Source organism: Nomascus leucogenys, chromosome 16, assembly GCF_006542625.1.
Source record: "Nomascus leucogenys isolate Asia chromosome 16, Asia_NLE_v1, whole genome shotgun sequence".
Lineage (NCBI taxonomy): Eukaryota > Metazoa > Chordata > Mammalia > Primates > Hylobatidae > Nomascus > Nomascus leucogenys.
The window spans coordinates 59,196,072-59,772,787 of NC_044396.1; the positions used below are offsets into that span (position 1 = coordinate 59,196,072).

The 576,716-nt window shown below is 37.0% G+C and overlaps 1 protein-coding gene and 1 pseudogene across 2 annotated transcripts; both read right to left on the reverse strand.

The window, feature by feature from the left end:
• Positions 1-115,408: 115,408 nt before the first annotated feature.
• Positions 115,409-185,716, reverse strand: LOC100599750 (annotated as a pseudogene).
• On the reverse strand, positions 183,338-435,075 carry ANGPT1 (angiopoietin 1). 2 transcript variants are annotated; one of them, XM_003256101.2, is made up of 9 exons: positions 434,283-435,075; positions 281,502-281,657; positions 270,811-270,932; positions 256,586-256,818; positions 238,008-238,135; positions 227,945-228,046; positions 218,673-218,839; positions 198,246-198,376; positions 183,338-185,884 (listed from the first exon to the last, which is right to left on the reverse strand). In XM_003256101.2, exons 1-9 carry the CDS (start codon positions 434,577-434,579, stop codon positions 185,724-185,726), a joined length of 1,497 nt encoding a protein of 498 aa, XP_003256149.1. In that variant the 5' UTR covers positions 434,580-435,075; the 3' UTR covers positions 183,338-185,723. The 2 variants fall into 2 exon arrangements, with proteins under 2 accessions (XP_003256149.1, XP_012362131.1); XM_012506677.2 differs by having other exon boundaries at positions 183,345-185,884; positions 256,589-256,818; positions 434,283-434,938.
• Positions 435,076-576,716: the final 141,641 nt, after the last annotated feature.

The window sequence follows — 576,716 nt, forward strand, 5'->3', positions numbered from 1 at the left end:
AAATTAACTTCCTCTAACATTGTACATGCAGTTTAGAAAAGAACTGTTACCTCATTCATGGGAAACATTTTAGTTAACTTGAAATGTACTAATTATTTTTATGATGGTTTAATTTCCGTGAACATACTGTTTATATTTTAAATTGCCTCTCAGTTGACTTTGTTTTTTATTCATTCAGTCAACAAACCCTGATTGAGTGTTTTCTATTTAACCATCACTTGTTAGGTGCTGGAGATACAAAGGTAAATAAGATTTTCCATGTCCTCAAGGATCATACAGTTCAGGCAGTGAGTTAGAGAGAAATAAGCCAACGAACAGAGCACAGTTATGATGTGGTCCTAAGTTATGTTCTCAGAAAGCAGATACTGAGATGGAGTTTGGGGTGCAAGATGTTTATTAGGGTTAAACACCTGTGAAAAGATGGGGGTGGAAATAGAAATGGGCAGGGAGGAAAGTTAAAATGTGCTGCAGGTCTGCCAAAGCACTGGGCAACATGGTGGGACCTCTGGGGCAAGTATTGCCCACTAGAGCTGTCCCATGTCAGCCTGGGCCTTTAAATCTTTGTCTCACTCAGTGGCTAGATGTGGGCTGCCCTAGGAAGGCATGACCTTGGGTGAGGCTGAGGTCACTCTTTGTAGCTGAGGCAGACCCTGAAGGTGACATTTGAAGGCTGCCTCATGACCACACTTCCTGTAAGCTCAGAAGCAAGTCCTTTCTTATAGGGAATTTTGGGTAGTGCATTACAGTATAGATCACATACACATAGGATGCTATGAAACCCTAGAGGAAGATTACAAAGCAGCCTCAGGGAGTAGATCATAGATAGTGAATCCACAATGAATCTTAAAAATAACAATAATAATAGTTAAGATTTATTGGATTATTACCTATGCCAAGTATAATACTAAATCCTTGACATGGATTATCTCATTTAATATTTCCCACAAACCTAGGAGATAGATAAGTAACCACCATTCTCAGGTTACAAATGAAGCTATAGCAGTTTAAAGATTAAGCAACTTGTCAAAGTTTACACAGTTGGATTCAGTCCTAGGCTCTAATGGCTTCAAGACCCATTGCATAAAGATATGAACTGTCTAGCAAAGTTCTTGACATAGAGTGCAAATGTAATAAATATTTGGTGAAGGAAGATGAAGGGAAAGGAGGGAAGGAGAGGGGTTGAGGGAAGAAGGAAGAAAAATAAGAAGGAAAGAAGTTACCTTTAAATAACTGCAAGAAGATGGATATGGTCAGATGGGTGACTCCCAAGCCCTATTAAGATGCTCTCAAATTTTTCATTAAAAAATTGAACGAGTATTAAGCATGTTGTTTGTGTTCTCTGTATGAGAAGATACTCCTTCTGAGATTATTTCCTCCCATCTTCTGTTTTTTAAAGATATATACGTGATTAATCTTCTCCAATACATCAGAATTATTCTATTACATTGGTATTGTTTACAGAGGTCTTTGCAGCTTATCAAACTACCTAATTGTCTTAGGGACCACATGATTCCTGGCTCAAAAAGATTGTCATCATTCCTTCAGCATTATAATAGGGTGTCTACTGGATTGACTTCCTAGAATTTGATGGTCAGGTAATTCCACCTTCTACTTTTGTGATTCTTTTCCAGCGTTCTCCCTTTCTATATATTTTATATTCATCCATCTATCTTATCTGCCATCCAGCAGCACTTGTCTTTTGTTCATTAACTAAGTCCAATGGACATGTGTTTCTGTAAGCCACAAGCCCAATTTCAGAAATATTAGAATAGCTAGGTTCTTGGCCATTCTGTTTTGCCTTAAACATAAAATGTTGTTAAGGGTTATTTAAAAGACTACATATGATGCTACTTATGATACCAGTGTCAGCCTATTGGTACTTTTAAGTTCCTATAAGACTTTGTCTTTCAATCTCATATAAGGGTTTGAAGGTCTTGTTGATTACATATTCTACTTCCTGTCTGTATTTTAACTTATGTAGCCCTATTTTAAAGCCCATTCTTCATGGTTTCTGGAGCCGAGAACAGTACCACCTATAAATAGAGCCTTGTATTTACAGACACCATAACAGAAAAAGAATGATAAAATAGAAGAGGTGGGTGACACTATAATTCCTTTTTACATGAGTTTGGAAGAGATGGCAAGTCAGAAAAATCAATTCAGATGATAGGCCTCTGGAACCCAGACTTCCAGCAGTGCTTCAAACTACCAACAGAAATCCAATTTTTTTACTTTATAAGAATCTATAAAATATAAAGTCATAGAAGCTGAGACATCTCTGATCAGCAAATGCTATAGCCCCAGTCAAGACCTTGTGGATGTTCTATTTTCTTCTGAATACGAGTGACCTGGACTGGTACCAGAATGATGTCCTGGGCCAGGACATTTGGGATGATATGGGAAACAAGACCAGAATAAGGAGTGTTGAAGGAAGCATGTGCTTAGCATCAAATCCAAGGTTTAGTGAGTGTTAGTAGAGAAGAAAGAGGGGATCAAGTACAGATATCAAAATGGTGTTGACCAGGAAAGAGGGAGGAGATGGGTTGAAAAGTTCAGGACATAGTTGGTTAATAAAGGCAAGATTTGGGGAGTGTCTCCCATCTAGTTCAAGTTGGCTTAACCACACGTGCAGTTAGTAGTGGCTGTGGAGAGTGGTACTGTTGATGGCAATATGGGGAGTTGGAGATGAAGGGAGCTATGTGATCTCAGAAGGAACATTTTACTCATTTTTTGTTTTTTTGTCTGAGGCTAGTCCTGAGTCTTACATATACTTATATATGTTAGATATAACAGTGATTTCCAAAGTACCTTTTACTTGATCAGTGGGCAAAATCCTGTATGAAGCCCCAGTACATAAAAAATAGAAGGAATAAGTTCTACTGTTCTATAGCACAGTAGAGTGGCTATATTGAACAATTATTTGTTGTATATATCAAAATAGTTGAAAGAAATGACTTGAAATGTTCCCAACACAAATAGATGATAAATGTTTTGAAGTGATGGATATCCTAAATACTCTGATTTGATCATTATGTATTTGTATACATCTATCAAAATATATATACCTCATAAATATATATAATTATCATGTATCAATTTAAAAAAATAACAGAGCTTCCCTGGTTGAAGTAGGTGGCAGTTTGTACCAATGGGGGACCTTAAGAAGGAGCTGTTAGGAGTTTCTACAAGTTTAATGGTGTTTGAGAGGATACATGGGATGAAGGCACAGCCCTTGATTTAAATTAAAATATAGAATATTTTTGTATGGATATTTTGTATGTGTTAATAGTTGAATGTGTAGTTATTTTACACTTAAAGTCATTTTAGTTTAATGTAATTAACTAAATTTAACTTTTGGTATTATTAGGTCATTTATGTTATAATACATAGATTGAAAGTAACTCTAAATCCAGACTGCCTGGGATTTTGTTCCATTTACATCACTTACCTTGAACAAATTCCCTATTCTTTCTGTGTTTCAGTTTTCTCACTAGTAAAGCTGCATCTACCTTATAGATACTATCATGAGGATTAAACAAATTAACACATTTAAAACAGTTAGAATGGTCCCTGGTATATGGTATGTGTTATATCAATATTTTTTATTTTGTCATTAATTTTGTGTACCTTCCATTTGCAAACAGATTGCATACTTCTTGGAATCAGAGGCATTATTTATGTCTCTTTTTATCTTGACTGATTGGAATACTGTTTAGCATGTAGTTCAGGAAAGTAATGAATTAATTAACCAACTATGAAGTGAGTAATTAGTCTCATACAAAAGCACCCTTAGGGGTTGAAAGCATAATAATGAATAAAACAGTGCTTTTGAAAAACTTGCAGATTAATGACCTAAATTAAGTAAATCAAGGAAAATATAATTAAATGCAATTAATTAAACATAATTTAATGTTAAATAATTTGGTAAAATATCTGTCCTAGAGGTATGACAAAAAATTTTTTAGGAGAGCAGATACTTAGGTTGATTTTCTTTTCCTTTGGTAACAGCATCTGGAATTGTATTTGAGTTAAAATTTGAAGGGTGCATTATTAGAGTTTCCTAGTTCTAAAAGTGACAGACATTGTGCCCAAAGGGATAAATGCATATAAAGGCATAGAGGCAAAATGAAAAACCACCCACAACAGGATGTTTGAAAATGGCAAATAGGCCTTTGGATCCTGAAGGAGGGAGATGATGTGACTTAGGCAAGACATAATGGTAAGCAGGAACCCGAATGCAGAAAGCCAAGTATGCCATTTAAGATTCAGGACTTAATCCTGTAGGAATTGGGTAACTGAAGGTTTCTGTGAATAAATATTTGTGGATACTGACGATGTCTATTCTGGATTAGACAACACTGTGAAGCTCCCTTTGGGGTTTTGGGGTCTTTATATGCACATTTTTTTTTAAAAATGAAAAACTAAAAATAAAGAACTTTGCTCTTTAGTGGTTCCAACTAAGCATCCTTGAAGGCCACTCCAAATAACAGAGAGAGTATGCATTTTGAACTATTCACTTTTCCAGGTTTAATTTGGAAATCATGTTTTTCTGTAGAGAAATTAGATTTTTCTTTTTAAATAGTAAAATGCCAGAATCGTAATTGTGGGAAGTTTTCACTTGGACAGAAACTATACTGTTCGTAGTGTACTGTAATTTTGTAGAAGGAATAACAAGAGCAGAACTTGGCCTTAACATATCCTTTCTTTACATTTATGAGGATGAGAATTGTCAAAGTATATAAGGTAGCCTATGTGAGACTCTGCTTATGAAGAGACTCATATAGTCTCTTCCTTTTGTACCTTTCTTTCTTTATCTTTAGCACTGGTTTATGTTTTTATTGTTTCATTAGATATTTTATGCCCTTAGGTTTCTTTTTTTATGCTTAACCCATAGTAAATATTCAGCAATAGTGGTTACATAAGTGAATAACATACTCTTACATTCCATACCAACTAACATAAAATCCATGACAAATAATACATTTATCAATTACATATGGAAATAAAATATCTTACCAAATCTCCATCCCTTGAATATTATGATTATAGAGGAACAGGAAGTCTTCCATCTTGAGATCACCTGAAAGCCTTTCTTGTCCTTCTTGCTGCTTTCAATGCTAATGATCTCACAGCCCTTCTGGGACCCATGCTCCTGGACCCTGGAAATAGGTCACTTTCTCAAAGTTGACCTCTAACAGGTAACATGTTCTGATTAATAGGAAAGCAAAAGAAAGAAAACAAAATAAAACCTCTACTTTTGTCAGGGCATCAACATTTTCCAACTAAGAATATTACCTTATGTCGAAAAGCATATGGTTTTCAGAATTAGATCTGGGTTCAGAATTGGGCTCTAATTTTTATGTGACCAAGCTTGTGAACTTGGGCAATTTACTTTCCCAGCCACAAAAATGAGGACTAGTAATATCTACCTCCCAGAGTTGTTTTGAAGATTAAAGAGAAAAAAAAAATATGGGAGCTATAGGCATAGTGAACATTGTCTGTTACAAGTAGAAGGCATCCAGTAGACCCTGTCTGTATACCCAGACCACCACTTTATCCACCTCCTGACTTCTGAAAGCCTCTCCTTTTCTGGAGATCTGAATCATGAAACTTGCCTAGAAATAGTATTGTAAATAATAGTCAGGTGATTGGTCTATGACAGATTACATTTAGAATTATGATAGACCTTTCCTGTATAAGAAGCACTTTTTCCTGTGGTTCTGTTGTTGAGGTAGCCCTATTCACTCCACTCATCAATTACAAGAGCAGTCATAACCTCCAGATCCAATCAATCAGAGTATTTCTCCCTTTAGCTAAAGAGATTGGTTAAGGGATGGACAAGTGGCATGTAATCTCAGTCAGAACAGTTCTTCTCTAGCTTTTCGCCATAAGTATTAGTGAAACTATTACTCTCCATTGGGCTTGATAAGTTGGCAGGATATAGGTCAGCCATCTTGCCTACCACATAAAAGAGAATTGTCTGAAGGAGAGAGACTCATGTAGCATTATTTCACTACAGATATTCCAGTAGCCATTTTTATTCCTAGCCTTCACCATTTTATTCTTCATCTGTTTTGAGATGGGTTTCTGTTATTTGCAAAGAAAAGAATTCTGAAAATACACATCTTGGCTTCTGGAAGAAAATACTTTGATTATGAAGATTTTAAAGAACTATCAATCAGGTTTTTTTGCACATTTGCAGTTGTCTAAAGACAACTGTATTTTGGAAAGCATATATATATAATATTTAATATTTTTCAATTTTTACATTCCTAGTATTCATAGCTAGACTGAGATTTGTAAAGTGGGATTAAGAGTTGCTTGCATCAAGAGAAACATGTTTGTATGGGAGCTGCATGGCTAGTTCTCATGCTCAAATGCACCTCAGCAGCAGAAGAGGCCACTTGGCTTAAGAATCCCAAGAAAAGTCAACACCAGCACCAAAAACGAAACCATAGACATGCTGAGGATATTCAAAGGTGTTAATCAGGGAAAGTGCTTGACTAAGCTGCTGGATTACAAGCCCCTGACAGCTCCTCTAGAATCTCTGAAATATCTGCAGTGTGGTACTCTACACCTCACCACTCTCTGGTGACAAGGGATATACTACAATCAAGGTGAAGATATAAAGGGAAGTATCTTTCTTAAAAAAAATCAAGAAAAATGACAGTTTACATTGACATATGGTACTAAACGCTTATTTCCCCAAAGGTATAAAATACAGAAACACAGTCTTCTTGGAGACTCATGATCACCTATAAGCATGCTAGTAAATCATCTGGTGTTCATTTAGTCATCTATCTAGCAGATATTTATTGGATTCTCAATGAGTGTCAGTTACTGTTGTAAATGCTGTCGATATGGCATTTCACAATACAGACAAAAAAGTCCTCACCCTCATGGGGATTATATTCCAGGCAGAGGCAATTTAAAATAAATATAAGAAATACATACAGGCTGGCTGGGGCTAAGTGCTGTGGGGAATCATACTGCATGGAAGAGGGAAGAAGGAATGCTTTGGGTGGGAGTGGAGTTGTACTTTAAAAATGAGAATGGCTTAACAAAGAAGAGGTGAAGGAGCAAAGTACTGAGGTACCTGGGGAACAGTATTCAAAGAGATGGGAAGAACCATTGTGAAAGTCCCCAGGCAAGGATATGTCTCGTGTGCTAGGAAACAGCAAGGAAGCAATACATAGATTGAAAGTAACTCTAAATCCAGACTGCCTGGGATTTTGTTTCATTTACATTGCTTACCTTGAACAAATTCCCTATTCTTCCTGTGTTTCAGCTTTCTCACTAGTAAAGCTGCATCTACCTTATAGGTACTATCATGAGGATTAAACAAATTAATACATTTAAAACACTTAGAATGGTCCCTGGTATATGGTATGTGTTATATCAATATTTTTTATTTTGTCATTAATTTTGTGTACCTTCCAAAGGTACACAAAACAGATTGCATACTTCTTGGAGTCAGAGACTGACTCCAAGTCAGTGTGGCTGGTCAAAAGTGAAGGTAGGAAAGATACATTCAAAAAAGGAGCAGGGGCCAGATCACGTATAGAACCTTGGAGTCAATCTATGGAATGGGCTTTAATAACAGCTTTCAGCAGAAGGGCAACATGATCTGAATTAATTTTTTTGATACTAAATCCTTTATTAAGGGCTAGATTTTTTTATTGATAAGTAAGAGTTGTACATATTTTGGGGTACATGTGACATTTTTATATATGTCTACAATGTGTAATAATCAATTCAGAGTAATTGGGATATCCATTACTTTAAACATTTATTTTTTCTTTGTGTTGGGAATATTCTAATTTTTCTCTTCTAGCTATTTTGAAATATACAATAAATTATTGTTAAGTATAATTTCCCTACTGTGCTATCAAATGGTAGAACATTTTCCTTCTATCTAACTGCATTTTTGTACCCATTAACCAACTTCTTTTCATCTACCCCCAACCCCCACCCTTCTGAGCTTCGGGTACCTGCCATTCTACTCTCGACCTCTACGAGATCCATCTTTTCAACTCCCAATGTGAATGAGAACAAGGAATATTTGTTTTTCTATGCCTGGCTTATTTCACTTATAATAAGGATCTCAAGTTCTATCCATGTTGTTGCAAATGACAGGATCTCATTCTTTTAATGGCTGAATAATATTCCATTGTGTATCTATATCACATTTTTAATCCACTTATCTGTTAATGGACACTCAGGTTGATTCAATATCTTGGCTGTTGTGAATAGTGCTGCAACAAACATGGGAATGTGATATATTTTGGATATACTGATTTCCTTTCTTTTGGATATATACCTAACACTGGGATTGCTGGATCATATAGTAGGTCTATTTTTAGTTTTTTAAAGAAACTCCATACTATTTCCCATAATGGCTGTACTAATTTATATTCCTACCAACAGTGTATGAACATTACCTTTTCTTGGCATCCTCACTATCATTTGTTGTTGTTTTTTGGTATTTTTGATAATAGCCTTTCTAACTGGTGTGAGATACAGCTTATTGTGCTTTTAATTTGTATTTCCCTCATGATTAATGATGATAAAATGTTTTCCTACACCTGTTGGCTATTTCTGTGTCTTCTTTTGAAAAATATCTATTCAGGTTTTTGCCTATTTTAAAACTGGGTTATTTGTTTTTTCTGCTATTGAGTCATTGTAGTTCCTTATATATTCTTATTATTGCTCCCTTGCCACATGGACAGGACAGGAATAGGTTGCTGTCTCTTCACTTTGTTGATTGTGGTTGGGATGGTTGTCTCTTTGCTTTGTTGATTTTTTGCTATTCAGAAGCTTTTTAGCTTGATGTAGTCTCATTTGTTATTTTTGCTTTTGTTGCCTGTGCTTTTGAGGTCTTACCCAAAACATCTTTGCCCAGACCAATGTCCTTTAGCATTTCCCTAATGTTTTCTTCTAGCAAAATTTTAAGTCTTAAATTTAAGTATTAAATCCATTTTGAGTTTATTTTTGTAAATGGTAAAAGATGGGGATCTAGTTTTACTCTGCATATAGTTATCTAGTTTTCCCAGCACCATTGATAAGATGGCTGTCTTTTCCCTAATGCATATTCTTGGCACCTTTGTTGAGAATGAGTTGGTTGTTGTATTAGTCCATTCACATGCTGCTATAAGGACACACCCAAGACTGGGTGATTTATAAAGGAAAGAGGTTTAATTGAATCACAGTTCCACAGGGCTGGGGCAGCCTCAGAAAACTTATAATCATGGTGGAAGGGGAAGAAAACACGTCTTTCTTGATATGGCAGCAGCAAGGAGAAGTGTCAAGCAAAACAGGAAAAAGCCCCCTATAAAACCATCAGATCTCATGAGAACTCACTCACTATCATGAGAACAGCATGGAGGTTACCAGCTCATGATTCAATTACCTCTTCAATTACTGGGTCCCTTTCACAACACGTGGGGATTATGAGGACTACAATTCAAAATGAGACTTGCGTGGGGACACAGCCAAACCATATCATTCTTCCCCTGGCCCCTCCCAAATCTCAAGTCCTCACATTTCAAAACACAATCATTCCTTTCCAACCGTCCCCCAAAATCTTAACTCATTTCAGCATTAATTCAAAAGTCGAAGTCCAAAATCTCATCTGAAACAAGACAAGTCTCTTTCAACTATGATTGTAAAATCAAAAGCAAGTTAGCTACTTCCTAGATACAATGGGGGTACAGGCACTGGGTAAATACAACCATTCTAGATGGGAGAAAATGGCCAAAACAAAGGGGCTACAGGCCCCATGCAAGTCCAAAATCCAATAGGGCAGTCATTAAACCTTAAAGTGCCAGAATGATCTCCTTTGACTCCATGTCTCATATCCAGGGCATGCTGATGCAAGAGGTGGGCTCCCACAGCCTTGTGCAGCTCCACCCTGTGGCTTTGCAGGGTATAGCCCCCCTCCTGGTTGCTTTCATGGGCTGTCATTGACTGTTTGCAGCTTTTTCAGGTGCACAGTGTAAGCTGGCAGTGAATCTACCATTCTGGGGCTCAAAGTTGGTGGCCCTCTTCTCACAGCTCCACCAGCCAGTGCCTTAGTGGGGACTCTGTGTGGGGGCTCTGACCCCACATTTCCCTTCCACACTGCCCTAGTAGAGGTTCTCCATGAGGACTCCACCCCTGTAGCAGACTTCTTCCTGGACATTCAGGCATTTCTATACATCCTCTGAAATCTAGGCAGAGGTTCCCAAACCTCAATTCTTATCTTCTGCACACACAAAGGACCAACACCATGTGGAAACTGGCAAGGCTTGGGGCTTGCACCCTATGAAGCAACATCCTGAGCTGTACCTTGGCCCATTTTACCCATGGCTGGAGGGGCTGGGATGCAGTTCCAAGGCTGCACACAGCAGTGGTCCCCTGGACCCAACTCAGGAAACCATTTTTCCCTCCTAGGCCTCCAGGCCTATGATGGGAAGAATAGCCATGAAGGTCTCTGATATGCCCTGGAGACCTTTCTCCATAGTCTTTGTGATTAGTATTCAGCTCATCATAACTTATGCAAATTTGTGTAGCCAGCTTGAATTTTTCTGCAGAGATTTTTTTTTTCTATCATATTGACAGGCTACAAATTTTCCAAACATTTATGCTCTGCTTCCTCTTGAATGCTTTGCCACTTAGGAATTTCTTCTACCAGATACTCCAAATCATCTCTCTCAAGTTGAAAGTTCTACAGATCTCTGGGGCAGGGGCAAAAAGCCTCCAGTCTCTTTGCCAAAGCACAGGAAAAGTGACATTTGCTCCAGTTCTCAACAAGTTCTTCATCTCTCTCTGAGACCACCTCAGCCTGGATTTCATTGTCCATATTGCTATCAGCATTTTGGTCAAAGCCATTCAACAAGTCTCTGTGAAGTTCCAAACTTTCCCACATTTTCCTGTCTTCTTCTGGGTCCTCTAAACTGTTTCAACCTCTGCCTGTTACCCAGTTCCAAAGTTGCTTACACATATTTAGGTATCTTTATAGCAGCATATTACTCTCTGAGGTACTCATTTACTATATTAGTCCATTCTCATGCTGCTATAAGGACATACCAGAGACTGGGTAATTTATAAAGAAAAGAGATTTAGTTGACTCAGAATTCTGCAGGGCTGTGGAGGTCTCAGGAAACTTACAGTCATGGTGGAAAGGGAAGCAAACACATCCTTCTTCACCTGGCAGCAGCAAGGTGAAATGTCAAGCAAAAGGGGGAAAAGCCCCTTATAAAATCATCAGACTCATGGGAACTCACTTACTATGAGGAGAACAGCATGAAGGTAACCGCCCCCATGATTCAATTACCTCCCACCAGGTCCCTCTCAGGACACGTGGGGATTATGGGAACTATAATTCAAGGTGAGATTTGGGTAGAGACACAGTCAAATCTGTAGTAAATGTGTGGATTTATTTCTGGGTTCTCTGTTGGGTTCCACTGGTCTACGTGTCTATTTTCATGCCAGTCCCATGCTGTTTTGGTTACCTTAGCTTTGAAGTATAATTTGAAGTCAGGTAGTGTGATGTTTCCAGCTTTGTCCTTTTTGTTCAGGATTGCTTTAACTATTCGAGGTCTTTTGTTGTTCCTTGGGAATTTTAGGATTTAAAAAAAATTTGTGAAGAATGTCATTAGCATTTTGACAGGGATTGCATTTAATCTGTTAGTTAAATTTTGAAAGAATCCCTCTGGATAGGTGGAGCCAAGATGGCCGAATAGGAACAGCTCCGGTCTCCAGCTCCCAGCCCCAGCGACACAGAAGACGGATGATCTCTGCATTTCTGCTTGAGGTACCGGTTTCATCTCACTAGGGAGTGCCTAACAGTGGGTACAGGACAGTCGGCGAAGCGCACTGTGCGCGAGCCGAAGCAGGGCAAGGCATTGCCTCACTCGGGAAGCGCAAGGGGTCAGGGAGTTCCCTATCCTAGTCAAAGAAAGGGGAAACAGACAGCACCTGGAATATCGGGTCAGTCCCATCCTAATCCTGCGCTTTTCCAACGGGCCTGGAAAACAGCACACTAGGAGATTGTGTCCCGCACCTGGCTCGGAGGGTCCTATGCCCACGGAGTCTCGCTGATTGCTAGCACAGCAGTCTGAGATCAAGCTGCAAGGCAGCAGCGAGGCTGGGGGAGGGGCGCCCGCCATTGCCCAGGCTTGCTTAGGTAAACAAAGCAGCCAGGAAGCTCCAACTGGGTGGAGCCCACCACAGCTCAAGGAGGCCTGCCTGCCTCTGTAGGCTCCACCTCTGGGGGCAGGGCACAGACAAACAAAAACTCAGCAAGAATCTCCACAGACTTAAATGTCCCTGTCTGACTGACAGCTTTGAAGAGAGTAGTGGTTCTCCCAGCACGCAGCTGGAGATCTGAGAACGGACAGACTGCCTCCTAAAGTGGGTCCCTCACCCCTGAGCAGCCTAACTGGGAGGCACCCCCCCAGTAGGGACAGACTGACACCTCATTCAGCTGGGTACTCCTCTGAGACAAAACTTTCAGAGGAACTATCAGACAGCTGAATTTGTGGTCTCATGAAAATCCGCTGTTCTGCAGCCACCGCTGCTGACACCCAGCCAAACAGGGTCTGGAGTGGACCTCTAGTAAACTCCAACAGACCTGCAGCTGAGGGTCCTGTCTGGTAGAAGGAAAACTAACAAACAGACAGGACATCCACACCAAAAACCCATCTGTACATCACCATCATCAAAGACAAAAAGTAGATAAAACCACAAAGATGGGGAAAAAACAGAACACAAAAACTGGAAACTCTAAAAAACAGAGCACCTCTCCTCCTCCAAAGGAACGCAGTTCCTCACCAGCAATGGAACAAAGCTGGATGGAGAATGACTTTGACGAGTTGAGAGAAGAAGGCTTCAGACGGTCAAACTACTCTGAGCTACGGGAGGAAATTCAAAACAATAGCAAAGAAGTTAAAAACTTTGAAAAAAAATTAGAAGAATGGATAACTAGAATAACCAATGGAGAGAAGGGCTTAAAGGAGCTGATGGAGCTGAAAGCCAAGTTTCGAGAACTACACGAAGATTGCAGAAGCCTCAGTAGCAGATGCGATCAACTGGAAGAAAGGGCATCGCTGATGGAAGATGAAATGAATGAAATGAAGAGAGAAGGGAAGTTTAGAGAAAAAAGAATAAAAAGAAATGAACAAAGCCTCCAAGAAATTTGGGACTATGTGAAAAGACCAAACCTACGTCTGATTGGTGTACCTGAAAATGATGGGGAGAATGGAACCAAGTTGGAAAACACTCTGCAAGATATTATCCAGGAGAACTTCCCCAATCTAGCAAAGCAGGCCAGCATTCAGATTCAGGAAATACAGAGAACGCCACAAAGATACTCCTCGAGAAGAGCAACTCCAAGACACATAATTGTCAGATTCACCAAAGTTGAAATGAAGGAAAAAATGTTAAGGGCAGCCAGAGAGAAAGGTCGGGTTACCCACAAAGGGAAGCCCATCAGACTAACAGCTGATCTCTCAGCAGAAACTCTACAGGCCAGAAGAGAGTGGGGGCCGATATTCAACATTCTTAAAGAAAAGAATTTTCAACCTAGAATTTCCTATCCCGCCAAACTAAGCTTCATAAGTGAAGGAGAAATAAAATACTTTACAGACAAGCAAATGCTGAGTGATTTTTTCACCACCAGACCTGCCCTAAAAGAGCTCCTGAAGGAAGCACTAAACATGGAAAGGAACAACCGGTACCAGCCACTGCAAAAACACGCCAAATTGTAAAGACCATCGAGGCTAGGAAGAAACTATAGCAACTAACGAGCAAAATAACCAACTAACATCATAATGACAGGATCAGATTCACACATAACAATATTAACGTTTAATGTAAATGGGCTAAATGCTCCAATCAAAAGACACAGACTGGCAAACTGGATAAGGAGTCAGGACCCATCAGTGTGCTGTATTCAGGAAACCCATCTCACGTGCAGAGACACACATAGACTCAAAATAAAGGGATGGAGGAAGATCTATCAAGCAACTGGAAAACAAAAAAAGGCAGGGGTTGCAATCCTAGTCTCTGATAAAATAGACTTTAAACCAACAAAGATCAAAAGAGACAAAGAAGGCCATTACATAATGGTAAAGGGATCAATTCAACAAGAAGAGCTAACTATCCTAAATATATATGCACCCAATACAGGAGCACCCAGATTCATAAAGCAAGTCCTCAGTGACCTACAAAGGGACTTAAACTCCCACACAATAATAATGGGAGATTTTAACACCCCACTGTCAACATTAGACAGATCAACGAGACAGAAAGTTAACAAGGATATCCAGGAATTGAACTCAGCTCTACATAAAGTGGACCTAATAGACATCTACAGAACTCTCCACCCCAGGTCAACAGAATATACATTTTTTTCAGCACCACACCACACCTATTCCAAAATTGACCACATAGTTAGAAGTAAAGATCTCCTCAGCAAATGTAAAAGAACAGAAATTATAACAAACTGTCTTTCAGACCACAGTGCAATCAAACTAGAACTCAGGATTAAGAAACTCACTCAAAACCGCTCAACTACATGGAAACTGAACAACCTGCTCCTGAATGACTATTGGGTACATAATGAAATGAAGGCAGAAATAAAGATGTTCTTTGAAACCAACGAGAACAAAGACACAACATACCAGAATCTCTGGGACACGTTCAAAGCAGTGTGTAGAGGGAAATTTATAGCACTAAATGCCCACAAGAGAAAGCAGGAAAGATCCAAAATTGACACCCTAACATCACAATTAAAAGAACTAGAAAAGCAAGAGCAAACCCATTCAAAAGCTAGGAGAAGGCTAGAAATAACTAAAATCAGAGCAGAACTGAAGGAAATAGAGACACAAAAAACCCTTCAAAAAATTAATGAATCCAGGAGCTGGTTTTTTGAAAAGATCAACAAAATTGATGGACCGCTAGCAAGACTAATAAAGAAGAAAAGAGAGAAGAATCAAATAGATGCAATAAAAAACGAAAAAGGGGATATCACCACCGATCCCACAGAAATACAATCTACCATCAGAGAATACTACAAACACCTCTATGCAAATAAACTAGAAAATCTAGAAGAAATGGATAAATTCCTCGACAAATACACCCTCCCAAGACTAAACCAGGAAGAAGTTGAATCTCTGAATAGACCAATAACAGGTTCTGAAATTGTGGCAACAATCAATAGCTTACCAACCAAAAAGAGTCCAGGACCTGATGGATTCACAGCCGAATTCTACCAGAGGTACAAGGAGGAACTGGTACCATTCCTTCTGAAACTATTCCAATTGATAGAAAAAGAGGGAATCCTCCCTAACACATTTTACGAAGCCAGCATCGTCCTGATACCAAAGCCTGGCAGAGACATAACCAAAAAAGAGAATTTCAGACCAATATCCTTGATGAACATTGATGCAAAAATCCTCAATAAAATACTGGCAAACCGAATCCAGCAGCACATCAAAAAGCTTATCCACCATAATCAAGTGGGCTTCATCCCTGGGATGCAAGGCTGGTTCAACATACGCAAATCAATAAATGTAATCCAGCATATAAACAGAACCAAAGACAAAAACCACATGATTATCTCAATAAATGCAGAAAAGGCCTTTGACAAAATTCAACAACCCTTCATGCTAAAAACTCTCAATAAATTAGGTATTGATGGGACGTATCTCAAAATAATAAGAGCTATCTACGACAAACCCACAGCCAATATCATACTGAATGGGCAAAAACTGGAAGCATTCCCTCTGAAAACTGGCACAAGACAGGGATGCCCTCTCTCACCGCTCCTATTCAACATAGTGCTGGAAGTTCTGGCCAGATCAATCAGGCAGGAGAAGGAAATAAAGGGTATTCAATTAGGAAAAGAGGAAGTCAAATTGTCCCTGTTTGCAGATGACATGATTGTATATCTAGAAAACCCCATTGTCTCAGCCCAAAACCTCCTTAAGCTGATTAGCAACTTCAGCAAAGTCTCAGGATACAAAATTAATGTACAAAAATCACAAGCATTCTTGTACACCAATAACAGACAAACAGAGAGCCAAATCATGAGTGAACTCCCATTCACAATTGCTTCAAAGAGAATAAAATACCTAGGAATCCAACTTACAAGGGATGTGAAGGACCTCTTCAAGGAGAACTACAAACCACTGCTCAATGAAATAAAAGAGGATACAAACAAATGGAAGAACATTCCATGCTCATGGGTTGGAAGAATCAATATCGTGAAAATGGCCATACTGCCCAAGGTAATTTATAGATTCAATGCCATCCCCATCAAGCTACCAATGACTTTCTTCACAGAATTGGAAAAAACTACTTTAAAGTTCATATGGAACCAAAAAAGAGCCCGCATTGCCAAGTCAATCCTAAGCCAAAAGAACAAAGCTGGAGGCATCACGCTACCTGACTTTAAACTATACTACAAGACTACAGTAACCAAAACAGCATGGTACTGGTACCACAACAGAGACATAGATCAAGGGAACAGAACAGAGCCCTCAGAAATGATGCCGCATATCTACAACTATCTGATCTTTGACAAACCTGACAAAAACAAGAAATGGGGAAAGGATTCCCTATTTAATAAATGGTGCTGGGAAAACTGGCTAGCCATATGTAGAAAGCTGAAACTGGATCCCTTCCTTACACCTTATACAAAAATTAATTCAAGATGGATTAAAGACTTATATGTTAGACCTAAAACCATTAAAATCCTACAAGAAAACCTAGGCAATACCATCCAGGACATAGGCGTGGGCAAGGACTTCATGTCTAAAACACCAAAAGCAATGGCAACAAAAGCCAAAATTGACAAATGGGATCTAATTAAACTAAAGAGCTTCTGCACAGCAAAAGAAACTACCATCAGAGTGAACAGGCAACCTACAGAATGGGAGAAAATTTTTGCAACCTACTCATCTGACAAAGGGCTAATATCCAGAATCTACAATGAACTCAAACAAATTTACAAGAAAAAAACAAACAACCCCATCAAAAAGTGGGCGAAGGACATGAACAGACACTTCTCAAAAGAAGACATTTATGCAGCCAAAAAACACATGAAGAAATGCTCATCATCACTGGCCATCAGAGAAATGCAAATCAAAACCACAGTGAGATACCATCTCACACCAGTTAGAATGGCCATCATTAAAAAAGCAGGAAACAACAGGTGCTGGAGAGGATGTGGAGAAATAGGAACACTTTTACACTGTTGGTGGGACTGTAAACTAGTTCAACCATTGTGGAAGTCAGTGTGGCGATTCCTCAGGGATCTAGAACTAGAAATACCATTTGACCCAGCCATCCCATTACTGGGTATATACCCAAAGGACTATAAATCATGCTGCTATAAAGACACATGCACACGTATGTTTATTGCGGCACTATTCACAATAGCAAAGAGTTGGAACCAACCCAAATGTCCAACAACGATAGACTGGATTAAGAAAATGTGGCACATATACACCATGGAATACTATGCAGCCATAAAAAATGATGAGTTCATGTCCTTTGTAGGGACATGGATGAAACTGGAAAACATCATTCTCAGTAAACTATCGCAAGGACAAAAAACCAAACACCGCATGTTCTCACTTATAGGTGGGAATTGAACAATGAGAACTCATGGACACAGGAAGGGGAACATCACACTCCGGGGACTGTTGTGGGGTGGGGGGAGGGGGGAGGGACAGCATTAGGAGATACGCCTAATGCTAAATGACGAGTTAGTGGGTGCAGGAAATCAACATGGCACATGGATACATATGTAACAAACCTGCACATTGTGCACATGTACCCTAAAACCCTAAAGTGTAAAAAAAAAAAAAAAAAAAAAAAAAAAAAGAATCCCTCTGGCTGCTGTGCTAAAAGGATATGTAATGGGAGGAGGGGCAAAATCCAGGAAACCAGTTAGGACACCATTGTGATAATCCAGGTATGATATGATGGTGGTGGGCCAGCCCTGGTAGAGGTAGAGGCTGGGAGAAATGTTCAGATTCTGGACATATCTTGAGGGTAGACTCAACAGATATAAGTTAAATACTTTAAAAATTCTCTAATAATGACATCATTGTAAGAGAATATGCATATATAAAGATTAAAATATAGCCTCTGCCTATAATGAGTTTACATTTTTATTAGTATCAAATACATAATATATAGTGATTTAGCATATGTGAAAACTTCATTAACCACAGCTTGGAGAAGAAAATCACTCTGAGTTGAAGTCACCTGAGAACCTGGGAAGTAATCCTCCATCCCTTGCTTTGCCTTTGGGTATGTGTCCAGGAGACTTCTAGACCTCTCCTTTCATCTTGCTGCCTCCCTTTCTCCCTTCCTGTACCTTATACATCCAAGGCCTACTACTTAATTTTGAGGCCTAGTGACAAATAAACACATAAAGCAGGAAAGAAAGTGCTGTTAAACACAGTAAAATGTAAAAGTTTTCTCACCTCTGTAGTTTTTCTCTCTACTGGTTATGGTATTTTTTTTTTGTTATTTATCATTGTTCTAAGTAAAGAAAATCAAAATCGTAAATTATTAGAATGAGTTTTACTGTTCATCTTTACATTATGCAATTCCAGCTTTAATGCCATATTACAACATTTAATTTATAGGTAGAATCACTGATATTTTACAATTTATCTTTTACAACTCATCCATGCATATATATATGTAATTATGACTAGAACCACATAAATGCTGCACAAAACTAACTCAGCTATTTTTTATTTCATTTCTTGATGTGTGCACATTCTACCAACACTCTCTGTCTTAGGCTTACTGATGAATAAAAAAGAACTGAAAGGAAAAGGAACTATGTATTGCCTATCTTCCCATAATGTTAACATTTTTAGCATAAGGGTCAGCTAATACAAAGAAGCAATGTAAGTGGTATGATAGATTTCTTGATTATTTGTATTTTTTGGAAAATTATTGCCCTCTTTCTGCATTTTAAGCAAGTTCCGGTTTGACTGGACACTGTGATTTCTAAGGGTTGTCAATGGCCCCACTTGCTCAAGAGTAGACATAATACGCGTACCTTATTCATGCTTTGAGTCTTGCTGAACTCCCATGCAGGGTAGGTCCCTGGGATTTCTACACTCATGTGACATTGAAACTATTGCATGCAAATAGGGCAGCAAAAATGGCAGATACGCATATTGCTCTTATCTCCTCTGCTCACGCACAAGCTCCATTGTCTTATTTGGACTTCACCTACAAAATATACCTCCAAAGATTATTAGGAATTTTAAGATGACAACAGCAGAGCATTAAACAACATGTAGGGTGATCATATAGTTTGCATGCCCGTGAACCCAGCCCTGTCTATATCTCACATTTCATTATGCTCCCCACTCCTTTCTTGTAAAATTCAAGATGAAAATTTCTGGGTTTTTATGTATTAGAGGACAAACTCACAGTGTTTTAAATTTTAAGTTTTTCTCCCAACTTTATTGAGATAGTTAACTATTTAAAAATTATATCTAGTTAAAAAGATCTAAGCTACAACAATGTGACTACGAATAACAATATTGTATCATACACTTGAAATTTGCTAAGAGGGTAGATCTTAAATGTTCTCAGCACAAAAAAAAGGTTATGGGAGGTGATGGATATGTTGATTAGGGTGAACGTGGTGAATAATTCACAATATTCTTATCGGTGTTTCTCTACTTTCCTATCCTTTTATTCTGTTATTTTTACTTCTTTCACAGATGAGTTTGCCCTGGAAACTATCTTTCCAGTCTGTCCTTAAATTGTAGAGTGCTATCACCATTCCCACACCTCACCCCAAATTTGCCCAGCCAAAACCTAAGCACTGGAGGAAAAGATACCTTTCTAACCATATCACTTATCAGATATATTTGTAATATAATATTTCCCCATTAATAGAATTACCTATCTAAGAAGAATTTGGCTTTCATTTTGAAGTTAGTTTTCTTCACTTATCTCTTTACTTCTATACAAATACTTTTTTTCACATGTAAACATTTTTGAAAATGCAATACAATTTAAAATCAATATGCAAATTTAATCTAATAATGCATCTGGTATGTTAAAATTTGAGAGGGAGACATATAATATAATGTAAGATCTATTTGAAAATATTCTGTGGCATTTTAAAGAACTAATTAAAAGGAAACACGTGGTATTCACTCCCTGTTCCTGAATAGTTTATACATATCTTTATGACAGTACTCATCACTCCGAATTACAAGTATTTCCACTATGTGTCTCTTCTATTATACTGTGCATATCCTGAGGGCACAGACTATATCACAGACAGATGTATACCAACACCACCTGTAGAGCTAATTTTAGACTTCTAATAGGAGGTATTCAGCACTCACATCCTGAAAGGAAGAGGGCTGTTTCTTATTTGTGGGGTTATAATTTTAGTTGAGGTTTCAAAAATACATTGCAATATTTATAAGGCATTCTTTATAAACTGCTCTAATATTTTTGGTTGATTTATGTGGGAATCCACATCTAGGAATCTGTAAGGTTTAAGAATACACATACACAATGTCTTAAGCATTTTATGTTTTGTTTTTACATATATCTTTAGTTCCTTGAATCTCTGAAGATAATTTTTTTCTAACACTAACATTAAAGAAGAGGTTGATGGTTTGCAAAGCAAAATTGTTCCCACTATGCTACCCTATTTCTTTCCGGGCACTGCTTGGTGGAAGTGTGTCTCTATTTGCAGTTACATTTTCTCCTAACATTCAGGGTCACTGCCAGGGTGCCAGGATAAAAGACTAAGTGGAGGCAGAAGAGAATATTATTCTACCATCACCTACCACCCATATTTATTTTATGTATTCTTAGAACTCTTGAATTGGACACAAACATGAAGATCATCTGCTCTGACTTCTTTCTTAATACAGAGATCTCTTGTTTATTAGCTTTGACAAGTTTATAAAAATTCATCTCTGGGTTCTAGGCCCTGAACCAAGATTCAAAAGTGTGTGCTCTGGACTAGGGAAGAATGTGTTCCTGTTTTATACTCAGAAATCCCCTTTAAGAGTGGCATTCCTTAGTCATCGCCATGAGCTACACAATTTTGATTTCATAAGACCTCAGCTTTCAGAATATATTACTTTTTAAACCATATTTTGGTGGCGAGAATATGGAAAACCTTTTCTTTTGGAATTTACTTGACTCTTAATGGCAAAAGTTATAATATAACTGAATATAGCTATGAATTTCTTTTATTTATAAATATGCCCTGTACTAAGGATCAGGTAGATCAGATAAAAATCCCCATTTAATTACCATTTAATAAAAAGATAAAGGTGTGCTAGGTGCCAGGCACTTTTGCTAGACCCTGAAAAGAGTGATGATCTCAGACACATGGCTCCTGAGACCTTTTACGTTTGGTGAGTGAAAAGGTAATAAAACAAGTAATCCTGAGGGACTTTGGGGAGTTTTCTGATATGAGGAAAGCACACAAATGTACCTTAGAATGATACCTGATTTACAATGTCTAGAGTCTTCCTGGATGTTGACTGTTTAAACTGAGATCTAAGGAGTAAAAGTAATTAAAGTGAACAGAGCAGGGAGCAAAGGATAGATGGCTCAATGACCAGAGATACCAAGATAAGTTAAAGGAACTAGAAAACAAAAGCAAACCAAAACAGTGTAGCTGGTGTGTGGTTAAAAGAGGGACAGCAATCCAGCACTTTGGGAGGCCGAGGCAGGCGGATCATGAGGTCAGGAGATCGAGACCATTCTGGCTAACACAGTGAAACCCCGTCTCTACGAAAAATACAAAAAAATTTAGCCGGGTGTGGTGGTAGGCGCCTGTAGTCCCAGCTACTCAGGAGGCTGAGGCAGGAGAATAATGGTGTGAATCCAGGAGGTGGAGCTTGCAGTGAACCGAGATCACGGCACTGCACTGCAGCCTGGGTGACAGACCGAGACTCTGTCTCAAAAAAAAAAAAAAAAAATGAGGTGGATGTGGGCCAGAGTGTAGGGGGCTTGTCAATTTAGAGAGGGATTTGGGACTTAGTGCTAAAGGAAGTGGGAGATATTGAAGGTTCTTAAGCAAGGAGATTACAGATGACTGGCTGCACTGGGTACTGCATTGAGACAGTGGTGTGCTGAACTGGCACAGGAGAGTCAATTCTCAAAGATTTAGGAATCTTACTGGTTGTTAAATTGTTGGTAGCTTGAAATTGGCCATGGTAAGACTGTTTATATATTGGAAATGGCAAACACCACAAGGAAATGTTTTGTTGTTACTGGTTTTCATGTTGCTGTTGTTGTTGGAAAGCTTGTTTGCCAGAATGCCAATGGATGGATATAAGCAGGACTGGAGATGAGAAAAATGAAGGCCTGGATATGGGTGGTAGCAACAGGAATGGAATGACATGGCTATGTTTGAGAAATATTTAGATATGATCTGGCTTTCTGGAAGTAGAGATGGAGACAGAAGAAAGGCATAGGATGCACCAGGCTCTTTTCCAGTCTGCCAGTAGAGTTCTAACTTGATACTCTTCAAGTAGTTGCAGCTTGAAAACAAAGGTCAAACTCTTTGGACATTCCATTGTACATTTAGTCATACCATTTGTTTCTTAAGGAAATGTATATTAAAAAGCCTTAGCATAGGTCTTAAGAACAAATTAATAACACTGTACTTCAATTTTGATAATACTATCAGTAACATAAGGCAAAAGTCTTCACATGTCCAGAGGTTTTCTATTCCTCATCTGACATTTATTGCTAATGTTCTCCAAGCTCTCTCAAAGACAATGTGAATGCCAAATGTGAAAGGCAAGTTGCACATTAAGCTGTATGTCCTCATGTGATTCTGCAGAGATGGCTTTTCTCCAAAATACTGCTAAAGCAGATGTTATGATTCTATGAAAGTTTTATTTGTAATTTTATGAGATTAGCAAAAAAAATCATATGGTATGTTCCTTTTGGTTTTCAGCAAGAATTATATCTACATATATATATTGAGGAGAGGTAAGAAGCAGAAGAGAAAATATTATTTACTTTGGCCAATTCAGTTGCTAAGCAGACATATTATTTGTGTCTTGGCTCCAAAGTAGCACATTTTGAATATGGGTCTGAATATTTATTTATTTTTTTCCTTGTTGTGTCAGATTACAGGGATTAAATCACTTCACCAATAGTTACCCTTCCTCTGACTGAAAAGCCATATCCTGTCATTTTTACGCTCCAAAGATGATTCTGTTTAGATAGAGGAAAGTGTCAGGAATGAAGCTTTCTGACAGCAGGGTGAAACTCTCTCACATTTAAGGAATTCTCACCAGAGGTGTCTGTAATCTCCCTCCTATTTTTCCTTCCTCCTAAAACCTGTTTGAAGATAAAGCAGAGTGTAACCTGTGCCCTGTCAGCTTCCTGCAGAGTGTTAACTCAAAAGCCTCCATCAGTCACAGAGTACATCATTTAACAAGTTCCTGGTGATCGGTAACAAGTTCCAGATCACTTTCCATACCGACTGGTTGTCTATTGCCCCAAGCCACTGTAGCTATTTATTAAATCTTCAGAAGGCGATATCTAACTTCATGATTAAAGAGCCTTGAAACAAGGTGCAGGGTGATTCCTTGTCAGTGAATTCATCTCAGCTCCTCAAAACTAGGAAAATGAGAAATGTCTTATGAGAACTTATAGCTTTTAAAAAAATAGGGACAGTTTAAGAATATCCTTCATATCTACGATTTATGCTGTTGTTATGGTCATTACTTTTTACTTTTAAGATATAAGGATAAGTCAACTTTATTAAATGGTGTTTTATTTCTGTTTTTGTTTTTGTTATAGTTCAAATTTTTAAAAATTCCCCTCATCATATGTTACACCTAGATGTTTGGGCTATAGTGGTGAACAAAACTGGTAAATTCCCTGCTTTCATGAAGTTTGCATTCTAGGAATAAATGATTGAATAAATGACATGTTACCTGCCTGAAGAGAAGGTTTTTCACTTGAATCCTTCCAAAAATTTAAAATTTTTTATTTTGAAATAATTTTAGTCTTTAGAAGAGTTATAAAAATGGTACAGAGGCTGGGCACAGTGGCTCATACCTGTAATCCCAACACCTTGAGAGGTCAAGTTGGGCAAATCACTTGAGGTCAGGAGTTTGAGACTAGCCTGGCCAACATGGTGAAACCCCGTCTCTACTAAAAATACAAAAATTAGCCGGGTGCGGTGGCATGCACCAGTAATCCCAGATACTCAGGAGGGTGAGGCGGGAAATTCACTTGAACCTGGGAGGCGGAGGTAGCAGTGAGCCGAGATCGCACTCCAGCCTGGGCGAAAAGAGTGAAATTCCATCTCCAAAAAAAAAAAAAAAAAAAAATGAAAATTGTACAGAGACCTTTTTTATTCCCCTAAAGTTAATCTTGTACATTTTGCATGGTAAAATGGTCAACACTAAGTTATTAACATTGTTACAATACCATTTACCAAACTATAGATTTAATCCTATTTCCCCAGTTTTCTCCTAATGGCATTTTGCTGCCCCAATGTCCAAGCCTCGATATTACATTGCAGTTAGTGATCATGTCTCCTTAATCTCCTCCAATCTGTAAGAGTCCCTCAGCCTTTTCTTGTCTTTCATTACCTTGACACTTTTAAAGAGTAGGTCATGTATTTTGTAAAATGTCCCTCAATTAGGGTTTGTCTGATTTTTTGATGATTAGACTGAGGTTATGAATTTTGAGAAAAAATACACAGAGGCGATATATTCTTCTCATCAAATAAAAAGTTTCGGAATATCAGTGTTTTATTACAAGCCATATTGACCTTGATAACCTGGTGGTATCTGCCAGGTTTTGCTACTGTGAAGTCACTATTCTTCCCTTTCTGTACTATATTCTTTAGAAATAAACCACTAAGTCCAGCCCATACTCAAGGAGGGAAGGATTTCGCTTCACCCTCTAAAGCAGAGCGTCAAAGAATGTGTGTCATAAAATATGTTGCTATGTTTAAAAATCACCACAGTAATTAATAAATATGTTGAGGGAGGTGCTTTGAGGCTATGTAGACTTTCTGTTTCTCTTTAATTTAGCATTCTTCAGTAAATCTTGCTTGCAACTGTATTACTGCGGTGTTTCAGTAGTGACTTTGTGTTTCCCTCATGTATTTAACATTTTTAAGTTAGAATTTTTCTTTAAGGAGCAGCTATCCCACCTCCCCATTTGTTTGTTTAATCATTTATTGATATCAGTATGGATTAATGGATATTTACTTTATTCTTTGGGTTGCAATACAGTCTTATTATTATTTATTTTGTTGTTCAAATTGCTCCAGCTTTGGCCAATTCATTTTTGGTCAAATGCTTTGCTGTCTACAGCTAAGGGTATAGTCAAGTCTTTGGTTGGTACCGTTAGGTTTTTCTCTCTATGACACAGTAGAACTTCCTGCTGTGAGAGGCAACTTGTGTGAAAGTTTATGTGGCTTGTGAGCTCTAGAAAGAAAACTGAACAAAAGAAACTGTTCTCACAAACTTTGAGAATTACTCACAAATATATTTGAAGCAATCAACTGCATACTTATGAGCAGAAGTAATAGCCATCACAGAGAATAATGGAGAAAGCATACATTTTCTTGAGATTTTTAAAGCATTATGAAGAATAATATGCATTTCCTGAAGTGATATAGCACACCTTGATTACAGATGTCAATTCCTGAAAGTATTGTTTGAGCCTAGTACAAGGTCATATAGGAAGCCTAGTTAATAATTACTTATTGAGCTTCATCTGTATACTCTGTACTGTTCATTTAAGCATGAAGAAAAATAGAAATAGACATCTTGGTTGAATGAATAAAGACAAAATTCATGCACTGAATGATTATAATGTTTGCTGGTATGATACACTAAAAAATATAAAGCAATTAATTCAGAGACAATAGTACATATATTGGCAAATTTCTATTTTATGGAACAGATGTTAAGGGATGCTCTTAATTAGATACTTTAGTATTAGGTTTTTCTTGTTGTAATTAAGCTTCAGGGGATTTATTGTGGCTGTATTGGAAATTTAAATGGTTATCAGATATCTGGGCTTATTTATTTATCTGTTACCTAAAGGCAGACAATAATTTGTTGAATGTCATAATCACTTTTTCCTATCTGTTGGCATCCAATTTAATAATGTTGTGAACTAGATTTCTAGTTTGAACATATTCTAATACAGTATACTGCATTTAAGAGATTTGGGGATGGTTTCTTCGTTCAACAACTTTGTTAGTAACATCGAATTGAGATCAAGGTGTTTCAAAGAAGGTCTGTTAAGAATGTACAGTGTAAACTCGCTTTCTGTCCTTGATCAGAGAACAGTTAGAACTCTATCTTATATATTACAGCATGTAGAATGGACTTTTTATTCCACAGGGACCTTCTAAAGTGTCTGGATTCAGTAATAACCCACTTCAAGGTACAAACACAAAGCCTGATGAAAAGGTGTGTGCTCATGGATGCTAGGCTCACTCACCTGCCAATTCTGTGTAGGAAGCTCATATCCCTTATAATAGGTCCAGTGGTCAGCAAAATTGAAAAGGACACAGATACTGTGTATCTGTGAGTCACGCAGGAACACTCAATGTGGCAAATTGAAATTTGAAAAACAACCAAACAAACAAACATGTAGTGCTCCTTCAAAGCAATATTTAAAGAAATAATATTTTCCAATATCAAATAAAATTTTGTTATCAGATTACCAGCCTTTCAGTATCTTGAGATCTACTGGTCAGGGTTCTATATTTTCAATGGCATTTGACTTTCAGTGAAGAATCACAATCTTTTGTTGGTCTGAGTGTTAGACCTCTGTTGAGAGGCAGGAACCCAGGCCTCTGAAAAACAAACATTCAGGCAGGCTGTTTCTACATTTATGTCGATACGTTTGAGAATCAAGCTTGTGGAGAATAAGAGATAATGCATGAGAGCTTCCCCACAAGGGAGTTTAAGAATGTGCCTCCTCCACATCTAACAATATACATTAGAGTGTAATATTACTAATATATGGTATAATAAATTTCACTTATCTACTGTAATAGCTGGTCTAGCAATGATTATATTTTAGAACAAAGTATGATAAAGATGTTTCCAAATTGTAATATTGTAGGTAAGATTAGGAAAAATGATATCATGAGGAAACTGCTTCCTGGAAATCACTGTTGGAAAGAAGGACTAAAAACCGATCATATCTTCTTTTTTTTCTGGAAGGTCAGTGGTTTATTCTTGGCTTTATACATAGGTTTAATCTTCCTCACACTCCCAAGTCAAAATAGAACACTCCCAGCATTGTTATTAGTGGGTGATTTTATTATTTCTTATCACCTCAGTTCCCTTATCTTTTATAATCAAAAATATTTTTTAAATAACATGTTTTTTTTTGGACTATCATCACCATCATAATCATCATCAGCCTCAATATCATCATTTTATTATTGGCCATTCCTATCCAAAATAATCATGGATAAGATACAACATAACTTATAACTTTTTAAAAAAAATTTCTCAGGCTTATATACTTAGCTTATAGATATTTTGGATGAGGAGGATTAAATTATGTTCCTCATTTCTGAACTTTTTACATTCCTTTCCTCCATTTCATTATTAGAAATATCTTCTGTCTCTGCTGGTTCTAAAAAAAAATCCCCCCAAAACAAACATAAATAGAAAATTCTACCACCAACAATGAGGGAATTACTATTAACAGCCCTTTTTCTTTATTACAAATGCTGGTTTGGGAGGTCTGGCTTCTAAGAAGTCTGCTTATCTAATGAAGTAGCTCTACATAAATTGAGACTTAACATTATCCAGAAATTTGGCTAAGATTCATAACTGACACACATCTTATTACTGTTAGGTGAAGTTTCAAGGAAGCAGACATTTGCCTGTTTCTGATCACATAGCCTCAACTACACATAGCCGCATTTAGATTAGAGAAGTTTAAATTACAAATCTTATTTAAAATTTGAGTACTATAATGATAAGAAGCTCATAAATAAGAGCATAAAGCATATTTAAGAATAGATTATGAGTCTTATACAATAGATTCAGGAACAACATTTCTTTACAGTTATATATGAGGGGATTATCTCGATAATGAGAATTATCACTACATTCAAAAATTAATATTTCTCTTGTGGTAGTAAAATAAATATTAACTCACAATTTAACATTGTAGGTCAAAAAACCCATTCATTATTTCATCCAAAGATCCTGATGTAACATTATTTAGCTGACACTTTAGTAGTCTTAAAATAGGATCATATTTTAGAAAATTGTCTGTGATAGTGATAAAATAAAAATGATGTGTGCACTTAACATTTTATTTTTCAAGTCTGCTGATACATACTTTTTGGGCCAAATTTAATATTGATATATGATATTTAATTCTAGCCCCCTCCTCCCAGAAACCAGTAAAAAAACTGTTCTTTTCGAAGATACCTACAATTTTTTTAAAATTTAAATTTTAATAAAGCCTTGAAAATACACTTTAGTCTATAATTACTTTATGTTTAGCATAAAGGTTTGTGGCTCTGTGTGTGTTATAAAATCTGTGTGTGACTCTGTGTGTGTTATAAAATACAATTAATATATGTGCCAGTTAATTAAAAATAAAACATTAATTAATACGATTACTTATGATAACATCAGACCTTTAAGAATGGCCCACGTATTGGTATCAATGCGAAGATTCCTGCCTAAGCATTTCTTGTGTTCCCCAACACATTTTTTCACTCCCTCCTGCATAGTATTACCCAGCTTCCTGACTTCAGGTTCTAGCTTCTAGCTTTCTTTCACTTTCTTTATGTCTTGCACATGTACTCCAGACTAATTTCAATCCTGTTCTCATCATGTCATTTTTCATACTCACCAATCTTCAATGGTTCCCTTTTTTTTCCCCTATCTGGTAGTGCCCAAATTACTATTAGGTCTTAAAAGTTTTACATAACCAACCATAAAATGACTTTTGAAATCAATCTTCCACTATTCTTTTTTTGACATTTTTCTTTGGCAAATGTATGTTATTCACTATCTCTTAAAATAAAGCTGGTCATTCTTGCTTCTATAACATCTCTCTTAATTATCCTTATATCATAATTTCTTGTCCCTCTCCTCAATTTGTGTTACTTTTAATTCCAGTTGCCTTTCCTGTTACCTTTAATTCTAGGTCCAATTCCTCTGTCACCTCTATTTTGATCATTTCAAACGACCGTAATGTCTATTCCCAAGCATTCATTACATTATACCAATCTGTTGCATTTAACCTAGTGATGCTTTTTGGTATATCTATACTTTTTAATGTAATATATGTGACTGATTGATTCTTGGGCTATCATTTAACTATATCCATACTTTTCTATGTAATATATTTGATTGATTCTTGGGCTATCATTTAACTACATCTATTTTTAGAAGCTCTTTAGGGAAGACACTGCCTATTTTATCCTTTGGAATACTGTGCATAAAAATGCATTGATTTTAGAATACACAATCCTAAAATTTGAATCTTGACACCATTACGAGCTTCATGAAGGTCATTCATTAACTTCTCTCAGCCTCAGTGCTCATCTTTAAGAATGAGTGAGACAAATTAATTCAAAGATCACGGCAAGTATAATGATCCTCATCTAAAACACTTAGTACTCAACAAATGTTAGTTTTCCCACTTGTCCTATGTAAAATATATGTGCTCAGTAACTACTTAGCAAATATACTGAAGAACTCATATTTTTTGTTTTCTCTTCATTTAAATAGTAATTCAAGGATGTATCAAAATCAAAGTCCAAAAGATTTGTGAGCTGTATAACTCTCTGTGAAAAATTATCTGTAGATAGTAGCTCTTGGGAGGATTTTAGAAGAATCAACTATATCCTGGGCTCAATTTCGCATACATAGGGCAAGGTTACCAAAAAGAAAATCCCCAAACAAGCCCATCATCATCAGGAACCTAACAAATCTGCCCTAAAGCCAGCTCAGTTGAGCCTGTGTGGAAGACAAATGACAGCAAGATTCCCACATCATCGCTCCTGTATTTTGATATGAAGTTTGCTAGGCAGGAAAGTCCAAGAAATGTTTTATTAATGTGTGGAAGGAAGACTTCAAACAGAGTACCATAAGTGAGATAATAGGAAAGTAAAAGCAAAGGAGATGGGAGAATTGTCTTTTATTTGGGCCTGTCTAGTACATGAAGCAATAAAAAAGAGCCTAAATCACATTAGATTGTTAACAACAACAACACAACCTGCTTTAACATAATTTTATACACACACAGACATAAAATTGTATAAATATATATAATTATAGGACTTTGATCTTTAAGTTCATATTTATATAAGTGAAAGTACCATAAAGTACATATTTATGAACATATATGTAAGAGTAGGTGACTTAAAGATCACTGAAACTATTGATAAATAATACTCTCTGAAAAATCATTTGTATTCAATACTCAATTTGTCAAGGAAATGATTGAAATGATGTGAGAATTCAATATGAATACATATATTAATAATATTCAAACTTTTTTGACTGGATCAATTTTATGTCAGGAAATATAATCCACTACTTAAAAAAAATAAGAAAAAGGACGTGAATTTCCAAGATATCTATGTAAAAGTATCATTTCTCTTATCTTTAAAAAATACTGAATTGTTCCTAACATGCTTTCAAAATATTTATATATCAGGAGTTACTACCTTTCAGAATGCTTAGGAAATATTTCAGAGGTGTTATTCACTGTTGTTGATAGGTGTCATTACCATAGGTAAATTAATTAATTCACTTAATTTATTTAAAGTTTTAATTTGTTTTAAAGGATTAAGTAAGCAAGAATTCCGTCTTGCTTTCAAAGATTTTGATGAAGTAAAATGCTTAGTGTTCAACATTCTGGATAAATTTTTGTCACTTAATTTTAACTCATTTTGCTTTTCTGGTAGTAGCACCTAAGAATATTCATCAGTGCACACATGATCAGCCAGCTATTCTTATACCACTACCCAAGCAAGGATAAATCGGATGGACATTTGCTTCTCTTTTCTCCCCGAAAAGTTAAATAATACTTTTAAGACTTCACTTTAGATCCAGAAGCCTATACTAAACCAGCTAAATAATTTGACCAATTCACTGAGCAAGAATCAATCAAATCAGTTTTATGTGGTGCTGAAAACACAGCTGGTTGATAATAGAGTGAGCCTCCTTTTCAATGAGCTGTCTAGACCTTATCCAAGGTATGGGAAGAGGCATGCACATAGAAGTATCACCTCAACCTTTTCATTAAGGCTAATTTTTATAGAAGTTTTAGGTTCGCAGCAAAATTGGTTGGAAGCTACAGAGATTTCCTATATACCTCCTGTCCCCACTAATGCATAGTCTCCCCCATTATCAAAATCCCCTAGCAGAATGGTACATTTGTTACTGTTGATGAACCTACATTGACACATCACAATCACCCAAAATCCATAGTTTACATGAGGGTTCACTCTTGTACATTCTATGGGTTTAGAAAAAATGTGTAATGACATGTACTCACCATTGTAACATACAGATCATTTTCACTGCCTTAGAAATCCTTTATGCTCCACCTATTCATCTCTCCCCCACCCCTTCACCCCCGGCAACTACTGATCTATTTACTGTCTCCACTGTTTTGCCTTTTCCAGAATGTCACATAATTGGAATCATGTTGCATATAGCCTTTCCAGATTGATGTCTTTCACTTAGTATAATAATATGTGTGTAAGTTTCCTTTTTTGTTTTTTAATGGATGACAGCTCATTTCTTTTTAGTGCTGAATAATATCTCATTGTCTGGATGCACCACAGTTTATTATCCATTTACCTACTGAAGGACAACTTGGTTATTTGCAAGTTTTGGCAATTATGAATAAAGATATAAACATCTATGTGCAGGTTTTGTGTGGACATAAGTTTCCAGCTCCTTTAGGTAAATACCAAGGAGCATAACTGCTAGATCACTTATAATAAGAGTCTGTTTAGCTTTGTAAGAAACTGCCAAACTGTCTTCAAAAGTGTCTGTCTCATTTTGCATTTCACCAGCAATGAATGAAAGTTTCTGTTGCTCTATATCCTCCCTAGCACTTGGTGCTGTCAGTTTTCTAGATTTTGGCTATTCTAATAGGTGTGTAGTGGTATCTCGTTGTTATTTTACCTTGGCTTTTTTACCAGTTGCTACTGCTGTGGTAAGGCAGGAAAGTGGCTATGGCCTATAAGACAGAGGCAATGATGTTTGAATATTTTATATATGCTTTAACCTGGATCTACCTACACTTATCATTGGATTGGGGTAAATAAAAATCTCATAAGCTATCTTCAAAAATAACTCTTGTCAGTGGTCTTTTGTTTTGCTTTGCTTTATCTATAATAGCAACTTAGAGGACCTGGCTCATAATGTCAAACCAATTGTCTTAAACTCTTTCACAGTGAATTGAAAGTGGACAGGAAGAAGGAAAGGTCAAACCTATTTAGTCAAGTGTTTGCCTAAAAAAAGTTTGTTGTGCAAGAAGTTTTATTTAAATTGACAGATGGCTAATGGCAGATCACTCTAGACTGAGGTCTATTGTCTTCAATGTGTTGCTTTATACTTGTTTCTTGCTTTTTCTTTAAAAAATGGCACTCTGTAGTGTGTTCTGAGACACTGGATTATACACAAGAACTAACAACTTCCAAAATAAATAAATGTCTTTAACTAAGGGGGGTTACAAGTCAGGATAGCAATGAAATAGATGGCAAATTCTTCCCATCTGTAAATTTTATTTTCTTGAAAACATGTTCTAATCTTAAAAATAGATATATGTGTATTCATATATAAATATATATATATGTTTATGTGCATATTTATACCCACAATTATTAGAGAAGATGCAAATAACCTTCTGTTTGTACTTTGAAGGCATTCAAATATATTTTATCCACCACTTCATTAAAGTAATGCCTTAGTTACCAACCTTCTGCCTGCTGGATCTTTAACCATTCAGAATCAAGATTGATCAAGTCAAAGGCTACAGTGATGAATAAGAGAAATTCTCAAGTGCTGAGTTAAAGATGTCAAAAGCAACAAGAGCTTAGCTTACTGACAAGTGGAAAGGATCAGTATGTCCAAACCTCACTGGTCAGAGATGTTTAGAAAGAGCATTTAAAAAGCAAAAGATGGCAGCTACCCTCATAGTGCGTGCTGGGCAGCAGGAGCAGTGGTGGATGGCACATGGTCTGATGGAGATGAGCGGAAGTCACGGGGATTGAGAGAACCTCAGAAAAGTAACATCAGTGAATAAATTTGTAGGCAAATTCCTTAACTTCTCTGAAAGCTAGTTTCTTTCTTTCTTTCTTTCTTTCTTTCTTTCTTTCTTTCTTTTTTTTTTTTTTTTTTGAGATGGAGTCTCGCTTTGTTGCCAGGCTGGAGTGCAGTGGCATGATCATGGCTCACTGCAACCTCCGCCTCCTGGGTTCAAGCACTTCTCCTGCTTCAGCCTCCAGAATAGCTGGGACTACAGATGTGTGCCACCACACCCATCTAATTTTTGTAGTTTTAGTATAGATGAGGTTTCACCATGTTGGCCAGGATAGTCTCAATTTCTAGACCTCATGATCTGTCCACCTTGGCCTCCCAAAGTGCAGTTTCTTCATGAGTAACATTGACATAATAACAGTATTGACTTCATAGGGTTATTATATTATTAAAAGAGATATTCATGTAACAAATGAAAAGTGAGCCTGGATGATATTTATTGAATTCTTACTGTTAGCTCTGTACCATGCAGTTTTTGAGTCAGTGTCTCTCCTGATAGTCCATGCTTGTCCTTTCTCTACGACTTATGTTGATTGTGTAACCAAACGTAGGTCCAATCCCTCAACACTCGCAGAACCAAATAACAAGGATGAGGTTTGGTGGAAGAAAAATGACTTTATTTTCCAAAGCTAGCAGTGAAGAAATGGTCCAGGCTCCTGCCTTAAAGAAACATTTTTAAATTTTGGACAAAAAACACAGACTTAAAAAGGAGTGCTTGGAATGCGGGGCATGCAAGAGGGGTGAGGAGGTGCTATTCTATGAGACTTGTTCCAACGACTTATCTTGAGTTATTGTCCCATCTGGTAAGTGGGCTAGAGTCCTCCTGGGCACAATCAGGCTGTAAATTAACTAAAGTCTTGAGGTAATCCCCTGGTGGGTGAGAATTCCACAGGTGCCCAGATTGTTTTAAGATTCAGTCCCCAGAACTTACTTTGAAGCAAGCATATAATTAGATAAGGGAAACATTGCTCAGGGGATGCCTGATGGGAAGAAGGAGCAAAGGTTATGACTTCATTACTAAGAAAGGATGAAAAAGGAAAACAGAAAGAAAAATTTAAACACGTGATAGCGAGGTTGTGGAAAAAAGGAACACTTCTACACTGTTGGCGGGAGTGCAAATTAGTTCAGCCATTGCGGAAGACAGTGTGGCAGTTCATCAGAGGCCTAAGGACAGAAATAGCATTCGACCTGAAATCCCATTACTGGGTAGATAAGCAAAGGAATATAAATCATTCTATTATGAGAACACATACACATGTATGTTCATTGCAGCACTATTCACAGTAGCAAAGACATGGAATCAACCTAAATGCCCATCAATGATAGACTGAATAAAGAAAATGTGGTGTATATACATGATGGAATACTATGCAGCCACAAAAAAGAGCAAGATCATGTCCTTTGCAGGGACGTGATGGAGATAGAGGCCATTATTCTTAGCAACTAACACAGGAACAGAAATCCAAATACCACATGTTTTCACTTATAAGTGGGAGCTAAATGATGAGAACACATGGACATGTAGAGGGAACACAATGAACACATTTCAAAGAATGGAGAGTGTAAAGAGGGAGAGGATCAGGAAAAATAACTAATGGGCACTAGGCTTAATACCTGGGTGATGAAATAATCTGTATAACAAACCCCCATGACACAAGTTTACCTATGTAACAAACCTGCACTTGTACCCTGAACTTACAATAAAAGTTAAAAATAAATAAATAAAATTGTATTTGTTGAGGAAAAAATAGGGTACTCAGTTACAATTGTATTACCTGTTGGTGCATTGGATTGTGTGTTATAATATCACTGTTTGGCCTGGCAATTTTTCCAGCTCACATTCAGTGTTGTAATGATGTATAGCAGCAGTCCCTAACATTTTTGGCACCAGGGACTGGTTTTGCAGAAGACGGTTTCTTCGTGGACTTGGGGGTGGGGTGGGGGTAGGGGGCTGGGAGTGGGGAAATGGTTTTGGGATGAAAATGTTCCACCTCAGATCACCAGGTATTAGATTCTCATAAGGAGCGTGCAACCTAGATCCCTTGCATGCACAGTTCATAATGAGGTTCGCACTCCTATGAGAATCTAATACCTCCGCTGATCTGACGGGATGCAGAGCATAGGCGGTAATGCTTGCTCCCTGCCTCTCATCTCCTGCTGTGTGGCTCAGTTCCTAAAAGGCCACAGAATGGTACAGGTCCATAGCCTGAGGGTTGGGGACCCCTAATGTACAGTGTTATGGGCAAATTAGTGGCCATGAAAGCCGAGATATTAATCATAATCTATTCTCAGTGCAGAAGTATAGTGAAGTTTTATATAGCATAAGTATCAACCAATCATACCTGATGCTGGCTCAATTTTAAAAGATACTAGTATAGACAACTGGAATAGATACACCATTGTGTGTATATAGATACACAGTGACATGGGAGCATCAGTCCTGCCTATGTGATTCCAACTTCAACTAATCTGCTGTAGGGAAGTTTCAGCAAGTTGGGGATTTTGAGGCAGAAAGGGAGAAATCCCTTTCCTCCCAACCATAAAGAGTCACAGCCAATACTCCTATAAAACAAAACACAGGTTAATGAAAAAAGCATAACAAATGTATTATGTGCACAGGAGTCATGCAAAATATTGAAAACTCAAAGAAAGGGCCAGATGGTTGATGCTTAAATACCCTTTTCATTGGAGGAGAAGCACACGTGTATGGGGTGCTGGGAGGAGGTTGCTGTAAAACCATGGGCCTGAAGACTATAAAATGGTTTGTAAATGATTCTCTTTGGGAACTGAAAGGGATCTATGAACAGACAGTAGTTTGGGACAAAGTTCATCTACATTCTAGGTGTGAGATTTAATTTTCAGTCTCTTCCTTTGTAAGAGGAATTTTAATCTTCTCTGATTAATGACATTACAGGGAAGAGATCAAAAATAATTTTGTTTGTGTTTCTAGGTAAATAAGGGGACATCAGAGAAGAACCTTATTCTGTGTTTTGGGAGAGATGGAGGATTGAGACAAGGGTGGGTAGGCAGGAGATCAGAGAGACCTTGAGGTTGCTTCTTCAGTTCAGCATGTCAAAGCACTGTATTTCAGGGTGTTTGATATTTCAGGGTATCAGTTTCTGAGCCTCAATAGGAGTTTCTGTGAGTAGAAAAGCTTCTGCTTTCCATTTACTATTATAGGTTTCAAAGCAGAAATCTGCCTACTGATTTTGGATCCTAGGTATAAAAAAAGAAAAGAAGAAAAATAAGAAAAGAAAAAAAGGAAAAGATGGAGGAAGAAAGGGGAAAAACAATAAAACTGACCAATTAAACAAACAAACGCACTTCTTCACCTAATTATCAGTTTGTTGACTTAATGTTGTAATGATTAGCTAGCTTAAAATTGGAGTCCCTTGTGTTTAAGGATTCATTAAAGCAGTCAAAAATAGTAAAATAAAATAAAACTATTAAAATGTGTACAAAGCCTCCTTCTTAATATGGGTAGGGCATTATTATGTTCCCAAAGGCAGAGAAGAAATAATTCCTACAAGGGAACAAAACAACACTTTTTCTTTTAAGATGCTGTAAATATTATAAATACTTTAAAAAAAGTTGGATATAAACTTAAACAAATTGGTTTACAAAATCCTGAAAAGCCTGTGAAAATGATAAAAAGAATTAAGACATCCAAGAATATGTAGAGACGCATGGAAAAACATTGTATTTTAGATTTAGTAATTAGATATATTTCTCATTAAATGGTTTCTATGTGAAAGGGCTTTAGGCAAACTAGATTGAAGTAATTCAACCCAGACCTGCTTGATCCCAAAAGACTGGCACATCACATCATAGAAGATTTTCTGGATTTCTCAGACCTTCTCCAAACCTGGATTATTGGATGCTTGAATTGTGAATGTGGACTTAATGATCTTTTATGAGCATGCATTACCATATCTGGGGCCAACTTTTTGTAAAAGCTGTTGGTACTTGGGTCTTCTTAAAATAAAGTGCTCTTTACTATTTCTACTGGGGTTTCCCCATTATTCTCCTACAAACACTATGGTGACTTGTGGGGGTCCCCTTTTGAAAGAATTCATAAATGAAACATAAAGGATGGAGAAATGGAACTTGGAATATCTGGAGTTTAGTTGGAACCTCAGAAACTTTGGTGCTGTTAGCCTAGGGAGCCTGATGTACCAAGAGGATAGATACGGATATTGATAAAAGAATCAAATGCTGGGTGTGGTGGCTCATGCCAACTAATTCCAGCACTTTGGGAGGTTGAAGCAGGATTACTTGAGCCCAGGAGTTTAAGATCAGCCCGGAGGCCAGGCGCGGTGGCTCACGCCTGTAATCCCAGCACTTTGGGAGGCTGAGGCAGGTGGACCATGAGGTCAGGAGATCAAGACCATCCTGGCTAACACGGTGAAACCCCGTCTCTACTAAAAATATAAAAAAAAATAGCCAGGCATGGTGGCACGCACCTGTAGTCCCAGCTACTCGGGAGGCTGAGGCAGGAGAATGGCATGAACCTGGGAGGCGGAGCTTGCAGTGAGCCGAGATTGTGCCACTGCACTCCAGCCTGGGTGACAGAGCGAGACTCTGTCTCAAAGAAAAAAAAAAAAAAAGACCAGCCTGGGCAACATAGGGAGACCACATCTATAATAAAAATTTTAAAAATGTTTCAGGTGTGGTAGTGTGTGCCTGAGGTCCCAGCTACTCAGCACTCGGGAGGCTAAGGTGGGTGGATAGCTTTAGCCCAGGAGTCTGAGGCTGCAGTAACCTATGATCACACCACTAAACTGCAGCCTGGGTGAATGAGCAAGACCCTATCTCAAAAAGGTAAAAAATAAATAATATTTATCTGACAAATTAAGCCCAGGAAGTCCACTGCTCAAATAGAAACAAAACATTACTTGGAATTAGCTTAAAAATGTTGATGAGTGAGATCTGTGTAGATTGAAGATTTGTACAAGAAAGTCTGAATACTGTGTTAGAATATCATCTAAATATATTATAGACTATATCAAATACTTCCCAGGTCAGGAATTCATGGGGTAAAACAATTTATTAACTAATAAGACACAGTGTTATATATAGCTTATGACATCATGAAGTCTAAACTGGCCTAGATGTGTATCCAGAGAAGTTTGTATGTATTCCGAAGGGCCAGCTTTTTGTAGATGCAGATTCCCTAACACAGGTAAGCTAATTAGTATTGTTAACTACATGGAGGACCAAGAAAGCCATATTGGATCAGGGGCTCCAGTTCTTTTGTTTAGGATACTAGGTCAATTGCAAAATAACGGTTGTGTTCTGAGGCACAATATTTAGCATACTAATTGCAGAAGTCTCCTTAGTGTTTGACATGTTTGGACAATATCTAAAAGAAGGGTTAGGGTAGACCTGTAATCCCAATTTGCCAGAAATAATTGCTTCAGAAGTGTCTGATATAAAGCACAGGAGTCTTTATATCAGACTACAGGCAGTCTTCACTGTGCATGGCCTGTCTAAATAACACTTGTACATACCAAAATAGTTTCATCATCTTGTATGGTTTCACTGTATAAAGCAAGGACACAGTTCTGACATGCATGACTTCCCACTAATAATACCATGCAAAGCAAGGACTACGTATAGTTACTCTAGGATGTAGTAGGTCACAGATAGGTGGCAATACAATTTACCATTTAAATTGAGATTGCTTTGAGAGTGAAATAGGCTCTATCAATTATTATACAGGGATAACAGTTATAAATCAAGGCTGCTCCTGGTAAACATATGGTCACTGGGATGATAGGATTCTATACCAGGTGATACCAAAGATAAATAGGAAAGAAGTGGTGATAGACAACACAAGTGGAGCCCAGAAGTGTCTGTCATAAAGCATAGTAGTACAGTCAGTGTTGTGTTATGTAACATTTGTGCATACCAAAATAGTTACTTGATTTGTATGGTTTCACTGTATGAAGCAAGAAAACAGTTGTGTATTGTTGAGTAAACAGAGCTCTGACCAGACACACAACGTGTTCGTGAGACGATCGTTCAGCCAGAATGTTAGCTCATCAAATTATCAGTTCCTTGACATCCATCATATTGTTGCTTCAAAGGCAGATCTTGATCTGCCATATATTGGATTGGCAGCCTAGCACTCCCAGGATTGGCAAGAGTTTAGGGTTAGTGGTAGTGAAGCCTGAGTTCAGGCTTGACCACCTTTCCCAATACAGGTAGAATGTGGCATTTATTAGTGGCAGGTACTATGCAAAATAAATTTCCCTTTCTAGTAACACATGGTTCTAATAATTCAGAATGCTTGGTGTATCATAGATATTCAATAAATTTGCAGAAAGTTTTATATAAGATGTTGTTATACAACTTCCACGAAAAAGTCAGCCCAACTGTGCTGAAACTCTACAGAACATCTGTGACAAGAAACACACATAACTTTATGAGAAATCAATTTCACTGCTAGTCGATTGTAGTTGTTAAATGTTCTTTCTTAGATTATGTTGATCTGCTCAAGTCTGTCTTTCTGTACTTTCTATCATTTTCTGCTGTCTGAATTGAGAGCAGGTTTTTGTTGTTGTTGTTGCTTCTTGATGTTCTTATGCTACCCTTTGGATATTTTCCTCAGGCAAAAAAATATTTTTTTTTCCCATTGCTTCAATCATTCATCATATGATTTGTTTTCAGGTACTTAGAAAAGAGTGTATTAGAAATATCTTGGGAAGATGCATGAAAGTCTCTTGCTTTGTGTCAGAATTAATAGTAAGACACACCATTTGTTTTCTATATGATATAGAGCATTAGCGTCTTGATTCATGAGCATACTTATTACTGATGATAAATTTTGGTACCTTGTTCTGTTAGCTATTATCTTTGCCTTTTCTCATTTATCATTTTTTAATCTGCTTTGGCAATAATCATATCTGTCACTAGAACTTGAAGAAACTATTAAATAAAATTGTTTTCTAAGAAAATATACCATTCTCCTTATTGTAAAGCCATTTGAAGTTTTAAAAAGACTTATTATACCCTTGCACCACTCCTTCTGCTCCAAATTTACTATTGCTTAGGTTGTTAATCTAAAATTCCACGGATATACTGGGTCTTTTAATCAGTCTTTCTGTGGACATTTTTAAAAGTGTACCCTGTATATACAGACTTGGCATATATGTTGCCACATTTCAGCAAGGAGATAAATTTGTTAATTTTAAGTCTGGGCCACTCTTAAAGCATTTTTTATGTGTAAGACATCAAGTTCTCACATGGTGAAAAGGGGGCAAAGGAATAATTTAGGTTTGCTAGGTGATAGTAGGGGAGATTGTACATTTATAAACTACCTCAAAGGTTAAAAAGCATTTTAATTTATTTTATCTTATGTAGTCCTTACAAAAATGTGGGGGTTTTTAAAGAATAGAAGTTTGCAGAGCCCTTTGCACTATGAAGAAGCTTTCTAAAAATATATCTTTTTTTTTAATTGTAAAGAGATGTGACAAAATGAAAGGATAAAATCATTCCAGTGCCCTGTGTAGAATGAGGAAGGCTCTGTTCAACATGCACATAGCTAGCCTAGTTTTGCCAATAACCATTTTTTTTTCAAATTGGCCACTCTTCATGATTTCTGCTTTTCAATTTGTTCTTTTCTTCCCGTTTTGAAACAACAAATTTCCTATAAGCATTTGGTAGGTGTTCCCAGCAATCCTTTTAGTAAGTATTTCAGAAGCAGGGTAAGAAGGAGCAATTGTTGACAGATTTAGGTTACTTGAGCATGGTCTGTTTGTAAGTTGGGAACTTAAAACAAATCAAGTCAGGTAAACTTACTATTACAGAGGTTAGATTTTTTGAGTATTTATCCTCGAATACTTTAACTATAAACCTATCAATTTTTAAATTACTATGGTTTTTTTAAAAATACACGTATTTAGCTGTAAAACAGCAAAGAACTTGAATTTGCCCCTAGGTCAGCACTTGTACTCTAATTACTGACATTAGGTGAATACCAACCAGCTAAATCACAGTGGCTCCAGAACATTTTAAGGAGCTGTGTCTGCACAATATATGGCCTCATGTGCAAAGTAGAAGATTGCTTATACAAACAGAAGTGTGCACGTGCAAATTCTTTTTTTGTGTTGAGAGCTGCTTATTTTGTACAGGTAATCACCAGGCTGCATTCCCACTAAATGTATTTTGCTGCCTTAAATTGTGGGCTTAATTATGAAAATTGATCCTTTGAAGAGATGAAACTCTTTGAAGGTTTCTTTCCTGATTGTAAAATTTTATGGGTTTTGTCTATAAATTGAGTTGTGCAGAATGACTGGCCTGATGGATTCTGTCACTTGAGGTCCAGTTACCTTCAACAGTGTCACATCACCCATGCCCATTTTCTGTTAGAATGCCATGTCTGTGAAAGGACCCCTGGGCCATGAGTTGGTGATGACATTAATTCTTCTATAAGTCGGATCTCTGCTTTTGAACATTTTCCCCATTTGGATGTTCTGTCATTGTCAACAGTGAGAGCAGAGAAGGAAGTAGAAAACATGTTTCTGTTATCAGGATAAGATATGTTAAGAGGCAGCTGTAATTATACTATGGAGATAAAAGCAGTATTATCCAGCATTAACAAATGATTGCATTTGTCACTTATGTGAAATGCTTTGGGCACTGGAAAGAAGTGACACTATAAAATCCAAGGCTTCTATTATCTTTATATGTCATTTCTGAGGGAGAAATGGCTGACAAGGCTAATATTAGGTCCCTAAATGTTTCCACAGTGTGGCATTAAACATTATTTGACATGTAAATGCAGAGACCATCTATAGAGACAGGCATAATTTGTGGTTTCCTTTTAGATTCTTAATTCAGAGTCTATTTGGAAGGCTTTATGTGTATTTTTATTTATTTCCTTCTCTGCTGTGCCTATGTTGTCCTATAGGATTCAAACATAATCCTGAAAGTGATACTACTAACCTTATTGGAAAAGTTTAAAAAAATGTATTGGCATGACCAGCATGTAATGTAGGAATTAATTCTTGTTTGTGGTTTGAACCCTAAATCAAGGCTGTTGCTATTAGTGACTTTGTAACTTTGCCTCAAACTTTTCCAGGAAGAGAGCTTTCCTTATTGCCACAAAGCAAGCCATTCTATCTGCTGTGGTCTAGCCTAGAAGCCCACATCTGTGCTATGATGTGAAGGTGGGTCATGCTGTGGTTTTAAATATTGTCTTTAATATATTTTGCGTGTGAATCAATGCAACCATCCTGGAGGGAAATGCGGCAGTACCCACTGAAAAACTTAAAAATGCTTACCATTCATGACTCAGCAATTTGATTCTGGAATTTTTTGGGAAAAAATTTCAATGATGTATATTAAGATTCATGCATACAGTTTTCCTTCAAAGTATTACATATAATGATAAATTTGAAAAATATTATGTTGCACAATGCAAGGTTCCTCATATAGACTAGAATAGAGTGGGATAGAGTCATTAAATAATGTGCAATAAAGTTGTATGGCTATCAGGGAATGTTTATAATCATTTAAAAACAGAAAAAGTACTTTTGGGAACTATATTCAGTTTAAACTACTGTTTTGTGAAAATAGAGGTAAGTATGTAACAGCATTAGCTTATTGTGTAATTTGCTTGTGTGTATGTTATGTGTTTTATTGAGAGGGCTCTTGAATTTAAAAATATCCTTTATTACTACAAAAGCAGTTCAGCTTTTGCAGTCTTCTCTTCTCCTGTGTTCTCTCTTCCTATGTAAAATAAAAATGGCTGCCATTCAATTCTGAAATCCTTGTGTTTCCAAACGTATTACTTTCCAAACTTTACCAAGCTACAGCACTGCAGCTGCCACCAACCTCTCCCCACAGCAGAGCTTGAAAAACCAAACAATGTCTTTGCACTACAGCAAATTTAACACTTCAACCAGTGAAGGGATATACTTTTATGAAGCTGTTTCTTTCCCTCTAGAAGTTGAAGAAGAATTGAATAAATATTAAAGAGGTAGAAAAGAGATCAACATGGGGTAGAGATTGGGGTGAGGCAAGTTAGACTTCCCAGGTTTCTGATTTGGACAACTGGTAAATTGTGCATCATATCCCCATCTGCTGGTTAGCATTTAGGGTCTAGGAATATAGAAACAGAAAAGACAGTGCTCTCCACTCACCAAGAGCTCTCAGTGTAGGTGGTGAGATGGATACAGAGACAAATAATTATAATTCAGTGTGGTTAGTATCATAATTGACATATATACTCAGTACTGCCAGCTTGGAAGAAGGAATAATTACTCTGTGGACCTGGAAGCTCTATTTAGACTTCAACGAAAGAATGGTGCTTGATTTGGCTCTTGAAGATTGAGTAGGTATGGAAATTATAAGTCTTGCAAATTGCAAGTAATTACAAATTATGAGTGGTGACATATGGCAATGCAGTCCAATCATTTAGGGTTTTCCTTTTTTTTTTTTTTTTTTGAGATGGAGTCTTGCTCTGTCGCCCAGGCTGGAGTGCAGTGGCGCGATCTTGGCTCACTGCAAGCTCCACCTCCTGGGTTCATGCCATTCTCCTGCCTCAGCCTCCTGAGTAGCTGAGACTACAGGCACCCCCACCACACCCAGCTAATTTTTTGTATTTTTTAGTAGAGACAGGGTTTCACTGTGTTAGCCAGGATGGTCTTGATCTCCTGACCTCGTGATGCACCTGCCTTGGCCTCCTAAAGTGGTGGGATTACAGGTGTGAACCACTGCGCCCAGCCTCATTTAAGGTTTTCCTAGGCCAATACAAAAATCGACTTTGGTTCAATCAAATGAGCCATTAGAAAATGTCGTTTTGAATTTCACATATATAGCCTTCTCCCAACATGTCATCTAAGAAACACCAAAAATTGCATGGCTATGAGAAATGACACAATTCTTCAGCACCAAAGCAGAAAGATCCACACAGTCAGCGGATTTGGTTTGCAAAGCATACATTCCAGAACAAGGACTGATAAATGTTGGAAAAATGAACTTTCAATAATTCTACCAATTCATCACAATCTCAGTCTAGATTACTGTTTCTCAACCTTATTTCATTATCATTCTCTTGCCAATGAGCATTTTTTCCTAGTCACTTCTCCTATTCCCTATGAAATTTTAATATAATAGATGTATCTATTTATATGTAACTGCAAACCATCATAATAGCTAAGATTATTTTCACCTCTCAAGAACCAATTTTGGCCCTGTTGGGGTTGATATCACCTCCATCGAGCATATGTGATTGAGATGAAGCAGGTCAGTTGCAGATGTTAATACAAATGTTTTATCTTCTAGATTACTTGAAGCCCAGCATAATTTTATCCAGCGGCATATATTTTGTTTTATATGTGTTATAAATTTTTATATGTGTTTATATGTGTTAAATATGTAAATCAGAGGACATACATTGACTGTTATTAAATCCTTTAAGGTAACTTTAAACAGTTACTCAAAGCAGAAGTTTTGTTTAGATTATGGAAGCTACATTCAATTTCTAAAGTGTAGTTCTCCAACGAATATCCTGACTGCCTCTCGTTTCTGAGATTTTTCAACCAAATCTCATCTATTTTTTTTCAGCACCTTAAAAAAATAGACAGGAAACAAAAATTCTTCAGACAGTCCTTTTTTGGGTCATGTATTTCCTCTGGCTAACCTCAACCAAACCAAAATCAGAGCAACCAGTAATTAGAGCAATTTCAAAGAACACACACACGCATGCATATACATATAAACTAAAAAAGAACCATAATTTTATTTGGTAAATACAAGCTAGGGCCAAAACTTTTATGGAAAATGTAGTGCTTCAGAAAACAGCATACCTGCAACTTCACATCATGGGAGGGTCCCTACGATAAAGAGTAGAGATTGGCTGGAGGAGAAAGCTTCCACAGGAAGATGACAGTGACAACTTTCAGTAAAAGACAACTGGAAAAAATGGATTGGGGACTTCAAGCAAATAAAAAAATCTTCCTTTCTTTGGACATAATATTTGCGGAACAAAGGGCTTCAGGTCCTATGCTAGCATAACTAGCATACACTTGACGGGGCATCAGTCAAATGCAGGTAGAGCCAATGAACACCAGAAAAGGAATATCCTGGGTAAGAATGCATGAACATTGGAAAAGCATGGAGGAAGTGGCGGAAAGATGTCTCCAGATTCTGCTGTGGTAGTCTGACTCATGCGCATCAGGGTTTTGCAGTGTCAGGCAAATTTTTTGCCAGTTCCATAGATCAACCATTGAAATGATGCACCATCAAAACCACCAATTAAAAAAGAAAAACTATCAATAAAATATTGTACAATTTTTTCTCAGGAGTAACAGAAATTGGGAGGAAGGGTTGAGGAGGAATGAATCTCTATCATCTTGTTGTCCATGGGAATGCTGACAGGAAAACAAATCAGGGAGGAATGGCCTGACAAGGAGCCCCTAAACTCAAGGTGTCCCAGGGTTACTGTCTCCCTTTGCCTTTCCCCTTCGTGAGCAGATTTCTCTCCCACCTTCCGCTGGGTCTCCCTGCCATCCCTCCAGGCACCTGCCCTCTTGGCTCCTACGTGAAAGGAGAGTTACCATCTCAGACACATTGAAGTTAGTGATTTATAAATTTATTGTAGGCCTAGAGTTTAAAGCTTTAAAAGTGTTACACAGAAAAGATAATAGATGTACAAAAATAAAACATTCTGTGGCTGCTGGAAAATCCAGATTAGATAAATTTAAACAGGTTTACCAACAGGCTAACAAGCACTGTGACTCTTCAAGTGACAGATAGTATAGGTAGTTTCTTCACACATACTGGAAAATAATTAAATACATTTTTACATATAAGATTCTATTTCACTTTTGCACTAAGAGAAACTGGTATTTGTCAAGGTAAATTTTCTTTTAATATTGGGAGCAGAAATAACTTTTATTTTTCTTTGAGACAAGGTCTCACTCTGTTGCCCAGGCTGGAGGGCAGTGGTGTGATCTCAGCTCACTGGAGCCTCTGCCTTCCAGGTTCAAGCAATTCTCATGCCTCAGCCTCCCAAGCAGTTGGGATTACAAGTGAGCACCACCACACCTGGCTAATTTTTGTATTTTTGAGATGGAGTTTCACCATGTTGCCAAGGCTGGTCCCAAATTCCTGGTCTCAAGTGATCCGCCCATCTTGGCCTCCCAGCATGCTGGGATTATAGGTGTAAGCCATCTCGGCCAGAAATAACTTTTTATGAGCAAAGTAACTATAGGGATTTCAACTAATATTCAATATATTAAATTAGAAAAATATTTAAAACATAGCTTTCTTTTAGTCTTTCAGTTCAACATACAGTTCTTGATATATATTCTATCAAGATATCTGCTATTTACAATATAAAAACAAAATCACTTTTATATGTATCAAAACAGCAATCCATGAGCTCGGGTTGAATAGACTAAAACATCTTAAATAATCAATGGCATTTACAATTTTGTTAAATTTCTCTAAATATTTTATCTGCACTTATGAATTTAATAATTTGATTTTCTTAAATGATCCAAATGTATAACAGGGTAGACTCGTAACCTTAAGTTGCAAAACTTTTCTAAACCCTTACAGCTAACATTTGTTTAGTGCTTACGCTATGCCAGATAGTTTTGTAAGCTTTTTACATATATTAATATTAATTTATGTAATTCACACAAGATTCCCATTAAGTGGCTAACTATTCTTATTTCTCTTTTACAGATGAGAAAACTAAGACATTGAGGGTTGAGTAACTTGCTGAAAGTCACATAAGCTAATAAGTATCAGAACTCTTACTAACTTAGTATATCTAACTCATCAGTATAGTAAATCAAGTTCTCTTAGACATTCTAGTACTCTTGACTAACTTAAATTCTCTAATAACTTTCACTTAAAAGTTACAAAACCAGTACATCAGATTATCTTAAATATTACAAATAAAATAAATAGCAAACAGATTATTCTGAATTTAACATGATGTTTTAATACTAAAGATTTAATTTGTTTTTTTCTTGATCTAGTCATAATTTCATTTTTTATTTTTATTTTTTATTATATTTTAAGTTCTGGGATACATAATTGGAAGTAAAATATTCCTCAGCAAATGCAAAAGAATGGATAACAAACAGTCTCTCAGGCCACAGTGCAATCAAATTAGAACTCAGGATTAAGAAAATCACTGATAACTGCACAACTACATGGAAACTGAACAACCTTCTCCTGAATGACTACTGACTAAATAATGAAATTAAGGCAGAAATAAATAAGTTCTTTGAAACCAGTGAGAACAAAGACACAACGTACCAGGATCTCTGGGACATAGCTAAAGCAATGTTTAGAGGGAAAGTTTTAGCACTAAATGCCCACAGGAGAAAGTGGGAAAGATCTAAAATCAACACCCTAACATTACAATTAAAAGAAATAGAGAAGCAAGAGCAAACAAATTCAAAAGCTAGCAGAAGACAAGAAATAACCAAGATCAGAGCAGAACTGAAGGAGATAGAGACATGAAAAGCCCTTAAAAGAATCAATGAATCCAGGAGCTGTTTTTTTGAAAAGATCAACAAAATAGACTGCTAGCCAGACTAATAAAGAAGAAAAGACAGAAGAATCAAATGGACACAATAAAAAATGATAAAGGGGATATCACTACTGATCCTATAGAAATACAAACTACTATCAGAGAATACTATAAACACCTTTATGCAAATAAACTAGAAAATATAGAAGAAATGGATAAATTCCTGGAAACATACACCCTCCCAAGGCTAACCCAGGAAGAAGTCGAATCCCTGAACAGACCAATAAAAAGTTCTGAAATAGATGCAGTAATTAATAGGCTACCAATCAAAAAAGGCCCAGGATCAGAAAGATTCACAGCCAAATTCTACCAGAGGTACAAAGAGGAGCTGGTACCATTCCTTCTAACAGTATTCCAAAGAATAGAAAAGAGGGAATCTTTCCTAACTCATTTTATGAGGCCAGCATCATCCTGATACCAAAACCTGGAAGAGACATAACAAAAACAGAAAATTTCAGGCCAATATCCATGATGGACATTGATGTGAAAATCCTCAGTAAAATAATGGCAAACCAAATCCAGCAGCACATCACAAAGCTTATCCACCACAATCAAGTCAGCTTCATCCCTGAGGTGCAAGGCTGGTTCAACATATGCAAATCAACAAATGTAATCCATCACATAAACAGAACCAATACAAAAACCACATGATTATATCAATAGATGCAGAAAAGGCCTCCGATAAAATTCAACACCCCTTCATGCTAAAAACACTCAATAAACTAGGTATTGATGGAACGTATCTCAAAATAGTAAGAGCTATTTATGACAAACCCACATCCAATATCATACTGAATGGGCAAAAGCTAGAAGCATTCCCTTTGAAAACCAGCGTAAGACAAGGATGCCCTCTCTCACCACTCCTATTCAACATTGTATTAATTTGATTTTTATTTCTAAGTCTTCCTAGAGTTTAATTGCCCAGCTACATGGAGGAGAGTTACTATCTGAGACATATTTAGGTTGTCAATCCATAAACTCAGGGCCATAATATAGCTACTTCTCAGTTAGGAATCAGAGTCTAGAATGTGATGCCTGAGAGCAAAAAGTTTCCATATGATCCTCCTAGAACCACAGTTGGAAGGTTGGAGCAATTATTTTAGTATTGCCCATGGGGCATCATCAAACCCATTGTATTCAATTGAAATTGCAATATATTTCTGACCTTATACCCTACTTCTCCTGGTGTGTATGTGTGTGTGTTTTCAATGAAAGCTTGATTAGATTCATGCATTTTCTTTACTACTTGAATTCTGTGTTCTTTTATTTTTTTTTCGTCAGCAACAACTCTCAAGTAGTGAATAGGGCTGAGATGAAAGCTGGGTCTTCTTTGTCCCAATTTAGAACAGGTTTATGCTTAATAATTGATGCTTAGTTTGCCCATGGTAGTTATTCAGGTTGAACTTTTCATCTGCTAGCCAAGAACTCTGTATCTCATGTTGAAATCATATTCTTTTGATTTCTTTCCTTTGTTTGTGCCTTTGAAAATACTCATGGTTACTGTTAGGTCATTCATCCATTTATCAGTCAGTCACAAATATTTACTAGGTGCCTCTCATATGCTGCACGCTGCTCTTGGCACTTGGGAAGAACAACATTGATATGGTTTGGCTGTGTCCCCACACAAATCTCATCTTGAATTGTAATTCCCATAATTCCCATGTTTTCCTGGGAGGGACTCAGTGAGATGTAATGTAATTGTGGGGGCAGTTACTCTCATGCTGTTCTTCTGATAGTGAGTGAGTTCTAATAAGAGCTGATGGTTTTATAAGGGGCTTCCCCCTTAGCTCAGCTCTCATTCTTCTCTTGCTGCTGCCATGTGAAGAGAACATTTTTGCTTCCCCTTCCACCATGATTGTAAGTTTCTTAAGGCCTTCCCAGCCATGCTGAACTGTGAGTCAGTTAAACCTCTTTCCTTTATAAATTACCCTGCCTCGGGTATGTCTCTATTAGCAGCGTGAGAACAGAATAACAAAAATATTAATTTATACTGAGAGAAGGGTTTAATTTTTGTTTAAGCAGACCACTAATTTCTGCAGTTGTCTGTTTGCTTGCTTCGTTTTTGTAGAAACAGGGTCCCTCTATGTTGTCCAGGCTGATCTCAAACTCCTCACCTCAAGTGATCCTCCCATCTGGGCCTCCCAAAGAGCTAGGATTACATGCATAAGTTGCTTTCTTTTTCCAAGTAATAGGAACCCACCTTAGAAACAGTAACAGAAACCTACTTAAATCTAAAGCAAATGAATTGATTTGTGTTTTAGTCAATTCTCACACTGCTCTAAAGTAATACCCGAGACTGGGTAATTTGTAGAGAAAAGAAGTTTAATTGGCTCACAGTTCTGCAGGCTGTACAGGAAACATAATGCTGACCATCTGCTTGGCATCTGAGGAGGCCTCAGGAAACTTACAATCATGGCAGAAAGCAAACGGGAAGCAGGCACATCTTACATGACTGGAGCAGAAGGAAGAAAAAGAGGTGGGAGGTGTCACATACTTTTAATCAACCAGATCTTATGAGTACTCACTCACTATCATGAGAGCAGCACCAAGGGGAAAATCCACTTCCATGATCCAATCACCTCCCATCAGGCCCCAACTCCAACATTAGAAATTACAATTCAACACAAGATTTGGGTGGGGACACAGATCCAAACCATATCAATTTGTATGACTGAAAATCTGTGGGTAGGGAGCCTTCAAATGTGGCTGGACCAGAGGTCAAGGGATGTTATAGAGCCTACTGTTTTGCTCTCGCTGTCTGTGTCCACACTGTCTCTGTCCTATGTCTCCATGTGCTACATTTTGAGTTTTGGTGTGATTGTTTTCTGTAACTGACTGCTTCTTCCATGTGGCAAATGATAATAACTGCGTATCTTTTCATTTGCATTTTCTTTTAACGTTGTGATTTCAGAGGAAATAACAGCATCTCTTCCAAAAGCTCTGTGATAAGAAATCTGGGAAAGAGGATGAACTGGCCAAATTTGAGCCATATGCACAACCCTGAATAAATCATGGTGACCAGGGATATGGATAGGCTTGTGCCAAATGTCCTAGGTTGGAACCAGCACCATTTATGCTACTTGCAATGATGAGTAGTTTTTAAAGTGAGGTAGTGGGCGAACTTGTTGGGCCACATGTGTTTTTTCTGTCTTTCTCTTTTCATTCCCCCTTCCCTTCTTCCTTCAATAGCATCTAGGATGTGCTAGTTATTGCAAAAAGGGTCAGGAATAAAACAGATATAACCTTGCTTCTGCAAAGTTTAGTATTTATTCTAGCAAGGAAGACAAACTTCAAATGACTAATTATTCTATTTCTTAATTATTTCAATTGTGATAAATGATATAAGTACAGACTGCTAAAACAGTATGGACTGAGAAAGTAGCCTGGCCTAGAGGGTCAGGGAAAGCCTTCCCGAAGGAAATATGGTTGAGAAATGTATTGTGATCTAAATTAAAAAGAGCAATTACTGAGAAAAAGAAGGGAATGAAGAGCACATCAGGGAGAGGGAAGAGTATCTGTAAAGACTGAGGTGGGCAGAAACATGGCATATTAGATGAACCGAGAGGCTAGAGTGGCAGGGCTCTACTGAGGATGAGGGAAATAAACATGAGGGGAAGCTGAGGCTGGGAGAAGACAAGTGCCAGATCATGCAAGGTCTTTAAAAGTCATGGCAAATGGCTTTATAGAGGACAATGCCTATACCTTTATTGAAGTTGTGTAATCTAAAGAAATGAAATTAATGGCAGGAATTTCTGGCCATTAGAAATGCAGGATGGTTGCATAGTATTCCATGGAGCATATATAGCACATCTTCTTTATCCAGTCAATCAGTGATGGACACTCAGGTTGGTTTCATCCCTTTGCTGTTGTGAATAGTGCTGCAATAAACATAAAAGTTCAGTTGTCTTTAATATAATGAAAAGAATGAAATCTTGTCCTTTGTTCTTTGCAGTAGCATAAATGGAGCTGGAGGCCATTATCCTAAGTGACTAATGCAGAAACAGAAAATCAAATGCTGCATGTTCTCACTTATAAGTTAGAGCTAAACAAAGAGTACACATGGACATAAAAATGTAAATAATAGACAATGGGAATTCTAAAAGGAGGAAGAGGTGAAAAATTGCCATTTGGGTATAATGTTCAATATTTGGGTGATGGATACACTAGAAGTTCAATCCCCACCATTACACAATACACCCATGTAACAAACCTGCATAGAGTATTTCTTGAATATAAAACAAAATAAAAAATAAAAGTGTGGAATGGAAAGATAACAGTGTGTCATGATAATTGAGCTCACCTGGTCTTACAAAGTTTCACATATCATTTCATGTAACAGGTGGCTTACCTCGCCTAAAGGTGTGGTTAGACCAGAGATGGAGCCACTGCTTAGTGATTCTGCCATCAGTCTCTCTCAGCCTAGAGTATATTCAGTTTGGTTTGTGAGGACGAGTGACGCTAGTGAATACATTTTTAAAACTCTCCTGAAACATAAAGTCTGTCTTGGTTTTGAATTTTGAAAAATATTTAAATGCCTGGAACTGTCTTCATACATCCTTCATCTTCAATCCCTTGTCAAGCTAACTTCTATTTATCTTTGGATCAACCATTGCTTCCTTTGGAATTCTTCTCTGATTTCCAGTCATGGAATCAAACTAAGTATCCATCAATCATGGACTGGATAAGGAAAATGTGATATATATGCACCATGAAATACTATGCAGCCATTCTGCATTTCTAATGGCCAGAAATTCCTCCATGCTGATGGAGCTATGTCAACTCACCTTCAAGATTCCCCCTCTAGAATAGTACAACAGTTATGAGTCCAAATGCCGTGAATATTTTTTTATTAATCACTGAGATCTCATCTCCTATTGGCCATAGAGCCATTCTAACCAGCTTCTGTTGCAAGCTTGGACATGTTTATTCAAGAACAAAGTGAAGGGTAAAGGATAACATAAAATTGTAAGGAGTTAGGGTTAGGCACAGGAACAAAACAAGAAAAACATTTCCAGCCACTAAGACATATATGTGTGTGTGTGTGTGTGCGCACGTGCGCGCATGTGTGTGGTGTGTTCAAGGTCCCCCAGCTACATGCTCTTTATTGTAGCACTCTGGCATAGCATGTGTAGTTATTATCATCACATTTGTGTGATGATATATGTGGCTGTAAAAACAACTCATCCCACTATATTGTGAGTTCCATGTAGGGGATGGCTACATCCCCCAGTACACAGCCCAGTGCTGAGCACATAGCAGGTAATCAGTAATTATATATGAATAAATGAATCATCCCAATTTTCTGATTTACATTAAATTTTTCAGATTTACACTTGGTTATTGTTATACTTTAAGACTGTAGTTAGCCTCCATTTGGAGATTTGCTTATAATGAGCTATCAACCATATTTTCTAAAAGGAATTGAGTCAAGAAAAATAAATCAAGACTGTTTCTAGAATGCCTGAAATTATGACTTTTTAAATATAATTTGATTAAGAGATCAAAAGAACAGAAGAACTATCTGAGTAATCTCCTTTTAAATTCCTCTCTCTGTAGAGTCACACATTCATGACCTTTGTTCCTGTCTCTGAATCTCTCAATCAGAAAGATGCCTGCTTGCTGCAGCCCTGGAGGGAGACAACACATGAGGAACAGGAGACAGAGTCTCATCCACAGAGACAGACACTGTCTCTGTGGATGAGACAGTCACCTCATCCAGTGAATACTGTAATATTCTATGGCTCAGCTCTTATAAACATCTTCTTAGACATTTTTATTTGTTAACTGTTTAATGTTTAAATGCTTCTCAATGGAGAAGAATACACACACACACACACACACACACACACATACACACACACACACACTTCTTATTGGCTAAAAATGTCTCTAGTGTTTTGTTCCTGTGACAAATGCTAACTCTTAAAATTTTATGTTATCGTTTAACCTTCAGTTTGTTCTTGAATAAACAACTTGTCCATGCTTCCAGCAGTAGCTGTTTAGAACAGCTCTGTGACCACTAGGAGATGAGATCTCAGTGATAATAAAATATTCATGGCATTTGCACTCATAACTGTTGTACTGTTCTAGAGGGGAATCTTGAAGATGAGTTGACATAGCTCCATCAGCAAACATCCCACCGGATGTTTTCTTAAGCATTCTGAACAAAGTTCAACTGCCCTTTGGGAGAAAACACACATTTCTTCCTAATTTATAATTGTTGGAATGATACCAACCCCCCAAAATCTGAAGAGTCCATTAGGGGAAAATATGTTCAAATATAATAATGCTTTACTTGTCCTTTATTCTATAGAAACATATAGATCTTTTTAAACATCTTAGCAATCAACTATACTACCATGTCTTTAGGAAGGCAGGAAATACTAGTCTCATTTTATAGCTGTTTTAGAAAAAAACAGAAAAGCTTTACTCTTCTGAGATAAGAGCCTTCCTGGAAGAAGTTTAGCCTCTTGGAGAATGTGTTAATAATTTCAGAACACACTTAAGAGGCAATGCAATACATTGCTAATTTTAGCTCTGTACAAGAATATCAGAATTCAAAGTGACCTACATAGATTTTTACCTTTTCAAATACAGGTTGTCTTATGCAGTTTGCTTTAAAACATGAAGGACCTAGTGACTGAGAAAACCTGGAATCATTATATAACTCAGTGGGGAAAAAATTTAATTTAATTTAATAATTTTCTAACTTAATTATGTTTGCATATTTATTCTACATTTCTTGAGGCCACTACAGCCTGTTGTGCATTGCAGACCAGAAACAAAATAATAATTTCTGGCTGCAACAAATTTCTAGCAATAACACTACAGCCTGAATGGTCAAAAATATTTTTTCCTCCAGTTTAAGCAGTGTTTGGTTTTTCTCATGCATTCAGGAGTGACTAAGGTATTCCTCCTTGTCAACTTTGTGCTAATCATCCTCCTACCCTTGTTTGTTCAATGACTGGAATTTACATCCTCGAACCGGTACCATTTTAAAAAATTATCCATGTTTCTCTTGAGGCCATGCTGATTGTTTTAGCAAGCACCCCAATAACGTGTAGCTGCTCTGCTTCAACATTGCCAAGTTGAAGAGGGAGAATATAGTGGACCCTCAAACCATTTTTAAAAAAATTTCTAACCATATCATATATTAAATATATGAATCTTAATAAAATATATAATGCATACAAAAGTGAATATGATATACCTGTATGTATAAACAACAATAATAAAATGAACATTCATGAACCCGACAGCCAGCTTGAAAAATAGAACTTCAATCACTTTTTAACTTTGAATCACTCTCTGTCCCCCTATCTCATCCCCTCTTCCCCAGCAGAGGTAATAACCACTAGCCTGATTTTAGCACTTATCTCCCTGCCTTTCCTTTTGTTTCCCACATGCATACATATCCCAAAAGTGTTTGGTATTTAGTTTTGCCTGGTTGTGAACTTTACGTACAAGGAATTACAATGTATTTGTTCTATGACTTGCTTGTTTTTCTCATTATATGTTTTTGAGGTTCATTTACATTGGTGTGCATAGCTAAAGTTTATTAGTTTTCACTCCTGTATTAATGTTTTATTGTATGAATTGCCACTTTGAATGTCATTTCTACTCTAGATGGACTTTTAGTTTGTCAGCAATGTTTTAAATAATATGAACAATTCTATCGTGAATGTCCATGTTCTGTGTAATTATATGTAAATATGTGCAAATACTATCTATGGTATATGCCTTAGGAGTCAAAAAACTGTTGTAGAGTTAAGACCATTTCATTACCATATTGCTAGGTGAGGCCCAGTTGTTTTCCAAACAAGTTGACCCTATTTATATATACCCACCAACAGTGAAGGAGATTATTATAATCTCATTAACACTTGGCCTAACATTTAAAATTTTTGCAAGTCAGGTTAATAGGAAATTTTATTTCATTATTAGCAAAGTTTAGTATTTTTCACATTTTTATTGGTCACTTACATTTCCTTTCCAATGAAATGTCTGTTTACATCTGCTTATTTTTCTTTCAAGTTCTCTTTTTCTTGCAGATCTGTAGAAATATTTTTCAGTTTACATATTATGAGTCTAAGAAAATATTTCCTAACTACAGGCTTACAAAATTATTCTCCTACATATTTTTCTGAAAGTTATAAAATTTTGTTTGTCAGATAGAAGTCTTAATCCATTTTGAAATTGTTTTATATTGTGAAGTAGAGATCCGTTTCCATTTTCCCATACAGATACCCAATTTTCGATACCATTTTTTGAAAAGTAGTCCTTCAATTTCATATTTCTCTGCAATCCATATTTGATTTGCCTCTTTTTTTCCACTGGTGTTATTTCTAAGCTCTCTATTTTGTTTAATTAGAAAATTTTTCCAATGCTCTTCCACTATTACAGTCTCTTGTTCATTATAGCTTCACAAAAGTTTTGATATCTAAAAAGTCATTTCCCCCGAGCTACTATTTGGGAATTTTTTGCTGTTATTGGCCCTTTAGTTTTTATTTAAATTTCACATTCATATAAAAAACTGTATTCAGATTTTAATTAGATTTTACATAAATTTATAGATTTTTTTTCTTTTTTTATTTTCTTTTTTTATTATTATACTTTAGGTTTTAGGGTACATGTGCACAATGTGCAGGTTTGTTACATATGTATCCATGTGCCATGTTGTTTTGCTGCACCCATTAACTCGTCATTTAGCATTAGGTATATCTCCTAATGCTGTCCCTCCCCCCTACCCCCACCCCACAACAGTCCCCGGAGTGTGATGTTCCCCTTCCTGTGTCCATGAGTTCTCATTGTTTAATTCCCACCTATGAGTGAGAACATGTGGTGTTTGGTTTTTTGTCCTTGCGATAGTTTACTGAGAATGATGTTTTCCAGTTTCATCCATGTCCCTACAAAGGACATGAGCTCATCATTTTTTATGGCTGCATAGTATTCCATGGTGTATAGGTGCCACATTTTCTTAATCCAGTCTATCGTTGTTGGACATTTGGGTTGGTTCCAAGTCTTTGCTATTGTGAATAGTGCCACAATAAACATACGTGTGCATGTGTCTTTATAGCAGCATGATTTGTAGTCCTTTGGGTATATACCCAGTAATGGGATGGCTGGGTCAAATGGTATGTCTAGTTCGAGATCCCTGAGGAATCGCCACACTGACTTCCACAATGGTTGAACTAGTTTACAGTCCCACCAACAGTGTAAAAGTGTTCCTATTTCTCCACATCCTCTCCAGCACCTGTTGTTTCCTGACTTTTTAATGATGGCCATTCTAACTGGTGTGAGATGGTATCTCACTGTGGTTTTGATTTGCATTTCTCTGATGGCCAACGATGATGAGCATTTTTTCATGTGTTTTTTGGCTGCATAAATGTCTTCTTTTGAAAAGTGTCTGTTCATGTCCTTTGCTCACTTTTTGATGGGGTTGTTTTTTTCTTGTAAATTTGTTTGAGTTCATTGTAGATTCTGGATATTAGCCCTTTGTCAGATGAGTAGGTTGCAAAAATTTTCTCCCATTCTGTAGGTTGCCTGTTCACTCTGATGGTAGTTTCTTTTGCTGTGCAGAAGCTTTTTAGTTTAATGAGATCCCATTTGTCAATTTTGGCTTTTGTTGCCATTGCTTTTGGTGTTTTAGACATGAAGTCCTTGCCCAAGCCTATGTCCTGAATGGTATTGCCTAGGTTTTCTTGCAGGATTTTAATGGTTTTAGGTCTAACATGATCAAGTGGGCTTCATCCCTGGGATGCAAGGCTGGTTCAACATACGCAAATCAATAAATGTTATCCAGCATATAAACAGAACCAAAGACAAAAACCACATGATTATCTCAATAGATGCAGAAAAGACCTTTGACAAAATTCAACAACCCTTCATGCTAAAAACTCTCAATAAATTAGGTATTGATGGGATGTATCTCAAAATAATAAGAGCTATCTATGACAAACCCACAGCCAATATCATACTGAATGGGCAAAAACTGGAAGCATTCCCTTTGAAAACTGGCACAAGACAGGGATGCCCTCTCTCACCACTCCTATTCAACATAGTGCTGGAAGTTCTGGCCAGAGAAATCAGGCAGGAGAAGGAAATAAAGGGTATTCAATTAGGAAAAGAGGAAGTCAAATTGTCCCTGTTTGCAGATGACATGATTATATATCTAGAAAACCCCATCGTCTCAGCCCAAAATCTCCTTAAGCTGATTAGCAACTTCAGCAAAGTCTCAGCATACAAAATCAATGTACAAAAATCACAAGCATTCTTGCACACCAATAACAGACAAACAGAGAGCCAAATCATGAGTGAACTCCCATTCACAATTGCTTTAAAGAGAATAAAATACCTAGGAATCCAACTTACAAGGGATGTGAAGGACCTCTTCAAGGAGAACTACAAACCACTGCTCAATGAAATAAAAGAGGATACAAACAAATGGAAGAACATTCCATGCTCATGGGTTGCAAGAATCAATATCGTGAAAATGGCCATACTGCCCAAGGTAATTTATAGATTCAATGCCATCCCCATCAAGCTACCAATGACTTTCTTCATAGAATTGGAAAAAACTACTTTAAAGTTCGTATGGAACCAAAAAAGAGCCCATATCGCCAAGTCAATCCTAAGCCAAAAGAACAAAGCTGGAGGCATCATGCTACCTGACTTCATACTATACTACAAGGCTACAGTAACCAAAACAGCATGGTACTGGTACCACAACAGAGACATAGATCAATGGATCAGAACAGAGCCCTCAGAAATGATGCCACATATCTACAACTATCTGATCTTTGACAAACCTGACAAAAACAAGAAATGGGGAAAGGATTCCCTATTTAATAAATGGTGCTGGGAAAACTGGCTAGCCATATGTAGAAAGCTGAAACTGGATCCCTTCCTTACACCTTATACAAAAATTAATTCAAGATGGATTAAAGACTTAAATGTTAGACCTAAATTTATAGATTTTTAAAATTAATGTCTTTAAGCTATTTTGTGTTATTCCATGACCATGCCACATCATTACATTTACTTATTAAGTCCTCCTTAAAATCTTTTTTAAACGTTTGGTAGATTTCTCCAAAGTAGTCTTGTACATAATTTGCTATGTTTATTCCTAGGTACTTTTGTTTTTAGTTATTATTGCAAATGGTTTAAAAAAATTATTGCCAGCCAGGTGCGGTCGCTCATGCCTGTAATCCCAGCACTTTAGGAGACTGAGGCGGGTAGATCACCTGAGGTCAGGAGTTCGAGACCAGCATGGCCAACATGATGAAACCCTGTCTGTACTAAAAATATAAAAAATTAGCCAGGCCTGGTGGCAGGTGCCTGTAATCCCAGCTACTCAGGAGGCTGAGGCAGGAGAATCGCTTGAACCCAGCAGGCAGAGGTTGCAGTGAGCCGAGATTGTGCCATTGCACTCCAGCCTGGGTGAAAAAAGGGAGATTTCGTCGCCAAAAAAAAAGAAAAATTATTGTCTAACATTTTCTCTCTGATGTAAAGACACACCATGAGCTCTTGTATATTAGCTATGTATCAATTTTGCTGAAATATCTAGTTTTAGTAATAATTTATTCATTAGAAATTTGGATTTGTTATGTAGACAATACAGAATTTGAAAATAATAAAAATATTATTCTTTAAAAATCTTTATACATTTATTTTGTATATTCTTGTTATAGTACAGGAGATGTTTTTTCTCAGTTTATAAAAAAGACATTTTGGGGGGCTAGGAATGTGAGCCAAATATCAAAGCTATGACATAGTGTTTGGGAGAAACATTTAAACCACTGATCAGAATATTTAAATTGTTGTACGTCCAGGTGTTTTTTTATGAGAATTTTGTTACTTTTAAATCTGGGAATTTCTTCATTTCAACTAAATTGTTTATACATTGCCTCAAAGTGGTTTATATTATCTTTTATGTCTTTGCTACGTCTCTAATAATGTCACTTTTGTTATTATGAAATAATGACCAGTTCTAAATATTATCTAATTTTCAGTACTATATATTCTTTAGCACATAAGTGTTATTTTTTTTAAGTTTATGTTACTGTTTTAGATTTTCAAAGCTGCATTTTGGATTGATAAATATGTCTGTACGTAAAGATGTTGGAAATTTGTTACGACATGCTATATGGACTTGTACATCATAAATTTTTGCTGGGCATGGTGGCTCATGCCTGTAATCCCAGCACTTTGGGAAGCCGAGGCGGGTGGATCACCTGAGGTCAGGAGTTTGAGACCATCTCGGCCAACATGGCGAAATCCTGTCTCTACTAAAGATACAAAAATTAGCCTGGTGTGGTGGCACGTGCCTGTAATCCCAGCTACTCAGGAGGCTGAAGCAGGAGAATCACTTGAACCCAGGAGGTGGAGGTTGCAGTGAGCCAAGGTCATGCCACTGCACTCCAGCCTGGGTGATAGAACGAAACTTCATCTCAAAAAATAAAATAAAATAAATTTTTATAAATATTTATGCTGACAAAGAATGTGTATTTTTCAATAGTTGTGTGAGTTTTCTGCATATGTCCTTTGAATCAATATTATTAATTTGGGGTTGTTCAAATTTTCTATAGTTTTATTAATATCTTTTGTCTACTTGAGAGAATACTGAGGGAGAAGTATTAGAAAGTCTAAAATTCAGAGATGATTTGTCAATTATTATGTAGATATGTCAATATTTTTCTTATATTTGATAGTTTCATTATAGTTGTATCCAAGACTTGTTATATCATTTTTCAAAATTAAAATATTTATCAGTATCTGATTTCCCTAAAGACAAAGACCACCAGTGCTGCTTTTTGCTTTAAAATGAATTTTTTATATTACCTATGTTATTAATAGAACTAAACTAGACTTGTTTGGATGTATATTTACATAATATATCAGTATCTGATTTCCCAAAAGGCAAAGATCACTAATGCTGCTTTTTGCCTTAAAATGAATTTTCTTTATTATCTATATTATTAACAGCTAAACAAGACTTGTTTTGATTTATATTTACATAGTATATGTAAATATGCTTTGTTTTCAGTTTTTAATCTTTGTCTTTTGTAAACAATACAAAATTGGATTTTATTGTCAATTCTAACATTGTTCTTCATGAAGAAATAATTTCATTTACATATATTGTGACTTCTGATATATTTGGATTAATTTCAACCATCTTATATTCTACTTTCTATTTTTTCACTTCTCTAATTTTCTTCCTTGCTAGTTTTGTGATTAATCAATTATTTTCCTCTCTCACCATTTTACATTTTCTCTGATAGTTTGGGAGATGTAAAGTATTTTTCTATGTTTTTAATGGTTATACTAGACATTTGAAAATACTTAAGTAACAACAAATTTTAAAGGTTATATATCTTTTTTCTTTCTCCTGAATAATACAAACTCCTTAGAGTGGTTCAAGTTCGATCACTCAGTTTACGTAATGGTAGATGCATCAGTTAATTCAATGTTGAATTTTTAATCTCACAAATTGTTCATTCTTATTACCCTTTTATAAATCCCTATTATTTTTATATGTTTACATTTTTAAGCTCATTATTCACCTTACATCGCAGATCTTTAAGGATATCTTTTCAAAGTTACTTTACTGAAGATCTTTGTGTAATAAAATCTTTCAGTTTTGTGTGCCTGAAGTTGTCTTTATTTTGACCTTATTCTTAAAAGATAGTTTTACTGGATATAGAATTGTAAATATCAGTTACTCTTTTCTCTGCATTCTGTATGTCCTTTAGATCTGGCTTTTAAGTACATTTCTCCAGACAGTGTGTGTGTGTGTGTGTGTCTGTGTGTGTGTGTGTGTATGTGTGTGTATGTGTGTGTGTATATATATATATATTTGTTTTTGTGAGGCCTTCCCCCACCATGTGGTTAGTATGAATTCCCACACCAAAACCATGTGACTATATGGCTGTAGCTAGTTTCTTAAGGGAAACTATTTTCATTTTGACTTTTTTCACAGTTTACTTAGAACAAAAATCAAGACAGATAACGTTTCCCTGTTGCCTTTTCTCGTTTGCTTATTTTCAGAATGTATTAATTGAGGATATCACCTTTTTGGAAGTGATGGCAGATGTGGCCTCTCTGGAGCAGCTGCCATGACGCCAGCTGCCGTGTGGGAGGTGCCGCTGGGGCTGCCTGCTCCATGGAGCCTGCAGGATCCAGGACAGGTAGGAGCCCCGCCCCTTTCTGAGTGGGAGGGACAGGAGCCCCACCCTTCCAGGGGTAGCTGCAGCCCACCAGCCATGGTTGTGGACCCGGGCGTCCCGGCACTCTTGGGGACCAGGAAGCTCCTCTTCCCCCACAGGCTCAGAAGTGCCTGCCCCTGCTACTTGGCTTCTCCTTATTCCCAGCGCCTGCTTCAATTTCAGAGCAAAGTTGTGGCCAAGCCCCAGCACTGTTTTGACCTGGCCAGATGTGTGCATGCTTGGGGTGGTGTTGATAGGCCAACCCCCGCTGCCGCCTCAGCCCCCTCTGGACTTTGGGTGCCACAGCATGGAAGGGAGGCCAAGGCAGGGCTGAGGGCGGCTCAACATGAGCCTGAAGTCACCTCTCCGCAGGAACAGCCTGGGCGCCATGCACAGCAGGTTGATGACGGCAGGAGGCAGACAGGCTCCTGGGTAGAAAAGTCTCCTGTCAGCTGAGGGCTTCAGAGAAAACAGGGCCACCTGCCTGCCGATAGGAGTTACAGACTCTGGGTCTCCTTTCTGCTGAGGGCCGTGCAGACGTCGAAACAACATGCCTGCATATAGCAGCTACCAACTCTGGGTCTCCTCTCTGCTAAGAGCTGCACACTCATCAGGACAACCTGTGTACGGAAAAGAGCTACTCACTTCAGTTCTCCTGTCTGCTAAGAGCTGCACACTTGGGGGAAAACCTGCCTGTCGAAGGGAGCTACCCACTCCAGGTCTCCTGAGAGCTATCATAGAGCTTCTCTCCACCTTACTCACCCTTACGCTCCAGTTGTCCATGTACCTTATTCTTCCTGGACATTGCACAAGAACTCAGGACCCATTGAATGGAAGGACTAGAAGAGCTGTAACACAAACAGGGCTAAGACAGGCCACCCCCAGCCCCCCGCCCCACCAGCCTGCTTACCACGTTGCAGGTAACAAGAAGAGAAGAAAGAAGGAGAGAAGAGCTGCAGCCCTTCAGGGATTCCAGACCTAGGAGCACCCCAAGCCAGGGATGTGACACCCTCTTGGGGCTCTGTGGTTCCTGGCATCTTCAAGCTTCTGGGTGCCACTGCATTCCCTGGTACCCACAGTGGAAGCCACTTGTAGTACACCTGGTCCAGTCACAGCCTTGCAGAGAGCCAGTGCCTGTGTCGGCACCTAGAGCTGCCTGCCCCACTGCAGCTGGCATGCATGGCTGCACACAGTGGCTGGACCTTGTGCTTGCTGGCTTACCCACCCCTCATTGTTTCACATGTGGCTCACCCTTGGCAGGTGTGGGCACTGGGCTGGTAACAAGAGCCAAGCACAGCCTGCTGGGCTGAGTGGGCAGAACGAGCGCAGCGGGCTCGAGCAAAACTCAGGCAAAGGCACCACTGGCCACAGAGTTTTCTGGCTAGTGAAGGAAAAACCCAAGGATCTCATGGCAGAAGAGTCCCCTATAGCATTTCCAGCTATGCTGTGCTAGGAGTAGTATCTGAGACCTTCTAGTACGAAATATTATTAGAAATAGAAGTTCAAGTTGGACCATCCATTTTTAACCTCTCATATTAAATCCAATATTAAGGCAAACAAACTCGTTCATTCATTTATCTTTTCTTTACTGACAGATCCTCTCTCCTAAGAAACAACAGATTGGGAGCCTACATCAGAGAATGTATGAGTCATACAGCCTCCTTTCGAGTCCAGATTCTCCCTTCTCATACCTCCAAACAAGCGACTCTAGACCATTTTGTTACACCTCACCGGAGTTTAATACCTCATGGTCCTTGGCTTATATAATTTTTTGCTCTTCCACAGGACCTGAGGTAATTAAAATCCTGCCTATATGCCTTCCTCATTTTTACTTAGATAATAATCTATTAGTTCTATGTTTACAATTTAGCTCTGGAGTTTTTATTACACAACACCCGCCCCCCAGACACACACACACACACAAACACACACACACATGCACACAAATTAGGAATTTTCATAGTATTTACCATAGCCTGATCTGGCTGCAGCATAGATGTCTAATCTCATCTTTTGTTACTGACCCCATGTTCATATGCACCAGCCATATGGGACTTCTTGCTCTTTTTGTTACATACCCAGCTTCTTCCTGGCTTAGCATCTTTGCAGTTATTTTTGCCTTTGCCTGGAATTGCATGACTTCATCTCTTCTCAAATATCATTGCCTCCCTTCAGTTTGTTCCTTCCTCACTATCATCTCCTCAAAAATGCCTTTCTGATCCTCAAGTGTATTTAAATTATCACTCTCTCATCTCCTCATATTTTACCCCGACTTTATATAATATTATGCTTTTATTTCCTTGCTTATTGGCTGACTCCCCTGCTAGAATCTAAGAGGTAGGAAGAGAAAAATTTAATTTGTCTTGTTTATCACTATGCCTATAGCTCTAGAACAAAGCCTGACAGGAAGTAGGCATTCTGTAAATATTTGTTGATGAAATGAATGGTAATATAATAACCTTCAAAACTTGATAAAATGTGTTGATTTTTATGTGAATAACTGAGTTAATATTGTGGATTTGTATGAGTTACATGGCATTTCACATAGGTGAAATGTCAAGAGAATATACCCTTTTTATAATGATGTCTAATGTGTAATGATACCTAATTACTAGGTTGATGCAAAAGTAATGGTAGTTTTCCCATGGTTAGAATTTGCTGTTTGACATTGGAATACATGCTTAAATAAATGTGGTTATGTTATACATCATTTGAATGCACATTTCTTGCTTTTTTGCTAGTGATCACTTACTATTTCTTTTCTATTTATTTTGGACTATAGAAACGATGTTACACAAAGAGCAAATTCAAGTAATTTTCTTAATCGAGTTCAAAATGGGTCATAAGACAGTGGGGACAACTCACAACATCAACAACACATTTGGCTTAGGAACTGCTATGAACATACAAGGCAGTGATAGTTCAAGAAGTTTTGCAAAGAAGACAAGAGCCTTGAAGATGAGAAGCATAGTAGCCTTCTATCAGAAGTTGACAACAACCAATTGAGAGCAGTCATCAAAGATGATCCCCTTACGACTATATGAGAAGTTGCCCAAGAACTTGACGTTGACCATTCTATGGTCATTTGGCATTTGAAGCAGATTGGAAAGGTGAAAGAGCTCTATAACTGGGTGCCTCATGAGCTGACCAAAAATAAAAAAAATTGTTGCTTTGAAATATCATCTCTTATTCTATGCAACACCAACAAACCATTTCTTGATTGGATTGTGATGTGCAATGAAAAATGGATTTTATATGACAAATGGCAATGATCACCTCAGTGGTTGGACTGAGAAGATCCAAAGCACTTCCCCAAACCAAACCTGAATAAAAAAAAGTCATGGTCACTGTTTGGTGGTCTGCTGCTGGTTTTACTCACCACAGCTTTCTGAATCCTGGCGAAACCATTACATCTGAGAAGTATGCTCAGCACATCTATGAGATTCACTGGAAAGTGCAATGCCTGCAGCCAGCATTGGTCAACAGAAAGGGCCCAATTCTCCATGACAATGCCCAACTGTACATGGCACAATCAATGCTTCAAAAGTTGAAAGAATTGGGCTAAAAATTTTTGGCTCATCTGCCATATTAACCTGACTTCTTATGAACTGACTACCACTTCTTCAAAAACATTGATGACTTTTTGCAAGGAAAACACTTCTACAACCAGCAGGATATAGAAAATGCTTTCCAAGTGTTCATTGAATCTCAAAGCATTGATTTTCACACTACAGCAATAAGTAAATATGTTCCTCATTGGCAAAAATGTGTTGATTGTATTGGTTCCTGTGTTAGTCTGTTCTCACGCTGCTAATAAAGACATACCCAAAACTGGGTAATTTATAAAGGAGAGAGGTTTAGTTGACTTATAGTTCAGCATTGCTCAGGAGGCCTCAGGAAACTTATGATCATGGTGGAAGGGGGAGCAAACATGTTCTTTTTTACATGGTGGCTGAAAGGAGAAGAATGAGAGCCCAGCAAAGGGGGAAGCCCCTTATAAAACCATCAGATCTTATTAGAACTCACTCACTATCATGAGAACACAACAGGGTAAACTGCCCCCATGATTCAATTATCTCCACCAGGTCCTTCTCACAACACATAGGGATTGTGGGAACTACAATTCAAGATAAGATTTGGGTGGGGCACAGCCAAACCATATCATTCTGCCCATCCCCTCCCAAATCTCATGTCTTCACATTTCATAACACAATCATGCCTTTCCAACTGTCCCCCAAAGTCTCAACTCATTCCAGCATTAACCCAAAAGTCCAAGTCCAAAGTCTCATCTGACACAAGGCAAGTCCCTTCCACCTATGAACATGTAAAATCAAATGCAATTTAGTTACTTCCTAGATTTAATGGGGATACAGGCATTGGGTAAATACACCCATTCCAAATGAGCAAAATTTGCCAAAACAAAGGGGCTATAGGGCCCATGCAAGTCCAAAATTCTATGAGGTAGTAATTAAATCTTAAAGCTTCAAAATAATCTCCTTTGACTCCATGTCTTACATCCAGGTCATGCTGATGCAAAAAGTGGACTCCCATGGTCTTTCTTGGGCGGCTCTGCCTCTGTGGCTTTGCAGGGTACAGCCACCCTCCTGGCTGCTTTCATGGGCCAGCATTGAGTGTCTGCAGCTTTTCCAGGCACATGGTGCAGGCTGTTGGTGGATCTGCCATTCTGTGATCTGGAGAATGGTGGCTCTCTTCTCACAGCTCTACTAGGTAGTGCCCCAGTGGGGACTCTACATGGGGGCTCCAACCCCACATTTACCTTCTACACTGTACTAGAAGAGGTTCTTTATGAGGGCCCCTGCAGCAAACTTCTGCTAGGACATCCAGGCATTTCCATACATCCTCTGATATCTAGGCAGAGGTTCCCAAACCTCACTTCTTGACTTCCATGCACCTGCAGGCCCAACGACATATGGAATTGCCAAGACATGGGGCTTGCACCCTCTGAAGCAACAGCTTGAGCTGTACCTTGACTCATTTTAGCCATGGCTAGAGCTGCAGCATCTGGGACACAGGGCACCATGTCCCAAGGCTGCATAGAATAGGGGGGCCCTGGCCCTGGCCCACAAAATCATTTTTCCCTGCTAGGCCTCTGGCCCTCTGAGGGGAGGGGCTGCTATGAAGGTCTCTGACATGCCCTGGAGACATTTTCCCCATTGTCTTGGAGATTAACATTCAGCTCCTCATTACTTATGCAAATTTCTGCAGCTGGCTTCAAATTTTCCCCAGAAAATGAGTTTTTCTTTTCTATCACATCATCAGTCTGCAAATTTTCCAAACTTATATTCTCTGCTTCCTCTTGAACACTTTGCTGCTTAGAAATTTCTTCTTCCAGATACCCTAAATCATCTCTGTCAAGTTCAAAGTTCAATAGATCTCTGGGGCAGGGGCAAAATGCTACTAGTCTCTTTGCATAGCAAGAGTAGCCTTTACTCCAGTTCCCAAGAAGTTCCCCATCTCCATCTGAGACCACCTCAACATGGACTTCATTGTCCATATTACCATCAGCATTTTGGTCAAGGCCATTTAACAACTCTCTAGGATGTTCCAAACTTTCCCACATCTTCCTGTCTTCTGAGTCCTCCAAGTCTCTAGGAAGTTTCACACTTTCCCACATTTTCTTGTTTTCTCCTGAGTCTTCTAAACTGTTCCAACCTCTGCCTGTTAGCCACTTTCAAAGTCATTTCCTCATGTTCAGCTATCCTTATAGCAGCACTCCACTTTACTGGTACCAATTTACTATATTAATTCATTCTTACACTGCTAATAAAGACACACCCAAGACTGGCTAACTTATAATGGAAAGAGATTTAATTGGCTCATCGTTCAGCATTGCTCAGGAGGCCTCAGGAAACTTACAATCATGATGGAAGTGGAAGCAGCCACATCCTTCTTCACATGGCAGCATAAAGGAGAAGAATGGGAGCCTGGTGAAGGACTCTTCCTATAAAACTATTAAGTATTGCATAAAACTATTGGATCTTGTGAGAACTAACTATCATGAGAACAGGATGGGGGAAACTGCCCCTATGATTCCATTTTCTCTATCTGGGGGATATGGGGATTATGGGAGCTGTAATTCAAGATGAGATTTGGGTGGGGACACAGCCAAACTCTATCATTTTCTATTTTCATTAATAAAGACGTGTTTTAGCCTAGTTAAACTGATTTGAAATTCATGGTCCAAAACCACAATTACATTTGCACTAACCCAGTAAATAAAACTTTAGTTGAGAATGTGATTATGGCACATATACTTTTGACATGAGCTCAGGCTCTGTGCTTAAAAGTCTACAAAACAGATAGGTATACTGAAGTTTAGAGCATTTAAACTACTAAATATTGAAAGTGCGATGTGTACAAAGGCAGACTAATACTGGAGCAGTGGCCCTTAATCATTACCCATCGTAGTTTCTGTTCCGAGCACTAAACCATTCATAAGTCACTAACTTTGGGAGGGTTTCTCAAATGTAGGTGAGTGAGAAAAATCTGTGATAATTGAGTTTTAAACCCAAAGGGATTAGGGTCATTTCCTGTGGCATTAAAAAAAGATTTCTTGAACCTAGGTCTTGATTGCAGATGGTAGACTTCATCCAGACTTTCAGTTCATCCAGAGTTTCAATTTAATAGGAAGTATAGTCCTCAGTAAATATATTTGTTGTTAAACTATTACATATCTCTGGGTAATCATTCATTCATGCAAGTGGTTTCATGCCTTTTATAATTTTGAATTATAGGGTCCATTTTACAGACTATTGTTATCTCAAACTAAGGCAGGGCTACAAGTTGATGATAAACTTTTTTGGCTCTAGTTTCTACCAAAAATTTTATAGATATCCATCTTCTCTTTCAGAGTCTCTCTACTATTCCTTGGGAGGCCTCCAGGGATATCTCATATGTGCTCACAAATAGGTCACTTCTGCTATCATGTGGCAGGTGCCATTTTCTTTCCAAGATATTTGCCTTCTCTGGGCCTCACATGTCTGTAAACCCTCATGAGAGTAACTCACTTTACCGCTGCTGGCTGTGTGCACTGCACAGGGAGCTGATATTCATGCCTCAATCAGGTTTTCCTGTTTTCCAGGCCCCTGAGGTACTTTTCTTGTGTCAGTGGCAGGTTTTGTTCTACAGATATCCAGGATGTGTTATCTAATAAGGAAGGAGCATCTTTTTTCTCACTCTTTTGTGTTCCATCGGTAGTAAAGCAAAAAGGTTTCACAAGGATTTGGGGATGAAAGATCTTTTGATTCTTGTTTTATTAATTATTTTTAATATGATCACACTTTTTTCCTTAGACCTGAGACACATGCGTGGAGAGGATAGGAATGGGGAAAGAGGAAGGAGGTGAAGAGTGGATGAGCCTCAGCTGCAGATAGTATTTCCAGGGTCCTGGGAATGTTCAATATATGGCAGATGTTAAATAAGAACCACACTGTTTTCCAATAGCTCTGTCAGATGACTGATGTGTTCATACTGGCCAATCTCAAGTGCCTGTCCTTTTCTTCTTCTTTCCCAGGTAGCTTTTTCTATTAGATGGCTCCTGGTGGAGCCATCCTACAAATGCTCCCTTCATATCCAAGCATGCTGAAATCTCAGGCTGGAGATCTGGGTATAAATATAACTTAGGTCCTCCTAAACTGCATTGCTTAGCTGTTTTATACCTACACTCTTATTTTAATATAACACTGTATTTCTTTGCTGCATTTTCTTGTTAATTCACTTTCCACTTAAATACAAAGGTTTATATTATTAACCTGAAATCTCCAACATCTGCCATCTATTTAGCTGCTTAAATCTCCACCCCTGTAATTTAAATATAATTAGGTTCCTGTTTCTTCCTTTTCTTGTTGGTTTCTTCCCATATTTAAAAAAATTTTCTCTTGTTGTCTTAATTTCCTGTTTTCTATTTATGTATTTTCTAGCTGATTGTGGTTTCAGGTTTTAAAAGTTGAGTTGATGTCTGTTTCTTCTTTTTGTTTCCTTCATTTGAGGGATTTTTGTGCTTTCTGGCCTTTTTTTTTTTTATCCCTTTTTCAATGTCGTTAAGACTTTCTTTGGCAGTTTGGCTCCCTAACCCTATTCATATACTTAAAAATTAATTGACTACAGATTTTGCTGACGAAATTCAGTCTGTCATGCATCAAGCACGTTTTAATTTCAACTTTTATTTAAACTTATGTAATACTTTATAAGTATTAATTAATCTACTCCCCTTCCTCAAATGAAAGTAAGGACCCATGGTGATTGAATTGCAGCTAAAGTCTGGTAAAATGACATTCAACTCATGAGAAATGTTGGCCACCACTGGTGAGACTGTTATTGAACCCAGAAAAAAGAAGTGATGTCCTTGATACATAAAATCACTTGGCTTGAACTTGCAGAAATGCAAATGTTTTGTTCTTTGGTCTCACTTCAATATCAAAGTTCAACAGTAAATCTCCCTGTTTTAAATTATCACTTTCATTTTAAGAGCTCAAAGTAGCATCAAAATAAATATGAGGTATTAGTAAGCTTTAAAGTAGAATCCGGATTCTTAAGGCAATGATGGTAGTCTGTGTGTGTGTGTGCGTGTGTGTGTGTGTATATAGAATCTCAGCTACATAAAAGAATTTATGTAATGCATTGAGCTTCTTATAGATGCCTGGAATTGTATATATACCTTGGTAGCTGTATATTTGATATTGTATAAAGTGATTTAGAATTTGTCCTAAATAGGCATTTATTCCACCAACAACAGTTGAATATATTTATTCCTGAATGTTCTTCTGATATGAGGTATTTTTTTTTAAACTGTGTTAAAAAATGTCTTTAACCCATAGTATAAATTACTAGAGGGGGAAGTGGGGAAGCAGGTTAAGGGCCGAAAAACTACCCATTGGGTACTATGCTCACTACCCGTGTGATGGGATTATTCATACCTCATACTTTAACATCATGCAATGTACTCTTGTAACAAACCTCCACATGCATCCCCTAAATCTAAAATAAAAGTCGAAATTATAAAAAATAATTTTTCTTAACCCAACCGTAACTTTGGACAAATGAGACAGTATAATCTGTCACTGATGGAACTCAGTGCTGGCTGATCAATCACACACAAGCCATCCACAACAATGTGCAGGACAATCCTTTCTGCAGGACTGGCCACTCACAGAAGCCCATTTCCACCCATTATACTTTCCTGGGCACAGTCTCTACTTCCTCTGCTCCCCAAGGAGCCTATTTCTTTTGAGAGCTCCTCTCCACCCCTTTCCTATTGGTGTTCTAGGTCCACTTTCACACATCACTCCCTTCCTCCTCTCATAGTCCTACCCTTTCTCTTTCTCCTTTGGCTGGGGATGTCTGTCATGCAGTTCCAATCATTCTTCCTTTCCACTATGTGAAACTAGAGAGTGCTCAAATCCAAGGAGGGTTGAGGACATTTGCAGGGAGACAATTAAAACAATTCTGTATAAGGTGTAAGGAAGGGATCCAGTTTCAGCTTTCTACATATGGCTAGCCAGTTTTCCCAGCACCATTGATTAAATAGGGAATCCTTTCCCCATTTCTTGTTTTTGTCAGGTTTGTCAAAGATCAGATAGTTGTAGATATGTGGCATCATTTCTGAGGGCTCTGTTCTGTTCCATTGATCTATGTCTCTGTTGTGGTACCAGTACCATGCTGTTTTGGTTACTGTAGCCTTGTAGTATAGTTTGAAGTCAGGTAGTGTGATGCCTCCAGCTTTGTTCTTTTGGCTTAGGATTGACTTGGCGATGCGGGCTCTTTTCTGGTTCCATATGAACTTTAAAGTAGTTTTTTCCAATTCTGTGAAGAAAGTCATTGGTAGCTTGATGGGGATGGCATTGAATCTATAAATTACCTTGGGCAGTATGGCCATTTTCACGATATTGATTCTTCCAACCCATGAGCATGGAATATTCTTCCATTTGTTTGTATCCTCTTTTATTTCATTGAGCAGTGGTTTGTAGTTCTCCTTGAAGAGGTCCTTCACATCCCTTGTAAGTTGGATTCCTAGATATTTTATTCTCTTTGAAGCAATTGTGAATGGGAGTTCACTCATGATTTGGCTCTCTGTTTGTCTGTTATTGGTGTACAAGAATGCTTGTGATTTTTGTACATTGATTTTGTATCCTGAGACTTTGCTGAAGTTGCTTATCAGCTTAAGGAGATTTTGGGCTGAGACAATGGGGTTTTCTAGATATACAATCATGTCATCTGCAAACAGGGACAATTTGACTTCCTCTTTTCCTAATTGAATACCCTTTATTTCCTTCTCCTGCCTGATTGTTCTGGCCAGAACTTCCAGCACTATGTTGAATAGGAGTGGTGAGAGAGGGCATGCCTGTCTTGTGCCAGTTTTCAAAGGGAATGCTTCCAGTTTTTGCCCATTCAGTATGATATTGGCTGTGGGTGTGTCATAGATAGCTCTTATTATTTTGAGATACGTCCCATCAATACCTAGTTTATTGAGAGTTTTTAGCATGAAGTGTTGTTGAATTTTGTCAAAGGCCTTTTCTGCATCTATTGAGATAATCATGTGGTTTTTGTCTTTGGTTCTGTTTATATGCTGGATAACATTTATTGATTTGCGTATGTTGAACCAGCCTTGCATCCCAGGGATGAAGCCCACTTGATTATGGTGGATACGCTTTTTGATGTGCTGCTGGATTCGGTTTTGGATTAAAGACTTAAATGTTAGACCTAAAACCATTAAAATCCTACAAGAAAACCTAGGCAATATGATTCAGGACATAGGCGTGGGCAAGGACTTCATGTCTAAAACACCAAAAGCAATGGCAACAAAAGCCAAAATTGACAAGTGGGATCTAATTAAACTAAAGAGCTTCTGCACAGCAAAAGAAACTACCATCAGAGTGAACAGGCAACCTACAGAATGGGAGAAAATTTTCGCAACCTACTCATCTGACAAACGGCTAATATCCAGAATCTACAATGAACTCAAACAAATTTACAAGAAAAAAACAAACAACCCCATCAAAAAGTGGGCAAAGGACATGAACAGACACTTCTCAAAAGAAGACATTTATGCAGCCAAAAAACACATGAAGAAATGCTCATCATCACTGGCCATCAGAGAAATGCAAATCAAAACCACAGTGAGATACCATCTCACACCAGTTAGAATGGCCATCATTTAAAAATCAGGAAACAACAGGTGCTGGAGAAGATGTGGAGAAATAGGAACACTTCTACACTGTTGGTGAGACTGTAAACTAGTTCAAACATTGTGGAAGTCAGTGTGGCGATTCCTCAGGGATCTAGAACTAGAAATATCATTTGACCCAGCCATCCCATTACTGGGTATATACCCAAAGGACTATAAATCATGCTGCTATAAAGACACATGCACATGTATGTTTATTGTGGCACTATTCACAATAGCAAAGAGTTGGAACCAACCCAAATGTCCAACAACGATAGACTGGATTAAGAAAATGTGGCACATATACACCATGGAATACTATGCAGCCATAAAAAATGATGAGTTCGTGTCCTTTGTAGGGACATGGATGAAACTGGAAAACATCATTCTCAGTAAACTATCGCAAGGACAAAAAACCAAACACCGCATGTTCTCACTCATAGGTGGGAATTGAACAATGAGAACTCATGGACACAGGAAGGGGAACATCACACTCCGGGGACTGTTGTCGGGTGCAGCGAGGGGGGAGGGACAGCATTAGGAGATATACCTAATGCTAAACGACGAGTTAATGGGTGCAGGAAATCAACATGGCACATGGATACATATGTAACAAACCTGCACATTGTGCACATGTACCCTAAAACCTAAAGTATAATTAAAAAAAAAAAAAAACAATTCTGACTGATCTCAGTGCCAATTCTCTAGAGGCAAAACATATTTTGGTATAGCTAGGATGGCTTGTCTCTTGCAGGACACCTGAGTATTATTTCACTAGAGAGACCCTCTACCTCTTATTTTGCTCTCAGGTACAGTGAAAAGGGCCTCTTCTTCATTGTCCAGGCTTTCTACGTGCAAGTTCCAGAAGGTGATGGTTGTGTTTTATGTTCCGATGTGAGGATAAAGAGAAAAACTTCCTACCTTCTGCAGTGGTTGAAAATGAATTTGAACACATCAAAAAACTATTACAGATGGTGTTGGGCAAATCATAAGTAGAAAATCATAACATTCCTTGGTAAGTTTTGATTTGAAATCCATTGGTTTAAAATGAAATTGAGAAAGTAGATCTAGTTGGGTAGAAGCAAAGATGACTATCAGGTTTAGCTGATGAGATTTTCCCAACCCTTCCTTAAGCAAGTCATTCCTGCATATGGTTAGTGAGGAGCCTGTGGTTTTTGAAAGAATTCTGCCTGTGGGCAGACTTCCATCAGAGTGAGCAAATAATAGTTCACTCTCCACCTGCTCAGCATAAAGGACATTTTCAATGTTTTCTGCACTCTATTGTGCTCTGGAGTTAGAAACCTGGGCTTGAAGACTTGATTATTGATGTGTGCGGTCATTTGAAATATTCTTGGACTCATCTCATCTTCTTTTGGCAGAACTCAGAAAGTTAAGTTCAAAATACTGAAGGCAAAGTAAAGCAAGTGCCAGCTTGAAGTGTTCTTCCGAGATTTTTTAAAGGACACTTATATGGAATTCTGTGTATTAGGAAAATGTACATTTCAAATATAAATGAGAACATGAATAAAATAAAATAATCACCGTGGTATTTAATCCCCATAACAATGATTTGATTTTCTTTATTTAAAAGATGCCTAAAAATAAAAGCCAAACCATATTCTCAATGAACACTGATTTAGTAATTTTTTAAATTCTAATGGAGTATGCACTAGTTCTTTAAAGCCTAATATCATAAAAACCTCCATGCTGATGAACTTTAAGATGCATGTTTTACATCCTTTCCCTGAAAAGCAGCACAAGAAAAGTAACATATGCTTGCTATACAATGCCCTCTAAAGTGATTGGGGTTAATGTCCTAAAAGATTATTGTTGCTTTATCTTATTTAAGCCTCTGAGGTTTAGATTCATCCATTGATCATAAGAATATAAGCTCAGGCTTTTAGACTTGAGTCTTTAAATTAGAAATGACTTAAACAGTGTAAAACAGTGTTTTATGAAATGTGAGCTATAGGACAATAGTATCTAGAAATATTAGTGTATGTTAAACACAAAAAGTTTAGATTTTTAAATAACTGGGAAATTCTTGGTTAAACAACTTTAAATAGGATTCTTTATTAAAACACTATAATATGCTAAGATGCTTCACAGCTCTAGATAGCATTTAAGCAATAAATATTTATCTAGTTCCTACTGTGTGCCAGGAATGGTACCACACTTTGCTCAAAGAAACATCAACAAATCAGACATGGTCTCTGTCCTCACAAGGTTTCCAAAGTAGTGGGAAGATAGAGATTAAACAAATAAAAGTGTAAATATTTATATAGCAATGAATCGTAATGTACTATGGAGGGAAAGAATAAGATGCCATGAGAATGAAGAAGAGGTATCAATTTAACTGGAGGATGGATTTAGGAAAGTCCTCCCACAAAAAGGGTGATCCAAACTGGAGCAAGAAGTGGGAATTAGCCAGATAAAGAGGGGCATTTAAAATCCCAGAGTGAAAAAGCAAATTCAAAGCTTCAAAGCAAGAGAGAGTTTGCTATATAGGAGGAGAGAAAAGGCCAATGTGGTTAAAGTCTAGCAAACAAGAGACTGGAGATGAAGTAGGAGAAATAATTAAGGGTAAATCCATGCAGAGTCTTATAGATCATATGAATGATGATTTTTATTCTAAGTGCAAAGTTTTAAGGAGGGAACTGGTGTTTAAAATATCATTTTCCTGAAAAAGATATTTAGAATTCCTCCAAATGTATTGACCATGAAAATTTATTTTAATGATAAATTTCCTGAGGAAATTTTGGAAAATATTTTGGCTAATACATTAAGAAATCCTACTCTAACCAAGGACTGTGTGTCAGTTAACAACTCCAATTGTAAGGGACCAAAAATAGTAAAAGAGGCTTCAATCAGCTCAAATACATTTATCAGCATCAGAAATATTCAGAAGTAGGGCTGCCAACATAGATAGATTTTCGGCTCAAATGTTATTAGTTTCTCTCTTTTTTTTTTTTTTTTTTTTTTGAGACGGAGTCTCACTTTGTCACCCAGGCAGGAGTACAATGGCGCGATCTCGGCTCACTGCAAGCACCACCTCCCGGGTTCTGGCCATTCTCTTGCCTCAGCTTCCCTAGTAGCTGGGACTACAGGCACCCACCACCACTCCTGACTAATTTTGGTTTTTTTTTTGTATTTTTAGTAGAGACGGGGTTTTACTGTGTTAGCCAGGATGGTCTCAATCTCCTGACCTCGTCATCCCCCCACCTCAGCCTCCCAAAGTGCTGGGATTACAGGCGTGAGCCACTGTGCCCGGCCCAGTTTCTCTTTATCAGTAGTTCCTGTTCCTATTTTGGTTTTATTCTGAGGCTCAATAATAGAACCTCAGAATGACAGGATTTTCCACTATAGTTACAAGGTAGCTGAATCATCTCCTCATATGCTCCCAGACAGAATGCCAGTGAAAAAGAGAAACCTCTTTTGCAACATTTCAGAAAAATTCCATTGCATTTTGCTACCTGTCATTGAAGTGTTTGATGTGATTTGGATTTGTGTCCCCACCAAAATCTCATGTTAAATTGTAATCCTTGATGTTAGAGGAGGGGCCTGGTAGGAGGTGGCTGGATCATGGGGGTGCTTTTCCCTTTGCTGTTCTCATGGTAGTGAGTGAGTTCTCACAACATCTGGTTGTTAAACAATATGTAGCACCTCCGCCTTCACTCTCTTCCTCCTGCTCCTGCCATGTGAGACATGCCTGCTTTCCCTTCACCTTCCACCATGACTGTAAGCTTCCTGAGGCCTCACCAGCCATGCTTCCTGTACAGCCTGCAGAACCCTAAGCCTGTTAAAACCCTTTTCTTATAGATTACCCAATTTCAGGTATTTTTTATAACAGTGCAAGAACAGACTAATACAGTGCTCATCTGGGACCCAATCATTCGCATCAAGGTATGGTACATGTTGATCAGTTTAGGCTTAAGTAACCTGTAGCCTTGCCTATTTGGATTCCCACGTATAAACCTGGGATAAATACTATAAGAAGAAATAATGCTGGAGAAGTAGAGAGCAAAACTCCATTACAGATATTTTTTTAATTTTAGTGTTTAAAATTACATGAATATATTTTGAGCAATCATGTATTTCCTTTTGAAATATGAAAAGGACATGCAATAAAGTTTCTAAAATAGCACTATCTAAAGAACTAAGTAGGGCACAAAACCAAAGTGCTTTTTGTTGCTTCCGGGTGGTTACAGAAAGTAGAAAAATTATGTAAAAATGAAGCAGGATACTTCTGTCATTACTGCTACTTAATTCTTCACCCCCATCTATAACTACTATAGGGAGGTTATTCTATCTACACTAGTGAATTACTAAATAAATGAAGTTATGTGATTCATTTAAATTATTGCCTGCATCTCTACCATTTTGTGCTTCCAAATACATATGCCTTTCACTGCATCAGACATATGGCTAAATTTGCTTAGACTTCTGCTCAAGCATTTCTAAGGAAACTAGAAAGGCATATGCCTTATAAAAATACAAGTCTTAAGTATTATAAAAGCGATTTCATGGTTAGATTCTTCGACCAGAATGTTCTCCAGTCCATTTGGGATAGTAATAAATATTGGAATTTATAAGAGGCAGTGCGTCAAACTCCTAAGCATATAAAATAAATTTTAAAAGTATAAAAGGAAAAAATGCTCTTCCATGAGGTGAAAATATGGTCTGAGTGTATCAAAGTAGATTTAGTTAAATCGTGGAGCCTGAATAAAAACTACAGGTCAAGGAAATGCTATGATCCTTACAGCATCAACTAGCAACATATTTTTAGTCTTACAGATGGTGATTAACACTTTTGGTCATTTAAACTTTGTTCTTCATTTTATGACTGCTGTATGAAAATAGCTGGGGCTGTAGCAAGGGAGGAAATTGTCAGGGAGGATTTTGTGGATGAAATGAGAATTCAGGGAATTTTTTTAAAAGGGGTATAAAAGTGTGTGGCAGATAATCCTAAGAGGGAGTAAAATACAGGGGCAAAACAGCTTGGCACCTAGAATCTTATTGTCCTCACCTCAAAAACAGATTCTATTTCCCTGTAATACCAAGAAGTGTCCTGTATCAAATTTCTTAAGGATTTCTAGACTGGTAGACAACCAAAGCCAGATGGTGTTTTGCGATTTCATTCTGGGTATCTTTCCTTCCCAACTTCCCTCTCATCTTACAGAAAGAAAACTTGATTTGCCTTTAGACATGAAGAGAAAAGAAAGTATGCTAATATTCTTTTTCTTCCTCTTCCTCTTTTTCTCCTTTCTATCCTTCTCCTACTTCTTCTTCCTCTTTTTCTTCTTTTTGATCCTTTTAAACTAGGAACATAGGTATGGAAGTTTGGATGCAGGTGGGTTTAAGCATAAATACTGTATAAAGGTACTTTAAAAAAGCAATCATGGAATATTAAAAAACTTAGCATACAATTTATGTCTATTAGTTGTCCAGTGATATTTTGGGAGAGTTAATGTACAGGCACACCTCAGAGATACGACTGCTTCAGATCCATATCACTACAATAAAGCAAACATCACAAAACATGTCACTTGAATATTTTTTGTTTTCCCAGTACCTATAAAAGGTATGTTTACACTCTACTGTCATCTGTTAAGTGTACAATAACGTTATGTCTGAAAACACAATGTATATATCTTACTTTAAAAAAATACTTTATTGCTAAAATTGTGAAGAATCATTTGTACCTTCAGCAAGCTCTGATGTTTCTGTTGGTAGAGGGTCTTGCCTCGATGTTGGTGGCTGCTGACTTATCAGGGTGATAGTTGCTGAAGGTGGAGGTGGGGGTGGCTGTGGCGATTTCATAAAATAGGACAACAGTGAAGTTTTCTGCATTGATTGACTCTTCCTTTCATGAAAGATCTCTGTATAGAATGCAATGCTGTTTCATAACATTTTACCCACAGTAGAAATTCTTCAAAATTAGAGTCAATCCTCTCAAACTCTGCCACTGCTTTATCAATGATGTTTATGTAATATTCTAAATCCTTTGTTGCCATTTCAACAATGTTCACAGCATCTTAACCAGGAGTAGATTCTATCTCAATAAACCACTTTTTTTTGGTCATCCATTGAACCAGCTCCTCATCCATTCAAGTTTTATCATTAGATTGCAGCAATGCAGTCACATCTTCAGCTCCACTTCTAATTTTAGTTCTCTTGCTATTTCTACCACACCTGCAGTTGCTTCTTCCACCGAAGTCTTGAACTCCTCAAAATCATCCATGAGGGTTGGAATTAACTTCTTTCAAACTTGTGTTAATGTTGATATTTTGACCTCCTCCCATGAATCATGAATGCTCTTAGTGACATCTAGAATGATAAATCCTTTCCAGAAGGTCTTCAATTTACTTTTCCCAGGTATAGCCTTACAAAAGGGTGTAAGTAAGTATATGCCAAAAAATTTACTTGTAGTAAAAATTTACTATATACTATATATTTTATAGTATATACTAAAAATTTTATTATATTTCATAGAATAATAGTAATATAGTAGTAATTTTATAGTATATACTAAAACTTACTATTTACCATGTATTTACTATTTACTTATAGTAAAAATTTACTGTAAGTAAATTTACTATACCTCTGGCAGTTATAGCCTTACAAAATTTATTTCTTAAATAATAAGACTTGAAAATCAAAATTATTTCTTAATCTACGGGTTACGGAATGGATGTTGTGTCAGTAGACATGAAAACAGCATTAATCTCCCTGTATATCTCCATCAGAGTTCTTGAGTAACCACGTGTATTGTCAATGAGCAATAATATATTGAAATAAATATTTTTTTCTGAGCAGTAGGTTTCAACAGTGGGATTAAAATATTCAGCAAGCCATGATGTTAACTGATGTGCTACTATTAAGGCTTTGTGCTATTATTAAGGCTCTGTTTGTGCCACTTGCCATTTATGGAGCACAGGTAGAGTAGATTTAGCATAATTCTTAAAGGTTTTAGGATTTTTGAAATGGTAAGTGAACATTGTCTTCAACTTGAAGTTATCAGCTACATTAGTCCCTAACAAGCTAGTAAGCCTGTTCTTTGAAGCTTTGAAGCCAGGCATTGACTTTTCTTCTCCAGCTATGAAAGTCCTGGAGGGCATCATCTTCTAATATAAGGCTATTTCATCTACATTGAAATTCTATTGTTTAGTATGGCCATTTTCATCAATGATATTACTTAAATCTGGATAACTTGCTGGAGCTTCTACATCAACACTTGCTGCTTCACCTTGCATTTTTATGTTACAGTGATGGCTTCTTGACTTAAACCTCATGAACCAACCTCTGCTAGCTTCAAACTTTCCTTCTGTAACTTCCTCAGCTCCCCAAGCCTTCATAGAATTGGAGAGAGTTAGGGACTTGTTCTAGATTAGGTTTTGGTTTAAGGGAATGTTGAGGCTGGTTTGATCATCTATCCAGACCACTACAACTTTCTCCATATCAGCAATAAGGTTGTTTCACTTTCTTATCATTTGTATGTTCACTGGAGTAGCACTTTTAATTTCCGTCAAGAACATTTCCTGTGCATTAGAAACTTGGATAACCGTTTGGAGCAAGAGGCCTAGTTTTTGGCTTGTTTCAGCTTTCAACATGCCTTCTTCACTAAGCTTAATCATTTTTAGCTTTTAAAAAATAGTACACGTGATCATTTAATACATTTATATAATTTATACGGATCAAATCAGTGTACTTGGAATATCCGTTACCTAAATATTTATCTTTTATTTATGCTAGAAACATTTAAATTTTTCTCTTCTAGCTACTTTGAAATGTATAAAAGGTTATTGTAAACTATAGTCATGCTACTAATCTATCCAATAATACTATGGCTTATTTCTTCTATCAATCCGTGTATTTTTAACCTGTTAATCAACTTTAAAGGGAGAGACCTGTGTCTCTTCTTTTCACTTGAACACTTAAAAGCCTTTGTAGGATTATTAATTGGCCCAATTTCAGTGTTGCTGTGTCTCAGGGAAAAGTGAGGCCCAAGGACAGACGGGACATGGGGAATAGCTGATTGGTGGAGTAGCCAGACCACACATATTTAGCAATTAAATCTGCCATTTTATATGGGCATGGTTCATGGTGCCCCCCTCCAAGTACAATAGTAGCATCAAAGGTCACTGATCACAGATCACCATAACTGACACCATAAGAATAAACGAGTTTGAAGTATTATGAGAATCACCAAAATGTGACACAGAGACACAAAATGAGCATATGCTCTTGGAAAAATGGGCACCAGTACATATGCTTGATGTGGCATTGCCACAAATCTTCAATTTATAGAAAATGAGATATTTGTGAAGCACAATAAAGCAAAGTTCAACAAAATGAGAAATGCTTGTATTCTTATAAAAGTCCAAATTTGCTTATCCCTAAATACCCATCTCTTAGTTTTTGTAAGAAAAGGGATGAGTAAATAGCTAATAATCACATGACTCTGTAAAGTATAGGAAGCATGCTTAGAAATCCTATTAGAATTATGTATTAATATAACTTTCACAATTATTTCCTGAATCATACAAAATCCCCTGCAGAATATTCTATTGATACAAATGCTTTTAAAAATTTATCAAGATATATTAACTCAAGCAAGCCATACATATAAATGAATAGTGGTCTATTTCTGAATAATTCCTTGAAAATAAAGAAGTATGGTATGTTTATTCTTCGTTCCAAATGATAGATACACTTTCTCTACAGAAAGTGAGATTATTAACATTTATATATATTCAGTTACTTAAATTATGCTAAAGTGATGCTTAAGTATAAAGATATTTTTTAACAGAACAAGCATGATTTAAGTCTTCCCAATGCCATATACTGTAAATCATCAGATATTATTAAACTAACATTTATGCTAAAATTTTGGAAGGGTATTTTCCCACTATGTAAATTACCATAAATCTAGTAGTTTGGAAACATGGTGCCTTATAAAAAGAGAACAACCACAATGTTTTGTTTGGTGTCACGTTTTACATTGAACACATTATCTGAGTGTTTTAATCTGCCACATTATTTTTAAAACAGACAAACTAGAAGGGGATAGTGAAAAATGTCTATTGCTATCTGGCTAAATTCACATTAAAGTAGAACTCAAGAATTCCAATTTTATTTCCCTTAATTTGTGTTAAAATGTGGGTTTTCTCTTAAATATACAGGCCATGGGATAGAACATTGCTTTTAGCTAGTCTTCCTTCGCCCCATCAAATGGCCAAATAGAACATTTGCATCTTTACCAGTTTACCTCCCCTACTTTTGGGATTACCCATGGCAGGTTCTACACAGTTCTCTTCACAACAACTGTGAACTTCTGGCATCCCAGCCTAGACCTTGTGCTTGAATCTCTGCAGGACAACATGTAACTAATTCCTCCTACTCTCATTAAACCAGCTTCTCTACACACAAGACAAGCAAATGGATTTATCTATTTATGATCCAAGCCTCAGAGCTTTCAAACAAGCTGTTTCGATGCCAAATCAAAGAAAACTCAGCAGAGATAAAAAGCAAACTTCCCTTGCATAATTTCTGCCCCTCCCCAGGTGCCAAATGCACTGAATCATGCTACTATTACCCAAAGCACAAAGCCTGAGGGTAAATATTAACAAGTGCTGAATTTTTCCTCTTCAATATTTCCATTGTGCATTTCTTCCTCTCCACCTTTATTATTTAAAGTGTGATTATCTCCCATCTTATTATATTTTACTTTCAAAAAAATCAAATTCCAGCATCAACCAATTATTACTAATTATTGGTCTTTTCCCTTCCTTTCAGAAAACATGCCATCCTTTACTTAAGGATCTTGCAATGTTTGCAGTTACACTTTTAAATGAGCTCCACCTTTCTAAAAGTAGGCAAGATATAGCGAAGTGTGATTATATGAAGATAGATTTGTGAAAGAAGTTATTACATCAAATTGGTCAAGATTCTTCCACCTGCAAGTGACAGATAAAAATAATTAATACTTCCCTAAATTAAAAAAAAAATCATGCATGGCTAGATCTAGATCCAGGGGCTCAAATAATATCAGCTGAACTTCTATCCATCTTTCAGTTTGGCTTCTGTGTTGGCTCAAGTCTCAGAAAGGCTTTTATTTTCCCTGGTGGTTGCCAAGAGTTTTAACTTACAATCTATCTTTTTAGAATTCTACCCAATGATTTAAACAAATGTCATAAAACTGTGTCTCATTGTCTTTTACTGGGATACAGGCTTATTCCTGAGCAGAGACAGGAGACCTGGGGGCTCTAGTTGGCCATATCTTGGTGACATGCCATCCCTTGGATCTAAGGGTAGCGCCAACTCCCTAAAACCACATGGACTAGAGTGCAGAAACGGGGACTTGAAAAATTAGCGGACATTTTGAGAATCCCAAACCAACCAATGTGATGTAAATATGACATGACGAAAAATATATGGGTATGTCAATAAGGAGTACATGTGTAATATAAACAAATAATCATGAAGCTCAGTACATCATGATATAATATTGGAAATACTTTACATTAGGCAGTAATAATTAATTATTCCCTATTTTTTTCAAATACATAATATTTAGGGTTATCTAGAGAACTATCAAAGAGTAGATGAAATAATTTTGCATCAGGCTCTCTTTATAAGTGTTTGATTTTTTTTTTCCCAGGAATGAGTGACTTTATTTTCTTTATAAATGTATTCAAAAATATCCGATTCCTCAAAGGCCCAAGCTCATTCAAAATAAGTCTCACAATGTCCAAACTCTTCACTATTCTATATTTTCTGCTGTCTACTTATAAATATTTTTCAAAATATTCACAAATGGGATACTCAGGTGCTTAATATATGCACTAATAACAAGGAACTTAATGAAACATGGGTAACAAAGATAATGATTACCATCTATAATTTATACCCCTTTCAGTTGTATTTTGTTGCCTCTAAGCTAACAGCAATTAAAGTTCACAATTTCATGCAGCAGCTGCTTTTGCTGAAGTGGGATGTAATCAGCATAGTTATCATTAGAGTGCACTGAGGGACACAGCTATTCTTGTTGAAGAGCAGCACTCTAGACACAGAAACAATCTGCATTTTGTAGACAGAGAAATGGATTATGAGTGGTGATTGGTGACCAAGAAGTATCCAGGTTAATATAGGAAGAAGAAGACTAATTTGTAAGTCCAGAGACTTGACTTCTGGTCATAATTTATTAATTTGCTGTGTGACATTAGCTAAGCATTTCACCTATCTGGGCTTCAGTTTTCTCATTTTTAAAATGTGTATATACATGAGTGTGTGTGCCTTCCATTTTCTAAATTCACTTTGATGTGCTGAGATTCTATAATCCACCTGGAGGAGAGAAAAAAGGCACATAGATTACGCAAGCACTTTTGAGAACCTGGACCATTTGCATCAAGGCTAGTAGCTGTGCTCATAACAGAAGTACTATAGAAAGATACCATGCTTGGGAGAAAAATGGCATCAGCAACAACAGAAACCAGAATCTCCAAGATGACACATGCCCCAACATAAGGGGAGAGCTGAACAGAGTTGGAGAAGGCTGGGCAATTTTATGGCCACCCAAGAAATCCCTTTTCAAGAAACTAAATAGTTCCTTACTACTACTCATCCTTCCTATTATGATGATTGTAGCCAAGGGGCTCTCTGACTTCAGTTATTGGACCAGCAGTGGGCTCTTGAGCCAGAGTGGACTAGTGAAGCTTTTGATCAGGGATTTGGATTTGGCATGTAAATAACAAGTAATTTTCTCTTAAACAGATGAACTTATAAACTTTGGGAGTTGTAAATGGTCATGACTTCTACCACATGGTCAAGAGAAGGGAGAGAAAACAGAGTAGAGAGAAGGACAAAGTGGATATTCAGAAATGTGAATAGGTGAGAGACAGAGAATTCTGTTAGCTTCGAAGTTTCTCTTCCAGTTCTTCCTGAGACCAGAAGCATTCCTGTCCTTGAGTTATATAAGACATCCTAGTATTATTTTGAATTATTATTAAGGAAGTTTTTTCTTAAGTTAATTTGAATTAGTTCTAATTAATACAAGCTGGTGGGAAATGGAATCATTTTTTCTGGTGGTAATTTAAGCTTTTTAATATTTCATTTAACTCTCGGTGTTGGTGTTTCTGTTGACGAATTGTAGAGTAGATACTAGGTACTACACATAGATTATTTTCTTTAATGCCCCCTAAAATTCTATGAAGTGGACAACATTACCTCTTTTATGCAGAAGAGTAAAGTGAGGTTTAGAAAAGTTACCTAATTCACCCTGAGCTAGATGGCTATTAAGTGGTGAGGCTACTCTCTAGTGGGTTTACATTAATTGGATTCTAACTCTGATCAGTTATCTCAGGCCAATGCTTTTAATTACTATTTCATAAGATTAAATAAGGTGTGAATTGCCAGTGGGAAATTCAAGGTGAAGAGAGTGTATCAAATGCTGATTTTTCCTAATACTTTGCAAGTTTTCAAAAAAGGAAATCAATATTGTTCTGAGTCAAGAATGGAGATACAAGAAGAGAGTGGTTGACTTTTAGGGGAGCTTGGTATCAAAATAAATGTATCTTGTTATGTCAGATTCTGTAATTCTAACTATTGCAGCCCTTATGGAGTTGTTTAAAAAAGGAAATTATGTAAGGGTTAGTTCATTTAGAAATGCAGTCTGTGCCTCATTTAGCTGGTATTTACAGTGCCAGAAGTCAAAAGCTACCACTTCAAGAGTTAGTGGATTCTCCCTCAATGAATTTCTCCCAGTCTGCAGGGCCTTATAACTCTTTCAAGTCTAGCTGTGTTGCCTTCACAAGTATTTTAAATGACAAACATCCAGTTGGCCACAAACACATTCTTGTACAATTCTTTCATTGATGTACTCTTAACAGTTACCGAACTGTTAACTTAATTTTAAACAAAACTGAATATTTGAAATGTCTGACTGCTTCCTATCAGTATAAAAATGTAAGTTTGGACAACAGCTGCAATTCGTTTTAGCAAGGATTAAGTTTTGCCCAATGAAGGGGAAAAAAGTTGTCTATAACAAGAGAAGAATAATGAAACAAATATACCCACAGCTTTTTTAATGTTGGTTAACATAAAAATGGTTTTGAAGAATAAATGAGAAACATTCTTTCTATTAAATTCATCTTATTTTCAGATGATGAGTAGCATCACACCATAACTATCGTAAAAGTATTAAAGAAAATGGGAGATAAGATTTGAAGTACATTACAAAAATTCAACAGCATTCACTATACAATGGTTGGTCAAACATTATAAAATGTCACAGTTGCTTTATAAAGAATGAGAAGAGTATGCCTTTGAGGTCTTTTCTCATTGAAAGCCCTTACAATCTTTCGTCATGAATGAACTAATTGGTATCTTTTCAACTGATTAAGGTTATATAACAATATTAAATAGATGTAAAAGATTTTACAAGCACTCATAAACCACCACAGCAGCCTAACAACTCTCTCAAATATGCACAATATTGTACCAGTAAATATGAAGGAAGCTCCTATAACCACTGGTCAGACTTCTTAGGGCTAATGTCTTGGCCAAGTCATGGATTCCAAGGTCAATCATTGCTTTTTACGTTCATAACTGAGCATTCTCAGCTCATCTAGCAAGGATCACTTCCTTAATAGCCAACTTGTTCATTAAACCACCCAATTAGCGTTTCCGGAAGCAAAGCACATAGGATGAGAGAAGTAATTTCAGAGCCAGCTGGCCAGTGTGAATCCAGTATGAAGCCAGCTCTCCCACTTGGGCAAACGGCTTAACCATCTTGTGGTTCAGATTGATAATCATGCAAATGGAGATAAGTACTAATTCCAACCTCATAGGAACATTATAAGAAAAATATTAATAATTAGAAGAACTGTAGCATTGTAGTAAGCACTACGTAATTGTTCAATATAAAAGTAAAACTCACTCATTTGTCCCACTAGTATTGATTATGTGCCTACCAAAGGTTAATTAATCACCATGGCTTGCTTGAGATAGGTAACGTACCTGCTCTCATGAAGCTTCTATTCTGGTTAGAGAAGGAAGACAATTTGAAATGTAAATAATTAAATAGACATCGTTTTTCTAGGTACTGATAAACTTTATGAAGAAAATAAACTGAATGATGAAATGGAGAAGATTTGAGGTGGGGTGGGAGCAGTATTGAACAGAGATAGTATCTTTAATATTTGAACCAGAGCCTCAGGATGAGAAGGAAACAGCCATGAGAATCACAGAAGGGAGTGTGGGAAGAATGAGGCAGGATAATCCCAGATGTCCAGAGCTTTGTTGTGGAGGAAGGGTATATAGTAAGAGGCTGAAGGGCCCAGCAAGGAACTGATGATATAAGACCTGGTAGGTCATGCTAAGAAGTTTGTGTTTTATTTTGAATTTCAATGAGAATGTATTTCTATTATGGCTTTTTTGGGTACCCAAATTTGGGTAAACAAATTTTACTTAAACAAGCAAAAAAATTTTGTTGCATATGACCAAAAATTAGTGAAGAAAAAAAAATCTGGTCCAGGCAGAGCTAGATTCAGACTTTCAGTAATAATTTCATGACAGTTTTTGTTGCTCTATGTATTTACTTTCTCTATTTTGGTTCTACTCTCAGGCAAGCTTTTACCTTAACATGAGAAAGATGACTACTAGCGTGTCCACACTAACACCTGTTTTCCCTGCAAAAACAATTCCCCAGGATGACCCTTATTGTTCTGCACTATCACAAACTCACTTGGGAACCAAGGACTTTGACTCTGATCCACTGTGCCTCATTGACTTGCCCACCCTAGAGCTAGAGGCTGGAATCAGCCTCATAAAAACCTCTCAGGAACGAACACAGATGGTGGATTTCCCAAAGAAAAGCTACAGAGCTCCCAGCAGGACAAGAGGGGATGAATTCTGTGCAGGCAATCACAAAATATTTTTTATCAGATATTTGAAGAATTTTTAACAAAATAAGTGATACACTCTTGGATACATTTATGAGGTACAATCTTTTTGATCCATAATTTATTCATCCAAGAACATATATTTCTTATTACTCGATAACTCAAAGTAGATTTTCTATTTAGCTGCCAATTTTTCTGACTGCATAAAATATAATTTTAATGCCAAGTAAGCTCAAATTAGGAATTTTCTCATTCACGTCCGTCCTCTCTTTTTACCTGAAATGATCTGCCATCCAGTGAGCTTTTGTAACATTATGTATTTATGAGGCTGGGTTTGAAGGATCAGGGATATGGCCCAAGCTCCTCATGTGTCCATGCTAGCATCCACTCAAATGTACATCATCCCTACCCTACATTTTGGCATCCAAATTCACTGGCATCTGTGGAGAGGCAAGTTCTCGTTTGATGTGCGTCAGTCCGTGCACACAGGATCCTCTTGCACTCTCAGAGGAGTTGTGTTAGTCCATTCTCACACTGCTATAAAGAACTGCGTAAGACTGGGTAGTTTATAAAGAAAAGGAGTTTAATTGACTCCCAGTTCCACATGGCTGGGAGGCCTCAGGAAACTTACAATCATGGCAGAAGGGGAATCAGGCATGTCTAACATGGCGGCAAGCAAGAGAGAGCAAAGGAGGAACTGCCAAACACTTATAAAACCATCAGATCTCATGAAAATTCATGAGAGAGCATGGGAGAAACTGACCCCATGATCCAATCATCTTCTACCAGGTCCCTTCCTCAACAAATGGGGATCACAATTCCAGATGAGATTTGGATGGAGACACAAAGCCAAATCATATTTGGAGTCAAACCTCTCTAGGGTATTTCTGCACCCCTTCTAAGAATTTGAGAAACTTCCTGATTCTCTGCTATATAATCAAAAGTTGGAAGGCCACATACATCCCTTCTACCTAGACATCAAGGTATTGTGTCTTCTCTTCCACTGCCAATTGCCCCTGAGTGTGAGGATCTCAGAAAGGCTTCCTGCCTCCTTAGGCTCACTTAGAGGCTGGGCACATTTAATGTACTCTGTTATTATTCTAAACCTCTTTTAGAGTGAGGACAATCTGGAGAAGATGGCATAAAGCCCCTACCCAACCTGTACTCCTGTTGCTCTCTTCTTAGGCTTTTCTTCTCCCTCCTCAGCTTTTTCTTTTTAATTAACTTCAGGATAGAAAAATTGATTCTCATATACATTCTTCTCATTTCTATTGTTTTTATACAATAAGTTGGATTTTGGTCAACCAAAGCTAGGCTTCAAGAACTCAAAAACCCTTGATCATATATATCTTTTGCTTAGTATTTTAAGGTCTATTTTTTGAGAATTTACTTTTTTTCCTGTTCTGTGTGACATCCCTTCTCCAGAGCACTGAGCCCAATCCACACTAGCTGATCTCTGAATGTCCCTCTATAGATAAAACTACTGCATGCTTATGATCCATTGTCAATCAAGTGATGGATGGTCATTGATAAGGTTAGTTTATCTGAACCTTGTTTTATAGGTGATCACTCTCGTCTTGTTTATATCTTTTTCCTAAAATGGAACATCCAAGATTTCTTCTAATCAATAAAATGACTCTAAAATTCAGTTTTTGGTTGTAAGCAACAAAAAAATCTACTCTGGCTACTTAAAGCAAAAGAGATTCACTTGGATCACACTTGAGGATTACAGAGGAATGACATTCAACAGGAATTTAGGTAGCATGTCACCACTACAGTGATAAACAGTAAGCTCTAACCGTGACTCACATCCTTTATCATTCTGGTCCAGGGATAAAGTATCTCATTTTTCTGGCCTAGATCACAGTCTACTGACTCTGTGCGCAGGAACACAGTGAGGGAGGATCTGACCCCAAGACTGTGATAGGAAGCAGATGCTACTTCCCACTGAGACTACATATAGTGAGGAAAGGATGACATCTTTGACAGAGACCAAGGAGGGATTAGGAAGGAGGAGACCTCCTGGATAGATGAAAAATGACATAGATCCACTAACAATTCTATGATTCTATATTTTATGTATAATACTGCTTCAGGCTAGAGAAATCTCTGAGGTGATATTGAGAATATTACTGTAGCCTCCTTCTGAAGATTAATAACAGAAAAATAATCTCCATACTATTCCTTCCATCAAAAGCAAACTTCTTAGAAAATTTACTTAATGCCTTCTCCTATACAAAACTTTAGTTTTGTTATAAGGGAAAAAGACATAACATGGTTATTCGGTTCCTCTGCTGACCTGAATGGATCATTATTTTCTATTAACAAATAGAAAACAAACAAAATGTTAGACCCAATAGAAGAAACCTGACTTTGAGAAGAATCAAAAGATACAGAAAAAGTAGGGTAAGAAAGGTGAGTGAAAGAAAATCTGGAGAATGAGAAGGAAAAGCAGAGAATTGCATTTATAATAATGCCTTAGCAAACAGCTTTAAATAGAAAACACAAACTGAATCACTATGACAACTGGAGATCTCTCTCTCTCTCTCTCATTCTCCTTCTAAGCCTTTCTGCTTCCCTTGCTACCTCTCTCTCCCTTTCTTCTTTTATTTTTGACATCAATACCAGATCTCTGCTATCTGCTACTGGGAAAAGACTTGCAAGCTAACATCACCAGTCTTGATTACACACCTCACCCAAAATGATCACTTCAAAAGATTAAACAATTCATCAAAAATAAAAATACTACACAGAATTTCCTGCTTTTTTTGTTTTTACTTAAAGCTTCTGTAAACACCTTTAATTCTTCTTTGTATGTAATTGTAAGCATTTCCCATACAATGCTGACTTATAGCTTTGGCTCTTTGTCATAACAACATGGTAAATAAACATAACATGCTTTGAAAATGTATAGTTTTGTGTAAATCTAAACTACAATTCTATGTAAGCTTGCCCACAAATGTGTTTTCACTAAATCTGGACTGCCCACACCCAATGGTGAGAAACATGTAGAACTCTGTTTCCCTAGCTTTAATGATTTCTTTAACAGAAGATCCCTTTAGATCTTAGTTGGATATAGACCAACAAATTTATTCACTCAGCTCAGTAACTATCATATAGGTATGCCATTTGATTGACTGCATTTGATAGGATAACCTAAGATATATGGCTTTTAATAAAAATAAAATATTTATATTAATATTTTATATTAAATGATAATATATTTTTAATAAAGTTAAAATAATCACCATTATCTTCAATATGTATTGAATACTGCTTGCCAACCACCGTGCCCAGTACTTTAGTTTCATTCAGTCCTGATAACCACCATATGTGATTATACATAATGTTATTTATTGAGATATATATATTATCTCCATTTCAGAGGTGTCATGAATAGCTAATGAATAGTAAATGGTACACCAAGGTTTCAAACTGAGCTTATTCAAGAGCCCATTAGGTATTAATTAACCCTGAAATCGATGGGCTGGAGTGCACATTGAGCAAAGATGTTTTATCAAATTTAGTTTTGTAATCAGTACTTAAACTCATGAGACTGGTGTTAGTGCTCCATCTGTTGAGTTGATTTGTTGGAAGAAGAATCTTTGCTAAGCTCACCAAGGCACCCTTAGTAGATTACCCAGTTTTACTTTCCTCACAGAACTTCTCCTATCTGAATATAAGTTGAAGAGAGCAAGGACTTTGCTTATCTTGTTAGTGCTGTTTTTCCAACAACTTAGATTGCCTAACCCACAACAAATGCTCAACGGATATTTGTTGAATGTTGAACTTGCATATTGGATCTCAACCATAAAAATAAGCTCTGTATCAGATATCCAGATGAAATGGAAATCAAGTCATGGTCCCATGGATAATACCATCCGTTTTTCCAGTTCTTCCTTTGCATTCATGTGTGTTTGTGTGTGGGCATTGTATGTATATATGTGTTTGTGTGTTTGTGCAGTGATGGAGGTTTAAGTTGTATTTGTGGGGAACACACTGTTATTTCTAGCTATAGTATCATGGAGTACATGGGACCTAAAAATGTGCCACAGGCAAATGTTTTAAAGCTATCTTTTTTTTTTTTTTTTTTTTTTTTTTTGAGACAGGGTCATGCTCTTTCACACAGGCTGGAGTGCAGTGGCACAATCTCAGCTAGCTGCAGCCTCGACTTCCCAGGCTTCAGTGATCCTCCTGCCTCAGCCTCTCAAGTAGCTGGGTCTACAGGCACAGGCCACCTGGCTAATTTTTGTAAATTTTTCTTCGTTTTTTTGTAGAGACGGGGTCTCACTATGATGCCCAGGCTGGTTTCAAACTCCTGGGCTGAAGTGATCCACCTGCCTTGGCCTCCCAAAGTGCTGGGATTACAGGCATGAGCCACTGCCCTGGGCATACTTGTTTTTGAGAATTTAAGGGGACAACATACAAAGACGATTAAAAATATGAGCTCATAGTCTGGCAGCCTAGGTTAAAAATGATGTAAATTTTAATTATCTGTAGTCTGTTATGTTTTTCATGAAAATATAGTCCTTTTGTTTCTTTTGATTTCAATGCTTATATGTTTTGTTTCATTTTATTTTACTGGCTAGATCTTTCAGTTAAATGTTGAAGAAATAATAGCTAGAATCTGTGTCCTGTTCTTGATTTGAAAAGAAATATTTTTAAATATTGCAAAATTATAATAGTTGCTCTATATGTTATATTTTTTGGCTGATTTCTATTACTAGCTGCACTACGTATCAAATTATTGCCTCTTCACTCCAAATACACTCTTCGTTGCCTGCCTGTGTAAATGGTGATGGGCCCTTTAAGATTTTTCCTTTGACAGCTGGCACAATGTTAAACTTTGCCAGTAGTGGGTTGTAGAGAGAGATTACAAGAGGAAAGGGTTTTCTTTCCTGATTTTGGGGTGGTAACTGTGCATGCTCTTTCTCATATGGATTGTCCGGTGCCCATCCCCTACAGCACAGGCAGCTCCTCTAGCATCTGCTCTTGAAGCACTGCAGCTTCTCCAAGATCAGGCTCCTGCAGCGTGGGCAGTTTCCCCAATGTCCAGCTCCTATAGCACAAACTGCTTCTTCAGTGCTAGGCCACCAGAGTGCATGGAGGGTAGAAGCCACCAGTGAACAGCAGCTTCCACTGGCATCCCTCTCCTATCGTTTCATTGCACAGTTCTTCCAGGAAAATACTGCTCTATGAACAGTTTTCCCTCAAAATCCCAGAGTAGGTTTCTTGCAATTTCCTGTGGGCAGATTTTCATCACATTCCAGTGGCATGGCACCATAGTAACTTCTCTACCATCTCCCACTCCAAGGAGTTCTGGTTCTGGAATGGCGAGAGGGTCTTCTTTGGGTACTGTATCTCAGCCCTAGTGGTAGTGGTGCATTTTATACTTGCTGTAGCTAATCCCTCACCCACTCTAATAACATGTTTTACTTAAAAAAATCTTTTCATTAAACTTTCCCTATTCATATTGCTGTATGGTTTTTCTTTCCTGATTAGACCAACACTAATATACCAGGTTAAGTCACTTTTCTTATTTTGCTAAAGGTTTTATCATAAATATCATTAATGGGCACTGAACTTAAAGTCCTTTTCTCCACAAGTTGAAATAATGATGTCTCTTTAAAAGTATGTTAATGTGGTCTTGTATAGTAATGTCTTTTTAAAATTGAACCATCATTTCACTGCTGGAATAAATCCAATGTGGTCATGATTTTTTATGCATTGTTATCTTTGGTTTGCCAATACTTTCTTAGAACTTTTCTGTCTACGTACACACAGTTCAAGGTGTAATTTTCCTTTTTGTTTGTCTTTGTGTGATATTGACGTCAGGCTTACACAAACTTCATGAAACATCTTAGAGAAAGTTAGATGATATTCTGTCATCCAATTTCCTTTCTTTCCTGGCCTTCCTTTCTCTTCTCTTGAGCAGCTGCTGTGGAATCTCCGTTCATGCTCTCCGCTTTTGCCTTAGGTCTCCATCATCTTTAATTTGAGCTATAGCAAAGCTATCCTCCCTTACCCACAGGGTTATCCAAGTTATCTTTTCAAAACATCAGTTTCAAATAATCCCCTGTTTTCTTACATAACAACATTCCTGAAAACTTACCAAAGGCAAATATGTGCAAGCCACCAGTGAAATTATATAAGAAAAAACTCCTGGAGTACAAAAAATTGATCCAAACTTCTAATTACCGTTCACCTTTTAGATATCATCTTAAAAGTTTGTAATTAGCATTTCACATATGTTCTTTGACTTTGTTCTCTTCATTCCTAATTACTCATGCAGTCAACAGGCTTAGGTTCAATGAGTAACAAATTGAAGGTTAACAGTCTCTATGTGATGATTTCCATCTTTATCTCGAAGTTTATTCAGTTCATGAGGTCTTTGCTTCTCACCTATGTCAGCACTTTATTTTCTGTTCATATAATATAGGTAAAATGCAATAAAACATACAATTTAAAAATTTGTGCTAAGATGCTGACGCACCTGCAAATTACACAGCTTGCCCTACCAACAAAAACACAGGTAAATTTAGAACATAAAAGGCAATTTGAGGGTTTTCAAGTATTATGTTTGAAAGTGAGCATTCTTTGAAAATGTTAAAATGGTCAAGGGTTCTATTTACAAAAATTTTGGTGTTTCTTCATTGCTCGAAGAGTAAATTTAAACTTCTGAACATGCCATTCAATGCTATCCCTACTCCCAGCTTATTTTTCAAACTGGAATGCCCACATTTTTCATTTCTATTATCCTGTGTACCACTCACTGTTTTCAAATATACCTGGTTTCCTTGCCATCTCCATAGTCATGACGTACCATTAATCTAGTTTTACCATCTCCTCTTCTCTTCTTCACTTAAATTTTTCCAAGTTTTTGAAAACACTAACTCCAGTATGAATTTTCTTCCTTTCCTCTTATACAGTCAATAGACTTAGGTTCACAGGACAAGTTATTTTTTCCTCTACATTCCTAGAATACTTATTTGTTTTGAAACAGTACCATCTGATTAGAGATAACTGTACCAGTTTGGGGCACAGCATTAATCACTTCTCCTTTTCATATTTCAATTAAATGGTTTCAGTCATTATATAATTCTTCCAATAATTTCTTCTTATTCCCAGGGCCTCCATTCTAGAATAATTCTGAGGATAAAAGTTCTGCTAACCACTAACACTTATGCAATACTTACAATGTATGTTTTGTATACTTGAAGCATATGGTCATAACAGCAATTCTACTGAGTACCTATTAGTATAATACTTATTTTATATGGCAGGATACCAAGGTACAAAAAAGTTAAGTAACTTGCTCAAGATCCACAGCAGGTCTCTATGGCTTCTATCACTCTGAGCTTTGTGGGGAGGGAAGCTGTAGGCAAAAAGCGAAGAAACTGATTGTATGAGTTACTCTGAAAACCAGGGTGGCACAAGTAGGTTTGGGGCTCAGGTGACATAGTGTGCCACAGAGTAAGAGACAGACTCTCTTCTCACTTCTGAGTAGGCCTCATCCTGGCTTCAGTGCAGACAGGATTTAGGGGAAGGCAGTGGCTCAAACACCTTGAGGGTGTTCCATTTGGGCAGCTCTGGAAGCCAACATTCCTAGAACATCTATTGGCCTTCTCATGAACTGCAACAGCAGTGTTGGCACAGGAAAGCTTTCAGGCTTAGAGAACGTTGCAAAGGAAAGCACTGGGGTAGTAAATACTGTTGGGGTGATTTATCTAGTAATGTGAAGAAATAACTGGGTGAAACTTGGCTAGACTGTAAATCCTCCATTATGAGGGACTGGACAAAAAACACTAAGGTCTGCATTATTCCTATCAGTAAGAGTAAGATCCTAACAGTGCCTATGATTTTGAGAAGTCTAGAAACTAGGATACACAAATGATCTTATCTATTCCTACACAATTAGTTTGCGAGATATGCATTATCATTTCTACCATAGACATTTAAGAAACTGAAACTTAGAGAAATAACATACTCAAAACCAGGACTCTTGTAAGTGGTAGAGCTAAGATTCAAACCTAGCTATTTCTGACTGTGAAGTTCACGTTCTTTCCACTGTACCACACTGCCTTCCTGTAATCATGCAGTTAAAAAAAAAAAAAAGCACTCTATCTTCTGTTTGACAAATATAGGCAAAGCATTCCTTTCTCAGTACATGGCATTTCTCATGACCTAGAAGTTAGAATTCATTGATAATTTTGCAAAATAAACTCCCCAGTGAAGGGTTTTGTCCTCACCTAAGATAGATAAGCTTCGGTAAGCTGCTACAATGTGATGATTCTCAATGTGGTTTTCATTAGAGAATGTAGGTTCAGATGTAGCGATCACTTTTAATATGTACATAAATGTGTGTATATACCACAGCTGTTCAACTATCAGTTCATATGGTGCACAGATGAGAGGAGGCCCTCCATTTCCCACAATACACAGCCTACCTCTTAGAAGAATTAAAAAAAAATGTTTACAACAAAATGTGTTTCCAAAGACATAATATTCCCCATAAATCTGGGCATTATTCTCTTAAGACATTCTTTGAACTCCTTCCTTTATTAAAAATAAAATAAAAATAAAATAAAATAGTGTCTCAGAAGTAAGGAGAGAGGGTGCTATAATATCACTAGTAGAAACACGGCCCAAGCAGGGGATTCCTTCCACATTGAACTCGAGTCCATGTATCTCAGTTCTGATGAAACTGCAAATTTGATTTTTTCTTATAGGAAACGTGATTTTGCATTAGATTTAATTTTGAGGAATTTATGATTCAGAAGAAACAGTTCAATTCATTCCAAAGAAGGGGGAAATGCCATTGCTATAGCCAAAGTTAACAGTTTCTTTGTGAACCTGAGTTCAATTTTTACCATTATATCTAGGTAAGGAAAGCATATTATTGATTCATTTGGACACCTCAGCCAAGGATGTGAATGTTCCCTGGGGTGAGCTAGTTTAATCTGTATTTGCTTCTGTTTTGCTCTCAGGTGGTGTGAATTGATTGGGTCAAGCTGGGGAAGTGGTGGCATCCTTCCTTCTTGGTATCTAATTCTGACCCATTGAATGTCAACAAAGTTTCAGAAGGCAACGCCCCCTTGTTGGAGCTGAGAATTTAAGTCCTCATGCTACACAATTTGTGTTTTTATTGAAATGTACAAATACAACAGATATATATTTATATAAATGTATATTATTAAAAACCATATTCATAAGCTGGGGCAGGGGTGATGGGAGGAGAGGAGAGAAAGCTATGTCTGGGAGTCCCAAGAGTCATTCCCTCAGAGTTATGCAAAAGTTTCCAAATTAACGGCCTGAAGAAAAATCATGAATATATTTTTGCCAAGAATGTTTCCCCTAGTATTTTCATCCCAATACATTTTCTATGTGACTTAGAAAATGAATCCATTCCTTTCTAACATCTTTAACTTATTGATGTTCATGATTTTCTACACTTTTCGAATCAAAATGTGAAATAGAACATTTGTTCCAAAAAGATGCACTTTGAGTTTTGTATTCGGGATCTAAGTAGGTTGCTTAGATTATTTGAGGTTTTTCTTTTAACAATTATGAATCAACTACTGTTCTAGCACAAATATGGACGATTAAACAATAAAACTTGGAAGCAAGTTCAATAATGGAATCACAATGACAACTCATAAAGGTTATGCCCCATGCGAGGCCATGGCAGTTCATTGAAATGCCTGTTGTTTCTTTAATAAACCAGGTGTCACAGGCTTTGGGACTGGTATGTGCAGGCCAAGTTACTACTGAAAGTTTGGCATAGTGTTAGAATATCTTAAAAGGAAAATTTTTTGAAACATATCTTCAAGTCAGTATTAGAATCTGAAAACCTGCAAAATGAATACTTGTCCTATTCCCTTATGAAGCAATGCATTATCTCAGTATTTTCCCACTACTCTGTGCCACTCCCATCTTTAGTCAGTGAAACTTTTTGTCTTTTGAAATCCAGTTCAAAAACCACCTTCTCCACAAATTCCTGCCATATCCTCCTCTCTCTTTTAAAGTCTGTTCTCTCCTTTAAATGCCCATCTTATTTTACCTGTATCTCTCTTGAGGCAGATTTAGTCTTTATTATGGTCACTTGTCTGCATGTCTTATTTTCCCTACTTGATTCTAAAAGCTGTTAGGGTTGGGTCCATTATCTGATTCATCTTTGAATTCTTCATAGGTACTTAGTCCTGTATACAAGCCAGAAATAATAATAAAAAGACCTAACATTTATTGCATATTTACTACGTCCCAAGCAGTCCAGAAGGCATCATTTAATTCTTTGAAAACCATACAACACAGGTACTATTATTATTTATATGAGTATGAGACCCCAAACTTCAAGAGAGTAAGTAACTGGTAAATATTCAAACCCAGGCAGTGTGACTTAAAGAGAGAGAGAGAGAGAGACAAAAGGCACAAAACTAAAAAAAAAGTTTAGCAAGTAATTGACAGGAATTACGAAGCAGAGATTAAGATTATATGTTTCAATCTTCATTACAAAGACATTAAATAATCTAAACCCCATTCTCTCAACCTCTTTAAACTATTACAAAAATAACAATTCATAGTTTCTCTATTTCTACAGTTTTCTGGTCAGTTTTATCTTAACCTGGCAGAGCCAGAATTTAAATTCAGGGATATTAAAATCCAAAGTCCTGTATTAACCATGATGCTAGGGCCTTCTCACCCTTTAAGGTTTATCCTAAACTTCTGTTGTGGCCATTTCCATCGTGTTGTTCTGTTGCCCTATTGACCAAGGGCTAGTGCCTCCACCTTTAAAGCCTGCCATATATTCTTAGGCTTCTCATTTCTTCCTCCAGCCTCCTGTTTCCAAGGTCAAGGCAAGTCATCAGTTTCATTCTTTCTTTGTAGGTCAAACATTTATACCTTGTAACTTTCTTGTTGCTCCTCTCTTTGCCCTTTTCAAGTTATATACTTGATTTTAATATTAAGTGACTGCCTTGAATTATTCAATTGTTGATCTAATAATTGTCCTGTGCCTTTTTTTTTTCTGGCCACAATATCGACATGATGACACAGGCCGAATTGGTTACTCCACTGTCATGTGCATGAATACAAAAAAGCAAAGGAGCAGGTGAGAGTAGGGGAACTACCTGCCAGCTGGAACTTTAGAAAAGAATGATGTTCTGTAACCTCCGGAGCCATTGAGCACAATTGAACCTTGTCTATTTTTGGCAATATATAAAGGACAGATGTAATATTGTGACTTCCCTCCCCTGCCCCCTCCACTTTGGGGATATATGGAATTAATCTAGGGCATAATGGTAAGCAGGCTAGTAATCTTGGTTGCATGGTACTTTGGGTTAGAGTGCAACTTAGAACTATTTTTGGCATTTTCCTCCTATCAAGATTCATATTGATACAGCAATCCTGGACATATCTTTTCTATATTCCAGTATTTTTGTGCTTGTTCTGTATAAACAGCATGACATAATTTTTCTTATATACATGGGTTATAGATTTTATGATATGATTATGTAGAGCTTTAGTATCTATGTTTTCTTAAGTTAGCCTCTGTCAAAATACTTAGGTGTAATTAAGAATTTTAACATTTGTTGGCACACACTATACAATAGTCTTTTCTTCCCCCTACTTGTACGGGTTTTTTTCTTTCATATAAATTCCCCTAACAGAAAAAAAACATATACACACATACACTAACGATAAAACACAATGTAACCCTTGTCATTACCACAATTATTATTACTCATTTAGGCAGAGAAATAGTCTTATCACAAGCATTGTTCTATGACTTTTTGATTTTGAAAATTCAATTTGGCAAATTTGGTGACAAGTTTCCATAAAAGATTCACCAAATTATGTACTAAAGTCTATCTTTAATAGGCTGTTATCTTCCATCCATGTATAATTTAAATACACTCTACATTTCCTTCTTTTGGTTTCAACTGTGTGTCTGAGCCTCAATGTTGCCCTACCTGAGAGCACTCTTCAAACTTTAACGTTCACACAAATCATCGAGGGATCCCATTAACAGCCACATTCCTAGCAGTTCTGAGAGGAGGGCCAGAGGTTCTACATTTCTACCAAGGTATCAAATGAAGCTGGTGCTGCTGGTCTGTGGAAAACTCTTTGAATAGAAAACACCTTTATGCATAATAAGTTCTCAGTTAAACCAGTGGAAGAGGTTTGCCTGATTCTTCTCTTTTCCTAAATGCAAAATTAATCAGTCATTCATTTAACAAATATTTACTGAACTCCACTCTGTACTAGATAAATCAAGTGTTCTCCTTTACATTGCAGATCCATCTACTTTTTTTCATTTCCACTGGTTCTACTATCCAACTTTATGCTACTCTTCTTGTGCTTTGGAACTTTTGCAATAGCTGCTGAATGCATCTCTCTACATGCGTCTTTGTTCTCCCTTTATTTTTTAAAATAGCAAAAAAATTGATCTTTAAAAATACATAGCATTCTGATGTATCATATATATCAAACTTTCCCATTGACTCTTAAGATAAATTTCAAATTTTTTACGCAAAAATTTTTGAAAGATCCTGCTTACATTAATACCTTCCTCTCTCTTTACCCTCCCCCTTGCTTTTGAGCTTCCAGCCACTTTGGCTCTTTTAGTTATTAAACTTGCTAAGCTTTTTCCCATCTCATGTCTTTCACACATGCTGTTTCTTTCCCTAGAATGCTCTCTATCTAATATTATCCACACTTCATATCTCAGATTAACATCACTTCCTCAAAAAACTTTTATTTGATTTTCCAAACTAAGTCAGGATATCCTCTTATAAGCTCTTTAAGTGCCACTTATTTTCATTTGAGGGAAACTTTTCATAGACATAATTTTATCATTAAATATGAAAATTAGTCTACTTCCTTTGATAACCAGTTGTACGAAGGCATGGATCTTTTCTCTTTTAAATTTTTTTAAAATTTTTATTTATTAATTTATTCGAGACAGGGTCTTGCTCTGTCACCCAGGCTGGAATGTAGTGGTGTGATCTTGGATCACTGCAACCTCCACCTCACAGGCTCAAGCGATCCACCCACTTCAGACTCCAGAGTAGCTGTGACCATAGGCACATGCCAACACAACATGCTAATTTTTTGTATTTTTGGTAAAGATGGGGTTTCATCATGTTGCCCAGGCTGGTCTCGAACTCCTGAACTCAAGGCATCTGTCCACCTCGGCCTCCCAAAATGCTGGGATTACAGATGTGAGGCACCTTACCCAGCTTCTTAATTCCTATACGCCTAGTGCTTAGCATAGTGCCTGGGACATAGTAGGAAATGAATGATTTTAAAAATGGAAAGGGAATATTCTAGTTCATCTGAATCCCTCTGTTAAAAACAGAAGTATTTTACCAATTTTTAAATAACTAGGCTATTAAAAGCACATATGATTAAAACGTGCTCCAGTTTCTTAGATGTGTTAATGAGGTGTTTCAGCATCTTCTAGTTCTTCCACACCATTTATATGGTATCCATTTTTCTCTGAAATTCATGAGATGATTAATAGAGAACTTAAATTATTCGCATATTAAAAAACCCCTGCTGCCTATGTATTTGAGAAGTGTTTAATATATGGCCACATACAACCTTCCACTGCTTCATAAATTGTTTCTGATGACACATAGCTTCTGTATATGGTGAATAATTATATTTGTTTAAGAATCCTTTGTCAAAAAGGAAGATGAATTTCAGGAACAGTATCCCAGGAAATCCTTGTAATTTTATTATTTGGGTATTCTCAAATGGATGGCTTCATCCTTTATCTGGTTGACAAATTATTTCTTCTCTAATCATTTGTCAAAATATATTTCAAATCTATTTCTTAAAGTTCTGCCATCACTTTGGGACATAAAAGGAAATAAATGCAGGAATGCCTGACAATGGCCCTTGAGCCTGCATGTCCCATTACTTTGGACCACAGGTCTAAGAGTTCTTTATGATTTCTTTAGAAAATATTATTTTATAAATATTTTTCAAGGCCTGGAAAGTTATACTCAACTTTCTGAAATGAGTGGAGAAGCAAAAGTAATTTTGGAAAGTCCATGCATTCTTCATTGCATAGGAAACAGGAAAATAGTGCAAATTGGTGAACTGAAGTGATTCAGTTCGTGGCGTGTTTAACATATTTTCAGAAGGCTGCTATTATTGTGTGACCCAAGAAGACCATAGGCAAAGACCTCAGTCCTCCCCAGGAGGACACATTGTGTATCTCCGAAGTGGTGATTCAGCTTTATTTTGAGCCCTGAGTGAAGTGTGGAGCATTATTCTCCTCAGGTCCACAGTGGGCTCCAGGCCAGCAGCAGCTGTCAGCTCAGCAGGGTTTCAGCTCTCTGGTCAATGCAGATTGACTTGGAGCCCTTGGCAGGGACAAGTGAGAGACGAGTGAGCGCTTACGGGAAAAAGCTTAAGTTGTCTATTCCCTCTTCATTGCTGATGTTTTACAGTCCAAGTTCTACAGTAAACATCAGGAAAAAGCTGCTCGATCCTCAGTAGAAGTGCAAACGTCTATTCTCACCAGCACATTGCATCAATACAGCTTAACTGAAGGTCACTGAACTCCTGAACCAACCAACACGGTGACGGTGGGCATTTTGTTCCCACGGAGGGCATCTGACTAAGGATGACTGCAGGGTTATTCTCGGCTGCATTTTTGCTCTGATTCTTAATGTTACTCACCTTCTCACATGTATGTCTCTAATCTTACACTGTTTTCAATGATTTCATACTATGAATATAATAAGCATTCTTTTTACTGTCTTTTGCCTTTTTCTAACAAATCTTATCCTAATTTTTGTCTTTTTAATTAATCATTTAACACATTTAAGATGTTTAAAATTTATCTTCTAGCAATGCTCAATTTCCCAAATTACAGACAGGGTAAATGGCTAAGGTAACCAGCAGGAGTGCATCCAGAGACTCTATTAGTCCCTCTAGAGTATCTGAAGACTTGTTTTTGTGGTATTTTGGCTATTTCCCTCTGATTTTCATTTTCTTCTTGAAGTCAGACCTCATTGTTGCATCCCCAAAGGGTCCAGGGATACACTTAAGAACAATTTCATATTGTCCACGTAGATTCTGGGGAAAACCACAGGGTTTAGAAAGAGTCACAGGAAATAAGAAACTTCTCACCCTAATTCTAATACTCTCATCTCCTTCACCATCTACATGAACGTCTCTCCTTCTTCCATCTTTTTTCATTGATGGATAATATTTGTACATATTTATGGGTTGCATGTGATATTTTGTTACATGTATAGAATGTAACGATCAAGTCAGGATATTAATCATATCCATCACCATTAGCATGTATTATTTCTATGTGTTGAGAACATTTCAAGTCCTAACTTATAGCTATTTTGAAATATATAACACATTGTTAACTATATTCACCCAACTCTATTATTGAGCATTACAATTTTTTTCTTCTATTGAACTGTATATTTGTACCCATTAACCAAACTATATTCTCCATCTTCCCACACACATACCCACATACTTGCCAGCCCCCAGCAACTGTCATTCTACTCTCTACCTCCATGAGATCCACTTTGTTGGCTCCCACATGAGTGAGTACATGCAATATTTGTCTTTCTGTGTCTGGCTGATTTCACTTAACATAATGACCTCTAGTTCCCTCCATGTTGCTGCAAATAACATGGTTTCATTTTTTTTATGACTAAGTCATATTTCATTCTGTAAATATACCACATTTTCTTTATTCATCTGTTGATGGACACTTAGGTTAATTACATATCTTTGCTATTGTGAATAGTGCTGCAATAAACATGGGGCATGTGTATCCCTTTGATACACAGATTTCCTTTCCTTTGAATACTCAATAGTGAGATTGCTGCATTGTAAGGTAGTTCTAGTTTTAGTTTATTGAGAAGTCTCTATACTATTTTCCATAATGGCTGTACTAATTTTGCACTTGCACCAATAGTGTATATGTTCCCTTTTCTCTGCATTTTTGACAGCATTTGTTATATTTTTATCTTTTTTATAAAGTCCTTGACGTGAAACTAAAAAATTACTAGAAGAAAACACGAGAGAAATATTCTAGGGCATTTATATAGGCAAAGATTTTATAAGTAAGTCCCCAAAAGCGCAGACCAAAAAAAAAAAATAGACAAATGGGACTATATTAAACTAAAATGCTTTTGAACAGCAAAGGAAACAATTAACACAGTGAAGAAACAGCCTGTTAAATGATAGAAAATGTTTGTAAAATATTCTTAGACAAGGGATTAATAGTAATATCCAGAATACGCAAGGAACTCAAAAGCAAAAAACCAAACAATCCCATTAAAAAGTGGGCAAAGGATCCATATATACATTTCTCAAAGGAAAATATACAAATGGCCAAAAGGTGTAAGAAAAATGTTCAACATCACTAATCATCAGGGAGATGCAAATTAAAACCGCAATATCCTGTTACCCCCGTTAGAATGGCTAATTACTCTCCTTCTATCTTTCCGTTTCACTATAAAATCTTTTCATTCTTCTATTATTTAATAACATTATTCTGAGGCTTATGTTGCAGAAGGTGTGCTAGGCAGTAGGGACACAATAATAAATGAGACAAAACTTTTCCCTGCCCAGCTACGCTCTGGTGAGGAAAACTAACAGTAAACAAGTGAACAGTAATAACCAGGAGAGTAAAGGGTTGCTGTTACAGATAGTAATGGAGACCAGCTCCTTTCTACGTAAAATATAAACACTTTACCTAGCGTTCAGGAAGACCTTCAAGAGTTGTATTTAAGCAGAGATCCGAAGAATAAGACCACTTCAAACATGCAAAGAATCTGAGGGAAAACATTTCAGGCAGAGAGAAAGGGCAGGATCAGGAAAGAGCTTGTGTGCTTTTGAAAAGACCTTTCGAAATCCAGTGTAGCTGTGGAATAGCAGAGTTTCACCGATTGAGCTTGGTGAGTGAGGCTGAGGACAGATAACATGAGAACCCTGGAGGTCATAGCAAACTCCTGAAGAACAATCTAGGCTCTTTGGGTGGAGTGACCTTGTGAGAACTGTAGTAATTGACTCTTAAACCCAAGTGATAATTCCAGGAAAATCACCGGCTTGGTAGATTATGTATAGACATAATTGGCCTAGACCTGGGGTGCGGGTGAGGGTGAGGAAAGAAACTGAGGAAGTCCATTCTCATGACTATTGTTCACAGAGAAGTATCCAGAAGAATCAGCTTTTGCATTTTCAAGAGAACATTGTGGAATGTAATGTATACAGTATGTATCTCCTAGCACTGGGGGAATGTCTCACCTTTTATTTCCAGTCCATACTTCTACCCACTGGGTGATACACTTATCTGTGCATTTAAGATCTATTTATCAGTCATCCAGGCTGGCAGGGAAATAGAAAATTTTAGGGAAATTTAAATGAGCCCAGCCTACTTGAATTCAAACTAAAACTACCTCAGGAAATTTCTTTTAGCTTTTCATTTTCATGGTTATTTTCTACATGGACGTCTATTGAGTTTGGACTTTGTACAATATTCCACATCTGTTAGTGTTTTACTTTTTTTCATTATTAATATGCTTTCATCACCTCCCTTGTTGCATTTTAAAATGTAATCATTTGATTCCTAACCACCCCCCTCCAGTTGATTTTTGTTTGAGGATTACTATCAAGCTGTAAACTTCTGATACTTTGATAATTGTTTTAGAAATTTAAAATACAAATGCACTTTCTGCAATATTTTCCAACAAAGCATTCTTAAAAACTTACTTCAAATGAAAAGTTTAATTGGCTTCTTTGAATAATATGTTGAACCAAAGGTGAAATAATATCTTATTGTTATTTGTATTATTGTATTTCAGAGCATGTGACTCTGTGGAGACCTAGGAAGAGTTACGAATACTGGCCCCAGATGGTGGAATAACACATGTTCTATGTCTTAGTATGAGGAACAGATCAAGCAAGTAAACTATTCCCAGACCTTTATTACATAGCTCAGGTCTGGAATGATTATTGTGCTTCTGGCAAGACACAAAGGTGGAAAACAGACATTTAAGTAGTTAACATTAAAGGAATTATTGCATTCTTTTCTGAACATAATCACCTGTAACTGAAAAAGCAATGGTTCCACATGTCATGTTCTTTATTGATTTCTGTTAGATCTTGGTACTTGTTTGACCTGAGTATAGATGTTGGAGGTTGCTAACAGAGATAATTGAGAACTTAATAAAAGTATACTTGGTTTGCCAAGTGGTTATTGATAAGAATAGAGGAGTATATTTAGAGCAGGGGTCCCCAACCCTGAGGCCGTGGTCCGGAGACGGTCCGTGGCCTGTTAGGAACCAGACTGCACAGCAGGAGGTGAGTTTTGGGTGAGAGAGCATTACTGCCTGAGCTCCACCTCCTGTCAGATCAGCGGTGGCATTCGATTCTCATAGGAGCGCAAACCCTACTGTGAACTGTGCATGTGAGGGATGTAGGTTGCATGCTCCTTTTGAGAGCGAATGCCTGATGACCTGAGGTGGAACTGTTTCATCCCAAAACCATCCCCTCTGCCATCTGTCCATCCATGGAAAAATTGTCTTCCATAAAACCAGCTCCTGGTGCAAAAAAGGTTGGGGACTGCTGATTTAGAGTATATAAAAGCTAGTATTTCAAAAAACATAAATAGCACGCTTGTGTTAAAATACATAAAATCATGCCCTCCCTCTAACACCTATATAATTTTAAATAAATTGACATCTATTTTGTTCTCTTACTGCAAATTTGTGAAAATAATTTTGTTTAATCACTTTGTCATATATATTTCTGAATACGTGTTGCAAACCTCTTTCTCAAGACATTTCTTAATCTGAAGTCCCTATTTTCGAGCTACCATCTCAATATCTCATTTTTATTATTCTTGATTAAAACTTTATTTCTCTTATTGAGACTACCTGGATTTTCTGAATATATTGCTATTGTCTAGGAAGAATTTTTCCATTATACAGCATGAGAGTCCTTTGATTAACCAAGCTTTTAGAAAATCCAAAAAATGAGTAATTAGACCAAGGCTGGTTCCAGAAAATACCTTTTTTAGGCTGAATACAACCAATATGCACCAAGCAGTGCATTGCCCAGACTGGAGTGCAGTGGAGCGATCTTGGCTCATTGCAACCTCTGCCTCCTGGGTTCAAGCAATTCCCCTGCCTCAGCCTCCCAAGTAGCTGGGATAACAGGCTCCTGCCACCACACTCAGCTAATTTTTTGTATTTTTACTAGAGACAGGGTTTCACCCTATTAGCCATGCTGGTCTCGAACTCCTGACCTCAGATGACCCACCCACCTCTGCCTCCCAAATTGCTAGGATTACAGGCGTGAGCCACCGCACCTGGCCCATCCTCCATCTTTTAGCATAAAACATAGTTATCTACAAGAGACAGATACTCAGAACTCCAAAGAGAAAAATCACAAACAAACTCTCTTCATAAAGCTCTCTGGGCTTTGATAATACAATGTGTGATAATGGGAAAGAATAAAAATAGTTATCCTACCTTTCCTGTATGAATTTTATCTTAAAAGTATCCAAATAGCTTGTGAAGGAGAGTTTTTACTTATTAACTAATTCAAGCTAGTAAATGCAAGAAACGAATTTAGAAAATCACCTAAAACGATTCTTGCAAAAACAGAAGTGTAACTCAGGCCAAAGTGTCCAGGTATTTTATCTAGATAATAACAACAATAATAATAAAATCCTGTATACAGAATTTCAAACACTATCCCAAGGTCTCCTTTAACTAAGGATGGAAATTTAGACACAGAGAGGTAAAAGAACCTGGCCATTGTCATGCAGGAAGCAAGCGGCTTTATCCATACATACCATTACCACAAGCTAAGTCTTGAACGCTGGTCTCTTGTCACTTTTAAGATATCAGACTGTGATTTTGGTGCCCTTTCTATGACACACAAAGTAGAATGTCCTCGGAACGCCCCTGAGGATCTACCAGGGAAACAAAGGCAATGAGCCATCAAATAGCTGTTGTTTTTACTTTTATTTTGCTGGAAGGAGCCTGAAAATGAAATAGCGAGTGAAGACTCTGAGGCCTCTCTCCACAGATTGAAGTTTAGGGAAGTCCATGTCTGCAGTGGTCAGGTTCATCGATTGTCCTGTCAGTTTAAGAAAAGACTTTGGTTCTCCATAATTAGTGGACCTGTGGGAAGAAGGAGTCGGCCATAGATTCTTCCCTAGCCTTTTCCATAACTCCGTGGCTTACTGCTCAGAAAGAAGGAAAAGTAAGAGGAAAACAAACGGAAACGGACCTTCTTTGCGCACTGGCTCTCGGCCTGCCGAATCAGTGGGCTGGACGCGGAGGCAACTTCCTTACTGTGTGCGGCCTTCTGCGGACTTCTGCATGGGGAAGTTGGGAAATACGTACTGTCGAATGAGGCCCTGGGAGATTATTCTTGGAAGGAAAAACCTCTGAACCTGTGTGTTGATTGAAAATCTCTTACAGCCAGAGTTTCACAAACTTGATGCGATCGATCCCTCCCAACACAAAAATTACTGGGGAACAGAAGAAAAATCATTAAGTTTTGAAATCCAACCGTATGAGTGTGGTTTCTTCTCAAGATAATTTATCTCTGGAGCACTGAGTTAGGGAAGTGTGGAAATAGGGGATAAACTGTAAGATACTCTGCTGCTTTCTAGGGTTTTGTGAACCACTAAAATGTTAAAATAGTATTATCTATTTACTCATAACTCATTCAACAGTGGTTTTTGAGCTTTTTCTACATGCAGAGCCATGGAATGGGTACAGGAACAGATACAAAAATGAAAAACAAAAAAGCATGATCCTTCAACTTAAGGAGCTGACACAATTTACCATCTTCTTAAACATTTATAAGAATAAATATTTGATATAACTATTACTTTAAGTGTTCAGACTTTCTTGAAACAATATATGTAGCCATTCAAATATCATTTCATCACTCTTTCTCTCCCTAAGTTAGTGTCCTATGTTAGTTAGTGTCCTGTGATAGTTAATATCTGATGTTAGTCTGAGCACATGAAGAATGGAGTATGGCACACATAACCTTCAGTTAATGGGAAGGGCCCGGGTCCTCAGGCTCCATGAATTCTGTTGTGACCAGCTCTAGGACAACATCCTTCCTCCAGCTGGTGATGCTAGTTGTCTTGCCATTTGCCACTGAAGCCTGTAGCTGACAAAATATCTGAATGGAGTCTTTCTCAGCGTGGTCAAGGCTGAGTAGTCTGCCCTGGCAAATGAGACTTGCGTTGGCTTCTGCTATGTTCAGACCCTGAAGGGGTCTGACTCCATGAAACTTCAGCCTTGTCCTCTGCTCAGCAACCCCTGGTACAAGTCCTCTTGTCAAACTAGTGTGACAACCTCCCCAGCCACAATCTCAGTTGCTTTAAAACTCAGAGTGGTTCCAGAAAATTAACCTCTGAGGCATTCCTCCGTCTGACTGCCACATGGTGCCCGGGTGCCTGGCCACATCCCGGCTTTGTGACTGGGGGATTTTTCAGAGGTAGCCTCTTTCTAGAGGCCTTCATGTGGAACAGGCATAGCTTTTCTCTGCCTTCAGCGTTTCCCGCACCCTTTTGAAATGTTCTCTCTTCTCCTCCTCGGAGAGGATATCCATCTCATACTCTCGTTTTTCTCTTCTCTTCTCCTTCCCACAAATTCCTAGACCTGAAAAGTGTTGAGCATTTTTTTAATTTCTCTCAAATCACATCTTCTCTTTATATTCAATTAACCCAGATGGAACATGTTCTCCACACCGCAGTGTGTTCCTACGCTTACTTGTTACAATTTAAAAGGGGGATAAAACCTCCATGGAATCTGAAAATTCTCTGCTCTTAACAATAGCCTGTTTTGATCTTAGAGGTTGAGTATTACTTTGCTTTTCTCTTTGTAATATCCAAATGTCCCCCGAGTCTAATGGATGCTTCGGGTAAGTGAATTTTGTATTCAGAAAGGCAAAAGGAAAAACATATAATAATATGTAAGACATCATCTTGTTTATATTTATTATGCTGATCATTTGGGCTTGTCTTTCTGCCAGAGGTCCAAAGGACTCAGGACTAAATCCTCAATCAGCACTAAAGAAATAAGTGAAACCTAGTCTAATTTTCAGTGTAACCTTCGTGAAACAGTGAGACCATAAACTTTCAGGAGTTTCTAGCAATGATGAGAAATAGTGCCAGAAGTTTCTAGAAATGACAGAAGCTACTCTAAGTGCAGTCAGTAGAGCCCTTGATGTAAGTAATCAATTGTCTCAAGACAGCTATGGCAGGTTGGCAATACCTCCCTTTGGTGCCTGTCAGTTCCTGGCCAGCCCCAGCAGGAATGGAGGTGAGAATGCAGGAGAGTTGCTTCTTTAGGTTGCTTAGACAGAGAATCAATGAAAGAGGAGGAAAAATGGAAGAGGTCAAGAGTCCTAGTCCAGGAAGCACATGGGAGATAGTCTGTAGGAGATTTCTGGAACTTTTCTGGAAGCATGTGAGAGAGTCTAAGTTTCTTAAACATCAGTGGCAGCTTGCAGAATGGTGAGGAAGACAACCTGGAACATTTCAAGATTTCTAAGCTTTTATTTCCCCTTTCCCCCTGTTAGGACCTGGGAAAATTCTCACTGTGGGTCGAAATGGAAATGGCTAGAGCCATGTAATTACTACTGATTTAATTTCTTATTTTATATTACTGATTTAGTCTCGTTACTTTGGAATTTAAGTATTGTTGTTTTTTCCATTTGTAAGCATCACATCATTCATAGATCATTTGATTCTGAAACCCAGCTGGTTTCTGGGTACTGATGACTGCTTTTTAGAGTTATTAACACAAGCGATGCTAAAATAGAACTTTTGTACCTCCCTCTGCCTAGAAAACCCCTTTTTCCTACTTTGTACATGTTTATCTTCTACTTATTCTGTTTCACCAATTCTCAGATCCAAACCCCACACTTAAATTAGCCCCCTAATATACTTTCTCATTTCATTCTGTATTTTTCTTACTTAGCACTTAACTTGATTTATAATTATATATTTGTGGGGTTTTGTTTGAAACTACAGTTCATTTTTCAGACAGCCAAAGAAGAAAGGGATAAAGAGATGATTGTCACAGATGGCAAGTGGGGGCCACGAACCTGAGAACACAAAGGGAGTATTGAACACAAACACCTCTGGCCATGCACAGAGCACCTGCTTCTTGGGTTTTATACTGGATGGCCCCAAGTCATCCTCAGCCTTCCTCCTCTGCCCCACCAAGAGCTCATATTAATGATCCTTACTTCCCTACTCAACTTCCAATTTATTCTTCTTCATTTTCTGTTGTGCCTTCTCTGGCATCCTCTGTCTGAGCCCCAGCCCTAGAAAATTGGATTGTAAAGACATTTCCCTCCATTTTCCAGCTGGATGGGAAGGAACAGATTTTGAAGGAGGTAGTGGGAGGAATGTTGTAAGTCACTGAAGAGCTAAAGTATAGCAAATGTGCTGTGTACTTAAAAAAAAATAATATGGTCATGAGGATCTAAAGTAGTAGAAAAATGAGAGCCAGTGGATGTAAAAACATGCCTTATGGTATGAAACGGCTTGGGAATTGAACCCTGGCCACTCTCACTCTAAGATGCATAATACTCCTGTAACATCCAGGTGCCTGGTGCTCACAGCTCAGCATCGTGATTGACCTAAGTTCAAATCCATTCCTGACATTGCACTCATGAACTAAGCTCCTTAAGTTGGTTCTTTTATGACAAAGTTCCTATTTCAATGATTTTCAGCATTCCATCATTTTTTTATTTGCCCCAACATACCTTCAAAACAAGACACTTTTCCATCAGTAAGAGTGCATATTATGGTAGAGTGGAGGCTGGATGGAAGTAGAGTTATATAATTTGCATATGGACTACCTTAACTCAGATCAGTTTCTGATACATACTGCCAAGCGGGAATTGTCCCTTCCCATTTTTGAGAATCCTTTTCAGATCAGAAGGAGGGTCACTTGTGCTGCAATCCTTGCTTTGTGAGCCCCTCCAATGTCTCAGTTTCTTGAGAACCAGGGCCCACAGATGTGTCAGAGATTTATTCCTGAACACACCTCCCCTGGTACTATAGCAGGACGAATCGCAGATAAAACTCCTCAAACGGGTTAAAGAAGGAAGGAGCTTTATTTGGCCAGGAGCTTCGGCAGACTTGTCTCAAAAGCTGAGCTCCCTGAGTGAGCAATTCCTGTCCCTTTTAAGGGCTTACAACTCTAAGGGGGTCCACATGAGAGGGTCGTGATTGACTGAGCAAGCAGGGAGTACGTGACTGGGGGCTGCATGCACTGGTAATTAGAACAGAACAGGACAGGGATTTTCACAATGCTTTTCCATACAATGTCTGGAATCTATAGACAACACAAGCAGTTAGGTCAGGGGTTGATTTTTAACTACCAGGCCCAGGGTGCACACCAGGCTATCTGCCTGTGGATTTCATTTCTGCCTTTTAGTTTTTACTTCTTTCTTTAGAGGCAGAAATTGGGCATGAGGGGTGGTCTCCTACCTTAGTATATGCTACAGCTGCACCTCCCAGGTCCCAACTTCCCAGGTATCTTCCCTAACTTCTCTGTGTGGCTGACTGCCCATTCTTTTCCAGCACCATTCCCATGTCCTGCCACACCTCTCCTCTTCTAACCCCAGCACTCTCCAGCACCACGCTTTCTTCACTGACTGGAATGTCTGCCAGCTGTTTACCATGAGTCTTTGGCACATCTTTGTAGATCTCCTACTCTTTATTCATACTCAAATAAGTCCCCAGAGGACATCCTTGTGGTCTGTCTAGTGTCTGGGTCTCCACCATTCTAACTTCACTGCCATGTCTGGGTCTTCCCACCACATAGATCCACACAATTATCTTTTGTTCTTTGTTGTTAACTTGAACTACTTTTAATTGCTTCGTCATGGATGAATGAACTTTTAAAAAAGGAAACATGTCTTCCTTATATACATTTTTATACGAATTCTTGTTTTATAGTCTCTGAACGAGTTGATTTGTTCAGGAAAACACAATAGAGCACAGATGTGTGGGCCAAGGGTGTTTGCCACATAGTATTCTGTAAAGGTTGCTCTCAGGCCTATGAATATTCATAACCAAAGATGGACATGTTTCCCATTTGGAGGGCTTTACATTTTTTTGGTCAGACTCGTCAAAAGTTAGATTTATAAATTAAATCTGTGAAATATTTACTTAAAAATGTCACTAGCAAAATGCATGAATGCATAATAAAGCCCATGAAACCACTTTACTAAAAATATTGAACCTTTTAAACGTAAACTTTCTTCACTAGGTTGGGGCCTGCTGGCTCATATTCTTGCCCAGAGGAATTTCTACTGTTTTTTCCTCTGAGCCATTGAGAATAACAGTGGCAAGAATGTGTTGGCATGGCATGGTGTGTTGTGGTGCTACTGGGTGGGACCTTTGTCACATATCCGTTTTGTAAAATTCACTGAAGGAAAAAATGCTGCAACGTGAATTTCTATTCCTTCTGGTAACTGTGGCCATAACAATTGCCTGAGACAAAATGGGCAATTGACTTCCTTTTCCCCAAAGTGGACATAGGCTAACAACATACTCTGGGGATGTAAACATTAGCTACTGTGTTTTATATTTTTTGATCTTCCAAGATTTTTGCTTATGATGGGGAGACTCACACAGGGGCAGATAATAGTGGGCAAAACATTTTCAATTAGTAACAAAGTACATTCAGATTTTCACATGAACAGGTTTTGAATAGCTGAAACTTTGGAGTATCATTTCCCTGCTAATACTGGCATCTATCTATCTATCTATCTATAGATATATGCCAATATAGATATATGCAGATATAGATATAGAAATAGATATATTCAAATTCCAGTGAAACGATAGGGTCATACAAATATATTCAATTGACTGTGTTGTTTCAGGGAAGTTCAGGATAAGGTCACATCTGAAAAGTGAGCCTGAGCTGCATTCTGGAGAAAATGCCAGTTTGGAATTTCCATTTTTAAGACACCCCTCCCCCCCAGCCAATAAAATATAGGTTATATGATTCCAGAGCTTTCAGTTAGAAAGCTTTCCTTTCAGGGCAGAAGGAAAAAACTGCAAGTTATTATAGCCCATAGTATATATTTAGGGAGAATGGGTAGTAACACATAATTTCAACTTATTTCTGGACTAAATTAATATGATTCCATATTATTTCAGACCATAGAGAAAAATTATTATCTGATAGAAGCTTATTCCTTTCCCAAATGAACTGGACTGTTGTTTACTTTGATCAGTATTTTCTATTGGAACTACGACCAGCCAGATATTTTAAGAAAATAAAACCACATTTGTCTAATCCTATTGCAAATTAATAATACAAATAATAACTTAATAACACAAACTTACAGGATATGTACCTGTGTTTTCATTTTCCTGTTAGTTGGATTTTGGTTGATAAGGGGGATTGCCCATTAGCAGTTATCTGTCTGCACAGCCATCCTGGAATGTTCTAATGACTATCTACTTTTATGATGTCACTAGTTAGATCAGTTAGAGTTGACGTATGGATTTGCATATCATACTTTCAACTCCCAGCCACCTTGAAATTGAATTTAATTTTTTTCTGGTTACCTGAGAATTTTTGCAACCCATAATTACCTGTAGCCCAGAGGCTAGAAAATGTGGAAAGTGTAACTAAATATGGCTACCCTCTTAAGGGAAAACAACAGACATTTACAGGAGGCATTTAAATAGGTTGAAATGTTGTCTGAGAAAAACTTGAGAATTAAGATTTTTTAAGAACAACAAAAAACTATATTTACTTAGAAGCATGCAGAATGTCAAAAAAAACAGCTACAATTTTTTTGTAATTACAGTGTAGTATTTAGTTAACAGAACAATTTCATGTCATTATTTCAGTGCATCTGAGACAGATGGGGATGAAAAAAACCCCATCTCTGTATACGATTAATCTGTGCTGTGTACCAAGAACCTACTTTGAATTTCCATGACAATTTACAACTCCCATACTGTACCAGGCAAGGTTAGTGTCTACTGAAAACACCATCAGGACAGAGCTGTCTAAAGATACATTTGGTAGCGTGCTAATTACACAAAATAAAGACACTGTGCAGTTTGAAAATAAATCTTAGCACCATGTTTTATTTTTTTTTCTTTAAAAGGAGTGAGTTGTGTACAGGAGGATTAAATGATTTATAGACAAGAAAAAAAAACTGTTAGAACCAACTCATTCATCATGATCTTCATCATCTTCATCTTCCTTCTTCTCATCCTTTTCATCTTCCTCCTCTTCTTACTTTATCTTGCTTTTTTGCAGCCTTGATGCCTGCCTTTTATGCTGCATCAGGCTTTCCTTTAGCTCCATGTGCAGCAATATCTTCTTCATATTTTTCCTTCAGCTTTGCAGCCTTCTTTTCATAAGAGTGCATGTCATCTGCAGCAGTGTCATTCCATATCTCTGTTTCTTCACAACATCTCCAATGGATAGGCCGGGATGTACTCCTTTGACTTTGGAGCAATACTCAGAACAGAACATGAAAAAAGCTGAAGGAGGCCTCTTCAGTACATTGGAATTCTTGAACTTCTTTTTTGTCTCCTTTAAGAGGACTATCGGTTTTCACTTCTTTCTTAACGGGTCTTGTTCACCTTTGACATGTCTGCAAATTTTCTTTTTTCTTTAGCAGACATAGTCTTCCTCCTATCTGAGCACTTCTTTGAAAACTCTGAGAAGTTGACTGAAACATCTGGATGCTTCTTCTTGAGCTCCTCCTGACAAGTTTGCGCAAAGAATGCATATAACGACATTTTGCCTCTCAGCTTCTTAGGACCTCCTTTGCCCAGGCTTAGTTATCTTTCCTCGGTGAGACACAGAGTTGCTCAGTGCCCGTCCAACTCTCAAGTGCCCCAGTGCTGTCTCTACAGAGCTCAGTGTACTGTCAATTAAGATTCATAATTGATAGTGAACTACACATTTTAGAGGGCATATGCTGGTGCCTTCCTACTAAGAGGAATAGTCAAGAGATAGTCACCATGCAGGAAGAATTTATCTCAGTCAAGATGAATGGATGTGTTCTCATTCAATCAGATGAATGAAAAAAAAAAGATTTAGAATTGAGAAATGTGCTTTTCTTTACATTGTCTGGTTGGTTTCCCCCAGATAACACCATTGAGTGGGTTGAAAGATGTGCCTCCAAGATGAAGAAAAATTGAAGTATACAATGTAGAATATCATGGCTCTCAAAGTGTTTGGGGTAAAAAAATAAATAAATAAATAAATAAATAAATAAATAAATAACAGTAATGCGGTAATGGAGAGAGCTGATCTGCCCAACCCACTGGAAATGACCCTGAGCATAGCTCCTTGGTAGGGAGTTTCCCAGACAGAGTGAACTGATGAGATGTGATGTTCATGAGAGGATTAGACCAGCCCCATGCATCTCAGTGGAGACATTGCTACTACAGCTATTATGGGGTAGCCGCTCCCCAGGAAGTGCTTCATGGCCCAAAAATAACTGATAGCTTTCAGAATTGTGACCTCTAAGATAAGTTATTATAGGCCTCTTTTCTCCCATCTAAAAAAAAGTCAAGTAGATGCTCTCCTTAATAAACGTGATTGCATACAAATTACTTAGTCAAAAATGTGTTCAAAGTAAAGAGTGTAAAACAAGTAAAAGCACTTAGCAAATATTTGTCACTTTTATCTTTATTATATCATCTGAATATCTCCTAATTGTAAGAAAAGCCTCAATAGTTTCAATAGACATGCATAAAATGTATAAATAACTAATCAATATTGAGAAAATGGAAACATTTTCAATATCAGTAATAATGTAATATAAATCAGAATGTTATTTCCTATTAAAAAATAAAAGGGATATTCTCACCCTTTTAATTGTAGCACAGAAAAATTATTAATGGAAATTATTTTCTAGTAATCAATTTGTCACTTCAGTGTGATGGAAGCTCCATTCTAAGTCAGTAGAGCCAAGAACTCAAGATTCCTGCCCTCTGCCCCAAGCTCTCAGTTAAGAGCTATGGTATCTCCCCAAGTGGGGCAGGAAACCAGCATTTCTCAATTTCTCAAAACCTGGCATTTCCCAAGTGGAGCAGGAAACCACCCCCTTCAATTTCGTGCTACAGAGGCTATATTCCAGGTGAGTGAGGCCAAGAGGTTGGAAAAGGGCTTTCTCCACCCAAGCCCCTCTCAGGGTGAAGGCTCTACTCCAGGGGTAGCAGGCCAAGAATGCTGGGGCCCCAATCTACCTCACCCAAGATCACTTGCAGGGAAAAAGTTCAGTCCTTGGAGAGGTAAGTTAGAAAGACTAGATGCCACTGTCCCTGCTGGGTGGCCTGCTCTTAAAGCAGGGCTATAACTCCATCCTGTTGAAGAAGTTCAGAGATTTTGCCCAGCAGGGAGAAGCAGGCCATAATAATACAAGGCTCTAATGCTCTCCTCAGGGAACTGACTTTATTTAGAACAGATGATGGGGCAGTTCAAGCCTAATAACACTTTGGGAAACCATGAGATTTTGGTGGTAAGAGATAAAGAGGAGGCTGGTAGTTCCATGAGAACAACAAACTAAATATTATACAAGGCCAGCTAATTTGTTAGAACCAGGAACAGGAACAGCTAAAAAGAGTACTATTCAGGTTCAGAACTAACCTCCAAGTCTGGCCTCAACAAGTATCCCTTCAAAGACGCTCAAATTTAATTCGATTAGACTGAAGCAATTTATATCCCAGGGAAATGTTCAAAACAATAGAGTAATCAGATAGCAATAAATAGAAGCTAACAACTGGGTGTGATACCTAAAGAGGCAGATAGTTAAGAGAGATCAGGGAAAAAGACAAAAAGAGACCTTGCTGAAATTATTGTCACAGCAAGGCAACTGTGCGCATGCCCAAGGCTGTGCCCTGTGAGGTGCAGCATCAGAGGCTTCATACTGCTAGAGATACAGACATCACTAAAATAGTCCAGCCACGTTACTAAACAAATAAACAATAATCTGGTATACAGAGTGGGGAGGGTCAGCATTTAGAGCTGTTACACTGTTTTATCTAAAATATCAACTTTTGACATGCAAGGAAACAGAAAAGTATGACTCATATGCATGGGGGTGAAGAAGGCAGTGGGGAGAAACATTCAGAAATTACCATGAGAAGGTCCATATGTCAGACTTAACAAAGACTTCAAAGCAGCTATTACAAACGTGTTCAAAGAACTAAAGCAAATCATGATTAAAGAAGAAAAATATGATGATAATGTCTCAACAAATGGATACTATCAAAGAGAAACATTATAAAAACAACCAATGGAAATTTTGGAGTTGAAAAGTAAAACTGAAATGAAAAATTCACTCAAGGGGCTCAACAGTAGATTTAAAGTGGCAGAAGAATCAATAAGCTTAAAGAACAATTGGTAGAGAGAGATGATGTAATCAGAAGAACAGATAAAAATTAATAAAGTAAAAAAAAAAGAAAAATGAGAAATATGGGACAGCACTATGCTTGCCATGTTTGTTGGTAGAGTCAGAGTGGAAAGAGGAAAGTGTAGAGAAAATAACCAAAAAAGACTACTTGAATTTGCTGAAAATCATTAATTTATACTTCAAGTAACTCAAGGAATTCCCCATAAGATAAATGGAAAAGATCCATACACAGACACATCATAGAGAAAATGATGAAAGCCAAAGATAAATAGAATATCTTGAAAGCTGTAAGAGAAAAACAACTCATCAAATATAAGAGAATAATAATAGTAACAACTGACTTCTGATTAGAAACAATGAAGGCTAGAGGCAGTAGGATAACATTAAAATTGCTAAAAGAAAAATAAATGATCACTAAGGATCTTATATCCAGCAAAATTATCTTTGAAAAGTGAAAGCAAAATAAAGACATTCCAAGACAGACAAAACCTAAAAAACATTTTGCTAGAGGTCTGCATTGCAAGAAATACTAAAGGAAGTGCTTTCAAGCTAAAAGTAAGTTGACACCAGACAGTAATTCAACGTGTGTATGCAATGAAGAGCTTCAGTGAAAACAATTATATAGGTAGTTATAAAAGATTGTAAAAACTACATATTTCTCCTTCTTTCTTTTAACAGATCTAAAGTCACATAAAACAAAATAAACATAATAGTGTTATTGGCCTATATATGGAAATATAACCTATTTGACAATAATAGCACAAAGAATTTGGAAGGGGAACCCACTTTTATTAAAGAAATACCACCACATGGTAACTTGAATCCACAGAAAGAAATGAAGAGATCAAGAAAGAGTAAATAAGAAAATTAAAATTAATATAACAAACTACATAAACTAGCTCTTTTTCCTTCTCTCAGCCCCTTTAGAACACATAATACAAAATAATAAATACGAAAATGTATTGTTGGCTTTCTAACATATGTATATATCATATGTATGGCAACAATAGCACAAAAAAATGAAGGAGGAGAAAAGAGCTATATAGGAGTCACAACTCTATATCTAATTTGAGTAGCGTTATTCATAGTATATATCTGAAGGAGATTTGGATAAGATATATATGGTAAACCCTAAAGCAACCCACTGAGAAATAACTTTAAAAAATAGTGAAAATATTATTAAAGGAATTAAATATGAGTAAATCTTTGTGACTTGGGTTAGGTAAAGCCTTTTTAGATATGATGTTCAAAACACAAGCAATGAAAGAAATATAGATAAATATTTCATCAAAATTAAAATATTTTGCTTTTTAAAGGGTACCACCAAGTATGTGAAAGGACAACCCACATAATACAAGAAAATACTGCATTGGTAAGTGACTTGCATTTCTAATGTATAATAAGTTGTTTTTTTTTTTTTTTTTTGAAAAATAAAAAAAGAGAGAGAGAAAAGGATTTGCTTTGTCACCCAGGCTGGGGTGCAATGGCATGATCATAGCTCACTGTAACTTCAAACTCTTGAGCTGAAGCAATCCTCCTGCCTCAGCCTCTCAAGTAGCTGGCACTACAGATGTACACTGTCAAACCTGGTTAATTTTAAAAATTTTTAGTAGACATGAGGTCTTGCCATGTTGCCTAGGCTGGTCTCAAACTCCTGGACTCAAGCGATCCTCCCAACATGCTAGGATTACAGGCCTGAGCCACCATTCCCAGCCTGAAATCTTACAATTAATAAAAGACATAACCCAATCAAAAAATGGATTAAGGAATTGAAGAGACAATTCTCCAAGGTGATACACAAAAACAGATAAAAGATGCCCAGCATCATTATCCGTCAGGGAAACATAGGATACATTCAAAACCACAATGAAATACCTCTACATGCCCACTAGGATGGATTTAATTTTTAAAAGTCAGGTAATACTAAATGATGGCAAATATGCGGAAAAATTAGAACACTCATCCGTTGTTGGTGAGAACGCAAAATGATAAAACAAAAAAACCAGCCTGGCAGTTTCTTAAAAGGTTAAACATAGAGTTACCATATTGCTCATCAACTCCACTCCTAGGAATACACCTAAGAGAAATGAAAATATTTGTCCTTACAAAAACTTATACATAAATATCCATAGCAGCATTATTCATGATAGCCCCAAAGTGGAAATAACCCAAATGTCTATCAACTGAGGAATGGATAAATAAAATGTGGTCTGTGCATATATAAATATATACACACATACATACACACACATACACATATACATATATATGTAATTCCATTTATATGAATTATCAGTAATAGGCAAATCTATTGAGACAGAAAGTGATTAATGATTGCCTAAGAATGGGAAGACTGGGGCAAAATGGGAAGTGACTGCTAGTGGGTATGGGATTTCTTTCAGGGTAATACTAGTAGTCTAAAATTTATGGTGGTAATGCTCGCACAACTCTGAATGTACTAAAAACTACTGGGTTGTGCACTTTAAATGGATGAACTATATGGTATGTGAATTTTGTATTGATGAAGCTGTTATATGTAAATAAACTAATTAAATGTATTAAATGCATACAGCCTTTATTACAAAAGCTGCACAGATATACAACACTTCCTTCTCTATAGAAGTAGACTATTTCATAAACTCCCTATAATGTTAAATACCATGATTCCATGAAAATATTAAAAAATAAAGATTTCTATAATGGCAAGTTGAATGTAATTAAGTAGCAAAGTATGAAGAGATCTCAAGAATGAGAAGAAAGTGGCAAGATTCAGATTTCAGCAAGTCTTGGGGACGGTTGTTCTGGAGGAGATGAAATTTGATGGAATCTTTAATGGATAGGGTCACTATTAAGTAACAACGCTCTCATGGATAATCATGTTTTGTTTTAAAAATGCTTTTTTCGGTCAAGTAGCTGCTATTTTGTCAGGCATTTTTTCATCACACATGAATTTTACAAATGAGAATACTGTACCACTATTTTTAAAGAGGTAATTTTGCTAATTTTCACACAACCAGTATGTGACAGAGTAAAGATAGAGTTCAGAAGTACTATATCACCCTGTGTTAATTATTGTTATTTAAAACCCTGCATTATTCACAGAACAAATTTTATTAAAACAGTTTTCATATTATTTGAGTCAAAATGAAGAAGAGAAAATTGAAATTCATGCTGAAAGTTATTAATTTATGGATAAATTCCAAAATTCCCAAAGTTCCTAAGCCTTTCAAAAATATTAAGCCTTAAAATAGTAGATCATTTTAGTAACTTTTCCAAGTGAAAGTAATGTAATTTTTTCTCTTCCTGGACAGGTATAAGTGAAAATTTTTATTTCTTGTTTAGTTCTTTAAAAAATAATTGCATTAGTCTGGTAAGTTAGGAAATAATAGTCACATCTAAGAAACATCTTAAGAGGTTTCTTCTCTCTCAGGCTGGAACATGTAACATATCAAACACTTTTTCAAATCAACATATTATAGCAATGTCCCTTATGTAAATAAGATGTCTTAACATAAGCAACATATAATATACTCAAATGTTACACTCATCTTTATGCTTTAGAATAGATAGTAAAGGGAGAGAAACATCAAACTTGTGAGAATTTTAAAAATTATTTAATTGTTTGCAGTTATTTTTGTACAGAAAGAAATTCCCCAATGAAGACATAAACCAGCAATGGAATTTTGACAAGGAGGCTTGTGTTATTCCAATTATAATTTAGGTCACAAAGAATAATAAATATATTGCTTGTAACTTCCTGCTTGTGTGAATCCCTCAGAATCCCTTCCTATAGAATGGAATCTTTGATGAGGTCATGCCTTTGCAAACATCTTTTCACCAGCATCTGGTAGAAAGATACCTCGGGTTTGATTCAGACAGGTTGATTTAGACAGACTATGCTAATTAAAGGGGAGAGAAAGGGTGTCCTCCAATTAGCATAACCAAAGCTTAAACAGACTAGAACTTTACTTTTAGGGATTGATTTATTCAACATTTTACAAATTTATAGATTTGTCTCCATTCACTTTATGGAAACCTAAACGATTCCCAGAGAGGCAAAATGCCCAACATGTCTTTGAGAACAGACATGTAGATTGCATGCCAGCTGTCTATGTCTTTTGATATAAAGGGGAGATCTTTCTGCTTTTGAATTTGCAATGACTTATTTTTTTTGGCCAGCATAACAGAGATATCGTGGATCAAGATGAAAGGTAGAAAGAGTAAAAGGTAGATCACAGGAAGCAATTACAGAACGGTAACACAGAGCAGGAAATGCTTGTTTAGATAAATGAGGCATATTAAAGGCTAAATGTCATTCATGGTGACTTCCATCTAAAGAGGATTTAAAACTCTAAAATAGGTTGAGTTAAAAGCACATATGGCTTTTAAAAATACATGGTTAGCCAGGCACAGTGGCTCCCCCCTGTAATCCCAGCACTTTGGGAAGCTGAGGCCGGCAGGTGGCTTGAGCTCAGCCTGGGCAATATGGCAAAACCCTGTCTCTACTAAAAATACAAAAATTAGCCAGGCATGGTGGTGTGCCTGTATTCCTCACCTGAGAGTTCAAGGCTGCAGTGAGCTGTGATCATACCACGGCACCCAGCTTGGGTGACAGAGACCCTGTCTCAAAAAAAAAAAAAAAAAGAAAAAAAGAAAAAAGAAAAAAGACATGATCACACAACCACAATCCAAAACCTCTTTAAAAAAAAAAAAAAAGATTATATAAGAAAGATGTCATTAATTAAACTCCCTTCCCACATACACACCAAAATGAATGATTACAGAAAAGCCTAATGCTGGAGAAAGACATCTCTGAGTTTCAGTTTTCTTATCTAAAAAAATCACAATAAAAATACTTGCCAGCTTGAACTTGTGACCTCTGAAATTCTTTCCAAATTAGTTTTTCTGATTCTGGGTAAGATATACTTATTATAAGTTCAAGGTGTCACATCTACTAGGAGTATATGAATTTTCATAAGTAATGAAGAGCCTTCAAAGCTCAATGGGGTGAATCTCTAAGGATGAAATGTCACACAGCCTGACAGGTTTGTGGCAGACATGTATGTGTGTGTTGAGGGGAGGGGGAAAGTCTTCCCACTACCCTTAAATCATACTGCCGTTTTCCAAGGAATCCCTAACAAAGAGTTCTCAAGCTTAGCTTCACATTAGAATCTAGGGAGCTTTAAATAATCCTGATGCCCAGGCCACACCGCAAACCAATGAAATCAGGATCCCCGGGGATGGAATCGGCACATCAATAATTTTTACAGCTTCCTAGGGAATTCCACTGTGCAGCCAATGATGAGCAACACCACCTCATGCCTTTAGTTCACAGAGGAGAAAACTGAGGCCCTCTGAAGTTAAATGATTGTGTTTATAGGTCAAGTAGTCGGTGATGAAGTCAAGACAAGAGTCCAGGTCTCTCAGCTCCTAATTTTCTTCTTTTCACCATACTCTTGTCTTCCTACGTCTCCTTATTTCATATTGTTGCCTTTGAATTGGCCTGTGAGGTTAATTTCAGATCTTTCATTAGGTACCTTTACATACCCCATGCAAAGATGTGAGCAGCCTCTCCCAGTGCAATTTTCGCGTATTATTTTCGTCTTCACAGGCACTGTTTTTCTAGGCTTGCCAACTTAGAGGCCACCCTAATTCTTCCATTTTATTAATGAGAAAATTGAGGCCCGGAGAAGTTAAGTGGCTAGCCTAGAATTACTCCAGCAAAGAGTAAAGTCCAGAACTGACATTGTTTATCATCTTATCTAAGTTGCTTCTACTCTTCCAAGCCCCCAACTTTGATGATGGGAATTCTCTGCAGGAGAACTGGCACCTTTCATCAAAAAGCTAAAACACATTTGTCAGAAGAATAGAGGAGCTGAAAGAGGATCAGGTAGTGGCTGCTGTTGCAGCAGCTATCTTTTTATGTTTGGAGGTCAGAGGAGAGTCCAAAGCACTGCTGTAATGCACAAGTTATTGCTTATATGCTAACTCAGCTGGTTTGCTGGGCAGCAATCCAGCCCACAGCTTCTCCTGCAGGACACTTCTTTCACTGAAGTTGGAAGCCTGGGAGCAGTGAGAGGCCACTGCAGGTTTTTCTTCCTTTTGGGTTCCAGTTCAGCCTCACAGGTTCCAGATTTCCCTTGCTTTCCTCTCAAGTCCACTCTTCCTTCCTAACATCCTGCTTTTTGAACTTCTGATTCTAGCACCAGACACAGAAACAACGAACAATATCCTCAAATCGACTATGTACTCTATTTTCTTTATCCGATCTATCATGGATGGGCATTTGGGTTGGTTCCAAGTCTTTGCTATTGTGAATAGTGCTGCAATAAATATACATGTGAATGTGTCTTTATAGTAGAATGATTTATATTTCATTGGGTGTATACCCAGAATTGGGATTGCTGGGTCAAATGGTATTTCTGGTTCTAGATTCTTGAAGAATCACTATACTGTGTTCTACAATAGTCGAACTAATTTACATTCCCGCCACCATGGAATACTATGCAGCCATAAAAAGGAATGAGATCATATCCTTTGCAGGGACATGGATGAAGCTGGAAGGCATCATCCTCAGCAAACTAACACAGGAGCAGAAAACCAAACACCACATGTTTTTACTCATAAGAGGGAGTTGAATATTGAGAACACATGGACACAGAGAGGGGAACAACACATACCATGGTCTGTTGGGGGTCGGGGGTAAGGGGAGAGAACTTAGAGGACAGGTCAGTAGGTGCAGCAAACCACCATGGCACAGGTATACCTATGTAACAAACCTGCACGTTCTGCACATGTATCCCGTTTTTTTTTTTTTTAATAAAAAAAAAATCTAAAAAAAAATTGACATGTAACCAGTTCTGATAATTACACATGGCCAAACCCGCATAGTAAATATTACATTTACATCTCCTAGGGGTTATGCTTTTTTTTTTTTTTTTTTTTGACTGGAACCCTGTCTCACAGAGGTGCTAGGATTCTATAATTAGAATCAGTTGGCATCACTATCTTAGCCATGACTCCCTTTTGTCTTCAGGCAAAAAACTGGAATTGGAAAACCCAAGACCTGCCAACACTGGGTCTTCATGACCTTTTGACAGCCTGCTGGGAAAGAGAAGCGAGTGTCCCCTCTCTATGTTGTCACTGTCTCCATCACTGTCTATTACGTCTTATAGTGGCCTGTTTTGCACATTTGCTTTTACCTGCCTGGACTTGTGGCTGTAGTTTGCATCCTCCAGTCAGCTCAAATTCAACCAATGTTCGGCTTTTCCCATAACCTTTTTCTGATACCCATTTGACCATTTCTCTGATTTTTTTATGTTGCAGATTTCCATGACTTTTCTATGTCCTCAAGCATGCTTGCATTGCTACTAGCTTTCTCACTTGTTCCTCTCTTTACTTTTTGTCAAAATTTGAATCCTTGAGTTTAGAAGGTAATCATTCTTAAATCTCTTTTTATCTATGGAAGGAGTAAGACAGAGTTAGAATTGTAGTACAGGCTCACTAAATAGCTGTTAATAGCTCTTTATTGAAGGCCCGTTGTTTATGTATTACTATGTTTGTTGGGTTGAAAGAGTGCTGATAATTTGCCTTTGTGCACATGCTTTAAACAGCGCAATAGCATTAACCTAGAGCAACTGCTGTCTGCCTTTAGGACGTCTTCATAACACTCACAGATCTGGTTAATTTTGTTAATTAGTTGAAGACAGACAATGACTACACACACACAGTCACACACAAACACACAGTCACACACACACACATACATACACACACATACACATTGCAAACTTTTATAGCCACAGTATTTTGAAAAAGAAATACTGTATATTAATGACTCAATATTAGAGAATAGCTTTCTTTTAACAATTTCTTTAAATTATTTAAAGAAAGCTATTCTACTATTGAGAATAGCTTGAAAATTCTGTTTTTAGAGCAATATCAGTAATCCATTTTCAAAAAACATTATATTATATGAAATACTTTATTTAATCTTGCTCTTACAGTGTGAGAAGATGGACTTGTTTTTAAAAGTTGTAACCTGCAAATTATTAGCTTTTTATACTTATATTCTATGTCTACAAATGCTTATAGAATAGTTCTGTACATTTTAAAATTGGGTAATTATGTTATAATTGTGATCTATTGTGAAAAAGAGATATAGGCCAGGTGCGGTGGCTCACGCCTGTAATCCCAGCACTTTGGGAGGCCGAGGCAGGCGGATCACAAGATCAGGAGATCTAGAACATTTTGGTCAACATGGTGAAACCCCGTCTCTACTAGAAGTGCAAAAGTTAGCCAGGCATGGTGGCACATGCCTGTAATCCCAGCTACTTGGGAGGCTGAGACAGGACAATCATTTGAACCCAGGAGTTGGAGGTTGCAGTGAGCCAAGATTGCACTGCTATACTCTAGCCTGGGCAACAAGAGCGAAACTCCATCTCAAAAAAAAAAAAAATTACTTAATACTTGAAAAATAGAAAACAATTTACTTATCTACAGTTGCAGTTTTTCATTTCAGTATAAATATGTGCATGACTCTCTCTCTCTCTCTCTCTATATATATATATATGCTCATTCCATATATGCAGATTTATACTCTACTTAATTTTTACTTACAAATATAATTTTACATTAAAATATAATTTTTTAATGTTCAATATTTTATCCCATGAATATAACCAGCGTACTTCAATCTCCTGCTGTAGAAGATCTGATTTATAAGTAACGGTTCAACAAATTTCTTGCTCATCTTTCTATCTGCCCATTTTTTTTTTTTTTTTTTGAGATGGAGTCTCGCTCTGTCACCCAGGCTGGAGTGCAGTGGTGCAATCTCAGCTCACTGCAACATATGCCTCCCGGGTTCAAGCAAGTTTCCTGCCTCAGCCTACTGAGTAGCTGAGATTACAGGTGCCAGTCACCATATCTGGCTAATTTCTGTATTTTTAGTAGAGGTGGGGTTTCACCATGTTGTCCAGGCTGTATCAAACTCCTGATCCCAGGTGATCCACTCACCTCGGCCTCCCAAAGTGCTGGGATTACAGGCATGAGCCACCACGCCCGGCCTGCCCATGCTTTTAATAGTGATTTTAGGATAAGGATTTTTAAGGTAAAGTTGCTTAAAATATAAGTGTATTTTAAAGCTTTTATTACATATCTTCTGTTTGTTCTCAGAAAGAGTATACCAATTACATATTCATAAATAATTTATCCTGCTTTTTAATTTTTGACAACTAATAAGCATTATATATAATTTTTAATTTTTCATTTTCTTGAGGAAAATACACATTTTTACACCTGAGATAACTTAAGATTTGATGTGTTGAAACATGCATTTCTTTAGATAGTGATAGAAAATATTGTTTTCAGAAGAGGGGAAAAAAGCATAATTTTAAAATGAGAGAAACAAAGTCCAGGCAGGAAAATTGCAAAATAATACTTTTTCTATTCAAAATCAGTGGTGGGTAGGGGAGTGAGATCTACCCAAAGTGGGGATTAAGCATCTCTGGATAGCAAATGGAGAGTAAGACTCTGCTAACAGCTTTGGCTAGAACTCTGAAAATGTTAGCTCTTTTAATTGATGAGGCACCAAACCAAACTTTATATATCCAAGACTGATAAACGAAGTTAGAGTAGAAACATCAGTAGATAGTTCTACAATTTTATTTAGCTCAAAATGAGATCCTTGAAGATGAAGATGGTGAATAGAATAGCTTTGTTATGAGAAAAAGGGGGAAGGTCTGGCAAATTACTCAGAAATTATACATTTATCTATGCTAATTTCATTTGAAAGGGAAACTGTGTAAGTTTTTTATGCAATCAGGCAGAGCTGCACTAGGTATGATGGAGATCAGCCCTATGCTCACAGTCCTTGGCTCATCAGAATTCTTTGAAGACATCATTACTGTGACGCTGCTAAGCTGTTTTCAGAAGAAAAGAGGAAGCACAGAGTAGGTGCTGTTATTGCTTTGAATGGAACTCAGCTTGCTTGTGTGGGTTTGGAGTTGATATCATCTACTGAGAGAAGACTTAACTGTAGTCATAAACAGTCTGTGAATGACTTGTGTCCTTCTGAAGTGCTGTATATGGGAAATTTCTTTTTAACTCTCCAACATTTGGTAAGAAAAATCTTCCAACAAACGGAGTTACCTTTCTATTAAAAAATAAAAAAGACGTGAGAACATGGCAGTTTTAAACAATGGGCTAGTATGGCAAATGTGTGAGGATACTTGCAGACATCTCAACCCACAGCTTCTCCAATACATCTGGGGACCTCTGAGAGGCAGAATAGTCTGAAGGTTTATTATGGCCCAAAGTTCAAAGAAAATACAAGAGGGGAAGATTTAAATGGCAGAAGAGAGATAAAGTATAGCCAATCATTCTCTCAGGAAGTCTTCTAAGAACAGTGCTCTTTTATGCACTCTTCACTCTCAGCTTGAGTCTTTCTTATATCTAAGGTCCCTTGGTCCCACAAAAGTGGGCAGGAATTTTCCTAGCCAATAAAATGCTTGACATTTCTCTTCTGACATGCAAGGAAATAGAACAGTCTATCATTTCCTGCTTTAGAACTAACTGGAAAAAAAAGGAGCATGCCATGTAATTTACCCTCAAGTATCAATTTCAACACAGTGAACACTATGTTAAAAAAAAAAGGAAATGTCAATTATCTACCTGAGATAGTTGGTATATACCCTTTTGTTCCATGGGCCCAGCCTTGGCCACTCTAGCAGTTCTCTAAACCAAATGAAACAAAAATACAAAAACATTAACAAAACCCTCCTTGAAGATCTGAGTCACTAAGTCACTGTCCTAATTCAAGAATCTATCTGAATTGCTTCTATTGTCGATTTTCTGTCCTAGTTTAGATTTAACTTTCTGTAATCCAGACCTAGTCATTGTGAAATTGAATAACCACAGAACATTTACCAGTTCAAATGGTGGAGCCTCTCAGAAAAAGGCTCAATTACTATTTAAGCTAAGCATGCAAAGGAACAATCCTGAGTCTGGGATTTCCCTTGAATAACCCATTCTGCCTGGGAAACAGCTTCCTGCCTTTGGCTGCATCTGAAGCATTCCTCAGGGCATCCTTAGACAGAGTGTGCTGCCCTGGATTGATGGGCATCGGGTGCACAGACACTTGGTTGCACCTGCATGCCCAGATGGTGCCCACAATCTGTATTTATTTTCAGAAACCAAGGACAATAGGATTCCATTTTATTAAGCCACAATCCTAGTTACTGGAGAACACTGAGATCAAAAGTATCGGCACTGCAACCAGCTTTGGCAAGCCTCTGGGAAGAACATGTCTTTTCTGGCCTAGTTGAGTGTGTTTGCAATATATTTCCTTAGTTCAAATGGGGTCACCCAACCATAATTCTTCACTCTAGTTTCTTTTTAATAATCTAACCTTATCTTTTACCTGGATATGCCCAGCTCTGAGTTACTGGAGAAGCTGAAATATTTTATAGGGGATAAAATAAAGACAATTATGGGCACTATGCTAAACTGTTTCTTGTGACATCAACCACCCTTTGTGAGAGGGTTATGATGGTCGAGGGGGTAACACAGTAGGTGAGAAACGGGAGAAGAGGGTTTGTCAGGATTGTTTGTGTTCCCCAATAAATCAATAATGAAAGACTTGAGAGTCATTTTAAAAGCAGAAAAGCAGAGTTCAGCCAGTGGGAATGTTCCTACAATTAGGCAAAACGAGCAACTGTGCATGTTTAATTACCATAAATTTTCTTGACCACTTCAGCATGGAGAATTGGTTTGCCAATATTTGTGCTCTCACATAACATCTCTTTCTATGCTATGTCTTAAACAAACCAGTTTCTCATCAGATTTCTGTGTGTTTCTTGTAACACTACTAAATTAAAAGCTCTTTGAAGGCGATTGCAAGCTCTTATAGAACCCTCAACAGTGCTCTGTAAACATGGCAAACTTTCATCAGTTTTTTTGATATCTCATTGGTATGATTTTATGGACGTTGGATAGCTCATCATACTCCAGCACACATTCAAATACTTTCCATCTTAAACATAAGTCATACCACTTGATTTCCCAACATAAGGCTTCATTTCTTTAGGTTTGGAAATTTCTCAATCTTTAACCATGTCCAGTTAAAAATGCAAATATCCCTGGGTAAAGTCCACTGTGTCCTCTTATGGCAATGGGTGCCTACTCACCTAAGATACTTCTCTTTTGAAGGTTTTTTTCTTCTAGTGTCTTCTTTATTTTCTGGAGAAAGGATGTAGAAGATATAAATATTTTAATTTTCCTTGCAAGGAGCTTAAAATCATTTTCACTTTGTAGCAGTATACCAACTAAAAAATTTTATTCTAGCTCATATTTATGATATTTTTGACTTGTAACTTCGATGCAGGCAAGTATCTGTGGCTTAAAAACCAAATTTGACTCATTTTTTAAAAAGTCCAGAGTAATTTCACTTAGGCTCAGGATTGTTCCTTTGTATGCTTATGTTAAATAGTAATTTATCCCTTTTCTGAGAGGCTCCACCATTTGAACTACCATGGTGTTCCGCTTTGGTACTTAGGAGAAAAAGCATTAATTTTTATAAAAACTAAGAAGACAAGTGATTACTCAAAGCAGTTATGGTCTGTATTTCCCTATTACGCATAGATATTCAATGATGGAAAAAAATTAAAAATTTCACAATTTCCAAAAATTTATGCTCCAATTGCTTTAATCTGCAAGGGAGATGTCAGGATTGCAATAGAGGAGGAGGCCTGTTTCTAATTGAGAAATCCCTGTCCTGCTCACCAGCCTTGCTGTCTGTGAATCTGAAGCCTTTTAAAATTTGGGGAAATTCATTCCCTTGCTCTTCACTTCATTATCTTAAGTTCATGAATGTTCTCCACTCTTCTCTGGCTCTTTCAAGAATAATTAGTACACTCATCAATTTTCCTGTCCTGGCTCATTTGACAAACAACTGCCATATGAGTCAAATGTTTGCATTCTGTGCTGAGCAGAATTGAGGGGCAGTTTCTAAATCTGTAGGTTTCACAGCAGTGGTACTCCCAGGAGAGTCATAAGTGAATTTGTGGCAATGCAAGCAGCTCTGGACGGCTGACAGAGTTGTGTTACATCTTTGAATTGGCCTTTCATTTCAGTGATTAACAGGTGAGGTTCAGGAAGTCTTTTGTTTCAGCTCCAATTAATTCAACAGCCTACTTTACTTTGTTCCTGTCTATGAAACCAGAATACCAGGCTTCCAGAAGAATATTTCTGCACATATATTTTAGAAATGACAGATCTAGAAAAATCAAATCCAAAGCTTGGTAGTAAGCATAATTTCCTGGGTTTTTAAAATAATTTAGTAAACAGAATAAATTATTTCAAGCTATATATCTCCCTAAAAACTCTTAATATCACATTGTAAATTATGATTGTTAAGCAATAAGATGAATCCTAAATCAGCCCTTTTCCTGATTTTCTTCCTTTTCTCCCCAAGTACCTATACCTGGGCAATATAGTTGCTATTGCAAAGGATGATTATAAAGGAGAGTGGGGGATATAATAATATAACTCGTTAACATTTGTTTTCATAGAGGGTTAACAAACCGCAAGGGTGAGCAGGCAAGATAATTCTTTTGGGAAGTTTCTCCAAATTGCATTGCTGTCTCTTCATTCATCAAGCATATGTGACATACCTACTGCATACTGAGTATTACAGTTGGCTGTGTGTGAGTACTAAGAAAAAACTACATTGTTTCTGCCTTTCTGAGAATGAGAGACACACCAGTGACACATAAAGAGTAATACACGTAGCTTAAAGGGTCAAGGAATTAAAAATAGAAGAAATGGCACCCTGGAGTTGAGGCTATCAGAAGTTTCTTGACTTTTAAGAAAGAAAAAGGAAATATATTGAAGGCAAAAGACACAGAAGCAATGAGAATCAAGTATGTACACCAGAAGGGTAAGGCTGAGTCAGTGGTACATACTGGGAGGAGTAGGATGTCATTTAAATGGCTATGGAAGCTGTTATTCACAGGTTAAGAATAATGGAACTCATAGTGTCAGTGAAACTCCAGCTTCTCAATCAGGACTCTGATGTGGATAAAGCTTTTATACCTTTTCTTACTGCCATCTGAATCAGACTTGATGTTCAGGAACAGTTAAAGCTCACGTATGAAAGGACAATTTGGACAAACTAATCAAACATTAGTAATATGAATAATCAAGCGAGTGCTCAAAATCATCTAACATTGGTTTGTTATCCTGAGGTTAATATTAATTAAAATTGATCAATACTAATAAATTTGTTTAATGGTTCCAAGTAACTTTAAATATTGAGTTCCTTTGGCCATCCATGTTTCCAAGTGATCTTCCTTAATAATTATGAGGCAAATTTATTACCCGAGATGTGATCAAATCCAGACATCTAAGACAGGAAATCTACAGAGCAGGTTATTGACATATTCTATTCCTTATCATGACACTTAAAGCCCTGGAAAATTAAGGGCTTCTTATTCACAAGTTTATGGGATTCACTGGAACCAACAATGACCTTGTAATCCCTTTAGTCAATATTCAGAGAAATCTTGCCAACAATATAACTGAAAGCAGAGCTGTCATTATAAAATCTAGATTTAAAGTAGGGATTTATGATTGGTACAATGTTCATGATATGCATTGCAGTGTGAATTAGGCTATGATATAGCTTGACATTCACTGGAGATATTTTAAAAGCAAAACTTGGCTTTAGTTTTAGTCAATAGTTTCTTTATCTAAAACAGAAGAAAGTATTTATCACTGCATCAATCAAAGTTTCCGAGATTTTAGAATGTGCAATTATTAATGGACTCAGGGGAGACTTTGCACATTGTCTACCTAAAATGACTTTAATGTTATTTTTATTTTTAATGTGAATACCAAAGTTATTTGATTATAGCAACTTTGCCGTACACTTACTCAAGAACAGATACATGATCCTGCTTTTCAGCTGGGTTTAAAATTTAGAGAGATTCCCAAGTGTAAGTAAACATTGTAATCAATACCACCCTTTTGACAAGACTCAGGGAAATAAATTTAAAAAATGAAACATAAATTTTTCTTCTAAAATGAAACATAAATTAACAAATTTTCAAAATGTAGTTTTTGTGATGTATTTTGGCTGCATCCTCAGTTATGTTTTCAAAACATGAAAATTAAACTAGAGCATCTTGAATTGAGAATCCAGCAGACTTTGGAATCAGTAGGAACATTTCCATACGCTATAATTTTCTGGGCATTATTTTGATGTTAATTTATTCTTTTATATATATTTAGTACTATTTTGTACTGGTTATGAAAAATTATAGCACACATAAAGAAATGGGAAGAAAACTACTTGCCACTATCCATTCTCCCATTATCTCAAGATATTTTTTCTAAGTTTTCAGACCATTTGGGTCATGATTCTTTTATTTTCCCCACATAATCTAAAGAAGGTTTCAATTGGAATCTAAAGGTAGATTCAGCTTAAAATACAATTGGGTTAGTCTAGGTTGATTATTGATGAAAATTTAGAAATAATCAATATGTACCCCCCCACACACACCCAGTTTTTAAGATTAGTATTTCAAGTGGGCTGCTTTGGGTAACTCTTGATTTTCTTTGAAGGACAGGGCTCCTAAAATAGTTTTTAACTCAATAAAAAAGATTGTTCTTGATTTCAGAATGTCATAGAAGTATAGAGGTAATGAGAATGAAAGAGTTGAAGTAATCCAATGCCCAACTTGATTTCAGGAGTCAGAAGGAAGAAGGCAAAGAGTGCAAATAAGGATACATGTGTGGCCAACATTTAAGCCACTCTTAAGAGTTTATACATTCTGTAGAGAAATGGTGTGTGTGTGTGCGTGTGTTTGTGTGTGTGTATGTGTGTGTGTGAATCTAATCCTGTTAGAGTCTTTGAAAACCACATTTACTATGGACAGAAAAACCAATTCAAATTAAATGGACAACACGAAAGAGAGGCCAGTGTTACACATAATTCCTCCATGTGTTTAGCAAGGTATGGGTTCCTCCTCTTGCTGTAAATGGGAATATATTGCAAATATTATGAACAAAGAACAGAGGACAAAAATAAACTAACAGAAAGAGTTAAAATGATCTCCACATTGGCTGCCTGTGAGAACTGCAGTGGTTTGTTGCTCCTATTACCAATAATGACAAGCAAGATAGGAGCATGGCCTTGGGGGCAAATAGCAAGCTTTATATTTGTCTATAGGATGATATGTTTGCAGATTGTGAAACACTTGGGCAAAAATATCTGAAAGCTTAAAATGCAGGCCTAGACAAGGGAAGTAGTAAGATTGGCTTAGAAAGGTAGTCTGGGAATGATCTACAAGATAATGCTGTTGTAGGGAGAGTGTAGTTTTCTGCTAGGGAAAAGGAGCTCTGGGCACCATTTACTCCAGGAGCCAAGCCAAGTTGGAGCCAGTCCCAGACACAGGGGCAGCAAGATGAGGTAGGAGTGCAGAACGCACTTTCCTGGAGTCTAGAATTTCAAAATTCTGTATCTGTACTATTCCTGCGTCCTCCTATGGTTTGCAATTCAGAAGCTTAAAACTAACAAAAGACAAAAAATATTCCTGAAAGCAAAGAGAAGACAAATGCCTACAAGAATGAGGACAAGCAATCAGAAGATGGAGGTGCTCACACAGGCCAAATACAAAGAGGGTGGGTGCATGGGATGTTCATCAGATATGTGTAGGTTACATTATTCTGTCTTAGGTTATTTGCCACAGCATTTTCATGTGCCACTTGAAGTACATGTTTGATTCAGGATTTAATTGTACTTCTTTTCATTGACACTATGAATCAGCATTTCAGGTCTGGTTTTCTTTTCTGTGCAGAACACGTTGATAATTTCTGGGTAGTATAGAAGACAACTTCAAGAAGTTGGCAGTCTGGCTGAGAAACTAAGACTGATAAAGAAACACTGAATACAGGTTAGAAATGTGCATAGTTAATTACTAAATTATGAGAATTATAAGTCAGTTGTTGTTACAGAATTTCACAATTTGCAGAATCAGGGCAGGCTAGAAAAATAAAGGGTTCAAGGAAGAAGAATATGAGCTTGGCTTTGAGGGATGAGAAGGATATGACTGACAGGAAAGGAGAAGAGCATTACAGGTATGGGAAAAAGCACTAAGGTGGGACCAAAGATGGCATATTAGAGGTCTTGTCAGATAACCAGGCTCTCAAGAACAGGTGTATGTCTAAAAGCAGTGAGACCTAAAGTTACCTAGTTTAAGGAGAACTCAAAAAGCCTAGATGAAGAGTTTAAATTTCAAGCTGTGTCTAGGCAACTCACCTGTCTTCATTTTGGAAGGTGAGGTTTTGTTGCAGCTGACAAGGTGCCTGATTTGGAGGATTTAGGAGCCTCTGTGAGGTTGTGGGGCCAGGCTCCCTTCCCACACCACAGCTAATGAAAAGGTCGCTGTGCTGAAGTTCCCTTCACCTCACTGGAAATGCTCCATGTCCTACCAGCAGCCAACAGCTGGTCCTGGGAGCTGCAGCTCTACCATGCCAGGACCAACACTATCCTGCAGCTCTTCCTCTCCTCCAGAACCTACTAACTATGATTCTAACACTCAGCTAAATCAAAGCCTTATGCATAAGACTTGGCAATTATGTAAGTATCTTAAATGAAAGTTACAAATTTAACTCTCAACACAGAATGCTTCATGCAGTAAATGGCAATAAATGGACTATGTGTCTTATTTCTCTGCAACCGCATACTCTAATTTATCCATTCCATCTTGAATTTTCTTTCTACCATTTAAATACCGTATTAGTTTGTTTTCATACTAGTATAAATAATACCCAAGACTGGGTAATTTATAAAGGAAAGAAGCTTACTTGACTCACAGTTCCACATGGCTGGGAGGCCTCAGGAAACTTACAATCATGGTGGAAGACAAAGGAGAAGCAAGTACCTTCTTCACAAGGCTGCAGAAAAGAGAGAGAGAGAGCAGGGGAAACTGGCACTTATAAAATGATTGGTTCTTACAAGAATTTACTATTACGAGAGCAGCATGGGGGAAACCGCCCCATGATCCAATAGCCTCCTACCAGCGCTCTCACTCGACACGTGGGGATTAGAGTTGGAGATGAGATTTGGGTGGCGACACAGCCAAACCGTATCAAATACTATTATACTTTTAATTTTCTTTTTAGGAATAAAACCTGCTTCTGGCTTCCAGTTACCAACAATAATTTGCAAAGTGTGATCCCCTGACCAGCAGCATTAGCATCACCTGGGAATTTACTGGAAATGTACATTCTTGACCCCACTCAGACCTGCTGAATCAGGAATTCTGCAGGTGGAGCTCAGCAATGTGTAGTTCAAAAAGTCATCCAGGTGATTCTCAGGAGTGCTTGAGTAGAGAACTACTCACCTGCAGGTACAGTGATGACTCCTTAAATATCATTCAAGGCTCTTCACGGTCTTCCTAACTTTTGCAGCCTCATTTAGCCCTAGGCTGCCACCCAACTACCACACTGAGGACATTTGTATTATACGAGACACATGCACAATTTTCAGAGTCTCCTGACCACACCAGGCTCTTTGCTATTGTATTGTCTCTACTATCTTGTCTAGACCATACTTCTCTCACTCTAGCAAACCCCTACTTTTTTTCCCAAGTTTCAACATTACCTCCTCCATAAAGACTTCCTTGATTCTGGCCAGCAGTTACTCTCTGCTATATTCCTGAAATCTTTTTTTATATTCTGTGAATAAAATAATTATCAAAATGAATTGAATGCTGTTTACATGTGTCTAGGCTTAAGGACAGGATTCTTGTATTCAAGGAAATACTTAGGAGCTAGCAAAGTGTTGGGCACATTGCTAAGACTCAGTAATGCTTGTTTAACACGCAAAGACATGATTTAACAAAGCAACAATTTTATATTCAAATCACCAAATTAGTTTCCAATTGAAGATAAAATGACATCGCCTCTCCAGCCCCAATTTCCCATGTGCTCGTTGTTACAGTTTTTGAAAAGTGGTAAACATCAAGGAATGTATCTATATGAACTCTGTGGATTCTTTTCCTTATCAGCAATGACTGACTCAGTGGCAGAGGCAGGCCACCCACAGTATACTGAAGCAGCAGTTTGCTACCAGCAATGATTTGGTTAACCTTTGATTAAACATAGGAATTTAAAGCATGAAAAGGTCTGGAACCTGACACAACCCTTTGACACCATGCTGTCTGTCATTAATGATAATCCACCATTAGATGTTCAGCTTTGAAAATGGAATTAGACGACTTCAGTTTTCAACCCTAACCCTGATGTACTGTAAAGTGAACCCTGCTGTGTTTGGAGACTTCCTGATTTACTGCTTTGCCTTTTAACTATTTTCAGGCAGATGGGGAGTAGGGGGAGGGTAAAGAAGTCCAGGGATCAAGTGAGTACAAACAAGGCATCTTAACCACCATCAAGGGAAGCAACTTTCTGCTTAGATAAGTCACCAGGTCAAAAGAGCTTTATTCCCACAGTTGATTTTATCTTCTTATTCTTCTTTTTTTTTTTTCCAAACTAGGTGTAAGAATTTTCTTGCTGGGATATCATGCAAGAAATATTTGGTATCCTTTTACACTTCCTTTTAAAAACAACAGCAATAATGTTAGAGCTCCCTGGGGTCCCTCGTCTCCAACGATTTTTTTTCCTCCTTAGCCATAATGTATTGGTGCAGCTGAAGGCCCTACACCCCATTTCATGCATAGCACAGTGTTCCCAGCAGGGTACAGTACATGCCTAAATGCTTGTTGAATGAACAAACGACGAAATCTGCCTCCTAGTTCCATAGCTGTGGTTTACACATAAAAGCACATTTCAGACAGCAATAAAACTACAAGCAACTGACCTAGACCTCTTCCTGTTAACAGTCGACTTGTTTAGTTCGCTTTCTTTTTCTGGCTTTTGAATCCCTGGCTACCCCTCCCTACTCCCACCTCCCAGGCTTTTTGGCTAATTGGAGTTGAGAATCTCTCTCAACTTAGCTCAGTTGACTCCTGGGATTTCAGTTTTCCTAAAAACATTGCTGAGAGACTCCTCCTCCAGTGTTTACCCTGCAGAACCCTGGTGGAGAAGCAGAGTTCATCTCTCCCATCCCCTGACACGAGAGAGATGTGGGCATCATTTCCCACCTACCTAGGTGAGAAGGACTGGGGAGAACTGTATTTTCTTTGGATCCTTCTCAGATATTCTGATGGATCATTTGTGCTCTCTTTCCCAAATGTGATTACATCATTTCACTGCCATACAAAGACTTTCCAAACTGTAGTAACCCCAGTGAAATTTTTGTTTCAAGAAAGGGGATATGATATTGGCATTACCACTATAGCAACTACAGAAGCATTACAGTACTTTGAGAATCTGTAAACTATTCCAGATTAAATTACCTGGCCACTGTGCTGGGAAATGTACTATATTTAACAAACACAACAGACACTGTTCTATGTGCTTCATATGTATTAATTCACTTAAATTTTAAAACAATGTAAGAGGCAGGTACTATTGTAAGCCCCATTTTAAAAAGAGGAAAGTGAGACAGAATTACTCACCCAAGATGAAACAGGTAATGAATGACAGAGTCGAGATCCAAATCTAGCTAAGTACTCCAGCTACAATCTGTGCTCATAACCATTTTACGTTGATTCTCTACCTGATTCCATGTATTAGTTAGCATTCTCCAGAGAAACAGATATGGATTATACATTATATATATGACATATGAGAGGAGATTTATTATGAGAATTGGTTCACATAATTATTGAAGCCAAGGCATCCCACCATCTGCTGTCTGCAAGCTGGAGGACTTGGAAAGCTAGTGGTGTAACTCAGTCTGAGTCCGAAGGCCTGAGAACTGGGGAGCTGACGGTGTAACTCCCAATGATGCAAGTCCTGCAGTCCCGAGGACTGAGAACTAGGAGCTCTGATGTCCCAGAGCAGGAGAATATGGATGTCTCAGCTCAAGAAGAGAGATAATTTACCTTTCCTCTGCCTTTCTATTCTATCTGTGCCCTCAATGGATAAGATGCTGCCCATCCACACTGGTGGGGGCAAATCTTCTTTATTCAACCTACTGACTCAAATGCTAAACTTTTCTGGAAACACCCTCACAGGCACACCCAGAAATAATGTTTTAGTATCCCTTAGCCCAGTCAAGTTGAGAGGTAAAATTAACCATCACAATCCATCTGGCATTTCTCAAAGCAGCTTGAGTAATAGACATATTATTCAATGATATCATTAAATATAGCTGCTGATAAAATAATAACAGAATAAATGTTTTTACTAATAATAAGAGGAAAAATAAGATAATTTCTCCTATTATTTGAGAGTATTGTCCATGTTCTGGTATATACATACCCTCATATATATATATATATATATATATATATATACATATTAGACACAGTTTTGATATTCATTTTTAAATGAGATCACTATAATATTTACTGTGATACAGAGGCACTATAATGTTATTTTTTTCTTTGTGGTAAACATAAAACCATCAAATTTGCCATTTTAACCGTTTTATTTGTATAATTCAGTGGCACTAATTATATTCACAACATGTGTAACCATCACTACTGTCTACAATTTTTTATTATCCCAAACAGAAACCAGTAAGCAATAATTCCCCACTTCCCTCTTTTGTAGTCACTAAGTTAAGTTCTATCCCTGTGAATTTGTCTATGCTAGATATTTCACATAAGTGGAATCATACGATATTTGTCCTTCTGTATGTGACTTATTTCACTTAGTGTGATGTTTTCAAGATTCTTCCATGCTATGCATGTATCATAACTTCATTCCTTGTTACGACTGAATAATAATATTTCATTGTGTGTATTTAACACATTTTGTTTATCTGTTCATCTGTTGATGGACATTTGGACTGTTTCCAACTTTTGGCTATTGTAAATAATGCTGAGATGAATATTGGAGTACATGTTTCTGTTAAAGTCCCTGTTTTAAATTCTCTTGGAATTGTTAGGTCATACAGTTTTTTGAGGAACCACCAAACTGATTACAACAGCATCTCTACCATTTTACACCTCCACTAGTGATGTATGACAGTTTCAATTTCTCTGCATGTTCACCAGCACTTGTTATTTTCTGTTTTGTATTTTATTATGCCATTTTATAAGGATGAAGCGGTATCTCATTGTGGTTTTGATTTGAATTTTCCTAATGGCTATGATGTTGAACATATTTTTAAGTGCTTATTGGTCCTTTGTATATCTTCTTGGGAAAATATATATTCAAGTCATTTGCCTATATTTTAATATAAATGTTAAAATATTTATTTTTCTGTTATTGAGTGGTGGAAGTTCTTTATATATTGTGGATATTAATTCTTTGTCAGATGTGTTATTTGTAAACATTTCCTTCCATTCTGAAGGTTGTCTTTTTGCTTTCTTGATGATATCCTTTGCACAAACATTCTTGATTTTGATGGTCTAATTTACCTAATTTTTCTTTTGTTACCTGTGCTATTAGTGTCTTATTTAAGAAACCATTGCCAAATCAAAGGTCATGAAGATTTGCTCCCATGTTTTCTTATATTTTATTCAGTTTTGGGTTAATTTTTGTATATGGTCAAAGTAAGAGTCCAATTTCATTCTTTTACATGTGGATATCCAGTTTTCCCAGCACTAATGTTCCCATTTCTTGTTGAAGAAAATGTTCATTCCCTGTGGAATGGTATTGGCATCCTTGTGAGAAATTATTTGATCACATATGCAAGGGTATAAATATGTGAGCTCTCTGTTCTATGTCATTGATCTATATGTCTATCCTTATGCCAGTATCACACTATTCTGATAACCATAGAAAATTAGTATTCACACAACTATATTCTAATCAGCCACTATCAGGCTTGAGGCTTATCAACTTTGTATAGTTAGATCATTTGTGTTCCATAAAAGACTGAGGCTAATTACCCTAAACATGCAATTCTTATGTTAGAGAACTAGAGCTCACTAATATCCAATTTGTTTTCAGTTAGAGAAAATGGAGTTTACAGTCACTCTGCATTCCTCTTACCTAATTCTAGAAAAATTCTAACCTACTTCTATCTTTATAGATTTATCTTTTTTGGACATTTATATAAATGAAATTATATAATACGCAGTACTTTGTGACTGGTTTCTTTTACTCATCTTATGACCCTCATAAAGCTGTGAGGGTCATATGAATAGTTCTGGCCAGTAGGCTCTTAGCAGACATGATATACAACACTTCTAGGCCAAGGCATAGGAGACTGGCCTTGAGGACCCCATGTCTCTCTTCTCCTTCTTTGGCAACCAAAGATGTGGTGGGATTTAGAAGATCCAGCTACAGAGATGGAGCCCGGCCTGTGTCCCTGGGTGACTACTTGGAACAGAAACCTCCCTCTCGACATTAGCCTATCTTAGATGGACAAGTAGCATGTATGACAAATTTTTTTTTGTTGTGCAAATATGCCACAAGGATTTGAAAACATATTTGTTAAAATTATTATACGTGTTCTGGTTGTGTGGTCCCAGACCAAGAACAGTAGCTTCAACAAGGAATTTACTAGCAATGCAGATTCTCAGGTCTCACTGGGACATGCTGAGTCAAAAACTCTGGGGATGGAGCCCAGCAATCTGTATTTTAATAATCCCTTCAGGGTATTCTGATGCAAGTTAAAATTTAAATACCACTGCAGTAGCATAATCTAGCCTCTCCTTTCTAATAATAGACAATGAGTTTTTCAACATGTTAAATAACTAAATATAGTCTTTGCAGAGGAAAAGGAAAGCAGTTAACTGTATATTTTTCATTTGACTCTTCCTTACCAATCCTACTACTATCACCTTAGTTCAAGGGGATATTGAGTTTAGCCACAGTACAGTATAGGTAAAGAGGACTATTGAAAGGATATTGTAAATAAAGATTTGGGTCATATTAAACATGATATAGGCACAATTAGTGTTCAATAAATGATGATTGTCTTTCTTTTCCTTTCAGATCCTTGGTACTTCTTGAATAGACCAAGGCACAAACTCCCAACTCTCCCTATGTTCAATTTCTCTTCACTCTAGTTCCCGCATATTAAGATTACACTTAACTTTTTGGAGAAATTCAGCTTGATCATATTATTTTTAACAGTTTTATTGAGATGTAATTCAGAAACTATATAACTTACCCATTCAAAGTATACAATTCAATGGTATTTACTACATTTAAAAAGTTGTGCAGCTATCACCACAATCTAAATTTAGAACATTTTCACTATCTATAAAAGAAACCCAATAGTCCTTATGATCACTCTCCATGCCCCTTATCTAATTCTAGAAAAATCCTAATCTACTCCTGTCTTTATCGAGTTATTTTAGACATTTTATATAAATGAAATCATGTAATATGCAGTACTTTGTGATTGGTTTCTTCCCCTTAACATAGTGTTTTCAAGGCTCAGCCATACTGTGTCATGTCTCAATACTCCATTCTTTTTTTGTGGCTGAATAATATTCCATTTTAAGGTTGTAGTACATTTTGTTTATGCATTCATCAATTAGTAGACATTTGAGTTGTTTCCACTTTTTGGCTATTATGAATAATGGTGCTATGAACATTTGTGTACAAGTTTTGTATGCTCATATGTTTTCATTCCTGGTAATTATCTACTTAGTAACAGATTGTTGGAGTATGTGACAATTCTATGTTCTTTTAATTTTTTTATTTTTATGAATTTATAATAGTTGTACATATTTATGGGGTGCATGTGAAATTTTGATATGCTTACCATTTTGACAAAGTGCCAAAATATTTTTCCAAAGAGGCTGCACCATTTTACATTTCCACCAACAATATATGAAGAGTTGAGTTTCCTTCACCCTTGTCAACATTTGTTATTATTTATATTTATGATTAAGGGAAGCCTAGTAGTTATAGAGTGGTATCTTATTGTGACTTCGATTTGTATTTCTTTCATGATTAATGCTGTTGATAATCTCTTTCTTCGATAATTGACCATTGGTATATTTTCTTTGAAGATACGTCTATTCAAGTCCTTTGCAATATTAAAATTGGATTATCTTTTTATTATTAAATTGTAAGAATTATTCATGTAATCTGGATACATGTCTCTTATTAGAGATATGATATACAAATGTTTTCTCTCATTCTGTGAGTCGCCTTTTTACTATCTTGATTAAATAATTTGCAGCAAAAAAGTTTTCAATTTTGATGAAGTTCCATTAATGTATTCTCTCCTTCACCACTTGTATTTTTAATGTCATGTCTTAGAAATAATGGCCTAACCAAAATTCTTGAAGATGTTCCCATACAGAAGTTGTATAGTTTTGCTTTTACATTTAAATCTTTGATCTATTTTGAGTTTTAGGTTTTTTATTGGTTTGTTTATACTGTGAGGTAGGAGTCCAACTTCATTCTTTTGCACATGGACATCTATATTAGTCCATTCTCATGTTGCTAATAAAGACATACCTGAGACTGGATAGTTTATAAAGGAAAGAGGTTTAGTTGACTCACAGTTCAGCGTGGCTAGGGAGGTCTCAGGAAACTTACAATCATGATGGAAGAGGAAGCAAACATGTCCTTCTTCACGTGGTGGTAGGAAGAAGTGCAGAGCTAAAGGAGAAAAAGCCCCTTATAAAACCATCAGATCTTATGAGAACTCACTCACTATCATGAGAACAGCAGCATGGGGGTAATCACTTCCATTATTCAATTACCTCCCACTGCATCCCTCCCATGACATGTGAAGATTATAAAAACTACAATCCAAATAATATTTGGGTGGGGACAAACCGTATCATTCCACCCCGCCCCCCAATCTCATGTCCTCACATTTCAAAACACAATCATGCCTTCCCAACTGTCCCCCAAAGTCTCAACTCATTCCAGCATTAACCCAAACGTCCAAGTCCAAAGTCTCATCTGAAACAAGGGAAGTCCCTTCTGCCTATGAGCCTGTAATATCAAAACAGGTTAGTTACTTCGTAGTTACAATGTTGGTACAGGCATTGAGTAAATACACCCATTCCAAATGGGAGAAATTGGCCAAAACAAAAGGGCCACAGGCTGTTACTTCAGAGGGTGCAAGCTCCAAACCTTGGTGGCTTACATGTGGTGTTGGGCCTATGAGTCTCCTCATATATTGTTGGTGAAAATGTAAAATGTAAAATCTAATAAGGCAGTCACTAAGCCTTAAAGCTCCAAAATGATCTCCTTTGACTCCATGTCTCACACCCAGGTCATGCTGACACAATAGGTGGGCTCCTATGGCCTTGGGCAGATCCACCCCTGTGGCTTTGCAGGGTACAGCCCCACTGCGGGCTGCTTTCACAGCTGGTGCTGAGTGTCTGTGGCTTTTTCAGACATATGGTGCAAGCTGTCAATGGATCTACAATTCTAGGGTAGATTCATAGAATTTTGCATGGTCAGGCTGCAAATTTCCCAAACTTTTATGCTATGCTTCCTCTTGAATGCTTTGTCACTTAGAAATTTCTTCTGCCAAATACCATAAATCATCTCTCTCAAGTTCAAATCTCCACAGATCTCTGGCAGAGGCAAAATGCCACCAGTCTCTTTGCATGGTAACAGTGACCTTTACTCCAGTTCTCAACAAATTCCTCATCTCCATCTGAGAGTGCCTCAGCCTGGACTTTATTGTCCATATCACTATCAGCATTTTGGTCAAAGTCATTCAACATGTGTCTAGGAAGTTCCAAATTTTCCCATATTTTTCTGTCTTCTGAGCCCTGTAAGTCTCTAAAAAGTTCCAAATTTTCCCAAATTTTCCTGTCTTCTTCTGTGCCCTCCAAACGAGGGCCAATATTCAAATTCAGGAAATACAGAGAACAACACAAAGATGCTTATCGACAAGAGCAACCCCAAGACACATAATTGTCAGATTCACTAAGGTTGAAATGAAGGAAAAAATGTTAAGGGCAGCCAGAGAGAAAGGTCAGGTTACCCACAAAGGGAAGCCCATCAGACTAACAGCAGATCTCTCTGCAGAAACCCTACAAACCAGAAGAGAGTGGGGGCCAACATTCAACATTCATAAGGAAAAGCATTTTCAACCCACAATTTCATATCCAGCCAAACTATGCTTCACAAGTGAAAGAGAAATAAAATTCTTTACAGACAAGCAAATGCTGAGAGATTTTGTCACCACCAGGTCTGCCTTACACTTAAAGATTCTTTCACACACAAAGTACTTTTTGGATAAAAACAAGGAATTTGAAATGGTATAAAAGACCTGCATTTTATAAAAGACCTGCATTTTTTGTTCATTTATAATTTTCTATTGATTATTTTTAATTGATTGGAGTCCAACCAATAAGTTGAAATGTTATATATTGACAATATTGTTACTCACTTTCTTTTAACTTTAAATTGCTCTAATATTCTGACATTCTGATCCATTATTTTTGAATCCAGTTCTTAAAATACTCTAGACTTTTCACTATTTTCTGTGTTACTCAATTATCACTGATATTTGTGTGGCATGTTTCCAATAAAAGCAAGAGGTGTATAATAGTAAATATTTATAGTAAACAATTCACTTTCATAGATATGAAACAATTTCAAAAAGAAACTACTAAAGAACCAAGAGAAAACAAAACAAAACAAAATTACAAGTAACTTACACAAACCTGAATTTGGGGAATATAAATTGAATTAATTTGAAAATGTGTAGTTTGTAGTCTTTTAACTAAAAGTGGAGTTATTTCAAAAATTATTTTCTTCATTGTGTGTACTATTCAATTAACATAAAAAGGTAAGTTTAGAATGCACGGCTACAGACAAAGGAGTTTTTAACATGAGCTTAATTGAGAGCTTTCTTCCTCCCTTGAAATAAAGATTAAATTACAGTCTTATAGTCTAGGTTCACTTTAAAGAAATTTAAATTTTGACTTTTTTTGGTCTGATTTTTGCTAAAAGATGGAAATCACTATTTTTAAATTGTTGTCTCTGATAACATTGCCCAGAACATTTGCTAAAGATAAATACAATGGAATCAATGCAGTAATATGATATTTCCTGGTGGAATACTAAGCTTACCCATCGCGGGACACAAATCCCATAATCAACTGGCAGGGTTGCGAAGGTCTTTCTTACATGCTAGATTGATCTGATAATCCATACTATGTTATGACATATTCTGTATATTACAACCTATGTTCTTTTGCTTCTATGGCAAGTGATGGCTTTATACACTGGATTTTGAAGCACTAGGGAAAGAAATACATTGGCAGAATGCTTAGATTTTCATTTTTCCATAAGATAGAAAAAGCAAGATACTCAACAACTAGTTATGATGATGTGACAAGAGATTATTTAATCGTTCTTGGCATGCTTCTATGTAGCCAAGAAGTAACCTTAACTTGTCTAAAGCCTACACTGATTTAAAAACAAACTTAAATACAGAAATTTATCTTTGTTATTTTAATTAAATAATAGATTTTTTCAGTATAACTGCATACAAGGCACATGCTCTGTTTCAGTACCAATGTGAAAAAAATTGCAACTTTTAGTATACAAAAGGATTTTAGTTTTCAGTAATTCTGTTTTAATGATACAAAATTAAATATATATATTTAATCTTGAATTTCTCTATATCGAAATTTAGTTAAGTATGTGCATGTTTTTGTTAAATTTTTTTAGTTTCTTAATTGACTAGTGATTTCCATTGAAATAAGTCAGGGGTTGGTAAACTATGGCCTGTGATTCAAAAGTAGTCCATTTATGTTTTCTTTTGTCTTGTGAGCTAATAATTATATTTATTTTCTTAAATTGCTAAAAGAGAATTTTTAGTTATAATAATACTCATGGAATTTATCTGAAATTCAAATGTTAGTGTCCATAAGTAAAGTTTTATTGGAAGATAGCCATGCCCATTCATTTACATATGGTCTATGGCTGCTTTTGTTCTCTCATAGCAGAATTGAATCACTGGGCCAGAGACTATCTGGTCTACAAAGCTGAAAATAATTTACTCTCTGGTCCTTTATAGAAAAAGGTGGCCAACCTCCGAAACAGTTACCTCTACAAATCTTAGATGACTCCTAAAATGCATATACACACTCACATGCAATATACCTGGGTCTGTGCTCTGTGAAAATGTTTTCATTTCAAACACTTTGATTTATGGGAGGTATCATTTAATATTTTGAATATCCAAGTTTTAAAATTATTAGGAAAATAATTCTCTATATTGGTAAGACCATGACAGTTTAAAAAAAAAAACCACTAAAAGCAACAGTTGTGCAAATAAAAACCCCTTGTATTAAATACAGCTATACTTAAATCCTGGAGTAACACATAGATTGAACTGATATATGGATAATACATGTTCTTCTACATTCTGCACCATTGAGTTAAAACATTAATGTCACTATGTTAGGACATTTGTTGTCTACATGGTTGATAACAGTATTAATGGTGGTATGTTGGATCATTACTGAAAAATGATGGAATCTAATGTAACTCTCCAGAGTTAATTTAATTTTAATAATTTGCATTTTATTAACTGGAATTCTATGTTATTTAACAGTCTAATGCCTAACTGACATCACAGCTCTGTGATGTGAGAAGCATATCTGACATTTTACACTCTGGTCTGCATTTTACAGAGAAAGAGAGATCAACTGAAAAGAGTTTTCAAACTGTGTAGAGTTTTGGGGAGGGAGTAGCTTGCAGGAGACATATAAGGAAGAAGCCAATGGGTTTAGATCCTTGACCTTTGCTCCTTTTCAGCTAAAGTACTTTTGGTTTTGGTTTTTGATACAATATTTCCCCCTTATCCACAGCGGATACTTTCCAAGATCCCTAGTGGATGTCTGAAACCATGGATAGTATCGAATCTGACTGCCATCAATCAGAACACATTTCTGTTCATGTCTTCCACCCACAAAGTTAATGCCTTTTTTACTTTAAACTCTTATTACATACTATGGCTATAACTTTTGCGTTTTGAGGTGTGACAGCAAAACTAGCATAACTTTCTTTTTCCTTCTTCAAAATTTCATGGATAGAAGATTTGTTCTTAAGATAGATTTTAGCAACTTCAGCATACAGTTTTTTTTCTTGTCTTATTAAGTGAAGAACTTTCACCTTTTCACTTGAAAGCACTGTCCGTCCTCTCTCTGGCATATCCATATTGCAAGCATCACTACTCTTGCACTTTTGGGTCATTATGAATAGTAAAGTAAGAGGGACTTGAACTCAAGCACTGAGAAACTGTCAGTCCATCTGACAACCCAGACAACTACTAAGTAACTATCAGATGGAGAATGTCTACAGCGAGGATATGCTGGACAAAGGGAAGACTGATATCCCGAGTGAGACAGAGCAGGATACTGTGAGATTGCATCATACCACTCAGAACGGCATCCGATTTAAAACTTATGAATTGTTTACTTCCAGAATTTTTCATTTAGTATTTTCAGACCAGGGTTGACCATGAGTAACCGAAACCACGGAAAGTGAAAACACAAATAAGTGTGGACTACTGGATTATAGATCCTACATGAAGATGTTTTATGGTTCTATTGCTAAATGCAGTGATTTTGTACTGTGTCAGCTTAGCCTAACTACAACTACGTTTTCCAGAATTCCCTTTTCTGTATTGTTTCAGATTAGGGTTGGTCACAGGAAATTTTGTACTAGATTTGGTAGGTAAGTGAAGAAGTATCATTATGCTATGAAGTTCAGTATACAGACCAGCTTTTACATATTGTCACTAATCTGCCGGATTACTTTGTTTGCATGAGACAGCAACTAGTCCTGTTGCTTCTTCAACTTCTCCATGTCCTAAGCCAGTAGCAATGCAACTCTACTATGGTGAAGGGTGCTAGCTTTTTCCTGAAAGTTGCCTTTCTCATCACAGGTAGAGGGGGTACAGAACAGAGGCAAGTTCCAATTTGATCTCCTGGTTTTCTGTTGTACTTGAGAGTTCTGTTTTGTCCATGTTTTCCCCGCTTCATGTTAAGCATTTCTTTCCAGACGTTGATGCTGGCTCTGTTGACCTACGGCAACTTCAATTCCACTACTGACTATAGATGCAACAGCCTTCCATAGATATCTTCACAGCTCCCACCATTGTATGCGGTATGGTACGTAAAATAAGTTCCTTATTCTATATCACTCAAAGACCTTCTGCTTCTCTGATGGAACCATAGAAGTATACTAAATGTGATTGAAAGCTGCTCGTTATTCATACACATTGTTTTACAAGCGAGGAAACTGCAATACAGAGAAAATAGTAGTAGTAGTAGTAGTAGTAGTAGTAGTAGTAGTAGTAGCTGTAAAAATGTACTGAGTGCTTACTCAGTAATACCTTAAACATGTAACATTACCTAATCCCCACTCTAACCCTATGAGTTCATGTTACTGTCTTCTCCATCTTAAAGGAGAAGAAAAAACTGAAGCAGAGAGGATGTAAGTTTAAGGCCTGAGGTTACAGTTATTTAAATAGTGGAGTTGGAATTTTCATCAAAGTAGTTTGACTCCACTCCAAGCTCTTAATCATAGCTTATGAATGAGTTTTTGTAGAGATATAATAATAATAATTTTAAAAACACACTATTTTTCTAGGTTTCTATTTTTCCAGACAATTGCTTAAAAAATTCACAAATATTTATTGAGTAACTACTACATGGTTTGTTTTAGGCAAGCATGACAAGAATAGTTCCTGCCCAGATGGAGAAACCATGTATTTTGCTATACCTGCACTTGTGAAATGAGAACTGTGCTCCTATTTTAGGCTATATCTATCGCTCTTGCTGTCTATCTGTATATGTAGCTATATTCCATTGCATTTAAAACACAAAATATTAGAGGTGATTTTGTTAGATTAGGTAGCTAGACAGACATGAGCAGGGCAGGAGAGGCTCCCCGCCCAGACCAGGAATGCCAGGTGACCATCAGGTGATGGAGAGGCAGTTGTTAAACTGTCTCTCAAAAATGATAATTGGCCACAGCCAGCACCGAGAAAAGACAGTCTTCCAGTAGATACAAAACTGAAGCTGAGACAATCCTGGCTAACACGGTGAAACCCCCTCTCTACTAAAAATGCAAAAAATTAGCCAGGCGTGGTGGCGGGCGCCTGTAGTCCCAGCTACTCCGGAGGCTGAGGCAGGAGAATGGCATGAACCTGGGAGGCAGAGCTTGCAGTGAGCCGAGAGAGCGCCACTGCACTCCGGCCTGGGTGAAAGAGCAAGACTCCATCTCAAAAAAAAAAAAAACAAAAAAAACAAAAAAAAAACAAAAAACAAACAAAAAAAAAACTGAAGCTGGTGATCAGCAGCTTCCTGAGGAGATCTCAGGAGTTGGGTGAGTGAGCTCAAGTATCTGCAGTAAGAGGCAAAATGGAGGAGTTCAACCAATATATGACCTTCCTCTGGGAATGCTTGACTGGTAAGGGAAAAATGCCTCAAGTGAGCATGCACACAACTTCAGTAAACACACTGCACATGTGGCCCCTCCCAAGTACTGCACATGCAGACAGCCCACCTCAAGGGAAAATCAAGGGGGGAGAAACACAAATCTTGGAACCATGTCAATGCATAAAACCCTAAGTCAAAGGCGGAATTGGGCACTTTGATTTCTCAAGTTGCTGCTTGACCTTCTTCCAAGTGTACTTTACTTCCTTTTGTTCCTACTCTAAAACTTTGTAATAAACTCTCACTCCTGCTGTAAAACTTGCCTTAGTCTCTCCCTCTGCCTTAAATCTACTTCTGTCCTTCAGCTGAATTCTTTCCTCTGAGGAGGCAAGGATCAAGTTGCTGCAGGCCCGTAGAGATTTGCCACTGTTAACAATTTGAAGAAAATCATAGGCATTTAGATCAAATGTATGCAATGGCAAAGAATAATAAAAATTGTGTAGTTTCCAAAATATTTAAATTTGTATTTTTAAAAAACATAATAATGTGACATGAAAATTATGCCACACGTAATTTCTGAAGAAAATTATATCGGTTCATTTTTAAATTCACAAATGAATAGACAAGTCAAATATGTACTGAGGTTGCCTGTATGTTATCATGAATAAGCTACAGTAATAAAACCTCTTTAGACATTTATGCCATTTGGAGAGCGCTATTAGTGGTCACTGTGAAGATTCTTGATACCCCATGTAATGACTATAAACTAGGATCTACAGTAACTCTGGACCTAGCATGAGATTTCTGTTATCCAAGAATTGTCTTTCCAGAAACCTCAAGTTTCTGTAATAAGTTCCAGCCTTTAGGTAGTCTTTTAAAATGTGCTTTCGTTGGCTTGTGAGGAAGATACCCTAAATAACAAAGAAAACCTGGTGGTGCCTATCATTACTCAGGTTGCTGGGACAAAAGGGGCTTTCTTTTGAAAGTCAAGTGTGGCCAGTAAACTGTATGCCTCCATGCATTAATTGGGCAGCTTGTGGGAGAAGTGAGAGGAGATGAAGGAGACAAGAAGAGAGTAGTCTAGACAAAGTAAAAAGGCAGCATAATTAGATTCCCCACAGAGGCGACTGCAATTAGACGAGGCTGCAGGAGGGTTGAGTGGCAAACACTGGCTCAGAGGAGGAATCAGAATGGGAGAACTGTGGGGGAGGGCCATGAGCACTTGTGCGTGACCAGCCTTGAAATGCACAGGACACCATTAAGTCTTAATTCTGTGTCTTGTTGGATTCAGGAACCTCCATTCCCCTTGCTTTCTTTTGTTTGTTTGTTTGTTTTTTTGAGATGGAGCCTCGATCTGTCACCTAGGCTGGAGGGCAGTGGTGTGAACTCGGCTCACTGCAAGCTCCGCCTCCCGGGTTCACACCATTCTCCTGCCTTAGCCTCCCGAGTAGCTGGGACTACAGGCGCCTGCCACCACACCCAGCCAATGTTTTGTATTTTTAGTAGAGACAGGGTTTAACCGTATTAGCCAGGATGGTCTCGATCTCCTGACCTCGTGATCTGCCCACCTCAGCCTCCCAAAATGCTGGGATTACAGGCGTGAGCCACAGAGCCCGGCCTTATATGAGGAATCTTTAAAATATTCATGGAAAGTGCTTATTAGAAAATGCATGGATTTCACATTTTTTTTCCACCAAAATAAACTCATACTAACTTGTTATAACTTGTTTGAACAGGATCTAGTCTGAGGCACTAAAAAGGCTAAGACATCAGTTTAAAAAGAGCTCCTTTCAGAGCAATTTGAATTTTGCTAAAATTCAAACAAGAGCAAACATCAAATTTAGGATGAAGCTTGGGTGGAAGAATGATGAAATTACTGATGCTTTATGAAATGTTTATGGGGGCAATACCCCAAAGAAATCAGCAGTTTACAAATTGATAATTCATTTTAAGAAAGAACAGGACAATATTGAGGAAGAAGCCTGCAGCAGCAAACCATTAGCATCAATTTGTCAGGAAAAACTTCATCTTGTTCATACCCTAATTGAAGACAACTGATGATAAACATCAGAAATGATTACCAACACCATCGACATTTCAGTTGGTTTAGCTTACACAATTCTGACTGAAAAATTAAAGTTGAACAAATTTTCCACATCATGGGTGCCAAACTATTGTGCCCAGATCAGCTGCAGACAAGAGTAGAGCTTTCAATGGAATTTGAAACAAGTGGGATCAAGATCCTGAAGCATTATTTCAAAGAATTGTAACAGGAGATGGGACATGGCTTAATAAAGCATAATCAAAGCAATGGCTAAGAAGAGGTGGAAGGGGGCCAGTCAAAGCAAAAGCAGACTGGTCAAGAGCAAAGGTCATGGCAGCAGTTTTTTTGGGGATGCTCAAGGCATTTTGTTTGTTGACTTAATGAAGGGCCAAAGAACAATAACATTTGCTCATTATGGGAGTGTTCTGAGAAAGTTAGCCAACACTTTAGAATAAAAATGCCCCAGAAAGCTTCACCAGAGGGTCCTCCTTCACCACGACAATGCTCCTGCTCATTCCTCCTCATCATACATGGACAATTTTGTGAGAGTTTCAATATGAAATTATTAGGCATTTACCTTATGGTCCTAATTTGGTTCCTTCTGACTTTTTTGTTTCCTAATCTTAAAAAATCTTTAACGGGCACTCATTTTTTCCCATCAATCATGTAAAAAAGACTGCATTGGCATGGTTAAATTCCTAAGACCCTTAGTTTTCAAGGGCTGGGCTAAATGACTGGTATCATTGCTTACAAAAGTGTCTTAAACTTGGTGAAACTTGTGTTGAGAAATAAAGTTTATAGTTTTTACTTTTATCTTTTAATTTCATTTTTCCATGAGCTTCTTGAAGTGCCCTTGTATATACAGTCTGATGTCATATACCTAACCCCCAGGGATCCCACTGGGCTGCAGTGCTAGAGAGTGACAATGGCATTATCATGCAACTAGAAGTGGCCTCCTACTCCTTTTCCTACTGCTTATAATGCTCATGACAGGAAGGTAAGCATCTAGGGTATGACTTGGACAGCTCTATACTAGGCTTCAAAAATGATGCTCATTTTTCTGTGGGTTTCTCTTCCCATGTCTCTTCTTACCATTTATAATGATGAAACTACAAAGGCTGAGTTTGGTCTGAGACAAACGTGCAGACAAAAATCTGCTTAGGCAAGCTGGAGACAAGAGTGTCAAGAGAGAACCTGTATGTTTCTCATAGCAGCCAGCCAAGTTTGTGGCACAGAAGACCAAAGAAGGACTCAGGGCAAAGCCCTATCAAGTAGTAAAGAGTATTTTTGTCCAGAACATCAAGTGAGCCTCTCTCTCAGAGGCCAGTGTTGGCAAAAGGCATCTGGTCAGGATGGTCATTTCTGGATTCTGGCTATGTTTCTTTCTTTTTCTCAGAGATGGTTCTGATGAAACTGATGTCATTTCACAAATAAATTGGCAAAAGTCATAGATCAGTGAATCTAAGGGGATAGATTATGGACAAAGGTGTGTTAATCTTCTGAATTCTGCTAAAATTTTTTGTAACATGTGACATTCGCATCTTGCAAAATATCATCATCTAGGTTCAGATTGTAACTTTTCTTTTTGTAGTCCTTTATTTTAACTTCAAGCCTCATTTATATACATTGAAAAAAGTCCCCTAGTCTTCATCAATTTGTTTATTCCGACATCTGCTTTGAAAAAGTTCTGCAAAGTGTTGGATTGTTCCAGTTAATCCTAGGTATCGTGTTTATCTGTCTGCTTCATCCTGTTGCTTTCTGTGGCCTGAATGCTCTGTTCTTTGTGTCTGCTCTTTACTGGATGTGCTCTATGGACACAGATGATGGTCACATTCTCCTCCCTTAGAGGGGAAGATTTTCTCACTTCTTTATCAGGTTTGGTGTTGAAAACTAGATCCCCCTTTGCATAGCAACATGCATAGATTTTTGTGTAACACCATTGCAGTCGGGTCAGAGGCACTGCTGCTGAGAGACTTCACACCCACTATCATGTGGATTTTGGGACTTGGGAACTTGATTATCTATACCTCACTTCTGTGGCTGTTAAAGGTATTAAGAAACAATAGGACAAGCCAAAACATGATTCATAGCACATCTATCAGTATCAAAATATTGGTTGTGCTGTAGATGCCATATTCTAATCTATGCAGTATTTTTATAACTGTGCTCTAGGGAGTTTTGAAAATTTTGTATAATTGTCTAATTAAAAGAATATTTAGATTGAGAAGTGCTGCGTAACTACCTTATGCAAAATTTAAATCATGTAGCCATATTAAAAGCAAGTAATTCTGCAATAAGTATAACTGTTTAATTTTGTTTTATCCAGTATTTCTGGAATTTATTTGAATGTAGAACTTTTGTTGTTCTCATTAAATCCTTATTTCAATTGGAAAATGATATTGAATGAAAAGCAAAGTACATAGCGATATTATGGGTTGTGCTCATGTAAAGACAGTTAATGAGCATTTATTTGCACCCAAAAACATATGCACAGGAAGGATCAATAAGGTAATACAATATAGATTTATGTCTTCTGTTTAATGTTAGGAGTAAGAAAGGAGAGTTGTTGAAAGTCTTTGTAGGATGCAAACATTCACAGACTACTTGAGTAGAAAGAGTATGATCAAACACCTCTTTTAGTGGTGTATTAAAACTGTGCTCTGAGGAATCTCTTAGGCCCCCTTGATGCATATAGTGAACATTGCTGGGTTTCACTGATAACTACCCCTATTCTAGCAGGCATTTCTCAGCCCTTACATAGCTGACTTGGCCATATAACTAGTTCTGGCCAGTGAAATGTCAGTAGAAGCCACACATTTCATTTCCTGGTTAAGTCAAATAAAGACTCTATGTAATTATTCAATCTGTCTCTTTCCCCATCCTCATAACTAAAAAGTCCATGAACTTCTGAAAGTAAAGCAATGAGCTGGAGAAGTCTCCTTAGCTTGGATCCCTGACTGGCTATGTGGAGCTGAATCCACTACCTCCATCTTTCCTTGCCCATCACTTACACTTACTTATCTTAGACATAGAGCATGAGCAAGAAATTCTTGTTGACTAAAGTGACTTAGAACTTGAGATTGTTTGTTTCTACAGTATAACCTTGTCTCTCCTGAGTGTGTGTGTGTGTGTGTGTGTGTGTGTGTATGTGTGTGTGTGTATTTTATAGGGTGATGATAGCTCAGGCCTCACTACTCTGTGTCCCCCACAAGAGATTTCTTGAAATCTCTTTCCCCTCCTGTACTATAATCAGAGAAGCTATGTGTTGGTCTGTTTACCAGATTGGACTTCTAAAATAGATTTTCTTAAAACAAAGAATTCCACTGCTAAAAATATTGAAAGTCACAGCTAAATATCATCCCCATTTAAACTCAGTGAAGTTATTCTGACAGTAGTGGAAGCAGAAATAGAACTGGGATTATTATTGTTTTTAACTTATTTTATGTTTTTATTTTATTGTACCATAAAGTTGAAAGTTACTGATAAAGTAATTTAAAGATAATACAGAACAATAGAAGAATAAATATAGCATCCATAGGCCCACTACCCAAAGACAAACCCACTCTATTTTTTATATATTTCTTTCTTATCTTTTAAATTAGTAACAATAGGAAGGATCATCTATATTTATTGGCTCCTCCCAGATGCCAGGCACCCTGGGAAAAGCAAAGCTTAAAAACAAGGCTCTCTGAAGGCCGCCTGGCAGACTTATCTGTTATGTGACCTCAGAGTCCTCTTTTTATCAGATTCCTCGCTTTCAAAAGTTTTACTATGGCTTTATGGAGATTAAATAAATTTAGAATATATACAAAATACTAATACTTTGAAGAGTTTCTGTATTATCATAAGCACTTATAAATGTTACCAATCTTACTTTCTACTTTTTCCCAGTTAATGCCCACATCAAGCCTATGCACTAGGTATTATAATCTCTCTTTTCCAGATAATGAAGGATTCGAGGTTAGTAATTTCCCAGTCACATCTTCTTCCCTGTCTCTGCAAACTCTTCTCTAGATCAATAGTTTTTAAGTCAGCATGCACATTAGAATCACCTTGGGATCACTTAACAAAAACCAATGCCAGCAACTCATTTCTAGAGCCTATGGTTTAATTAGCTGTGATAAAATTTGGGCATTGGCATTTTAAAAAAATTCCATGAAGGGATTCTAATGTGCCACCAGAATGAGACCCGCTTCTTCTCACCAATTAAACTATTGTAATCTCCGAACTCTATTTTTCTCTCTTGTCTCCCTGCCAGGGAAATCCTTGCTCACCATTTCAATCTTTGAAACCTCTGTTCGTCTTTAAACACTCAGTTGAAATTAGTTGTGGCACTGAGAGGAGAGACAGAGACTCAGAACAACTTCAGCACTCTCATATGCCCGCTCCCCTCCACATTTTTTCTCCTGTGAAGAGTGACATTTTATCTATTAATCTTGTGAAAAGTGCTATATATGCAAACACAACTTCAAGCCAGTCACTGGTGACCAAATTCCTGCCTCAAGACTCTCCTAGGCAGGTATTCCGGAACCACTGGTTCTAGTATTATGACTTCAGTGAATTCTTTTCTATCCCTTGGGTAAATTAGAATGCCCCTTCCTGTAGCCAGACATAATATGTTGCATTTTGGCAGTGCTTTGGGAACTTGTCACCATGCTGTACAGTCACTCGCTATTTTCATGTTTCTAGGGTCACTGAAATTTACAGATGGCAGCAGCAGAAGTGTCTTTGTCATCTTTTTATCTCTACAGTTTAACCCAGCATCTGGCTCTACAATAGATAACTCAATAAATGTTTATCTAATGCATGTCTTTGATAACCAACCCAGCTGCTGCCAGTTAACTACTACAAGCTCTGCAGATCTCTAAGGGAGTTAGGCAGATGAGGAATCAAGTCATAAGGAAATAACTCTGACCTCTTGCATCTTGGCTTACCCACCAAGTTCACCTTGGGGTCATGTGGTATTTCTATTATCAATCTTTATTTTCAAATCTTTGCAGTTTATACGGAAAAAAATCCTTCCATGTGTTAGAGTTTAAGTGAAATAGTTCCAACCTTTAAAACATTAGTTTCTGCTTCTGGAGTATGGAGTATATGCCTACTCCATTCCTTCTTCGGTTCAGGAGTTTGGGATATATAATAAGTTCAGGATGTGCATCTCTCCAGTTTCTTTACATCTAAATAAATCAAATTAATGAAAAGCCATTATTTACTATGTTTTTAATAAGGCTTATAGTCTTTAAACTGAGATAGGCAGAAAAGCCCAATTTATTTTCAGCTTTTCTTAAGGGAATATGTGATCCTTAATCTTAATTAGCTTGTAGGAGTGTGTTTTTCATTCTATAATTTCAACTTAACTAAAGATGTCTGAGTTTGTTGGTTAATAGTCTTTGTATTTCACCCTGTGTGCTCTGATAAGGTTCCATTAAGCAACTGTCCTCCCCTTGGGTTAGGAGTTAATGAAAATAATAATAATAATAGTAGCAATAAAGATTATAATTATGTACTGACTGCTTACTGTGGACCAGACAGTAAGTATGTACATGCGATGCATTAGCTTATTTAATACCTGCTATTAAAGTTCAAAGAGGTAGAATTATTTCTCAGTACTGTCATTGCAGGAATGAGCTGGACACAAAGCTGGGCTTTCTGAAAGGCCTCTGGATATGTGACTGACACACAGAAACATGCTGCATCGCCCAAACCTATGGGTGCAAGCTGCTGAGTGTCCCCAGAAAGTGGCTCTGGAGAGTTCTCATGATCCCCCCGTAACCATGAGTTACATAATGCAAGAAGTTGTCTGAGCATTTCTGGCATAAATAGTTTGAACCCAAATTTTTCTTATGTTTTTGTATTGATTGTTTACAAAGCGTGTCATAATATGGATACAGAGATGTTAAGCCATGATATAATCATGTACCAAGTAAACTTGACCTCTGTATCTTTCACATTCTGTGAAGACTTACCTTTCAACTAAGCAACACAGATAAAGAGTTTTTTTGTTTATATTACAAACTAAGCACTGTGTTTGTTGAAAGCTCGCCCAGAAAGGCAGAACATATAGTTTCAAGGAAATTTGAAAGAAGATTTTAGATTTAGAGTTGGTTGCTTAATAATAAAGAATTACACTTTTAGGTTTCTCTCTCTCATGTGTTGTGATTAATTTATTAGCTAATTAGTTAATATAGGCTGCATATTTAGTATTACCTTGATTTTACATAAATTATTATCCTGTCATATCCGTGCCAACTTCTATTTAGAGTGTTCAGGAAAAATCATTATTATGTTTCTCCAAAAAAATTCTTTCTATTAGTGATTTTACAATATAAACAATCTCTCTGGTTATCAATATTTAGTGATATTTACTTGCTTTAGAAATAAAACTTCATATACTCTGTTAAAACCAGTAGCATTGTATATGGTTGGTGATTTTCTGATCCCTAGGGGAAATAAACACTGTGTATGGACTTATACCGTGGGCTCTGTTTAAATTAAAAGTGGACTCGTCCAGGCATGGTGGCTCATGCCTGTAATCTCAGCACTTTGGGAGGCCGAGGCAGGTGGATCACCTGAGGTCAGGAGTTCGAGACCAGCCTGGCCAACATGGTCAAACCCCGTCTCTACTATAAACACAAAATTAGCCGGGCATGGTGGTGCATGCCTGTACTCCCAGCTACTCGGGAGGCTGAGGAAGGAGAATTGCTTGATCCCAGCAGGCAAAGATTGTAGTGAGCTGAAATTGCGCTGTTGTACTCCAGCCTGGGCAACAAGAGTGAAACTGCATCTCAAAAAAAATAAATAAATAAAATAAAATAAAAATGTGGACTCATTCTCCCAATGGAAATCATTTTATAGCACTCTGTATACAAGGAGATGAAATTGACTTTCATTAATCAAAGCATTTTCCCCAAAGACAGCTCGGTTTTTGTAACTAATATAATAATTATTCTTCTGTTTAAATTTCACACTCTCAAAGAGATTGAGCCACATTTCTCAAGGATGACTAATTGTTTGATAAAGATGTTGGTGAAAAAATCTCTTTCTGTTTCTTTCTCTCCCCCTCACCTCCACACTTCTTCTCTCCTCCCTCCTTTCTTCTTTTTTTTTTGGCAGGGGGTGTCCTAGTTTCTGAAACTCTCATTGAGTGTGTACAGCGTTTCATGAATGTATGTGAGCTCACTATGTACCTAAAATCAGGCTTACTGTCTTATATCCCAAGCCTACAACTTGAAAGATAATTTCAATTCCATCCATACCAACAATAATAGCAACATCACCAATAAGAAGTAATTGTATTCTGGAAATACAATATCAGCATATCCTTTATCTGTATTATTAAACCACTTCAAATCATTCCATGTCTGAGGTGCTCCCTCTCTCTAAAATTAAATACACATGAAAGACACCTGGTGTTGAAGTTGGAAATGAAATGCAAACCAGATGTATTCTGTTGAAAATGTGGTCCTTGACTCTTATGCCGAAATGGGAAATTGATTTTTTAAAATGACATCTACAAATACAAACTTAAAAGGCAGCTTTTGTTGGTTACAAAGTCAGATGTTAGAGATCATGGGTTTTGGCCTGTCCCAAGAAGTTGTCCTGTAAACTATGCGGCCTCTTGTATTTGAAGATAAGGAAATACAGCTTCTAATGAGATACAGTATCTCAAAATACAAAATCGTTACTTTTTTCCAAATTTTAAGACAAGATCATTGCTTTAGCATAGTAATTCAGGTCATAGAATGGAAGGAAAATAAGGGGAAAATTTTAATCTTTACTTGTTTTTTCAAATCTACATAATTAAATTTTATAAATTACAATATCAACCTAATTATTTTTGGGGACTTACTTCGTGCCAAGTCCTAGGTCTACCATGGTAAACAACCAGATTTGATTCTTACCTTCATGCTGCTTAGTGTTATGAAAATATTTTTCTTCATTGCTCTAAACAAGTTTTACAAAATGAATCAATTAATTGAAGAGAAAAAAATAACACAAATCAAGTACTAACTGCACCAGGACTCGGCTAGGTTTTTGCCCTCTTACTTAAATTTCCTAATGGCTTTGCAAGGTAGTTACCATTATCTTCATTTCACAGGTGAAAAAGTGAGGGTCAGAGAGATTGAGTTCTTGCTTAGGGTCACAGAGTAAATTAGTAAATAACAAAGTAATCACTTGAATCCAGGTGTGATTCCATAGTTTGATACCTCTCCTGAGTTTAGTGCCATCAACTACTTTATTGAATTTTTATTCAAATTGCCCTTTCCTCTGTTTCACTCAATAATTTAACTTTATCAAAATAAATAATGTACAGTGGAACACAAAATATTGTACTGAAAATAGAGAAATCTGCACACTCAATATTGTTTTGGCCATTAGAGCTTTTTTTTTTTTTTAATTCTTCCCATAGGGCTGAAAACACGAAGTGAATAAACATACTGGATAGATTTTACAACTAAAAATCCATATAAATAAGAAGATTATTTTTTAAATTATGTTTTAAAAAGAGGCCAGCATTTAACTGTTGCATTTTCCTTGCTTTGGTCTTTGATGGTATAAAAAGACTGAGGCCTTTGCTGGCAAAGATAGGATTTTGTGGGAGGTGGTTTCCACTCATTGCTGTTATTTTCTCCAGAGAGATACCCTCAGTGCATGCTCCTGTTCTTCCAGGCCAACTGACATAAACTTTAAAGCTTACTTTTTTTCCTTGTACTTCCTGATTTCTCTCTATATTCTACTTGCCAAGTTTCTTCCTGCCTTCTTTTGAATATCTCCAACGATGAGACTCTCACTACCGTTTGAAACAGCTCATTCCATCTTTCAATATTTCTAATAATGAGATCATTGTTTCCTCAGAATTTGACAATGCACATGTAGTTCTCAGGTACAGAACATATTTAATTCCTATTCGGTATGACAATCATTCAAATTTATCCCATGTAGGACATATCTAACTTATTTTCTGTGTGGAGAGCACTGAAATTTGACACTATTTAAAAATAGCTGTTCTGATCTCTATGACTTCCCCAAATCCCCAATTCCTTCACCAGCTCCTTTAAGAACAGAACTTAGAATATCTTCACTTGAAATAAGATAGTAATAGAACTAAGTCCCACATTCCCAGTGTAATTTTACAAGTAAATAGCACATCAATTCTAAAACGTCTCCTCCCCCTCTTATTCTAATATCATTATTATGTTTCTATAAATGAGCTCTAAATTCATATTAGTTTATTTTGGAAGTCACTGCTTAATTTAGGCTGAGAATAAGTATATTCTCAACTCAAACTCCTATGATTTTTTTAAACCTGTGCTGTGTTCCATTCCAAGTATTACTTTCAATATTGCTGTAAGGATGTTTACTGCCAGTCTAATTTTCCTTCCTTTTTATATTATCTGAATTTCCTCTTTATTTGCTTTTGAAATTTATTTTTGTGTTCTATAATTTTATTATGATAGGCTTAGCTGTTGATTATTATATTATATTATATTCTTCATGTCTTATATCCTCTATATTTGTATTGTGTTTTCTGAGTATTTTATTCAGATCCATGCTTGTTTCATTAGGATTTTGTTTTGTGAGCTGAGTTTGAGTTTGGACATTTCTAGAGATTTTCTAGTAGTTAACAAAAGTTTTCATGTATTTTCACACTTTGCTCCAATAATTCCACTTTTTAAAACTCACGTTAGTGCATAAAGATCTGTGTATAACATTGTTTATTTCAGCATTATATGTAAACCTGAATCTCAATCTATAGGAAATTAGTTAAATAGATATCAGTTCATATAATGGATTGTCATGCAATTGCTAACAAGAATTATGTATGGGTATACATATATACATACATACATACTATGTATAGATCTGTCTGTATATGTGTGTGTGTATGTGTAACCTGATCCATTTATGCAACCTTTAGAAAATGTATACAAATCAGCTACATATGTATCTATATGCATATAGTCATATAGAAAATATTGAAAAGGTAAGCAAGAAACATTGAGATGTGATTATATTTGAAGAGATTGTAGAAGTCCAAGAAAAAAATCAAAGAATCTTATAATATTCACTTCATAGCCTTCTTTCTTGTTTGATTTTTTCTAAGATTATTTTTTACAGTGAATAGGTACTATGCTTCTACATTTAAAATAAAATTAAAAACCTATTAGATTATTCTGTTCACTCCATTTATCTTTTTCTGTGTGTGGGGAGGGAGGGATTCTGACAGATGGTCAATAGGTTAGCCTCTAATATACTTTATGTCATCTGAAAATTGGTTTAGCATGAAGTCTATAACATTATCAGTCACTGGTAAAAGTTTAGAATGCCTTTCCCAAACCTCCTTTCAGGGAGGTCTTATCAACTGGTGTGCCTGGAACAAAGAAAAAAGACCTAATCTTTCTTTCTTTCACTCTTTCTCTCTCTCTCTTTCTTTCCTTTCTTTTACTTTTTCCCTCCCTCCCTCCTTCCCTCCCTTCCTTCCTTCCTTCTTCCTTCCTTCCTTCCTTCCTTTCTTCCTTCCTTTTTTCTTCCTTCCTTCCTTCCTCCTTTCTTCTTCCTTTCTTCCTTCTTCCATTTCTCTCTTTCTCTCCCCTTCTCTCTATCTCTTTCATGTGTATATAACATGTCGTGTACTCTGCTAAGCATATTTATTTTTAAGACATCTTTGAAATATATAAATATTGGCATGTTCATTCCCTGTGTATTAGAAATTTTATCCTCAGCTTTCCTTGGGATTACCGAATTGTGAAAGGCATATTTTGATCATTTCTCAAAACTTTTAAGCATCTCCTTTTATTATGTCAAGCTATAAAAGCATTCTTGACCTATTTTTTTCTGTCTTGACACTCATAAACTTCAAGCTATAAGTCTAGAAGAGAGAAGACCATCTTAAATTAAGAAGAATTATTGCTATAAGCCACATAAAGTCTTCAATTTGAGTCTTTCTTTCCATGTCATCCTCCCTCAATATAAGAGTTCAAATTAAAGACAAAATCAAAACTGACTTTTGCCAAATCTGAAGAAGCAAATAAAACTGCTTGCTAGGAACTACAAGAGTTTTGTTGTGATTCATTTGACTTTCTCTTCAGTGATGCTTTTTTTGAATGTGCTTCTGTGAGGTACCAACAAGTCAACAGGGTTAAAAATACTTTTTCAGTTGCTGTATATTTAAAGCCCTGTAGCATCTTTTCCGAAGCTCTCCAAGCCTGTGGGATACTACTGAAAGTACCTGGACAGCTATCCAGAAGCCTCATGCCCCCTAAACTTTTTCCTAAATTCCTGGAGCAAAAGGGAATAATTTTTTTACAGTCCTTATTTTCTTCCTATTAATTCCTAGGTACTATGAAAGATGACAGTTTCAAACTGCACATCTTTGTGTTATTGTAAATTGCCACCTTTGAGATTACTTCTGTTTCTTCTCCACATTCCATGAAGATCAATCATTATTCTCATCTTGATTGGGTTACTGTTTTAGAAATATTAACATTTCTAAATGCTTAATATTGTAGAAAGTCAGGAGTGGGTACTGTAATTTGGCATCCTCTGGTTGACTTTCAGAGAACAGTGAGCATACCATTTTAGGTCACCTGTTCTTTAAAAGTCCAGAGAGTTTGCTTCTTTTCAGAAGTGTGATTTTATTTGTTTTGTGTATTTTAATATATATAAATTTCTTAAGATATGGTAACTCGTTATAAATAATTCGTCATGGGGGAGTGGCTAACTTGCCTGAATACATAGAAATATAAGAGGGATCCAAATAAAATTAATGTTGTATTGTTTTTCTTATAGTTGGTTGGTCCCAGTCCAATGAATCAGGCTTCAGAAACAAAAGACAAAATTACCTAATTTTAGAATTGAGTCAATTTCAAGTAATGTTTACAGACAAAATTGGCCTAACTCTTTTGACTGATTTGAGTGCTGAAACTAAAATTACATGTATTCCACAAAATAAAACTAACCAGTATCTGCTAGAAGGGATCACTTTTTTTCCCATCTAAATCTGTGAAGGAATTAATATAGCTTATCCTGGTTGTATATCTAACCCAATATATATAAATAAAATTTGCTTCTTTTATTCTGAATTTACAAGTGTATAAAACAATGTAATACATCCCAAATCTGCTAAACGCTGCTTGAAAACTTTATAGAATGTATTTTATTTTACCCTTGATTGAACCCTTAATTAGAGGAATTAATATTGATAGCTCTGTTTTGCAGATCAGAAATTGAGGCTTGAAAAGGTTAACTAACAAGTCCAAGGTCACTCAGCTAATAAGCAAAGAATTTGTGATTAAAATAGAGGCCTAAGTCAATGACAGAGCCCAAGCTCATGACCATTGTACTAAATAGCTTCTCAATATTGCTGCATTTTGCCCATTAGATGAAGATAATATTCGCTACTGGTAACTCCATACTAAGAAAAAAGTCAAGTTTGCAATTTAATCCTAATGTATCTGATACAAGAAGTTTGTGTGTGTGCGTGTGTGTTTTATTTTTAAGGCAAGTACCTGCATAATAGTTGTCCAGTAGAAATCATGAATGTTACAGGTCAACAGTTAACTGAGGAGAATTTCAGAGATGCTTGTGCCGGGTCTGGTTCCAATTAGTAGTTCACTGTGAAGAATACCAAACACAGACAGGCGCTCAAGATTAAATGAAAAAAGAAAAGGCCATTTTATCCAATGGAAACCTTTAAAAAAATGTCCCGAATAAATTGTTGCATACCTAACAATTTTCTCCTGGTGTTTATTACAGGATGTTGCCAAAGTTGGCCTATTTGGTGCACGGCCAGAAGTTTTGCAATTTCCCTCTGATGTGAAAATATTTTCGTCAGACTTTCTTGTGAGTCATCAAATTTTCCAGACATCACACAGTTGAGTCAATTAACATAAAGTTAATTGGTATTTTTGTCCTTTGCCAAATTAAATCATTCCTTATGGAGGAGTTTGTACATTGCTGGAGATGCCTTTTGGGAAGGTGAAAGTTCAGAGGTAAAGGCCAAGAAACTGTTATACTCCTTTGGAAAAAAGAGTGATTCTCTTTCTAAAAATAAGAAATATCATTTTAAAGTAATGTAGATGCCAACACTTGGAAAAATAATCTCTTGTGTTTCCTAGGGTTTTACTTAAGTGTGCCTGCAGAGGAATGTAAGTAAAACTGAGGGTCATAGAGAAATCACCCTGAGAGGCTGTTCTCTTTCATAAATGTTTAATTATATTATTTTATTCATTATTTAACATTTTTTGTTTAACGCTTACGGCACACATTTGGAAGTTGTGCTCTTTGGTGATGCCTTATGTAAAGTTTAGTTGAAAATAGTCACATCTTCTAATAACTTCTTGACCTTCCTTCCAAAACTCCTCTCATATGGTTGTCTGTATTTTTTAGGTGGATCAGGAACCAGAAATTGTTAATTAGGCTCACTGTGTTCTTTCTTTTAATCAAAGGACTATGCTGCACTGCTGATGGTCATTTTAACAACTTTAATAATGAAAGTCATCATTTATTTTACCTATCCTGAACATGGTGCTGGAAATATCAAATAAATTAATACATTTTTTTCTTCTCATCTACTGTCATAATAGCTTTATGGGGTAGAAATTATTCCTATTAGAAAACTGAGGTCCAGATAGGTTAAGGTTATTTGCATGAGATTACACAGCTTTAAGTGGGAGAGATTCAACCCTTTCTCTGAATATAGTTCTGAGTATAGGCATGGAAATGATCAAAAATTAAATTTATTGGTAGAGAGAATTAACTAGGAGTTTTGACAATATAGAGACACAGCCAGATGATTAATCTGAAGGAAAAGAAAAAGAGTACACAAAAAGAAACTGTTTATTTTTTTCACGTAATGTTTTTAATTGACAAATACATTCATGGTGTACAACATCATGTTTTGGTATGTGCATACACATGGAATGACTAAATGAAGCTAATTAGCATATGCATCATCTCATATATGTTTCTTTTTTTGTAGTTAGAGTGCTTTAAATTTACTCTCTGATATGGTTTGGCTGTGTCCTCACCCAAATCTCACTTTGAATTGTAATAATCCCCACATGTCAAAAGTGGGGCCAGGTGGAGATAATTGAATCATGGAGGTGGTTTCCCCCATACTGTCCTTGTGGAATAAGTCTCACGAGATCTGATGGTTTTATAAATGGGAGTTCCCCTGCAGAAGCTCTCTTGCCTGCTGCCATGTGAGACATGACTTTGCTCCTCATTCACCTTATGCCATGATTGTGAGGCCTCCCCAGCCATGTGGAACTGGGAGTTAATTAAACCTCTTTCCTTTATAAATTACCTAGTCTCGGCTATGTCTTTATTAGCAGTGTGAGAACAAACTAATACACACTCTTAGCAATTTTTAAGTATACAATATATTGTTATTAACTACTGTCACCATAGTACAGAACAGATCTCTTTAACTTATTCCTCCTGGGGATTTTCAAACAAGTAGTTGTTTTCAAACAAATAGGTGGTCAGTAACAGATGTCCCTGGCTGCGATAGGGAATGTTCCCCTGTTGCCTGAAAAAAAAGTGGCAGTCAGTGTGAGAACACTGGGGAGCAGACCCTGAATTGAGAAGCATCTGTCTGTTGCCTAATTCCGTTCCAAAGCTTTATTTTGATTCTGATCATCATTTAGGAATTTTTGGCACTGATTTTTTCAGTAGAAGTCTACCCTGTTGTTACTACATCCTGCAACAACAGAAGGACTTGACTATCTTAGAGAACATTTCACATCCTGAAAGTTTTGCTTCATGGACTTCACTTTTTAAAGATTGGCTTTATTCACTACTTTCCTTCCTATAGTTAACCTCTAAAGAATTTAAACTTCTGCCTAGTAGACATTGCCAGAATAATATTAAGGCATATATTTGGCATATGCCCTGGGTCAGAGTGCTATTAGAAATAAGACAGGGATGAAAGCATCACAGATCCAGGGGTAGCTCTCATCATAAAGCAGAAACATTGGGATAACTTTTAAATACTTAATCGGATCACACTGTTCTCTGCTCAAAACTTTTCACTGCTTCCTATAATACCTGCAATAAAAACTAAATCCTTAAGTATCCTACAACAGTCTACAGAACATGGGTACTGCCACCCAAAGTGCCAAAGGCCACTTTGACCACTCCCAGCATTTGACTCCCTCCACACTGACTTCTCTATCCTTAGCACACCAAGCCTGGGCCTGCCTCCAGGGCTTTTTACCTGCTACTTCCTCATGAAATATTTCTGTCCCCAGAGCTTTTGCCTGCTTCATTTCTTCTTGTAATTCCAGCCCCATTAAAACCTTCTCACAATGATCTGACAAAGTTCTCTGAAATAGCCTTCTTATCCCCTCCTCCTTTGTTCTCAAGTCCTGCTCTGTTTTGTTTTCTTAATGGTGTATTTAGCTATCTGAAGCTATGTAATTTATTTATGTAGGACTCAGTCTCCCCAACAAAGACGCAAACTCAGTCATGTAGAGAATATGTTAATCTTATTCCCAGTTTATGACAGTACCTGGTTCCTAGCATTTACTCATTATATTTTTTAATGAACAAACAAATAAATGTTGCAGTAGGTGGCCTCTAATCCCCTTCCCACCCTCACCCACACGCCCAGAAGTCTCTGGTGTCTCTGTGTTTAAGGCCTAAGAATAAAGGGAAATTTGCTTCTTATTAGCCTAAAATTGGCCTTCTGAAGGTAGCACTTTCTCTCCAGGGAAAATTCTCTACATTCAGGGGAAAAACTACCCTAAACTATATGTGATAAATTATCCAGGACAACTTCTTAAAACTATTGTTTTATCTTACTACTGCCTTACCTCTTCCACCCTCACCCCCAACCTTATCCTAAACTGGACGTTGCTGTTGATTTTGGCTTGTTTCTGATCGAATTTCCTAAATAATTTTGGGTGCTCTGCTATTTGCTCCAAATTCAACAATATATTAATATGATATCCTCCTCCCCCAGGCCACAGGACAAAGTTTCCCCAAGCAGGCTTCCACACACATACCCAGATACGCACTCAGATCCAAGGCCTTCTTGTAACACTAGTGAAATTATTGATTTCTTTTTTGGATATAGGCTTAATTAATGTTGGTTCCCTGACAATCCCATCTTTCTAGTTGGGTCCTCCATTATTCCTAGCACACTTGTTAGTAATATTTGCTGCTCAGAGATACATATTGACTCCCAGGTGGGGATGATCTTTTTACCTGTCATTGGGTACACCTTTTATTTTGGAGGCACCCTCAGTTTTTTCTTCCCCTTTCTTATTTGAGAGTTTCAGTCTCCTCTTTGGGAATCAGGCCCTAATTCTCTTTCATTATTTACAGGAAGAGATTAAAAGGCTTCATTCAAAAAGAACCTAGGAAACTTGCCTTAGCATCTCAATGACGGGTGGAATTGATCAACAAGCTGTATCTGGTTGCTCAAAACAGTGCAGCATCCACAGTGTGACAGATCATGCATGAGATGTTAGTGCTGTAGAATCGAAAAACACTAGAGTGCATTCACTTACTAACATGCAATTCAATTTTATGTCTGAGTCAATAGCATATTAAGGGTTTGACACAGTGGTGTCACAACTGTATTGTTTATTCCTTGTAATAAAATGCTTATTTTGTTTTTATGCATGGTGCCGCTACAGCATTTTCCACCCAGTGGGTGCTCTGTAAATACTGACTGATTGCAATTTGGAATTGTAAGTGGCATAACTTAGAGGTTTTTGGCTCCTTATAATTGCATTTGTGAACTACAAATGCAGCTAAAATTGGAGCTCTACTCTGAAACATTTCCATTGAGCTTCTGGTCTAAGTTACCCAGCAAACACTTAAGGTAAAAATTATCCTCTTTTTACAACCTCAAGTCTATTATTTAAAGCCAATAAATAGTGGTTAATAATGGAGAAGTCTTAAATTTCAGGCATGTTTTTAGAGACTAAGCCTAATAAAATTATTAAGTGGAAGCAAAGCAATAGTATTTGTTTTGGTCGTAGACTTTGAATATCCAAGAGAATCAAGGATAGCATGTCTCAGTAATGGTTTTGAGGTTTGACTTCTGCTTCCTCAAATGTAGGAAATGGCACTGAGAGTGGTATATGGCTTTATTTTTAGGATAAGAGCCTCCTTTTTAAAGGAAGCAGGTACCTGTATATATGTAACATCTTAAAGCAGATTTCAGATACCTGGGGAGAGCCTGTTTTTAAGAATCATGACGAAATATTGCTTGCCTTAATGAAATGGCTGTTATTGTAAAACACTGATAATATCTATATACAGCGTCATTAAAAGGTGAGTGAAATAAACCTTAGATAATAAGTACAATAAACCAGACAAAATATCTGTCTCTGAAAGAATAAGAATATATATAAGAAAATATATAACTTCATTGAGATCTAATCTTTCAGTTCTTTTTTAGCTCCATTAACAATTATTTAGCCTATGCCAAGCCCTGAGCTTTCATATACGTTTACAAATATGAATAAAACCTCATCCCTATGTAGAAGACTCTTAGGAGAGACATGGTTTCAAAATGGGGTTCCTACACCATGGATTTACAAGAAAAGCCTTTGATTACAGGAAGAAAATACCAAAATGCTTATTTCTGTTTGTTTTTATAAAATAAAGAAATACATGCAATGTGAAATCCAACGACGTCCAATGCAAAGAAATTAAGACAAGCTAATCACCCACAGGGATTGTGGCATCTTGACTCTCTCACATTTTCTATGATGAATTTGGAGTGGCGAAAAACAAAAACAAATACCTATACCTCTGTGTAATGTTTAAAATCATAAGAAATGCAATTAGAGTCTCACAAAATTTTACTAAACATAATAATCAATGTTTAAAAGGTTTATTTGAGGTATGTTCCTTAATGATGAAAAAAATACTCTTAGAGACATACTTATTCTTCCTACCACAATAACAATGGCCAAAATAATACATAGAAAATGATATAACATAGTTATATACTTAAATGCATTCCTTTCTCATAAAATCATTGGAAGATGCACAATATTGATACAGTTGTAAATATTAGACAGAAGCTACCCAACTTGGGAATTTTGCAATGCCTTGGAAGAAGGCAGAAATGTTTCTAACATGTCCCAGCTGCTGGTATTTTCTCTATTCTGTTTCAACAATAACATACACAAAGAACTACTTGTTTTTTTTAAACCACCAAAGGAGGGCTGTAGCAGAGATAATATATTCTCAGCAGAAAATTTTTTTAATAAAAATAATGTTTGTGGAAATAACTGTGAAGTGTAGTTACTGATGAAGCGGTCGCTCTTTACTGGAATTTTTCAGATGGATTTCAGGGAAATATTGAGGAGAGAATATAATTTCCTGAATCCTTCATAGGCAAGCAATTTAGGACAAAAAAGTGCATACACTCAGAAATGCATGTAGTGCATAAATTCTTTTTTATTTTTAAGAAATATTCTCTTTATAATAACAAGGAATCTCAGATATGGTAGGATCTTTGAAATATTTTTAAAGACTTTTTTGAAAAATATTGTTGGACTTCCAGCTAATCTATATGCTTACTCTTTTACATAAAAAGGTATTCCAAATTTTTTGACAAATGGACCTTACTGGTATGATACCTAATTAATCTATTTTTAGGAATCACACACTCTAAAAACACTGATTTTTAAAGAAACACTGGCTATAGAAAAATCATTTTGAAGAAGGATATAAAAACTGTTTCCAGGTTAAATGATTTCCTTTTTGCAAGTGTTATGAGTACATTTATCTGTGACATTATTCATTATTTCTACTTATTTAAAAAATATTGGAGGTATGGTATTATCTTACATGTTAAAATTTTACAAACAAAGAGTTCTTATGGGTTTTGAAAACTTTTATTAACTATTCAAACTAATAGTTTGCAAGAAAACTGGTGACATCAAGGAAAATGAAGTTATCAATCAAATTTCAACAAAACTTTGCCTAATTTATAAATCAAGTTTAAAAATGAGTTTCTTTTTTGGTTCCATATGAACTTGAAAGTAGTTTTTTCCAATTCTGTGAAGAAAGTCATGGTAGCTTGATGGGGATGGCATTGAATCTATAAATTACCTTGGGCAGTATGGCCATTTTCATGATATTGATTCTTCCAACCCATGAGCATGGAATGTTCTTCCATTTGTCGCCAAGTCAATCCTAAGCCAAAAGAACAAAGCTGGAGGCATCATGCTACCTGACTTCAAACTATACTACAAGGCTACTGTAATCAAAACAGCATGGTACTGGTACCAAAACAGAGACATAGATCAATGGAACAGAACAGAGCCCTCAGAAATAATGCCACATATCTACAACTATCTGATCTTTGACAAACCTGACAAAAACAAGAAATGGGGAAAGGATTACCTATTTAATAAATGGTGCTGGGAAAACTGGCTAGCCATATGTAGAAAGCTGAAACTGGATCCCTTCCCTACACCTTATACAAAAATTAATTCAAGATGGATTAAAGACTTACATGTTAGACCTAAAACCATAAAAACCCTAGAAGAAAGCCTAGGCAATACCATTCAGGACATAGGCATGGGCAAGGACTTCATGTCTAAAACACCAAAAGCAATGGCAACAAAAGCCAAAATTGACAAATGGGATCTCATTAAACTAAAGAGCTTCTGCACAGCAAAAGAAACTACCATCAGAGTGAACAGGCAACCTACAGAATGGGAGAAAATTTTTGCAACCTACTCATCTGACAAAGGGCTAATATCCAGAATCTACAATGAACTCAAACAAATTTACAAGAAAAAAACAAACAACCCCATCAAAAAGTGGGCGAAGGACATGAACAGACACTTCTCAAAAGAAGACATTTATGCAGCCAAAAGACACATGAAAAAATGCTCATCATCGCTGGCCATCAGAGAAATGCAAATCAAAACCACAATGAGATACCATCTCACACCAGTTAGAATGGCCGTCATTAAAAAGTCAGGAAACAACAGGTGCTGGAGAGGATGTGGAGAAATAGGAACACTTTTATACTGTTGGTGGGACTGTAAACTAGTTCAACCATTGTGGAAGTCAGTGTGGCGATTCCTCAGGGATCTAGAACTAGAAATACCATTTGACCCAGCCATCCCATTACTGGGTATATACCCAAAGGACTATAAATCATGCTGCTATAAAGACACATGCACACGTATGTTTGTTGCGGCACTATTCACAATAGCAAAGACTTGGAACCAACCCAAATGCCCAACAACAATAGACTGGATTAAGAAAATGTGGCACATATACACCATGGAATACTATGCAGCCATAAAAAATGATGAGTTCATGTCCTTTGTAGGGACATGGATGAAACTGGAAAACATCATTCTCAGTAAACCATTGCAAGGACAAAAAACCAAACACCGCATGTTCTCACTCATAGGTGGGAATTGAACAATGAGAACTCATGGACACAGGAAGGGGAACATCACACTCCGGGGACTGTTGTGGGTTGGGGGAGAGGGGAGGGACAGCATTAGAAGATATACCTGATGCTAAATGACGAGTTAATGGGTGCAGCAAACCAACACGGCACATGGATACATATGTAACAAAACTTCACATTGTGCACATGTACCCTAAAACCTAAAGTATAATAATAATAAAAAAAAATGAGTTTCTTTATCTAATGAACCCAGTCTCTGATGGCCTTCTACAATTTTAACTTGCATATCTTTATAAGATTTCTATCTCAAAATGCCTGATTATCTTATAAATGTACATAATAGCTTGTTTGTTTAAATAGGGATCATATAAGTTGGTCATTAGACCTAGCTAGTAGTGGTTGCATCATATTGGATTCAATTTTGTTTTTGGCAAGAATGCTTCATAGACAATGTTGTGTGCTTCAATTAGGAGTCATTTAATATTTAGTTCTTTATTTGTATTATGCTAACAACCATCAGGTAGACCCACTGGTTCATTATGGGCTGCAAAATAGTAATATTGTGATTTTATCATTCTGTAAAGATAAACATCTACATCAACTTTTTTTTTTTACCCTAAGGTACAGTTTGTCTAGGGCAAGAAGGATAAACACCTGATTCTTTCATTTGTTAGTTTTCAACATAATGATTTTGTTTCTTAGCATTATCCAAAGATGTCCAGTGTATTTAAAAAATAAATTGACCATACTTGTTCTTTTCAATAAATTCAAGCATACTTGCTTTGTTTTAATCCATTACGTCTTTTATTTTTTGTTGAGTGGGGGCCTCTTTAAGCTTATTTCAGAGTCTTTTCAACATGCCCCCTCTAGCCTTTGATAGCATCATGCTTTTTTGGTGACTTTTTTCCCCTTCAGATCTGAGTTCAGCCATTTCTCCAAAATGTCCTATTTCCTATTAGTGAGAAATAATAGAAATTTTAATCTGGATGTTAGAGGCATTTTTTGCTACGTGGTTGGTCATTGATCCCAGGTCTTTTCAGGAGAAACTGTAAAAAGGCCTGAATTTTTTAAGATGGTAACATGCATCTTGAATCCATACTGATGATACCAATTCAGAGTCAGGACTTGGTTTTTATTTAACCTAATTGATCTTCATCGGCAGCACCTTTTTTCCAGACGGAAACTTCTGGTCTCCAAAACATCAACATAATTTTTCATGTAATTTATCCTACAAAATACACATAGCAGTCTCTGGACGACAAAAACTTACATTACCAACAACAATATGACTGATTTTGTGAGTACATTTGGCAGATATTCCACCAAAGCATATTGTCAAATCACTGTGCTCTAAAATTAATTGAAATAGTTTCTTTTTTTTTTTGGTTGAGCCAGCAATGCAATGCACAGTTAACAAGTACAATTCATTTGCCATTCAATGTATGAGTTTTGTTTTTCAATAAAGTTTGCATTATAATTCTATAAAATAATCACATGGTTCCAAAATGAAATCAATAGAACAAGGTACATCCATGGAAGTCCTATATTCTGGTACTCTCTGTATCTGTTCCTGGGTTCATGCCATTCTCCTGCCTCAGCCTCCCAAGTAGCTGGGAGTACAGGCGCCTGCCACCATGCCTGGCTAATTTTTTTGTATTATTAGTAGAGACAGGGTTTCACTGTGTTAGCCAGGATGGTCTCGATCTCCTGACCTCATGATCCGCCCGCCTTGGCCTCCTGAAGTGTTGGCATTACAGGCGTGAGCCACTGCACCCGGCCTCTTATAGGAAACTTTTTTTTAAAAAAGTCTTTGTTTTGGTTTTGGTTCATCCAGACACTGTTTTATACAGAGTTTATCTCTACAGTGAGATAAACTTTGCCAAATGCACATTCTCATGCAACTCACATTCCTGTCAACATAGAGACCATTTATTTTATCCTAGAAGATTCTCCCAGACCCTTTCTCAGTCAATCCCACTCCCCAGAGAGAGTCACTGCTTTTATTTCTTGTGCCATAGTTTTGCCTTATCTAGAGGTTCCTATGAAGAAAATTCATACAGAATGTATTCACATGTGGCTGACTTCTTTCACTTAGAATAACATTTTTGAGGCCCTTTTATTTTAGTGCACTTATCAGTAGTTTAGACCTTTTTTGTGGCTGAGTAGTATTCCATTGTTTGGCAGTACTACATTTTAAAAAGTATATATATTCACCATTTGCTAGACACTTAGGTTGTTAACTATTTTACCTATTATATATAAAACACATATTTTTGTACAAGTTGTTTTTCTGTAAGTATGTTGTTCTTCCTTGTTTGTCCTAGGGTTGGTACATGTTTAACTTTAGGAGAATGTGCTAAGCAATTCACAAGATCTCCATTTGTTTCACAAACTCTACAGCTTTTGGTGTTGTTCATCTTTTAGTTTATCTTTTCCATGCAGTTGTAGTGGTATTTCATTGTGGTTTTAATTCCCATTACCTTGATGGCAATGCTATTGAGCACCTTTCCCTATGCTTTTTGGCTTTTTCTGTACCCTCCTTTGTGAATTGTCTAAATCTTTTATCTATTTTTCAAAAGGTGTTCGTTGTTGTTTTTAAATATTTTCATTTTAAGAGTTCTCTATTGGAAATACAAATCCTTTTTTCTAGTTTATTTTTGTGTGTGTATGTGTTTTTGCCGAGCAGAAGTTTTTAATTTTGATGAAGTCCAACTTATCAATTTTTTTCTGGTATGGGCTTTCTGAGTCTTTTAAATAGGTGTATCCTAAAGAGTTAAATTCAAAATTAACAAACCAACCAAGGTACATGTCTTTCTGTAAAGAGCATTAATAATTGTATAGAAAAATGTGTTTTTCAATGCATTCAGACATTTCAAAATGCCTTAAATGTTGTCATTTTACCTTTATCTGGTGCTTACAATGTCAATTTTACATATACCTTAAAATACACAATACATTAATAAAGGAGTATGTATATATGTAAATTTATGCATACATAAATATGTACCTGCATACATAAACAAACATATATATTGAGGTGCATTTTCAGCAGTGTTATTGATAAAGAACATGATAAAATTTTGGGACCACTGGACTGTCATCTCAAAGTAGAGACAGGTATATACAGGATATTACGGTCATCCAGAGGAAAGACATTAAGCCAAACATGGAATTTAGACAAAACTTTCTGAATAAGGTGACTGTCCATGTGAATCTTAAGAGGTTAGTAAGAATTATACAAGAGGCTGTAAGAGAAGGCATGTAAGAAAGATACAACAAGATGAACAAAAGCATAGATGTGTGAAATCTCATGGATTATGGGGGAAATTATATGTCACACTTATTAGAATTTTAAATCCAAGAAGAGATTAGATGGGTTGGTAGGGACCAGATCGTGGAGGGCCTTGTTTTGCCATGCTGAGAGAATGGATTTAATGCTCAAGGTGACAAGGAGCCACCCACTGAAATGATTTAAGGAGAGGAGTGCCATGTTCCAATTCTAAATGCTCACCTTTGTAGCAATGGGAAGATGAGGTTGAGAAGAAAAAGCTAGAGCCTCGAGAACAGTTAGCAGATATTGCAATTGTGTGGATAGCAGATTATGAGGACCTAGATAGGAAAGGAAGCCATGTGTTTGAGAATTGTTCAAGGGGTAAAATCAGGAGGACCTGGTGATTTACTGTGAAGGTGGATCAGGAGGTAGAGAAAGGAGAAGGGTACCTAACTCCCAGGTTCTGATTTGGGTAGCTGAATATGATGGTGATACCACTAATCAATATCAAGGGAAATACAAGATGAGAAGCTGTGCTGGCAGGGTTGCTGTTTCCAAGCTTTACTCTGCCTGTGCATCCATACAGGCTTCTCCACATTGATAGCTACCAGCTCCTGTCACTGTAAAATAAACTCCCTAGGAAAGCATTTCTAACTGTGTTATATTTGGAACCTAAAGTTCCCTTATACTATATTATCTCTCCAAGTCTGTCTAAATGATATACCAAACACATATGGAAGTTCAAAATGGGGTGTAAAAATGACAAGCCTGTGTTTGAATAAAATTTATTCAACCATTTATTCAAGAAATATGTATTGACCAACCACTTCATGTCAGGAAGTGCCCCAGGTACAGGGGATACAGTGGTAAACAAACCCAACCTGGCCCCTGCCTTCAGGTTTCTTGTTTCCAGAAGGGTGCACAGAGTATGATGTTGGGGATAGTACAAGGAATAGTGAGGACATAGAGAAGGAAGATCTATTTCCCTCAAAAGTCAGGAAAACCTTTCAGGAGAAGAATAAGGAATAAGCGGGTATATGGAGGGAGTACTGCAGGTAGTACTGCTTGTAATATCACATGATAATATAAATATCATATACACATACATAATACACAAGGCATAGGGACAAGAAAGAATCAAATCAACAGGATGAAATGAAAGTTCAACAGCACTGGAATACAGAGTGCAAGGGAGAGAGGGAATGATGAGATTCAACAAATATTTCTTTTGCTGTACAATGTTCGACAAGGTTGGGTTTTACACTAAATTTAAAGAATATGAAAATGAGTTAAAAAAGTTCCTGCTCTCAGAAGCTCATGGTCTACTGAGAAAGAAAGACCGTCACAAACGATAAACAAATCCTGTACTGGGTTTTCCAATAAGAATTTTAAAGTATCATGGACTCAAGGGCATCCCGTCAAGGTTACTAGGAACCAGAGAAAGTATAACAGAAGAAGGGATGTTTCAGTAAAGTCTTAAATGATTTTATAAAGACTCCCAACAGCCTTGGACACAGGATATAAAATGGAAGGCATTCCAGACAGTGGGACCCAAATGCGCAAGTATACAGGACTTGGGTTGGAGGGAAGACATTTATGTTTGAGGATCATATATAGAGCAGTTGTTGCTGAAATACATTTCTGGCCTAGCTCTCAGCTCTCCAGCATCCCAGAGCCATCCTTGTAATGGACACACTCCTACAGGCAAAGATAGAAACAGAGCACCATTTGAGGTCACTTCAAATGGTGAAAGATGTAAGGTAAAAGTACGGCCTTGCAGAACTTCCCAAAATTATAAAATACAGTTATTTTATGTTATATCTAATAAAGGCTTATGTAGTAAAAAATTATCATCATTTTTCTCAATTTCTGTTATATAGTGTTATATGAAATTTCTTTCCATCTTTAGTGAATATTCAGTACAGAAAGATTATAGACTGATGTTCATATTTAATAACATTTACATGCAAAATTAATATAAGAAAGGTGTTTTAATTTGTTTTTCAAGACTTGCTAAAGGAAAGTATATGTTTTAGGAAGTGAACCAGAAGTTTCTGCACAGAAAGAAGAAAGGGGTGAGGGGATTATAATCCAACATGAATTGATATTATATATTAAGTTGATAAGAATATTTTAAAACTATTCTTGTAAAGCTATTCCTCTGGAAGACTGAACAGCTTTATTAAGGCTAGCTTGGAATGCTAGAAAACATAAAATATTAAAAGCATCAAAGAATCCCTACAGCCTGGTTATAGATTATAAGAATTTTACATGACTTCAGAGTAAAGCACACTGGATCAGGGATCACGAGACCAAAGTTTATTCACTGTGTGGTCATTGATAAGGGCCTTAATGGACTGCATCTGGATTGCTTCATTGGTAAAACGGAAGTGCTAATACCTTCTTTTAGGGTTATTTAGAACCTACGTGAACTACAGTTGACCCTTGAACAATGCAGGGACAATGACCCCTTGTGTGGCAAAAATCCACATAGAACTTTGACTCCCCTAAAAGCTAATTACTAATAGCCTACTGACCAGAAGCCTTATAGATAACACAGTAAATTAACACATGTTCTGTGTGCTATATGTATAATATACTCTATTTTTACAGCAAAGAAAGCTAGAGAAAAGAAAATGTTATTAAGAAAGTCATAAGAAAGATAAATATATTTACTATTCATTATGCGGAAGCGGATGATCATGAAGGGCTTTTTCTTTGTTGTCTTTATGTTACATAGGCTGAGGAGTAGGACAAGGAGGAGAAGGGTTTGGTCATATTTAAAGGGCCCACTCATATGATCAGGTAAAACCCATTCAGATCACCTGCCCTGAGAGTAGCCAGATGCTGAGTATGACCCCCACGTGACATCCAGCAGACAATGGGACATCAGTTCTACAACCCCAATAACAACTCTGCCAACAATAAACTTGGAAGAGGACCCTGAGCTCCGGATGAGAACGCAGCTGCTCACCATGATTTTTGCCTCATAATACACTAAGCAGAAAGCTCAGTGCAACAGTGCAAAAGGATTACGGCAGTTTGAAATGAATATTTTGATAAAATGTTTCCTGGAACAAATAAAGTTATGTTGGAAAGCAATAAAACACCTTAAAGTATTTTAAGCCAAATAAATATTTTCTACTGAAATAGTAATGCTGAAAATCATCATGAGTTTGCACTTTTGACAGCATGGAAGTCTGGTACAGGACTAAGTATATCGTGGGTCTGTATAATCAGGAAGGAATGAGGTTGGAGCAATAGAAAAATTGCAGGGAAATTAGCATGGGGCGGTGGAAAGCATGCCAAAAATGGCAGAGTAAGGAAATGTGTGGAAGTAGGCCACTAGCTTGGATCTGGCACAATGCAACTACTACATATGGGGTGCATTTACATTGAGGGGCACTCTAAAAATTTTGATGACTCCCTTAATACTTAAATATTTCAAGTTTACGGTTGTGGAAGCATCCTCCCATGAGAAAGGGAAGTATGATTGCCTGCTCTCATTTATATCGCTCCAGGTACCCACTTGGAGAATTCCCCAGTCTCATGGCCATCCTCACAATTACCTCACTGATTCTTGATGTAATCTACTTACCCAATTCCTATGGCTCCATTCCTCTTTGGATTTCCTCTTGTGTATCTAACCATAGTCTTACACTTTAATCCTGCTTGAGTTCAGACTCATATATCCAACTACCAAACTTGAATCACTACTTCTAAAACTCAACATGTAAAACCTAGCTCATTAGCTACTCCCCAGAACCTGTGTTTCCTATTTAGGTGATTTAGACTGCCCCCTATTTAATTAACCAAGACAAAATCTGGAATGATTTTGATTTCCCCCCACCTCCCATTCAATTATTAAGTTCCTTAGATTATTTTTCCTTAATATCGTGCAAAATCTAAGCTTAGGAACATGACTTAAAGTCCTTCGTTATGTGGCCCCAGCTCCAGCCTATTCTCCTAGTGCTCTTCCCTCAAATAAACATTACAGTCCATTTATACTGAAAAACATGGAGTTCCCCACAACTCCATGCTTTCTGACACCTGTATGCCTCTGCAGTTCCTCTTCTCAGCCTCCACCTCCTGGGCTCCAGCGACCCTTCCCCCTCAGACTCCGAAGCAGCTAGGACTATAGGTGCACACCACCATGCCAGGCTAATTTTTGTATTTTTTGTAGAGATGGGGTTTCACCATGTTACCCAGGCTGGTCTCAAACTCCTGGACTCAAGAGACCCAACAGCCTTAGCTTCCCAAAGTGCCATAGACGCCATCTTCTATGAAAACTTGTGCAAATTGAGGGAGACCTACATGTTCCTTTTAATTTTAAAAACATCTCTATATAAAACTTGCTATTGCATGGAAGTTCTCATCTTTTACACACTTGTTATTTACAACTATATACAACATAAAATTCAGCAGATTTAATCACTACTATCTCAGTGTTCTTGTAGATTTAACATAGAATAATTTATTAACATAAACACTTTTGTACTGCTTATTTCTTCTTGTGTGTTTTTCTGACTCATTGTGAATGTCCATATGCCTTAATTATCTCTGTATCTTTAAGTACCTTCCTAATGCTTTACCTAGATGCTAGTAGCTGTTCCATATGTCTGTTAAATATAATGCACATTCTGCCATTAAACCTGTACAATTATTTCCCAAGGATAGGGCTTATGTAAGTATAATCCAGCATTTCAGTATGAATATTATGATAGTTTGTGCCTTTCTCCTAATGGAAATATTTAAGTTAATTTAGAGCCTTAATGATGTTCTCACTCTAACCTTTCACACCATTGTTTGATGTTTACTCATTGTATTAAAGTCCGCACAATTGAATATTACCTGCTTATAATATTTGCTTTTAAATTCATTTTTAACTTACAAAATTTAAAATTTAGTTAATGTAAGAGAAACTCAGGTAAGGGAATCGCAGTAATTCTGCGGCACAACTGCGTGATAGTGGTACCCTCCCAGCTTTCACCTTCATAACCAGCACATGGACTCCCAGGGGGCCAAGATAGAGTGCATGGATGGGCAGGAGGCAGACTGCTTTCACGAGGAGATGGAATAGGAGCTTATTTGTAAAAGATACCAGGACGCAACCTCTTCTTCACCAAAACAAAATAAGATAAAATATCCTTTTGAGACTGTCCTGTGTTAAAAGGGAGTTATTAAATTTTAACCGTGATCTATCATTTACTCTTCATTGCAGCTGACTCTATTAATTTGCTTTCTTGAAAGAATACAGGCGATATAATGACTTCTTTAAGTTTTTCTTTAAGTTTTTCCCAGGAATCCCTTAATTATGTTCACTGTCTTAACTTCAATGATGGTATGTGGTAAGTAATTAATAAAATGATTAGAGAAATACACGGGGAAATACTAGAAAAAGACTTTAGTCGAATCTTAAATCATAAGCTGCCCAAATTTGTGTGTGTGTGTGTGTGTGCGTGTGTGTGTGTGTGTGTGTCTGTGTGTGTGTATGTGTGTGTGTGTGGTGGGTTTTATTTTTGGTTTTTGTTTTTGTTTTTTTGAGATAGAGTCTCACCCTGTCACCTGGTTGGAGTGCAATGGCCTGAGCTTGGCTCAGCTGGTGGACTAGGCTTTGCTGCACGTGGTCTCTAATCCTCCATTAGGCTATGCTGGACTTTTTTTCATGCCAAAGGTAGAATGTTTCTGACCAGACTCAGAACTGGCACATAGTCATCACTTCTGTTGTGTTCTATTGGCTGCAGAAGGTCAGAGTTAGCCATTCAGGGAGTAAGGAAACAGTTTATCTCTTTATGGAACAAGCTGCAAAGTCGCATTGCAAAAGGTATGAATACAGAAAGGGGAAGAATAGGCATCATTTTTACAAGTAGTCGACCATGGGGTTTCTTTGTTTTGATTGGAATACTGAGTAGGTGGAATGAAGCTGTCTGGCAATGCAGGCTGAGATTAACCTGACCTGTTTATTTTAAGTTCAGGGAGTAGTGAGGAAACATTGAAGTGTTCTGAGCAGGGAAAAACCATGTTCAGAAGTCTGGCTTTAGAAGGAATAAGCTTTTATGGTTAAGAGGTGAATAACAGCATAGAGAGGCAGGATGAAAGAGTGTCTTTTCCAATCATCTAGGTGGAAATTAAGGAAGGTTTGAATCAATGTAATGGCAATAGGAGCAGAATCAAGGCCAAAGGTAAGAAATTTCTTGCAAGGACTGATAAGACTGCCGATGGCATGTCAGGTGAGTGAGACAAGTAGCATCTTCTTTATGCTCCTTCCTTTCCCCCCTGTATACCAAGCTCAAATTTTTAACACACATCCTCTTATTCTACATTCAGAGTTCCCAGAATACATTGTCCATTGCCACATGACAATATGGCATGTAATAATTGGCAGGACATGACAATCATATTGTAGGGACATGGGACTGAGACCCACTGCTTTGATCTACCATTCTAATGCGGCTAAGCTTTCTTATTTCATCCCAGACTGAAAGTTTTTCTAAGATTGAGGCTTTAGTTCATTTGGTAGGTTTTTGTCAATGATTCTATATCTTCATAAATCTCTGATTTAAATTTGGCAAAATACGTATTAAAAATAAAATGAAGTTGCACAAATATTACTTTCAATTTTATTTAAATCAAATAATGTTGTGTTGATATGAAGAACTTTGCATAGAAACCACATGAATTTTAAAGACAAAATTCAAATACCTAATTATCCTATTCCGAAATAATTAAATGAAAAGAATACACATGTTAAATTGCCATAAACATGTAGGTATTACATAATACACATAACAGAGTCATAAAACATTTTATACTGATTTATTATAAATAATTGGAAACAATATTTCATTTTTCAAACCCAGACAACAAAACAGTAAATAGCATGCTTTCTTTTTTTATTATTTTATTTTGTTTTTGTAATATGAGTTTGGAAATAGTATTCTTTATCCAAAAACTGGTTTAAAAAAGTGTCTGTAGGAACACAAAATGACAAAATACTCATTTTTTTTCCCTTAAATGAAAACAGTCGAGAAGTTTTTAGAGGGAGAGGCTTCCCTGCTATGAAGAAGCCACCAAGAATAGAAAAACGGTATAATACCTGCAAATATCACTTGTATGGCAAAAAGGGGTAGAATACAGACACATAAATATAAAAAAGACTCGATGGTAAACTTTAAAAAGTATTTTTCTTAACAATGTGAATAGCTTTATTTTCTCAAATGGAGGAAACCATTAAGGCACAGTGGATCAAGTCACCAAGTTTGAAACTGGTATTGCTACCTTGCCAACAACTTTCTCTTTTATAAGAGAGGAGACCCAGTAGCTTTATTTCAATTTTCTCATCCCATAGTGACTCATGTTTTAATAAAAACTGTCTACTGTTATAACCTTGGACACTTACAGGCAGAGAAGACTTCTTGATAAAATACTGTGGTAACTTCAAGCACCCGAAAAATTCACTTAAAATACATTATCCCATAGGAATATTTCCATTAAGTTATTTATGGCAACTAGCAGTCAGAATTTCTCTTAGTCAGGTGACTATGATTAATTTTCTTTTTATATATATTTCCCTAACATATAATAGTTTTGCCAATTTTTCTCCCCTGATAATAATTTTTAAAAATTAAAAATTGCCTAAGCGAATGGACTGAAGGAGAAATATATGAAGAGTGATGTATTTCATTAAGGGATATAGTAGATTTCTTTGAGCATTTGTGTTTATTTGCATCAATTAAGGACAATGTTGCATATTCCAGATTAATTAGCTATTAGGTTTTTTGCAGATATAAACATGCTATGTACAACGATATTTATAATTATTTTATTTTTCATAGACTTCAAAGTGTTTCCTTTATAGACACTGGAACAGTGTGAATCTGGTAAGCATGTTTCAGTTAATTAGCAAAATTTAAATTAGCAAGACATAACAGGGTGAGTATCGAAGTTCTAAAAACCTTTTTAAAATAATGAAGTTACATGTATGTATACACATGCAAGCAGATACTGTAAAATGAACTGCTCCAGAGTACTTGGTTTTTCTTCAACTTAATATACTCCAAAATATTGCTTTCCTGTATAATATCAAAGGAAATATTAAATGCATGTATATTATTTTAAGAACTTGATGATATATTTTACATTCTTTTAACTTTACTCAGGCTATAAATATATTTATATATCATTCAATCAGTTTTTAGAGTAAATGAAAACCATAGTATGGGGGTGGTAAGTTTTCACCACATACATCCCTACTTGATTATGTCCTTTTTTTTTTTCTGAAAACTGTATCAAAAATCGGAGTAATGGAGTTTGTTTCTGCCACACAGTTATTGTCCATGTACTACAGTTCATTATGGCTTACAAAAATGGAATTTTCATTTGAAGATGGGTAAGCAGAAATCAACTAGTAAGTATGATACTGGAATTAGGCTTCTGAAATCCATTAACATTTAACCAACTCAGAGGACAATGCTGTTCTAAATTTTTATCAAAATTGTGCAACAGTATAATTTGTTAGTAGGTTTGCATAGATATAACACTTTTTCACTGGTATAATACATCTTTTCCAAAGGATTATGGCAGGCTCGTTTCTATTCTTCATGTATATTCTCTTTTTCACTCTTTTTTTCTGTTTTACATGAAATTAGCCATATTTATCATCTGGCTACCATAGTTCCAAAATAAGGTCCAGTAGTAGTTTGAAGCACAGCAAGCTGAGCAGTTTCTTCCCTTTCTAAAGCCCGACAGTCAGTGGAGTTTTCTACAGTCGAGCCGCATGAGCACTGTCGCCCCAAGTAGAGACTCTTGTGAACTCAAAAGGCTCCAGATTCACGGTCAAGAACCTTGGTGACTTCACATAACTACCATTTATTGCTGGAAGGGTGACAATATTGTTTGCTTCTGAAGTTTTCAAGCAGTTTCTCACCTGGCAGCTTCTCCAGATTTATTTGTTGCTTTTATAATTGCTTCTGACATTGCGCTTTCAAAAATCTAAAGGTCGAATCATCATAGTTGTGGAACGTAAGGAGTAACTGGGCCCTTTGAAGTAGTGCCACTTTATCCCATTCAGTTTTCCATGGTTTTGTCCCGCAGTATAGAACATTCCATTTAGATTGGAGGGGCCACAAGCATCAAACCACCAGCCTGAAAAAATAGTTCATCATAGAAGAGAGAAGGAGAGGCAACAATTATAAGTAAATGGAATATTTGGAAATTAATGGCATTAAGTGATGGGAAACTTGCTTGTTCTTGTTATGCTTATTTGCAATTACGAGGCATCAGTAAATATATTCCCAGTAGTGAAACTGTTTTAAATGACTTCTGATTTAAGATTTGTATGACCCATCAGAGACAGCAATGCTCTCATGGAAAGCAGCTTTCAGTGTGACTCCACTGGAATTCACTTCTTCTTGTAATGATGGGAAGCCTTTGGGCTTCAAGATACAATCTACATAAGAGATGGATTTACATGTAAGACAAGTGCAATAAGGAAAATGCATATACCCATAAGAGGCATTCCATCTTAAGACTGTTCCTGGGAGTAGAACAATTAATTATTAGTGAAGAAATTCAGAAACTTAGACAATCAACTGAGATCTAAATAGAAAGATATTCTCCATCTACTGCATATATTTGTCAATAATTGGCCCTAAGCTGCTTCTAAAATTAATTGGATACTGTGCAATGACTATGATGCTCAAAAGGACTTTGAATTAATGTACCCTCTCTGTAGTTTATAACAATAGAAAAAGTGTTCAGCAATAGTAGCCATTCAGTTCCTGTACAGCCATATTTTGTCTATGGTTATTTAAGTGCTTTCCAAACTTAGTAAAAAGAAAAACAACTTGATGAGTAACATGGAAATTCTATGCTTGTATAGCTCTCTATAAGGATAACTGGATAACTCAGTTTTATTTTTTAAATAAATTAAGTTCTTAGATTTTTAGATAAAGCATAGTGTTTCTTCCTGTCTGCTGAAGTAACACTACTGAATCTTTAGGGAGAGATTTATGCCAGAGACATTCTGGCATGTTTTTTATTTGGATACAGTTGACCTCTCTTTGATTACAGATTTATACCTAAGGGACTAATAGCTAAAGAAAGAGAAAGCTGTACAGCTGATGTTTAACTGTAACATGAGCACCATCTTGCAGAAACTTTAGTAAAAGTTAAATGGAGAAAAGCTAGTTCTCATTTTTCAACTTTAGAAGATGAGTACAGCTGGCTTGTGTTTATAAAGTCACACTAGAGGCGTAACAAGCTGCATTAATCACCAGTTCATACTGGGGAACCACAAGGTATGTCTTGATGAATTTGGAAAGACACTATATTCCATGCAGTTTTATCAACTGTATGCAAACAACATAAATGTTAATGTAGTCAAAACATGAGGGACAAAAAGGTTCTTGTTTGGAAAAGAAGGAGGAACTGCAAGTAAAATCCTACCTTTGTTTTTCTTAAGATTAATTCTTCTAATTTCTGATCAGTACAGCTGGTAAAAATATGCTGTTTATATTATAAAAAGCATTCTAATATTAGTGAATTTATTTGCCCAAAAGACTCTTTCTAAAGGACTAAAATGAAACTCTTAAGATGAAATTCAACTTGATTGCTTCTGTGTTTTAACTTTTCTCCTCCTTTTCTGTGACCTTCTTGAAGCACTTTTCCATTGCATTAATGAACATTTCATAGTCTTTCAAATATGCACCATGGTCTCTCAAGCAAACACACTTACCCTATTGTTGAGACTGACTAGGATTCATAGAATACTCTTCCAAGTTGCATTAGGGTAAAATGTGTGTTTTTGTTTATTTGGTTTATAGAAAGTCACAGGAGTCCCAGAGGAGGGCGGAAAGACAGACGTCTGTTGCAACAACAGCCTGGCAATAAAGAGCACAGGCTAAAGGATACGCTCATTGGGAAACTTTGGGAAAACTTAGGAAAGAGACAAGAAACAGTAAGAGCCTGTGAGAGAGTCAGGTAAATTGATCTTGTGTATCTTTTTGAATGAATAAAGTGGGGTAATGTTTGCAATGAGTAGAATGGCATTTTGGAGACACTGAAGGAAGGCCAGTATGGCTGGGTCACAATCAATGAGGGGGATAGTCGCCTGAAGCTGAGAGGGTCTGAAGCAAATCACCCAGTGTTTTGTTCATCATCCTAAAACCAATGGAAAGCCATGGTTTGTATATTGGCCCATCTCCTGTACTTAGTAGGACACCTAACTAACAAAGTTTGCTTCCCAAATGACTGGCGGGTCACTGCAGGCTTGTTAACTGATTGACTCTCTGATTGGTTCTCCTTGTGAAGTCTTTGTTGTCTGAAGTTGTTTAGCTTACTAAAATGCTATATATGATAGATACCCCAATATGTAACACCCGTCCCTATTGTATTCATTTTTTTCTTTATGTATCCATTCAATATATAATTATTGTGAAACGTTGTTACACAATACTTAAGACAGACATAGTCCTTGCCTTCATGAAACTCACTTCTAATGGGAGAAACAGATGACTGTATGTAAGCAGGCACATAAAATAACTATTAGGTTGGTGCAAAAGTAATTGCAGTTTTTGCCATGACTGTTATTGGCAAAAAACACAATTACTTTTGCACCAACCTAATATAAATTACGACTTAAAATATCATGAAAAAAATAAGTAGGAGCTCTGAAGGAGAATAACTTGACTTTTCACATTCGTGAAAGAAGCTGATATTTATCGAGACCTGAAGGAGGAGAGAGGCAGCCCCAAGAAGATGGGAAAAGACCCTGCTAAGCAGAGTACAGCACCTGCAAAGGCGATGAGGAAGCAAGCAAGCTTGGGATGTGTAGGGACATTAGTGCAGCTGGTTCACAGTGAACAAGAAATGACTTGCAGGAAATGAAGGTGGAGGAATAGGCAGTCCTGGTGAGAAGTTCAATGTTTATGGAGCAATTTGTAGTTTAGCCAGCCTGCTTGTCCATGATCAGGCAAACAAGTAAAACATTCTCTACAGATGGGAACCACAATCAAACCAGAAGAACCAGATCTGCTAGGCTAAATGTTTAATCAAACATGGTTTAGAGCCTTCATTCTCTATGATCTTCCAAAGCCATCCTGAGCATATGTGACAGCATAAAAAAAAAGGAGAAAATTGAGTCTAGAATCAATTCTGCAGATATTAACCGATGGATAGGGATAGGGGACAGAAATTTTTGGAAACAAAATTTCTGACTTTAAAGCATGCACAGTTTTGTGTAGGAGACAAACAAAATGCTACACATTGAGATGATAGCCATTAAACTAAGAGAAGAAGAAAATCTTATGGAAATACAGAGGCAGTAGGTGCTAACTGTCTGAGGGACCACAAAGCTCACTCATTCAACAGCTGCCCTGGGTCCTGAAGGATGGGTATGAGTTCACTGGACAGAAAGAGCTTCTATATAGTCTGTACTCTGGAAGAGCAGGAGAGAGTGTCTGCCAGCAGGTTGGCTTGGCTGGAGTGCCAGTGGGTTAAAGGGTTGGAGAATACAGGGCTAAAAAATAAACAGGAGGGAAAACATAAAGATTTTCATTACACCTTTAGACATTTTCTTTTGGGCAATGGGAAGCGTGGAGAGCGCCGGGGCAGAAGTTAGAAGACCCAGACTTTTCATGCTTACTTCATCAATTAATAACCAAGAGATCCTACACAATAGTACCAATAGTATTTGATATTTATTGAATTGTTCATATGAAGGTATTTATATGCATTTTCTCATTTTATCCCCCAAACAGCCTTACGTGATGTGGCAAGTACCATAATAAAGATACTAATGCTCACAGAGTTTAAGGAACTGTTTAAGGTCACATTCATGATACATAGATTCTAAGAGCTAGACAACCGTTTTCACAGCACAGTTATAAGGATCAAATAAGATAATGCACTGTTATAGCCTGTAAAAAAAAAAAAAAAAAAAAAAAAAAATCCTACTTAAGTGCCAGCTGTAAGTTATCTAGAAAATGGGGCAGAAGGTTTAGGGCAAAAAAAAAAAAAAAAAAAAGAGACAAGACTTTGTGGAGCATCATAATAATTTAATAAAGACAAGGTCATCAGTGCCAACATATTTTCTTATTTGCTTAGTGGGGTTTATTAGAGAAGTATAAAAATAATTAGACCAAATAAGTACAATTGTACAATGTTCATGTTATAAAAACTTGGCATTTAAGTTCCTAATTTTTTTAAATGTTTCATTTTGATTTCATGACAAATCAAGGAGTTTGAAATGTTCAATTAACTCTTTATCTTAAGACTAGTGGGCCATGAATTCTGTGATCTGTCTCAGAGCAACTGATAATAAAGATGATGAATTAAGATGGAAGAAAATGAAATAAAAGAGCAATTATTTCTCATGACAATTTCCGTTTTATTATAAAACATCTTAACTTCAAGGTAGCAGAAGTAATAATTTCTGTGTAGGCAAGGATTCTCTGTTTTCTTTTATATATACATTAAAACAAACAAAATAATTTTTTCATATCAAATATTTCGAATAGTTTGTCCACTTTCTACCTTTATTTTTAAAAATTAAGCATGGCCAAGTCTTTTAAACAAAAATCCTGAAAATATGTGGTTTAAAGCATCAACGCAGGCAAAAGTATAGCAGACTCCTCATTACTCATATGCATTCCTTGTATTTATAGGTGATCATAGATACTCAGTACATATGGTAAATCTGTATGGGATGAAGTTGTTCTATGAATATACAGAAGAGTATGCCTGAGTTTACAGTTCCTCTCTGATAAGATTCTGAATAGCTGAATTATATATTCTGTGCAATCCTGGGAAAATACTAACTTTGTATTTCGTTTATGCTTGGGAATAACAAATAAGAAATATCCTAGAGCAATTCATCTAGGAAAGGCACTTCAAGGCTAAAAGAACTCAATGATGCAAGCAAAGGATCAAAAAAAATGTTACCCTCTGCTATTGGGACAACTGATAAAATGTTTCAAATGTTTTGTTTTGTTTTGTTCTGTTCTGTTTTGTTTTTTTCTTTTGGGATGGAGTCTCACTCTATTGCCCAGGCTGGAGTGCAGTGGCACAATCTTGGCTCACCGCAACCTCCGCCTCTCGGGTTCAAGCGATTCTCCTGCCTCAGCCTCCTGAGTAGCTAGGACTACAGGCATCCGCTACCACGCCTGGCTAATTTTTGTATTTTTTTTTTTTTTTTTTTTTTTTTTAGTAGAGGTGGGGTTTTGCCATGTTGGCCAGGCAGGTCTCGAACTCCTGACCTCAGGTGATCCAATCACCTTGGCCTCCCAAAGTGCTGGGATTACAGGCATGAGCCACTGCATTCAGCCTCAAATGTCTTAAGGTTGGCAACTGCTGAGATGTACTTTCGAAGCATTTTTCTTCATAACCTGTAACCATATATATATTTTAATAAGAAATCTGAGATTCATGTTTCCAATTCATTTACACTTAACTCATTAAAATTTAGTTTTGTAATAACTATCCCAGGCCTTTTAAAATCATTTGTGTCTTTTATCTTTGAAGCAGAAAATTCACATTTTATCGCTAATAAATGAAACTTTGCCCAGAAAATAGGAATTTGATTCTCAACTTTGTACTCAGGAAGTTCAACTTTATTTGAACATCAGGAAACCTAACTCTTAAATTCTTCTGATTCTAAACAAAACGTCTCTCAACACTTCTTTTCTGTGGTAAAATGTACAGCAAAATGAAAAGGTATATCTGTTTTTGTAGATTTCTTTTGTTCGTTTTCAATGCATGCATTCTAATCAGCAGTATGCAAAACAGCTTGCACAGAAATTAAGATTTTCATCTTTCATCACTAACTAAGAATGAGTTTAAACTAAATTGATTGGTGCCATCAATGGGATCATAATGGAAAAAATCTCTTGGTGAGTTTATGTGGACAAAGTTGGCCCTACCCAAAGCAAGCCTCAAGAAGCAGCTGCATGGGTCTTGCATGCAGGAGGCAAAGAACCTTGCTAGAAGTTTGCATTCCTTCTGTCATATTTTACTATATCCCCTTCAGGCCAAGGACTTGTTTTTTTTTGGTTGGTTGGTTGGTTGTTTTTGACCGTCCCTTCCTCCCTCCCTCCCTCCCTCCCTCTCTCTCTCTCTTTCTTTCTCTCTGTTTTCTTTCTTTCTTCCTTCCTTCTTTCTCTTTCTTTCTTTCTTTCTTTCTTTCTTTCTTTCTTTCTTTCTTCTTTCTTTCTTCTTTCCTTTCCTTCCTTCCTTCTTTCTTTCTTTCTTTCTTTCTTTCTTTCTTTCTTTCTTTCTTTCTTTCTTTTCCTTTCTCTTCTTTTTGTTCTAAAGATGAAAAGTTGTTTATCCTGGCTAGGAATATCAAATTCACTTAAAACTTCCAGGTATTCTTTTACTGCCTCTCTTCTCCGTCATACTTCATTTTGCTTTTAACCATGTTTAAATGAGGAAATGCTTGCAAAAAGATGCTGCAAACAGTACAATAGAGCTCTGTCATTCGCTTTGAATGTCATTCCTTTTTATTGGAGGCAGTAGAAAGAGTAGATAGAACAAAGGCCTCTGGAGGTTGAGTACCTGCATTTAAATTCTACTTCTGACAAAATTCTGTGACCTATGGCAAATTATCTAACTTTTCTGTATCTCAATTCTTGCCAAAAGTATTATTGTGGTCTGTATTTCCAAGAGTTTTTGGAAGCTTCATATATGTTATTAAATATAAATCATTTAGGATAATATAAACGTATCCATTAGAAAGAGCTCAATAAGTTTTTAAATATTATTACTGAGTACAATACAAAATTAATTGGTTATTTCTCATCCACTGTCAATTATTAAGCATTGGTTGTAGTCTTGCACGAGAGGACTATCGGTTCTGATTCACCTTTTTCCAAACTTATAAAAGACATTTTCTGATACTCTTTGCTCTTTTTCTAATAAATGAAACTTTGCCCCAGAAAATAGGAATATAATCTTAAACTTTGCATTTTAGGAAGCTCAAATTTATTTGACAGTCAGGAACCTAACACTCAAATTTTTATAATTCTGCAGTTTAGTCTTTTGGGGTTTGGTTATTCTTAAGTTAGTTTCAGTCTTTGATAGTCACCTCTTTGTTCCATGTTGGTGCATACAAATACATGTATGTATTATGCATTTTAAATATAAGTTCATGCAAGAATCACGTTTATACTAACATTCATTTACTTTATGTCTTTTCCCCAGAATAATTTGTAATTTTGCAATGTCCTTTCAGAGTCTCTGCTAACATATTTACTCATTAAACCAATATTTATTGAACATATACTATCTGCCACACACTATGGCAGCCACTGGGGATATAGTAGTGGACAGCACAAAGTCCCTGCATTCACAGAACTTACATTTGTGTAGAATAGGCTTACGTTTCATGTACTAAATACAGAAATTGGGTTGAAATAAAAGTAGTGCAATGTAGATTTCTATAGTCAATCTTACATTAGTCATATGGATCTTCTTTTCTCTCAATATTTTTACCTTGAAACATAGAGAATTTTAGTTATCTGATCATGCTTAGCAGATCTTTCTTGGGTTCCCAAAAATGCTAAGACAATTATATTTTCCCAAAGATCTTGTCACTTCAAGGTCATACACCAGTTGACAAAACTGCTAGCTTCTATCATTTTCTTTGTCTTCTTTAAGATTATATAGTAGGCAAAGTGAGCATTTGTCAACTCTCTGCTGTTAGCATCTGGACAGTTCTAGATGTACTAAGAAATTTATGTGTATGGCTTTATCCCCTCTTTAAGGAGTGAACTGAAAAATACACTTCGTTAGCTTTAGAAAGTCTTGTCTATCAGTTGACATGGTTTGTGCATTGGGAAAAGAAATGAGAGTTTCTACTTCAATAGATTCTTTCTACAGAAAGTTAGGTCACATTTTTACATAGCCTTTATATTATGTACTAAATATGGAAATTATACTGAAACTAAAGCAAGGAATGTAAAATGATAACATATTTGTTTTTGTTGTTGGCAACCTTTAATCATTACAGTTTATGAAAGATTTTTAGAAAAATTATTTAATTATAATATTAATAATTTTATTTAACTGTAGCTTAAGCAAACTTTCAGAAATGCAGACTTCGAAAACTCCTAATTTAGTATCAAAGATTTTTTTTTAGCTGAAGGTAAGTTTGTTTTGAATGTGACAATCTAGTAACAAAAATTTGTCACTGTCTTAATTTTGGAATCAGAATTTTTCACATATTTATCTCCATAAACAATAAATTTATACAAAAAGTACACATTGAATGAGATTATATTTTCATTTTCTTAATGTTAAATAGTAGATAAAATTATTTCTTTTAAATTTTTAATGAAACTTATGCTCTAGCCTGTCTTGCTCATTTGTTTAATAGTAATTAACCCCCTTAAATTGACAGAAGAAAGCTAAGAAATAAGGAAGTTAGGAAACAAAGAACAAAGCTCAAGTCCTACCTTGGGTCTAGCTGAAATACCTTCTGCTTTCAATTAAGCCTATTTCCTGCCATTCAGTCTTCTACTGATAAGGGTAATGATACCAGATTCTCCAGCTAGAATTCCTCTATGTACTTGAAGAAAACTAGGATAGTTGGTGGGCAATAAATCTTATTTTACTCTTAACCCCTTTTAGAAGAAACAAGGAAAAATATATAAAGAAACAAGATAAAACAAAGCTTTAATTGATGATGACAAAGAGCTATGAGTCACTAGCTCCAAAGAGTATGAAGTCTCACTGCTTCAGAGAGGCTATTTTAAATAGGCAACAGGCTCAAATACTGAGTTTAAAAAGAAAAAAAGGAAAGGAAAAATCATTAGATGAGGAAAATGGCTCTAAGGGAAATTTTGACAGAGAATAAGTAGTAGTGGTGGGGAGTAGCTAAGTAGGACCTAAGTTCCAGGCAATACTCCAGTTACCTGGACTGTCAATGACATTCATCCTTATGTTCTCCAGTTCTTAGCTATCTAAATTCCACATTTCAGCTTTCCATAATAAATAGCTTTGCAAGACCTGGATTCTTTCAAAGGGACATTTGATAAGGTAATGGCGTTTATTACAAAAACACATTTACTTAGACTATTCCAGACCAAGCAATAAGTGGAAATATTCTCTCCCAAACATATGTGTTTATTGGTGAGTAAGAATTGGGTCCAAGAATAATTATGGATGAAAGAACATGACAAAGTTCAATCATTTAAAGCAGAAATAAAATCCTAAATCTGAGCAGTGAAGTTTTCTCATTGAAAACCAAGATGTACATTCTCCTCTTTGCTTCACTCCATATTTTCATTATTATGACAGAAATATGAACATATTGGAATACTCTTCTAAGGACACATTTGAAAGATTTTACTGTTGGTTTTTCATGTATTGTATTTATTTGGTAAGAAAAAATATCTGTGAAAATAGACATGGAGAAAATAAAGCATATTTCAATATTAAAATGTGCAGGAAACTGAAAAATCGAAGTCCCTTTGTATTTATATAAAGTTGCTGACAATTTCATTTATGAGATCAGGGAAGTAATAAAAAGAAAAATTTTCTTTCAGGAAAAAGCTCAAGACCTACCTTGTGTGTACCATTTTTTAAAAAAATCTTAGATCTGTAGCAACTAGTTTTGGGGGTGAGGGCTGAGGGAGGAGTCATAAAATTACATATAGGAGACTTTATAATATTTAATGATGTTAAATGTGATGCCAAAAGGATATGTTCAAAGCTTAAGGAAAAGAATATGAGGCCGGGCACGGTGGCTCACGCCTGTAATCCCAACACTTTGGGAGGCCAAGGCGGGTGGATCATGAGGTCAGGAGATTGAGACCATCCTGGCTAACGCAGTGAAACCCTGTCTCTAGTAAAAATACAAAAAATTAGCCGGGCGTGGTGGCAGGCGCCTGCAGTCCCAGCTCCTTGGGAGGCTGAGGCAGGAGAATGGCAAGAACCCGGGAGGTGGAGCTTGCAGTGAGCCAAGATCGTGTCACTGCACTCCAGCCTGGGTGACAGAGCAAGACTCCGTCTAAAAAAAAAAAAAAAAAAAGAAACAAAGAATATGATAGAATATGATAGAGGCAGAATCATAATAGGTTAGGTTTGATAACATTGGGGCTGGTATCATATTGGAAAGATGTCAGCATAGGTGGCATGGATGGGGTCAATGGGCTGTGATTTGGTGATAGTAGTAATAGAGGGGTTGGGGATAGGGAGGAAGACAAAGAGTTATCCAAAACCAACTGGGTGTGGTGGCTCATGCCTGTAATCCCAGCACTTTGGGAGGCTGAGGTGGGTAGATGACCTGAGGTCAGGGGTTCGAGACCAGCCTGGTTGACATGGTGAAACCCTGTCTCTACTAAAAATACAAAAATTAGCCAGGCATGGTGGCACGCACCTGTAGTCCCAGCTGCTCAGGAGGCTGAGGCAAGAGAATCACTTTAACCAGGGAGGCGGAGGTTACAGTGAGCCTAGATCACGCCATTGCACTCCAGCCTGGGCAACAGAGTGAGACTTGGTCTCAAAAAAATGATAATCATCATCATCCAAAACTTTCACCTATACTTTTCCAAGCTCTATTCATTGATGAAGATAACATCAACCTAATGATTTATTTATTTGGTTTTAAAATGTGAAAGTTATTTCAAGAGTTACAGGATGGTCATTCATCTACTACGCTCATTCATGTACACTACTACTTCACTAATTCAGGTACTACATTTTCTAATAAGTTTCTATGTGTCACAGTCAGCTGTGCTAGATGTTTGGGATGAAATGGCAAACACTAGCTGTCATTCCTTTTCCTCATGTATAACACAGAGATGAGTTTCTCTCCCTGCTATCTCACAGAGTGGATCTGGAGTTCAAGTAAGATGGTACAACATGTGCAGAAACATGTAATATGTTATAATAATGGTAGTAACGTAGTGTTGGGAAAGGAAAATATTAGATTTGAACAATTTTTTCCTTACTAATATGAAACCATGTTTTGTAACAGAATAAGACAGAAAGCATATCCGAACAATTGAAAGTGGTAGTGATTGTTATTATAGTAAGAGAGAGAAGCAGCACTAAAACTGTGAGAGGAGAAACACTGAAATAGGAATTTCTCTTAGAATTTTGTTTGTTGCCAACTCCTTTCCTGCCAGAGCCTATAACATTCTTGAGTGATATCACTTGCCATTGGGTTTTATCTTAGTGTTTCCCAAACTTCAGCCAGTCATGTATCAACTTCACAGTTTTGTCATATCCATTTATAACTTTTATTAATATGTAACAATTTTTTCTTTAAATCAATTATTTGTTAAATACAGAATATTGTGAATGCGTTCTAAAATGCAAGTTTATATCATTCATTTAAAGAGGAAACCAGCACCACTTGCTGTAATAGAAGTTAGATATAGCCAGGTGCCATGGTGGCTCATGCCTCTAATCCCAGCACTTTGGGAGACTAAGGTGGGCGGATCACTTGAGATCAGGAGTTCAAGACCAGCCTGGCCAACATGGTGAAACCCCATCTTTACTAAAAATAGAAAAATTAGCCAGGCGTGGTGGTGGACGCCTGTAATCCCAGCTACTCAGGAGGCTGAGGCAGGAGAATCGCTTGAACCCAGGAGGTGGAGGCTGCAGTGAGCCGAGACAGCACCACTGCACTCCAGCCTGGGCAAAAAGAGCAAAACTCTGTCACACACACACACACAAAAAAAGAAAGTAGATATGAAACTCATAAAATTAAAACAAACTAACATTATTTAATTTTAGGTATGTGCCATTGCTTAACCAAGGCTCTGAGACTATGGATAAGGGTTTTTTGTTGTTGGTATTGTTTTTTGTTTGTTTGTTTTGCCAAGAAGCATCATTGGTAGGTGCTGAAGAAGTATTACAGAAACGATAGCATCAAATTGAGAATTTCTCTGTGGGGCTATCAGAAGGCTGGAAAAATATTTAAAATGTACAAAAGGATTAGCTTTCTTACTCTATGATATGATACTATTTAATGGTATCTCCAATACTAGCTAAAAGATCTTGCAATGATTAATATTATATAATGCAAAACTCTGGTATAGCTGGTCTGAACTGTGTTACTTTTGGTTTAACTACACCTCTTTATTTTTCTTATCTCATTTCAACAAAATGATCAATTAACTTACTAAATAATTGCAAAGTATTGTATAAGAAGTAATTGCTGTATATGCCGAGTTCCCAAACTATTGTTCATTTTGCTAAGGATATCAAGATGCTTATTTAGAAAGTAGAATATCTGGGACTTAAGAAACTGAAAAATGTATTCAGAACCAAGCTTAGCACATTTTCACTATTGATGTTGGGGGGAGGACGCAAACTTCTAAATATGCTAGCAATGTCTTACACAAGAACGCAGGGTAAATTTGTGGGCAGAACAAAATGATCTCTAGGGACTTGCTCTTAAGTTTCCTGACCATAAGATCATACTCCTTTATCATAGATAAGAAACCTTAAGCCCCAAACCAATGAAACATAGCTTAGAGAATGGCCCCATAGGACTTACCTCCTGTTAACATGAGGGCACATTTGCACATACAGTTGTCATTATCAGCATCTTTGGTGCTGAAATCAGCACCGTGTAAGATCAGGCTGCTCTGTTTTCCTGCTGTCCCAGTGTGACCTTTTAAATACAACCTGAAGTCAAAAAGAAAAAAAGGAAAGATAAGCCGTTCGACAGAATAACAGAACCCAGAAGACCAACTTGTTGAATGTTTGCCTTTTTCATCATTTTCTTCTTTCTTTGAACTCCGCCCTTCCAACAAACCTCTAGAAGACCCAAGCTATCAGAACCAAAAGAACAAAGGAAGGAAAAAGTTTATTTCATTATGCATGCTCAAACTCATATGGTTCTCTGATAATGCAGGATCCAGAAAACATAAAAACTTGGGTTTATTTTATTAATACAGGTATTAACCTCTAAACATATATGCTTTTCACAATGTCAATTCAGCATGTCACTTCCGTAATCCATTAATATCTAATATTGCAGATGTACTAAACATTATTAATAGCAATACAAGGAGGAAGTTTCGTTAATCAAGGATTTCCTCTGTGCTAGGCACTATGCTAAATGATTTCCAGTGGTTATTTGATTAAATTTTTATATTAAATCTGTGATCCAGACATTAATATCCCCAATTTGTATACTAAGGTTTAGGGAAGCTATGTAAGCTGGAATTTAGCTTGTATGAGTCTAAAACTCAAGCTTTGAATCATTATGCATTCCCTGGACAAAATATTTGCTGAGCACAAACTATATACCAGTTATTGATCTAGGCACTTAAGACATATAAGAAAACAAAACAAAAATCCGTGCTTTTGAGGGACTTGTACTCTAGAGGTATCCCTAAAATTAAATTCAAAAATCCCATCTGTTTAATATGTCATTCTTCAAAGAACCTATCTTACTATCTAGAAACATTTCTTATATAAAACTTGCATTAACCTAGATCAGTGGCCCTCTAATGGTTGTGCATATAACAAACCATCTGATCTTTTGTTTAAAAGGCCTATTTACTAATCCCAGGAATGTTTGTTTTCAACTAGCATCTCAGATTTCTCTTTGCAGACTGTCCAAAGAGAACATTTTGTCAAGTATTGTCCTAGAATCCGAGAACTAGTGGACAAATCACAATAGCTGCCAAATGTAGTGACCTGTCTGATGTCTGCTCATTTCCTACTGATCGTACATGCTGCATTCATATCCTTCTGGGCAATGTAGTGCTTAGAACTAATGTAAACTTGCCCAAGTCCTTCAGTGGCTCCACAGGGCTTGGAGTAGCTAAACTGAAGTTGTCGCATCGACAGCTTGATGCTCAAGGTGTTCTCTGGCTAAGACTCTAACCCGTCTCTCTCTAACTCTACCTCACACTGCTTCTCCATACCAGCACAATGTTTTCATCGGAATCATGTAGTAATATCCCCTTCAAATTCATATAGGTCACCACCTGTATGCCTGGGTCTTATTTATGGATCCTATCCACCCACAGTATAGTTCATGGGTGATTCATATCTCTGTATGAGTGAGACACTCCTAAAACACAGGCTGGCTCTGAGCAAAACATTACATTACTATGAAATAGAATAATAAAGATCAATTAATATTTGGAGATATATTTTAACTTGTGTTTGCATCTAGGTATATGTGTATATCCTATTGTTTGTGGTATTTGATATTATTTTTAGCAAAAAACAAAATTATTGGATGTTTGTGCAATATTTTACAAATATTCTGAAGAGATTTTGAACCAGAGCAAAGTATAAAGTAAACCTCAGTCAGTTTTTGTTGGTTTTGATAATTAATGGAACTTCTGGTTCACAATAGTACAAATAATCTTCTAATGTTGAATTATCACATAAAAGCTTGTATTTTAAAACTCTGAGAGGCAGACTACAAGTAACTAGTGATGCAAAATTGTAGAATTTTTTAAAGTGCCAATTCACATTTGAGGCTGCAGCCAGCCCAAGTGGAGGTGGGTTTCACCAGGGGAAAGTAAGGTGAGAGAGGGAGTTTTGGGACATGTTACCTGGGTGAATTCACCACCTTCCAGAGCCGGTGAGAACTTTCAATTTGATCACTTTTTTGGAGATCCTCAGCCTCCCAAAGATAGACACACATTGGCAAAACTAACAGAGACTTTTGTCAGGCCTCCATTTGCAGTCAAAGTAGGAATATGGTGGGGACCCAGTCTCATGGTCTTCTCAGAGAGAATTTCACACAGAAAGCCAAATTATAATCAGAAAGTTACTTGTCTGGTGAAGACAGAATCAGAATTGAGAGAATAAGTGAATGATTCCAAAATTAAGTAGCTACGTCTCTCCTAGCCTGAAATCTGCTCTACTGGGCCTGGGAGAATTTAGCCCATAGGTGCTCTTGAATGAGCAATGGCAAATTTAACTCTGATTTTTTGTTTCTCTGTGATTTGTAATGGCCTTCCTTTTTATGGTAAGTCAATGTAATTTTCTCCGCAGTAGCTTTAAGCTCACTAATAAAGACAGACTTTCCAGGATGCAATGATTTTCTATAGTGTCTTTGCAGGGAATTCAGCACAAATGTTTGATTCTAAATAAGAGAGTGCTATGTGCTTGAATACATAGTTTATACTTTTATCCTTTCACATAAGAGTTACAATCTAAGTCTCATAATTTATAATTATTTGTTTGTGTAATTAAGGCAATACAAATGCACAATTATAAATTTGAGAAGAAAAGCAAAAAGATGAAATAAAAATCAACCCCAATCTCATCACTGAGTATAACTACTCTTTTCATATTATAGCTTTTTAGCATTTTACTTGTTTCTCCCCTCTAAATATAAAATTATTTATTTTTAAATATGTATCTGAACACATTCTTATAAAATTTTTGAACACTATAAGTAAAGCTTCTGCCCACAGCCCCATTTCATCTCCCTCCTTAGAGGTATCCTTCAAAAACAACCTCTCTCCATGTGAAAATACAAATAGAAATAGAACTATACTTTACATGTTTCTGTATGAGATGATTTTCAAATATAATTTTATGACCACTTTTTCATGCCATTACATTTTTTTCTCTAAAATCATTTGGAAACTATGGTATGAATATATCATCGTCACAAGATTAAGGCTGCCTTCAGGTATCTCTCTATATGTGTGCTGGTATAGATATTAAGATTACAATAAAATCCACATTTCTTTCGTGATCTTTCCCCATATGAATGTCATCAATGTTATGTTAGGCTATCAGAAAAAAAGAGACATCTTTCCATATCTATTTAAGACTTGGAGGTCAGTTTCTAGTCTTGGCACTTCGTCTCTGGATTATCAAAGAAGACTTACAGTTAGTCTCCCTGCCTTGAGTTTCACTCCTTCTTCCCCTTCCCCATGAAGTCCATGCAGCTCATTCAAAAACATGCATCTCATCATTCGTCTATCCTGGCTAAAGTTGCTCAGTTGTTCCTCCAAAATTCAAAGATAAAGTCCAAATTCTTTACTGTGGTTTGCAAGGCCTTTGAAGTCTAGTCCTTGTCTACTGTCTACTTTTTCCCATGTCTCACCCACCCCAACCCTCCTATGTCTTGTTATTTTCTGCATATACACATAGTGCTCCAGCCTTACCCACTCACTTATTCCCTCTAAGCAACACTCTTATTTCTCCATACATTTGCAAGTACCATCCCCTCTTCCTAGAAGGTACTCTCCAGGTTTCAACAGCTGCTGAACTCCCATCCATCCTTTAAGATTTGTTCCAAGTATAACCTCAAAGAGCATCAAATCAACATCTTCATGATGACACTTACTTGCTGTATTTTAATTGGCTTTTCATTTATCTGTTTCCCATAATAAACTGTGAGCTCCTTGAGGCATAAACTATGTCTTACTCATCTTTGAATCATCAGAATCCTGAAATCTCAAACAGTCTCTGAGATAGAGAAAGGCCTCAATGTTCATTGAATAGATGGATGATGGGTTTACTAACTGATTAATTTTTGGTAAGCTCAAGGTAGCAAGTAAAAGCAAACTCAAGTATAAGTAACTCTAATATCAAAATATATTTGGTCCACATTTCAGAAGTATAGCTTTTACATCTCAATTAGTTAGGTACTCAACATCCTACCTGGGTACCCACTTCATTGCCCATCCAACTCAAATAATTAAAAAATATATATGTAGGGGTGTGTGTGTGTGTGTGTCTGTGTGTATGTATACATATATACAGTCTCTCACATCCTTCTTATATTTCTAGTTTTGTTTATGTTCTTATTTTCTCAGAGACTCTAGAATATAAAAACATGAGCAAGGCATTATTCAGATAGAATAAAGGAAATAAAGGCCATGTCTTAATTCCTATTATTCCTTACATTTTACTGAACAATTTATTTGTATTGTATGAATAGCCAACTGAAAACAATTTGAAAGCAAATTCAAAATAAAAATATGCTTAAGGTTAGTGTTTCAGCTAAAATTAATTTTTAAAAAAGAAATATTCTAATAAGGTGTGAACATAATTCCTTAAGGTCCTGCCCAGATTAAGCATTAAAACATAAAGCAGAAGTGGAGAGGAGTCTCAAGATGTGCAATGTAAACAGTGGCATATATTGGTTGGAATGATGTACAAGTAGAAGAGACTGATATATTGAGGAATAATGAATATTTCACTGTTCGAGACTTAGTAGCACTTGTAATTTACATGAAGTAGCATTCATCCTCCCATGTTTATATCCTTAGTATGTCACAGAGGAGCGGCTTATGCTCTTCCAAGGAAGAGACACACAGTCTCTTGCATTGGGAGATAAAGATGAAATTTCATAAAAATCATTTCTTCTAAACACTATTTTAAAAACTTTGCACATAAGGACAACTGTGCTTCTGTGGAATCCCAGAAGGACTCAGAGAAACTACGCAGTCCAGGATAGGTCCCCTGCACAGTTCAGGGGCTCATTCTTTCTTAGCAGCTCTTTAGCTAGCTCAGAGTCCCAATTTTTGGCCCAAAGCCAACAACCACAGCTAGTTATTTGATACAGGTAAATTAAGGACCAGTCACTCATTAGTGCCAAGTATTTCTGTAATTAGTTTAAAAAAAAAAAAAAAAACTTGTTTGAGTTGAGGCTCAAACAGAACATTTGGATGATTCTTTTTAACACTGGTTCTGGCTAATACCTAGTCCTTATGTGTAATTAACTATCTGTGGCTTTCTCTATGAAGCTAATAATTGTTTCAAACAGACTTTCAGTTTATGAAAGAAAAATCAATATACAGGATCGCTTTGCACCTGACTACCGTGACAGTGAACTGGAAGTGTGAAACATTAGTTAGAATACATCTCCCAAAATAACAGCATGGGAATCCTGGTTATTTATTTCTTGGGTTCAGCCATTATAGACAGGGCCCGTATGAAAGACGATATGTTAGAAGATAAAACCAAAATGTTCCTCCAGAAAAAAACATTAGGGACAGACATAAGGAAGCTAGGAAAAACAAAATAAAACAAAAAACTCCAGAGAATCTAATTTGATGTGATCAAAAAGGCAGCCACAAAATAGAATTATGTCATTTATTCTTGTCCACGTATTTTCTCCTAATAAAGAAAAAATTATATGAGTCCCTTCAGATGGATGACTATAAAGAATGTCAGCATTTTTATTTTTTCAATTAGCGTATTATAGGAAAACTGATGTCTATTGAAATTAGTCATGATTCTCTAGTCATCTTTGATAAAACATAGTTACTCCTTTTCAATCACTTTTAGAAATTTCAGTAATTATAAAGACTAAATCATCAAATTTCTTAATGAATATAGGACAACCGTGAGTGCTATTATGGAATAACAGGCTTCAAAATATCCCTATGTATCATCCAAGAGATTCTAGAACTTTCTTTTCTTTAAAATGGGCAGCCCAATCTCATGAATCCAGTTTCTTACTAATTTTGTCTACTAAGAGACTCACTCTCTTCACATTTTTGCATCTTCACTGTACTCAGGGGGCCAAGCATCTCTTTCATGATCCAAGGCAGTGGGAGTTGTTTGCATGACAAATTGAAGTTTGGCCTCAACTCTTTTAAACAGTAGACAGACTCGCAGATATCTGAACTTTAAGGTCGTAGGTACTGACAAGCTGAGCATATTTTTATTTTGGCTCTGAGCTCTCTCCCTGCCACCATATGGAACTAGTTTATCTTTCTCACTATTACTAAGAAATTCAAAATGACCTTCATGGTTCTCTTTCAGAGGCTGGTAGCAATGGCTCAATCTGACAGAGTTTCCTGATGTGGCTATGACTTCTAGTTGCTGCTTCTGGGCTATCTCTGCCATATCCAACCTCTCCAATCCTACCCCCTTTCCACTGAAAGAACTGGGCACCATTAGCCAAGAGGGATGTCAGAGCATGCATGTTAGCACTGACTTTTTCACATCCTGGAGATACATTCTATAACTCTATTGTCCACACATGAACAGAATTCTTTACTTATTTGCAATAGCCTATCAATGAATATGTGAGAAAATGCTAGAAAAATATATGAAGCAAGGTTAATACACCTACGAAAAAGTGAATGAATATATTAAAGACATTCAGTTGTATGACAATAATCTATATTCCAGAAAAGAAATGTTTGAAAGAAGTTTCCAAAGAAAAGAGTATGTGAGTGGGAAGATTAAAAGAATTGATAATGTAAAGTGTGACTAATCAAGAATTAAGGCTATGATAAAGACTTATAGATATCTAAAAACAATTTAAAAATATACAGATCAAGCAGATGCAGGTAATTTGGTACAAAATAAGTACGAATGAAAGAAATAACCCTCTATAAAGCCATTAACCAAAACTCTTCCTTTTTTCCTCCTTCTCCTCCACACACACAAAATGGAGAAATAAATAAGCCATTGGCTTCTGCAAGTTAAGGCTGTCATGAACACTTGTGTCTGGAGAGACAGCATGACATCACAGAGTTTGTAGTGTCCCTGTTTGGGTTTGCAATCTAGCTCTTATTCTTTCTGATCCTCAGTTGCCTCATTTGTAAAATACCTCTATGTCCTGCCAATATTTTGTGAAGATTAAACGAGGTGACACCCGGAAAGCCCTTAAAAAGACTGCTGCGTGCAAAATAAAGTAAGTAACTTGACTATTTGCAAAAAAATTAAAGTAATCAAACTTCCCTAAGCAATCGCCGTAAAATACACCGTAGTTCGATAGGCATGAGTTACGGGAATGACTAAGTCTAAATTACACAGGTATAAACATATGACCTTGATAGACATATGTAAGTGTTCTGAGAGTGATAAAAACGATGACATAGAGATACAGCTCATGAGGACAGGCATGGAGGCAACAAGCCAGAGAAATTAAAGATGAAAAGGATCAATTTTCTCAAACCCATGAGGCCCCATATCCTTTGGAAGTTTTTCTTATTTTCTATAGAGGAAGCAGAGTACTAAATATGAAGGACAAGAAACCAAAGAGTTGCTTTGCTGACTGACTATGTAGTTAAGGTCTAGGTTAATTTGACTCTAGATGGTCTGAATAAATATCCTTCAATTAAAATGTTTATCTTTTAATAAATTAAAATTTCCGACTTTTGAGAACCCTACAATTTTCTTGCCATCATATAATATTTTGTTAACTGAATCCAATATATATTTGTTTGGTTTTCCTTTCGTTTCTCATAATTGATACTGGTAAAAAAAAAAAAGAAAAATTCCTGGAAAAATCATCTATGCCAACCTAGCCTTTAATTCTCACATCTACTTGCTGAAAGCTTTCTTTTTCTCATTAAATCTTCCATAATTGGTGTCATTTGTTTTAACAGGGAATTGGATAATTGGGAATCACCAGAATTTGTGCATAATAATTTTACCATTATGTTAAGAAGGAAGACGTTATCTTGTTTGTTTAGAAGCTACAGATGCCCTGAGGTAGACATGCTATTTATTTTGGAATATGTGTAATGGAAGATGTACACAAAAGTGTGAAAAAATACGAAAAATGTTTGAGGTAGTAATGGTCCTGGGAATCTGTGCTATGATTAAGGAAGATAAATTTCCAAAGCTACAGAAAACCTCACCCCGAATGATGAAAAATCTTTAGAAAATTGAGTTTCACTTAATCTCTGATTCTAATATGATTGTTTTAGATATTAGCTTGTATAACACCTGCATAAATTTTACTCTGGATTTCCATGTAAGTTTTTGATAATATAGATTTTTAATGTCTCCCCTTCACTTACAAACATTAATATCTCGTAGAATTTAGATAAAATGAGCTTATCAACCTCCCGAGTCTTCTCAAGCTCTTGATATTAGGAACAGTGTTAGCAGTAATTTTTGTTTCAAAACTCTGGTAAAATACAGTTCTTAGTGTTTTGCAGTGATAGACATGAAGCTTGCATATGCTCAAAACTCATGATAAATTTTTCCTCCAAAGAAAATAGCAAACCCATGTACTGTGATTGTTGTATGCCTTTCAATAGTGCTGACAGAGTGCTCTCTATTCTGTACATCATATACATATATAATATATATTATATATGTATATGTATATATAAGATCTGTGACAATAAATATTTCCCAAATTTCAGAAATACATGCTCAGCGATTATGTGTTTTTAGTTCAAAATGAGATAAATAGTTATTCCAGTATTCCTTCCCTTTTTTAAGAATACATTAAAAAAAACTGAGTGCCAAAATGAATCACGTGACACCAAGACCCGTGTTTAAAACACAAACAGTCCCTTAAACATATTTGGATTCCCTTGGCGTCATGTGTGACTGATAGAGTCAGCTTCCAGTGAATGACTCTCTGGTCTGACCCTCTTGTGGTGCCTAAAAGACCAGGCCAATGGCCATCTCAGAGAGTTTATGGGTTTTGCTTTGTTACTAAAAATTAAGTCAGGACCTTGTAAAACTTGTGATTGAAATTGGTGATTTTTCACTCTAAACAAATTCTCGGGAGGTAGATTTGTTCTCATTTTTTATTTGTGTTTAAAGAGCAATAAGAAACTTTCTTTCCAGCATTCCCTTGGTGCAGACAGAGAGAGGAGAGGGTAAGCAAAATGTTGAAAACCATTGAGATGCATTGTCTGAGGTTTCTTGCAAAGAGGAAATACTTTCCCTTGTTGTACTTGGACATTGTATTGCTATAAGGTCTGCAAGTAAGCCTCCAGCATGCATTAGCAGATTCTTCTGTTGACCAAAGTCATCAGTGTGCTTATTTGTCTCCACAGTCAGTATAAGCTAGAGTCAAAACTCTTTGTTATGAATTCTAGCCCTCTGTTATATGTAGCACAGTAAAGCCCTGCATACAAGATGTCCTCTAAATACTTGCTGTCCTCTAAATAAGGCAGACTGTCTCTCACCTCTGCATGTGTGTCCACATTGCTCCTCTGGCTGGGATCTCAAGTCCTTCCTCCTGCCATTAACCATCATACTTGCCTCATGAGCGCTTACTCATTTCACAAATCTCTAAGGATTTCCTCTATGAAGCCTTTCCCAGTCCCATTTAATCTCCTCCAATGAACCCTATCAATTCCTAACTCCAGTAGAATTGACCACTATTTTTTTTTTAATTAACCAATGATAGCCTAATTCCAAGGGTTCTTTCCCAGGGACTGTGAGTGAGTGTAAAGTTGAATTACACATAAATTTATATAAAATTTTGTGTTTCTTCATTATTCTAGGGAAAAAGTCCTTGGCTTCATCATTTAAAAAAAAAAAGATCCATGGTTCCTTGATCAAAAAACAAAACAAAACAAAACAAAAATCAAACAGACATGCTAAATCACTCCAGCTAAAACTTTTGAGTCAACTATTCCATGTTTGTTTCCTTCTCCTAAACTATTAGCCCCACAAGAGAAGGTATGCTGTGTCTGTTTGGTGTAACCAAAGTGTTATTTCTGCATCAGCATCACTTTGGTGTACTTGATAGGACTGAGAGCTCTAGGTCCTAACCCAGGATAAGAATCTCTTTAGGTGCGACTCAGAAATCTGTACTTTAAACAGGCACCCTAGTTACCTATATGCACATTCAAGAAATAAAACCACTGGCATAGTGCCAGGAAAATAATAGTAACATGATAAGTGTATGGTGGTTGGCTGGCTGGATAAAGCAATGAAGGCAGACTCTGATTTCAAAAGAACTATAATAACTTTTAAGAGAGTAATTTTAGTAAAGTTATGTAGGTAAAAGCAAAACTGTAGCCAGTTAAAAGAGAAATGAACAATGTATGCTGTGGGACAATTTTATTAATTTTTTTATTTACTTGCCAACAAGCAATATAGAAATTCTTGCATATCATTTGCAGGTAAAGATGAAAGAGATAAAGATAAAAGAGCCTAGAGTTTAATAGTTCTAGAAAATAAATCTTATGTAAGCAACAATCCAGGGAACTTAAGGACATGATACTTTATTAGAAATCTTAGTGGCAACTGTCATTTTATACCATAAACCTTTGGGGGCAGGATTTTTGACTTGTTGCTCTTTGAATTTCTGGTATCTAGATCAAGAATTGCCATATATTAGTCAGCTGTGTGGATTCACACACAAAAAAATCACCTGTGTTGAATGCACAATAAAACCTTGTCAATATGTCTTTTATATATCTATTAAGAAATGCTTTTTTTCGAGACATGTGCCAAGCATTGTGAAGAGGTTCCTGTCCTCCTAGAGATTACAGTCTAATAATAGGGAACAGCAATTACAACCCAGTGTGATGTGGACTCTGATAAAGACATGCCCAGAGCACAGTGGGAGGACATGGAAGGGGCTCCTAACCCAATTAAGGAAGAAGTGCTCTATGGACTAAGACTTAAAGGATCAAGAAAATCCAATTAGGCAAAGTGAATAAAATCTTGAAAAATAGAGATTGAGTTCTGTGGGGTTTTGTTTCATCCACAGTAGCTTGCATATTGTTGTTGCTCATATTTACCTAACAGAGTAATCAAAATATTGAGTGTGAAAAAAATTGATGTGAGAAAAGGCCGTATCAGAGGAATTGCCCCCAGAGGCCATGGCTGCTTACCTGTCCCAAGTCTGCCACACGCAGCCCGGCTCTCCTTTCTCTTAGTATCATGATTGCTCATTATTAACCCCTTACGCTCTAAGCTTAAGCAACAGTTAACCACTTGTAGTTTCCTAGCAAGACATGCTGAGTCTCACTTATGAGCTAATCCCTCTTCTACCCCCATCTCTGAACTATTCCCCAACTAATACCAATTTGCCATGTTTATGTCACTTTAGGCCACTATTTGAAAGCTTTCTCAACCTTCCAAAACTGGTTAGCCCTCTTTAGTCACACCATATTTGTGATTGTAAGTGAACTGACTGTGTTCATGGCATTGTAATTGGCTCTTTGGCTGTCTGCAACCGTCCAACCCCACTCCATCTCCATCACATAGGGGTATGCACCTGCATGAACACACGTATACATGATTGTTCTGAAATCTCTGTGGACATTTTATCCTAGAATAGCACATGATGGATGCATAATAAATATTTCATGGAGCCTTCATCTTTTTGATAGTGAACAGCAGTAGGGGAACCTAGAGCAGTGGATCACAGGACACCACCTTGGATAATTTCTTGGAGGCAGTGCTTGCTAGCTGGTTCTGGCAACTTTTGCCAACCTGTAAGTTTCTAGGACAGCAGTGGTCTGAGTCTTAGCATTACCCGTTCTGTGACAGGAATCCTCTGGGTATCCTTAGACCTAACAGCATGCAGGCATTTGTTTTCATCAGTTTGAAAAATATCCAAGACTCTAGAGACTGACATTCATCTGTATTTTAAGTGAAGAGATTTTCCCAGCACTTAAAAGACCTAAAGAAGGTGCAAAGTGACTGTAAGAATGTGCCCTTCCATGCCTTTGAAGACCTAGGAAACCTTTTTCCTCTTCAGTATTTCATCTCAGTCAAGGAGATTAAAATATAAATTTTCATGATTAAAACAACTCCTTCTCTGTTTTAGGAAGTAATCACAACAAAAACCACAGTCTAAATAAAAGTAATGTGCCTTCCAAGTCGGAGAAATTATTTGAAAACACAAATAAGACTCTTTAAAACCTTGAGTTTGAAAACCTATGTTAGGAATTGAGGGGAGTAGAAACTGCCAGGAGATTTCCTATATATTTTTTCGTATCTTGATCAGTCCAGAAATGCTGTAAAAGAATAACTTTCCTCTTAGTATTTCAACTTATTTGCTACTGGTTCCATCCAGGACTGTGTAGCCCAGAGGATCAGAGAAATAAGAAATATTTCACTGAAAGAAAAAAAAAGTGAAACAAGTTTTGCAATATCTACAAAAATCCAGGGCTTAAATTTACATGGGAGGCTCGAGAGAATTCTTTTCAATCCACATGAATTTGTTCTGTCCTTGAAATACATACACGGCATGGGGGTACTTTAATGATTTAAAAAAAAATGGATTGGGGAAATGGAAAGAACCTCAGCCTTACCTCCTCATTTTACTTCTGAGGATCTGAGACTTGGAAAAGTGAAGCAAACTGTCCAAGGTCATTCAGAAAAGTAACTGCAAATCCAAGTCTAGAGTTCATGTCTCTGGATTCCCGATACAGTGTTTTACAAATTACATCAAACTACTTCCCAATGAAGATCTTGGCCAAAAACAAAACCTTGTGCAAAAAGATATTTAATGGCCAAATTATTTTCAAGTTGTTTTCTTCGCAATTTTGGTTTAGAATTCTGTTCATCTCTTCATGTGGAATCTTTTCCAGAACAAGGCTTATGATAGACATTAATAGTCAATTCTAATCTAATGATGTCATTTATCCTCAATAAATAATGTAAAGTCAATAAAATGTAAGTATCCACAAAATGTGCATTATAAATTATGTAGTAAGATTATAATGATCAGATGTGCATTAAAAATCGTTAAACATTATCATTCGGACTTAACTAATACTAGTTTTCTATTGCTTAAAAGAGGCTCATGATACCATCTGTGACAGAGGATTTACTAATTAAGTTAATAGCATAAAAGACAACAAAATAATGAACTGTAAGGATCAAACTGTTCCCAAGATCTGAAAAAAATTACCTGCAAAATGACTTTATAATGGAATATGTTCACTAAAATTGTGTCCTTTTAACATTAAGGCAGAAAAATTTTTATATAGTTTTCTTTTTACATTTAAAAATAGTACAGTGAAATTTATTTCCAATTGGTAAATTCTACTTTTTTATTTATAATAATATAACACAATGGTTTTTAAACTGTGCTGTACTAATTTTTGAGATAATAGCAAGAGGAAACATTATACTACCTTCCCACAACCATTTCAAAATAGATCAGCTTTATGTGTTTTATACATTATGATCCTTTGTAAGAATTTTGGAGAGAATAGGTATTCCATTAAAAAACCAAAAACAAAACCTTAACAAGTGATCAAGCTTAGCCCAATCAATAATGGAACAAAAAACACAAAATAATCTTTTGTGCCTTTGGATGTGATAGAATGGGAGATAGACAATATCATTTACTTAGTATTCTTCTCAAGAAAGCTTTAGTCTGAATCTAATCAGAAAGAAATAGTCAGATAAGCCCAGAAAGAGCTGTTCTGGGAAAAGCTGACCCAAAGTCTTGAAAAACGTAATTGATAGATGAGTGGTAGACTGTTCCAGGTAAAAGGCGACTCAAGAGACATGACTGCAAATGCAATGAGTGAAGCTGGATGGGATCCTGAATCCAAGTAAATAAACGACTATCAACCAGCCAAGGACATTGTTGGAGAAAATAGTGGTGATTTCAATATAGAATATATAATTAAAAATTGTTTATTGACTCAATAATATATTTCTCAGGCATGATAAAAATTGAATTTAAAAAGTCTGTTTGCTCTTTTCTTTTCTTTTTTAAAGACAGGGTCATGTTCTGTCACCCAGGCTTGAATGCAGCAGTGCAATCACAGCTCACTGCAACCTCAACCTCCTGGGCTCAAGCAATCCTTCTGCCTCAGCCTCCTAAGTAGCTGGGACAATGGGTGTGCAACACCACGCCAAGTGAATTTTTGTTTTTTAAATTTTTAGTAGAGACAAAGGTCTCGCTATGTTGCCCAGGCTGATGTCAAACTCCTGATCTCAAGCAATCCTCCCACTTCAGCCTCCCTAAGTGGTGGAATTTCAGGTCTGAACCACTGCACCCAGTCTCTAAACAGCTTTCGTATTAGCATGATATTTAAGTTTACCAAATACAAGGTATATATGTATACTCTTTTTGAGTTGAGGATATTATTCCCACTGAAAGATAAGAAAACTGAGGCATAAAGTAATATCAACTTGTTTAATCTGGGCACTCCATTTCCCTGAATCCCCTTCATTGTAAAGTTCTAAGCTGGGGTTGGCTAAAAGCAAATTTTGTGTGAGATTTGGAAGGCGAAAGTGAAGCAGTAGTCTGACTCTCAGGATGTCATCAGATATGGTGAAGTCCAGGGGCAGAGATGCCTGACAGTTTCTACATTGTGTATTTCCTCACTTAGCATCTAGCTTGGCTGCTTGATGCCGGCAACAGCTCCAGCCCCACCACAAGATGCTTGACTGCACAACCTCATGCAATGGAACTACAGCAAGGCAACAGATTTCTGTAGATCTTCCCTTTTGTGGTTCCACTTTGGTGGCTACACGTGTTTGGTTTCTTAGATTTTCACAAGCTCTAGCTTGTCTGCATACGTTTTAACCTTATTTCCTTAAGACTCATCATGGCTCTGCTCCCCTGACTGAACACTGACAAATACAACCATGCCAGTTTCCCAGGTGGTGGAGCCAGATTTCTTCTCAGCCTCCACATCCTGATTCCTATTCCAGAGCTCCTTCCAGTGGACATAGCATCTCCTCAACCCTACAATAAATCTGTTATTATTAAAATATTTTTAAAGCATTTATTGTTACAGTGGTGGTTGTATATTTGTTTTTTTATGTATTGGAGCCAGCAAAGCTTTCACGAGGAGTAAAACATCACTCTATCTCTAAACTGATGATAAATTCTCAAGCGTTTATTAGAGAGATAAAATTTAATTTTTTATCAAAGAATTGAAAGGTAATAAAACTAGTGATGCACAGGTAAAAGTAGTTCTATTGTAGAAAATTTTTGAGTTGCAAGGTGCTTTACAAATACTTTAACTTGTAAGAACAGAAAACTGAGAACTGGAAAGATAGGTAATGTGTCCAAAGGCATTCAAATTATTAAAGAGAGAAGTGGGGTTAGAATAAACATATACTATATCTTAGAATATGTGTTTTGGGTTTATTTAATTCTAGAAATTAACTGATGAACTTCTCTTTATTTGAGGATGGCCATATGGTGGGTAGTTACAAGATTAAATTTCAAATCGGACTCCTACTCATCATATCAGTGCCCGTGACCCTGTGCAAAGTACTATGCCTCAATTTTCTCTTGTGAAAACAAGACATCTGGTGCACAGTATGTGTGCCTCAAATATAGTTAGCTTAGTTAGTAATTTGGCTAAATTAGTTACATATCTTGAATTTTTCCAAAATGGGTTCTACACTTTAAAAGCTTAGAACACACACACACACATACACACACACATGTGTACACACACACGTGTACACACACACACATGTGTACACACACACGTGTACACACACACACTCAAAGGGAGGGAGAGAGGGGTTGTGGGGAGAGAGAGAGCACAAGTTAGAGATAGTTAATAGCCACTCATTAATGACTTATAACAGGATTTGGATCCTGGATAGTTATCCAGAGTGCTACGGGTCAGTGGGAACACAGAATGTCCAAATTGGCCTAGGAATGAGGGTGATGCATTTCTCTGGGAAATCAGTGTAGGGAGGTTGAGAAGGGAGAGGTCTCAGGATCCGTGGCAGAGTGAAGCATGCAGAACTCAGCGGATGGAGATGCAGGGCTCACATGCTGTCATGGTGAAGATTTCAACTAATCTCAAGTGGAATTTTGGATTGTGAAGGGCTCTTCAGAATTGCCCCAAATTGGGGCAAGAGGGTCTTTATACTTTTATATTGACCAGTCATTAGATACAATCTATCTTGCAAGAAGTAGTCTTGGGTGATGTTACTTTCTTTTTTTCTTTTTTTTTTTTTTTTTGAGATGGCGTTTCACTCTTCTCACCCTGACTGGAGTGTAATGGCACAATCTCAGCTCACTACAACCTCCACCTCCCGGGTTCAAGTGATTATCTTGCCTCAGCGTCCCGAGCAGCTGGGATTATAGGCATGTGCTACCACGCCCGGCTAATTTTTCTTTAACTACAAACAGTGCCTGGAAAGGGGACTTCAGCTGCAACCTGTCAGTCATCATTTCCTGAAAGTGGAAGAAGGAAGTGCTTTAGTATTGAAGGGGGCAATGGGTTGACACATTACATCTACCACAGTAGATATCAGGGAAGATTTGGAATAAGAGAGGATCTTAAAGATTTAAGATGTATCCATGTGACAAAGTTAAGTTTATGTGTTGAGTAAGAATATAGCATAAACAAAGGCATGGAGGATTTAGGGCAATTGCAAATAGTTACCAGAACATAACCGTTAATGAGAAGGGTATCCAGGTGGGTAAAGTTAGGGAGCGTGTATGGCAGCAGTAGGTGCATAATTAGGTAGTGGCCAGGTCATGAAGAGTCTTAGTGGTAGACTTTCACCTGCAGATATTTGAACACTGTTGAAATATATGAAGGAGGGAAAGACCAAGTTGTCTGTTAGAAAAATCATCTCAACAATAGCATGGAAGATATATATGAAAGTATGAAGAGTAGAGAGGCAGGTAGGTTCTATAATTGTCTGGGTGTTAGATGATGAGGATCTGGATAATGCTACCTCTCTAGAGGGAGTATTAAATAATTTCACATTGGTACATGTTAGTCCACATGCTACGTTTATCATGACACTCTTACATTATTATTTTTTCTTATTTGTATTCTCTTGGGTTCTATAGATTTTATTTTCTATCTGAGAAAATTATTTGGAGCCTCCTTAGCGGATAAAAGAAAAATATGTGTAATACATGCACATTTATAAACATCTATCCATTCACAACACTTTCTTTTAATTAATATGTGTCAAGAGCATGAAAAAGGTTTTTTTTAAAAAACAACAACACAGTTAGGTTTAAACATTAGGACCACACCTGTTACAAGAATTTTCAAACAAAATTTCCAAGATAGAATATGTTTTAGAAAATAAAACCTCAAAAAATTCTGAATTTAATTAAAAAGAGAAAAAATATAGAAAACAAAAATTATAAAACAAAAACCTATTATGAATTTCATAGTTTTATATTTCAGTCAGAATTTAGTTGAATTTGACCAAGTCAACTGACCAAAACCTCAGTTTTCTTATTTTTTAAATGTGTCTAGGCCCAGAGCAGTGGCTCACTCCTGTAATCCCAGCACTTTGGGAGGCTGAGGCACGTGGCTCACGTGGTCAGGAGATCGAGTCCATACTGGCTAACACGGTGAAACTCCGTCTCTACTAAAAATACAAAAAATTAGCTGGGCATGGTGGTTGGCACCTGTAGGCCCAGCTACTAGGGAGGCTGAGGCAGGAGAATTGCTTGAACCGGTGAGGCGGAGGTTGCAGTGAGCTGAGATCGCACCACTGCACTCCAGCCTGGGCGATAGAGTGAGACTCCATCTCAAAAAAACAATGTGTCTAATAATACCTACCTCCAAAAGAGATTTATATCCTTGTAGTGTTAAAAATCATTTCATAGATTATGGAATACTATGCAAATCTTAGTATTAATACTTGAAACAATTGATCACAAAGAGACATGCCAATTCAGAGGGAAGAGACATGAATGGAGAAAAAGCACACGAGGCAGTGATGGACAATGGGAGTTCTAACTGGAGGCCATGGCAGGCATTAATGGGCCTAGAGAAGCAGTACTGGGCATACGTGATGACACAGGCAGGGAGAAAAGTTGCAAGGGCTTAGCTTCTGTTTTCAGGCTTCTGTTCCATTTTTCTTTTAAAAAGTGAATAACACCATCTTATAGTGTGTTTACTTTAATGAATCTTTCACCAGAGTAAGCATTATGTTTTAATGAGTTCTCATTTCCCAATTGCATGAGAAGATGATGACTGCAGATCTACTTTCTGTCAGGTCCCTGCAGGAAAGAGGCCAGAACCTCTAACTTCATGTCAGCAGCATGACAGAACAGAAACCACATTGAATGAGGTAGGAGTTAGACATCCCTTATTTAAGTCTTTCTCCCTTTTTGGGCAAAATTATATATATGAGTTTCATATGTATATATATGTGTGTGTGTGTGTGTGTACACATGCATATGCATGTGTGAGGCTTGAAGACTTCATATATATTATATACCATATATTATATATATATGAACCTCATATATATATATATATATAAACCTTAGCTTTCCTTCCCATAAAACCAGAGGTTTGAAATTAAATTGTTACATTTCTTCTGGCTTTATAATTTTGATTCTCAAGGTTCACAGTTCTCTCAAGAAAGAAAAATGGGGATATCAGAGTGTATGCATCACCCTGGCAGGGAAGACTTGTGTTTTGATCATAGATCCCTATTGTGTGGCGAGAATACAAAATCACACAGATGTCAAAGAAATGAGAAATGCTCAAAAGGGCAGTGGGGCACTCTAAGAGGAGGTGAGTGCTCCTTCCTCATGCAGATGGCAGAATGGCATTCACACCACACACTCCGAAGTGCACTGTAGATGCCAACAATACTCCTAAACCTGCCCCAACACTCTGGCCCCCAACACCCTCCAAGCCTGACACATATGCATATGCATGTGTACACACACACACACACACACACACACACATGCAGCCACCTATGAAGAACTGAGAGACATTTTGGAAAGGAACCAAAGCAAATTCTTCAGGAGCCTAGAAAAAGACTAGACTAATTATTTGCTAGTCTTATTTTCAGGCTGTCTGACATTAGCCAAGTTTCATATAGTTTCAAGTTTCAGGTCAAAACATTTACATAAGAGTATCCCTGATGTTTAACAGTGGTTTTTCTTGTTATAAAACTCTCAAAATATTGACCTCCTTGGAAACATTTCTTCTTACACTCCATTGCATTTTATAAATGTCTCTTCTTTGGTTTCTTGAGCTGCCATTAAGTACACCCTCGCTTCCCCACCACTCCCACCATGAGACTATCAACTCTTTTAGATCTATTTCTCATTCTCTGTTGTGGTGACATCATTACTATTTGTTGAGAAAATGATTATTATGTCTCCAAGGATCCAACCCCATATGTAATCCGTTAAAATGAAATGAGTTGTGCCCATGAAAATATGCAGAATTCAAACTTCTAAAAAATAAAAAAAAAGGTTTGTCTTGAAAAGACAAATAAGCAGCAGAAACAGTTGAACTATGAGATAACCACACAGGTTGAAACAAAACACACACAAGGGTTGGGGTGCTATTGTTGCAATTACTTGAAGCAATGTGCCCACCCTTTAATTCATACGATCATATTTTCAAGACACAAGTATATAGCAGTCACAATATTGAGAGTTAAGAATCATTACAACTCTAATTTACTAAGAACGAAACTGAGGCACACACAATTAAAGACCTGCTAGGCATCAAGAATTGCATCAATGAGTAGTAGTCTAAGAGTAACTAAAATATCTTCCCTGTTCCCAAGGAATGCCAGTCAGTGTTTAGTGACCTAGTTAGTAACAAAGCTTGACTTTGACGTCTGTAAGACCAGTGCCCAGTAGAATTCCAGGAACAGAGAAGTAACACAATAAGAGTTCGTGCAATGAATCTACCACGTCACATTATTTCCTTAGCCATATTTTTGTGTGTTTATTTTTCCCTAGTAGACAAGCTTCCCATTGAAAACGGATAATTGGAAACAAGTATCATTAAGTGTATAGTTTATCTATTTTTACATCTGCAATGATGTCTTATGTATATTGATGTCATTATTACAATTTATTTTTGCTTTTTAGATTTACCAAGAAAACCCTCTAAATCACGCCTCATCTTCTCTTTTATGTAAATCATTCAAACATATAAAATTTTACTCTTCATCTTCAAGATCATTTGAAAAATACTAATTCAAGAAAGGTCATCAAAAAGAGAACTAGAAAATCTTTTTTAGAATAAAGAGATTATTTAAGCCAATGAGTTTGAGTATAAAACTCTTACCAGTTTTATATATATGAATTCACTGCAACTGCATAATAATAACCACATAACAACGGTATGCTTGACTTCATTCACCATTCTCTAAAATTTAAGCCAATATCAAAGATAGTCAACCTATGAAAACTGAAATTTAAATCTTTGAAAAAGTCTTTACAGGCTTTTTTGTATCTCTTTGTAATAGGTCTAGACAAAACCAATTTTCATTTTGAAGGATAATTTTCATTTCTTTTTTTCACATGTTCCCACTACAATTATTAAGTGGCTAGGTCAAAGGTAGTGAAGCACTACACTGTAACATGACTTACCTATAGTTTTGCTTCTCATTTCCTATGTGGAATCTGTCATACTGTGAATAGGCTTGGTTCCCTTCCCAGTCCATTAACTCAATTCTTAGCATGTACTGCCTCTGACTGGTAATGGCAAAAATAAACTCATTCCCCAGCCAATATTCACCGGAGGGATTTCCAAAACCCTGGGAAACAATATAGAGATGCAGTTGTTACTTTAGAGAGGAATTCTTTTCATGTTCAGCATTTAACTATTTTCTAAATAATAATTAAAAATTATTAAAAAGTAAAGGTTTTTTTGTTTTTTACATTTTACACTTTTTTCTCCAATGATTGACATTTCAATAATTCTCTGTTTCTCTTCATCAAAGCTTCTGTCTAATTCTTACTTAGTACAATAAAACCTCTGTTATTCAAATCCGTGTAGATGAGACATTTTGTATAAAATAAATCTAGTTAACAGGTTTAACCCGAAAACAATTCTCAATTCAAGGTTTGCTTTGGAAAATGTTTCTAAATTACTAGTTAACACAATATTTTGAATAGAGTTTAAAGATTTTTCAATGAACACTATGAGGGTGATATTAGACAAGTTATTTAACATTATTTTTACTATTATTATTCACAAATGCAATTATGTTTCAACAATAACTTCACGTTTAGGTTGGTGCAAAAGCAATTGCAGTGTTTGCCATTACTTTCAATGGTAAAAACCGCAATTACTTTTGCACCAAACTAATAGATTACTAGAACCATGACTTTTGGAGCTTTAACTTTCGTATTTTTAAATATTAATAAGCAACCCTGTAAATCCATGACTGTAATTATTTACAAAGCTGCACTGGCATTGGAATTTTGAGGCAGAAGGCTGATTTGTAAGTGCTCCTAAGTGAACCTCGCTGACTGCTTGGCTTCTGAATGTCAGCATGACCCTATTGTTCTCTTTGGGGGAAGTCGAGGTTTTTAAGTATTCAAAATAGTTTCTTTGTAGGGAGAAAAAAGTGGCCCCAAAAGAAAGCCAACGCTTAATATTGGAGATGTTAGTGATAGGAAAAGAAAGAACTCCTAGAAACTTGCTGGCATTCTAGAGATTTGAAGTATTCACAATTGCCTCAGAAAATACTCATTGGCAGTGCTTGAAGTTCAGTGTAATTCTTGATCTACATATTTGTTTCACTGGCCATGTTGTGAGCTCCCTGATGATAGAAATTGTGTTGTATTTGTGAATTTCCAAAAACCAGTGAAGAGCTGACATGCACTGAGCATTCCAACAGGGTTGTTTTGAAATTCAAAGAAAAAGGTAGAAAGGAAAGGATAGAGGAAGGAGGCAAGAAAGGGAGAGAGAAATGGAGGTAAGGAGGAAAGAAAACAAAATATTATAGCATTTTACAGTAACACACGGAAAAGTAACCTTAAAGCATAATTCTTGTTGTAGACAGTACAGTTGAGTCTTGGGGAAATGTTTCTTAAAGTGCCCAACTGAGTCACTTGCATACTACCTCCTCTGCCAACTGAGTTACTTACCAAAGTTCAAAGGTGTTTGGTACCAAACCCATTTATGCCAGTTCAGTTATTGCAATATTTGTAAAATGTTATGCAAATAAGTTAAATATTAGTGGGAAAAGAGAGTTTTAATTTTTTATAAATATCCAGATTTGCTCAATAAAAGCAAATTACTAAAACTTTTTTTTAAATTAGGAATTGTTGAAACTCTAAAAGACTGGGAAAAATAAAAAAAATTTAAAGAATTTTTAACATATTGCCTTGCATGTGTCTTTATATACTGTTCTATTTTTAAAAACCTGAAACTAGAGATTGGATGCATTCTACTATGGGAAAGTTTTAGGAAAGAACTGATGACAGAATTCCAGGCTTTGGCCCTCGTTTTATTTTTTTTTATTAATGGGTAAGTGATGTATACTATTATATTTAAAGTTAAAATTAACATATGTGTACACTTTCAAAGTTATTCCCCAATTTAACTAAGTTTTTTGATAGGCTGAATATGCTTGGTTCAGTTTGCATTGAGTATATACTCTTCTGAAGACCATCCACCCATAGCTCACAGTAAAGATATAAGACCCACTGAAGTTAGTACTCCATTGGCTCTTTGCTTCTCTGTTCCTAAGATGCTCAAGTCACACTTTGTAAAAGTTTCACAGTGACAGGAAATATTAGAGCAATTTCTGGTGTGCTAAGAATTTTACACATGTTTATGGCAGACAATGCTACCTACTAAGGAGAAGAGCAAAGCTTACCTTCTCCAAAGCATGAACAAAACAGAAAGTTACAGGAGGCTGAAAGTCAAAGAATTAGCACTTTCTCAATTGCAACAGTCCCTGGGAAGAAAAAGAAGACCACTGGGATTTTCCTTGCATTTTTTTGCAGCTCAGACATGTCAAAACTCTCCCTCTAGCCACTTGATGATTCCGTTTTCTGTGTAGTCATTGAAAAGGGATTCAACATTTATACTCAATGTGAATAAAGAGGCTGGGAATGATGAAGTGTTAAGTTTTGGGTCACATATTTCCATGCTGTTGAAAGCGTTGTGTGGATAAAACTCTCCAGCTTCCCCAGGGAAACATGCAGTGATCCTGGGTGAGCCTTAGAAATGGACAAGCATTAGCATCATTCCTAGGAGAGCCTCCATCCCTGTCTCCATATGTAGGCCTGCACTTCCCTCTAAATGGAAATAAATATCCCTTCCTAAACAGTTTGCATTTTTGTCTTTCAGGAAGAAGTGACTAAAAAGAAAGCAGTATAATTTGCATTTAGAAACTAACATTTATTTCAAGCCCCTTCCCAAAAAACTGCCCAAGCATGCCCTAGTATGAGAGCAAAATAAGTTTGAGTACAATGAATCAAAATGGCTGCAATATAGGGAGGAAACCTTCTAATAGCCAAGTGCAGTGATCCAGAAACAACTGTTTCATCATAAAGATGAAAAATACGTGAAAGAAGGGGAATTGCGTTCCCACATTAGTAAACTGTCTTTTGGATAGTTTATCAGGCACGACCACAGATCTGGTATGTAGGACAAAGGCTTGGCTTGGATGAAATAACCTCTACCCCTTATCTCTGGCTCCAGATTAAAGCCTTGATCTGCCACATATTTGCTGTAGAACTATTGACTTTGTTTCTGAGCCTCAGTTTCTCTGTCTGCAAAACAGGGATTACAGACATCATTTTCATATACAAGGTTTTGAGAATAAAATTGATAACATAATTGAAGCACTTAACTGAGCACTGATACACAGAAAGCGCTTAAAAATCTAGCTGTTGTTATAGTTAAAATATATGTCACAATACATAGTAATTTTCTGGTTAGTTGCTTCTCTTCCATGAGACTGTGAGTCATATGTGGGGAAGCATTTCTACCTTGTATATGAAAAGGAAAAAGAATAATCTTGGTTCTTGTATTAGCCTAAAAATTAATAAAGGGATACTGAAATAATTATTTAAAAGGCTCTCAGAGGACTAACGTAATATTATACTAAATTGAGAGTTGGTTTATACAAATGAGTATTGTCATTTTAATCCAAAAAGTTAGTTATTAAATAAGAAATTACAACCAACTGATTTCAATTGGGACTAAACTATAGTACTAATGAAAGCACAGACTACTTTCTTACTCTTACCTTTGCTTCCAAGTACTAAAGTATTTGTTTCCTTCAACTCTCCCTTAGTACTATCTCTTTGAAGCCCTCTGTTTCCATATCTCACGAGTTTTAGGAGCCACACGAGGTAATTTTTAAGGTCTTATACCATGCTAATAAGTTAATATTTGTGATAATTGCTTTCAACCAGGAATGCATATCAGAAACAGTTGTGGGGGTTTTAAAAAAATACAGATGATTAGGTCCCCCATGAAGATTCTGATTCAGTATGTCTGGGGCGGACTCAGAGACCTATACACGTAAAAGGTTGCACATGTAAGTGTGCTATGAACTGAAGGTAGAGATCTATATAAATATGATGTGGAATAGATATTCCAAGTGCAAACTAAAAAGAACATATTAATCAAATCAAATTATTTGAGTGGTACACAGGGAAAATACAGGAGTAAAATCTCATCTTCATACTGAGGTCCCTATGGGGAGGCAAGTTTTGATTACGTGTCTGGGACTGTCCTTCAAAAATTCATATTCATGCCTAAAAGACAGAGTCAGCCAATGCATATGCTCCAAAATAGGCTTACACATTATGGCACATAACAGTTTACCACAGGTCTTTATTTTACTCCCAATAGCCTGTAACTTCCATAAAAATAAAAGTGAAAGTATATACGAAATTCTGTGCTGATACTGAAAAAGCAGCAATGAATGAGTAAACAATTACAGTACAATTTCCTCTGTTTCATGAATAAAATCTGAGGATACTATGGCATGCACTTTTGTAAAAATGATGTTTAATGATGTCAAACACAATCACCTGAAAGGCTTTGATTCAGTAACTCAGATACATTGTTAATTGATTTTATTTCTTCTCTAACGCTATAATAAAAGGATAAAAAGACACTGAAATTTAATCTGAACTAATGCTGACTTAAAATTGGCCTTAAAAGGCACATATTACTCAAAAGACACATGCAAAGGAAAGATCAACATTTGTTAGTTTTTGCCAAAACCTGCAGAAATGTTCGATTTTGGTTTGTGCTTTTCCAAGTTAATAAAATAATTGTCTCTGATACTTTATTTGTTTTGTCTGATAATGCTCACAGGAAGCGTTGACTTTTTATAGATGAAGTCAAATTGAAACCAGACACAGCCCATGTATTCCATGAGTTTCATCTTTTTTCATACAAATTATTTTAAAAATAAAAAACAGATAAGACAGCGCTGTGGCTTTCAGGGCACTTTCATATGCAGTTAAATTGTACATCTCTTCTAAATGCTGAGACACGCAACTCAAGAAAGACTGAAACAAATTTTGTATTTCAAAATTTTTAATTTCTTATGCATTTTTCTCTTTTTAATGTGAAGATGTTAAAATATAGTTGAAAATGTGCTCTCAACTTCTTTCCAGAAACAAAGAACTCCCAGAAGGAATGGTGCTCACACTGAAATTTCTGAGTGGATAGGAAGCTCTGTTTATGGGGGTAATTGTTCTCAAAATAAAGCAAGTTTGTCTCCAGGGCATTAGTCATTGCCTACAACAGTATAAAATTAGGCCATTTAGGGTACTATTTGGAACTCCTAGCTTCATTGTGCTTTATATGTGGAAGTACTGCTGATAAGTGTTATTGCTGGAGGCCACTAAAGGGTATCCTTATGACTTGAAGGAGCTAATATCTTCCCTAAGTGCCTCATTAAAAAGCCTACTCCAGACTTTCCTTTCAGGCAAACATCTTTACAAATCCATAAACCAGATTTTGCTGAATCTCCTCATGAGGAAGTTTAAGTGACAGCTAAGCTTAGGTAAGAGACTTGCAGGCTTAAAGCCAATGTCGAGAATCCAAAAATTGGTAAACCTTTCATACTGACAGGTTTAAAAATAATATAATATATAATATATATTTGTAATTACATGTGATGGAAATCTTATGAAGCAAGAGGCAGCCCATAGATACCAATCACTACGAAGGGAAGGAAGGAGAGAGGAAAGGCAGAAAGGAAAGAGAGAGAAAACTTGATTTCTGCACTCATTGCCCAAGAAAGAAATGTAGCATCCTAGTATATATAATAGTAGATTATATATACTATATATCTACTATAGTAGAAGAGTTGGGGCATGCCAAGTTCTTGTTATCGCAAAGGATGTACGCCCTTAGCTGAAGAAGTGAGCAGGCAGTTCTTTGGATGCAGGAAATAGAAATAGGCGTGATTGATAAGAACTGGCATAAGGAGTCATATCCATTCCTGGTGGAGTCATGTTATTTTGTCTTTAGGTGAAAGAAAAACTCTAGAGAAAGAACTGAAACACTTTCTACCATGTGTTTTAACCATCTTGTAACATATGATGAATATTTTCAATTAAAAAAATTCTTCAGCCTAATTTTTAGCCAGAATATTTCAAAATTTTGGAGCTTATCTCATTTTTTGATCATGCAAAATTGACATTCATCTGATAAATGTTTCAAGTTTGAATAAAGCATGATAGTCTTTCTTATTTTAAAAAAGGGGGGAGGGGTAAACTCCATAAAACATGATGATTAAAGAATTTCAGTTTTGTTCCAATAATGAAAAAAGAATTGCTTAGAAATGGATATATTTGGTAAATACTTACAAGACATGAATTGATTCCATACTTAACAAGTCAGTATCTCTTACTTAACATGCCTAGCTTGCCAAGGCAGCAGATGTTTACAGTTAAGAATTCACCATTTTGGAAAGTCACCACGATGACAACTTTATATTTATTTTTCTGTTATCATTAATTTTAATAATAATGTATTTCAGATTAGCCTGAGTCTCTATCTATAGTCTGATTTTCAGACGACTTCTTCACATCACATTTTAGTGGTGAAAATAATCATGAATTCAGATGGTTTGCAAAACAGTATTTTTGGCATAGTTAAGTGAAATTTTTGCTTTGATGTTTTCATCTTGGATAATAAAAATAACTACTCTTCACTGAAAATTCAGTGTGCCAGAGTGCTTTACTTACATTACTTCTAATCCTCAAAACATCCCTGTGAGGCAGGTGAGGTATTATCACTGTCCTATTTTAAGAAGTTAGTTAGAAAGCTAACGTGCCGGTTAGATGATTTGTGAAAAATCACTCCTCTTTAAATGGCAGAGTGAAGACTATAATTGTTTTTATTTTTATTTATTTATTTTTTAGACAGAGTCTTTCTCTGTCACTAGGCTGGAGTGCAGTGGCGTGATCTCAGCTCACTGCAACCTCCGCCTCCCAGGTTCAAGCGATTGCCCTGCCTCAGCCTCCCAAGTAGCTGGGATTACAGGCACGTGCCACAACACCCAGCTATTTTTTTATTATTTTAGTAGAGATGGGGTTTCACCATATTGGCCAAGATGGTCTCAATCTCCTGACCTAGTGATCCACCCACCTCGGCCTCCCAAAGTGCTGGGATTACAGGCTTGAGCTACCGTGCCTGGCCTATAACTGTTAATATAAACATAATTCAAAGTCTTTTTGTTTTTGAATATAGATAATCTTTTATCCCTCATATATTTTTAGAATCACCTAGGTAGGAAGAGGCCTTCAAATCTGACCTAGCATTCCAATTCTCCATATCAATCCCAAAAGATAATGATATACTTCTATTTCCACTGAAGATGGGGAGGGCTTGCCACTTAATAGGCAGTCTATTTGGTGTTGGGATTAATCATTAGAGGGTTTTGTTCATACTTGGTCAAATTTTGCCTTCTTGGAATATTACTCCATTCATTACTGCACTCCCTCTCAGGCAGTGTTCAAATGCACATTCTAATTCAGTAAATCTGAGCCAGAGCTTGAGATTCGTGTTTCCAGTAAGTTTCCAGAGGTTGTTAATACTGCTGGTCCCTGAAACACATTTTTTTTTTTTTCTGAAACACATTTTGAGAAGCAGGCTCTAGTATCACCTACCTCCATCCAGTTAACTAAAATAGCTATCAGGTTTATGCCTAATTCTTTTTTTCTCCAGCTGTTTACCTGTTACAGATGTAATTTCCAAATTCCTCCCATCCTGCTTATAACCCCTAGGATAAGTTCACTTGTTTGAAAACCTGTAGAATTGAAACTATATTTTTGATGTAACCAGATCACGGCAGACACCAGTGAGTTCTGCATTTTATGTTACCCCCTAAATGACTAGTAATGTACACTGAGTACATTAATCTTTGTTAATTCAAAATGAGCTTAGAACCAAATAAACCTCTCTTTCAAATACTAAGTCCTTAAGGCAATTTGCCACCCTTACCCTGTTTTCTCAGAGTTAATTTAGGTATTTTTTATCTAGGTGAAATATTCTACAATCATCTCTGTGGAATTAGATCTTGCTGGCTTCAGCCTACCTTTCCATGTTGAGTTTATGATATAACAAAGATACCAGGATTCCAACTTTGTGTAAGTCCAAACTTTTTAAACGTGCTTTCAGACTGTTCAACTGAGTATCTGATAAAAATGTAGATGCAGTGACACCACTAGAAACCTCCATTAATTTATTAAAACCCCTTATTTACTGTCGTTTGACCAACTATGAGCCTATTAATGGGCAAACTCTGATGCAAATCAACCATAGTTTTTACAAATTGTCTACAAGAATATCAAGACAGAATTGAGGCTAGTATAGCATTTCTTTCTCTCTACCTGGTGAGAAAAAATTTGTCAAAAAGTCAAGACAAGAATTATCTAGATGTTTCAGCTGCAAAAGAATGAGAATCCATAAATATAGATTCTCCTGCATTACTATGCCTTTACATCCTGTCGGCAGATTTTAATAGTTAATACTGTAGGCACCGACTATGTGATTACTGGATTTTGGATTATTTCAACCCTTGCTCATCTCTGTTTCCTTTTAAAATGGGCATAGTGTCAGCTAATAGGGCTGATATTAAAAATTGATAAGAAATTACATATAGGGCTGATATATTGAGCACTAAAAAAGAGAAAAACTGTGATGATGATGATCATGATGATGATGATGATGCCTGCTGTTATTCTGCAGACCCCAGTGAGCCATGGCTCACAGTTCATACCTTTGTGTACTCCTCGTGCCTTAAATCTGGACTTTCCTTGTGACCAACCATAACCAACAGAATGCAATGGAAGTAACACTGTTTCATTTCTGGGTCTAATAAAACTAAAAAAGGCTGAAAGCTTCTGCTTTGTCTTTGGAGGATGACAAGTGCTACGTAAGAAGTCTGATAACCCTGGATCACTTTACTGAAAGAAGCTTAGCTTAGCTACATGGAAAGGTCAGATGGAGAAGCTTCCAGTCAACAGCTAGCAACAATTAGCCAGTTATGTGGGTGAGGCCATTGCTATTACCCATCCTGTTCCACTGCCTTCAACCCTGCACAGCATACTTGGTCAGGCTCACATATCCAATGAAGGTCTGAGTTCTAGCTTCCCCCACCCTCATTCAACTAGGAACAAATCCAGACAATACACAACAGTTCACCAAATAATTCCAGTAATACGTTTTTCTTTCTGATGCACACGTGGAAATCATTTACTGAAAATGATTTATGAGTGTTTTGTGTCTAATAAAAATAATACTAATGTATCATTTTATTTCAAAAATAACTCAAAACCACCCAAAAATACAAAGATTCATCATACAGTATGGAGAAGATAACTTCAGGATAAAGCACCAAAAAGCACCATAAGTTCTTCCATCTTACCATTTTATATTCTTTCCAGCCTCTTTGGAAATCTAGACTTCCATCTTCACGATGTTGTATTACAGTCCAACCTCCGCCATTGACATCCATATTGCAAAACACCTGACAAATGGAAAACAAAGTCAAGTAAAAAAATACTTCTACTTTAAAAAACATACATCCTACATGTTTCAAAATAGGAATAAGGCAAACAGGTCTGTAGATTACAAAAACTGAAATTACTATATTGAACAATGTTAATTTAGATATATTATTGGTTATTTCATCCTCTGATTTGTATTTGAGTTATTTCTGATTAAATTCCATCAATGATGAATAAATTACATGCACAAATTTTAGTCAGCTGAAAATTAAGTCTTTGTCTCAGACTATAAAACATTTAAAAAAATCTTTGTTTTAAATGAAAATAGGCATTTGAGTATGTTCAAAGTTTTGGAAATGCTACCAAATTTCCAAAGTTACACACCATTTGATTGCCAAAACACACGACTCAGAATTTTAAAACTTTAAATCGATTGAAATGGGAGTACAATAAGAATAAAAAATTATTAAAATATCATGTATTTAACTATCACATATTTCATTGCCTATCAATTCGTATGTATGTACATGTTACAATAGTTATCCCTGATGAGTCAATATTTCATTAGAGGCAACATTTGTGGCATAGTATATGTAGAATATATTATTTGCTTGTATTTTAGTCATGAACAATAACAGGAGAACATGACATACTGTATCTTCTGACTGTGACAAGAATTTCTTTCCCATGTGGAAAATTTATACAAAACTTTCAAAGACTTATGCTTATTTTAATTATTCAAAATAAAATGGTATTTATTTAGAAATTGACTCATTTCCCCCAGGGTCTACCCAAGAAGAGAAACATATCTGTAATGGGATTATCTTCGGAGAGCAATCACTGTAATTGATGTAGCATGAATGTGGCAGCTTGATTATTCAACAGGGACTATGGGAAACACTATTCCCTCAACAACTGAATACTAAAGCATGTTGAAGCCTGGCTAAAGGTGGGATATGATGCAACAGCAGCAAGCAGGCTATGAGGACACAGAGCTAAGCTCTGATTAAAGGAAAAACTTCAAGTGTTTTCCCTGAGGCATTGCATTTGGAACACAAGTAGCAAAAAGAGTATAAAAGCAGTGGCAAGAAATGTCATTCAAAGAACAAATTGTCCATGTACTTCCTCAGAGTGAAAAGGTCTAAGATATACATGCCTACCTGTATGCATATGAAATAGGACAACTCTCCTCCCAAGGCTCTCCCCCTACTTTGACAACAGCCACAAGTACAGTATGTCTTCATTAACCCTAGGAATTGACTCACGTCCAAGACTGTACATTTGAAATTTTGATTCCTGTCCTAGTAGTCCCCACCACCACTAATCCTTTAACTTCTGCACCTGCTCTCAATCCTCAACACAACCTCTAGCTACACTTTTATCTTCCATAATTCTACTTCATTTATTGATTTATTCTTTGTTTTACTCAACAATCATTCTTAGGCATCAGTTTTCACTTACAATTGGGGGTATTATTATAAATAAAATATAGGTCAGGTACTCAAACATCTCAAAGTTTTAATAGTGACTGATCCCATAGGATTAAGGAGACAGAGTTCACAATTTTCAGCTCTAATAGCCCAAAGAATCATGGAGACAATAATCCAAATAAGAAATTTAAGAAAGAAAACATGAGCAAAGAAAATGATCATAGTTTTGGATACTTCAAAGGCTAGCAAAGAAAATGATGGTAGTTTTGGACACCTTAGCCTTTGAGGTAGCATAGATATCCAAAGAAAAAAGTTTATTGAGCAGTTTGAGATGATCTAGACCAAGGATAAAAATATGGATAAGAGCATAAGGAAGAAAGAAAGGAATTGCTATTAACAATGACATGCTTGTTAAGGACCATATAATATAAACACCTTACATGCATTTTCTAACTTACTCTCATGATAGTCCTATGTAGGAAGTAGCTATGATGATCATCTCCATTTTACAGATGAAAAAATACTGAAGTTTAGAGTAGTTCAGTAACTTACCAGTGATTATACTCAACAATAAGCTCTTGATCTGGGATTTAAAATTGATTTGAACTGGATTCAAAATTGAATCCTCTGTCTACCTAGTTGAAAATTACTGGGAATAATCTGCTTAAAAGCATTTGTTAATAGCATGAAGACAAATGCAATTACTTAAATAAGTAAAGAAAAATGTGGAAACAGATGTGCGTGGCAGGGAGTGAGAAGGGTCAAAGAATGGGCTTTGGTGAACACCTGAGAAGGATAAAATACATCAGGAAACTTTAGGTGGGCAGGGATTTCTTTCGATTTACTGCTGTCCCCAGTACCTAGAGGTGTGCCTAGCCTGTAGTGGGTACTGAATGAATATTTGATAAACAAATAGAGATGGAACAGGAGAGATAAAATAGGAAAATTTGATTAATGGAAGGCTAAGGAAGAGATGGATTTAGAGTTGGGGAGCTGATCATCAAAGGTTTCAGAAAAGTCAAGATAAAAAATGATTAAGAAAATATAACTTCAATTTGAATGAAGGAGGCTTTAGTGACCTTGGTGAGAGAGAATGCGGATTCCTGTAGGAATAAAATCAGATGGCATAGTTTCAAGAGGGCATAGGTGGTGATTCAAGAGAAGTGGTCAAAGTGGAGCTTTACTGGTGAAATTTAAATCAGAAAAACGGGAAGCGAAAATGTCAAGGAAATATTTTCCTAAAAACAGCTAATATCACTAGTTTCTCAATTAAATTTTACCATGCCCTGACTTGTTAATCCAGAATGAATGTTTTTATGCAAATTTTTATTTCCTAATGGACACCGATTGCCTGAAAGTTTGCCAAGTTGTGTTTGCAAAGCTGTAAAGTCCACTTACGTAGTCAGGGAAAAGAATCACTACATTTATAAATGTAGAGTGCAGTGTACAGTTTTTAAATTACTGTTACCTAGATCATTAAAACTCTATGCACTTAGTTTTTAAGTCACTCAAAAACTTTTGAAAAAGACAACTTTCCTTCTAAACAGAGGAATCCAGTGACTTGTAAATGTTCAAATGTGCTGAGAATGCTTCTTAAATAAAGACCTAGAGAAAAAACCATTGGGAAATATAAATTACCCAGGCAGATTATTAAGTTGGAAGCTGAGGGACAGAGAGGTTAAAGGGTTGAACATATACTTCCCAATTCTTATGAAGACTTAATAACATCAATGATAACAGCTGCTCTTTGTGTTAGGCACAATGGAGCTGAATGACACCTTGGTTAATAGCGCCAACTTGAGTGCTACGTGGCCTGAATTTAAAATCCACCTCTGCTCTCTCTATGTACCTCTTAGATATTTTCTGAGAATTTGATGAGTTAATGCATATAGAATTTTTAGAACAGCGTTTGGCACTTAATAGGCATTGACATTACTCCCATCTCTTACATGTATTACTGATGACATAATATATGTTTATGCTATGCATCATACACTGTATGTATATAATGTAATATTTAATATGTATATTATATTTAAATTTAATATACTATAGTATATAACATTGCATACAAATTTTATAATTTATTATAAATAATAGAAAATATACAAAACCAAAACATGTAGAAGTTCAATAAATTATCCTTATAATTATGACTTCTAGGCTCTAGTTATTATAATATTGGTGTCACCTTTGAGCATGCCACCTTTCTATATGTATTATGTATACATATATACATACACACACACATACATATATGTATATTTAAGAGGTTGGACTCACTGTAGCAAAGACAAAACAAAAGCCTATTATTTTTAGTCAGAAAAAAAGTAAAAGCCTATGCTTAACAGATGAAGGAAATTCAAAAAAATAGATGTTAGGTTTTAGAAAGATTTGAGACATGAAAGACTTGAAAAGTTCATTTGCCAGTATTGTGTGGTCTGTGCTATCTGGCAGTGTCCTTCCTGTGGACAAGACCCTGCTACATTAACTATGCCTATTGCATTTATCGATCATATGACTTGAGCTTAACTCTATCCAAGAAATGACTGAACTGGCTCCTATCCCAGGCAAGGTCAAAGCTTTCAAGCATTAAACACCTTTTAACATAATACGGAGGCTTAAACCCAAACAAAACGGAGAAATGTGATTCACATAGTTTTTATACTTTTATGTTCCATAGAAGTTGGAATGATTAGACTTGTGAATGTTAATTATTTTTCCATACCATAAATGAAAACGGCTTAGCCCATTTGTTATAGTACTTTTCCAAGAATTAGGGGAATTACGAGTTCAGAATCAAATTTTTAATATTTTACAATAAGCAGAGTAATGATTAAATGGTTTGTTTTTTGGATGAAACGAGGCATTTGGTTTTGGAAACATAAAATGAAAGGGAAAGTCCTGTTCCCTACAACTATACATTGAAGGGAATTCAGAAAGAAAAATAAACACAAGCCATTAATAATATAAAAGCAAAAAGTAAATATAGAAATGACCTAAATATAATTTTCTTTCTGCTTGAAAAGTTAAATAGTCCCAGAAAACCGTCTTTGGCCTCCACATTTGAAAAGATATTTCTTTAACTTTCAAAGACTTTTTTTTTTTGGCATGGAACAATGTCAATCGAAAAAATTACTGTATTACAATCCTGTTATACTTGCAACTCGCACACTGACTACAAGATGAATAGTTTCTGTTCATTGGTTTGTCACTTTCCTTTAATAACCCTAGTTTATTTTTTGGTCCATACCATGCATATTTGACGCTTCTGTTTTTGTGTAGGTTGCCTAGAGATTCTTACCATTGCCAAAACTTCTGGAAACATTATAATGAGCAATGCTTTGGCTAAGCATATCCAGGGGTAGCACCAAACTTCCTGTTTACAATGTACCGTCTACATGGAAGGGTGAAAGTCCTAAAGATGAATTTTGCTAGCACTTTTTATAGGATTGAGACAATGCTGACAATTTATTTCAAGATGGAAAAAACTGAGATTATAGGATGGTGAGAATGAGGTGGGTTATAATGAGAACATGAATCAACTTACCTAATTTTCTAAAAATAAACCCTTGCCTGTGTAGCTCACATGTCACACGTGTTTACCACCCCATGGGTCAACAGGTTCATATTTAAAATTATAAATGATACAATCTCAATTATCATTAACATAAATAGTGATCCTGCTTAATCCTCTGATTAAAAGGGTGTATATATATATATACATCTATAATATATCTATATATAGATATATATAGCATATATTTAGATATATACAGCATATATATAATATATCTATATATAGATATATTATATTATATCAATTATCATTAACATAAATAATGATCCTGCTTAATCCTCTGATTAAAAGGGTGTATCCTAGAATTAGATTCCTTTGTTTCAAAGCCAATATTAAATATTTGCTAAGAATTTGATTGGGGCAGGTTATCTTTCTAAAGTAGGGATAATGGGAGTCTCTATCTCATAGGATTGTTGAAAAGAGTAAATGAAGGAGTATATATACATATATATATATACACATACATACATACTAAGCATACATACATACTGAGCATATATATACACTAAGCATATATATAGATATTTAGATATATATAGCATATATAGATATATATCATATATAGATATATTATATATCATATATAGCATATATATATCTATATATGCTATATATCTAAATATATAAATATATATAAATATATCATATATAGCATATATAGATATCATATATAGATATATTATATATCATATACAGCATATATATATTTATATATCTAAATATGATATACAATATATCTATATATAGATATATATCTATATATGCTATATATATGATATATATCTATATATAGATATATATCATATATAGATATATAGATATATAATATATCTATATATAGTTATATCTATCTATACTTCTATACTATATATAGTATAGACAGATATAACTATACATCTATACTATATATAGTATAGACAGATATAACTATATATCTATACTATATATAGTATAGACAGATATAACTATATATCTATACTATATATAGTATAGATAGATATAACTATATATCTATACTATATATAGTATAGTATATATCTAAATATACTATATAACTATATATAGATATTTGTATCTATCTATATAGAGAGATCTATATAGATATATATGTATCTTATATATATGTTATATATATAGTTATATCTATCTATATCTACATATACTATATCTACATACTATATATACTATATATACTACATATACTATATATAGTATATGTAGTATATATACTACATATACTATATATACTATATCTATATATACTATATCCAGATATCTATATATACTATATATAGATATATAGTATATCGATATATGCTACATATAGATATATAGTATATCGATATAAGCTACATATAGATATATAGTATATCGATATACGCTACATATAGATATATAGTATATCGATATAAGCTACATATAGATATATAGTATATCGATATACGCTACATATAGATATATAGTATATCGATATACGCTACATATAGATATATAGTATATCGATATACGCTACATATAGATATATAGTATATCGATATATGCTATATATAGATATATAGTTATATCTATATATGCTACATATAGATGTATAGTTATATCGATATATGCTATATATAGATGTATAGTTATATCTATATGCTATATATAGATATATAGTTATATCTATATATAGATATCTGTATCTATCTACATATAGAGATCTATATATATCTCTATATATCTATATATAGTATAAATATAGTATAGTATATATCTGTATATAGTATATATAGTATAGTATATATCTATATATAGAGATCTATATCTATCTATATATAGAGATCTCTATATATATCTGTATATAGTATATATAGTATAGTATATATCTATATATAGAGATCTATATCTATCTATATATAGAGATCTATATATATTTATATATAGATATATATATGCTTAGAAGAAGACTGGCAAACTGTAAATGCTCAATACATTTGAGCTATTTTGTTAATCAGCTTGTAAATCACTTTTGAGGAAATTCATATAATATTTGTTCTTACCAGTGCTATGCTGTGCAATTATACTAAGGGATTAAACACTAAATTTTTTATCTCAAAAATTTGTATGTATGTCAGTCTGAAATACCCATCTTTATTATAGAACAATGTTACTACTTGTAAGAGAATCTATGATTATAACAGGGAAATAATAAAACAAGAGAATGAACATCTAAGTCCAGAAGAAGGCCAAGTCTTTGTCTCTTCAGCTCAGTTATCTCCCCTTCTCACCACACTCTGCTAGTATTTCAATAAAACTAAATCTAAATCTGACAATAGTCCTGACCAGGTAATATGGGAACTTCTCTTTTTTGTCTCTGAAAAGCCATGGGGGCCATTCAGCAGTGATAAAATTTGCTCCTTATGGGTACATATGGGTATGTTACTGCTAACCTGTTAAGATTATTATTTTTTCTTAGACTAAATATCAGAAGTTAATTCAGTAGGTACTTGACATTTATGAATTTAATATTCTAAGTTTTACTTATTTAAGAAAACCCCAAAACTCCCTCATATTTAAAATCCATCATTTTGTAGAAGCGTAAGCTTGAATCTTGCTTTCCTAATGAAACCAACCCAGGAGCCAGCCACGGAAGGAGTGAATTGGATTCTCCAACATTCTGTTTTATGTAAGCATGAAAAGCAAACCTATTCAAGATTATGAATTGAGGTGGGATCTTTTTCTTCACATTACCAGGCGCAGTGGTTCTGCAAATAGCCTGTGCACCATTTGCATCTCATAATGTTTCAAACTAGAGTGTAGTTGTGGTTATATATGAACTAAAGTCCATAGAATGACTAAAGCTGTATTTGTACTGCACCCCTTTCCCCACAGGCCACATGGTAGTACTGATGAAGTCAAAAAATTTCTAAAATTGTGAATATTCTTGATCTGAAAACTTTGGGAATTATTTTTAGATCCATGTATATCATAGAATCACTATGAGTCTAAATGGAAGTTCACTTAGTATTTTTAGTTAATTTTATTTTTATAGTCAGTTTATAAGCTCTGGTGGAACTGACAATAATTTAGAGGTTCTTTCAGGTCTTGAGCAGTACTGTAGGTAAATGATAAAGCAAATATTTTAGCTCCATCTCCTACTCCAGATCAAATTCTCACATACTTCATCTGCTGTGTGTATGGTGTGTGTTTATGATGTGTGTGTGTGTGAACTGAATTTAAGCTTAAGTGTGATTTTAGGATATCTTCCTTAGAATAAGTTATCTTCATCTCCTCATTCCCAGACTTGCCATTGTATTTCAATTTTTCATTTGTTTGCTTCCTTAAGCCATGGGATTCAATAAAATCTTGCACAGAAATAAAAAATGAAAAACAGGCAAAACCACACTTCTCTGGTAGATGGCTGAGGTAGCAAAGTACAGAAGAGTGCCTCCTGCCTGTCCTCCCTCCTGTGCCCACTCCACTCCTACATTTTACTACCTCATAGACAACATTGAAAGTATCTTTCAAGAGGAAAATTTTGTCCCAGCAAAGGGGAAAAAGAAACCATTTAGAGCTAACATAAACAAATATTCATTATGGAAATCAAGAGAGAGAGCGGACAGCGGTAAAAGGGAAAATAGAATTGTATCAGACCTGGACTATAGTCCAGACTTCCTGGATTGCCAATTAAGTGGCATCTGGCTCCAGTATTCATTTCCTTTGCCTATCAAAGGAGACTTAACAATCAGGAAGACTAAGCAAGTTAGACTGATTTACTATGCACTACATGGAAGTGTTGATATTGCCATCAGCAGGTCACTTATTCATTTATTCCAGCACATATTTATTGAGACCTACTATGTGCCAGAAACTATGTTAGGTTTCAGGAAATCAAAGATAAAAGGCACAATCTCTGCCTTTTAGAACTCTGGTAGTGAGAAAGTCATGTAAAGTTGCCTGAGGGAATCAAAGATGATTCCAAGAGCATTGCACAGGCCCCAGAGGAAATGGGGATAAAAGACAAGTAATTTAGGTGGGGGCATGAGGGGAGGACAGTTGTTTTATCCTGTAAGGGCATGTGGTCCTCTTGGGACCCTGGGCTTCCAGCTAAAACTCACAGACACCGAAGAGCAAGGTTCGTGCCTAATCTCACTTTCTTCGGCTGTCTCACCTCAAAACTTCCCATATACCCTGCTTTAAACAGACCATTTCTATCACTATACTTACTGACAGCATTTTATAACTATCTGCATAATTGTCTATCTTCATCATTACACTAGAAACTGTTTGCTCTATATTCATGTTCCTAACAAATGCATGACATCCACTTAATAGTATTGAATGAAGGCATGGATGGATGATTTAATGAATAAATGGTGGAAGAGAGTATACAAAAGAGATGTTACAGCAGGAAGATAATGTTTGCTTACTCCAAAGTTTACCTTGGGTCCTGTTCAACATGCTGATGAATCCAATCCTCCAACCCACTCTTTTATGTAAATATGGAAAGCAAATTCTTTCAAGATTATGAAGTCAGATAGGAAATGTTTCTCCTATCCTAAGAGGAGCAGTAACTTGCAAATAGCTATATCTACCCCTCCCTCTCCTCACAGTATTTGGCTTTGGATGATGCGTGTTCTCTGGATTGTTGGGTCTTTGGAAGATGGCTTCTCTTTCCCATACACTCACCGTAGACATGACCTCAACATGTAATCTGTACAAGGCAAATATTTACGAGCAATGGGACATCCTAGGAACACCAGGGAATAAATGCAAAATTTTGTGTGAAAGAAAAGGTATGGGGGTTGGGGATTTCTGTACAATAGAGTTTTCATCCTTTATGGACCTGGGAAACAGAGGATCTCTGGGAGAAAAAAGTTCAGGCATGTCTATATATACTTCCAGTTTAACAAGCTCACAAATCAATCTGATTATCCAGCAATTCAACTGGGATCTGGCTTACATCTCGTAAACAAACACTTCTGGTTTTACCTTTTTGGGTTCTGGCATATTATTAATATAAATAGTGTAGATTCCACTTTTATTAAAACCAGCTTGATATACATCTGCACAGTCTCTAAATGGTTTCTCTTCCTCTCTTTTTCCTCCCTTTAGTAAAACTGCAAAAAAAAAAAAAAAAAAAAAAGATTGCAATATGTGAATATCAGTACCATTAGTAGTCAAATGGACTCCAATAATAGCTAAGCATGTCTTCATTTCCTCCACACAAATGTCAATATTGCACATAGTAAAAAATCAATCATAAAGACAATACTAGATTTTGAGGTAGCTTACAAAATTAAAAAAAAACCGAAGGAAAAAGCTGTAGAGCCATTTTTAACTGAATGCTTATATTTTACTTAATTTCTTAATTCTTTTTTTTCGATGTATCCTTTCCAAAACATCAACTTCAGGAACAAATGACCTGGGCATGTAATATCTTCAATTGGTAGCAATTACGTCAAGTTTCCTGCAAAATCTCTAAAACATTCTTACCTACATTTCACAGGAAAGTCTAAAAAAGTGCTAACACACTTTTTGTAGCAGGAAGAGATGAAGATAAATTCAAACATAAAAATGCAATATGGAAGTTTAAAACACTAAAACAATATGGAAGTATTGTTGTTCTGTGAGTTTATATTGAAGAGCTTCTAGAAAATTTTACCAACAAAACAAAAAGAATCAACAACTCTTACAATAATTAGATTTGGGAAGTAGAAAAGAGTTTATTACCCAACTTAACTACCTACAATGAAAATGCAACCAAACTTTACTTTGTTCTTGCCCTAAAGTTAAATCATCAGGCAGATGATACACAAATAAAGGAACAAACAAATAAATAAGACTTTGAAATTAAATTATACAGGGGGAAGAGTCACATTAAAGGCTAGAAGTCAAGACAGGAAATCTATTAATAGTTAAAGACGGTCTCTACTGAGGAAAACCTTATTTTATTTACTGAGCTTTAGCCATTATTAACTTCTTACAAATGAAATAAAAATGCACAATGACCCACATTTAATAGTTCTGAGCTAAAGATATATGTGTTACATTTATAAAGTATTTATGATTTAGTATTTTCTATTATGTATTATTTTAGTAATTGGTTTTATTTAACCTTTTTATAGAAATTAAGATTAAGACTATTTTGTTATCTTGCCCTTAAAGTTTCCTATCAATAAATATCTGCTTTCAAACACATTGAGTTATAATAGTCTTTTATAATCAAATACCAAAGGCAAACTATGAATCAGAACTTTTACATTAATTTTAAATGATCTAAAAATCTAAAATCCTGGCCTGACTTAATACTGGGTTTCATACTAAATACTGGCCTTTAGTTGCCTGATGTTTACTAACTTACAGGTATTGAGCAGTCTAATCTTTGTGGAAATAATTACTATTTCAATATAAATTATTCAGATTTTTAAAAAATATTAAATTATATTTCAAGAAAATGAAATATTTATGTCAGATATGTTGCCATAACAAAAAAAAGTACTAAAGCATTTAATAACATTATGATTTTCTATGTAGCTCAAGTCTGCACTAATGGTTTTAATGAATCATGCTAATAATTACATCTAAATACCAACATCACAATTGCCATGTCAACACAAAACAAATCAACTAATTAAAGGGCTACAGATTCATATGATAGTGAAGAAGTACTGCACAGAATGTATGCAAATAGCAATTTAAAGATGCATATATAAATGCTTACTCAAAAGCCATCTTTAATGACATTGAGGATGTCAATGGATTATATAAAGGTATCCATTTCAAAAGCATTGACGTAGTTTACTGGTATTCGTTTATTCTAACTTTACGGACTGCTATTTTTCTAAAACAAAACAAAATTTTTAAATCCCACCTACTGGATCCTTTATTCTGTTGGAAAGTTGAAAATAAACAAATTAGATGCCCAGAAAAAGAGATGTGAAGAAATACCAACTAAAATTTATGATCACTTGAGAGGACAAAAAACACAGGAAGATGTGGTCAGCAGGAACCCAACGGTAAACCCATTTTTCTCTTTTGAGAGAGAGAAAGTCATTTATCTATGGAGAAAATGCTTCTCTTGTATATACCACATCCTGCCCTCCCTTTTTTAGTTATGTATGGAGAACACATTCCCTTCACTCTTGTCTGCCATCTCTCCTCCTGTTTTCGCTTTTTTTTTCCACTTCAGGAAGATGTTGGTGAAGGGGCTATGTGTGGAAGAGGAAGCTATTTCACACACATTTTTAGTAACTGAGAAAAAAGGAAAAAGTTGGGTATTAACTTATTTTTGTGAAAACTGTATAAATTTGTTGTCAAAACCATGAATACAAATTCTATACTTGGGAAAATGGTTTGAGAATTCTACCATCAAAAGGTACACCTAGTATTATGGTTATATTATGGATTTTTTGTTGTTATGGTAACATATCTGAAATAGATATTGTATTTTCTTGAAATTTAATTTTGTATGTTTGAAAAATTGAGATACTTATATTCTTTCAAAAAAGTCATTCTTTCCAGAAAGATTAGTTTGATTGTTTTTAATTACTTACCAACTAGCAAGCATATGCCTGAAAGTTAATTTAGGCTACATTTTAGAGTAGCAAGGCATTGAAAATCATTGTAAAAGTTTCATCCACAGCTTACCTTTGGTATTTTTATTATATACTAAGGTTTGAATAAGGTCCCTTCAATAAGGGTAGATTGACCTTTAGTGTTTTTTTTTTTCCTTAATCTGTAAAGTGAGGTAGTTATAAATACCTCTGAGATGGGTGTATGAATTACATAACACAGTGCAAAGACAGTGAAGCATAATAAGTACTCAAGAATGGTTGTTGTTGTGGTAATGACAACACTGTTAACAGCAATATTATACTGTTACTCCTTCTTATGGAAGAGACACTAGCAGAATGTGGAAGGCTGGCCAGTCCAGTCTAGGTGGGGGTGGATGCTGCTGTCTTCCACCTTCTAATTAAAACATAGCAGTTATAGTTGACTAGTTGTATTTAGGATCACATTGAATTAGCCTCTCCTGGTCAAATTTGGCTAACTGGCTGGTTTCATTCATTGAATAAATCAGATTATACCATTGTTTACATTTAAGAAAACCCCAAAACAGGTAATCTCATCTTGCTGTATATTTTAAGCTTTACCTAAATAGTTAAGATTTAAAGACTATTTCAGATGAAATTATAAATGATTTATGTGTCAACGTGTTGGTTATAGAAGTTTCAATCTCATGGCTTTTTGCATGACTCCTTTCTTTGTTAAGCACTGTAGAGTTCTGAAGTCCAATGTCATGCATAGATATTGTAAAACTGGACACCTAGGAAACATTCTAAAACCTAGGGAGACAATAACATTTGAATTTCCTGAACATTGCAAGTGTCAGCACCAGTGATAAGTTTTTTTAGGAGGTCTTGAGCTTCAGTTAGATAGAAGATAGAAATTAGAGGAATATTGAGTAAATGACATGAGACAGATAGATACAATAGACTTGATGGGGCCGAGAGCAGTGGCTCACCCTATAATACCAGTGCTTTGGGAGGTAGAGGCAGGAGGATCCCTTGAGGCCAGGAGTTCGAGACCAACCTGGGCAGTATAGTGAGACCATGTCTCTTCAAAAATTAAAAATTAAAAAAAAAAGTCTGGACTAAGATTTGACGGAAGAGTAAAAGAAGCATCACTGGACAGACGTCGGGGGAATGTTCCGGAGACTTGAAAGAGGGCTGTATCTATCTCTCAAAGTGGTTTAAACTTTTTTGTAATAATGAACTGATTTGAAGCACAAGTTAAAAGGTTGACCTTTATGTCTAAAATTCTTTCTTTGACCAGATATTCTTATTTTTCCTTTCTTATTCTTTAATGTCTGATGAGTTCCTCTTGCCTCTCATTGAGAATTTAGATCCCTGCCATTCCCGTCACTGCTTTCCTAGCCTCCCTTTTCTTTCTTCTTAACCTTGATCCCAGAGTCAGGAATTTAATAATGGTCCATTTGGCATCCCTGGTCTCTCCATCCATTGTCCTTTCATCCACTCACCTTTGCATAGCTAAATCCCAACCCCCAGATGGGCATTCATTCACTTTCTCAACCTCCTTGTAGACTGCAAACACTGCTTCATTTGTAATAAACTTTCTATGACATTTCCTGTAAAGTGTATTGCAAATCTTTCTACTGTTTTAAAAAACTAAATCTTATCTTCTCTCACTCTTTATAAATGACCTTTATGGTTTACTATGAAGATCAAAGCCATTTGATATGTCTCCTCCACTCCCTTCCTCTACCCTACAGAAGTTGTCTTTGCCTATCTTTCCCCTCGCCTTTTGTGTTGACCTCTCCTAGTCCCTTTCAACTTCTCTAATTGTTTTTTCTCTTTCCTCTTTTATCGGTTTATTTTCCTCTCATCACCTACCATATAGATGTTCACTAAGATTCCATTCTTGGATCTCTATTTCTTATACATCTGTTCATTTTGCAAACTATCTATCATGGCTTCCAACTCCTGCACAAAAGATTTCTAATATACACAGGCACTTTTTAACACTGAGTATTTGCCTCTCTCTTTACCTTCAGATTCATATATCTACTTGCCTGTTGGGCAGTCCTTCCTGCTACACCAACTTTCATTTGTTTAATGTTACATAATCTTTCCTTCCAAACCATGTGTTTGCTCTTTCCCTTATTAGTCCCACTATCCTTCTCCAGTTTTTATTAGTTAAAAATTAATGAAGGTGTTAATTTTTTTCTAATAAGACAATTAGAGTATGGCTTTTCCATTTGTCCCTCTGCTTCTTATCCTGTCTTAGTTCAATCATCCTATATTATTAATTCAACAAATATTGATGGACATTTGCTATTTTTAAGACTTTTCCTAGGCAATGGAGATACAGACATAAGAAAGCCCAAGCCTGCCCATCATGTGATCACAGCCTGATGCAAAAAAGATCTTCCATGAAAGCTATACCCATGATTAGTAACTTTTATGATAGGATGAAACTCAATTCAAGGTGGCTTAAACAAAAAGATAATTTATTGGATCGTGTAACTAAAGAATCCAGTGTAGAATTTTAAGTAAGTCATGATAAGGTTTCAGACAATGTGACCAGAAATTGGTTTCTTAGTCTTTTTCTTGACCCACTTATTCTTGGCAATCAACCTGGTCACAAGATAGCTGGCAACAACTTGTAAGGCTATAATGTCACCAGTTTAAATACAGCACCAAAGAGAGAGAATATAGACAATTGTTATCTTAGAGGTATGTATCAAGCACATTGGGAACATGCAAGAATATACTCCATCTGCCAGGTGGACACCAGGAAGGCTACCTAGAAGAGATAACAGTTGAAAGAATAAAACATATAGAAAAGCTTATCTGACCTAAATTTAAGAGCCTGGTATGCTAGTTCAAAGACTTTGCCCACACCAATATCAGCAAATAAATCTAGAAAGTCCTAGGAAGGAATCATTATTCATTCTTTTCATTTAGCCTTATCTATACAACCAAATCTTTGTCATCTAAAAGGATAGAATAGAGACACAAACAGGTGCATGTCTGTCTTTCACCAGCCAACATTCAGTCAATAAGCAACCTGAGACCCTGATGCTAGCAGCTGTTGACTTTATCCTGATCTTCCCTTCCTTTACCCAACCAATTTAAATCCAGATGGTGCATCCGCCACCAGACTGACTTCAGGGGAGGACCATGAAAGCTGAGGCAGAGGGTCACTTCAATTCAGATGAACCCTCAAGAGAAAACTTCCTGGAATGTGGAATTGGTCATTATTAGCCTCAGCAACACTAGCCGAGAACACAGAAGGCAATTAGTCTTGCTACCAGAGACAGTGTAAAAAGCCAAAGCCCTTTCTCTTACCCATTTTCTGATGAGTTGATATAAGGAAATAAGTTCTTCAATCGTTCTTTTTTAAACCTTAAATATGGCTAATGGTTCATGTATTTCCAGTATTTACAGAACATCAGAATATATGTGGATCAGGTTATTTGTTCAAGGATAGTCCTGGAGACATCATTATTAGGGAAATCATAGCACTAGAAATTGACCCTGAACCTGTGATTTCAACACAACAGGTCACTGAAATTAACTGAGCATATAAAGGAAGAAAACAGCACATGTGACAAGGTGCAAACAAGCAAACAATTGATTGATTAGATTTTGTGCTTTTCAGCCAGGTGTGTGGGCATTTCATAGAAAAAACATTTTGAAGACACTCTCTGGAATCCTAATTTATTTGAAAGAATCTTTAAACATGGAAGAAGGTAATGTCTTGCATTTCAAGGGTGTGGAAGAATTAAAAGGTTTCCAGGCAGTCCAAGTTTCAATATTTTATAGGTGGGTATAGGGGTGAGGGATATTTACCAATGACTTTATAAACACATATACAAATATATATAGCTACACAAATACATACAAGCTGTATGCTTATAAATGGAAAATGTTGAGGTTGGTATTTTTTCTTATAGAAAGCATATGCATACAAACCTAAATATCTGTGGGCTGATATCTCAGCATGACTGTTTTTAACCTACAAAAATGGCAATTGAATATGGTTATATGTGTGTGTGCATGTGTGTATCTGTGTAAGACAATATAACAAACATATATTCTATTCTTAAATACTCTTAATTTGAAGTCTTTGATTAACTAAAAGTGTACTTTTTTATTTAAACCAACTACTTCTTTTTTCAAAGTCCCTCTAACCCTGGTATAAGGGAACATTTGAACATCATTTATCTAGTGAATTATTACTTTAATTAAACATTTTTTAAAAAAGAACTGCTTTCCTCTCATTTAAATTATTTATATGTAATTTTATAGATAATCTATAAAATCTTAACTACCATTTTTTATGGAACTATAATAATCATGATCGTAATAAAATCAACTAGCATTAATTGAACACTTACTACGTGGTAAACTCTGAATTTTGTGTGCCAAGTATGTTTTACATGCTTCATTTTGTTGAATCCGTATAAATATCTTATAAGGAGTATTTATCAATATATTGTTTTATATGAGGAAGTTGAAGCTCAGAAATGCTACTAACTTCACCAAAACTTGTAAGTAGTAGAACTCTCTGACTATAAAGCTGAAAATCTTAACTACTTCTTACTGGCCTTTGAGTAAAGTGAAACCCAAATAGAACTTCAGTGAGTCATCTGTCACAGAATCCCCAGCAATACTTATCTCTGCTGACAAGGGCACACCCAAGGTCCTGAGTTATTCAGTATAAGCCGTAAGTCTGAAAGGGTACAGCCTCGTCTCATGGAAGCAGGATGTATGGGAAAAGAGAGAGGAGGCAGCAATGACAAGAACAAAGGATATGTTGACATGAGGATAGCAGAGAGTCACAGGCAGTAGAATTGTCTGAGATGGAAACCCTCAGCAGAAAAGTGAAGCCGTGACGGTCCACAATGTCAAGAGCTAACAGAGGATAAGGAAGTGAGAGGTCCCAAAGCAGCCATATTGGATTTCATCATGTCCATATCCTAAAAGTCACACTGACTCAGGATTTACCCCCATTAATTTTAGGTATTATTCTCATAAGCCTGGTGGTTGGTCTCCCAGCCTAAGGACTATTTGCTAGAAGCTTCAAAGACAGAGGATAGGCTGGCGGGGTAGTGAGAGCGGGAATGTGTGTGTGTGTGTGAGTGTGTGTGTGTGTGTGTGTATGTGAGTGTGTGTGTGTATGTATGTGAGTGTGTGTGTATGTGTGTGAGTGTGTGTGTGTGTGTTTGTGTTCATCTTCTAGTATCAGGCATGGAGACAAGAAACTGGATCATTGAAAGTTTGTGTGTGTGTGTGTGTGTGAGGAAAAGAGAAAATTTTAAAAAGTAGGCAAAGCTAAGAAATGATAAGAATTTGGGCATTGAACAATATAAAGGGGGCAAACTATATACTTTTCCAGAGGCATCATGGTATTATGATGAAAATTAATTCATATGGATAATAACGGATTAAATTATTAGAAAAAAGCCATAATTTTACTTAATTTTATCTTCCCAAAAAAGGAGAGGATAAAAAATGAAGATAATTTTTCATCATATTTAAAAATTTTCATAAAATTTTACTAAAGGGATACATTTTAATTATCTGAAGAATATATTGCCCATGATGTATAATTGCAGATATACACATTTTCAATAATATTACGATATACGTAAGAGATATAAACTCTTACATTTATGTAGAGATGCAAAGCATCCTATGTCATAAGTGTAGCTCTAATTTGAAGTCTGTTTTAAAGTAGAAGAATAATTAAACATCAATTCTACACATTTCTACTGTAGTTTGATTACTATGTTCAAATAAATTTTGCAATCATCTTCTAATATGAAATGAATCTTATGTGTATAACAATGTATATTCAATGCCTATTACTACCTAAAGTAATCAAGAATGGGGAAAAAGCCGGGCGCGGTGGCTCACGCCTGTAATCCCAGCACTTTGGGAGGCCGAGGCAGGTGGATCATGAGGTCAGGAGATCGAGACAATCCTGGCTAAATGGTGAAACCTGGTCTCTACTAAAAATACAAAAAATTAGGTGGGCGTGGTGGCAGGCGCCTGTAGTCCCAGCTACTCGGAAGGCTGAGGCGGGAGAATGGCGTGAACCTGGGAGGCGGAGCTTGCAGTGAGCCGATATCGCGCCACTGCACTCCAGCCTGGGCGACAGAGCAAGACTCCATCTCAAAAAAAAAAAAAAAAAAAAAAAGAATGGGGAAAAATACTTGACTAAGAGGTAAAAATGGAAATACACACCATCTTTGTTTAATCAAGTAATCTTTCACTTTACATAAAATTAATTTCTTTGTTTTCTCTTTGGGCACCCTGTTGGGCAGTTATGAATGCTGCACAGCCCTTGCCATTTGTTCAGGAGCTCATTTTATTCACAAAGACATTTCAGGTGTTTCATGTGTGTTAATTTCCCATATAATTTTTTTCAGCCTGGCTACAATATATTGATTTTGTACAAAAGATTTCCCATGCATGTGGGAAAGCTTAAGGGGCATCTTTTGTGCTCTGCTATGAGCAGACAAATATAATTTATTTCAGCAACAGCCATTCAAAATGGAATGAAAGTCCTTGGGCAATGCTGTAAACATAGAAAGCAGTTGCCAGATGCTTTTGAAAACTGACACACACACAAAACTCCACTTTGAAGTTTTAAGTAAATAAGTCCTGACTGTCACCACAAGTAGGTCACCTTGATTCTTACTCTTGTGGCATAATATACTTGAAGAACAGTACTTGACTACCAGCCCTGGCTCTGCATGGGCTTCTCCTCTGAATACAGGGCTTCACCGGTTATTAGGAGTGACACAAAACCAAGAGACAAAGTTGGAAGTATGTGGGTTTGTGTAGGATACCAGGCAAACTCTAAGGTGTGCCATACTTCTATGTTAAGCAACCTGACAGCACAGCTGGGACTAGAACAGAGATGTCATGATTCCTGCTCCTTCTAAACTACCATGCCTGCCCTCTCGATGGTATACACCTTCTCCCAGATACTGGAGAGAAACCATTTCAATCTGTAATTCCTAGCTCTAGAGAGATAGGTTGGAGAATTAATTATGATTAAGATTAGGTTTGTGTGTGTCTGTGTGTTCATGAGGGCTAAACAACTGGCAAAATCTCCCTTTAGAACCAAATTTCCACTTAAAATTATACCCAAAGTTCAAACTCACTATTCTAAAGGACATCATCCCACTTGTGAAAATGGAACGTTCACACCTAAAAATAATTAAGATAATTAAGATACATGCAAAGATATAATAAATACACAAGTTAAAAGAGGTCTGACATTTGATATTACATTTGATAATTTGACTTATTCATAAATCCATTAAAAAGATGAGTAATTCTTTGTAGGTTACATATTAATATGACTCCTTAGCAGACATAACTCCACTCAGAATGTGAACACCCAAGCCAGTACAAGCATGAGATTCCAGTGTACTTAAAGTTAGTTTTCATGTTGATATCCTTTGGTTGATAATAAATTATGAGTTCCTATAGGAAGCTAAAAATGTTACTAGTTTTTATTTTTATTTTTATTTTTATTTTATTTTTTATTTTTTGAGACATAGTCTTGCTCTGTTGCCCAGGCTGGAGTGCAGTGGCGCGATCTTGGCTCACTGCAAGCTCCACCTCCGAGGTTTCTGCCATTCTCCTGCCTCAGCCTCCCGAGTATCTAGGACTACAGGCGCCCACCACCACTTCCAGCTAATTTTTTTTTTTTGTATTTTTAGTAGAGACGGGATTTCACTGCATCAGCCAGGATGGTCTCGATCTCCTGACCTCGTGATCTGCCCGCCTCGGCCTCCCAAAGTGCTGGGACTACAGGTGTGAGCCACCACGCCCGGCCAAAATGTTACTAGTTTTAAAGATTCTTTGCAATTGACTTTTAGAAAATCTTATGCTAAATATAAATATTTGTTTATACACATTTAAAGCTAAGTGTACAGTTGCAACATTCCCCAGGTTTTACCTTCTTTTTCTCCCTTCTTACAGTATAAAAAATTCATGAGGTTTTCACTCTATAGTTGATATGATGCATACATATTTAATGCTGTTAATAAAACATTTTTTCTTACTGTCTCTCAGAGTAATTATAGGTGTCATTTGGTTCAGTGTAAAGTACCATATCTTATCCGTGACTAATGTCTACTGTCCTGTTTTGTCCCTGGTTTAGAAAATATCTGTTGAATTTGACTTGAGTGTGGATGAGACCTGGAAATGACTTAGTTGAAAGTCTATTCAGACTATTTGTGCTTCTTCGCTTTAGCCAACCAGGCTATGAAAATGTAAGGGAAGAAGGATGGAGTTTGCTCATGGCAATGTTGGAACATCAAGGAAACACTCTTTTTGTGGCCTTTTACCCCTGTAACTTCCAAGCCCAGCTGGAACCAGGAGATATCCCTTTTCAGATAGTTCATCTTGTTTCTGAAGTTAAAAACTCCAATTCCAAATGAGAATTAACCACAAAATTTCAAATCTCTCCCGAAAGATGGGGTTTAGAAATAGTTCATGGGAGAGGTCAAGGACTATGTTATTTTTTATTTTGTTATCATTAGTTTGGCTATCCACTATTCACAAATTTTTTTTTACAGAAATTATGACTTTTCTAAAAGGCAGATAACACGCTCCATCAAAAAGGAGAAATATACCATTTCCAAAAATAAACAGTCAATTTCGCCTTAAGCCATTGGGTTTTATGAAAGGAAGTGCTAGATAGTGTGGTTCATTTTAAGGAAATTGTAAATGTTTGACATATAATTTTCTGTCAAGATAAAGCATTTCCCTCATTAAATGGAAACAAGTACTCACTGTAGTGTTCAGCAGATGACTTCCTGTATTTTTCTTTCTCTTTCTACCTAATCTTAAATTGTGCATTACAAGTTGTAAATGAAAAACCAAGTATTTTACCCAGTCAATGAAACTGATATAAGGCCCATTTTTATCAACGTTTATATGAGTGACATTCAAAAAGTTTTAATTTCCTCCCATCACTCGTGATGTTTTTAGAGTCATTCTTAACTCAAGGGACTTGCAGTTCAAACTATTTCATCCCTTACAGAATGATATAAACTTCATAAACTCAACAGACACAGCATGGGAGGTAAATTCCTTTCAGATGGTAGAATTATTCTGAGAATCAAGCCAAATGACTCCTCAGCACTGAGAAGAAAGCAAATGCCTAATTTCCCCCTTTAAGAAGGCTAGAGGACCCAAAATAATGATCAAATGTTCCATACCACTGCAATCAGCTTCTGGGAAAGACACTTTAGCTCAAATAGTGGTCACTTAAACATTTGTAGTATTAGCCATTATGTCTTTGTGATAATGTGAAAGAATTTTTAAAAATGAACTTCATGAGAAGCTCCTATGAGTTGAAATTTGTACTTCTTATGAGAGAATTAAGTATATAAACATGTTCATGTCTCTCAGTACTTATTTTTAAGTTTCCTCTACTCCGTGTGCCTCCCTACTTAAAGTTGTTATCTGTCCTTTCACATTCAAGTTTCTTGAATGTGGGTATATAATGATTTCTGTTCTTACTTCCTCTGACTCATTTTAGTCTTTGAGATATGCAACTGAGCCATGTAGCATACCAAACCTCTGCATATAGAAGGTTCACTTTTTTAAAATTTGACCGTCATGCTTACTTGCCACTGAAAAGAACATCCTTCATAACTGTCTTTTTTTTTAAACCTTCCCAAAACACTGCTTACTAATGTTTTTCATGCTAAGTCTATATTTTTCTTTTGGTCTCTTTTTTTAACCTGTCCCTTAAAAACCTTCAAATTTTTCTGCCTTTGATTTTACACTGCCATTTTTTCATACAATGCACTCATAACTTTGGTATGTAAATGTGTGCTTGTATCCTTGCATTTTGGTGTTGGGGTAAGTGGAAAGGAAAAATAGCCGTTTGCATCTGGTTTCCTGATGGATCTGTGACCCCCACATGAATAAGAGCCATTGCTTTATGTGCACTTTCTATGATTTTACCTCTTGTCTCCTCTGAGGACACGTCATTGTTCTCCTTCTAGAATCCGATTTATCTGCCTGCCAGACTCTGTCCCACAGGCAACTCGGTCAAAATATCCCAAACTAAAACTCACTATTTTTTCCCTTCCGACCTATTTCTTCTCCCATGTTGCTGGTTTTAAAGAATGTGATCTATGCTCCCTCAGTTGTTTAACCTAGAAATGTGCAATTGGTATTAGATTAGACTTCTAGGAAGTCATTATTTCTTGCTGATTCTAATTTTTCTATTTTTACGAATTTCTTCCACTTACTTTTCCATTTACCCCTGTTTAATATGGACCTTATTATTTCTTTCCTAGAGATCACTTTGAAATTCTGACAAAAATCATCAACTCTACCTTCCCTGTCCAGTATGGTGCAGCGTGTAATGTACAGTATTCAGAACAAAACTCTGGGTTCAAATCTCAGCTTGCTCACTTGCTACTAGTGTGATATTTAAGCATTATTCACCTCTCTGTGCTTAGCTTACCTTTCATATAGAGTTGGTAATAGCACCTATCATACAGTGTTGTTACCAGAATTAAATAAACTAATATATGCAAAGGTCTCAGAAGACTGGCTTGTGTTAAGTATTTGCTGGTATTATAATAACGGTAAAAGCACCCATCTGGTCCCCTACTCCAGGCTTCTCAGCTTTACAGTATATTTTTCCTACATTGTCACTGGGGAACTTTTTCTAAAACGCAAATATCACCATTCTCCTCATATATTGACAATGACTGCTCATTGATTTTATAGAAATGTGGCCTTTTTGGTCTCCCTTAGATCCTCTCTCAAAATTCATTTTAAGACTTAGGCTACAGCCCGCTCTGGAGAATATACATGCCGTTTGTACCCTCTGGTGTGTCCTTCACTTTCTTCATTTTTTAGACTTAACTATCATCTTCCCACTAGAACAAGCTTGCTTATGTTTTAATCCTAGATCAATGATTTCCAGCTTTGTAACTTTGGGCAAATTCTCAAATCGTCTGTGGAGGTCATAAAATGATGCTAGACATGGTAACTCCCTCATGTTGCTGTTGTAAGGGCTAACAGGAAAGCCTAAGCAAACCAGAATCATAATAAGGATTCAGTAAAATCCCCAAGAAAACTCTAGAGATGCTGGATTCTGCCCTTATCCTTCTGTTGCTGCCATGATTTTAATATTTCTCTGTGAGCTTTGCTCGGGTCCAGGCACCCTAGGCTCACTTCTAGCAAATAATTCTGAAAAATAATTGCTTACTTGTTTCTCTCCTATCAAACCCTAGGATCCTTAAAGCCATGGAATGAAATACATCTTTTCTTCTTCCCAGTAGTCTGAGCAATATTTGGCACATTATAGAAACTTACCAAATATTTGTTAAATAAAAATGAATAAATATCATTTCCCCAGAACAGAACAGTTGCTGCAGAACTGTTTTGAATGAATGGATAAATTTATGAACCACATCTTGCTATAGTAGAAATGAGCTTCAAGCTGATCTGGGCAGCGTGAGACAATCAGACTATGTAAGTTTATAATACTTTTTTAAAAAACTAAATACTTTTTAAAAAATACTTTTTAAAAGTCTAAATACTTTTTTAAAAAACTTTTTCTTTTCTTTTTTCCTTCCTTCCTTTTTTTACATGCTGTTAGTAATCAAATTCCCAATTATATATTTGCCATGTGTATGTTCAACATGAGATGATATTTTAATCACCACTGTACATAGATAACCAGTGAATTTATTTTTATTTTTTTGAGACAGGGTCTCACTCTCTTGCCCAGGCTGGAGTGCAGTGGCGTGATCTCGGCTCACTGCAACCTTTGCCTCCTGGGTTCAAGCAATTCTCCTGCCTCAGCCTCCTGAGTAGCTGGGATTACAGGCACGTGCCACCATGCCCTGCTAATTTCTGTATTTTTAGTAGAGATGGGGTTTCACCATATTGACCAAGCTAGTCTTGAACTTCTGACCTCAAGTGATCCACCCGCCCTGGCCTCCCAAAGTGCTAGGATTACAGGCATGAGCCACCGCGCCTGGCCAACTAGTGGTTTTTTAATAGTCACAGTAACTGATTATTCTCCCCGAAAGATTCCAAACCTTGTTTGTATGCCTTATTAATGTAAACTATTTAATTCCAGCAAATATTTAATTTTGGTAATTTTGAATTGCCAAAAACATGAAGCAATCAGCCGAGCTTTGACATTGTGATAACACTGAGGGCAATATTTCTTTAGTGGATAATGTTTCTAAGAATAAATGTGGCCCAACGTTTGCAGATGAAGGTTAGACAAAAATAAATGTGTTACTCAGAAGCCTTACAAAATGGATGCAATTCAGTTTGAATTGACTATGTGCCTAAGACACCACTATCGCCTGTTAGGAATAAGAAGAGGAAAATTTGGTGAATTATTTCAGAGAATGTGTTTATTAGTTGTCCTTCTTAAAAGTATCTCACAACATCAGATGTGTTAGTAGAAAATGCGCTGTGAAACTAAACAAATGCACTCTCTGAATGCAAAGATAGATTTACAGCTTCTGGATCAAACAAATGTTTGGGAAAAAAAGTACATGTCTAGCCAACACTTCCTAGGAATTCTTTATCATGTAACTTTAATGTATTATAGGCATTTTAGAGGGCATTAAATAAAGATAATTACAATTATTTTAATGTTTACTATGACTTAACACAGAAGCTATGTGTTTTATACTAACCTCTTTTAATTTTTCAACATTTAAAAAATTAATTCATTTACTTGTTTATGTATGTATTTACTCTAGGCCCTCTATTTCGTTTTAAAATTTAAATTTTATTTTTAATGACAAATAATAACTATATATTTATGGAGTAAAACGTGATGTTTTGGTACATGTATACACTGCAGAACGATCAAGCTAATAATTAACCTATCCATTACCTCACATACTTGTCATTTCTTTGTGGTGAGAACATTTATAATCCACTTTTTGGCAATTTTGAACTACATAATTGACAAATAAAAGTTGCATATATTTATGGTGTACTACATACCCACCAGGTAAATATTATGATCCCATTTTAGAGATCAGAAAATGGAGGCCAAAAAAGTTGCCTGGATGACTGTCAACACTCAAACACTCCGGGGCATTGTATTTAAACATTTTCTGCAAAAGAAGTTTTGCTTATAAAGCACATAATGAATGTACTTAACTGAATCTTGTCCATCGAAGGAGAAAGAAGAAACTAAAGTTTAATGAATCAACTGTGTCTTCAGCAATGTGATCTTCACTTGTATATTGAGCATCTAATGTAATTCTTTCCCTATTTTGGTGAAATAGAATTCTCCTGACTTTATACATGATGAGACAGCTTCATAAAGGTTAAAGTAGTTGCCAATGACAAAGGAAGCTCATTAACACTTTTTTAATCTGGCCTTGCAGTATTATATTCAGGCTGTCTCCACAAATTAGCGGGTCAGATTGAAACCAGAAGACCTTTACGGTCAATTAAAATGTTTGCCTTTTTAGATGATGACACAGCTCGTGTTTTTTAAGATCTTGTAGAATATCTATATTTGAGCTTTAAAATGTACATTTTAGAATATTTGATGCATTTGTTGTGGTATGTTTATTTTGAAATATTTGCATATATATAAATTTATAAGTAAAATATTTACATATAATCCTTCAATAAATAATAAATTTATATGATATATAAATTTTGGTCATAAAACAAAGAAAGGCTTTAACCATGTGTGTTAGAATTTGAATAAAAGTTCATTTTAATAACTGATATTCAATCTAGTATTATGCTATTAGCCATTTAAAATTTTAAATTCACCATAGCCAAAGACTATGACTCCAGTAAAAATAAAGAAATGCAGACAACAAAAATCTTCATAAAAACCTTATGAGAGCCACTTTCCATTTTTGTGTCTCTTATGAGTTCTAAAAATATACTAAATATTTAGTTAGAACACTTAACAGTGAGATTAAAGAAAAAAGAGATGAACAAGAAGCAAATAAAATCTATGATCATGATGGCAGAGAACCCACTGGAAAATTAGGCAATTACCTTAAATTAAGATGGCAAATCCTAATAAAAAAAAAAAAAAAAAAAAAAAGATGGCAAATCCTGTAGTTAAACCAAGATTCATTTTAGAGTTTTGTCATTAAAAAGAAAAGATATCTACAGGCCTGGAATATTTAGACAAATTCAGTTTCTATGATTATTATTACTATTTTTTTGGATATACTACATCATAGAATAGACACAGTTACTTTTTTCACTTCCTGAATGGCTATTAAGAGTACCATCTATCATGGCTATCCTCATTTTTCAAAAATGGTTCTTAAATTGAACAGATGTTTGCTTCCCTGATATTGCACCCAAAGTTCAAACCTAACCAGAATATTTACTTTTAAAGTCACACCCTCTTCCTCTAAAAGCTTAAAGACACATTTATTAGGCAAATACTCAGAAAAGAAGTTAAATTATGATAAGTACGCAGACATATGAGCTCTGTGAGAATCACTAGGGCTTGACATCTCTAAAATCATGAAATAAATACCACTATTCCACTCCATGTGCTTTAAGTCTTATGATGATAAGAAAAATGTGTTTTCAATCTTTCCCAAAATGTATTCAGCTCAATATGAGAATAGATATATCTCGTATTAATACTTAATTGTTAAATACTCATGAGCTCTATTAAAATTCTCTGGCAAAATACTACCATGCTTTCCTTCCAGTGGACTCTAACTCAAGATTTTGGCAGAGTCTGATTAGCAGGCTTTTCCCTTTCCAATCACATTACTGAGCACACCCAAATGGAGCTCTGGGAACTCACTGTTTAAAAAATATTACTTTACAAAGTATATTAAAGGCTTGTTTAGACTATCTAAAGGAGATATAACTCGAGGTAATGGAGTGTAATAGAGAAATGTGAAATGTCTTTAAAACAAAATCACTTAATATGGAGTTATCTTCCCTATTCATAACTATAGATGAAAGCATGAAATTGAACAAATTTGTCACATAGCTCAAATCCACTTTCAAATTAAAGGAGCCTCCCCATGTGTACATTGCATATGCTCACTGAACCACTACATGAATGTTCACATAAGCCACAGCTTAATAACAACAACTTTCAGATGTAAGTGCTATTCTCTTTCACTCATCACCATTTACAATTCCATCTTCATTCAGAGAAAGGCTGATTAGAGAAATACAGAAGATGACTTCAAGTTCCAAACTTTGAAGAGCTCTACTGAGGCTCACTAGAGGTTCTGCTCGAAGGAAACAGGTGCAAGCAGAGGCATTCATTCAATAATTGTTAGGTGGATAGATGGATAGACAGATGTATGCCTTCTAAAGAAATACAGGGTTGTAGATACTCCCAAAGGTTAAATGGCTCCAGACATTCTAGTAATATCAAAAATCTGTATCTCCACTGTCACAAAGACACCCCAGAATTAAAGTACCTAAATACTCTGATTAAATCTATCCTGCACAGGACTAAGCACAAGTGATCTTAATAAATATTTTTAATAACAATAATCCTGCCTCACTCATAATACTTGTTACAAATAGTCTGTCTCCGTTTCTCTGCAACCCACAATTTCCTACCCCATTCCCTTTAAAAGGACATAATAAATATTTGTTTAAAAATGGAAATCCTCCTGAAACTCTCCCAGCACTATGAACTAATTTTTAACACTGGCTCATCTCTGTCTTATATATGGTTAAGTGTCTAACACCATAATACCAATCATTTATTCACGACAGTATCACAGATTTTATCTAAGGTTAAAAAGACAAGGAAGAAATTAGAAAGCTCTTTCAGAAAGACATTGTGGATTCACAAATTTAAGCTTATGAATACATTCTCTAGGTAGAAACACGAGAAAATTATCAACATAACTTCATAAATGATTCTAACCATAAAGTTCTTCTGCTGTTTTTTACACAGCAATCAATGCACTGTAGAAAGCTATATTGAGTATTTACTTGATCAAAGGAAATAAAATATTAACAATACCAAAATGAGGAAGACATTCTTACCACCTTCTTTAGTGCAAAGGTTGACAAGATTGTGGACTGTGTCCATCAGCTCCAGTTGCTGCTTCTGAAGGACACTGTTGTTGGTGGTAGCTCTGTTTAATTGCTTTTCCAGCTCCTGGATTATATATGTTTGACGAGTAACCAAGCCTTGAAGGTCCTCTTTCTCTTCCTTTAAGGTGTCCAACTCTTCCTTGTGTTTTCCTTCCATTTCTAAGATTTTATGTTCTAATAAACTACAAGGAAGTGAAAATAAAACTTAGATTTGAAAAAATGTTCTACAAAAAAAATCCTTATAATTCAATTGGTTCCTGAATTTATTTAAGATGAGAAATTTTAATCACGTATTTCACTGTAAAAATATTTTTAAGTGAGAGACTTAAGAGTATATATTCTTTAGAATAGGAGATATATGTATAACATGTCAAATAAAAAATAAATAAACCAGACATTGTCAGAGTAATGTTTGCTTTTAACTATGATTTAGTTTCTTGGTTTCCTTGGGTGTATCTTATATCCAAGGTAGCTAACTTACACACAAATAGCTATACTCTAAAGAAGTTATAGTATAACTTTCACTAAAGAAATGGGCCTAAGAGGAAACAGAATAGTTCAAGAAAAAAAACAAACAACGTGTAGAAACTACTTTTTATTCACTTTGGTTCATTCATTTGGGGTTTTCAAAATATTAACATTGACTAAATTTCACAATAGTTCTGTGGGATCAAGAATAGTATATCGACCATCTGCAAAATCAGAAATAAAGAGAAAAATATGAAATAATCAGAAACACAAAGATTTATGTACAATGACATTAAGACAGAAAAAAACCTCTTATTTTGAAACTGTTGAAAATAATATTTTTAATCATTTTAAGGATATTAGAAAATGTTCAAAATTTAATGTTAGATGAAAAAAGGAAAAACAGCAATATACATTCTCAATCATACACACATACAAAAAGAAAACTATATTGACACAGAAACCACAGGAGCCAAAATAATCTATCTAAAGTCACAATGAATTCTTGTGATTTTTGATAACTGGTCCTGTATCATAACCACTAGCTTCCTTTATTTCTCAACTCAAGCTTCAGGATGAGGCTTAATAACACTACAAGTTCCCAAGTCACTGTATAAATGGCAACAAAAGGAAGACTCCATTTGGTTGATGGTATGGTCTTCTGAAAGGAGTTGGGATGCTTTGCTCAGAGTGTTGCAATCTTTAACTAAGGCCCTTCCTTCTCCCTGAGCTCTTTACAGGATATTCCCCTTGTATATTTCACATTAAAAATGATAGAAAAAGCAGAAGCATTTTTGGAGCCTAGCAATTGACTGGAAATAAAAAGCATTAACACTTTATGGAGTGTCTAATATATTAGTATTCCTCAGGGGAAGGGCTTACTCGGTTTTCTCAGTTCTGTTTTCAGAAGGTTCAACCCGTCCTTCGTTTACAAGGTGTTATTAAAATGCCACATACCAGAATGGGCATTTAATTTACCTTGGAGAAATACAGCACTGAATCATTCCTTTCAAAAAGGGGACACTAGGGAGTGTTTTATATTCAATACTTAAATTATAAAACAGAGCATGTTTGAAGAGCCAAATCTTCCAACACCAGGTACTGGGGGACAAAGTGTAACATCTGATTGTCTTTTACACAGATTAAGAAGTGTGGGTCCAAGGCTTAAATGGCATGAAAGACTGTGAGGGAATCAAGAGAAGTCCATGTGGCAGAAGCTGTGCCATCCTGGTAGATGCCAGAAACCTTGTGGATGGGGTGAATATGGCACAGCATGGTAGATGGTGATGATGATGTCAATCGTACTAGTCATGATACCTCTCATTTATGACATGGTTGCTATGTGTCAGGTACTTTTTTTTGTTTTGTTTTGTTTGTTGTTGTTGTTGTTGTTTGTTTGTTTTAAGACGGAGTCTCGCTCTGTCGCCCAGGCTGGAGCACAGTGGCGTGATCTCGGCTCAATCACGGCTCAACCTCGGCTCAATCTCTACTCACTGCAAGCTCCGCCTCCCGGGTTCATGCCATTCTCCTGCCTCAGCCTCCCGAGTACCTGGGACTACAGGCGCCGGCCACCATGCCTGGCTAATTTTTTGTATTTTTAGTAGAGATGGGATTTTGCCGTGTTAGCCAGGATGGTCTCAATCTCCTGACCTCGTGATCTGCCCGCTTCGGCCTCCCAAAGTGCTGGGATTACAGGCGTGCGCCCGGCCAGTGTCAGGTACTGTTTAAGTGGTTGTTATGAGTTCAATTATGGCCCGCCCATGCTTGCCCTCCAACCAAAAAAATATATATATGTGTTGAAGTCCCAACCTCCAGGAACTCAAGAATGTGGCCTTATTTAGAAACAGAGTCGTTGCAGATGTAATTAGTTAAGATGAGGTCATCCTGGAGGAGGATGAGCTTCTAATCCACTATGATTGGTGTCCTTATAAAAAGGGAAAATGTTGAGAGACAGATCAGATGTGTGCACAGGGAAAAGGTTGTGTAAAGACTGGAGCAATGCTGCCTCAAGCCAAGGAACTACTGGCAGGTAGGAGAGAGGCCTGGAACGGAGTCTTGCCTAGTGCCTTCGGAGAGAGCCTAGCCCTGCAGGCACCTTGATCCTTGATCTGGGACTTTCAGCCTCCAGAATATTCAGAGAATACATTTCCATTGTTTAAAAGAAGAGGAAGAGGAAAAAGAAGTGTGGCCAGAACTACTCCTGGGCATTCCAAATCTGTGCCAATAAACTTGTACTCCAAGAACATGGCAGGAAAGTTGCCTGTGAAGTCGAGCCCGAAAAATACCTGAGGCTTCTAAGACTCTACTAATTTATAATACCTTTAGCAGTGTGCACACATTCACATCAGAAAGTTTCTCTTTGAGACCCATTAGCAGAAACTGTGTGCCTTCTGCAGTAGAAGAGAAGTCCCATTTCTGTTTTGAATTGCTTTCATTCTACCAACACCAAGAGAGAAAGGAGCCCTGCCCTGTACCGATCATAAAGTAAACCCAATTTAGATAGAGCTTGAGTACAGTAATATAGGAAAACTGTGATGATCACTTATTTTTTAAAAATTCTTTTGGAAATGAAAAACTTAGGCAAGGAAAGCAGTGTAAGATGAAAAACAACATCTGTAAGGGGTAGGTATGATTCATCGTCTTTTACCATGTTTTTTTTCTTTGCCACTAACTTTTTGTTGGAGAAGTTCATGGTAAAACACAAACAAAAACAAGAAACTTCTCCATTGTCTTTATTGGTTAAAAGTTTCACATCACCTACTGGTTAAGTGATTAGAGCACTTGCTGTAGGCGTCAAAGGAGATCTTCTCTGTGCCCATTAATTTTTGGCCTTCAGATCTGAGAATTAACCATGACCAGTGTCTTAGCTTATTCTCTGTTTACTTTTTATTTACTTTTCTTGCTACTCCTGGGGTAATGATCAGAGGCAAGATGTCCATAATTTAGAGTTGTTGACTTATAAGAAAGTTGTCTTTTAAATTCATAGGCGTTATAGTCTACTAGTGAGAAAACTTAGCATTACCTATTAAACTGACAAGCATGTATATATCAAAATTTGAACGTTATAGTCATATAATACTGGATAAAAATTCTGAATTACCATTTTGTCCTTGAAATAAGATGAGCACTGGCCTTTCAGATTTCCTAATCAGTAGGTAACATTCTGGTTTGGAAAATATCATGTTATAGTTATAATTTGCATTTGTTAGTTGCTAAGTGCCAATAATTCTGTAAAATATAAAATGACACTATTCCTACTCTAGGGTTTATTTTTAGAGACTAAAAACCTCAAATGAAAATGCAGAAGCTGTAAGAAACTTCTGTTTCAGATAATAATTTTTAAAACAATTTTTGCATCAGTGTTTTTCTACTGTTTATTTTTGACGTATTCCTTGTTCAAGCGGACATATGCGCAGAGATGGCTACTATCTGAGATGTCAGCAAAGAAGGTGGGCTTGTTTGATTTGTTTCTTTTTTCAGGATAATTTGGAAAGAGCTGAGGATGGAAAGTTGATCAAAGAAGTCCTGGTACTAAAGGAAACAATTCTGGACACTGGCTTATGGAAAAGATCTGCTTTTCTGAGTAAAAGGAATAGATAATATGTATAATATATAACATACATTAGCATGTTAGAACATTAATTTTCATAATTCGTCAAACAACTTTTAATGCTCCCTTACTAGCAGGTATCAAAAGATACCCATATAGTTTGTCATCTTAGAATAGACAGTGCATGTAATGTGAAAAAGAGACTGTCCATGGAACTAAGAAGCCTACTCTACAGCACAGACATTCCACAGGATTTGGAAACCCAAGTAATATGCATAACAACTACGAGCAAATTGGAAACATGTTACATTGTTTCTCTAATGGCAGATCTTACCAGTTAATTATCTATTCTCATCATTTTCTCATCACATTTCTTCACTTGGAGCGCCCTTAATAACATTTGTACTTCAGTAATTATCTACTGACTTTATTTATTAGGGACATTTTTCATATTAACAAGAACTTTTTAGACTTCTTCAGGCAATACTGATCTCTTCTTGGCCCTTCCATTTCTTTTGACTACACTCATCCCTTTTTTTCATCTTCTCTTCATATTTGGCTTCCAAAAGACTGCTGTCTTCTCTTTGACTCCTCCCATCTATTGGCTAGTATCTACTTTGGAAGTCAGCCCTTCCTTGTCATTACTTCCAAAATGGTTTCAATGCAAACCTCACTTGCCAGAAAACTCTATATACCATCTCTACTTATTATCTTATTCTTGTAACACACCATTATAGTTATGTAGCATTTTAAAACCTTTATGTTCTTTGATTCTTAAAGCAATATAGTAACATAGACTGAGCAGATGTTACAGACCCTCATGGATAGGTAAGAATCAAATGTTTTCTTCAAAATCATGCAGATATTAAGTGTCAGAACCAGGATAAAAAGCCATGTCTTCTAAGACTGGAAATCTACTCAAGACATCCCACTGCTGTGTCAATGAACATCTTATAGTCTCATTTCTTTGACTTAACACACTGTAATCTCTTCCTATTTATTTTATTCGTCATGTTATACCAGGAACCAAGGCACTGCCTTCACATATCCTTAATATTTGCTGCTCTCCATTTAGTTGTTCTGGGAGCTTATCCTTCACAATATTTGTACCTGTTTATCTTTCTCATGTATAAAAACAGAATTACTTTGTCAAGCCAATTTTTAACATCTGGACTAGAATTTTCTTAAATAATACACTATCTTAATACCTCTTCCATTAAATTTATGTGTTAATTTTAATTACATTGTTAATATACTGCTGATATTTCATTTGTCCCTGAAGCCTTTCATTGATTCTTTACTGTTTTCATTATCCAGGTCCACTGGGAGTGGCCACTTCAGCTAGCATGGAGATCTTTATATAGAGAGGTTGATCTGAAGGACAACAGTGTAGCCCCAGTGTCCTAAAGTTAGGTAGTCAAAGTAGTCAGATTTTTCCTGATGACAATCTCAGCTACACATTTAGCTTAGGTTTGAATTTTAAACACAAAACCTGGATGGTGACTGAAAACCAGTGCACTGTTTCCTAGAGCATATGCAGTATATTCTTTGGAGCAAAATAAGAGTTTTATTGTTAAGATTTAGGGAAGCCTATATTAAACAAACAGTTTTTATTAAGATGCTTCTTTTAGGATTAGGGTTCCATGGAACAACACTTTATGAAACCACGCACCTAAATGTATACAAATTGAGCAAGAAATCCAAGGAGAGAGTTTCTCACAGGAGTCTCAGGACTTCCTGTTTCTCATCTTTCTGGAAACACTTTGAGAAGAGACATGCATAGAATTCTGGCACTTAGCTTCTATTTGAGGCAGAGGTGAACTTTAATGAATAAAATAAACAAAATAATCTGTGCCTTGAACTTTAGTAAAAGGTTCTAAATGAGTGTACACCAAGTCCTATTTGAAGTTTTTGGTAGACTTCTCCATACCCCTGTTTTACACTGCCTTCTCCAACATCTTATTGAAAATATTTCAAATAATTGAACATATCTTGAAGCTTTCACAGAAAAGGATATCTCTTTCAAATTGTTTCCCACAATAGAGTTCTTAACATAGCAGCCAATGAATTCACAGTGGTGACAGTTGCCTAAGCTCTATGAGTATAAATTTAGCCCTTCAAACAAGGAGGAAGATGTTGAAAATATAGAAACCTCATTTTTATCTGTCTGAATCTACTTACAGATGTTTCAATATTTTCCACTATTTTCAATATGTATGGTGTCAACATGTGTTGCAAATATGGGTTTGTAAAGAGTGATTTTTCTCCCCATTTAAATACACACAGATTTAGTTCATATTAAATTTATACTTTACGTGTCTAATTGGAACACAGTAAATTTCCTCTCAAAGTCTGAAATCATATTTGTTTGGAAATTCAAATTTGGAGCAGAAGCATAGATACTATAAGTAAATATTAGCAAATAAATGTAAAGTTTGGGGTAAAGAAGAATAAGCTAAATGTATTATAGAAACCAGCAACTAAGAAAAAAAAAGATTGATACATTTCATAACACAGAGATGTAATGATTCTATTAAAAAATAAGTTGGACAATAAATAATAAACTAGTGAAAATTTTGTAACATATATTACAAAGTCTCAATATCCATTAAAGAGCTCATATGAGTTAATTTAAAAAAGAATAAACAATATAATAGAAAAAATGTTAAACATACATAAATAGGCTAGTATGTAGTCACAGAAAAAGAAATCTAGTCACAGAAGAAATACAAGTGGTTAATACACACAAAAACATGCAGAACCTAACTTCTCAAGGAGCCGAGATTAATTAGATGGCTAGCAAAGTTTTGGGAAATTTGAAAGGCCAGGCACTCTTAAGGAGAAGGTAAAATTTGAAGATAACTTGTGAATATCTATAAAAAATTTAAATTATCACATCAACAATTATAGTTTTGATAAATTATTTATTAACATAAATAATACTATAATGGGTTATAAATTATAGTGCATCTATAAAAATAGATTGCTACTCATTCTTGAAAATGAATGATTTATATCTGTATATGGTTATACGTGTAATATATGTACAAAAAATTATTATAAATGGTAGGAAAAACCCCAACGATAAAATAATCTATACATATATGCACATATCATATAAACAAGTACTCGTGCATGTCTTGTGTAAACACACACATAAATATGCACACTCTATATACACACATATGCACTGAACTCGATCTCTTAATGATGATTCTCTGCTAGCAGGTGGTATGGTGTAGGGGTGTGGAATTAGGAGAAATTTGGCCTACAACTGTATATACATGCATATAATTTAATATACATGTATATACATCAAGTTTGTCTTACTTGTTTTTATTTATCACAGAAATGAAGGAAACAGTCATAGGTCTAGAATGGCATGTGCAAATGCTATCCAGAAATTTTAAAGGTAGGCCGAATTAGTGAACCCCAGAGTATACAATAGTAACATTGAGTGCCATGCAATGGGCTTTTGGCAATGCAGAATAGTGGTGTAAACACAATCTCTATTTTATTCATGTAAAAAACAATAAATGGATTTACAATATTTAATGTAAACAATATGATTTGTCTTTCCCACTAAAAGTATTTTTATTAGTTGTGTGTGTGTGTGAGTCTTTGTGTGTGTGTGAGTCTCTGTGTGTCGTATGAATAAATGGCATTTGTTGGGTTAGAGCTATTGGGACATTTCCCAGTTCCTTATTCATTTCACATTCAAAATGCATTTAATACTAAATATGCTTATGTGTGGAAAACTGTGCCCAGGAGCAGGAAGACAATGAAAATAAAACCCATTCTCTGTGTCCTAGAAGGTCACAGCCTAATAGTATGGATATAGATAAATAAACATGCACACACACAAACATACATATATTATAATGTGATCAGATAAGGAAATTACGGGGAGAAAACAGGTACAGTGCTATCACATAGGTCACAATGAGCAAATCTATCTGGTAGAGCCAGAGATGGATTGTTAGAGAAGCTGACACATGCAGTAAGTTTCCAAGGATGAATTGAAATTTTTGAGTTGAATAAGGAATGTCAGGCAAACATCAAATATGTCTGAAATAACATCATGTGTTCAGGGTCATACTAACAACTAACATGATTAAACACTGCTGCTCATGTCAGGCCCTGTTCTCAGTGATTTACACACATTAACTCAATCTTTACATTAACTTCATACAGTACAATTATTGTCATTGTTATGTTACCAATTAGGAAACCAAAACACATAGAATCTATGTAAGTTGCACAAAGTCACACAAATAATATGTGACTGAGTCGATTATCCCAGGAATCAAGGAAAAGTGAAACCAGGCAGTCTGGCCTCAGAGCTCATGCTCTTAACTATTAGGGTGTATCCTCTAAAAAATAAGATGATTGGAAGTAAGTCTGCAAAAGTAAGATTATAGTGATCATGGACTGTATCGTGTGCTAAAGAACTTGAACTTTCTTCTTTCATTTATAGAGAATCGTCATTTGGTTGAGAGGGAATTAATAGAGAAAAATAGTCTGACTTGCATTTTAGAAAGAAGACTTTGGCACAGCTTCTGGATAAGGATTGGAGTGGCACATAGCTTAAACCCAGAGGTCATTGCAGTGGCCTAGACAAGAATTCATGGCAGCTTGACCTAAGACATAGTCAGTGGGAATGGAAAGGATGGGATGGATTAGAAAAATATTTAGAAGATGGAATTGATAGCATCAACAGTGACTGGTGAGTTGTGGGGGATTAGGGAAAGAGAAGAATTAAGATGATCCTTAGATTTCCAATTTGATCAGAATTGTATTTCATGCCAAGATACTACAGTTATTATAATTTTAAAAAAGGAAAATGCTATATGCTATTAAATATTATTTTAAAAATTAACAGGGAAAAAAGGTAACATTCTAGTCTGTAGGTGTTCTATTTACAAGAAAAAGACTAGAATAATATAAATTCAAAAAGTCACATTTTTAATCCTTGTTGTAAACAACTAATATAATTCAGCCTAGTTTAATGTTAGAAGTTAGCAAGTTACTTTAGCATTTTGCAATTAACTTATCAAATGAAAGATAGCTTTAATTTAAAAGACCATGATTTCGTTTTTCATTTCTTTAGGCATATTAAGCATTAAACGTCAATACTGTATTTTATTACAATAATTGGTAAGGCATAATTTGGTATCTTGAAGTTGCACATGCTTCAATCACTTAAAATTAATTAACTTAACAACTTCCCATAACTCCAGCTAGAAGATAGATGAGCATGTCAAATAAGTTCAGTGAATTCCCAAGGTAAAATAAATAGTTTATATCTTCTGCTCTAATATTAGAAGGACTAAATAATGACCTATATAGTGACAGGCCAAAAACAACTGGTCTACCCCTTTCTTCAAATGAATATTTGTTTGTTTTAAGAGAATAACTTGACAACTACATCAATTATACTTGAGGCCTCATCACATTGCAAAAATATTTTTATAATAATTAAGGCAGAGAATCATCATGAACTTGAACCCTAATTTTGCCATATCCTTAGCTGTTTGGTCATAAGCAACTTACTTGATTTCTGTGAGTCTCAGGACTTTAAGTGTAAAATAGAAATAATAATACATACTTTGCAGGATTGTTTGGAGGATTGGAAATAGTAAGTTAAAGCACCTGGCACAGATGTTTACCTTGTAGTAGTAGCTAGGTAGCAGCTAGTATTGCTCAAACTATGTAGGAATGGCCATCACATGTCTCATTTCAGTTCATTCTAAACGGTCTTACTGAAGACTTCCTTCATCTTCACTCTGCATACTCAGCACAATCAAGAAAGCCCATGTGCTCCGTCTTTGTATACATGGAGTTTTGATTTCCCTTCCTGTATACCCTGGTGAGGCAGAAGGGCTCCTTCTGGAATATTCTTTTGCCTGGCTTTGCTTCTGCCTTGCAAAAAGTTGGGGTTAAGTGAGAGATGGGCGGGTGCTGGGAAAACTGGCCAGTTGACCAAACCTTTTGACTACCAGACCCAGTCACATATTTGGTTCAACTGAAGGAAACTGCATTAGGACATCATTTCCTGTACACCTCTATTCCGTTGTTTTAGAAAGCAGTAGGAGACATACTGGAGGAAACTAGTGAAAGTTTACGTTTTGTATCCTACTTTGTGTTCATATCACTCCCTTTGTGGGCAAGGTAAAATATTAATGTTTCCCATTTACTTAGGTTCTTGGTTGTGTAATTCCAATTATATGGGCGAGTTACAGATTCCTGACTCCCAAGTGTTGTTTCTTTGAGGTAAGAAACAAAACCAGGTTTTAAGATTCGGGTAGCATCCAACAAAAGAACAACATATTGCCTAAAGAGAGCAAACTGGAAGCTTTTTAGAGTGACTCCCTCTGGACTGTTAGGAAAACAAACAGCAGAGCAAATGTTGCTAGTCCTGTTTCTGCTTTGTGCTTCTGGCCATGTAGGGGATAGAGAAGTGAATCTAATGAGGCCAAAAATCCGTTTCCAATCCTACAAGTGATGCATTTAATTTGTCAGGATGTAAATCAGCAGGACCTCTCAGCATGTTTGTGTAGTATAATCCTAACCATAAAATATTCCTCCTCATTTTGCCAAAGCGGTGGTGGACCTTCCTAAGGGCCAGCTCACTGACTTGGCGGCTGAAGCCCCATCTTACTCAAAGCTGGTAAGTCCCACACCCAGACACAACCCCTGACATTCCTTGGGGAGGAAACAAAGCTTAATTTAGATAATCCCCTCTGCAAAGTGTATTAGCTGATCCAAACCAGACCTGACCAACTAAAGGCAGGTTGTTGCTGCATTTCAGAGATGCCTTGATGTAGAAATAGCTTCTTGTTGCATTTGGAGGATTACAATTCATATAAGGAATAACCAGTGATAATCGATAAACTATTTTTTTAAAACATAAACAGCTTCATGCTTGACTTTGAACCTCTCTCCACTTAAACAGGAGGAGCACATTTCTTGGTTGCAATAGAAATTGCCTGGCAGAGCTCCTCTAATTCCATTGCGCATATGAAAATAAACAATAACAATAAACAGAATAGGGAAAGTATGCTATGTGTCACAAATGGGTATTTTGTATTTGTATAAAGAAAAACACTTCTCTCTTTTTTAAGTTGTTTATGGAAGACTATGTCTAATTTAAGAACAGATGTTCTGCCAACACTCCATCACACACATTAGGCCCTTAGACAAGAAGATAGACAGATAACTATAGAGATACAGCAATACCAGGAGGCATAGCAATTGATAGAAAAATATCCCAGAACCACATGTGAGATAATGCCATACTTGAGGGGTCCACTGTCAAAAAAGAAAGAGATGTGGAATGGAAGTATAAGATGCATGCAAGTTTTTGTCTGTGTGAGCACAGAAGTGAATTTCCAATTAAAACCCAAATCTCTGAATTTGTAGTGAAATACCTATATTACTAGAAAAGGAATTGCTATAATCCTGAAAAAAATTAACATTAGCAATAAATGATGTGATTTACACATGTAAGAAAACCTGAGTTTTCTGTTGAAATTAGAATTTAATGAGGGGGAAAGTTCATCAGCAGAAGGCACAAATATGTTTGGGATCAGAAGTCAGATTCTTTTGAGATAGTGAAGTGCATGGAAACCCCTTCTACCTGACCCAGAGTGGAGCTCTTTTGAGAGCTTGCACCCTAACTCACTTTTACTGATAGAGCAGAGAGAACAACTTTTAAGCAGTTTGCCTTTAAAATATAATATTTCATAGTGAGAATTCTATAGTAGGAAATGATACCAGATGCTGCATAAAAATCATGATGGGAAGACAAGAAAATCTGAAATGATCCAGAATTAAGGTAGAAAGGATACATTTTTAAGAAAGAAAGAGAAGGAAGGAAGGAAGGAAGGAAGGAGAGAGAGAGAAAGAAAGAGAGAGAGAGAGAGAGAGAGAAAGAAAGAAAGAAAGAAAGAAAGAAAGAAAGAAAGAAAGAAAGAAAGAAAGAGAAAGAAAGAAAAGCAAGCAAGCAGGGAGGGAGGGAGGGAGAGAAGGAAGGGAGGAAGGATAAATACGAGAAGCAGGGAAGAAAAGAGAAAGAGACAGAGCACCTGAGTACAAGTGGTGAATAAGGATGGCATTTGTTTTTGCAGTTAGGGAGGAGACTTTTCAGGCCTCCCAGTTTATGTTATGGTATCATGACACCTCAAGGGTCAGATACAGACAAAGACATAATATGCAGATCAGTAGGGAAGAACTAAAGAATGTAAATTCATGCTGGCAACTCTTTCAGAAATAAATCAGGTGGTAACATAACTACTGAGAGATGGATTCAAACCACCTTAGGCTATACCAGTAAAATGAAATATGCAGTTATTAAGAATATTAGAGAATATTTTATTAATGTAAAATGATATCTATCTCCAAAGAAGTCAGACTTCCAGACTGTGTGTAAGGTATGACAGAACTTTTTGTGAAAATGATATTTATATATAAAATGCAGCAAAATATGCAGCTCTTTCTGTATGATAAAGCTGCGGTTTTTAATTTTCCTGTGTGTTTTTTTGTCCTTATGCTATAATAAATGTGCTATTTGAATAAATGTAAAACCAAACAATGACTCAGAAAAATAAGAGAAAATTGTCGTTGTTTAACTTATCCATGATTCCTGGACAAAGCCTTCACCAATAGCATCTTGAAATATGACTGTAAGTGTGGTTCGCTTTTGGTGACAAAATTAAACTATAAAGGGGTGACCCTAGATTCAGGGATGGTTGAAGCATACCTATTACATACATGTATAGGTCTGGTTACTGTGAAATTACAGGAGAATAAATGGTATATTTCAACAGGATTGTTAATTCTAGAACATTTAATCTTGCAATAAGGGTCAAGTCCTGTCAAGTTTATTTGTAGTTATACAGTTAACACCATGTCACAGTACAAGGATAAATAAATGTAACACTTAGAAATACAAGTCATGAGTGACTCCTTTCAGATTCTAAACCAACAGCCAGGTTTGTATTTTTCATGCAAAAGTTTAACTGTAATTGTTGCATTATGCTCTACTTTTAGCATGAAGTTGGGAAATCCTTTTAGTTTGTAGATAATATGAAAAGGCCATGTGTTACAGTGGAAAGATGAGGACTAGCAGCAAAAACACCTAAATTACATTCCAACTGCTGCCACTAGCAAGCTGTGTGACCTTGAACAGGTCACTCCCTTCCACTGAGTCTCTGTTCCCTCACTTGTAAAGAACAGTACTAGCAGTCCTCTTAGGTGTCTTCCTGGTGTGGAATATAAAAGGAACTCTAGTGCCACCAATTCAATGGCATTTAACCAGCTTCTATCAATACAATGGTCTTTACCTCAATATTATGCATAGGAACTGAATCTTCTTCAAGTTATCCAGATACCCAGAAGAAAAGTCAATTTAATGCAAGAAACTTGTCCTAAGGAAGTCAGTGTTTTCAATTGTTCATCATCAATGTTGATGACTTCAAAATAATACACTTTTTCATTGTCCCAACACTCAAGATGTCTAAGTTCCAATTCAATCAACTAAAATGATTCTTAATTTATAAAACAAGATGGTGTAATGACATCTATAAAGCTAACCAAATAAATTTACTATGTCCAAAGTAAATGGCTATAAATGAAAACTAGAAAACCAAACCCTTGATCAGCTTTATAGGTAAATTATTTTCTAGAAAACAATATACATTTTCCTTCTCTCTAGTGCCATATTTCTGAATTCAACAACCTGTAGCTTTGTAAAAGCCTAAGAATTGGGGTTTGAGGAGGAATTTAAGAGGCTCTATTCTCTGTTGTTATAGGTTTTGATTCTGCTGCAAAATGTCAATACTTTGTGTCACTGAATTTAGTCATAGAATCAAATTTTTGTAGATGTGGTGAGATTTGAACTACTACCATTAGAGAAATTAATGCTGAAAGTTATATAAAGCAAATATTTCAAGAGTATCAGCAACAGTATTAATTTATTACTGACATACTAGCTGAATTTACCTTAAGATCTCCTTTATCTTTATATTAATACTAATTTGGCTCTATGTTTCATTTTTGTAAACCACCTCAACCTTATTTGTTTAAGAGTTGGCAGAGAGGTGAAGGATATAAATAAGTACACACAGAAACATTTTTGGAATAAAGCAATCTTCACCTGTTTTTTTCATGGATCTTTAAGATTTCATTTGTCTGTTGAAGAAGTTGCTTCTCTAGCTTGTAGGTTGATAATGAATTCTCCAGCAGCTGTATCTCAAGTCGAGAAGTTTGATTTAGTACCTTAAGATAAAAGATGAAAATATTTCAAACTTCAGTCACGAATCAAAGAACTTTTTTAAGTTTTCTTTTGTCGTTAAATATTTTTTCAAGAATAATTTAACAAATGGTTTACCGCTGGGCGCGGTGGCTCACGCCTGTAATCCCAGCACTTTGGGAGGCCAAGGCGGGTGGATCACAAGGTCAAGAGATGGAGACCATCCTGGCCAATATGGTGAAACCACGACTCTACTAAAAATACAAAAAATTAGCTGGGCGTGGTAGCGGGCGCCTGTAGTCCCAGCTACTGGGGAGGCTGAGGCAGGAGAATCACGTGAACCTGGGAGGCGGAGCTTGCAGTGAGCCGAGATCGTGCCACTGTACTCCAGCCTGGGCAACAGAGCGAGACTCTGTCTCAAAAAAGAAAAAAAAAAAGGTTTACATTCTACCAACTAATGTTTCCATGCCTTTCAGATATTATTTTGGTTTGAGATTGACATTGCTATTGAACAAACACATTGTGTTTTAGGACTTTTGTGTCCTAAAACCCTAGGATATTATCCTGTGCTAGTTGCTTCATATATTTTATCTCCAATATCTGTAAGTGCAAGGTTAGTATTAAGTACAAGGTCTTAGATATTGTGGATAATTAAGAATAACTAATAGGCATGTAAAAGATACCTGCCTTGATGCATCACCTGACAAAAAACAATTAGAAATGTGCAAAAATCTCTTGATATAGTTTAGAAAGACTCATTATCACACATTTATAGAATGCCTATCACACTGGGTCATGCTAGCCTTTCCGGATATCATGACTATCTACTGAAGGAGAAATTGTTATCATCACTTTACAGATGAGAAAACTGAGCTTCAGAGAGAAGCCTAAGTTCACATGGGAACCAAGGGAAGAGTGGGGTTTCAAACCCAGGTAGTTTTATTCTGATTCTGCTGCTCTGCAAAGAAAATTAAGGAGAGGGTAAGTCAAACCATTCTGAGGAAATGAAATGACCCAGAACCCAGATTGTATGAGAGACAGATTGTTCTCATCCTTTCAACTCCACTACTACTACTCTGGTGGTCCTCTAGAAACTGTGAAGGCTCAATTCATCTTGAATCACAATGACCCACGTGCCTAGCTGGGCCTTATTATGACATGAGTCTGTGAGCCGTGCACCTAAACCTGTCATTCTTCAGGCAAAGAATGCACACTCCAGTCCTAGCAGATGCCTTCAAATTGTGTCAATGCCCTGTTCCTGACTCTGTCTTGTCCCTCCCTCTCTTTCCTCCTTAAGGGAGGTATCAGAGGAAAGAAAGAAGATAAATTAATTTTAAAAGCTCCTCACACTATTTGAAACATTTTTAAACTACCACATCTTTCCTAAAACTACTTATTTAAAAGGACCTGGAAATACTTCTGCCAGGTCAATATCAATGTAAAGTTCCTCTACAAATGATGCCATTAGAGCCATCCTCATTTTCTGTAGCGTCTCTAAATCTAGGATTATATCAGATGCACACAGAAAGTCTATTCAACATATACCAACAGGGCCAGGTGTGGTGGCTCACACCTGTAATCCCAACGCTTTGGGAGGCTGTAGCAGGTGGCTTGCTTGAGCTCAGGAGTTCAAGACCAGCCTGGGTAACATGGCAAAACCCCATCTCTACAAAAACATACAAAAATTAACTGGGCATGGTGGTTTGTGCCTGTAGTCCCAGCTACTCAGGAGGCTGAAGCAGGAGAATCACTTGAGCCTGGCAGGTAGAGTTTGCAGTGAGCCATAATTATGCCACTGCACTACAGCCTGGGTGACCGAGTGAGACCCTATCTCAAAAAAATAAAAATAAAATAATAAAATAAAAAACAAAATACACCTATAGGCCCTGGGCTGGACTTGGGCTACAGGAGTTTGCAGGAGCAGGGGATGTATTTGAAGGGAGCAAGGCAGGAACTAGGCTGAGGTGAGAGAGGCAAATGCATCAGTTGCAAAACTTAAAGGGGTGTCAGAAATCTCAGTAATCAAGGTAAGTAATATTTTAATGTAACATTTTAAAAATTTTACAATTAATGCAAGAAATCCACATTTAACAGAATATCATTTTAAAATAAAGACAGGATCTGATTCTGCACATGTCTGATTTGGTCTGACGTGGTCTCCCTTGCCTCACCCTACAGTCCTAGCCCCGCAAGGGGTGGAACAGGAGGGCGAGGAGGGGATGGGGCAGAGAATGGTGAGATACAGCATTTATACTCTAAAAAAGTTTAAACTGCTATGACTCATTTATATAGTCATTAGTAAGGATCTGAAAGCCAGTCTAAAATGTACTGCTACTAATCATATTCGTGTCTGTAAAGGGTTTCATGTTTTAAAAAACATTTTTTCTATTCTCTATTATTTCATTTCAAAACAAACAGAATTTGAAGGTAGAGTTTGGAGGAGCTCAGTGGGGATAAATGATAGAGAATGTAAATATTGGAGATGCACAAGATATAACTTTCAACTATTAAACATATTATTGTCCAAGTAAGATTTGTATTTGTTTATTGAGTGACAATTTATAAAATAATGAAATAGGGAATGAAACACTTGTATGTTTTGGTGACATTTAGAACAAAGCTTGGCACAGAGACAACACTCAATATTTGTTTATGGATACTCAATATTTGTTTATGAGGTACATTGTCTCACTAAATCAAGCATATCATATGCAGTTAAATAAAATCTATTTTCTTTCTTATTCGCCGTACTCTCTGATCACACTTCCTGACATTCTCAGACACCAAAAATTTTAATTTCCAAAAGACAGTAAGTATTCTCCTCCATGTCCATTGAGAACAAAATGGAACCATTTAAAATTGAAAATGAAGCTGCCCATATCTCAGTCTGGAGACCACTACAGTTCCCAGTTTGTCTTCCTTTTCCTACTTGCCCCACCTCAAGTCCATTTGTCACACAGCAACCAGAGGGATCTTTTTGAACACATAAATCAGATCATGCCATCTCCTTTGCAACATGCTAATGAATTAGAATGAATTCCAAAGCCCTTTGCAATGAGAATGAATTCCAAAGCCCTCAGCCTGGTCTGAAAAGACCCACGTGATCAGAACCCTGTTCACTTCTTGTTTATTATTCTCCAACTACACAGTCTTCTTTCTGCCACCCTGACTAGCCAAATTCATTCCAATCTTGGAAGATTTGCACTTGCTGTTTCCTCTGCTTGGCATGCCCACCCCTTCCTAGATACATGGCTGATTTCTTCTTATCATCTTAGACAGTCCCTTTCTGGCCACCTTCTTTACAGTAATACCTTCCTCACCCTCCATCACATCACCTCATTTAATTTTCTTTACAGAATTATCACTATTGAAAACTATCATATCTGTTCACCCATTTGCTGTCTTTCTGCCCCTCCTAGGATGTCAGCTGCACAGAGGCAGGAAGGCTCATCCGGAGTCCTCTAAGCCTCCAGATCCCCCAGGGCCCAGCACACTGCAGCACTCGTAGCTGAGTTACATGACATTCTGGGCAATGGACAGTGAGCTGTCTTTCAGGCTTGAGTCATGGTCACAGAAAGGATGACAGGGCCGACATGAATATCAAGTTAGACTTCAATGATGACAGTCTAAATCTAGAGCAGCATCTGAATATGGGAGAAGGAAGGGGTCCAATATCAGAAGTCCGGGCTAAATGCCGATCTAAAGATCAGGGCAGTTTAGAGCACAAATGCCAATCTCTCCTCTTCTTTCCCCATCACCTTGACCCTATTGCTGCTTTATTTCAACTCTCTCCACTGATGTATTAAACTAGGTCTGAAGTGGGCAACCAAGAGAATTGCACAGCAAACTATGATAAATTGACCACTTTCTTGCCATGCGTCTATGGAATTTGCTGCTTAGCAATAGCCGAAGTGTTCCATTAAAATGACAAAAGACATTTCCTTCTTAGCCTAAACACATTCCAAAAGCACATCTTTGGGGAAAAAAAGAAAATTTTTAAATAAAGAAAAAGAAGGAAAAGGAGCAAAGCATATGTGAAACATGCCCCTCAAGGAACAATTTCAAAGAATAAATTTTTCAAAATATACCTAAGAGCAAGAGAGACATAAAACCTGAAATTGAGGATTTATGGGCTACAAAATTTTAGTTCTTTTTTTAAAAAAAGTAAACGTTTAAAAATAAAAACTATTAGTTTCCGAGAGAAAGTGAGCTGGAAAATTTCACCCAGCTCCCTTTAATACTTTCAAGAGTGCCTCTGATCCTTTAAATTAATATTAATGCTAAAAGTCAGAGATTGAGGTAGAAGGAAAATCTCTTTTTTTTAGAGACGGGGTCTCACTCTGTCACCCAGGCTGGAATGCAGTGGCATGACCACAGTCACTGCAGCCTCTTGGGCTCCGGTGAGGTATGCCCAGCAATTTTTTCGTTTTTTTGTTTTCTTTTTTTTGTGAAGAAAGACAGGGCTCTGCCATGTTGCCCAGGCTGGTCTCGAACTCCTGGGTTCAAGCAATCTGCCCACCTCAGCGTCCTAACGTGCTGGGATAACAGGCGTGAGCCAGCGTGCCTGGCCAAAAATCTCTTTCAATGACTCATTAACTTTGAAATAGGCCCTGTTTTTAGGGTTATGTTTCCTTTTGCTTTATTTTTTTTTCCAAAGAAAAATTTGTAACATAAAATATGATGCCTTAGCAATTAATTCTAACAGAAGAATTAAGGTTGATTCATGCAGAGGGAATGAGAAAGTTAGAAAATCAGCATTTTAAAAATGATTGAAGTAATTTACTTGGTTAGTAATGGATAATGTGACCAAGTATTACCCTACAGGTTATCTGTTAATTTCCTAGGGAAAAGTGAACTATTGGGATGCAGTGATATGGAGGTTATAAGCCTAACCAAGTTAAAGAACAGCATAACTAAGGGAGTGGCAATCTGGCACGTGCGTCTCCTGAAGAGATGCAATAGGAAGTGACCAGTAATTCCACAGAACAGCTCTGCCACCATATTCCATTCAACCTAAACAAGTCTTCAGATTCAACTTCCAGTTTACAGAAACCACAGGGGATTGAAGGGTAAACTAAAGGTCATAATAAAGAAATATTCAGACAAACGCAGAACGTGAGATGATTGACAAAACAACCCAGTTTCTTAAGAATGTCAATATCAGGGAAAAAAAGTAGACGACAGCTCCAAATTTAAATGGACTATTAAATCTTGAAAAACAAAACTTCTATAAAAGTTTTAGTGGAAAAATGTGAAAATATGAATGTAGAAATTAGATAATCTTACGGAATTATTGTTCATCTTAGTCGTGATATAATATAATACTATATAACTATTACATAATATTCTCTATATTATATAAATATATTTTATTTATAATAGTAATACCCTCATTATATATGTATATATTTATAACATAATAATATAACCCTATATGTATAATATAATAACCATTTCATTTGGTTACAGAGTTTAATAGAGATAGGACTTATATTACAGACAGAGAATTGTGGGTAGAAATAACTCTCCCAATACAGCTAATGCTCAGTAGAGTCAGAATGCAACCCGGAGAGTCTATCTCCGGAGTCTGGGTTGTTTCCCACAGGCTTATCATGTAGCTGTAAATAAGCAGCTTCCCTCTGGTTAGTGACACCCTCTAGTCACTAACAACTGCTACCAAAATGGCTTCTTTCAAGTCGCCATGGGGTCCTCTGCTTGTTGCAGCTGATGGCATCCAACTCTCTCTCCCCGCCCCTGCCCCCTAAATTAGCATCACGAGTAAGGAAGGTGTCCAAATTTCTTACGCTTCTCAGAGTGCAGAAAAGAAAAACAAACAAAAAAAAAACAAAAAAAATTCATTCAATGTTCTTAGTTGGGTCAGACATCTTTGCAGTAGAATGCTTCTGTTCAAAGTCCTCTTCTGACCCATCAGCTATTTGTGGGTACCTATTACAATCAACACACAAGCCTCAGCATATTGCCCTTAGGCTTGGCGACATTGGGCTGAAACCTGCAGAGATTAAGGGACTAAAACTTAGTCAATGTAATTATTTCACAAGTATTCATTGAGAGCCTGTGCACCAGTCCTGTTTTAAATCCTATCGATAGAGCAGTGAACAAGAACAAGACAGAAAAATCCCTGCTTCTTAGGAATTTATATCCTAGTGCAGGAGTTGGTCAGATTTTTCTGTGAAGGCCCAGATAGTAAACATCTTAGGCTTGGTGGGCCAAATGGTCTCTGGTATAACAATTTAGCTCTACCATTTTAGTGAAATAGCAGCCATAGACAACATATAAATGAATGAGTGCAGCTGTGTCCAATAAAACTTTATCTACAAAACAAGATGGCTGGTCAAATTTGACCTATGGGCTGCTGAGCCCTCTCCTGGTGGCTTGTCAAACAATTTTCCTAAACCTTGTAAGAAAATTAATTACAGGATATTTTCCTTAGATGACCCACTAAAGAGTTTGTTTCATCATTTCAGTTAAAAGATTCATGCTCATTGAACAAACTGTTCCTGAACTGCCTAATACACACACACACACACACACACATATATATATATATATATTTAAAGATAGGGTCTTGCTCTGTCAACCACGCTGGAGTGCAGTGGTGTGATTACAGCTCATTGTAACCTTGAACTTCCTAAGTTCAAGGGATCCTCCAGCCTTAGCCCCTTGAGTAACTAGGCTACAGGCACGCATTACCATACCTGGCTTTTTTTTTTTCTTGGGCTCAAGTCATTTTTCCACATGGCTCTTCTCTAAAGTGCTGAGATTTTAGGTGTGGGCCACTGTACTTGCCTTATATTTCTAATGAGTGCTATTGAGGTCCAAATGGCAGATGTGATCATTTGTGATGTCTGAAAAGATGATTAAATGGGATTAAACATGCAGGAAATATATTAGGGGAAATGCCCACGAGGAAAAATTGGGAGGAAGCCAGAGGAGGTTTGGAGAAGCTTCAGACCGGGATGCCGGTCTAATTGCAGGAAAGAGGAGAGGGAAGGAAGAAGAGTTGGGTGGAAGTCTCATCCCTCAAGGCAGCCGTGCAACAGTTCCAGCAAGGCTGATGAAGAGCCCCTAGCCAAAGTCATGTGTCAGTGGACTTCTACAGCTCCCAGGAGCAGGCCTACATATCCCTGCCAAAATGAGTGGAAGCGACTGCTGGAAATTGTGGTCTCTGCACCAACACAGCAATGGATTTCAGAGCACAGCCATTGGCGAGCACTGGTCAATTATACTTCCGAAAGTAGGAGATTGGAAAGGTGCATCTTTAAGGCCATGAGGAAGGGCTCCACAGATCATTAGTTTGACTGAAAGTTAAGAAAGAAATGACTTAGAAGCGTTTTGCCACATTAACTCAAACTCATGAAGGTAAAGACTGCTTTATTTGTTGCATTCTAATAGGACCTATTAAAACATCTTACATCAAGGAAGTACCCAAAGGCAGGAGTGGTTGCTCATGTCTGTAATCCAAGCACTTTGGGAGGCCAAGGCAGGTGAATTGCTTGAACCTAGGAGGTCGAGACCAGCCTGGGCAACATAGCAAGACCTGGTATCTACAAAAAATAAAGAAGTTAGCTGAGCATGGTAGCACACACCTATAGTCCCAGCTGCTCATGAGGCTGGAGTGGGAGGATCACCTGAGACCAGAAGGTTGAGGCTGCAGTGAGCCCTGATCAGCCACTGCACTCCAGCCTGGGTGACAGAGTGAGACTCTATCTCGAAACATAATAATAAATGATAATAAGGAAATAAACATAGGATGGTATATCATCTACCTTATAGAATTCATTATTATTATTAAATAGCTAATATATGTAAAATTACTTAGAACTGAGCCAAGCATGGATTATTAGAGGCAAATTTTAAGGCAATTTGTTTGTCTGTTAGTTTCGCCAAAAACCAAATTTGCCTGAGAAGGAAGTGAGAAATAGAAAGACACTATAGGAAGTGACATGAATAATTCCTCATACAAACCCCTTCATATTGTACTCTTGGAAAGAGGAACTTGAAGGCCAAGAGATATTGGTACAAACTGATAACAGAGTGAGAAAAACACTGCAAGCCAGACTAAGGGGGAAGGAAAAGGCATGGTGGTGGTTTCTGATTCTTGCCACCATGGCCAGCAGAGTTATTGAGGTGTGGTCATTACTGGTATCTTTCCTGATCATGATACTTTTTTGAGTGCAAGAGCATCTTAAAATGCCATTGGCATGAACCTGTGGCTTTCTGTATTTGTTAAGTTGTAATTCTAGAAGGTCAGCAGAAGACTAGAAAGCAATAAGTTAATTATTTCATAACATCATCATGTGAAAGCCAGGGCACTAAAATGTATTGGAAAGACATTGTCATGAGTTCCTGAAATAAACTGAGGACCTAAAGTCAGTTTTAGGAAAAGCAACACTTACCGGTGTGAAGCCAAGTTAGATGAATATAGGAAGAAAACCATGAGAGTATGCCTGGACAGCACAGAAGGATCTACTGGTTTATATATGCTTATTATAAATGAATAGAGTGTATGGAGGTTAAGGAATAATTCAGGATTACTTTTGTAAACTTGGCTCTGAATCAGGATTTGAGTTCACTTGGGTGGTTATGTCTAAGCAGAACATGCCCTGTTGCAATAGTTCAAATAAGTAGCACGAGGGTATACATTTACATATAATGGGTTTGAAGCATCACAGCTACAAATAGCATAAACAATTGGAAGACATGAAAATGAAAGTGAAAAAAACACATAGGCGTCACTTCTTAAGGTAGGGTATAATTTGAGCCACTGTCATCCTTTTCTACTTCCCTCTCATTGCTACTTGTGATGGATTTGTGATTTTGGAAATGTTTTCTGGGTTTCAGCTATCTTAAAATTGTTCTCACTGTATCTAATAAACTTTCATTGGTCTTTAATAGTAAGTTTTGGCTGCTTCGTATAGGGAGTAGTTATTCTTTTTCATTGAATTTTCTGTACCATTTTCAATAAAGTACACATCTTCTGGCCTTAAGGATGCAGAACAATTTATCTCTCAGTACCTTACATAGCACGCATCTTAACAGTTTGGAGATTATTGTGCTAACAACGGGACATTTTTTTTCCCACAACTCCAACTCGTAGGTAGAAAGAGATCAAAAAACAACCCAAGACACAGTGTTTTAGGGGATAAAAAAATTAAACAAGACCCTGCCATGTGTTCCATAAAAGTTATTGTAATAGAAACTTATACAAATTTCAAATATGCAATTAAGCAGGATATATTGTGTATTTGTTTTTGAACATACAAGAGTATTTTGTAGGAGAGGGTGAGCATTCTGTTCTAATAAAATAAAATAAATAATACAGTCACATTATTTATACCACAAGGAACCAATGTGCATATATTATCAAACTTACTGTGACAATGAATGATTAGACAAAGTCTTGTAATTTTCAGGGACAATATGTAGTTCCGTCCATCTCCCATGTTCATCTGATGCTGATGGGCAGCAAAAAGTGTTTTCCAGAGCTCATGTGAATCTTTGCTCCAATGTAGTCAATACTTAAGTTCTTATTCAATTAGTTAATTATTAATGTTACTAATCAAGGGAGATAGAAAAGAAATGAGTACCCTGGAGTTTGAATCCCAGATTTTATACACTGGCTGCATGAATGTGAGAAATCACTCAAGCTAGTGATTTCTAGCTAAAAGATCTATCTGCTCTAAGTGATTTTCAAAAAAACCATTTGTGCAGGGGAAGTTGTGTTATATAAAAAGTTTTATCTGTATCAATTATCATTGCTATTTTTCTTTAAATACCAATCTATCTGTGTTGCCAATATCATAAATGAAAGAAAATAGAAATCATGTTGCACCTTCTTTTTGAACATGTATATTTCAGCTTTCATGTCAGAAATCAACTACGTCGGGACAGAATCATCCCTTGGGTTTCAGGATGGTAACTAGAATAATGATTTTCGTGGTTAAAAGGGAACCAAGAGACAATTAAAAATGACAGTCATCAAAAATGATATTTGCTATTTGCCAGTAAACTATGATGGGGTGTTTGTGACAACTGTGATCAAAGGGCATCCCTAGTTTTCACTCGTTGGTGCTCAAATAAGTACGTCATTGGCCCTAATAGGTAGATATACGTATAAACGCACATATTCCTCATAACTTCATTTGGGATTTTCCTTTCAATCTGCTGAATGCACAAACCGTCTGCAGTTGCCCTTATGGCTACAGCATTACCAGTGACAAAACAAAACAGGTCAAAAATGCACAACAAAGACACCAATCTGACCCAAATGGTTACTTTGTTTGATGTGTATCATATCACAGTTGGTAGCTGCAGTGCTTATTTGAATTTAAACATTGATGAGGTCCTTTGCTGGCCGGTTTTTGCAAACATATGCAAAGCTAAATATACCAACCCTCATTAGATCAAAAGAAACACGCATAGCATGTCAGGCAGTCATTGTTGTTATTACCAATAAACAAAAATGTATGTTTCCCTAATCACAGTGCTGAAATGTGCTCTGTGTTTATGGAGCAAGCCAAAGAAAAAAAAAATTTTCCAGGTTGAGTCTGTGGACTCTGGCCCTGGGGGCGTACCTGGGTCTCAACATCTGTCAGCTTTCTGGTCTGCTCTGCAGTCTGAGACAGGAGGCTGGTTCCTATCTCCAGCATGGTAGCCGTGTGGTTCTGAACTGCATTCTGCTGTATCTGGGCCATCTCCGACTTCATATTTTCCACAATGTAATTCTCAAGCTGCAAGAGATAAAGAACAAAACATATTACATTATAAGCAAAGCCTCCCAGTTGGGGCATGTAATATTTACAATGACAAAACAAGACACAGCTGGCAAATCAGCCATCTGGCGGGGATCCTCTACATCTCTGGGAGTTGGAGAAATGGGAGCAGAGCACACAGGAATCCAGTTGTCAACAAATTCCTAATATACTGATACATATATTTATAATAATCACAATCATAATGACAATTTGCACTTGGATCACACTTTCCCATTGTTGACATTATCCATTTAGCCTTTATAGCAAAGATGTATCACAGTCAGCTTTATTGTTTTGTTTATTTTATAGATGAAAAAACAGAATCAGAGAGGGCCAGTGATAAACCCAAGGTTGTCCAGCAAGAATGCAGCCAAATTCACGTACTAATTTAAATCTAATTCTTGGTGCTCTGGTTTTTCCGTTACACCATACTGACCACTTACCTCAGAAAAATTCAGCCTCCTGCTTCTATTTTTGTAATGATAAATAAAAGATCACGCTGCTTCGGGGGAATGGGATGAGGAGTGGGAGGAAGGATGATGTCTAAAACGAAAACCTTTAAAGGAATATTAAAATATAGGCAATGATATATGAAATGAGCTGCAAAGCCTGAGAGCTAGCTATAATCATTCTCCATGCTCCTTTGCAAGCTCAAAAATAGGTACTGAAATTACAACCCATATAGCAGTATTTGCCCTTCTTGCTTTGGGTAATATTTAGTCCTTTATGGTGCCATCTTAGAGAACAGTGTAGTGCTAAAATAAATGGTGCCCATAGGGACCACGGAGAATTTTTAAGTGACTTACTGCAAGGGAGCCTATTAGGTACTTGGGAGAATAAAGCTGAACATATGCCTTGTTTGAAAAATACAAAGGAAACCTGCACCTCCCTGTCAGTGCATTTAATTCCTCCACCACTGTGTGGTGACTACATTTTATTACTCAATTACACATATAGAGAAATTGCATCCAGAGAAGTCAGGTCCAAGGCCACACACCACAAAAACAGCCAGATTTGGACTTGAGCACTGAAGTCCTTAACTCTCATACCAACACTTTCAACCACTTGATAGCTATGCCAAGTCGTACTTCACAAGCCAGGTTCCAAATCATTAACAGCTACGTGATTTTTACTGATTTAGTGAACCATAATACATCCACTATTTCATAATCCATCGTAAAATTATTATCATGTAATAAATATAGTCTAAATGTAAATTCCCCTTTGTAAAGCTTTGGCAGCTCACTTGCTAACATCATCCCTTGCTTATTTCTATTTATCAAACACAAATCTGTCCCATGCTAACAAAAATGGTTTTCAATCAAACTCTTATTATTATTAATACATTCTAAATTCATTTTTGGTCAATATAAGATAATTCCCCTTCATTCTTTTTTTTCCCCCAAATTAGACATAGGAGGGAAAAAATTCAACCTATAAAAGTTTATTATAAAACAAATTCAAAATATATTAGAATAAATCTCTGAAAATTATCAAAATGTAAGGCCTGTAGGCCAAATCTTGACTTTATTCCAATTGAACTAACATATTTAAACAACAAGAGGCAGGTAGAGAAAAAGAGGGTAGGACAGAGTAATAAAAATTTGTCATTTTGGATTCCACATCCTATGTTCCCTTTTTCCTAATAGCATTCCTTAACTTTCTTTTGGGAAGTTATCTTTTTGCCCTTCGGAACAAATGCTTCAGGTAGAGTTGTCCCACCCCAGCATCACAAATGAGTACAGGTTCTAACTGGTCAAGCCAGAACGTCCTGCTCTTACTTCATAGATGTGAATTGTTCAAGAATGGAAAGACATCACAAGCAAGGCCATTAGCCTCAGTTCTGAAATTTTATCAAACTCATTTACAAAATAACTTTGTTTTCCTCTGTGGTTAATAAGCTGGTGATATATGCCCAATACAGCTGATGCCCGATTTTGCCACCACAAAACCAGAGTCAGCCCAAGAATGAAGCCGAGTCAGAAAGATAGATGTTAGATAAGGAGATAGATAGATAGATAGATAGATAGATAGATAGATAGATAGATAGATAGATCTATGTACATACATAGATACTGGGATGCATAGATAGATAGACACAGAGTCAGGTGATACCTTTTGAGCACCTGGACCTAGCTATGTTTTTAGCTAGTTCCACCCTTGGACATTCAGTTATAAGTTGCGTGATATAACAGTCTCCCATTGAGCCGCCAACTTTTTTCCCCTTCAATCACATTGATTTAGATTTTTAACACTTAAAACCAAGACTTTGGATTGTTACTTTTGATCAGTGTTTAGCAGAAGAAATTTCAGGCAGGAAAACGTTAAGAGAATATTCCTTACTTTTCCAGGGAATTTGAGGTTATGCATGAGTGTAAGTATCTTAAAAAATTACAGATAAGTCTCCATTATAAAGATAATAGCTATCATTTATAGGTGACAGTTACCATTGCCTACTGTGCAACAGGAACTGAGCTACGTGTTTTCCTTTTATAATCACACTTAAACTTCACAATTACGTATGTTATAGCTGCTTTATAGATGAGACTATTGAGGCGCAGAAACCCCCAAACAACTTGCTCAAGAACAAACAAGAATTCAACCCATGGCTCCAAAACCCATGTTGTTAACCTCTAACCTATTTAGCCTAGCACTGCTTCATTATGCTATGCATTTTATTATATAGCTCTTAAAGCTTGAGTGTTCATCAAAACTACATGGGGAGAATTTTAAAATGCAGATGAAGGTACAACACACCAGAAATCTTTAAGGTCATGTACTGGGAAACTGTATATTTTATAAAGCTTCCCAATGTAATTCTTATTCAGGTAAAGAATCAGTGCATCTCAAAGTGTGGTCCATAGAACAACTGCCTGTATGAGACCTGCTTGTGAACAGTCAGCCATGAAATGAGGAGTTTGCACCAGGATGTAAATTATCTAGGTCACTAAGCACATTGTTTAGTTCACTCACCTGATGTATATATATACAAACACACATGCAAGACTTTCTCAATGAAGAAAGTTATGCTCTAGTTTATATTCTGGTGCAAACTTCTTACCATGTTTCCTAAATGAGAGCAATGTCATTGAGTAATACTGATTTAAACCATCAAATTTACTTTGAAATATCAGATTCCCTGCTTATCAAGAAATCTGGCTTTCTATGCAAATTTTCCCCCTGAGAGAGTTCACTAATCAGTGAGCTCCAATACAAGATCTGCTTGATAATTGTACATCAATTTTTTATGCAGTTGGTTAGCAGGAGTCTGTTCCCAGAGTTTGACGTCTCCAGGTGTAATAACAATCATGTACCCTAGTCTTCACAGGGAAGACACTCTCAGCATAGGTGGCTACATCAAGGTTCAGTCTCTTCGTATCAGCTGTTGACCATTCTGTACTATTGTGCTTTTTTTAACTATAAAATTTAACAACAGCAAAGCAAAATAACTATTTCATGCCAGCATTCATCACAACCATAAAGTGCCTCTCAGCTCTGCTGACCCTGTTGTAGATATAAAGTAAATCTCTGACCTACACTAAAATGCTCATTTAGGCTGCTATGATGAGTAGCATGAATATAGCTCTAGTTAATTATTTTTTAATCAAATGGGGCTGCTTTCTCCAGGAGTAACTGCCTTTTAATGCAAAATCTAATGGCACACTTAAGTAGCAAGAACTAGATGTAGTTGATTTAAAGGCTGGAGCAGGAGGCAGAAGTCAAATATACAATGTGTGATTAATAAGGAGGACTGCTTTCATCTTATCTCTAAACATTCCACTGTAGATGTATAACTGTGAAATCCATCTTGATGTGCCATAGCAGCCAGGTTCAGAAAAGATTTGTAACAAATTTGATTGTCTTCATATATTCCCTACTGGTTTTAAAATGTGTTTACAGAAAATGACAGCTACCTCAAGGTTCAATATTTTATAAACATCTAAGATGTGAATTTTAAGCTTAGAAGATGCTGACCACAAGAGCTAATAAGTTATAATATAGGAGTCTTTCAACCTGAATAATAAAATTATTTGACTATACTGCCATGCCAGAGTTTTATAAGTTACTGGCCAAAATACTAGGAAGAGGATTGTAGAATGTGATTGAAATGAAATGACAAACAATAAATGATTACTTTCAAGCAAAAAAAAGTTGCATTTGTGAAGTGATTTAATATTTGCATAGCTTTTGTACACATTGTCTGACTTGATCCTTATACCAAACTTACAAGGAGAGAATTGATTCCATTTTATAGTTCAGAAATCTGAGGCCTTCAGTGACTTCGTAGAAATCAAAGAAAAGCCAGACATCAAAGAAAAATCTCAACTCTATCTTCTGATGTTCTACTAGCCTCAGAGATGTGGGAAGTGTTCTGTTATTGGACTGGTTGGCCGGATGATTGGTTGACTGATAATTTCAATTTTAGTCAGCTATTGCATATTCATTATTATAATATATTATAATATTTATTCCTTTGAGAAAAACATGCATTATTAGAGGGTGATTACTTTCACTTGGTTTCACTATAGTGGAGACCACGTTAATTTGAGGTGGGATGAGAAGCCCTAGGGCCAGGTATGTGGAAAGTTTACTTTGCCAGTACTTTTAATAGAAGGGAATCATTAAAAGTCCTCTCATTAGTTCTTACCTTTTTTTCTTAGTAATATAAGTTTATTTTGTTCTGCTCATTCTATTTTCTTGCCAACCATTGTAAAATACAACAAAGGGAATAACAATAATACACAAGCCTCTACAAAGGCTAGATATGTACCAGCTTTTACAAATATGCAGTTCATTGAATCTTTAGAACAATCCAGGTACTGTAAGTATTATTTTCCTCATTTCACTGATGTCTAAACCGAGGCTCAGGGAAGTTAAGTAAATTGTCTAAGATCATACAATGGGTTGTTGGCAGAACTGGCATGTTGCTTTGAGGCTAGATTGCCCAGTAGCTTGTGCTCCATTCTGAAGGAATGTCACTCATCAAACACAAGCATATTGTTACCAATGTTAAAAACAAATTCTGGTAACACAGAATATTCATGCACAAAATATGTAAAAATGAAAGCTACAGAAATGATGAGGTGAAACTTGTTCAAAGGTCGATCATTTTTTAATTTATACATTTGCATATTGATTGATGGCTGTAATATCTTAGGAAATGTTACCCATGGTGAGAAAGCAAATATCCACTCAACTGTATGAAAAGTCTTAGTATTAAGTAGGCAAAGAAAACATATTTTTAAGAAGGTAATATAATCAGCCATTTGTAGTTCTCTCATAAATCGTATGCCCCTGTCTTTTGCCCAATGACCAGGGGAGAATTGATGCTATCATTCTCCATCATGAGAGAGAATTTTGGGAGAGCTTTTACTAGACTCTCAAAACCCCTGGGGGCTTCAGTTTCATGAGAACCAAAATCTGTGTGAGATTATGACATGTCTTGTACGTGAAATGCATTCTGTATCATTTCACTTCAAGAGACCACTTCAAGGGGTCTCTTAAACCAGAGCATATCTTAAAGCACAAAGAATATAATTTCTCCATGTAATTCTTAAGAAAGTAACATTTTAAACCCTATAAAAATTGACAAAGGCATTGTTCGCTTAAAATATGGTGCAGATTAAATGGACTGTCGTTGGATGTTGGTGCATATGGTATTACTCAGTTATGGCAAAACAACCATGAAATAAAGCAAAAGGGTAAATATGGGAAAGCAATAAAAAGGTAAAACAATGCAAAAAATGCCTTAAATGTTGATGGTTTTATCTAATCTCGTTGTTCCATAAATCAATGGCAATATTGAAAATGCAACTATATCTAGGTTTATGGCCTTATTTAAAAAAAGACAGCTGAAGCCAAATATATTATTTTCAGGCTTTTCTATTATTAGATCTCCCAATATACTATTGATTTTATGAAATGGATAAATATAATTGTCTTTTTAGACAATAGATCTATTTAGCTAACATTTAAGATGGTTTCTGTACTGATATACATGCCATGGATCCCATTTCTCATTTTGATATCTGAAAGAATATTTACTATTTATGGAAGAAAGAAAACCATTAGTACAAGAGAGCTGAAAGAGACATTAAATATTATGAGCTCCAAGGATCTCATTTTACAGATGTGGTGACTGAGGTTCAGAGAGGTTATAGAAAGCAAGGTGAAACAGCTAATCAATGTCAGATGTCAGGTTGTGGCCCCTCTGTGTGTGGGAAACCCAGGCTCACATCACTAGGCTGAGCCAACAACAATGGCTGTTGGTATCTTAGACCCACCCCACATTTCTTTCCCAATTCCCTGGTTCCTGCTACTTGCTTTGCCTTTGCTGACTCCTGATTTGGATCTCCCCTTTCACCAACTCATGCTCCATCCATTTTAGGCGTCTTGACTTTCTTTGCTGGACTCTGTCCTTGCTTCCTACCATTGATACCCATCAGCTGCCCCCTGGTCATTGAGCCTCAGCAACCTCTTGATTTTTTTTCTTCAGATGCATCACCTCACACATGGCAAAAAACAGAACCAAATTCTAAAATTAATTCAGGCTTATCACCCCCTGTGTCAGTTCAGTTTAGTCTTAGTATATATGTGGTAACTGTGTGCGGTGTACTAAGCCTGGTGCCAAATGCTACAAGTACAAAGAGTTGAGTCTAGCAGGAAATAGAAACATGTGAATGAGTCATTTCAATAGAGTTGGTGAATGGATTCTGCCTCTGACTATGTTTCTTTCTGTAAATATTCTTCCTGCTTGATAGGGAGATGCTCTCAGATACTGATATTAATAATGTGAGTGGATGTTTGTTACTCGGCCTCCAAAGGAATGGTATCAACATCCCATTGAGGCATATGTCGAAGCTATGAAGGGCAACCCAGAAAATCCCATAGGAACAAATTCTCTTGCCATTGCTTTTTTTGGTAATGATTCTTGTGGGACCACATTTTTGTGGCTGCTGAAATTTGCCAAAGTCATTTACATTGCCCCCAGAGTTGGGCCAGGACCCAGGAAAGTCATTCTCTCTTTGTATAAGCAAATGTCTCCTGTGCCAAAACACATTTTACTAACCTGGCACCTCTCTTCTACACCTACCTTCTCACACTAGTAAAATGTCAGAGTCATGGAACCTCAAGCATATTTGTATGTCTGTTTAATTTTTCCCTTTACCTTTTTTTAAAAGGCACATGGCATATAAAAAGCACATTCTGCCAGAAGTCAGGATATCTGGATTTTAATCCAGGTACTATCATTGATATACTCCATGAATTTGGAGAAATCACTTAAACTCTTTGGGTTTAAGTTCTTCACCTATGAAATAAAGGGCTGGATTCGATCATTTCTAATGACTCACGAAGCTCTCAAACTCCTTGATTTAAAACTTCCTTTATAAAGTACAAGAGTCTATAAGGTTTGAATTTTAATTTATTATAAAAAATTGAAATCTGAATGTATATATCTATAAAATATAACATACATATCTTTAATGGCAGTAAAGAAACAATGATACTAGCAACAATAGCAAAGCCCTGGACTGGATCATGTCTCCATAGCAGGCACATCTGTTTTAAGATAAAGAGCTAGAATCTCTGAATCGCTTAATCCCCAGGCACCATTCTGTCCCAAATATATTCCTTGTCTTTCTCCAACACAACTTGGCTTTCTGTCTTTGATTTTTATCACAGTGAATGGCACCATTACCACCTATCTGTTCATCCAAGCCACAGAGAATCACCTTGATTAGTTTTTTTCTTCTTTTTCTACATTAAATCCACACCAGATTGTGTGGGTTTTTTTGTTTTGTTTTGTTTTTGAGAAGGAGTCTCATTTTGTCGCCCAGGCTGGAGTGCAGTGGGGCGATCTCAGCTCGCTGCAACCTTCACCTCTCAGGATCAAGTGGTTTCCTGCCTCGGCCTCCCGAGTAGCTGGGATTATAGGCACATGCCACTGCGCCCAGCTAATTTTTGTATTTTTAATAGAGACAGGGTTTTGCCATGTTGGCCAGGCTGGTCTCAAAGTCCTGACCTCAGGTGATCCACCCGCCTGAGCCTCTCAAAGTGCTGGGATTATAGGCATGAGCCACCGTGCCCCGCCCGCTGCTGTCTCTTGAAGGCTGCCTAGGTCCATCCCTCTCCCACTTCCCTCTCTCCCTACCAATATCACTTTATCCTCACAGTCACTGACCAAGGTCAGACTCTCATCATTTTTCTTCTTGATTTGTTAATGGCCCCATAACTGGTCTCCTGACTCCAGACTTGCCTCCTCCAATCCATCTTCCATGCCATAGCCAGTGGGATCAATCTAAAGCACAGATTTGGCTTTGTCATGTCACTGTTCAAACTCTTTCAGTAGCTTCTACTACCTGTAGATAATGTCACAACAGTGTATTCATCATAGATGATTCTTAACAATCTGGACGCTGCCCCTCCCACCCTACATGTACTTTATGCTCCAGACACACCAAATGACCACAGTATTTTCATTTCACTAAGCAAACACTCTTTTTGACTCATGTCTTTGCATATGACTTTGCTCCAACTGGAATGCTTCTTTTCCCCTTTATTCTCCCTTTTCTTGGGCTAGGTCCTATTTTTCAAAACTCAGTTCAAGCTTTTCCTCCTCTAGGAAGCCTCTCATCGATCTTCTCTCTGTAATACCCTTCCTTTCTATTTCTAGAGCACCTGTGCCTCTGTTTTTCATAATAGCCTTACTCACCACCCTTCCTTTCTACTTCTAGAGCACACAGTGCCTCTGTTTTTCATAATAGCTTTGCTCACCATCCCAGTACAAGTTTCTTAAGCACAAGCACTACCTGGTTCAACTTGGTATCACTTCCTTTCACTGCCTGGCACATAGTGGGGTCTCAATACCATTTTGATAAATAATTTAATGCATAAATGAATTTGTGTATGAAAATACTGAGTCTCCCATTGTGAGCTTAGCCTAGTTCCATTTGTTTCTCTAAGTAAGAAATATCATATTAGCAATTATCAATGATCCCCTTTTGAATGGCAAAGGAACCAGCATAGATGATGTACATAGCTCTGAAGACAAATATCCTCACTTTCTGGACCACAAAAACCCATCTTGTCTTACTATGTCTTTCTACTTTCCTATTCCCAAACATCTCGACTATGAGTCGTTGTTTAAATCAAGTAAAATCAATGAAACACATTGAAAACTAACCATGTCCTAATCATTGCTCCATTCATAAAAGCAAAAGAAGTAAAACTTAATGCTGTTCATTGAGACTGCTTATAACATAAGCATGCTACAAATGCTGGACTGAAGGTACCAATGTCCTGCTTGCCTTCCTGCCTGCCTGATGGGTAGAATAAAGAAAGGAACAAATCCTCTCAACGAGGGAATCTAATAAGTCTTTCCAGAGGCAGTCCCAATGGAATATAGAAGGCAGGGCATACATTTCTTCTGTCTCCCTTAATATAAAACAAAAATTGGCCTTATGACTATGACACTGCATTCCAGCCTAGGCAACAGAGTTAGAGCTTATACCTGAAAAAATACAGCCTGGAAAAATTGAGGGCTAGGGGATAAGAAAGGACTCTGGGAAGACTTTGACAGCATGCAAGGAGCTGTGCTTGCTTAGGCAAGATGACTCTTCTGCCTACCTCCTGAAATGTGCTTCTTGGGAAATCAAGAGATAAATCAGTCAGAAGCAACAGCATGCCATTGATGCCATACCACACACATGGGGCAAGAGCACAGCATCAGACATTTAATATGAGATTCATGCAGAAGGCAAAGACAGATAATTTCTGTGCACTTTACCATATTTTCAGACACAGTAAGTATAAAATTTACCCATTTAATAACATATATAAGAACATATGTTGTATGTACATATATACAAGCATACTCACAAATACATTTGCACAATTATGCTCTTGTACACACATATATTTCCCTACTCCCAACCTACATGTGTCCAGTTCTACATTCATACTTTGTAGTTATGTTCATTTCGTTGCAGTTTATTTTCTTAAAGATCCATTTAAAATAACCAACGCATCACTCATCTTTGAATGAGGTGTATTTGATGTAAAATTTAATCACTTCAGATAATGCCCATTAATCTGTCATGGACAGCTCCAGTATTCTGCCTAACAACCCAGAAATCTTTTTCCCAAATTCTAAATTTATACTTAGATGACAGAAGAATGGAAGAATTACAGAGTAACTTGGTATGCATTGTTTTTGTAACAATAAGAGGGATCTCTTTTTTAACTAAACGAGATACTGTTTCAAACAAAATTGCAAACACGTCTCCCCTTACTGTAATCCTTTTTAGTTTCTTGCTTATCTGAAATGCAATTTAACCCCCTGTATGCTACACTAAATACATTCTGTTTCACTTAAAAAGAGAAAGCTTTGACATTTGAACTACAGACCACCCCAGCAGCTAGTAGGTTGTGGGGGATTGATGGGGTAAAAGTTTCTCCACCAGACAATTCTTCTAAGAAACATTTTCTGCAAACCGCACTTTTTTCTCCTCTGACAAATGGCAGAGATGCAAACACATAGCTTATAATGATGATCTTTTAAAGGAAATCTTCTGCATTAAATGAAACATTACAGGACAGATCATGAAATTTAAATACCCAGCAGATGATATAAGATACTCAGGAACAGAAGTTTGAAAGCCTTAATAATTAGGGGATTTGTCGATTTTTCAGGAATACCATGACTAGGTAGAAAATTGCCATCATTTTACTCTGGTATTTTGTATGAAATTGGAAGGTATTAACACTTAAAATCAAATCTCTTTCGATAAAATCCTTCACTATTCAACACTGACTTTTTAGGCTGTTATTACCCTTTCATTTATGCTACTTCTTTTCTTGCTTACAATGAAGCTGCTTTGTTGGTTGTCTTTCTCTTCTGAAATATCTTGTTTATGAGTTTTTAAAATTAATTTTCTTTCATCTGCTTAAAGTAAAATAAATGGTAAAAATGTGTGTGTATATATGTGTATGCGTGTGTTTTCTCCCACAATATGAGATTACTCAATAGAACATATAGTAAGTTTGTACAGGCATAAAACTGTCAATGTCATTGTATAATAAACATTCCAAAGCATTATGTGTGAGGTCCAACTAATTTTTTTCTGAATAATATTTGTTTAGCAGTTCTTATTTAAATTACCCTCAGTCCATGTACTGGAAGAATTATTAGGATAGAAAAAGTCATTCAAAGCATAAGAAAGGAATAATGATTGCTGACATCTTATAAACGCAATACAATTCCTATTTTTTTTTCCTCCCTTTGATCAAAGGACTAGAGACAGTGGGCATTGTTTCTTCTCTCACAAAGGCCATTTTGGTGCCCTGGTGATGCTTGTTACATCCCAAGTGCTATTGGATGAGAGACCAAATTAGCATTACAATGAACTGGCTTCTCTGAGAATTAACCATACATCACAAGAGAATGAAACGAAGCATGAGTAACTGCAAAAATACCTGCTCTCGTGGCTACACGTATTGCCAGAGGAATTTTATAAAAGTCAGTTTTAGAGACTCATTAATCTAGTTTTGGCAGCTGTAGATCACCTCCCAGTGTTCCTCCTGATTTAGTCCCCATTCCCAACAAGCTGGGAGAACTGGATACTTTATATATTCATTAACTGAAAGAAGCCTGGGCTAATTTATTGGAAAGTCTAAATCCTGGGTTCCTATGATCATGAAATGTGGACAATAGAGACCAGAAAGCTGCTACTTAACAGACATCACACTTTGACATATTTATTTTGGATGTTTTCATTTTTAGTAAGAAATAAATTACTATATAGAAACTCAAGGTCCCACAATCAGAATATAACCTTTATTCTGAAGTTGATGTGGGCTTTTACTCTGTAGGTTTATATTCAAAATAATATACTGTCTAGTACATTTTCATGATGTACAAAAATGTTACCTTATTGCATGATTTCTTCATTCTCTTATTTTTAAATCAATATCATGTTTCCGAGACTTAGATATAGTAACGGTATTGTTTTACTATGAATTACAGGACTGAGTTAGATTTAGTAATTCTAACTGCTAATAAAACATTCTCATAGCCCAATGCCTGACTTACTCTGAAGAGAGGAGTACAATGTCTTTCAGATTCCTGTTACCCTGAGTTCTAGCTCAGACACAAGAAGGAACAAATTGTTTCTCAGACTCTCACAAAGCCCCCAGGGTCTCTTCTCTAAGGATCTGAAGGAAAGCTGTGTAATGAATCTTCCCCTATTTAAATACTATATCTCAAGAATCTGAATGAATAATTTTTATATTTGGCAAATAGTTATTTCCCAGAGAGAGCAATTAGGGGGTTGAGAAAGAAAGGAAACATGTTACTAGAACTAAAAATTGATTCTATAGTTATTCTCAAACATAAATTACTACATTTAGAGTTTAAAATAACCATTACCACAATTATAAAGACAGCTCTCCCAACTTCCTAGCAGCATTCCATTGAATAGACTAGATAGTCTTGATTTTAAAGTGCAAAGTGGCTTAAATATACTAGCTTTCCATGGCTTACAAACAAACAAACAAAAACCATTTCTGTTCAGCATAATACACCGTATACAAAATGATATATTTAGCATGTTCCCAATTATGGTAAGTATATTCAGACACAAATTTGTATGCATTTGAAAAAGAAAAAGAAACACTGAATTGTTAACAGTGCCAATCTCTGGCTCATGGGAATACAGGTGAATTTTATTTTCTTCTTGAAATGGTTTGGTTGGTTTTCTCCTTTCTTTAGAAAATGAGAAATTAATTTTATATCCAGAAATAAAAATAAAGAACTAGAGAAAGAAAGAAATGTGCTTGGAATGCATTCATTCTTAGTAGGAAACTTACAAACATCGGCAGAGTTTAGTGGTGGCCTGGTTGGAGCAATTCTGGAAAACTCTGCGGCCCTCCATAGACATTCCCCACTGGCTCAGCCAGTTTTCCTCCTCTAGTCTTACTCCCTACCTGCCACTGCCACCCCTAATTCTCTGGTCTCCTAAGAAGTCAAGAAAACAAACAAATAAGAAGAAATAAACAAAAGAGCCAAAACAGCCGCAAGTAGGTGTTTACCAAGGGGAAAGGGCTGTGTGCAAAGCCTGTAACAATAGCCTTTGTTTTTTGAGTACTTCTTGTGGATCAGCCAATGAGGTAAGTCTTGAGGTTCTTCCTTTAATTATTTCTCACAGCAGCCCTTTGAAATAGGTATGGTTACCATCTCAGACCAATGAGGTGGCAGAAGTGATAAGAAGTTCAGTAACATGATTAGGACTACAGAGCCCACATATTGCAGTCGATATTCAGACTCAAGTCTCTTTGATGCCCAGGTCACTCTCTTTCTGCTTTATTCAGCCCCATGTTCTTGGTTAGGGCAAGAATTACAAACAGGCCCTTTGCTGCCCAAGTTCAAACAGCCAAAGTGTTTTGTTTGAGTAGCACATTATTTTTAAAATATGGTTTCAAGCCTTTAAGAAGAGTATGTCATCTCTAGTTTTCCACAGCCCATATCTCTCTTGGATATAAAACTTCTGGCCCTTTTAGCTATTAAGGTCAGTTACCCAGATCCTAATGGCATTTGAGTTGCCATCAGTAAGGGGGAAATGAAGGCACCTAACATTTGATGATCACCATCAGGCAGTAAAAAAGTCTTCATATACTTGTTGTCCTTTTAAAAATACAATGAAAAGTCCCCCTCACCACTCTCAGGCTTAGAAATACCGAAAGAATGATTGAGTCAACATGTGGTAAGACATTTGAGGCCTTTGTAAGCCCAGCATAAATATGAAACACAATTATTTTATATGACAAGTTGGCTTATTCTTTCCTCAGCTCCATAGTGACACACTGTTTATGGCCGCATTGATTATCCTTGCTGAAAAGCATTAGCATTTTCTTTCATTTACTCAGCCAAAAAAGAGACATCATCTTCACGTGCATATGGATTAGTATCATGTTTGTTCTCCTGTTCATTACACCATAATTCCTTCAAATAAGCACAAATATCAAGCAAATATGGATTCTAACATTATTATATGCACATAATGTTAGAGCATATTCTCATAGAATGAGCTCTAATATTATGTTTTTTTTTAAAGTTTGCCAACAAAATCCAATCAATATTCAAACAAGCCATTTTTTCTTTGGGCAATAATGTTTTCTTCTTCACTAAACTAAAACATGTTGTACCGTAAATTGAACCTGCTGAGCTGGAATAATTTTATCTCAAAAATGTTTTAGTTGTTAAAAGCAAAGTTATGGTTAAAGAAAATTTGCATATATATATATTTGTATAGAATCTTAAATTGGAATATATATAGAATATATATATAGATCTATCTATAAATATAGAATATATACATACATATGTATCTGTGTATCTATATCTACACCTATAGAATATATGTATATATTATATATCAATATAGAATATATGTATATATTATATATCAATATAGAATATATGTATATATTATATATCAATATAGAATATATGTATATATTATATATCAATATAGAATATATATATGGGATGGAGTAATGGACAGTAAATGTTTCCCCTTGAAAATGCCATATCTTATTAAGTATGTATAGAAACACAGAATGGTAGTTTAAATATCAGCAAAGACAGGCTGGGCGCGGTGGCTCATACCTGTAATCCCAGGACTTTGGAAGGCCAAGACAGACAGATCACCTGAGGTCAGGAGTTCAAGACCAGCCTGGCCAACATGGTGAAACCCTGTCTCTACTAAAAATACAAAACTTAGCCAGGTGTGGTGGCAGACACCTGTAATCCCAGCTACTCAGGAGGCTGAGGCAGGAGAATCGCTTGAACTCAGGAAGCAGATCAATGAGCCAAGATGGCGCCACTGCACTCCGGCCTGGATGACAAGAGCAAGATTCTGTCTCAAAATAAATAAATAAATAATAAATAAATAAATAAATAAATATTAGCAAAGACACACAGATACATACACATATGTAGATGTGCATATGTATTATACATTTTCACATACTTTCTTATATAAACACATTTCAATGAACATTTACTCAGTAAGTTTTATATATGTCCTGTGCTAACAGGCATAGTGCCATGAATACATAAATATGGAAAAGATGCAGTTCTTGCTTAGTCCCTGGCAAGTGAGAAAAACAAGTATATAAACAGATATCATTATAATTAGCAGCGTTACAGTGGAAATATTCTCTACAAGATGGCAAAAAATATACTCAAAGTTTATAAAATACATGACACTTTTATTCCATATTCTCTTAGAGAAGAAATACAGTTTCAAGGACTTCTTAGTAAATTCAGAATTACTTAGTACAAACATATCTTGGAGAAATACGTACTTCATCACCCTTTTTTTTCTGTCCTGATGTGCATTCCCACCCAGGGCTGGCTGTTCTCAGAATTCATAGCTTTACTATTAAAATTGTATCATCATCATTATCTCCAGGAAACCATGAAGCCCAAACCTGATAGATTCTAGGATCTCATTGAGGCCTTTTGCATTCTTGACTTCATAAAGCCAAGGGTTTTCATGTCACAGAGATGTGTTTAATATGAGATGTGTTATATTAAAAAGTCTAGTGAGTTTGCTGGAAAACCACCATTATAAAAATAAATTATACATTTGTTTTTTTTTCATAATTCTCACCATTTTTTTTCTGTAAAAAAGGAAGAGTCAGAGAATATAAGTAATTTCCCAAAAGACATACAGTTACATGAGGCTTACCCAGTTTATCTAGGATTGGGCTAATCCACACCATGCCTATCTTCCCAGCTGTAAGAATTTCTCATATCAAAAATAGACAATCTTTGCAATCTACCTGACTTCTTCCAAAGTGGGGGAAAGGTCTTGGTGAATTCCCACAGGCAGGTAGAATCTTGTGGCATGAAGAGCTATTTTTAACATGGTGCTGTGGAGAGCTCCCAGAATGTGTCAGCAGGGAACCTGAGTGCTTTTTTTCTTTTTTCCCACTTGTCAGCCATATGAACTCTAAGGTCTTTTACTTCTGTGAGATAAATATTTCTCATCAGTAAAGCCATCAGGCTAATTGTACCTGTCCTAAACATCTCAAAAGTTTCTTGTAATGATCAAATGAAATAATACATGTCAAATTGCTTGGTCAGGTGTAAGGTGCCATGTAAATGTCAGATACTTATACTTTGATGTGGGTAGGTTGGAAGAAGCAGTTTGAGAATCTATTAGAAGTGTGAATTCTCTGGTGTAACTGCATATACAGTTATCAATAAGAAGACAATGAACAGCTAATACTAGCCATCTTATTATTGCTTTTTCCAAGTTCCGATTTATACTTACGTGAGAAGCAGCACATGAGAAGCAGTGTTTGAGAAAGAATAATAAGCTTTGGACTCTGATAGCTCTAAGCCAGCAACTGGCTAGCTGTGTGACTTTGAGCAAGTTGCTTTCCCTCTCTGTGCTTTAGTTTCTGCATCTAGAAAAAGTGAAGAATAATGCACCTGTATCATAGTATTGTTTGAGGATTAAATAAGAAAAATCATAAATATACCTAAATTGAAAAATAAAATAACAAGCTTCAAATGGGAAGAACGGGATTAAACTGCATCAGTGGGCATGGATGTGAGAGATGGCATTGGACAGTAAAAAAAAAAAATAATAATAATAGGAATTTGTTACAGAGGCCTAGCTTCCTAATACTTATTAACACTGTGACTATGAACAAGCCAATTAACTATTGTAAGCCTCAACTTCCTCATCTGTAAATATAATATCTACATCGAAGCAGTTTTGTCAAGAATGAAACTATTTCATTAACTGTGGCTATAAAAATATAGTCCCCTGACTGATACTTACTGCTTGCCTAATACTAAAGAGTTACGCAAATCTAAGTATCTTTCCTTTTAACACTATTTCAGGACATCTATATACTACAGGCTGGCCATAAAGTCTATAGGTAATACTATCCTATTGCATTTTAATGTAATGTCAGAAAGCCATTTACTATATATATTTACTAATTTTTCCAGCCTTAAGGCCACCAGTGGACTTACTCATTTGGAATTTTTTATATAGCAAGCAAGCATCCACAAGGACATTTTTAGTTGTATGATTAAATAAAGAAATGCTAAGCCCCTGAGGTTTATGAAATAATACAATGGTTAATATTATTATTACTATGATTTTTTTGAGACAGAGTCTCACTCTGTCACCCAGGCTGAAGTGCAGTGGTGCAATCTCGGCTCACTGTAACCTCCACCTCCCAGGTTCAAGCTGTTCTCCTGCCTCAGCCTCCCAAGTAGCTGGGATTACAGGTGTGCACCACGATGCCCAACTAATTTTTATATTTTCAGTAGAAACAGGGTTTTGCCATGTTGGTCAGGCTGGTCTCAAACTCCTGACCTCAAGCCAGCCACCTGCCTCGGCCTCCCAAAGTGCTGAGGTTACAGGCGTGAGCCACTGTGCCCAGCCCAATGGTTAATATTAGCTGTTCATTGTCTTCTCATTGATAACTGTAAATGCACTCACACCAGAGAATCCATTCTTCTAATGGATTTTCAAACTGTTTCTCCCAATCTAACCACACCAAACTATAAGTATCTGACATTTGCATATAAAGAAACATCTTGTATAACATGTGCTAGTTGTTTCAAAACTTCAAAGGGAACTTTCTCCTTGAGCAATTTTAATCCAGAAAAACCTGTAATTATGATTTCAATGATGAATAGACCATAAAGTGCTAGGCCAGCAATTAATAAAGTGAGAGACTGCAGTGAACGAAGTTCCTAGATGTCTTTCAGAAAAGTACTGTGCAGGTAAGGGGTGTACGGAGCAAGGATTGGAGGAAGATTGCAGAAGGGGGGAAAAAAAAAGACCTTCTAAACATTATAGTTAACATAACTACCTGAACATCTGACTTCAAGGAATGAAGCATAGAATTATTCATATTATAAAAATATTCATCACCTTATGTAGTACACAATGGCCCAGAAAGTAACAATATTGCAAGCGTTTAAGGTTTTTATTAAAACTTCCTGATAATTTGGTACATAGACTGATAAGCTGAAGCATTTCGAGTTACTGATGATACCATCAGTGCAATGGTAAGAAAAGGCAAATATGACATTAGAATAAATACAAAGCACAGTTATTCATATGGTTCACTACCGGACACTCAGCAAACTTGACAATGGGCAGCCTCAAATGGTGCTCTCCCCAATGAGAAGTAGTGCCTCATTAAGACAGATTGATGTTTAGAATTTCATAAACCTCAGGGGCTTAGCACTTCTTTATTTAATCTTATAACTAAAATATCCTTGTGGATGCTTGCTTGCTATATAAAATAATTCCCAATGAGTAAGTCCACTGAGATTTCTGAGTTTCCTGTGACTCTCACCATTAATGCATCTGCAAACACCATGGTATTGGGCATGAAGTAATAAGCTGTATCCTCGTCTGAGGCATGTCTACTGGTCTAACACGGAAAGGTCATGACTCTGTGAGCATTGGGATTTTGTCTTTCAATGGGATTCTAAACAGGAAGAGGCTCTCCAACAAAGAGATATTAACATACTCTGCCTTCCAAAACATTCAGATAGATGCAATCACTAGAAGAAAATAAGGTTGGTTCTTCTCAGGAAAAAAACATAAACATAACTAAGTCAGGTTAAAGTAGTGGCTTTCTCATTTTTCTTGACTGTAACCCACAGTAAGAAATGCAGTTTTAATTGGGACAAGAAACAAATACAACACACACACACACACACACGATTTTGCCTGTACACACAAATAGAAATAAAAATTTCATTAAAAAATACTAAATCCAATTACACACTAAACACTAGAACCCAGGTCTCTGACCATTTGATATTTTTACAATGTTCAATTTTACTTCATTTGTACAAAAAGGCTTGACTCAATCCATTTTTAATTTTCTCAACTTACTGTGGTCATAATGTTCAGTTACAAAACGCTGAATTGGAAATTGATGTTCAAAATACTATTTATTATGTTATCACTATATGCCCAGCAATGTGCTAAATAGTTTGCTCACATCATAGCATTCAGTCCTCAAACCAACCATCAGAGATGAGTTTTATTAAATCTACTTCATGGACAAAGCATCTGAGATTAGAATTTAGCTCTGCTTGTGCAGACAGGAAATGGGGGAGCAGAGATTAGAAGTCAGTCTTTTCTAATTCTTACTCATTCAAATACTTTCTAACTCTTATCGTATTATACCACCAAAAAGCCAAAAGTTGCTACTTCAGGGCAGACTAAACGGAATTCTGGTTAAATTAGCACAAAAGTATCTCTGTACAATTAAAAAAAAAAATAACTGGCAAAACCTGAAATATGTTTGCTGTGTTTTTTTTAAGATCATTGTATATATGTACAATAAACTCAACATAGTTCTCCTTAGAACATGGGCTAATTTTTTTTTTATCCAGAAAGCTTGTTGTCATTATTTTTAAGTTAACAGTTTCAAAACTTAACTGTGTATTGTTACTTATAAACACTTCAATTGGATTAACTCAAACTGATTATTGAATCTAAAGGCAACATCAATATGGTGATCAGCTTCTAAGATGGTCCAGTGATCCCTACCTCGTGGTAGTCATACCCTGGCATAGTCTCCTTCTGCATTCTATCGGAGTTGATCTGTGTGATCAATAGAATATGGCAGAATAGATGCTATGCCACTTCAAATATTGCATTGTAAATGGCACTACAGGTTCTATTTGCATTCTGTCTCTCTGATCACTCACTCTGGGGAAAGTCATACTGTAAGAAACCTTATGGTGGAGAGACCCACATGGTGAGAAACTGAGGCCTTCTGACAACAACAGGGGAACAGACCCTCCAGCCCCTGTCAGGTCTTCAGAAATTGCAGTCCCTGAACCAGAATCACCCAGGCTAAGCCATCCCCAGATCCCAAAATCTCACAAACTATATAAGATGACAAATATTTGCTATTTTAAGCTACGTGAATACTTTGGAGACATTGTGGGTTTGATTCCAGACCACCACAATAAAGCAAATATTGCAATAAAGCAACTTATACAATCTTTTTGGTTTCTCAGTGCATATAAAAGTTGGGTTTACACTATACTGTGGTCTATTAAGTGTGCAATAGCATTATGCCTAAAAAACAATGTACATATTTAATTTAAAAATACTTTATGGTTAAAAAATGGTAAAGATCAACTGATACTTCAGTGAATCCTAATCTTTTTGCTGGTGGAGGGTTTTGTCCTGATGTTGATGACTGCTGACTGATCAGGGTGGGGTGATGATTGCTAAAGGTTGGAGTGGCTGTGACAATTTTTAAAAATAAAACAGTGAAGTTATCCATATCAATTGACTTTTCATTTCACTAAAGATTTATCTAAAGCATGCTCTCTGTCCCTCTCTGTCTCTCTTTGATCACACACTCTGGGGAAAGTTATACTGTTGGGTAGTATTGTAACCACAATAGAACTTTTTCAAAATGGGAGTCAATCCTCTGAAACTCTGTCAATACTTTATTAAAGAAGCTTATGTAATATTCTAAATCCTCTGTTGTCATTTCAACAATGTTCATGGTTGTTGACCAAGAGTAGATTCCATGTGAAGAAACCACTTTCCATAAGAAGCAACTCCTCATCTATTTAAGGTTTATTATGAGATTGCAGCAGTTCAGTCAGAACTTCAAGCTCCACTTTTAATTCTAATTCTCTTGCTATTTCCACTGCATCTGCAGTTACTTCCTCAACTGAAGTCTTGAACCCCTTAAAATCATCCATGAGGGTTGGCATCAACTTCTTCCAAATTTGTGTTAATTTGGATATTTTGACCTTCTCCCATGAATCACTAATGTTCTTAGTGGCTTCTAGAATAGCAAATCCTTTCCAGAAGGTTTTCAATTTACTTTGCCCAGATCCATCTGAGGAATCATTGTCTATGGCAGCTTTAGCCTTCTAAAATGTATTTCTTTAATAAGATCAGTAAGTCTAAATTACTCCTTTATCCATGGGTTACAGGATGGATATTGTGCTAGCAGGTATTAAAACAATATTAATATTCTTGTTCATCTCCATCAGAGCTCCTGGGTCACCAGGTACATTGTCAATGAACAGTAATACTTTAAAAATAATCTTTTTGTTTGAGCAGTAGATCTCAACAGTGGGCTTAAAATATTCAGCATGCCATGCTGTAAACAGATGTGCTGTCACTGATGCTGTTTGGTTCCATTTCTAGAGCACAGGCAGAGTAGATTTAGAATAATTCTTAAGGACCCTAGGATTTTTGAGTTAGTAAATGAGTATTGTCTTCAACCTAAAGTTACCACCTGCATTATCCCCCTTACAAGAGAGTCAACCTGTCTTTTGAAGCTTTGAAGCCAGGCATTGACTTTTGCTCTCTAGTTACGCAAGTCCTAGAAAGCATCTTCCTCAATATAAAGTTGTTTCACCTACATTAAAAATCTGTTGTTTAGTACAGCCACTATCATCAGTGATCTTACCTAGATCTTCTGGATAACTTGATGCAGTTTCTACATCAGCACTTGCTGCCTCACCTTGCCCTTTTATGTTATGAAAATGGCTTCTTTCCTTAAACCTCATGAGCCACAACCTCTGCTTAGATGCAAACTTTTCTTCTGCAGCTCTCTCACCTCTCTCAGCCTTCACAGAATTGAAGATAGTTAGGCCTTGCTCTGGACTAGGTTTTGGCTTAAGGAAATGTCATGGCTGATTTGACAGTCTATCCAAACTACTAAAACTTTCTTCATATTAGTAATAAGGCTATTTTGCTTTCTTAACATTTGTGTATTCACTGGAATAGTATTTTAATTTCGTTCAACAACTTTTCCTTTGCATTCACAACTTGGCTAACTGCTTGTTACAAGAAGCCGAGCTCTCAGCCTATCTTGGCTTCTGACATGCCTTCTTCACTATGCTTAATTATTTCTAGATTTTGCTTTAATGGTAGAGATGTACAATTCTTCCTTTTACTTGAACACTCAGAGGCCATTGTAGGGTTATTCATTGACCTAATTTCAATATTTTTGTGTCTTTGAGAATAGGGAGGCCCATGGAGAGGGAGAGAGATGAGGAAATGGCCCATCAGTGGAGAAGTCAGAACACACACACCACTCATCAATGAAGTTCTCCTACTCATTTGAGTGTGGTTCATGGCGCTCCAAAACAGTTATAATAGTAATCTCAATGATCTCAAAGATCACTGACGGGCCAACTGTGGCAGCCTCCCAGCTACTTGGGAGGCCAAGGTGGGAGGTTTGCTTGAGCCCAGGAGTTCAAGATCACCCTGGGCAATACAGAGAGACTCTGTCTCCACAAAAACATAAAATTTGCTGGGTGTGGCGGCATGTATCTGCAGTCCCAGCCACTCAGGAGTCTGAGGTGGGAAGATTGCTTGAGCCAAGGGAAAGTCGAGGCTTAGTGAGCCATGATCATGCTATTGTGTTCCAGCCTGGGCAACAGAGCAAGACCTTGTCAAGAGAGAGAGAGAGAGAGAGGGAGAGAGAGAGAGAGAGGGGAAGAAAGAAAGAAAGAAAGAAAGAAAGAAAGAAAGAAAGAAGAAAGAAAGAAAGAGAAGGAAAGGAAGGAAGGAAGGAAGGAAGGAAGGAAGGAAGGAAGGAAGGAAGGAAGAAAGAAAGAAAGAAAGAGCCAAGTGCAGTGGCTCATGCCTATAATCCTAACACCTTGGGAGGCCAAGGTGGGCAGATCATGAAGTCAGGAGTTCAAGACCATCCTGACCAACATAGTGAAATCATCCTGCCAAACATGGTCTCTACTAAAAATAAAAAAATTAGCCAGGCATGGTGGCATGTGTCTGTGATCCCAGCTACTCAGGAGGCTGAGGCAGGAGAATCACTCGAACCTAGGAGGTGGAGGTTGCAGTGAGCCGAGATCACGCCACTGCACTCCAGCCTGGGTGACAGAGCTAGACTCTGTCAAAAAAAAAAAAAAAAAAAAAAAGAAGAAGAAGAAAGGAAGGAAGGAAAGAAGGAAGGAAGGAGAGAAGGAAGGACAAGGAAAAGAAAAAAAGGAAAATAATCACTAATCACAAATCATCATAACAGATATAATGATAATGGAAAAGTTTTAAATATAAGGAGAATTACCAAAATGTGACACAGAGACAAAAGTGAGCATATGGTGTTGAAAAAATGGTGTCAATAGACTTGCTCGACACAGGGTTGCCACAAACTTTTGATTTGTTTTTTTTTTTTTAAAAAAGCAATATCTGTAAAATGCTATAAAGTGAAGTGAAATAAAACAAGGTAGGCCTGTACTAAATTTTGGTATAATTTGTTAGGCAACCAATAGATAATCGATGCAAACAGTTACAGCTTGAACCTGGCAAGATGCCATCTCAATAGGGTTTTTGTGTATGTGTTACATGGCAACTTTAAGGCTGGAAAAGGAAAAGGAAAAAGAGAAATTAAATAATCGGTGGAGCAGGATCAAAGTGTTTCCTTTTAGGCTTTCAAATCAAACTACACAATGTGGACTAGAGTCTAGTGATGCAATTTCTAAATCATTGAGACTACTAATCCCAAACAGCCAATAAAATAGTCGATCTATGAATTTTTTCAGCATCTCTTTTCACTCTTGTTCTCCCCAGTCCTCTGCTATTTTAAAAATCACATCTCACTGGAAGTTGAACCAGAAAAAAGAAGAGCATTGAAGCTTACATGTGTGTTCTGCTACTCTTTGTGATTTATGGTGGAGGATAGTTAGACTAAATTTGAAAGTCGGCAAAATTGGGCACCATAATCCTTTTTCAATCCCCTCTCTCTTGGTGCTGGGCATTCTTTTTTTTTTTTTTTTTTTCCAAGACAGAGTCTAGCCCTGTTGCCCAGGCTGGAGTACAGTGGCGCGATCTCGGCTCACTGCAACCTCCACCTCCCAGGTTCAAGTGATTCTCTAGCCTCAGCCACCCTAGTAGCTGGGTTTACAGGCACCCACCAGCAGGCCTGTGGTGCCGGGCATTCTTATGCTGTCTTCCAGCTGCCTAAACACTTCTTCTATGGCATTTACCCAGGACTGCCTTTCCTCACAATATATACATTGAAAATATATGTATCATACCTATGTCATATGGACCAAAAGTGAAATTACTTGAAAAAAAATGTGTTGTATGATATTAGGAGTATTGTTCAGTTATGTATAGATTTAAATAGAAATTTTCAACTTCAAAACTATTGACACTTAGGGCAAGGTGATGTTTCATTGTGTGTGCATGTTTGTGTGGGGAAATCCGTGTGTTATAGGATATGTAGCAGAGCCTCAGTTTACTAGATACCAGCAGTGCCTCCCAGCTGTAACAACTAAAACTGTCTTCAAATATTGTCAAATGTCCATTGGGAGCAAAATCATGCCCAGCTGAGAACTACTGATATAAATAATTGCTACCATTTTGAGCAAGCATGTGTGTGTATTTAATAAAAGGATATAAGAAAAAAGTGTCGGGAAACGTGGGGTTATTTAGGAGATGACCATTTTCTTGGTGCCTCTAAAATTACAATCCATGTAATAGAACCAAATGCATTTGTCTAATTCTTATCCTGTATTCTAATAAAAGACAGAGATTGAAACTATTAGTTTCATTTTTAACTCTATTATTTAACTTGTCAGATAACTAAGATTTGGCCATATTTTCAAAACAGAAACAGAAACACAATGTTAGGGCTGAAATGATTATGGCTGCTGTTTCTTGAAATGTCCGCTCCTTAAAGACCATGGCCCAGAGAAAGAAAGTCTCACAGAAATGCAGTGACACAGTAAGGACTAGAATGCAGGTCTATGACCATCTGTTCTCCAGTGAGGAGGAAACAACAAAAGATACTTTCCTCTTGGTTAGTAGCTCACCGACGTTACATTTTCCTCTGGATTTTTGTTTTATATACGTTATATGTACCTAAGGCCACCAAGCAGAAGATGTGAGCGTGACTAGAGTCTATGCCAGGTATTCACATGACTTAAGGTAAAGCTCAATTTCTCTGCCTCAGTGTCCTCCTCTTTAACATGGGGATAACAACACCAAATTATTATGAAGTACTTTGTAAACTATCACCTGCAATTAAAATGTGATTTACCTTATTGTCGTGCTAAAACATTTGAGACATTTATACAAATGGTGACTACATGCAAGTTTATCTCAGATAGAAAAGTGATAATCCCAGTGCTGTCAGAACTAAATTTACGAAGAGTTTATGCTTTTGCTGTGATAAGGTGCTAAAAATGACCTCTTTGACAAAGTGTAAATCCTTCTCCATTTCCTAACTTTTCAGTATCTCAATTACCTACTCTCTTAAGTGGTAATTAACTTCAACACTATTTTTAGTCAAGTACAAAATAGATTTATTATTTTTTTGAATTAGAGAATGTATTTGGAGGAGATCTGAAGAAAACATCACAAATTTTGAAGGAACACTGTCTTTTTACCAATGGGTTTGTAAGTCACAGCATCTTATTTAAGATTCAGAGGTTGAATTTTAAAATATGCTGAAACATGAAAACGATACAATTGACCACTCTGGAAACTGGATAGCAAATGCAGTGCTGTTGGGTTGAGTATATCTGTCATGTTGGAAGAAGGAATGAGAGGTAGATTGAAGGAGTGAAATGATGTAGTCCATGAGGGATCATTCACAGAGACATTTCCTCTCCAAAAAGATACTATTTACCACTTGAGCCTGAAAAAAGAAGTTAGATAAGTTCTACCGTGATGGAAGTTTTTCTTTCTAGGGAGTCTCTTGAATATATTCTTTAATGCATTAGCAAGTCTGATGAACTGAAAGATTTACCATATTTTTCTAAGTGCCTCACTTTCCCTTCAGGTACAACCTGGGCTTTCAGGAAAAATCTGACTTATTCTGTCTTATAATGAAGTAGAAAGACTTATTAAAAACAAATAATTAAGTAGATGAACATAATAATCTTTTTAAATGACCTCTCATTATTCTCTTAGAAGAAATGACTTAGTTAAGAAGAAGAGTCTTGGAAAGACATTGCCTATGCTAGCACTCAACTCTTGAAATGCTTCTTTCTCCAGTGAAAGTCAGCTGTTTTGTTCCCTTTCCAAAGAATTTCTGAACTTAGCACCACTTCAGTTTGCTGCTCTAAGAATGTTGACCTTAATTCCCATTTAAGAGAGTGAAGGGTTAGGATTAATGTTTCTTTTTTATATATGCTGCCTTGCAAAACCCTTTCCATTTACTCACAAAAAGGGCTTGCCAACCTTTTTTTATTGAATGGATTAAGCCCAGGTTATTTCCATCCTAAAAGTATGATCAAATATAGCAGTGGTAAGAAAACAGGAGACCAGAAGAGCCAACTCCAATAGACTGTAATATAATGCTATAGGCTAGTTTATCAGATATTTTTATCAGGAAATTATTATAAGATTAGAAAGTATAATATTTACATTTAATTGTATTTTACACAATGGCAGTTCTCATGAGGAAATATACCTTAAAAGAAGAAAAACAAATTAAACTAACATGTTCATATGCAGTGTATATTCTGGCAGGAGGTCATCACAGAGTCTTGCAGATTCTGTCCTGCCCAAGGCAGCCAGCCAAGGGTGTAAGTGGGGGACAAAATCCAATTCACTTTGAGCTCACTAAACTCCAATGCCTGTTGTAGGATTGGGTGGTTTTCTAATTCTCTCAAAAGCATTATATTGGCTACTGGTGGACACTTCTGGACTATTTCTGTCTGGTCTCAAATTTCCTTCTGTCTAATGGTCTAAAAGCAGTCTGTCTCTCTTAGAACAATCTATCAGACAAAAAGGGAGCACATGGCTACTGGCCAAAGAATTGACTTGCATGACTGACCTGATCCCACGCTCAGTCCCCAGAAGGGAATGGAGAAACCTATTCTTCACTGTTAAAAATTCTGGTGGAAATCTGGATGGTATCAGATGGTATTTAGCTAGGGAGATAAGAAATGCTTAAATCTGGCCAGGCACGGTGGCTCACGCCTGTAATCGCAGCACTTTGGGAGGCCAAGGAGGGTGGATCATGAGGTCAGGAGATCGAGACCAGCCTGGCCAACATGGTGAAACCCCGTCTCTACTAAAAATACAAAAATTAGCTGGGTGTGGTGGCGCGCACCTGTAGTCCCAGCTACTCAGGAAGCTGAGGCAGGAGATTCGCTTGAACCCAGGAGGCGGAGCTTGCAGTGAGCCAAGATCGCGCCACTGCACTCCAGCCTGGTGACAGAGTGAGACTCCATCTCAAAAAAAAAAAAAAAAAAAAGAAAATTATCAAGATAAATCTTATTATTTATGATAAAATTTAGCATAAATAGGAACAGAAATTGCCAGTCATAGAAATAACGTTGTTGAAAACCCTTAACAAATATGGCAGTCAGTATTCTTTTAAAAAAGAAATGCTTAAATCCTTCTTTTGTCCAGCAATACCCTTGTTCCCTTGAGGTAACCTGTGGAAATATTAAGCCAGGGGACAATGGTCAAAAGAAATCTAAATTCTACATTATTATTAATTGGGATTTTGTACCAAATTTCAATACAGAGCTCTCAAATTTTGCTGAAGTATAAAGCCTAGTGCTGAAGTGTAAGAAGTCCAGCCGATCCTCCACTGAAACTAACATTCAAATATTAGTATTTTACCATCCTGCTGCCAACCACAGGAGACAGACCTGATATGTGTACTGAGCACACACGAGTAAAGGCAAGAAGAGTGGACGAGGGACGTTAGCCAGGCTCCATATTGGTTTAGGACTGCCAGCAAGGGTAAGGGTGGGATTGGGCACCTCAAGGAAAGAATGGAAGGAAGCAGAGAGGAAAGTACCAGCAACAAGACTTGGACCTCACTGCTCAGGCCACATGGAAATAGGAAGCATGAGAAACACTGAGAAGCTGCCCTGATAAGAGCACAGGGGAGGCCCAGAGAAAGGGCCATGTTCCTGAGTGTGCAGTTTTAAAGCAGCTTGCCCCTGTCTTCTAGGATATATGGTCAATCATTGTTCTAGAATTTGACCCAATTGGATTTGTATATTTTACTATTCTTGAGATTGAGCCAGGAAAGGGCCTATGGGAAGAGAACACTTGCTTTCTTTATTCAGGTACTATTTCTGTTGTTACAGATTTTTATCCCTATTCCTTTTTTCCAAACATTTCCCTTCTTTAGGAAGCACTTCATAAGTATGTAATTTCTCTAAACTATTATGTCATGACATTTAACCTTAAGAAGTAGAGCACAGCGTTATAATGTCCCCCTCGTTTCATGCCTAACATTCTGTACCCATGTTTCTACATGTAATCAAGCTGAGAACATTGCAAAATTTTAAATTCATAACTCTTGCCACAAGTTGCTCACCATGTGGTTGAAATGATAGGATCCATGTATGTGGTAACGTGCAGCAAAATTTTAAGAAATCATTTAAATGTGGAAGTATGGGGAACTCTGAGTTCTTTTCCAGGAGAGATTGCTGCAATTTAGAGGGGAGGGGAAATTGTTTATGGGAAAGGTAAAAATTAAACTCAAACCTGATTAATGTTCAGGGAGAAGGAAGAAAGGAATTGCTATTAGAAAGAACAGATCTTACAAAAGGATAGAAGACAGAAAATGCACACTTGTTTGTTTGTTTTTGGTTTTTTTGTGGGTTTTCTGTTTGGTTGGTTGGTTGGTTCAGGAGGAGGGAGCAGTGCATATTCTACTCCAGCCATGGCAGAGCCTTTGGAAAGTGGTGAGAGATACGGTAAGGCCCAGCCAAACTGTGGCAGGTATTTAATGTTGGCTAAAGGCAATCTGAATTTTATCCCACTGAAAAATAATAAAATCTGAGGAAATAGGCCTTCAAGTCTGACTTTGGGTTCTCACTAAATTCCAAAATTTTTACATATCTATTTTTATTACCGGAAACATTATTTCTAAGCTATCAACATGTAATTTGTGGTTCAGTATGTCTGGTAAACAGAGTATTTCTATGATTTTTGAACTTAAAGTTTAGGAAATTTCCAATTTTGAAGCAAATACTCTCTTAGTGTCCCAAAAGATCAAGTACATTTTTTTTTCTTCTAATGCTTGGTCTGCACCATTCCATCTCAAACCACAGCTCATCACTGATTACACAAATACTTACAAGCAGGGCCAATTTTTAGGAGGTAATGAAGTGTAAGGATGAAGCTTAAATGATGCAATATACCCAATGTCTAGCGTTACATAAATAAATAAAGGGCCATTTGTTTCATTTCACTTCAATACACACTTTTGCAAGGGAACGTTCTATTTCTTTTGGCACACACAAAAAATTCTAAGTATACATCAACAATTTTTAATGTTGAAATATAGTTTTGTTTTTCCTTTATTCTAAAATAACTATATAATAAACATACTGGACATTTTTTGGTGCTTTGTTCAACAATGAACAGGCTGAATTTCCTCCCCAGATGCCTCGTGACATTGGCATATGCATAGCAGGAAACATACACACTCCAAGTCATAATCCTGTCTGGATAAATCTGCTATGTGTGCTAGGCAAGCCAGACCTCATTCACCTGTTCATACTGACATTTAATCCATCTCCAAACCTTATCTAGGGACTTTCTAAAGATAGTAACCCATTGAAGGAGAAATTTACAGATTGCTACTCTTTGGGACTATTTTAAAGTATTTTGATGTTGGGAGAAGTGGAAGAGGATAGGAAGATACAAGGGAAGAAACTACACTTGATGTAGAGTTAATCCATTTAAGCTTCAGAGCCTACCTTGTGATGTAAGTGTTGTCTCACCTATTTCCAGAAAAGGAGGTTAAAGCCAATGTTACATCACAAGTAAGTGGTGTAGAAAAAATTTGAACCTGAAAATCCCTGGCTCAAAGTCCAAAGCTTTTGATTACACAATCTTGTCAAGAACATAAAAACAGATGAGAGCATTGAATAGAAGAAAAATGGCCCAAAGATTAATATTTGTAAATCTCTTCTAATATCTTGGTTAAATTTACCACCCAAAATAAACTTCAATATTGTCATGAAAAAAAAATCATATCAGTTGTCAAAATTGCCTCCATTGCACTGGCATACACTGCAGCTTAAGATATCCAAGTGACTTAGCAGCAGAGCCAAGTGAATAGTTGAAAAATCACCCACTGGACTTCTAATTGAAATGGTCAATCTCTATAATATGAACTGTAAAATATGTCTTTTCCATAGGGCATTTGAAGCAGAATTGAGATAGATTCACTACTCAATTAAATCAGCCTTCATAGGGTTTAGACATACTTGAATTTTTTGGTTTAAAAGTGATGAAAGAAGTGCTCTTTTATACTTTTCTTTCTTCTTGTTGTCATTATGATTATTGTTGTTATTTTAGGAACCATATATTTTAATCTGCAACTGCCTCTGAAAATGTCTATTCACATTTTTCAGAAAAGAAGCAAGTAGTGAGAAAGATGCATTTAGAAATATTACCAAACTCTCAAATGTCCAGTGAGCATCTGTGTATAGTATAAAGGCAAAATGCAGATGCCACTGATATGTTAATTATCCTAAGAGAAAGCAGATATTATGTACCTAAATACAGATGTACATATGTATAATGTGTGTATATCTTTATGTTTATACACACACCATATATACCTAACCATACTCTATGTATACTGTTATGGCTTGGCTCTGTGTCTCCACCGAAATCTCATCTCAAATTGTAATCTGAACTGTAATCCCCATGTTTGGGGGTGGGACCTGTTGGGAGGTGATTGGATCATGGGGTGGTTTCCCCCATGCTGTTCTCACGATAGTGAGTTCTCACGAGATCTGATGGTTTTATAACAGGCTCTTCCCCCTTCCCTTGGCACTTCTCCTAACTGTGGCTTTGTGAAGAAGGAGCATTGCTTCCCCTTCACGTTCCACCATGATTGTAAGTTTCCTGAGGCCTCCCCAGCCATGTGGAAATGTGAGTCAATTAAACCTCTTTTGTTTATAAATTACTCAGTCTTAGGTAGTATCTTTGTAGCAGTGTGAAAACGAACAAATATATATATATATATACACACACACATATATATATACTCTATTATATATAATTGCTTCAAGACTATTTTTAGTCCTACAGTCTATTCATATTTTTGTTAAGTTTTCAAAAGTTTTACAAACTCTTTTGTTTCTATTATTTTATACATAAACAATGTTTAAAATATTCAGAGCAATGGATATTTAGGGATGAGGGATGGGAGTCAACCACTCTGAGGGGAGACATATTTTATCATGAAAACTGCTTAGAATTACCAGTGCCTGATAATAAATGCAGACCAACTATTATTTGGTTTTGTTACTATCTTTAAATTATCTCCTTAAAAGGCAGACATTCATCACCTGCACCTGGAGTAGACCACCTCAATTGCTCCTTCTCTTGGTAGGCCACTGGCTGAAGGCCTTCTAGGAGAAAGTCATCATGTCTAAGTGTCTTGTTTCCTTAGTGGAACTGGAAGTACTTGCTCCATAATGCTGCTTTGAGAATTCAATAAATTACAATTTTGAAAGTGGTTAGAACAGTGCCTGAGATAGAGCAAGCATTATAGCACTGTTTGTTAAATAAATGATATTTATGAAAAGCCTAACGTAGGAGTCTGCCAATTTTATAGATGAAAAAACTGAGTCTCAGAGGAGGTTAAACAAAAAAAGACATCAAACAGAAAATGATTGGAGTTTAAAGTAAAGATATTAACACTAAACCTGTACCTATTCTACCTCTCCCACACAAATGGGTTCATGGCTTTAGTTTTTATTGTGTTATCCAATTATTGCCTTATTTTGCATATTTACTTCCCAAATTATTTGTGTACATATTTTTAACCTATAGCTTTATGGTATATCAGAGCAGGTGCACTGAAGTATGGCAAGAGGGAAGATGACAGTTATTAAGAAAAAGTGAATTTATTCAACCTTTTAAGCTACTAAAAGCGTGCAAATTAGATTGTTATTGTTATTTTAAGAAAAAGAACATTATGTATTGAAAAAGTATGCCTTTCCAAGAAACCACTAACCAGATGTTGGGGTCTTGAGATATCCCAAAGGGATACTGGTAAAAAATGATGAAAGAACTTCCACACAAAAATCTAAGAAAGCGCGCACACATGTTATAACTATGAATATTGTTTGCAAAAATTTAACAAATCTGCTTCATCATCAGATACTACAGCCCTGGGATAGCCTGGTCTGGAAATGTGGTTTAAGGAAGAATAAAAATACAAATAGCTAGGAAAAATTACTAGGAAAATGTTAACACAATAAATTAAGTACAATAGAGAAGGAATGCCAATATCTAAAGTTTATTACACACATGTGCCATTACCTGTGTGGTAATGAACTATTCAGTCTTTGATTCTATTCACAAGGCAGCAGTTAAAGGCTACATGATATAATCAATCAACTAGTTTTTTGTCATCAAATGTTTATTGAGTGTTTATTATGTGCAGGATGTGTGTGTGTGTGTGTGTGTCCTGCACACACACTATATATGTATATATAGTGACAAAATACATATACATCTATATGCACACACATTAGAAGCTAGATGCCATCTTAACTGTTTGGATTTTTTTTCCCTGACCTTACACTTAAAAAAAAAATTATTTCTTAAAGCAATTGGTTAGTTTTTATAGGTGATATAGCCAGTGTGAGTTCACCATCTATGAACTGTAGTTTTCTTTATTAAGAATATTATTGTTTTAACCAATAGCATGCCAATACTTTCTCATTTTATCAAAACTGGAAATGTGTCTCCAAAAAATGGACTTATCGCTTTCTGGGGGGAACATCTTTTCTAATGCATATCATCCCCACTTATCTATGTATCTTTTCTACTCAAGTAGGGCAGAGCCACAGAGAACAAAAGACGTCTTGATTTAGTGATGGCTGTGTAGGACAGAGAACCTTAAAGGACCCCACCACTCTCTTAACTGTGTTTGTTTATAGGGGTTTTGTTTGAGTGCGTGTGCTTGCTTAATGCTTTGCATTTGCAAAGTAAAAGCAAGGTAATCTCTGTTGAGAAGCTTGTTGGGTACTCCAGATGGATTCTGCTAATTCTTGGGAAGGCCTGAAGTTTAGATAAGTAGAGACTGTGGAAAAGTTCAATTCTTCCTGTTCCTGATTTCTTTAGTGTTTTAATTCCATCTCCTAGTGGGCAGCTCTTTGTTTTATATTGCTGGGCGGATGGCCATTGGCTCTCTTTCTGGTTTTATTGGAAGTTTCTTCAAATGGCTGTGGTAAATTTCTATGAACTTTTTTTATCATGCTCATTTCACTTAATTTGGTAGTTGTGGAGTTCCAAGTCAAACAGAAATTTCAGGCAAAATGCTAAAAGGGGAAAAACTTGAATCCAAATCAGCAGGACTTAAAAGCAACATTGTGTGTGCCGGGAACTTGCCCAGAGATTGACCCTATTGAATAGTGACAGGCAGCTATGACATTACCTGTCAATGTTTGCTTCTCCAGAGGGCCCCAAGAAGCACTTCATGCTCACTGAACCCCTGCTTCATAGCTTGGAGCCTGAGTAATTGGATATCTTTGAAAGAGAAGAGTAGGTGCCCTCGTGGAGGCACCATGCTGGGTCTTGGCAGCAGTGTGAGGGCAGCCCTGAAGAGGAATTATACTCATGAAGACTCCTGAATTCCATCTTTGTGAAGCTCCATTCGCTCTGTTGCTTGTTTCTGGCAAACTGAGAGCATCCTGAGAATGGGTCAAGGATCTTTCAAGGGAATCCCTGCTAGCAAGATTGAATCACATTTCCAAAAGCAAACTGGAACAATTTTCCATGTCAGAAGGGAGCGTCATGACAACCGTACACTGGGACACTGGGGATGACAGGAATTGGAGATGGAAACGTATTTTTCCAAAAGCAAAGCAAGCCCTGCAAGGTATTAATTTTTAAACTTAGCTAAGGTTTGTTGGCTGATCAGAATAAATGCTGCTTCTTTGCCTGGTCCATAGCTTTTTCCTGCTCTTTGCCTATTCTTCCTCTATATGTGAGTGGTCAAGAACATTTTGTAAGACATAGAAGATAGACATGCAGGAGTCTTGGCAACATGAACGGGCTTGATTTGTGTCAGGAATTTTTACTCTAAATTATTGACTCCGTTATTTATTCCTGCCTCTATATTCTGAATTAACCCAAACAATAGGTCACTTACTACTTTTAATGGGTCACTTACTACTTTTAATGGCAAAACAATTACTTCTGCACCAACGTAATATTTCAGATAGAATAAGAGAACTTAATTATTAAAGAGTATTTGATGGAAGAAATATATTAATAGGTCATAAATCTGGAGAAATATGAGAAAAATTTAAAAAGAAATTTTGACACAGCGTTTATAAAACTTCCCCTTCCCCATTACATTTTTATTCTTTTCTTTCAACAAAGTAGATTACAAAAATGCAGAATATTTTAGATACATCACATACAATAGTGGAGTATCCAAGTCAAGCTGCAGTGTGTGTAAATCCCGTATTTGTCACAGAGAGATCTGCTGTGATTTTCTACAAGTCGGGCACTATAGCAAATTCCCAGTTATTATGTATGTGCTCCATAGCACCAGGGTATTGCAGATATCCAACAGTGCTGTGCTGATAAATTTTGTCTTTGAAAAAGAAAAAAAAGTCCCTATTTATAGCATTTCCTATTTTCCATGGCATAAATACTTCCCACACAGTAGACTTCAAGCTACCAACTGATGTCACTAAACACAGAGCTGGAAAAAAAAATGTGTATAATTGACTCTTGTAAGCTTATGCCAGTCTCCCATCAATATACTTGGAACTAGGAGACAACTTAGAAATTCTCTACCCAAACCCCGAAAGTTTTGAAGGAGTAAATGAGGTGGAATGATTTGTGAAAGCCAAGCAGGAATGGCCAAGTTGGGAATAGATGCATTATTCCTAGTTCAAGCTCCTTTCTTCTACACTAAAATACAACTTATGAATTTGCCTGTGCATCCGTATATTTCAATCTGAACAACGATAAATGAAAAACAGACAATGAGTGGTTGGTTATATCTTAGAAATAGATATAACCGAAGCTAATACATTGAAGCAGGCACTGATATTTGCTGAAATGCTATCTTTATTTCTCCTTATTGTGCTTACCTCCTCACATCTGTCCATGTCATCTGGAAACTTACAGGATCAAGTCTACACTGTACAGAAACCAATTACTGCCCAGCAGAACTGAGCTCCAGATCCCTTTCTGTCTGACCACAGTGCACCATCAAGATTTTCTTTTTTTTTTTTTTTTTTTTTGAGATAGAGTCTCGCTGTCACCCAGGCCGGAGTGCAGTGGCGTGATTTCGGCTCACTGCAGGCTCTGCCCCCTGGGGTTCACGCCATTCTCCTGCCTCAGCCTCCTGAGTAGCTGGGACTACAGGCGCCCGCCACCTCGCCTGGCTAATTTTTTTGTATTTTTAGTAGAGATGGGGTTTCACCATGTTAGCCAGGATGGTCTCGATCTGACCTCATGATCCGCCCGCCTTGGCCTCCCAAAGTGCTGGGATTACAGGCGTGAGCCACCGCGCCCGGCCCTCAAGATTTTCTAATGTGGCTTCCTTCAGATCAGTATGGAGCAGCTTGTATTCTTAGTGACCACAGAGAAATGGCTCCTTTGGACTTCATCTCAACCAACGGTTGTGTGGGTCTCAGCCAAAAAGAAAGTGATTCAAAGCAGAGCTCCAAGAAAGGGCTGAATGTACACTTGAAACTAAAATTGCTGGGGAGAACCTCAATGCCAAAGCCACAGCCAAAGCAAAAGTCCGGCCTTACAAACTGAGCAAACATAGCCGTGTCAGAGAACAGCTGTAACACTGAGCTTACTCACAACAGGACTTGTTCTTCTTGCACCGAATTCCAGGTTTATCATAGCAGTAACATTTGTGGCAGCAAGTCATATTTCAAGTCCTGGTGGTTGTTGAGTGTGAAGGTGTTAATTATACTGCCTGTCTAGGTCTGAATTACTTTAGAGGCAGGCACTTACCAACACACAACACCTTTTTAAAAACCCATAGATATCTTGAAAATTTTTCAGCTTGAACAGGTACCTAGAAGAGACATTCCAACATCAAAACTTTGAGAGAAAGTGTTAGACTATCAGGGGAAACTCCAGATTTAATATATGAAAGGTTGAAAGATTATAAACTTTCAGAAAGGAGGGCTAGAATTCTCCTCAAGGGACACTAGCCCTGCAAGCATATTGTTCTACTGTTTAGTTGGGAAGCTTTTCAGGAGCTGATAGAAATTTTGGAGCCAATAGAAATTGTTATATTTCCCACAGACCTTCCTATAGTACCTCACCTTTCTGTAATCTAAGTGAAATTTTCAGAAGGAGACACATTGGGCACCTGTAGCTGATATTACTCGTCTAAACTTACTCTTAAAAATAAGCAATCTTCCATTGGACATGTGGTAACATAATTAAGGGTGTCAATAATCCCTTAAAAAGACACCCAAAAGGGTTTGTGTTTGAAGAGGTGGACATGGTCATCCAAAACCTGTGGAGTCTAAGGTCCAGGATTTAAGGTTCAGCTTGTAAGTCTTGAATGATTAATTTGACTCAGTGGTTCTCACTTACCGCTCATTAGAATTGTCTGGGGAGTGCTTAAAAAAAAATGCCAAGGTTGCCATGGTTTTGTTGATTTGTTAAGATACTCAGGTGACTAAATATACATACAGGATTAAGAACCTCTAAGTCACTTTTCTGATTCTCAATAATATTCTATTTTAAAAAGGAAAAATAACATCTAGCTTTCAGGAACCTACACAGACATTGCATATAAAAGTTCTTCATAATCAGGAAAGATATTATATATATATATATGTATTATCTGTGTTAATTACAAAAAAATAGACTTTGCTATATGAGAAATTGTATGTTTTTACTTATAACACTGATATTTCTTGGTCAGTAAGTGCATAGTACTGTTATGTAGGCAACTTTTTTCCTCCTTTGGTAGCAACAAGCAATTTTTCTTTAGTAAAGGTAAGTTTCAATGTTTTGTAGTATTTTATTGGGGATTTATAATAGGAAAAGGGGTAACAAACAGCAAAAATGCTTTTGGAGTCTTCCTCATGAAGTCTTTGCCCAGACCAATGTCCAGAGTGGTATTTCTTAGATTTCCTTCTAGGATTTTCTAGTTTTAGGTTTTACAGTTAAATCCTTAATCTTGAGTTGATTTTTATATATGGTGAAAGGTGGGGATCTAGTTTCAATCTTCTACATATGGCTAGCCAGTTATCTCAGCACCATTTACTGAATGGGGGTTCCTTTTCCCCTTGCTTGTTTTTGTTGGTTTTGTCAAAGATCAGATGGTTGTAGGCATGTGAATAATTTCTGGGTTCTCTAACCTGTCTGATTGGTCTGTGTGTTTTTTTACCAGTACCATGCTATTTTAGTTACTGTAGCCTTGCAGTATAGTTTGAAGTCCAGTAGTGTGAAACCACCAGCTTTGTTCTTTTGAGCTTTGGCCATTCAAGCTCTTTCTTGGTTCCAAATGAGTTTTGGAATGTTGTTTGTTTGTTTTCCAGTTCCATGAAAAATGTCATTGGTAGTTTGATAGGAATAGTGTTGCATCTGTAAATTGCTTTTTGTTGTATGGTGGCCATTTTAACAGTATTGATTTTTCTTAGACATGAACATGGACTGTTTTTCTACTTGTTTGTGTCATCTCTGGTTTCTTTCAGCAGTGTTTTGTAATTCTTGTTGTAGAGATCTTTCACCTTCCTGGTTAGCTGTATTCTAGGTATTTAATTCATTTTGTGGCTACTGTGAATAGGACTGCATTCTTGATTTGGCTCTCGGCTTGGATGTTATTGGCATATACAAATGCTATTGATTTTTGTACATTGGTTTTGTATCCTGAAACTTTGCTGAAGTTGTTTATCAGATCTAAGATCCTTTGGACAGAGATTTTGGGGTTTTCTAGGTGTAGTATCATATCATCTGCAAAGAAAGATAGTTTAACTTCCTTTCTTCCTGTTAGCATGCCTTTTATTTTTTTTCCTTGCCTGATTGCTCTGGCTAGGACTTCTGGTACTGTGCTGAATAGGGATGGTGAAGGTAAACATCCTTGTTTCATTTCAGTTCTCAAGGGGAATGCTTCCAGCTTTTGCCTGTTCAGTATGATGTTGCTGTGGGTTTGTCATAGATGGCTTTTAATATTTTAAGGTATGTACCTTCGATGCCTAGCTTGTTGATGGTTTTTAACATGAAGCCATGTTGTATTGTATCAAAAGCCTTTTGTGCACCTATTGAAATGATCATGAGGTTTGTTTTCAGTTCTGTTGCTCTACTGAATCACAATTTTTGATTTGCATATGTTAAACCAACCTGTGTCCCAGGAATAAAGCCTACTTGATCTGGTGAATTAGCTTTAATGGTGGACTGAATAAAGAAAATATGGTACATATACACCATAGAATACTACACAGCTATTAAAAAAAAAAAATCAGATCCTGGCCTCTGCAGCAACATGGATGGAGCCGGAAGCCATTATCCTAGATTAGTTGATGCAGGAACAGAAAACCAAACACTACATGTTCTTACTTGTAAGTGGGAGCTAAACACTGAGTACACGTGGACAAAAAGAAGGGAACAATAGACAAGAGGGCCTACTTGAGGATGGAGGGTAGGAGGAGTGAGGATGGAAAAACTAGCTCTCAGGTATTATGCTGGTTAGCTGGATGACAAAATTATCTGTATAGCAAACCCCTGCAACATGCAATTTACCCATGTAATAAACCTGGACATTGTACACCATGAATCTAAAATAAAATTGGAAAGAAAAAATACATTTATTTACAAGCACACAGCAAGAGAAAAAAGAAGAGAGGCTGCCTTAAAATTTAAAGTACTTCACAAGCTGCTGGTAGCCCTTGAGTTGAGCATCCAACAGGTGGTGTTTCAATGGTGTATTTGTTAGAAATCAGCCAACCTTAAATCACATAGGTTAGAAATAAGCCAACCTTAATGATTAAGAATGATGACTCTGTAGTCAGCTTGCCTGGAGTTGAATCTTACTCAAACACTTAACTTCAAGTGTGGTATTAATGGTATGAATGATAATTATATCTAAGATTTGGAAGAGGATCAATACATATAGAGCATTCAATACATATAGAGTATTCATTATAGTGCCTAGCATATATAAAGTCTCAGCAAATGTTAGCTATTATTATACACTAACACAGTCTCGAAGTCAGTAACTAGTTAATACATATTTGCAGAGCGCCTTTCTCTGTCAGACTACAGAGTATTCTCTTTTGGAATTAATATATAGTAAAAACTGAGTAATCTATGGTAACATGATATAATTTTGAGAATGAATTTATTTAAAAACAAGTTATTAGACACAACTATGTGCCGGCTACTGTGCTAATGCTAGCTTACAAAAATAAATGATATTCCTTTAATAATTCTTAGTTTAGTGGGCTAAATAGACAGGTAAACTATAAAAACCCATAACTGAAATGTGTGCACAGCACTACAAAAACAAAAGTAAAACACCCCGAGGAGTTGGGAAAGGCTCCACAGAAGGGATGATTTTTAAAGCAAACCTTAAACAAAGTGGTAGAAGACAGAGAAAGGAAAATACTATGGATCAAAGGTGCGAAGTATGAGCAACGTTGATGAAATGACGTGAAGATATTCTCCAAGTTCAGATTCCTTTGTTTGAGTTAAGATCCCTGCTGTATTGAAACAAAATAGGAGTTGCTAACTTCTTCACATGAATTCTTCCTCTTTTGTGCCTATTGTTAAAGCACTATTGACATAAAATGCCCAAATGCTAGAAAGTACCTTTCTGTGTGCACTGCAAAATCCCTGGGCAGCAAAACTTTCAAGCAAATAATTTTTTTTTTTATTGTACTTTAAGTTTTAGGGTACGCATTCACAACGTGCAGGTTTGTTACATATGTATCCATGTGCTATGTTGGTGTGCTGCACCCATTAACTCGTCATTTAGTATTAGGTGTATCTCCTAATGCTATCCCTCCCCTCTCCCCCCACCCCACAACAGTCCCCGGAGTGTGATGTTCCCCTTCCTGTGTCCATGTGTTCTCATTGTTCAATTCCCACCTATGAGTGAGAACATGCAGTGTTTGGTTTTCTGTCCTTGCGATAGTTTACTGAGAATGATGATTTCCAGTTTAATCCATGTCCCTACAAAGGACATGAACTCATCATTTTTTCTGGCTGCATAGTATTCCATGGTGTATATGTGCCACATTTTCTTAACCCAGTCTATCGTTGTTGGACATTTGGGTTGGTTCCAAGTCTTTGCTATTGTGAATAGTGCTGCAATAAACATACATGTGCATGTGTCTTTATAGCAGCATGATTTATAATCCTTTGGGTATATACCTGCTAATGGGATGGCTGGGTCAAATGGTGTTTCTAGTTCTAGATCCCTGAGGAATCGCCACACTGACTTCCACAATGGTTGAACTAGTTTACAGTCCTACTAACAGTGTAAAAGTGTTCCTATTTCTCCACATCCTCTCCAGCACCTGTTGTTTCCTGACTTTTTAATGATGGCCATTCTAACTGGTATGAGATGGTATCTCATTGTGGTTTTGATTTGCATTTCTCTGATGGCCAGTGATGATGAACATTTTTTCATGTGTTTTTTGGCTGCATAAATGTCTTCTTTTGGGAAGTGTCTGTTCATGTCCTTTGCCCACTTTTTGATGGGGTTGTTTGTTTTTTTCTTGTAAATTTGTTTGAGTTCTTTGTAGTTTCTGGATATTAGCCCTTTGTCAGATGAGTAGGTTGCGAAAATTTTCTCCCATTTTGTAGGTTGCCTGTTCACTCTGATGGTAGTTTCTTTTGCTGTGCAGAAGTTCTTTAGTTTAATTAGATCCCATTTGTCAATTTTGGCTTTTGTTGCCATTGCTTTTGGTGTTTTAGACATGAAGTCCTTGCCCATGCCTATGTCCTGTATGGTATTGCCTAGGTTTTCTTCTAGGGTTTTTATGGTTTTAGGTCTAACATGTAAGTCTTTAATCCATCTTGAATTAATTTTTGTATAAGGTGTAAGGAAGGGATCCAGTTTCAGCTTTCTACATATGGCTAGCCAGTTTTCCCAGCACCATTTATTAAATAGGGAATCCTTTCCCCATTGCTTGTTTTTGTCAGGTTTGTCAAAGATCAGATGGTTGTAGATATGCAATGTTATTTCTGAGGGCTCTGTTCTGTTCCATTGATCTATATCTCTGTTTTGTTACCAGTACCATGCTGTTTTGGTTACTGTAGCCTTGTAGTATAGTTTGAAGTCAGGTAGCGTGATGCCTCCAGCTTTGTTCTTGTGGGTTAGGATTGACTTGGCGATGTGAGCTCTTTTTTGGTTCCACGTGAACTTTAAAGTAGTTTTTTCCAGTTCTGTGAAGAAAGTCATTGGTAGCTTGATGGGGATGGCATTGAATCTATAAATTACCTTGGGCAGTATGGCCATTTTTACAATATTGATTCAAGCAAATAATTCTTAAACTGAAATGACAGTTTATACTTATTGATCATTTGGGAGAATCATAATATTACCAATGGTACAAAAGACTATTTGTAATAAATAATACGATAGTATGAATTATACTATAGTATGATCGTACTATTCATTTTTGCTCAAGATTGTGAATAATTGACACTATTATTGATTATTCAAAATCTTGAGCAAGGATAAACCAAAAAAAGCTTTGACAGAGAAAAAAATGGTAGGAAATATTGAAAGATTTCAGATTCTGGCTGTGCATGCTATTTAAAGACTTCATTCCAAGCAATACTATAATCTCTACCTAGGCTATTTTTTAAGATTAAATTTTGTACTATAGAAGGAACTATAGATGCTGTTCTTTACTTTTCCCCACAACTTTAAAAATAAATTTCTTTTTAGTAAATAAGTAAAATGTCTGAATCCCAACTCCTTTCTAAATTTTCAGTGTCTTAAAGAATATTTTGGGGCCAGGTGCGGTGGCTCACACTTGTAATACCAGCACTTTGGGAGGTCGAGGTGGGCGGATCACGAGGTCAGGAGATTGAGACCACGGTGAAACCCTGTCTCTACTAAAAATACAAAAAAAAAAAAAAAATTAGCTGGGCATGGTGGCGGGCCCCTGTAGTCCCAGCTACTTGGGAGGCTGAGGCAGGGGAATGGCATGAACCCCAGAGGAGGAGCTTGCAGTGAGCCGAGATCGCGCCACTGCACCCAGCCTGGGCTACAGAGTGAGACTCTGTCAAAAAAAAAAAAAAGAATATTTTGGGAATCTATTATATATTTCTTGGTTTTGGTCGACATATTTAATAGTATGAATAACTTAGACAATAATTGCTAGTAATCTATATTAATTGTTTCTCAATAAGTTTGCTCAATTTGTAATGAGATGAAAATTTTTTTATGAAGAAACTAATTCATATTTTCACAACTTAGTTTTTAGTAACATCAACTGCATACAAATCATAGTTATGAGTAACAAATGGTGATCTCAACAACTTTGGATAAAGTTCCTGAAAGAAAATATTATACAGTATATCTGAGACTGGGCAACATAGCAAGACCCTGTCTCTACAAAACCTAAAAACAAATTAGCTGGACATGGTGGCAGGTACCTACGGTGGTCCTAGCTACTTCAGAGACTGAGGTGGGAGGATCACTTGAGCCCAAGAATTTTAGGTCATAGTGAGCTATGATGGCACCACTGCACTCCAGTTTATGTGACAGAGCAAGACCTCGTTTCCAAATTATTTTTTAATAAAAATAAATAAATAAATAAAACAAAATATCCTAGTCAATGATCAATATGCCTGAAAGGAGTCAGATTCCATTTTGTAAACAGAAGCTTATTCTGAGCCATCCTTCCCAAAATGTCTTAGCTTATTGTCATTTGTAAAAAGAACCAAAACCGCCTGATTATACCATTCCTGTACACCACTTTTATGGACTTTACATAGCATAGTCTCTAGAGCGGGCCTGCTTTATTGCAGAATTTTCAATGCACACCCGTGAATCTGTAAAGAGATTGAGACAGTAACCTTCTGTATCCTGGCAGAGATTAGTGGTAAACCCGAATTGATTGGCTGAAGAGTATGGAGCATTTCCTGTGTTATTTTCCTGCTGCTAAAAACTCTTTCTGCATTGTATGGATCAAATTAACACTAGAAGTTACTCCTTTAATTTCTTTGATATGAAATAGTAAAGTATTACCAGAAGGGCAGTTTCAAAAATAATTATTGTACACTTTTGTTCAAAGGAGCCTGACACATTGTTTATTTAATTTGAAGATCTATGGCTATATGGCTGCATACACAGTGGAAATACATTTATTCACACAGTTAAGATAGTCTCTGAGGATTCAGATGGACCAAATGGACCCAATATTTCAATTCTACATCCTTTATAGCCATGATGACCCAGTACTAATATGACTTTCTAAAGCACAAATGTAGTGATATGAAAATAAAAATTTACTGAGCCTGGAAAACTGGGTTCTAATCATGACTTTGCTACTACCTAGCACTGTTAATTGCATGCTTTTATTTCTATAAAAAATGGGGAAAACATGTTTTCTTCCTATCTCTTGGGTTTGTTCTGATCATGGCAAGGACTACGTGCTATGTTTGACTGCCCAGCAACAGTCTTTGGTTTTCTTTGAGTTAGATCTAGGTCTGCCATGCATAACATGTGGGAGTGCAGTTATCCAAAGTTAGGTTAGCCTGGGAAATGAAGAGAAGGATAATTCTGCAGGGGGACAGGAGGAGTAAATTTGGTATATAAGGCAATTACGCTTCACAATAATGAATGTGACAGGACCTTGACAGGAATAGCAAATTAAAGAAGATTCTTAGTCTCTGTTAGTTCCATTGCAAATGCTCCACTGGGGGCTCTTCACATCTCCAGATTTGAGAATTGGCTTGATTTTCCTGAACATCTTTTGTCTGTTTCAGCTTACAGTAAGGCCAAACAGAGGATAACATATAACAAAAACAATTATATACTGCCAAAGTAAACCTCTGTGCAAAAGAGTAGGTTTGTAGCTCTTTAGAAACATTTAAAATATAATTAGGGATATTTAGGGACATATGTATGTATAGCACAGAGTAGATTCAAACAACAACGTTTTAGAAAATGGTTGTGGCTGCTCCCTTCATCTAAAAATATTTTTGACCCAGGCAATGTGGCAAGGGTGCTGTACCATCCCTCTGTACATTCTTCATTCTTACATTCCAGAAATATTGAACCATAAGGTTTCTGCCTAAAAAAAAAAAAAAAAATCATGCTGCAGTAAGCTCTTTGAGAGCACAAAATTGGCATCTTATTGTTCCTACTTCCTTTCCAAAATGTCTGGTAAATTACAAATTTCAAAGCCTGTAAATCTAAACTCAATAACTGCATTCCCTTTAAGGTTAACCGGCCAAATACAACATAACGTGAATTACCCATAATAATTTTTAACACATCATTCACTCTTCAATAATTCCTAGTTCCTTATTTTTAATCTAATACTCAGAAAACTTATTTCCAATATCAGCCCACATTTCTAATATGTACGTGACTATTAGAAAGGGGCCTGCAACTATAGACTTGAGGTTTATGAAACTGAGCACATTGGAACCTAACACTGGCCTTGTAATAAACAAAAATATGCGCTTGTTTATGATTGGAAAGCAGGACATAATTCATTGTGACTGTGAGAGTCTGACCATTCAGTTCAGTCTGGTTTAAAATGTTGAGCTGAATACTCTGAAGCTTGTCTTGTGCTGAGTACAGATACTGAGATGAGTGTTACAAAGTGACATTCTGAAGCTAATGAAATAGTTGATATTGTTATTGTTCAAAGGTGGTAACGAAAATCATACGTGGGATTAAATCATCAGACACTCCCTAGTTTCCAGAATGAATCCTCAAAGAATTGCTTAGAAAATGGTACAGAATGATCAGAAAATAGAAGAAGGGTTTTACTATTCATGTATTTAATAAACACATAAATAGGTGATTTCTGTTTACCTGGCATTATTTAAAATATTTTACAAATAATAACTCGTCTAATTCTTAGAACAACTCTTTGAGGTAAGCACTACCATTATACCCATTTTTCAGAGAGAGGAACTGAATCACAGAAAGATTCAGTAACTTGCTCAAGATCACAGATCTAGTGAGAGGCCAGGCTAGGTTCTGAATCTAGGAAGTCTGGCTTCAGAATTCATGGTCTGCTGCCTCTGCTACTTCTCCCTTCATTATTAAAATGGAGGGGCAGAATACAAAGCCTCGTGGCTCAGAGTCCCAATGTGTAATATTTGCTATCATTAAACATTTTTAAAGGTTGTAGATTTAAAGTGGCGTACCAGTTACTAGGTACTATTGCAATGAAAAAAAGTTTTAATTTAAAAATTAATTACTAATAAAGACTTACTTTAACTCATAAATGTCGATGTCCAAACCCAGAAGAAATCTGTGGCCCCAAGATGTATATTTTCACATCTCTGGTTCCCATCATAATGTGGGGCTGAATCTTCTGGGTATGGGAGAGCAAGTTTCTCTGAAAATGTGACAGTCATTTTTTTTGTCTCTGGCCTCAGGCCACCTGGAATCCCGGCTTAGTCTTTTTATTTTCCCATTTATATTTTGTTAATTTCAAAACATATTTGTGTTTATTGTACATTCATGTGTTGGACCAGGAGCAGTGGTTCACACTTGTAATCCCAGCACTTTTGGGGGCTGAGGGAGGCAGATTACCTGAGGTCAGGAGTTTGAGACCAGCCTGGCCAACATGGTGAAACCCCATCTATACTGAAAATACAAAAATTAGCCAGGCATGGTGGCAGGTGCTTTTAACCCCAGCTACTTGAGAGGAAGGAGAATCGCTTGAACCCGAGAGTCTGAGGTTGCAGTGACCTGAAATCATGCCATTGCACACCAGCCTGGGCGACACAGTAAGACTTTGTCTCAAAACAAACAAAAAACCATCATAGAGTGTACTTACAGAATCATAGATGGGATAGCCTAGTATACACCTAGGCTGTATGGTATAGCCCATTGAACCTAGGCTACAAACTTGTTCAGTAACCTGTACCACATGTTAGTATACTGAATATGGTAGGCAATTGTAACATAGTGAATTTGTGTATCTAAACATAGAAAACGTAATGCATTGCACTATGATATTACCACAGCTACAATATCACTAGGCAATAGCTTTTCACCTCTATTATAATGTTATGTGACCACCATGGTATATACAGTTCCTCATTGATGGAAATGTTGTTATGTGGTGCATGACTGTAATAGCTGTAATCATCCAAATTTTTATTTTTAAAAAATAATAATCTCCTCCATTCTGAAATCTTTGAGCTAAGAGCCTGACATCCTGGTATGCAAAATCCCATAACTTTCTGTATGTTTATACATATAAATATTTGTGTATTAATTTGTTTTAAAATATCCTTGAGGATAGTCTTGTATATAATTATATGAATACTGGCACTTTTATTCCGGTAGGATAGATTTCCAAAGTTATGTGTCATATTGCAATCCTGGCAAATTTCTTTTCACAATAATGAAATAAATTTGCACCCATTCCAGTGTATTAGAATATGTCTTTTCCCATATCCTCAAAAGCTCTAGCTGTTACTTATCTAAAATTTTGCCGATTTGGTAGAAGAAAAAAATTATATTTTGTCATTTTAATTTCTATCTTGACTAATAATAAGGATGAGCTCCTGCTTATTATCATCCATTGGGATTACAGATTTACTGAGCTCATGATGTTCTTGCCATTTGATTAATTTTTCTCATCAGTTTGCAGGCAATTTTTGTATATGAAAAATATTAAGCCATTACCACAAATCTATCTTTATTTTTTACTTTGTTTATGTCATTTTTGCCATGCAAATATATCTATATTGGATATGTGTGGCTTCTGAGTCTCCCACTTTCCTTAGGAATATTAACTCTACTCCTGTTCTTCTCACAAATTATTTTTGAATATTTTAATGGGATTTTTTGTATTCAAAATTTTAATCTGTGTGGAATTAGTTTCATATGTGGTAGAACGCAATTTTATTCACTCCAGAAGAAGAGTTGTTTTTGCCAAACTGTTCACTTGGTAAATAATCTTTTTATTACTGAATTGAAACGCCACCTTTGCCATATATGAAGTTCCCATATGTGTGCGAATCTATTTCTGGTCTCTCTGTTTCATTCCATGGATCTCTTTGTCTAATCTGAAGCCAAACTATATTGTTTTGATTATGGCAGCAGATTCCATCTTATTAATTGACTAGAGTCTAACAATGGGTAATAGGGACTATTTGAACAAGTTATGCATACTGTAGAGTAAAAAAGTTGGTGTTCAACTCAGAAACTATACAATTTTCACACCAATCATGTTACTTTTTCATGATTTTTTTCCCATCAGTGCATGCTAACTTCTTAACTTTTTAAGCTGTAAGTATTTATTATAAGCATTATTTTTTTAAAAACATCTGAGTGTGAACATTCTGAAAAAGGCAAGACTATAGAGACCAAATATTGATCAGTGGTTCCCCTGGGCTTGAGATGGGGAGAGGGGACTGACTGCAAAAGATTTGGAGGGTACTTTATGGATGATGGAAATGTCTATAACTTAATTTTGGTAGTAATTACATGACGTTACATTTGTTGGAGATCATCAAACAGTCCACTTAAAAATGTGAGTTATATTGTATGCTAATTATATCTCAATACATACAAATTTTAACAAATTTTAAAAGTGAATGTGAAATGTGATATTTTTAAAAAAAAATTGGGGGGATGGGCTGGGTGCAGTGGCTCATGCCTGTAATCCTAGCACTTTGGGAGTTGGAGGCCAGTGGATCACCTGAGGTCAGGAGTTTGAGACCAGCCTGACCAGTATGGTGAAAGTCCGCCTCTACTAAAAATATAAAAATTTGCCAGGCGTGGTGGTAGGCACCTGTAGTCCCAGCTACTTGGGAGCCTGAGACGGGAGGATCACTTGAACCTGGGAGACGGTGGTTGCAGTGAACTGAGATTGCACCACTGCACTCCAGCCTGGGCGGCTGGACGAGATTCCATCTCAAAACAAACAAACAAACAAAAAAAAAATGGGGGATGAACCTGACCTACTTCCTGCAATAGATGGAGCAACCGTCTTGACTTGGCTTTAACCTGCTGAGACAAAACAAAAGCAGAATCGTAAGTGAAAATATATAGGGACTCCTGCCACTAATGCATTTTGACTTTCAGTCTTTGGAAGTAATCTACATTTGACCTGTTTTACCTCTGCAAAGATTTTTAGAGCCCATTCATCCTGAGGAAATGATACAGGTTTACAGATTTTATTACAGTGCCCACAAGCATTCTTGGGACTGTGAAAGATACTGGTATTTTCCTAAAGCTAGGGGTTAGAGCTGGAGAGCTGATCCTCAGGAGAATCTAAGAAGCAATTTTCCACTGGAAGAAACTGAGGTTGTTTAGTTATGGTTGGCAGAACCATGGAGCTACAGTGTTGTCATTCCCGCTTTCTCTAGCTTTGATCAATGCATTTTAGGGAAAACTCTTCTCCTAGTTGACTCTTACTAGAATATACAAGCAAGAAACTAGGCTGTCTCTCAGAGACCAGAGGTAAGAGGCAAGAAAAGATTAATGAGCATTTTTGCAGAAAGCCAGCCCCAGTCTCAGTTCCAGACAGAAGGCCAGGAGGTTCAGCACAGTGATCTATTGAAATAGCCCTGATGGTACCTACAGATTTAATGTTATCAGAGTTTATCCCAGAGGAGTTAGTTTTCAGAGTCAGAATAAGGAGCTGGGGGGAGGGAAGGAGACTAAGTTTAAGAGATATCATGACAAAGCGCCTGCTTTTTCTCACTTGTGAAAATGTAGGCTATCAGGAGGTAACATGATAGGAGCCATCTTGGATTAGCAGATTATCACTATTTATCCACATATCCTAAAGTGCAGAATAAATCTATGTGATATTTATTCCCCAAACCATTCAGTCTTCAGGATGATTTTGTTAAGATTTCCTTTCCGTATTTATATTTATATTAGATTACATTAATTTCTGTACTCATTATTTGGACTGCATAACAGCATATTAAAGCAACGTGAAACATTAATAACTCATGAAAATATGTAGCTCTTCCTAGTGCTTCCTTATGGATTTTTTTCCTCTTAAAAACCCTAAGGATAATTAAGTTTGACATAGTGATCCAGCTATCTTTTTTTAAAAGCAGTGGCTCTCTTTCTATAGATTGAAGAATATCTAGATGATATTGTAATAAATGCCATCAGGTAATAGAGAAAAGAGCACTCTGCATGTTGGAACTGTCCAAAATAGAGTGAGCTGCCTTCTGAAGAGGATTCCTAGAAACGTCCAAGGTGGATCTAGAGGCTTTTATCTGTTTTTTGTTTATTCACCATGTCTTCATTGAGTACTTAGAAACTCTTACCAAGAATGTAGTTAAGATATTTCATGCTGGGGGAATAGGACTGGACTCCATGACTGCTATGATTTCTTCCATTTCCATGGTTTTTAAAACATATATTTTACATTTCTATGTGCTACATGTTAGTATAGACTATGTAAGGATCAAGTCGAGGTATTTATATCACCTTGAGTATTATTTTTATGTGTTGGTAACATTTATATGCATTTACTTCCATGTTTCCATATTTTTATTAAGAATTTTTGGTGTATTACACTAGGCCATATATAATCCACAAGTTTCATGATTCTACTTCTGAATAATTTCTCACTGTATCTTTGCCAATTAAAGATTACAGTAAACATCTTTATGAGTTTGCATTGATTTATGGAAGTCTAACAAAAAATGGCAAATATAAATACCTCTCTGTGATATTTCACTTTGGCCTGAACTGTAAATAAGGATATTTTGTAATATCTACAACTAAGATATGTTGTCACTTCTATATGTTAGGAAATAAGTTTAAAATATGGAGAATTATTTATGTATGTGTTTCTTTGAAATATAACATAGATTTCACTTTAATTTTGTCAGTTATACCATTCAAAGACATAAAATCATTAGTTCTCAGGAGCAGGAAAACAGAATTTCCAAGAAAAAGATAGGATGTACTTCTTCATCATTGAATGCCCAGAGCTAGACACTGGGGATAAAAGAATTGGTCTCAAGGAGATTATCAAGGCATTTTTCCTCCTCATTCTTTAGTGAGTACGCTAATTCAACAACATTAGAAAAGACACTTATGTCCTGTTATGATGTTAGGAAAAGTGATTACTGGGATACAAAGTGCTTCAGAACCTGAATGGTAAAGAGAAAGGCTTGTCTCAGTAGTTACTATTTGATGGAGAGACCATGATCTGTTTATGCTTTTGATAGTGACAGAGCTAATATATAATGATAACTTGATGACCTTATCAACTACTAGCTAAGGCTCTTATCTACTTTGGTAACATGACAAGAAGATTAGAGACTGACTAAACATCATGCTGGGAAATTCAAGGCAGGCATTTGTCTATCTTCAGTATGGCTATTTATCCTATCCAATTAGCCAAATTACTTTTCATTCATCTGTGCATTTTGGCCCTTGTAGATATTGACTTAAAACACCAACAGGCATTTAAGTCCAGATTCTCAAACCCAAAATAATCACAAAATTATTATAATAGGTAAACCAAAATTATCATTAGAAATGGGAAAAATAGAGCTATGTAAGGACATTAAATTCAAACCTAACTAAAACCCGTCCTTTTTAGTTAGCCTTTTTTCTTTTTCTTTTCTTTTTTTTTTTTTTTTTTTGAGAGAGGGTTTCACTTAGTCACCCAGGCTAGAGTGCATACCATGATCAAAACTCACTGCAGCCTCAAACTCTTGGACTTAAAGGATCTTCATGCTTCAGCCTCCCAAGTAGCTGGGTCTACAGGCCAGTGTCACCATGCCTGGCTAATTTTTCTGTACGTTTTGTAAAGACAGGGTCTTGCTATGTAGCCCAGGCTGGTCTTGAACTCCTGGCCTCAAGGGATCCTCCCACTATGACCTCTCAAAGTGCTAGGATTATAGGTGTGAGCCACTGCAGTCGGCCCTTCTTTTAAAACACTGACTAAAAACAGCCAATACTTACAGTTTTATTTCCCACTATTTTATGAGACCGACTAAAAGTAGGTAGAAGCTGTTGTTGACTGGCACTTCAGCAACTCTCCTTTCTATTTAGTAGTGAGGATGTTCAGTAAGGGATGTGAACAAATGCTGAGAGCAAAAAGAAGAAAGGGATGCTGGGCAGGGAACTATAGACCTGTCCTTAGTAACTATAGAGCTGCTGTACCCTTAAATGACTATTTAATGGCTCAATTGGTAATTTTTGTCACTTGCTTTCAATTTCTTCAGTAATGACATGAGTTACCCGTAGAAGGAACATGTCATCACTTTGCTTTTTAAGTTAGCACAAGACTACTACAAAACCATCATTCCTAGAGGAAATATGCATATATGTATTTATTTGTTTCTCATGTCTTTCTCCTTCTGAAAATGTCCCCAAGGCCAACGTGCCAAGGACACCTGAAAGGCCTAGGGCAAGCAATATGAAAATGGTAAGAAGTGGAAAACGTTAGGCTCCAATAAAACAAAGCCAGATGCTTTCCACTCATACAAGTATTTCCCTTTTCTTAGGGTAACATGAGGGGGTTTTTTCCCCTCAAAAAAAGTTGCTTGTGTGTGTGTGTGTGTGTGTGTTCAGTTTCCATCCTTATATAAGTCACAAGTCTGTGATAACTCACAAAAATATCAGGTGTTTCATGAACAGAACTTTGTTGTTAAAATGGTTTTCAAAGATCACTTCTTTTACGGCTTCCAATTCGTGGAAGCTATATCCAAGTTGGCAGCTCTGCTTTCTTCTAACCTTAAGTAGGGTCTGGGGAGACTGGGGAAGGTGGTCAAAAGAACCATTTGGGTCTCAGAACCAGCAAGTCAACTATTCACACTGGAAACATTTTCCCATTTGCTTCCATTTTTCTTACCCCATTTCAGTCCTATAATCTTGCATTGGGATCTGTTGAGGTCATATTATTAGTTCTCAATGACCACATAGAAATCCAACTAGCAGAGTCCCATTTTTTCACTTAAAACGTTTCCTTCTGAGCAAAACCTCATCAAATGCCCTAAAAAACCTACTTGTTCATACTCGAAAGGACTTTGGTTTCCTGTGATTCAAATACCAAAGTTGAAGCAAAACTACATTGAATTATTACCAGATTATCAGGGTTTGGCTGAATCTTTGCCCCTTATCATGATGCAGACAGATTTTCCTGAATTGGCTTGCTCCCACGTGCTGACAATAACTCTGAGGGTATTATGGGAGGGATAGAACTGTTAAGTATCTCTGGAGGATTTGTATGTATTTTAAGCATGCAGCTACCTGAATAACCCACAGTCAATATGCCCAAAAGAGTAGAAACAGTTTTTACAAATTTTGTTCTTATTTTATGTCGGGACTTTGATTCCATTCAAAATTGTAAGTTTTACAATAGTTTATGATAGTGGGTGATAGGTACATTTTGGTTTTGTTCTCCTTTTGTGTGTGAAAATTTCTAGCAAATCAATTTGAAAAATGCAATTTAAATTTAAATGTTAAAAATCGACTTTAAGCTCTTTCATTTCAAGAAAAGCATGAGGACTTTACTCAAAGATTTGCTTGGTTGTAAAGGCAAATCATTTATAAGTTTTAAAATTCTTTTAAAATTTAAATATAAATGTTAATTTTTTTTTTTTTTTTTTTTTTTTTTGCTAAGTGAAAACACTCTGTGAATCAAAGGTTTTGTACTTTTTGCAGTACTCACGAGCATGGAACGTCTGCTGATGGGTCATATAATCCTTGCTCTGGTCTCAAAGTAAACCTGAAACTGCTCTGGACAGAGTGGTACCTAGCTTTTTAAAGTTCTATTTTAATCTCCAGAGAAAGCTAAGAATACATTCATGTGCTATTATGAAAACCAACGTTTCTTATTCTGTTTTTCAAGTCTACTTTTACAGGGTGGAATGGTAAAACAAGGAAAGGAAAGATTACCTTTCAGAGAAAGAGTAATCGCCATTCCTCTAGGAACGGGAGCCTCAGAAGGCACTGGGACATTTTCGGTATTTCATAGCTCTAGATGTTCTAGGAAAATCATGAGAAAGATTTTTTTGGAGCTATTTCAGTGGCTGTAGTACTTAGCCAAATTAGGAAGTAAGAAGTTCAGGTAAAATATAAAAGAAATTAAAAGTGGTTTTTTTTTTTTTTTTTTTTTTTTTTTTTTGAGACAGAGTCTCGCTCTGTCCCCCAGGCTGTAGTGCAGTGGCGCAATCTCGGCTCACTGCAAGCTCCGCCTCCTGGGTTCACGCCATTCTCCTGCCTCAGCCTCTCCGAGTAGCTGGGACTACAGGCGCCCGCCACCACGCCCGGCTAATTTTTTTTGTATTTTTAGTAGAGACAGGGTTTCACCGTGGTCTCGATCTCCTGACCTCGTGATCCACCCGCCTCGGCCTCCCAAAGTGCTGGGATTACAAGCGTGAGCCACGGCGCCCAGCCAGAAGTGTTTTTAAACCAAGCAAACAAATTTAAAAACCCACACTTTTCAGAACCTCCATTCGTATTCCAGAATATCCAACTTTCACTGGTATTCTAATATTACTTCTACTGGTAATAGTGTCACAATCAGTGGGTGTTACTAGGGGCCAATATTTGCACAAGAGAAGAGGGGGTCAACTTTAGGCCTGAAGTCCTCACTTCATCTTCTATTCCAGAAGCTTTTCTTCATGTTTTCTGACCTTCTTTCTGACCTATACCTTCTCCATCATCAACAACAGTCTTTTCTAGAGTCAATGATATGTCAAGGACTGTGATAGGCTTGGAGATAGTTGGCATTTTAAAGAAATTTTTTCTGAAAACAGGACTTGGTTCCAAGGATGTCATAACATGTTAAGTAAAAAAGTTATCAGAATAAAGGCTTGTAATCTTCATTGTACTATCAAAAACTATTTTCTGCCCTGGACATTAATTAGTATGAAGAGATACACACTTCTCTCCCAAAATTGTTTATGTCAGTCTCTTAATTTTGACCCATTAAAAACGCATCATTTAAAATATAGGTGATTCACGGTCTCACAGAGAAGAAACAGTAAAGGCCTTTCAAGATCTTTTGCACAAAGGGAGAGTATGGGCCTGTCACAGGATAGTGGCTGAGCCCGGCTCCCGATTCCAACCCCCTCCCAGGAATGCCCCAGGGTTTCAGTCTCAAACCCTTTCCACTCCATTATAGAAACATGAATCCTGATAATTCACATGGCACAGTGATGTGACTCGAAAGAGTCAACACAGTGGTCAGTCACACCCGCAAACACCACAATTGCCTTGAGATGCCAATCTCACTGATAACTGAAGGAGCCAGGTGCCACACTTGTTAGGTAGAAAGGGCTTACCAGGGTAGTCGAGCTGTTGCCACACAACTGGCCCGCATTACAGGGGAGTTCAGCATGAAAGTATGAATTAGAGCGCTAGGTTTCTCTCCCTCTAGACCCCGTCTTAACACAATAGAGCCACATGCACATCCTCAAAAGGAGAGGGAGACTTTTTCTTAACATGTAGGTATTTATTAAATACAAACCAATTCTGTTCCAAACTCTTTTTCTGAGGTAGGACATTGATCTTCTAGCTCCCATTTGTGGGAAGTCAGGTCAGGAAAGAGGAGACCCAGCTCCTTTCAAATTGTTTACACAAATACATTTCGAAGTACATTCGGTAAGTTAAGTCTCCATCCCCAAAAGCACGAGTAAAATGAACACATCTTGATCTTGCAGCAAAGTGGATGAATTCAACAGTACTTTTTTTGGACAGTGTTCCATAACAACAAGATGTTTAGTTCAGTTTATTCCCTGCTATAGTCTGAATGCCTTCCACATAGTAGGTCCTCTATAAACAGGTGATGGATACATGAATGAAAGTTTTTTCACAGCAGTAGGCATCAGGCATCACTGTCCTTTGGAAACAATAATTGTCAACTAGGAAAAACAGGAGGAGTCCAATCACTGCTTCCTCAGCAGGCAGCAGTATTAAAACACTCCTGCACTTGACTTTTTTTTTTTTTTTTTTTTTTGAGACAGAGTCTCACTCCATTGCCCAAGCTGGAGTGCAGTGGCGTGATCTCGGCACACTGCAACCTCCAACTCCCAGGTTCATGCAATTCTCCTGTCTCAGCCTCCCGGGTAGCTGGGACTACAGGTGCCTGCCACCACACCTGGCTAATTTCTGTATTTTTAGTAGAGACGGGTTTTCACCATATTGGTCAGGCTAGTCTCGAACTCCTGACCTCAGGTGATCCGCCCACCTCGGCCTCCCAAAGTGCTGGGATTACAAGCGTGACCCACCGTGCCCAGCAGATATTTCTTTTTAAAGTAACTTGAAAGTGTACAGATTTACACTAGATCATGCTAGGAAATGTCTTATCAGCTTATCTTCTTCAAAAACACATGAATGCAACACCTCCACCCCCTACACACCCCACAAATGATTGCTTTTGACATAAAATGCCACTTTCTAACCTTTAATCCTGCTGTTAAAACGTTACTTTTGGAAATGTGTTCCTGGTCCTCCTACAATCAGCTTTCTAGCTTGCTGACTGGCTTAGCGTTTTGAGTCTATAGACTTTGCTTTTTGACAACCAAGAACCACATAAAATATTCAAAACAGTCTTTCTTGTCAGTACTTCTTATTCAAACACCATTTTTCTACCGTTTAGCACTTAATTCTGGGTAACCATTAATAGCAAGTGATCTTCTGTCACTAAACAAGAAAAAAAAAACAAACTGTGGACTATTTCATTTCCGGTTCTTGTCATTAATTATATTTTTAAAAGTGTAACATTCAGATACAACTTCTTTTCTCTTTTTTTTTCCTCCAAATAAAATATTCTCACAGGACCACTAAAATGTAAGAGTTAATCGAAGAACCACTGTAACAATCTTAGCTGTTTCTACAGGTTAGAACAGTCATTTCATTTTGGTAGCCTTTATGCTGTTGAGTAGATTAGAGAGATGAGATAATACACTAAAGATCTGAAGTGACCTGCTTTTAAATCCTCAAAAGGATAATACATAACTGAGGGCAATGAGTGGGTTGATTGATAGGCATTAGCCAAAGGGTAAGATAGTTGAACTTCGCATAAAACTTCCATTAAGTTCAACTGTCCTTTGATGCAGGATTATTTTATTTGCTCTTAATAATATGATGAAATTCCTTGTGGAATTCAGATTTGAATGTACGCATAACACTGCAACAAACATATATGTTTATATGGATATAAGATGTGTGATGTTTTTAGATGTCTCTCAATGCTCATTTTATGGATTCTATTTCTCTAAAAAAATCAATGTGTAAAGATCTAAAAATTTTAAAAAGGAATTCACAATCAGTGCTCAAAACTACAATATCTTGGAAATGCGATGTCCTTTTTTTTTGCCTTCATGCTTATGTTGCATAAAATAATACTCAGACAATGGGTCCCTAATTTTGCTTCCATCCTCTCCACCTCCAGGATTTAAAAATAATGATGGAAAAATTCAATCAGCACATTGGGTGATTAATGTCTGGGGTGATAAAGAGCAAATTGCTTCATTGGCTGAAGAATGAGACTAAAAAACTATAAAAACTCATCGCTTCTGAAGATCCAATGCTTGCATGCTATGTTGATTTTTAAAGAACAAATTGGTATTTGAGTGGAACAAACTCATTTTTTAACACACTGTGCCAATCCTAAGGATGTTTCAAGTTGAGATCTTCTGTGGTGAAAGTCCACACTGACTCATCACTGTAATATCATATTCCAGCCCAATTTGTGGTTGCAGCAAAAAGATAAATAACAGAGGCAAAGGCAAACCGAGTGGATCCTAGAGACCCTTAAATACGACAAAATATTCGTCCAGATAAAGATCTCAGACTTATTATTCATTTCTTCACTTATTAGATAAATGTGTATTTAGCAACTAATACATATCAGTTACTAAGATAGCATGGGAGGGTACACAGAGGAAGAAAGAGCACCTGCTCCCATGCTAGCACTAGAGAGTTCTAATAATTTTGCAGCTGTTAACTTGTTTAAGCCTCACAGAAACACAATGAAGTGGATATTTTTATACCCGTTTTACAGATGAGCCAACTAGAGCAGTGACAAGTTAAGTCACTGCCTTAAGTAGACCAAGTAGTAACAGAGTGGGCAGAAACCTAATTGGTGGGTAGCATATACCTCTGTAGTCCATGATCTTAATCTCTAAGCCACTGCCACCATAAAGAAATATAAGAATAAAAAATAAAATCATAAATTCTGGTTATGATGCTCTTAAAGTAATTTATATTTAAAGTTATTCTAATCTTTGAGCCAGGAATTACACTACTAAGAATTTATTTCAGGAAAACATTTGGAGAAATTAATAATGTTCTACATTTAGTACATTTAGTAATGAACATTTCAGTTTTGTTTGAGAGGATGAAAAACTGGAAATAACCCTATATCGGTTGAATTGCTTTTGGATACAGGTGAGAATAACTTGATTAAAGTGGATCAAACAATAGTTGTTTTTTAGCCCATAGGAATTTCCAAAAGGGATCTTCTAGAGTGTGTTCAGTAGTTCAGAAATGTCACTAATGATCCAGAATCTTTTATTGTTCAAACTCTGTTATGATTGACATAGTTTTTTTTCTTATGTTTCGTTCCTCATGGTCACAAGAAAGCTCCTGAAGCTCCTATAGCTCCAGGCATCACACCTTACACAAAGACAAGAAGAAGGGCAGTTTCTCCAAGCATGTCTATTTTTTATCAAGGAGGCAAGCCTATTCCTGGAACTTTGTTATTTGCTATGATTAGCCAGTTTTGGGCCTCGTACCTACACCTTAGCTGCAAAGAAAACTGAGAACGTGAATAACTGTTATTCAGCCTCTATTATGGGAGGCAAGATTTGCCAACAAGGAAGAGGGAGAGGCTAATTACATTGGCAATCAGTTGGGCCTGCCAGAAATTTTGGTGACTAAAAATGAAATATCCGTATAGCAGAATCTTATGCTGGTATCATAAATGATGATAAGGGTAAAGGGAATATCACATGAAAAAAATCAAGTTATAGGAAACCTGATGCACACAAAATATATACACCAAAATGCTAACACCTGTCTCTTTGTGATAGGATTAGAGGTATATTTTAGCTTCATTGCATTTTTACATACTATCTGCTATTTTTAAATTAGCATAAGGTGCTTGTACTATTTTAAAAATAGGGCTCCTTTCCATTTTGAAAAATAATCTAATTCAAAGGGAAAAATTGTTTTATATCAAAATATCAATGTTCCTTGGCTCTGCTTGAAAGCAGAGTTGAGTAGTGAAAAAATGAACAAGATATTTTTATCAAAATTTGTTTTGCATTACTGTCATGAAGAAATGAAAGACAAAAAAGAAATCAAGCAAAATGGCCACTGGAGGATTTTAAAATTGGAAAAATAAAAATGTTTTGTTAAGAGATGATGATACAACCAAAAGCCTTAAATAAAGGGCTGTTGCAACTTAATATATTGGATGTATTGCTCTATGGATTTCTCCTTCTGTGAGAATGCCTTCCACTCTTGCCAAGATCAGCTTCGTGCTGGCCACAAAAATTAAAATATTTTAAAAGAGAACAAAAATACTCTTATTTTGTAGAGAGTAATTCACAGTTTTAACTAGCCTGATGATATCTGCCAATATTTTAGTGTTTGGTTAAAACAAATGGCTAACACTTTTCTTGAGTCACTGATCATTTTAAATCATTCTATTTCTATGGTATACATAAATACTTCTCACTGCAAAAATTTCAAAGGCCGTAGAAGAATAAAAGTTCAACACAAAATCCCTGTTTCATTGCCTCCAAGGATCCTTGGTTCGTGTCCCTCCAAAGAGATAACCACTATTAAATTTAAGATTTATTTCTTCAGATATTTTCTATATATTCATATTTTTTTAAACCTCAGTTGAATCATACTATACAAATGGTTGGGCCATGTCCTTTTTTAAAGATCATGTGTATTGGACATCTCTCTAAGCCATTACATGTAGATCTCTCTCAATTATTTTTTAGCAGCTGCTAAATCTGTTTAAACATTCTTCTTTTGATAGACATTTAGATTGTCCCCAGTACTTTGCTGTTATAAAAGATACTGCAATGTACATTTTATACATCCAATTTTATTCACTTGGGTAGATGTGTTTGTAGAATCTGTCCTAGCTGTGAAATTGCTAATTTTCAAGGTGTGTTCATTTAAAATTTTGGTTGATAATGACTCACTGCTCTCCAAAAAGACCGTACCAATTACACACTACAGGCAGCAGTGTTTGAAGAGGAGTGTTCTTTCTATCTTCAGCAGCACTGAACTTCAGCAAACGTGGAGGGAAATCATTGTGCTTGTTTTAATTCATATTTCTGTGAATAGTAGTGAGATTGAACTTCTTTCGTAAATTTACTCAAGTAAACATTTATACTAATAGCAGTACCTTGCATTTATATTGGGCTATTATTTCTCGAGAACACCATGGGTTAATGAGTCCATATTATATCAGACATATTCATCTATAAAAAATATATATTAATTATAGTAAATTTTTTAAATGCCAAAAAGAATAAAGAAAAGAAAAAATCACCTACAATTATACCACATTTAAATAATTGATATTACAGTTTTTTCTCATTCTATTATATGCAATTATATATGTATGCATATAATGTGGATTTTTAATATGTGATGTAGCTTTATTATATGTAGAGCTATATAGGAGGTATTTGTTTATAAATTGAGATCATACTCTATATTTTTTAGTATTCTTTTTCTCTTTATGGTATATTGCAGATAAATGTACTATATTATGTTTTTATATTACAAGTTGAACATCCTTAATCTAAAAATCTCAAATCTGAAATGCTTCAAAATCTGAAATTTTTGAGTGCTGATATGATGCCACAAATGAAAAATTCCACATCTGACCTCATGTGACAAATCACAGCCAAAATGTGATCAAAACACTGTTTAAGGAAGAACATTATTTAAAATGTTTTATAAAATTACCCTTCAGGCTCTGTTTATAAGGAGTAGGTAAAACATAAATGGATTTTGTGTTTAGATTTGGGTCCCATTCCCAAGGTGTATGATTATATATATGCAAATATTCCAAAATCAGAAAAACTCAGAAATCTGAAACGCTCCTGGTCCCAAGTATTTTGGATAAGAGATATTCAACTTGTAATTAGTCTTCACACTATTGCTATCCTATGACTATGTCATAAATGTGTTAGCCAGGTCTTTATTTTGTGTTGAACTTATAAATTTTTAAATTTTTTATTTAAAATAAAACTGTAATAAATATCCTTGTAAGTAAAATTTGATATTCCTCTCAATTTTCTTCATCTACTGTAAATCAAATTATTGGCTCAAAGAGTATAAACATTTTGAAGTCTTACAACTTCAACTTATATTTTAAACTGTGTGTTTGGGTGTTTATGTTTAAATAATTTCTACTCTCACCAGTGATGTTTGAGAATGTTCATATTTCTATGTCCTTGAAATAATAGGAATTAAAATAGTTTTTAATCTTTTTCATTAATAATTAAAATATAATATGTAATTGGCATTCTTATAGTTAAAATTGATATGAAAGATTTTATCATATGTGTTTGAGTCTAGTCATTTGTATTTATTCTCCATTAAATTTCTTCATCATGTTGTCTTTTTTTATATTCAGTTGCTGTATATTTTCATATTGATTCATGAAAGCTCTTTACATAGTAAAGACATTAACATCTGTCTTCGGTTTCTTTAATTTTTTAACATTTATCTCTTTAATAAGTCCGACATACACACAAGGTACAGATTTAACAAGCAAAAATGCATGACAATATGTATTAAAAATAAGTATTTTTTAAAAATTGGCCTAGATTTAGAAATCTTGTTATATATATGGGTAATATATACTCTAGAGTGATATTTTCAAGTTATTAGAAATGACCATCAATAGCTAAAATTATATAAAATTCCCTTTTGAGGATCCCAGAATCAAACTACATCAATTAATAGGATCTCTGAGAAAGTTTTAAGTACCTGAATAAAACATACAGTATGTAGTCTTTCGAGTCTAATATTATGTTTTGGAGTAAGATAAGGAAATTCAAATCCTGATGCATTGTGAGTGTCAGCAAATACTTTTCTGTGCTCCCTTTTTGTCATTTATAATAATATACATGAAGAATAATGATAATAACTGTCATATGGTTTTTAAAATGAATTATGTAAAGCATTTAGCATAATGATTAGAATAAAATTGTTACTATGTAAGTCATCATCATGAATGTTAAATAATTATTTTTATATTTACAAAGAAGTCCTTCTACCATTAAGTCCTCAGAAAAAAAAAGCAATTCTACATAAATTCTACCTCATTTAGGAAATTCCTTAAGTCAGTTTATATATGATGAAAGCCTGCAGTGTATTGGTCTTTTGAGAAAGACCATCTTTGAAGTGTTGGTGACTCAGATTGATGTGTTCCTTCCTCTTTGGTGTTCATTCTTAGACCTTGGACAATTGAAACAGAAAAGACATGGCCAGAGGGCATTCTTCTCCACAATGACGCTTCCACAGATTTGACCCAAGCCATGCATATGGCCCTCAGTAGGCGGATTTTATTTAAATGAATGAGATTGTTCTATGTTTAATTCATGATACAAGCATTTAAAAACACTCTGATGGAGAGGGCAGATCAAAACAGAACTCAATGTAGACCATGTTTTTGTAAATTGCTGGCAGCCCTTTATAAAATTATAGAATAAATACCAAAATGCATAATTCAAAAAAATCTACATATTTAAAGCTGTATGTAAATACCGAGGATGGATGAACTGCTTTTGAATTTTCACTCACTACTTTGTGACTTTCATTTTTGTTCATCATTGACATGGCTTCATGCACAATTTAAAAGCCTGTTTTCAAAAGAATGAGGATGGAAATATTGTGCTTCAGTGTCTTGAGAATCTGGCAGCCTACCTGGACCACATTCAAGGGCTCTGCACCCTTAGCCCGTTGCAGGGAAAATGGTGGTTAACTATCAGAGAGGAAAGAAAAGACAACATGAAAGTCTTCTCAGAAAAACACATCTGAGAAAGCTCAAAGGAGTAAATAATAGAAAACAGCCAACACTCAGTCATTTGGGGTTGATCACTTGGTTTGTTTTTCTTTCCTCTCCCTCCTACTCCCTGCCTTTTGGTCACTTCACTGCTCCTTGGCACTTCCACGAGAGGCGGTGTGTAGGCAGGGTCAAGCAGGGGAAGGGAGATCATCAGTCAATTTTGCATCTTGCTAGTTGTTCCAGAGAAAGATTGGACAGAAAGAGATGACCACAATGAAGACTGGAGATTATCTGTAACTTTCAAAGACCATTGTTCCTCCATTATTATGAAAACTCAGCAGTGGGCTGCAGGCTCTCTTTTATTTATTCACACATATGGAGAAAGTGAATTCGGTAAGCATTGGCATATAGTCCAGAACTCAGCACTGAAAATAAGAGTAATGTACAGAAATGCTATTTTCTTACAAAAAATAAAAATGATTTCGGTCAGGCCCAATTAGAGATAGTCAAAATCCAGCTGTTCTCAGGGTTTATCCAGCATTAGTAACATTGTGGTTTTACAATAACAATATAAAATGTGCTTTCAGAGGTGTTTTTCCATTTAATTCACTAACTTCTAAATGTTTGCTATTTTATCCATATGTTTCTAGTTTTTGTACATGGGATATTTTGTAAATGTCATTTTGCAAGAGCTATTTGATGTTCAAGAAGGCTCTTTGGTTATTGTTAGAAAGCAGAAATCATGATTTGTAGAGGAAAATTTTATAAGTTTGAAAAGATTGCTTTTGAGGTTTTGCTTCCCTTCACTTCCCTTGATGTATTTTAGAGAGAAAAATGTGTTCCTCCGTCTGATACTAAAAAGAGCCTTCGTGCTGAAAGTAGAAAAACAAAGTAGGAGATAGGGTTGGGAGGTGAGGGCTCTGCTGTCTTTATGAACTGCTACTGTTCAAAGTCAACCCATCCAGCTCCTTGAGAAGTACAACTTCAGCAATGAAAGATGTTTAAATAGTGATAATGGATGGCAAATAAAGGAACTCTTATCTTTGGAATTTTGGAGTACACACAAGGAAGCAGTGCAGATTTAGTTTAAGCCTTACCCCCAAAGCTGAACTGTCATGTTTTATAGATCAGTCTCTGCTTTTGTGCTTCAAGAACACACAGTGGGGCTTTAGAGGCTTGGCTAATCACATATCAAAATAAAACTACAGCACTTTTTATAAAAAACAGTAATTTGAGGTAAGATTATTTTCTGTTTTCCCACAATCACAGTGTCAGGTGAATGAGGAGATGAGACAATATCAGTTAAAAAGTATTACAGGCAGCAGAATAATAAATTATACTCCAACATTCATGCCTTCATGTGCTCATTCATTCATTCATCAAGTATTCTACTATCAGCAGATCCTCCTCAAATTCGGAAAGCTAAAGTGAATATGATCATAGACAAAGCTTATTTCTATTATTATGCATGCAACTCCTCTCTCTGATTAATCCAAAGGCAACTGATAAATGAAAAATCAAATGACTTCAGATGTGGCAAGAAATATTCTTATCTGATGCAAAGGAATTGTTTATTTAAAATAGCCCCAGGCTTTCCTTCTGTTACTAAACCAGTGGCCCCAAAGTCAATTCTGTCATCTCTGATTAATATAATACTGTCACATTTCCATCAAGAAAATAGCACTCTCGCACAGAGTTCTTAGCATTTTTCACAATCAGACTTTCTTACGGCAGCTTCTCTATTGAGCTTGGATTCCCAGAGCGCAACATTCTGTCAGGTTCACCAATGGGACTCAGGCCAGTTGGTTCTGGACAGCCTCGCTCCAGGTCCCACAGTCCCCAGGACCCAGGCTCAGTGGCTCTGTTCTAGTCTGTTCATCTCTGCTCAAATCAGTTCAGCTTGAACAGCAGTCTGGGCACTCAGTTCTCCCTTCCTTGAGATGTTTTCTCTCCATCAAAAGTCCCTAATTTTCTTACTGCTCTACTTTTACCGTTTCATAGACAGACTCTCTAAACACCTAGTCAGGGCCAATGAGATTATAATATTTTTTCCTGAACATATATTTGCATTTCAATTACGGTCACTTTCATATCAAAAATGCCTTTTTTTTTAAGACTTTTCTGAAGTCCATTATCTTTAGCACTCGATTTCTCTCTAAAGTTTCAGAACTCTCACTTAGAATTCTTGTATTTATTTTACCTTCTTTTCTGTTTAACTAGACAGTGGGCCTCATGAAAAGTAGGAACATAATGATTGTGTTTATTTGTGGGTCCTGTGCATTTTGCATAATACCTGGCATGTAATAAATATATGTGATGAATCCATCCATCCATCCATCCATCCATCCATCCATCCATCCAAGATTTATTGAGCCAGATGCTGTGCTAAGTAATGGAAAAGTTATGCCAGACCCAGGGGAAAATAATCAGGGCCAAGTGGGCCTCTTGATGCCCTTCAAATCACACTCCACTGGCAGCTGCTTACACACTTGTGCAGGCCAGCCTGGACAAAGGTCAGAGGGGTCAAGCAGAAGCAAGGACAAAGCTCACAAATCAGTGGCTCCTGACACCGTTTGAAACTGTTACCTTCAACTTCAAGGGTCTAATACTCACCCTGCCAAGAAACCTTTTAACACTCTAACCCCATAATTTCCTCCCCAACTAGTGTCCCACTGCAATTGGCAGATCTAAGGACTGATCTTCTAAGAACTAGAAAGTCCCTAGGTCAGGTCCTAAGGCTCTGGAATGCCCTTCCTCCCAAGTGCTGCCTTCTTCTACACAGGCCAACATGCTCAAAGGCTCCCTTTTACCCCTACAGTCTGCAGGTGACCTATAAGCATCAAAAACTTGTGTTTTCTAAACCTCTCTTTCCTTCATTCTGCAGCTAGACACTAATTGTTTTGGTAGGGGAAACTGTCTTGTCTGAAAAGCTAGGTTATTTCTGACTTCTGAAATCACTAGGAAAGGGAGACTGAAAAAATAGATTAAATCAACTCAAACCCTCTCATGTTTCATTAATTATATATAAAAGTGGCTTTCAGATTATGACTAAAATACCAGAACACGTGACTTAACAATGAACAGATAGACAATGTGGTAGTTTCTCCTGCTTCCGCAAATATATGGTCAGCATAAAATATTTAACTATTACATATTAACAAAGTGAAATCTTAGCTTTTCTAAATGAGATTTTAGTAATTTGCAGTTATATTTCTCAAAAACTTTGCCCAGTTACCATTTGTCTCTTACTTAGTATTATTAAGCTCTTGAGCTTCATAAAGTGTTACATAACTGTTTGTGCCAAGTAATTCCTATTTTAATTTTTTGGAGGTCTCTACAACCACTCTTATTTTAAAGATGTCATGAGATAAATAACACTTGTTTCTGTGGATTTGAACAAAATCATAGGATAAAAACTCAAAATCCTGAGGCTTTGATTGACCTTTTTAACAAATATTTAAAGACGTTTTTAAAAATGTGTAAGAAAATTCACGTAATTCTGCTATTTTTGTTTTTGTCCAAGGAGAGAATGGCTAGATATGCAAGTGATGAAAGAGAAAGGGCACTGAACTTATAGATTTCAATCTCTGCAAACACTAGCTTACAAATGGTATTTTGCCTCCCATGTTGACTCCAAATTATTTCAGGTGGCATCGTACAATTTTCAAAGGCCAGCTAAATATAAGTTGTATTAACATTTAAATAAACATTGTTTGTTTGGTACACCTTTATTCTTAATTCCACAAATACATCTTTAGTTTCCTATGAGGTATAAGGCACTTTATATCACCTACATCATTCAATAAAATTGATAAAAAAAACTTATAAGAATATGTATGAAATAAATTCAGAGCAAAAATACGCATAAATAGAACTAAGATAAAAGACTATGTAAAAAATTTGAATGTACATATGAAGATAGAAAAAATTATAGTTATTCAGATTGGACTATAAATTAGCTTTTAACTTGTTGAAAACCAAAGTAAAATGAAATCAGTAACTGGATTCCTGCTATTTAATAAAGAAATATATATCAGTTTACATAGAATGCTTTTAATGGCTATTTAAAAATAATCTAGCTAAGCTGACACAGCAATTAGGAGACATATTGGCTCAGATCACTGGGAGTCCACAGCCAAGGTCAGCTTCAAAATTATTTGATCCAACTATGCATTTGGAGATGTTATCAAGAACTACAATCTTTCTTTTTTCTATAATCTGCAGTGTTGAGCTTTATCCTAAAGCTAGTTTTTCTACGGTTGTATGGTGGAAGGAGCCATCAGAAAGAGCTACATGCTTTCTCCTTTATGTTAGATCAGGGTTTCTCAGCTTGTACGTTCTTGATTCTTATTTGGGCTGAATAATTAGTTTTTGTTTGAAGGCTGTCTTTTGCATTGTGGGATGCTTAGCTGCATCATCTTGGCCTTGACTCACTAGATGTAAGTAAGTGCATCCAAATGTCTAGATATTCATACCAGATGAACCTAGTAGGAGAAAGGCTCTCTAGGCAAACAAGGGGAGATTTTCGCAGAAGCCCCTGGAAAACATCTCAGTTGAAATTGACCTAAATTTCATGGCCATACTGAAGCCAAACATTGCTAAAAAGATTAGAAACACTTTCATTAGGATTAATTGAACCAGTCAAGTCCCTGGCAATAGAGGAAGAGTCAGTTTCTCTTGAACCATGGGCTTCATAGGGAAGAGTGAATTCCTGAACAAAATCAGGGATCCATTAGAAATAAATAAAGGGGCCGGGCGTGGTGGCTCACGCCTGTAATCCCAGCACTTTGGGAGGCCGAGGCGGGTGGATCACGAGGTCAGGAGATCGAGACCATCCTGGCTAACACAGTGAAACCCCGTCTCTACTAAAAATACAAAAAATTAGCCAGGCGTGGTGGCGGGCACCTGTAGTCCCAGCTACTCGGGAGGCTGAGGCAGGAGAATGGCGTGAACCCCGGGGGACGGAGCCTGCAGTGAGCCGAGATCGTGCCACTGCACTCCAGCCTGGGCGACAGCAAGACTCTGTCTCAAAAAAAAAAAAAAAAAGAAAGAAAGGGATAATGGATTCAGGGTAGGCAATCAACAGCACTCACAAGACAATTCTTCAGGAAAAAAAAAAAAAAGACTGATTCTGATAGTATATGTACACATATATACATTGAATATATGTATACATGTATATATTCAAAAGAAATTAGTTAAGTCATCACAGAGGAAATACTGAGAAATGTGGTCATTTATTTAAATCCACATTGAGTATATCCCATATTCCAGGCCACTAGGTGATAGAGTCATAGTGGTGAGCAAGATGAATACATCCCCTGCCTTCATGGAACCAGTGAAATACACACTTGAAAGAGATCGTTACAAAAAATATGATGAGTGTTGTGTTGCTGGGTGCCATGAAATTATTACCTCACTTTGCCCAAGAGTCAAAGAAGGGCTCTTTGGTATTTGCCTGCCCTGGTTCACTCTATTTCTAGCAGATAGAAATGTGGATGGCTCGTAGGAGGTTTCCATAAATATTTGTTGAAGGAATAAACAAATGGATACTAAAATGTTAAGTTCCTATGATGTGCCAGGGACTGCTTCAGGTTAAGGAGAAAGCAGTGAACAAAGGGGTGGGAAAAGACAGGTAAAAATCAACTAAAAAGATGTGGCCAATACATATTATAAAACTAGTCTGGCTTACGATGTAACTAAGAACATAAATATTTTTCTGTCATTTTTATTTTATCAAAAGAGATAAGTTTACTCAGCCCTGGGTGAAACGGTGTCAGGCATATGACTATTCAATTTACTCTCAAGTAATTTAGCCTATGATCACTTTAAGTTGCAAATATATTCTCAATCAAAAAATTGAGTGGCCAATCCCGGGTAATTATGAACACATTAAATTTGACTTCATGTTAACTCTTCTTCCTGGTCCCCTTGGAACAGCTTCAGGCTGGAAGGCACACCTGCTCCCTCTGCTCCCCCAGCCATCCTGCCTCGAAACTTCTGTAGCTATTTTGCTCCTGACTCAGGTAAAATGGAAAACAATAAAGCCAAAAAATGGAGGTATGAGGGAATACTGTTGGGACTGTAGTGAAGTGAGTGAGGTACTTGCCTCAGGCTCAAAATTTAACCAAAAAACCCTCAGTAACCAAGATAAATAAGATTTAGTGAACTATTACATATTAAATATTACATTAAATTAAAATAATAAATATTAAAATATTTGGTATTATTTAAATTAATATGCATTAATTTAATGAATTACTATTTATTAAAATATTTAATGTTGCAATATTAAATTAATGTTATAAAATTTATATGGAAATATTAATTTTAAAATATTTTAATGAAATGTATTTAAAACAAAAATAATTTTTTAAAATTCATGATGGAAAAAATATCAACACTTTAAATAAAGACAGGATCAGTGACCATGACTTGGTGAGCCACATTAGAGCAGGAAGGAAAATAATTTGTAATATGATGGCAGGGCAGTTAGTCTTGCAGAAGGTAGATGGAATTTAGAGATATTTTGTAGATAAGATGGTAAGAACGAGTGGTTGGCTGGATGTGGTGAATGCTCACCAATTATTGGGAAACGAAACATAGGAAGAAAAGCGGGTTTGGTGGTGGTGAAATAAATTCAGGAAAATGAAGGTCAAGTTGGAAAGGCCCCTGGATCCATGGGTATAGGGTTTATGATACCTTGAACAGCATTAATTGCTCTGCCAGGAACCCTAAATATATACTGAAGGGAGAATGCTCAAGGATAGCAGTTCTTTGGGATTGGGATGGGAAGGAGTAAGTGGGCCCCCAAACAAGGGAATCCAAGTGCACAGCTTCTGGTTGTCCACATTGATCCAGAGATTTAAAAGTAGGCTTGCTACAATGCATTATTATGTATTGTATATTTCAAAATAGTCAAAAGAAGATTTTAAATGTCCTCAATACAAAGAAATAATGATTATTTGAGGTGATGCCTGTGTTAATTCATCTGCTTTGGTCATTCCATGATGCACACATGTACAGAAATATCACATTATACCCTATAAATATATACACTTATTATTTTTCAGTTTAAAAGAAAAGAATTTAGTGACATTACCTTACCTGTCTGTAAAAGGGATTGGAAAATGTAACTTTTCTCTGTTCTGTTTTCTTCTTACAAGGTAGCCATCAGCCCAGGTAAGAAAAAAATGAGGGTTATAATTCAGAGAAAGCAAGTGTGGGGATAGGAAACCAGCAGCCTCATCCAAACCAGACAACTTGTTAAGATTATCTGAACTAACATCAACCTCTGAGACCTAGTATAGCACTTCCCACTTCCAAGTGCCCATCTGAGTACTTCTAAATGAAGTATAATACCTCTACAAAATGAATGTAAATCTTTAAATTATTTGGACATCTCATTTGTCTGCTAAAGGGAGAGGAATCTATGAATAGCCCCTGGTTATAAGAAGAGGTTTGAAGAAAGGGAAAAGTATGACATCACTTTCCACAGAGCTGCCACTCTTTGAATTTTGTCAAACTGGTTACAATATTAGTATTTAAAAATGGCTTTGAACACACAAAACAGATAATTACAGAATGCAGGCCTAAAATACACTTCTTGCTGGAATTTTAATTCTGAGTGGTTGCTGAACTAGGTAGGTGGTTGTCAAATTTAGTTTACTCTGCTCTGATCAAGGAATGTGGGTTGCATCATTCAAAACCAACACGATTTAAAGATATCTTATAAAAAGGAGTTGTGCTAAAATTAGTTGCTTGTCAGAGATTCTGGTCACCATGATTATACGGTAAAGTATTTGTGAACATGGCATACAGAATGGGTTATGTCTAAGTGGAAGGATTTTCTCATAGAGCAAAACTTTTGAGCAAGACTTGATTTGGAATGATCCGGAATGAAAGAACCCAATAACTTTGACCATTATCTAGGCTTGCATTTTGAGTCAACTAAGATTCTTTTAGTGACATTCTACCCTAAGTGGAAACCATTGATAACTTTATAAAATGAACCTGAAACCTTTCAAAGACCATACTCAAGTTTCCTATCACAGAGCTCTGTATGTCAAACCAAGTGTGCGAGTTTATTAAGGTATTCCCCCATTGCCAGAAAAGCTTTACTTTACCCATTAAAACCTCACTCAAATAGATATCAAGTATCTCTTGTATCCTGTTACATGATGTAATTTAAGTCTGAAAATACCCATGCTTTGCTTTAACCAGAAAGTTAAAATCTTTCTCAATGGAAGCAATAGAGTATATCACTGATAAGGTAAAGGTGATCCAGTAAAAGGTCACAACTTAGCCCTTTCTGGAAAAACAATAAAAAGAAACTTGTCTGCTCCCATATTATGTGGCATCAATAATCCAGCCTATTTTAGCACATCAAATCCCTTCTATGCTTTGAAGCCAACCTTTCCCTATATCCAGTATATACTAGGTAGTCATGGAGGGCTCCCCCTTGCAAGGTAATTACAACGGAGCTATAAAATTAAGACCAGGAGCAAACAGAAGAAAGGGCGGACAGATGGTTGGTTGCCATATTGTCCATTACAGGGGAGTGGAGAAGTTTACTTAGTTTATAATCATGGGATAATCTGAAGGGAAGAAAAAAAACCCACACACTCTCTTTTCTCTGCTGTCAAACTACAGCAATCAACATAGAAAACATTTTCCCCCATATACCAAGCAATCAATCAATTCTGCAGGGGAAATCATCTGGGTGTCTTCCGATTCAAACCTGACACTGTCCACCTGGAGATACCATCAAGTGCTCAGTCCCACAAAACTGCCCCCTTCCACTTCAGACACCAATCGCAAGTTAGGGCCTCTGGAACTTCTCACCAAATGGCTTCAAGTTGGGGTTCCCATGATTCCCTCTGTAGGTTCAATCAATTTGCTAGAGCAGCTCATAAAATTCAGGGAAACATCTACTTATATTTTCTGGTTTATCATAAAGGACATTTTAAAGAACACAAATAAGCAGCCAGATGCAGCGATACATAGAGTGAGGTCTGGAAGGGTCCCAAGTGCAGGAGCCTTTCCTCTGGGGTGTTGGGATGCCCCACTGTCCAGGCACATAGATAAGTTCTTGTTCACCTTCCTGTAGGCTTCCATGAGTTCAGCTGTCCAGAAGTTCTCCGTACCCTGTCCTCTTGGGCCTTTTATGGAAACGTCATTGGATAGGCAGGATCGAAGCATGGACAATCACGTAGAAATGTGATTGGACAAAAAGGGTATAATCTAATACTAATAGACTGAGAGGGAAACCCAGCAAGACCTATCTGTTGAAATTCTTCTTAGCCTCTCTATGCAGCATTCCTTCCTCCAGGGCATGGGGCAGAACACCTTCTGAAATAGGGGTCTTATGACCTACAGACAAGGTGGGTCAGAGAATTTTTTTTTTTTTTTTTTTTTTGAGACAGACTCTCACTCTGTCCTGGAGTGCAATGGTGTGGTTTTGGCTCACTGCCACCTCTGCCTCCCTGGTTCAAGCAATTCTCCCGCCTCAGCCTCCCCAGTAGCTAGGACTACAGGTATGCACCACCATCTTGGCTAATTTTTGTATTTTTAGTAGTGACGGGGTTTCACCATGTTGGCCAGGATGGTCTCAAATTCCCGACCTTGTGATCCGCCTGCCTCAGCCTCCCAAAGTGCGCGGATTACAGGTGTGAGCCGCCGTGCCCGGAGAGAATTTCTTTATGGCCAGCTCAAAGACAGAGAAGATTAGAGTATATTTTTAGTGTCTATGGCCTTCAGGAGAAATAAAAAGGGACATGTGAGTTGTAAGCCAGAAACCATGGATAAAAACCTATATGTATGTGACACATATATATCATATCATAATATCATAGGTAGCCATTATAGATTCTTGGTAAGAGGCAGTCATTGTACCCTTGAGAGAATGATCTGATATTAGAATGTCAGGTGGAAAGGATGGGAAGGCCAGTTAGGGGCTATTGCCATTGTTATCACATGCTACATCCCCAGGAACATCCTAACTATTATCTGGAACTCTGAGACAAGTGAGAAAAGGGCACATTAGCATTTGCCAAATCCCTTCTCTTTGGAAGGATGACTTCCAAACTTTCATTCTAACTCAAGTCTTCTTCAATCAAAAACCTCTGCAGAGCCGTTTTTTTCATCCCCTGTTATTTTCATTCCTGGGAAGAATTTAGCATCTGTCTACATTTAAATGTTACCTTTCCCCCAAATTGATTGTGACCATCCTAGGACCAGTTAAATGGGGCTTATCTCATTTGGAGAGAGCTACACATTCATCTGTGGGAATGAATTCTGGCCAAGAAATATCTGAAGGGCCTATTACTTTCTCTCTTCAACAAAAAGCAAGAAGTTAGGAGATGGGACAGAAATGTTCCGTGGCTGTGAATTTTAGCCAGTTTGTTTCAATCCTGAGCTACTTAAACATAAGGCATTTGCAACATTGAACAACATTGACATTTTAAAATCATGTAAGTCTACAGTGTGAAATGAAAGCCTCAGGGGACAGGGTTTCCCTAATAGTCTTGTAAAAATGACAAATACATCTAGTAAGGCAAATAGAATTGTTCTGTCTCTGCAAATTGGCATTTAGATGTTTATCTTCTGGTAACATGTGACCTCAGATCATGCACTAGAAATTAAAATTTCACAGCCTCTTCAAAAGACTAAAGCATCATGACACACTTTTTCCTTTTTACATAAGATATATATGAATCAGATATTTGTTTCTAATGTAAAGAAGGTTTAGACTTTTTTTATGCCAGAGAACGTAAGACAACATATGAAGTGAAAATTATTGCATAAAATTGGGTGGAAAATAGTGATTTACTTTATCTTCTCCAGATAAACCCCCGTCACCATTTTACAATTTTCCATGACAACTGTATTTAGCTGAGTATGGTATAAGCTCTGCAAGCCAAAAGCATTACAGCTGCCTTTCTTTAGACACCATCAACAAAATCTGGTGAAAGAAGTTTAGAGAAAAATGGGCACATGAGTGTCTGTGTTCTCTCGTTTGTGATGATACCAAGTTGCTTAGTATTCCGTGACATTCAACTGAATTTTGTATCGGCTAAGAATAAAACAACAGATATGAGGAGATATGCAGCTAATTGGGATTGGCAATTTCCATGCTTCTTTAGATATTTGTAGAAAGTTGTAAAGATGAAGTGCAATATTTGCTGATATATGTCAAAACTACTTGGAAAATCCAGTAGTGAACAATGGGAGATTAAAAAAGAATAATGGCTTTTGAAGATATATGTAAGTAGCAGTTTATTTGTAAATGACAAAGGAGTAAAAGGGTGATAAAAATCTGGCTCATGAAAAAGAAAAACTTTGGATCCAGTATAGAAGCTTCCATTTTGCTCATATAATGGAATCCTAGTTGGGGCCAGCCATGGTGGGATCCAGCTCTTCCTTCAACTTCCCAGAACTAATAGAGATTTGTTTCTTTTTTTTTGGAGACGGAGTCTCGCTCTGTCGCCCAGGCTGGAGTGCAGTGGCACGATCTCGGCTCACTGCAAGCTCCGCCTCCCGGGTTCATGCCATTCTCCTGCCTCAGCCTCTCCGAGTAGCTGGGACTACAGGCGCCCGCCACCATGCCCGGCCAGTTTTTTTTTGTATTTTTTTTTAGTAGAGATGGGGTTTCACCGTGCTCTCGATCTCCTGACCTCGTGATCCGCCCGCCTCGGCCTCCCAAAGTGCTGGGATTGCAAGCGTGAGCCACCGCGCCCGGCCTAGAGTTGCAAAACTGCCTAGGATAAGCACTCTCTCAAAATCAGGGGAAAAAATTCCTGCCTCTGGAATTATTTGATGTATTTAGTTATTTGTACAAAACGCAAATACATATCTTTTACTTCCCTTCTGATACAGAAAGTTAAACCAGTATCCTAAAGCCAAGAACAAACTGATATGTGTACATGTATCAATAGTATATTTTCTAGGTCTAAAATCAGTCATGATGCCCCTTCAGCCTGTCATGCACGCAGATGAAGAAAGACAGCGGGGAGGATTCAGAGACAGGGAGATGACGGGGTTCAGGACTCAGTGAAACTCCTATTTCGATGGGGTTCAAAACACAGCTCCTAGCCATTTGAGGAAACAGCAGAAGCAAGAATGTTTCTCTGATCTTCTCTTGCCCTTCTCACCTGAAGCAGGCTTTAAAAGAATTCTCTCTGACCCTTTCTCGAAGTAGGTCACAAAACTTTCATTCCAGAAGTGCCCATTCTATACCCAGAGGGAAGGAAAGGAACATCCTTATCCTCAAAGCTATAAATGCCAAGATGAATACGCATAAACAGGCTTTGCTAGGTCCCCTCAGTTTATTACCATTAGATATTATACCCTTTTGTCCTCCAATCACATTTTTCCATGACTTTCCACTCTTCATCAACCTAAGCATAAAAATATGTGCTTACTTGTTTCTTTGGGTGTTCATGTCTGAAAGTCCCCATGTCACTTATTAAATAAAGCTTATTAAGTAAATTTCTATGCTTTTCTCCATTAATCTGTCTTTGTCAGTCTTATTTTCAGATCCAACCAGGGACCCTGGGAGAGTTCAGGAAAACTTTCCTCCTCTACAGAGACAAGGAGAGAGAGACAGGGAGTTAACATGAAAATCGACCCAGCAGGACAAACTTCAACCCAGCCAAAGCTTTGGGTTATGTCAAAGCTTGTCTTGTGAGTTAAAACGATCAGCTATCTAGGTTTGACTAATTTTGTAGGGTTTTAATGCTTTTACGTTGCTATTATAAATATATCTCATATTGCACTCCTATTTGATGTCAACCAGTATGCTAAATGCTTTACATTCATGACTTAATTTAATCTCGGCAAACATCTCATTAGTTAATATGTGCCCATTTTACAGATAAAGAGGAATCTTAAGTTTAGAGAGGATTAGGGCAGAAGCCGGGATTTCAATTTGGGTTTCTTTGACTCAGATTCCATGAAGCTTTTACAGAAGCTTTTAGGATTTCTATAATCGATTTTGTTCATTGATAATTGCCTATGGCTCCTAGAAGTTTAATTAACAAGCAATTACTTTTTATCTGACTTGCAATCTGAAAATTATTTGTATCTATTATTATTTATAGGTGCAAAATGAATGACTTCTGTGCTACTGCCAGCATTGGAAATAATGCCTCTGATAAGCAGCTAAAGGAGTGAACCTCGGCTTCAAGCCTCCCCCAGTTCAAATGTAAAAAGTGTTTCTAATCCTTGGCCAAGGTAGTCATGTACCACGCATGACAAAGCCTATCAGTTCTTAGGGAAAAAAAAACAACGAAAAAATTGCTGTTTGCTTTATTCCTGAAAGAAATCAGTAGAATTTAATACTATGATTGTGTGTATCGAAGGCAAACATTATAGGTTAATTGTTAGTTATTTGTATCTTCTCTATTTACTTTACTTTTCCATCATAAATTAGATAGAACAAGTCGTTAAAGCTGTACATCTTCCCAATCAGATGGAGAAGAACAGCCTCAGGTCTCATATCCTCTCATATATATAATACTCTCTTTATCAACCCTGGAGAAAATGAGAATTGGCCAAAACTTTTGTTATCAATCTGTTATTTAGGTCAGCATTCATATATGATCCATGGAGGATGAATCACAAGATACTGAGTTTAGAAGTGTCCTCTAATTACATAAAACACACGAGCACTTCATAAGATTAAAAATAAAAGTTTGTAGCATCCTGTTTTTTTAGCTCTAAAAGTATGCCTCTATATAAAAACATATAGATATATATGAATTCCCTACACTGCTAATCATCACAAGAAATGATTTCATATGAAAATTGTATTTATTCACTAATACTCCTTCTAACATTTATATTTGTTAATTATACATAAATTAAAATTTATGCAAAAAATTATTCTCCACTGGTTTAATTCTTTATTCTACCAGAATAATTCTTCTATTTGGAATTTAAAAACATATATCCATAAATTCTGGCATTTCTATCTCATCAGTTCTTGTAAAAATGTATGACAATATTTTATTTTGGTAGAGTGAAAACGATTTTACATATTACTAACATTTTCTATTTTGCATCGAAAACTTTAAAAATTCATCAAAAGATAAAATGTATATCCTTCATTTTTCCAATAGCTGCTAGCATTTCTCATTGTGAGTGAAAAATTGTCTTGTCTTTTCTCATCAAATTGCAATGGAAGAAGTATTAGTCACAGTTTGCATGGAAATCTGCCAGTAAAAGAAAGTCAAAAACATTTCTCTTCAAGCCTAATAAAAATGTCCAATGGCCTTTTGTGAAGCTATAAAGTATGACTCAAGATACCAGCCAAAACAAGGAAAGAAAGAAAAAGACAGTAAAGTCTCACTTTTTCTGTACCACTTACAACTATCCTAAAGCTATGTTTTATAAGAGAAATTCGACTTTGATGTCTCTTCCTATCCTCCCCTGAGCTAGAAAAGGAAAAGAAAACCTTCCCCATCACAAGTATACAAAAGAGGAGTCTTGCTGGTAAGGTTAGCATCTGTCAATATCAGGCCCGGTGTAAAAGCAAAGCCGCTCTTTGAATTGTTTGCTTAATAAGATCTCCAGTGAATAGAGTGTATCTGCAGCTTGGGGTTTCACAAGGAACGCAATGCTTCGTGTGCATTATTTTAGATAGGAAGGAAGTTAGTTTCAGTAAGGCAAGAGAGAAATGATAGGCTTATCATTTTATTATAATTTGAGTTTTTGCATAGAAAACTGAGTTTTCTAACATTGTCCGTAAGCATGATAATTCATGTATTTCGTCACAGCCATCTGATTTTTCTCTGGGATATTATTATTTGTAATGACTTCTATTCATTGTTTGTTTTCCATTTGTGAACCACTGCTATAGAATTTTAATGAGTTTCATGTTAAACACCTTTTAGAACACATTCTTTCAGAGATTCTATAGGGAGTAAGAAAGCCCATCCATACCTCTAAAGTTTACTAAAATCTACTACAAATGAGAATAATTTATTCCAACTTTAAGGGTAATTTCGAGAAACATAAAATCGTTACCTTAGTCTACTGAAAACTCCATATTCAGTTCCAAATTCTCAGCTTCCTACACTAATTACAGGAACTGCTACAATGTATTATGCAGTTACATGGCAAGCAATCTGATTCCACATTTAAACTTGTCAACAACCTGGGAAAGAGGTATCACTTTCTGATGAGAAAACCAGGGATCAGAGAGTCTGAGCATGTGCCCAGTGACATGCACTTATAATTCCAACCTGAACCTTTCTTTCCATAAAACTCAAGTTCTCTCATGCCACATTGCAGTTGTTCCATAGTGTTCACAGAATAACTTTAACTTTCACAAAAACATCTTTTACAAAAAATAAATGTGTTTCTGGGACCCGTGATACTTATCATGGCTAAATTCAGAGCACAACTGATACTAATCTTGTTTCCTTGGTCAGGCTTTGGAAATCTTGGTTCGTGGCTCCAGAGTGTCTTCCAGTAGCATCTCATCAAAGTTTTTAACATAATCTCCCACATTTGTAAATTTGCTTTTAGTCTCAAAGATTCAGACACCTCTAATTATTACACTGACAACACAAAAAGGCCTGAACTAATTTTACATATAGAGTTTCCTTAGTATTCAGTCTCATTTAAACTTTCTACTTAACCTAAAGAAATCGGTCCATTAGCTGCCTAAATTAGTGTTTAGATGTTACCTAATAATAATAATAATAATAATAATAATAATGATAATAATAATGGTTTTACTCAAATATACATATTGGAAGAAAACTGAATTTGTGCAAGCAGGTCTAAATGATACGTGAAAAACTCTATAGTAAATATTTTTGCAGAGAAATTTGCAGTTACCTGGTGATTTCATGTTGTATATAAAGAAGAATTGAGCAATGTGCTTCTTGTATGATCTCCCATGTCACAATAGGGATTAATATTATTTTTACCAACAGCTTAATGAAGATTAAAGTGCTGATGTGCTGGAGTCCACTCATACCTTTGAGAGCTGTATGTGCACATCTCTTCACGACTCTGCATTCACTAAATTCAAGCTGGTAACCTGAATTTGGCCATGATAGGGGTATTTACACCATGAAAATTGACAGACTATAAATCAAGCCTACTTTCTCTTCCCCCCTACTTAGATCCAGTTATTAAACATTTACCAGCACAATACTGACTAAATGGACTAAAGCGTCAATAATGAATACTGAAGTGTGCCCGCATGGTTGCACCAGGTGCAGGGAGTCCTGACTGCTGAGGACTCATAGCTGTGTCTTCTCTGCAGACTGCACTTAGCTAAGGGGAGTTGACTTGCTCAGGATTATGCCCCTTCCATATCAGACAGCTAGACAGATGTGGAGATACAAAGACCTGGGCCCCCGAAAGGCCATTCCAGCTCCGCAGCATCTTGTGGGATTAGCTAAGTGGTCTGTTGGAACTGCATCATAGTATAACGTCTCCCTTTGCCTAGACCTGCTTTCCTCCCTCTGAGAACACCCCCGACCCCTCCTCACCCCCCGCCACTAAAACTGTCTGCACAAATCTCTCTCTGTCTCAGAGTCTGTTTCCCAGGGAACTTGACCTAAGACATACATGTAACGTTACCTGGCACACAGTACTCGAAAAGTGTGAGTTGCTAATAACATATTTGTAATCATTCTTTCACTGTACCCTAGTTCTAATCTAGTTGTTAATTGTTACGAGTTAGAGGGAAATGATTTCAGGTACCTTTTCCTTTTTCTTTTTTTTTTTTTTTTTTTTTTTTTGAGACAGAGTGTTGGCTCACTGAAATCTTTGCCTCCTGGGTTCAAGCAATTCTCCTGCCTCAGCCTCCCGAGTAGCTAGGATTACAGGTGTGCACCACCACATCGGGCTAATTTTTGTATTTTTAGTAGCTACAGGGTTTCACCATGTTGGCCAGACTGGTCTCGAACTCCTGGCCTCATGTGATCCACCCACCTCAGCTTCCCAAAGTGCTGGAATTACAGGGGTGAGCCACTGTGCCTGACCCCCTTTTCCTCTTATTAAGTTAAAAAAAAAAATCTGCATTGGACAACAGAACCAAATAATGGCTATGTACAATCTTAGTTGGCTTCAAAATGCTAAATCTGAATCCAGTCATTTTGGAGGCCAAGCAGACAATTGGAAATTCAAATCCATTTAAGAGTCAGAAAAAAATCAAATGGTTAAACTTGACTCGGGTGATAAAATAATTTCAGGAGTTCATCAAATTTAGGTTGGTGATCTTCAAACACATCTAATTTTGAACTAAGAAGGCACTGTACTCAGGGGATCCTCAACTATAACATGAATGCAAAATTGATAACTCCACTGTTCAGAGAAGGGTGACTAACAGGATGTTTCTTTAGTAATCAGATTAGCTGATATAAACCTTCTTTGGTCAATTTCAAAGAAAAAAAATTGAATGTGATGGCCATGTTATTCCCCTCCTGAGACCACACAGGACCTAAGCATAATGCGTCCTTTGGGACGACTGAGTGCAAACCACAACTGGAAAACATTGGGCAGCCATTCACAGCCACCCAGTAAAATAATATTCTATGTACATTCTTGGTTATGCATGAATGTTATGATGACTACTACGGGATTAATTATTTTATTTGGAATCATAATATTTCTCAGAATCCTATGAGGAACTTTACAAAATTAAGCCATAATAATTCATATATTGGTTATATATTAAAACACAGTATCTTGAACAGATTAGAAAGACTATTCTTTTAAAAAAAAAATTTTTTTTAAGACAGAGTTTCTCTCTTGTCGCCCAGGCTGGAGTGCAGTGGCGTGATCTCAACTCACTGCAACCTTCGCCTCCTGAGTTCAAGCAATTCTTCTACCTCAGCCTCCCGGGTAGCTGGGACTACAGGCATGTGTCACCACGCCCAGCTAATTTTTGTATTTTTAGTAGAGACAGGGTTTCACTATCTTGGCCAGGCTGGTCTCAAACTATTGACCTTGTGATCCACCCACCTCGGCCTCCCAAAGTGCTGGGATTACAGGCGTGAGCCACCACTCCTGGCCAGAAAAAGACTATTCTTAAAGCATTCCTTTCTATGCATTGGAAAAATCACATTGAAGGAATATTGTTTGGCATCTGATTTCTGGTATAGAATTCAGGCTCAGCAATATGGTGACCATACGCTACTATAGGGGGTTGCTATCTTGATTTTTTCTGTTTATTCGCTGACTTACTACTTAATTCAGACAGCTCTGGGCAAGACAGTAGAGAAGGCACTAAGGATAATGAGAGAAATTTAGAAAAGTTATTCCTTTAATAAAACCCATAGCTTTATGGAAGAGGCCCACATGTATGAAAACAAATTCAATTCAAAATAGAGGTAATTTAGTGGCTATCTTCCCGGCATGCTTATCTTGCTTTTCTAGATAACATCACACTGCTCCTCTACATCCTTTATCCCCATTATCCTTTCCATGTTACTCTGTTGGCTCCCAGTCATAGAAACTAAATCCCTTGACACATCGGTCTCAAGGTGTGCCTGAGAGAGGCTGATCCCGGGGTTGTCGCAACCAAAGTTTCTTCTCTTTTGGATCCAGAAATATGTGAAACAGAGGCTGAAGACAGTTACTTTCCCACAACTTGCATAAGAAAGCCAAAGCAAAAAAAATATGAAATGGTTTCCAAGCTCTTGTCCAACCCCAAAAGCTGCTTTCCATCACTGATCCCAGAAGCAATCTTGGTATCCTTTTCAACAAGCTTGAGCTGAGTTTCTCCAGCTCTCAACAGAAAGTGCTCACCAAAGCAAGCATCGGGAACAGCTCCAGGTTTTGTGGGGGCCCAGGCTTATACCATTTGGTAATCCTCTTGGGAAATGAAAACAAAATTATAAATGCACCACCAGGTAAAAAAAAGTGCTTATTTATTTTGAAGGAAAAGGAAAAATACAAGTTACTGGACTGCTGGGGGCTCATGTGTCTGGTGCTTTACCAGACATGCTTACACAGAATTGCTTCCCAGTTGCAAACTGGCTTCCCCTCCCTCAGAGAATTCTACAACAACCAGCAACTCCTTGGACACAAAGGAGCCTGTGCATGTGAGGGATCCTGAAGGTCAGGCTTCACTCACTGCCAGATAAATCTGCCTCCAGCAGCACGGATGTCTAAAGTACAGTGGGAGAATAAAGAGAGAAAGGGCAACCCCGGTACCAGGAAAGGTTTCTCAGAGGGATGAGCACTCTGGATGATTAATCAGCATTCTAAAACAGAAAGTGGGCGGGTGATCCAAGGTTGAGTCAATTATTTGCACTAAGTTATAGCGTCAAGAAATAATCGCATGTTTGAGGAAAGTTTATCTTATTTAAATGTGAAGACACATGAGAAAAAAAGATGATTGCAGAGTGGCAAATTGAAGAAACTCTCTCCATATAATCCTAGAATATGCTGGTTAATTTTGTGTTTTTCCTTCCCCCCTCTACTCTTCCTCCTTGTATTCACTTTCTTGGACTTTGAGCTTCTAGGAGGGAGGATACTTCAAAGCCCTGCTTCCAGAATTTTTATGTAGAGCATATGCCTTCTATTTTCGGGATACTCCACCAAATCCCAATATTTTGTCCTTTTCCTTAAAATAAACATAGCACTCAAAAAGGGAAGAGGATAATGGAGCACAACAATAACAAATGATCTTTTACAGCAAGATCCTTAAGACACCAAGAAGCTTAAGAGGAATAACAAACTCTACTCTTTTCAATATAGGACCTATGTCACCAAAAGTTCACCAGTGTGGTGCTAGATGGAGTCATGTGGAAAACCAGAGGATTTTTTTTTTTAACTAGAGGGAAATGACCCTCCATATATGTGTATGTATTAAAAAGTTAGCATCAAAGCAAATCGATTCAACTTTTCAATGACTTTACACAAGAATTCTAACATAGAAAAAGAATATGGGTCCACACTCTATTCCCCGTGCACTCCCTTTTCCCGATTCTGATTTTAAAACATCACTTAGCCTGGAATATAGTGAGCTTGGTGAGTCCTGTTAACTGTACTCAGGGCCAGATTGCATTAGTTAATAATACTCTTGAAGCTAAAGACACATCTGTGTGTGTTCTGGAGGAATGGGGGTTAGGGGCTGCCTAGGGGCCAGGGCTGAATTTTGTTTCAATGTTCCTGCACTGTCTCATTGCTAAGTGTCACTATCCTATCAGACATCCTGCCCTGTCAAGCTGCAATGCCAACTCAAGACACGCATCAGAGCCAGCTCTTGTCTATTTTGTGAAGCAGGTGCTGTTTCCTGAACCTCATCTCTCCTGCCCTGTACCAGCTATCTGTTGACGTCCCTCTTCCTCCCTGTACTTGCAGACGCTCTCCTGAAGATGCTCATCTCCTCAGGACAGAGTGAGACACACATGGGCTTGTCTTTCAGGTCAATGTCCAGTGTTGTTTACTTTTCTTGTTCCCCTTGTCCATAACATTTCTGATTGATTCTCCCTTTGTCCAAGTAAGATCTTCCACAATAATTATAATCATGAAGGGAAGGTCTCTCTGTTCCTCCTCTAGGTTTGAAGCTCTGTATGAATGGTGGATTATTTTAGACTGTCTCTCAGTATAGTCCCCAGGTAAGACCTGGGTAAGACCAAGTTCCTGTGCATATTGATTTTCAAATTTGATCTTCTCTCAACAGGAGGAGGAGGAGAAACGGGAGTTATTATTCCTAGTGTCATTTCTGGGGAAGACACAGCTCCTAAAACAGAATGCTGAAATTGGGAAGACAGTCCTTAGACTAAGCAAGGCATTATAGGACTTTGGAGAGGCTAGGCTCCCTGAAGGTGTCCACCTAGTGAGTAGATCAAGGCAAAGGGATCCCTGCGTTACAATTTGAAGAAGCCATATTTTGAAAGCCAGCTTATCCAGTAGGAAAATTTTCAGGAACAAGGCAGCACTATAATTTCCATGTGGCCTTTCATGTGACCTTTCTCCACTTATTACTAACCATGAAGCATCTGGAATTGATGTTTAAGGAGCAAGAATGTTTCTTTCCAAGCTACAAATAATGAAATGTGGTATATAGGTTTCCTTCCCAGATGACATTCACCTTTTATGTTTCCATCTATTACTCACATCTCAGTATACATGAATTCAGTTCATGTGCGTATAATGTCTCCTATGTGTCTAGCCCATGCTGGGCAACTTGAGAGATTACAAAAGATCTACAAGGTCCAGAGTCTACCCTATGGGAGACGAGATTGACCCCCATGAGACTTTTTAATGCAACAACAGACTTTGCAAAGTGTAATATCCTATCCTAAAAGACCTATCCAAACAGAAACAAACAGAATGATGCTATTTTCAAGTGTGTCTGAGAAAATGTAGGTTTTCCTAAGGGTCTGTCTTCAGCTCCTTCATTTGGTCATCCATCCCACACACTCTTTTTTGGTGATCTCTTGCTTTCTAATTTAGGTTTTTCTTGGTCTTATTATTGTAGTAGTGCTGGTAGTTTTTTCATTGTGTTTTTTTTTTTTTTTCGAGTGCTATAACTAAACAAGAACAATCACAGACACCTGTCAGTGCTTTTTTAAGCAAGGACACATTGATAGCCACAGCATCAGTAGCTAATTCACCTTTATGGGAATCCCACTTGTTATTTTGACCACTTGGCTCATTCTCTAACCAAATTGGCAAAATTCCCAATCCACCCGAAAGTATTATAAAAAGCATTCATCCTATTATTGTCTTCTCTTAAACCCTCAGATAAAATGAAAGAAAAGTGATTCATTCAGTATTGCCTTTCATGCATTTTGAAAATTTGAGTTTATTTCCAAATACACTAGGAACAATTCTTTTGGACAAGAAGGTTATACTATTCTAAATCATATGCATCGGGCCATGTTACATGGTCTGAGAGTGATTTAAAAACAAAAACAAACAAGCAAAAATCAATAGTTATATTTAAGATGCTTAAGGGAATGGATAACCAAGTTCCTTAAGGATAACTAGGTACCAATCGCTCAAATTAATAGGTGCTTATATGTCACAATGTCAAGCTGTGAGATGATTCTGTGCCTCTTACAGGGCCTTGAGAGAAATAGGGGTTGAGTCATTTAAAGCATGAAGGAACACAGTGAGGCACTCATAAGATGAGACCGGTTACTGCAGGCGAGTGAAACCCGGACTTCCCAGGGAGGTTCTCCAATCACCATCTCACCACTTAACAGTTCAGTTAACAAATGTGGACAAAAAGCAACTGAAAACTTCATTCTTAATGATCAAACCCCCTTGAAGCCGAAGTTTCCAAAGGCTTTACTAAAAGAATGGGTGTCACTAATCAATAATGACACTGAGTGGGACACTCCCAAGGAGCTCGCTTTCTGAGAGATGTTTGTTAACCCAGCAGGAAGAGTCTGCAGTGAAATGCTTCTTACTTCAGGGTTAATTATTTGTCTTTTTTCCCCAGGGCCAATAGGAGCTCGTAGAAAGAATAAAAGCCTATTGCTGAGCTCCAGGAGGGCAAAACAAAAAAAAAAAGAAAAAAAAAAACGACTCTGCTGGGTTCCCAGCAACTTGTTAGTTTTTGGATTGCTTTTGTCTTGGTGACAGAGAAATTCCTGGAGTGTGGTCAAAGGATCGTCACTGTTTTTAATAGAGTCAAGGGGTTTTCTGTAGACTAATATTATTTTTGAAATGCAGGCTTCCACAAATCTTTTGTTTTAGGACACTCTGACAGAATGGTGGTTTATTATGATTAACATAAAAGTAAAAGCAATAAAAAGGTAACAAAAAGAATCACATAGCTGGGTCAATATATGGGTTACATTTCATTTCTGAGAGAAAAAAATCCATTTGTCATGTGGGTCATTTTTCATTTTTAAAGTCACAGGTTAAGTAATAACATACATATGAATCAACTTTTTGGTTAGAATCTTACTTCTGAAATGTACTGAAAGAATGTGTGTTGTTTTTTGTGTGTGTGGTTTTTTTTATTAGAATTTTTAACTAATTAGTATACAGAAAAAAAGTCCTTGAAAGCAATTTAACTCCTGAGGTAATGGTTAATGTTCTTGGAATTTCACAAGAATTGTGAATATAATTCTAAATGAAAATGGAGTTTACTATTAATGAAAAATTAGTTTGGGACAAATGGTCTTTACTGATATTTTAAATATGAGAGAATGTTTGTGTGGTTCTTTCTGTACCATCCTCGGGCTAAGAACTCATGATGCAGGCTGTAGCCCCTTGTCACATTTTACTATCATTTTTGGTTCACATGGCTGACTCCCAACTCTACTTTGAGCTCCTTGAGGGCAGAGTTCATACCTATTCACTCTTTCTCACCTACAATTTAAACAAATATTTTTCTAGATTGCATCCATCTGTGTGGTAGGCTAAATAATGTCCCCATTCTAAACCTCGGAACTTGTGACTATGTTACCTTACATGGTAAAAGGAACTTGCAAATGAGATTAAATTATCGAGGTAAGCCCAATGGAATCATAAAGTCCTTTATAAGAGAAAAGCAGGAGGATTAAAATCAGTAGTAAAAGATGTGATGGTGGAAGCAAGAGGTTATACTGATGCAGGGAAGTAGTGGTCAGCGGGTCAGGATTTATAGGTGACCTCTAGAAGATGAAAAAGACAAAGAAATCGATTCTCCCTTTAGGGCCTCCAAAAGGAACCAACTTGGCCTACACCTTGGTTGACCACATTTGAGACAATTTGTTACAGCAGCAATATGAAACAGCAATACAGTCTGTTATTATTTGGTGCACTAAGATTATCTATTCTCCTTGAGTTCTCTCATGAACCGCTTGATATCACATATTCTTAGAAAAGGCAGCAATTATGTGAAAGGTGAAAATTCTTGAGTTTCTAAGTTAAACTTCCTGGATTCAAAGCTCAGCTCTGTACTAATTGCTATCTGACCTTGGTGTCATTTAACCTCTCAAAACCTCACTCTCCCCTTGGTAAAATGGAGATAACAATAGTTCTTATAGAACAGGCTATTTTGCCTCTGATAATCAAATAAGGTAGTACGGGTGTGTGTGAGAGAGAGAGACAGTGTGTGTGTGTTTAGCACATTACATTGTATATAGTATATTGGTCAGTGATTTTGGTTTATAATTAGAAAATATAAGCATAAAAAAATTGACTGTGTCTAATAAATCACCTTGCAAAAACACAGATTTTGGTTGGAAGTCACTTGTCGTGTTGTCCATTACAAATGACACACATCTAGGTTGTCACAGAGCAGAGGAGGAATTTTCTAAGTGTTCACTTTTCCAATAGGTTTAGTAACTGAGGACAGATCCAGAACACACCACACTTAAGCTAAAGTGACTTCAGCTTTACTCTAGCTCTCTTAGACTGCCTGAGTTCTCTTCACATTGCATGTCCTGCCAGGTCCCAGAGCCTTGCACAGGCCACATGCCCTCTTCCAGGAATGTCTTCATCCTACTGCTATCAACCTCTTTCTTCCTTAGCAAGATCTGCAATCTCTGTGTCATCTTTCCTGCCTTCTCAAGCTCCTAGTTTTGAACTCCAGCTCTCCCAACATACTGTCATAAGAATCTCCTTAATGCTTGTATCTACCTTCCTACCAGATTTTTCAGGGAAACAACTCTGTCTTTTTTTTTTTACCATCAAAGTATCATGCTAGGCACTGAGGAAACAGTTCAAGAAATTCAAAGACTAGATTGCTTCATTAACCAAGTCTTTGCAGATGACCCAGTGGTGTAAGTTACATTAAGCATATATATCCCTCCAGAAATACATACAAATACCTTATAAGAAATTTACATCTTAAAATAAATATTATCAGCCTCAATATTTTAATCCATTAGAGTATTTGTATTTGGTACATATTTCAGCAAACTCTGGCAACTCAATTGAGCATAGATGTTGGCATAAGAAAAAATTCTTGGTACCTCTCTAATAACACAATTAATACCATCATAAAATTAAATCTTTTACTGTGTGACAAAAGAATTGATATTTGAGGGATTAAAATAAAAATGTACAAGATCATGCAATTATGAAAAAAAAACTGAACCATAAAATCTTTTAAAAAGAGAATACTTCACTTTCCCCCAAAGACATTATAGAGTAAAACATAAATATGCCTTGTCCCAAATAAATTATTTTGGGATTATGCCTCTTCTATAATGATAGTATGAGAGTTAGGTAAGACAACAGGATTTACTTTCCCTAGAATTTTCTGAGATATAGCTTTCTTAGGAAATCAAAAGATATCTGCTTTTAATTCCTCAATGAGGCTGGGCACGGTGGCTCACGCCTGTAATCCCAGCACTTTGGGAGGCCAAGGCGGGCAGATCACGAGGTCAGGAGATCGAGACCATCCTGGCTAACACAGTGAAACCCTGTCTCTACTAAAAATACAAAAAATTAGCCAGGCGTGGTGGCGGGTGCCTGTAGTCCCAGCTACTCGGGAGGCTGAGGCAGGAGAATGGTGCGAACCCAGGAGGCAGAGCTTGCAGTGAGCCACGATCATGCCACTGCACTCCAGCCTGGGCAACAGAGGGAGACTCCATCTCAAAAAAAAAAAAAGAAAAAAAAGTCCTCAATGAACAGGTGTTTAACTCACCTTTTATAAGATTTCAAATAAAAGCTTAAAATGTATTAGATATCTGATAAGTACTGTTAATAACAATGATTTATTTCAAAGGATATGTATATTATACTCTGGTTCATTCAAATGAATATTCAAGGTCATCTTGACAATGTCAGAGAATTGTCCTGTCTCACTATCTGAGTTCTTTGCAGAATCTTCTGGTTTAATCGTTCTTTTTATCTGGACATTTATTTCTGTAGGCATTCATTCTAGTTTGCAATTTATAATTTGTTCTTACAAAGAGAGTTTTTATAAAAGCAACGATGTCTTGACTTAAAAAAGACCCTCAAATTAATAAACATTCATATTTCACATTCATGTGAAATAATTCTCTTTTTCCCCTCTTGTTTTGTAAAAGACTTTTTAAGCATTTAACTTTCTTAAATAGTAGTTGAGATCATTGCCCAGTTGGTGTGGGCATAGGGGAAATTGGACTGGTTGTTTTTTCATTTTGTGCTAACGATTCCCAAAATATAGAATTGATACCTGGGGGTAGGGAAGACCAGCTAGAAGTGAACTTCAGACCTTTGGTGTCAGATTATTCTTTTTCATTACTGCTACCAAGTAGCAGATACATATCAGGGAAGGGATATTCCATTGCAAGTGATTGGATAGGTAAGTTAATTTCCCCCCAGGAAATCACAGTTGCCTTATGAAATAGTTCTGTGGCTTTCAAGATCCTGTGCAGAGAAAGGACATGTCCAGACATACTATTCAATCAGGTTATCAATAAAGAGACATTGAGTAAAATATTAAAAGCAAAAAGATTGTCCCTGACATGAAAGGTGGACAAGTAAATAATATAAATAAAGACACTGGGCAGCATTTTCCTCATCTAGAAAATTAGTGGATTGAAATATCATCTTTCAATTTACTTCAGCTATTATGGTCCATAATTTTAAAAGGATGAAACAGCATATTAGCATCAATCATAAGCCAGGCTTCTAGGACCAATCCTTCAAACATTCCATTCTGTTCATGCTTTTTCTTGTCTCTAACCGAAGGTTTAAAAGTTTCAATAGATACCTGTGTAAAAAAGAGTCACACACACAAAGAGAGGGTAGATGAGCATGAACTGGAGAATTGGAAGTCTACATCTCATCCAGATGTCTGGGCCATTACAAGTGCAACAATTTTCAAAGGCAGGATGTTATAGATTCCCTCACCCACACAAAAATTTATATATTCATCAAGCTCCTACTATTCCAAATACTGTGAAAGGTGGTAGGAACATATAATTCACTATATCATAGTCCTTATCTTTCCTTTCCTATACTAAGTCTGAGTTTCAAAATATCATACTAAGTGAGTAAAAATTGAAAAAGAGGCAATTCTGATTGAGGAAAGGGGTGACTATTGGAGAGGTATTTGGGCTGTTATCAATAGAAGCATTGAACTGTGGACCAAATAAGATTTTAATATCTAAGTAGAGAGAAAAGGGAATATCATTCCCACAAGGAGGGAACAGTTTTAGTAACGATACAGATGTGTGATATGCTTGGCAAGTCTTGAGAACAGTGGGAAGTGTAGCATGTGTAATAGGCCGGGCGGGAAAGTGGGAGTGGCAGGAATGAAACAGGAAAAGGAGTCTGGACTCAATGCATGCTAGGGAGTTTGGACATCATTAGGTGGACAATTTGAAATCATGGAAGGTTTTTAAGCGGGGGATTTGAAATACTCAGCTTGGGGTTGGGAGGCAGAACTGCCGGGGATAATGCCAGAGTGATGGGGTCAATGAAATCATGTATTGACCTATTCAGAAAGTCCAGGGGAATAAGCTGAAGGACCTGAATTCAGTACAGGAGATGAACGATTAAAGAGACTTTGCCCTATGAAAGTCAGTCTCAGCTAAGACAAACTTGAAAAAAAAAAGAAAAAAATACTAAACTTCAATAGCAAAGTAACTAAGTTAAAGTACATAGACTGGCCTAGCTCTAACCCTGATTACATGGCAATGATTTGTAATTAGTGGATTAAAGGAAAAGACTAAAGTCTCATGGCTTCAATTTTTGATATACTGATAATGTTTGCTTGTAGGTGTATACCCAGTAAGTTTAGAAAATAATTATTTGAAATGTTTTTTCCCTGAAAGTGGTAAATGTCCCCACTGAATCATGTTTAAACTCTTAGTTGTTGAGCAAATCCATTTAGAAATAGTTAATGACTATTTAAACTGCAGTGAAATCCATTCAAGAATCACTTTTATTTAGTGAAGTGTGAATGAAAGAGGTATATTTGTTTGCCCTTTAGTGATTCTCTAATCACTAAATTAGATTTTCTATGTAATCACTGTAATAATATGATTTTAATATACACCATTTCCCTCATGATGGGGGTGGATATTAAAATAATATTTTCATAGTAGTTGGAGCTGGGAAGGAGAACGGACTGTAAATGAGCACAAGGGATCCTTTAGAGTGATAGAAATGTTCAGAAATTTGATTGTGGTGCAGACTGCACTTATCTGTAAATTAACTAAAAGTCATTGGACTGTACATTTAAAATGAGTGAATTTTATGGTAGGTAAATCATACCCCCCAAAAGCTGTTAAAAAACATTATTAGTGTGAATGTATGAAGGACTTTAAATCTGCTAAATGAGACAGTAAATCTTGCAGTCATTTATCTAATAACAGCTTATAGAGAAGTTACTAGGGACAGGTGTGTCCTAGGCAAATGCTTCTCGAAATTTAATGTGTACAAGAATTAACAGAGGATAGGGATAGTAAATGCAGATTCTGATTCAGTAGGTCTGGCGCTGGGCCCATAATTCTACCATTTTAACAAACTTCCAGGGAGTGTCATGTGTTGGCTGAGAAACCACATCTAAATGTCAAGGTTCTAGGCACAGGGATCTGGCAAGGGAACAAGAAGGTAATTTTCTTACTCTTACAGAGCTGACATGCTAAGGGAGGCAGGTAGTAAGGAAGTAAACAAATAAAAGCTCAAGATTGTTTCTCATATTTACTACACAGCCTTCAGAACAGCCCTATGATTCAGCATTCTTTCAAAACCTTTTATTCATTGCCCACCATGTGCCAGGGATCACGATAGGCACTGGAGATACAACTGTAAGCATACTGCAATTTCTGATGTTATAGAATTTACAATCTAGTGCCAGACCCATTGCACCTTCAAAATAACCCTATGGGGTATATAATACAATACAATTTTACTGATTGATTGATTAGACAGGGTCCCATTGTGCCACCCAGGCTAGAGTGCAGTGGCCTAATCACAACTCACTGCAGTCTCAACCTCCTGGGCCCAAGCCATCCTCTCACCTCAGCCTCCCAAGAAGCTGGGACCACAGCAGTGCACTACCATGCTTGTCTAATTTTAAAATGTTTTTTTTGTAGAGATGGGGTCTCTCTATGTTGCCCAGGCTGGTCTCCAACTCCTGAGCACTAGCAATCCCCCTGCCTTGGCCTCCCAAAGTGCTAGGGTTAGAGACATGAGCCACAGTGCCAGGCCAACACTCTATTTTTTAGAAGCAGAGCATGAGAATCAGAAAAGGTAAGTCCTTTCTTCAAGGCCACACTGTATTCACATTGGGCCTCAATCCTAAGACTTCATGTCAACACTATGCTAGACTATATACTCTTCAATTTCATTGCTACAGGAAGAAATGAGAAATTTACATTGCATTCATCATCCAGAATACTATGTTCTTTTAGGCTTTGGTGCCCTTGGCAAACCGTACTGTCTATTTGTTAGCTTAGTTCTTTCCCCTTTCTGGGTCTCACGTTATTCAAGCCCTCTTGTGCTTATATGGAACGTTGTAATTTAGATCTGCATTTCTCTCTCTTCTTTGCTACCAATTTCAGCAACCTTCTGAGGATCTATTTATACTCTCCCCTCCTGGGAATTTGAAGTTCATCTTCATTTATCGTCTGCAGATGTACTTCTCATGCTACTTACTTCCTTTTTTCAGCTCACTAATGATGTTGTTAAACAAAATAGAACCCAACACTGACCCGTGAGGACAGCCCCTCGGATTCTGTGCTCATTTTATGTCAGTCATCCATTCCTTCAATGGAATGTCTTAGCTTAAAGTGCTCGTACTGGGACAAGAACAAACCACTGAAGTTTACATAAGAATATAAATTCCTGGATACATATGGGAGAAATATTTGAAAATCAACAACTTATTTGTATAACTATGAAAAATTACAAGAAATATAAAATGGAAAATTATATGCTAGTATATTTAAACAGTTGAGATAACATTTATTGAACACAAATATGTCAGTTACTTAACTTTATTATTAGTATCTCTAATTATTAAAATCATCTACCAATGTAGTTACATTTCACACCAGGAACTGCTGGGTGGGTCAGAAACTGAGGGCCAGTGAGGTGAGGTTACATTTCCAGGACTTTCTCCGAAGTGCATATATTTTTCTAATATTACATATTGCTTAAATAAATACATATTTTTGGTTGTCATTTTAACCGGCCTGTTAAGAAACTGTGCTACTTTTCTAATTTGAGATATGAAACTTCTCATACTCTCCCAAAGAGTACCTGATTTGAAGAATGTGAAAAAGCGTTCGTTTCTCCATGTTGACTCTACAAGAATCAGTAATTTTCTGACAAAAATTCATAGGTCTAGCCTGTTATAGAAAAACGTATCACTAACTACCTTGAAATTAAGTTTTGTGAAACAATTTCCAGGTTTTATAAAGCTGGAGGAGAAAAGAGAAGGAAGAAAAAGAGAGCTGAAGTATGTAAATGGCCTATAGTATTTGAATAGCTATGGTTTCAAGGCAATTGTATTAAGTACACAAAACTCATTTTAATGGCCATGCTTAGAAGATGGGCAGAGTGCTAAATGTGTAAGTCATTATGAATTTGGCATGGTAGCTCTGTTTATTTTAACCTTTCTTTTGCTGCTTTTGTTGAGGATGTTTACTTAACCAGGCCCTATTAAACATGCTAAAAACATTATTGCAGACTTTATCTTTGTGAGCACTTTCAGTTGACAAGCCACAGAAGTGACAACTCGTCAGGAATCATAGATGACAGCAGATAAGCTAGAATGGCATGAAGAGGACAGGCAGATATCTTTTTATCTTGGACAAAAAAAAAAGAAAAAGAAAAAGAAAAAAAAAACTTTAGTGAAATTCAGTGTCTCTAAAATGCAAAGGACTGGTTGTATTGGAGACTGAATTCTTGTATTTACCTGAACAGCAGAACCTGTGTAGGGCACTCTGGAGGATGCTGCCCTCCAGTGCGCTGTGACCCTGCTGGACTTGCATGACTAGCACACTCTGGCTTGGAGAAAATCTCAGGCCTCAAAGTCCATACTGAATCTTGTTATTCTAAGCATCTGATAGGTGCCAAACACCTTAACCCTCCACAATGTTACCCAAGTCTAGGAAGGAAGAAAGCTCTTTTATTTGTTTCACAATGCAGAGATAAGGAAATGAGAAACTACAGAATCATTTGTTAATAATGGCCCATGTGGGATCCCTGTTAACCTTTAGCATTATGATTATTTCTTTTCCTTCTTTCCTTTACTTCTACCTCTTCTTCGTCCTTCTTCTCCTTCTTTGATATCATCATCATCTTCTTCTTCTTTGTCATCTCCATCTTTATTAGTCTTTGGAGGGGGTCCTTTCGTCATTTTATATAATTCCAGTGATATTTCCTGATAAAGACTGTTCATCCACATACAAATACATTCTAAATACTTATTAAAAATAGTTTGAAACTTCTATTTTGAAGTTTTTAAATATCAGGTTCTTACAAAATATGTTCCTAGTAGAAAGGTGGTAATTTTATTCTAAATACGGAAACTGAAGAATTTTTGTTATACACTGTAATTATTTACGAAAACAGTCTGAAAGACAGCAAATTGGCTTCAGGGGAAAAAACCATATGCTTATCTTTACTATTTATATAAATGTCAACCTGATATTTTAGGCCATGTTTATCACCAAAATTATCTGATATGTTCTTTTGAAGTTTGTTGACAAAAACCACTCCAGATGCAAATTCATTTTATGTAGTGGGTGGTCTTAGAAGAAAATAATTGTCTTATTTATTGAAAAATGAGTATCCAGAAATATTTTCACCAGGGTTTAGAGAGGGCCGGATTAATAAATAATTAACATGAGAGAATGAATATATGCTACATAAAACCATATGTTATTTGATTTACAAACAAAATGTATTTTTTAATGAAATGAATTTTTGAGATCTAAAAACAACATATTATTGTTACATAAAGTTGTTCATGTTCACATATATAGAGTCTCCTGTAGATTGTGGAATATGGACTATTGCTTATGATAGTGTTTACAATCTAATATACTTTTTATGCCAGTGAACATCACTTGCTTATGAGAAAAAAAGAAAGTTTAGATACATATTAGTCACTCAGACGTATAGGAAATCACTTAGCAAATTTCCAGGTTGTTATCATACCAGACTTAATCTAGAAATGCCATTAATTTAGAAACCAGTAAATACAGATTCCAGTGCAGGCCCATAGAACTACGCACCAGGGCTTCAGAGTCAGACCTGGGAGTAAGTTATTTAACTTCTTCTAAACTTATTGTCCCCATCTGCAAAACGGAAATAATAACTGTATTGTACAAAGTTTTCTAGAAAGCTAAAATGAGAAAATTAACATCATGACCTTATGTCCGTGCCTAAATGTACTCAACCAATTTTACTTTCCTTTACTTTAGGAAGTAGGAATGTTCTCCATAGGGATAAGAGCCATCTTTGACCTATATTTATGGCTGTCAGAGAGCTTGGTAGAGTGTTTTACATGAATTGCTTTTTAATAAATATCTGTAGAAATAAGGAAGAAAGGAAAAAAAGACCTGCTTCCAATGCTAAACCAACTCCTGTTCTAATATAAGAGACAGAACTTACATAAGTAAATATTTATGTTTGAAATTTGCATGTAAAAATAAATACTACCCTCAAGGCACATACCAGATGCTAAATTACACTCAGGAAAGGAGTTTGTATTGCTGCTCAAAAGGATTTGAATAAAAGTATTCTGTGGTTCTTCACAGTGTCCATGAAAATAAGGAAACATTACAAGCAGGCAGGCTCACCAGGAGGCTCTTAAAAGAGTCTGTGTGTGCTGAACTTGGATCAGGCTGAGACTGTTGAAATTCACAAGTAGAGGAAGAAAAAACACTGCGTAGGAATCAGTAGACTTGGTATTACCCTGGACATGGTGGGTAATTGGAATGGGGAGGGGATGCCTGGGGTATCTGCCTCGGAAACCATGGTGCAGGGAAAGCAGAATAAATGGGCTGAGGAGAGATCATAATTCCCTTTTCTTCCCCATGTTTAGATTTAGGTGATGGCAGAACATCTAAGTAAAGATGTTCCATAAACAGAAAGAAATATGTGACTGGGTAGAATATGAAAGGTCAGGGCAGGAGAGGAAGTTCTGGAAATTGTCTGCATAGAGGTGGGTGGTACATAAAATTGAGGGCTCAAGCATCTTGACTTGCTCAGAGAATGTGGCTTGCAAACCACAGAAGATGATTAAAAACATTCACTATTTTAATTACTTTTTTTTAAAGTTTCTACATTCTCTCTGGGGGTTAATACAGCACCAAATTTTACATACTTACTCATTTAGATCTAGGAGAAACTTGAGAAAATTCTGATCCAATTTCTTTAGTTTATAGGCCGGTAGCAGCCCAAGTGGGTGAAATGACATGGTCAAGGTTATTGAGCGAATAGGTTTCCATTTTTTCATTCATTCAGTAAATATAAATATGCAGATATACATGAGTGCAAATGTGGGATGATTCAAAGTCCTACACTGGCATGCATTTTTGTTTACAAATTGTCAATTCTTTTGTGACCATAATTTAGATTCGCACTTGTGCTAAATTAAAATATGCATACTTTAAATGATTGACTTAAAGCCATGCATAATACCGTAATTGGAAAACCAAAGGTCTTCTACAAGCATTAATGTGTCCTTTTAAAAACAACGGGCTGATGGTGTTTAACTATATGCACATTTAGAAATATTTCCTCACTTTAGCAGAAGTAAGTCAGACTGACCAGTAACATAGAATATTTTCTAAACTTCAATTTGAAGATATATGACATTTCTATTTTTTAAAGTTGATCCTGCCGTGTCATATGCTTAACTTAAAATGTCTAATGTGGACACTCTAAACTAGAGAAAAGAGATACTCTTTCCAAATCACCTTTTATGTACTTGGATAAAACCAAAGGAAAGGAAATAAATCTAGCAGAAACCAACCATGGCAATGCTTTCAGGTTTCATTTGTTTATTTAGAAAATCATTCAATCATTATCTTGATACTTTAACTACACAGTTTATTCAACTGACAGTAGCCAGAATAAAGCAAATTCATTAAGCTATGAGTTTTGCCTTTGATTTGTGTCTGGTAATAGTCTTTCAAATGATTACATAGCCTATAATTAAGTAAGTCAACTGACAGAAAATTGATTACCTTCCAAGCAAGTGCTGTCTATCTATCCTTAATCATCTTTCTTGGAAAGTTCTCTCATATAACAATGTTTTCCTAAAACTTCAACATACATGTTGGTTTATTTTCTACCCCTAGGGATCATGCAAAGCAATCATAATAACTCCTTTGGCCTGGTAATCTTTTCAATATTTGAAGAAAGCTACCAGGTTCCCTCTGAGTTCACTTGTACCCTAGTTATTCCTCCTTCTGAATTGTACTAAGTCCCTTGCTCTACTGGATTTTCTCCACAGAATTTGTTCCTGTTCACTTAGGACTTTCTTTAATGTAGTACCCCATTGCCAAGTAGAGAGAAAATCAGCTCATCAGCTCAGGAGTCAGACAGATCTTTATTTGAATCTCTGCTTCATCACTAACAGGTTGTTTAATCCTATACAATTTATTCAATCTCCCTGAACCTCGGTTTTTCTTATATGTAAAATTGGAAATGAGAATAATAAGCTCAGAGTCCTTTGTGATGACTAAATGAGATCATATGTGGTTCAGGGCCTGGTCTGGCTCTCATCTAACCCACACCCCTAATAGAAGTCAGGTCTTTGCAGATTAAAAAGGGGAGTCCTGGCCAGGCACATGGCTCATGCCTGTAATCCCAGCACTTTGGGAGGCCGAGGTGGGTGGATCATGAGGTCAGGAGTTCGAGACCTGCCTGACCAACATAGCGAAACCCTGTCTCTACTGAAAATACAAAAATTAGGCAGGGGTAGTGGCGCACATCTGTAATTGTGGCTACTCAGGAGGTTGATGCAGGAGAATCGGTTGAACACAGGAGGTGGAGGTTGCAGTGAGCCAAGATCACGCCATTGCACTCCAGCCTCAGTGACAGAGTGACACTCCATCTCAGAAAAAAAAGTGGGGGGAGTCCCATCACCTCGTAGATCCAGATATCATGTTTTAGCTGGAAGTCAAGGAGAATTGAACGTTTATTTAAACATTTGCATGTTTCACATATGCTCACGCACGTACCTCCTTAATAAAGAGATCATGAGTATGACACCACAAAATACTTCTATTGATATCTTTGGCAATGTAAAGGAGAGAAGATGAAAAAGGAAAATAATACATTTGGTCAAAGAGTAGTTTAGAACAACAAATACAAACTAGTGTAGGTCATGTTGCACTCACATTTTCTTATGTTACCATCTAATCTAGTTTCAAGTTGTACTTAGCTTTCTATTTTAATCTATTCTTATTTTAAAGGTTTTACAAATGCCACATTTGCCTTGTGTAGCTCCTTATTAGATAACAGATTTTTCAAGAAAGAAGTATAAGAGTAAGCAAACCAAGTCCCTTAAAATATTGTCCAAAAGTGTGGGTTGCTTCTCTTCTAAAAAGATTTCCTTCTATAAGAAAATGGAAGCTATTGGGTTAGCTTTATATTTCTCATAGGATGACCCTAACTCCATATCTTCTACCTTCCTAAATTATCCTATTCCCCCAAATATAGTAGTTTTGGTTTATTGCTTTGAAAGTGGCAATGACTGCTTTCAAAAGACACACACGTGCACACACAAACTAAATCTTACAGTATAGAAGTATTGCTAAAACTCTCCCTAAGTTTTAATGTTCCACAATTCTTAATAACTCAGCCTGCTAAGTATCTGCTTGTAAGAAGGTGCTATATTTTTTCTGCATAGAGCAAATAAGAAACATCCCTTCAGCTGCACTTATATTTTTGGTAACACCTGCACAGTCTCCTAATAGCAGAAACAAGAATTAAATATTCTTCTCCTAATGTAGAATGGCCAGCCCAGTCTTTCTTTCAAAATCCCCAAGATTCATTCTTCATTAAGCATGTCCCAATTACCTTCCAGTGTAACTGATAACTTTGTGTTTGTGTGTGTGTTCCCCTTTTCTACTTTATATACTTCCATCACAATATCTGCATAACTTAAAAGATCTGCATTCTTAGCTATCTTCCTTTGGGGCCATAAGCTTTCTGAGGGCAGGGAAGATATCCTAGTCACGCCACAGGTCAGGAACAATACCTGCCTCAACAGATTTTCTCCTCTCCAGTGAATCTCTTTGGTTAATTAAGACAAAATTATGCAGTGGAAAGATTGTGACTGGAATTTAGGAGGCCCAGGTTCCAGTCCTGGTTCTGGCTCTCAGTTATGAATCAGTGTCTTTGAGAAAGTTAATTAGCTAATGTTAGGAGATTGAGCTAAGTCATCATTAATATTTTCTTGGATCAAAAATTCTGATTCTCAGGATTCAAGCATTCATGATATACTTAATAATATAGTGGGCATAATAAAAGATTTTTAAAAGTATACTAGTATACTGGCCTGGTGCAGTGGCTCATGCCAGTAATCCCAACACTTTGGGAGGCCGAGGCGGGTGGATCACCTGAGGTCAGGAGTTCAAGACCAGCCTGACCAACATGGAGAAACCCCATCTCTATTAAAACAAAAATACAAAATTAGCCAGGCATGGTGGCACATGGCTGTAATCCCAGCTATTCAGGAGGCTGAGGCAGGAGAATCGCTTGAACACAGGAGGCAGAGGTTGCGGTGAGCCGAGATCATGCCATTGCACTCCAGCCTGGGCAACAAGAGCGAAACTATGTCTCAAAACAAACAAACAAACGAACAAAAAATATACTAGTATACCATTCTAACCAAAAAGATAAAGTGAGATTGGATCATTGGTATTGGAGAACATGAAGTTACCATGCAGATAAACACAAAATGAATTCTGGTTAATGTCTTCTCTCAGATTTTAAGTACAGATTCATACTATTTGGTATGATTTAGTATGCTTAATGGCAATGTCATTAAATGTGTTCAAGAAGAGTCTATGTCCTTCCAAAATTGTCTAAATTGCTCTCAGAAAATCTTCTGTTCTGGGAGCATCTGGTTCAATTGTTCATGGGTTATATGTGGATGTATCATTCCTGAATCACTGGCACCAGTGCTTAATGCCAAACAAAACCCCTAAACCTCAAACTATTAAGTGTTGAGCAAGATATTTAGCAACACTGGGAGTTCTAAAAGTACATCATATTTTGGCTCAGATACCTAGGGGAAAGGACAGGTTTTTAGGATTAAATTGAATTCTGAGCATCATTGTCTCTCCCACAGAGGCCATACACAGTTTATGAGGAAAAAGCAAATCACACACTCTCTTCAAGGATACATTTATATGTCAAGGTAATAGATCAGCCTTCTTCTGTTTATGTCAGTTGGTCAACCAACGTGCTGAAGAATGTGGCTGAAAATGCAAATGAGCTCAGCAGTCTAGAAGCATGAGGTCCTATCCCTCGTTCTCAGTGAAACAAAACCACTCTGTAAATGCAAATGAAGATTTTGCAATTCGAAGCAAAATTGTGTAGGTTTCCACTAATAATATCTACAAAAATCTTTAAAATTTGGTAAGTTAAGCTGATATGAAGTTGAAAGACATAGAGACTGACAGACTCTGCTTATGTGGGGTTTCCTAAATATAGTTTTAACAGGGGCTATCTACAGGTTCAGGCAACAGTTTTACTACTTTACAATGATGAGAGTGAAAAAATCACTTAGCCTGACCAAGCACGTAAGACAATGATTTCTAGATCAGATGATAGCTATTAATTTTTCATCGGAGATAAATTGCACCTCTCTACCCATTTTCTGAAGGGCAGGGCACTGCAGAGACCAAACAACAAACCAAAACCCTGTAGAGTGAACTATAAAGGAGAAATTCAGCATGTCAAAGGAGATTTACATCAAATTAACATATCTTGAGATGTTATTCTTCTTCCCTGCAGGGGTATTTCTGTCTAGACACCTAGGACTGGTCATTAGAATCTGCACTTCATCCTGAAGGGGGCTGACAATACATACTAATTTGCAGTCTCTCACTTTGCATTTTCTACAGCTGTGGTTCTCTCTGCACATGCTCCCTATAGGGAATTACGTCACATCTCCTATCATATCAGAATCTTGTCTATTGGAGGCACAGAGCTTCAGGAAACATTTTACTGTCTTGCCACTAGATTATAACGTATATTGGATTGATTATTCTGATGGATCCTTCTCTCATCTCTTGCTTAGTGGATATTTTAAATTTAAATTTTATTTCCAAAGTCATTGTATTTGGATGCAATGGGGAGGGAGAAAATAGAAAAGTGAGAAGAAGAAACTTACACTCTTACCACTATTTTTGTCCCTTAGAAATGCTCCTAGGTTCCTAGAATTCCTTCAAGAATTATAATTTTTAGTTCAAAAATTATATGTGGTCAGTGGTCAGCTAAAATTGGATGACTTTGGCTAAGTATTTAGGTTTCTTAAATATATATTATGGACCTCCTATTTTTTTTCCAAATTCTATTTATGTTTACATTGTAGGCAATCTGTTCACATATCAGTGTCTGAGGTGAGACATCAATCAGAAATCCAAGAGCTTCCCATTAACTTTTATGGGGCATCTAGCCGAGAGTCCTGCTGGGTCCTGGAAGGAGAAATCAAACATAATTTCTGTTTTCAAAAATTCAGAATCTATCAGAAAAATAGATATGAGTAACACTGTGTAATCACACAATGGGATGTATGATTTAAACTAGAACTGTTTAATAGAAATAAGTTACAAGCCACAGATGAGAAACTGCATATATGATTTTAAAGTTTCTAGTATGCTATATGTGGAAAGCAGAAAATAAACAGGTGGAATTAATAACGTATATTATTTATTTATTTATTTATTTTATTTATTTTGAGATGAAGTCTAGCTCTGTCGCCCAGGCTGGAGTGCAGTGGCGCGATCTCCGCTCACTGAAACCTCCGCTTCCCGGTGTCAAGCGATTCTTCTGCCTCAGCCTCCTGAGTAGCTGGGACAACAGGCACATGCGACCACACCCGGTTAACTTTTTGTATTTTTAGTAGAGACCGGGTTTCCCCATGTTAACCAGGCTGGTTTCGAACCCCTGACCTCATGATCTGCCCGCCTTGGCCTCCCAAAGTGCTGGGATTACAGGCATGAGCCACCATGCCCAGCCAATAATGTATATTATTTAACCCAATACATCCAAAATATTATCATTTCAGAAATATATAAAAGTATTTGTCAGATTTTTATATATTTTTGTAGTAAGTATTTGATTAAGATGCAGATTTTACATCTGCAGCACATGCTAGTTTGAACTAGCCATATTTTAAGTGGACAATAGCCCCATGTGGCTAGCTGCTACCATATTGGACAATACAGTAAGCAGCATATGATAAGTTCTGAGTGAGAAAAGCCAAGGAAAAGTTTAATTTTCTTGGGGCTATCAGGAAAATTGAACAGAATAGTTGACATTGGAATTTGGCCTATAAAGATAAAGAGGATTTTATTAGATAAAGTGGTAATAGATTTTGGCCAGATTTTGAACTTCTATATTAAATTTGTATTTTGTGTTTTAAGCTATGGCTTAGCTATGGCTAAGCAGGGAGTAATAAAATCAGGGTTTTGCTTTCAAAACATAAATGTTGGCAGGATGGAAAATGCACTGGAATATGGAAAGAATAGAACCTAATAGACCAGTTATGTGGCTATTGCAGAGTATGGGAGATGGATTTAAATATCTTCTATATGCTTGAGGCTCTCAAATTTTACTCTTGAACCCACATCTCTCTCCTAAATTCCAGATTCAACAATTGTATACTTGACTTCTCACTCAGGTGCCAAATAGGCAATTCTAACATAAAATAACGAAAACTCAACTTCCAATTTTCCACTCAGGCCTCTGTATACACAGTCTTCCCCATCTCAGTTGATGGCCACTCTCCTTCTAGTAGAGTTGCCCAGATTGAAGACTTCTTTTTCTGTTCCTCTCTCATAGCCAATGCCTCAAGAAATCCTGTTGACTCTACCTTCAAAACATTCGAAATCTGACCACTTCTACTTCTACTGCGACCACCCTGCTTTGAGCCACTATGATCCCTCGCTGCATTATTGTAATGGGCTTCTACCTTGTCTCCTTGCTCATGCCCTTTTCCCCTAGATTATATTTTCAGTACAGAAATCAGATGTGATTGCATGTTTGAAATTGGAATCAGGTTATCTCCTGAAACCGTACAAGGGCTCCCCATTCCACTCAAAGGCAAAGTGCCTGTGTGGCAGATTAGATTCTTCCCAATTCTTCATTGCCTCTATGGTACAGAATTATGCACTCATGTCTTCTGCCATGTGAATTTCTAGTATTTGTTAAAAAAGCAAACAGACTATACATCCCTGCCACATTAACTATGAGCATGAACAAATGTCTTTCTTTGGCCAGTGGAATGGGTGGAAATGATCTTGCCTTAGGGTGTGTGCACATGCCAATCCCTCTGCCTTAGACCACTCCTCCTTTAATTATCTGCATTGTTCACTTCCTCATTTTCTTCCAGTTAAATGTCACCTTCTTGGTAAGACATATTCTCACAGTCCACTTAAAACTGTACAGGCAGATCATGACACATCTACAGTTGGGAATAACAGAATTAGAAAGGAATTTAGAGGGCCACCAGTTCAGTGGCTTTCCAATGAGGCTCCTAGGCAATGAAATATTCCGTAGGGTTTCTTTGTAGAGTAAAAGTGTGGAGTAATGCTACAATGGGATTCCAGACACATACACAGACATACAGATACAATTCACAAAAGCAGACCCAGTGACTGTGTCTGAGTAAGTTTATGCAAAGGATTTGAGCAAGGATTTTGAAGGTTAACACAATTCTGAAAGTTATGAATTTGAATTTCTGTTTCTTCTTTGGACTTAGGCAGAAGCTGAAGCCACATTGAGTTATGTGGCTTACCTCGGGTCCTACAGTTAGTTAGTGGCAGAGATGGACTTGCTGTTTATGTGAGTACACAATCTCTGGGATTTACTCTTATTTACATGAAAGACAAAGGACATGAGTTCTGAATGAATGAACTGTGGTATGGTATGTTCTCCATAACTCTCATCAATGTCAAGTTTTAATAAGAAGGTAATTACATATAAGGAATTACTTAAATACATTTTATCATTTCAGTGATTCTTAACTAAATTGTTCAAAGTATTTTGTAGGTAAATCTATTTCTCTACATTCCTTAAAACTAGTGAGATACTCTTCTATCATAATGCAACCTTTTTATGAAACTGTACCTGAAATAGAGGCTATATTGACAGAATAGACTGATTCTATTAATTCATTTCTTCCTCTATCACTTTTTCTTTTGTTTTTTATTATTTTCTTCCTTGAAATACAGAAAGCTGACTATGTGGTTATATATAAGTATCTAGTAAAGGAGCAAAATTTCAGAGGATTGCTAAGCAGAAAAGTGTAATCTCCCAACTCTGCTCTTACTGTGTATGTTTTTGAGGAGGATGGCTAGGGAGGACAGGAGAGGACACTGGAGGTGCAATTTGATAGGACTGGTAACCCAGGAAGTGACCAGAAAGCAAGTGACCTTTGTCATTTGGGTAAATTTTTTTACGTATGGCTAGGTCAAAAGGAATTCTCTTTATACCCCAAATCAGGATTATCGATAAAACCACTCTCATTGAAATAATGCATAAAGAATATCTTTTGTAAAACGTTCTATAGAGAGAACCCAAAAAGAATCCCACCTACTTTAGTTTGCACAAACATGTGCATTAGTAAGTAGGGAAAGACATAGCCAGAACTATATGCAGAGTTAATTTTGCCTATCACGGGCCAAGTTTGGACACAGAAAGATTTTTGGTAATCAGCCTATAAGTCTTCCTATGAGAGAGTTCACAGGCTGAATTTACATGGTCTGACTCATTGTTGGGGGAGCGATGGCAGAGGACATAGGAGATGTCAGTGCTCTACATGAATCCTGAGGGGCACAGAAGAAAAGGAAGGAAGTGATTTCCTTTAGCCATGTCTAGTCAAAATAAAAGGGAAATTTTCTCAATAGCAAGGGAAGTTCTATTACTCTAGTGATACCTGTTCATTTACTCATCCCTACATCAAACAGTTGTTAAAAACCTGCATTGTTCTTGATGCTGTAATAGATAGTCAGTGGAACAAAGAATAAAACACAGACCCACCTCCTTGGTGATGTTTTTGGTCTACTTGCATTTATGACATAAAGTAACCTATTTAATGAACTATGTATTTCAATCTATAGTAGGCAGAGCTTTTTACTGACTTTATGAACCCCTTATTAATAAAGCACCTCCACACACACACACACGTGCACACACACACACACACACACACACACAGAAAACACAGTAAGGGAAAATTTACTGGGAGAGCAGGTCCTCAAATCAACAGTTTCACTTGAGATTCAGGGGCCCAAACACAATGGAACAGGTAAGTACCAGTGCTTGAAATGGGTACTTAAGCAAAATTGCATAGAAGGAAGTATTTTCTCTGTTACATAATATAAATGAGACCTATTTATTTACCACTTCATCAAACTTTGTAGCCAGATGTACCTTACCTTGGAATAACTATGTTTTCAACTGTTGCATGACTTCCTTGCATTAAGCACACACATTTTGAGTTTAGGCCATGTTGTAATATTTATTGATTTCTTAGTTTGTGCAAAGAACCCATCTTCATTCTTTATACGTATTAACTCATAGAAATCTAATAACATTATGTGTGTGTCTTTGCATATTCATCCTGGATGATGAATCAAGAATAAATTATATTAAACTTACTATCAAATAATTTTCTTTGGGTTAGACTTGCCTTCTCTCAGTTTGTAATAGTGTGTATGTACTTATAAAGCTTAGAAGCACCTAAATATCTGATGATAAAATTCTGGTTTTAAGAGTGAATTTTACAATGGATAACTGTTTGAATCTTTAAAATACGAAAATTAGTGTTTTGATTAAGGGCACAAAATTAACACAGTATGGCAACAGCATTCTACTTGAATCCAACTAAAGTTGACACAGAACTAAAAATGACCTGAGAACTTAAAATGACTTAGAGGAACCATATGGGACATACGATATTGTTGGAAAAGGCTTGATTTTTTAAAAAGTAATTTTAAAGCCATTGTCATAGATAAACTATTGGTATTACTTCTTGTTAACATACACATTTCATCTCTACAGCTAGTTACACATTCTGAGCATCTGCTAAAGCTCAAATTCTGCTCTAGCTTCCTGTAGTAGAGTTAAGGATTACTTGCTTTTATATGGTTCATTTACGTCTGTGGTATGTGATAAAGGTGGTGATTTCTTGACGCAACAATATAGATGAGTTTCCCCATTAAAAGCTCTATGGGCAGAAAGAGGGACCTTTATAAATCACTGTGTGGTCTTGTACATTGTGCTGTGTTGTGAGATATTTTCCTCCCCAGTTTGGATCGGAATAACAAGCACATATGAAATTGCCAAGAGCATTCAGAAAGAAAGCAAAATCAACCAAAACAAACACAATAAAGTCTAATATTATTTTAAGAAAAAAGTTCTGAAAAATCCTTGACCCAAATGAAATATTTTCAAGGGTATTGCCAAGAACATTCAAATGGGAATAGGTGTGTGTGTGTGTATGTGTGCATGTGAATATATATAATATATATTTTAGAGCAGGAAATAATAGATATTAAAGTTATAATAATACTAGTAATAGTAGAATAAATCATATTTATTGAGCACTTACTCTGTGCTTGAAACTCTGCTAATTACTTTCCCTTGATTTATCCCACAATCACCCCATGCAGTTAATATTACATCACAGTTAGTATTATATTGCAAATGAGGAAATGTATGACTGCCTTCTACATATTTACTAGAACATATTGTAAATGCACCACGATACTTTTTTGGAAGTCACATCTCATTTAGGTAAAAATTATTTGCCAATACATAATCTCCCTCCGCACTTTTAATGGCCATACCTTTAATCACAGCCAGAGAAAGTGGCTTCATATATATTTCTTAAATTTAAAAAATACTTATGCTACCAGAATTTGCATTAACTCTTTCCTGCCATCTGTTTCCTTTGATGATTACCAACAGGAGACATCAATTGAGCAGTGACTGCATATGAAGTATAGATTCAGGAAAGGGGTTAAAAATGAAGAGAGAAACTGCTCTTCCACCACTTACACTTATACACTAATACATACATAACAGACAAACACACACACACCACACACACACACACACACACACGTGCAAGTGCACATTTTATTTCAACCTTATGATACTACGTTCAATATCTTCCAAAGAATACCACTGGCCCTAAGAGAGTTCAGCTTTAATAGATATTGAGGTTAACTTATGACAAGGGGAGAGATTTTATCAATAGAATATTCTGGCTCATTGTCAACAGTGTTATAAATGCTTTAGCACTATCGAATCAGATGTCACCATATGGTGACATTTATTCACTTCACATTTTCTCACAGTGACTAAAATGGATGACTCCCTTAAACATGGAACTTGTTATTTTATAAATCATTTGGACAATGATTTGTGAGAAGGTCTAACTGGGGTATTAGAATGGGAAAACAGATACGAAAATCCATTATCACAGGGATGCCATTGTGGATGTCATCTTACACCTATAGTAATCTCTTGTTGAAAAAGGAAGGAAGATGTTTCACTGACCTGAGTATTAGGGAAACTGTGTTTCTCCTGGATTCCTAAATGTTTATGTTCATTGTGCTCACCTTTTTATTTGACTGCCAGCACTCTTAGTTTAATTTTTGATTCACCAACAGCAATTTTAAAGGACTATTAATGTGTTTTTCACCATGTTGATCTTTGTTTTTCTCTTTGTTTTCTGTTTACTTAATTCCTAAATGTTTATTTTATACTTTATATTTGTTTATATGTATGTATAATATTTACATGTGTGTTCGTGTGTGCATGTGTATGTGTGTGTCTTAGCTACAAGTCCCGTGTAGAATGAATAGAATAAGACAGGATATTAACACTTAAAAAGATAAAATCAACCAGCATTCTGACACGATGTCTACCATAACATATAACGTTTTATTATGTATTATTGCTATTCTACTACCGTCCATACAGAGAGATGTGTACCAAATATTTTCCCTGTAAATAATAAAATGAAATTAGAGAAAATGTGAGCAATGATACATCCTCATATCCTTTATAATTAGGATCTTATGGACAGACCATGGACCATCAAACCAAAAAGCCAAAAAGCTGTGGATCCCAATTTCATATTACTGCACCATGCACATTCATATTGTAAACGCACCATGATACATTTTTTGGAAGTCACGTCTCACTTAGGTAAAAATTATTTGCCAATAGATAATCTCCCTCCCCACTTTTAATGGCCATATCTTTAATCACAGCCAGAGAAAATGGCTTCATACATGTATTTCTTAAATTTAAAAAAATACTTATACTTCCAGAATTTGCATTAACTTGTGTCAACTTGCACAAACTGCCCAAACTCCAAGAGCTTTCTCATATCCAATGTGGAGATAATAATTTTTATTTGCCAGGTGTTTCTAAAGATTAAATGAGATTAAATATATTTGACACATAGTACAGGCTCAATAAATGCTTGTTTTTTGCTTAGTCTTCCTCATGGAAATCTCCATTCACAAGATTTTCACTAAACACACACTAGACATTCTGAAAATGATTAATAAATAAATTTTGAGAAATAATTTACATAAGCCTATTTTCCTTTATTGAAATACATTGCATGGGGAAAATTCACCATAACTTTACATCCAAAAAGGTTAAATGCTTAACGAACTCTTTAAATGATGGTGCCCAATGCTTGTAAAGATGCACATGTGTGTGTGTTTCTGTATGTTCAGGAGTGATCATTCTCACACAATGCTAACATAAACATATATTAATTTGGCACAGATTATCTGAAGTATTATTTGGACCTCTGTATTATTATTTTTATTCCAGAAATTCAATTTCTAAGAATTCTAACTAAAAATAATTAAAGAATATTCATTTACAAAGATGCTCATTGCAATACCATTTTTAAGTTTATATTAGTCTGTTTTCATGCTGCTGATAGAGACATACCTGAGACTGGACAATTTAAAAAAGAAAGAGGTTTAATGGACTTACAGTTCCACATGGCTGGGGAGGCCTCACAATTATGGTGGAAGGCAAGGAGGAGCAAGTCATGACTTACATGGATGGCAGCAGGCAAAGAAAGAGCACTTCTGAAGGGAAATTCCCCCTTATATAACCATCTGAACTCATGAGACTTATTCACTATCACAAGAACAGCATGAGAAAGCCCTGCCCCCATTATTCAATTACCTTCCACTGGATCCCTCCCACAACACATGGGAATTCAAGATGAGATTTGGGTGGGGTCACAGCCAAACCATATCAAAGTTTTATTTTCTTTATAATTTACAAATAATAATTATGTATATTTTGGGAACAACATGATGTTTGGCTATTTATCATAAAAAGTTGGGTTAGAAATCTAGATACTCAACAGTAGATGACTGGGTAAAGTGGATTTAAATGACTATTAAATGAGGTGGCGAAGTATATTTCTTGACATGAACAGATGCACATAGTATATGCTGAGATTTAAAAAAAAAAAGATCTTGAAACGCCATTTATAGAATGACCATAGTTTTAAAAAATAAATTCACACATCTGTGAAGAAAAATACCTGGGAGAGTTTATTTAAAAGATGTTAAGAATAGGTATGGTTGTCTCTGTAATGTGGTGGTGATTTGTACTTCATTTAACATATCAAGATTTTCTAATTTTTCAGTGATGAACTGATGCTACTTATATAATATGAATGAAAAGACAGCTGCCTAAAGTCCTACCTGTTTTCCTGTTCCTTCTGGTTTTTGCTTCACGGGTGGTGCATTCCCAGGCAAATGGTTTAGAAAAGAACTAAGCATAGTGCATGGTGTGTTACACAATTCCAGCTTTGTTTTTTAATAGATGTACTTGAGTGACCTTAAAAGCCTAAAAATGCAATAGTTAAGAGGGAGTTGTGTAGGGAGGGCGACTTGTGATGTTATCGACAGTATTTAGATTCTATCTTTATTCAATTTCAGGACATGCTGCTATTGGACAAGACTGTCTATTCTATTTATTTGTTAAAATAGAAATCAGTTCTCAAACAAGTCACTTAGAACAAGTTTTGAACCAGTTTGCCTTCACTTTTGATTACCTGGTAGTGTTACAGGCAACTTGATGCAAATCTGTAACTTTATTTTTTTAGTCATTAGAGTAGTGTTGTCTATGCATGTCTTCCTACATGTCTAGAAGTACACACTAAGTAGCAAGTAGTACATTTTCTACTTACAAATAGTATCACATATTTTGTTCAGCAATCTAAACAACTCGCTAATGCACTGAGATGTAATGCAAACCCTAAGTATTCATAAATGCCGACTTGAAATCAGCATGGGAATGTCAGGTTTCTCAGACAAATTTCACCTGCCTAACTTTGTTTCTGGCTCTTCAATTTAAAGTAGTATTTATTTCCCTGTCTTTTAAATACATACACATATACATATACCTACTCCAGTGTTAAAGTGGTCTGTAAAATACCTTAGTATGCTCTTATTGAGAAGGCAAAGAACAAACAATGGGAGAACTGTCTAAGAAGTGGAAATATCTAGGGTGTACTTCCTCAAAACATTGCCTGGGCTTGTAAAATGAAGTGGTTTGGAAATGGGTTCCATCCTCTTCTACTGACTTTTGGCTTCTATATGTCTTCCTCTCTGGCCAGTTTCTCAAAATATTCCTTCAGAAGCCTTTTACTCAACCTAAAAATAGCTCCCAGATGCTACCTTACTTTGCAGCCTCTCTCCCGCTTACTGAGATTGTATGATTAGGAAAGATAGCAGGAAGAGTGTAAGGACAAGACCTTTTTGGTTCAAAATAAGTTCATTCCTTAGCAGAGCCTTTCTTGGTCTCCATGTGAATAGCTCAAAAATGTAGACAACTGTTTCCTGTAAGTTTACTTATAAATAATATTTGAAAATTTTAGCAACTTCTTTGGTTTAAAATCCAAAATTAGATGACAGTATTTGTCTAATTTTAGATGGAGTTGTCTTACATATTAAACTATTAAGTGACTTAAACTCTGTATATCAAGTCATTTGCTAAACTTTTAATTGAATTCTCTGCTTACATTTCCAGCAAATGTATCCCGTTTTCCTGCATTCTATGTTTAATAACTATCACTGAATTTCCTGGCAATGTGGTGAATACGTGGTTTAATCCTGGCCTTCCGTTCTAGGAATGAAAGTCAAGTAAATACAATAGCCTTTGCATCACGCATCTTGTTGAACCAACTTATGTTTTTAATTGGGCACAATGTTTCAAAGGGAGACTTTATTAATAAAAAAGTAGATATTTATAGTAATTCCTGCCCTCTACTCTTGAGTCATGTGGGTAATGCTTGTGATTTTGTTTTCGCTGTTAAATATTCCTTACCTGTGGCAAATCTCATGATAAAAATATTTCCAATAGAAGAGGCAGTGAGGCTGGATTAAATCACAATTGAGGCTTTTATCTTCAAGAAAGAATCTGGTAGAAGAACCTCCCTCCTCATTAGTCTCTTTTGTCAGTATTTTCAAGCATGGCAACAGCCTCAGAAAGACCCAAAATACACAACTTGGGGATTGGAATGAAGCCACAAAAAACATGTTTTTATAAGTACAAGAAGTCAGAAAGTTGATCTTCATTGGTTTCCTGCCTACCATGTGAAATGTACCTCGGAGATCTGGTATATGTATCAGCACATCAGCAGATGAGAGAGCATCATTGTATTAATAACAAAGTTTATTGTGTATTTCTTTCAAATGAACAAAAATTTTCAAAAAACTTATTACAGGCTCAAAAATGTCCTTTGTGTTGTTATGTTTAAGTCAACCAAACATGATTTGGCCAACATTAAAACAGAAAGCTGGGTAGCTGTTGAAGTCACAAATAGTTTTCTGTGAACTTGGATATCTTGAGCAAAGCTGAGATGTTTGCATAATCTTTTCTGTAGCAACAACATTCCACATGCATATTTCTCTTTAAAAAGAAACTCCAAGCTCAATGGTATTCCGGGTTCAAGGCCTGAGTAAAAAGCATCTCAAGTCAAAAGTCCTCTTCTAAAAATTGAGATGTAGAGGTCATAAGCGTTTTGACTTCTCTTTTAAATCATTCATGGATGATTAAAAGTCACATTTACAAATTTACTTAAATCTCTGAACTCAAACTAGCCCAATTTCTTCTTCAAACTAGCCCAATTTCTTCTTCAAAATCCTCTAAAATATTTAAAGTTTCTACAAACAAGATAAATCCTTATACATAATACTGAGCAAAGGGAAAGGTGAAACGTACAACAAAATCTGCTTTCATAAATTTTTCTTAAGGTCTGGAAATAAAAATGTTAAATGTGGCCTTTTACTTTAGTGGCATTTTTCTAAAATACAAGTCTCAAAGTGTATATGATGTAAAATGTATTATTTTAAAATAGAAATATAAAACCTGGAGAACCAAATGTATACAATGAAATGTAAATCTCGAATTATACCTATCTTGAGCATCTTACTTTCCTAGGTACTTGATCATGCTAAAGAATGAAATGGGATCTGTTAAGGAATGAACTTACTTTGAATCAAAAAGGTCCTATCCTTACACTCTTCCTGGTATCTTTCCTAATACTTCATTTAATAAAGCAGTATTTTTATTATAAAATGACTTTTCTTTCTGCTTTGAGCCAATAGAAGATGTGTCAAAAATTGTAACTTTTAACACAGTAGAGTTGTGTCATATGCTCTTAATTTTATGAATTTAACTATGTGGCTAATATAACTCTACTAGTATGAAGAATAATAAAAATTCTACACAATATTTATGACATATTTTTCTTTATGTTGGACTATATTTATTAGGTGATTACACATTAATACATATCACTACATAGAGATATATATGCAAATCTAAAACTCCTGTGTAAGATCCTCCCAATAATCTAATTTAGACATGGCAGAGCAAAATAATTAGCACATATGAATGTCTTCCTTTCATTTGGAAATAATAATAACCAGTTTAATAATGATTATAATAGTAATAGCCAACAAAATTATCCTAAGGAATGAGATAGCCAACTAACCAAGCTGCCATATTGAATGAAACTTAAACATCAGTAGGATAAATTATAATAAAGATTATCAGTTAACTTAGCTTTCCACATGAGACTTCTTTGTGATTGCTGACGTGAAAATTGAACCTAATCACTCCAAATCAGTGCCATTAGCAGAAATGTACAATAATAGATAAAGCTTTGACGATCCCAACCTTTCTTTTCTGAAGGGAAGTTACAAGCACATGTGTCAGCTCTACCACTAGCCTGAAACCAGGCAGCTGAATTTTTTATATCTCATAGTCTTTGTCAACTCAAATTATTAATATTTGGATAAGGGTCTTTACCAGAAACGAGTAGTTAGTTTCACTTTTTGAAGTTTAAACCACTCACTATTCCTCCCAAGAAGTTTCTGATTTGGGAAATCATACACACTCACCCCACACATACTACACACATACACATATACACACTCACCCCACACATACTACACACATACACACACACACACACACACACACACACACCAGGAGGGGAAAAAATACCTATGAAAGCATTTTCTTTGGACATTGGCACTGCAGATAGAAGTGAGTTAGTAAGCAAACTGTTCCAGTTCCTCCTTCTATAAAAGCTATTCTTTATAAAAAATTATGATCATACTGAGTGTGAAACTGAAAATAAAATAAAAGGCCATCTGATTTCTGTTCAGCCAAGTAATTACTTTCAAGTTTCCGAAACTGAAGGCCAAGTTGGGATTACAACAATTCTTGTCCATGTGTAGCTGAAATTCCAGTATATACTGATAAACAAGATTTGACTGATGTTGCAGACATTAATTACAGTGATCTGCTAACTGGCCTTCTGGACTTAACTGGGCATTTTATGATCACATTCTAACATGCAAGACATATACAAGAGTAAACAATGAGTTTATTTATCTTTCAGATTTCAATAGTTGCTATTTCTCTATTGCAATGTGTTGGAAAACCTGCTAATAGAAAATCTGTCTTGTAAATTCAGCTTGTGATATTAATAAATTTGTTTCTCAAAAGTTCTTGGGATTGTTCATGTCAAAAGACAGTCTCAATTATTTGACATAATTATAGGTTAGAAATGCTTCTAGTCAAAAAAGTAGAAGTATCTTAAAGTATAAAATATTTTCTAAACTAAAACAAAGAAAAAATAATTTAAAATATTTTCAGCAAGATTTAGTAACTATGTCTAGTAGATAATTATTGGTGAGTGTGAATGACATTACCTCTGAGGAATGTGAATACATATATTTTAGGATTCTAAATGCATCAGAATGTTATACTATGTTTTATGCAACAGTATAACATTCTGTTAAAAATATAAAGGTGAACTCTGTAAATATCGGCTTCTTGCTCTCCACTAAATAAATATTAAACACATTGAACATGAGCCCAGGAGGTCTAACATTAATTGAGCCATTCCTTTGTGCTAAGTATCCTGTCAACTGCATGGATGTATTATCTCATTTAATCATTTCAATAACCCTATCAAATAAATTCTATTATCCCTCCTTTACATATGACATATGACAAAACTAGGGCCCCAAAAGTTTAAGTAACTGACAGAAAATCACATAGCAAGTGTCACAGCCCAAATTCAAACCTAGAAGAGTCAAACTTCAAAGTCAATGCTTGTGACGCCATCTTAAGACAACCTGAGCTCTGTCCAGCAAGTTTCTATTTCTTGTGATGTTCAGTGCATTAGAAGGGCTGACAGGTACAACTCTGTATCCTTTTGTCCTCTCCCTCAACTCCTACTCTCTTACTCAATATCCCATTCAGTAACTTTTGGCTTCATTTTATATTTAAGGAGTAAACTTGTCCAAGAGCTCAGCAACTCCATGGAGCTTTTAAAACACTTTAACCAGGCGAAAAATTTTCAGTCAATGAAACAAATGAAAAGTAGATTATGGCCAGGCGCAGTGGCTCACGCTTGTAATCCTAGTACTTTGGGAGAACCAGGCGGGCAGATTACTTGAGGTCAGGAGTTCGAGACCAGCCTGGCCAACATGGTGAAACCCTGTGTCTACTAAGTCAGCCGGAAATCCCTTGAACCTGGGAGGCGGAGGTTGCAGTGAGCCAAGATCGTGCCACTGCACTCCAGCCTGGGCAAGAGAGTGAGACTCCGTATCAAACAACAACAACAACAACAACAACAACAACAAAACAAGTAGATTAGAATTCAACTCATATTATGTGGGAACGAGGAATGCATAATACCCTATATGCCCTACTAGAAATGTTTACAACAGTTTTCGTGGTCAGACCTCAAAGATGACCATTTTCACTTTATATTAGCCAATATAAGCTTTAGACTTCTTTGGTACATGGTCCAACATGTTTTCATAAAATAAGTTATTTTTTGTATATAGTCTTAGACTTTTAAAAATATGCTTCATTGCCTTTCTAGAATGTCATTGAAGTAGAAGGGAAAGTGGTAGGATCCAAAGACGCATCAAGTTAACAGTACAGGGAATTGAATGAAAATTTAAATGGACTCAAAAACTCATTTTCAATGTTCTGCCCTTTTCTTTAGAAATAAATGAAAAGAGAACAAAGGGTTGTTTGTTGACTAAGTGCTAAAAACTTCTGTCACAAATTTCATGAACTCCAAATGATTTTTGGCAGACTTGATTTGCCTGTGAAAACACACTGAAAGCATCATCACCATTTCACTACTTGTTTTTAGACACCCATGTCACTGGGTTATGCTTCCATTCCAGGGACAAAGACACGTCTGAGCCTTTCACAGTACGAATCATCTGGTGAAATACGCCAGGAGTCCTCAAAGTAGAATTGTTCAACATTTCCCAGATGTGGGGATGTATAAAGTATTTACTTCTAATTCTGCATTTATAAGCACATTCTGTTTTGTAGCATGTATATATTCCCAATCCTTTTGGGGGAGAGGGGACTGTTAAGGAGTAGGGATCAGCTACAAGTGGGATCAGAGATGAGAAGTTTAAGCAGAAGCTGTATGTATAGACCATATCTTTGGGAGAATAAAAAAAAAAGGCTACTGGCTGCCTATTTTGATATAGTAAATAAAACTAAAAATGAAATTAGATAAATCTTTCATAAAATAGATTGAACCTGTGCATTTATAACTCAAACATCTGTGCATGTATAGATGAGTGCTGCTCTGCTATTGCATGAATGAACAACTCCAGATCTTGGTGTAACTCTGCCACTGCTCTTGACTCTGGTCTGTGTAAATCCCTGCAAAATGAAAAGCTTTCTAAAGAAATATTTCCACAACAAACACACACAAATATGCAGAGAACATGATGTGCTAGTCAAATTGCTGCCTGATTGATATACATGGGGGTAAGAAGGAAAAACAGCGTTCAATTCAATTACAGGCAATTTTTATGATCAAATAAGCCAATTCCAGTTATCTCTCATTTAGATATGATTTTCAGTTAAATCCTAACAGACATAAAGCTTCACAAGAAGATACGGTCTGGATAGAGTCCAACGCAGAAAATTTTTTAATGCTCTTTAATTAAATATCTTCGACCTTTTGTTAGATTTGGGGAGTAATCAAAAATTATGAAGTTCCTTTGCTAACTCCATATATTGCCTCTGGTTGCCTGAGTCTCCAAGGGCACTTGAACCTCATAGCCACTTTGCAGTGTGACAGATACACAAAGCCAAATGAAAAATATGAAACATCTTTATGGAAAGTTAATTTTATCTAAATATGTGTAAGTAAAAACCTGATTTTATATTTGAAAACTGATTATCATATTTGTCACTATCTTATTTATATTTATAAATTTTGAGCTGAGCTAGATCATTTCAGGCTTGACCTACAGACCCTTGAGATTTCACGGTTTTCTCTACTTAGGAGCATTTCAATTTTGAAATTCGGGAAACTCTGGTAATTAATTACACTAGGACCAACAAATTTAAGTTTTAGTAAAAGGTACTTGTGCTATTAAAAACCTGAAGCTGTAGGCCACTTATCTGTATTCACAATAGATACCTAAAGCAACTCAGTATTTCTTTACCTCTTAATTCTTACTATTAATCAGCTTAAGACTCAGTCCTATCACATTTTAATTTGTCCAAGTGAGGATACTTTTTACAACCAAAGTGATAAGAAATGATAGCATCATAGTTTAATTGGCAGTATTTTCATTTTGTCACCTAAAATAATGACACTTACAACCACTGGTGTCTTAGAATCAATAAATACATTAAAAATCACTTAATAACTTCACTGTATTATGAATTTAATATTACCAAGCCTGTCATTTAAAACCCATCACTTTTAACCTATATTCAGATAGGATACATGCTGTGGCCAAAGTACACCATAAACAAATTCTGGATGCTAATTACATTTTGCTTGGATAGTTCTATTTTAATAAATGAATGAATGAATAACTATGTAACTAAATGCATATTGATGGTATGGGGCAATCTCTCTACACACTGAAATATACACAATGTGTTAGATAGCATTGTTTTCAAAACAGGCCAATAAATATATTATTATCATTATTTCTTATTGAAGAATACAGCAAAGACGTCCAGGAAGTGTCAGTTTAGTAAACAAACCACTAGTTAAGAACAGTTATGTGGTCAAAGCTTTATTCATTACTATTATAATGAGCACATGAGTGCTTTGCCTTGGACTATATAAACCTTCTGGAGGACAGAAGGTCAGGCTATGTCTAGTTTCATTTTCTTGGAAGTTAGAAACAGTAAAGTTCATTTTCTTGGAAGTTAGAACAATAAAGTTCAATTAAACCCTATTGTTTAATTGAAAAATAAGTACATGCTTTTAGAAGGTAATGATGGAAATGACATCGGCAATGAAGATGTGAAGAGGGAGAGAAAACAAGGACCAAAGCTGAAGGCTAAAATTGAAATTGGTTCTGGGAGGACTTCTCACTGCCATCTCTTAAGCAGCACAGATTGGGTCTAGGTAGCACGAACATAATTTAAGCCTCTTGTGAAAGAGTCAATATGAACTAGATAACTTGGCTCAGCCATGCATGCAAAAAAAAAAAAAAAAGTAGGATCACAATGTAAAAACCACAGACTCAAAAAGGGAGTTTTTAGAGCAAACAAGCAGAGAGGACATTTGAAATCCAGGGGTTGAATGCATAAGACCGTTACAAGTGAGATTGCTGGCACACATACTTCATGTCACAGGTGATCATCAGGATTCCATTGCTGGGGCTCCAAGGATAAAGGAATAAAATGTGACTCAGGTTTGGAGGGTCTTTTTGTAGTAAAGGGCTAATCAATCACAAACCAGGACCCATGAAAACAATTTCTTGAGGCTATTCAATTATACATGTATACAACCCTCACTACAAAGTAAAAACTTTCAAAAGAGATTTTATTTTTTACAATCTGTAAACTCACAGCAAGCAGAAAATAACTGACCAACCAATCAACCCTTCCCAATCCAAAAACAAACAAAAAATAGCGAAACTGTTATAAAGAGGGAGGAAAGCATAAATTGAGTGCTAAAAGTTAACCTGTTTCCCTCTCAGTCCCTTAGACTTATAAAAGAAAGTTGACATTTCTGTCCCTATAGTGAGGCAGGCTTCTAAGATAGTCCTAATTGTCTGGGATCCTAAAATTCACATACTGTGTAATCCTCTCCCCCTGGTGCATGGACTAGATTGAGTGACTTACTCTAATCAATAAACTGGTAAAGTTGATGGGATGTCATTTATATGATATGGTTGCAAAAGGTATTTCTTTCATCTTTCTGGTAGACTCTTTACTGCCTTTTCAGCATGCATGCTTTGATGAAGTAGGCTGAATGTTGGAGAGGCCCATATGGCAACAAACTGTGGTCCTCAGCTCAACTGCCCACATGAAGCTGAATCCAAGTGAGCTTGGAAGCAATCTTTTCCCAGTCAAACATTCAGAGGCCTCCACCCCAGCCAACACCTTGATTATGGCCTCTGAGAGACTCTGAAGCAAAGGACCCATGTAAGTTGTGCTCAAATTCCTGAACCACAGAAATTGTCAGATAATAAATGTGTGTTGTTATAAGCTACTAAATTCTGGACAATTTATTATGTAGTATAGAAAACTAATGCAGACCCCTAATGTCCTCCTGAGAGTTAGAATATATTCCAGCTCATCCAGGATCAACAAGCGTTCTATTAACAACATCTTTCCAACAGTAACACAACAGTCTGTGAGTAAATGTAAAGCAGTGACTTTGTCATTGTGACGTTATCTTTTATTTTTTATTTATTTATTTATTTATTTATTTTTTTGAGACGGAGTCTCGCTCTGTCGCCCAGGCTGGAGTGCAGTGGCGCGATCTCGGCTCACTGCAAGCTCCGCCTCCCGGGTTCACGCCATTCTCCTGCCTCAGCCTCTCCGAGTAGCTGGGACTACAGGCACCCGCCACCACGCCCGGCTAATTTTTTGTATTTTTAGTAGAGACGGGGTTTCACCGTGGTCTTGATCTCCTGACCTTGTGATCCGCCCGCCTCGGCCTCCCAAAATGCTGGGATTACAGGCGTGAGCCACCGCGCCCGGCCTCTCTTTTATTTTTAATAGAAATCTATGGCTGCAGAGTAAATTCCCTTAATCTTTTTTGAATAAGCCAATATTTAAAGATAATGTGATTATATGTATAATCAATTCCCATGTACAGCTGCTGACAATTTTAGGGTACTCATATATAACCTTTTGAAAAGTAAAAGTTCTCTAGAATAAATTAAAGAATTGCCTTAAAAGCTACATAAGGATTTCTCTCAGTAACTTTTGTAGGCATGTAGAATATAGTACGAAGATCAAGAAACTCCAAATCTCAAATTAAATAAAACATATATTGAATGCATTATAAAATCCAGACTGTTTAAAGATGAAGATAAAGTTAGAATAATTATAATTTTTGAAATATAGGGAGACATTTTTGAAAGATTCTGGGACTTAGCATTCGCTTCGGTTTAGATCTGGCAATAATTAGATATGTGAGAGCCAATTTAGTGTGGTGAGTAAGAACATAAATTCTGAAACCAGCCAACCTCAGTTATTTTTCTTGCTTTGCCACCTGCAGCTTTGAGACATTGGATAATCTCTTCATGCTTGTTTCCTCATCTCCAAAATGAAGATAATAAGAGCATCCACTTCAGATGAGGATTAGAGGGGATAATACACATATAGTATTTGAAATAGCTTCTGGCATATGGTCGAGGGTTAAAAATGCTAGCTAAACTACAAAAGTGATCCTATGAATATGACTTGCCTCTATGTATCATGGTTTTTCCAACTACAAAAAAAGAGCTTGAATAAGACAAATTTTGAATGTAATTTTCAGTCTTCAAATCTTGACTATTTTTGTTTACATTCACCGAAAATACTTGAAATCAGTAGAAAAAAAGTGTATTTATTCATTTATTCATTCATTCAATATGCATTTATCTTGTCCCTACTATATTCTAGGTGGTGTACTAGATGCTGATAATACTATGATCAAAGCCTATCCCTGACTTCTAGGAGCGGATCTAGAAAAATAATATAAGGTAATTGTCAAGAGCTCAGCCTCTAGAATCACGCTCTCTGAATTTTAGGGTTTTATGACGTTGGACAATTTCCTTAATTCTCAGTGCCCCGACTTCCTCTCCTTTGAAATAGGAATGATAGTTACAATCCCGTAAATTTATTGTAAGGATCAACTGAGTGAATGCAGGTGAAGCTCATACATGGAACTTGGAGTACCATAAGTATTCAATAAATACCACTATTGTCAGGAGAAGAGTCAGATAGGAAATCAAGCTCAGCGTGGTAAGTGTGTTGATGGTGGGGTGGCGGGAGAGGACTGTGCAGTGCACAGGGAACTAGAGCAGTAAAACAAAGAGGATGCCAAACACATGGGGGGATCAAGAAAGTTTTCCAGAGGAGCCGATATTTGGTCTCATATAAAACAATTAAGAGAAGTGGCTGAAAAAGTTAGTTATAGTATAGTTAAATATTTCAGTGTGTCAGAGCAAGAGCAATAGCTGTCAGTCATTCCTCTTCATGGGAGAAGTGGGATTTGAGTTGCAATGGGAAAGATTCAGACAGGCTCAGTGGAGTTAACTATGTATAAATATACAGAAGTAAGAATTCAGAATGCTCTCAGAAGCATCAAATATATTCAGAATTAATATCAGAACTTTATGGACTAAATTACTAATTTTTAAAAAATTATCCATTAAAAAACAAATGCATTGTTAAAGAAAAGTCCACAAATTGGCAAACTGCTGCATGTATTAGTAAGAAATGTTAGGGATGCTTTTTGGCTCTTCTAGGTCTGGAAATGTTGTTACCTTCTCATAGTAAGAACTAATCACAGTGAATTTTTCATGAACAAACATAAAACCAATTGAATTGGACTAATTTAAAAAGCATTTATCTTTAAATCGTATGTTATATTTTCATACACTTTGATGCTGTATTTCACAATAAAACATTTTTAAATGAAAAATACTTCAATGTTAAATATTAAAGTACAAGTGAATTTCATGAAAAGTCTCCAAAGATCTACTCTGCTCAATACACACTGAATGACAAGTCTAAGGTTATACTCTGTTCTTTAAACATACATCTTCATTTTCAAGTAAATGCAAAATAGTACTAAATGGCATCCCTCAAGATTGCAGCCATATGCTAGGAAGAATAATACAGATAACCATATTATTCTCTTGAGAGACTTGATTCTAAATAGAATCCTAACAGGTGGCATTTCAAATCCAATATTGGGCAAGAGACCACTGTGGTTCTTCTGCCATTACACCACTTACCTAACTCTTCCCACAGAGTAACTATTTTCAAATAAGAAGCTGCCAAGTGAACATTAATTTAACATGTTGCTAGGAGGTGCAGTTCTAGGAACAAATTCCAGGAAGGACTTCTATCTGGGAGAGCTTTCTAATATTCTCCTCTGGTAGCGGTTCCACTGTCCTTCCATAAAGAGCCATTCCTGGCATTGATGCATTTGAGCAGAATGCCCAGCAGGGGCATTGTAATGTGGATTGTGAGAGGTTGGACTAAGAAGTTTTTTGTATGGAGGAAGAAGATGAACTAAAAGACTTAGAAATTTCCACTTAATGTTAGGATGCAATTCAATTACTTAAATGTCCATTTACTGAGTATAAAATATAAATTAGGAATACCAGGTTTTCCTTGGAAGTCCTGTTTATCCTGTTGTCTTGGTGAAATTATTAACAGAGCCCCCTTTCTGTCTCAAAAATGCCCATAGTAGGCACTAGAGAATATGATTTTTTAATAAGGGCAGGCCTCAAGGAGTCTGTGATCCAGCTCCACAGAGATGGACAACCTGGATTCTATGGCTGGCAAGAATAATTTCTGGTTTTCCAACTAAAGTGGGGTTTTACCCTACTAAAAGCTAGTGTTATCTATTGCTCCTCAAATTCCAACCCTAAACTTGACAGGCCTGGCCTACTTCATACACTCTGTGTAGGTTAAAGTGAGAATATAATTAAGGAAAGGGAATTATTCATAAAGCCAAGGAAAATCCAAGGATTTCAGCATCTGCATGAACACCAGTTGTTAAAAATTATAATTGAGGCTGGGCACGGTGGCTCACTCTTGCAATCCCAGCACTTTGGAAGGAAGATGCCGGTGGATCACCTGAGGTCAGGAGTTTGAGATTAGCCTGGCCAATATGGTGAAACCCCGTCTCTACTAAAAATACAAAAACTAGCTAGGTGTGGTGGCAGTCGCCTATAATCCCAGTTACTTAGGAGGCTGAGATAAGAGAATCGCTTGAACCCAGGAGGCGGAGGTTGCGGTGAGCAGCAACTATGCCATTGCACTCCAGCCTGGGCAACAAGCTTCATCTCAAAAAAAAAAATTATAATTGAGAAATATCCAAATTCAATCCCTTACTCTCCAGCCCCACCACTACTACCTTAAGTTAGGACTTCATTCCCTCTTGCTTGGGCTATAAGTATAATGATGAAATGCTAATCTTCATTCATGTCATATTCAACATCATGCTTGGCTGAAGATTTAGAACACAGGTTTGTCAAGTGTGCAGATAAGCAAAGTTGTGATTAAAATTTTAAAATAACTAAAAGAGTGGTTTGGAATCTTCCAAACATAAGGAAATGATAAGGTGATAGATACCCAAATTACCCTTATCGATCATTACACATTATATGCCTCTATCAAAAGATCACATGACCTCATAAATAGTTGTACATAGTGGTACAACTATTAAGTACCTATAATGATTTAACATTTTATTTATTTATTCATATATATTCATATTTTATTTATTCATATATATTCATATATATACATATATTCTGTTGGAAAAGAGGCTCAAGATTCTTACAGTTCTCAATGGGCTTGAACAATGAGCCCACCAAAAAGTACAATTTAATGTAGATAAATAGAAAGATCTACCTTTAGCTTAAAATAAAACAAAACAAAAGAGTATGGATAAGAAAGAACAGGTATAAAAGTTGTTCACATAAAGAAACCTGGGGACTTAATTGGGATTTTATGATCCAGTGGTATGATAAAGCTACTAAGAATAGTTAAAGTCTAGGTTGAAATAAAAGAAGTAGAATGTCCCTGGGACAAAATAGACCCCTGGTTTTCTGCATTGTTAGGAACACGTGATCTGTGTTCAGTCCTGAAGATACTGCACTTAGCTCTACAGTTTAAGGTAAAATTGACCACACAATGGCAATTAAGAACAGATAAAGAAGAGAGAAAAGAATACATAGCTGGGCAAAAGGAAATGTTAGGTAGGTAAAACAGCCTTCCTAAAGTGCTACAACAACAATAATGATATAATAGCAAACCATTGATAAATTAGAACTTTCTATGTGCTCAAGTGTGCTAGTACTTTAAACAGGTCTGCTTTGACTCTTGCCTAAAGCCTAGATATTAGACAGAATTGAATCCCTTTTGTCAGATGAGAAATCTGATGCTTGGAAAGAGCAAGTTACCTAAAGCTACTTTTATACCACATGTTTGAAGGCATTTGTGTAGAGGAGAGAAAGACCTATTCTTTCCAGAGGGAAATGAATGGAATCTACAACTTGACACAGAAGATAATTTCCTAGAATTATAACTGCAATAGAGTGGAGTTGTCTGCCTCACCTAATAATCAGTTCTCCTTTGCTGTACATGATCAAGCCAAAGTGAACTGTTAGGGACAGAATCTACAGAAATAAAGTATTCTGTGCTCGTTGGGAGGTGGGGTTAAGTAACCTTTAGATTTCCATTCAGTATTGGGGTTTATGATTCTGATGCTGAGAAATGGGGTACTTTTGTTGCCTTGCATTATACACTATTTAGGTCAAGTAAATATCAATCAAATAATAAATACATTAAATTAAATTAAAAAGTCAAATCAAACCAGTTGTTAGGCTGAACTGACAGGTCTCTTCAATCAAAATAGTCATTCAAATTATCCTTCGTAGTCATATCCTTTAATCTACTTCTGTGATTGGTTACATTTCATTTGGATTCCTTATTTTTTAAGGCAATTTTATATCATCTACATATAATATTAATAGCAAGATTAATAACAGGGCTTTTAACCACAAGGTTATAGAGTATAGTTACTTCAAAATCTGAATGGGCATCTATTATTTCTAAAAATATATTCATACCACAACTGAAAGAAAATTTTATACAAAGTATGGCAATAGAAAATAAGAGTCCTCTTGAACATGCATCCTCTCTGGAATATAAATTCCTCAAATATTACAGGAGGCCTGTTGTAAGTGGAGGCAATCCTCCTGATTGAGATCAAATCACATAAAGTTCATAAGAGAAAGTTACCTGTCCAATTGGTATATTTGGGCTATGTGTACAAAACCAGTTTTCCTCCCCGGTCTTGTTAATTGTTTGAGAATCAAATCCAAGTGGTAAAAAAGAGAATAGTAACTATAGTTGCATGCTTGAAGCAAGAATAGTGAAACTGGGAGAACCTAGACCAAGTACTTATTAGTTGGTGAGGAAAAACCATAAAACTACAGGGTTTCCTTTATATAGACACAAAGACAGATACAGGCTATAGCAATAAAAATTTAACTCATTCATTTAGTACTTTTTCTTTGTTTGCGAATATTTATAGTGTCTACCATGTGTCATAGGTGCTAGTGGCAGGCATGAATGACTTCCAAGGACCAGTCTCTAGTATCTAGGGTTCACATTTAAGGGAATGCAAAGTACATTTTTAGTACCTGAAGAGTTTATATCTTGACCAAATCCAATCTTTTATTTTGTATTCTCATTGTCCTATGTATCTCTTCTCTGTTGTGTTAACATAAAATGATTTGTGTGACCACTTGATTGATATTCAGTTCCTCACTGGAGTATACATCCATGAGGGTAGAAATGATGTTTGTTTGTGCTCACCTTTGTCTCTAGTGCTTTACCACAGTGCTTGGGGGGGTACACATGATACCACTCAATAAGTATTCAGTGAATGAATAAATTAATAAATGCAACCTTGGAGAACAAATTGTTATTAACCACAGGCTTTATAAGCCATATGCACCAGCTTTAGGACAGGCTTTGTTATATACAAAGAAAGCATTTGCAGAAAAGTCCAAGCCAAAACCATTCTCACACTGCTGGAGAAAAATATCATTAATTATGTCATCTTTGAAAAGTAAGAAAAGCAATAAACCTAGCCTACACATCCGCCTTAAATTGGCCAAAATCTCAAACGTTTTTCCATCCCTGCTTTATACAATTTTATCACTGCAATACACATTTTTTATGTAAAGCTAAGCTAGATTTCTGGCTTTTCAAATTGTACTTCATAAGCTCCTAACACACAACAGGTTTGTCATGAGTTACCAAGCAATAAGAATTGACATCAGACAATATGGATAACAACACCATACCACATCTTAAAAATACGTTTTCACAAGGCATACAAAAAGATAACGTGATGCAGATTTTGCAGGCTTGCTTGAGTGTTGCCTTTAACCACTCTATGTAGGTTTAAAATGAGCAGACAATATTCCACAATTGATCTGTGTACGATCTGTGTACAGTCTGTAAAATGTTCCTTATAACTGTTACAGAATAGAGGCATCAAAACCATATCCATATTCACAAAACAAAATGCTTTACAGATCTGATGTAATATTTTTAAAGTTTGAGAATATTTTGTTTTACAATAAATACTCAATAAAATGATATAGTTCTGATTTCTTGTTATAGTACAATATGTAGCCCTTTTAATGATTGACAAAGGAAATTAATATGTTTCTGAAAGAAAAATTCTATATATCCTAAGCTTTCTTACTCAGTTTTGAAGACTTTAGTTTCAAGGGCTTGAAACAAAGACATTTATAGAGGTTGTAATTATTATGTTAAGTATGTGCTGTTGGCAAACTTATTAATTTTTTATTTGCATTATTGCAGGAGGATAATAGAATACATCAGATTATAGCTAATGCACCCTCAGTGACCTGGCGAATTCATTTTTCTATGTTCACAAAGGTCTGTGTTTTTACAAGCATAAACTTTTTTTATGGATTCTAGATATTAGCCCTTTGTCAGATGGATAGATTGCAAAACTTTTCTCCCATTCAGTAGGTTGCCTGTTCACTCTGATGATAATTTCTTTTGCTGTGCAGAAGCTCTTTAGTTTAATTAGATCACACTTGTCAATTTTGGCTTTCGTTGCCATTTCTTTTGGTGTTTTAGAAATTTACAAGAAAGAAACAACCCCATCAAAAAGTGGGCAAAGGATATGAAGAGACACTTCTCAAAAGAAGACATTTATCCAGCCAACAAAGATATGAAAAAAAGCTCATCATCACTGGTCATTAGAGAAATGCAAATCAAAACCACAATGAGATACCATCTCGCACCAGTTAGAATGGCAATCATAGAAAGTCAGGAAACAACAGATGCTGGAGAGGATGTGGAGAAATAGGAACACTTTTACACTGTTGGTGGGAGTGTAAATTAGTTCAACCATTGTGGAAGACAGTGTGGCAATTCCTCAAGGATCTAGAACCAGAAATACCATTTGACCCAGCAATTCTATTACTGGGTATACACCCAAAGATTATAAATCATTCTACTAGAAAGACACATGCCCACGTATGTTTATTGTGGCACTGTTCGCAATAGCAAAGACTTGGAACCAACCCAAATGCCCACCAATGATAGACTGGATAAAGAAAATGTGGCACATATACACCATGGAATACTATGCAGCCATAAAAAAGAATGAGCTCACGTCCTTTGCAGGGACATGGTTGAAGCTGGAAACCATCATTCTTAGCAAACTAACACAGAAGCAGAAAACCAAACAGCACATGTTCTCACTCGTAAGTTGGAGTTGAACAATGAGAACACATGGACAGGGAAGAGAACATCACACACTGGGGCCTGTCAGGGGGTGAGGGGGCTAGGGGAGGGATACCATTAGGAGAAATACCTAATGTAGATGACAGATCGATGGGTGCAGAAAAGCACCATAGCACATGTATACCTATGTAACAAACCTGCACGTTCTGCACATGTACCCCAGAACTTAAAGCTAAAAAAACAAAAAAGCATAAACTTTCCTGCATATCACTGTCCTGTCATCCATAAACATTAGAAAGTGTCACATATTTCAGTACTATTTTAAAGCATTCTTCAGATTGGCGACGTTTGAATGTATTTTTTTGCAGGCCTTTTACTTTTCAAGTGACTCACTGTAAGGAGCAAGCACTGCTTAGCTGAGCTATTCTCAGATTTTTAATGAGAAAATATTCATGTTACAACAGAATTATCTGATTTATCATCTTAAGGTCTGTAGAAATCCATTGCACACCACAACCATACTTGTCTATCAAATTCAGAGCAGCAAACATAGGATTTGTTTGTGTGTTTTCTTATTTATTTATTTCCTCATTTTATTAACTAATAGCTATACTTTTCAGATTTCCTAATGTTCTTTTTTGGTCCACAATCCCATCCAGAATACCATACTACATTTACTTATTATGTCTCTTTAGGCTCCTCTTGCTTTTTTGATGACCTAAACATTTTAGAGGAATACTTTACAGGTATTTTGTAGAAATAATGTCCCTAAATTGAGAATTTTCTAATATTTTTCTCATGATTAGATTAAAGTTACAGGTTTTGAAAAAGACAACATAGAATAAAAGTGCCATTCTGTAGTACTGTCATAACATTGGCAAGCAGACATACTATCAACATGACTTATCTCTGTTGACGTTGACTTCGATTACCTGGCTTGAGGTCGTGTTTGTCAAGTTTCTTCAGTGCAGAGTTACTCTTTTTCCCTCTTTCATTACAGTGCTCTTTAGAAGAACCATTTTGTACCATCCACACTTAATAGGTGAGGAGTTATGCTCACCTCCTTGGCGATAGAGGAGCTACATAAACTATTTTAAATTCTTCTGCATAGGAGGTATTTTCGCTGTATTTGAAGATGGGAATCTTAAAGCAATCATCTGACTATCAACAAACCTTATAGGCTAAGAAACGTACTTAGGTTTGTTGGGTACCGTTTTTAAGAAAAATATTTAAAAATAAGAAATAGCTATAATTTGTTAAACATATTCTATATACCAAGCTTTGTTATTAGGCATGCTGTGATTCTCATCTCATAAAACCACTATAGGAACCTTAGGAGGAAAGCATTATTATTCTCATTTCGTAGATGCAGAAATTTGAAGTCAAAAAGGTAAAGTAGACTGCTCAATAAACACCTATAATCCATCACTTGCTGAAAGGAAAACTACTCACACATACACACACTCACACACGCATACATATAAGAACATTATGCCTTATAAAATAATACCTTCCCATACAACAAAAGCAGGAAGCATGGCAAAGAGTGTGATTTATCTTTTTGTTAAAGAAGAAAAGTGTTGGCTAATTGGAGGTTTCTGACTTTGCCCCATTTATTTCCCATCATAAAGAATGTAAATGACTCCCCCATCTCCACTACCACCAGTACTGGCCAGCCCTGGTTTGAGCTCTCCAGTTCTCCAGGGGTTGTGGTCATTTAAGCAAATAAGACTTCATGACATAAAATCATGAGAATGCAAGAGGAGTGTGGCTTTTTAAGAGAATGTACATTTCTCATTGAGCCTACTTTATTTGTAGGCATAAATATGTGTTTGCTTAAATATCCACATGGTTGATGTAACAAGACCATTATTCTTTCTCAACAAACATGGAATTTCTGTTTTCACAGAACCAAGTTTCTATTCAAACATTTTATCATAAACTGGCAGAACTACCAAGGCATGCATAGTCTTAATATTAATCAGGAATTTCTTTTTCCTATACAAGTCACAAAAAGCTTTATAAAGCATGATCCACTTGCTATATGATGAAAAGCATTTCACAGTTTGCTATTACAGAATTCACATGCCTACAAACATGTAATGACCCAATTGAAAACACAAGGTCAGAGTCAGGTTGTCTAAAATAAAAAAAAAAAAAAAAAGCTCATATGAGACACTTGGTCAGCAAATATCACTTAATGTACCTTAATGCCTCTCAGACAGACTCTTGGTACTTAAATTATTCTTCACTGAATTTGTTAATAACTTTATTTTCAAAATGGAACCATAGAGCTTTACTTTTTCAGTAGGATTCACTCAATTCTCAAGGATCAAACAGACATAAAGGATTAAAATCATTCCTTTAGCCAAATATGTGTGTAACACTAATAGAACAGTGCAGTGTATATCCTGCCCGATAGTATTGTACTGTACAAGTGTATCTGTTTAAGTGGACACAAGTCACAATGTAAGGCTCATTACCCTTAGACTTAGTAAGTAATTTAACTCAAGTCCTGAACATTCTGTGCTGTAAAACCTGCAAATGCATAGGGATTTGCAAAGGGAACGGGAATGGGAATGGGAGACAAATGAAACTTAATAGACCAATAACAGGTTCTGAAATTGAGGCAATAATTAATAGCCTACCAACCAAAAGAAGTCCAGGACCAGATGGATTCACAGCCAAATTCTACCAGACGTACAAGGAGGAGCTGGTACCATTCCTTCTGAAACTATTCCAATCAATAGAAAAAGAGGGAATCCAACCTAACTCATTTTATGAGGCCAGCATCATCCTGATACCAAAGCCTGACAGAGACACAACAAAAAAAGAGAATTTTAGATGAATATCCCTGATGAACATTGATGCAAAAATCCTCAATAAAATACTGGCAAACCGAACCCAGCAAAACATCAAAAAGCTTATCCACCATGATCAAGTGGGCTTCATCTTGGGATGCAAGCCTGGTTCAACATACGCAAATCAATAAACATAATCCAGCATATAAACAGAACCAAAGACAAAAACCACATGATTACCTCAATAGATGCAGAAAAGGCCTTTGACAAAATTCCACAACCTTCATGCTAAAAACGCTCAATAAATTAGGTATTGATGGGACGTATCTCAAAATAACAAGAGCTATTTATGACAAACCCACAGCCAATATCATACTGAATGGGCAAAAACTGGAAGCATTCCCTTTGAAAACTGGCACAAGACAGGGATGCCCTCTCTCACCACTCCTATTCAACATAGTGTTGGAAGTTCTGGCCAGGGCAATCAGGCAGGAGAAAGAAATAAAGGGTATTCAATTAGGAAAAGAGGAAGTCAAATTGTCCCTGTTTGCAGATGACATGATTGTATATTTAGAAAACCCCATCGTCTCAGCCCAAAATCTCCTTAAGCTGATAAGCAACTTCAGCAAAGTCTCAGGATACAAAATCAATGTGCAAAAATCACAAGCATTCCTATACACCAATAACAGACAAACAGAGAGCCAAATCATGAGTGAACTCCCATTCACAATTGCTTCAAAGAGAATAAAATACCTAGGAATCCAACTTAGAAGGGATGTGAAGGAACTTCTTCAAGGAGAACTACAAACCACTGCTCAACAAAATAAAAGAGGACACAAACAAATGGAAGAACATTCCATGCTCTTGGATAGGAAGAATCAATATCGTGAAAATGGCCATACTGCCCAAAGGTAATTTATAGATTCAATGCCATCCCCATCAAGCTACCAATGACTTTCTTCACAGAATTGGAAAAAACTACTTTAAAGTTCATATGGAACTAAAAAAGGGCCTGCGTTACCAAGACAATCCTAAGCCAAAAGAACAAAGCTGGAGGCATCACGCTACCTGACTTCAAACTATACTACAAGGCTAAAGTAACCAAAACAGCATGGTACTGGTACCACAACAGAGATATAGACCAATGGAACAGAACAGGGCCCTCAGAAATAATACCACATATCTACAACCATCTGATCTTTCACAAACCTGACAAAAACAAGAAATAAGGGAAGTATTCCCTATTTAATAAATGATGCTGGGAAAACTGGCTAGCCATATGTAGAAAGCTGAAACTGGATCCCTTGCTTACACCTTATACAAAAATTAATTCAAGATGGATTAAAGACTTAAACATTAGACCTAAAACCATAACAACCCTAGAAGAAAACCTAGGCAATACCATTCAGGACACAGGCATGGGCAAGGTCTTCATGTCTAAAACACCAAAAGCAATGGCAACAAAAGCCAAAATTGACAAATGGGATCTAATTAAACAAACAGCTTCTGCACAGCAAAAGAAACTACCATCAGAGTGAACAGGCAACCTACAGAATGGGAGAAAATTTTTGCAATCTACTCCTCTGACAAAGGGCTAATATCCAGAATCTACAATAACTCAAACAAATTTACAAGAAAAAAACAAACAATCCCATCAAAAAGTGGGTGAAAGATATGAACAGACACTTCTCAAAAGAAGATATTTATGCAGCCAACAGACACATGAAAAAATGCTCATCATCACTGGCCATCAGAGAAATGCAAATCAAAACCACAATGAGATACCATCTCTCACCAGTTAGAATGGCCATCATTAAAAAGTCAGGAAACAACAGGTGCTGGAGAGGATGTGGAGAAATAGGAACACTTTTACTTTGTTGTTGGGACTGTAAACTAGTTCAACCGTTGTGGAAGACATTGTGGCGATTCCTCAAGGATCTAGAACTAGAAATACCATTTGACCCGGCCATCCCATTACTGGGTATATACCCAAAGGATTATAAATCATGCTGCCATAAAGACACATGTACACATATTTTTATTGCAGCACTATTCACAATAGCAAAGACTTGGAGCCAACCCAAATGCCCATCAGTGATAGACTGGATTAAGAAAATGTGGCACATATACACCATGGAATACTATGCAGCCATAAAAAAGGATGAGTTCATGTCTTTTGTAGGGACATGGATGAAGCTGGAAACCATCATTCTCAGCAAACTATCACAAGGACAAAAAACCAAATGCCGCATGTTCTCACTCATGGGTGGGAAATGAACAATGAGAATACTTGGACACAGGAAGTGGAACATCACACGCCTGGGCCTGTCATGGGGTGGGAGGAGAGGGGAGGGATAGCATTAGGAGATATACCTAATGTAAATGATGAGTTAATGGGTGCAGCACACCAACATGGCACATGTGTACACATATGTAACAAACCTGCACGTAGTACACATGTACCCTAGAACTTAAAGTATAATAATACATAAATAAATAAATAAATTTGAAAGCACCTTAGGATTGTCGTTTCCTCCTCGCATTTAGAAAAATGAGAATGGAATCAATCTCATGTTATATAATACTAAGATTCCTTGTAAAGTCATCTGAAATTAACAGCTGCATATGACACAAATGCAGAAATATTTGCGTTTTTAAAATTTAGTACGTATTGCCTGAGCAAAGCACTCTTGTGATGACCCCAGTCCTAAAATCCTAGTGTTATCTTTGATGAAGACTTCTGGTTTATTTTTATTTACTTATGTTCATTATGATTTTCCCCTCAGAATTCAACCTTTTCCCTAGTTCTCTAGCTGCTTCTCCACCCTTTTATCTGCTTGCCTTATTTCTGTATTCGTTTAAGGAAGTGTCAGGGCTGTGTGGGCCACTCTCCCTAGCACCCCAGCTTCCAATTATCCACCCTTGCATAATGCAACCACAGAATCCAAACCCATTGTTTCACTACTACTATTGTTTATGCCTATGTCCTTTAAAAGTTTGACAGTAAGTTTCTATCATTTTATTTGTCACCTTCCCTATAAAATTCCATTCCCTAAAAGTGAATTGCCCGACTTATCACACCTACTCATTCATTTATCCCTGCAGTCATATGTCCATTCACCTCTCCATCCATTCGTTTATTAACTACAATATGGAGGATGGAGCAGGAGACAGTTAGGGAATTTGTTGGGTCACAGTTTGCACAAAGTTAAGGAAGAAAAATAAATCATGATATTGTAACAGAACTGCTACATTTAGAGATGGCTGGAACATAAAGAACAATGGAGAAATTGTGAAAGATGAGACTGGAGTGGTAAGCCAGGGCCAGCTTATAAAGATAGATTTAAGAGTTTGAACTTCATTCTGAGGAGACCATGGGTCTATGTGTTTTCACTAGGGCAATGTCATGATTGGTTCTGATTTTTTGAAAAGCTGTGGCTGTCAATATAATTTGTACTGGGATAGATATTAAGATCTTGTAAGGTAATTTCATATTTATCATCTCACATAATCATAACCTCATTAATCTCTCTCTCCTGTATTGATTTCTGCTTTCTTTGCCACATTAAGTCTTGGAGAAATTAACCTTGATTTTATATTCTATAAAACTACCTCATTCACTTACCTTCTGTTTTATAACTTACTTCTGTTCATCTCAAACAAAATTTCTTAAATGTATTTCTTCCTTTGAAAAAAAAGAATAAAATTAACCAAGGATTTTGGACTACCCCGACCCAATTTCTTTCTCTGTAATTCACCGTTTTGGGTGCTTTCAACATAAGTCTTTACATGAAATTAAAGACAAGGGAAAGCAAGAAATAAAAATTGGTATAAAATGAATAAATGACCAGGACATGAGTAAAGTAAATTGAGAGCTGGTCTTACAGGAAGAAAGCTACTTTGGTAGTAAAAAATGAAGTTACCAATGGAAAAACCCTGTTCCAAAATATTTCTCCTAGTTTTTTTTTTTTTTTCCTACAAGATGCTGCTACTATTTCTAAAGATCTTTTTATATTTGTTTTCCCTGCAACAGTTATTTTGAAAAATAATGAAAATTTTAATATGGTCAAAATTTCATGGAGTCAAAATCCCATCTGTTTTACATCACTCCTGCTTCTTTTATTTGGCCTCAATCTAAATATACCTATTTAAAAAAAAAAAAAAATCTGCCGGGCGCGGTGGCTCATGCCTGTAATCCCAGCACTTTGGGAGGCTGAAGTGGGCAGATCACCTGAGGTCAGGAGCTCGAGGCCAGCCTGGCTAACATGGCAAAACCCCACTCTACTAAAACTACGAAAAGTAGCTGGGTGTGGTGGCGCACACCTGTAGTCCCAGCTACTTGGGGAGGCTGAGGCAGGAGAATAGATCGAATCTGGGAGGCGGAGGTTGCAGTAAGCTGAGATCGCATGGCTGCACTCCAGTCTGGGTGACAGAGGGAGACTCCATCTCAAAATAAATAAATAAATAAAGACTGCTTTGATTATAAAAGTGTCAATGCTTATATTGTACAATACACATAATCTTCATAAAAGAGAAAATGTTTAAAACTCTTCAATTTTTTCATTAAAAATTATTCATTGTGAATGTTTTGGGTATGTTCCCTGTCAATAGTTTTATGTGCATGCCTACAAATTCACAGTGATCTTCCATCCACCCCACACACAAACTCAGTGCTATAACATACATACAGCTTTTATAAATTAAGGACAATAACAGTATGTGTGTATAGAGTTGTGAGACTCAAATAAAATAATATCCTAAAGTATCTGTCCCAGAGTTTGGTTCATACTAAGTGCCCAAAATATTAGCTATTATTTCAGTTATTCAGGTATATAACCTACTTGTTCACACAACATCTGGTGGGCATCTTCTCTTTTTAAAATATGATTTTAACAGCTGCAGTCATGGGGTCACTGAAGACATGATCTTTCGTCAGAGGGTCCCGGATTGGAGTGTCTAACGGTTCTGCCATTTACTGCTTGTGGGAGCTTGTAGGTGATTTCCTTATTCAAAGATTGTGGGTAATGTTTATCTTTCAGATTTTTTTTTTGTTTTGGGGATTAGAGATCATGTGTGCAAGGTATCGAAACAGATACCAAATAAATAATACCTATTGTTTCCTGTGTTCCTGCTATGGTGGCTACAATGAGCCTGTTCGTATATGTTGCTTTTTCCTTCTGTTAAATTATTTCCTTGGGAATGATTCCCAGAAATTGGATTATTGAGTCAAAAGATTTGAAAATAGCTATGTTCTTTGTATTTACTGTTATGCTCTTTTCCAAAAAGTTTCAACCAATATGTAATGTAATAAGCAAAGCACCTCATATATTTAAAGAATGTTCCTATACCTGTTTCATTCAAGTCCAGATTCTGTGCTCATCACTTAAGAAGGGGAAAATCTGGGATAGATTTTATTGCAGGAATTTCAAACCACTGGGAACTGAACAGATGGTGCTAACTCATTTTACGTTTGAGAGATCGCCAGTCAGCCATGCTCAGTAACAGCTTTCAGAAACATCTGGATTCAAACTTACAGCCTAAACATGACAGGTTAAGTAGTATAGAGTTATAAAATAATTTCATGACTAGATTCTCAAAAATCCACATTCCCAGAGATTTTTACAATTTTTAATGATCAGAAAAATTTCAAACAATGTGAGCATTAAGAATCACATAAACTATATAGTACTTCAATTTGGTATTGTGGAATTCAGAGTGTGGATGGTCTATGAAGCTTTTAAAAATACTATTCTGTAGGTATAAAAATACTAACAACAATTTTACTCAAAGGAGCACAAAAATATATGCAGTCTTCCAGTTATATTTATTAAATCTTACTAAACTTATGTGAAACTGAAATAGTTAACTTTTTGAGAATAGACAGAAGAAATAAAAAAATTTGCCTAAAAACCAACACTTATGACATTTTTATCCATGTCATAAGTCTTACTGAAATGCAATCTTCTGGAAGGCAGACCTCAGGTCTAATACATTGTTTTTCAATGCTTATTATAGTGATAGACACTGCATGTATGCCTAAGTAAATTGTGACTGTTCCAGTCACTACTATTGATTTAATATAAAGGGGGGTCTTCAAAAATCTCATGGAAAGTGCATAATATGAAAAAACTATGCATGGGTTTAAAAATTTTTGCACCAGAATACATTTGTACTAACTTGTAATCTGTCTGAACAGGATCTAGTTTGAGGCACTAGGAAGAATCAGGTATATATTTGAAAACAGCCCTTATTAAAACAACATTAATTCTGCTAAAATTGAAGCAAGAACGAACATCAAATTCACGGTGATGTTTGGTTGGAAGAATGGTGAAATCATTAATGCTTTACAAAAATTTTATGGTGACAATGCTCCAAAGTAATCAGCAGTTTACAAATGGATAACTCATTTTAAGGGACAAGAAAATGTTGAAGATGAAGCCTGCAGCAGCAGACTATCCACATGCACAGAATTTTTTCTTTGTTTATGCCCTAATTGAAGGGGATCAATGACTAACAGCATGAACAATAGCCAACATCAGTCATTTCGACTTATTTGGCTTACACATCTGACTGAAAAATTAAAATTGAGCAAATTTTCCACTCAACTTCATGGGTACAAAACCATTGAACCTAGATCAACTATAGACAAGAGCAGAGTTTTCAATGGAAATTTTAATTTAAACAAGTGGGATTGAGATCCTAAAGCATTTCTTTGAAGAATTGTAACAGGAGATAGAACATGGCTTCACCAATGTGATCCTGAAGATAAAGCACAATCAAAGCAATGGCTACTGAGAGGTGGAAGTGGTCCAGTCAAAGAAAGAGTGGACCATTCAAAATCAAAGGTCATGGCAATAGTTTTTTTGGATCTTCAAGGCATTTTACTTGTTGACTTTCTGGAGGACCAAAGAACCATAACATCTGCTTATTATGAGAGTGTTTTGAGAAAGTTTGCCAATGCTTAGTGTAAAAGCATCCAGAAAAACTTTAGCAGAGTCCTTCTTCACAACAACAATGCTCGTGCTAATTCATCTCATCAAACAAGGGCAATTTTGCAAGAGTTTCCATGGAAAAGCATTAGGCATCCACCTTACAGTCCTGATTTGGCTCTTTCTGACTTTTTTGTTTCTTAATCTTTAAAAATCTGTAAAAGGGGCCAGGTGAGGTGGCTCATGCCTGTAATCCCAGCACTTTGGGAGCCTGAGGTCAAGAGATCGAAACCATCCTGGCCAACATGGCGAAACCCCATCTCTACTAAAAATACAAAAAATTAGCCAGGCATGGTGGTGACCTCCTGTAGTCCCAGCTACTTGGGAGGCTGAGGAAGGAGAATCACTTGAACCTGGGGGGCAGAGGTTGCAGTGAGCCAAGATTGCACCACTGCACTCCAGCCTGGCAACAGAGCAAGACTCTGTCTCAAAAAAAAAAAAGAAAAAAAAAGAAGAAAAGAAAATCTGTAAAAGATACTATATTAGTCCAATCTCATGCTGCTATGAAGAAATACCCGAAACTGGGTAATTTATAAAGAAAAGAGGTTTAATTGACCCACAGTTCCACGTGTCTCAGGGGAGGCCTCAGGAGACTTACAATCATGGCAGAAGGCACCTCTTCACAGGTCTGCAGGAAAGAGAATGAGTCCTGAGCGAAGGGGGAAGCCCCTTATAAAACCATCAGATTCCGTGAGAACTCACTCACTATCATGAGAACAACATGGGAAAACTGCCCCCATAATTGAATTCACCTCCTATGAGGTCTCTCCCACAACACGTGGGGATTATAGGAACTACAATTCAAGATGAGATTTGGGTGGGGTGGGGGCACAGCCAAACCATATCAGGTACTTATTTCCCTTCAGCTAATAATGAAAAAAAGACTGCATTGATATGATTAAATTCCTGGACCTTCAGTTCTTTAGGGATGGACTAAGATGGCTGGTATCACGGCTTACATGAGTGAGTTGAACCTGATGGAGCTTATGTTAAGAAATAAAGTTTACATTTTCATTTTTATCTTTCAATTATTTTCTTCCATAAATTTTTTGAAGTTCTGTCATATTACCCTCCAAATTTAGTAGTTTGTAACAACTATTTGATTATGTTCATTGGGCTCTCAGACTCTATGGCAGGATTTCAGAAAAGGAACAGTAAGGATGGGTTGTTTCTACTCCGTGATGTTCTGGACCTTTTCCAAATCTAGAGATAGCGCAATAGGTGGGGACCAGAAAGCTTTGAAGGCTCATTTGCTCACATGTCTAGAGCCTAAGTTGAGGTGACTCAAATATGCAGACTCACTAACCACACCACCTACACATGCCTTCTCCATGTGGCTTGACTTCTTCACAACACCATGGCCTTGGGGTAGATGGACTTCTAACACAGTAGCTCAGGGCATGAATATTGTAGTGCACAAGATGGGAATTCAATTCCCTTTTATGGCCCAGCCAGATTCAAGGGGAGGGGAACTCTTCATAAGAGGGTGGCATATAAGACAGGAAGTGCTATTATAATTATTTACCATCTAGTCCTGTTCTCTACCTATTACTTGTACTTTCTCTACCTTGCTAAATTAAAAAAGAAATAACCGTATTTCTTTACATAGCTTTATTACACAAACATGGTGGGGTAGGTGTGTTTTGTTCTAACTTTTAAAAACTATATATAATTTTTTAAACTATATCTTCCTTAAAGATTCCAAAACACCTCCACTGAATGAATGGGTTGAAATGATGTGTCCTTCTGATGAAAATCACCACTTCGCCATTGATTTCTCAAATGCCCAGTAATCAGAGGAGGAACAAACATATGTTAATCTCATTTTTCACAAGAGGATATTTCGTATCGGATTAGACAAGGAACTTTCCAAATATTTGGTGAATTATTTGAAACATTAAAATAAAACTTTAAAATAGGCTTATAGAGTTTATTTGAATTCTTTAATTGTTTATGATATCTTTTTGGCCATGACCTTCAAAATTAGATCCAATGGAAGACATTTCAAAATAGTAGGATACTATATAGAGATAATTTATGTTCAGGGTAATTCATTTCCCTGATGACCTTTTCCTTGCAAATTGCACAAGTTTGATTTGTGAACTCAAAGTATGTAAGCTTTAGTCTCATATGAAACATAATAGTCATAAAATAAAAATTTCTTTTTCCTCTTTGACAGGAAGACTTCTTAGTTTCTCTCTATATTCAATTCTCAGTTAAGAGCTTTCTTTGTTGAAGGCTGAGTATGAGATTTCCACTTCTACTGTCAGCTTTAATCATGTATTTGAACCAAGGTCTCTTTAGTACATTAGTTTATCTTGATTGTCAATAAGAGATACTGACAATTTCACCTTCACAAGTGTTTATTAATTTTCTTTTCTTTTTTTTTCTAAGCATAGACCGGAGAGCAATGACTACTTTTTTTCATATTCTTATCATACTGATGAACTTTTAAAAAAATTCAAAACATATATGGCATAAGGTCTTTTAAGTGATGACTCTTCCCCAGAATATTACAAATAGCACCCAATTTATTAATGTTGAAAATGTTAAATGATTCTCCTCTATTGACTATTTTTTTATTTGTTTTTAGCTGGAAGAAATCTAAGAAATACAATCTAATACTGTAATGAAGTGTTCCTGAAAAAAAACACAGATAAGCTAGTTTAAAATATTATCTTTATTTGTATACTCATATCAGGATAACTCCAACTAAGGCAATTTGTCTAAGTAGCTCATTTATTTAAAAAGAAAAGTAAAAATAGCAATGAATTATTTGCCTCTGACATATTTGTGAAAGTTTTTCAAGAATTGTGCTGGGATGGGAAAGAGGCCTAGGAAGCATTTTCCCTAAGAACATCAGGCTTCTTACAGCAATTTATACACGTGTATGGTAAATTATTCTCATTGCCAAAGACGGTTATTTAGTATGGATAGATTCTCCAAAAACTTACAAGACATCATCATTCATCTGAATCTCTTCCCTGCTCCCCACCATTCAGAATTTGTTGTAATTTGTGAAAGAAAAGTGAAAGAGGCAAAAAGAGTAAAGAGCTTCAGATTTAACCACTCAGCGTATGGGTTCAAATTCTGCAATCTGCCTCAAAGTAAATATGTAACCTCTTAAAAATCATTTGACTTTAGTGGCCCTCAGTTTCCTTATCTGTAAAGTGGGTTTGATAATACCTGCTATGTATTAAAATATTTGTTTGGGTGATGACACTGTTTACCAAGGTAGACTTATTAATACCTTATTTTAAAAAATCATTCTTTATTTTTTTCTTTTTGTTTTTGGAGATAGTCTCACTCTGTCACCCAGACTGGAGTGCAGTGCCACAATCCCAGCTCACTGTAGCCTCGACCTCCCGGGCTCAAGTGATCCTCTCACCTCAGCCTCTAGTGTCACTGGGACTACAGGCATTTGCCAGCCACCATGCCAGGCTAATTCTTGTATATTATTTTGATAGAGACAGGGTTTCACCATGTTGCCCAGGCTGGTCTTGAACTTTTGGGCTCAATCCACCAGCCTCGGCTTCCGAAAGTGATGGATTACAGACGTGAGCTACTGTGTCTGGCAGAAAAGTCATTTTCATACTTGCTATGTGACAGAACATCTAGTATCTATTGCTCCCTTTGCAGATAAATTATTTCGTGCAGAAAGCAATAGCAATTTCATTGGCAGAAAATGTGATTATGTTGTATCAGTGAGATAATCATGTGTCTCATGTAATGCAAGCTGTACAACCAAACATGAGAGGTCACTTCCTAGCTTCCCTTAATATGTATTTGCTGTATTGTCAGCTATCTCCTGAGAGATGACAAATATCACACACAATAAATGGAAGATGACAAACATGTGGACAATGAAGTGAGAAACCCTTAAAATTGAGAAAACTGTACTCTATAACTTAATAGTTTCCCGCACACTGGGGAAAGGTCTCTGTTATTCAGCATTAGCACAAGTATCCTTCAGACAACTTCGCTGACCAAACAGTGGCCCCCAAACAGCTTTGAGCAATACAGCGTGCATTGATTCATGAACACATCCCAATAGTATCTACTGGGCACCTACAATGCCCACACACCACACATTGCTTGTGCTCAGCATTCAATAGACAGCGCAGGTCAAGCAAGTGAATATGCGCTGAATTGTTTGTTGTTGTGCTGTTTTAATAGGTTTTGGTTTATCTCACCATGCAAAGGTGGGTGGAAAGAATGACTGAAATCTATTCTGTCCCCACCCTCCTTTGTCCTCTTTGGGTCTCTATGGAGAAGAATGGACAGGGAGAAGTTAGGGTAGCTTAGAGCCTCCCTGTCTCATGCAACTGATACTCAGCAAGGGAAGCAGTGACCCACAAAACCCAAATTTTGAGTGGCCAGGCCTCCAAGAGCAGACAAAAAGAGAGGATGAACTATCACAACTGTCTACAAGTAGCAGTGTTCTTGGCTTGGGCCCAAAATACCAGGAATATTTTCATTAATAGGGACAATGATAAATAAAATAGGAAATGAGATAAGAGATCATTGCCTAAGGAAACAAGGTTTTTCTTCTCATTTTTACAACTCTTCAAATGACCCACAAAAGGAAGTGCAGGCAAATAATATTTAAAGTTCCAGAATGCGCTTTCACTTTTCCAAGCAGGATTGCCTACAGATAAATCCAAGAGGGAGGTCATTACATTGAATGGAAGATATTTAGAATAGGCGGCTTCGCCCCATGTACAGCAATTGTAAGCGTTTCTTTGTGTTTTAGAAGTTTTTAGATAAATAGACTCAATTAAGCTCTATAACTTCAAGAGACGGTGCTTCTAAGGAGATACTCAGTAGGGACTGCAGACCTGGGATTCTGCGGTCTGTTAACAGGCCTGTGGGAGGGCTGAGAGAATCAGCTATTGTGCTTCAATCAGCAACACAGCCTACCTGCCACTGTCAATTTAACCATGGAGCTTTAGAGTGGGGATGGGGACAAATGGCTGTGTGAAACAGAACTTGAGAAAGGGGCAACACATTTAGTATGAAAGAATTAAGGGTTTAGACACAAAGACAACTACAGAAAATTTTTTTAGAAATAGGCTTAAGGTTTGAGGATTGACAAGAGGAGACATGGCAAACGTTGCTGCAGCTAATCTCATACTTGGTTAAAAGCGTAGGTCATAGAGCCAGGCTGCCTGGGATTGAGTGCTGGCCCATAAATTTAGCTACTGTGTAATCCTGGGCAAGTTACTTCCACTCTCTGTACCTGCCTCAGTTTCCTCATTTGCCACGTGGGACAATTATAACACTATCTACCTCACATTGGCTTTTGAGGTATTCAGTAAATTAACACATGTAAAGTTTTTCCAATGGTCTCAATAGTTTTGAAAAAGTGCTCAATATTTAACTAACACTGTACCCAGAACTTCCCCTAGTAATAAGTAGTATTTACTTAACACCTACTAGGTGATAGAACTTATGCAAAGTAATTTATGTGAATTATGCTTGCACTTAATAACTCTGTGATATAGATACTATTATCACTTCAATTTCACCCATAATGAAATTGCAGCACAGAGCAGTGAAGAAACTTGCCCAAGGTCACACAGCAAGTCAGTGGTGCTATCAGCATTCAAATCCAGGCAATTTGACTCTGGGCATGACACACTTCATCACTGGGCTGTACTATCGTTAAACTTGCCATAGGAAATAGTGGGCACAAACAATGTCCTTGCTTTTAAGTCTGTTTCAGTTGGTTTAGGCTCCTCAACAACAGGGGTTTTAGTGAATTTCTTACATCTTCCTAGTACCTTGCAGACCACCTTGGCTGAAGTGCATATTTGATTAGGTAACTGGCTAACTGGTTTCCTGCCCTTTGTTAATTGCAAGTGCTAAGCTCTATGACTCCTGCCTGTATCCTAAAAGTGCATGACAGAATTCATGTCATCCCTCATGGAGCAGTCCTCCTGACACTGCTATAGTCCCCTGTCCCTCACTGTGTCACCCCTCCCGCATGTCCCAATAAAGGGACAGTCACTGGTCTCTCTGTTCATTCGCCTTCCCTGTCGTCCATCCTCTTTGCAGCACTCCCACTCCACGGCCAGCATGGGATCACAGGAGACTTTATTAAAAACAATAATGGAGGAGACAAGAGAAATAAAAAGGAGAGACAGGCCGGGAGGTCCCTTTGAATCTTTTTGTCTTGCCTGGTCTGAGGGCTGCCTTACCACCTCTGCTTTCCTGGTTTTAATCTCAGAAGTCTCTAACGTGCAGAATGAGCAAAGTGGGGGTTGAAAAAAGCAAACCATTTGGAAGCCAGAAAAAATATTAAAACTTTCATTTCTAAAACAATAAGAAAGTTAATAATAAATTAATATAAGGCTTAACGTTGGAGCCTTCACACCATCAGTATATTAAGTGGCCATGCGTCATTCATCTGCTAAAAAAGAAAAAGAAAAAGCTCCAGAGAGCTAATGAAATTGATGGGGCTGCCTCACTTGATTGTCCTCTTTCAGCACATTATGATATAGCACAGCTTAGGCGTATTTGGGAAAATGGACTCATGGATTATTTTACACAGTTTAAACTAAATTAATCTTTACAACATGGACAAATGTCTTAAAAAGCACAAAAATACTGGCACATGTGTACAAGAAAATAGCAGTTCTTGAGATTTCTATTCTTGGTAAGTGCCATGTATTAGAAGTAAAAAAACAAGCTTAGCTAAGTGAATCTAACAAATCATCAGAGAATTTTGAAAATATCAAAATTCCTCCTTGAAATTCAGATTTTCTTTCACTATTCTCGACCATGAATTCTGCTTGAAGTGAATAGTATCCTTTACAATATGAGGCAATCATCAAACACTACATTCTCAAGGTAAAAGGAGATAAGTATACACTATCATACAATTGTATAATTAAGGGATTAGATAAATTATAGAATTTGCCGCTAATTAACCAAGAGTACTCTATTATCTTATCAAATTTGTGTCATGTGAAATATGGGTGGGCCTCAGTATTTTTAAGAGTCTAAAACAATCTGCATTTGTTTTTGAAATTTACACATTGATACCCTTAAACTGCTTTCTGTAAGGCAGATTTGGATGTTCTTATGACAGCTTGGCAACAAATTCAAACTATCGAATGTAATGTTTCTTTATGCCCACCAGTAGCTAGGTTTGGGCAGCTTTACCTAACTAATATTTGATTATTTGGAAGTTTTCTTGCAGCTATTTTGAAACTATGTTCCTTTGGACATATGGGGTGCCCAGAGGAATGCTCTTGGAGGGCCAAGGGAAGAGGGTTTAGAAGGAGGCCTTGCTCCACTTCTTCTGTAACCTCTCCATTTGTTTCTAGATATTAAACTTCTGCTGAACAATTCATTTGAAAATCGGGTTCAATTGCCAACAATTATTTAAAATTCATCAGTTCATTGATTCAAAAATATTGTCTTTATTATTGACATTTTAAATTATTAAATATTCAACTTATTCAATAAACCCATTCATTCTACAAGCATTAGAACAACTATCACCTTATACCTTTGTTCTTATTATTTAAAAACTGAGTAGAATTAGAAAATAATAAAAAGACTGATAATACTGGTAATAAGGTTACAATTCTCACCCCTTATATCTGTGCAATTAAAATAAGGTGGATGTCAAGACCTGCTGGATGGGGCAAACCTTGAGCTACATACAATAAAAACCTACTGAACTTTAATCTAGTCAGCTCTATATCAAGAGTGAAGACAAGAACACTGTTAAAATGTTTTATGAAATCCTGGGGCTATCTTTCATCTTTAAGGGTTTAGAAAAGAACTATAATTTGGGATTTTAAAATATTTATTGGTTCTCTGGGAATGGAAAGTCTCCAATAATCTTGAAGCGTCAAGCATTGTAATTTAACTTATTTGGCCTTCAGAAACAAAGTGGAGACTACCAATAAAGCATACTCCTTCCTAATGAATAGAGCTACACATGTCACTAAACGTTACAATATGCCATCCTTCAAAATTATCATAAGCCATTTCGTTGAAATTTATAGTAAGTTTACCTATCTGATGCCAGTGAGTTTGGTCGCTTATAGGTACATATTACTAGTGATTTAAGATATTCAAACTTTTTTCACTTGCATTTTATTCATATTTCAGCTGCTGATTTACTTCAGACACATCTTAATGCCTGTGCTAATTTGCATGTTTTTTCAAGAGTTCAACACAAACTTGGGAAACACATTCCTAGATAGACCTCTAATAAGTGACCTGCGTAGTCATGTAGTATAGTATAAACAAGTAACAACAGTTATCTTACTCCATATTTTTCAGTACTTACTGACAAAAGAAAAGATCTTCATGGGCCTAAATGCATTCTGGATGAAATTATTAGCTACTTTCTCTGTTCAGAATCACCTTTTGATTTGCTTTAAGGAAAAAATTCAGATTATTTGAGCAGACAACTGAGACCAAATGAATCTAAAGCTCTCTCACTTCTAATATTTCGAATTAGATAAGAGTATTCAGGTATAGATCCTACATGGAAATAGCCTCCAAATGTAAAGAGAAGATAATCCATGGAGGGCATCATTCTTTAAAAACCTCTTTGATAAGAGAGGGGGCACATCTTTTGTACACATTGTAAGAAGATTTAAACACGGAGATGCCCTCCCTCCCTCAGACCATGGGGCCAAAACCAAAGGGGGTTTGGAATTTCCCAACTCCACCGCCAAAGATAATCTTGTATTGGGACAAAAGTCGAGGATGACTCAGAATGTAATTAGGGTTGTGCATCTAAGCAAATGACACAATATAGCTTGCGGTATTAAAAAAAAAAAAAAAAAAGAAAGAAAAGAAAAGAAGACGAGGCCCAAGAAAAGGCTGCTAATGTTTCCACACAGAGACAAGGCTGTGGCAGAATGAAAACAAAACCTCGTTAATTAGCAAATTATAGCACAGGGGCTGATAAAACTCTGTATTTTGTAGCTGAGCTACCCACTTATTGCTCCTCCCCTCTCATCATCTGCACAAGTGAGAGCACTTCTAATGTTTATACTTAAAACAAATGACAGGGGGAAAAGGTTTCTAATAAGAGGCTGAGCTGAAGCCCCATTTCTAAGAAAATAGAATGGCTCTAGTGTTTTGTCAGCATTCTTGCTAATGCCACAACCAACAGGATGAAACAGGCACATAGCACAGAAGATCCTGTAGCCCAGACTTGTTTATCCACAGGCTACTGGTCTGTATTGTTATTCGGGTTATGCTTTTTCTTTTCCGATATGTATCTGCTTTGGGAATATTTCCCTGTTTTTGTGATGATGGGCAGGAGAAAGAAAAGACATGAAATTCCCTTGCCTGTGTGCCTCTAAAATGTCACCTCACAGCATGTCCAGACACTCAGCCAAGAAATGGCTTAGTCAGGCTCTCTGCCAACTGGCATGAACCTGAGGATTACTGGGCCTCCTGAAGGGCAATCTTTTTTCCCACACAACAAACCTTACAATTTACCTTGCAATGGTCCAATATTAATACTAATTCCTCTTGCAATATAGGGCAGGGGTCAGCTAACTTTTTGTCAAAAGGGCTGGATATTAAATATTTTAGGCTCTGTTGCAACTCCTCAACTCTGCTTTTGTAGTAGGCAAGCGGCCATAGACAACATATAAATGAATGAGTGTGGCTCTGTTCCAATAAAACTTTATTTACAAATGCATGGACAATATATAAAGGAAGGAACGTGGTTGTTTGTCAACAAAGCTTTATTTACAAACAGAGGTGGCAGGGAGGATTTGGCCCAAGGGACATCACTGGCTGACTCTTGATAGAGAGGATGGAAACTCAGAATATTAATAAAATTTCTGCCATTATGTAGTTTAAAAGGTAATGTGTAAAATACAGCTGCATCTAAATTTCATACATCAATTCGATTATAGTCCATATCTGCTCATGGACTTCATTGATTTCCCTATTTATTAAAAAAATAATAAATAGAGCCAACTATGCTGTAAGCATTGTGCTAGAAAAGTCAATCTGCTACCAGAAATGACAAAAAAAGAATAATAAATAAAAACTGGTCACAAGACAGGTGCAGGATGTACCTCATAGAGCATAGTGTCTATGAAAGTACAGAGTCACTCATTCTGCAAATATTTATTGAGGTGCTACCATGTGTCATCGACTCTTCTAGGTAGAAGGTATACTGCATCAACAAGATAGACAAGGACGCTGCTCTAATGGAGTTTGCATTAGTAGTAGGCGGAGACAGAATAAATAATCTGACAAACAATAAGTAACACAGCATTATGCAGTAGTAAGTACCATGAAGAAATAAAACAGTATAATAAAGTAGAAAGTCTCTTAGTAAAGTGGGGAAGGTGGTAGGGAATGGTGCTCAGAGATTTTCTGAGAAGACTGCTGAGTGAAGACCTGAATGAAGAGAAGTAACCAACCATGCAAAGATCAGGGGGAAGAATTTTGTGAGCTGAGTAAACAGCTTGTAAAGTCCCTGAGGCAGGAATGAGCCTGTCTGTTGGAGAAATAACAAGAAGGCCAATGTCACTTGAGTGTCTGGAATGTTGTTTGAAGGTAGTAAATGATGGGGCCAGTGAGAAGCGTGGGGCAGATCATATAAGACCTCCTGGTAAGAATTCAGATTTTATTCCTATGTAATGAGAAGTTGTAGGAGGATTTTAAGGGGGGAAATGACATTCTTATTCATTTAAATTACATTAAACCAATAACTTCATATGAGAGGAGTGCTATTAAAAGAAAGCTCAATGTGAAATGGTACAGTCAGGGGTAAGGAAGGACTGTAATTGCCCATAGAAACCCATAGAAAAGGACCTACTTGTCATAGCCCTAAAACCTGAGATCTCTCAATGGAGACAGTTTGCCAAAAGGCTGTTATAACACTAACTGCCTAGCTTCTGGGGCCGAAAGGGGTTTTTTTGGATCTTTTGATTCTAAAATGTAACAAGCAACCAATAATACCTAACTATTTGTTGAAAAGTTGATACAGATTCTGAAGGGCTCTTACTTGGCTTGAAAATCAGGGGTCTCTTCTTCAAATGAAGTTGATGGGGACATTTCTACAACTCGATTTAAAAGATAATTATTTCTATTAATCTTTCTCAGCAACGGCTACTTTTCCCAATCTCTAGGCATAAATTGTGCATAAATATTTTCATGTTTAGTGACAAATTATTCAAATCATACTTACTAAATATCTACTTTATTTTTTTTGAGATGGAGTCCCACTCTGTCATTCAGGCTGGAGTGCAGTGGTGCGATATTGGCTCACTGCAACCTCCGCCTCCTGGGTTCAAGCCATTCTCCTTCCTCAGCCTCCCTAGTAGCTGGGATTACAGGCACGCACCACCAGGCCCAGCTAAGTTTTTGTATTTTTAGTAGTGACAGGGTTTCGCCATGTTGGCCAGGCTGGTCTCGAACTCCTCACCTCAGGTGATCTGCCCGCCTCGGCCTCCCAAAGCGCTGGGATTACAGGTGTGAGCCACCACGCCCGACCAATGTCTACCCGTTTCACACATTTAGGAAGTTCCCACAAATGTGAAAATAAAACATACGGGCATTCTCTCTGAGTGTTGCACAGCCACCACCGGCCACCAAAACAATAATATACCGGTGAGAATTAAGTTCTCATGTGCACATATAATACAGATGTATATTAATATAATCAAGTTCTCATGTGCACATATTATACAGATGTAAATTATTATAATTAAGTTCTCATGTGCACATATTATACAGATGTATATTAATATAATCAAGTTCTCATGTGCACATATTATACAGATGTATATTAATATAATCAAGTTCTCATGTGCACATATTATACAGATGTAAATTATTATAATTAAGTTCTCATGTGCACATATTATACAGATACATACCTATTATATAGATGTATGCAGTAAATGGCTCCCTACTGTACTGAACAAGAAATACTAAGTTCTTGTGCTTATAGAAGTACAAAGCATTATTGTACAAAGGAATATCTAGCTGACCCTCAAGTAGCCTAGTGCTAACATTTAAGCAAACTTTAGCATCTTAAAGTAGTTACAAGGTCCCTTAATTTTCACTATTTTATAGTTACCACTATACACTTGAGCACTTGATTTCTTAAAAACTGATTATTACGATAACAAAGAAATTAATCCAGACCCTTAATGAACATGTTCAGGGGTATAAAAATGGATAAGCCACATTTACTACACTTGAGGAACTCACAGTCTAGGTGGGAAAACAAGCCTAGAAACAAATAATTAAAACAACCACCACAACAACTTAGAACTACAGTGTTAACATGTTACAGTCAATGTACTGTGATGACATTTGAGAACTCAGCCTGGGAGGGTAAGTGGAATGTGGGTAGATTTCCTGGAGAAACTGGCAACAGAGCTGACCCTTAACGAATAATGAAGAAGATGAACTGGAGTGACTAGAGAAGTTTTTGAGATTCTAGATCACTGGTTAAATATAATTTGAATAATTAATAATCACCTACTCTGGACCCAATATTGTTTTAACTAGTATTAGGACAAAAATAACCGTAGGTTATAGTCCTCGCCTATAGGACAACTTACAATCTATTGAAGAGGTAAGGTGTATACCTCAAATAAAATACTGACGGTAGACAGTAAAGTGCAGAATGCAATAGAGAATGCATTCATTTTTTCATTTAACACATATTTATTGTATATCTGTTATAAATATGATATATACTCTTCCAGGCACTGAGGATATGACATTGGACAAACGCACAAGGTCACTGGCCTCATGGAGGTCACGCTCTAATGGATATTAATAGGGATTAATATATATGTAATATATAGGTTTAAAAAAATCATCATCGTCAATGTATTTTGGGTAATAGCATTCCAAATCTTAACTCTGAAGAAAAGAATACAATGTGCAAATAGAGGACATCCTTAACCAAAAAATGTTGTCAATAGAAAAATAGCTAAATAGTCCAGTAAAATCTTTGTATTTCTTAAAATATTCTGGATGGCAATTCATAACTATATTTTCCATTAATAGTCATCAATTTTAGCTAGTGTAAAATATTTATAGCAAATAGACTATTGTTTTCTGTTACAAGGCATTATTGACTCAATTTATTAAAGCTTTGAACAAAAAAAGACATCATTTGGCAAAAGCAAAATAGATCTTCTAAGGATTCCCCAAATCCTAGAACATTATACATATTTAAATCTGATTATTTTAAATGTACATCTTTGTGAAATTTTTGAGATGTGGGAGACAGAAAACAATAGTTCACAAAGCACAGGATGTGGGCTAAATGTTTCACTGTCATAGAGAAGTAGGAAGAGATCATAAGAAAGTGACAAAGACACAGAGGCCAGTTGTATTTATCATTACTTATCTAAGAGCTGTCACTCTCAGTTATTTACTATGACTTGCTAATAATTCCAAAAAGAGCTATATTATAGAAGAGATCAAACCAGAAACACACCCAGGTGTTTCACAAAATAAAACTATGATGTTAGGCATATTATTCACACCACTCTTCCTGATCTGAGAAGTCACAATAATGCTATCAACCTACCTCATTTTAATCGACAAGTGATTATGGAAAGTTGATTTCTTTGAATTAAATCCATCACATCAAGAAAGCAGTGCCATAACAGTTCCAGTATTTATGGTGACCCACAAATCATTTGCCCCCTTGCATGCCTTGCTTCTCATCCTGTTCAGTTGCAAGACCACAAAAGTTGAGGAAGGAGATTTCCTTTCATGGAAGGGGATGGATTAACATAATTATCATATAGCTTCATTTAGCATTGATAACATATCTATTCTGCCTCAAAACCTTTCCTGATAGCGATGCCATGAGCTGCATGATAATCACTATGCTTTGATTAATTATTTTGCCGAATAAATGGATAAATTAATTTCACCTACATACACTGATAGCCTCAGTTTCTGCAGGGTATTGCTTCTTCCTATGGCAACTACTTGGAATCAAAATAGAAGTAATACAAATTGCAGTACTGAGCATACCAAATGGTTACAGTAAAAAGATTTCCATTTCAGCTATCAGAATAAATATATCACATGAAGTTTAGAACTTGGAGTGAATGAAACTCCTAATTAAGGGAAACTTATGAAAGCCTTTAGCAAGTTCTTTGCTGAATGCATTTATTTGGTTTCTTGATCCTCCAACCAATCACATTGACAATGACAAAAGATATGCAAATTTAAACTGACAATAGTCAAGCCACACTGCTCTGACTCATACCAATAGGGACGTTTTCAGCATATATTTAGCTTGATTTTTACACTTGAAAGGGTCAATGTAACCAAAGAACATTTTAATAGTTATTCTTGGCTATAATCTGAAAGCTATCCCATAATCATTGGCCAAGAACAATGCAAACAAGAATCAAATTTATTTTCAAAATAAATTAACATATGAAACACGTGCATGATTTAAGCCCAGCAGAATTATGTGTTTACCCTGTCACTGCTGAATAATTGCATAGCAACAAGAAATATGCATTACTATGTTTGAATCACTATTTTGATTATACATTTTAAGCAAACAAAACATTACGTTTTTGGTAGAATAGATCATTCAGGATAACTTAGGACTACATTTTCCTTCCCATTCCCTCAAAGAATCCAGACTAATATATAATGATTGAATTCTCACTAAAAATATATGGGTGGTGTACTGAAGAATAATAACAAGCTGTTCAACCAAAATCATTTGTTTACAATGGAAATAAGTTTTACCAAAGAAAAATACAAACATCCTATTATAAACTACTACTGAAAGTAGTGCCTAAAATTTCAGCTACAATTGTAAAAAAACTGAGAGTTCTGTTTGCTTTTTATTCTTCTGCCTACCTACTGATTGCCTATTACAGTCCTATAGTCTGTAATAGAAAGATTACAATATCAAGTCTGGGAACTGTAGAACTACTAAGTTCCAGTTAATGTGTCAAATGAAGTAACAGTGATCTTAGTTCAGTCCCTAGTGGACAAAAGTAGAATAACTATTACTTGGCATGATTCAGCAGGCGGTGACCTAAGCGAGTGTGACCACACAGGAACAAAATAGAGCATTTGTCCTTTCCCTATCTTTTATCTTTTTAAAGGGATTGCCCGGTTAACAGACTAACTTAAAGAAGCCTGACTGCATACCTATCTATATGTACCAAGTGAATCCATTAACAAGGGAGAGGAGCTTTTCACAAATTGAGACATCGCCTCCCTTCTAGTGGCGTAGTCAGTTGAATATACTTATTCTCGGCTGCCTATTATTAAACAGAGTGCAAAGACAGAATGAATCGCAGAAGTGTGTTCATAATTTAATGGGCGTATCTTCAACAAAAACTTTTAAACGGTTTGTAGACAAATTACTGGATAAACTATTCGATTTGATTTCTATAAATTGAGATTACATTCATACTCAACATTAACATTCATCAAATAACATGGACACTTAAACTCGCCAGGTACTGTCTCTAACTACAATGCCCTGAGAAGGGAGGTATTTCAGGAATATAGTAGACCACATGTTGCGTTCAGCCCAAATCTGCAGGTGCATGTCTTCCTCGACAGCCAGCATGCCCACATCCTGAGCGAGCAATCTCTTTCTGACAGTTAACATTACAATGTATCTTTTTAATTTTTTTTCTCAAGGACAGAAGAAAAAAATATTTAACAGAAATCAGTCCTCTACTATTCCACCACTTGCTGAAATTAACAGTTCCCTTTACATAAATATACAATTTCTCCAACCAAATATCATATTTTATATTTACTCTCGCTTCATGTTAATTTTTATAAAGGTTATAAAAACAAATACTTTGTGATGATTTGCCACCCCAGCGGCACAAAAGTTTCTGGTGCAAAGTCGATTTGATCTTATTAATTAGTATTGTCATTATTATTATTTATTTCTCACCAACTTGCTTAAGAGGTACATACTTTCTTTCTTAAGGTAGGGTTTTGACAGAGAGACGCTTCATGCTGAACTTTAGAAAAGAGAAACGAAAAATGTCGTAAAATTTACCAGAGCTAGACACACAAACGGGGTGCCCCCACACATTCATAGGTTTGCGCAAGCCCCCAAACCTTGGCTTACCCAGGAAGCCAAACCCAGACAGCCGTCTTGCAATTGCAAACACTGCCCCCCTGGAGCAAAAGGTAAACACACAAATGCGCCCCTAAGGAACTTTAAGTCAGCTGCAGTGCAAGAACGGAAAAAGCTTCGTGCTGTTAGAAACTGAAAGCAATCACTTACTTTTTGCAGCCACTGAGTATAATTTTCCATCACATGTTCCAGATGTTGAAGTTTCTGGGAAGAGAAATCCGGTTCCACGTGTGGAGCATCTCTCTGCAGAGCGTTTGTGTTGTACTGGTCTGTCGTACTCTCACGACAGTTCCCATCGTGTTCTGGAAGAATGAAAGTGTAGGCACATTGCCCATGTTGAATCCGGTTATATCTTCTCCCACTGTTTTCTGGACTTCGGCGCTGGTTGCTGCACCCTATGTGAGTCAGAATGGCAGCGAGGAAAGCAAAGGAAAGGAAAACTGTCATTGTACTGCCAGCACTCTCCTTCCGTGCCTCTCGCAAAACTTGCTCCTTTCTTCTGACCTCTAAACTAGTTCTTTATTTCAGGTAAAACTGCTTGTTTGTTTGACTCTTTCCCCCTCAAAGAAAGCGTTTGAAGAAGAATCATAGAAAACTAGCCATTTGTTAGCTTTGTTCTAAAATGTTAAAATTTTTTATTTCACTGTAATGATGTTTTTCTTCGTTAAAACTTGAGATATTTATTGCATAGTAGCTGAGATTTATTGTTTCCTCTCTGTGTGACCGTTCAGCATGGAGCCTGCCTGAGTCAGCTGCGTGTACATATTCTAGACCCTTTCCTCTACCCTATCTGCTGCAGATCTGCTATTTTCTCCCAGACCTCAGTGAGTTTTATTAAGGTTGCACATCCAAGCCAAGCTGGAAGCAGGCAGCCTTTCACAAGATGACTTGACAGGAATGCATGAGTGTGCCCCTATGCTAAGGATTGCTGATGGCTTAGGGCGGCGGGATCGTCTTACAAATTGGCTAGATGCGCATGACCTCGATCATGTATGGCCCTCCCGCCCCCTTCCGCAGACAATTGCCTTGAGTCTTTAGCAGATTCATGGCAAATCAATAAATAGAGCAGTCCACCTTAATACACTTTTGGTGTGCATGCTGACCTACTAAAATATAGCAAACTAGCAGTATGTTTTTAAAGTTACTATTTAGTCGAGGGACCCTAAGAAGAAAAATGGCATAATGTCCAATGAAATTATTTTTGATAGATAATGATAAACCCATACCATTATTAAATGTCTTTTAAAAACATGTATTCTTGACTCTGAGGAAAAATATGTTAAAAAACAATTTTTACAGATGATATTCTTTCATTATATTCACAGACTTTTAGGAGTTGAAGAAAATAATCAGAGAGGATCAAATTAGCAAGAAAATTAGCATCATTTGTTGCTCAAAGCAATATGTTGCACAAAGCAATATAGTATGTGCATATTAAAGAGGGTTATCTAAGTACCTTTTGGTATAGGGGTCTTAAATGAAACTGGTGTCCTGATCAGAATGCAACCCTTCATGTTCTGTGTATATAAATTGAGCAACTTCCCTACAAAAACAATGTGGCCACAATTTAAAGCAGTGGCTTGAGAATTATTAATTCCTGTGGTATATCCTAATCCTGTATTTTACAAGGATCTCTTTGGTGGCTACGGCTGTCTTTAACACTGGTGTGGAAGTTCCACATAAAAACCTCCTGTGGCTGCACAGACACACTATGTGAGAACAAGCATATATCAGGTGTGCTAACAGCCAGCAATGGGCTGTACGGGAGACATCTCTGTGCTTCTGGGAAGGAAGAAAGAAAAATTATCAGAAGATGATTTCCCAAAGGCAGCGTATAAACATTTGAACAAAGGGACCCGTAAATATAAACAGGCAATAATTTTAGAATTTAGGGAATGGCTTTGAGATCTTTACTAGATGCAGAAAACCTGAATTATGAGTTGGGATTTTCATTAGGAACTGGGAGGGCTTTTAGGCAACTGCAGTCATGATGTAAAAACAGAAGCCACAGCTGTCATCTCCCATGTCCTGGAAGAAGAACAAGACAGTGGGTGAAGGTCCATAGTGGTTAGAGATGGGCATTTAGGGAGAAGTTAGAGGAGAGGTCAAAACAAATTCCAGAATAAATGAAATTTACTTGGGGAGAGAAATCTTGCCGAGATTCATCAGTCATTTCCACACCAAATAACAAATTTCTGATTGGACAGATATGGACGCAAGTTATGCCAAACACAGCAATACAATATTTGAACCACTTTTGCAGCCTCTTGAACTTTTGCGTGTCTCCTCATTGAGTCATGTATCACTCCTGTGCAACAATAATAATGGCATGCACTAAGACCTTACTGTTTTCCAGGCGAAGCACTCCTTACACACTATCTCATTTAATCATTCCAACAAACCTAAGATCATGGATATTACGTTTAACCCCATTTTATCAGTGGGAAAACTGAGTCACAGAAAGGCTAACAGGATGTAATTCACAGAGCTGCCAAGTGATGGCGCCAGTATGTGAACTCAGGCAAACTGACTCAGAGCCTGTTTCAAACCACCAGGCCAGCCTGCTTTTGGAAATCTCTGCAAGGAATGAAAGCAATTTCAAAAGCGCTCCAGCTGCATTGATTTACAGTCCTAAAGCAGGAGAAGTGACGTACCTAGAAGAAAAAGGACTATTAAAACCAGAGTATCTCTCCAAAGTGATTCAGGCCTTTTCCAGCACACACGCGCAAGCGCACACACACACACACACACACACACACACACACACACACACACACACACACACAGTGACAGGTAACCTATGCAGAGCCATAAAGATGAAGTGCACTGGCAAAATGCAGGTTGTCTAAAAACACTTTCCAATAATGCTTGATTTGAAAATTATCCATGGAAAGAAGAGAGTCCAAACCCGACACCTAGAAGTGTTTTGTGAAGAACTAAATACAGCAGAAAATTGGCAAAAGACTAATGGATGAGTGGTGAGGTTTCTATTAAAGTGCTCCTGTGTTTTTAAACAGCTGAGACTGTTAAAAATCTGTTCCTCCAAGTGTGTGTCTGTGTGCATCTCTGTGTCCTTATCCATGTGAATTTTCGCAATTAGAATAAATGAAAAGCAGGAATGCACACTTTCCTGAGAGGAAAGTAGATAATTAAGAAAGAGAAGCCTGAAATGCAAATAAAAGAGGAGCGGTCGAGGGACAAAGAGACAGAGAAAAATGTAGAGACTGATTTATTTCTTTTCCAGAAAGACAAAATCAACCTTAAACCATAACACTGGAAGTACTAGTGTCATTCTGAAAAAAAAATGTCTGAAGATGAATTTTAAGTAATTAAAATCTGTACACAAGGACGTACAGAATTGACTCCTGTGTTTTTGGAACTCCAGTTAAGGAGACTGTAGGTACATTTAAGGATCCTGACACACTAAGGATAATATGGCTTTGGGATCATGCATCTAAGCAACAGCAACACTGTTGTTTGTTGCTGATTATTCAGAAATGGGGCACAATTCAGGGTGCATTAAAATTTAGGGAGTAGGGCTGGGTGCAATGGCTCATGCCTGTAATCCCAGCACTTTGGGAGGCCGAAGTGGGAGGATCGTTGGAGCTAGGATTTTGAGTACAGCCTGAGCAGCACAGGGTGACCCTCCCTGTCTCTGCCCAAAATAAAATAAAATTTAGCCAGGTGTGGTGGCATGCCCAGGACTTGTGGTCCCAGCTACTCAGGAAGCTGAGATGGGAGAATCGCTTGAGCCCAGGAGGTTGAGGCTGCAGTGAGCCATGATTGCCACTGCACTCCAGCCTGGATGACAGAGTGAGACCCTTTCTAAATAATAATACTAATAAGCGAGTAATAAGAACAAGCCAATTGAAATTCATCTACCACACCTCCATGAAGGGTAAAATATTTCTAAAGAACTAAACAATTCTATTCCATTGGAATTCTGTGGTAGCTTGAACCCAAATGCTTTGTGTTTTATTAGAGCTCTGGAATAAGGAAGTGTAGGCTTTAAGGTTCTGATCTCATACCTACAAAGAGTCCTAGTAAATGTCCCACTCATTCTGAAATTTCCAAAGGGACCGAGAGCCATTTATACCAGAACTTAATGTGCCTAAATCTATCCTAAGAACTAGTCTTTGATAATTCTTTGGTAAAACTTTCTTAATTTCTCCAGGTCCAATAAATGGCTCTCTGTGTTAAATTTCAATAACCTTCTCTTCATGTCTCCAAAACTGCACTGCTCACGTTGCTTGCTAATTGTTGCCTTTTTTTTTTTTAATCTGTCTCTTCCTTTTGCTGTGAGCTGCTAAAGGGACCTTCTCTTTGTCATCATCGATTCCTCAACATTCACTATGCACTTTGTCTGAAGGAATGAAAGAATAAGCAAATAAATGAATGAGCTGAATAATGACTCAATTGGTGCAACTTCCTGACTCTCTATCTGGTTACTACATGACTGGCCACATTCATTGCATTTGTTGGGTGAGTTTGCCTAGAATCCCTAGGCATAAAGAACTGAAGATAAAGCCAAACTTGTTCTAAAGAATGAGTTAGACACAACAGCAAAGTACAATAATAATTCATAGTATTATTTAACCCTTAACAAATAATTTTCTCATCTAATGTTTACAGAACCCCCATAATTATGTAATATTATATATTATTATTCCCATTTTGCTGATGAGAAATGTGGAGCCATAGAGATTAATCGCCCAGGGTCTATCATCTCTTAGGAGGCAGAAGAGGAATTTGGCCCTCAATCCATCTAACTGTGAGGCTCACATTCATTTCCCACTGAGCTACATTGTTTATGACAACACTTCAGTATTGAGAAAATATTTCTTAGAATTTAGGGGACAGGAACAACATGGTGACTTCCCCTTTCAGAGGTCCCTTTCCTCTGAAACCCAGGGCTTTCACAGATTCATGTTATGATCTTCCAAAACAGGGATCATATTAAACCAGGACGCACTGGTATGGTTAGATATGCTTACCAAGAGCCAATCTGATTAATCGGATTATACTTTAGAAATATTCTAAATGGTTGGTCCTATGCCATGTCATCTGTTAGATATCTTGATCATCACTCCTGCTCTACAATAAAATAAAAATATATGAAAAAATAGTATTTATTTCTTAAAAATACCACCAGGCAATGAGATTCAAGGAAACAATCCTCTGGTATTTATATAACCACTTACAAGGGAAAAAGCAGTGGGAAAGTATTCTCCTGCTTTGTGTTCTGAACACAATGTGATTCACTACACTAAGGGGTGCCATATTCTATGGCTCTGCTCAGGCACTTTTAGGGATCAAGACTATCATCAAGGCTATAGAAGTGGCAGCTCTATCTAAAAGGAGAGAGGGCACTTGGCTGTAGTTCCTGGAAGCAGAGCCAAGACGCCTTCACTCAACTATGTAGGCAGCAAAGGTATCCACAACAGATGGAAATATCACAGGGGACAAAACCAAAAACAGAAGAAGATGGAAGATATCACCTGGTAACTGAAGGCACTTCATGAGTACATGCAAAATATCCATTTAGAACTCCCAGAATAACTGAGAGGATGCTACAAAAAGCTGGAAACACTGCAGCAAGTGGGATGAGGACAGGAGGCATATAGACAAGTGAGGAAAATAAAAATTATTATATAAATATTCCTCTGCCTTTTGATGACAGAAATTTCTGGTAATTGTTAGGTATCTTGTTTGTTAAGTAGGTTTAATTTTATTTTATTTTTGAGACAGGGTCTCGCTCTGTCACCCAGGCTGGAGTGCAGTGGCATGATCTCAGCTCACTCTAGCCTCTGCTTCTGAGGCTCAAGTGATCCTTCCACCTCAGCCTCCCTAGTAGCTGGGACTACAGGCATGCACCACCATACCTGGCTAATTTTTGTATTATTTTGTAGAGATGAAGTTTCACCATGTTCCCCAGGCTGGTCTCAAATTCCTGGACTCAAGCAAACCACCAGCCTCGGCCTCTGCAAGTGCTGGGATTATAGGCATAAGCCACCAGGCTCAGCCTGTTAAGTTGGTTTTAAACTATAAATATGCAAGGTGGAAACCGCTGAGACTGAATTAATTTGCTCTACCTAAGAAAGGAGGGAAGGGATTAAGAGACTCAGGGAAAGATCTAGAAGTGGAGGACTGGAGCTAGAGAGGTTTAGAGATTCTGTGTCAGGCAGAGCTGCTAAAAGAGAGAAGAGGCTTGTGGCTGTGTGGCCAGGAGAGACTTAGGAAGATATATCAAGAAAGGAGATTTGGAGTGAAATAATGTTCCCAGTGAGATCAAACTTGTCTTATCTGTTTCAGTAAAATATATACTTTGGGGCAAATGACTTCTTAAGGGTGAATAAGAGGAACTGAAGCATTGGTCTTTGTTTCAAATATGGGAACAGCTAACATATGCATAACAGAGACTATTAATGTGAATGTAATTGAAGTCAGTTGTTTTAGGTTTGTTTTTCACACTAGATCAGAGTCCCAAGGGCTAGAACTGTGTCTGTCTTATTGATCTGTCTATATCCCCTTTTCCTGGCACAGAGGAGGAACTTTATAAATATCTGGCTCACTGTCTGATTCATTCACCTTAAATCTCAATGATGAGATGTGAAGACACAGAGCCAGTCCCTTACAAGTTTTCAGGTGCTAGACTTGCATAGGCCCTAGAGATCTCACTTTGTGGTGAGTCATAGAAGGCACCCAGAGTCCATAGATTCCAAAAGTCAATCCCAGCAGTGGTAGTGGAATAATACCTAATACTTCCAGCCACCTATGAACATTGCCACGGTTGAAAAACCATTCAAGAAACATCTCAGAAATACCTCTCAATGTGAGAGTAGTTGTTAATTCTACAATGAAGGTAACTTCTACAAGTACACAAGCCAGAAAAGAAAACAAACAGCTGAGGACTGTACCGTGCAGAAATACAGATGCCAACATTCCCCTCATACCAGAATGAAGAAGGATTTCCATTGGTGACCCAGTGAGATTTTATTAGAAAAAGCATATAAACTACTTTGCATTTACTAACTGCCTCCTTCTTTCTTCTCTTTTTCCCTGCAGAAGTCTTGATTCCTAGATGAGAGAAGAATGCAAAGGCCTCTGTCTCAACTTTTCCAACTTCAGAAAGCACATGTATTTTACATGTTCTAAGAAACTCTCAAAAAAGAACAAGCAATTTCAAGAAATGCCTGGAATTACCATTTGATGGGTTATGGTACCCAATGGGACTTGGATAGTTCTTGTAACTAGTTCTTGTACCCAAAATACCCTCCACTGAGAGTAACTCAATGATGTAGGACTTTCTGTTCAGAGGAAAAACTATGTTGTGGTCACAGGTTGTTACAACCTCCACTTGTGAGTCAAAAAAAGAATCATTCACAAGCATTGTAAACTCAGATTTAAAAAAATACTAGGGAAATAAGATCCTTAATGTTTTCTAAAATTGCTTGTTTTTCCTCTTTTAGTCTTATTTTTATACTCTCTCTTAATCTAATCTTACTTCTGATGTAATACTGTCTTATCTCTCTTTCCTCCTGCCAGATTGGATGAACTGTTTCATAGTGGTTAAGGTGGGAGGATACAGACTGCTTTGTTTTTGTTTTTTTAATTTCTTGTCTATGCTAGTCCATGTTAGATGATATTGGACAAGACATTTAATTTTCCTAAGCTCAGCTTCCTTATCTGTAAAATGAAGGCATAATAACAGTACCAATTTTATAAGAACGTTGTGAATATTAAATAAGATAGTGGATATAAAGTACTGAGCAGTGTCCAGACCATATCCAAGTGCTCTCAATGTTAGTTCTTCTTTCTAAATGTGAGTTCTTTTTCTTTGTGCTCAGAAATTGTGCTACTTTTTGCCTTGTTTAGTTGAATTTTATAAGTACATTTACCTAATTTCATTCCCTATCATTTTGCCTTCTAAATGTTTAAAATTGTTTCTGAACATCTTAAAAAATCACAAATTTAAGAAGCACATTTTAAAATGAGAGGACGCCCATGTTCACAATGATATTCATGTAAATAGCTCTGGTTTCTTGAGGGCAATGTTGTTCCTTACTGCTGCATCCCCCTAGCACCTGAAACAGTGAATGCCTGTCACATAATCGGTGCTGGATAGGTATTTGTTGAATGAATGAAATGAGTTGGGGACAATTTAGTAACAATGTACTACTCTGGCTACTGAAACCAGAGAAACATCAAGTAGGGCAAACAGACATGTAAACCAATCACATTTGATAGTGAAAATTGTATGCCCTGGGAGCTATGGGGGCAATGCGGATACCATTTATGGCTTCATCACCATGCCTTGTTATCCAACTCATTTCCGGCCAATTCAACTGGATGACCTTATTTTCAAGAACTTCTTTTATGACTAGACTTGTGGCATATATCATTCCATTCTGTTTCCTCAGAGATAATGTGTTTGCCTCTGATACACTGAAAATGAACTGGAACACTCTATTATTAATCTTATAAGAAATATGCAGTTTGGTGTGAACTGTGCATAAGGAAAAGATCTTATTTTATCTATATATTTTTTCCGAAGAGAATTTCACTCCCCTTCAGGCTCTGATGCAGATTAGAAATTTGGCAATTAAATTAGAAAATAAATTCTGGTGGTACGTAAAACACTTAAAAAATATGATTGCTTAAACCAGGTTCTTAGTTCATAAACTGACCCATAAAGACTAGTCCTTTAATGATAACCATAAGCAAGGAACCTATTTGGTCTCTGAAAAGTTTATACTTTCTTTTCCATTGATAACATGTCTTTGTTCTTTCCTCTTGATCTTTCTCTTCTAAATAGCACAAATCTTTAAAGGGAGCATTGTGGCAATTAAAGAAAGGCTAGAATAGAAGAATAGAAGACAACCATGACTCAAACACAGGAAAGGATTGTCATAGCCACGTTGTTCTTCATAGTTAAATATTCCTTCCACTTGTGATATGTACAAATGGATCACTTTTAGCTCCAGAAGCACTGAACGGGCTGAATATTTTGCAAAATGTTTCCCAAATTTCTGTTACGTTTATATCACCTTCATGGTATTTGCCATGCCCTGTGTACTACTATGTACCTAGATAATTTCCTTAACTCAAATTTAAACGGTCTACATATCTTAGGTTTAACCTAAACAATAGTATTGGGAAGAACAAGCACTTGTTTTTATAAATTATGTTATATAATTTATATTAAAATAAGTACACAATATGAAAATGAGTATCTGTCCATGTGCTAACCCCCAAATATTTCACTTCCCAGGGGAACATGTACCATACTTTAGGAAATATTACTTAGTGCTATCAAGAATAGAGTCATTCTCTCCTGCAAAATGAATAAAACGATGTCTCCTGTCAATATATCCATGGAAAAAACTGTTGTAGTTACAGTTCCTCAAGATTCGTTTGCCTCATGTTCAGAATGTTTGGTGATTGTTTCCACTCTGTAGTCTAATCAAAAATACAAAGGATGCTTTTGAATCAGAAGCTTCTGCATTTATGCTGCCAGTGAGCACATGAAGAACCTCCCTCGGTCCCACCCAGGGAAGTCATAGCTCGTCGGATTTGCAATAGCCCTATTTACAGTGCTGTCCACTAACAGAAATGCCCAACTGAAGGCCTGAGCTTGCAACTAATGATTGACCAGGAATTTCAATAGCTCTTTTCTTGATTCTGACACTGGAAAGAATAATACAGTTATTTAGTATCTGAAGAGTAACTCTTCACTCCTTTTCAGTCTTGCGTTTGGAACAGTGTTGGGGAAATAGTAAACAAATTTCTTCTCAAGAGTTGCATTCCCCGGCCGGGCGCGGTGGCTCACGCTTGTAATCCCAGCACTTTGGGAGGCCGAGGCGGGCGGATCACGAGGTCAGGAGATCGAGACCACGGTGAAACCCCGTCTCTACTAAAAAATACAAAAAAATTAGCCGGGCGTGGTGGCGGGCGCCTGTAGTCCCAGCTACTCGGAGAGGCTGAGGCAGGAGAATGGCGTGAACCCGGGAGGCGGAGCTTGCAGTGAGCCGAGATTGCGCCACTGCACTCCAGCCCGGGCGACAGAGCGAGACTCCGGCTCAAAAAAAAAAAAAAAGAGTTGCATTCCCCTTGAAGAATTTACATTCCTTCCTGACATCGTTCAAAAAGCCATAAAAACATATCAGTTCAAAGAGGAAAGGAGAGTTAATATTTAAAAGAGCTGTTAGGAATCCATTACTCTCAGTTTAATAACAGCTACCATTTCTTGAGTGTCTATGATATATCCAGAGCTATGCTAATCAATGTGCTTGCATTATCTCATCTATAACAATGGTCACAACAACAAAATATAGGACCTTTTATTACCATCATTTTACAGGGAAAAAATAAACTTAGAGAAGCTGCAGGAAGGACTCAGACCCAGTGTTTTCTGAACCCAGACCTGAAGTTTTTAACCATTACATATATATAAACCCTCAGTCAGTCTTTTTAAAGCATCAGCTTGTTTAAATCCCCAAATTAATCATCTTCCTGATTTTAGGATACATTTCCTTATTTGTTAATCCAATAAGAAGCATAGAATTTGATAGCCAATTAGACTAAAGAAGTCATAAGAATTTAAAAAGGAAGCTATCACCCAAAAGTTAATACAGTATATTTACTATATGTCAAGTGCTTTACATACATTATCAAATTTAACCCTTAAAACAACCATATCATACCAATTTCACGGAGGAAGAGACTGAAGCATTCGAAATGAACTTGCCTAAGATTATACAGAAGGGACATTTTAACCAGGCCATTTGACTTAAGGGCCCAGACATCTTAATGTGCTAAGGAAAGCTCTCTAAAATCGGTGGGGAAAAAAAAGCATGTTTAAGGTACTTACATGTAGGATTGTAACCAGCTGTATCCTCATCTTCACTGGGTGCAAAGGACAAAATTCATTATTCTCAGCGTATGATCCTGGGAGGGCAGCTTAGCATCACGTGGGATCTTGTTTGTAATGCAAAATCTGGGGCCCACCCAGATCTACTGAATCAGAAACCTGAGTTTGGGTCATAGCTCCTTTCGTCAGGCCTTGCAGGAAATTCTGCTGCAGGCTCAAGTTAGAGAATTACTGGTTTAATTCATGACTCCCTAACCCTAGCAGCACCTTAGGATCACTTGGGAGTTCTATATAAAAGATGCCTGGGCTTGCCTCTAGAGATTCTAATTCAGTTGATCTGAGACGTAGCCTAAACACTGGTAGTTGTAAAGATGGATCAGGTGATTCTAATATGTTGCCACGGTTGAGAATCAATGGCTTAATTGAAAGAGCTAACCAAGAAGAAATGCTGTAAAAAGAGCTGAGTTGGTTTAGTACCAAGAAATAAGGAGTAAACTTACTTGGATATGCCTGATATATTTCCAGAAAGTTCTTTACTTCTAGGATTATAAAACAATTCCCTCAGTGCCTTTAAAGTTTTGTATATTTAATTTCTGGAGCATTTAAGGACACAAAGATTACTGCATATTAAATAAACTGGACTCAAGAAACCTAATAAACTGGACCTCCATAGCTCATATTGTTTTGTTGTTCCTGAAGAAATTTATCTACTAAATTTATATTTGTAAAGCCTTTAAAGAATAAAATATTTGTGTCTTGATCACACGTGAGCACAATGTTGACTTCCATGTACTAGTTAACAATTGCTGTTATGACATTTTGTCTCTGTTCTCATGAAGTGTTTTTATTCGTTTCTTCCAAAATAAGCAGTCAGTGCCTGTGTTCTTAACCCCCAATACTCTATGATCTGAAGTACACCTAGGGAAAACAACAGTAACAAGTCGTCACTCTTCTCATATGACTCACAGAGGCTTTGGAGGTAGTGATTGCACCCTTTGATTATAGCACGCACCTGGATTCTATATCATTCACAAACCATGAAGTTTTAAAACAATTTTTTCTTAGATTGGTACCACATGTTTATAGCAACGCTATTTACAGTAGCCCAAACGTGGAAACAACCCACATGTCCATTAACAGATGAATGGATAAACAAAATATGGTAAATCCATACAAATGGAATATTATTCAGCCACAAAAAAGAATGAAGTACTGATACATGCTACAACATCGATGAACCTTGAAAACATTATGCTAATAAGTAAAAGAAGCCAGACACAAAAGGTCTTATATGATTCCATTTACATGAAACACCTAGAATAGGTAAATCCATAAGGACAGAAAGCAGATTAGTGGTTGCTAGGGGTTGTGGGTAGGAAGGAATGCAGAGTGACTGCTTATGAGGTGTCCTTTTGGTCTGATGAAAATGTTTTGTAACTAGAGAGAGGTAATGGTTGCACAACATTGTGAATGTTCTAAATGCCACTGAGTTTTGGCTTTAAAATGGCTAACTGTAATGTGTGATTTCACCTCCATAAAAAAAAATTTTAAATAATTGGCACCACATGTCTACACACTTGGCGTCTGTGTTTTCTTTAGATTTTTATGGTATATATTTAAATATGCATTTTTTTTAAAAAACTTTTATTTTGAAATAGAAAGCAGCAAAGGTAAGTACAGGGAGGACTTATGTACCCTTCATCCAATTTCCCCCACTGGTTACACCTTACATAATTATAGTATAGCATCACAATCAGGACTTGGACATTAATATACTGTGAATGTATTGTTTTATGTCATTTTATAGAACATAGATTTATGTACCACCACCAGATCCAAGATACAGAAATAACCCACCATCACAAATATCTCTCTCTGGCTATTCTTTTATAGTTATAACCAATCTCTCCTTAACACCATTCCTAACTCCCGGCAGCCACTAATCTGGTTTTTCATTTCTATAATTTTGCCATTTCAAGAATGTTATATAAATGGAATTATATAATCTCTTGGAATTGAGGGGTTTTTAAAAAATCTATCATACTGTCCTTGAGATCTGTCCAAGTTGTATGTATCAGCAGTTCATTCCCTTATTGCTAAGTAATAATCCATGGCATGTATACACCACAGTTTGCTTAACCATCACCTACCAAGGAACAGTTTGTTGTTTCTACCTTGGGGCTATTACAAATGAAGCTGCAATGAGCAGTTGTGAACAGATTTTTGTGCAGGCATAAATTTTCATATCACTGCAATAAATGCCCAAGAATATGACTGCTGGATTGTATGGTAAATGTATATCTAGGGTTTTTTTTGTTTGTTTTTTTGTTTTGTTTTGTTTTTTGGGTTTCTTTTTTTTTAGCGATGAGGGTCTTGGTATGTTGCTCAGGCTGGCTGAGAACAACCAGGATTAAGCAGTCCTCCCAACTGAGCCTTGCCCTAAGTAGATGGGACTATAGGCACATGCCTCTATGCTTTGCTTAGTTTTTTTCTTTTTTTTTTTTTTTTTTAGATGGAGTCCCACTCTGTTGCCCAGGCTGGAGTGCAATGGCTCAATCTCAGCTCACTGCAAGCTCTGCCTCCCGAGTTCACACTATTCTCCTGCCTCAGCCTCCCGAGTAGCTGGGATTACAGGCGCCCACTACCACACTCGGCTAATTTTTTTTGTATTTTTAGTAGAGACAGGGTTTCACTGTGTTAGCCAGGATGGTCTCGATCTCCTGAACTCGTGATCTGCCCGCCTCGGCCTCCAAAGTGCTGGGATTACAGGCGTGAGCCACCAAGCCTGGACACCTTGCTTAGTTTTTAAGAAATTGCCAAGCTGTTTTCAAGAGTGGCCATACCATTTTTACATTCCCACCAGCAGTGTATGAGAGATCTACTTTCTTCATATCTTTACCAGCATTTGATATTGTTACTATTTTTTTTTTTTTTGGTTTTTCTAAGAGTTGCATAGTAATAGCTCATCATGGTCTTAATTTGCATTTCCCTAATGACCAGTGATTTTAAACACTTTCTCATATGCTTTATTTGCCATGGTATCCTCTTATCAGTAAAATCTTTCTTCAAGTTTTTTCCACTTTTTAAATCAGATTATCTGTGGGTTTTAAGAGTTCTTTATTGATATGGTTTGACTGTGTTCCTACCCAAATCTCATCTTGAATGGTAGCTCCCATAATTCCCACATGTCATGGGAGGTACCTGGTGGGAGGTAATTGTATCATGAGGGCAGGTCTTTCCCGTGCTGTTCTCATGGTAGTGAATAAGTCTCATGATATCTGATGGTTTTATAAAAGGGAGTTCCCCTGCACATGCTTTCTTTGCCTGCCACCATGTAAGACATGGTTTTGCTCCTCCTTCACCTTCTGCCATGATTGTGAGGTCTCCCCAGCCATGTGGAACTGTGAGTCTATTAAGCCTATTTCCTTTATAAATTATCCAGTCTCAGATATATCTTTATTAGCAGCTTGAGAACGGATTAATATAGTAAATGGGTACTGGTAGTGGGGTGCTGCTATAAAGATATCCAAAAATGTGGAAGTGACTTTGGAACTGGGTAACAGGCAGAGGTTGGAAGAGTTTGGAGGGCTCAGAAGAAAGATAGGAAAATGTGAGAAAGTTTGGAACTTCCTAGAGACTTGTTGAATGACTTTGACCAAAATGCTGATACTGATATTGACAATGAAATCCAGGCTGAGGTGGTCTCAGATGGAGATGAGGAACTTGTTGGGAACTGGAATAAAAATGACTCTTGCTATATTTTAGTAAAGAGACTGGTGGCATTTTGACCCTGCCCTAGAGATCTGTGGAACTTTGAACTTGGGAGAGATGATTTAGGGTAGCTAGTAGAAGAAATTTCTAAGTAGCAAAGCATTCAAGAGGTGAAAGAGCAAAAAAGTTTGCAAAATGTGCAGCCTGACAATGCAGTAAGAAAGAAAAACCCATTTTCTGGGGAGAAATTCATGCTGGCTGCAGAAATTTGCTTAAGTAAGGAGTCAAATGCTAATACCAAGACACGGGTGAGGGGTTGGGGGGCATGTCTCCAGGGCATGTCAGAGATCTTCATGGCAGCTCCTCTCATCACAGGCCTGGAAGCCTCGGAGGGAAAAATTGTTTAATGGGCCAGGTCTAGGGCCTCTCTGTTCTATGCAGCCTCCAAACATGGTCCCCTGCATCCCAGCTGTTGCAACTCCAACCATGGCTAAAAGAGGCAAATGTACAGCTCAGGCTGTTGCTTCAGAGGGTGCAAGCCCCAACTCTTGGTGGCTTACATGAGGTGTTGGGTCTCCGGGTGCACAGAAGTCAAGAATTGAGGTTTGAGAACCACTGCCTAGATTTCAGAAGATATATGGAAATGCCTGGATGTCCAAGCAGAAATTTGCTGCAGGGGCAGAGCCCTCATGGAGAACCTCTGCCAGGGCAGTGTGGAAGGGAAATGTGGGATTGGAGCCCCCACATAGAGTCCCCACTGGGGCACTGCCTAGTGGAGCTGTGAGAAGGTCACCATCCTCCAGACCCTAGAATGATAAATCCACCAACAGCTTGCACTGTGAGCCTGGAAAAGCCGCAGACACTCAATGCTAGCCTATGAAAGCAGTCAGGAGGGGAGCTGTACTCTGCAAAGGGAGAGGGGTGAAGCTGCCCAAGGCCATGGAAGCTCACCTCTGGCATCAGTGTGTCCTGGATGTGAGACATAGAGTCAAAGGAGATCATTTTGGAACTTAAAGGTTTAATGACTGCCCTATTGGATTTAGGACTTGCTTAGAGCCTGTAGCCCCTTTGTTTGGGCCAATTTCTCCCATATGGGACAGGTATATTTACCCGATGCCTGTACCCCCACTGTATCTGGGAAGTAACTAAGCTGCTTTTGATTTTACAGGCTCCTAGGCAGAAGGGACTTGCCTTGTCTCAGACGAGAGTTTTGACTGTGGACTTTTGAGTTAATGCTGAATGAGTTAAGACTTTGGGGGATTGTTGTGAAGGCATGATTGGTTTGGAAATGTGAGGACATCAGATTTGGTGGGGGTAGGGGGTGGCAGTGGCAGAATGATATGGTTTGGTTGTGTCCCCACCCAAATCTTATCTTGAATTGTAGCTCCCATAATTCCCATGTGTCTTGGGAGGGACCTGATGGGAGGTAATTGCATCATGGGGGCAGGTCTTTCCCATGCTGTTCTCATGACAGTGAATAAGTCTCACAAGATCTGACAGCTTTACAAAGAGGAGTTGCCTGCACATGCTCTCTTTGCCTTCTGCCATGATTGTGAAGCCTCTCCAGGCATGTGGAACAGTGAGTCCATTAAATCTCTTTCTTTTTTTGTTTTTTTGAGACGGAGTCTCGCTCTGTCACCCAGGCTGGCGTGCAGTGGCGTGGTCTCGGCTCACTGCAAACTGCGCCTCCCGGGTTCACGCCATTCTCCTGCCTCAGCCTCCCGAGTAGCTGGGACTAGAGGCGCCCACCACCACACCCGGCTAATTTTTTGTATTTTTAGTAGAGACGGGGTTTCACCATGTTAGTCAGGATGGTCTCCATCTCCTGACCTCGTGATCCACCCGCCTCGGCCTCCCAAAGTGCTGGGATTACAGGCGTGAGCCACCCTGCTCGGCCAATCTCTTTCTTTATAAATTACCCAGTCTTGGGTATGTCTTTATTTGCAGCATAAGAAAGGACTAATACATTTATATATTCTATGTATGAGGTTTTTTTGTCAGATATATTGTTTAGAAATATTTTCATCAGTCTGTAGTTTGTTTTTTATTTTCTTAATTATTTAATTACTTAATTATTAATTTTTCTTAATTATTACCCAGATAACTAAACAAAACAAAGAGAGTACACAAAAAGCAAACTACAAAGAAATACCCCTTGTTATTATACAAGCAAACATTCTAAACATAATATTGAGTAGAATTCAAAAACATATAAAAAGAATTATAGGAGCAAGTTGGTTTATCTTAAGGATACAAGAATCATTTAATATCTGAAAATCAACCAGTGTAAACCACTATAGTAATAGGCTAAAGAAGAAAAATTATCTGATCATATCAGCTGACACAGGAAAGCCATTTGACAAAATGTGACATTCATCCTTTATAAAAACTAAAAGTAATAGGAATATACAAAAAGTAGTGGGGCTCTAGATCTACAAAAAACCCTACAACTAATATTCCATTTTAGTGGTGAAAGGCTGAATGAATGGTTTCCCCTTAATATTGGAAAAGGGGCAAGGATGTCAGCTCTCACCAATGATTTCAATAAAACATGTATTTTTATACTTGTCTCTCTCTTTTATTATTCCCTGCAAAGGAAGGAAAAAAATGTCAAATGCATCTACCAAGTCAGTTTATCTTAATCCATCCTCTGATCAATATAATTTATCACAAATGTAGCCAAAGTAGTCAGTATGGTCCAGTGGAAAAGCATGGATTTTGGAATCTGAGAACCTGGGTTCTGCTCACAGCTCTGCCACTCACTTGCAAAGAACTGGATGTTGATCCAGTTCTTTGAGCACAAGTTTCCTAATAGTAAATACACATCCTGCATACTGACAGGTTGTAGTATGAATAAAATGTGATATATGGTGGGAGAGAGTAATAAAAGTAATAACTTGTAGTTCAGATTAGGTCAAATGAAACTTATCATCCATTCACTGTTATGAATCAGGCCTATTATGAGTGCTGAGGATCCAGTATGTCCCTTTACACATGTTAATATCCAGTAGATTTCATTACATGATGTATAGTGAGTCAGAACCATGAGAAAAAAAATAGGTACAAATACTTCAATGAATCCACGCGGGTAATGGATCAAAATTTATTTTATCCTTTGATTTGGAAAGTCTACCTTGGGAAAAAGTTAAGTTCATAGTATTTTTCTTCTCCATTCATTCATCCGTTCATTCAAAAATTCAAAAAATTGAGGCTCTACTACTCTAAGATAGGCACTGCTCTAGATGTTAGAGATTCAACAGTGAATCAAAAAGACACAGTTTCTTGAAACTACACAGTTTACATTCCAACAGGGGAAACAGAAAGATAAACTAAATTATCAATATTTACCATGCTGTATGTTATATGGTGATTAATGTTATTTAAAAATTAACCAAAAAGTAAGGCAATGTATATCATGATGGTGGTGGATTTAAATAGGATTGTCAGTAAAGTACTGAGAAGGTGACATTTGAGCAAGTATTTAAGGATGTGAGTCTGTGAGGCAGAATAATACCTTCTCATCCCTGCCAAAAATATCCACATCCTCATCCCTAGAACCCGCGAATATGTTACATTGCATGGCAAAAGGAAATTCGCAGTTACTAACTTCAAGATGGGAAGATTATCCAGGTGGACTTAATCTAATTACATTGGTCCTTAAAATCAACACATCTTTCCCCACTAGGGTAAATTAGAGATGTTTGTATGGAAAAAGGGTCAGACGGATGCAATTTTTTCACTTTGAAGACAGAGGAAGAGTTCCATAAGGGATCCACAATGATGTCACCTGTCTAGTATATTAAAAGGATACCTCTATTTGCTCTGTCACAGGAAAAGGATGAAAGGCCAGAGGCCAGTGAGGAGGCTCTTCAAGGACCCAGATGAAAGATGGTGATGGCTTTCACAAGGGCAAGTAAAGAGAAGAAGTGGTCAAGTGAATATTCTGAAGATGAGGCCAAGAGGATTTCCTGGTGGCTTATACACAAGGTGTGAGAGATGTCTCAAGGTTTTGGCCTAACTAAATGGCAAGATGAGTTTCACTGAGATGGAAAACACTGGGAGGATTAGATTTGGGAAAGGGAGAGACCAGAAGCTTTGATTCAGACATGTTAAGTTTGGATACTTATTGAAGAGCTAGCTAGTAAGCAGTTGGATCTATGGTCTAGAATTCAGGAGAAAGGTTCATAATAGAGATATAAATCTGGGGATTATTGCTGGGCATATAGATGGTATTGGAAGTCATGTGAGTGCAGACCACATCAAGGGCGTAAGGGTAGACAGGGAGGAGGAAAAATCGATAACTGGGTTTTGAGGGCCCCTAGTGTTAAGAGATTAAGAAAATGAAGATAAATCAGCAAAGGAGCCTACAAAGGAGTAGTCGGTGAAGTAGGAAAAAACCAGGAAGGTGTGTGTCCTGGAAGCCAAGTGAAGTGTATGTTTCAAGGAGGAGGATGTTCACTATAGCAAATGTGTAGCTTTTAGATCAAGTAAGAGGAGGACCGAGAATTGACCAATGGTTTTAGCAACACAGAAGCGGAAGACATCCTCACAAAGATCAGTTTCAGAAGAATAATAAGAGTTGGAGGTGCTGATTCTGATTAGAGTTGATTTAAGAAGGACTGGAAGGCAAGGAGCTGGCATTTTCCAGTGAATAATGACCACCTTCTCGAAGAGATTTGCCTTAAATAACAATACCAATCTCAGGGAAGGAGACGTGCATAAAAAGCATTTAAATTTTATTTTATTTATTTATTTTTATTTTATTATTATTATTATTGAGATGGAGTTTCACTCTGTTGCCCAGGCTGGACTGCAGTGGTGTAATCTTGGCTCACTGCAACCTTTGCCTCCCAGGTTCAAGCGATTCTCCTGCCTCAGCCTCCCAAGTAGCTGGTACTACAGTCGCGTGCCACCATGTCAAGCTAATTTTTCTATTTTTAGTAGAAATGAAGTTTTATTATGTTGGCCAGGCTGGTCTTGAACTCCTGACCTCAGGTGATCCACCTGCCTCGGTCTCCCAAAGTCCTGGGATTATAGGCGCAGCCGGCTTAAAAAGGTTTTGCACTGCATTTTCTGCTAAGTTTATGGGTCAATGAGAACATGAAATTTAAACCCTTAGTTCTGGCATGAAAAATGCTAACCTGGACATATTGACCTCTTGAATATTGGCTCGAGTCTTATTTGTATACCTTGCTATGCCAGTAGAGTTACTGAAACAGTATCTTCGAATTCGCCAATAAATTATCCTAAACTCTCTTGCACAAATAAGCAAGCTTTACTCTAAGAAGCAGTGCTGCCAGAAAATAAGTCTAGCTGTGGACACATGAATGCAATATAACCCTTTTACTTGGCTTTACAATTTTTTTAGAAAGTGAATTACTTTTTCGTGGCAAAAACTTTGTAGTTTCCTCTTAAAGGGGGCAGTGACTAGCAGCAGGAGATTTATGCTTGGAGATAAATACATTCATATATAAGTAGTTTTACATCTTAAAAAATAAATTACTAGAAGAAAACATAGATGAATTTCTTTATATCCTTAAATTAAGAAAGATTTTTTAAGTCTAGAATCAATTTTAAAAATTAATCATTTTGATTTCCAACAAATATGAAAAATCTAAATACCAAATCAAAAAGACTTCTATGAGCAAAATAAAATGACAGAGAAAAAAAATTGGAATTCATAGCATAAAAGAAAAATGCAAATTAAAACTATACCAAGCAATCACTCTAAACAATCATGATGGAAAAAATTCAAAAGTTAGACAATGTCAATTTGTTGACAAGTTTATGGGGAAACTGATAGTCATACATTACAGATGACAGTGACAGTACAACTCGTACTAAAAATTTGGTAATTTTCATTTAATTACAAATGCATTTATACTTTGACCCAAGATTTTGCTTCAGAGAATTATCCTAAGGAAGCATATACACAAAATGATGAATGTTCAAGGCTGTTCACTAAAACCTTGTTTGTCATAGTAAAACAACCCAACTATCATCAACTGTGAACTTTTGGATGATAGGTGGAGCTGTGCAACATCCACTCAGAGAACACTATGCAGTTACAAAAAGTAAGGAGTTTGCTCTCTAAGTGTGGAGACAGAAGGATCTCCAGGATATATTACTAACTGAATTTAAAAAAAAACAAAGTCATAAAATAGGATCTACAGTATGATATCTTTTATTTATAAAGGGGGTGACTAGAGTGGACAGGGACAGAGACTGGAAATGGAAATTCTTAATTTTATGGCTTTTATTTTTGAATCATATGAATGTATACACTATTCAAATTTTCAAAATTGAATAAAATAGAAACAAAGAAGAATTGGAGTGTAATTCTGATTCACTTATAAACTATGGAACCTTGAACAGTTAACCAGCTTGGTTTCTTAGTCTCTAAAATTGAAACAAATCTTGCTTATGTCATTTTTTTTAACAAATGATATATTTGAAAAAGTTTTTGAACCATGAAATGGCATAAATGGAAAGCATATTATCTTTTATTTTTATTTTTCTTGAAATGACTTGCTGGCAAATATACATACAAAAGTAGGTAATAATCTCATCAAGTAAGTATACGGGCACAGAAATATCTAATATTCAGCATAAATGTTTTCTTCATTCTTCTCATTTTTCATTAATTCTTCAGTCATTTTTCTCAAAAAATGTTTTCATCCATAAAAACATTTAATCAGGCCTGGAAATTGTTAGAGAAGAGAGAGTGGAAACAAAAGTGTTGAATCACTGGATCTATAGCCCCTCCAAATTCATCCTTCTAGTACAGCTGCTTTCTTCCTTCTGTTGGCTGCTAGGTGGCTGTGTTACAGTAGGTAGTTAGTCACACTGTGCAGGGCAGGAGAAGGTCCCTCCCTATCCCACCAGGAATGTCAGGCGACCATCAAGTGATGGTCAGGCAGTTGCTAAATTGTCTCTCTAAAATAATAATTGGTCACAGCCAGCACTAGGGTAAGGCAGTCTCCTAACAGATAGAAAAAAAAAAGAAATGAAACTGGTGATGGGCAGCTTCTCAATAAGATCTCAGGAGTTGAGCGAGTGGGCTCAAGCATGTGCACTAAGAGACAAAGTGGCAGAGTTTAACTAGTATATGACCTTCCTCTAGGAAACTCACCAGGTAAGGGAAAACACCTCAAGTGAGCATGTGTACAACTTTAGTAACCACACTGCCCATGTGACCCCTCCCAAGTGCTGGCAGGCCACTGTGCGTGTGGACAGCTTACCACAAGGAGAGATCGGGGAGAAGTAATGCAACCCTGGAAGCATGCCAATGTATAAACCCCAAGTTAAAGGCCCAACAGCACACTTGAAACTCTCAAGTCTCCTGCTTGGCCCTCCTCCACGTGTACTTTACTTCCTTTTGTTCCTGCTCTAAAATTTTTAATAAACTTTCACACCTGCTCTAAAACCTGCCTTGGTCTCTCACTCTGCCTTATGCCCCTCGGTCGAATTCTTTCTTCTGAGGAGGCAAGAATTGAGGATGCTGCAGACGCCTATGGATTCACTGCTGCTAACAGTTGTGTGGATGCCTTTGGTCTCTCCCTTTGCTGGCAACCAGAGAATTCACTGCTACCCGGTGTAGCAGCACACTCTTACTTCTGCCCACAACTTTTGTCATCTCTGCTGTCCTCTTTGCCACTAAATCTCCTATTTCCGGGCTCTCCAGTCTGAGGAATGGCAGTCGGGAGCAGGGGTCAGCAACAAGCCACAGGAATGGCTCTTCAGATTCACTTCTCACCACCTCTTATACAGCACGGAGCTGCGGCTTCTCCTGCTCCCATTTATCCCCCTTGTACAGAGTGCAAACTCCTCCTAGGAAGCCTGGGACTGCTAGGCCTAGCCACTGCTCTAACCACTTTTTGTTCTAGCCTAATAGTGTGACTTTTTTCTTCAGGCCTCTTGTCCCTGCTCTCATAAGAGAGCAATTTCTATGATTCCTGTACCTTGTCTTGGATCAGCAGTGAGGGGCCTTAGTATCCCATCTCATCACCCACTCTGATCCCACTTCCTCCTTTCCCTTCCACATTTAGGCACTCCGATTTCCCTGCAGATGGACCCATAGCTCCCTGTTTTCATTCCACATGCGTCACCAGCCTATAAAGTTTTCTCTACACACATACCTCTCAATTCAGGCCTATTCTTCATTTAAAAAGAGTGACTCAGGGGCAGCTGCAAACACTGTAGACCTTCCCTGAGGTCGCTGCTAAGCAAAATTACAATTCCAGAAGAGTAAGCTCCAGCCTCACTTGATGAGTATCAGATTTTTCAAAAGAATGAAATTTGAAATTTTTTTGACTTAAGTATGATTATCATATGACACTCTGAGACACTATAAACAGAGTGGAAAAGTCCCTCAAATTTTATCACACACACCACTACATCACTTACCCAGTCATGGGATCAATCAGAGAGGAAGAAAAAAATGTCAATTAAAAAAAAATCAAACTAAGAGTATAAAGTTTTAACATCAAAATTGCTCAAGTCAGTCTCCAAAAGGCAAGTTCATAAAAACCATAAAATAAACCTATTTCTAAATTGCAGAATTGAAAGAAATCTGTATATTTATTTTGGCGAATCCTGTATTTAAAAGAGAAAAAGTTCAGGCGCAGTGGCTCATGCCTATAATCCCAGCACTTTAGGAGGCTGAGGCGGGTGGATCACTTGAGGCCAAGAGTGCAAGACCAGCTTGACCAACATGGTGAAACCCCGTCTCTGCTAAAATGCAAAAACTAGCTGGGTGTGGTGGCAGGTACCTGTAATCCTAGCTACTCAGGAGGCTGAGGCATGAGAATTGCTTGAGCTTGGGAGGCGGATGTTTCAGTGAGCCAAGACTATACCACTGCACTCCAGCCTGTGTGACAGAGCGAGACAGTCTCAAAAAAAAAAAAAAAAAAAAAAAAAAAGAGGAAAAGCATCAATATACATCTTGCCAGACTGCCATAGGAAAGATAAAGCATGCATCTCTAATACCAGTATCAATATAAGCCTTCCAGGTTCAACAATATTTGGAAGTTAATAAGTGTACCACAATCTGCTGAATTATTTTTTCCTGACCTTGGAGCTCAATTTGTTAGAAATGTTGTATGTTTCTTACGTATACTCAAGGTCCCCACAAAGGCCTGAGGCCATGGAATCACTGTGGTTTCACTACCAATTTTCAACAACTTCCATGGAATGTTTCTAGATTACACTGGAAGCTGTTTGTTATAAACACTTCCTTATGCTTCTGTCTTCCACTGAGCTGAAAAGATCTCTTTTCTTTCTGATCTTCAGCCATTGCTAAAGTGCTAACCTATCTGTCCTTGTCCCGCTTCCTGGATGCCATGTCCTGTAACTTTGTGCTTCGACCTCAGTGTGACAGCTGTTCCCATGGTTTTGGCTGGAGCTGTTGCATTTACCCAGCAAAAGCTGTTGGCTCCTCTCACTTACTGTAGTCCTGCTGCTCTTGGCTGCAAGCCTCCTGACAGATTGCTCTAGCAATTTTATTAGGTAAAAGACCCTGAGGGAAGCTTGTCCCATGTAAGGGGACTACACAATGTTACTGACATCTTCTCACCAAGAGAGCAAATATTTCTGCCCAGACCACCAAGTCTCATGCTCATGACTTCAATATGGGTCCATTGTCTGTAAACAGCCATGATGCAGTGAGAATAATTAATTCCATGCCATTGCAGGTGAATTAGGAACCCAAAATACAGGTTAGGGGCTCACCATTTTTTTTACAATTAGTCTAGGAGTTGGATAGGTATTAAATAAATTATAAATAAAAAATGTGTCCTGGAGTCATTTTGGAGGTTCAAAAAATGCATGATCAATTGTAAAGAAGGTAAATTTAATAATCTTGATATTCTGAAGTGTATGATTGACATAAACCCCTTCATTTTGCAGAGAAGAAAGCTGAGGCTCAAGGATTTGCCCCAGGTCATTTTGGCATTTAACTGGAAGCTGCTTGACTCACTCCCATAATGCATTCAACCATATTTTCTATAATTTGTATCCTGAAAAACTGGATCCAAATTAGAATTTCAGTATCAACCACAAAAGGCAAATTTTATTTTTTTAACTTTGAATCTTCATTTCTGAAATTGACTTGGCAGAATATTTTCTCCCTTCCCTTTTTCACATTCTTACCTGATTTTTCTATTAAAAAATACTTTCCAATCCCATGATAGGGTTATCCAACACCTGTAAGGGAATTGGAGATCTTCAGAATAAATCCCTACCTGGCAAAGCAAATAAAACATGGCTATAAATAGTCATGGCCATAAAAACTGGACTCACTTGCCTAGGGCCTAAGGGAAATCAGATCAGTAAAAGAAATTAGAGAGAAGATACAGATGGGGTCATTTGAGGGCAAAAGGCAGCATGATCTGTTGTTCTTTTCATATCCCTCCACTTCTGGGGCGTGCGGGTGAGGGGGGTGGGAGCTTTGTGATAGGGAGAATGGTGATTCTATTTTCCACTATCAGTATTATATTTGTAATCTCTCACCTGAACAATTTGAAATCTATTAAAGTACAGAAAGAATTCATGGGCTAGGCATGGTGGCTCACGCCTATAATCTCAGCACTTCGGGAGGCTGAGGCGGGTGGATCGCCTGAGGTCAGGAGTTTGAGATCAGCCTGGCCAACATAGCCAAACCCCGTCTCTACTAAAAATACAAGAATTAGCCAGGCATTGTGGTGAGTGTCTATAATCTCAGCTACTCAGGAGGCTGAGGCAGGAGAATACCTTGAACCCAGGGCGAAAGTTGCAGTGAGCTGAGATCGCACCACCTCACTCCAGCCTGGGTGAAAGAGTGAAACTACGTCTCAAAAAAAAAAAAAAAAAAAGAATTCATGGACTCCAGCTGTGTTCCCAGAGACCTGAGTTCAAATACTGCCCTGACATTTAGCTGTTGTGTGGCTTAAACAAAGGTTCTTTTTTGCTACAAACTCGAGTTTCTTTCTTTGTGTCAGGGCAGTAACCATACCATCCTCCCAGAGGTTGTCGTGAGGTTGAAATGAGATAGCACAAGCAGAACACCTGGTATTCATAGAGGCCCAATTAGTGCAGTTTTCATTTGTTTTTATAAAGTAAGACTGTATTAATAAATAGGAAGGAAAATGCAAACAGTACAGAGTAAATCAGATTGTTGGTTTTGTTTCTTTGCAGACTAGTGATGTTTAAAAAACCCTTCCAAGAATACTATAAATTTCCCCAAACTCCAAGCACAGTGAAATTCCTCCTAATGCCATTTGAAAGTTCACTGGGTTTGAGAAACTATATCTGGGGTCACCATGTTTGATACAAGAGACTGGAGAAAAAAATTTTGACCTGGCTCACTGTTGACCCCTCAAGATTGATCTTCTTTCCTTTTTCCTCTTCCCTCTTCTCCCACTCTTTTTTTTCTTCTTCTTCTTCTTTTTCCTAGCACTGCCCGGATAACTTCCTGGGCAAAAATCCAGTTTTTCTTTTAAATAGCAACATGTGCCCTCCTGCCATAGGTTTAGTAAGAACTGAAGCAGGATGAGGCCTAAATGGAGGAGAGAATTTAATCCACACACACACTCCCACCCCTCCCAAAAAGCAAGCCCTTCTGTAACCTTTGCTGTGACCCTCCTTTCCTTTGTGGCTTGACCTATTCATCTGTTCAGGGAGAGGGTGGAAGGTCACTGGGTGGAACCAACTAATTGCACTAGGAAATCTCCTAGTAATGCAAGAACATTGGGGAAAACCAGGAAAGAAAAAAAATAGATTCACGAAGGAGAAACTGCTGCCAAAAGTTGCGATTGAATCTTGTTGGATTTATTTAGAGCATCTTGCTTTGCATAAAAATATGAAACCAAACAAATCTCTAAGCCAGCCTGTTTAGACAAAGTTGACATTTCAATGGAAACTAAAGCTGTGCCTCTATGATGCCAAGATATCTGGATAAAAAAATTAAAAACTGCATCAATAAAAAATTATCTGTTAAACCTATTGCCCAAGTCCAGCCCTGTGCCCAGGCACTGATGAGAGGATGAGAAGCAGAACAATAGTCTTTCTCATCAAGGAGCTTGCAGTATGGAGCAGAGATTAATAATAGTAGCATCCTGACTAAAATAGCCCACCATCTTCATTTATCTATATCTATGTCTATATCTACATCTCTATCTCTGTCTTTACCTCTGTCCCTACCTATCTATATCTATCCCTCAAGTAAGAGATAATTTACTTTCTAAGTCATTTTCTTCCCTCTAGAATGCATGTCCATGAGAAAAGGGGCTTGGTTTTATTTATTGCCATATTCCCCACCTAAGAATTGAGTCTAACATGACACTCAATAAATATTTATTCATTGAAATCATGATATAGACCAATAAGATGTTAACGGGAGACACCAGAAAATTCTCATGGAGAAAGCATATTTTCAGCTGAACCATGAAGGACAGACAGAATTTGGATGGATAAGAGGAAGACAGCATTCCAGGTATGGGCATATAGGAAATGTGGAGGAAATATTCCCACTCTCTCTAAAAGAATGTGTAGGACACCAATGTCTGCCTGCTTGGATTTAGGAAGATAAAATATTAGAATTGTTTCCTCAATTCACAGATGTTAACATTAGTCAAACATGGCTTTCAAGTACTTAGGTTTTTAGAAGTCTATAATCCAAGACCTTCATTCCAAGAATGAATGCTCCTTGTTTATCAGAAAACCTAAAAGTCACATTTTAGGAAGTTTAGAAGAGATACAGCTGTCGGAGATGCCTACCTTGTCCTCTGATGTCCAGTTTGGTCTCTGGTCCCTTTTGTCCTTCCTGCTTTATGGGCCACCTGGAGTGGAACTCAGTGTGAACTTCTTTCCTCTTTATACACTAAAACCATTCTTGTGTTCAGTTAATTAACAATAAACAAACAAACTCTGAAGCTAGAAACTTTGTCTCCTATGTGTTCGACTGTCCACATGACCTCCCCCACGTACAAGGTCACTCACCCATTCTTTGTTCATCACCCAAGATTCTAGGCACAAGGTCTTGACCCAGGAGAAACCATATCAGAGAGGGTTAATTCTGAAGCCTGCTTATCATTGCTGAAGAAATCCATGAGTATATTAAAGAGCCCAAAATTAGAAGCCAAGAATCAAAGTCATTTCTTATTTAAGGAAGGGATCTTGGAAATAAAATACTCTTATTATTTCCATCTTGAAATATACTAGCTGCTATTAGTTATAGATGTGTAAAGTGTCTAGCTATGTGCACCCATCGCTATTATAGGAAGGAAGATCTAGGTTTAATTTGAGCTGTGTTAAAAATCTATAATAGCAATGGGTAGCATGGGTAATGGTGGACTATAGATAGAAATAAAGTTCAGTTAATCCTGACCTTGGACCATTTAAGCACATTACAAAACAAATACACCTTCCCAGCCATCTTTGCAGCTCAAATAGTCTGGTATTAATGCTTCTGTTGAGGCAGTCATTTTTATATAAATAAATATTTGTTTGGCAGTATAAATTATCAGGCTGGTAAAAACATGGTGGCATTCTGTAGCCTTTCATTTCTCTTTTTGAGCTTCTCTTTCCCCTGCCATCTCTTAATTCAAAGATTCATCTCTGCCCTGAATTCTCACATTGTACACTTTTCCTGGTGGCTTCCAGTCAATTTGCTTACAAACAATTTTCCAATGCACAATTAGCCAAAAGGTAATTTCCTAAATGACTACTTCCCTGAAAGCATTTCTGTGAAAGGGATAGCTTTTTGCAAATTGCTGTTTGGGAAAATGGTCCGTGTTTCTCCCTTGATGAGTGACCTTATCCATTGAGAGGGAACTACCACTATATTCTTATGTCTCCCACATCTGTATCACTTAAATATTCAACTTGTATGTTCCATAGACACGTTAAAATTAATAGGTCTAAAAATCTCAGTTCTTTGTTCCAAATTATTTCTCCAGTATTTTAGAGATCATTTGTCATTATAGATTCATTCATCTTCTCACCTTCCACATGCAATCAATTGTCTACCTGCTGATTTTAACCTCTTAATTAAGTAGAAGAATGAAATCCATGAAATTTGCATTTCCCATGGGTTCCTAAGTGCTTCTCAATCAATCACCTTCTCTCATAACTGCTCTCTACCGATAGAGGTCAAATCCATTCCTTCTCTCTCTACACTAAGCTGGGCCTATTACAATGAGCTCATGTTTAATCCACTTTCATCTAATTTTTCACCTCTTACATTCCTCCTCTCCTCTGCTACTAGAATGAACTACTCTCCCACATTTAAAATTATTCAGAGACTCCCTGCTGTCTATAGCAGAGATTCCCAAAAGTATGTTCCATGAAACCCAAATCCTGAAAGACATTGTGTTCGAATATGTTGAGAAAGCACTGCATGCGATATATATATATTTTCCCCTTGCAAAATCACAGAGGCCACTGACATAGCAAAAGTCCCGAAAATTCTTGAGGTAAAGAAACCTGCAGGCCGGGCGCGGTGGCTCACGCCTGTAATCCCAGCACTTTGGGAGGCTGAGGCGGGCGGATCACAAGGTCAGGAGATCGAGACCATCCTGGCTAACACGGTGAAACCCCGTCTCTACTAAAAATACAAAAAATTAGCCGGGCGAGGTTGCAGGCGCCTGTAGTCCCAGCTATGCGGGAGGCTGAGGCAGGAGAATGGCGTGAACCCCGGGGGGCGGAGCCTGCAGTGAGCCGAGATCGCGCCACTGCACTCCAGCCTGGGTGAAAGAGCGAGACTCCATCTCCAAAAAAAAAAAAAAAAAAAAAACAAACAAACAAAAAAAAAGAAACCTGCCTACCACTGCTGTGATAGACTGAGTGTTTGTATTCTCCCAAACTCATATGGTAAAACCTTAAGCTCTATGGGATGGTATTTGGAGGTGGGGCCTTTGGGAAGTGATTAAGTCATGAAGATGGAATATTTAAGAGTGGGGTTAGTGCCTTAATAAGATAACTAGTTTCCCTCTTTCTGCCATATGGGTATAAAACAAGAAGTCAGCAGTCTAAACCCAGAAGAGGGCCCCGTCAAACCCTAAGTATGCTGGCAGTCTGATCTCAAGCTTATAGCCTCCACAACTATAAGAAACAAATTTCTGTTGTTTAAAAGCCACCCAGTCTATGGTTCTTTGTTATAGAAGCCCTAACTGATGAAGATAATTGTCTAATCCAGCATATCCCATAAGCATTTGACCAATGACCTCTTCTTTTCCAAGTAACAGTTATTAACAATCAGTGGAACATATTTTGAAAATGCAGGCATCTGGGGATCTGAACATGCTCCAGAGTGAAGTAAAATGACTGCTCAGCCCACTACTGCTGCCTTGATTCATGCTGCCTTTCACTCCAGAGTTTGCATTCCGGGAATCCTGTAGCACTTGCAGTTCCTCACAAGCAGCATGTCTCCCCTTGTGTGTCTTTGGCATGTTGCTCCATTTACCTGAAATGCCCTATTCTAAACTCACCCCCTACTTCTACCTTATGACTCATTCCCACCTATCTTTCAAAACATGTCTCAAGTTTCATCTCTTCTAGGAAACTTTTTCTGACCTCTTTGATCTGGCTTTGATTTTCCTCATAATGTCCTCATATTCATCATAGCACTTATTTACTTACTTTTAACTAAAACGAATTTCCCTCATTTATGCAATCTCCTCAGAGACCAAATCATTAGTACTTAATTCAAGAAATAGTTGTTGAACTGAAATAAACAGGACCACAGTGAAGGCAATAAATGAGAAAACAATGGTTTTTAAGAATGTAAAATATAATCCCTCAATATTTCAAAAATCCATTTGGAAAACTGTTTTCTTTTTGAAAAAGTCATTTATAGTATGCATCGTATTCTTCAATTAATGCCATTCCATTTATTAATGTTGTTAGTTATTTTTCATGCAATTACCCTCTCTCATTTGCATTTATATATTCCAACCATTCATATCAGATATTCAAATATTTATTCTTTATTAAGAATGAGGAAGAAAAATAAACTGCCGAAAATATTCACTGTAGCAACTTCCTACTGTGGAAATTAGCAACACCACTTTGCATCTTGAAATATAAATACTACCTAAAATCAATGTAAGGACGCTGAGTCTGTGTCTTTGCTTGGCTTGATTTAAACAACAGCTGTTCTTCATTTTATTTGTCTCAAACCCACCAAACCTGTTTGGGCTGTGAAGCAGGTCTCAGCCAAGCCTCCTATGTTTAGCTGTATATAAAAGATGACAGCTTTTCTTCTGGGTAAAATTAACTCATGCCACATGTTTCCCCTTAAACCTCAAACCCCTTGTATTCAAGATCTAGGTTTCCAAGATCGAGCAGAGACCATTAACAAAGTTTGGCATTGTTATCAATTTATTTATGGACACAGGTTGTGCCTGTAGGTATATTTATAATAAAGGTTTGAGCAAAATATTCACATTTCCAAAGTTACTTACCTCATATTAAAGAAGCTATCCCTCTCATTTACTCATTTATCATTCACCCAGTTAACAATTATATGCTGAGCACCTACTATATGCCAGGACTCTGCTCTCAGAAAGGCCACAGTGGGATAATAATAGTAATAATACTACAAATAATAGCTCTATCTTGGGCATATATAATGTGTAAAGCTCCACGCTGAGTTATGTATGTGTATTATCTCATTTGATCTTTTCAACAGGCATGTGTGCTAAGTGCATTGCTATCCCTTTTCATATATTAGGACATCAAGACTTAGAGACATCGGTTCAGTATCTAAGGTCACAGAGCTAGCAAATGGCAGAGTCACGGTTTGAATATAGACAGTCTGTCTCCTGAGAAGCCCCTGTGCTTAGTTTCCAGGCAAAACCACCAGGCAATGACCACACATTGCCACTCTACCATCAAACTTCCCACAGACATCTTTGCCCAACCACTGTCGCACTGCCTTCTAAACAGCATTGATTAGGAGCCATTTCAGGAGGCTTTGAGGTGACAAAGGCTTAGAGATTCAAATTAAAATGTTTTATTTTTTAATCAAACAACTTTGGAGCATATGGTACTGGTAAGTGTTCGATGAATATTAACTGATTGTAGTTAATGGTAAACTGTAGTTAATGTGGTTGTACTGTGTGACCTTTGAGGTACCTTTCAACCCAGGAGATTCTGTGATTAAAGAGGTGGCTTAATCTAGTTGTGTCTAGATTCCATCTCCAGACTGTCTCTTGAAAAATCACATTTAATTCAGGCTATTTTCAAAGGAATGGACTGGACTAAGCAACACACTTATTTATATTTATATTAACCTAAAGAGGTAACTTATAGATGAGAGTCCAGTTCAGTACATATTGGTCTCAACTGGTACCCTATGAGAAAATGGAAATCAAGATTAACTATTACAGCTAACATGAGCCATCATGGTGGTGTACATCTATAGTCCCAGCTACTTGAAAGGCTGAGGCAGAAAAATTGCTTGAACCCAGGAGTTTGAGCTCAACTTGGACAACGTAGCAAAACAGTCTCTAAAAAATTTGTTTTAAAATAAATCTCATGTATTATATTGTACGGTATCATGAAAGAACAGTCAGGAGAAAGTACAAATTTATCCTATTGTATACTATATGACTTTTCTAGGTAAGTAAGCATTCCAAAATGGTGATAATAGGTTGTTTTTGTTTGTTTGTTTGTTTGTTTTTGAAAGAGACTCTGTGTCTCTTTCTGTTGCCCAGGCTGGAGTGCAGTGGCATGATCTCGGCTCACTGCATCCTCTGCCTCCTCAATTCAAGAGATTCTCCTGCCTTAGCCTCCCGAGTAGCTGGGACTACAGGTGTGTGCCACCACACCCAGGTAATTTTTTGTATTTTTAGTAGAGACAGGGTTTCACCATGTTGGCCAGAGTGGTCTCAAACCCATGGCCTCAAGTGATCTGTCTACTCCGGCCTCCCAAAGATAAATGGTTTTTATAGACCCAACATACTAGAAGTTGCATCATAAGAATGTGATCAGTGACAAAAAATTAAACGAATTTGGTGTAATGAATTGTGGTGGATTCTGAATGTACAAAAATTGCAATTCCCTGATGTTCATCATGTATATTTCCTGCCCCATTTTTCCCCCCCTGGCCCATTTAGCCATATAGTCTCCCCATAGGCCAAACAACAAGAGTGTTTAAGCAGTGTATGTCCTGGCTAATTTATTAAGGTGGTTTCTTGGGTTATACAATATTCCCAAACCAAAGGCTACTCACTGGCAAGAGAAAATTATCCCTTTTTTAATTGACAAGGAAAAAAATGTCTGAATGAATTTCAAGTTATTTGACCACTTTGACCTGGTCTTAGATCTTATTCACATTTCCATGAGCTCAGAGGTGAACTCCAAATCCCACTTTGGGTTTAAGTTTTGTTTAAAGTACTGTTTGGTGGAAAAGAGTCATTCTTCTAGCTGTCTTGGAATTTGAATGTCAGTAAGCTGATAACAAGGTGCCAAGGTGATAGGTTGCTATAACACATATAATCCATGTCCATTTATGCACAGAAAAGGCTAGCTCTGAGCTTCATGGCAAGAATTGAAATGTTATGCACCAATTTCTAGGCTCTAAATGTATCTTTCCCCCTGTGGGAAATAACATTTTCGCAAGAATTTTGGAGCTGGGTCAACTAGTGACCTGAAATTACATTAAAGTCCAGGGTCCTTATGTTCCTTAAGGAGGCATTTACAGCAAACCAAATAAAATACAGAAGCCAGAGAAACTTGAAGCAACAATATAGCCATGCTATAATTACTGCCATTTAAGAAAAATAAAGTTTGTGTGACTAGAATCAGAGAGTACACCAACTGTTTACGCTGATGGAAATGTTCCAACTCAAATTTGCCTCGTGATTGAAAGCACTATCCCTGAGAAACATAGATTTTGCTTCAGTCCTGCCTCTGCCACTCACTAGGTGACCTCGTGTGTGTTACAGAAGTCTCAGTTTTCACAATTGTACCTCATAGAATTATAATGTGGTTTAAATGTGATAATGTATTTAGAAGTTCTTGTTAACACTTGTTGGCACACAGAAAGCACTCAGAAAATATTGGCTGCCAGGTTTTACTCATTCAACCAAACAATTGTGAAAAGTCTGCAATTATCATGGACTAACCTATGTGAAACAAACAAACAAAAGATGACAATATAGTGAAAACATTGTTTTTAAGTTTTGTTCTTTAAATGTTTGTGTTCCCGGGTATTTTTCCATAGGCCCTCCTTCCATTAATGGTTTGTAAGTTCTTCTAAAACTGAATGTTCTATCCGTAGTTTCTTTTGAATGGCTTGTAGGGCACAATGATTACTAGGTGGTTGGCTAATTTTTCTCTGCCACAGGCCAGTTCTGACATTTACGAGGCATATGCTCAACCAAAAGCAAAGGGAGGGCTCAGTAAAACTTTCTTGCATGTGAATTCTACCCCTGCTGAAATCACATCATGAACATCTGAAAAGATTAATAGGATTAGATGACCCTTCTGAAAGCCTGACCTCTAAAAAGTAACCTATCTACCCACTAAGATGCCTTCATCCCGGCAGAGACTTGACTTTCAAACCTGCTCTAGCCATCAGGAGTCAGGACCTCATCAGCACTTTATTTCTGGCCTGTCCCCACTTAGGAACTTTGTTCTGTGACCATAAACACAGGGCAAGAGTGTCTTAGATTGCTTTAAATCTGTTTGCGTGCGTGCATGTGTGCACTTGGGTATGTGTGTGTTGAAACATATCTAGAAACAGTCCATCTGCAAACAACAGAAAGGAGCCTTTAAAAGTCATATGTAGAGAATTAATTAAAATGTGCCATATACATACAAAAACACAGCTACAATTAGTGGTCTACTGTGGTAAACCAATGATATAATCATATCGTCTTCTGAACTTGATATTCTAATATTCACTGTATGATTCAACTTGCTGTTTTATCCAAATAAAAGCTCTAAAATCTTTACTGTCTTTGGCTTATGAGTTTGTTCTCAAAAGTATTTTGAAACAAATTTTATTAAATTTTGAGTTGTGAAACAATTTTCTTTTTTAACTCTAGTTAAAATTTATCATAATTTTAGTTTTCATACCATTGATAAAATCCAGCTTTGGTCTCATGAAAATGACTTTAGCTTGCTAAAGTCAACATCAGGTTATGACCTAAGGTGACTTAGGTATCAGATTTGTTTATAAAACAATTCATCTTAAGTTCTTTTTGAAACAGGGCAAGGAAATTCTGCTTTCTTGGGTTAGAATGGCAGCTCTGTGTTACCACTAACTAATGATGGGAACCTGAACAAGTCACAATTTCTCTGGATCTCAGTTTTCTCATTCATAAAATAAGAGAATCAGACTAAATGAGTAGTAAGGCCCATTCTAGTTTTTAAGTTCTATGATTTTTTTTTTTTTTTTTTTTTTTTTTTGAGATGGAGTCTCACTCCGTCACCAGGCTGGAATGCTGTGGCACGATCTCAGCTCACTGCAACCTCTGATTCCCTGGTTGGTTCAAATGATTCTCCTGCCTCAGCCTCCTGAGTAGCTGGGATTACAGGCACGTGCCACCATGTCCAGCTAATCTTTGTATTTTTAGTAGAGATGGGGTTTCACCATGTTGGCCAGGATGGTCTCGATCTCCTGACCTCATGATCCACCTGTCTCAGCCTTCCAAAGTGCTGGGATTACAGGCATGAGCCACTGCACCTGGCCAAGTTCTATGATTCTTTGTTTCAACTAATAATATTTGAATTTTCTGAGGAATAGAAAACAAACCGCATTTTTACTTAAAAATTAATATAAGCGTATATATACCTCAAGAAACTTGACAATGAATGAATATTTGAGTTTAGGTTGAGAAAAATTTTTTACAAATACTTCTCGCTGTGAGCTAAGTCCTAATAACTACCTGAGAAACTTTAATTTTTAAGGAACTGATTAGAAGAAATAATTCAGTAGGAAGAGGCAGCATGACAATGAAGATTTTAAAATCAGAAAGATCTAGATTCACATCATGGGTTCATGGTATCAACTTGGGTAAATTATATAATCTCCTGGGCCTTAGTTTCTTTATCTGTAAAGTGGGAATAAAATTCATCTCCTGTGGCTGCCGAAAGGTTTCATGAGACACATGAAGCATATAGCATGGTGCTGACTCATGGTAAGTATGCAGATATTATCCACTTGATTTTCTTTTCTTATCTAGAGGTCTCTGCACTAAGAGCAAGAAATCCTGGTTTTAGTAAAAGCAAGAGTGAAATCAATAGACTGTGAACTCTTTGAGCCTAGGAAGGCAATATTTCACAGTGGTTATCAGCATGCACTTTAGGGCCTTACAGACTTACATGTAAATTCAAGCTCCATCACTTATTACCTTTGGGACAATAGGCAATTTATTTAAGTTCCCTCAGACGCAGTTTTTCATCCATAAATTAGTCATTGTAAGGTTTAGAAGGGAGAATGTAGCCCAGCATCTATCACATGATAAGAACATGCTTATGTTCTTCAAACTTGGAATGATGACTGGACTTCCACAAATATTTCTGAAGCATCCATGAGCAAATGATTATTCCTAGGTCGATGAACTAAGTCTCACCAAGTTATTAGGAACTAAGGAATTATCTTCTGGGAGCAAGGCAGGTCCTGGAATCACACAGCTTCCTACAACAGGCATGTCATCTCAAAGACGTCTTTCTTGACATGAAGACAATGCCACGTAAACTACTTATGTTCTTTTTTTATGAAACCAGCTAGGGATTCCTCAGGATTTTTGTGTTCAGTTAAAAAACTGCTCCTCAATGCTTTTCATGGGTGTGCATTGTTTGTCTTCAGTCAAAGATTTTGAAAGGGGGAGGGAGGAGGATCTGCCTAAAAACTTTGGGAAATCTGAAATGAAGGTTATATTAGTCCCATTGGGTATTCTTGAACTGGTTGCACAAAATAGACTTTAAAAGTGTTTATTTACATAAACATAAAAATACTGGCACTTCATTAGATTAAAACAGCAGGAACCATAACAAACTGACATTAGAATACTTATACTTTTCTGGCTAGCTAATCCCTAGAATAAAAAATACCAGGAGTTCTATTACCAGAAAATTTAAAATAAAATTATATCATTTTAGACTGTTATTTAAAAAACAACAATAATGTGTGGGCTCCCTCTGCTGGATCTTTAGACTGTGAATACCAGAAAGGGGTTTAGTACATTATAGTTACCTAATTGATTGTATAACTCATAGTGATGAAATTAACGCAAAGAAGTGGATGATTGATTTCAAATCTACATTTTAAAAGTTGCCAAATAAAGAAGCTGAAATCAGCTGGAGCTATATTTTTCTTCAGCTTTAAAAACAGAGACTTTATTTTGTTTTAAGTAGAAGATAGTAAATTTTTTGTATATTTGTTTTATTTTTGTAAAAGGAGGCACTGACACTCTTCAGAGAGGGGTCACTTGTGGTCCATGGCGCCTGTTGCCAGGGTAACTATATCCTCTGTCTGTACATGTCAAGGCCAGTGGCTTCTTTTGGAGACAATCAGACTATCAGATGGAAGGAAATGGAGAAAATGCAAATTATGATGTTCATGTTGCTTCAGAAAAACTATAATGTGATTATCCTGCAAAGCAACTCAGAGAAATTTTCATCTTAACAATGAATTTCTTTTATTGTTATTATTTCCCTAAAATAATTATGTTCTGGTGAGTATGTAAGCACTTCATGCCCTTGTATAGTGGGCTTTTTCTATTTATTGAACTTGGAAGGAGATGTGCAGACAAAATGTTCTTTAATAAAATTAGAAATTTTCTCTTCCTAGAGTCATAAAATATCTATCCAAAACTCTATAAAAATATGACCCCTTTTAGCTTATGTAGCATTTCTGAATAATGTTCTCTTTTTAAAAAATGCCTAATGATGCCGAATTTAGATTCTATGTTTAAAATTTGTTTGCCAAAGGAAAGCTGTGATTAGTATAAGGAATACTGAGTTCCATTTTGAGAACAGCAAGGTAATGGCTGGCTTTGTTTATATAAAGAACAGAAATAGAACTTGTTGCAGAAGATTGAAATTTCATCCATTCCTTAGGTGAGTGTAGATTTTTACAGTGAGCTGTACAAAATTAAATGTATGAGTGCTCATCAATTCATGAAAAACCACAATTTAATTGTTTGAGTTTTATGGACATTATGGTTTTATTTATTTTATTGTAAAATTTCCAAGCCCATTTAAAAAACTTTATAGGTATTGATAGTGATCCCTATATTAAACATAGTCACGAATACATCAATATATCTAAAATTAACCTCTCATAATATATCTAGAAAGGTAACCAAAACAATTTCTTAGAGAAAAAAGTCTCACCAAGTTATTAGCTTCCCCCATCAGTTATTAGCTTCAGGAACTAATGATAGTTCCTTATTTTGCTTTAAAAAGTCAAGCACATATTTCCTCAAAGCTTTCATTTTCAATTTTCTTTCTTATGATACATTATGTTACTGAAGATATAAAGAGCTCTCATCAAAAAGGAATGCATAGCTATTACTTCCTCTCATGGAGGTTTCCCCTTGTACCTATCTTCCAAGGAAGCTGAAGAAACTAAGAAGAAAGTGTAGTAGGGGAAGGTAGGAATGCACAAGGGCTGTAAACAGTGTCTTGTAAATAGAGAGACTATATGCTCCAGTTTCCCAAGGACAAGCTTAGTTTATGCCTATTTTCCTGGCATAATTATTAACAGTGCCCCTTTCATTGTAAAAAGTATCTGCTTTGAGTAAGAAATTACATGACCATCCTATTTAAAGTCTAAGCACTTCTGCCTACATTGCCATTTGTTCTCTAGATCATCATTTCCAAATGTGCATCTACCTCAATTCTAAACCCTCCAAATATTAGTGTAAATGGAGTGACATAGTAAACTAAATTTGACAAATGCTGCATGTTATATGTAGTAGTCTTCTTGAAGAGTCTAACACATATTTACATATTTAAGGTTGCTTGACTTTGCTTACTCCAAAAATTCCAAATTTTGGGGGTACCAGCTCCCCATATTTTTTACATATTTACTAATGTAACATAACATAACATAAAAAATCTACCCATAGTTACATGGGCTCTCAGTTCCAAGTAATATAGGATTCCTACCCCATTTCTTTACTTATTTCACTATATTCCACCTGTATAACTAAACTTGTGTGGAGACAACAATATCTGGGAAAATGGCAACTCCTAAGAATTTTGCTAAATAAAATCAAGGATGCTCCAATCAAAATCAACAGTGTTGGCTGGGAACGGTGGCTCATGCCTGTAATCCCAGCACTTTGGGAGGCCGAGGCAGGCAGATCACCTGAGGTCAGGAGTTCGAGACCAGCCTAGCCAACATCGTGAAAACCCATATCTACTAAAAATACAAAAATTAGCCAGGCGTGGTGGTGCATGCCTGTAATCCCAGCTACTCAGGAGGCTGAGGCAGGAGAATAGCTTGAATCCGGGAGGCAGAGGTTGCAGTAAACTGAGATCACCCCACTGCACTCCAGCCTGGGGGACAAGAGCAAGACTTCATCTAAAAAAAAAAAAAAGTTAAATAAAATAAAGTGTTTATAAAACTCACATGTAAATCATTTATTCAGAAATTAAATCTTGTTTTTCCTCTCGTTTCCACTGAGTTCAGCTCTTCTTTATTGAGTGCTTATTATGTTAAAAGCACTGCTATGAGCTATTTTAGGAGGCGTAAGGTAAGTTGCTGTACCCAGGGACTTACAGTGGGTACGCGGCTCCCTCCCCTCCGCTCTTAATCTCATTTTCTCTGTTCTATTTTTTCTCCCACAGCACTTATTGGCTTCTACCATGCGATATAATTTTCTGATTAATTATATTTGCTTTTTATTTTCTGCCTTCCCAATTAAAATGTAAATTCCTCAAGCAAATATATCTTTGGCTCTGTTCGGTAATTTATCTCAAGCACCCAAAAAGTAGTTAGCACATAGTATATGCTTAATCAATTTTTCTTGAATGAATGAATAAATAAATGAATAAATGAACTCATTAAGAGCAGATTAGTCATGGAGCCTAGCTCAGAGTATTTTGAAAAATGAAGAAATGAGGGCATAGATGCAGGAAAGTACAAGGATGTGCCTGGATCTCAGAACAGGAAATAAGACTTGGAAGTCAAGTTAGGAGCAGGTCATAGAGAACTTTGAGTGTCATGATAATGACCTAGTTACTTTTTTGTACAATTACTATGGGCCATGCACTGTGTAAGGAATAATAGCATCTTCCTTACAACAAACTTGCCAAAAGACAAACATTATGTATCCTCTGTTTTAGATGAAAAAAAAAAGAATCTCATAATCTTATGAAGGTGAAATAATTTGTTCCATGTCATATGGAAGTTAGCAATAAAACTATGTCTTAGTTTGGGCTGCTGGAACAAAGTACTATAGACTGGGAGCTTATAAACAACTGAAAATCATTTCTCATAATTCTGGAGGCTGGAAGTCTGAGAATCAGAGTGCCAGCATGATCAGGTTCTGGTGCAGGCTTTCTTTTAAATTTGCAAACTGCTGACTTCTTGTTATATCCTTATAAGGAGGGAAGAGGGTGAGAGAGTCTTTAGGGTCCCTTTTAGAAGGGCACTAATTCCACTCATGAGGGCTACGCACTTATGACCTAATCACCTCCCTAGGCCCTACCTCCTAGTAGCATCACATTGGAGGATAGAATTCCAACATATAAATTTGAGGGAGACACAAACATTCAGACCATAATAAGTTAGGACTCAAACTTAGTCCCCTGTGACTTACTATTTATGTCCACTATATTTCCTTTCTATGGGAAGTAGACATCCACAAATGTATGTGAGCAATGGAGTAAACTCTTCGACTGTACCTTCTCAAATCATCGCCACCACTCTGACTGATAGATTGTACAAGTAATAGGTTGGATGTGAGATAATGGTAGGAGTTGCAGTTTCAGCTACAGAACTCAGAACTGAGGTCAGGGATATAGATTCCAGAGAAATGCTGTTCAAGATAGTAGCTAGTAGCCTCATGAGACTATTGAGCACTTGAAAAGAAACTTGTCCAAATCAAGATGGGCTCCAAGTATAAAGTACACACTGGATTTTAAAGACATCATATTTAAAAAAGTTTGTCAAATATTTTATATATAATGTTTTAGTTAATTACATGTTACAATGATAGTACTGTGGGTATGTTGTGTTAAAGAAAGTATACTAAAGTTAATATCATCCATTTCTTTTACTTTTTGTAAAGTGGTTAATGGAAAATTGAAAACTACATATGTGGCTTGCATTATGTCTTTGTTGGGCAGTGCTATTCTGGTTATTCTCATTAAAAACTCTTTAAAGTCTCAGATGCCTCACAGAACTGTCAGCTTAGAGTAAGATGGCCATGTAAAGGATGTTGAGAGAAGCCTACCTTTAGAGGCTGGGTAAAAAAAGTGACAGAAAGAGACTCGGGAGCAATCTGAGATGACAATGTCAAGGAATAAATTTGGCTGCATGTGGCAGAGAGCCAGGGACAATGAGGACAGAGAAGAGGTTGATAGATTTACTATTAATAAGCAGAAGGCTATTTGCTATTAAGACTTTTCAGAGTAGTTGTGATAGAAGCTAGTTGGGAAAAGTGGGTAGGGACAGGGTTCTACATACAATCATTTTTAAGAATTTGCAAGATGTGAAAGCGTTTGTAAGTTTATGAAAGAAGCTAGTGGAGGGAAAGAAATTCAAGATATAATAGAAAGAAGAGGTTATTGATATAGGAAGGTCTCATCACCAGTTCTTGGAAAGTAACTCACCAAGGAAAGGATTCAAAATACCTTTTCTCTGAGGCCACAGGGAAGAAAAATAATTCCAGGGATTTTACTTAATTTTGTTTCTTATCATCTCCAAAATGGAAGAAATACAGTGATAGTCTGGGAGTCAAAAGGTTTAGGCCTATTGTGTGAGCCTGAGAAGTGTGAGAAAGGCTTGGAAAAGGCATAGTATCTTGTCATCACTATGGAAAAATAAAAGACTGGGGAGTGAGCAGTGAAGAGCCAGTGGGGTTTGGATAGCATAAATATTCAGGAACATATGCTGACAAAGTGATGTTGCTTTCTCTGCAGAGTTAAGCTTTCTGAGGCTTACCCAAGATTAGAAATGGACAAAGTAGTGTGATTGAAGCATAAGGGGTCTTTTTGGTTGCTTGTGTGAATATAAATAAAGTTGCAAAAGCTATGGACTGAATGTTTATATCCCCCCAAAATTCAAAAGTTGAAGCCTTAACTCTCAGTGTGGTTACATTTGGAGATGGGCCTCTGAGAAAGTAACTAAGGTTAAATGAGTTTACAAGGGTAGGACCCTCATCCAATAGAATTAGCGTCCTTATAAGAGGAGAAAACAGAGTGTGTGCTCGCTCTTTCTCTCCTCTCTCTCTCTCTCTTTCCTCCTCTCTCTCTCTCTCACTTCCTCTCTCTCTCCCTCTCCATGCATGCACTGAGGAAAGGCCATGTGAGCACGCAGGGAGAAGGCAGCCATCTATAACCAAAGGGGAGAACCCACACTAAATACCAACTTTACTGGCACCTTGATCTTGAACTTTCTGTCTCCAAAACTGAGAAAATGAATGTCTGTTGTTTAAGCCACACGATCTATGGTATTTTATATCACAGCCTGAACAGACTAATAAAAACATGATGCTGAGATCACATAAAAAGGCTTTCAAAGCCAGGAGAGGAGATTTTGGAGGATAGAAGGGAGGCAGCAGCCATTGTGTAACATACACACTTTACTGGTTTGCTGATTCCCCTCAGTAGATGAAGCAGCAGCTGGCTTGGGCATGTGTGTTTAGCTCTGTGAAAAAGAGGCTCAGCTTCTGCAGGGTTCCTTCATTACCAAGTCAGAGGCAACAAGAGCGAACATGGATTTCAGTCCAGCCTTACCGGGTTCCTGCCTGCTGGTGATATTCCCTCCATGACTGCCTACCCTGTGGACTTCAAGCCAGCATCAGACACAAAGACAGTCTTACAGGGACTGCTTAACCAGACCCCACAATTGTGTAAGCCAGTTTCCTGTAATTAACCCTTTAATACATGTGGCACATATGTTTATATTATATTATATACCTCTTACTCTGTCTGTTTCTCTGTTTGAACCCGGATTGATACAGAATTAAAAGCCTGGGGAAATGAGGCAGACACTAGAGTTCAGGAAGAATAAATTTCATTTATCCATTCACTTATGTATTTATGTTAGGTGCCAAAATCATACATCATATGAGATATGGGTCTTACAAATTTTCATTAAAATAAACAACTGATATAAAACTGTCAGAGTGGAGTAGAGATGGGGCTCAAGGCAGGAATTGCCATTTGCCTAGCTTGGATTTCAAAGGGATGCTGACTTGAGACTGCATTCTATTGTCTAGCAGGTACACTGGAGAACAAGAAGAAAAGCAATCTCTCCTTTGGGTCCCAAGATATTGAACAAGCAAAATAAGAGACTGATACTTGGAAGAGATTTGTAGGAAATGATGCCAGCTCTTGGGTCTTAAAACTGTAATTCCACTTCAAATAACACCTATTCATCATCCATTACTCCACATCAGCCCATTATTTTATATTTCATGAGCAATAATTTTCAAAGCTCCTCAAGCAAAATCTCTGCAGTATTTTCTAGTCTTCTTTTTCCATTTCTTCCAGCACCCAGCTGCCATCTGCCACTGTCTCTCTGATAGGCCATGAAATTGTTGCTTCTGCTTCAAGAATGACTCTTGAATGAACATCCCTCTTTGTAACTCTGCTGCTGCAGCCATAAAGACCATCATTATCTTCCACTTGTGCATTTTCATGAATCTTCTAATGGATCTTCCTTCCCCTAGAATTTTTACAAATCAAACGGGATTGAGTCACACTCCTGCATATATATTGCCAAATCCCTTCTAGCAACATTGCAAACTCCTTAATATGGTAACTTTTCAATCAAGACTCCGATAAGCATTTTCTACTTCTCCTATCACTTCTCATTATCTGTCTTCACTGAACTTCTTCTGGTCATTCCTAAATGACATTATCCCTTCCCGAACTTTGTGGCTTTGCATGTGCTGTTCCTAAGTGGAGGCTTAGAATGCCCTCTATGCCCTTTTACTTGTGATAAATGCCACCAATTCCTTAAGAGAGGTTCAAGTTCTCCATAAGGCAGACTGTCTCTTTGGTGTTGTAGAGCACTGAATTTAATGTTGCTTTTAAAACAACTTCCACATTGAATAATAATTATCAATTTATGAAATGGCTCTCATTTTAGGACTGTCATCTCCTTGAGGCTATGACAGCAACTTATTGGTGGTGTTCTGGCTGTCACATAGGAATGGCTTAAGAACAGTTTATTAAATAAATGAATTAATAAATATCATCAAGAAGTAGACTTCAGATGGATGTTTACAATGTTATAATTATTATTTGGGCCCCCAAATTAACCCATAGAAATCTATTTCATCTATAATGCAGAATACAGCTAGAATACAGTACTATAAGTATAGTTGTCAAACATTGCATGGTAAAACTTTGCAAAAAGAATGTTTCAGCCATTTAATGAGAGAAACCCACATTGTGGGCTGGCTCAGGAAGCCAAACAAAATTTACCTTATTAGAAATTATTTTAATACTCTTACTAGAAATTTTAAACAATGTTTAAAAAATTCACTTTCTATAATTTGGTTCAGTTGATGTAGACTTCAGTGGACTTGTGATAGGTTTATATCAAATTTCTTTTCCTCAATTTCCCTTTTCTTCCCCACCTTCCTACCATACACTTACCTTAACCAAATAACCTTGTAACTTTCCTTGAATAAAGAAGAGCCAACTCTTCATGGACAGCACTGAGCCTGAGTTTAGTTCTGAAACAGACTTCGGTACTATGGGATACATACCAGGAATAATAACAATGATTTTCTTTAATGTACGCTCAAGGTGATTGCTTTGGCTAGAGACTAAGGACAGAGGACTGCTGAGAATACACATTTCAATGTTATACTTTCAGAAAGAATTTACTTTACAGAGAAACAGATCTGTATAGTAGAAAGAACACTAGAGTAAAAATTAGGATTGAGTTAGAATTATATGAGTATTAAAAAGCCAACACTGGGAGGGAGGTAATGGGGATAGAGAATAAAAGAGAAATACTTTGTATGAAAAGGTGGCAGAATTTTGTAACACTCTTGGTGGAGAGTGAGGGTGGTAAAGGAATAAAAAGAGCTCCTTGAATATTTCACAATCTGTGTGTTATAATAAGGCTGATATAATTACTGAATTGGGATGAGGCAGCAGAAGGAAAAGTCAACTTTCTGAAAATGTCTAAGATGGCTTTATAAATTGTTTGAGGTAGTGGTGACATCTATGATAGAGATGTATTATATATACCAGAGACACAGGGCAAGTGGTTAGATGAGAAGGTAGAAAAAGTGAAAGATTTGAGATGTACCTGGAGAGAGAGATGGAGCCCTTAGATCAAAAACACCTCCTGCATTAGAAAAGCAGAGACCAATTTGGAAGCTAAAACAAGAAATGAAGGAAAAAGAAAATGTAATCCTCATGGAGGCAGGAGGGGAATTGGGATTATATAGTTAGATAAAAATATGTATTCATCCTTTTGTGCCCCAGTATCTGTTTTCTGACAAAACAGACATGATTTTGAGGAGATGTCTCATGGTTCATTTCACAGGGAAAAGTGGTTATTTCGGCTCACCAGAGGACACAGAACACAATTGTAGCTCCAATAAGAGAGGTGATGATAGACTTGAACATGGATTCCCACATGTTAGGAGTAAATCTCCTTTTGAGTCCAAATTATGGTGTCTGGTTACTGGAGAAGACTTACTGGCCGCCAAGTAAACCCTGGAAAGGTTACTATCTTACCAACTAATAGCAAAGAAGGCAAGGACTGTATTCCCGTTAGGCATGCTGGATTTTAAAACCACGAAAAGTAATCCCCAAGTTCCTCAAACTAAGCCAGACATTTACTATCTGACTGTTAGCAAAAGAGAATAGACTTAGCTAATTAAGCTCAAATCATTTTACTTGTGAAATAACTTCATTGTAATTGTAATGAATGTAAAACTTCAAATTATAATGAAGAGTTTTATTGGAAAGGGGACTTTTTAGAATAGCATGCTTTAATTAGATCAGAAAAAAATATAAAATTGTGTATATGTTTTATTTTAACATTTTTCAGGAAAAAAAAGTAATTAGCAATTGATGTCCCAGGTGGCATCAGTGAAACAAAGTCTGACTTCAGTGCCCCAAGAGTCTCTAAGCCTCTGGCTCATTCTCTGTCCCTCCACCCTGCTGGACTGAGCCATCTCAGTAAAGCACCTCTACTCTTAAAAATATGTCATTTCACCAAGATGGTTCCTATAATTAATAATGAAAAAATTATTTTATCTTATTTTTAATACTTGCCACAAAAATGCCACTTTTTAAAAGTGTAATTCAGTGCCTAAGAAATCAATTTAAAGTATGAGATTGTCTACTAAAACTAATGCTTAAATGGAATTGGGAAATTGTTATGGTCTCAATGTTACATTTGCTTAGTCAAAATATAGATTCCTCATCCACTGTGACAAATAACCTATTTTGACTCAGGATAATAATTAAATAATAGAATTTCAAAAATTTCTGTGTGATCACGACTAATCTAATCTTTATAATGTTTTAATGGTCAGATAAATCTGGCCATTAAAAGACACTCTTACTAACCCTCAATTAAGTATTTCGGTCAAAACGGGTGTCCCTTTACCACTCCTTTAGCACACTGTGATACTCCACAACACCTTGTGAATATAGACACTGGCAGGGCTTCAAGTTAGTCCTTTTAAAAATCTGTATGTTACTGGAGTTATGATGTCCCTATAATGTTTAGGAAGCCCTCTTGCCTATAGCAGCAAGTATTCACAAAATGTTTGGTGAAAGCCTCAATTAATTAGGGAATTTATATTTACTTAGATGTATCCTGAGTGTCAAACACTGTAACTGTGCATTCTACACAGTTAGTAAAGATTGAAGATTGGGTTAATAAATAAATAGGCATTGATACCCTTAAAGAACATAAACTATGTCATTCAAGTTTGACCTTAACTATGACCATATCATTTTTGATATGACAGCTTTCAGATTTTTTCCATCTACTATTCCCTTCAACACTTTATTGTTAGATATAATAATCAATGCAATACACATGAGAGCCAGTGATTCTTGAGTTGTGCCAAAACTAGACTACTCTACAAATTTAAATATTTGAAAAAGAGAACACATATTTTCATGAGAGTGAAAGCTTAAAATTTTAAACATTTAGAAACGTGAGCATCAAAGCAAAGTTTTGACAAGCTGCTCTTCATTAGGAAAAACACCATGATCATAAAATAGCTGTTTTGTTAAAGCTCTGATGATGGGTTTTTTTTTTTTTTTTTTGCTTTAACAGAATATATTCAGTCCTAGTAGACCACTTATAGTCACTCTCCAAAAATGGCTCTCTTTACAGACAATTGAATTATTCGTTCTAAGAAAAATTGTAGGCAGACTCTCAATGCAATACTCTTAGGCCAACATTTGTGTGTGTGTGTATATATATATATATATATATATATATATGTGTGTGTATGTATGTACATTCTTAGTTTGGGATTTATAAACAATTAAGGGAAATCACTGAATTACATATAAAACACCAAGTTAATTACTTTTACCTTTTCAATCTTCAGGTAGTCTTGAATTTTCTTTTCCAAAAGGAGTTATTAATATGAAAGGAAGGCAGACATTTGCATACTTACACATTTTTTTACAAAGATATTTTAATTATATTTGTCCATATGCCAAAAATTGTCATTCATAATTTATGTAAATTTATTTCACAGCAAAGGTGTAATTCAATTTAATGAGCTATGGTTAAGAATGAATTACAATTCTCAAGTCTTTATAATAGACTTAATGTAATGCCAGTTGTGATGTTATAATGTAACACACAAGAAAACTATGTCAAAATTACATTAAATTTCAAATGGCACCCTAGTATTTAAGGAATTTAAGTAGTATGTGTGTTCAAGGGGGTAAAAATTTAGAGTGACTAAAAAAAGGACATAACAAATTCTCAAGTCTAAGCTCTCAAATATAAAATATTTCAGAGAAAGTTGACAAGATATCTATAATCCAAAGGGCAACAAAAATTGGGACTTCATCCTCATTTTTTCATAATTAATTCAAGAAAACATTTATAAAAGATTTATAATATTTTGGTGGAACTCAAAAGCCATCAAAACTGAATTTAATTTTAAATATAAGCAAGCTAATACATGAATTAGGAGAATCATAGTTTTTTTATTTAAGGTGTCCACATGAAGATAGTTTAAAATTCTATTCTTGGAGAAGTCTTTTATCAAAACAAGCTGGATAATTGCTATATCTCATTCTCACAATCGTGTTGAAATAGGATTTATCATGAAATTAAACGCAGTCTGCTAATTGTATAGCATTAAAATATTCCTACCATAAATTTTTTAAATGGATGAAAAATAATTAATGATTTTGGATTTTTAAAAATATTTATACTAAGACTACCATGAGCCTTGCTTATGTAAAGTGACCATAATATATATGCATGATCTTCATTATAAAGCCACAAAAGCTAATAGTCAGATTTGCAGTAACTTGGTTTTTCCATGCACAACCTAATAGAAAAAAGTCACATTTGGAAAGAAAGAGAAAGAAAGGGAAGCAAGGAAGGGAGGGAAGGAGGAAGTAAGGGAGGGAGGAAAGGGGAGGGGAGAGGAAGGGAGGGGAGGTGAGGGGAGGGGATGGGAGGGGAGGCGAGGGGAGAGATGAACGGTGGGAAGAAGTGAGGCTTTTACCAAAACCTTGAATGTGAACTAAAAAAGACCATTAAAAAGGAGCATCAGTTAGTTTTTTAAAAAAAGAACACCAATGCTTCATAAACACAAATCATCAATTTTAGTAGATCAGCCACCTCTTTGAATTTAACTGACTCATAGATACACAACTAGTCAAATCCTATGTGTATATGTGTTTAGAAGTTGTTCCTGTTATATGTTGTTAACTCCCTCAAAACTTAGTGGCTTAACTGTAACCATTGTGTGATACTTCATATTTGTGGGTCAGGAATTCAATCAGATTCCATGGAGTAATTCTTCTTTTCCAGTGCTCTTGAAAGATTGGGCTAGTCTAAAGTCAGCTTCACTCACAACTCTGGTGCCTTGGGAGAGATGGTCAGCTGGGACCTGAGCACCAATACATGGTCTCTTCACGTTGGAGTCGAAAGGGGCAGCTTGGGGCTCTCAGAGAGAGGTTGCCAAGGAAGCCCAGGTAGAAGCTGCCAGCCTTCTTATGGCCTAACCTTGGTGGTCCCAGTACATCGCTTCTAATATTCTATTAGTTATGCCAGAATGAAGGCCAGCCCAGACACAGGAGAGGGAACTTAGACTTCTTATCTCAACCTTTGTGGCAACCTTTAATTCTGCACACCAGTTTACATTGGAAGATGTACTAGAAAGCTCCATAGCTCAAAGATAGTCACTCTGTTGATGCTTCACCAATATTATTTTTGGAAAAGATATAGTTGATTCTTGTTACATCTTGTTTAAAATTGCTTGGGTTTAGATTATTATAACCAATTGTTATGATATGAAGCTTTTAATGTCTTAAGCTTTTTGTTTTTGTATGTGTTTTTCTTTGTTTTGTTTTGTTTGCTTTGGTTCTTGGTTATTTTTTAAGAGAGATTTCTTTTCTCTTTCCAATGGTCTTACTTTAAACAAATACCATATTGATGTGAGACAGCTGTCTATTCAGACATATGGCCTTGGTAGGACACTAAATTGTCAGTTAACTGTTAAGAATATGACTGCAGGCTGGGAGTGGTGGCTCACACCTGCAATCCCAGCACTTTGGCAGGCAGAGGTGGGTCAACCACTTCAAGACCAGCCTGGCCAACATGGCAAAACCCCACCTCTACTAAAAATACAAAAATTGGCCAGGCATGGTGGCATGCACCTTTAATCCCAGCTACTGGGAAGGCTGAGGCAGAAAAATCACTTGAACCCATGAGGTGGAGGTTGCAGTGAGCTAAGATCGCACCACTGCACCCCAGCTTGGGCAACAGTAAAAATCTGTCTAAAAAAAAAAAGAATAAGAGAATATGACTATAGAAATACCTGGTAACATAAAGTAGTCAATTCCTGGTATTTCTTAGAAACCATAACTACCACCACACAGCCCCTCATGACACAGTAAAGATCAGTTGAAACAAGTGTTAGTGATGGTGAACTCCAGAGATGATGCAGTACTTGCGTTCCTACAGTCCTAATTTGCACTGGGATTCATCCAAACAAGCAGAGTTTAGCATCTTATTGTCAACTACCATTGAAAGTCTTCACAGAATTAGAGACAACTACTTTAAAAATCATATGGAACCAAAAAAGAAGCCATATAGCCAAGACAATCCTAAGCAAAAAGAACAAAGCTGGAGACATCACGCTACCCAACTTCAAATTATACTACAAGGTTACAGTAACCAAGAAAGCATGGAACTGGTACAAAAATAGAAACATAGACCAATGGAACAGAATAGAGATTTCAGAAATAAGACTGCATATCTACAACCATCTGATCTTTGACAAACCTGACAAAAACAAGCAACGGGGAAAGGATTTCCTATTTAATAAATGGTGCTGGGAGAACTGGCTAGCCATATGCAGAAAATTAAAACTAGACACCTTCCTTACACCATATACAAAAATTAACTCAAGATGCATTAAAGACTTAAATATAAAACCAAAAACTATAAAAACCCCAGAAGAAAACCTAGGCAATACCATTCAGGGCATAGGCATGGGCAAAGATTCCATGATGAAAACATCAAAAGCAATTGCAACAAAAGCAAAAATTGACAAATGGGATCTAATTAAACTAAAGGGCTTCTGCACAGTTAAATAAACTATCATCAGATTTAACAGGCAACCTACAGAATGAGAGAAAATTTTTGCAATCTATCCGACAAAGGTCTAATATCAAGAATATACAAGAAAGTTAAACAAATTTACAAGAAAAAAACAAACAACCCCTTTAAAAAGGGGCAAAAGACATGAACAGACACTTCTCAAAAGAAGACATGTATGTGGCCAACAATGAAAAAAAGCACGTCACTGATCATTAGAGAAATGCAAATCAAAACCACAATGAGATGCCATTTCATGCCAGTCAGAATAGCTATTATTAAAAAGTCAAGAAACAACAGACGCTGGTGAGGCAGTGGAAAAATAGGAGCACTTTGACATTGTTGGTGGGAATGTAAATTAGTTCAACCATTGTGGAAGACAGTGGTTGACCTAGAACCAGAAATACAATTTGATCCAGCAATCCCATTACTGGGTATATACCCAAAGGAATATAAATCATTCTGTTATAAAAATGCATGCACACATATGTTCATTGCAGCACTATTCACAATGGCAATGACATGGAATCAACCCAAATGCCCACCAATGTTAGATTGGATAAAGAAAATGTGGCATATATACACCATGGAATACTATGCAGCCATGAAAAAGGAATGAGATCATGTCCTTTGCAGGGACATGGATGGAGCTGGGAACCATTATCCTCAGCAAACTAACACAGGAACAGAAAACGAAACACCACATGTTCTCACTTATAAGTGGGAGCTGAACGAGGAGAACACATGAACACATGGAGGGGAACAACACACACTGGGGCCTGTCAGTTTGGGGGTGGGGGAGAAAGAGCATCAGGAAGAATAGCTAATAGATGCTGTGCTCAATATCCAGGTGATGGGTTGATCTGTGCGGCAAATCACCATGGCACGCATTTACCTATGTAACAAACCTGCACATTCTGCACATCCTGCACATGTATCCCAGAATTTAAATAAAATTAAATTAAGAAAAAAAAGTTTAACCTTTACTCCAGTTTCCAACAAGTTCCTCATCTCCATCTTAGACCACCTCAGCTTGGACTTTATTGTCCATATTATTATCAGCATTTTGGTCAAAACCATTCAACAAGTCTCTAGGAAGTTCCAAAATTTCCTACATCTTCCTGTCTTCTGAGCTCTCCAAGTCTCTAGGAAGTTCCAAAGTTTTCCACATTTTCCTATCTTCTTCTGAGTCCTCCAAACTGTTCCAATCTCTTCCTGCTACCCAGTTCTAAAGTTTCTTGCACGTTTTTGGGTATCTTTACAGCAGCGCCCCACTCTCTGTGGTACCAGTTTACCATATTAGTCTGTTTTCACACTGCTAATAAAGACATACCAGAGACTGGGAAATTTATAAAGGAAAAAGGTTTAACTGACTCACAGTTCAGCAGGGCTGGGGAGGCCTCAGGAAACTTAACAATCATGGCGGAAGGGGAAGCAGGTACATACATCCTTCTTCACATGGTGGCAGCAAGGAGACGTGCAGAGCGAAGGAGGGGAAAAGTGCTCTATAAAACCATCAGATCTCTTGAGAACTTACTCACTATCATGAGGACAGCATGCATATGACCAGCCCCATGATTCAATTACCTTCCACTGGGCCCCTCCCACGACAGGTGGGGATTGTGGGAACTACAATTCAAGGTGAGATTTGGGTGGGGGCACAGCCAAACCATATCACCTACCTTAATTTTTTTTTGGAAAACAGCAAACAATAAATAATCAAATAAAAATAAATATCCAAAAAATGTCCATTGAGGATTCACTATGTGCTATAAGGACCTTATAATACTCGGCTTTCATATGCAGGTTTTTCAGCTGTGGAAAGCATAAAATATATTAAATGGGTCATCTCAGAGTTGAGCCTAAACAGATATAGGGTGTATGAGACTTGATCTATACCTCCCTGTATCTGTTTATATTGAGGTGCTGGAAAAATAATTCAGGGTGTTAATAGTTGGGATTCAGAAATTTTGAAGCATGTGTGGTAACCAAGGTGAGGACAAAAGGAATGGTACTCCCAGGAAAAAAATAGCCACCTTTAAGAAAGACTGGCCTATGTATTTGGATTAAGCATTTACTAATGTTTATTTAAAATAATAATAAAAACTATTTATCTAAAATAATTCTAAATAGTAAATTATATATTTTAGTTCTCTATATATACCTATTATAAGTGTCTCATTCTAGGAGGCCCAATGTCTTTTAATTCAAAATATGAGACTTGGCTCAAACTATCCTGAGGATTTTTGTTATTGCTTTTGTTTTGTTTTGTCTTAGGATAAATATATTAACACTTGCTCTAAAATTTTGGCAGGTTAAAGCAATGGTTCTCAATATGGGACAGGGTGATATCTGGAGAACTTTTGTCTATCAAAACTGGGGATAGTGATAGTACTAGCATCTAATGGGAAGAGGCCAAAGATGCTGCTAAACATCTCACAATGCACAGGACAGTGCTCTGCCACAAAAAAATTATCTAACGCGGAATGTCATTAGTGCTGAGACTGAGAAACCCTAGGTTAAAGCCATATGCTGTGAAGTGAAACTCTCAGTTCTTAACCAATAACTAGTGTAAGAATTTAAAGCAATTTAAATCTTTTGGGGAAAATTATGGTTGGCTTTCAGTAATATTAGAAGCTCTTTGCAATTGTGCTATTTATGTCTGTGCATCCACCATGTAACATAAAGCCTAGCTTAGAAAGGCTTGCTGAAAGAAGAGAATGAATGACCAGCAGCTATTAAGAAAGGATGCTGCTGATTTCCATAATGGAGGGATTGGTCATTTCTCTCTTCATCAGGTGATAGTCCAGCTGTTCCATTTCCCCAGAGAAGGTCTTTTGGCCTCTCTCACCTAGTTTTCATGGTAGTCAGCAATGTAGAATATCTGAGTTATTTACGAGAGGATATACTTGAAAAGTCCGTAAAGATTGCACCTGCGCAATCTTCAGACATCTGATATTTAAGAAACACCATCTAAGGAATATATTTCCTACCTCGTCAAATTGCCTGGTACTATGTTTGTATTATGTAAACTCAGGGAGTTAAGCACGTGGATGTGAGGTCCTCTACTCGTTTGAAGTGTTGATATAAGAACCGTTTGGTTAAACAGCATTTCCGTGTCTACTATGGTATTAGAGTTAAAGCCATTGTCCAGTGTGTCACACAACATGCTTTTAAGCAAACCCCATGCTGTTAATTCAGTATTGAGATTAGTTCCAGAAAACAAAACAAAACAAAACAATGATTCAGTGTACTATTTCTCTTGTCAAAAACACAAAAATATTTATATAACTGTTTTTCTTTTTTGCCTTAGCTACAAGAAAAATAAGCTGCCTGAAGTAATTAGCTATTTTTGAGGCTGAATACTGAAGTGGTTAAAATGACACATGCTGGAGCCAGGCTGCTGGACTCCAATCCCAGAGCCACAACTTACTAACTCCGTGACGGCTCTGTGATTTGACTGACTCCTCTGTGCCTCAGTTTCCTCGCAGACAAAAGGAAGTTAAAAATCACTTTTGATTGTTAAGATTAAAACTGTTAACTGTTAAATACTTAAAACAGTGCCTAGTACATAGTAAACCCTTCGGATAAGCATCACTTATCATTTCTGTTTTCTTCAGGACATTTCCAAGACTATTGTGTTTTTTTAGTATCTCCCTTGACTTATAAGCCAGAGCCCTTATCTAACTTGCTCACCAAGGAACTGCCAATTTCTAGATTTTCAAACCTATTATAGTATGCCTTAAAAAAGTGACATGAATAAAGAAAAAATGGAGGCCTGAAATTTACCCAATACATAAACAAAATATATGAAACTTGACCTTCAAATGTGAACTGTGTTTAGAGAACAATGGTGAACCTTACACTAGATTGAAAAAGTCTAGACCACAAATACCAGTGAAAGAGCATTATACCATATTCCACATTTAAATGTTATTTTCAGTTTAGAGTTAGATCACAGGGAATTAAATGAGAAGATTTCACTTAACATTCAACTAAAAAAGTTAATACTTAAAAACAATTTTCACTGCAGGTGATGCAGACTCCAATGCTAGAACAAAAATGTTTGGACTTGACATAATGTAAGGAAAGAAATGGACCAGAAACCCTTTCTTCAAGGAGTTGATAGTCTAGTGTTTATAAGGAACGCAGAATCCAGTTACTGGTTATGGTTTAGGTGCTTTTTTGAAATTATGTGATAGACAAACAATGTTGTACATGTTCTTTTTTTTTTTAAGAAATTGCTAGTTGCCATTTAAAAGCATTTTTATTTTAACATAGGGGTGTATGTGTATACGCATATATAGGTTGAGTGTCCCTTATCCAAAATGTTTGGGACCAGAAGTATTTCCAATTTCAGCTTTTTCAGATTTGGGAATTTTTGCATTATCTTACTGGTTAAGCATTCCTAACCCCAAAACCTAAAATCTGAAATATTTCAGTGAGCATTTCCTTTGACTCCCCATTTCAGCATTCAAAAAGCTTCTGATTTTGGAGCATTTTCAATTTTAGATTTTCTAATTTGGGATGCTCACCTCTGTGTGTGTGTGTGTGTGTGTGCGTGTGTGTGTGTGTGTGTGTATACACACACTAGAGATAGAGAGAGACTCATATGTACAGGATATAGATATATATTAGTATACAATATTTATAATATAATATATAAGTATATATATATCACATATATCGTTTACATATCTCTCCTGTATATATGCATACCTGCGTAAGTAAGTGTATATATACGTATATATACTTCTATATGCGCATATAGAAGTATATATACACACATATATGTGTATATATACGTATATTATACACACACACTTATATATAAGTGTATGTGTGTGTATATATACACTCAGTATATATATAAGTGTGTATGTATATCCTGTGTGTTTATATATATATCCCATATATGTGTGTTTATATATACACACATTGTATATATAAGAATATACCATACATATACTGTATATATAAGTATATATATCCTGTGTGTGTGTATATATATATCCCGTGTGTGTGTGTGCGTGTGTGTATATATATATCCTGTTTGCATTTTTTTAAATATAATCATATCAGCAAGCACCAAAGAAAATCAATAAGATTCTGGGGTGCAAAGAAACAACTTGCTACCTTAAACTGTACATTCTCTTGAGATTTGACATGAGAACTGTCCAAAAACATTTAATTTTTTATATTGGCAAACTGTATCTGACAAAGGTCTAATATCCAGAATATATAAGGAACTTAAACAATTCAACAAGCACAAAACCAAATTACCCCATTAAAATATGTGCAAAGGACATGAACACCTACTTGTCAAAAGGAGACATACAAGTGTCCAACAAATATATGAAAAAATGCTCAACATCACTAATCATTAGATAAATCCAAATCAAAACTTCAGTAAGATACCATCTCACATTAGTCAGAATGGCCATTATAAAAACTCAAAAAATAACTGATGGCAACTTTGTGGAGAAAAGGGAATGCTTATACACAGTTGGTGAGAATATAAATTTGTTTACCCACTGTGGAAACCAGTTTGGAGATGTCTCCAAGAATTTAAGACAGAACTACCATTTGACCCAGCTATCCCATTACTAGGTATATACACAAGGGAAAATATTCCACCAAAAAGGCATATGCATTTGTATGTTCATTGCAACGCTACTCACAATAGCAAAAACATGGAATCAACCTATGTGGCCATCAATGATGGATATGATAAACAAATGTGGTACTTATACACCATGGAATACTATGCAGCCATTAAAAAAACAGTGAAATCATGTTCTGTACAGCAACCCAAATTCAGCCAGAAGTTATTATCCTAAGCAAATTAACACAGGAATAGAAAAGCAAATACCACATGTTCTCACTTATAAGTGGAAGCTAAACATTGAGTACATATGGACATAAAGGGAACAACACACTCTGGGCACTACTGCACGGGGAAGGAGAACTGGGTGTGGGCTGAAAAACCACCCACTGGGTACTGTGCTCACTACCTGGGTGGCAAGATCATTCGTACCCCAAACCTCAGCAACACACAATTTACCCATGTAACAAACCTGCACATGTACCCCCAGAACCTAAAATGAAAGTTGAAAATAATTATAATAATAAATAAATAAAGCATGATTTCAACGAAATAACAAAAAACAAAACATCTAATTTTTCATAAGCCATTATTTTAAAATTATCTATATAACATCTTGCCAAATTTTGAAAATAATGTTTGTGATCCTATTATAAATATGTTTAAGAAGCTAATATTCTTAAACACTAACTAATTGAAAAAGTCACCTGCTGCTTACCATTTAATCAGCCAATGAGGGGAGCATCATGCTTCATTGCACTTATTAGCAGAGGCAAAACCCTGCGCAGTGGAAATGAGATGGCAGTAAAATAATGATGGCAAAACCATCTGGAAGGGTTTGCATTAGTAAGGTTAGCAATATGAAGGAAGCCACATTTGAAGGAAGCCATCTAGACAACAGAACAGACACTTTCAGGTCCGTGGTAAGAAGGCACTGCAGAAATCTAAATAGTTCTGTTAATGTCTTTCTAATATTTGACTTTATGAAACTTGGTTATTCGCTGTGTTGTGTTACCATGACCATGTCATATATTAATTCCATTTCTTTGTCCTGATCATTTCACAAATTATAGGGCTGGAAGAGGTTTATTTCCCGCCATTTAGCTTGACCCTGTTAGCATTCCCAACTATGACGTGATGTTAAGAATCATTCCAAAGTGATACATCCATCATCTGACAGCTTTAGATATCTAAAGTGTACAAAATGTACAATGTTTGTAGTCATTTGACATGAAATAAGAATAATTGATAGTCCTTTGTGAATTGTTTTTTGATGAGCTTCCGTTTCCTCTTTCCTCGAATGATTCAGTTTCCCCCCCGCTTCCCACTTAGCCCTTTCTTGGCTTTATTTTTTCATCTCTAAAGAACTTGAAGATTAATATATCTTGAGACTTAAGTGATAGCAGGAAGCGGGAGATCAGGGATATATATGAAGCTTTGGTTGAATATCAAGCACTGTGCTAGGTGCTCTGTAATATATTATGTCATCTAATTTCTACAACTTCTGAGGCTTGTATTACTATCCCTGTTGTATAGATCAACAAGTGGAGGCTCAAAAATATTAGGTAATGTATCCAAGTCTCGCAACTAGCAGGTGGCAGAAACAGAATTCCCCTTCAAACTCAGGTCTTCCCACTTCACATCTAGTGCTTTTCCCACTAATCACAAACAGATCTTCAAAATTTCCTCACTCTGGCCTTCACTCTGCTAACCTAGCACTTACCACCCAGGAAATGGCCAGGATTTGTCTCACTATATAACAGTCATCACTTTTGAGAAGTTTCTGTTCACATCCTTCGCCCACTTTTTGATGGGGTTGTTTGATTTTTTCCTGTAAATTTGTTTAAGTTCTTCGTAGATTCTGGATATTAGCCCTCCGTCAGATGGGTAGATTGCAAAATTTTTCTCCCATTTTATAGGTTTCCTGTTTGCTCTGATGGTAGCTTGTTTTGCTGTGCGGAAGCTCTTTAGTTTAATTAGATCCCATTTGTGTGTTTTGGCTTTTGTTGCCATTGCTTTTGGTGTTTTAGTCATGAAGCCCTTGCCCATGCCTATGTCCTGAATGGTATTGCCTAGGTTTTCTTCTAGGGTTTTTATGGTTTTAGGTCTAACATTTAAGTCTTTAAACCATCTTGAATTAATTTTTGTATAAGGTGTAAGGAAGGGATCCAGTTTCAGCTTTCTACATATGGTTAGTCAATTTTCCCAGCACCATTTATTAAATAGGGAATCCTTTCCCCATTTCTTGTTTTTGTCAGGTTTGTCAAAGATCAGATGGTGTTCTCAAAAGAAGACATTTATGCAGCAACAGATACATGAAAAAATGCTCATCATCTCTGGCCATCAGAGAAATGCAAATCAAAACATCAATGAGATAGCATCTCACACCAGGTAGAATGGCGATCATTAAAAAGTCAGGAAACAACAGGTGTGGAGAGGATGTGGAGAAATAAGGACACTTTTACACTGTTGGTGGGAGTGTAAACTAGTTCAGCCATTGTGGAAGACAGTGTGGCAATTCCTCAAAGATCTAGAACTAGAAATACCATTTGACCCAGCTATCCCATTACTGGGTATATACCCAAAGGATTATAAATCATGCTACTATAAAGACACATGCACACATATGTCTATTGCGGCACTATTCACAAAAACAAAGACTTGGAACCAACCCAAATGTCCATCAATGATAGACCGGATTTAGAAAATGTGGCACATATACACCATGGAATACTATGCAGCCATAAAAAACGATGAGTTCATGTCCTTTGTAGGGACATGGATGAAGCTGGAAACCATCATTCTAAGCAAACTATTGCAAGGACAGAAAACCAAACACTGCATGTTCTCACCCATAAGTGGGAATTGAACAATGAGAACACTCAGACACAGGGTGGGGAACACCACACACCAGGGCCTGCCATGGGATCGGGGGGGAGGGATAGCATTAGGAGAAATACCTAATGTAAATGATGAGTTAATGGGTGCAGCACACCAACATGGCACATGTATACATACGTAACAAACCTGCACGTTGTGCACATGTACCCTAGAACTTAAAGTATAATAATAATAATAGTAATAATAAATGATCATCGCACACACTTGATGACTTTATTCTTGAGAGTTTCCAGTGAGCTGACTAAAAAAAGGTTTAAATTTTTTAAGTGCTCCCAGAAAAAAAGGCATATGGAGAGTTATCACATATGAAAATTCTCTAGTTAAGAGCTGTGATTATGAAAGAATTGCAGTAGCACCACTAAACTAAGGCTAGGACCCAGAAGAATTCAATACCTCACTGAACCTCTCATCTCCCTGTTCAACCTGATTTTTATGCAGAGTGAGTAAACATTATTTAATTTAATCCTTACTATGGACAAAAGAGGGAAGTACCATGATTATCTACATTTATAGGATGATCTCAAAAACCAAGGCTTAAAATAATTAAGTGCGGCCAGGTGCGGTGGCTCACGCCTGTAATCCCAGCACTTTGGGAGTCTGAGGCGGACGGACTGCCTGAGCACAGGAGTTCCAGATCAGCCTGGGCAAAACAGTGAAACCCCATCTCTACTTTTAAAAATACAATAAAATTAGCCGGGCTCGGCGGCATGTGCCTGTAGTCCCAGCTACTTGGGAGGCTGAGGAAAAAGAATCGCTTGAACCCGGATGCAGAGTTTGCAGTGAGCGGAGATTTCACCACTACACTCCAGCCTGGGGCAACAGAGCGAGACTCCATCTCAAAAAAAAAAAATTAATTAATTAATTAATTAACTAAGTGCCTTGTCCAAGGTTGCACAGCTAAATTTCACGTGTGCTGAACTATAACATTATAATCTTTCTGTTCAAGTTCTAGTCCTTTTCCCAGCATTCTTCAAACATTTCTTCTTTCCATCAGCTCATTTTCTCACTGTCGTTCCCTGGCAGTCCCTCACCACACTTTGCTTCATGGCAATAAGCCCTTTTACCAACTCCATTTATTTAATTTCTGTCTCCTGTTCTTAGATCTTCCCTTGGACTGCTCAGTGATTCCACAGAATGTCTTCTCCGGCAGTACTGTCTAATTGAAGAGCTCCTTAAATCCTTCCCTTCCATAAACATTTTCCATGCACATGATAGGAAAAGAAACATTTTACCTATTTAATGTAATGTACACATTTTTATTCATAAACATTCTCATACAAATAGCCAAACAAAATGACAGCTATGTCTTTGTATAATATAAAATCTAAGACTCTTTCATATTTGAACACTTTATTAACTTTGTTATCTCTGAGTTAAAATCTTCTCAAGGCTAATAATTGTGTCTGATAAGGCAAATTTGGTAGAAAGCCCATCACAGGGCCCCTCATATGTGGATAATTGATGAATAAATATGCCAAATGGCAAACTGCAGCACATAAATCTGGGAGGTGGAGTCCTAATGGCATTGATTTATTCATTAAACAAACATCATTTGACACTTATTATGTTTAAGAGCTTGTGCTAAGTGTTCATGTGCTCAAAGTGGAGAATTAATTAATATCACCCAATTTATTTGCTCTAGTTCTTCTCTAAGTTGAGTGTGATTGCAGATATCAGCTACCTTCTCTGTTCCTCAGTTTCTTATTTTATAACGAGGGATTTGATGATTCCCAAGGTCCCTTGCAGTTCTGTAGGCTCATGATTCAATGTGGTCATGTCATTTCCTAAATTGAGAAGTCATATCTCTTAACTTTCCAAATTAGATATGGCTTAATCAACATAGTTACATAACTGAAAGAAACTTTTAAAAATGATACATGAATGACAATTACTATCTTGGATGTACTATGGGTTTCTCTCAGCAATATTTTAAGTGTAAATGAATCATAAACATAAGGATTATATTTCTCCTAAAATAAACACTGCTAAAATCTCAGATGATATTTTCTTGGCAAAATGCACTTCAGATTTTATTAAACTAAAGACATTTGAAAATCAGATGATACACTAAGAATAGGATATTCATGCAATATTCATACCTATGAAATGAAGTAAATTAAGGCAATTTGTTAGGTATTTCAGGCTGAAAAGCTTACTGCTTTTATTCCCCTGATATTAAAGTAAAAGTAAATTGGGGACTTAGTCCATTTTAAGGCCCAAACCACAAAGGCCTTACTACTCCTCACATCTATTGCATGGGTTTCTTTGCCCAGAGTTAAACAAATTCCTCTCTACCCTTTGCCTCTCTACTGACCATTTCTTTCAGACTGGCTTCTCTGAACACTGACTCTTTCCATAAATTCTCAAGGTACTCTGAAGAGCAGGTGCTCTTTCTCCCACACATCATATAGGTCAGAGTTTCCAAATTATATTCAGCTCATGATTCCTTATCTTCATATAAATAAATGCATGCATGAATGAATAAATAAATAAATAAATAAGTTTCCTTGAAGCTTCTTACCAGTTGGCTAAACATTCTTTTACCTATTCTTGACACTATCTCCTGTCATCCTCATGGTCACTTCCCCCACTTCAGTATAATTTTTGGCACCTGCTCAAATCATTTATTTCCTGCTATTCCAAGTAATATCAACTATTATTGTGTTCATCTAACCCTGAACACAATAATGTTGAACTTGTTATCTTCTCCTTTTCTTTACTTATTATCCTTCTCATGCATCTACCCAAAAATCTTCCACTTCTGAAATTAAAAATTCCTTCAGTGTACTGTGGAACCATAGTTTTCTACTCTTCCCACAAATTTCTCCAATTTCCTTAGACTCCAAATCACAGATCTTTCTACTTTCTACTCTATTAGTCACTGCTTTCTTTTTTCTCCATTACGTCTATGATACATTGCTTCAAAACTTCTTCCTTGACACTGTCCTTGGAAACACCTCTATCCTGAATGAAGTCAACTAGCTTGTGAATACTGTTTAGGAAATCACACAGCTGGCCATTGAACCAACCGTTAAGCTCTCTCTTCCATTCTTGAACTGTTAACAAAAAGAGAAGCAATTGAGTCTCATGGTAGTATCAACCGTTTCTTCTTCAAGCCATTCCTCCCTTATAACTCAACTCTCAATCTGTTTTCCCAACAGATAAAATACGTCAGAGAGGCACTTTGTTAACTTTTATACAAAGGGTGGAAAATGAGACCAGATGATCCTTTTATACTTCATATCCTTAGGGTAGAAACTCTCTCTCTTCTACAGAGAGTTGAAGAGTAGCATTTATTAATTGTCACTCATCAATTTCCTCAGGAACCCATAAACCCTAAGAGGTGCAGGGTAAAACTCTTTTGTTCTCCTTTGTAAACTTAGAATCCAGCACAATGACTAACACGTAGTAGAAATTCAGACAATATTCAATGAAAGCATGAATCAATGCCAGGGTGATGATCAGGGAATTTCTGACAAATATGTTTGTGACTTGAAACCTGTAGCTAATTGTTTCAGTTGCATGCTTGTTATATGATTTTATTTCAGCAAACTATCTCAAACCATTTTTATGAGTCTTTGGTTTCAATATAACTCAAAATACACTCTGCCAAGTACATTTCTCCATAGACTTTAAACATAAAGTTCTTTTTTTTTTTTTGAGACAGAGTCTCGCTCTGTCGCCCAGGCTGGAGTGCAGTGGCACGATCTCTGCTCACTGCAAGCTCTGCCTCCCGGGTTCACGCCATTCTCCTGCCTCAGTCTCCCGAGTAGCTGAAACTACTGGCACCCGCCACCACCCCCAGCTAATTTTTTGTATTTTTAGTAGAGATGGGGTTTCACTCTGTTAGCCAGGATGGTCTCAATCTCCTGACCTCATGATCCACCCGCCTCAGCCTCCCAAAGTGCTGGGATTACAGGCATGAGCCACCGCACCTGGCCAAACATAAGGTTCTTTCAGGTAAAATTTAATCCTAATGTTTACAATTCATCCACACTTAAATCATCAAAATACCACTGTAGCAATCTCAGTTGGGTATTTAACTTGTGATTCCCTAATTAGATAATTGTTTGTATATTTAAAACAAAATTATTGTTTGCCTTTAATTATTTAGATAATTGTTTAAATTATACATTTTGTGTCTTGTGTGTAGAAAAGCCATAATCACATTAAAATACATCCTAATTTTAGGATACTTCAGTCTTTATATTGGGGAATACAGTTTTTGATATAACAAATGAGAATTTTAAATGTGGTCTTTTCAATAGAGGCCTATTTGGTGATTAATGTATAATCCATATAAGTCATTCTTAATATAGAAAAATGTTTTGATCAGTTTAGCAGTTTTCACTATTTCTGGTCATTTTAAAATAATTCAAATGTCATTCTCAAGAAAAAATGATTCTAGTATTGCAAATAGAAAATCAAGTTGGAACACTGAAAGCAGCTTAGATCTGAAATACATGGAAAATTAGAGTAAGAAATTAAAGTTTCCTGGAATTTTGTTTTTCTTGCCTTTTTTCAGGACTTTTCCATGTCACTCAAACCTTATGTCTTTCCTTTCCCCTTCTCACTCTCTCTGCTGTAAACATACTGGCCTTGACAAGTCAAAGTGATTTTTTTTCTATGGGACCTGTGCCTCTTCGATCTCCTGAGAAGTATTCCTCCAGGTAGTCACATGGCTTCTTTCAATTAAGTTTCTATTCCAAAGTCATCTCTTAAGAGAGTCTTCCCTAATCACCCTAGACAAAGTAGTCATTTCCTCACACTTGACCATTCTCTTCTTACTGTGCTTTATTCTTATCTTAGTAAGTGTTGTTAACTTCACTACCTGGATTTGTAGAATACATTTTTTTTTTTTTGAGACGGAGTTTCTCTCTTGTTGCCCAGGCTGGGGTGCAATGGCGCAATGTTGGCTCACTGCAACCTCCGCTTCCCAGGTTCAAGTGATTCTCCTGCCTCAGCCTCCCAAGTAGCTGGGATTATAGGCATGTGCCACCATGCGCAGCTAATTTTGTATTTTTCTTAGAGACAGGATTTCTTCATGTTGGTCAGGCTGGTCTCTAACTCCCGACCTCAGGTGATCTGCCCACCTTGGCCTCCCAAACTGCTGGGATTACAGATGTTACGCACCGCACCCAGCCCAGAATACACTTATTAATTTAGTTGTATATCGTCAGCTTCCCCTGACAGGACATGGGCTGTGGCTTCTCAACTACTCTATCACCCAATATTTGCAGAATGAATGAAGGAGTGAATCTTCAGTGTTAGTATTTAAATAATCCTTTTGCCATTTCACCTTACTGAGTTTTATGAAGGCCAAGGGGAAAACAAAGTGTGGAAACATTTCTGAGAAAAAAGGTAAGATAATGCTATAGCATTTACTATGGTTCAAATGTGTAGCTAATGTTCAATTCTGTTTCATGTGTGTTCTCAATATGCTTAAAATCTTGAGATAAGGCACAGCAAAACAAGTACTTTTTCACTGATAGAGAAACAAAGAGAGTCCATATTTGGACCCTTCTCTGTGTAAAGAATGGAATGATCTAGTCTGGGTAAATACTAAATATAAATAAAAGCTGGCTTCTTGCTAATTACATTCCACAATATAAATTTTGTTTTCACCAAAGAGTATTTTAACATTTTAGAATATAAAATACTGTTTCACCAAACAGTATTTTAACATTTTAGAATATAACATTTTAGAATAGTTTCACCAAATAATATTTTAACATTTTAGAATTATTTTAGAATTATAACATTTTAGAATAAAAAATGTTATTCACTTCTAAAAAATGCTCTCATTTTTCCAAAATTCTAGGAAAATGATGCTAGAAATTGGCTGGGAGAGGGTAAAGAGGATACAGAGGCTATTTTAACCATTTTACTTAAAATTGTATCCAATTGTTATCCAATTTTTAATTACCATCTGAATAAAGACTTAGAATAACAATATGCATCTATCTTTAACATTTACTAAGTTCTATAAATTTTATGTACTAAGTGCTTTCTATATCTATGTATCTACATCTATATCTATATCTGTCTATCTATTTATCTATCCATCTATCTATCTGTATGTATGTATGTATTTCTGATTTGATCCTAACATAGAAAAAGAAAACCGTAGTACAGAGGCCAGGCATGGTGGCTTTTGCCTGTAATCCCAACACTTTGGGAGGCTGAGGTGGGCAGATGGCTTGAGGCCAGGAGTTTGAGACCAGCCTGGTCAACATGGCGAAACTCCAACTTCACCAAAAATACAAAATTTAGCACTGGTCAGTGGTGGCACACACCTGTAGTCCCGGCTACTCAGGAGGCTGAAGAACAAGAATTGCTTGAGCCTGGGAGGCGGAAGTTGCAGTGAGCCGAGATGGCCTGCTGATTACCCTGACTTATGCTGAAAGAGACTGGCTTCTTGACCATTCTTCAGTACTGAACAATTTACCAAGAGAGTATTTCTTTAGGCATCAATGCTTCATCTCAACTCACAAAACAAGGTACTAATGTGCTCAGAGGCAATGTTGTCCAATCTCTTAACTTTTCAAAAACTAATTTTTAAATGAAAGATGTACATTTTATTAGTGTATATAACTAACCTAAAAATTATTAAATTATATTACTGACTAAAGAATGGGAGATTCTGTTGAAAACCAGAAAGAGAAATTGATTTTAAACAGGTCAAATCTCCTTCTTTCTCACGGGTTGAGATAGAGCAGGAAGCTCAAGGAGTAGGGTGGGGCATTGCTGGAGCCAGCTCTATAGAGTGAGATCCTCAATCTCATGGTCGGAACACAGTCTACATTCTCAATGTGGCTGTGATAGTTTCTGCAGAGACCTATAAACCGCTTTTGATGATTACCACATCTGTATCTCATATACACCAAGGGTTGGCCTTTGTTATTCTGAGTATACAGACAGGTATGTCTAGCTTGTGCTTTGGCTCAGTAGGTGGCCTTTGTTTCCAAAGATATGACCCCTCTTTCCAGCCTGAGAGATAAGGATCAGGTATTTTAACAGACAATAAAGAACTGAGATGTTTTGTTCTCCTATATACCCTATTCCTTGGGTAATTCCTGTGATCTGAACAAGAGATCAAATTGCAATATCCCCTATGCTAGACTGTTGTGACCACTAAGGTTGCACTGGAAGCAACCAATCCAACACTTTGCATAATAACTGATATTAAACCAATCATTGAACTCCTTATCTGCTCCTGAACTGTTAAGCAAAAAAGTTATTAAGTCATCTGGTTATACTATCAATGGGTAAAGGACCTGGGGTCACTTTGAATAGCAGCAAGCCCAGTCCTGCCAAAACTACAAAAATGACCTACACAAATAAGTCACTGGTATCAAGACTATAAAACTCTCTCTATATAAATGGTCTCTGATAGTTGTGGTTTTGGCTATATTACGGAGAGATCCACGCAATCTCAAACAGTAGCTAATAACTTACCTTATGCCATTTCTTTTGTTACACCATCCTTTTGTTTAGAGGGCACACGTTTTGTTGTTGTTGTTTAATTAGGAGGCAGTTGGCAATATTGCTTTTGATTTCAGAATATCCATAAGGAGAAGCATACATAGTCCATATGGCACAAAGAAGAGAAGGATGAGATCAAATATTAAGATCAATTCCTTAACTTCAGGCAGTACTCAGAAGGGACCTGCCTTTGTAATTCACCATTGTTTTCTCCCTTCGTAGCTGTAGTCACCTTGAGGAAGAGACCAAATTCACAAAGTGGCTTGAATTCTTAGATCCAGAGGGTTAGTTTTCTTGGTACATTTTTCTTCAAAAAAATGTCATAATGTGTGTAGTTAGGAAGAAAACCAATCTTCTCTTTTCTTCAAAGCTGAGCCAATTAATTTAGCACAATGCCACACTCACTCAGGCAGGAAGCTCTGTTTTCAAGTATCACTTATATATCGCATTATTAGTAGAGTGGTTGAAATTGGAGCTCTAAAAACGGACTTTGCTAGTTATGATTTCACAATTCATCCCTTTTTCCTATTGCTCATTTAATTGAAATATCATACATTTCCCCCAATTTAATAAAATTGGTATCAAGAGAATTATCTATCTATAAAAACTATTTCATTACACAAGTATTTCTACTTCAGCAATCTAAGAATTTCACAACTTCAATTTCAAAATCTTTCTCTTAATAAGTAAAAGCCAAATATATCATTTTTGCTTAGTTATTTTAGAGTTCATTTAGCACTCTCCAATTATTTGAACTCAAACTGATGCTCGGTATCTAGCTAACATGCTCACCTGAATTTTAAGCAATTATTTTATTCGACTTTTATATCAACAATGATGATCTGCATGCATGAGTATAAGACCTGAAAACTATCTAAAAATTTTAGATACTGACTGCGATTTTAATTTAACCAAACTGCTACTATCTTTCATCACAAAGATAAAATTTTTATAGGTGTGCACCCCGCTATGATATTGTTTGTAATATCCAGGAGGGTAGAGGATGATGTTACTCTTCATATCACAGGGGGTGTACACTCCTATGCGATACTGTCTGTAATATTTAGAGCGTGAGAGGATGATGTTAATCTTCATATCACAAAGGGTGTACACACCCCTGCTATATGTCTGTAATATCCAGGAAGGGAGAGGATAATGTTACTCCCCATATTGCAGGGAGTGTACACCTTCCTGTGTTATTGTCCATAATATACAGGGAGGGAGAGGATGATGTTACTCTTCATATCACAGGCAGTGAACACTTCCCTGCAATATTGTTGGTAATATCCAGAAGGAAAGAAGATGATGTTACTCACCATATCACAGGGGTGTATACTCTTCTGTGATACCGTTCGTGATAATGAGGGGGGAGAGGATAATGTTACTCTACATATGGGAGGGAATATTCATGCCACTGTGATATTGTTCATAATATCCAAAGGGGGAGAGGATGATGTTACTCCCCATATCGAAGGGGTGCACAAATCCCTGTGATATTGTTCACAATACCCACGGGGGAGGAGATGAGGTTACTCCTCGTATTTCTGGGCATGTACACCTCCCTGCGATATTGTTTGTAATATTCAGGGAGAGAAAAAATGATATTACTCCCCATATCGCAGGAGGTGTACACACCCTTGCCATATTGTTGGTAATATCAAGTGGAGGGAGACGATGATATTGTTCCTATATCTCAGGGAGTGTACACCCCCCTGTAATATTCTTTGTAATATCCGGGGGGAGTTGATATTACTCCCAATATCGTAACACACCCTGTGTGTACATCCTCTGTGATATTGTTCGTAATATCCAGGGTGGCAGACAATGATATTACTCCCAATATCGCAGGGTGCATACACCATCCTATGATATTGTTCGTAATGTCCAGGGGAGGAGAGGATGATATGATTCCCAATATCGCAAAGGGTGTACACCTTCGTGTGATAATGTTCATAATATTCAGAGGGGGAGAGGATGCTATTACCCCCAATATCGCAGGGAGTGTACACTCCCCTGTGATATTGCTTTTAATTTTCAGAGGGAGAGCATAAAATTATTCCCAATATCACAGAGGGTGTACATCCTCCTGTGATATTGTTTGTAATATCCACTGGGGGAGAAAATGATATTACTCCCAATATCGCAAAGATTGTACAATCCTCTGTGATATTGTTCGTAATATCCAGGTGGGGAGAGGATGATATTACTCCTCATATCGCAGGAAGTGTAGAGCCTCCTGTGATATTATTCGTAATATCCAAAAGAAGAGTGGATGCTATTACTGCTAGTATTGCAAGGGGTGTACACCCTTCTGTGATATTGTTCATAATATCCAGAAAATGAGAAGATAATATTACTCCCCATATCGCAGATGGTGTACGCCCCCATGTGTTAATGTTCATAATATCCAGTGGGAAAGAGGATAATATTACTCCCAATATCGCAGGTGGTGTAAACCACCCTGTGATATTGGTCATAATATCCGGGTGGGGAGAGGATGACACTACTCCTCATATCACAGTGGGTGTTCACTCCCCTGTTACACTGTTCTTAATATTTCCGGGAAGGTGAAATGATATTACTCTTCACATCACAGAGGGTGTAGACCTTCCTGTGATATTGTTCGTAATATCCAGGAGAGGAGAGGATATTACTCCCCATGTTGCAGAAGGTGTACACCCATCTGTGATATTATCGTACTATCTAGGGAGGGAGAATATAATATTACTCCCCATATAGCAAAGGATGTACACCCTCCTGTGATATTTTCATAATATCTGGGGTTAGGGGTTAGGAGAGGATGATATTACTTCCTATATCGTAGAAAGTGTACACCCCCCGGTCATACTGTTCATAATATCCAGGGCGGGGAAATGATGATATTACTCCTCATATGGCAGGTTTTGTACTCCCCTTGTGATGTTGTTTGTACTATCCAGGGGTGAAGAGGATATTACTCACCATATCGCAGGAGGTGTGCACCCCCCTGTAATATTGTTTATTTTATTCAGTGGGGGAGAGGATATTACTCCCCATATCGCAGGAGGTGTACACCCCCTGTGATATTGTTCGTAATTTCCAGGGGGTGAGAGGATAATATTACTTCCCATATTGCAGGGTGTGTACATCCTGTCATATTTTTTGTAATATTTAGGGGAGAAGATGACAGTACACCCCATATCGCAGGGGTGCACAATTCCCTGTGAAGCTTTTTGTAACATCCATTGAGGGAGAAGATGATATTACTCCCCATATCACATGGGGTGTAAACCCCCCTTTGATATTGTTCGTAATTTCCAGGAGGTGAGAGGATAATATTACTTCTCATATTGCAGGGTGTGTACAGCCCCAGTGATATTGTTCATAATATCTGGAGGGTAGGGGGGAGACGATATTACTCTCCATATCACAGGTGATGTACACCCTTTTGTGATGTTGTTCATAATATCCAGGGAAAGAGAGGATGATATTTCTCCCCATAGCACAGGGGGTGTACACCCCCTTGTGATATTGTTCACAATATCCAGAAGGGGAGAGAATGATATTACTTTCCAGATCGCAGGGAGTGTACATTCCCTTGTGATATTGTTCCTAATATCCAGGAGGGAGAGGATGACATTACCTCCCTGTGATGTTGTTCATAATATCCAGAAGAGGCCGGGCACGGTGGCTCACGCCTGTAATCCCAGCACTTTGGGAGGCCAAGGCGGACGGATTACCTGAGGTTAGAAGTTCAAGACCAGCCTGGCCAACATGGTGAAACCCCGTCTCTACTAAAAATACAAAAATTAGCAGCACGTGGTGGCACACACGTGTAATCTCAGCTACTTGGGAGGCTGAGGCAGGAGAATGTATTAAACCCGGGAGACAGAGGTTGCAGTGAGCTGAGATAGTGCCACTGCACTCCAGCCTGGCCCACAGAGCGAGACTCTCTCTCTCTCTCTCTCCCTCTCTATATATATATGAACTGAAGGTGATATTACTCCCCATATCCCAGGGGATGTACACCCTCCTGTGATATTGTTTGCAATATCCAGGGGAAGAGAGGATGATATCAATCCCAACATCATAAACACCCTGTGTGTACACCCCCCTGGAATATTGTACGCCCCCCTGGAATATTGAGAGGATTACTCTCAATACCGCAGGGGTGTCCACAACCTTATGATATTTTTCGTAATATCGAGGGTGAAAGAGTATGATACAACTTACAATATCGCAGGGAGTGTACACCTTCCTGTGATATTGTTTGTAATATCCAGGGGGGAAGAGGATAATATTACTCCCGATTTCACAGTGGGTGTACACTCTCCTGTAATATTGTTTGTAATATCAAGGTGGTGAACGATATTACTCCCAATATAGCAGGGGATGCACACCCTCCCGTGACATTTTTTCTAATATACAGGCGCAAAAATGATGATATTGCTACCAACATCGTAGGGGATGTGCACCCCTCCCTTGTGACATTGTTCCTAATATCTTGGAGGAAAAAGCATGATATTACTGTCAATAGAGCAGGGGGTGTACACCCCACCCCCGTGATATTGCTTCTAATATCCAGGGGGCAGAAGATTATATTAATCCCAATATCACAGGGGTATCCACCCACCCTGTGATATTGTTCCTAATATTTAGAAAGAACGAGGATGATATTACTCCTGATATCGCAGAGGGTTATTTCCCCTGTAATATTATTCGTAGTATCTGGGAGGGAGGAAATGATATTACTCCCAATATCGCTGGTTGTATACATCCACCCCTGTGATACTGTGTTAACATCCAAAGCGGGAGAAGATGATGCTACTCCTAATAGCGCAGAGAGTGTACACCCCCACTGTGATATTGTTTCTAATATCCGGGGGGGGAGATATTACTCCAAATATCACAGGATGGGTAAACCCCCCCTGTGATATTGTACCTTATATTCAGGAATGGAGAGGATAATATTACTCTCAATATCACAGCAGGTGTACACCCCCCCCCGTGATATTGTTCCTAATATCTATGGTGGGAAGGATGATATTACCCCCAGTATTACACAAGATGTACACCTTCTCTGTGATATTGTTCCTAATATTCAGTTGGGAAGAGAATGATATTTCTCTCAATATCGGAGGGGGTGTACACCTCCTCTGTTATATTGTTTCTAATATCCAGGGGAAGAGAGGATATTACTGCAATATCGCAGGACTTGTACACCCCATTTTTAATATTGCTTTTAATACCCATTGGCAAAGAGGATGATATTACTTTCAATGTCACAGGGGGTTACACCCTTTCTGTGGTATTGTTTCTAGTATCCAGGGGCAGAGAGGATGATATTATTCCCAACATCGTAGAGGGTGTACACCACTCTCTGTGACATTGTTCCTAATATCCAGGAAGGGAGAGGATGATATTATTCCCAATATCGCAGGGAGTGTACACTCCCTTTGTGATATTGTTCCTAATAATAAGAAAGGGAGAGAATAATGTTACTCCCAATATTACACAGGGTGTACATCCCCCTATGATATTGTTTCTAATATTCAGTCAGAGAGTTGATATTACTTTCAGTACACCCCCACTGTAATATTGTTCCTAATATACAGGGGGGAGAGAATATTACTCCAGATATCACAGGGGGTGTACACTCCCCTTGTGATATTGTTCCTAATGTCCAGTGGAAAAGAGGATTATATTATTCCCAATATCGCAGAGGGTGTGCACTCTCCCTGTGATACTGCTCCCAATATCATGAAGAGGAGAGGAGATTATCACTCCCAATATCGCAGAAGGTGTACACTCCCACTGCGATATTGTTCCTAATATCCAAGTGGGGAGAGAAAAATCTTACCCCCAATATCAAAGGGAATGTACACACCCCCCGTCATATTGTTTCTAATATCCAGGGAAGGAAAGGATGATATTACCCTCAATATTGCAGGTAGTGTACACCCCCCCCTTGTGATAATGTTCCTAATATCCAAAAAGTGAGAGGCTGACATTACTCCCAATATCACAGGGGGTGTACATCATTGCAAGGGTAATGGTGTACAATATCAAGGGTGGCAGATGATGATATTACTCCCAATGTCGCAGGGAGTGTACACCCCCGTGGTGTTTTTATTTAATATCCAGGAAGGGAGAGGTTGACATTACTTCCAATATCGCAGGGGTTGTACACCCCTTCTGTGATATTTTTCCTAATATCTAGGGGCGGAGAAAATATTACCTTCAATATCGCAGAAGTTGTACACCCCTCCTCTGATATTGTTCTTTCTATCCAGGAAGGGACAGAATCATATTATTTTCAATATCACAGGGGGTGTACACTCCCTTTGTGATAATGTTTCTAATATCCAGGGGAAGAGAGAATAATATTACCTCCAATATCACAGGTGATATACACCCACCCTGCTTTATTGTTTTTAATATTTGAGAGAGGAGAGGATAATATTACTTTAAATATTGCAGAGGGTGTACAACCCGCTGTGATATTGTTCCCAATATCCAGGGACGGAAAGGATGATATTACTCCCAATATCGCAGGGGGTGTACACCCATTCTGTGATACTGTTACTGATATCCAGGGAGGAAGAGGATAATATTACTCCCAATGTTACAGGGGGTGTACACCTTTCCTGTGATGTGGTTCCTAATATCCAGGGGGCAGAGGATGATATTACTATTAATATTGCAAGAATTGTTCACCCCTTCTGTGATATTTCCCCAAATATCCATGTGGGAAGACGATGATATTACTCCCAATATTGCAGGAAATTTACACCCACCCTGTGATATTGTTGCTAATATCCGGGAGGGAGAGGATGACATTACTTCCAATATCACATAGCATGTACGCCCCCCTGTAATATTGTTCCTTAATACCCGGGGAGGGGGAGAAGGTAATATTACCACAAATATCGCAGGGTGTGTACACCTGTCCTGTGATATTGTTCCTAATATCCTGAAAGAAAGAGGATTATATTACTCCAAATATCGCAGAGGGGGTACAACCCCCTGTCATATTTTTCCTAATATCCAGGGCAGGGGAGGATGATATTGCTTTCAATATTGCAAAAGCTGTACACTCACCTTTCAGATATTGTATTTAATATCCAGGAGAGAGGATCATATTACTTTCCCCACCCCATGATATTCTTCCTAACATTTACTGGGAAAGAGGATGATATTACTTTCGGTATCCAGGGGATGTATACATCCCTGTGATACTTTTCCTAATATGCACCATGGGAGAGGATGATATTACTCTTAATATCGCATAGGGTGTACAACATTTCTGTGATATTGTTCCTAATATCCAGGGGAAGAGAAGATAATATTATTCCCAACATTGCAGAGAATGTACAAACCCCCTGTGATACTTTTTTAAATATTTGGTGAGGGAAAGGATGATATTACTCTTAAAATTGCAAGGGATGTACACCTCCCCATGATACTGTTCCTTGTATCCAAATTAGGAGAGAATGATATTACTCCCAATATCACAGAAGATGTACACTCCCCCTGTGATATTGTTCCTTATAACCAGGGGGAGAGAGGATAATATTACTCCCAATATCACAGGTGGTGTACACCCCCCTGTGATACTGTTTTTAATATCCAGCAAGGGAAGGATAATATTACTCCAATATCTCAAAGGGTGTACACCTCCCCCCCGTGATATTCTTCCTTATATCCAGTGGGGGAGAGGATGATATTACTTTCAATATCGCAGCAGGTGTACACATCCCTGTGATATTGTTTCTAATATCCAGAAGGGGAGAAGATGATATTGCTCGCAATACCGCAGAAAGTGTACACACCTCCTGTGATATTGTTTCTCATATCCAATGGGGGAGAGGATGACATTATTCCCAATATTGCAAAAGGTGAACACCCCCACTCTGTGATATTGTTCCTAATATCCAGGGAAGGAGAAGATGATATTACTCTTAAAATCGCAGGGGGTGTACACCTCCTTTGTGATATTATTTCTAATATTTAGGGTGGGAGAAGATGATATTACTCCCAATATCGCAGAAGGTATACACCACACCTGTGATATTCTTTCTAATATCCAGGGAGAGAGAATACGATATTACTCCCAATATTGCAGGGTGTGTACACACCCCTTGTGATATTGTGCCTAATATCCAAGGGGTAGAGGATGATCTTAATATCCAAGAAGGAGACGATGATATTACTGTCAATATCGCAGAGGGTGTACACCCCCCTGTGATATTGTTCCTAATATTCAAATGGGGAGAGGAGATATTATTCCCAATATCGCAGGGGTGTACAAACCTTCTGTGATATTCTTTCTAATATCCTGGGGGAAGAGGATGATATTACTGCCAATATCTCAGGGGGTATACACCCCCTCTGTCATATTGTTTCTAATATCTAGGGGGGAGAGGATGATAATACTACCAAAATTGCAGGGGCGGTACACACCCCTGTGATAGTGTTCCTAATATCCAGGGGAAGAGAGAATAATATTACTTTTAATGTTGCAGGGTGTGTTCGCCCCCCTTATGATATTGTTTCTAATATGCAGGGGGGAGGGAATAATTTTACTCCCAATATCACAGGGGCTGTACAACCCCCTGTGATATTGTTTCTAATATCCAGAGATGGAGAGGATGATACTACAACCAATATCGAAGGGAGTGTACACTCCCCCACGTGATACTGTTTTTAATATGCAGGTGAGGAGAGAATAATATTACTCCCAATATCACAGGATGTGTACATCCTTTCTTTGATATTGTTTCTAATATTTAGGGGTGAGGTTGATATTACTTACAATATTGCAGGGGGTGTACAGATGCCCTGTAGTATTCTTCCTAATATCCAAAAAAGAGAGTATGACATTGCTCCCAATATTGCAGGGGGTGTACACCCTCTCTGTGTTGTTCCTAGTATTTAGGAGGGAGAAAATGATATTACTCCCAGTAATATTGCATAAGGTGTACACCGCCCTGTGATATTGTTCCTAATATCCAAGAAGGAGACAATGATATTACTGTCAATATTGCACGAGGAGTAGACCCCCCCCAGTGATATTGTTCCTAATATCCAGGTGAGGAGAGGATGACATTAATCTAATATTGCATGAGGTGTACACCCCCCAGTGATATTGTTCTTAATATCAAGAGGGGCAGAGGATGATATTACTCCCAATGTCGCTGGGTGTGTAAAACCCCGGGTGATATTGTTTCTAATATCTAGGGTGGGGAGAGAATAATATTACACTCAATATCGAAGGGAGTGTACACCCTCCTGGGATATTCTTCCTAATATCCCGGTGGGGAAAGGATGATATTATTCCTGATATCATAGGGAGTGTGCAGCGTCCTCGTAATATTGTTCCTAATATCCAGAGGGGAGAGAAGTACATTACTCCCAACATTTCAGGAGGTGTACATTCCCCATGTGATATTACTTCTAACATCTGGGGGGGTGTAGGAAGATATTACTCCCAATATCACAGAGGATGTACACCCCTTCTGTGATATCGTTCCTGCTGTTCAGAAGGGGAGATGATGATATTACTCCCAATATCGCAGGGAGTCTACACCCCAGTGGTATTGTTCTTAATATCCAGGTTGGGGGAGGGTAATATTACTCCCAATATCGCAAGTGGCGTACACTTTCCCTGTGATATTGTCTCTAATATTTAGGAGGGGAGAGGATGATATTATTCCCCACATTGCAGGGGTTGTAAACCCCTTCTAATATATTGTTTTTAATTTTCAGGGCATGAGAGGGTAATATTAGTTTCAGTAGCGCAGGCGGTGTGCACTCCCATGTTATATTCATCCTAATATTCAGGTGTATACTCTTGTTGTAATATTGTTTTGAATATCCAGGGCGGGAGACAAAAATATTGCTCCCAACAGCGCAGGGGGTGTACACTCTCCCATTGGATGTTGTTCTCAATATCCAGGGGTGCAGAGGATGATATTACTCTCAATATTGCAGGAGGTGTGCGACCCGTGTGATATTGTTCCAAATATCCAGGGAAAAAGAGGATGTTATCACTTCCAATATCGCATCTAGTGTACATCCTCCCTGTGATATTGTTTCTAGTATACAAAGGGAAGGGGATGATATTACTTTCTATATCACAGGGGCGGTAATCCCCCGTTATGATATTCCTAATAATATTTAGAGGGAGAGATGTTGATATTACTGTCAATATCACAGGGGGTGTACACTGCCCTTGTGATACTGTTCCTAATATCCACAGGGGGAGAGGATGATATTACTCCCAATATCAGAGGGGAGGTACACCTCCCCTGTGATATTGTTACTATTTCCAGAAGGGAAGAGGATGATATTACTTCCAACATTGCAGGGGGGTGTACACCTCCTCCGTGATATTGTTTCTAATATTCAGGAGGAAAGAAGATGATATTATGCTCAATGTCGCAGGGACGGTTCATCCCCTCCTGTCATGTTGTCTCTAAAATCCAGGTGGGGAGAGGATGATATCACTCCCAATATCTCAGGACATGTACACCCTCCCGTGATATTGTTCCTCATAATCATAAGGGGAGAGGATGTTATTACTCTCAGTGTTGCAGGGGCTGTACACCCCCTCTGTGATATTGTTCCTAATATCCAGGAAGGAAGAGGATAATAATACTCTCAATATCGCAGGCGGTTTACACCCCCCTTCTGATATTGTTCCTAATATCCAAGGGGAAAGACGATGATATTACTGTCAATACCCCAGGGAGTGTACACCACCCCTTTAATATTGTTCCTAATATCCATGTTGGGAGAGGGTGATATTATGCCCATTATTGCAGAGGGGTCCACCTTCTTTGTGATATTGTTTCTAATATCCAGCGTTGGAGAGAATGTTATTTCTCTCAATATTGCAGGGGGTGTACATCCCCTCTGAGATATTGTTTACAATATTACTGATAAGAGAGGATGATATTATCCCCCATAGCACAGGGGGGTAAACACCCTTGCTGTACTTTGTTCCTATTAGGCAGGGGGGGAGAGGATGATATTACTCCCAATAGTGCAGGGGTTGTACAGCCCCCCTTTGATATTGTTCCTAATATCGAGGAGAGGAGAGGATGATATTACTCCTGATACCACAGTAGGTGTACACGCCACCCCCCCGGGCATATAGTGTCTTATATTCGGGGGGAGAGGATGATATTACTTCCAATATCGCAGGAGGTGTACAACTCCCTGTGATATTGTTCCTAGTATCCATGGGGGGAGAAGGTGATAATCCTCCCACTATCGCAGATGGTGTATACTCTCCTTGTGATATTGTTCCTAATATCCAGAGCGGGAGATGACAATATACTAAAATAGTGCAGGGGGTGTACACCTCCCTGTGATATTGTTCCAAATATCCAGGAAAGGAGAGGAAGATATTATTCCCTATATGGCAGAGATTATACACCCTGCCCCTTGTGATATTGTTCCTAATATCCACAGGGAAGAGGCTGTTATTACTGCCCATATTGCGGGGGCATACACCCCCTATGATATTGTTAATATTATCCAAAGGGAGAGACGATTATATTACTGTCAACATCACAGAGGGCGGGGTGTACATCTCCTCTGTAATATTGTTACTAGCATTCAGTAGAAAAGAAAATGATATTAATCCCAATATTGAAGGGTGTGTACACCCCTTCTGTGATGTTGTTCCTAATATTCGGAGTTGGGGGAAGAAAATGATATTACTGTCAATATAGCAGGGGGCTGTAAAATCTCTGCAATATTGTTTCTAATATCCAGGGAAGAGATGTTGATAATACTTTCAGTATTGAAGGGGCTGCACACACACGCTATGGTATTGTTCCTAGTATTCAGCGGGGAGAAGATGATATTACTCCCAATATCGCAGGCGGTGCACACCCCCTTTGTGATATTGTTCCTAATATTTAGTGGAAAGAGGATAAAATTACTCCCAATATCGTGGGGGGTGTACACCCCCCTCTGATATTGTTCCTTATATCCAGAGAGAAAAGGATGATGTCACTCCCAATATCGCAGGGATTGTAACACCCCTTTTGTGATACTGTTCCTAGTGTCCAATGGGGGAGACGATGTTGACTGTCAATATCACAGGCGGTGTACCCACCCCTTGTGATATTCTTCCTAATATCAAGAGGGTAAGAGAATGATATTACTCCCAATATCGCAGGGGTGTACACCACCCCATGACATGGTTTCTAATATTCAGGGGGAAAGAAGATGATATTACTCTCAATATCGAAGGGAATGTACATATCCCCTGTGATAATATCTTTGCTATTCAGGTGGGGAGAGGATGATATTACTCCCGATATTTCAAATGGTTTACACCCCCCCGTAATATTGTTCCCAATAACCATGGGGGAAAAGGTTGACATTACTTCCAGTGGCGTAGGGAATGTACACCCCTCCCCGTGATATTCCTCCTAATATCTAGAAAGGGAGGGGATGATATTACTTTCAATATTGCAGACCATGTACACCCCACTTGTGATATTGTTTCTAATATTCGAGGGGGGAAATGATAATATTACTGTCAATATCACAGAAAATGGACCTGGACCCTCTTCCCTGCGATATTGTTCCTAATATCTAGGTTGGGAGATGGTAATATTATGCCCAATATCGCAGAGGGGGTACACCCCCTTTGTGATATTGTTCCTAATATCCAGGATTAGAGAAGATGTTATTTCTCCCGATATTACAGATGGTTTACATCAACTCTCAGATATTGTTCCTAATATTCAGAAGGAAAGAGGATGATATTACTTTCAATAGCGCTGGGGTGTACACTTCCCCTGTGATATTGTTTTTATTATGCAGAAGGAAAGAGGATAGTATTACACTGAATAGCGCAGGGGGTAAACACCCACTCTGTAATATTGTTCCCAATATCCAGATGAGGAGAGGATGATATTACTCCCAATATCGCAGGGGGTGTCCACCCCTTCTGTAGATATAGTTCCTAACACCGAGGGGGAAAGAGGATGATATTATTTTCAACAATGCAGGGAGTGTACTGCCCCCCTGTGATATTCTTCCTGATATCCAGGTTGGGAGAGGATAATATTACTTCCAATATCGCAGAATGTGTACACCTTGCCTGTGATATTGTTCCTGATATCCACCAAGGGAGATGAAGAAGATATTACTCCCAATATTGCAGAGAATATACAAACCCCTGTGACACTGTTTTTAATATCCAAGGAAGGAGAAGATGATACTACCCCCAATAGTGCAGGGAGTGTACACACCGCTGTGATATTGCTCCTAATATGCGGGGGGGAGAAGATTACATTACTCCCAATATCACAGGGGATATACAAACCCCTGTGATATTGTTCCTAATATCCAGGGGGTAGAGGATGATATTACTTTCAATATCACAGTTCTTGTACACCCCCCCATAATACTGTTCCTAATATCAAGATGAGGAGAGGATAATATTACTCTCAATATCGCAGGGAGTGTACACCTTCCCCGTTATATTGTTCCTAATATTCAGAGGGGAAGAGAATGATATTACTCCCAACATTGCGGAGGTTTACATTCTCCCAGTGATATTGTTTCTAATATCCAGTGGGAAAAATGATGATATTACCCCCCAATATCGCAGGGGGTGTACAACAAACCCCTGTAATATAGTTTTTAATACCCAAGAAAAAGAGGATTATACTATTCCCAATGTCGCAGAGGGTGTACACCTCCCCCCCCACGATACTCTTTCTAATATTCAGAAGGGGAGAGGATGATATTACTTTCAATATCGCAGGGGGTGCACACATCCCTGTAATAGTGTTCTTTCTATCCTCAGGGGGAGAAGATGATATTACTCCCAAAATCAAAAGGGGTGTACAACCATCCTGTGATATTGTTCTCAATATCCAGGGAGGGAAAGGATGATATTACTCCCAATATTGCAGGGGGTGTACATCCCATTTGTGATATTGTTCCTAATAACCAGGGAAGGAGAGGATGTTATTACTCCTAATATCTCAGGGAGTGAACACCTTCCCTGTGATATTGTTTATAATATCCAGTTTGGGAGGGGATGATATTACTTCCAATACTGCAGAAGGTGTACCCCACCCCTAATATACAAGGAGAAAGATAATAATATTGCTCCCAATATTGCAGGACGTGTACAGCCTCACAGTTATATTGTTCCTAATATCCAGAGAGAGAGAGAGAAGATGACACTACTCCCAGTACTGCATGGGGTACACACTCCTCTGTGATATTGTTCCTAATATCCAGGGGAGGACAGGATGATATAATTCCCAATATCGCAGAGGGTGTACACTCCCCGTGATATTGTTCATAATATCAAGGTGGGAGAAGAGAATATTATTTCCAATGTTGCAGAGGGTGTACCCCTCCTATGTGATATGGTTCCTAACATCCAGGTTGAGAGAGGATATTACTTTCAATATCACAGAAGGTGTACACCCCACTGTAATATTGTTCATAATATTTAAAGAGGAAGAAAACAGTATTACTCCCAATATCACAAGAGGTGTACATCCCCCCTATGATATTGTTTTTAATGTTCAGGAGAGAAGAGGATAATATCACTAGCAATATCATGGGGGGGAATATTGTTCATAATATTTATGGGGAAGAGGATGATATTATTCCAAAAATCCCAAAGGGTGTACACCAACCCTGTGATATTGTTTCTAATATTCTGATGGGGAGAAGATAATATTACTCCCAATATTGCAGGGAGTATCCACCACCCCCCACCGTGATATTGTTCCTAATATCCAGAAAAGGAAAAAATGATATTATTCCCAATATCGCATGAGGTGTATACCTCCTTGTGATATCGTTCCTAATACACAGCGGGGGAGAGGATGATATTACTCTTAATATTGCAGGGGGTGTACAGCCCCCCCTGTGATATTGTTTTTTATATCCAGGAGGAGAGGGGATAATATTACTTCTAAGATCACAGGGAGTGTACAATTCCCTGTGATGGTGTTCCTAATATCTAGAACAAGAGAAGAAGATATTACTCCCAATATTGCAAAAGTCGTACACCTCACCTATGATATTGTCCCTAATATCCAGGCGGAGAGAGGTTGCTATTACTCCCAATACTACAGGGGGTATACACACCCAATGTGATATTGTTCCTAATATCCAGGGGGAAGAGGATGATATTACTTTCAATATCAGAAAAGGTGTAGACCCTCTTTGTGATATTTTTCCTAATATTAGGGGGAAGAGAATGATGTTACTGCCAATATCGCAGAAGGTGTAAACACCCCATGATATTGTTCCTAATATCCAAAAAGAAAGAAGATGATATTACTCCCAATGTCGCAGGAGGTGTTCACTACACTTGTGATATTTTTCCTAATATCTAAGAGAAGAGACGATGATATTAGTGTCAATATTGCAAGGATGTACACATCCCCGTGATATTGTTCCTAATATCCAGGTGGGGAGAGGATGATATTACTCTAAATATCATAAGGGATTTACATCCCACTCCCGTTATATTGTCCCCAATATCCATGTTAAAAGAGGGTGATATTATGCCCAATATCACAGAAGCTGTACACAACCCTGTGATATTGTTTCTAATATTTTAGGGAAAAAGAGGACGATTTTACTCCCATAATCGCAGGGCATGTAAACCCCTCTTGAGATATTGTTATTAAAATCCGGGGGAGGAGAGGATGATATTACTCGTAATATCGCAGGGGGTATAAACCCATTCCGCGATAACTGTTCCGAATATGAAGGGGGAGAGAGGATAATGTTATTCCCAATATCGCAGGGGGTGTACATCCCACCTGCGACATTGTTCCTAATATCCACTGCAGGAGAGGATGATACTACTTGCAATTTCGCAGGAAGTGTATAGACTCCTTGTGATATTATTCCTAATATCCAGGTGGGGGAGATGGAAATATTACTTCCAATATCGCAGGGAGTGTGCACTGCCCCTGTGAAATTTTTCCTAATAACCACAGTGGGAGAGGAAGAAATTATTCCCCATATCGCAGGGGGTGTACACCCTCCTTATAACATTGGTGGTAATATCTAGGGAGAGAGAAAATGATATTACTCCCAATAGCGCAGCAGATGTACAGGCCCCCTGTGATATTGTTCCTAATATACAGAGGGAGAGAGGATGATATTACTCCCAATATCGGAGGGGGTGTACACCTTCTCTGTGGTATTGTTTCTAATATTCAGGGAATGGAGGATGATATTACTCCCAGTATCGCAGTTGGTATACACAACCCCTGTGATATTGTTCCTAATGTTTAAAGTAAGAGATTATGATATTATGCTTAATATCGTAGGGGGTGTACACCCTTCCTGTGATATTGTTCATAATATCCAGAGGGGAAGAGGGTGGTATTACTCCCAATATCGCAGGGGGTGTACACCCCCAGTGATAGTATTCCTAATATCCAGAAGGGGAGAGAATGGTATTACTTTCAATATCGCAGGGGGTGAACACATCCCTGTGATTTTGTTTCTAATATCCAGACGGTAAAGAGATGATAAAACTCCCTAAATATGCAGAAGGTGTACAACATTCCTATAATATTATTCTTGGCATCTGGGGGGAGAGAATGACATTACTCAAAATATTACAAGGGGTGTAAACCCTAGCCTCGTTATATAATTCTTCGTCTACGGGGGGTGCAGAGAGGATGATATTACTCTCAATATTGAAGGAGTGTACACTTCCCCTGCGATATTGTTCCTAATATCCAGGATGAAAGAGGATGATGTTACTCCCAATATCACAGAAAAAGTACATCACACCTGTGATATTGTTCCTAATATCCAGAACAGAAGAAGATGATATTATTCCCAATATCGCAGGGTGTGTACACCGGCCCTATGATATTGTTCCTAATATCCAGAGGAAAAGAGGATAATATTACTTTCAGTATCGCAGGGGAGTGACCATATGGAAAGTAATATCACCCCCCTCTCTCCCCCTGGATATTACAAGCGACATGGGAGGGGGGTGGACACAACCCGCCATATCGGGAGTAATATCACCCCCCCTTACTTTTTATGAGCCACTTGGCAGGAGGGTGTCAACACAGCATGTTTACATTACTGAGAGTAAAATCATGTCCCTCTTTGGAAATACGAGCAAAGTCACAGGGATGTGTACAGCATCTGTGATATTGGGAGTAATATCACCCTCTCCCCCTCTGGCACACTTCACAGGCTTTGACTAATTGCCAGATGGTTTTGAGGAGGTTTGACCCTGTAAATAGGGATGTGGCCATCTTGTGGGTTCTTTCAATACCCATATGAAAAGTTTGGTGGAGGGTTTTAAGTATTTTCCACTGGCTGGCTTTGGGTATGAGCACCTTTCCTTCCTCTGTTGTTGGCCACCCCAAGGGGAGAAAACTATGTCCTTGTGAAAGTCCCATTCTGTTTCAGTTGGGAAATACTGGGGCTTAAGCTCCCGGAGGGGGTTGCTCCATAACAGGGGCCCTTCCATGGGCATTTCTGAAGGAAAGTCCTACCTGGCAGCAATTTTGGCCTCAGCGTCCGCTTGGTGGTTTCCTTCTGCTTCTTCTCCTTCACCTTTCTGATGTCCTTGGCAGTATAAGACTGCCACCTCCTTAGGTTTTTGCACTGTGTGCAATAACTCCACGATTTCTCTCTGGTACTTAATGGGTGTTTCTCCAGAGGTTAGGAACTCCTTTTCTTTCCATATTGCAGCATATGCCTGTAGGACTGGATAAGCACACTTGCTATCTGTGTACACATTTATTCTTTTCCAGTCTCCCAGTTCTAAGGCTCAGGTAAGCGCCATTGATTCTGCTAACTGAGCACTGGTCCCTGGAGGAAGAGGCTTACTTTCAAGTACTGCTGCATCACTAACTATGGCATAGCCTGCCTTTTGTACCCCACTTTCTACAAATGAACTTCCATTGGAGTACAGATTAAGGTGAAGGTTAGTTAAGGGGACTTCTAAGAGATCTTTTTGGGTGGCATAAGGCTGAGCTATAATTTGTTGGCAGCCATGCTCAATTGGTTCCTCATCCTCTGGGAGAAAAGTGGCAGGGTTAAGGGCCACACACGTGCGTATTTGAAATACTGGTTCCTCAAGAAGTAGTGCTGGTATTTAAGTAGGCAGTTATCAATTATCTGAGAGCCACAAACTTCCTTTAGCATTTAATATGCCACTTAAATCATGAGTAGTCCAGACAGTGAGATCCTTTCCTTATATTATTTTAATAGCCTCTGACACTAAGATGGCTACTGCTGCAACCACTCATAAACAGTGAGGCCAGCCTTTGGCTACTATATCAACTTCCTTACTTAGGTAGGCCACTGGTTGTGGGGCTGTCCCACGAGTCTGAGTAAGAACTCCAAGAGCTATTCCTGCTCTCTTGGCAACATATAAAGATAAATTTTATCCTGTGGGAAGGCTCAGGGCTGGAGCTTGTACCAGGGCCTGCTTTAAAGTTTTGAAGGCTGTTTCCGCCTCTGACTCCCATTCTACTAGGTGGGTATTTGCCTTCTGAGTCATCTTTATCAGGGTATAGAGTGGCCTGGCCATTTCACTGTATCCAGGAAGACCCAGTCGGCAAAAGCCAGTGATTCCAAGGAATCCCCACAACTGATTCAATGTTTTAGGGTGAGGATAGGACAGTATAGGCTGAATAGCTCTTTGCTAAGGGCCCTAGTTCCTTTGGCTAGGACTAGGCCTAGATATTTAACTTGTTGTAGACAGAGCTGGGCCTTTGTCCTAGACACTTTGTACTCTGGATTAGCTAGAAAGTTTAAGAGATCTAGAGTAGCCTGCTGACATGAGGCTTCCAAACTGGTAACCAGAAATATGTCATCCATGTATTGGAGGACTAGAGTGCTTGGACTTGAGAATTGGCCTAGGTCTTGGGCCAATGCCTGACCGAACAGATGAGGGCTATCTCTAAACCCTTGGGGCAAGACCGTCCACGTAAGCTGGAACATGTGGTCTGTAGGATCGTCAAAGGCAAAGAGGAACTGGGAGTCAGAGTGCAGGGGAATGCAGAAGAAGGCATCTTTGAGGTCCAGAACAGTGAACCATTCTGCTTCCTCCGATATCTAAGACAGCAGTGTATAGGGGTTGGGTACAGCAGGATATAAAGGAATTACTGCCTCATTGATGATTCTGAGGTCTTGCACTAATCTCCCCTGACCATTTGGTTTTTGTATTCCTAGGATTGGGGTGTTGCAAAGACTGCTGCATTTTCTTACCAAGCCTTGAGCTTTTAAATGTCTAACAATATCCTGTAATTCTTTGTGAGTTTCAGGCCTTAAGGGATATTGCCTTTGCTAAGGAAAAGTGGTGGGGTCTGTTAGCCTGATTTGAACTGGATGGGCATTTTTTGCCCTTCTGAATTGTCCTTCCAAAATCCAGACTTCAGAGTTGATTCTTTCTTCAAGTAGGGCACAACAAATGAGTAATTTGTTCCCCATATTCATGTAGATAATAGCCCCAGCTTGAGCTAATATGTCCCTCCCTAACAAGGGTGTGCGGCTTTCGGCATAACAAGAAAGGCATGTGAAAAGAGCAAAGTCCCCCAATTACAGCTGAAGAGGCGAGAGAAATACCTGGTTACAGGCTGTCCTAAGATTCCTTGGATAATAACAGACTTTGAGGACAGTCATCCAGGGCAGGAGGTTAAAACTGAGAAGGCCGTGCCAGGGTCCAGGAGAAAGTCCACTTCTTGGCCATCAATGGTCAAACTTACCTGGGGCCCTGTGAGGGTGATGGCATGAGCCAGTGCTTACCCCAGGCACCCTCAGTCCTATTGCTGAATCATCTGTTTGGGTGCTTCTGGTCCAGAGGGCCTTCACCCTCTGGGGAAGTACCCCTTTCAGTGATTGCCTTGACATATTGGACATGGGCGAGGGGGTGATTTGTTTCTTGTTGGACAATCTTTCTTAAAGTGTCCTTGTAAACTGCACTGATAACAAGCCCTACAAGGCAATTGGCCTGTTCCTCTTTTAGTTCCCTCTGAGCCACCAAGGTCTGCCTGTCTGAGGACCATGACTAAGGCTGCAGCCTTTCTCTTATCTCGCTTTTCCCTTTCGGCCTGTTCCTCCTGGTCCCTATTACAGAACACTGAGGTTGCCAGGTTTAATAATGCCTCCAAATTTTGTTCTGGGCCTAAGGCAGACTTTTGGAGTTTTCCTCTAATATCAGCTGCTGATTGTGTGATAAATTTATCCTTTAAATAAAATTGGCCTTCTACAGAATCTGGAGTTAGGGCAGTGTGCTTTCTTAGAGCCTCCCTTGCCTTTCTAGAAAAGCGGAGGGGTTTTCCTCTTTTCCCTGTATAATTGTGGATAGCATTGAGTAGTTCATAGGCTTTTTCTTAGTCTTCCTCAATGCTTCCAAAATGCAAGTTAGCAAATGCCTGTGGCTCCAATCTCCATGCTCTGAGTCAGTATCCCAGTGAGGGTCTACAGTGGGGACTGTCTGTTGCTCTGTGGGGAATTTTTCCCTCTCTCCAGGGCCATTTGATCATTTACCTGGCTAAGGTACCACAGATCCCCAAATTGACAAGGTGCTGTTAAAGCTGCTTCTTTTTCAGTAGGACTTAAGGTCTGATCAAGAAGTAACATGATATCTCTCCATGTTAGATCAAAGGACTGCCCTAATCCTTGCAGGACAACTATATAGTTATCAGGATCACCTGAGAATTTCCCTAAATCTACCTTTACTTGTTTTAAATCTGAGAGTGAGAAAGAGACATGTACACGGGTGGGCACAAATTCTCCTACTGCTTGTAAGGGACATAGTTTGGGTGCCTAGCTCATGGAGTTTACGTTCTCTTTCCAGTGTGCCTTTAACACTTTGGCGGGGCCGGATGGAGGAGAGTCAATGAGGGAGGAAAGTAGGGCTGAGGGAGAGGCCCTGAGTATGGAAGCAATTGTGGGCCTCTGTCATTTGGGCAAAGCTTTCAGGCTTGGCGCAGGGCAGTATGGTCAAGAAGGGCAAAGAAAGCCTGTACATAAGGGACTTCACACCATTTACCTTCCTGTTTACAGAAAAGATCTAGTTGTAGAAGGGCATTATAATTAATATTTCCCTCAGGCAGCCAAGTTTCTCTATTTTGTAAGGAATACTGTGGCCTGGCAGTGGTACAGAAGAAAATCAGCCACTTATTTTTTAAGGTTTCACGGTCGAATTTGTCCCAGATATTCAGAATACATCTTAAGGGAGTGTCTGGTTTTGAAGGTGTGGTGCCCATCTGAAATTTTAAACACAGGGATGCCCACAGCCCTGGTTAGTTCTGGGACTTGTTTTCCCTTAGGGTGTCCCCTAAGGGTCAGGTCCAATTATGCTCAAAGCTCATGGCCACTTTTCCCGAGCTCTCCATCTACCAGATTTAACCATGCTTACTGGAAGGAGGGAAACTTCCCTCGCCCCTGCCGTGCACTCATTGACCACTAAATAGGGCACAAGGACTGTTGGATTTATTGTGGTCCTTCTGCCAATGTGTCCTGCCTGTTCCATGGTGGCAAGGCCTGGGTCAGGGGCACCACTGATGCTTGCATGCTAAGGCCCAATTTACGTGGGCCATAAAATTTACATGGCCAATTTACATGGCCATAAAACTGTCCTTCAAGGAGAAATCTCTGAATTAGCAACAGGAGGCTTAGTAAGCTTAAAGAGGATGGTGGATGTCCTCTAGGCCAGGGCCAAGAGAACAGCTGCTGTACTTTAGCCTTCTGTCCCCACTTGCTGTCAAAGGAGTAAGCCCTCATTTCAAGGTGGTAGCAGTATCCTGTGCCCCAACTGACTATATTTTCTTCCTTCCAATACCAATTATTGAATGGTTGAAACAACAATTCAACATCTCTAAGACCCATGCCTATGCACCACAGATTGTACTTGAGAGGCCCCAAGGAATGGGAAAGTCTATCTGGGAGCAATGGATGAAATGCCCTAAGGCTTTTACTGTCCACATGAAAATTACAGACCTGTCTTTAAATTGTCCTGATGCAGGGGGCCATACACTACGGTGGGGGACTGGCCCTTCAAAGTGGCCATCAAATGGTGACACCTGCCTAAACCCCAGAGAGCACCATGAACAGGGATCTTCTGGGCATCACCCCAAGAATTTAAGACTTCTAAATAGGGAATCCTGATCCTGCCTAGTGGGAATAACCTTGATTGCAAGATGAGGAAAGAAGTCTAGCTGGTGGACATTAGGACCCAGGAGGCAGGAGTCAGAAGATGTGGCTGTCTCATGTTCGGTAACCCGTGCAGGGGGAGCCTCTGGTGGGGCCATTGTCTCAACCAGGATATCTGGGAGACTAAGAAGTCTGCGGAGCACTCCCGGCTGTACTTTGGGAGCACCATGGAAAGCAAAAGAATTGGAACTGGTTCCAGGCCAACCAATGCTCCCAATCCCGAAGGGTTGGGGATTGTTACAGAGCCCTTTTCCAGACAGCCTGACACCCATGTCTTCAGTCCGGTGGCCATGCTAATCATCTTTAAGTGGCCGACAGATGCCTGGTATTTAGCCTCCTAATTCTAAGGAAGGATAGAACATAATAGCAAATGAAAGAGGTCCGATCATACCCACCATGTGATGATCTAGATGCATTTCCTGGAGTCTCCTGGCTGGCTTGCCAAAATGTAACACTTAAGGTTCTTGCCTAGCCATGCCAAAGAATTGGAGTGGCAATGACCATGGCAAGTGATAGAGACACGGACTGATAAAGAGAAAAAGCTGTAGGCCTTATTGAGCAGAGTGAAAGTACAAAGTTTCCGCAGCATGGAAGGGGTCCCAAACAGGTAGCCAGAATTAGATTATACAATTGACTTTTAAACTCTTTAAGGAGGGAAATACGTGTGGCGGGAAGATGTTACCAGAGCAAGAAACAAAGACAATTAACCATTTATGACATGTCTTAGATCTTCAGGAAAACCTGATTTGCAACTTAGGTTTTATCTATTTTATGACCTTGCAGCAGCATGGCAAAGGAGACAGGATCTTACAGGACTTTACAAAGTATGTTTACAAAGAATTGGAACTGGGAGCATAGATAAGGTCTGCTGGTCACAGGAAAACAGGCAGTTAACATTCCTTTTACTCCAATTTGAGGGGACGGGAAAGGAGAGAGGCAGAGCGGACACAGGGAAACTTACAGCAAAATTTTCATTGTTTATAGCTTTCTTGGGGAAGACAATACATGCACAAATCCTGGTGTTAGGAACAGTTTAAGCATATATCTTCAATATTATTCATCCAGGACTGAAGGAAGTCCTAATGCAGGAAATGAGTGAGTTTCACAGCTTTCTGAGCCCCTACTCAACCCAGGAAGCCCAGCTGGCCCTTCCTCTCAGTTGCATAGTATTCCATGGTGTATAAGTATCACATTTTCTTTTTTTTTTTTTTGAGATGATGGAGTCTCGCTCTGTCACCCATGCTGGAGGGCAGTGGCATGATCTCTGCTCACTGCAAGCTCCGCCTCCCAGGTTCTTACCATTCTCCTGCCTCAGCCTCCTGAGTAGCTGGGACTACAGGCACCTGCCAACACATCCAGCTAATTTTTTGTATTTTTAGTAGAGATGAGGTTTCACCATGTTAGCCAGGATGGCCTTGATCTCCTGACTTTGTGATCTTCCTGCCTCGGGCTCCCAAAGTGTTGAGATTACAGGCGTGAGCCACTGAGCCTCGCCCAAGTACCACATTTTCTTTATCCAGTCCAACACTGATGGACATCTAGGTTGATTCCATGTCTTTGTTATTGTGAATAGTGCTGTGATGAACATACGAGTGCATGTGTCTTTTTAGTAAAATGATTTTTTTCTTTTGGATGTATAATCAGTAATAGGATTGTTGGGCTGGATGGTAGTTCTAAGTTCTTTGAGAAATCTCCAAACTTGTTTTCACAGTGGCTAAGTTAATTTATATTCTCACCAAGAATGCATAAGCATTCCATATTCTCTACAGCCTCACCAGCATCTGTTGCTTTTTGACTTTTTAGTAATAGCCATTCTGACTGGTGTGAGATGGTATTTCATTGCAGTTTTTATTTGCTTTTCTCTGATGATTAGTGATGTTAATCATTTTGTCTATATTTGTTGGCTGTTTGTGTGTCTTCATTTGAGAAATATCTATTCATGTCTTTTGCCAGTTTTTAATGGGGTTATCTGAAGAAATCTTTGCCTACTCTAAGGTTGCAAAAACATTCTCCTCTGCTTTCTTCTACAAACTTAACACTTTTGCTTTTTTGTTTAAATCTATGATCCATTTAATTTTTTTTTGTTTCTGAATTGAGTTAAGAAACAAAGTTAATTTATTTCATATAGATACCAAGTTGTGTTACCTTCTTTTACGGAAAACTTGCTTTCCTCGTTGAAACACTATGGGGACTTTGCCAAATATATATAAATTGACAGTGTAAGTGTGAATTAATTGCTATACCATTCATCTATTTGTCTATTATTATGCTTTCTGGGTTACTGTAATTATATAGTAAGTTTTGAAATCAAGGTGCCATGAGTCCTACAGTTTATTTCCTTTTATTATTTTTTTTATGAAGTACAATGTGATATTTTGATAAATGTTTACATTGTGCAATGATTAAATCAAGCAAAGCCACTGGCAAATGCCCTTGGTTGATTTCACCAAAGACATGGAAAAGCAGAAAGAAACCATGAGTTAAGTCAAATGCTTTTTCACAAATACATCTGGACGTCAGCTTTACACAAGGCCTAAATATCATCAATATTTGCTATCTGATGTCAGAAATGAATATTAATTTGGGTTTTGGTGAGCCATTGCCCTTGCCCTCCTGCAAATTCAAATACTTAAATACATTACGTAGGCCAATTATTATGTAAAATATTTTCATATATGCTATCTGACTTGAGAGTATTTCCTTTTATTAAATATTACTTTAGCTTTTCCAGAGACTTTATATTCCATAGAAATTTCAAATTAAGTTCTTAAGTTTTTACAAAATCTCAGCCAGGTTTTACATTTGGATTGCATTAACTCAATAAGTGAATTGGCATGGGAATGTTTTTTGAAATATATTAAGGAAAATACAAATAAAAGACATTATTAATGATGTTAGTACAAGAAATAGGGGAATAAATTGACATTGAGGTTTTTAGCATAAATCTGCAAAACTTTACCTAAGTAAAATCTGTATGAACACACTAAAGATATATGATATACAACCCAAATGCTATGAAATGTTCTATACTAGGGGCAAAGAAGATTCCCTGATTCACTTGAGACTTTTATTGAGTACCTACATTATAGCTGACTAGGATCTCCAAATATACATGAGACAGTGCCTGGCACACAGACAAAACTCAATGTTTGTTGAATGAGGAAATGAGTGAGACATACTCCACAAAGAGTTTGTGATCTGTTAAAGGAGGCACCCATACAAACAAGTAATTAAAAGGCAATATTGAAATACTTATGGGAGACCTTGGGGAAGAGCTGCTAAATCTGATAAGCTATCTGATTTCAGTAAAATGCAGTATAAAATTAATTTTGTGTAAATGAAGTTTACAATCCTAAAATACTCTAAGATCCTAAATGGCACCTAGAGAAGTCAAGTTACATGTTTTTCTCTTTACATTCATTCCTTCTCTGTTATTTTAAGATAAAAGAAATTTAAAGTGCCACAGCTTTGTAAGTCAACATTTATGTTTTTTAAAAATTATTTACAATGGATTTATCTAAACATAAATATGTCACTTTGTTTTCCTGTAAAACTTGTGGTGTATAAAGACCAATAAATTATTTTATTTTTCTGTTTAAAATCTTAATGTATTTCAAAAAAAGCATTTGGCTGTGTTGCTTTTGCATGTGATTCTGGTTCATTTAAACCCTCTGGTTTCTCTGACCTTGTGTGAAAACACTTTTATACGCATTCCTTCAACTGTGAACAAACATTATCATCTCCTGTGTGCCAGATTAAAAAAAAAACATGAAACCTATAGTTTTATGTACAAGTTAAAATAAAGATATTCTCTGACAAGTTTATTACACATGGACACTGTTTGAAATAATTTTTAGAGAATTTATTACATTAGTAAGAAAGAGTAGTCCAGGAAGAAGATATTTGAGAAAGGAAGTGAAAACAGAATTTAATATGTTTTCTATTTTAAGTGATACTCTAAACATTTATTTTCTTAAAAGACTCAGGCTAAAATAGCACATGACACCATGTACTATGGTTTAATGTGTCCCCCAAAAGTGTGTATGTTGAAAACTTATCTCCAACCCAATGGTATTGAGAGGTGGGGCCTAATAAATGCCATAATGAGTGGGTTCATCTTATTCGCTAGGTGAAGGGTTAGCAACCATAACAGTGGCTTTGTTATAAAAACAAACTCTCTCTGGCTGTCTTGCTTTTGCTTTCTCACCATGTGATGATCTTTGTTATGTTATAATGCAGCAAGAAAGCTTCTACCAGACGTTGATGCCATGCTCTTGGACTTCCCAGCCTCCAGAACTATGATAAATAATGTCTTTTATTATTACTACTAATTACCTAGTCTATGGTGTTTTGTTATAGCAACAGAAGAAAAACTAAGATACGATGGATATCAACTTGGAAGGAAGGTTTAATTTGTTTTGTGTTCAGGATAGAAGCAACTAGGAGTCAAAAGTGTGCTGTGGTACACATTTTGTTTGAAGAAGTACATACATTTGATAAATTTCAAACAAATAGGGAAATATAGACTAAATAAAAGATTTTTATAGAGGTAAACCCCACAAGACATAAAACTGGAAAAAATGCGTCCAGTATAAAACAATAAAGGAGAAAAAATAAAATTATGTATAAAAAATAGAAACCACATAATATTAAATAAATGTAAATAAGCCCTCTTTAACACAAGTAATAATAATTGCTAATGGCATAAGTTTCTTGATCAAGACATGAATATCCACAATTAATTTAAAAATCAATTCAATAATGTAATAAAAAAGATGAGGACGTTTGAAAGGATTTATTTCTGCTCAATCCCCCACTTTACATTCAGTTAGGCTATAATGAGGGCAAAGCCTCACTTTTGACATTTGATTGATGGCAGTTTTTCAAGTCCTCAGCTTTTCTTTTCCTCTTTGCCCCACATCTCAACAACAAGATTCTGAACCCCAATTCTGGCTCCATCTGCTAATCACAATAAAAGCCCAAAATCACCAATGTTTCCTTTTTATGTAACTCCCAACTGTATCTGAAATATTCTCTTTAAAAATCATTTTGCTGTTTACTCTGTGAGCAATACAGTTTATTTCTCATTCCATTGGTGCTAATGTATCATTCCTCCCATTATCCATAAATGATTGAGGAGAGGGATTGTGGATGGCAGCTGCTCAACCTCCGGAGGGGATTCTAGGTACCCAAATAAAATAGAGGCTTTTTCCATCACAGTGTCTAAAATTTCAGCCTACTACTTACAACTCTGTTTCTTCTGGATGCTTTCATTTTTCAGTAGCACTTATCACCACCTGACATATAATATGATTTTACTTCATTAGTTCAATCTATTATTACATGTTTTTCCTACTAAAATATAAGCTTCAGATAAGCAGGATTGTAACCTATTTCTTTATGTCTAGAACCTAAAGCAGTGTCTCACATTAAACATTCAATATTTGTTAAATGCAATAATAAAAAAGATATACCAGGTCAATATAAACCAAAAGAAAACTTTGGAAGCAATTTTAATATTAGGAAAAATAAATATTTAAGGACAAAAAATTATAAAGAACAAAATGGAGGCTTATAAACTGACAGAAGAAATGATAAGAAGATATAACAATCATGATGCAATTATGCATCAGTAAGTATATTATGCTGAAATATATCACTCAACAATAAAATAAATTGTTGAGATGAGTGGACATCAGTATTTTTAGTTAAAGATGATAATATACTCCTCTTTAAAATTAATATGTGAAGTAGAAAAAACAAAAATATTGTAGGTTTGAATAATGTAGTGCCTTGATCTGTAGAGATCAGAGGGAGAAAAAAAATTTTAAAACCCAACAAATACAGAACACAAAAATTTTAAAGCAGATTTGCGTAAATTTATAAGGAAAAACTGATGAAAAAAGTCACAATAGGTTCTAAACAATAACACTCACTCTATGGTTTTGGTACATGTTGTAAATTCAAATAATTCCAAAATTGTAGAAAAATAATTCCATGTATGTGGAAAAACTAAAACATGCTATGAAACAGACCATGGATTAAAAGTAAAATTATAGCTGAATACTTAAAGCTTAAATAAAATAATAAATAAAAAATATAGAATGCAATAGAGTAGTGCTTAAAGGAAAATAGCTTTGTACGTATTTACTGAAAAACAAGAAATAGTAAAAATAAATGAAAAAAGTCTTCAAATCAGTAAGTTAGGAAAAAAGAAACAGAGCAAACCTTCAAAAATAAGAATAAATAAAATAATAAAAATAAAGAATAAGTAAAATAACTAGAGGAAGAACAAAAATAACACAGAAACGCAAATAATTGAAACCTAAGATAGTTATTTGAAAGTGTTGATAAGTTAAACAAACAACTGGTACTATTGTTAAGAATAAAAAGGCAACCACAAAATATACCGTGTAAAAGGGAGAATAGCTGTTGAAAAACATAAACACTCAAACGATAATATACTACTATTGTAAAAATTATACGACAATTTTTAAATACAGATTGAATGAATAGTTTGGGAAAATATTGACACAGGAAAAATAAAAAAACTGGAATAGATCAGTAATCACTATGGAAATTAAAATGATAAAATAAAACCTGTCCTTTTACTCATCTTTAAGTACACTAAAATGGTTTTATTGGCGAATCCTACCAAACTCTTATGGAATAGATCATTTTTATCTCATATAAAATATTTCAGATAATAACACAAGAAAAGGGAAAGTTGTCAGGGTTATGTTAATAGATCAGCCTTATCTTTTATTTAACTTAGTTGAAGGCAATAGAAAAATTAAATATTATATGCCAGTTGCATTTATTGACATAAATGCAAATTTTCTAAATAAATAATCAGGTAACTGAAGCCTCTTACATTGTGGTCAGGTATGACTTAAACCAGAAACATCAGAGTTCTTCAACAGCAGCATACTTATCAATGAGGTCATTTAGTTCATGAATGAACTTAAAAAAAGGTTACAGATTTTTTTATTGTCAATTTGCCATATATAAATTTTTAAAGTTACAGATTTTTAAAAGTAACATTGAATATCCAATTATATCAAAATCTCCTAGAAAATGACAATTTCCTTAAACTAACAAAAGATAGTTACCAAATCTTGTAGCAAATGTGGTACCTAATGAAGAAATTTTAGAAGCATTCTTTTTTAATTTTAGAAACATGGATGATTACTATTACCACTATGAAGCAACATAATACAGTGTCATGGGGCAAAGCAACCAAGCAAAAAAAAAAAAAAAAAAAAACAGTTAAAAAATTTGATATTTGCAGAAGCTATCATTTTCTTTTTTTTTTTTTTCTGAGACGGAGTCTCACTCTGTCACCCAGGCTAGAGTGCAGTGGTGCTATCTCAGCTCACTGCAACCTCTGCCTCCTGGGTTCAACTTGATTCTCCTGCCTCAGCCTCCCGAGTAGCTGGAACTGCAGGCGCCCGCCACCACACCCAGTTAATTTTTGTATTTTTAGTAGAGACGGGGTTTTGCCATATTGGCCAGGCTGGTCTCAAACTCCTGACTTTGTGATCCGCCCGCCTCGGCCTCCCAAAGTGCTGGGATTAGAGGCGTGAGCCACGGCGCCTGGCCAGAAGCTGTCATTTTCAACGGAAGATTCATTTTATACAGAAAACCAATAGGCAAACTATTAAAACTACAATAAGATGTCAGCCAATTATCTAATCCAAGATCAACATACAAATATTTATATTTTTCTATCACCACAATAAATTAGAAATATAATCAAAGATGTATGTACAGTTTGTAATTGCAGAAAAACAGCCTCAGAAATAGCCAATTTTATTACAGGACAAAAAAAAAGAATGCTTGATTAAATGAAAAAGAGATATCATGTTTTGTTGTTTTTTTTTTTTTTTTTTTTTTTGAGACGGAGTCTTGCTCTGTCACCCAGGCTGGAGTGCAGTGGCGCAATCTCAGCTCACTGCAAGCTCCGCCTCCCGGGTTCACGCCATTCTCCTGCCTCAGCCTCTCCCAGTAGCTGGGACTACAGGCGCCCGCCACCACGCCCGGCTAATTTTTTGTATTTTTAGTAGAGACGGGGTTTCACCGTGGTCTCGATCTCCTGACCTCGTGATCCGCCCGCCTCGGCCTCCCAAAGTGCTGGGATTACAAGCGTGAGCCACCGCGCCCGGCGAGATATCATGTTTATGGATAGTAGTCCATCCTTCATTACAAAGCTGCCAATTCTTTTCAAATAAATCTATATATCTAAGTGTAATTTCAATTAAAATTCAAGCAGAATTTTAGAAGAAACTTGGCAATTGATTCTAAAAATTTATGAAAAAATAAACTCAGAAATATCTAGGACAATTTGAGAAAGATTAAGATCCTACTCTGCTCTATGTTTTCTATTAGTTTCACTTAGTTTGATGTTGGTTTACCCATATGGGCCTAGATTTTATTTCAATTTCGACATTGCTCAGAATTCTATCAGCTGCCCAACTCTTTTCGTATCTCCAGGATTGGATGCAGGTGAGGGGCAGCATGCAGTCTATGCTTAGTTTACTCTGTGATCCTCCCTTTTGTAGCATTGCTTATAGTATTTACTAATTCTCATACATCTGCATAGTTCTCATTCTATTGGGTGGTTTGTCACTGTCAAACTTTTTTCTTCCTTATAAAGTAGGAAATTTAAAAACATTCTCAATTATTTTTAGTGATTGGTACATAGACAAAGTGGATCCAGCTGACAAGTTCTTGGCTTCCACTGGCAACAAACTCTTTCCTGAACAAAAGGGCTATCTGAGAGCTGAAAGCACAGCACACAGTGTTCTATTCTTTGTAACTTGAGTCCTCTGTGTGCCCTTTGAAGTGTCACAAAATAAAAAAATAAAAAAAAATCCTTAACAAACAAAGCTTCCCATTGCAGGATCCCTACCTACTCCTCTCCTCTCAGCTTTTGACTTCCTGAATTTCACTTTGTATCATATATGTGTGTGTGTGTGTATATATATATATATATACACACACACATATACACACAACAACATATATATATGATGTTTATAGTTCCTGAATTTCATCTGTAAAGTGAAATTTTATTATTTTATATCACAGTTTTAAACTTCTATAATCCTATTTCATAGCTGCATATGAAGAGCACATGAAATTCGTGAGACTGAGATTTATATTTGATCTTCACACCATGGTTGTTAAGCATATGTGTATAAAAATGGCAAAATGGTGAATAAAAATTATTTTATTGTAACTATACATTTATATCTGATAATTCTTCCTGTATTTTGTCTCCCATCCAAACTAATTTCAAAGAGTTTTTGCAATGCCTTTGTTTTAGGACCAGAACATAATATTAACACATAAACTATTTTACCACAGAATTAACCTATAAATACACTCAGCATGTATTGGATACTGTAGCAGCCTCAATACATGTTGTAAACATTTGGTCCAGGTTTTTACAAAAGACTTTTATTTTGTACTAGTCTATCACCCAGGTTTCTTTGATTCAGATTGTCACCACATCTCGATGTTTTTTCTAGTTCTTTTAAAGCATACATCCCATTTAAAGACTTTTGTCTATGAAGACAGTCACAATTAGTTGAGCTGTAAATATGATTTTGTTTGGTTTTATTGTTTATACATTTTAGTATTTAAATTTTGACAGATATAGCTTTTGAAATACTCTATGCATAACTACAAGATTTTTTAAAATCTAGAGAAACAAGCAGAACCTCTCTTTCAGTTATAATTCCGGGTCTCATGTATATATTTTTATTTAAAATGTAAAGCCATTAGATGGAGAAATTGGATCATCCACTATACTTTGAAAGATGATTACAGACCATCACAGAACTGAAAACAGTCAGCCTCTTTAAGTCCTTCACAGCAGTATAATTTAAATAATAATATAAATTGTCTTATAAAGAAATAAATGTTAAACTTACAATTAAAAATTCAGGGAAGAAAACAAAAGCAATGTGGACTAATGCTTAAATTGTTCCTTCTTTAGGTGTTAAATCTATAGCTTTTGTATCGATAATGAAGTTTTTAAAAGGCATATAATTTTTAATTGCTAATTACTGTTAATTTAGGTTTCTTAGTAGTTTTGTGCTAATTTATTTGCATACAGGTCTGAAAGCTTTAGAAGAATTAGATATTCAGTTTTGTGGTTATTTTCCTATTGCTATGTGTTTTTAATTAGAGAAGCTGTGTTTTTTTCTGTTCTATTAAAAATAATAGCTGCCCTAATATTCACATCAAGTTCTCAAATATAATGTGAATAAGTTATTGATTGGTAGGTTTCTTGCTTTATTTTATGGCTGCATAAAGATATGATATTATTCCTCTCTTGTTCTTTCTAATAATTACTATTTTCTTGGAGGAAAAGAAAAATTCAAGACTGAATGATTAGTTTATTTTAAAAGTGACTTGTTAATTAAAGAGAAATTAAATATGAAAATATGACAAAGAACTAAAAATTATCTGATTTTCTCTATCAACTGTGTTAAATCTTTATGTCTTTATTTCTTTTAATGTATTGAAAGAGCCTCAAAGATCAGCAATGTCATAATATTTGCCTATACTTTTAGGCATAAGAAAATGAAAACCGTATGTCTATTTCACAATATTTTATTCCTCCTTTTCTCTCTCATTCTTTGACGTACTTTCACAACTCAGTTTTAGCTAACCATTTTGTGATTTTGAAATATTTATGTTTTCTTGAATTTTCATTTTGATGCATATTTTTAAGCAGTATTAAATTATAATAATCTGAAAGGATAACCTAATCAGTGAGACCCATTTTGAAGAAATTTAATTCAGAAGTAGTTTTCTTTAATAAAAATGTTAGTGTATATAAAATGTGATTAAATTTGGCCCTATGAATTATATACAAATCTTAAATACAATTTTTGCTATAAAAATATATCATGAATTGAGAAGAAAAAATTATTTCTTCAGTAAAGAAAGAAAATTAGTGAAGTTCAAATAAATAAATCTTTGTTTTTTAAAGATTAGGTTTTAAATTCACAGTGTGAATGGTATTTTATGTGATAATTGTCCCTTTCTATCTATGCACTTGATGTTATAAATTTTAACTATCTTGACACGATACAGATAATTAATTCTTGATGACATAATTCTTTTCTAATCTAGACTAAATAACAAAGGGGTTCAGAGACTTCCTATATTTCTTGGGAAAAAAAATTTTTTTAAGGTGATTGAAAGTGTAGTTTTCAAAATTTCTAGTCCTTATGTCATTTATAATGAATGAAATATTACCATAAGTTATATTGAGAACCTAGTATTGTAATCCACCGTACCTTACTGCAGTAACCCTAACAATGAGTCTTCCCAAACAGTAACTGAAAAAAAGGCATTTATTTAATTGGTACGTATCTACATAATATTTAATACTCAGAAAATTTGCAGCGTGCATATATACTTAAACTTTTTGGTGATGAAAATGTCTATGAAAGCAACCAAAGTGAACATTTTATTTCATTTGCTTCTTTTCATGAAAACTATGCACATAAGAATACAGGTTGAGCATTCCTAATCCAAAAATCCAAAATCCAAATGCTTTAAAATTGGAAACTTTTTGAGTGCTGACGTGATACCACAAGTGAAAAAGTTCACAACTAACCTCACATGATGAATCACAGTCAAAACACAGTCAAAACTTTGTTTCATGAGCAAAATTATTTAAAATATTGTATAAAATTACTTTCAGGTTATGTGTATGAGGTGTATATGAAACATAAATGAATTTCATGTTTAGACTTGGGTCCTATCCCCTGGGATATCTCATTAAGTATATGTAGATATTCCAAAATGCAACAAAATCTGAAATCCAAGACACTTCTGGTTCCAAGCATTTTGGATAAGGAAAATTCAACCTGTACTGCTTAAAAGTAGCCTATTAAAAAATACTGTATATATTACCAAAAAGCTAGAAAATAAAATGGAAGAAAATTATCTTTTAACATAGAAACAAGAAGATAAAAATAAATGTGTGAATAAACTTAACAAGGAATATTCATCTGCTACATAAAATTAATTTTTAAATTAATTTAAACTCAATTTAATTTTAATAAAAGTACTAACTGCAATATTTTCCAAATATGATAATCTTATTTTAAAATGCATATTAAATATAATTTTAAGGTTATCTAAGAGTAGATGAGTAATTCTAAAAATGTAATAAGGGGTGGGGCACTCACTGTGCTAGACAATAATATTTATTATGAAGCTCTAGTATTTTAAGCAGTTTGGTACTGGATATAAATAATTAGTAGAATAGTTCAAAATCCAGACATATATGCATGTGGAAAGGAATTATAGGATAAAGGTACTGCTTCAGACCTGTGGAGACAAGATAGATTAAATATCTTTTTTTATTGTTTGAATTATTTAGCTGACTGTGCATATTAATTTTTGAAAAACAACATGTCTATGTAATTATTAGAGAATTTATATGTATAACACAGGCATTTACATATATGAATAGAAGATAACATGTAATATATTAATATATGCATATACAAAACTGAATAAAATACAGATGTGTTTATATATGTGTCTGCATATATACATGTGTATATCAATACATACATATATAGTTATGTGTGTGCATACATTATGTATATATATGTATGTGTCTCAAAGAAAAATAAAAATGCTTAAACATATGTTAGATATGTTGGTTTACAGTAATATGTTCCTAATTTTCATTTCATGGGTTTTGGGCTTTTTTGGCTTTTTTTTGCTTCAAGAAAATGGTACATCATAAAAGTATAATTTTAAACTTAGGATGTGGACAAAATAAAAGCTTTAGGAAAAATAACATTTGATCCTTTTTCATTTTTCACTGAAATTAAGGCAATATAACCCATGGGATAAAATTTCTGAAAAAATACCAATGAGAAAACTCTATATAAATTTTATTTAGAAATCTAGATGGTATTATTTAAATACTATAGTTAATTTAATCATTGCATTTAATATTTTAAAACCAAAATTTAAATTTAAATATAAATTTAAAATACCATTTCTGCAATGATGAGGTATGTATTCTGGAATTAAAAAGAAAATAAAAATAAAATTATTCTTATAGTGATTTAAGTAAGTAGCACATCTAACAGATTCTGATTGGATAATAATGTAATAACTCTTAACTAAATAAATATAGATGGAGAATCCCAATCCAAAATTGAAACATTAATAAAATTCATTTAAAAAATCAAGTAAATATCCACAATTATTACCCGCCAACTAAAAAGGAAAAAGAAAGAGAGAAGTAATGAATAAATGTATTGCGGAAAAAAGTAAGCAAGGAGTTTGACAGCTCTGACATAAAAAATATAAACAGAGAAAGAACCCGCCCTAATTTCATGGAGTTCAATTTTCAAACAAGAATTAGATCATTGGTCTCCAAGTTCATTTACTCTTGGAAAAGAAAAGCTTTCTGTTTTAAGAGTAAAAGGCTTATTTTAATGACAGATTCTTCTTACACTACAATATTATTTAAGTATAAATGAATCAGAACTATATGGATTGAGTTTCCTTCCAACAGCACACGGCTTGTATGTTATAGGGAAACCCCTCAAGGCTACGTGTTATATCAAACCTAACGCATACTGAAATAATTTTAAGATGTTAAAAATATACAAACTGTGGCCAAAAGTACCCATTCCTGAATCAAATAAAACACCATGATCATAAAATTCTATATATACTGTTTAGAATAGAATAGCATGGGAAACACCAATATTTACTAGAAAGTGTAATACATTTCTGCAGAAAATTCTAAGGCTATCCACTCTCTCTTCCAAACATACATCATATCTATAACATTAAAGAAAAACATTTAATCAAAGCATCAATGAATAATGTGTACCCAGGCACACAAAGAGGAATCACTTCACAATGTGATATTCCAATATGAAAGATAGGCATAACTTACTCTGTTTCATTAACATGTATTTTTCCTTCATTAACACCCATATCCTATTCCTCCTATTGTAGATTCACACTACCACTTCCTTCTTAACACACACACACACACACACACACACACACACACACAATGTACATTTTTAGCTTCTTTGGAATATAATTCATTTTAGTGATTTTGGTGTTGTGGTGATGTTGTAATGCATCAACTTAATTAGGTTGACCTACATATTTTAGAATTTGCTTCCCCTTATGTTTTGTTAGAGGGTCCACATGTGAGGTTCTTGTGGGAGATTTTGAATGTGGAAATAAAACCACAATCATTGTGTTGCTCACCTATGTTGTTCCTAAGCTTCTGGCTTAACTCATGGGTGTGAGGCTGTAGCCATGCCTGAAACTTCCCCAAGGATATAATTTGGATATTTGGCCCTGCCCAAATCTCATGTTGAAATAGAATCTCCATTGTTGGAAGTGGGGCCTGGTGGGAGGTGTTTGGGTCATGGAGGCAGATTCTTTATGGCCTGAGAGATCCTATCCTGTCCGCAAGACAGTAAGTAAGTTCTCACCATATCTGGCTGTTAAAAAGTGTGGCACTGTCCGCCATCCTTGTCCCCGCTCCTGCCAGGTGAGATGCCTGATCCCCCTTTGCCTGCTGCACGATTGTAGGCTTCCTGAGACCTCCCCAGAAACAGATGCAGGTGCCATGCTTCCTGTACAGCCTGCAGAACCATGAGCCAGTTAAACCTCTTATAAATTACCCAGTCTCAGGTATTTCTTTATCACAATGCAAGAATGACCTACTACACCCACCTTCCTCATATTGTACTTCAGCATTTCCAGCTCCTGGGAGAGGAGCCTGTGTTTAGACCCATGATAAAGGACCCTGAGTTTTAGAGGATACCTACACCATCCATGAACTGACGAGGATTTCAGTCCAAATTCATGGGTTTGTTCTTGTTCTCCATCAGTGTGATTTGAGTTTCCAGGTTACTCTTGCCCTCCTGCACTTTCCTTCCCGATTGCCTTTCCTTAGGACTCATGAACATGACAGCTTCATAGAGGCTGCCTGATCAGCTCTCACAATTGCATTAAGTCAATCTCTGTAACAAAATGGTTAATACAAACATACGCACAGACACACACATATATGCATATGCACTTCTGCTTCTGTAAATGAATCTTTACTAGTATAAATACTTGGAACTTAAGGCTCACTGGCAGCAGATGGATAATATATTTGGAAATCAGGAAGTTCTTCGAAAGAGCCTATCATTTACATAGCTATATACACTGCTGATTTTCAAGTTTCGGCTTTGAAAATACCTATGCAACAAGTATTAGATGTGGATGTTGATTGATGTGTTCTTGAATTTCTGGTCAGTGTTTTTTGGTTGCAAGTGACAGAAACCTAGCTTATACTAGATTAGATTAAAATAGAATCCATTGAGCTATGTAAGCAAATAATAGGAATGGTAGACAAACTAGAAATAGGAATTGACATGCCATCGGAACTTTCAGTGATTTCTAAATTGCTTTCCTTTGTTTTTCAACTTCTTTGTCTTTCAAACCAATCTTTTGACAAAAGGCTAAAAAAATATACTAGTACCTCCAGACTCTATTACCTAACTGTAACTCCAGAAAAAGACAAGAGCTCATTTCTTCAGCTCCTGTTCAAGAATATCCTAGTCGAGACCTCTAATCAGCTTATATGACTAAGACTCAGGTGGGGAAGAGGGAAGGAGCTAAGTACGAGTTGGCAGGTCCCAGCAGAACTACATAACTCAAGAAAGAGGTGTATTTCCCCAAATAAGCAAAGGTATGGCTATTGGGAAAAAGAGGGAAGGGGCACAGAATTAAAAAATGAAACTACAGATAGCTATAATACCGGGATAGTCCTGATCATGATGTGCTAATTTTCCTCCAGTTTTTGCTTATGTTCTCTCATACAGGAATGCAGCATAAAAATGCCTTATCTGCAATGACAGAATTATACATGATAATGCAAACATAAAAAGGGTTATGGCTAATGGATTAACATCAGTTTGGTGGAAGGTCTGTGCTAATGGCTATTGAACTCTCTTTATAGAGCCATCTGGTTCAATATATTTATTTTATTAATCACTTGAATCAGGCCAAAGTTTTGTGCTTATTAAATTTGTGGTCAACATGTATTTGAGAGGGAGAGAAAATATACTTGACGACAAAAGCTAGATCTAAAAACACATCAAAAGTCTAAATAATTGACCACAGGTAACCAGTTAGAAACTAGAAGTGATATAGTATATAAGAGGATGTTAATTTGTATCAAAGCTAACCAACCAATAAAAAGAACACAATTATAAAATAAAGAAGTTCTTGCTTAATGTGAGTACTATAAGAAATATATAGAAAGCTTATTATTACATGTTTTTCTCTCCCTCTTTCTGTCTAGAATCAACTTTCTCTCTTTATTCAAAGAGTATGGTTTTTAGTTGAGTTTAAGATTTAAAATGAGCCATAAACAAATCTGAGTTGCAGCAATAGAAAGAGAGTATCAAAATGGGAAGGAAGGTTCTTCACAACCCTGTAATTTTATAACTCTCATAGCTTTAAATTGATAAATAATTTTTTATAATTTCACTTCCATATATATTTGAAGAAATTGATGGAATGTAATAATGAGTCAATTGTTAAATCATTTCTAAAATTGTAATTTATACTGGTTTTCTGATTTTAATATACTGTATATAATATATATTATATGTGTAAGAATATATAAATTATTCACACACACACATTTACCGAGTTGGATATCAGATTTATTTCTAGTCCTATGCTAGATCCACCAGTCCAATGATCAGGGTGATTATAATTTGATAACTAAGCTTAAGCTGTAAATTTCATTTGTGACTTTCTTAAATGACTTTCAGAATCAATGGTTGTGGTCCAACATGGAAAGCACATAAATATATATAAGTGAGAATACGGTACTCCAAGTATGTTGGGAAATGGAACTAAAATCAGTTAAATTCTGTGACACAAAGTTGAGGGACAACCCCTAGAAGGCAACATCATTTGTGCTCCTGATATATGCTCTAGTTTATAGTGACTTTTACAGCCTGGAACATTACCTCATTGCCATCTGCTCACAACTTTCAATTCTCACCTCTGACATTGTTCAGTGAGGCAAAGGGAACATGCACGAACTGCCCAGATCCTGTGAAACTATGATAGAATTAAATCTTGTCTGCAGTCATCTATTCCAGGCTAAAATCTCATCAGGAAAAGACATCAATTCAGTGTAGATCTTTGGCAGAGTTTAAAGAAAAATCTGGGTGAACATAAGGTCAAAGAGATAGCAGCATATGTTAAGTAATAGAGCTTGAAAATGAATATGAAATTAAATATTACAATGAAACATGGGAAACATACTTGAGGAATGATAATAAATAGAATAAATTAAGAAAGCAAAATGGAGACAGCATAATAAGGTTCAAGTGCTAACTGAAGTAATGGGCGATCAACAATGCCGGTACTATTGGGCATTGTTGTTAATTGATAGAGTTGACAAGAAAGATAACATCAGATTGCAGAATGACATTATCTGCTCTGAAGTTCTCTGTTATGTTCCTTATTAAATCTGAATGTAATTTACTCATTGATCCATTTCTGTATAAGCATTTTGTATATATCTACTGGGTACATGGAATTATTTCAGAAACTTAACAGGAAATGAAAGAAATACAAGACATAGTTCACATATCCTACAGTATCCTACAATATGCCATATACATGAGATAAATAGTAGTGTAAGATAGTATTTGTGCAAATGCCAAAAGGAGAAAACAATGGATGCTCTGGGAGTTCAAAGGAAGGGCATCACTGTGAGCTTGAGCAGTAGAGGAAGGTATCTGGGGTAATTAAGATGTGAGCTTCTTCTTAAAGAATGAATAAGATTTGAATGTGTGGTGAAATGGGGGTCAAATCTTCCACAAGAAGGCCTCTAAAAGGGAATAAGTAGTATTCATTCGCTGAAGGAGAGATGCTCCCTGACTCCTTTCTTCCTCACATCCCTACATCTAGTCAGCCACGAAGTCTCGTTGAGTCTATACCGTAAACACTGCATGCTCACTTGTCTCCACTCAATCCAAGCCACCATCTTCTCTTGCATGGGTCATTGAAACAGCCCCCTAATGTTTCATTCTTCCTGTCTTCTCTCCACCACTGTCACTATAGCTACAGTGATCATCCAACAATGAGTATCTGGAAAGAGCATTTTCACTAAAAACTCTGATGATTTTCTTAATGGTATACAACACCTTGTATCATCTGACCCTTGTCCAGGTCCCAGCTTCTCCTCTCACATATGTCTCCTACGGCCATAAATGTGCTCCAGTTGCCCAATTTCCATTCTCATTTTTCTTTGTTTTTGTGTGTTTTTTTGTTTGTTTGTTTTTGTTTTTGTTTGAGACAGAGTCTTGCTCTCTCGCCCAGGTCAAAATGCAGTGGCGCCATCTCGGCTCATTGCAACCTCCACCTCCCGGGTTCAACTGATTCTCCTGCCTCAGCCTCCTGAGCAGCTGGGACTACAGGCATGCACCACCGTGCCTGGCTAATGTTTTTGTATTTTTAGTAGAGATGGGGTTTCACCATGTTGGTCACACTGGTCTCAAACTCCTGACCTCAAGTCATCTGCCCATGTCGGCCTCCCAACTGCTGGGATTACAGGCATGAGCCACCATGCCCAGCCCTGTTCTCATTTTTCTACTAGGCATTTCAGACAGGATCTTCCTCTGCCCCCACCACCTCCACTCCTCCCAAATCGAAATATCTACTCACCCTTCCAGTTTCAGCTTAAACATTACTTTCAAGGGAAGCTCACCCTTAAATATAAGCTGTGTTAGGTCACTCAGCTAAATAAACTCACAGTTTATCACATTCATCACAATATTTTCTTATTAATTAATGGTCTGTCTTCCCTAAAAGATCATAAGATACGTGAAGGCCAACTTTGTGTTTTTCACCACTGTCACCAATATCTTGCATAATACTTAGCATATAGTAGGTTCTCAGTAAGAACTTACACAATGAATGAATAAGCAATATTCATCTGGCAACAGGGGCTTAATATCATAAAATTCATAAAAGTCATTAATATCATAAAACATTAATAATGTTCTATCACTAGCTCAGTATTAATTGATATTGATCCTCTGGTCAAATGGGATATGGAATTGAAGGTACGAAATCAAAATATTACAATAAAGGTGCAATCTGTGGTGGGAATCAGCAAATTAATGCCCACAGAACAAATATGGCCAAGCCACTGTCTGCTTTTGTAAACCAAGTTTTGTTGAAACACTGTCTGTAGTTATTTTCTCGCTACTATGGGAGAGGTGAGCAGTGCATACAGGTAAACGTTTCTATAGAGGTGGGTAGTTGCTGTAGAGATTGTCTGGGATGCAAGCCCAAACTCTTTACTATCTGGCTCTTTTCCAGAAAAATTTGCTGACCCCTGATCTGTAATAATGAACCAACTGCATAAATGATGGTAATAAGCTTAAATCTAAATACATGAATCACTTTTACATATTTTAGACATATGTATCTAGGTCTACATGTATACATCTATTAAGCTAACTTATTTATCCAAAAGTTATGGGAATCTATAAACATCTAAGAAATCATAGGAGACAGAGAGAAAGCAAGACAGGTAAAATACTGATGACTTTTTACTAAAAGAGGTGAAAATAAGACTCACCAGATATCATAATTGGTATGTGCATTAAACAAAAGCAAATTCCATTTTTCTCTGTTTAAGAAATTCATAGTTTGCAGGCCAGGCACAGTGGCTCACACCTGTAATCCCAGCACTTTGGGAGGCTGAGGTGGACGGATCACGAGGTCAGGAGTTCGAGACCAGCCTGGCCAATATGGTGAAACCCTGTCTCTACTAAAAACACAAAAATTGGCCGGACATGGTGGCACACACCTGTAATTTCAGCTACTCGGGACGCTGAGGCAGGAGAATCGCTTGAAACTGGAAGGCGGAGGTTGCAGTGAGCCGAGATCGTGCCACTGCACTCCAGCCTGGGCAACAAGAGCTAAACTCCATCTCAAAAAAAAAAAAAAAAAAAAAAAAGAGAGAAAGAAATTCATAGTTGCAAAAACAATGACAGCCTGGGAGCTAAGCCACCTCTAACTATAATGGTGTGGGTAATTTTTGTCTGTTTCACAGTTTATGGCAGCAAAGACTTTCAGGGGAGCAGCAAATCCATGAAATCTCATCACCTGAGTTTTTCATGATGAATGACCATGTACCCAATAAAGCCAGTATTTGACCATGATGGAACTCGAGCTGTCATTACAAATCCACCATGACAGAAAATTAAGTCTGGCACTTAACCTTTGAAAAACACCAGCTGTGCTAAATGGCCTAGATAAGGAAAAATGGGAAGTAGAAACTGTAGTGCTTCTTCAACGTATTCATTATGTTCTTGGAGCAATTCATTTGGATATGACTGTTACGCACATGTTCAGGTGAGTTGCAGGGATACATTCAATCACATATCAGCAGCAGTAGTCGTCAGGATACTTCGATTGCAACTGACAGATATGTAAGTTGAGCTAGGGTGTGCCTTAAAGGGGTTTTGTTGACAAACATAACATTTCACAGATATAGGTGTGGGTTCTGCCTCAGAAAGGATAAACCTAGGAGCTAAGGGCCTTTGCTCTCTCTTTTTCTCTTTCCATTATTTTATCTTTTGGACTTCATTTTATACAGTACTTTCCTCAAAAGGAAATTTCATGTCTTGATAATGTGAATTATAAAATAAAAGCATGTTCTCCTCTAGCCAGTTCAAGCTTGGAAAATTCTGCAGTCTTGATTGGTCTATTTCTTGGACCAGTACAAGTGTCTCGATAGACTGGAGCCAAGGGTGAAAAATGGGGATTTGATACACTACCTTATGAGGAGAGAAATAGAAGTGTTCACCATGCTCACACAAAAATCAAAAGCTACTTCAGCTATCAAAGCTTTCTTTACTTGTGATTACCTATGACTAAATTATTTGATAATTTACTACTCTTATGGGCTGAATCATGTTCCCTTTTACCTACCAAAAATGCGAGCAGATACTAGAAGCTGGAAGATACAAATAACAAATTCATATGTTGAAGTCCTAACTTGCAGTACATCAGAACGTGGCTGTATTTGGAGATAGAGGTTTAAAAGAAGCACTATGGTTGAGGTCATTGTGGTGGGCCCTAATTCAATACTACCAATGTCCTTATGAGAAGGGATTAAGACACAGACATGCACAGAGAAAAGAAGATTTGAAACAGAGGGAAGGAGACAACCATCTACATGCCAAAGAGAGAGGCCAGCTCTGCCAACACCCTGATCTTAGACTTCGAGCCTCCAGAGTGGCAAGAAAACAAATTTCCATTGTTTAATCCACACGGCCTGTGATATTTTATCATGTATGGCAGGCTTATCAAACTAATATATCATTTAATGGGATATAAAGATTAATATGTCTATAATGATAGCAGAACCCATGGGACTTTTCTTGTTGTCCGAGAATTTGTCTAAAGACTCAGATGAAACTAAATGTGCCACATCTTCTACCTATAGATCTTCCGAAGATTGGGGCCAGGCACCTCCCTGCATGACCTCCTGAGAGGTGCCAGTTCAGAAATCTTGGCCAAAAGTTAACTCTTCCCTAGTGAGTTTCACCTACAAGTTAATGTAAGAATGAGACTACAAAAGAGGATGTCAACTTTCAGGGGCAAGTAGTTGTTGGCAAGAGTGGCTTTCCCACTCTGCACCTGATGTGAATGCTATCCTTTCTGGATATCAAGGATGTGAGACCTTCATATGAATTACTTCTAAATATAGGAGATGTTATGAGAAGAGGACACCAGAGTTCAACTCCCTAGCAATCTTCTCAGCCAGCAGAAACAAACTAACTTGCCAGAAATTTGTGAATGTTTTTGATTGTTAGCTATTTTCTCTAATACTATCTATCTAATTCCTTATAAAATGTAAATTCAGTTTACACTTTGACAAACTTCAGATTTGAGTTTCTTAGGCCAATGATCTCCATGTGGACCAGCAGTTTAAGCACAGCTACTGTTTTTGACCATCGTTACACTCTTTATTGCCAGGTAGATTAATTTATAGAAAATTACTTGCAGCTTTTATTGGTGTTCCTTATCCTTTGACCCTGAAAACAGAGATAGGTTTGAAGATAAGCTCTATGAACCCAGAGTAGTTACCTACTGCTTATTATCAAAATGAAAACTAGAACTGCCAGAACAGATTTTCCTTTCATGGTGGTAAAATGTTAATATACTATGAACTCTCCTAATTTTCCTTGTATATTGAAAAGTATCAGAGAGCTGCATACATAGACATTTTTATCACCCAATCATTTGCCTACATTAAGGCATGTGTGCTAGGCTGAATAACCACCCCTAAAGGAAGGCCATATCCTCATTCCTGGAATATGTTATTTTATGCAGCAAAAGGGACTTACAAAACCTGAGATGGGGAAATATCCTGGATCATCCTGGCGGGCCCAGTGTAACTACCATGGTCTTTACAAAACAAAGACAGAGGGTTAGAATCAGAGAGAGAAAGAGTTCTCTAACAACTGAACCAGAGGTCAGGGTGATGGGCCAGTAAGCAAGAAATGCAATCAGACTCTAGAAGCTGGAAAATTTAAGAAATGGATTCTCCCCTAAAGCCTCCAAAAGGATCACAGCTCTGCCAACACCTTGATTTTAGCACCCTTAGACTCATTTCAGACTTTCTATCTCTAGAATTGTTAGATAATAAATATCTGTTGCCTAAAGCCACTACATTTGAATTAAATTGTTATAGTAGCAATGTTGTTCTATCAACAAGAAACTAATATAACATGCTAAAATAAAATATATAACATTTTCTATTTTTCTTACTGAACTAATATTGTTGAGTATGTTGTTCATGTCATCACACTTATGTCTTCTTTTTAGAGTTGCACAACAGAAACCCTCTTTGGATGACAGTACACAAACAACTGTGTCTCCTGAGTTCCCAGAATCTGTGGATTATATTCCTGATTATTCTCTCATGTGGGGTCTTCCCTACTAGTATACTTCAATCCAATCCATTCTTAGGAACACTAACTTTATCCCTCGTTCACCTTTGCTTCCTGTTTTGTTTGCTCTTTACCCTTTTTTCATTTATTTATCTTTACTTTCTTATTTTATGCTCTTTTATGTCATCTCAAATAATTTTTAAAAGATGAGTATAAATGAATAAATCATGAAGCCAATTCTTATGAATCTTTTATTAAGAAAGATCTCCTTTCCGCTTAATTGAAGTCTTTCCCATTGCAAATTAATCTCACTGAAGCTTGAGCAACATAGCGAGGCCCTGTCTCTACAAAAATTTTAAATAATGATTATGGTGGAATGCACCTATAATCTCAGCTGCTCAGGAAGCTGAGCCAGAGAATCACTTGAGCCTAGGAGTTCTAGGCTGCAGTGAGCTATGAGTGTGTCACTGAACTCCATCCAGCCTTGGTGTCAGAGTGAGACCCTGTCTCTAAAAAAATCAATGAAAAGAAAATATAGAGATAAATGGAGGAATTTGGAAGGATGCCATTTTGAAAAAAAGAAGAGTCTAGAAGTTTATTTTACTTTATTTTCAGCTTAGACTAACAAATAACATTTCCATTTTAATGGAGTTCAGAATATGTTTTCCCAAAATATGGCACCTTGGCATTTGAAAAACAGCAGAAGCAGGATAGACGTCTCTTTGGCCTTCTCCTGCCATTGTCCGCTGAAGCAGACCATAAAATAATTCTCTGACCTTCCTCTAAAGTAGGTCATCATTCTCATTCCAGAGGAGCCCTCCCTCTACCCAGAAAAAAGGAATGAAGACACAGAGAAGAATCTGAACAAACAGGTCTTGCTAAGTTTTACCCAATTTATTACCATTGGGTCAGAACTTTTTGTCCTTTAATCATACTTCTGCACAATTGTCCATAAAACTGTACAATTTTCCCTGTTTTTTGTTTTGGCAGGGGTCTTCATCTCTGAAGGCTCCTATGTCAAGTAAAACTTATACTACATAGATTTGTATGCTTTTCTCTTGTTAATCTAATTTTTTATTACCAGGGTCTCAGTCATGAATTAAACAATGAATGGATGAGAAAAAAATTCTCTTCTCCCCTACAATTTTACAATTTTTTTTGAGACTAAGTCTCCCTCTGTCACCCAGGCTGGAGTGCGGTGGCACCATCTCAGCTCACTGCAACCTCCACCTCCCAGGTTCAAGTGATTCTTCTGCCTCAGCTTCCCGAGTAGCTGGGACAACAGGCACGCGCGCCACCACTCCTGGCTGATTTTTTGTATTTTTAGTAGAAACAGGTTTTTGCCATGTTTGCCAGGCTGGTCTCAAACTCCTGATCTCAGGTGATCTACAATATTTTTTTTAATAAAGATTTATGCTGTAAAATCCATTTACACAGCCTCCATTCTGGAAGCAAACTCACTGATAATATGATTTCCCTAATAATGTAAATAACAATTCTATTTCTTTTCTACATAGATACGTTTATAATTTATAGTTTCCTTTGTGCATGATGATAACAGACTGATATTGGTCATGTCTCCTGAACAGGGATTTAACTAAGATCAAAAATTGGGTTCGAAAAAAATCCTTTGATTTTTGGCAACAACTGTTCATTCTTTGGGTAAACCTTCATCTGTAACATTGGCTTCCCATGTTTGAAGGGCTCTTGTATAAGCATGAAGAACTGGCTTTCTCTGCTCTTCACCCAGTGACCCATGACATTGAAACAACCTATCTTTGTCTTCATTGTGACAGAAATGTTCTCATTCAATAGTTGTCACAGAGCACTGTTCATTCAAGGAGTTCCGCTTAGCTGTTACTCTGCAAATACATTTCCTATAGCTGATGCTGATATTGGGGAATTAACCTTTCACACCTCTTTTCCATTTGATCCTACCTGTTGACATTTGTATGCCAAAAAAAGAATATGTCAGTGTCATGAGAAAGAGTAGATATGAAGTTCCAAAGTGCTTGTCTGCCAAGTAGACAGGTTTAGCTGAGGAAGGTGACTGGGAAATGTGTGAAGATCACACCAGACATTGAGATGTATGTTTAGAAAAAGGGAAAAAAAAAAAAACCTGATTAGCAAGAAAGCTGGTAGGAGCAAAATCTCTGAGAAGTGAGCAGACAATAGCAGGTGACAAAGTGGGCCATAAAGTGGTGAATAAAGAAGAACAATTTGCAGAGATGCATGCAGCATTCAGCATGAAAACTTAGTAGTTGGTCAAAGAGACAATAGCCTTGACTGGTCAAAGCAGAGTTTGATTTGACTTTTTAGGACTTGTTGCAGAATGAGAATTCCCTTGATCATGTGGGAAAGTAGGGAAGGCCAATGCCCAAATCACTCATGGAAACTTATGGAGAGAATGAGGGTGCCAGCAAAACAGTAAATTATAACACGCAGGGCCAGATTACAAAATGTTTGCTCTAGGTAACAAATATCTGTGTTTTCTTATAGAAGGAATAGAGGGTAATGCTTCTAAATCTACGTGTGTATGATGACAGATGTTTATGCTTCTAAATCTACCTGTGTATGATGGCATATGTTTTTATTCATCAATATATTGCTCTTTTATTTCTCAGCCCTCTGTGACAATATTTTATTTCTTTGGTTTTGTTTCATATCTGTCCTCAACAGGCTGTTTTCTTGCCCTGGGGGGCAGGAATCAGATTTATTCTGTTCACTATTCAGTATCCAGGCAGCAAGGACAATGCCTGTCACATAATAGGCATTAAATATATACTTATTAAATAAGTTGATGAATAAATAAATTGGTACATGAATGACAAAACGCAATTTTCATGGATGCTTATTGGTGAGTGACTAACTTGTAAAACTATGACCACCCAAAACTATATTTGCTTTCTATGTTGGCAAAACATCAGTCTATTTGAAACATTCAAATGAGTAATCGTGTGTTTGGCTAAATATTTATCATTCTCCAGGAATTAGAGAAATAGGACTTAGAGATGCTTTCAGTCCTTTCTGTCTTTGGATGAGTGAGAAAAACCATAAATAGAACTAGAGCCCTGTTTTCATGTTGGGGCTTTTGTTTTATAATTCCTAGAATGCATGGAAACAGTAAAAATACTAAATACTTAAAAAATTAAGAATGTGGATTAATTTTAGGGTTAAATAATAGGTTCAGTCTTTCCTCTATTTGGTTGTCAAGTCTCTGTGCTCACACTTTGAGGATGTTTGAATCTATTTGTCACCCTCATCTGTTTACATTTAGATTTGAAAACTAGATAGCACTTGGGTATACAATGATTCAATTTGGACAGTGCCATATTTTAAGGAAGCAGTTTTAAGAAACTTTTTTTCTCCACAAAGCTAGAACAACCTCAGTATGTCTAACCTCTAACTTCTTTTCCTGAAAAAGAATCTAAACAAACCCTCTTTTATGGTGTATTAGGAAGCAGCACGTTCCTCGTTCACCAAGGATACTTGCTAACATCTCAGGAAAAACAGGTGCCTATGTATAAGGGTCTCTGAGCTCCCAAAGTCCTGCTGAATACATATAATTCCTCTTTCAGAAGGAAAATAACAATACATATAGTTCCTCTTTCAGAAGGAAAGTTTTGTGAAAGAATAGCCATCTTGAAACCCAGGAGTAATCAAACATCAATGGCATGAATAAACATAATTATACCCCCATGAAGAGAAGTTAAGGAAAATAGGGAAAAAGGAAGAATCCTATAACCATGGAACACTCTACAGATTTTTGTTGTTGTTGTTTTGTTTTCGGTTTTTTTTGGCAATCTAATGCTGATAATCCTCACTATCATTTATTTTCAAGACCATGAAGCTAAACTTCAACTCATTAAATGCTGCGTGCATATCTTATTTTCAGAAATCTTCAATTGATTACAATCAATACATCTTGAAAAGAGCCTTTGGCCAAAGCCAAGATTCCAGTGATGGGAACAAAGGGAAAGAAGCCTGCAGAAAAATGTGTCTTCCCTGGAGAAGCAGGCCCTGGAGGGCAATAACCAAGTCAGGAATCAGGGCAGTAATTTTGCAGGCACATGTCTTATTAGATAAATGTGCCCGCTTTTTGCGAATTCTGGAAACTGATCTCCACTTCATTTATTCTTGGTTTTTCCTTTCTCCCCTAAGAACTTGCCCAAGGGCATGGGTGCCCACCTCTTGTATCAGCATGACCTGGATGTGAAACATGGAGCCAAAGGAGATTATGTCAGAGCTTTAAGATTTAATTATTGCCTTGTTGGATTTCAGACTTGCAAGGGGCCTGTAGCCCCTTTGTTTTGGTCAATTTCTCCCATTTGGAATGGGTGTATTTACCCTATTCCTGTACCTCAATTGTGTCTAGGAAGTAACTAACTTGCTTTTGATTTTACAGGCTCATACGTGGAAGGAACTTGCCTTGTCTCAGATGAGACTATGAACTTGGACTTTTGGGTTAATGCTGAAATGAGCTAAGACTTTGAGGAACTGTTGGGAAGGCATAATGTGAGAAAGACAAAATTTGGGAGGGGTCAGGGTAGGATAATATACTCTGTGTCCCCACCCTAATCTCATCTTGACTTGTAATCTGAAATGTAATCCCCGCATGTTGGGGGAGGGACCTCATCGGAAGTGATTAGATCATGGGGGCAGTTCCCCCATGCTGTTCTCATCATGGTGAGTGAGTTTTCACAAGATCTAATGGTTTTATAAGGGGCTTTTACCCCCTTCACTCCTCTCTCCTGCTGCCATGTGAAGAAAGACATGTTTACTTCCCTTTTTGCCATGATTGTAAGTTTCTTGAGGCCTCCCCAGCCATGCAGAACTGTGAGTCAGAACTGGTTATAAATTACCCAGTCTTGAGTATCTCTTCAAAGCAATGTGAGAACAGACTAATACAGAACTCATATGTATAAATAGTTAAAAAATTAAATACATAAATGAAGAAGCAGCAATGTGGAAAAAAAAACAGTGCCAAAAATTGGTGTAGTGCTGTCACATCTATTTGTAAATACTCTGGAAATACATAAATATGAGATTATCCTCAGCGAAATGTGTTAATATTGTTTTGTTCTATTGCCTGGGATACATAGGAACTTTAAACCAAAGGCAAAGATATATTTTCCTACCTTCTCAACTTCAACTCCTGTTAGCTTCAGTTTGGAAGAAAAATGTCTTAAAACTACTTAGCAGCAGGGTACAAAGGAAGAGGTATGTATGTAAATGCATTTTTTTGTTTGTTTGTTTTGTTTTTAAAATATGCTTTATTTTTTAGAGTAGATTTAGGTTCACAGCAAAATTGAGCACAATGTTACAGAAATTTCTCATATACTCCCTGGCCCCACACATGCATAGCCTCCCCAACTACCAAAATTCCACACCAGACTTGTTCATTTATTACAACCAATAAACCTACATTTTCACATCATTATCACCCAAAGTCCATTACAGTAAGGTTCTCTTGGTGTTGTGGATTCTATGGGTTTGGATGTAAATGGTTTCTTATTTCCTAAAATGCTGAAGAATAATCCATTACCCATATATTTAATAATTCAATAACTATTAATGAAACCATCATTATTTCATTAAAATGAAGTTGACTGTGATGCAAGAAAAGAGTACTGAATGATATATCTTTGACTGTAAAGATTTTACAACATATTTTAATAAAACAGGAAGTGACAATATAAAATAAAAAATTCTTAACCAAGTGCTTTTTTGAGTGTCTTTTACCTGCAAGTTGATACCTTAGAATCATTACTATAAACTGGTGGTTGGGAAGAGGGAGAGGGATAAATATAATCCAGATGCGCATTCTGCCCAAAGAGCTTAAAGTTTAGTCAAAAAAATATGACATGCATCTAAACAGTTATAATTGAAAGATAAAAGTGACAAAAATATGTGACTGAGAATTGTGAGAATATAAAGAATTATTGGAACTAACAGAAGGGAGAGATTTACTTCAGCTAATCTGATATTGCCTAAATGGGAGAGGTGGTTTATTAACACGTTCTGAACAAAGGCTGAATATTTATTCATGAAGAGAAGAAGTAAGCAAAGTCACAGAGTCTGGGAAATGTGGAAAATGGCCATTTATTCATTCCATCAATTCAGCGTCTATCTATGTATCTATCCAGCACCTACAAGAAGCCAGCTACTATTGCTGGTGTCAGAGACACAACAGTAAACATAACAAAAATCCTGTCCTTGAGGAACTTACTGTTGTGTGGAAGCAAAGTTTAAGTTTGGTCTAAGTGAAGTGGACTTTTTAAAAATGCAGGGGCAGGGAGGGGAGGCAGAAAATGTTCAGGTGGGTAGAATAAGGCTAAGTCATAGAAAGTCTTGAAGGTTAAGCCAGAAAGTCCAAGTTTTGTTGTTTAGATAAAGCTAAGCCACTAAAGCTTTTTGAGTAGCAAAATATCATCATCAAATCTGTACTTCTGGAAGACTAATTAGGCAGCTAATTTGTAAGATGAAGCCAAGAAGATTCAGGTAGATAGATGGTGCAGCAGCTCTGCAAAGAAATAACACAGACAAGCAAGTCAGGGGAGAGAGATCAGGTGCTGGAGAGGATGTATGTGTCTCTAGCTGTGAAGTTAAGGACACAAAAAGTCTGTCTTCCAAAGAAGGCAAGAAAGTGCCTGGCCAGCACTTCATAATGTGGTTTTGCCCAGGAAAGATTAAGTTTGCAAAACATTCACCCTTTCCTCTGGCAGGTTAATTCTCTTTGAAGTGGTCAGTTAACGGATCTTTACCCCTTTATAGGCATTTCCTTTTGCTGAAAGCAGTGACTACTGAGGTAGAAATGCATTGGCTCCAGATAATTGAAATGGACCTCCCATCATTAAAGTCTTTATTCTTGAAGGAACACTGAGGACTGAGGAGAAAGGGGCCTTTTTGTTCGGGTTTAATTCTATTGCCTCCCTTGCTACTCATCTGTTTAGCAAATGAAGAGAGAAATTAATGGTGATGATGAATGGAAAGCAGAGGGAAATGGGTAGGCATTGTAAAGTTAGGCCAGTCCACAATCATCACCAAAATGAGCTTGATGCTTATTTTCCTAGTCGTTAGACCTCTGCCTTTATCCTTGGTTTTTCTTTATTTTTCTGTTACTCTCAAACACACCAATGTACAAAGTGAGTCTGTGGCCAGCTCGCAATGAAAGGAGTAAAGAGCTGTCTAATAAATTCCCAGCTGTGATCTGCAGAAACTGAGACTTTCAAATATTACCCACAAGATAGATGACAAAAGTGACAGATAAATATAAGCATCTCAAAATCCCAGGATAAAACACAGATTAACAGTACTCACAACAACATTTTGAGCACACAAAAATGTGGAAAATGGAAAAGACACACATACACAGAAATGTACTCATGCAAACACGCAATACACACCACGCAATACACACCACACACACGTATAATACAAGATATATCTCCTGGTGATACTGAAAAATAAATAATTTAATTAACACCTAAATACTTTTTATGATCTTTCCCACTCCTGTCCCCACCCAGCTACACACACACACACACACACACACACACACACACATTTTTAAATTCCTCCTTTTAAAGCCTTAGTCTTCTAAAAATAGGAAAAAAATGAGTAATGGGCTCTGAAGATCTGCAATCCTGTGTACAAATTCAATTTCATCACTTGCATTCTATTTCACTGGACGTGCTACTTAAATTTTCTGAGCCTCAATGTTCTCATCTGTGAACAGGACAAATAAGAGTACCTACCTCAAGGTTCTAGCATGTATTCAATGAGATCATGCAGATAATTGATCACAGTGCTGGGTAATTAATAAACAATAAATGGTATTTATCAATGTTTATTTTATATTCACTGTTATTATTATTAAACCTTTTAGATTAAGGAAACCATATGAATAAAACGCACAATTTTTTTGGACATATAATGCAGTTGAAATCCCAATGAGTGCTAGCAGGTCTTGAAAGTGCAAACTCACTTAAAACCCAGGCGTCCTGGGTCAGCTACTATCACCTCTAAGAAGAGAGGGAGACTTACAACTCCCAAACTTAAAATAGCTCTGAAGTGTTGGCAAAGATATCCTTGTTGTGAAAGTTCATAAAGTCCCCTTTGTGAATTTCACTCCCCAAGTGTTAACTGACAAACAGCATGCAACACTTGACAGTCCCCTTCAAAAGCAGTTTAGAAGAAAGCGCCTGAAATACGGAGAATTTGGCTGCTCATTATAGACACCACTTTGGCAAACATCATGTTGAGGCATCAAAGCTTTTCAAACATTGGAGGACCTAACTCAGACTCGGATAAGCAAAGCTGATAAACGAATCGCCCCTGATTCCGGAGTGCATCTGTGTAACACAATTGTTCCTACCAGCTGAAACTATAGGTTTTATATAATTTAATTTAAATTGTCCAAACAGGAAACTATTTTTTAAAGTTCTATGTGGTTCCTTTTACTCCTGGCTTTTGTGGAGCAGCAAACGCGAGGATGAATGTCACTGGCAGGTCCTCATCCCTCCCTCATGTGGAAGCCCTTTTTTCACTGAAGATTCACGGATGCTTCATTGATGCTTTCTTAGGAGTTTCTGAATTTCCCAGCCTATTTAAGAAGTCATCTCTAATACTGTGATAGAGTAAAGGCTTTCTCTCTCCTTGTGACTAGACATGCTTTGTCTATACTACTAAAATAAAAACAAATCTTTTAAAGAAATTTAAAACTATAGGTGAGAAATGTCCTACAGTTGCTTGTAGATATTGCAAACATATGGATGCATCAGTTGTGACATATTCATATTTCAGATATAAAAGGCTGTAGAATGTAAATCTTTTCATGGATCAATATGTTATACCTCCCCCTTCATAAAAGCGTCAAAATTATGTCTATCAAGAGCATAAATGTTGTGCTAGGAAAGAGATAGCTGTACAGGCTATCAATCAAACAAATCATTTACGGATGGGTGCTTTTCTCAAAACTGATTTTAAGGAGGACTTTCCTTCTTTGTAAATAGCCCAATTGCCACGAGAATGCAAATTTCTCAGGCATATGAATGTAACAAACATTTCTTGAGCATTTACTACAAAGGGCCAGCACCGTGTTGGGCCTCAGGACAAAACCATGGGCCCATTCAGTCCCTGCTCTTGTGGAGTTCATGCTTCAGCCAACATGATAAAAGTATTAATAGATTGCTTCATGCAGTGTGATAAATGCTACCATAGTGATAAATTGGGGTCAAGGTGGAATTAAAAGGGTGTAGAAGAGAGATGTATAGTTTGGGAATAAGTATGGTATTGGGAAGGCTTCCTACAGGATGGAAACCTGAGCTGAGTATGAGCATTAATTTGCCTGGTTGTGGTATGGGTAGAATGGGGTAAAGGAAAGTAAGTGATGATATAGGAGGGAATATAATCACATTTACAAAAAAGTACAGCCTGAGGCAGAGAAAAGCAAGACTAGAAGCCAGAGAAAGCAAGATTTATGCAAGACAATTTCAAGTAGTTTAGTGTTGCTGGGTAGCGGAGTATATACAGCATGGAGTTCTATTTCCTCAGGCATTCTACTTAAAATTTTGGGTTGGAGGTAGGAGAGTTGGACAATGCCCAGCTTTTTTTGTTTTTGATTTTGTTTTTTTTTTCCTTCATTTTGAGATGGAGTTTTTCACTCTGTCAGGCAGGCTGGAGTGCAGTGGCACAATCTTGGCTCACTGCAACCTCTGCCTCTCGAGTTCAAGTGATCCTTATGCCTCAGCCTCCCGAGTAGCTGGGACTACAGGCATGCACTACCACTCCCAACTAATTTTTGTATTTTTAGTAGAGACAGAGTTTCACCATATTGGCCAGCCTAGTCTTGAACTCCTGATCTCAGGTGATCTGACTGCCTCAGCCTCCCAAAGTGCCAGGATTACAGGCATGAGCCACCACGCCCGGCCGACAAAGCCCAGTCTTAAAGGACCTTAGAGGAAGGGGTGAGTCACAAAAGTGGGAAGCTGTATTAGTCTCCCATTGCTAACAAATTAGCACAAATGTAGTGGCTTACAACAACATAAATTTGTTATCTTATAGTTTTCAAGTTCCAAAGTCTAAAATGGTGCATCAGCATTGTCTCCCTCCTGGAAGTTCAAGGGGAAACTCTGTTTCCTTATGTTTTCCAACTTCTAGAGGTGGCCCGCATTTCTTAGCACACGGTTCCTTCGTAAAAATCCCACCACCCCACCCTCACATCTCCTCTCACTTTGACCCTTGTGCCTCCCTCTTTCACTTAGAAAGACCCCAGCAATTTCACTGGCTCCACATAGATAATCCAGGATAATCCCCTCATCTCAATATCCTTAATTTAATCACATCTGTAAAGTCCCATCTGCTACATAAGATAACAAATTCACAGGATCCTGGGTTTAGAATGTGGACATTTTTGTATGGGGCAAGGGGCATTATTCTGCCTGAAACAGAGGCTATTTCAGGTTTTAAACTGGGAGAAGAAAGATCTGAGTTAGGTAAAGTTATCTGAGAATCAATGACATTTTATAATTCACGAGTTTATATGTTTTAGCAACATCAGGTAACATGTTACAAAATAACTCTTTCTTAGGTATCTAATTGTCATATATCCAGTATTTCTCCTTTATTCCTTTTTCCCCAGTCAGCATGTGTGTGTGTATGTGTGTGTGTAATTTACAGGGTCAATAACAAGCACACAGAGCTTCCATATATCAAAATGGATATGAGCTTCCATATATCAAAAATAATCAAAGAATTAGGGATAAAAAATAGCTAGAAGGAATAAGTTTTACTATTTGATAGTACAGTAGGAAAATCATAGCTAACAATAATTTATTGTATAATTCAACATAGCTCAAAGAATTGTTTGGGGATTCCCAACACAAAGAAAAAATAAATGTTTGAGGAAATGTATACCCCAAGTACCCTGATATGACAATTACACATTGTATACATGTATCAAAATATCAGATGTACCCTCAAAATATGTACAGTTATTATGTATCAGTAAAAAAATTAAAAATCCTGTAGCAAAGGCATGCATAAATAATAAAAAATTGTGTGTTCTTAGTCTAAATTCATAACCACATGGCAATCAACACTTTCTGACTAGGAGAAATCAAAAGCAGATCAGATCTGGATGAGTTTTGGGTTAGCCACTCAACAGGTATGTATTCCTTGGACAAGCTGCCTAAACATTTTGTGCACCATGTTCCTCATCTGCTGCATGGGCACAACAAACGCCTGCTCAGCAGTTTTGTTCTGAGAATTAAATAACATAATAGTGGCAGTAACATTTTGATACTGAGGGCACTTGGCTTTTATAATTAAAAAAAGGTAAAGCTACCCTATACTTACATATGTGTTCTGCAGAACCCTCTCAATACAGAAATGAGGGTATGAATCATACAAGCTAGATATTGCGATGTGTAAAAATATACTGGATAGAATTTCTCACATTTACTCTAACCTGACAAAATAATGTTTAAAAAAAATCAGCAGTCAATATTACTATTATAATAATTGTTCATCTATTCAAACACACACAAAAAATTGTGAAGTGTTTTCAGTGTGGTTATTTTACTAGGTTGCCTCCAAATTAACATCTTTGTAGGAACCAGTAGCTTGGAGCTCTCCAGTGCATGCCTCAGGTCCAAGTTGGCAGCCTTGTTCTTTTTCTCTACTATCCCTTACTCACAACAGCCAAAGAATGGAAACAGTAGCATTCATACTCCTAGTGCTCCAAAGTAGTTTCCAAATCTCTTTTTCTTCTTCTAAACTATAGTCACCCTAAGGGTGTGAGTATACAAAATGTTCGGAAATCTGAAAAGGCTTAAAATCACGTTCTCTTTGAAATAGGGAAATGGTCCTCAGGCCATTCAACATCCAATCCATTACAGGATGTGTATATAAACTTTGCTAGGACAAGCAAAGTACAACTCAAATCAATGATATGCGTTTGTAGAGGCTCATCCCAGCCAATACCAGGGTACAGATATAAATGAAATAGCCTTCAGATGACAGACATGGTAAAAAAGGAAACATACTGGGCCTGAAGTCACAGAGCTTTAGTTTTAGTCCTGCAGCTGGAAGGGCATGTACAAATAATTGATTCCCACTCCCTATGTCATTGATTGTTCACTCAGAAAATACTTGTCCAGGCTGGGCATGGTGACTCACGCCTGTAATCCCAGTACTTTCGGAGGCCGAGGTGGGCGGATCACCTGAGGTCTGGAGTTCAAGAACAGCCTGGCCAACATGGTGAAACCCCGTCTCTACTAAAAATACAAAAAATAGCCGGGTGTGGTGGTGGGTGCCTGTAGTCCCAGCTACTCGGAGGCTGAGGCAGGAGAATCGCTTGAACCCGGGAGGTGGAGGTTGCAGTGCACCGAGATTGTGCCACTCCAGCCTGGATGACAAAAGTGAGAGTGTGTCTTAAAAAAAAAAAAAAGAAAGAAGGAAAGAAAAGAAAAAAGAAAAAAAAATACTTGTCCAGGCCCTACCATGTGCCAGGCACTGCTCTAGGCACCATGGATAAAATGAACAAAAGAGACAGTGGGCACAAAACTAGGAAGATGCAGAAAGTATAGGCCCTATGAAGATATTTGTGACATATGTAAATGCTTTTTTCTCTTTTCAATAAAATGCTGCACTTCAAGGTTTTTGAAATAATATGCTTTTGAAAAATGATTTAAGAGAAATATACATGTGTAAAAAAAACTAGCAAATATTACTTTAAAGCTTCTCTTTTTCTTTTATGCTTTAAAATTCCTTGATGATACTAAAAATTAAATATTCACCTATAACGTTTTAATTTTTTTAACATTTAATTTTTGACATTAACTATTTAATCCAACTAAATAAATTCTGCTTAATGGGGAAAAAAGCCCAATATTGCACTACTCAATAAATAATCTGTAAGTTAATGTGATCCTTGATCACTTTTTTAAAATTGCTGTTTAGTCTCTTTTAGCCTTTTCTGTTGAGTCCTAGTCTCATTGAGTCAAGTACCTTACCACATTATATAAACATGTAAATGTTTAAATAAATAACTTTTAACTTGGTAAGATGAAGTCCTTTTTCACCTATGTTCCTGTGTTTTGTTAGCATTTAGGAGATATATTGACCTTCCTAAGTAATTTTGATTACATGTAGTTTTTATTTTAAATGCTGATCTTGTAATCAAACTGCCAATGGTTTTTATAACTGGTAGTTTCTAGTCTATATAAAAGATATTGAGCAGTGTTTCTGGAGAAGTGGCTGACATCAAGGCTGGAACAGGGTAGTGGCACAATGTGGGGAGCAGGGGGGTGGTAAATCCTTACTTTGCAACTATTGCAGTAAAGATTGAACCAGGAAAGAACTGACAATTGATGCTAAATATCATGGGCATATGTTGCTGATATGAAGGATGTTTGAATGGTTTTAAAATGTCTTCCTGTAGACTGCTTATTAGTTATAAGGCAAAAAACAGTTAATAAAAAGTAGAGAAATTGTTCAACATCTCCACCAAGCGAAGAAAACTAACATCACTAATGAGGGGCAGGTGTACATTACCTACTTCTGGTGGAGAGAGCTTATCAAGTAACGGTCTCCAACCATTTGGACACCAGGGACTGGTTTCATGGAAGACAAGTTTTCTATGGACGGGGGGAATTAGATTCTCATAAGGAGTGTGCAACCTAGATCCCTCGCATGCATGCACAGTTCACAGTAGGGTTCATGCTCCTATGAGAATCTAATGCTGCTACTGATCTGACAGGAGGCGGAGCTCAGACAGTAATGCTTGCTCACCCACCATCTGCCACCTGCTGTGTGGTAACAGGCCACCCACCGATACTGGTCAGCGGCCTGGGTCCTGGGAACCCCTGCTATAGAGGACAGAACATCATCTATGCAGTATTCTGGTAGAGATGCATAACGTGAATCCAATCATGAATAATCATCAAATTCAAAGCGAGCAATGTTCCGTTTTATAAAAAGGAGGGATGGGACTGTATTCTGTAGAAATATTCTGGGTTAAAGGATGCTAAAGAGACCTGACAACTAAATGCAAGACCTGGGCCTAGGCTCAATCCTGTACTGGAAAAAGCGGGGAAGTGTTATTTGGGACATTATTAAATCAATTGACAAAAAAAAAAGAATGCAAAATGGCAGTTTAGATAAAACTGTTTCATCAATATTCATTTTACTCAAGCTGAAACTACTGTGAGGCTGGGTGCAGTGGCTCACACCCGTAATCCCAGCACTTTGGGAGGCTGAGGTGGGAAAATAGCTTGAGCCCAGGAGTTTGAGACCAGCCTGGGTAACATGGTGAAACCCCATCTCTACAAAAAATACAAAATTAGCCAGGTGTGGTGGCGTGCCTGTAGTCCCAGCTACTCAGGAGGCTAATGTGGGAGGATCACCTGAGTCCAGGGAGGTTGAGGCTGCAGCGAGCTGTGATTGTACCACTACACACCAGGCTGGGTGACAGAGTGAGACCCTGTCTCAAAAAAAAAAAGTTATTTTTATTGGGAAATACACACTAAATTATATAAAGTTAAAGGCCCACAGTGAATGCACCTTTAAATGACTCAGAAAAACAAGTTATAGTCATGTGTCACTTAACAGATACGTTCTGGGAAAAGTATGTTACATGATTTCATCATTGTGCAAACACCATAGCGTGTACTTACAGAAACCTAGATGGCATAGCCTACTATACGCCTAGGCTATGTGGGATAGCCTATTGCTCCTAGGCTACGAATCTGTATGGCATATAACTGTACTGAATACTGTAGGCAACTGTAACACAATGGTAAGTATTTGTGTATCTAAAAATATCTAAACATAAAAAAGTGCAGTAAAAATACTGTATTATATTTTAATGGGACTGCTATTGTATATGTGGCTCATTATTGACTGAAACTTCCTAATGTGGCACCTGACGGTATTTAGAAGATAGGTGATATGATTTGGCTGAGTCCTCACCCAAATCTCACCTTGAATTGTAATAATCTCCACATGTCAAGGGCAGGGCCAGGTGGAGATAATTGAATCGTGGTAACGGTTTCCCCTATACTATTCTCGTGGTAGTGAGTAAGTCTCACAAGATCTGATGGTTTTATAAATGGGAGTTCCCCTGCACAAGCTCTCTTGCTTGCTGCCGTGTGAGATGGACTTTGCTTCTCCTGTGCCTTCCTACCATGATTATGAGGGCTCCCCGGCCATGTGGAATTGTAAGTCCATTAAACCGCTTTCCTTTATAAATTACCCAGTCTTGGGTATGTCTTTATTAGCAGCGTGAAAACAGACTAATGCAGTAGGTAAAGATAGATAGCTAGATATAGAAAGATAGATACATTTAGAAAACACACAATAAGGAGAATGGTGTAAAATATTAGTATTATGCAAATTTGAGAAAATGTATACAAGTGTTCTTTGTACTATTCTCATTTTTGCAATTTTCCCTATAAACAGGAATTATTCCAAGTAAAACTTTTAAATAATAAAAAATAAATGTACAATATTGAAACAGTGGGGACAACAGCAAAAAAAAATCTTTCCTGTAGAACATCCAGTCGAAGTAGGTTTTCCTATTATTTTCTGTGGCTTCACACTGCTACTTGCTTCGTGGTATTTAAATGGTTTGTAATTGTTTGTTTATTTATTATTTGCTGATTGTCTATCTCCCTGTGAAACAATCCCTGAGTCCGGAAATAATGCTTGTTATGTTCACCACCATCCTAGCATTTAGTGTAGTGCAAAGCAGAGTGTAGGAACTAAATAAATGCCTGTTGATTGGATAAGGAAAATAGTTTTAATTTTTATATATTTAAAATAGTATTCAAGCGCTTTCAACCTTACCTATTTCTAATTTTTATATTGGGCCATGTGGTATTTTCCACTATAGAGGTGAGTGGGGGCAAAGAATACATAGATTTAATTTACTGCATATAATGTATTGTGCAAAGGACTATTAGAGTAGTACTAAAAGAATATACTATCTGCATTCAAAGTGCTTATAGTTTAATCAAGGATGAAGCAAATTATTTATTATGATGTCTACAACTAAAAACTTTGGCCTAAAGATTATATGATATTGATTAATTTCAGTGAATGAAAGTAAAATAAAACTTGTATAAATAGTTCTGGCTTAGTATCTGTATCCATATATGTGGATTTTGGGAGACAGTCATATAATGAATCAATTATACAGCTAAGAACCTGGAAATCCTCATTTTTAGAATAAATATTGAAATTATGACAGTGGAATAACATCCAAGTGGAATAACAAATTTGAAACTTTGGAAAAAGAAATATATCATTTCATAATGCCAGCAGAATTAGTAATGACCTCACCTAATTTATAATGAGTGACTGCAGCATGTGGTTACTTTTGGTTATTCATCAGTTACTTTTGTCCTTCAAATATTACACATATATCCATGAAATAAAATACATTTTTGCAGTGGTTTAATTTAATAAAAATAGTAAAATGTTAACCACCTCTTTCCTATAAAAAGTTCTAAACAAAAATTGCACGAAAGAGTTGCAAAGTATAAAATAGCAAATCTTTAAATTTGAAATTAATTTAGAGGAAAAAAGTATAAAAATAGTCTCCAACTTTTATCCTGACAAAAAACCAACTATAAAGTTGGGCAAAACTGTCAAAAACGATCATTTAGCTTTGCTGATGACACCAGAACGGGCTCCCTTCACGTGAAGTGTTGACAGTTAAAGTGGTCTGTGTGGCAAGTACAGAATGAGAGTCAGCACCTCTGCTAGTCTGAGGTCTTGGCCCTGTTTGAAGCAAGTGACGGACTGGCAAACGAGTCAGAAATTTGACTGGGAGTTCCAGAAGGTGAGCAAATCATAGGGGGCCTGAGTAATCAAAATTAGCATTGCCAATGAACAATATGAAAATGAAACTGAGAAAACACTTCCTTACTCTATTAGTCAGGGTTCTCTAGAGGGAAAGAACTAATAGGATAAATGTATATATGAAGGGGCATTTATTAAGGAGTATTGACTCACAGGATCACAAGGTAAGGCCCCACAATAGGGCGACTACAAGTGTAGGAGCAAGGAAGCCAGTGGTGGATCAGTCCGAGTCCCAAAACCTCAAAGGTAGGGAAGCTGACAATGCAGCCTTCAGTCCGTGGCCAATGGCCCGACAGCCTCTGGCAAACCACTGGTGTGAGTCCAAGAGTCCAAAAGCTGAAGAACTTGGAGTCCAGTGTTCGAGGGCAGGAAGCACCCAGCACTGGGGAAAGATCAAGGCTGGAAGACTCAGCAAGTCCTTCCACGTTCTTCTGCCTGCTTTTCTTCTAGTCTTGCTGGCAGCTGATTAGATGGTGCCCACCCAGACTGAGGATGGGTCTGCACCTCCCAGTCCACTGACTCAAATATTAATCTGCCTTGGCAACACCCTCACAGACACCCAGGAACAATACTTTGCATGCTTCAATCCAATCAAGTTGACCCTCAATATTAACTATCACACATACATAACATTACGAAAAAAGAAAAAGACAGGAATAAACTTAACAAAAAAATTGAAGATTTGTAAACAGAAATAGAAAACATTGTTGAGATAATTAGAATGGTTAAAATAGAAATTCAATGTTCATGAATTGGAAGACTCAATATTGTTAAAATTTTAATTCTCTCCAAATCAATCCATAGACCATAGCCCCTATCAAAATCCCAGTCTTTTGTGTAGAAATTGGTAAGTTGATTTTAAAATTGATATGGGAATGCAAAGGACCTATAATAGCTAGAATAATTTTGAAAAAGAAGAATAAAGTTGGAGGATTTGCATGATCTGATTTCAAACTCTACTATAAAGCTATAATAATTAAGATAGTGTGGTATTGGTGTGATTACAGGCAGATGGAATAGATCAATGAAACAAAATTGATAGTCTAGAAATTTTGCCTTATATTTATGCTCAACTGATTTTCCACAGAGATGCCAACTCATTTCAAGGGGAAAAGGATAGTGTTTTTTAAAACACTATTTTTTTAGCCTATCTCACAACATACACAGAAATTAAATGAAGATGGATCATAGAAACAATGGGGCAAAAGGGCACATGCAGGACTGGGGAAGGAAATGGAAGGAGTGGGCTGAGACCCTAGAATCTCAGTGGGTCCCTAGTTGGTGCAGCACCCCCAGCCAGCTGCCATGGCCACCTGCAAGCTGGTGCTGATCCAGCATTGCGAGAGCACCAGGAGCCTGGAGAACCACTTCAGCAGTTATAGGACAATAACCTGAGCCCAGTGGGGCATGAAGCAAAGGGCATCATGCAGGCTCTGTGAGATTCTGCCTATAGGCTTGATATGTGCTTCTCCTCAGTGCAGAAGAGAGAGCAATCCTGACCCACTAGGTAGTGCTGGATGCCATTAACCATATGTAGCATCCTGTAGTAAAGATTTGATGTCTCAGTGAATGACACTATGGGGGTCTGACTGGCCTCAATAAAGCAGAAATTACTGCCAAGCATGGTGAGGCCCAGGTATAATCTGGAGTCCTCCTATGCCATCCCAACACCTCCAGTAAAGCCCGGCTATCCCTTCTACAGCAACTTCAGTAAGGATCACAAGGATGGAGACCTCACTGATGATCAACTACTCTCCTGAGAGGGTTTGAAAGGCAATAGCATCTTTCAGACAGTGCCCTTTTGAAATTAATAGTTCCCCAGATGAAGGAGGGAAAATAGGTATGGATTGCAGCCCATGACATCAGCCTTCTGGACATTAAGTATCTGGAAGGTCCCTCTGAAGAAGCTATTGTGGAGCACAGCCTGCCAACTGGTATTCCTATTGTCTATGAGTTAGACAAGAACTTGAAATCCATCAAGCCTATGCAGTTCCTGGGGAACGAAGAGACCATGCATAAAGCTGTGGACTCTGTGAGTACCCATGACAAGGCCAAGAAGTGAAGGCCAGCAGGCAGATCACTATCCCAAGGCACATCTTCCCTGTCCGTCTCATTCCTCTGCACCTCTCCCCTGCACGTGTCACACTAACCACGTCTGCAGCTACAACTCAAGAAGCCTAAAGATATGGTCAGTGTGAACATATGCAGGGGAGAGTGCAGAGGAAAGGGATGGACAAGGAAGGTGCAGAGGAATGGAACAGACAGGGGACTAGTGACTGTCATTTTCATTTGAGCGATTTTATCTCCTGCACCCACTCCATACAATCTAGTCAGAATGCCACCCCTGGGGCATGGGTCCTCAGCCCAAGCCACGGGAAAGCTCTTCTTATCCAAAAGGAGCTTAAGAAGTAGTAACTTCGGGCCAAGCACGATGGCTCATGCCTATAATACCAGCACGCTGGGAGGCCAAGGCCGGCGGATCATGAAGTCAGGAGATTGAAATTATCCTGGCTAACACCGTGAAACCCCGTCTCTACTAAAAAAAAAAAAAAAAAAAAAAAAAAAAAAAAAAAAAAAAAAAAAAAAATTAGCTGGGCATGGTAGCGGGCAACTGTAGTCTCAGCTATTGGGGAGGCTGAGGAAGGAGAATGGCATGAACCTGGGAGGCAGAGCTTGCAGTCAGCTGAGATGGCACTACTGCACTCCAGCCTGGGTGACAGAGTGAGACTCCGTCTCAAAAAAATATAGATAGATAGACAGATACAGAGAGAAGAGTGAACTAAAAGCTCAGAAAGAAATTTTTAATATAATAACACAAGAAAGCACAGAAATAAGTCTATTTCAAAATGTCTTTTCAGTATAAAAGCATTCCTATTTCTCCACATCCTCTCCTGCATCTGTTGTTTCCTGACTTTTTAATGATTGCCATTCTAACTGGCATGAGATGGTATCTCACTGTGGTTTTGATTTGCATTTCTCTGATGACCAGTTATGATGAGCATTTTTTCATATGTCTGTTGGCTGCATAAATGTCTTCTGTTGAGAAGTGTCTGCTCATATCCTTTGCCCACTTTTTGATGGGGTTGTTTGTTTTTTTCTTGTAAATTTGTTTAAGTTCTTTGGAGATCCTGGATATTAGCCCTTTGTCAGATGGATAGATTGCAAAAATTTTCTTCCATTCTGTAGGTTGCCTTTTCACTCTGATGATAGTTTCCTTGAAAGTGCAGAAGCTCTTTAGTTTAATTAGATCCCATTTGTCTATTTTGGCTTTTGTTGCCATAGCTTTTGGTGTTTTAGTCATAAAGTCTTTGCCCATTCCTATGTCGTGAATGGTATTGCCTAGGTTTTCTTCTAGGGTGTTTATGGTTTTAGGCCTTACATTTAAGTCTTTATTACATCTTGAGTTAATTTTTGTATAAGGTGTAAGGAAGGGATCCAGTTTTAGCTTTCTACGTATGGCTAGCCAGTTTTCCCAGCACCATTTGTTGAATGGGGGATCCTTTCCCTATTGCTTGTTTTTGTCAGGTTTGTCAGAGATCAGATGGTTGTAGATGTGTGGTGTTACTTCTGAGGCCTCTGTTCTGTTCCATTGGTCTATATATCTGTTTTGGTACCAGTACCATGCTGTTTTGGTTACTGTAGCCTTGTAGCATAGTTTGAAATTAGGTAGCATGATGCCTCCAGCTTTGTTCTTTTTGCCTAGGATTGTCTTGGCTATGTGGGCTCTTTTTTGGTTCCATATGAAATTTAAAGTAGTTTTTTCCAATTCTGGGAAGAAAGTCAGTGGTAGCTTGATGGGATAGCATTGAATCTATAAATTACTTTGGGCAGCATGGCCATTTCACAATATTGACTCTTCCTATCCATGAGCATGGAATGTTCTTTCATTTGTCTGTGTCCTCTCATTTCCTTGAGCAGTGGTTTGTAGTTCTCCTGAAAGAGGTCCTTCACATCCCTTGTAAGTTGGATTCCTAGGTATTTTATTCTCTTTGTAGTAATTGTGAATGGCAGTTCACTCAGAATTTAGCTCTCTGTTTGTCTGTTCTTGGTGCATATGAATGCTTGTGATTTTTGCACATTGACTTTGTATCCTGAGACTTTGCTGAAGTTGCTTATCAGCTTAAGGAGATTTTGGACTGAGATAATGGGGTTTTCTAAATATACAATCATGTCATCTGCAAACAGAGACAATTTGACTTCCTCTTTTCCTAATTGAATACCCTTTATTTCTTTCTCTTGCCCGATTGCCCTGGACAGAACTTCCAATACTATGCTGAATAGGAGTGGTGAGAGACAGCATCCTTGTTTTGTGTCGGTTTTCAAAGGGAATGCTTCCAGTTTTTGTCCATTCAGTGTGATATTGGCTGTGGGTTTGTCATAAATAGCTCTTACTATTTTGAGATATGTTCCATCAATACCTAGTTTGTTGAGAGTTTTTAGCATGAAAGGTTGTTGAATTTTGTTGAAGGCCTTTTCTGCATGTATTGTGATAGTCATTGGTTCTGTTTATGTGATGGATTACATTTATTGATTTGTGTATGTTGAACCAGCCTTGCATCCTAGGGATGAAGCTGAATTGATTGTGGTGGATAAGCTTTTTGATGTGCTGCTGGATTCGATTTGCCAGTATTTTATTGAGGATTTTTGCATCAATGTTCATCAGGGATATTGGACTAAAATTCTCTTTTTTTGTTGTTGTGTCTCTGCCAGGCTTTGGTATCAGGATGATGCTGGCCTCATGAAATGAGTTAGGGAGGATTCCCTTTTTCTACTGATGCGAATAGTTTCAGAAGGAATTGTCCCAGCTCCTCTTTGTACCTCTGGTAGAATTTGGCTGTGAATGCATCTGGTCCTGGACATTTTTGGTTGGTAGGCTATTAATTATTGGCTCAATTTCGTAATCTGTTATTGGTCTATTCAGAGATTCAACTTCTTCCTGGTTTGGTCTTGGGAGGGGGTATATGTCCAGTAATTTGTCCATTTCTTCTAGATTTTCTAGTTTATTTGCATAGAGGTGTTTATAGTATTCTCTAATGGTAGTTTGTATTGCTGTGGGATTGGTGATGATATCCCCTTTATCATTTTTTATTGCATCTATTTGATTCTTCTCTCTTTTCTTCTTTATTAGTCTTAGTAGCAGTCTATCAATTTTGTTGATCTTTTCAAAAAACCAGCTCCTGGATTCACTGATTTTTTGAAGGTTTTTTTGTGTCTCTATATCCTTCAGGTCTGCTCTGATCTTAGTTATTTCCTGTCTTCTGCTAGCTTTTGAATTTATTTGCTCTTGCTTCTCTGGTTCTTTTAATTGTGATGTTAGGGTGTTGATTTTAGATCTTTCCTGCTTTCTCTTGGGGGCATTTAGTGCTATAAATTCCCCTTTACACACTGCTTTAAATGTGTCCCAGAGATTCTGGTATATTGTGTCTTTGTTCTCACTGGTTTCAAAGAACATCTTTATTTCTGCCTTCATTTCACTATTTACCCAGTAGTCATTCAAGAGCAGGTTGTTCAGTTTCCATGTAGTTTTGCAGTTTTAAGTGAGTTTCTAAATCCTGAGTTCTAATTTGGTTGCACTGTGGCCTGAGAGACAGTTTGTTGTGATTTCTGCTCTTTTACATTTGCTGAGGAGTGTTTTACTTCCAATTATGTGGTCAATTTTAAAATGAGTGTGATATGGCTCTGAAAAGAATGTATATTCTGTTGATTTGGGGTGGAGAGTTCTATAGATGTCTATTAGGTCTGCTTGGTCTAGAGCTGAGTTCAAGTCCTGGATATCCTTGTTGACTTTCTGTCTCGTTGATCTGTCTAATGTTGACAGTGGGGTGTTAAAGTCTCCCATTATCATTGTGTGAGAGTCTAAGTCTCTTTGCATGTCTCTAAGATATTTCTTTATGAATCTGGGTGCTCCTATATTGGGTGCATATGTATTTAGGATAGTCAGCTCTTATTGAATTAATCCCTTTACCATTATGTTATGGCCTTCTTTGTCTCTTTTGATCTTTGTTGGTTTAAAGTCTGTTTTATCAGAGATCAGGATTACAACCCCTGCTTTTTTTTTTTTTTTTGCTTTCCATTTGCTTGGTAGATCTTCCTCCCTCCCTTTATTTTGAGCCTATTTGTTTCTTTGCATGTGAGATAGGTCTCCTGCATACAGCACACTGATTGGTCTTGACTCTTTATCCAGTTTGTCAGTCTGTGTCTTTTAATTGGGGTGTTTAGCCCATTTACATTTAAGGTTAATATTGTTTTGTGTGAATTTCATCCATCATTATGATGCTAGCTGGTTATATCGCCCATTAATTGATGCAGTTTCTTCATAGTTTTGATGGTCTTTACAATTTGGCATGTTTTTGTAGTGGCTGGTACTGGTTGTTCCTTTCCATGTTTAGTACTTCCCTCAGGAGCTCTTGTAAGGCAGGCCTGGTGGTGACAAAATCTCTCAGCATTTACTTGTCTGTAAAGGATTTTACTTCTCCTTCACTTATGGAGCTTAGTTTGGCTGGATATGAAATTCTGGGTTGAAAATTCTTTTATTTAAGAACGTTGAATATTTGCCCCCAATCTCTTCTGTCTTGCAGGGTTTCTGCTGAGAGATCTGCTGTTAGTCTGATGGGCTTCCCTTTGTAGGTAATCTGACCTTTTCCTCTGGCTACCCTTAACATTTTTTCCTTCATTTCAACCTTGGTGAATCCGACAATTATGTGTCTTGGTGTTGCTCTTCTCAAAGAATATCTTTTTGATGTTCACTGTATTTCCTGAATTTGAATGTTGGCCTGCCTTGCTAGATTGGGGAAGTTCTCCTGAATAATATCCTGAAGAGTGTTTTCTAACTTGGTTCCATTCTCCCCATGATTTTCAGGTACACCAATCAAACATAGATTTGGTCTTTTCACATAGTCCCATATTTCTTTGAGGCTTTGTTTGTTTCTTTTCACTCTTTTTTTCTCTAATCTTGTCTTCTCACTTTATTTCATTAATTTGATCTTCAGTTGCTGATATCCTTTCTTCTGCTTGATCAAATCGGCTATTGAAGCTTGTGTACGCTTCATGAAGTTCTTGTACTGTGGTTTTCAGCTCCATCAGGTCATTTAAGCTCTTCTCTACACCGGTTATTCTAGTTAGTCATTTGTCTAATCTTTTTTCAAGGTTTTTAGCTTCCTTGCATTGGGTTAGAACATGCTCCTTTATCTCAGTGAAGTTTGTTATTATTGGCCTTCTGAAGCCTACTTCTGTCAACTTGTCAAACTCATTCTCCATCCAGCTTTGTTCCATTGCTGGTGAGGAGTTGTGTTCCTTTGGAATATAAGAGGCATTCTGGTTTTTGGAATTTTCAGCCTTTCTGCTCTGGTTTCTCCCCATCTTTTTGGTTTTATCTTCCTTTTTTTGTTGTTGTTGGTGACCTACAGATGGGGTTTTGGTGTGGATGTCCTTTTTGTTGATGTTGATACTATTACTTTCTGTTTGTTAGTTTTCCTTCTAACAGACAGGACCCTCAGCTGCAGGTCTGTTGCAGTTTGTTGGAGGTCCACTCCAGACCCCGTTTCCCTGGGTATCACCAGTGGAGGCTGCAGAACAGCAGAAATTGCTGCCTGATCCTTCCTCTGGATACTTTGTCCCAGAGAGGCACCCGCATATATGAGTTGTCTGTTGGCCCCTACTGGGAGGTGTCTCCCAGTCAGGCTACATGGGGGTCAGGGACCCTCTTGAGGAGGCAGTCTGTCTGTTAGCAGATCTTGAATACCATGCTGGCAGAACCACTGCTCTCTTCAGAGCTGTCAGGCAGGGACATTTAAGTCTGCAGAAGCTGTCTGCTGCCTTTTGTTCAAATATGCCCTGCCCCCAGAAGTGGAATCTAGAGAGGCAGTAGACCTTGCTGAGCTGTGATGGGCTCTGCCCAGTTTAAGCGTCCCTGCCTCTTTGTTTACACTGTGAGCATAGAACCGCCTACTCAAGCCTCAGCAATGGCTGACGCCCTTCCCTCCACCACGCTCCAGCACCCCAGGTTGATGTGAGACTGCTGCACTAGCAGTGAGCAAGGCTTCATGGGCGTGGGACCTGCCAAGCCAGGTATGGGAGGGAATATCCAGGTCTGCCAGTTGCAAAGACCATGGGAAAAGTGCAGTATTTGGGGAGATTGTTCTGTTCCTCCAGGTACAGTCACTCATGTCTTCCCTTGGCTAGGAAAGGGAAATCCCCTGATCCCTTGGACTTCACAGGTGCAGCAATGTCCCACCCTACTTTGGCTCACCCTCCATGGGCTGCACCCACTGTCTAACGAAACCCAATGAGATGAACCAGGTACCTCAACTGGAAATGCTGAAATCACCCTCTTCTGCGTTGATCTCACTGGGAGCTATAGACTAGAGCTGTTCCTATTCGGCCATCTTGGATGTGACTCTGAATTAACTTTAAAGGAGTTTAATTGAGCAATGAATTGTTTGTGTATTGGGCAGCCCCCAGAATCACAGCAGATTCAGAGAGGCTGCAGGGATGCCTCATGGTCAGAACAAATTTATAGACAAAAAAAGTGAAGTGAGGTACAGAAATCAGACGTGAGGTACAGAAATAGCTTGACTGGTTACAACCCAGTGTTTGCCTTGTTCGAACATTCAGCAGTGTATGACTGGTTGAAGTATGGCTGATGGGATTGGCCAAGACTCAGTGATTGTTACAGGTGCATACTCCTAAGTTAGGTTTTCAATCTTGTCTGCCTATTAAATTAGGTTGCAGGTTATCCACAAGGACTCAAATACAGAGGTACAGAGTCCTTCTCAGGCCATATTTAGTTTGCTTTAACATAAGTAATATACAATAAAAACTCTTCTGGAGTTTTTAGTGGCAGTTGAAATAGTTTCATATATGGACATCAGAAAATAAGCCATTCCTCATACCAATATGGCATAAGCTCCTTGACATCTAAGGGGTGGGAGCTCATCCTGCTGTGCACTTTAGAGCCCCTCCCCTGCCTTGTTTTGTGGCAGTGAAATGCTTCTTGACCATGTCTAAGTGTGTCTTTCACTATGTACAACTTCTGAATCATATTCCAATTGCTTGGCCCTTCCAGAGACCTAGTACTCATTCTGGTCACAGCTAAAGTAAATCTTTTTTTCAGGTAAGTATAAGAAAGGAGTGATGTGTAATAACAAATGGACCATAAATTGAAATATAATTAAGTCATAAAACTTTTAAAAGAAAAAAATGAGAACATTTTTCTGATCTTGGATTAGGCAAAGTGGCAATTTCAAGCAAAGTAGTCTTAGATATGACAACAGACACACAAGCCATAAAAATAAAAAAACTCTGGTAAGTTAGACTTCATTGAAATTAAAATCTTCTGTGTTTCCAAAGACACCATTATGAAATTGAAAAGATTTGAATACTGGAGGTTAGCAAAAAAAAGAAGAAATCCAAAAGATAACTCACATACTAGGAAATATTATTTTGAGAGGTGACAACGTGTTACCAGCCCTCGCTCGCTCTCAGTGCCTCCTTGGCCTCGGCTTCTGCTCTGGCCATGCTTGAGGAGCCCTTCAGCCCACCACTGCACTGTGGGAGCCCCTCTCTGGGCTGGCTGATGCCAGAGCCGGCTCCCTCTGCTTGCTGGGAGGTGTGGAGGGAGAATCACGGGTGGGAGCCAGGGCTGTATGCGGCACTCACGGGCCAGCACGAGTTCGGAGTGGGTGCAGGCTTGGTGGGCCCCACACTCGGAGCAGCTGGCTGGCACTGCTGGCCTTGGGCAGTGAGGGGCTTAGCACCCAGGCCAGCAGCTGTGGAGGGTGCGCCAGGTATCCCAGCACTGCCGGCCCACCCGTGCCACACTTGAATTCTCGTGGGGCCTCAGCCATTTCCCCGCAGGGCAGGGTTCAGGACCTGTAGCCCTCCATGCCTGAGCCCCGCCTGGTGGGCTCCTGAGTGGCTGGAGCCTCCCCGATGGGCACCACCCCCTGCTCCGTGGCGCCCAGTCCCATCAACCACCCAAGGGCTGTGGAGTGCAGGTGCACGGTGCTGGACTAGCGGGCAGCTCCACTAGCGGACCCAGCGCAGGAGCCCCTAGTCACAGCCAGCTAGGCTCCTGAGTCAGCTGGGGTCTTGAAGAACTTTTATGTCTAGCTGGAGGATGGTATATGCACCAATCAGCACTCTGTGTCTAGCTCAAGGTTTGGGGATGCACCAATCAGCACTCTGTGTCTAGCTAATCTTGTGGGGACTTGGAGAACTTTTATGTCTAGCTAGAGGATTGTAAATGCACCAATCAGCACCCTGTGTCTATCTCTGGGTTTGTGGATGCACCAATCAGCACTCTGTATCTAGCTAATCTAGTGGGGACTTGTTGAACTTTTATGTCTAGCTAGAGGATTGTAAATGCACCAATCAGCAATCTGTGTCTAGCTCAGGGATTGTAAATGCACCAATCAGCACTCTGTCAAAACGGACCAATCAGCTCTCTGTAAAACGGACCAATCAGCTCTCTGTAAAATGGACTAATCAGCAGGATGTGGGTGGGGCCAGATAAGGGAATAAAAGCAGGCTGCCCAAGCCAGCAGCAGCAACCCACCCAGGCACCCTTCCACACTGTGGAAGCTTTGTTCTTTCGCTCTTTGCAATAAATCTTGCTGCTGCTCACTCTTTGGGTCCGCACTACCTTTATGAGCTGTAACACTCACCGCAAAGGTCTGCAGCTTCACTCCTGAAGTCAGCGAGACCAGGAACCCACCAGAAGGAATGAACAACTCTGGACGTGCTGCCTTTATGAGCTGTAACACTCACCGTGGAGGTCTGCAGCTTCACTCCTGAAGTCAGCGAGACCATGAACCCGCCAGAAGGAAGAAACTCTGGACACATCTGAACATCAGAAGGAACAAACTCCAGACACACCATCTTTAAGAACTGTAATACTCACTGCAAGGGTCTGCATTCTTGAAGTTAGCAAGACCAAGAACCCACCAATTCTGGACACAACTTGAAAACCATATACCTGATAAAACTTGTACTCAGAATATATAAAGAAATCGTACAATTCGATGACAAAAAGACATACAACCCAATTTTTAAAATAAGCAAGAGATTAGTAGCTATTTCATCAAAGAAGATATGTCAGTGGCTAATAAACATATGCAATATGTTCAACATCATTAGTTATTAGGGAAATGCAAATTAAAACCACAATGACATATGACAACATATACTACAATGACTATAATTAAAAGACATACAATATCAATTATTGAAGACAGTGTGAAAAAACTATGCAGATGAGAAAGTAAACTAGTACAGCCTCTTTGCAAACCAGTTTGGCATGTTCTTAAAATGTTAACCATAAATTTACCACATAAGCCAGCAAATCCGTTCCTAGAAATCTGCCCAAGAGAAATGAAAACACACGTCCACAAAAATACTTCCAATATTTATCGGAGTTTTGTAGCCAAAAACTGGATATAATTCAAATGTCTGTCAACTGGTAAACAGATAAACAAAATGCAGTATATCCACAAAATGGAACACCAACAACAAAATGGAATGAAGTACAGACATATGCAACAGCACGGATGAACTTTATTCGAAAACAGCCTAAGCGAAAGAAAGTAGATACAAATCCTACATATTATATTATTTTCACAGCTAGTTAGATAGGGATGAGTGGAGCAGGAGAGGGCTCTCCCTGCACCCAGTAGGAATATCAGGTTATGGTTCGATAATTATCATATTACCTCTCTAAAGCCAGGGAAGAACAATCTCCTGATGATCCACAGCTATTAACACTAAAGATAGTGTCAGGGAGAAGAAACTTCCTGGGTATGTGGTTTAAGAGACAAAATGGGGAAATATGACCCTCCAGGTGCGCTCTATGGGAAAAAGGAACAAAGCCTCAGATGGGCATGAGTACAACTTCCTAAACACATTGCACCTCATCAGTTCCCAACGGTAAGCAGGAAACTGTGCATGCAGGAAGCCCACCCTAAGAGAAGAATCTTGGGAAAGAGGTGAGCCTATGAAGCCCTAGGATCTAGGTTACATGCTCTTTTTAACCTTCCCTTGCCTGCTTGGGTCACTTCCAAGTGTACCTTTCTTTCTTTCCGTTCTAAAGCCTTTTTAAATAAACTTCCACTCCTACTCTGAAACTTGCCTTGGTCTCTTCTTCTTCTTTATGCCTCTCAGTGAAATTCAGTCTTCTGAGGAGGCAAGGGCTGAAGTTGCTGCACAGGCGTACAGATATGCTGCCAGTAACCTGGGGTAACTCAGGTCTCTTCCACCGGTAACATTATTACATTCATATGAGATATCCAGAAAAGGCAAATTTATAGAAATAGAAAAGAGATCAGTGTTTGCCTTGGGCTGGGATGGGAGCCAAGATTGAGGGCAAACAAGCTTTTGAGAATTTTTGGAACGTGATGGAAATGTTTTAATACTGGATTTTAGCTGTGATTGCATAACTATAAATTTGCTAAAAATTATTCAATTGTAAACTTACAGTGGATAAATTGTATGTGTGTAAGCTATATCTCAGTAAGGATGTTGAAAAGAAAGAATAAGCTGTTCTATGACAAATTAACAAAGTGAGAAAAATATCCTGAACTAACTTTTAAATAAAATCCACCTGCATACACTCATCATCCCTGACCCCCCACTTGTATACTTCCACATTATATGGTGATTCTTCCTCCATTAAATTATGAGCCAGCCCTTTCCTCAGGGTAGGTTTATTCCAAAGAAGGGTTGATCTAAAGAAATAGGTTTTTGTTCTTTAAGTTTCAAAATACACTTCTAAAACACCTGGAAGGGATAATGGTTTTGAGAATATTATTCCAAAAGGATTTTAGGCTATTCATATCCCACTCCACTCTCTACCTGTAGGCTGAACCATGGGATGGGGTAGCTGGTAACATAAAGAAACCAGAGATAGTGTTGACGAATTTAAATACTTAGGAATACTCGGCTCCTGTATTTGGAGAGAGCCCAGAATGTGGGCAAAATTCCTGAGTTTCTCATATCCAAACATGTGAACAGAGCAGAACCATCTGGAGAGAGGATCTAGGCAAGTCTTGGAGAGCTCTACCAAGATTCCTGCAGCTCTAGTGTAGCAAGGCAGCAGCCACTTCTGACTTGTGCACTAAAAAGAGGTGAGGAAGCACCTGAAGTGATTTTCTTCCTCAGAAATCTTAGAATTCAAAGGATAGGCAGTTCCCCCAAACCTCCTAAGCTACCAAGAACACAGGTGTGATTCTGGAAATGGGCAAAGGCAGATGTGTGATTCCCTGAATTGACTCAGATTATAAGTCTTCCTTCTGGCAGAATAGGGGCATGAAATAAAAAAACAAGTTTGCTTACAGAAGAACAAGAAACAAGAAAATTAAATTTCATCCACGCTTAATGTGTAGGCTGAGACTCACACCTGCTGTATAGCACTATAATGCAGTATTTTGCAACTTTTTTTTTTGCATTATTACCTCACTAAGGAGCCTTTTTAAACATTTTTTCTAATTGCTCTCCTCATAAAATTTTAATATTATAGTTATACTGTATGTGTGTATGTATATGTGTGTGTGTATATATATATATATATATATATACATATACATACACACATACCTTTTTTTTTTGAGGCGGAGTTTCACGCTTGTTGCCCAAGCTGGAGTGCCACGGTGCGATTTCGGCTCATTGCAACCTCTGCCTCCTGGGTTCAAGCGATTCCTGTCTCAGCCTCCTGAGTAGCTGGGATTACAGGCACCCACCACTATGCCTGGCTAATTTTTGGCATTTTTAGTAGAGACGGGGTTTCACCATGTTGGGCAGGCTGGTCTCAAACCCCCGACCTCAGGTGATCCACCTGCCTCAGCCTCCCAAAGTGCTGGGATTACAGGCATGAACCACTGCACCCAGCCTACTGTATACATTTTTATATGCTGTATTTATATCTGTGTCTAGTATGTATAAAACATAACGGATTTTTTTGCCTCCCCTAAGACCCAATTTTAAACATTCTCAACAAGGGTGA

Coding starts and splice junctions, on each gene's coding strand:
- ANGPT1 (XM_003256101.2), bottom strand. CDS start 434,579: ATGACAGTTTTCCTTTCCTTTGCTTTCCTCGCTGCCATTCTGACTCAC. Junction 218,840..227,944: donor GCTGGAAAGAATATAAAATG/GTAAGATGGAAG, acceptor ATTGTTTCCCAG/GGTTTTGGAAATCCCTCCGG. Junction 185,885..198,245: donor TGCCCTCATGTTAACAGGAG/GTAAGTCCTATG, acceptor CTATTTTTTCAG/GCTGGTGGTTTGATGCTTGT.